At 43.5% G+C, this 576,716-nt stretch overlaps 6 protein-coding genes across 6 annotated transcripts in view; 4 read left to right on the top strand and 2 right to left on the bottom strand.

The window, feature by feature from the left end:
• The window catches only part of cemip (cell migration inducing hyaluronidase 1), a 375,103-nt gene extending 317,218 nt beyond the window's left edge, over positions 1-57,885 (top strand). Inside the window, exons 24-29 of the mRNA XM_034184142.1 lie at positions 1,003-1,188; positions 10,669-10,873; positions 11,756-11,830; positions 15,432-15,589; positions 24,530-24,630; positions 57,671-57,885. Coding sequence (XP_034040033.1) covers positions 1,003-1,188; positions 10,669-10,873; positions 11,756-11,830; positions 15,432-15,589; positions 24,530-24,630; positions 57,671-57,798 — 853 coding nt within the window. The 3' untranslated portion in view covers positions 57,799-57,885. The remainder of the gene's footprint in view (positions 1-1,002; positions 1,189-10,668; positions 10,874-11,755; positions 11,831-15,431; positions 15,590-24,529; positions 24,631-57,670) is intronic.
• A 29,078-nt stretch (positions 57,886-86,963) lies between these two features.
• On the bottom strand, positions 86,964-127,562 carry mesd (mesoderm development LRP chaperone). Its single transcript, XM_034184117.1, is given in 4 exon segments — positions 86,964-87,133; positions 87,136-87,317; positions 93,537-93,769; positions 127,289-127,562. Coding segments are annotated over 4 exon segments (747 nt in total). The 5' UTR covers positions 127,538-127,562; the 3' UTR covers positions 86,964-87,050.
• LOC117522676 (histone H2B-like) lies at positions 108,368-108,742 on the top strand. The gene has a single exon (XM_034184129.1). It carries the CDS (start codon positions 108,368-108,370, stop codon positions 108,740-108,742), a length of 375 nt encoding a protein of 124 aa, XP_034040020.1.
• Positions 127,563-199,694: 72,132 nt separating the features above from the next.
• On the bottom strand, positions 199,695-201,980 carry tlnrd1 (talin rod domain containing 1). Its single transcript, XM_034184111.1, has one exon. The coding sequence runs from the start codon at positions 200,767-200,769 to the stop codon at positions 199,705-199,707; it is 1,065 nt and encodes a 354-aa protein (XP_034040002.1). The 5' UTR covers positions 200,770-201,980; the 3' UTR covers positions 199,695-199,704.
• Positions 201,981-242,565: 40,585 nt separating this feature from the next.
• On the top strand, positions 242,566-479,105 carry il16 (interleukin 16). The gene is given in 26 exon segments (XM_034184100.1): positions 242,566-242,805; positions 253,362-253,518; positions 253,749-254,019; positions 269,220-269,344; positions 274,763-274,865; positions 287,306-287,443; positions 287,560-287,662; positions 293,436-293,584; positions 324,582-324,683; positions 351,737-351,851; positions 360,321-360,394; positions 368,343-368,574; positions 376,506-376,623; positions 392,744-392,876; positions 399,553-399,640; positions 407,367-407,587; positions 438,253-438,405; positions 450,180-450,258; positions 455,920-456,836; positions 458,332-458,453; positions 459,493-459,625; positions 463,113-463,217; positions 472,930-473,137; positions 476,730-476,858; positions 478,678-478,708; positions 478,710-479,105. Coding segments are annotated over 26 exon segments (4,275 nt in total). The 5' UTR covers positions 242,566-242,792; the 3' UTR covers positions 478,966-479,105.
• Positions 479,106-552,968: 73,863 nt separating this feature from the next.
• Positions 552,969-576,716, top strand: part of vps35 (VPS35 retromer complex component) — an 85,044-nt gene continuing 61,296 nt past the window's right edge. Inside the window, exons 1-4 of the mRNA XM_034184087.1 lie at positions 552,969-553,094; positions 567,791-567,889; positions 572,515-572,611; positions 572,792-572,915. Of these exons, the coding sequence (XP_034039978.1) occupies positions 553,092-553,094; positions 567,791-567,889; positions 572,515-572,611; positions 572,792-572,915 (323 nt within the window). The 5' untranslated portion in view covers positions 552,969-553,091. The remainder of the gene's footprint in view (positions 553,095-567,790; positions 567,890-572,514; positions 572,612-572,791; positions 572,916-576,716) is intronic.

Below are 576,716 nucleotides of genomic sequence, written 5' to 3'. Positions count from 1 at the left end.
GGGAAGGAAAAACTCCCTTTTAACAGGAAGAAACCTCCAGCAGAACCAGGCTCAGGGAGGGGCAGTCTTTTGCTGGGACTGGTTGGGGCTGAGGGAGAGAACCAGGAAAAAGACATGCTGTGGAAAAGAGCAGAGATCAATCACTAATGATTAAATGCAGAGTGGTGCATACAGAGCAAAAAGAAAGAAACACTCAGTGCATCATGGGAACCCCCCAGCAGTCTAAGTCTATAGCAGCATAACTAAGGGATGGTTCAGGGTCACCTGATCCAGCCCTAACTATAAGCTTTAGCAAAAAGGAAAGTTTAAGCTTAATCTTAAAAGTAGAGAGGATGTCTGTCTCCCTGATCCGAATTGGGAGCTGGTTCCACAGGAGAGGAGCCTGAAAGCTGAAGGCTCTGCCTCCCATTCTACTCTTACAAACCCTAGGAACTACAAGTAAGCCTGCAGTCTGAGAGCGAAGCGCTCTATTGGGGTGATATGGTACTTAGAGGTCCCAAAGATAAGATGGGACCTGATTATTAAAAAATAAATAAATAAATAAATAAATAATAAATAAAATAAAAATAATAATAATAGTGTTAATCTCAGCCTCCCTGCTGTCCAGACACATTTATGTTTGAAATAGAAATATGTGAACCTGAACCCGTTGTGTCTTTGGTCTCCTTGGAAACACGCTGTCATGTGATAACCCCGCCCTCTGGCTTGGAGAGCCACACTGCCCTCTGCAGGTGCAGCTCCAGTTGCGTGTGAGAGTGTCTTCTGACCTGGACCACAGTGAGCACCAACACTGCCACGTACACAGCAAAGCAGCAAACAGCAGCAGCTGCTGCCTTTGTTGACTGAAAACGCTGCTTCCTGTCAGGATTGTCCTGCACATGCTGGAAGTTATTTTGTTTTTGTCGTCAGACTTTGATTGAATTTGTTTTGTATTTTATGTGTAACTTTTCTGAAACCCTGAAAACCTGAAGTAATGTTCTGCTGACTGTGGGTTTGTTCCAGAAACGACTGGATCAGGGTGGGACTGTGCTACCCCCAAAACACAACCTTCACCATCATCTCCGACATCCACAACCGCCTGACAAAACAGACATGCAAAACTGGAGTCTTCATGAGGACCACACAGATGGACAAGGTGGACAGCTCCAACCCAGCCAGAGGCTACTACTACTGGGAGAAAGACACCGGGTCAGACACACACACACACACATACAGTCACACAAAAACACACATAGAGACACACACACAAAAACACATGTAGAGACAAGGTTGGGTAGGATTACTTTGAAAGAATACACGTGGATTACATGTATGTATGTACATACATTTGGATTACTTGTAATCTGATTACTTTTGGATTACATTTCAAAGTAATCCTACCCAACCCTGCGTAGAGACACACAGAAACACACACATACACAAAAACACAGACACACAAAAGAACAAATACAGACATACAGACACAAAGACACACACATACAAAACACACAAACATACAGACTGAAAAACACAGACACAGAAAAACACACACACTTACAAACACACAAAGACACACAGACAAACACAGGCACAGATATACACACATAGACAGACATACACAGACACAGATATACACACAGACACACAAAAACAGATTTGCAAACACATGCAGATATGGGTATACACACAAAAACACATTTTTCTCTCAAAAATTCTTGAAAGGGTAGTTGTAAAACAGCTAACTGATCATCTGCAGAGGAATGGTCTATTTGAAGAGTTTCAGTCAGGTTTTAGAATTCATCATAGTACAGAAACAGCATTAGTGAAGGTTACAAATGATCTTCTTATGGCCTCGGACAGTGGACTCATCTCTGTGCTTGTTCTGTTAGACCTCAGTGCTGCTTTTGATACTGTTGACCATAAAATTTTATTACAGAGATTAGAGCATGCCATAGGTATTAAAGGCACTGTGCTGCGGTGGTTTGAATCATATTTATCTAATAGATTACAATTTGTTCATGTAAATGGGGAATCTTCTTCACAGACTAAGGTTAATTATGGAGTTCCACAAGGTTCTGTGCTAGGACCAATTTTATTCACTTTATACATGCTTCCCTTAGGCAGTATTATTAGACGGCATTGCTTAAATTTTCATTGTTACGCAGATGATACCCAGCTTTATCTATCCATGAAGCCAGAGGACACACACCAATTAGCTAAACTGCAGGATTATCTTACAGACATAAAGACATGGATGACCTCTAATTTCCTGCTTTTAAACTCAGATAAAACTGAAGTTATTGTACTTGGCCCCACAAATCTTAGAATCATGGTGTCTAACCAGATCCTTACTCTGGATGGCATTACCCTGGCCTCTAGTAATACTGTGAGAAATCTTGGAGTCATTTTTGATCAGGATATGTCATTCAAAGTGCATATTAAACAAATATGTAGGACTGCTTTTTTGCATTTACGCAATATCTCTAAAATTAGAAAGCTCTTGTCTCAGAGTGATGCTGAAAAACTAATTTATGCATTTATTTCCTCTAGGCTGGACTATTGTAATTCATTATTATCAGGTTGTCCTAAAAGTTCCCTGAAAAGCCTTCAGTTAATTCAAAATGCTGCAGCTAGAGTACTAACGGGGACTAGAAGGAGAGAGCAAGGCAAGGCCATACAATAATTATGTAAAAACCCCAACGGTCAAAACGACCCCCTGTGAGCAAGCACTTGGCGACAGTGGGAAGGAAAAACTCCCTTTTAACAGCTTTTTTTTAAGCTTTAGCAAAAAGGAAAGTTTAAGCTTAATCTTAAAAGTAGAGAGGGTGTCTGTCTCCCTGATCTGAATTGGGAGCTGGTTCCAGAGGAGAGGAGCCTGAAAACTGAAGGCTCTGCCTCCCATTCTACTCTTACAAACCCTAGGAACTACAAGTAAGCCTGCAGTCTGACAGCGAAGCGCTCTATTGGGGTGATATGGTACTATGAGGTCCCTAAGATAAGATGGGACCTGATTATTCAAAACCTTATAAGTAAGAAGAAGAATTTTAAATTCTATTCTAGAATTAACAGGAAGCCAATGAAGAGAGGCCAATATGGGTGAGATATGCTCTCTCCTTCTAGTCCCTGTCAGTACTCTAGCTGCAGCATTTTGAATTAACTGAAGGCTTTTCAGGGAACTTTTAGGACAACCTGATAATAATGAATTACAATAGTCCAGCCTAGAGGAAATAAATGCATGAATTAGTTTTTCAGCATCACTCTGAGACAAGACGTTTCTAATTTTAGAGATACTGCATAAATGCAAAAAAGCAGGGGCCAAGTACAATAACTTCAGTTTTATCTGAGTTTAAAAGCAGGAAATTAGAGGTCATCCATGTCTTTATGTCTGTAAGACAATCCTGCAGTTTAGCTAATTGGTGTGTGTCCTCTGGCTTCATGGATAGATAAAGCTGGGTATCATCTGCGTAACAATGAATATTTAAGCAATGTCGTCTAATAATACTGCCTAAGGGAAGCATGTATAAAGTGAATAAAATTGGTCCTAGCACAGAACCTTGTGGAACTCCATAATTAACCTTAGTCTGTGAAGAAGATTCCCCATTTACATGAACAAATTGTAATCTATTAGATAAATATGATTCAAACCACCGCAGTGCCTTTAATACCTATGGCATGCTCTAATCTCTGTAATAAAATTTTATGGTCAACAGTATCAAAAGCAGCACTGAGGTCTAACAATATACACTCAACAAAAATATAAACGCAACACTTTTGGTTTTGATCCCATTTTGTATGAGATGAACTCAAAGATCTAAAACTTTTTCCACATACACAATATCACCATTTCCCTCAAATATTGTTCACAAACCAGTTTAAATCTGTGATAGTGAGCACTTCTCCTTTGCTGAGATAATCCATCCCACCTCACAGGTGTGCCATATCAAGATGCTGATTAGACACCATGATTAGTGCACAGGTATGCCTTAGACTGTCCACAATAAAAGGCCACTCTGAAAGGTGCAGTTTTATCACACAGCACAATGCCACAGATGTCTCAAGATTTGAGGGAGTGTGCAATTGGCATGCTGACAGCAGGAATGTCAACCAGAGCTGTTCCTTGTGTATTGAATGTTCATTTCTCTACCATAAGCCGTCTCCAAAGGCGTTTCAAAGAATTTGGCAGTACATCCAACCAGCCTCACAACCGCAGACCACGTGTAACCACACCAGCCCAGGACCTCCACATCCAGCATGTCCACCTCCAAGATCATCTGAGACCAGCCACTCGGACAGCTGCTGAAACAATCGGTTTGCATAACCAAAGAATTTCTGCACAAACTGTCAGAAACTGTTTCAGGGAAGCTCATCTGCATGCTCGTCGTCCTCATCGGGGTCTCGACCTGACTCCAGTTTGTCGTCGTAACTGACTTGAGTGGGCAAATGCTCACATTCGCTGGAGTTTGGCACATTGGAGAGGTGTTCTCTTCATGGATGAATCCCGGTTCACACTGTCCAGGGCAGATGGCAGACAGCGTGTGTGGCGTCGTGTGGATGAGCGGTTTTCTGATGTCAATGTTGTGGATCGAGTGGCCCATGGTGGCGGTGGGGTTATGGTATGGGCAGGCGTCTGTTATGGATGAAGAACACAGGTGCATTTTATTGATGGCATTTTGAATGCACAGAGATACCGTGACGAGATCCTGAGGCCCATTGTTGTGCCATACATCCAAGAACGTCACCTCATGTTGCAGCAGGATAATGCACGGCCCCATGATGCAAGGATCTGTACACAATTCTTGGAAGCTGAAAATGTCCCAGTTCTTGCATGGCCGGCATACTCACTTGAAGAGGAGTGGACCAACATTCCAGAGGCCACAATTGACAACCTGATCAACTCTATGTGAAGGAGATGTGTTGCACTGCATGAGGCAAATGGTGGTCACACCAGATACTGACTGGTATCCCCCCCAAATAAAACAAAACTGCCCCTTTCAGAGTGGCCTTTTATTGTGGGCAGTCTAAGGCACACCTGTGCACTAATCATGGTGTCTAATCAGCATCTTGATATGGCACACCTGTGAGGTGGGATGGATTATCTCAGCAAAGGAGAAGTGCTCACTATCACAGATTTAGACTGGTTTGTGAACAATATTTGAGGGAAATGGTGATATTGTGTACGTGGAAAAAGTTTTAGATCTTTGAGTTCATCTCATACAAAATGGGAGCAAAACCAAAAGTGTTGCGTTTATATTTTTGTTGAGTGTATATATATATATATATATATATATATATATATATATATATATATATATACAAGGTCTATTAGAAAAGTATCCGACCTTATTATTTTTTTCAAAAACCATATGGATTTGAATCACATGTGATTACATCAGACATGCTTGAACCCTCGTGGGCATGCAAGAGTTTTTTCACGCCTGTCGGTTACGTCATTCGCCTGTGGGCAGTCTTTGAGTGAGGAGTCGACCACCCTCTCGTCGATTTTTTCATTGTTTAGTAATGGTTCAGAGACTGCTGCTTTGTTTGATCAAAATTTTTTCAAAACTGTAAGGCACAACTGAGTGGACACCATTCAATAAATTCAGCTGGTTTTCGGTAAAAATTTTAACGGCTGATGAGAGATTTTGGTCTGGTAGTGTCGCCGTAAGGACGGCCCACGGCGCCTGATGGCGATCTGCGCTTCAAGGCGGCAGCGTCTCGCCGTTTCAAGTTGAAAACATCCACATTTCATGCTCTGTTGACCCAGGAAGTCAGAGAACAGAGAACTTTCAGAAGAAGTCGGCATGAGGAGTTTATTCGGACATTCCATTGTTAACGGACATTTTGTAATGAAAGAACGTGCAGGCAGAGTCACGTCACATGTCAGGTCGGACCCGACCGCGGGGGGTCGCGACAGGAAAAACACCTCCGTTGGAAACCTTAACGGGCAAGTTGGAACATGCCCAAGCTGTTAAACAATTTCTCAGTTACTCACTTGTTGAAAGCCATCAAAAGCCACCTGAATTTTACAAATGGTTTTCAACACGGAGGTGTTTTTCCTGTCGCGGCGCACACAGAATTTGCACGCACGTCTTTCATTAAAAAATGTCCTTAAACAGTGGAATGTCCGCATAAAGTCCTCATGCCGGCCTCTTCTGAATCTTCTCTGTTCTCTCACGACGTCCTGGGTGAATTAAGCCTTAAATTAGGATGTTTTCAGGTCGAAACAGGCCGACGACGGCGCCTGGAAGCGCTGCGCGACGTCCCGCTCCCTGGGAAGTCCTTACACCGACAGAAACACCCCATAATCTGTCATCAGCCATTAAACTTTTCACCGAAAACCATCTTAATTTCTCGAATAGTGTCCACTCAGATATTCCTCACAGGTCCAGAAAAATTTTTGATAAAGCAACGTGCGCCGTCTCGAGCAGCGTGTGAAGCAAAGGAATTCAGCCGAGAGGGCGGGACCACATCTCACTCAAGGCCTGCCCACAGGGAAATGACGTCATCGACACATGTGAAAAAACTCACGCATGCGCACGAGGGTTCAAGCATGATTGGTGTAATCGCACGTCATTCAAATCCATATAGTTAAAAAAAAAAAAAAATGTTGGTTTCTTATCTAATAGACCTCGTGTGTATATATATATATATATATATATATATATATATATATATATATATATATATATATATATATATATATGAGATCTGTTAGAAAAGAATCCGACCTTTTTATTTTTTGCAAAAACTCTTTCCATGACAAAAACTCCTGTAACAGTGGAATGTGCTGAAAAAGTGGTATGTCCACATCTTCTGCCATTTCTGAAGTAGTCAGACGACGTCCCGGATCAACACAAATGATCTGGTCATTTCAGCCTGTCGATGCCCGCTCGGAGCGCGGCACGCCCTCAGCCGCTGTGGGTCGTCTTTAATCCGGTTGTAATGCTCCTTAATCTGTGTGATCCCCATAAGATCTTCACCAAAAGCCATCTGAATTTTCCAAATGGTTTCCACCTGGCTATCTCTCACACTTTCTGAAAAAATTTTGATGCAGTAAAACGGCAGTCGCTCAGCCAATTTCCTGACAATGAAAATCCGCCGAGGAGGCTGGACCACTCCTCCCACAAGGCATGCTCACAGGCGAATGACGCAACCGACAGGCGTGAAAAAACTCACTCATGCGCACGAAGGTTCAAGCTTGGCTGATGCAATCACACATGATTCAAATCCATATAGTTTTTGCAAAAAATAAAAAGGTTGGATTCTTTTCTAACAGACCTCATATACACACACACACACACACACAGGCAGCCTGGTGGATTAGTGGTTAGCACTGTTACCTCACAGTGAGAAGGTCATGGGTTCAATTTCTGCCTGTGGTCTTTCTGTGTGGAGTTTGTGTGTTCTCCCAGTGTTTGTGTGGGTTTCCTCCGGGTGCTCCGGTTTCCTCCCACATCCAAAGGCATGCGGGTTAGATGGACTGGAATCTTTAAATTGTCCGTAGGTGTGCATGTGGGTGTCAATGTGTTTGTTTGTCTGTTTGTAGCCCTGTGGACAGACTAGTGTCCTGTCCTGGGTGTACCCCGCCTCGCGCTCTATGACTACTGGGATAGGCTCCATCCCCCCGCGAACAGAAACAGACTTACAAACACATGCAGATACAGGTATACACACAAAAACACAGACAAACACAGACACAGATATACACACATGCAGACACAAAAACACACAAATACACACATGCAGACACACAAATACACACAAAAACACAGACACAGACAGATATACAGAAACAGGCACACAAAAATAGACACATAGACACTGGCACAACAGATTACCATCACGTCCCGTGTTTCATGATATTTTGTTTGATTGTTTGTTTGTTTTTTGGTGGGTGGGGGGGGGTACAGCATCTGTCACAGCTTCTCATCTACAGTGTTCAACTGAGAAGTTGAACTTCTCTGGTGAGTGAGGTGAGGAGAATCTCTACATGAGTGACGTTTCTGTGTAGGCTCTCAGTTGTCCAGGTGGTTTCCATAGTAGAGAAGCTTGAATCTTCGACTGGACTGGGTTGCTTGACGTGAGGACGTTTCGCTTCAAATCACAGAAGCTTCCTCAGCTAAAATTCTTGCTCTGGTAGTCTGACTTCTGTCTTGACTCTTGTAGAGAAGAATAAACCAGAAGCCAACAAAAGCTGGAGTTTTTAACCTAACCAGACCCCTCCTACCGAGAGGCTGACTGCTATAGGCTAGTGACTAAACAATAGCTCTAATTAGCACCTGTTGTGCTCTAGTTAGCACTCTCCTAATGATGGGATGGAAGCCTCCCCTGATGGCTCCCTTGACGACTCTCCTGATGACGTGAATGACTCATTACCATGAACAAAAGACTGAAACTGCTTTGACCTGAGTACCCCATTGTAAACAGGGGACAAAGCGTGTCTGAGACCCGCCCCCCGGTTAAGGCTGGGTTTCAACTGTTTTACAAAGAATGCTTCCTTGACACCTCTCTCAAACCATTTCTTCTCTCTGGCTAAGATTTTAACTTCCTTGTCCTCAAACGTGTGGTTAGTGTCTTTCAGGTGGAGATGAACTGCAGACTGAGGTCCACTGGTGACCTCTCTGCGGTGCTGGTATAGCCTCTTGTTTAAAGGTTGCTTAGTCTCACCTATGTAGTGTTCATTACAGTTTTCCTGACATCTGATATAATACACTACATTGCTCTGTTTCTAACTAGGGATCCTGTCCTTAGGGTGAACTAATTTCTGTCTCAAGTTGTTAACCGGTTTAAAGTAAACTGGGATTTTGTGCTGTCTGAAGATCCTCTGTAGTTTTTCCCCTACTCCTGCTAAATAAGGGAGAGACACTCTTCTTCTTGTCTCCGTCTCCTGTCTATCTGGTCTCTTTGTTTTCTGAGACTTCTGCACTTTGTCCAGGGACCATCGTGGGTACCCACATACTGTGAGGGCTTTGCGTACAAGTTGTTGTTCTTTAGCCCTTCCCTCTGCAGTTGTGGGCACCTGTAGGGCTCTGTGTTGAAGAGTCCTGATCACCCCAAGCTTGTGTTCAAGGGGGTGGTTTGAGCCAAAGAGCAGATATTGGTTAGTGTGAGTGGGTTTTCTGTAAACCTCTGTCTGGAGCTGCCTGTTCTCTCCAATCGTAACATCACAGTCCAAGAAGGCTAAATGGTTGTTTCTGGCATCCTCACGTGTGAACTTGATATTGGAATCCACCGAATTGATGTCTTCTGTAAAGTCCTCGACCTCCTGTTGCTTGATTTTAACCCATGTGTCATCAACATATCTGAACCAGTGACTGGGAGAGATGCCCGTGAACGACGTCAAGGCTGTCTTCTCCACTTGCTCCATGTACAGATTGGCCACAATGGGGATACCGGAGACCCCATCGCACAACCATGGATCTGCCTGTAGTAATTCCCCCTAAACAGGAAATACGTGGTGTTAAGACAGATCTCCAAGAGTTGGCAGATGTGGTCTGGTGTGAGTTTGGTCCTTTCAGGTACAGACATATCTGTACTGTCTGTCTGTTGTCTAGTTGTATATATTACTATCTACTAGTATATATTTACATCTTCTGGTTATGACCCATACTTACCAGATTACTGTGTTGTCTTCATGATAATTGAGATACTGACATTATATATTTACAGATGTAAATTTTAGAAATGCATGATGAAAACAATAAAGATATAAAAATACAAGCTTATTGTTAATATTTCACATAATCTCACACACACTCATCTTCAACTGCTTACTCCAGTCAAGGGTCACGGGGTGCTGGAGCCTATCCCAGCAGTCATAGAGCACGAGGTACACCCAGGACAGGATGCCAGTCTGTCACAGTGCCACAAACAAACACATTCACACCCACTCTCACACCTATTGACAATTTAGAGATTCCAATCCACCTAACCCGCATGTCTTTGGATGTGGGAGGTAACCGGAGCACCCGGAGGAAACCCACACAAACACGGGGAGAGCACACAAACTCCACACAGAAAGACCACAGGCGGGAATTGAACCCATGACCTTCTCACTGTGAGGCAACATTGCTAACCACTAAGCCACGTGCTGCCCTATTTCACATAATCGTAAAAGGAAAATCATATAAAGTATATTGCAATACCCCCCCCCCCCCCCAAACACAGTGTAATCCAAAATATCACATTACATGAAAAGTACTTGTACTTGAGTATTTGAGAAAATACATGTACTTCCACTCAAGTACATTTGGCAGATTTCCAAAAGTACTTGTAACGGAATTATAATCTGAACTAATCTGTCATGGTTAGATGCCATATGTCCAGATTTTTCTGTAATTATTGTATGGCTTTTGCCTTACAGTATAAAGCGCCTTGGGGCAACTGTTTGTTGTGATTTGGCGCTATATAAATAAAATTGATTTGATTTGATTTTGCGGCTGTTGTAATTCCGTTACCATAGAATTGCCCGTACTTTTTAAAAGTACTTCACCCAACTCTGATCTATTGGACTTGTTTCACTGAATTATAAAATCTCTTCATCCTAAAATGCAATCACCAAGTCTTCAGTGCAACTACAGGAATCTGGAGTGTAAATGGCATAACTATACATTTAGAGTTTTTGCTGAGCCTGGTACGGGTATTTAGTGTGTATGCATTTTGTGTGACAAGTTGCTGTTTGTGTTGCAGCCTGTTGTTCCTGAAGCTAAAAGCCCACAACAACAGGGATGAGTTCGCCTTCTGTTCTGTTAAAGGCTGTGAAAGGGTGAAGATCACAGCCGTCATCCCTAAAGGGAGTCTGCCGAGCAACTGCATGGCCCAGGCCTATCCCAGACATGCCGAGATTCCCGTGGTGGACGTGCCCATGCCCAGAAAGCTTCCAAATGCCAGGCTGGTGAGAATTTGTCATTTTGAAATTTAGAGTTCCACTGGTAATGTGCATGGGCGCCTGGAGCCACCTACAACCTGCTGGTCCAAAAGTGCACCTACAACACAGGAAAAGACCTCTGAGTACACGTGCACATGAAAATTCATCAATTAAATCATATGACAGGGGCCTATATACAGTGTGTGTGTGTGTGTGTGTGTGTGTGTGTGTGTGTGTGTGTGTGTGTGTGTGTGTGTGTGTGTGTGTGTGTGTGTGTGTGTGTGTGTGTGTGTGTGTGTGTAAAATCCACACTAGGTCAGTTAGCATGCTGCTACCAAATGTGTAAAATATAGATGTTGTTACACTCCCCTGGAATCTTGTCCCAGCTTGATACATCACATTGCATGTGCTAAATTAACTGATTTGCATGTTCTCTGCCCAGTATTTTGTGCACTCTGGTGGACACATCTCAAATTGCATATTAATGAGGACAAAGGTCCTAAATTATATGCATCAAATTGATTCCAGAAAATACCAAGAGGGTGCAGGTTTCTTTGTAACCATCAACTCCAGCAGGTGATTTGACTGATTAACATCACTTTGGTATGAGTTCATCACTGAAATCACCTGCTGGAGTTGGTGGATACAAAGAAAACCTGCACTTTCCTGGCCCTTTTTGGAATCAGTTTGACAACTACTGTATGTCCTAAATGGACAGTGTGTTGTATTTGTCATCAGACTGCACATTTGTTTGAGGGTGATCTGGAATTTGCACATGTTTGCATTTTAAAAGAGAAGAACACAGAAAATCATCAGGGTTCATTAAAATAGATGGGTTTTTGGGGTTTTGTGTTGGAGACGAAAGAAGAACAAAACTCGCAGCATCATTGTGAAAATGTTTTTCTGCAGGACTTCCTGGAAGTTCGGCTGGAGTCCTACAGCACTCGATTCTTCCACATCAAGGAGGACTTTGCCTTCACAGAGGTGACCTTTGTCTTTTTCACACTTCGATGACATGAGATTTGTGTTTTATTAGTTGTTTGCCTGATCTTGTGTATCTTGTTTCAGAAAGCAGGTTTAGTTCAAACTCTTGTTTGCAAGTTTAAGGGAACTTTGGATTTCTGGTTTGAAAAAGCTAGTTCAACTGAACTCTGACTTGGCAACATACTCTTGAACTATTCCTCCCCCCACACAAAGTATCTGCAGAGATCTCCATGCGTAGTCACTTCCTAATCATCGGTTTGAGTGTTTCAAATCACTTGTTCTGAAGAGGAGAATTACATTACATTATTACTGCCAGGACTGAACAAATCCTCTGTCATAAATGCAGTGGAGATGTTGTTCTCCTGGCATTGCCAGCAATTTTTGTTTCAGTCTTGGAGACAGGTATCATCTCTTCAGAATAGAGAAAAGGTCTTGTTGTCCCAATCTGGAATGGAAAGGGTGATCTATGGACTGTAACATCTATAGAGGTATCACACTGCTCTCTGTATTGGAGAAGGTGGTTGCGAGGATCATTCTTAATAGGATTTGATTTGTAATAGCAATAGGATAATATAGGATTACCATCTACTTGCTGCTCAGTGACCAGAACAGTCTGGATTCACACCCAAGATGTCAACTGTTGACTGTATTTTAGCCCTACAGGTGCTCATGGAACACAAATGTGAAACTCAACAGTGTTTCTTTGAGGCTGATGTTGATACACACACAGCGTTCAGTTCAGTTGATCAGACTGCTCTCTGGGACATCCTGAGAATTTGTGGGGTCCCCAAGAAGCTAATGGACATCATAGTCAGCCTATACACAGATACTGTGAGTGCTGTGTGTAGCAGAGGCAGAGACTCTGAGTTTTTCCACAGTGAAAACTGGTGTTCCTCGGGGGTGTGTTTTGGCTCCTACACTGTTCAGTGCTTGAATGGACTGGGTGTTGGGTCGGGTTGTGGAAACCAATGACTTCGGTGCTTTTGTTGTTGTCAGGAAAAGTTTACTGACCTTGACTTTGTAGATGATACTGGTATCTTTTGCAGAACAATGGATACTCTGATTGCAGCGCTTGAGAAGCTGAGTGAGGAATCAGAGTGTCTGGGTTCCTGATTGGTCTTGGATCAAGACTGAGGTTCAGGGTTTTAATGACTTCCTGGACTCATCCATCAGAAGTGTATCTGTATGTGGTGAAGGAGCTGAACTTGTAGAGAGATTCATTTATCTTGGCAGTGACATATATATCTCTGGGTTCTTGTCCTTTTGAGAGCCTCCTGAGAAGATCTTATGGAGCCATGAGGTCACTGGACAGAGGTGTTTGGTGATGCCAATATCTTTGCAGGAGAATGAAGGTCCAAGTCTGTAGGGTCCTGGTGCTGCCTGTCTTGCTGTATGGTTGTGAGACTTGGACACTAACCAGTGACCTAAGATGATGACTGGATGTGTTTGCTACTAGGTCTCCTTGAAGGATCCATAGGTTCAGCTGGAATGACTTTATGTCAAAGAAGCGGTTACTAAGAGAGACAAGGATGAGGAGGATCACATGCATTTTGAGGGAACATCAGTTACTGTACGATGTTTGGGTGTGACGTGTGTCTCTGTGCATGATCTAGTACACAGGTGCCTGAGTGCTGAGGACCCCAGTATCTGGAGAAAGCCAAGAGGATGCTCACATTTCACCTGGCTACGGTAGAAAGATGCTTATTTTACTGATGCGGGAATGGACCAGTTGTCTGCCTGGGTGGTTGCCATTCAGGAGCCAAAACGGTTCCATGGTGTTGTGAATGCGGTAAAGCACAGCATCAGTGCATGCTGCAGACTTAGCATTATTACTAACTTCGACTTTGTCAACAATAGTTATAATAATGAAATAATTTGTCAATTTTTATGTAATAAAGCTAATAAGAAAATATCTTCGTCCCAGTAATGTAATAAGTTCTTCTGCTGTTGTTAAAATAAAACCCTTAAAATGTGATAACTGGCAGTTATGGTCATTTTCCAGTATAAAACTGTTGTCTTTTGCAGGACACAGGCAGCCTTGAAGTGTTGACATTAAGCACACTAAAACTGCTGAGCACTATTTCGTCACATGGTTTGAATTATTGTGAAAATGTAACAAACTGACATAACTGTTTTTCATAGCTCCTCAGCTTAACTTGAATATGCTAAAAATATGTTAATCTGGCGATATGATCTACAATTCTTTATAGTTTTAGAGTAGTTCCTACTGTGTGGCAGTTTACAGTGGTGCAGACAGTTTACGTGCTTGTCACCAAATAGAATATTGCAGGTTCAAAGCTGCCCGAGGCCCGCTGACTTTTAGAGCTGGAGCTGTTAGAAAAACCAGATCAGCATGTGGATCCCAGCCAAACCTTCTGTGGTGACTCTGAGAAAAATGAGAGCAGCACAACAAAATTTCACTGCCAGATTGTTTTTTTTTTAACTATTATTAAGATAAGATAAGATTTTATTGATCTCACAGAGGAGAAATTCACATGTTATGTCAGCTCTTAAAAAACACACAAGATGGGTGCAAGTAGAGGAAAATGTGCATCAAACAGCGAGTGCAAGGATAAGCAATAATAATAATACTTGTAACAGTACAATAAAATAAGAAAATGAGGTAGAAATAGAATATATATATATATATATATATATATATATGCATATATAAACATGATTGGAATTGAAAAAAAGATAGGAGCATCTTATTTACAATATGTGAAGTGGAATTTAGATGTGATGTTGAGTTGTTATTGCACAAGATTTGTGGACATAATACTGCAAAGTTTACAAGACAGTAGTGAGACCAGCTATGTCGTACGGCTTAGAGACGGTGGCACGAACAAAAAGACAGGAGGCAGAGCTGGAGGTGGCAGAGCTGAAGATGTTGAGATTCTCTTTGGGAGTGACAAGAATGGACAAGATTACGAATGAACATATCAGAGGGACAGCTCAGGTGGGACGGTTTGGAGACAAAGTCAGAGAGGCGAGATTGAGATGGTTTGGACATACAGAGGAGGGACCCAGGGTATATAGGGAAAAGGATGCTGAGGATGGAGCCACCAGGCAGGAGGAGAAGAGGGAGGCCAAAGAGGAAGTTTATGGATGTGCTGAGGGAGGACATGCAGGTGGTTGGTGTGACAGAGGAAGATACAGAGGACAGGGTGAGATGGAAACAATTGATCTGCTGTGGCGACCCCTAACGTGAACAGCCAAAAGACAAAGAAGATTAGTATTGCACGTGATTTGTGGACATATTTTGCATGTGGTTATTGTACAGTCTAACAGCAGCAAGGAGGAACGACCTGTGGTATCGTTCCTTCTTGCACTGAGGGTCCCTCAGTCTGTCACTGAAGGAGCTGCTCAGCTCCACTGCAGTCCGGTGCAGAGGGTGAGATGAGTTGTCCATGATGGATTTGAACTTGGCTAATGCCCTCCTCTCAGCCACCTCCTCCAGAGAGTCCAGAGGACAGCCCAGGACAGAGCTGGACTTCCTGACCAGCTTATTCAGTCTCTTTCTCTCCCGCTCTGTGCTATTATTTACATTGTGTGACAGATCAGCTGACAGGACAGTGATTGGCTGACTGTCTTTGGACAGGTGAATAACAGGAAGGTGTACCAGGCAGAAGACGGACTGCAGCTGACAGTAATTGATGGGCACAATGGGAAGGTGCTGGACAGCAAAGGCTTCAGGAAAACCATCCTCCAGGGCATTCCTGCTCAGATTGACAGTTACGTCAGTGGACTACCAGAGGGGTATGACAAGCAGCAACCTTTAACCTTAGGTTAATGGTTTGCATGAAGCTACCCCCCATTCAAAATATTTAAATAGCACTGTTGTTAGTTTGTGCTGGTTTGTGCTGTAACAATTTTTGTTTGTGCTGCTAAAGCTTTTGAGTAATTCCAAAAATACATTATCTGACCCGTGCTGTCACTCAGTTACCCAGCCCCATGTCCAAATCTCTCCAACCTGGTCTCTATCGTTTGTTCTGTTCAAAGAAACTTTTATGCTTTTACGGTTTATACGCTTTTACAGCTTATGTTTCATATTCGTGATGTCACTCAGCACCCCCTCCACATCCATATCGCACCAAATTGGTATCTATTGTTTGTACTGTTAAAAGAAACACTAGCATGTTGCCTGTGGGGATCCACGGCCTCTAGATTGGGTAGTGTTTCTTAAACAGATGGCTAACATTTTTCAAGGTTGGTAATAAATTGAGCAAAGTTTCTATAATGAGGTGGAATGGTGTGTGATTCCAGAATGTTTTTAGAACCTTAGAACGTAAACCTCAAGTTTTTAGAAGAACTCAACCCTTTTAATTCCTGTTAATTACATAGTTTTTAATGTTAATTCACTGTCTTAATATATTTAGAAATTGTTTAGGTTCTTATCATATACACACAATTATTATTATTATTTTATTTTTACTTGGACCACAATGGACCACCATGGAAATAAGTGTTTTCATTTTGTTGTGTCATCCATGTATTTTTAACTACCGTGTGCTGGGTAATCGGGAAAGTCTGGAGTTTTCACAGTGGGCTGGTCCAACCTGGGGCCATTGTGAGGGGGTGTTAATATATGCATACATATATGACCACCACTAACTGTTAGGCTACACAGCAAGACACTTGGGCTGCTGTATCTTAAAGAGAAGACATTAAGTGTTATAAATGTTTTACAATCATGAAAATTCACAAGAAAATAACTTAAGACTGCTTCTTTTGCAACGCTGTTATCTTTTCCAGAGCCTAAGGTAGGGACATACCATTACACATTTAACACCCCTATGCATTCATTACAGTTAGTTTAGTCCAATCAAGCCCTGTGCGCCCAGATAGGACTTGAGCTACCTGTGAGTGAAAAGATGGACAGAAAAAAGCCAGGTGGAGCTGAAAAAGCTAGATTAAGAAAAAGAAAAGCTTTGGAGGAAGATTCTGCCAAGTGTGCAAAGCTCACAGATATTTTTTTCAAGAAGACAGAGAAGAGAGAAATGGTAAATAGGGCTGGGCAGAACAGGCTACGTGCCTGTTATGCCCGGATGTCAGCCGGATCAACATTTGTAGTCCAGTACCACCTCATCCAGCTACTTACAGAATTCACTGACTTAAGCTGGGCAGACACTGTACGATATTTTCAATCGTTGTACTTGGCTCCGGCTCAAATTGTGCGACAAAACCGCAGGGTTTAAAAGTTCAGAGCGCATGATTCATGGTCTTACACTGTACGGCCTGATGTTCTGATGCGATCTGACTGCTCACATTGTACGTTCAAAAACGACACGTCGGACTGGTGTTTCCAAAAGCAAAACATAACAGAAGCTTTTTTTCTTTTTAAAAAAAAATTATTTCATGCCTATCAGTGCACACAGTGAGTAAAATCAGGTGAGGAGACTGAACGTATATGTGCGCGTGCGCACTCACAGCAGACAGCAACATGATTCACGAGAGGACAGTAAAAAAAGAACACAAACATATTTCATACAGAGTCTTACAGCTGTGCTCATCTGTCGTAAATCCTGTTGTTTGCTGTGTGTGTGTGTGTGTGTGTTTGTGTGTGTGTGCGCGCGCACGCATATACGTTCAGTCTCCCACCACCCGATTCCACTCACAGTGCGCGCTGATAGACATGAACTTTAATATGATATTAGGTTATTGCGAGGGAACGCAATAACAAAAAAATACAAGACTTTACATGAGATCACTGGTTGCCCTCTCCGGTGTTTGCTCATGCACAGTGCGCGAGGTAATCAGCGCGTAAACGCTTGTAGCGCTGCTTCAACAGCGCAGAACCCTCACGAGCCATGACGGTCGACCAAAATATCAAACAGGTTTGATTTTCATCCGACCATATGATTCCCCATCGGGAGGTGGTCGTGAGATGTTAAACGCAGCTCGTTACTCCATGTAGACTGCACGATGCAGGACGCACGATTAAGCTGAAACTCGGCGTGATCCAAAAAATTCTTGCACAAGTGAAAAATCAGCTGAAAAAGGGCCAAAAATCGCATAGTGTAAGGCCAGCCTTAGGTGGTGCACTGGTGAGTTAACAATACCGTTCTTCTTTTAACTAACTAACTTTTACTTTCTATTATAAGCCACCCAATTTTCACAGTCAGTCAGCACATAAATGCTGGATTTAAATGCCACAGCAGAACTCTTATTATCCCTGTGCGCTGGCGGTTTGTGGGCCGGTTGGATATGAAACTCCCGGGCTGAAAAATGTTCCCAGCACGCCCCTGATTTTTAACATATGTAAAATTATATTGTATGCTTGCATTGAACTCACTAAATAAAATCATACACTCACACTTTTAATATATAAATGATTTACCACCCCCTGCTGGATCGGTGTGAGTCCAGAATGTAAATATCAATGTCCATGGTTTTGGCGCAGTTCATCCTTGACCCAAACAGCAAATGTCAGCTCTCCACAGTTTGTGCATGATTACACTTGCACGCACAGCTGTTTTGTTACGGTTGGGGACTGGGTTTGGATGTTTGACCCAAATTCAGAGAGCTATAAGGCAGGCAGAGTGAAATAAACAAGAGTTTATTGAACAAAAAGGGGACTGCATAGTGGAAGGACAAAAACCAGGAGGAACCAGGAGGAACCACGAGGACCGGACCGGCGGGACAGACAAGTCAGACAGGACAGGGACCAGGTGAAGCGAGCCTGCGGAGCTACTGGGACTGGATGAACTGCAGGGGAGAATGAAAGGGCAGGTGAGGTTGTGCAGGAGCATTTGGGCACACAACTAGGAATAAAAGTCAAAACTAAACTCAAATAGCTCATTCAGCGTTTCAGTTCAAATCAACGTTCAGTTCATTCATTTAGTTCAGAATCAAAGTCTCAGGTCATTCCATATTTGCATTTAGATCAACATTCAGGATCAAAGTCTCAGTTCTACATGACACACCCCAAAGGTTTGCACCTGTGGCAGATAGACGCAGTCCGAAAGACAGCAAATTCCCTCTGCACGCTGATTCGATCCCTCTCTCGGCAGGTGTCGGCCAAATTCCAGGTGACACACACAAACATCCAATACTGTTTCGCCGGGCACTTGTGCAACATGAGTATGACGTCACCTAGCAACACACATGGGTATAAATGTGCCGACCCCCCCCCCCCCCCAACACACACACACACACACACACAAATGGCATGTGGAGTGTGTCGTCATCCCCCACCGCCACCACCAACACTCACACACATTATGAATCCAACATTGTCAGCTGTGGCTGAAGGTCCCAGAGTCCAGTGCTGGACCAGCTGACCACTGTGTGCTGCACCTCAGCTGGTGAACACACAGTGTACATGTTCTCCAGCAGGTGCTCACTCTCTCATGACAACCTTCCAGCATCTGAGCGAGCAGCATGGTGTGAAGCCGCCCGGCCGGCTGAATTCATTTCCACCATGTAAATTGCAGTTTACATGACAGACAAAAAGAGTGGAAATTAAATCAGACACATAAGGGTGAAGGCGTGAACTCATTCTTGTGTCATCGCTTTGCCGTGGGCATACAGCGCATGTCAGCTGATCGCTGACTGACTGACAGCTGGACGTGACCGTGCATGGAAGGTGTTACATTACAACACAGACATCAGACAGATGCAGGACAAACATATAATAATATATACATGACATTAAAATCAAAGAACAAAGCAACAGAGAGTGAGCCTTTTTTGCTGTGAGGTCTGCCGAGGTCCACTGACAAGTGGGTGTGTCTCCCTGCGACCTGCAGGTGCTCAGATATCGGTGCTCCCAAGTCACAGCTCGGGAACACCTGTACTGGCTTGTAGGATATGGAGTCGCATAACTACAGCGTAAAGCGCAGACGTCGGCATGTTGCCACGGTCAGCTTCACCTCAGCTTCACGTGGAAAAACAGACAGAGCAGAGACCAGACAGATCCGACAGCATTCTGCTGTATGCAAGTGCTTTTAATTTGACAAACAGAGACGGTGGCGGAAGACATCAAAAACACTATGCATTTCACTCATGGTGCTAACCTGACACTTAAGTCACTCATGGTAAGAGCAACATAGCACTTATCTAAACTGACTCAACCAACTGAACTTAAAAAAACACAAATCAGTAACACTAACAACACTGCTAAACTAGCATGAACCCTCCCAAGGTGCATTGTAGCACAACATCCATTGTTTATTGGTTAGCTAAAATTCCTAATTTCTATAAAAAATATTTGTCCTATCAGCTTTCTGTCAAAATACCTCAGCAAACGGCAAATGTCAGCTCTCCCCGGTTTTTGTGTGATCAAAACCACACACACACACACACATAGAGTCCACTTGGCTATTATAACATAGATTTTTGCTTTTATGATTTCACCTGTTCACAGCTTAGGCCTATGTTTTTACATACGTGACGTCAACCTGTGTGAAGATGGCATCACCTGTCATTCAAAATATAAATATTAAAAATAAAATAGTACTGTTTTTCACTTGTGCTCATTTGTGCTGTTAAAATAATTTGTTTAACTGTTAGCCTACAGCCCACTTTTTAGACCTTTGTGCACTGCCTGCTCACGTCGTGGGTTAAATGGTCAACGCGCAATGGTCACAGGCGGTGGGGTTGCCTGCAGCCTCCCACAGGCTCCACCCCAATGCCGCATTGCCCTCCTGAGAGTGCTGCAAGCTCCCCCTCCTCCAAACCAACACCTTTCGGCTACGACCTCAGATCAGATGAGACGATCTGCTGAATCTTAGCATATTAGTAATTAGATGGAGTTTACCACCCATCTGCATTCCCAAACAACCTGACTCCAGGAAGACCTGACCCCGGCAAGACAGGGGCCGTTACCGGCCTCACACTGTCCACGGACTGAGCTTCGATCAGAAGGACTCACAGGACTCCCTCAGTCGTGGGGCTCTTCTCTTTACTCACCACCACTGCAACCTGCAGATTCCCTCTGACTGGCTGACTGACTGAGGATTCGCTCAGTAATGGTGAGCAAAGAGGGAAGAGCCCGGTGCCAAATCCCCTTCCGACAGGCAGGCGTGGGAAATACGGTGTACGAAAAACCACCACTGTCCCGGTGTAGCTAAAATTCAGTGGGTAGTCTCGTCTGATCTGAGGTCGTAGCCAAAAGGTGTTGGGTTTTTTTTGGGGGGGGGGGGTCAAAAATTAGGCTAAAAATTAGGCAAATTATTTTAACAGCACAATGAACAATGGTGCTATTTTAATAATTGAATGACAGGGGAAGCCAGCTTCACACAAGTTGACATCATGCATGAAAAAATACAGGCCTAAGCTGTGAACAGGTGAAACCGTAAAAGCACAAATGTTTCTTTTAATGGCACAAACGTAGCACAGATGATAGAGACCGGTTTGGCTCAATTTGGAAGTGGGTGGGTGGGGGGGGCTGAATGACGTCACGCATATGACAAATAAGCTGTAAAAGCGTAAAAACCATAATCAATCAATCAATCAATTTTATTTATATAGCGCCAAATCACAACAAACAGTTGCCCCAAGGCACTTTATATTGTAAGGCAAGGCCATACAATAATTATGTAAAACCCCAACGGTCAAAACGACCCCCTGTGAGCAAGCACTTGGCTACAGTGGGAAGGAAAAACTCCCTTTTAACAGGAAGAAACCTCCAGCAGAACCAGGCTCAGGGAGGGGCAGTCTTCTGCTAGGACTGGTTGGGGCTGAGGGAGAGAACCAGGAAAAAGACATGCTGTGGAGGGGAGCAGAGATCAATCATTAATGATTAAATGCAGAGTGGTGCATACAGAGCAAAAAGAGAAAGAAACACTCAGTGCATCATGGGAACCTCCCAGCAGTCTAAGTCTATAGCAGCATAACTAAGGGATGGTTCAGGGTCACCTGATCCAGCCCTAACTATAAGCTTTAGTAAAAAGGAAAGTTTTAAGCCTAATCTTAAAAGCAGAGAGGGTGTCTGTCTCCCTGATCTGAATTGGGAGCTGGTTCCACAGGAGAGGAGCCTGAAAGCTGAAGGCTCTGCCTCCCATTCTACTCTTACAAACCCTAGGAACTACAAGTAAGCCTGCAGTCTGAAAGAGAAGCGCTCTATTGGGGTGATATGGTACTATGAGGTCCCTAAGATAAGATGGGACCTGATTATTCAAAACCTTATAAGTAAGAAGAAGAATTTTAAATTCTATTCTAGAATTAACAGGAAGCCAATGAAGAGAGGAGCTACAGCATCCAAAGTTGTCTTCAATGAGGATGTAAAACTATTGACGAGATACTCTATCTCACTTACAGAGTTTAGGTAGCTACTCTGCACTGTGTTGGTATATGGCATTAGAGAACATAAAGAAGGAATCATATCCTTAAACCTAGTTACAGTGCTTTCTGAAAGACTTCTAGTGTAATGAAACTTATTCCCCACTGCTGGGTAGTCCATCAGAGTAAATGTAAATGTTATTAAGAAATTATCAGACAGAAGGGAGTTTTCAGGGAATACTGTTAAGTCTTCAATTTCCATACCATAAGTCAGAACAAGATCTAAGATATGATTAAAGTGGTGGGTGGACTCATTTACATTTTGAGCAAAGCCAATTGAGTCTAATAATAGATTAAATGCAGTGTTGAGGCTGTCATTCTCAGCATCTGTGTGGATGTTAAAATCGCCCACTATAATTATCTTATCTGAGCTAAGCACTAAGTCAGACAAAAGGTCTGAAAATTCACAGAGAAACTCACAGTAATGACCAGGAGGATGATAGATAATAACAAATAAAACTGTTTTTTGGGACTTCCAATTTGGATGGACAAGACTAAGAGTCAAGCTTTCAAATGAACTAAAGCTCTGTCTGGGTTTTGATTAATTAATAAGCTGGAATGGAAGATTGCTAATCCTCCGCCTCGGCCCGTGCTACGAGCATTCTGGCAGTTAGTGTGACTCGGGGGTGTTGACTCATTTAAACTAACATAATCATCCTGCTGTAACCAGGTTTCTGTAAGGCAGAATAAATCAATATGTTGATCAATTATTATATCATTTACTAACAGGGACTTAGAAGAGAGAGACCTAATGTTTAATTGTTTTAGTCTGTGGTGCAGTTGAAGGTGCTATATTATTTTTTCTTTTTGAATTTTTATGCTTAAATAGATTTTTGCTGGTTATTGGTGGTCTGGGAGCAGGCACCGTCTCTATGGGGATGGGGTAATGAGGGGATGGCAGGGGGAGAGAAGCTGCAGAGAGGTGTGTAAGACTACAACTCTGCTTCCTGGTCCCAACCCTGGATAGTCACGGTTTGGAGGATTTAAGAAAATTAGCCAGATTTCTAGAAACGAGAGCTGCTCCATCCAAAGTGGGATGGATGCCGTCTCTCCTAACAAGATCAGGTTTTCCCCAGAAGCTTTGCCAGTTATCTATGAAGCCCACCTCATTTTTTGGACACCACTCAGACAGCCAGCAATTCAAGGAGAACATGCGGCTAAACATGTCACTCACGGTCCGATTGGGGAGGGGCCCAGAGTCCAACATTGTTTTTGCAAAGTTACACACCGATTCAATGTTAATTTTAGTGACCTCCGATTGGCGTAACCGGGTGTCATTACTGCCGACGTGAATTACAATCTTACCAAATTTATGCTTAGCCTTAGCCAGCAGTTTCAAATTTCCTTCAGTGTCGCCTGCTCTGCCCCCGGAAGACAATTGACTATGGTTGCTGGTGTCGTTAACTTCACATTTCTCAAAACAGAGTCGCCAATAACCAGAGTTTGATCCTCAGCGGGTGTGTCGTAGAGTGAGGAAAAACGGTTAGAAATGTGAACGGGTTGGCGGTGTACACGGCGCTTCTGTTTAGAACTACGCTTCCTCCTCACAGTCACCCAGTCGGCCTGCTTTCCCGGCTGCTCGGGATCTGCCAGAGGGAAACTAACGGCGGCTAAGCTACCTTGGTCCGCACCGACTACAGGGGCCTGGCTAGCTGTAGAATTTTCCACGGTGCGGAGCCGAGTCTCCAATTCGCCCAGCCTGGCCTCCAAAGCTACGAATAAGCTACACTTATTACAAGTACCATTACTGCTAAAGGAGGCCGAGGAATAACTAAACATTTCACACCCAGAGCAGAAAAGTGCAGGAGAGACAGGAGAAGCCGCCATGCTAAACCGGCTAAGAGCTAGTAGCTGCGCTAAGCTAGCGGATTCCTAAAAACACACAAAGTGAATAATGTGTAAATAATTTAGAGGTGATTCAGCAGAGGGAGTGCTTTAGTTAAGGCACGTGAAGATTACACTGTGAAACAAATCGTTATCTAGTTAACTAGATCAATCTAACTGCGCAGATTAAACAGCTAACAGATACAGCAAAATACCGCTGTGCTCCGGAACAGGAAGTGATACAATACCGCAGTGAGAGCGGTAACAGCACAAGCATTTATTTTAACCGCACAAACCAGCACAAACGTAGCACAAATGAGAGACCAGTTTGGAGTGATTTGGACGTGGGGTGGGGTGGGGAGGGGGGATAACTGAGCAACAGCACAGGTCAGAAAATGTATTTTTGCATTACTCAAAAGCTTTGGCAGCACAAACAAAAATTGTTACAGCACAAACCAGCAAAAATGAACAACAGTTCTATTTTAATATTTTGAATTGGGGAGGGGGCGGGGGGCTTCATGTAAGTTTGGTTGGGTTGTTGTATGATCTGGAATAAAAGACTGAATAAAGTTAAAAAGTGTCTGTCAGCAGGTCAGTCGTCCTCATGACGTCGAAAGGCCGTCTACTGACCAAAGGACTGTGGGTAAAAGTCCTGGAGAGACTTGGAGCAGACAAAAGCATCAAACTGAAAGGTAACTAACTGTTAACTAGTGTCATCATAGCTGACTGTGACAGACGAGTCCTGAGATATTTGAACAAGAGTAATGTCGGAAAAACAGTCAAGACATGATCCGCACTATGTCATAGTGTCAATACTTGTTAGGAACCAATAAATACGAGGTCTATTAGAAAAGTATCCGACCTTATTATTTTTTTCAAAAACCATATGGATTTGAATCACGTGTGATTACATCAGACATGCTTGAACCCTCGTGGGCATGCGAGAGTTTTTTCACGCCTGTCGGTTACGTCATTCGCCTGTAGGCAGTCTTTGAGTGAGGAGTGGCCCACCCTCTCATTGATTTTTTCATTGTTTAGGAATGGCTCAGAGACTGCTGCTTTGTTTGATCAAAATTTTTTCAAAACTGTAAGGCACAACTGAGTGGACACCATTCGATAAATTCAGCTGGTTTTCGGTAAAAATTTTAACGGCTGATGAGAGATTTTGGTCTGGTAGTGTCGCCGTAAGGACGGCCCACGGCACCTGACGGCGATCTGCGCTTCGAGGCGGCAGCGTCTCGCCGTTTCAAGTTGAAAACTTCCACATTTCAGTCATCAGAGAACAGAGAACTTTCAGAAGAAGTCGGCATGAGGAGTTTATTCGGACATTCCATTGTTAACGGACATTTTGTAATGAAAGAACATGCGGGCAGAGTCGCATGTCGGGCCGGACCAGACTGCGGGGGGTCGCGACAGGAAAAACACCTCCGTTGGAAACCTTAACGGGCAAGTTGGAACATGCCCAAGCTGTTAAACAATTTCTCAGTTACTCACTTGTTGAAAGCCATCAAAAGCCGCCTGAGTCCTCACGGAAATGACTCGGCGAATTTGCGCGCACGTCTTTCATTACAAAATGTCCTCATGCCGGCCTCTTCTGAATCTTCTCTGTTCTCTCACGACGTCCTGGGTCAACAGAGCCTTAAATTAGGATGATTTCAGCTTGAAACAGGCCGACGACGGTGCCTGGAAGCGCTGCAGGATGTCCCGCTCCGTGGGAAGTCCTTACAGCGACAGTAACACCCCATAATCTCTCATCAGCCGTTAAACTTTTCACCGAAAACCAGCTGAATTTCTTGAATAGTGTCCACTCGGATATTCCTCACAAGTCCAGAAAAAAGTTTGATAAAGCAACGCGCGCCGTCTTGAGCAGCGTGTGAAACAAAGGAATTCAGCCGAGAGGGCGGGACCACATCTCACTCAAGGCCTGCCCACAGGGAAATGACGTCACCGACGCGTGAAAAAACTCACGCATGCACACGAGGGTTCAAGCATGATTGGTGTAATTGCATGTCAATCAAATCCATATAGTTTTTTTTTTTTCTAAAAGTACCAGTTAGTTTTATAAGATACCTCGTACATCGTCGTCGGCATCCGTCCGTCTCGAGAGACGATGGTGTAGCTCCTTTGGTCAGCTGCATTTCATGGAGTGGCTGTGCAAGCCGATGCATGAGTGACAATCTCTGTCACATTTGGTGCAGACAAAAGATGTTGACCGTTGTGCCGGTTGCTGCCGCTCCTTTCGCCTGGCTCTCTTTTGGGCGGCGGTTGTGTTCCGCGCTTCCTCTGAAATTTTCACGCCCTGCCTCACAGTAATGCACCAAGCAGAGCGTTCATCTGCTAGGCTTTCCCACGTCTTGATATCAATACCACAGTTCTGCATATCACTCTTGCAGATGTCCTTAAAGCGCACTCTTGGGCGAACAACCCTCCGAGAGCCTTCTGCCAGTTGGCCGTAGAGGAGGTCCTTTAGAATGCGGCCTGCATCCATTCGCCTTACATGACCAAGCCATTGAAGGCACCTCTCGCATAGCACGGAGTGCATGCTGTCCATGTTGGCACGGTGGAGCAGTTCTGTGTTGGGGATCTTGTCTTGCCAGGTGATGTGCAGAATGTGACGCAGGCACCTCATATGGAAGCTGTTCAGCTTCCGCTCATGCCTCGCTTAGGTGGTCCACGTCTTGCTGCCGTACAGAAGAGTGCTGAGCACACAGGCCTGGGAGACGCACATCTTGGTTTTCACGTTGAGGTTGGAGTTACTCCAAACTCGCTGTTGCAGTTTTGCCATGACTGCTGCTGCCTTGGCGATTCTGCTGTTGACTTCTGTGTCGATGGACAGCGTGCTGGAGATTGTGGACCTGAGGTATGTGAAGTTGTCGGACCTGGTGTAGATGTAGACACTGTCACTGCAGTCTTGGAAAGCATACTGGAGGAGCAGGAAGAAGAAGATGCCAAACAGTGTCGGAGCAAGGACACAACCTTGCTTCACACCACTGCTGACTGGAAAGGCCTCAGACATTGTGGCGTTATAACGGACTATGCCGTGCATGTTCTCGTGGAATGACGTGACTACTGCAAGCACAAGTAAATAAATAACCCGCCAATAAATACATCACAAATAAATAAATAACCCGCCAATAAATACGCCATAAATAAATAACTGAATAACCTGCCAACAAATATATCATAAATAAAAATAAATGAATAACCTGCTGATAAATACACTGTAAAGAAATAACCCGCCAATAAATACAACATACATAAATAAATGAATAACCTGCCAATAAATACTTCGGAAATAAATAAATGAATAACCCACCAATAAATACATCACAAATAAATAAATAACCCACCAACAAATACACGATAAATAACTGAATAACCTGCCAATAAATACATCATAAATAAATAAATAACCTGGGAATAATTACATCACAAATAAACAAATAAATAACACAACAATAAATTCATCACAAATAAATAAATAGCCTGCCAATAAATTAATCAGAAATTTAAAAAAAATAACCCACCAATAAATTCATCACACAGAGTTCTAAAAATAGGCTGTAGGCTAACAGTTAAGGGGATTATTTTGACAGCAAATCAAGCACAAATGAACAGTGCTATTTTAATATTTGAATGACAGGGGAAACCAGCTTCACGCAGGTTGACGTCATGCATGAAAAAATATAGGCCTATGCTACTAACAGGTGTGAAACCGTAAAAGCACAAATGTTTCTTTTAACAGCACAAATGAGCATAAATAATCTGCCAATAAATTTATCACAAATAATTAAATAACCTGCCAATAAAAACATCACAAATAAATAAATAAATAAATAAATAACCAGGCAATAAATAAATGAATAACCTGCCAATAAATGCATCACAGATAAATGTATGACCTGCCAATAAATGCATCACAGATAAATAAATAAATAACCAGACAATAAATAAAGGAATAACCTGCCAATAAATACATCATAAATAAATGAATAACCTGCCAATAAATACATCACAAATAAATAAATAAATAAATAAATAGCCAGACAATAAATAAATGAATATCCTGCCAATAAATACATCACAAATAAATAAATAAATAACCAGAAAATAAATAAATGAATAACCTGTCAATAAATACATCACAAATAAATGAATAACATGCCAATAAATACATCTTAAATACATTAATATCCTGCCATTAAATATATCAGGAATTATTAATTAATTAATTTATTTGTTTATTACATAATTTATTTGCGATGTAATAAATACACCACAAATAAATAACCACCAATAGATAAAACATAAACAAATTAATAACCTGCCAATAAATACATCACAAACCAATAGATAAATCAATAACCTGACAATAAATATGTCACAAATAAATAACCACCAATAAATGCATCATCAATAAATCAATAACCTGCCAGTAAATACATCACAAATTAATAAATAACTTAATAAATATATCATAAATAAATAACCACCAATAAATACATCATAGCTATATTCTATAACCTGCAAATAAATACCTCATACAATATACAATACAATATATACAATACAATACAATATATTCAATTGAATACAACACAAAGACAAGATATTTAATGTTCAAACTGATAAACATGATTGTTTTTGTGCAAATATTTGCTCAATTTGAAATGGATGCCTGCAACACATTTCAAAAAAGCTGGGACAGTGGTATGTTTACCACTGGGTTACGTCACCTGTCCTTCTAACAACACTCAATAAGCGTTTGGGAACTGAGGACACTAACTGTCCTGATGGGGTTTAAAAGGAGCATCCCCAAAGGCTCAGCCATTCACAAGCAAAGATGGGGCGAGGATCACCACTTTGTGACCAACTGTGTGAAAACATAGTCCAACAGTTTAAGTACAATGTTTGTCAACGTTCAGTTGCAAGGAATTTAGAGATTCCATCATCTACAGTCCATAATATAATCAGAAGATTCAGAGAATCTGGAGAACTTTGGTCAGAGAACTGAAGTCGTACATCAAGCGAGAATTTCCTATTTCCTGTTAGAAAAGTTTGTTGCTGGACTACGGTGCTGGAAAATCACATAACACATTGGAATATGCTCTTTTTCTGCTCTTTTGCGGCTTTTTTCTGATGGGACTGTACAGTGGAGGCACTTTGATGAAGTAAGATCGAAAGCAGTGTGGCTTTGTGGAAAGGTCAGTGACAGGAGGACAGGGTTAGCTCACGCTAACATCTATAGCTGACTGCCAATAACATCTGGCTACATGGGACCAAACAAAGCCCCCCATGGCTGAGGAAGTCGATGACATTAAAAGGTCGCTCGACTTTCGTGCAGAGGAAATTTCTGCTGTCAGGCTGCAGTAGAAATGTATCCTGGAGCTGGTCGAGGAGGTGAAATCGCTCCGCATCCAGAATGCAGAGAAAGAAAAGTAGATTGTCTTTTTGGAGAGCAGGGTTGCATCACCTGGAGCAGTACACCCGGATAAATGACATGATTGTTACAGGACACCCGGTAAAACCCCGCACGTACGCTCGGGCAGTGAGCGGCACTGCTGAGGGAGAACCTGACGAACTGGATGTCTGATCCACGGAGGAGCAAGTTGCTGCTTTCCTGGAGTCCAAAGGGATCCAACTGGACTGTAATAACATCGAGACGTGTCACCTGCTGCCCAGGAAAAGTGCCACCAACAAGCCAGCTTTCATCCTAAGATTTGTTAACAGATAACACAAGTTGGCACTGCTGAAACAAGGGAGAAACTTAAAGAATGACCATCTAAATATACAACGCTGATATAGCCAGAAAAGCACGCTATCTGAGGAAGCAGGGCAAAATAACGAACACATGGACAAGCAACTGTATTCATAAAACTGAACGGGCCACAAGACAAAGTGCTGGTCATCAGGAGGACGGAGGAGCTGGAGAAATACCAATGATGAACTGGACGATTAGGCAACAACCATGACACACACCAGCGGATCTCATTCATCCCATCACTCATTCACTGTCATCTTAATCCCTTGCTTGCCTCTACTGGTGGTTGGCTCTCACTGCGGTATTGTATCACTTCCTGTTCCGGAGCACAGCGGTGTTTTTCTGTATCTGTTAGCTGTTTAATCTGCGCAGTTAGATTGATCTAGTTATCTAGATTACGATTTGTTTCCCAGTGTAATCTTTACGTGCCTTAACTAAAGCACTCCTTCTGCTGAATCACCTCTAAATTATTTACACATTATTCACTTTGCGTGTTTTTAGGAATCCGCTAGGTTAGCGTAGCTACTAGCTCTTAGCCAATTTAGCATGGCGGCTTCTCCTGTCTCTCCCGTACTTTTCTGCTCTGGGTGTGAAATGTTTAGTTATTCCTCGGCCTCCTTTAGCAGTAACGGTACTTGTAATAAGTGTAGCTTATTCGTAGCTTTGGAGGCCAGGCTGGGCGAATTGGAGACTCGGCTCCGCACCGTGGAAAATTCTACAGCTAGCCAGGCCCCTGTAGTCGGTGCGGAACAAGGTAGCTTAGCCGCCATTAGTTCCCCCCTGGCAGATCCCGAGCAGCCAGGAAAGCAGGCCGACTGGGTGACTGTGAGGAGGAAGCGTAGCCCTAAACAGAAGCCCCGTGTACACCGCCAACCCGTTCACATCTCTAACCGTTTTTCCCCGCTCGACGACACACCTGCCGAGGATCAAACTCTGGTTATTGGCGACTCTGTTTTGAGAAATGTGAAGTTAGCGACACCAGCAACCATAGTCAATTGTCTTCCGGGGGCCAGAGCAGGCGACATTGAAGGAAATTTGAAACTGCTGGCTAAGGCTAAGCGTAAATTTGGTAAGATTGTAATTCACGTCGGCAGTAATGACACCCGGTTACGCCAATCGGAGGTCACTAAAATTAACATTAAATCGGTGTGTAACTTTGCAAAAACAATGTCGGACTCTGTAGTTTTCTCTGGGCCCCTCCCCAATCAGACCGGGAGTGACATGTTTAGCCGCATGAATCGCTGGCTGTCTGAGTGGTGTCCAAAAAATGAGGTGGGCTTCATAGATAATTGGCAAAGCTTCTGGGGAAAACCTGGTCTTGTTAGGAGAGACGGCATCCATCCCACTTTGGATGGAGCAGCTCTCATTTCTAGAAATCTGGCCAATTTTCTTAAATCTTCCAAACCGTGACTATCCAGGGTTGGGACCAGGAAGCAGAGTTGTAGTCTTACACACCTCTCTGCAGCTTCTCTCCCCCTGCCATCCCCTCATTACCCCATCCCCGTAGAGACGGTGCCTGCTCCCAGACCACCAATAACCAGCAAAAATCTATTTAAGCATAAAAATTCAAAAAGAAAAAATAATATAGCACCTTCAACTGCACCACAGACTAAAACAGTTAAATGTGGTCTATTAAACATTAGGTCTCTCTCTTCTAAGTCCCTGTTGGTAAATGATATAATAATTGATCAACATATTGATTTATTCTGCCTTACAGAAACCTGGTTACAGCAGGATGAATATGTTAGTTTAAATGAGTCAACACCCCCGAGTCACACTAACTGTCAGAATGCTCGTAGCACGGGCCGGGGCAGAGGATTAGCAGCAATCTTCCATTCCAGCTTATTAATTAATCAAAAACCCAGACAGAGCTTTAATTCATTTGAAAGCTTGTCTCTTAGTCTTGTCCATCCAAATTGGAAGTCCCAAAAACCAGTTTTATTTGTTATTATCTATCGTCCACCTGGTCGTTACTGTGAGTTTCTCTGTGAATTTTCAGACCTTTTGTCTGACTTAGTGCTTAGCTCAGATAAGATAATTATAGTGGGCGATTTTAACATCCACACAGATGCTGAGAATGACAGCCTCAACACTGCATTTAATCTATTATTAGACTCTATTGGCTTTGCTCAAAAAGTAAATGAGTCCACCCACCACTTTAATCATATCTTAGATCTTGTTTTGACTTATGGTATGGAAATAGAAGACTTAACAGTATTCCCTGAAAACTCCCTTCTGTCTGATCATTTCTTAATAACATTTACATTTACTCTGATGGACTACCCAGCAGTGGTGAATAAGTTTCATTACACTACAAGTCTTTCAGAAAGCGCTGTAACTAGGTTTAAGGATATGATTCCTTCTTTATGTTCTCTAATGCCATATACCAACACAGTGCAGAGTAGGTACCTAAACTCTGTAAGGGAGATAGAGTATTTCGTCAATAGTTTTACATCCTCATTGAAGACAACTTTGGATGCTGTAGCTCCTCTGAAAAAGAGAGCTTTAAATCAGAAGTGTCTGACTCCGTGGTATAACTCACAAACCCGTAGCTTAAAGCAGATAACCTGTAAGTTGGAGAGGAAATGGCGTCTCACTAATTTAGAAGATCTTCACTTAGCCTGGAAAAAGAGTCTGTTGCTCTATAAAAAAGCCCTCTGTAAAGCTAGGACATCTTTCTACTCATCACTAATTGAAGAAAATAAGAACAACCCCAGGTTTCTTTTCAGCACTGTAGCCAGGCTGACAAAGAGTCAGAGCTGTATTGAGCTGAGTATTCCATTAACTTTAACTAGTAATGACTTCATGACTTTCTTTGCTAACAAAATTTTAACTATTAGAGAAAAAATTACTCATAACCATCCCAAAGACGTATCGTTATCTTTGGCTGCTTTCAGTGATGCCGGTATTTGGTTAGACTCTTTCTCTCCGATTGTTCTGTCTGAGTTATTTTCATTAGTTACTTCATCCAAACCATCAACATGTTTATTAGACCCCATTCCTACCAGGCTGCTCAAGGAAGCCCTACCATTATTTAATGCTTCGATCTTAAATATGATCAATCTATCTTTGTTAGTTGGCTATGTACCACAGGCTTTTAAGGTGGCAGTAATTAAACCATTACTTAAAAAGCCATCACTTGACCCAGCTATCTTAGCTAATTATAGGCCAATCTCCAACCTTCATTTTCTCTCAAAAATTCTTGAAAGGGTAGTTGTAAAACAGCTAACTGATCATCTGCAGAGGAATGGTCTATTTGAAGAGTTTCAGTCAGGTTTTAGAATTCATCATAGTACAGAAACAGCATTAGTGAAGGTTACAAATGATCTTCTTATGGCCTCGGACAGTGGACTCATCTCTGTGCTTGTTCTGTTAGACCTCAGTGCTGCTTTTGATACTGTTGACCATAAAATTTTATTACAGAGATTAGAGCATGCCATAGGTATTAAAGGCACTGCACTGCGGTGGTTTGAATCATATTTATCTAATAGATTACAATTTGTTCATGTAAATGGGGAATCTTCTTCACAGACTAAAGTTAATTATGGAGTTCCACAAGGTTCTGTGCTAGGACCAATTTTATTCACTTTATACATGCTTCCCTTAGGCAGTATTATTAGACGGTATTGCTTAAATTTTCATTGTTACGCAGATGATACCCAGCTTTATCTATCCATGAAGCCAGAGGACACACACCAATTAGCTAAACTGCAGGATTGTCTTACAGACATAAAGACATGGATGACCTCTAATTTCCTGCTTTTAAACTCAGATAAACCTGAAGTTTGTTATATGGCTGGGGGGGCCGGGCTGCCGGTTTGTTTCTGTTTTTTGGTTTTCCTCCCAGGTGGCGTGCGTTTGGGACTGAGTGGCTGTGTTGCTGAGGCTGTCAGGACCTCACCCTGATCACCTGCGACTCGTCAGGACTCACAGCTGTAGTGCATCTGGATGGATTGGAACATGTTGGCATTTAAGACTGGAGTGCACAGTGTGTATTTGCCAGAGACTCGACCTTGTGACCAGACGGGTGAGATCGTCGTCTCGGGAGCCATCTCATCAACAGCGGATGCTGAGAACGTCCAGGTTTGATGCACAGTCTGTGAAAGAGGAGGGGGTGAGGTCTCACGCTCGTCAGCACACTTCCTGAGGTACGTTAGATTTTGTGACTCACAGTTATACAGTCAGTAAATGTGGTGTCCCTCACACCTTATTGTATTGAGCTGTTTGTTAGTCATGTATCAGCTTCCACTGCAGTGGAGTTTTGTGAACGGGATGTTCCATGCCTGCAGGTTGGGAAGCTGATCAGTAATCAAGCCAGGAAGTGTTTGCTGTTTGTACACCTTTAAGTGTTCTGTGTGTAGAGTGTGGACTCACATAATGGTTCCTTCTTTCACAGACTCGGTTGTTGCAGCCACCTGGGGGGTGTCGGCGGGGTCCTTGGGTCCGACACAGCTTCTGGCTCCGGACCGTTAGCGCTGCTGGGAGCGCACCACGCCAGGCCGCACCTTTTGTTATTATATTATCACTGTTATGTATTAAATTCAGTTATCCTTTGAACCGTGCTCTGCTTATTTCATACTGGGTCCTTCAAACACTGGTCGGTTCTCCGAGCTGCGTCCGACACATAACAGTAGTCTCTGGCCAAACATCACGGACCCAGCGGTAGCAGAGACGGTAACGCGCCGGGAAGGCGGCAGCAGACGTTCAGTGGTTATCCGGATCAGTTGCGGGGCTCTCCGCCCGGAAGGTGCGTGTTTGAGACCCATTACTGGCTACTGATTTGTGCTCTCTTGCAGCCGTGTTCCTGTGTTGTGCCTTATCCGTGGGTCGTGGTGGAGTGTGACTGGCGACGGCGTCGCGTCACACTCCGACCGGATAAGAGGTGTAAACGGGAGCTGCAAGAGTGCGTTTGTAATGGGTTCACGCGCACGGCGGAGCTCTGTTAGCACGGGTCGCTGGGCTTCCTGTGCTACAGTCGTAGCCCCGTTTCCCCGGACAAAGGTAACTACTGCGTCTGTTGTATCAGCTCCGGCGTTATTTAGTTGAGCACATTTTGGTTGTGTGTTGCACTCAGCTGCGCACACAAAAGCAGCTCGTTTGTTTTTTTCTGTCGCCAAAGGGGTTTTTTCATTTTTAGCACTCTGGCTCCCCCTTGTGGTGACTGAATCACGTTACCGTCAAGCTCTTGAGTAGGAACAGGTGTGTTCCATTTGGTTGAGCTTGACGGTATAACTCACTGATTTGTTTTGTGTTAGTCCATTTTGTGTGGGTGTTTTTTGAGTTGGTTTTTGTGTGGGAGTTTATTTTTTGTTTTCCACTATTTGTCTGGGGTTGTGACCCTGCAGCCTGTTTGACAACGAACAAATACAAAAAAAAAAAAAAAAAAAAAAAAAAGGACCCAACCAACTGTGTGTTGGTCTGTTTGTTTTTTTCTTTTATTTCTTTTTGTTTCACATCCCCCGGGGTTAGATGGAACGGTCCCCTGGGGGGTGATGGGTTGTTTTTTCTCTTTGTTTTTTGTTATACCCTCTCTTCTCCTCTGACTCCAGCCGGGGTTGCCGTAGTGTCGGCATTGCTGGAGGGGTGCAGTTAGGTTGTGCTGGGCGTTTCCCAGGTGGCCTCTGCACCCGGGAGGGGGGGGGGGGGGGTTTGGGGTGTCTTTTTGTTTTCCCCCCCCAGTTTCCGCCCTCAGGGTTTGACTGTGGTGTCCTCTGGGGGGGAAAGGGCGTTGGGTCCATCTAGCCGTGGACGGCCGGGGCTGGGTCCATGGGTCATGAGGGGAGGCGTCTCCTGGGGTTGACGAGTGGTCCTCTGGGAGGCGCTGGTAGTCCCCGTGAGTGACGTTGGATCCCAGAGGGACCTCGGCCGTGGTTATTACTCCTGGAGCTGGCGGGTGGCCCTCTGGGGGGTGTTGGTCCCTACGTGTCGTTTGGGGGGAGGAGGGGGGGTATTTTGGCATTTTTGTTTGTGAGCTCAAGTTTGGGTTTTTCTGTTCTCCCCTTCCCTGGGGTTTGATGGAACGGTCCTCTGGGGGGGGGGGAGGGGGGTGTTTTGGCATTTTTGTTTGTGAGCTCACGTTTGGGTTGTTTTTCCTTTCTCCCCTTCCCTGGGGTTTGATGGGACGGTCCCCTGGGGAGGGGGGGGGTGTTTTGGTTGTTTTGTTTTATGACTAATCACACATGTTTGGATAAAGGCTGACCGCACAGGTGTAAGAACTCCTGGCCACACCTGTGCTAAGAGACTGTCAGAAACAAGGGCAAAGATGCAGCCAGTTCAACCAGTCTGTTGGAGGATGAACGCAGACGCGGTTTCCAGCCATGGTCCCTGGAGGGGGGTGTTTCTCCTGGGCCAGGTGTGTGTGGTCGCCGGGAGGCTTCCCGTGAGGGTGGGGTACTGTTATATGGCTGGGGGGGCCGGGCTGCCGGTTTGTTTCTGTTTTTTGGTTTTCCTCCCAGGTGGCGTGCGTTTGGGACTGAGTGGCTGTGTTGCTGAGGCTGTCAGGACCTCACCCTGATCACCTGCGACTCGTCAGGACTCACAGCTGTAGTGCATCTGGATGGATTGGAACATGTTGGCATTTAAGACTGGAGTGCACAGTGTGTATTTGCCAGAGACTCGACCTTGTGACCAGACGGGTGAGATCGTCGTCTCGGGAGCCATCTCATCAACAGCGGATGCTGAGAACGTCCAGGTTTGATGCACAGTCTGTGAAAGAGGAGGGGGTGAGGTCTCACGCTCGTCAGCACACTTCCTGAGGTACGTTAGATTTTGTGACTAACAGTTATACAGTCAGTAAATGTGGTGTCCCTCACACCTTATTGTATTGAGCTGTTTGTTAGTCATGTATCAGCTTCCACTGCAGTGGAGTTTTGTGAACGGGATGTTCCATGCCTACAGGTTGGGAAGCTGATCAGTAATCAAGCCAGGAAGTGTTTGCTGTTTGTACACCTTTAAGTGTTCTGTGTGTAGAGTGTGGACTCACATAATGGTTCCTTCTTTCACAGACTCGGTTGTTGCGGCCACCTGGGGGGTGTCGGCGGGGTCCTTGGGTCCGAAACAGCTTCTGGCTCCGGACCGTTAGCGCTGCTGGGAGCGCACCACGCCAGGCCGCACCTTTTGTTATTATATTATCACTGTTATGTATTAAATTCAGTTATCCTTTGAACCGTGCTCTGCTTATTTCATACTGGGTCCTTCAAATGCTGGTCGGTTCTCCGAGCTGCGTCCGACACATAACAAAGTTATTGTACTTGGCCCCACAAATCTTAGAAACATGGTGTCTAACCAGATCCTTACTCTGGATGGCATTACCCTGACCTCTAGTAATACTGTGAGAAATCTTGGAGTCATTTTTGATCAGGATATGTCATTCAAAGCGCATATTAAACAAATATGTAGGACTGCTTTTTTGCATTTACGCAATATCTCTAAAATCAGAAAGGTCTTGTCTCAGAGTGATGCTGAAAAACTAATTCATGCATTTATTTCCTCTAGGCTGGACTATTGTAATTCATTATTATCAGGTTGTCCTAAAAGTTCCCTAAAAAGCCTTCAGTTAATTCAAAATGCTGCAGCTAGAGTACTGACGGGGACTAGAAGGAGAGAGCATATCTCACCCATATTGGCCTCTCTTCATTGGCTTCCTGTTAATTCTAGAATAGAATTTAAAATTCTTCTTCTTACTTATAAGATTTTGAATAATCAGGTCCCATCTTATCTTAGGGACCTCGTAGTACCATATCACCCCAATAGAGCGCTTCGCTCTCAGACTGCAGGCTTACTTGTAGTTCCTAGGGTTTGTAAGAGTAGAGTGGGAGGCAGAGCCTTCAGCTTTCAGGCTCCTCTCCTGTGGAAGCAGCTCCCAATTCAGATCAGGGATCCGCGGAATTCCGCGGATTTCATCATGGGGGGGTGGTGTTAGTGATTTATATAGCGCCAAATCACAACAAACAGTTGCCCCAAGGGGCTTTATATTGTAAGGCAAGGCTATACAATAATTACAGAAAAACCCCAACGGTCAAAACGACCCCCTGTGAGCAAGCACTTGGCAACAGTGGGAAGGAAAAACTCCCTTTTAACAGGAAGAAACCTCCAGCAGAACCAGGCTCAGGGAGGGGCAATCCTCTGTTGGGACTGGTTGATGGAGAGAACCAGGAAAAAGACATGCTGTGGAGAGGAGCAGAGATCAATCAATCAATCAATTTTTTTTTTTTATATAGCGCCAAATCACAACAAACAGTTGCCCCAAGGCGCCTTATATTGTAAGGCAAGGCCATACAATAATTATGTAAAACCCCAACGGTCAAAACGACCCCCTGTGAGCAAGCACTTGGCTACAGTGGGAAGGAAAAACTCCCTTTTAACAGGAAGAAACCTCCAGCAGAACCAGGCTCAGGGAGGGGCAGTCTTCTGCTGGGACTGGTTGGGGCTGAGGGAGAGAACCAGGAAAAAGACATGCTGTGGCGGGGAGCAGAGATCAATCACTAATGATTAAATGCAGAGTGGTGCATACAGAGCAAAAAGAGAAAGAAACAGTGCATCATGGGAACCCCCCAGCAGTCTACGTCTATAGCAGCATAACTAAGGGATGGTTCAGGGTCACCTGATCCAGCCCTAACTATAAGCTTTAGCAAAAAGGAAAGTTTTAAGCCTAATCTTAAAAGTAGAGAGGGTGTCTGTCTCCCTGATCCGAATTGGGAGCTGGTTCCAGAGGAGAGGAGCCTGAAAGCTGAAGGCTCTGCCTCCCATTCTACTCTTACAAACCCTAGGAACTACAAGTAAGCCTGCAGTCTGAGAGCGAAGCGCTCTATTGGGGTGATATGGTACTATGAGGTCCATAAGATAAGATGGGACCTGATTATTCAAAACCTTATAAGTAAGAAGAAGAATTTTCAATTCTATTCTAGAATTAACAGGAAGCCAATGAAGAGAGGCCAATATGGGTGAGATATGCTCTCTTCTTCTAGTCCCTGTCAGTACTCTAGCTGCAGCATTTTGAATTCACTGAAGGCTTTTCAGGGAACTTTTAGGACAACCTGACAATAATGAATTACAATAGTCCAGCCTAGAGGAAATAAATGCATGAATTAGTTTTTCAGCATCACTCTGAGACAAGACCTTTCTAATTTTAGAGATATTGCGCAAATGCAAAAAAGCAGTCCTACATATTTGTTTAATATGCGCATTGAATGACATATCCTGATCAAAAATGACTCCAACATTTCTCACAGTATTACTAGAGGTCAGGGTAATGCCATCCAGAGTAAGGATCTGGTTAGACACCATGTTTCTAAGATTTGTGGGGCCAAGTACAATAACTTCAGTTTTATCTGAGTTTAAAAGCAGGAAATTAGAGGTCATCCATGTCTTTATGTCTGTAAGACAATCCTGCAGTTTAGCTAATTGGTGTGTGTCCTCTGGCTTCATGGATAGATAAAGCTGGGTATCATCTGTGTAACAATGAAAATTTAAGCAATGCCGTCTAATAATACTGCCTAAGGGAAGCATGTATAAAGTGAATAAAATTGGTCCTAGCACAGAACCTTGTGGAACTCCATAATTAACCTTAGTCTGTGAAGAAGATTCCCCATTTACATGAACAAATTGTAATCTATTAGATAAATATGATTCATACCACTGCAGTGTAGTGCCTTTAATACCTATGGCATGCTCTAATCTCTGTAACAAAATTTTATGGTCAACAGTATCAAAAGCAGCACTGAGGTCTAACAGAACAAGCACAGAGATGAGTCCACTGTCTGAGGCCATAAGAAGATCATTTGTAACCTTCACTAATGCTGTTTCTGTACTATGATGAATTCTAAAACCTGACTGACACTCTTCAAATAGACCATTCCTCTGCAGATGATCAGTTAGCTGTTTTACAACTACCCTTTCAAGAATTTTTGAGAGAAAAGGAAGGTTGGAGATTGGCCTATAATTAGCTAAGATAGCTGAGTCAAGTGATGGCTTTTTAAGTAATGGTTTAATTACTGCCACCTTAAAAGCCTGTGGTACATAGCCAACTAATAAAGATAGATTGATCATATTTAAGATCGAAGCATTAATTAATGGTAGGGCTTCCTTGAGCAGCCTGGTAGGAATGGGGTCTAATAGAGATGTTGATGGTTTGGAGGAAGTAACTAATGAAAATAACTCAGACAGAACAATCGGAGAGAAAGAGTCTAACCAAATACCGGCATCACTGAAAGCAGCCAAAGATAACGATATGTCTTTGGGATGGTTATGAGTAATTTTTTCTCTAATAGTTAAAATTGTATTAGCAAAGAACGTCATGAAGTCATTACTAGTTAAAGTTAAAGGAATACTCGGCTCAATAGAGCTCTGACTCTTTGTCAGCCTGGCTACAGTGCTGAAAAGAAACCTGGGGTTGTTCTTATTTTCTTCAATTAGTGATGAGTAGTAAGATGTCCTAGCTTTACGGAGGGCTTTACACTGTACAAACCGGGAACAAGCATCATTTCAACAACTACAGACCTGTGTCTTTACTTCCAAAATACTGGAAAAAACTTTAATAATAAATTGGATATATTCATTGAAAAGCACAAATTGCTCTCCAATAACCAATATTGTTTTAGATAAAACAGTATAACATTAGCAATAATACAAGCAACTGAAGAAATCACAAATGCCACTGAACAAAAGAAATATGCAGTTGGAATATTTATTGACATTAAGAAAGCCTTTGACACAATCAACCATGAAATATTAATTTAAAAAACTGGAAACATATGGCATCAGAGGTATTGTATCAGACTGGGTTAGAAGCTATTTACAACAGAGACAGTAGTTTGTTAAGATGGGTGATGTCAGTTCTGAATGTTTGGACATTGTTTGTGGGGTACCACAGGGGTCAGTGTCAGGGCCCAAACTATTTATATTGTATATTAATGATATTTGTAAGGTGTCACAGATATTCGAACTGTTGTGTTTGCTGATGACACGAATATTTTCTGTTCTGGGGAGAATTTAAAAGAAATGGTAGAGGAAATCACTGAAGAAGTGGACAAATTGAAAATATGGTTTGACCGAAACAAATTGTAATTGAACTTAAATAAAACAAAACTAATGTTATTTGGGAACTGCAGAACTAATGAGCAAGTATGAATACAGATAGATGGGGTGTAGATTGAAAGGGTTGATGAAAATAAATTCCTTGGGGTAATAATAGATGAGAAAATCAGCTGGATACCCCACATCAAATATACAAACCAAAGTATCAAGAAGCATTTCAGTGTTAAACAAAGCAAAACATGTTCTGGATTATAAATCACTCCGCATCTTATATTGTTCCATTGTCTTACCGTCTTTCAATTACTGTGTAGAAATTTGGGGTAATAACTATATGAGTTCAATGAAATCACTAATTATTCTTCAAAAAAGGGCAATACGGGTAATTCATAATGTCGGCTATCAAGATCATACTCACTCACTCTTCTTAAAATCAAAACTATTAAAATTAACAGACACAGTAAAATTCCACACAGCACATATCTTATACAAGGCAAAAAATAACTTTTTACCAAAAAACATACAGAAATTATTCAAGGATCGAGAGGGGGATATCACTTACGAGGGAAATACAACTTCAAAATGAACAAAATCCACACAAACAAGAAACGATTCTGCATTTTATTCTGTGGGGTGAGACTGTGGAACAGTATGAATGAGGAGTTAAAGCAGTGTCCAAACATTCAACAGTTTAAAACAAAATATAAGGAATATGTTTTCTTGGGATACAGGGATGAAGTGTAAGAGTTACCAGGTGTTCACGGGAAACTGTTATTATTTATTTCTATATTTGTTTATGGATTTATTTATGTTCATTGTTAGTTGGGTCTGTCTTTTCTGTTGTGTTTTGTTTTATCGGTTCCTTATGTCTTTGTCTTTTTTTTTTTTTTATTGTATTTTATCATTGTATCATTATTATTGTTACTATTAGTATTATTGTTGTTGTTATTATTATTATCATCATATACAGGGAGAAGGGGTGGGATTAGATAAGTTTGGACTTCTTCTCACTCCTTTTTGAAGTAACTTTAATTTTACGTTGTCTGTTGTTTTATTTTTTCTTTTATGTTCAAAATAAATCTTCAATTCAAAATTCAATTCAGCTTTCTACACGTAAGCGGCAAGGCCGAAAACCAACATTGAATGCCCGTGACTTTCAATCCCTCAGGCAGCACTGCATTAAATTGTGTAAAAGATCTTACGGCGTGGGCTCAGGAACACTTCAGAAAACCATTGTCAGTTAACACAGTTCGTCACTACATCTACAAGTGCAAGTTAAAACTCTACCATGCAAAGCGAAAGCCATACATCAGCAACATCCACAAACGCTGGGCTCGAGTGCATTTGAAATGGACAGACGCGAAGTGGAAAAGTGTGCTGTGGTCTGATGAGTCCACATTTCAAATTGTTTTTGGAAATCATGGACGTCGTGTCCTCCAGACATCCAGATTGTTACCAGCACAAAGTTCAAAAGCCACCATCTGTGATGGTATGGGGGTGTGGTAGTGACCATGGCATGGGCAACTTACACATCTGTGATGGCACCATCAATGCTAAAAGATACATCCAGGTTTTGGAGCAACACATGCTGCCATCCAAGCAACGTCTTTTTCAGGGACGTCCCTGCTTATTTCAGCAAGACAGTGCCAAGCCACACTCTGCACGTGTTGCAACAGCGTGGCTTCGTAGTTAAAGAGTACGGGTACTAGACTGGCCTGCCTGCAGTCCAGACCTGTCGCCCACTGAAAATGTGTGGCGCATTATGAAGCACAAAATACGACAACGGAGACCCTGAAGTATTGAACAACTGAAGTCGTACAGCAAGCAAGAATGGGAAAGAATTCCACCTACAAAGCTTCAACAATTAGTGTCCTCAGTTCCCAAATGCTTATTGAGTGTTGTTAGAAGGAAAGGTGATGTAACACAGTGGTAAACATACCATTGTCCCAGCTTTTTTATCTATTGGCCTCTACTGGTGGTTGGCTCTCACTGCGGTATTGTATCACTTCCTGTTCCAGAGCACAGCGGTGTTTTGCTGTATTTGTTAGCTGTTTAATCTGCGCAGTTAGATTGATCTAGTTATCTAGATAACGATTTGTTTCCCAGTGTAATCTTCACGTGCCTTAACTAAAGCACTCCTTCTGCTGAATCACCTCTAAATTATTTACACGTTATTAACTTTGCGTGTTTTTAGGCATGCGCTAGCTTAGCGCAGCTACTACCTCTTAGCCGATTTAGCATGGCGGCTTCTCCTGTCTCTCCCGCACTTTTCTGCTCTGGGTGTGAAATGTTTAGTTATTCCTCGGCCTCCTTTAGCAGTAACGGTACTTGTAATAAGTGTAGCTTATTCATAGCTTTGGAGGCCAGGCTGGGCGAATTGGAGACTCGGCTCCGCACCGTGGAAAATTCTACAGCTAGCCAGGCCCCTGTAGTCGGTGCGGACCAAGGTAGCTTAGCCGCCGTTAGTTCCCCTCTGGCAGATCCCGAGCAGCCGGGAAAGCAGGCCGACTGGGTGACTGTGAGGAGGAAGCGTAGTTCTAAACAGAAGCCCCGTGTACACCACCAACCCGTTCACATTTCTAACCGTTTTTCCTCACTCGACGACACACCCGCCGAGGATCAAACTCTGGTTATTGGCGACTCTGTTTTGAGAAATGTGAAGTTAGGATGAATATGTTAGTTTAAATGAGTCAACACCCCCGAGTCACACTAACTGTCAGAATGCTCGTAGCAGGGGCCGAGGCGGAGGATTAGCAGCAATCTTCCATTCCAGCTTATTAATTAATCAAAAACCCAGACAGAGCTTTAATTCATTTGAAAGCTTGACTCTTAGTCTTGTCCATCCAAATTGGAAGTCCCAAAAAACAGTTTTATTTGTTATTATCTATCGTCCACCTGGTCGTTACTGTGAGTTTCTCTGTGAATTTTCAGACCTTTTGTCTGACTTAGTGCTTAGCTCAGATAAGATAATTATAGTGGGTGATTTTAACATCCACACAGATGCTGAGAATGACAGCCTCAACACTGCATTTAATCTATTATTAGACTCTATTGGCTTTGCTCAAAATGTAAATGAGTCCACCCACCACTTTAATCATATCTTAGATCTTGTTCTGACTTATGGTATGGAAATAGAAGACTTAACAGTATTCCCTGAAAACTCCCTTCTGTCTGATCATTTCTTAATAACATTTACATTTACTCTGATGGACTACCCAGCAGTGGGGAATAAGTTTCATTACACTAGAAGTCTTTCAGAAAGCGCTGTAACTAGGTTTAAGGATATGATTCCTTCTTTATGTTCTCTAATGCTATATACCAACACAGTGCAGAGTAGCTACCTAAACTCTGTAAGTGAGATAGAGTATCTCGTCAATAGTTTTACATCCTCATTGAAGACAACTTTGGATGCTGTAGCTCCTCTGAAAAAGAGAGCTTTAAATCAGAAGTGCCTGACTCCGTCGTATAACTCACAAACGCGTAGCTTAAAGCAGATAACCCGTAAGTTGGAGAGGAAATGGCATCTCACTAATTTAGAAGATCTTCACTTAGCCTGGAAAAAGAGTCTGTTGCTCTATAAAAAAGCCCTCCGTAAAGCTAGGACATCTTTCTACTCATCACTAATTGAAGAAAATAAGAACAACCCCAGGTTTCTTTTCAGCACTGTAGCCAGGCTGACAAAGAGTCAGAGCTCTATTGAGCTGAGTATTCCATTAACTTTAACTAGTAATGACTTCATGACGTTCTTTGCTAATACAATTTTAACTATTAGAGAAAAAATTACTCATAACCATCCCAACGACGTATCGTTATCTTTGGCTGCTTTCAGTGATGCCGGTATTTGGTTAGACTCTTTCTCTCCGATTGTTCTGAGTTATTTTCATTAGTTACTTCATCCAAACCATCAACATGTCTATTAGACCCCATTCCTACCAGGCTGCTCAAGGAAGCCCTACCATTATTTAATGCTTCGATCTTAAATATGATCAATCTGTCTTTGTTAGTTGGCTATGTACCACAGGCTTTTAAGGTGGCAGTAATTAAACCATTACTTAAAAAGCCATCACTTGACCCAGCTATCTTAGCTAATTATAGGCCAATCTCCAACCTTCCTTTTCTCTCAAAAATTCTTGAAAGGGTAGTTGTAAAACAGCTAACTGATCATCTGCAGAGGAATGGTCTATTTGAAGAGTTTCAGTCAGGTTTTAGAATTCATCATAGCACAGAAACAGCATTAGTGAAGGTTACAAATGATCTTCTTATGGCCTCGGACAGTGGACCCATCTCTGTGCTTGTTCTGTTAGACCTCAGTGCTGCTTTTGATACTGTTGACCATAAAATTGTATTACAGAGATTAGAGCATGCCATAGGTATTAAAGGCACTGCGCTGCGGTGGTTTGAATCATATTTGTCTAATAGATTACAATTTGTTCATGTAAATGGGGAATCTTCTTCACAGACTAAAGTTAATTATGGAGTTCCACAAGGTTCTGTGCTAGGACCAATTTTATTCACTTTATACATGCTTCCCTTAGGCAGTATTATTAGACGGTATTGCTTAAATTTTCATTGTTACGCAGATGATACCCAGCTTTATCTATCCATGAAGCCAGAGGACACACACCAATTAGCTAAACTGCAGGATTGTCTTACAGACATAAAGACATGGATGACCTCTAATTTCCTGCTTTTAAACTCGGATAAAACTGAAGTTATTGTACTTGGCCCCACAAATCTTAGACACATGGTGTCTAACCAGATCCTTACTCTGGATGGCATTACCCTGACCTCTAGTAATACTGTGAGAAATCTTGGAGTCATTTTTGATCAGGATATGTCATTCAAAGCGCATATTAAACAAATATGTAGGACTGCTTTTTTGCATTTACGCAATATCTCTAAAATTAGAAAGGTCTTGTCTCAGAGTGATGCTGAAAAACTAATTCATGCATTTATTTCCTCTAGGCTGGACTATTGTAATTCATTATTATCAGGTTGTCCTAAAAGTTCCCTAAAAAGCCTTCAGTTAATTCAAAATGCTGCAGCTAGAGTACTGACGGGGACTAGAAGGAGAGAGCATATCTCACCCATATTGGCCTCTCTTCATTGGCTTCCTGTTAATTCTAGAATAGAATTTAAAATTCTTCTTCTTACTTATAAGGTTTTGAAAAATCAGGTCCCATCTTATCTTAGGGACCTCGTAGTACCATATCACCCCAATAGAGCGCTTCACTCTCAGACTGCAGGCTTACTTGTAGTTCCTAGGGTTTGTAAGAGTAGAATGGGAGGCAGAGCCTTCAGCTTTCAGGCTCCTCTCCTGTGGAACCAGCTCCCAATTCAGATCAGGGAGACAGACACCCTCTCTACTTTTAAGATTAGGCTTAAAACTTTCCTTTTTGCTAAAGCTTATAGTTAGGGCTGGATCAGGTGACCCTGAACCATCCCTTAGTTATGCTGCTATAGACGTAGACTGCTGGGGGGGTTCCCATGATGCACTGTTTCTCTTTTTGCTCTGTATGCACCACTCTGCGTTTAATCATTAGTGATCGATCTCTGCTCCCCTCCACAGCATGTCTTTTTCCTGGTTCTCTCCCTCAGCCCCAACCAGTCCCAGCAGAAGACTGCCCCTCCCTGAGCCTGGTTCTGCTGGAGGTTTCTTCCTGTTAAAAGGGAGTTTTTCCTTCCCACTGTAGCCAAGTGCTTGCTCACAGGGGGTCGTTTTGACCGTTGGGGTTTTACATAATTATTGTATGGCCTTGCCTTACAATATAAAGCGCCTTGGGGCAACTGTTTGTTGTGATTTGGCGCTATATAAATAAAAATTGATTGATTTTTTGAAATGTGTTGCAGGCATCCATTTCAAAATGAGCAAATATTTGCACAAAAACAATAAACCAACAAACTGATAAACAGGTTCATCAATTTGAACATTAAATATCTTGTCTTTGTGGTGTATTCAACTGAATATAGGTTGAAGAGGATTTGCAAATCATTGTATTCTGTATGTAGGAGTGGACCAAAATCCCTGCTGGTGAAAAACTACAGGAAACGTTTGACCTCTGTAATTGCAAACAAAGGCTACTGTACCAAATATTAACATTGATTTGAGGTGTTGAAATACTTATTTGCAGCAGTAACATACAAATAAATTATTTAAAAAATCATACATTGTGATTTCCAGATTTTTTTTTTTTAGATTATGTCTCTCACAGTGGACATGCACCTAAGATGAAAATTTCAGACCCCTCGATGACTTCTAAGTGGGAGAACTTGCAAAATCACAGGTTGTTCAAATACTTATTTTCCTCACTATATATTCTGAATCCTCATGACATAGGGAACAAACTGGTACCATTTTTTAAAAGTTTAACTGAAAATTACCCCCAAAATAGCCATTTATGTAAGACTATACAGTGTTGCACCATGTGCTTTTCATGCTGCCACTTCTGTCTTTCTGTCTGTCCGGGATAAACTCCCAAACTATAATATGTAGCCCTAAAAACTATATACACTCAACAAAAATATAAACGCAACACTTTTGGTTTTGCTCCCATTTTGTATGAGATAAACTCAAAGATCTAAAACTTTTTCCACATACACAATATCACCATTTCCCTCAAATATTGTTCACAAACCAGTCTAAATCTGTGATAGTGAGCACTTCTCCTTTGCTGAGATAATCCATCCCACCTCACAGGTGTGCCATACCAAGATGCTGATTAGACACCATGATTAGTGCACAGGTGTGCCTTAGACTGCCCACAATAAAAGGCCACTCTGAAAGGTGCAGTTTTATCACACAGTACAATGCCACAGATGTAGCAAGATTTGAGGGAGCGTGCACTTGGCATGCTGACAGCAGGAATGTCAACCAGTGCTGTTGCTCGTGTATTGAATGTTCATGTCTCTACCATAAGCCGTCTCCAAAGTCGTTTCAGAGAATTTGGCAGTACATCCAACCAGCCTCACAACCGCAGACCACATGTAACCACACCAGCCCAGGACCTCCACATCCAGCATGTTCACCTCCAAGATCGTCTGAGACCAGCCACTCGGACAGCTGCTGAAACAATCGGTTTGCATAACCAAAGATTTTCTGCACAAACTGTCAGAAACCGTCTCAGGGAAGCTCATCTGCATGCTCGTCGTCCTCATCGGTGTCTCGACCTGACTCCAGTTTGTCGTCGTAACCGACTTGAGTGGGCAAATGCTCACATTCGCTGGCGTTTGGCACGTTGGAGAGGTGTTCTCTTCACGGATGATGCGAAGGAGATGTGTTGCACTGCATGAGGCAAATGGTGGTCACATCAGATACTGACTGGTATCCCCCCCCAATAAAACAAAACTGCACCTTTCAGAGTGGCCTTTTATTGTGGGCAGTCTAAGGCACACCTGTGCACTAATCATGGTGTCTAATCAGCATCTTGGTATGGCACACCTGTGAGGTGGGATGGATTATCTCAGCAAAGGAGAAGTGCTCACTATCACAGATTTCGACTGGTTTGTGAACATTTGAGGGAAATGGTGATATTGTGTATGTGGAAAAAGTTTTAGATCTTTGGGTTCATCTCATACAAAATGGGAGCAAAACCAAAAGTGTTGCGTTTATATTTTTGTTGAGTATATATTCTGAATCCTCATGACATGGGTAACAAACTGGTACTATTTTTTAAACATTGAACTGAAAATTACCCCCAAAATAGCCGGCTATGGGTATGACCAGGCAGATTCAAATTTCCAGCCCTGTATATGTGTTGGCCATCTCTGTTTATTTAATCCCTTCCTTCAGCTACTTGATGTTCTCAACTGTTAAACACCTGACTATCCTGTACAACCCAGTTTGCCTTCCTGTCTGAATACATTCATTTTATGTTTGTAAAATTGCAATGTATAAAGAGTGAAATACACCACTACCTCAATTTTGATTAATTGATATTTCCATTTACTGTTACTTACCTTTTGTGTGTAATTTTGTTATAAAATTGACTGCAAAACAAAGCCTGCATGAAGGACTTCAAATGTGTTAGTCTTTTAACCAAGTATTTCCACTTAGTTTTTGGAGTCCACCTCTTATCATAGTTCTGCTGGACAAACTTTAGCCCATTAACTGTTATATTTATAAGACATCATAATTACAAAAACAAATGTTGGGCAATTGTTTTGATTAAAATGATTGGCATTTGGCTTATGTATGAAAAGGTTAACCCGGGCAGCACCGGGTACCCCAGCTAGTAAATAAATAAATAACCTGCCAATTCTTCACAAATAAATAACCACCAATAAATACATCAGCAATAGGTCAAGGTCAGGTTTATTTATAAAGCATTTACAAACAGTCAACACTGCCCCAAAGTGCTGTACAATAAAAGGATTTAAAATTATATCGTTAAATACAAGAACAAAATAAATCAACAAGACAGTAAAAGATGTGGCAGTGTTCAGCTCATCTTGTATTAAAAGCCAGTGCAAAAAGATATGTCTTTAAAAGAGTCTTAGAGTCAACTGAAGGAGCCAGTCAGACATTCAATGGCAGAGAGTTCCAGAGCTTGGGCCCCGCAACAGCAAAGGCTCTGTCTCCCCTGGTCCTTAGCTTAGATCTGGGACAGACCAGTAAACTCTGGTCCACGGAGCGCAGAGCTCTTCCTGGAGTATGCAATGACAGCATATCAGATAAACAGAATGGGGCTTGACCGTGAATTGATTTAAAAACAAGCAACAAAATCTTAAAATCAATTCTAAAAGCAACAGGCAACCAGTGCAGTGAAGCTAAAACAGGAGAGATGTGTTGGTGCCGTTTGGCTCCAGTGAGCAGACGTGCAGCTGCATTTTGCACCATCTGGAGACGATGCAGAGACGACTGATTAAGACCAACATACGAAGAATTGCAGTAGTCTAAACGAGACGTGATCAAGGCGTGCACAACCTGTTCCAGCTGATTTGGGGGCAGGTAACGCTTGATTTTACTTAAAAGTCTAAGCTGGAAGAAGCTTGTTTTGACCACTGTGTTGATCTGCTTCTCGAATTTAAAAGAGCTGTCTATAAAAACACCAAGGGTCTTAGCAGATGAACGACAGTAGGAGGCGAGTGGACCAAGGGCAGAAAGGTCAAGGTCACCAAAGACCACAATCTCTGTTTTGCTTTCATTTAGATTCAAAAAGTTTAAAGACATCCAGTCTTTGACTTCTTGAAAGCAAGTCTGTAGGATGGTAGATGAGTTTGTTTTAAGGTTCAGAGGTAGATAAATCTGCACATCATCAGCAAAGCAGTGAAACTGAATGTTAGATTTCTTAAAAATTGATCCTAAAGGAAGCAAATAAAGCAAAAATAAAATTCGCCCTAAAATTGAACCCTGAGGTACTCCACAAGTCAAAGGGGCTTTCTGTGACGCAAAGGGACCAAGGTTTACAGAAAAGCACCGACCAGTCAAATAGGACTTAAACCATTTGAGCACTGTGCCATTTAATCCAACACATGATTCAAGGCGAGATAATAAGACCTGGTGGTCAACAGTGTCAAAGACTGCAGTTAAATGCAAAAGCACAAGCACAGCTGAGCTGCCAGTGTCCATGATTAAAAGAAGATCATTAAAAACTTTTAAAAGAGCAGTTTCAGTGCTGTGCAAAGGTTTAAAACCAGACTGGAACTTTTCAGTTATGTCAAATGCAGTAAGGTGTGACTGTTAGCTGAGTATAGACCACTTTTTCAAGTATTTTAGATAAAAATGATGTCTTAGAAATGGGTCTATAATTAGAAAAAATAGCAGGGTCCAAATTATGTTTTTTTTTTTAAAGGGGCTGTATCATGGCCTGTTTAAAGGAACAAGGAATGACACCTGAAGACAGAGAAGCATTAATCAGCTGTAAAATACAAGGGCCAACTGAATCAAGGACTTCTTTCAAAAGCTTAGCAGGAAGGAAATCCAGTGCAGTCTGAAGGCCTTAAACTTTGAACAGTTTTAGATAGTTCACACAGAGAAATAGGCTCAAATTGACTAAAAACAGCTGTGCACGCAGGAATGATGCAGGGGTCAGCGATGACAGTTGGCAAAGAAGATCGAATGAGTGAAATTTTGTCACTGAAAAATTGACAAAATTTTTCACACAAAGAAACAGAGGGAACAGTACCAGTTGAATCAATAGGGTTAACAATCTTGTTCAAAACATTAAAAAGAACCTGGGGTTTGTGAAGATTTGTAGACACAATATTTGCCATATACTCTGATTTTGCGGTCTTCACAGAATCTTGATAATTCGCAAGTGAATGTCTTAAAATCCCCAGTGATACTTGAAGTTGATCTTTCTTCCATTTCCGTTCTGCACGGCGGCATTCCCGTCTGCGTGCGCGCGTAAAATCATTGTGCCATGGCTCTGAGCGTTTTGCACGCCGATTAGTGAAAGGGGCGACAACGTTGAGAATCTCTGAACACGCAGTATTGAACAAGCTAACAAACTCATCAATATTTGTATTAGAATCGTAAGACTTAAGTTCAGAAGCATGAAATGCAGCAGAAAAGAGTGGCGCAGTAGCGGGGCAGATAGCGCGCCGCTGGTGCGCCGGAACGCATTGTTTCCTAATAGTGGAGTACACCGCGACAGAAAAAAGCACAGGAAAATGGTCCGATATGCCTGCGTTACAGATCTCTATGACGTTCACATTTAGACCACTGAATAAGATAAGGTCCAGAGTATGACCCTTGTCGTGGGTCGGGACATTTACTGCCTGCTTAAGATTAAAAGAGTCCACAACATTAAGAAAGTCATTGACAAAGGGCTTGGATGGACAACAAACATGAATATTAATGTCCCCAGCAATTAAAAATGCGTTACGATTAAGAACAATACCTGCCACAAAGTCAGAAAACTCATTTATAAAATCTTTGTTAAATTGAGGAGGGCGATAGATGAGTGCGCACAAGACAGGTATGTCCAATCTGATTTCAAAGAGCTGTAGCTCGAAGCTCGCATAGGCTTTAGTGGGAAGCGGGCAGCAAACAAAGTCAGATTTAAACACTGTCGCCAAACCACCACCTTTGCCTGTAGTGCGAGGGGAGCTGAAGAAGGAGCAACCCGGGGGAAGTAGCTCCGAGAAGGCGAAGGATTCACCAGCCCGAAGCCATGTCTCTGTTAAAAGCATAAAATCCAATCCAAAGCAATAAATTAATAACATGACAATAAATACATCACAAATAAATAACCACCAATAAATACATCATAAATAAATAAATAATCTGTCAATAAATACATCACAAATAAATAACCATCAATAAATACATCACAAATAAATAACCACCAATAAATACATCATAAATAAATAAATAATCTGTCAATAAATACATCACAAATAAATAACCATCAATAAATACATCAATGCATCATAAATAATTCAGGAGGAACAACGTGGGTTCCAACCTGGTTATTGAACTGTGAACCAGCTCTTTACCTTGGCAGGGATATTAGAAAGGTTGTAGAAGTATGACGAACCAGTCTACATGTGTTTTGTGGACGTGGAAAAGGATTATGACTGGGGTACCTTAAGGTGTCCTGTGATGGGTGCTGTGGCAGTATTGGGGAGCTCGAACTGCTGGAACACCATCTGGTCTCTATATGACCAAAGTAGGACCTGATCCCAGAGGAGGTTGGATTCGGCTTTGGATTTGGTTGTCCCTTGTCACCAGTCTTGTTCATGATTTTCATGGTCAGGATTTCAAGAAACAGAGAAAAAAAAAAAAAACAGAGATTCAACTCTGAGGGTGAACTCAGAGTTGAATCTCTGCTTTTTGCAAATGATGTGGTTCTGTTGACTTCATCATGCAGTGACCTTCAATGTGTGCTGCTCAGGTTTGAGGCCAAGTGAGGACCAACTGGGATTACAATCAGCACCTCCAAATCTGAGTCTAGGGTCCTCTGAAAAAGGATAGACTGTCCCCTCTGGGTCGGGGGAGAGTTATTTCCCCAAATAGAGGAGTTTAAGTATCTCAGGATCTTGTTCACAAGTGGTGATCAATAGACGGATTGGGGTGGCGTCTGATGTTTTACAGAGGCTGTACGAGACCATCATGGCAAAGAAGGAGCTGAACCAGAAGGGAAGGCTCTCAATTTACCACTTGATTTATGCTCCTGTCCTCACCTACAGTAGTGTCAGAATAATAGTAGTGCTATGTGACTAAAAAGATTAATCCAGGTTTTGAGTATATTTTTTTGAGCATGTCATAGGTATTAAAGGCACTGCGCTGCGGTGGTTTGAATCGTATTTGTCTAATAGATTACAGTTTGTTCATGTAAATGGGGAATCTTCTTCACAGACTAAAGTTAATTATGGAGTTCCACAAGGTTCTGTGCTAGGACCAATTTTATTCACTTTATACATGCTTCCCTTGGGCAGTATTATTAGACGGTATTGCTTAAATTTTCATTGTTACGCAGATGATACCCAGCTTTATCTATCCATGAAGCCAGAGGATACACACCAATTAGCTAAACTGCAGGATTGTCTTACAGACATAAAGACATGGATGACCTCTAATTTCATGCTTTTAAACTCAGATAAAACTGAAGTTATTGTACTTGGCCCCACAAATCTTAGAAGCATGGTGTCTAACCAGATCGTTACTCTGGATGGCATTTCCCTGATCTCTAGTAATACTGTGAGAAATCTTGGAGTAATTTTTGATCAGGATATGTCATTCAAAGCGCATATTAAACAAATATGTAGGACTGCCTTTTTGCATTTACGCAATATCTCTAAAATCAGAAAGGTCTTGTCTCAGAGTGATGCTGAAAAACTAATTCATGCATTTATTTTCTCTAGGCTGGACTATTGTAATTCATTATTATCAGGTTGTCCTAAAAGTTCCCTAAAAAGCCTTCAGTTGGTTCAGAATGCTGCAGCTAGAGTACTGACGGGGACTAGCAGGAGAGAGCATATCTCACCCGTGTTGGCCTCTCTTCATTGGCTTCCTGTTAATTCTAGAATAGAATTTAAAATCCTTCTTCTTATAAGGTTTTGAATAATCAGGTCCCATCTTATCTTAGGGACCTCGTAGTACCATATTACCCCATTAGAGCGCTTTGCTCTCAGACTGCGGGCTTACTTGTAGTTCCTAGGGTTTGTAAGAGTAGAATGGGAGACAGAGCCTTCAGCTTTCAGGCTCCTCTCCTGTGGAACCAGCTCCCAATTCAGATCAGGGAGACAGATACCCTCTCTACTTTTAAGATTAGGCTTAAAACTTTCCTTTTCGCTAAGGCTTATAGTTAGGGCTGGATCGGGTGACCCTGGACCATCCCTTGGTTATGTTGCTTTAGACGTAGACTGTGGGGGGGTTCCCATGATGCACTGTTTCTTTCTTTTTTTGCTCCGTATGCAGCACTCTGCATTTAATCATTAGTGATCGATCTCTGCCCCCCTTCTCGGCATGTCTTTTTCCTGGTTCTTTCCCTCAGCCCCAACCAGTCTCAGCAGAAGACTGCCCCTCCCTGAGCCTGGTTCTGCTGGAGGTTTCTTCCTGTTAAAAGGGAGTTTTTCCTTCCCACTGTGGCCAAGTGCTTGCTCATAGGGGGTCGTTTTGACCGTTGGGGTTTTTCATGGTTATTGTATGGCCTTGCCTTGCAATATGGAGCGCCTTGGGGCAACTGTTTGTTGTGATTTGGCGCTATATAAGAAAAAAGTTGATTGATTGATTATTATTACATGGGAAACAAGGTACCAGTAGATTCAGTAGATTCTCACAAATCCAACAAGACCAAGCATTCATGATATGCACACTCTTAAGGCTATGAAATTGGGCTATTAGTAAAAAAAGTAGAAAAGGGGGTGTTCACAATAATAGTAGCATCTGCTGTTGACGCTACAAACTCAAAACTATTATGTTCAAACTGCATTTTTAGCAATCCTGTGAATCACTAAACTAGCATTGAGTTGTATAACCACAGTTTTTCATGATTTCTTCACATCTGCGAGGCATTAATTTTGTTGGTTTGGAACCAAGATTTTGCTCATTTACTAGTGTGCTTGGGGTCATTTTCTTGTTGAAACACCCATTTCAAGGGCATGTCCTCTTCAGCATAAGGCAACATGACCTCTTCAAGTATTCTGACTTATCCAAACTGATCCATGATACCGGTATACGTTATACAGGCCCAACACCATAGTAGGAGAAACATGCCCATATCATGATGCTTGCACCACCATGCTTCACTGTCTTCACTGTGAACTGTGGCTTGAATTCAGAGTTTGGCAGTCGTCTCACAAACTGTCTATGGCTCTTGGACCCAAAAAGAACACTTTTACTCTCATCAGTCCATAAAATATTCCTCCATTTCTCTTTAGGCCAGTTGATGTGTTCTTTGGCAAATTGTAACCTCTTCTGCACATATCTCTTATTTAACAGAGGGACTTTGCCAGGGATTCTTGCAAATAAATTAGCTTCACACAAGCGTCTTCTAACTGTCACAGCACTTACAGGTAACTCCAGACTGTCTTTGATTATTCTGGAGCTGATCAATGGGTGAGCCTTTGCCATTCTGTTTATTCTTCTATCCATTTTGATGTTTGTTTTCCGTTTTCTTCCACGCGTCTGTTTTTTTTTTTTTTTTTTGTCCATTTTAAAGCATTGGAGATCATTGTAGATGAACAGCCTATAATTTTTTGCACCTGCGTATACGTTTTCCCCTCTCCAATCAACTTTTTAATCAAACTACGCTGTTCTTCTGAACAATGTCTTGAACGTCCCATTTTCCTCAGGCTTTCAAAGAGAAAAGCATGTTCAACAGGTGCTGGCTTCATCCTTACACAGGGGACACCTGATTCACACCTGTTTGTTCCACAAAATAGACGAACTCACTGGCTGAATGCCACACTACTATTATTGTGAACACCTCTTTTCTACTTTTTTTTACTAATAGCCTAATTTCATAGCCTTAAGAGTGTGCATATCATGAATGCTTGGTCTTGTTAGATTTGTGAGAATCTACTGAATCTACTGGTACCTTGTTTCCCATGTAACAATAAGAAATACGAGGTCTGTCAATAAAGCAACGGTCCTTTTTATTTTTTCAAAAACTATATGGATTTCATTCATATGTTTTTACGTCAGACATGCTTGAACCCTCGTGCGCATGCGTGAGTTTTTCCACGCCTGTTGGTGACGTCATTCGCCTGTGAGCACTCCTTGTGGGAGGAGTCGTCCAGCCCCTCGTCGGAATTCCTTTGTCTGAGAAGTTGCTGAGAGACTGGCGCGTTGTTTGATCAAAATTTTTTCTAAACCTGTGAGACACATCGAAGTGGACACGGTTCGAAAAATTAAGCTGGTTTTCAGTGAAAATTTTAACAGCTGATGAGAGATTTTGAGGTGATTCTGTCGCTTTAAGGACTTCCCACGGTGCGAGACGTCGCTCAGCGCTCTCAGCCGCCGTCGTCAGCCTGTTCAAGCTGAAAACCTCCACATTTCAGGCTCTATTGATCCAGGACGTCGTGAGAGAACAGAGAAGTTTCAGAAGAAGTCGGTTTCAGCATTTTATCCGGATGTTCCACTGTTAAAGGGGATTTTTTTAATGAAAGACGTGCGGACGGGTCCGCGCATCGGGACGCAGCTGGCGCGGTGCGGCAGCACAGGAAAAACACCTCCGTGTTGATAACCATTTGTAAAATCCAGGCGGCTTTTGATGGCTTTCAGTGGAGTGAGTATATGAGAAATTGTTTAACAGCAGGACATGTTCCAACTTGTCCTTAAGGCTTTCAACAGAGGTGTTTTTCCTGTGGCGGAGCATCGCGGCGGCTGCGAGCCGACGCGCGGACCCGTCCGCACATCTTTCATTAAAAAAATCTCCTTTAACAGTGGAATATCCGGATAAAATGCTGAAACCGACTTCTTCTGAAACTTCTCTGTTCTCTCACGACGTCCTGGATCAATAGAGCCTGAAATGTGGAGGTTTTCAGCTTGAACAGGCTGACGACGGCGGCTGAGAGCGCTGCACGACGTCTCGCACCGTGGGAAGTCCTTAAAGCGACAGAATCACCTCAAAATCTCTCATCAGCCGTTAAAATTTTCACTGAAAACCAGCTTAATTTTTCGAACCGTGTCCACTTCGATGTGTCTCACAGGTTTAGAAAAAATTTTGATCAAACAACGCGCCAGTCTCTCAGCAACTTCTCAGACAAAGGAATTCCGACGAGGGGCTGGACGACTCCTCCCACAAGGAGTGCTCACAGGCGAATGACGTCACCGACAGGCGTGGAAAAACTCACGCATGCGCACGAGGGTTCAAGCATGTCTGACGTAAAAACATATGAATGAAATCCATATAGTTTTTGAAAAAAATAAAAAGGACCGTTACTTTATTGACAGCCCTCGTATACTCAAAACCTGGATTAATCTTTTTAGTCACATAGCACTACTATTATTCTGAACACTACTGTATGGTCATGACGTTTAAGTAATGACCAAAAGAATAAGGTTGTGGATACAAATGAAAGAATTGGGATTCTTCTGTCGAGGATCTGGGCTTACACTCCTGGACAAGGGTGAGAAGCTTGACTATCTGGAAGGAACTCAGAGTAGATTCACTGCTTATTCACACTGAAAGGACCCAGTTGAGGTGGTTCGAGCAACTGGTAAGGATGCCCCTTGGTGGTCTCCCTAAGGAGGTCCTCCAGGCACATCCAACTGGGAAGAGTCCCCCGGGGAAAACATGTTGGAGGAATTATATTTGCCAACTGATCTGGGAATGCCTTGGAATCCTCCGTGAAGAGTTACTGATTTGGTCTACTGCTGCTTGGTCTACTGACACTGCCAACACAAATATCTCAATTACAGGTTTTCTTAAAGTTGTTCAGCCATAATGCAAGTGGCAATGAAATTAAAAACAAAACTCGCTTAACATCGCTAACTTAAAACAAACCAAAGCACCACAACATTTCTGTTGACTCTTTTCTGCTTTCTGTAGATAAACTGGTGTTCGTGGGGTTCAAAGGTTCCTTCCAGCCTGACTGGGTCCATCTGCAGGTGGACGGCGACCGAGCAAAGATCCATCAGGTGCTGCCCATCCCCGTGGTCCACAAGGAGAAACTCTGAGAGTCTGATGGAGACCACAGCACCATAAACACACTGCACACACGTACACATGCACACACACACACAGAGGCTCGCTCTGCTCACATGGTCCAGGACCACATGGGATTATTGTCCAGGTAGAATTATTATGCAAGTTCAGGGTGTTAATGTTGTCATCACCTGGGATGATGATGGGTGTGTCTTGGTAACACAGCCTCTAGCCACACCCTCTGGCAGCCATTTTGGAGGTCCTCAGTTCATGTTTGTGTCAGATGGCACCAAAGAGATCGCTCACAGCAGGTCCTGGTTTTGTCACTTTGTTGGTTTCACAAACGGACGCAGGCATACTCAGTGACAGTTGGCGGCGAGGTCGGTCTTGAGTCAAGAGGTATCTGATTAAATTCTGACATGGATCAAAGGTTGGATCCTGTCTTTTATCTTTCATCACTGATGCTTAAGTTCTAAGATCCTAACCAAAAGTCAGAACCTTGATCAAAGGAAAACAATATCAAAAATCAGGATTACAGTCTTATCAGAAAGGTCAGGGATCAACATCATGTCAGCATATGCGATGGGACAACCTGATGACAGCTATTTACAGTAATCCAGCCTAGAAGTAACACATTCATGGACTATGTTTTTTCTGGCATGCTTTTGGGACAGAATGTGCCTCATTTTATTCAGCAGGTGGAAAAGGCAGTCCCAGGAATCGGTTTTATGTGGGTGATGAATGACAAGTCCTGAAGAAGTCTTTGCAGTGCTGCTTGAGGCCAAGGCAATACTGTGTTCAGAGGCTCTGTGACAAGAATGTGTTCCTGTGGTGTTTAGGCCCAAACACAATAACTTCAGTTTAGTCCAAGTGTAAAAGCTTGAAAAGTACACATCATCCTTCATCATGATCTTCATCTTTAAATCTGTGAGGTTTGAGGATTAATTAATTTATTAGTCTGTTCAGATTGCACTGATAAATACAACTGGTTATCATATATAAAGAACAGTTAATTAAATTTTTCCAGATAATAAAGACAAATATAATATGAGTAATACTGGACAGAGGATCAATTCAAATAGCGTCAAGTCACAACAAAGCGGCTTCAAGGTGCTTCACATGCGCAAGGTCTAACCTTACCAACCCCCCTGAGCAAGCACACGGGACAGTGGTAAAAAAAAAACCTCCCTCTGACGATATTGAGGAAGAAACCTTAAGCAGACCAGACTCAGAGGGGTGACCCACTGCTTAGGCCATTCTAACAGTTACAAGGTTTTTACAGATTGCACAAAAGAATAGATGCGTCTTAAGTCTGAACTTGAATGTCTCTACAGAATCTGATTGTTTTATTGACACACTGAGATCATTCCACAAACCAAGTGCATGACAAGAGAGAGCTCTGTTTATTCACCCTAGGGGACACAAAGTAGTCCTGCGCCATGCAAATGCAATGCCCAGGCAGGTACATAGGTCAACTAAGTAGGGAGGTGCTAGTCCATGAATAATTTTATAGGTTAGTAACAGAACCTTAAAATCTCACATCACAGAGACAGGAAGCCAGTGAAGAGACGCCAAAATAGGTGTAATGTGGTCGAACTTTGTGGTTCTTGTGAAAACTCTGGCAGCAGCATTTTAAACCAAATGGTGACCCCTAATGCTGGACTATGGTAAACCAGAGAAAAGGACATTGCAGTAATCCAGTCTCGAAGAGAGAAGTGCTTGGATCAGAGTCTCTGCCTCAGCCATAGACAGGATGGGACGAATCTTAGGGCCCCTTCACACATAGCACGAATGTGGTTGAAATGCGCATGAAGTGCACATGAAACAGGAATCGTATGCAATACGTGTAAAATCATAGCTGCCTCCAATGTCTCATACACCTGTTGCTGCAACTATCTGCACACACCACCGGCTGAAAGACAGAGTGTGTGCTGTGAGAGCCCATCGAACCCTCTTGCGGCAGGTGTTGGCCAAATTCCAGCTGACACACACAAACATCTAACACCACTTGTTTGGCACTTAGAAAATGTGTGGCCATTCGCACTATTAGCATGAAAACAGTCAGCAGACAATCACTGTCGAACTGGATGTGAAATTTGTCTAAGTGCCCCCATGAGGGTGGCTTTGCCAACAGACACAGTGACACGTTGGTGTGTGGGCTGAACTGACAGGGGGTATGTCCGCCCATAGGAGCGGCTATGGAGATCTGTGGTTCTGGATGTCCCAGCTGGGGGACACATACTGTGTATGGACAGACATGAAATAACAACTGCTCAGTGTGACTCACGTGTGTCTGCTTGCTGTCCTCACGTGGGCATTTCAATTCAATTTCAATTTATTTTCATTTATATAGCGCCAAATCACAACAGAGTTGCCTCAAGGCACTTCACACAAGTAAGGTCTAACCTTACTAACCCCCAGAGCAGCAGTGGTAAGGAAAAACTCCCGCTGAGGAAGAAACCTCAAGCAGACCAGACTCAAAGGGGTGACCCTCTGCTTGGGCCATCCTACAGACATAAATTACAGAACAATTCACAAAACAAATATCCAGGAAATGCTGTTGGTGCACAGGACACGAGGGTCTCCAGCACAAATACCACACCCATCTCTGGATGGAGCTGAACCTTAAACAGAGAGAAAAAAAAAAAAAAAAAAAAAAACAGAATCAGGTGTCAGAAAGACAAGAAATACAATATAATTTGCCAGCATTAAACACCAAGAAAAACAGGAAATACTAATGTGATCGCCAGCCACTAGCCCTAAGCTTCACTAAAAGACCCAGAATTTAGGTAAAGTTGAGGCCGTGGCACGCTCCGTTTCCTAATAAAATGAATTAAAACAGTAAAAAGCGTAGAACTATACTACGCCAGTATGCTAGCCATATGAAAGGAAAAATAAGTGTGTCTTAAGTCTAGACTTGAAAGTCTCCACAAAATCTGATTGTTTTATTGATGCGGTGAGATTATTCCACAGCACAGGGGCATGATAAGAGAAAGCTCTATGACCCGCACACTTCTTATTCACCCTAGGGACACAAAGTAGTCCTGCACCCTGAGAACGCAAAGCCAGGGCTGCTATGTAAGGTTTAATTAGGTCAGCTAGCTAGGGAGGTGCCAGTCCATGAACAATTTTATAGACTAGTAGCAGAACCTTAAAATCAGATCTCACTGGGACAGGAAGCGAGTGAAGGGATGCCAAAATGGGTGTAATGTGGTCAAACTTTCTGCTTCGTGTCAAAAGCCTGGCTGCAGCATTTTAATCCAATTGGAGAGCCCTAATGCTGGACTGCGGTAAACCAGAAAATAGAACGTTGCAGTAGTCCAATCTTGAAGAGATAAACGCATGGATCAGGGTCTCAGCATCAGCCATAAACAGGATGGGACAAATCTTCACTATATTTCGCAGGTAGAAGAAAGTAGTCCTCGTAATATTTCTAATGTGGAGGTCAAAGGACAATGCAGGATCAAAAATTACCCCAAGGTTCCTCACTTTGTCAGTGTGATGTATGACACGTGAGCCTAGGCTAAGCGTTAACTGGTCAAATTGATGCCGATATCTCACTGGACCAAGAACCATCATTTCAGTCTTATCAGAGTTTAAAAGTAGGAAGTTTCTAGACATCCAACTTCTCAATGATGCAAGGCAATCTTCTAAGGATTTTATGTGAATGAGATTACCAGGAGTTATTGGCATGTATAACTGAGTATCATCAGCATAGCAGTGAAAGGTAATCCCAAAATGCTGCAATATGTGCCCAAGGGGTGCTATACAAAGGGAGAAAAGCAGGGGGCCTGTTAAGATTCTGACCCGAAAACCAGGCTTGGACCCCAATGCAGAGAGACTGAATGAAAAGACAACCGGATTTATTGTACCAGAAAGGTGTCACAGGACTAATGCTGCACAAATGATTTGGAGGTTGGCAGAGTGAGAACCTGGCCCGCGTTGTGGTGGAATCAGGTGGTCGCAGCCTACGTAGAACCGGTGTACAGGTGGCGGTCCTAGATGAGGAACTGAGTGGTCCGTGGTCTAGGTGGCCCCCTGTGGAGCTAATGGAGGATGAGGTCACTGTGAAGGAGGAGAATACTATGAGATTGGATGCAACAATCACTCAGACCAAAACTAACAGATGGCTAGAAAAGTGTAGTTTGCAAAACAGTGAGTCAAAAAACACTGGAGCGGAACACAGACAGATAGGCTCTATGCGGAAATAGAGAGGCCAGGTACCAGGTTGTGAACACTGAGTCTCTGGCGCCAAGAGACTCTGAAGAACCAGGGCTTATATGGAGGCATGTTGATTGCAAGCAGGTGTGCTCATCAGCTCCACAAGGGATGCCACCAGGGAAAAGAGAGAGAGAGAGAAAGCGAGAGAGAGAGAGAGGGCAGAAACCAGGACGGCACACAACGGTACCCCCCCCCCCCCCCCAATGGGAGCCCCCAGGCGACCTACTGGGGTGATCAGGATGCTCCCTGTAGAAATCAAAGAGGAGGGAAGGGTCCAGGATAAGGCTCTGCTTGACCCAGGAGCGTTCTTCGGGCCCATAACCCTCCCAGTGCACCAGATATTGGAACCCCTGACCGTGCCGCCGAATGTCCAAGATGTTGTTGACTGTCCAGGCCGGGTGACCATTGATGATCCAGGCAGCAGGAGGTGGCAGAGCAGGAGGACACAGCGGGCTGGAACAAATGGGCTTGAGCCGGGACACATGGAAAACTGGGTGGATTTGCAGTGAACGAGGCAGACGGAGTCGCACAGAGGTGGGGTTGACCACCCGATCAACCACAAAAAGTCTAAAGAAACGAGGAGTGAGCTTGGGAGACTCCGTCTGCAGAGGGATGTCCCGCGAGGAAAGCCACACCTCCTGCCCGGGCAAGTAGATGGGGGGCCAGGGTGCGGTGACGGTTGGCATGATGTTCCATGGGTTCTTTAGACTGCAGAAAGGCAGAACGGGCTGTCCTCCACACCCGACGGCAACGTCTGAGGTGGGCCTGAACTGACGGCACAGCAGTGTCTGCTTCTTGTACGGGGAACAGAGGAGGTTGATAACCAAGTGAAACCTCAAATGGAGACAATCCTGTATTGGTGGAGATTTGAGAATTAAGTGCGTATTCCACCCAAGTAACTTGGGTGCTCCACTCCATTAGGTGGGATGACGAGATACACCTCAAGGTGGATTCCAGGTCCTGGTTGACCCGTTCCGCCTAGCCATTGCTCTGAGGATGATATCCAGAGGAGAGACTGACTGACGCCCCAAGTGCCACACAGAAGCTCTTCCAGACCTGGGAGGTGAATTGGGGACCTCGGTCTGATACCATGTCCAAGGGTATGCCATGCAACTGCACCATGTGGTGGACTAAGAGGTCAGCAGTCTCTTGGGCCATTGGAATTGCCAGCAGAGCCACAAAGTGTGCCGCCTTGGAAAACCGATCCACGATCCTGAGGACCACCGAGTTACCCCGGGATGGAGGCAGTCCCGTGACAAAGTCCAGGCAGACATGGGACCAAGGGTGGCTAGGCATGGGAAGTGGGTGAAGGAAACCTGCAGGTGGTTGATGAAGAGATTTGCCCCTGGTGCAGATGGTACAGGCTAACGCAGGTCCGCCCGAACTGAGGGCCACCAGAAGCGACAATGTACCAGTTCTAAAGTTCAAGTCACCCCAGGATGGCAGGCAAACTTGGAGGCATGACAAAAGGTGAGGACTTCCGATCGGGCTTCTGGTGGAACGAAAAGCCACCCGGGAGGTCCTCCTCCAGGATCCGGGTGTCTCTCCAAAGCCTCCCGAACGACTCTCTCAACATCCCAGGTAAGGGCCCCCACAACCATGGAACGGGGCAGAATAGGGTCCGATGTGGAGGGGGGATCCATGATTTCAAACTGGCAGAATAACGCATCAGGTTTTTTTGTTCTTGGTTCCGGGTCGGTAGGTCAGATTGAAATTGAATTGTCCAAAAAACAGAGACCACCTGGACTGGCGTGAATTGAGGCATTTAGCAGTCTTGATGTATTCAAGATTCTTGTGATCTGTCCAGACAGTGAAAGGAACTGCGGCCCCCTCCAGCCAGTGTCTCCACTCTGCCAGCGCCTCCTTAACCGCAAGAAGTTCCCGGTTACCAACATCATAGTTCTTTCTCCGCAGAGGTCAGCCGGCAGGAGAAGAAGGCACACGGATGAAGCTTGTTGTCAGAGGCTGACCGCTGAGACAGGACAGCACCAAAACCAGAATCGGAGGCATCAACCTCCACGACAAACTGGTGGTCCAGATCGGGTTGGAGTAGGATAGGGGCCGTGGAGAACCGGTGTTTGATGTTACGGAAGGCTTTGTCCACTGAGGCAGACCACTGAAAAGGGACCTTAGGGGAAGTGAGAGCCGTGAGAGGTGAGGCGACAAGACTGAAGTTTCGAATGAATCTATGATAGAAATTGGCAAACCCAAGAAACTGTTGTAACTGTTTTCTGGAGGTTGGGACTGGCTACTGAGTTACAGTGGAGACTTTGCTGGGATCTGGCTTGACAGAGTTAGTTGAGACAATGAAACCAAGGAAAGAAATGGTGGACTGATGGAACTCACATTTCTGATCCTTCACAAATAACCGGTTCTCTAACAACCACTGAAGTACTAGACGCACATGTCTGATATGTTCATGGAGAGATGAGGAGAAGATAAGGATATCGTCTCGGTAGACGAAAACAAACTGGTTGAGGAAATCCTGAAGGACATCATTTATCAGTGCTTGGAAAGTGGCGGGAGCATTTGTGAGACCGAAAGGCATGACCAGATATTCAAAATGACCAAGAGGCGTGTTGAAAGCCGTCTTCCACTCATCACCCTCCCTGATCCGAACCAGGTGATAGGCATTTCTGAGGTCTAATTTGGAAAAAAATCAAGGCCCCTTGCAGGGGGCTGAATGCAGAATCTAGTAGGGGGACTGGGTACCGGTTGCGGACCGTTATAGCATTCAGCCCCTGGAAATCAATGCAGGGGTGCAGGGTTCCAAGGAGTCCCGGATGTAGGTCTCCATAGCCTTGCGTTCCGGAAGCAAATCTATGGTGCAATCATAAGGACGGTGCGGGGGAAGTGACAGAGCACAATCGTTGCTGAACACCTAGGCCAGATCGTGATACTCTGTGGGGACCAGAGACAGGTCAGGGAGTGAAGTGACCTCCTCCCTGCCTACAGTACTGGGCGGAATAGAACATTGAAGACACTCACGGTGGCAGGCCTCGCTCCACTGTGTAACAGTTCCAGTCAGCCAATCAATCCGGGGATTGTGTTTGACCACCCAAGGATGACCCAGCACTAGAGGGGACGTGGAATAAAACACCAAAAACTGGATGGATTCCCGGTGGTTCCCAGATACCACAAGAGTGACTGGTTCCGTTTTGTGTGTTATGGCTGGAAGGGGAGTGCCGTCTAAAGCATAAACTGAGAGGGGCGTGTCAAGTGCCACCGCGTCCAGATTGAACCCCCGTGAATGTAATCTGGCTCATCCTTAACCCAAAGTCTAAGGATGAGCGTTGGTTTTTGGCCCCACGGGACAAGAACTGCGGATGTGACCTGTTGCAGCACAATATAAACATTCCCCAGCATCCAGTATCCGCGCCAGTCTCTGCTGGCGCTCCTGTGGTGATAATTTGGCCCTGCCTAATTGCATGGGCTTGTCAGCAGGGGGAGCTGGAGGTCTGGGGATGGGCACAGCGGTGGAGCTCGGGAAAGAGGGGCCTGGTCCAGACTGCGGAGGGATCCAAGCGGCAGTACTCCGGTCAGCCTTCCGACCTCTCTCTCGCCGACGCTCTCTCAACCGGTTGTCAATATGGATTACTAATGTCATTAAGTCGTCCAGCGATTCTGGCTCATCACGAACCGCCAGTTTGTCCTTCAAAGCCTCTGACAACCCAATAACAAAAACACTTTGCAGTGCCGCGGAGTCCCAGCCGGCCTCCGCAGCGAGAACCCGGAAGTCGACTGCATACTCTGCTGTTCCTGCCTCAGGGACAATAACTGCTGGGATAAGGAATGGCTGCATTGAGGGTGATCGAAAACTAACCAAAACATTTTGGAAAAGCGAGAAAAGGAGTGAAGCAGAGGTGAACTTGTGCTCCAGAGGGCGGTAGCCCACTTGAGGGCCTCCCCCCGGAGCAAGTTTATGACATAATAGATCTTACTGTGATCAGTGGAATATTGTGATGGACGCTGGGAGAAAACAAAGGAACAGTGCATGAGAAAAGAGGAGCATGTGTTTACATCACCGGCATATGGTTCTGGGTGACAGATAAATGGTTCTGGGACTGGATTGGGAGACGTGGAGGCCTGCAAAAGCTGAACCGGAGTGGAATCCTGGGCTGGGCTTGAAACTAAGGTGAGTTTATCTACTTTAGCTGTAAGAGAAGACAGTGCGGTGTGTGTGTGTGTGTGTGTGTGAAACCTGTCAGGTGAGGTCCTGAACCAGATCTGATAGTGCGGAGAGTTGTTGCTGTTGCTGACCCAGGAAGGCTCCCTGGGCAGACAGGGTTTGTTGAAGTTGGTCTGACCCTGCAGAGTCCATGATGTTGCCCAGAGACTTCTGTTAGGATTCTGACCCGAAAACCAGGCTTGGATCCCAAAGCAGGGAGACTGAATGAAAAGACAATTGGATTTATTATACCAGAAAGGTGTCACAGGACTAATGCTGAACAAATAGTGAGTACAGATTTGGAGGTTGGCAGAGTGGGAACCTGGCCCGCGTTGCGGTGGAATCAGGTGGTCGCAGCCCACGTAGAACCGATGTACAGGTGGTGGTCCTAGATGAGGAACTCAGTGGTCCGTGGTCTAGGTGGCCCCCTGTGGAGCTGATGGAGGATGAGGTCACTGAAGGAGGAGAATACTATGAGATTGGATGCAAGATTGGAGGCATGTTGATTGAAAGCGGGTGTGCTAATCAGCTCCACAAGGGATGCCACCTGGGAAGAGAGAGAGAGAGAGAGAGAGAGTGGGGGGGGGGGGGGGGGGGGCAGGAACCAGGACGACACACAACAGGGCCACGTGCATGAAACCGTCGCAGCAACATCATTCATACCTGCCTGTTAGCTCGATGTTTTCGTGGTGTGCTCATACAAGCTGTTCCGCCGTGATTCACCCTGAGTTGTACTTATTCGTACTATGTGTGAAGGGGCCCTGAGCTATGTTTCACAGGTGGAAGAAAGCAGTGCTCATAATCTTGCTAATGTATAGGTCAAAGGACAGGATGGGATCAAAAATCACCCCAAGATTCCTCACTTTGTCAGTGTGATGTATGACACACAGGTCTAGGTTAAGCGTTAATTGATCAAACTGATGTCAATGTCTCGCTGGACCAAGGACCATCATTTCGATCTTGTCTGAGTTTAAAAGTAATAAATTGCTGGACATCCAGCTTTTCACGGACGCAAGACAATCCTCTAAGGATTTTATGTGTATTTTATGTGTGATTTTATGAGATTACCAGCAGTTATCGACAACTGAGTATTATCAGTGTAGCAGTGGAAAGTAATCCCATAACCCCACAGCATGTGCCCGAGGGGTGCTATATGAAGGAAGAAAAGCAGGGGGGGCCTAAGACAGACCCCTGTGGAACCCTGCCCTGGGGATGCTATAGTGTGACCCCTATAGCATAGGAAATGGATAGGTTTGATATTATATTACATGCTTATAGTCTGGAATAGCATGGCACCACACAAGGTGGAATACTTCTAGCTTGAACTACGCTGTTTTTGTTCTAGACTTTTAGACGTATGCCTGAGGCCACGCAAGTAATCACTAAACCATAGCGAGTGTGTTTTAGGGGAGCATGGTTTTAATGTAGGTACAGCAATCATGTCCAGTGTGGTCATGAGTGCCAGATTTAAGCTGTCCACAGGACTATCTACTGAATGGTCATTTTTGAAAGTGATGCTACAAAATCAGGCAGCCTGGCTCCAAGTGCAGTTGTAGTTGAGAAGTTGATGTATGGCCGTGACAATAAATAAGTTTCTTGTTCCAGTGAACAAGGCAAAGAGACTGAAAACTTAATAAATGAGTGATCTGAAATCACTGATGCAAGAAGCACAATGCCAGTATTTGTGACAGCAATACCATGAATGAGGTCCAAATCCAGGGTGTTTCTGCAAATGTTAGGCAAACCTTGAATGCATTGCTGGAATCCTAATACATCTATAATGTCCATGAATGATTTGCAGAGGGGGTCAGAAGGCTTATTTATATGAATGTTGAAGTCACCAACAAACAGAATCTTATCTGCACAGGTTGCCAAATTAGAGAAAAACTCACCAAATTAATCTAAGAATTGGGCCAGGTGGGCCTATATACAGTGACAAAATAGCATGGTTCTCACCTTGGCTATACGTAGTATCTGGGCAGTGCAGAGCAGGGGTGGCCAAGTTCGGTCCTCGAGATCTACCTTCCTGACACTCTTAGTTGTCTCCTTGCTCCAACACACCTGAATCCAATGAAAGACTCGTTAGCAGACTTTTAATGAGCCTTTCATTGGATTCAGGTGTGTTGGAGCAGGGAGACAACCAAGAGTGTCAGGAAGGTGGCTCTCGAGGACCGAACTTGGCCACCTCTGGTGTAGAGAGTCAAATGTTCAAATAATTATATTTTAGACCCCCAAGAGCCAGTAAGCTAAATCCAGATTTATGAATTAGAGCAACACCTCCACTTTGCTTTTTGTCACGAGGGACATGATGATTAATGTGTACAACGTTGGTCAGGCTTCATTTTAGGGGAGGACAGCAGTAGGTTTATGCCAGGTCTCACATGAACTAGAGTTCCTTAATTGAGAGAGTAGCGACATGAGTTAAAAAAAAAGAAAAAAAGGTCACGTGACACATGATGTCATCTTGGGGCCAAAATAGCATTTGTTGTTAATCTATCGGCATGTAAATCCAGATATTTATTTATTCGCTGAAAATGACAGGTTGCTGTGCATTTGGATGCACAAATAGACACAATAAGGGTTTCAAGATGTACAGTCCCTTCAGACCCGAACAGACGAAAAATTTTGGGAAAAAAAGTCAGCCGTGTAGCATGGAAGATGACATCATCGTCAAAGCTTTGCCAGGTAAATTTATTGTTCAGTCCCAAGTACAGTAAAACTCACCTAAACCACGATCATATAAACCGGATATTCACAGTCACCGGACAAATAATGTCCTAAAGTTTTTGTAATGTTTTCCATTTAATAAATTCCATATATAATGGATTTTGTATGACAGATTTTTGGTCACATCTGATAAAATGTCCCGTCTGCTCGCAATGCATTTCCATTAAAACCCTGAGCAATCTGGATGTGCAAAGTAACAGGTAAAAATTAAATTTCAGTGCTGGCACTCGCCGATTTGAGGAAAGTCAGACCGGAGTAATTTCCATGCTTAAAAACTGGCCATTTATTTTTTCACACAGTGTTCAGACTCGGACATGCAGGCTGGAGATGCACCTGTTAAATCAGACACAAAATGATGTGATTTGACACTTTTCTGCTTTCACTCATATTTTAATAGTTTTTGCAGTGCACACGCTGATTACATTTCAGGATCACGTACATTTGGCAGAAAAGTCCACAACTTTATAACACAAAGTCGGAGAAAGGTGAAATTGTACAGCTTACCTTTTAACTGGAGGTGATGATTGCAGAAAGAAAAGCTTGTTGAGGGTGAAATTAATCCATAATAAAGCATAATCCAGCGAGGGAGAACTTTACAACTGTCACGCACATCATTACTCGACACGGAGTTACAGAGCTGCAGAAGTGTAAATCTGGCTTAAATGAATTAAATAAATCACAAAAATTGTAAATTTCTGTACATTTGATAGCTTAACTATTTTTCTATTTACTTTGATAGTACCTGTACCTGGATGTGTTGCTGTATGTGGTTAAATGATTTTTTTCAAAATGTTGAAAACATAAAATGTTCATTCAGTAGTTAAGCACAGTTGGACCCAAAATGGTGCCATGTTTAGTTTGACGCTACTGTCTCAATTAAGGAACTCTAACGTCAACCAATCATATATAGGCAATGTTCCATAATAAGATCACTTGACAACAGTGATTTTGAGGACAGTGACCTTGTCTTAATGAGACCCAACCTAAAGACCTCATTTGGGTTGACATTTTGACTACTGGGATTTGGGGTGCTTCCAGAGTAATATATATAAGATGCATGAAATTCAGTTTGGGTTTATGAAGTTCCACGCGAGTTGAAGGTAGCAGACATAGAATATTTGACTCTGCAGAAGCAGCTAATGGGGCACCCTCAATTTTACTGTTATCCAGTGTTGTAATACGAACTAGATATGCAAAACAAGTCCCTCTATGCTGTTTATGGGTACATCTGTGGAACCAGGCCACAGTCACAACTTGAAAAATTTCTCTTCCTAGCACATAAACTACACTGTCACCATAGTGGATTTCCTGCACTAAGTTCCCCACTAGCCTAATGGATTCCACAACTACATTAATAGTAGGCCCTGCACGTTCTCAAAACATCTGCTCCGTGGCCTGCTGTAGAGTCCTAATGCTACCGTCCCTGTAGAACTTCATGTTCGCAGATAAGATGGAGGTGCCTTCCCCAGTAGGGTGAAAGCCGTCTGGCATCAGCAAGTCATGGCAACCCCAGAAAGAGGGCCAGTTATCAATCAAACTAAAGCCTTGCTGTCAACAATACTGGGCAAGCCACCTGTTCAGTGATGTCAGCCTGTTAAACACCTCATCATTACCCTGAGAGTAGAGGGGACGAGAGTATTAATTGACGCTGACACGTCTTTCTGGTGAGGTCACAAGTCCTCTCTACCCACAGACCCCCCTAATTACAGCCCACCCCCCACCCCCGCCAATTTAAGCATTTTTTAAATGTAGATGTAAATTAATATTCAACATTTTCAGCTAGCTGACAGCAGGACTGTACAATATGGCCATATTATCATATCTCAGTATTGTCATAACAATATGATGTAGCTATGATATGACACAAAGTGCATCAACAGTGAAAATTAAACATTCTTAAACAAAACAGTAATAATACCACACTCATTTTGCACTCATCATAAGGTTAGGATACTGTGCCCTCCAAAAGTATTTGAGCACTTGGTATTTCACACATTTTCATTTGTTTATGCAATTTAAAATACAAGAAATACAACAAAATATAAAGACTAAAAATTTCTAAAATGATCTTCCTCAAACTCAAACTGAAAGCAAATCTCTAAAACTTGATAAAACCTGTAAATAATAATCAGTTTTATTGCCAGTTTTCTTTAGACAAGTCAGGGGATGGAAACATGGAAATTTTCAAGTCACTGAATATGTCTTGGACTTTATTTATATCAATTACGAAGAAATACAGAAGTTTCTTTCACCAAACATCAAATCTACTGCCATCTGCTTGCATCTCATATGTACTTTCTGGTAAATTGTAGCTGAACTCTCAGGTCTTCTTTTTAAGAAAATCGTCCTCTACACCACTTCATCTGGAAGCTGGATTTTATATGTTTAATTACTTTATATCCAGTTGTACAGATTTGCTTTCAGTTTGAATTTAAGGAAGATAACTTTAGATTTATTAATAAAAAGTTGTGTCACTGGTGTGTCACTCAGACAGCAAAATTAAGAGGGTATTTAATCAGCAGCTACCTGCTCATTTAAAAATCACTGGGAAAACAGGCATGTCCAAGGCTGAAAAATCATTCACAATCAGCAGCGGTAACTGTGGAACGGGTACCATAACTGGGCCCCAAGCCTTCATCTTTAGTCGGCGGAGCTAAGTTAGTGCTAACGAACATGCTAGCCGGCCCGACACTAAGTTCTTCTGGAATGCCTGTAAAGTCTTAATGCTACTAAATTAAGAAGCTGCTCTAACTTATGAATGTGGCTCTCTAAGGGCCACCCTTTCTGTCAACACTGCGTAAGTTTAATATACAGTGTTGTGCACAAAGAGAACCTAAACATGTAGCAAAAAGCTACCACAATCTAAGTGCTAACGAAATCCTAACCACTCCTATTCACACAGGAGTAAAATTATAAGCTAAAAGTCATAGCTGTTGCACAAACTAACAGAAATGAGAGGCAGGTAACAGAAATAAAAAGAAACTATTACAACCTTGTATTAATTAGAAGAGCACAGTTCAGTCTGGAGGCAGTCCATCCGGGAAAATGTTGCCAGAACCTTGTGGAACTCCCTGACTTTTGAAATTAAAGACCTTTTCGTTTCTGGTCCAGATAACTAACTGGTTCTCTGTTGATCAACTTTGTATCGGTAATAGGACCTTCGTATAACAGTGCAGTTGACATTTCTATACACACAATACAAAGTGTAAGTTGTAATTCTTAAGACATGGTTTCTGTCAGTGCCCTACATTTGGGAACAAGTATTCTGTTTCTTAATGTTGTTGGGCTTGTCTGTGGACCTCCATTAAGTGGGCTAGAGTTGTTGCAGGTCTGGGAACTTGCTTTGGGCAGAGCGAGCTCATCAAACACTGTGTAAAAATGTTCGTACAATCTTTGTTGACACATTCCTGATTTAATCATAGGCAGCCTGTGGTTGTTGACGTGGGTTTTCCATACATTGGCTGTAGTTACTGGCTTGTTTTTTTCAAAGAGACGCCGTGGTTGCTCAGCTGGTTTTCCATAGACAGGCCATGGTTGCTGACCTGGTTTTTACCATAGACACACTGTGTTTGATGTCCTGGTTTTTCCATAGGCATATCGTAGTTGCTGACTTGGTTTTTCCATAGGCATGCTGTGGTTCCTGCCCTGGTTTTTCCATAGGCACACCATGTTTGCTGACTTGTTTTTTTCATAGGCATGCCATGGTTGCCAACTTGGTTTTTCCACAGGCACACCATGGTTTCTGCCCTGGTTTTTCCATAGACACGCCGTGGTTGCTGCCTTGGTTTTTCCATAGACATTCTGTAGTTGTGACCTGGTTTTTCCATAGACACACTATGATTGCTGGCCTGGATTTTCCATTGACATGCCGTGCTTGCTGGCCTGGGCCCGTATCCACGAAGCAACTCATAGTCCTCTCAAAGAGCTCCTAACTCAGCCTAAAATTTCCTGGCAAGGAATCTTAGACTAAGAGTGAGCCAGCAGGTGTCTGAGAGCAACTCTGAGCAAGGAGGGGACAGAAACTCCTATCTTTGTGAGAAGGCGGGGTTGACCCCGTTGCTAGGCATGGCACAGTCCTCTGTGCTGAGCTGTGATTGGTTGTCACGGAAAGGGGAGGAGAAATATAAAAACAAATACACTCCACCCTCCTAGTGATGAATGGATAGTGATGAATCTCAGCAAAATTAAAGGAATTGTTACACAGCTTGAAAATGTTTGACCGTACCTCATTCACATGCTGAATATCTATATATTAAAGGCATGCGTGCGTGAGTTTTAGTGCGTTCATTGTGAGTACATAATATAGTTGTAAATACATTACAAAAATACATGCATAACACAAGAAAGTGAAAACACTTATTTCCATTTTGGTCCATTTAAAATCAAATTAAATGGACTGCATTTATATAGCACTTTTCTGTCTGCATCAGACGCTCAAAGCGCTTTAGTGATTTTCCGGTCAGGCTGGGATTTGAACCGAGGATCCTCTGGTCTCAAGCCCAACACTTAACCACTAGACCATTACCTCCCCCAAATTGAAATAGATGCAATAATAAAAGAAAATAATCTTAATAATACAATCATAATAATAAAAATAATGATATTAACAGTATGTATATGATAACAGTAACCTAAACAATTTATAAATACATTAAGACAACAAATTAACATAAAATAATGATGTAGATCAAGCCGGTAGCGTGTTACTGACTCACTGTCATATGGAAAATATCTCTGCTTCCTCTGTCTTTTCTGCCATTTTCTCTGCTTAAGACACTCAGGCTTCTTAAAAGTTCTCCTCCCTACTCTTACCAGTTAGGCACCTTAGGAGCTCTCTTAAGGCCTAAGGTGATTTCATCTTACCAAGGGAAAATTCTTAGAAATGTCAAAGAATTTGTGGAATTCTAAGATTTTTCTTCGAATAACGTCACTAGGAGCTATTTTTAGCCTTAGGCTGCTTCATTGATACGGGCCCTGGTTTTTCCATAGACACACCGTGATTGCTGTCCTGGGTTTTTGAGTTTATGGTGATGTATTCATTGTGTTTGTGACTGCCTCGCTGTCAGACAATAATTAATTTACCCACTGAATGTAATATCAGGAAGTTAAATGTGCAATCTGCCCAAATATCTAAATTAAAGAGAATTATATCCCGAATAAATAAATGTTTCCTGTTGCCGAAATAGCTGGTCTTTTTTCGGAGGCTGTAACAGTCGTTTGCGTGTGTGTGTTTTTGTAAAGACTCCACAGATTGATGAGATATATTTTATACTTATTTATTGTGTGGATTGTCAGGATTGGCGGGAACATGGACGTTGTCGTTATGTTGCTGTGTGGAACGAGGTGTTCTTCTCTCACATTGATGTCTTGTATATGTGCTTCAAGATGTAAACTGACTTTATCAGAAGATTTTGTACAGAAATAAAATAATATCAAATACATTGTTGCTGTCATCACTGAAGGTGTCCAAAGTAATCTGATTACATTTAATGTCTCCATTAAGGTTTTGTTACACTATTTTGGATGTTAATGACTTACTGGGGCAACAGGTTAAGGGGCGGTCCTGACCCATCCTCTGGCTAACAGCACGCCCCGAGAGCCAAACATCACCATGACACCACAGTTCATTTTCTGTGACTTTGATGTCTTTCATGCTTGGTGGATTCCACTTTAACCCATGTAGGGTTTCACAGGCTCCAAGCTGGTTCTTCTCATTTATTTACATCCATATCTTCTTTTTCTTCTGGCTGCTCTCCTTATGGGTCGCCACAGCGGATCAATCATTTCCATCTCACCCTGTCCTCTGTGTCTTCCTCTGTCACACCAACCAATTGCATGTCCTTCCTCACCACATCCATAAACCATAACCTTTGTCCTCTCACTTTTCCTTCTGCCTGGTTGCTCCATCCTCAGCATCCTTCCCCCTATATATCAAATCAACTCAATTTTATTTATATAGCGCCAAATCACAACAAACAGTTGCCCCAAGGCGCTATATACCCTGGGTTCCTCCTCTGAACATGTTCAAACCATCTGAATCTCGCCTCTCTGACTTTGTCTCCAAACTGTCCCACCTGAGCTGTCCCTCTGATATGTTTATTCCTAATCCTGTCCATTCTCGTCACTCCCAAAGAGAATCGCAACATCTCCAGCTCTGCCTCCTGTCTTTTTGTTAGTCCCACCACTTTCACCACTTCAACTCCTTGTAACAAACTGACTTTCATTCCCCTTCGCTCCAGATATCTCCACCTCTTCAGGCTAGACTCAACCTGTCCTCTACCCTCACTACAGATCACAATGTCATCTGCAAACATCATAGTCCATGGACACTCCTGTCTGATGTCATCTGTCAGCCTGCCCATCACCACTGCAAACAAGAAAGGACTCAGACCTGATCCTTAGTGTAATTTGGCGCTATATAAAAAAAAAAGTTGATTGATTGAAGTTCATACAATACCACAACTCTTCTCTTGGCACCCTATCATAAGCTTTCTCTAATTTCACAGTCACACAATGTAACTCCTTCTGTCCTTCTCTGTACTTCAACAGTATTCTCAGAGCAAACATTGCATCATAGTGGTCTTTCTCAGCATGAAACCATATTGCTGCTCAAAGATCTTCACCTATTTTCTAAGCCTAGCTTCTACTACTCTCTTCCATAACTTCATGCTGTAGCTGATCAACTTTATGCCTCTGTAGTTACTGCAGCTCTGCACATCACCCCTGTTCTTAAAAATAGGAACCAGCACACTTCGTCTCCACTCCTCAGGCATCCTCTCACTTTCCAAGATTTTATTAAACAATCTGGTTAGAAACTCCACTGCCATCTCTCCTAGACATTTCCATGCCTCCACTGGAATGTTATCTGGACCAACTGCCTTTCCATTCTTCATCCTCTTAATAGCTGGCCTCACTTCATCCTTACTAATCTATTGTACTTCCTGATTTACTCTCACCACATCATCTCTCATTTTTTTCAATTATCAGCTCCTCAAAATGTTCCCTCTACCTTCTCAACACACACTCCTTGCTTGTCAGCACATTACCATGTGCATCTTTTACTGCCCTAATCTGCTGCAGATCCTTTCCAACTCTGTCCTGTTGTGAAGTCCTTTTCTCCTTCCTTACTATTCAACTTTTTGTGCAGCTCACAATGTCTTTTCCTTCGCTTTTACCACGTCTCTTTTCACCTTACGCACCTACACATCTCCTTGTACTCCTGTCTACTTTCTACATCTCTCCAACTATCCCAAAACTTTTTTGTCGACTTCTTTTTCCTTATGCTTTACTGGACATCTTTGTTCCACCACCAAGTCTCCTTGTCTTTACCAGTCATACTGCCAACATTCAAAGTCCCGATTCTCACTTCCACCCTTCTAGTTTTCCTCTTCTCCCACTGTCTCTGGACATGTTCGCCTCTTCTTCTTCTTCTTCACCCAGCAGTAGCCCAATTTCCGCCAGCACCCTGTTGGGCAACAGCATCGGTGGCAGCCGTTGTTAACCTGGGCCTCAGCTGATCCGATATGGAAAATTGATTCTTCGTCTGCACAGTTGGGTTGGCTTGTTTTATGCCAGATGCAGTCCTCCTCATTTATCTGGGCTTGGCATAGCACTCAGAGTCTACTGGCTGCACACTCCATGTGGCTGAGTTATTTGTTTACATTCATGTAATGATGTAAATCAGTCGCACTGATAATATTCATAAATCCATGCAAAACATACATTCCCTACATAGTGATCATCTGACTATCATTAAAAAGTTTAAATGTCATAAACTGATGGAAAAAAGAAACATGTCTCTTTTTTTTAATGGAATCATTAGTATTCATATGTTTATTCATTTTGATGTGCAGATGAAACAACCTGGTTGCTGGTACCAGTAACCAATAATCACGCACCTGGAAGTGCTGGTATCTGGGGATATTCCCAGTTTAGGCTGAACAAACCATCTCCAGGAGTTGCTCTCCCAACAAAATAACAACACTACTGTCTTTAATAATTTTATGTCTCTTCATTAGTCCTTGAGGAGGAATTAAAGGCTCATAGAGGATACATACATGTAGAGGAGTATGCAGAGCACCTCACAGATTAGCATGTAGAGCGATATGTGGAGGAGCATGCAGAATGGCATGTTAGTGCAGCACATAGAGCAGCATGTAGAGTGTATGCAGAGGATCAAGCAGACTGCCAATGGAGGGCAGCATGTAGAGGAGCACGCAGTGCAGTACGCAAGACAGCACATAGAGAAGTGCAGTGGGGTATAAAAGTATTTAGTCAGTCCCTGATTGTGCAAGTTCTACTTAGAAAGATGAGAGAGGTCTGTAATTTTCATCATAGGTACAGTAGTGTTCAGAATAATAGTAGTGCTATGTGACTAAAAACATTAATCCAGGTTTTGAGTATATTTCTTACTGTTACATGGGAAACAAGGTACCAGTAGATTCAGTAGATTCTCACAAATCCAACAAGACCAAGCATTCATGATATGCACACTCTTAAGGCTATGAAATTGGACTATTAGTAAAAAAAAAAGTAGAAAAGGGGGTGTTCACAATAATAGTAGCATCTGCTGTTGACACTACAAACTTCAATTCAATTCAATTTTATTTATATAGCGCCAAATCACAACAAACAGTTGCCCCAAGGCGCTTTATATTGTAAGGCAAGGCCATACAATAATTACGTAAAAACCCCAAAGGTCAAAACGACCCCCTGTGAGCAAGCACTTGGCGACAGTGGGAAGGAAAAACTCCCTTTTAACAGGAAGAAACCTCCAGCAGAACCAGGCTCAGGGAGGGGCAGTCTTCTGCTGGGACTGGTTGGGGCTGAGGGAGAGAACCAGGAAAAAGACATGCTGTGGAGGGGAGCAGAGATCAATCACTAATGATTAAATGCAGAGTGGTGCATACAGAGCAAAAAGAGAAAGAAACACTCAGTGCATTATGGGAACCCCCCAGCAGTCCAAGTCTATAGCAGCATAACTAAGGAATGGTTCAGGGTCACCTGATCCAGCCCTAACTATAAGCTTTAGCAAAAAGGAAAGTTTTAAGCCTAATCTTAAAAGTAGAGAGGGTGTCTGTCTCTCTGATCCGAATTGGGAGCTGGTTCCACAGGAGAGGAGCCTGAAAGCTGAAGGCTCTGCATCCCATTCTACTCTTACAAACCCTAGGAACTACAAGTAAGCCTGCAGTCTGAGAGCGAAGCGCTCTATTGGGGTGATACGGTACTATGAGGTCCCTAAGATAAGAAGGGACCTGATTATTCAAAACCTTATAAGTAAGAAGAAGAATTTTAAATTCTATTCTAGAATTAACAGGAAGCCAATGAAGAGAGGCCAATATGGGTGAGATATGCTCTCTCCTTCTAGTCCCCGTCAGTACTCTAGCTGCAGCATTTTGAATTAACTGAAGGCTTTTCAGGGAACTTTTAGGACAACCTGATAATAATGAATTACAGTAGTCCAGCCTAGAGGAAATAAATGCATGAATTAGTTTTTCAGCATCACTCTGAGACAAGACCTTTCTAATTTTAGAGATATTGCGTAAATGCAAAAAAGCAGTCTTACATATTTGTTTAATATGCGCTTTGAATGACCAGCTAAGATAGCTGGGTCAAGTGATGGCTTTTTAAGTAATGGTTTAATTACTGCCACATGCCATAGGTATTAAAGGCACTGCGCTGCAGTGGTTTGAATCATATTTATCTAATAGATTACAATTTGTTCATGTAAATGGGGAGTCTTCTTCACGGACTAAGGTTAATTATGGAGTTCCACAAGGTTCTGTGCTAGGACCGATTTTTATTCACTTTATACATGCTTCCCTTAGGCAGTATAATGAGAAAGCATTGCTTAAATTTTCATTGTTACGCAGATGATACCCAGCTTTATCTATCCATGAAGCCAGAGGGGACACACCAATTAGTTAAACTGCAGGAATGTCTTTCAGACATAAAGACGTGGATGACCTCTAATTTCCTGCTTTTAAACTCAGAAAAAACTGAGGTTATTGTACTTGGCCCCACAAATCTTAGAAACATGGTGTCTAACCAGATCCTTACTCTGGATGGCATTACCCTGACCTCCAGTAATACTGTGAGAAATCTTGGAGTCATTTTTGATCAGGATATGTCCTTCAATGCTCATATTAACCAAATATGTAGGACTGCTTGTTTGCATTTGCGCAATATCTCTAAAATTAGAAAGGTCTTGTCTCAGAGTGATGCTGAAAAGCTAATTCATGCATTTATTTATTCTACGCTGGACTATTGTAATCCATTATTATCAGGTTGTCCTAAAAGTTCCTTGCAAAGCCTTCAGTTAGTTCAAAATGCTGCAGCTAGAGTACTGACGGGGACTAGAAGGAGAGAGCATATTTCACCCATATTGGCTTCTCTTCATTGGCTCCCTGTTAATTCTTCTTACTTATAAGGTTTTGAATAATCAGGTCCCATCTTATCTTAGGGACCTCATAGTACCCTATCACCTCAATAGAGCGCTTCGCTCTCAGACTGCAGGCTTACTTGTAGTTCCTAGGGTTTGTAAGAGTAGAATGGGAGGCAGAGCCTTCAGCTTTCAGGCTCCTCTCCTGTGGAACCAGCTCCCAATTCGGATTAGGGAGACAGACACCCTCTCTACTTTTAAGATTAAGCTTAAAACTTTCCTTTTTGCTAAAGCTTATAGTTAGGGTTGGATCAGGTGACCCTGAACCATCCCTTTGTAATGCTGCTATAGCTTGCTGGGGGGTTCCCATGATGCACTGAGTGTTTCTTTTTATTCACCTCTTTTTGCTCTGTATGCACCACTGTGATTGATCTCTGCTCTCTTCCACACTATGTCTTTTTCCTAATTCTCTCCCTCAGCCCCAACCAGTCCCAGCAGAAGACTGCCCCTCCCTGAGCCTGGTTCTGGTGGAGATTTCTTCCTGTTAAAAGGGAGTTTTTCCTTCCCACTGTCGCCAAGTGCTTGCTCATAGGGGGTCGTTTTAACCATTGGGGTTTTTCTGTAATTATTGTATGGCTTTTGCCTTACAATATAAAGTGCCTAGGGGCAACTGTTTGTTGTGATTTGGCGCTATATAAATGAAATTGATTTGATTTGATAATCTCCCTCGATCTGGGGCTCCACGCAAGATGTTAACCCGCGAGGTCAAAATGATCATGAGAACGGTGAACAAAAATCCCAGAACTACACAGAGGGACCTGACGAATGAACTGGGACCAAATTAACAAAGGCTACACACTACGCAGAGAGGGGCTCAAATCCTGCAGTGCCAGGCGTGTCCCTCTGCTTAAGCCAGTACATGTCCAGGCCCATCTGAGGTTTGCTTGAGAGCATATGGATGATCCAGAAGAGGATTGGGAGAATATCATGTGGTCAGATGACACCACAATAGAACATTTTAGTAAAAACTCAACTCGTCACGTTTGGAGGACGAAGAATGCTGAGTTGCACTCCAAGAACACCATATGTACTGTGAAACCTGGGGGTGGAAACATCATGCTTTGGGGCTGTTTTTCTGCAAAGGGGACATGACGACTGATCTGTGTTAAGGGACGAATGAACAGGGCCATGTATCATAAGATTTTAAGCCAAAACCTTCCATCAGTGAGAGCATTGAAGATGCAACATGGCTGAGTCTTCCAGCATGACAGTGCTCCCAAACAATGGACAAAGGAGTGGCTCCGTAAAAAGCATTTCAAGGTCCTGGAGTGGCCTAGCCAGTCTCCAGACCTCAACCCCATAGAAAATTTGTGAAGGAGTTGAAAGTCCGTAATTTATCTTATGAAAAGCCACTTCTCACAGGACTTTAACCTTGAAAATGTTTTCTAAGGTAAAATTTTGTGGAATTGGAAACTGGTGTTGGCTGAGGTTTGCGCTCTACCAGCATGGTGCTCTCGTTTATTTTATGTTATTATGGCTGACAAAATATACATTAATTTACATAAATTATTTACAACACCTATAACAAGTTCATTTTTTAAAATCGCGAATGACTGCACTTTGCTCCATTTTGTTTCGATGTCACTGACTTGGTCTGTAATTAATAGGGTGTGCACGTCTGCATGCAACGTGGACTCCCCTGGGTCGGTTATTCACTTATTCATTCATCTCTTATTCTCTTATCTCTCAATACCTCTGTTATTCCAAACTTCTCTTTATTCCTGGGGTGCCGTGGCAACGTTAGCATGCACCAAGCCCATGGCGCGCTGGCCATCTGATAACGTCACATGCACCGTTAACAGCCCAAATAGTTTGCAAAGCATTTCTTCTCTTAATCCCTAGGGTCTAATAACGTCAGTGTGCACCATTAATAGCCCAAACGGTTCGTTGACCATTTTATTCTCAAACATCTCACTATTTTCTCAAACTTTATTCTGAAACTTAACACAACCTGCTGAGATAAGCATGCATCACCACCAGAAAACCCCCCCCAAAAAAACAAAAAACAAAAAAAACAGTAGCAACTCTCATTCAGTGAAGGTTCTATCAGAAAAACCTCATCAACATCTGTCCGTTATTTTTCACACCAGAACCTTAAGTGTGCCTCCAGCAAACTCTGGACTCCAATTTTATGAGCCTAAGCCCAGCAGAAAATTAAGAAAAAGGTTTTCCGCTCACCTTTTTAGTTGTGGCCACCGAAGTCCAGAGTTCAAGAAACCACCTGTCAGGTTTGGTAAAACTGCCATGGATTTTCGCCGGATCTTGCTCAAAGCCCACATCTTCCCGGGTTTCGGCACCAGGTCTGTTGGGTTGTGATTCCCAATTTTTCACGGGTTAATGGGGCGTGAACTCAGAAGACTCAAAAACTGATTTATGGACTTCAATTTTAGATGTTGTAGATGCCTTCACTAAACAGGGAGTTACCACATGAGTTTGCAAACTGATCACACAGCCCTCTCCCTGCACTTCTGCATGCTCTCCAGCCCTGCACACAGATGGTCAGGCCATTCCCCTCAGTGTGGATCAGTAAAGTTATGTGATTGATTGAAAGATGTTGGATTTTGACCTTTACATGCAGTGAATGCTCACATTGTATTAAATGGTATGTGTAAAAGTAAAACTTTGTTTTGTCTGTGTAGTGTGGTAATCAGAAGAACAGTATGCATCATGGCATTCCAGAAGAGATATGAAGTTATTATTATTAAATAAAGTTAGTAAAGTAGCAAGTTGGCCATGAGACATACTGCCCCAACACCCCATAACATGATAACTAAGCATCGTACAAAGTATTCCCTTTTAGAACCCCATTCGCTGGTCTTCAGTGATGATGGCATTGACAATTTACCGCATTGAAAGAGTTTTTGGGATTCTGCACAGTGTCATATTAAAACAGGAATGGCAGGTTAAGAAGTGAACTTTTTACCTTTACCTGTTTAAAACCAGCTGACTCTCTTAACTTAAACACTCCATGTCTCACTGTCCATTTGTCCTCAAAAATAAAATGTCCAGTTTGTCCTTCTCACTGCACTCAGCAGCAAAAAGGTGAAAGTTTTTTGTTTGTTGTATCACCATTTTTCAGTATTTGTTTGATTCATTTAATAGTCCAAAGATTATTGAATTTTTGTAGTTTTAGGATGAACCAAAGATATTTTTTTTCTGCCCAGCTTCATGTCGAGCTGCAATATTGACATGAATTGACGTTAATGTTTATCAATTCATGCATGCATTTAAGGCCTGCAACCAGTTGCCCAAAAGCAGTTTGGACAGATGGAACTTGTTAGCCTAGCAAGGCAGTTCATCTAGAGAAGAAAAACTCTGATTTCAAATATCTGCTGCCTTGCAGCCATATCCAGTCCTGGACAAAACTTTCAGGAGTAAATCTCGAGGAACAATCCAGAGTCGGATTCCCTAAGGTGGTCTGTTGCTGAATAGCAATTTCTCAGCAACTCCTCCAACTCCATGTTGCAGCTGTCAAACTGCATTGGCTGCTGCCTTTCCTTTGGACCACAGTGACAGCATGGAGAGAGGAAACCTGCTGCATGGGCAACAGCGGATCTTCCACATTAGCCTGCCCAGGCTTTGTAGCTCCACTCGAGAGGACACTTCAGCATCATCATAAGATGCCGGCACAACACGGGAAGTGGCAGCTACCGGATACATGTTTATCCGATTGGTGAAGGAAACGAGTGCCAGGGTTCACATCTGATGGTGGGTGGGATCATCTCGTCTCATTGAACAGCTATCACCCGCCTCAAGCTGGGCAGCCCCCATGCAGGCAGTAAGGTGCTGTCTCACCATGGCCTGCTTGCTTCACTGGGTGCAAAAAACTTAAAAAGGTAAACCTCAAAAAGGCAGGCCACAAACTCTGCACCAGACAATAAGAACAAAAGAAAAAGAAGACTCCAGCTCTTCATTGTACAAGCTGGAACATCAGAGCCATGTGCCCTGGCCTCTCATATTGATCTGTAGCAAATTGGTGATGCCCGAAAAACTGCCTTCATTGACAGGGCACTCTCACAACTACATGTTGACATTTCCTGCCTCCAGGAAACTCGGCTGGCAGACAGTGGTACTATCAAGGAAGCAACTTACACTTTCTTTGGCAAGTCTTCGGACGAAGTCTGTCAGCACAGTCTCCGTTTTACTGTGAAGAACACCCTGGTCTCCTGCATTGAGCCACCATTAAATTGCTGTGAGAGAATTCTTTGCCTCCGGCATTCAAGATCTACAGGCCCAGCCACCATCAGTGCATATGCAGCAAACCTCTGACACAGGAAAAAGACCAGTTCCACAAGTCCCTAGGCGAAGTGATATCTGGTATCGCCAGCACAAAAGGCCTCTAACTACTTGGAGACTGGGTTGTGATCATGAGGTCTTGCCCACCTGCCTAGGCATCTACAGAAGGGGCAAAATCAATGACAATGGGCAATGACTGTTGGAGCTGTGCTGCTACCATGGCCTATGCATGACAAACACTTTCTTCAAATGCAAGGATATATACAAGCTGTCTTGGAGACACCTGCAGTCCCGCCAATGGCATCAGTTGGATCAAGTCATCACCATGTGGACCTTCTCAGCATTTCACCCACTGCTACCATATTGCAGACTGCAACATGGATCACTCCCTCGTGGCCAGCAAGGTGTGTGTAGCTCTAAGAAAATTGCACCACTCCAAGAAGAAGGGTCGCCCACGCATAAGCACCTGCTGTGTTGGCAACTCAGAGAAAACACAGCAGTTCATCAGCCAGTTGCAAGAAGCCTTCACTGAAGATAACCGGAAGGTGAAGGGGGTGCCATTGATGCCAAGTGGTCCCACCTCTGAGATGCCGTGTACAACTCGGCCATGATTGCCTATGGGGAAAAAGGAGAGCAAAAATGCAGACAGGTATGAGGCCCACTGGGAGGAAATGGAACCTGTGACTGAGGCGAAGAGGAGAACCCTCTTGCCCTACAAGGCAGAACCCAGTCCCAACACATTAAAAGCACTCAAAGCTGCCAAGAGTAAAGCCCAACAAACTGCCTGCCACTGTGCCAACTCATACTGGCTGAACCTCTGCAGCAGTATACAGATAACTGCCGACACTGGGGATACAAGAGGCATATACAAGGGCATCAAGAAGGCAAGAGGCCCATCCACCTCCAAGTCAAAGACAGGTGAAGTCATCACAGATCAGAGGAAGTAGCTGCAGCACTTGAGTACTACCTTGAGTTGTACACAACCCAGAACATTGTCACAGATACAGCCCTCAAGGACATCTGAGCCCTGCTGGTCATAGAAGAGCTAGACATGCCACCAACCATGGAAGAGCTTGGAAAACCAGTGACTGCCTTACTAGTGGGAAGTCCCCAGGGATCGATGGCATCAGATGTCTTAAAGAGTGGGATCTTCTCTGTCTCTGCTGGGAACAGGGACACATTCCGCAGGGCAAACAAGATGCGAACATCATTTCCTTATATAAGAACAAGGGAGACAGAAGTGACTACAGGAATTATCGAGGAATCCCTCTTCTCAGCATTGTTGGAAAGGCCTTCACCTGTGTTGCCTTAACACGTCCACAGACCTTGGCCTCACATGTGTACCCAGAGTCCCAGTGCGGCTTTTGACCTGGGGGGACTACAGTGGACATGATCTTTTCAATACACCAGCTGCAGGAGAAGTGTCAAGAGCAGCAAATGCCACTTTACACTGCTTTCATCGACCTGACCAGGGCTTTTGACTTAGTCAGTCAAAGCAGACTCTTCAGGCTCCTTCAGCAGATCGGCTGTCCCCCAAAACTCCTCGTAGTGGTCTCTTCATTCCACAAGAACATGCACAGCACAGTTTGCTTCAACGGCGCAACATGCAAGGCCTTCCTAGTTGGCAGTGGGGTGAAGCAGGGCTGTGTCCTTGCACTGACGCTCTTCGGGATCTTCATCTCCATGCTCTTGCAGTATGCCTTGAAGGACTGCAGAGAGGGAGTGTACATTCACACTAGGGCCAACAGCAAGCTCTCCAACATCATTTGTCTTCACACCAAGATGAAAGTTGTGGATGTACTCATCCGTGAGATGCTCTTTGCCGACAATGCAGCCTTGACATCACACACGGAAGATGGTCTGCAGCAGCTTATTAGTCACCTCTCTCATGCCTACAAGGAGTTCGCTGACCATCAGTCTGAAGAAGACAAATGCAAGGCACAGTTGTTCCTCCTAACATTGCCATTGATGGATACAGCGTGGAAGTCGTGAAGCAATTCACATACTTTGGATCCGCCTTCTCCAACTCGCTGTCTGTTGATGCAGAGATGAACAGCAGGATTGTGAAGGCAGCAGCAGGTATGGCAAGACTAAGCCACAGAGTCTGGAACAAATCCAGCCTCACGAAGACAAAACTGCACATCTACCAGGCTACAATACTGAACCATGGAAAGGGGTAAAATAAGAAACGACAGCACCCAGGGCTGAAACCTGACAAATGGATGTTGTGTGCTCCAGACCAAAGTCAGAAAGGACCATCAAGACTGTTGTCAGCAAATTGCATTACCCCTACACTAAAATAGCATCACCTTTCAACACCTTTGACAAATACCTTTACATCACTTGTAATAGAAGCAACAATTGGCAAAATAATCGAACATTAGACCTTCTGATTTGTTGCAGGGACACCATGGATCACTTCTTGGGGTGTTAACTTGACAAAATTCCCCATTTATCACCAGCACACTGACATAAAGAGGCATGGGCCAGATTTTGAGCATCAACTAAATTCTGTGACCTTTTGACCTCTGGTGACCTACTTGTTGACCTAATTTGCATTCATTATACATCATGTGAAAGAGCATTTAAATACAAACATTTTGAGTGGTAGTTTGCTGCTGTGGACCTTCAGGGCGAGGCGATATTACCACATTTGTTTCCCCTACACCCAAAACCTGTGTAAAAAAAACAGCGTGTTGTGCAACATTAAAAATGCTTGTAGTAAGTGCCTCTGGAGTTTTTTTTTTTTTAATGTTAACATGTTTTTTCCTGAAGAGGAGACCCATGGCTATTAGGAAATACTCAGGAAGTAGACCTCTGATGGAGCCGCATGGGGGACCCCATCAGCCAATGGACTATATCCTCTGTTGTTTCAGTGCCTGGAGCAGGGCGTCTTTTACCTCCACGTTCCAGTTTTCCCACACTGGCTACTACTACTGCCATTTTGGGCTGGGTCAAACCCAGAACAACCACCCACGAAACATTTCTTCTGGAAAAAGTTTATTTTTTCATGTTTAGTGAAAAACAAAACATTTGGATAATAATCTGGCATTAAACTAGTGTCCAACTGAAGTCCAATGAATGCAGAGTACCAGCTGTTGACACAAAGTCTGTCACAGACTACACAACGGCATGACAGAGAAAAGGCATACACTAAAGTCTGTCGTGACAAAAATCAGTCGCAGACTACCGAAAGCCTTAAGTCCGACATAGACTACAGAATTAAGACAATTTTATTAATGATTTTGTGAGTCATTTTGTGCAGAAAATCAAAAAAAAATGTTGACAAATTTTAAGACTAGTCTAACAAACACGTGATGATTTTCACAAAAAATCGATTTTCTAACAAGGACGGTGAAAGTTCCACCTCCTCATTGGCGATGTCACCTCACTACATCTGTGAATGTGGCTTCATGTGGATCTGTCCTTTAATCCAGATAGAAGTTCAGTGCTCACCATGGACACCAGAACCCAGGTGTTCTGTTCTGATGTCACAGCTCCTGTTTCAGATGGCTGCCATGGTTCCCCACCAGGTCTGGTCTCTTGGCCTCAGTCTTCTTCTTGGCCTTCTTTTGGCATTAACTTCATTCTGCTCTTTGGATTTGGCCTCGTCTTTCTTGGCACCTTTTCCAGGGAAGACCTGTCCCTCCACTGTGACCTCCATGCAACGCTCCTGGGACACCAGGAAGTCCTTTACTTCCCAGGCCAGGCTACCATCCCGCAGCATGAAGATGACCCTGTTGGAGCCAACCACGAACCTGCAGTAGATACATCATAACGACAGCCTCAAACTTGGAACCAGGACAGACGTGAGGGTGTTAGAGCCAACGATTTATGAGACATGTCTCTGTAAACATAACCTCAAAACAATGATTCAAGGGCAACAAGATTTCTTCTGTATGTTCATAACTGCTCAGTAAAGCTTTATGCAAAATTATATATGTATATATATATATATATATATATATATATATATATATATATATATATATATATATATATATATATATATATACATACATACATATATACACACACACACATACATACACACAATAGTGTTCAGAATAATAGTAGTGCTATGTGACTAAAAAGATTAATCCACGTTTTGAGTATATTTCTTATTGTTACATGGGAAACAAGGTACCAGTAGATTCAGTAGATTCTCACAAATCCAACAAGACCAAGCATTCATGATATGCACACTCTTAAGGCCATGAAATTGGGCTATTAGTAAAAAAAAAGTAGAAACAAGTCACATAGCACTACTAATATATATATATATATATATATATATATATATATATAAAATCATCAAGAAAGCTATTGAGCAGTTTTTGGTTTGTTTTTTTGCCTGCCGAGTGTGTAAACAGCCATTGTTTATGCTGCAGGAGGTCCTGGGGCCCCTTAGGGTGATATAAGGGCAATAAAATTTGCCCTGTATGTTGGTAGGCCCCCAGTATATCTTTATACAGAATTAGACAAAATATTACTCAGCAGTTTCTCCAGCAGTTCATTTACAAGAAGGAAAACTGCCATCTTTTGTCATTCTGGGGGCCCCAGGGAGAGTCAGCCCACAAGTCAAAATTTCCATGACCAGAAAAGCCACCAAGGAATGTCCCCACCAAACGTCTTTAGATTTCTGAGAAATAGAATGCACAGTGCGAGATAAACTGGAGATGAATCTTTGTGGCATTAGACCTTTAGGACCTTTGGTCCAAAGAACTGAATACAAAATAATGGATTGGACAAAATCCTGATTTGAATCATGCGAAGATTCATATCCAGTCTTTGATGTTTCAACTAGATCCACATTCTGCCAAAAACGTTGAAGTCTATCTCTAGACAGGAACAGCAACCAGCAGAGGGCACCATAAGATTTTAGGTAGACTAATCACAAAGTTGACGTTTTATATGAATTACATTACTTACATTACTTTTTATATGAAGCACAACATTTAACAGATGAGATGTTCGCAGAATAGTGGCACTGCCTACAATGATATAAATCTGTACAGAATGAAGTTTGATGAGAGAAAAAAAAACTTAAAATTTAATAAATCTTGAAGGCGGTCTGACACGACACGTAAAAAAAAAAGAAGAAAAAGAAAAAGCATGTTACACAGTAAATTCATCCAATGGAAAAGGCAAGAGATCTTACCCAATTCATATACGTTTTAAAATAATAATAATAATAATAATAATTTACTCTGCCTCAAGGTGTTAAGAGTGTCTGACAGCAGCTTTGTGTATTGAACATTAATGTGATATTAACCTTTTAAACATCATTTATGCCTTGTGTGTAACATCAAATAACATGAAATATAACATAATTGGCTCAAGTTGTGTTATAATAGATAAAAACATGACAAATCTTGATTTGTTTTGCTCCACTTTGCATAACTCATTGATGTCTGAGAAGGGTCTATCATATGGAGAAAATGGCCCATTACAGGGCTTGACAATAAGGCAATTTATGCACTGGCCCACAGGGCCAGTAGAATCTGAAAGTTACTGGCCCGGATGAAAATATCACTGGCCCATACTTTCACGCCTGTGCCGAACGGGGGGGTAACTGATAAGAATTTTTTAAATCAACATTCAGACATTAGAATTGGGTTTCCTTAATGTAAAAACACTTGAAAACAAACACAAAATTCTTATACTACATGATAAAAACCTTAAAGTGAATAAACTTTGAAAAAAGTGTCGGTAGGTAACTGATAGGAATTTTTTCAACACTCAGACATTAATACAAAAATAAATTTATTTCTTGATCATTTACAAAATTAATATGTTAAATTTCATAAACCAAGTTCCCTTGCTAATGTTGTCACCGTGGGGTTTCCACAAGGGCATACTGATTAGACTTTTAAACTGGCGTATGAAATCATACCACATTGTCTACCAGGACATGGTATATTTATACTTACTTGTTAGCATATTCTGGCATGGCCCTACAAGTTCCACAGAAGACAACCTCACTCTCCTCATCACGCTCCAGCCATGGCCGTCTTTTCTTCCAGGAAGTTTGCCAAGTTTTCCTCACCCTTTTCTTCTCATATTCAGCATCAGCAGCCTTCCTCTTCTGTGCTTGTTTTGAGGGTGATAGTTGTTCATTCCTTTGCTTTCCTGGTTTCTGCCCAGGGGCAGGAGGTTTCAAGAAATTCATAATATTCACTGCGCTCGATCTTGCTTAAGCGAAAATGACGCATCGATGTTGAAGCGAAATTTGCGCCACATCAGAAGATGCGCCTGCAGACGAAGTTTGTCTGCACTTCGGCAATGTTCCCAACATTGCGAAGTGGTGCAACATGTCCTGTCTCTGGTAGCAGCCTGTGAGCAGGACGTATGTCTCTTTTGTCCTTTATTTCACAACTATGACAAGAGTTTTTGGAGGAGCAGCAGCCCCACAGCAGCGGGGGCGGAGTTTCTTTTTCTTTTTTTTTTTTAATTGTTTACATGTGCGCGCGTGAACGGGACAGTTGGTCCTCAAGTTGGGTCCTGCAGAGGCAGAAGGACCACTGAAAGCAGCCATCATCCAGACGCAGCTCCTGCAGCAAATAATGATACTGCCTGAATTGGGAACGTCTCATGACGTTTGTCAGCTTTCCACAACAACTCGCTCCGTGTGATCAAGGTCCGTCATGTTAACTTGACTGACAACCGGAGCCGGCGAGCTGAATGGAAGCTCCTCCTATTTGATGACGCACCGGGGCGAATTTTCGCAGCAAAAGCAGAGCGACACACCGGGTGAAGGAGGCGCGTCCGTTGCCACGCGACCCCCGCGAATTTGTAGCATCTGATTGCGCCCGGTGTGAACGCGGCATTAGACTAATAAATCTGCCCAAAGCAATTTTAATTCTTACTGGCCCATATGGACCAGTGAAATATGAACTTCACTGGCCCGTGGTGGCCCGGAACATGTAAAAAAGGCCGCCGGGCCATCGGACCAGTGCTATTGTCGAGCCCAGCATTACGTCAGGCATTGATGAGCCATCAGACCAGACCACCATTTTGAAATATGAATGACTGATTTAGGATATTTTATGGGCAATTTGCACCGAAGTAGACAAATGTAAAATAAAAAAAAAAAGTACAGTCATCAGTATTTGAATGGAATCAGTTGGGATAAGTCTAAGGTCTATACCTCATTTATTCAATGTGGTTTTTTTTTCAGCAGGAGATCATCATGCTATTGAAAATTAAAAAATAAAATTGAAGTAAAGGGTTAATCTACTCAGACCCTAACACTTAAAGACAACAGTAATTTAAAGTGTTTTATGCTTACTGAAAGGTTCAAGGCCTTGTCTAATGATTTCACAAACATTCAATACCAGATATTTGTCTGTTTTTCTGAAGAAGTATTTCCTGACATTGAAGTAAAATATGTAATGATGAAAAAAGTTCTATGTTTATGCTGCAAAAATGCCTTTGGAGATATTAATGTGATGTATTAATTTGTCCTACTAGGCACTGGGAGAAGCCTGTTGAGTACTTGTTTCAAGCTCTATGAGTTTTATGTAGGAAGTTATGAAGGTGTAAAGTTCGTAACGTCAGTGACGCGTAATGTCGGTGACGCGCAACATCAGTGACGTTCATAACGTCAGTGACACTAAAACTTGGATGGTTAAGAGGAGTGACTGACTTAAACTGTTGAGACAATGGATAATTATCTTCATCAACACAAGATAGCAGCACACTGGAAACAGCAGCAAGTTAGCCTGTTTACAGCTGCACTGTACTACTCGGGCAAACGTCATGCTAAAGTTATCGCTTCCGATAATCTGACTCACTCCAAAGAGACTTTGATTGCTTACTTGAGCAGACTGCTCGAAGATATGCCAGCATCTGTGGACCATCATCCCAATTCAAGAACCGCTTCATAGCAGCCTCCATCCCAGTTTTCAAGAAAATGCACAATGTTGATATTGTGTGGAATTTCTTTGCAACATCACATGGAAAGGGGCCGGTGGACGGGATTAGAGGATCAGTAAAGCGCCAAGTCTGGATGGCTGTAAAGACTAGAAATTCAATTGTGAATGATGCTGCCTCATTTGTGGAGGCCTCAAATTCCCCAGATTCAAAGGTCCAGGTACTTGAAATGTCAGATGCCGACGTATCACTGAGGAATAAGAGTCTCAACCTAGATGACGTGTTCTGTAACGCTCCCCCTAGTCATGGCATTTCCATGGCACATTTGCTGCAAAGCAAGAATGGTGCAACAGTTCATTCTACAATAAGCAGAGATGCAGATGGGGCTGACAGTGATGAAACTTCAGATGACAGTTCTCAAAGCAGTCTAGATGAAAGTTTGAAGGTAAAAGATTGGTGTGCAGTATCATATGATGGCACCCTCTACCCCGGAGAAATAATTTCCATTGTTGGTGACCACTATGAGGTGTCTACAATGATGAAAGCAGGGGTCTACTGGAAAATACCAAAAGTGGAAGACAAAATATTCTATACAAAGGACAAAATCAAGAAAAAACTGAAAGTACCCATCCTTCTGAATGCCAGGGGATTGTACAAGTTTCCAGATTTTCCTGAGTAACCTTTGCAGTGAACAGAGACAATGTTCAGACCGACCATTTCTGACAGAAATGAATGGTTGAAATACTCTTTATCAATGCTTTTAACTCTTGTTTTGTCTGCTGTTTGAATTTTGACTGTTTACAGACATATCAGAATAGTAGCTGCATGACTTCAGATTACTTCAATTTATATGATTGATGATTTAGTAGCCTGATACATACAAATAGACGTATATATCACTATAGTCAAACATATTTGTTTAATTATCATAATATTGTCATCATAAATGTGGATAAAATCAACTTCATATAGTTCTTTATACTTCAATCAAGTCACAGTATAAGGTATGGCACATAATACCTGATAGTTTTCATGCACTCTTTAGACGTTTAGAGGTCAAGAATCCGTAATGTCAGTGACGCAATTTTCCCCATTCGTACTGAGTTCAGAAATCATTAATTTTGAATGAAAGTATTGTGGATGATTTTGTCTATGTTGGGTATAAATGAATATCATACTTGGTTTGAACTCATCAATAGTTTGAGGAGAAATTTTGAATAAAACTGCTTGATTTTTCAGGATGTCCCTTTTTCGTAATGTCAGTGACGCACTCTTTTTCTGCCCTGGCACTAAGCATAATGGGTACAATGACCAATGTGTAATACAGTGAGAATAAGTAAAGGTCAATTGTCTCTTACTGTAAAACTCTAGAATCTAAGTAGAGGAACTTGGGAACAATAGGGCTAAATGTCCGAAAATTCGTAACGCCAGTGATGCCGGAATTGCCCTTATTGTTTTTTCACATTTCATGTTTCATTCACATTTCAGTGTGATTAAGATGCTCCTGTGTGCATGCTCATGGGTGAAAAGATGGGTCCTGACACAGAAGGGGTCAAATTTTCTGTATGTACGGCTGGGGCCACAGACAGACTGGCCCTTCCATGTTTGTCCCCATGTTTGCCTTGTTATTAGCTGACAGAATGAAGAAAAACAGTTGCACCGCTGCCACACCCACACTGCTGGCTGCTGTTTGGTCAGATTTTTTCTCTGCTCCTGTAGACTAGTAAGTAAGTCCCTTCGGCTGCTCCCTTGTTTGCACTTGGGGTCGCCACAGCAAATCCAAGGTGGAGCTGCATGTTGAATTGGCACAAGTTTCACGCCGGATGCCCTTCCTGACGCAACTCCACATTACATGGAGAAATGTGGCAGGGGTGGGATTTGAACCCGGAACCTTCTGAACTGAAACCAAGCGCATTAACCACTTGGCCACCACCCCTGCTCCTGTAGACTGAGAAACCATAAATGGATCAGAATGGCGAGGATATGGACTGAATTTGTCTATAAGGTAACCGTAATGACATCATTCACTGAGGACGGTTCTCGACCCTCCCACACAGAAGAAGCCCCTGAGAAAAGGCGGTGGACCAGTTTTGAAGGCTTACCTCTGAATGTCAAAGTTGGCATTGAAGAGGCTGCCCTGCCACAGCCCTGTGATCTCCTCAGTCTCCTTCTCAGTGGGATCTCCAGACACTGTGGCAAAAACCATCAGAGTCCGGCCCTTTTTGGACATCTTCAGCAGCTCCTCAGGTTTGGAAGGATCCATTTTGGAGAAGTCAATCGGAGGCGGAGACCTTCTGTGCTCCGGGAGGTCACCCTCCTCTATGTCATCGTCTTTCTGTGGAGGAACCAGAGACAGGAGGTTACAGGCTCTGCTGCTTCCTGCTGTCAGTAACGTCAAGCCTGGAATTAGAGTACCACGCTCATAGAGCACAAACCTCCCCCAACACTAGTTTTCATTCCACAAAATTTTACTTTGGAAAAAAAAAAATAAAAAAAAATAATAATAAAAAAAAAATTTAAAGGTCAAAGTCCTGTTAGAAGTGGCTTTTCATAAGCTAAATTAGATGTGATCAAATGTCAGAAGTATGTATTTAGTTCATTCACTTAAAGTTTTCTTTTATTGGTGTTGTCTGTTTTTTTCTACCAACTTTTTCGGTTGTGGAATTCTTTATCAGATAATTTTCACAGAACATTGGTTATCTCTGCTATGCTTTTTGGCACTTGGTTTCTGACTGATAACTGGAAGACTGACAAACGGGCAAAAAATTGGAGCCTCCATCCAATTTTGGTGGTGTAGGTAAATCCATAACAGAAAAATGAGGGTGACTGAGGCACTTTTGATTGAGATATAATGCAAAATGTACACCAAATGGGGTTTTCTTGGTTATTATTAGTCTTGGTTATTTTGGGGCATTTATGACTACTTTTTGCAGGAAATGCTTCAGGCGCTTTTTTGTGGCTATTGGTGGCCAAGTGGTTAATGCGCTTGGTTTCAGTTCAGAAGGTTCCGGGTTCAAATCCCACCCCTGCCACATTTCTCCATGTAATGTGGAGTTGCGTCAGGAAGGGCATCCGGCGTAAAACTTGTGCCAATTCAACATGCCAATCCACCTTGGATTTGCTGTGGTGACCCCAAGTGCAAACAAGGGAGCAGCCGGAGGGACTTACTTACATGCAATAAGATGCCACACAAATTATATTTGTGCCACTCAGAAAAACAATTCCTGTCCAATGCACATCGGAAGCCCCCAAAATTTGTACAGATATTCCACCTCAATATCCATGTGTATTTTTCCGTAATTCCTTGTTTTTGTAGCATTTGTACTGGTATTGGTACAGACTGTCCTGACTGTGTTAGCGGCCAAAAAAAAAAAAAAATACAAAACCACAGAAAAGTGTTTTGGATTTTGGGGGGGTCTCTAGTGAACTGTGTTCTCTGCCCCCGGAGCCTGCTGACTGCTGGGGTAGTGTGTCTCCACCCTGCTGTGCTCCAGGACTTGGCGCTGGAGCAGAAGCGCATGAGTCCTGGAGAAGATGGAAAGCGAAGCGTGTGGTCCGATTCACTGTGCAAATCTGTGCGCACAGATTGGTGAAGCCACCTGCTCTCATTTGTCCAGAACAATAAAGTCCACTTCATCATCAGATTGATCACGCTCCAGTTCAGACTCAGACGCATTCCACGCGTCTTCATGCAGTTTAAAAAAAAAAAAAAAAAGAAAAAAAAAAGAGTGAGACAGAGACTTGACGCACTGTTCCAAGATGCCCGATTATTTTGACGCACTAAATAATAATTTTAAAAAAAATAAAAACACTCCACCACACACACTCCAAACACAGCAAATATTACAACTTTCAAAACTGTTTGCGTCTGCTTTTCACTCCACACAAAACCACAATTTTCTTCTCTCAGCAACCAAATTATGTGGATTGGGGGATCATTGTTTATTTGGTAATATTTATACCAGTGATTCTTTGTCTCTCTGTCTGCGACAGAGAGACAAAGAAGAAAAGTCCCGCTCGCAAAACGCACGCGCACACATACCCACCCATGTGGGGTCTGTGTGTTGTCATCAATCCAACGTGGAGTTGGTGAATGTGATTCGTTAGTTCCGATCACGCTTAGTTTTCCACCAATGGTAACACCCCTCTCTCCTGCTGGAGTTGAGGGAGTCGTATTTCACTCCAGCCCTCTCGCTCCTGCAGGTGAATGAGGAGGAAATCAGTCGTTTCTGCTGTGGCTGTCTGCAAAACTCGCAGTGAATTTGAGAATATTACCCCACCCCACCCCCCAAAAAAACTTGCATGAATTATTAAATCATAATTCAAGTTATGCTTGGCCTATTAACAAAATTTCAAAAGTGGTGTGGAGGCTGAAGTCTCCACTTTCAACACACATTCAAACAGACACTCAGAGTGGAGCAGATTGTGTGCTATGTCCGCTTAATTAGGTCATGTGTCTTTTGATGTGAGGGCGCGTCTTGACTGCAGAGGGTTAAATTCAAATGTCCATAAAATACACAATCTGGATTAGACTTTGCCAGGTGATATTGAGTGCCAGCCTGCACCTCACTTTCAAATATGAGCGTGATTGGGGCACCTTTGATTGAGATATAATGTAAAATATACATTAAATGGGGATTTCAATGTTAAATTTAAATGGTCACAAAATCTGTAATCCGGATCAGATCCAGATGAAACTTTGTCAGTCAATAAAGGATACTGTCCTATATAATGCTCTCAAATATGAAATAAATGTGATCTTTTTGACAGAGTTATGAATTTTTTAAAATTTGTTCAATGTTAAACATAGGGATTTTTCCAATTTTGCAAGATCCCGGAAGAAAAAAAAAAAGTCAAAAGAAGTGCTTATTTAAATGATCCTAGATTCAACCTATCATTTAAACTGTCAATGATAATGTTGAAATAACAGAATATGACATAGAAGTAGGACCTGGAATGATGGAAAGACTTGTTTTTGAGCGCAATAACTGGGTTAGATGTCAATACTTTTTATACAAAAGTATAAAAAGTTTTAATAACTGTCATTGCTAAATCTCAAATGTGGAAGTTTGTGCGTTTATTGATGCTCATGCACAAACCATTAGTTTGGCTTTAATGATCATAATTAACATTGTCACAAAACTCAAACAGACTTAAAAGAGATTAAAAATGTTTGATTCACGAGGTTTTCATCCAGATTTTAATGTTCAATGGACAGATTTAAAATAAAATCTAATAAGATAATTATTAAAGGAGTCATATTGTGCAAAATCGCCTTTAACCCTCTGGGGTCTGAGGGCATTTTTTGGACAATTCACTCAACTGGCATAAATGTTTTGTTATTGCTGTTAGTAGCTCTCCCTGCATCCCACAATCAAGTTTTATGTCTCTTTTTTTTCAGGACAACCTGTGCTTTCAGAATATATATGTTTTTGTTGTGTTTTGTAAGTGTAATAAAGGTTTACAATCAAAAATAGGCAAGGAAAAAATAAAGCGAAAAATAATTTTCCACACACATTTATTCAAAACACACAAACTATAATAAACAATTGTTTTGACACTTTATAAAGGTAATTTGAGGACTTGTGTGAAAGTCTGTACAACAAAAAGGTTCAAACAATAATCACAAATGCACATTTTGAACAATATATACAAAATGGTCTAGGCGTTTTGTTGTCCATTGATATGGTAAACAGTGCTTTATGCAGAGAAAGCAACAGAGTTATCCAGTAACATTCACATGCAAACTAGTGGAGCAATCCTGAGAGTTACACACTCTTTGTTTGAGCACATGAGATTGTCATCAGAGGCTTTCCGTGTGCTCCTGCTTTCACTGTTCGCTGTGCGTAATGGCACAGGGCACACTGAGTATGTATTAATAGTATGTACTCATTGGAGCTATTCAAACGGGCCAACTAGTAACATATCACTCCTGAAAACGATCTTTGGCTTTTCACGTGAGGTAAATCTGCCCTACAATTAGATTTTGGAAAACCATGTGACGGTGAACCAATTCTGATTGGACACTCACATTGCGCACGTCATCACACAGCTTCTATGAGGAGTACAAAGATGGCCGATGGCTGACTTGACATTCTGCAGAGTTAACTTTTCAGCAAAAAGTGGTGTGGAGGTTGAAGTCGCCATGCCAACGTTCAGATGTATCAAAAGTGAAATGACCGTGGAATATGCCATGCATCATGCAAAAATCCTGGCTGGCGTATGCACATTTCTACAGCTATTGTTCCACTGTGGACATGTGGAGGTGATGCTGGGAACTGTTAATAGTGTGAAAACAAGAAGTCATCAGAGTGATGTGCACATCAGGGACACAGTGATGAACAATTAATACACCCACAAGTTTGCAGTTATATGGGTGGATATAAAAGCATGCGCAAAGTGATGCGTAAAATGGCACCAATAGTGGCTGTGTTAACGTTGTTAGAGGACCTTGCAAATGGTGCAATCAAACGTGAGCATGTACTCAGGGGGGAACACGAGGATTTACTTGCAAATGATAATTGTCTCATAAACCGATTTCGATTACCAAGGCCACTGTTAGTGGAGTTGTGCATAGAACTGCAGCCGGTCCAGAGCGCAATATGGGGAGGAGCCAGAGGCTGTCTGTGCTCACACGGGTGTTGACCATGCAGCACTTCCTGGCATCATGGGCATTTCAATGTGAGCTGGCTGACTGGTCAGGAGTGTGCCAGTCAACTTTGTGACAAGCCATGCCAGCTTTGTAGAACGCAATCATCCGGATCTCATCCAGGTACATCACATTCCAACATTACAGCGCATTTTGTAGCGACAGCCGGTTTTCCGAATGTAATCGGAGCTATTAACTGCACACATTTTGCTACAAAGGCGCCATCACATGATTTTGTTTTTCTTAACAGGAAAGATTTTCATTCCATCAATGTTCAAATCATATGTGGTGCGCAAATGCTCATCAGACTGGAGGCTGCACAGTGCACGATGGGCAGGCTGCTTGGTGGTTAAATAATTTATCCATGTAATTGTTCCTAATGAAAACCAGCGCGGACACATTTGGGCAAGTGCGCATGCAAATATGTTTTTTTATGATTATTATTAATACATTTTCTTTTTCTTGATGGTGGAACTAGAGAGCTTCTTAACAAGCCCCCGACTGTGTCCAATATTTGTTACTAAAAGTGTGTGTAATGTTAATGCCACACACTGTCAGCTGCCATGCACCTAATGTTTTTACTTCAGTGTGTGCACGCAACACAGTTCAGCATTTACACACAAATGTACTCTTAATTTCCGTTTTACATTACAGCGAGCTGAGAGAATGGAGATCTAACCACAGCTTTCATTGTTTTTGTCTCTGAAAGTTCTTTAATTTTTTTACACACAACAGAGATGCACAACACTCTACACTTATGGTGCTGTCAGCAGCCAGCTTATTTGAATACATTTGCAGATAGAAGCATGGACAGGGAGGAGTTTGGTGCATGTGCGCTAAATTCCATGTTCAGTCGGCTGTACAAACTGAACGTGCATGGATTCATGCCTATGCACACTTTGATACATCTGAATATATTTGTGCTTACGCCTGATTCAGGGTTTTGGCATCCACCAACTCTTAGTAGAAAGTCAACGCAAGTTTTTGTACATGAGGCCCCTAGACATCAGATAAAGTGGATGTCAAAATGCATGAGGCTTGTCGGATGTTATAAGCCGGTGTAAAAATGACTGCATCATCTGCACACACAATTTATACGTAATAGTCATTGCTACATCTTATTATTATGTTATGTTTTATTTGTTTTGATTATTATTATTATCTTAGTTATTTATTATTATTATTTTAAATTTTCATGCCATGGTTGTGGCCAAAATCTGGCAACAGGTCCAGAGACTACACTCGCCGTTTTGATGCGCAGCACCTGCTGCATGGTCTCGGTAACCGCAGCCACAGAGCTCCGTGGCCACTGAAAGAGGTTTTTATCTTTTTAATGACTTGGATTCTTTGCAGGTCCCGCATCCGTCCTGCAACGGTAACACCGGAGGCAGTGAGCGGAGAAAGAGTACGTGCATTGTGTTCTGCGTGTGCCTGTTTATAATCTTCTCGCCCAGAAGAAAAAAAGCAACTACCCATAACTGTGTTCTTCACTTGGGAAAAGACACCTGCCCGAGGTGTCACTTAGTGGAAAAAGACGCTACAGCGGAGCGGCGCCAGGACGCAGAGGCACGGTCAGAGGAACTGTGAAATACTAGTCAGTCACTATTAATAATTTCTTATGTGTCCAACCTCGTAGGTTGATCATTAAAATTAAATTTGTTAGTTCTAAAAGACATCATAATTATTTATAGGAAAATGTTGTAAAAATTTTTATTTCTCAAACAAATGTTTGGGCCTGAAAACAGGTTTTGATCTTTGGTTTCATTCTATAATACTGGACTTATTTTTCTACTAAGGTTTGAACTTTGAGAGTGTTTACACAGGAGAGAAACGTGATAAAATGTTAATGCCTGTTTGAGAAAAGTGTATAAAGTGTGTAGTGAGGGGTTTTACAGCCTTAAAGCATCTATAATAATTGTACAAAAATAACGCTGACTACTTCGCGGATTTCGCCTATTGCGGGTTATTTTTAGAACGTAACTCCCACGATAAACGAGGGATCAATGCAATATGATGATTTGAGTGCATAGAGTACTTTGGTTCTTTTACATTCTTAGTAGATCGAATTTGGTAACTTTTTATGCATTTTTAACTTGTAAAGTGAGTTGAGAGTTGTTGTAACCTAGCTAAAAAAAACACAAAAAAAAGGATTTTCAGTGTGTGTGGTTTAGTTGTCACAATTAAAAACAAAATCTCCATGTGAGATCCACATTAAGCTGTTTTCTCTGAATAGGTGCGTCAATGTGGAGACTCGGCACTTCTGACAATTATATATATATATATATATATATATATATATACACACACACACACACACACACACACACACACACACACACACACACATACTCGTATATATACACACACAGTGGTCTCTCGCTATAACGCGGTTCACCTTTCGTGGCCTCGCAGTTTCGCAGATTTTTTTTTAGTTCAATTTTGCATGCTTTTTTTTTTTTTTTTTTTTTTTTTTTTAACAGCGCATCGTGTCCTGCGTCCTTATCAGGCGGACCTGTCGCGGCACCAGTCGGCATCACCGCGATTGCTCTCACTGCCTCCGATGCACTTACTGAGTCTGCGGGCTCGGTAAACACAGCAGCGGGCCACTCACACCGCCCTCCTGTCTGCGGTGCGGAGCTGTGCCAAATCTGGCAACAAGTCCAGAGACTACGCTCGCTGTTTTGATGCGGATGTTGCCCACAGCTGCAGATCTCCGTGGCCACCGAGAGAGGACTTGGATTCTTTGCGGGTCCCGCATCCGTACCTCCGGAGGCAGTGAGCGAAGGGAGAGTTCTGCGTGTGTCTGTTTATAATCTTCTCGCCCAGAAGAAAAAATGAGAGTGTTTACACAGGAAAATAGCACTGACTATTTCGCGGATACTCCCATGATAAACGAGGGACCACTGTGTGTATATATATATATATATATATATATATATATATATATATATATATGTGCATGGAGACTGGGCACTTCTGACCACAAATTGTTTTTTTGCTCTGTCAAATCGCTGCAGGAATAAACCTGGGTTCTACAAGCCGTGCCATTGTTGACCGAGTTTGCTACTGAACACAACGCAGTGTAGTGGTGATCAAGCCGGGTGTACATATATGACTTTCACAGAAAATGCTTAATATTCAAACCAAGGAGTGTGCATTCTACTGCGTAGTGCACATCTGGAACACTCCACCCCATCACGGAACAGAAAGTCAATTCAGCACATGGAAACCCACAGAGGTTCGGCAATTCTTACTTTACACTTTGTTCTGGGTATATTATTGTACAACAAAGTTGTTCTCAAAAATATACCCAGTAGAATGTACAGAAACGTTTTACTTCTCTCTGCATCTATGAGAATTTTTCAGTCCTGCCTTATGTTCTTCTGACCATTGTGACTATGCTGAGGAGATTCTGAAACTGTAACAGATGAAACCAATTGCCACTCATTTGTCGGTCTCCACCAGCAACGTATGAAACTGCTCACACAAAATTAGTAGCGTATGAACAGAACACAGATGTGCCAACAGACTCCGATTCTACAGAGAATATTGGAAAGGAGAAGCGTAAAAAGAAGTGAGGCTATCTGAATTATGAAATGGTAGATACTACATGGATAACGTCACTTTAATTTTCCCAATAACACAGGAAGGACAAGTTTTGTGGGAGATTTGTTAAGTGCATTTGGTTCAAAGTTGTCAAAATGAGGGAGGTAGACAACAGATATACGATTAACCCACAAATAATATTAAATGATACACCTAATAAAAGTAACAATAACATTTTAGGGGGGAAAAGATGTACACAAATGGATGTGTGTATGCCTGAAGAGGGCCTGGGGTGTTGGAACAGATCTTATGGATTCACGTGAGGAGTCTCTCTGATATCCAGAATGTAGTCATACTGTATATAGATTAGACCCTCCAAGATTTTGCGCTGTAGCGATCACAACTATTACACAAATTCAAGTCTTTTTGGAAAAGCTCCAGCAAAAACAGGCATTTTAGGTTACAACAATTTCAAAAAAGGCCTGTGAAATCCTGGGAGAACTGATAGATGCGTACTGATGTATAGTGGTGTCACCAGTTAATGTTTTTTTTTTTAAACTGTGCTTTAACTCATTGATTGTGCTTATATATTACACATTTCTAGGCAAGTGACTGTCTAGTGAGGATGAGGATGACGACAATTTGTTTGGCAGCCCCATCAGGCCTACATCTCCATCCACCCTCAGGTCTTCACCTCCGCCGCCTCCATCCACCCTCAGGTCTCTACCTTCATCGCCTCCATCCACTCTCAGATCTATGCAGACACCTCCTCTGCCTCAGGGTAACCATAGATGGCCCAATGTTTCAAACTGTCACCATGTCACCACATACCCCTTGAACACAAATCAGGGACAGCATGATTGTTCACATCTTAGCACTCCTTGAGGAGATGAAAGAGAACCAAAAAATCCATGGGAGGATGCTACAAACGTTGCTGTAACAGTGTGGCAACATCAGCACTACAATCCCTTTTACACCAGAAGGTTCCCCTCAAAGGCACTTCGTGATGTGGAAATCATGGAAAAAAACACTGTCAAACCCAAACGTCATGTCCAAACTGGTATGTATGTTAAGTCTAGGGTAGTGCAACTCAATTCAATTTTATTGGGGGGCTAGCAGGGAATTTGATCTGAAACTTCCCAAATGTGATCACATCCATGCTTCTGGCAGTTGTTTCATGTTGAGTGGTTTACTCCAGTGAGAAATACAGATAATTTTCTTTGTATTGCCTTTGTTCCCCCTCAGGTTGCAGCTGTGGCTGAAAGGGGAACAACTGTTGATGAGGCCCACAAGGATGATGACCTTCCTCCTACACCAGGGGTTAACTCCAGTTCTCAAGTGGCGGTGTCCTGCAACTTTTACATGTGTCACTGCTTCATTTCACCTGAATCAATTAATGAGGCCAACTTTTAGATGTGTCATTGCGTCCACACACCTGAATCAATTAATGAGGTCATTAGCAGCACTCTGGAGAACGTGACTGCATACAGAGGAGGTAATGATTCAGGTGTGTTGGACCAGGGACACTTCTAAAAGGTGCAGGACACCGGCCCTCAAAGACTTGAGCTGAAGATCCCTGCCCTACACTATGGCCTATCCAGGCAGTACAACTTTGTGGGCCAAAACAGGAAGAGAGAGTTCAGGGTCTTGAAACTGTTTGAAGTGATACATGCTAGGTATGCACGTGGATAATGTTTTAAGTTGTAGTGATACTAGTGTCAAAATACCCTAACATTATAAACATGTTGATTTTTATGGGAACCCCCCAGCAGTCAACTGGGGGGGTTCCCATAAACTAGTATTTAGTTGTATAACCACAGTTTTTCATGATTTCTTCACACCTGCGAGGCATTAATTTCATTGGTTTGGAACCAAGATTTTGCTTGTTTACTAGTGTGCTTGGGGTCATTGTCTTGTTGAAACACCCATTTCAAGGGAAGGCAACATGACCTCTTCAAGTATTTTGACATATCCAAACTGATCCATGATACCTGGTATGTGATATATAGGCCCAACACCATAGGCGGAGAAACATGCCCATATCATGATGCTTGCACCACCATGCTTCACTGTCTTCACTGTGAACTGTGGCTTGAATTCAGAGTTTGGCAGTCGTCTGACAAACTGTCTGTGGCCCTTGGACCCAAAAAGAACAATCTTACTCTCATCAGTCCGCAAAATGTTCCTCCATTTCTCTTTAGGCCAGTTGATATGTTCTTTGGCAAACTGTAACCTCTTCTGCACATATCTTTTATTTAACCTCTCACCCATATTGGCCTCTCTTCATTGGCTTCCTGTTAATTCTAGAATAGAATTTAAAATTCTTCTTCTTACTTATAAGGTTTTGAATAATCAGGTCCCATCTTATCTTAGGGACCTCATAGTACCATATCACCCCAATAGAGCGCTTCGCTCTCAGACTGCAGGCTTACTTGTAGTTCCTAGGGTTTGTAAGAGTAGAATGGGAGGCAGAGCCTTCAGCTTTCAGGCTCCTCTCCTGTGGAACCAGCTCCCAATTCAGATCAGGGAGACAGACACCCTCTCTACTTTTAAGATTAGGCTTAAAACTTTCCTTTTTGCTAAAGCTTATAGTTAGGGCTGGATCAGGTGACCCTGAACCATCCCTTAGTTATGCTGCTATAGACTTAGACTGCTGGGGGGTTCCCATGATGCACTGAGTGTTTCTTTCTCTTTTTGCTCTGTATGCACCACTCTGCATTTAATCATTAGTGACTGATCTCTGCTGTCTTCCACAGCATGTCTTTTTCCTGATTCTCTCCCCTCAGCCCCAACCAGTCCCAGCAGAAGACTGCCCCTCCCTGAGCCTGGTTCTGCTGGAGGTTTCTTCCTGTTAAAAGGGACTTTTTCCTTCCCACTGTCGCCAAGTGCTTGCTCACAGGGGGTCGTTTTGACCGTTGGGGTTTTTCTGTGATTATTGTATGGCTTTTGCCTTGCAATATAAAGTGCCTTGGGGCAACTGTTGTTGTGATTTGGCGCTATATAAATAAAATTGATTTGATTTGATTTTAAATACTGCGTATGGAGCGTTTGTTGTTCTGGCTGGGCAGTGTGTTTGCACGTCTCTCAGTTGCTTAAGAGTATGTGTGTAGTTCAACTAATAATCGTAATTCATATAGGAGCAATTTCATATCAGTTGAAAGGGGCCTGACACCATGGTCCTCAGTTTTTTCCTGATTTCTATGTTCAAATATCATCGTATCTGGTCATCGTAACACTCTCAGGGTTCACACATGCAAGGATGTTAGACCATTTAAGACCTTTCATAGCTAAAGCTAAATGCCTGGTCAAGAGTGCAAAGGGTACAAAAGAGGAACAAAACAAAACAGAAGCCAACGTTGATCTCCACGCTTTAAACAAAACGCGCTTGGAGCCACTGCTGCAGCAGTGTGTGTCTGCATCTCTACGTTCCAGGACTCGGCACTGGGACTGGGCTCTGTAGCATCTGAGTCCTGGAAAAGCAGCAAAAAAAAGCGCGTGATCCAACCCACTGTGGAGATCTGTGTACACGTCGGTGGATCCACCTGCTCTTGTTCCTTGTCCAGAAAATAGGGATCATCTCCATCATCAGAATCCTCACTGTCTGGTTCAGACTCTGATGACACACTGCACGCTCCGTCTTGCTCCAATTTAAAAAAATAAACAAAAAATGAAGCGCTTGCTCATCATTCATAAGACACCTCATTTTTACAAAAAAAACAAAACACCACCACACTATCCACACAAGCTAAACACCAAAATTACACACGTACAAACACGTCAAATATTTCTCAAATCTCTCAAATACCAAAACTCTAATCGCTGTCTGTACACCTGAAATGCGCACGTACGAGACAGAGAGAGAGGGAGGGAGAGAGAGAGCGCTGTCTGTCTCTCTGCCTTTTTTCAAAACCCTGGTGTTTCTGATCACCGGGCTGTGGCTGTGTGGATCAAACAGTCGCACTCGCGTGGGTTCGATTACCAATTCTGATCACGCACACACAGGTGCAGTGTATGTGGATCAGACAAGCATGCGCATTACCTTCTCTCCAGATGATTCACTCTGGATTAGGAATGGTATTGATAAGATTTCATTGATATCAATGCCATTATCGATCACCTTATCGATACCTCTTATGAATTTTCTGTGTACTAAAAGTCGGCTTTACAGGTTTTCTATGTAAACAACATTTAAAATTGGTCACTGGATCCTTGATCTCTGGACATAAATAAAAATAAATCAAATATGTAGTTTTTGTCAAAAGCATTTCCTTTCAGACATTTTGGCATGAATGTCTCTCCATACCTCTGAGCTGAACTCAGCCGGCTGCTGTACATCAGTGCAGGACGTCTCGTTTTGCGAGGAAAAAACATTTTGATCGACTGCAGTTTGTATTACAATGTTTGGAAAGAGGTGTCATTTGATTTAAACAGTGTTTCGCTTTAAAGTTATTAATTCCAAGTGGACTCTATCGTTCTAACTTGACTCGGCGGAGAGCCGCACAGCGTTTGGAGCTGTCTGAACAGAACAGAGGACGATTCTCATTTCTTTCTTGCAACAACATAGGAGTCCCAGTTAGTAACTTTAAAAGTTGAAACCCAAAATTACCCCCCAACACCACCCGCATGAAAATGTTTGAATTCTAGAAGCTCTGAAATGTAATCTGGGGCTATTCCAGACAATAAACTGCAGTGAGTGCAGCATCCATTTTGATGAGAAAAAAAAACAACCTTCCTTATTCAAATTCATTCCAGTAGTATTCTGCTCTCACTAGGATGCAGCAGTTTTCTAGCTTGGCAGATAGTTCTAAAGGAAATCACTGAAGAAATTAACACATTGAAAATATGGTTTGACTGAAACAAATTGTCATTTAACTTAAATAAAACGGATGCAGTGGAGGTGTAAGAGTCACTAGGTGTTCTATATGTATTTATTTTCATTGTTACTTGGTTTTATCTTTTCTGTTGTGTTTTGTTTCATCAGGTTCTTTTTTGTCTCTTTCTCTAAAATTTTATTGTAGCATTATCAGTTATGAGTTATTACTATTACTGTTGTTACTATTATTATTAATATATGAATAAAAATAAATAAAAAATATAATTTGACTCTTATGACAACAAATGCTAAGCCATTAATTATACAGAACACAAATGCACACAAACATGCTGAGATGTGAACTGCTTAATGCTAACTTAAACATTGAAAACGCCATAGACATGCTAATGCGTTAGCATCAGTCCTGTTTTTAAGTTATAAAATACAACTACCAATTGTTTCAGAAGACCATAACAGGTCGGTTTAACATAAAAAAGGTAAATATTACTCACAGACATATGCTCTGAAGGACCAATAAGGGAATCGTTAAGCAAAAAGGTTATTGATGTCGGTGGATCGAATCACTTCTTAACGTTACCTGAAAGGAACCGGTTCCCGATACCCATCCCTACACTAGAAGAATACATTCAGTGTTTGGATGTATTGTAGCACACGCGCACACAACACGACTGCCTCGTACATGATTTAACAACTCAAATGTTGTTCATAAAAGAATGCAGCCATTTGCGATCACACTGGGCTCTCTTTTTTATATGTCACACCTCTGTGGATCAAAGATGTTCACACGCAACTGCCCGCTGCTGCTGGGAGCTTTTCCACACTTGAAAATCATGGTTCTGTAAACTGCCGCCTGGTTTGCACAAATGGAGGCTTACACCGTGTCAGCCCTCAGCTCCACAGAAGCTGATCGTGCTCCTGCAAAGCCCCCCTGCTGCATACAAATACACAGCGATCAAGGATCGTGTTAGCACTCAGCAGCTACATGGAAATGTGGCTGTTTGCGCTCCTACAAAGCCCCCTGCTGCGAACAAATACACAGCAATCAAGGATCACTTTCTCAAAACTTTTGAACTGACAGACTGAAAGGGCCAGCCGGCACTTCTCTCTGCATGGGCTGTGCAGCAACTCTCCCCTCAGGTGCGCGCAGCGCTGGAGCAACATCACGATCACAGACTGGTGTGCGCTGGCGGAGGAGGCCGACAAATTCTTTCTGGCCGGTCAGCACCATGGCATGAACACGGCAGCACTTGCCACATCACACACAGCAGCAGAAGCCCCACACCACAGCAGTGCTCATAAACCAGCTTCTTTACTGTGTGAAAACCTTCAGCTGGTCAAACAAAGTCAAAATAAATACTAACGTTACAAAAACTAAGCAAACGATAAACAGTCTAAAATTACAGCAAAACAAATATGGTTGAATTGAGGTTTTCAACAGCATTTGTTCAAATTTTTCAACAGCTTAAAAATCCAGAAGCGCCAGCTGCAGGAACGCAGCTGTGCGAAGGTTAAACGATGCCAACAAAAGTCATCGAAAGTCCAGATATCTGTTTCGTTTGGGCTTCATTGCCCTTCGTTAAGTGCCGTGTGACCGGGCCCTAAGTTATGTTATGTTGCTGGCTTTTAGGTATGAACTCAAACATAGATGTAGAGTTAACTGGGATGCAAGGGACATTAGAAAATCATAATTTAGTTAATTTACACGAGAATATGATCAGAGAGAGCCTGGTTAGCTGATTATGAGTAGCCATTATCCTCTATGGTCAGGTCAATTCTAGTTTTAGAGGTATTAGTCATTCTGGTTTGTTGCTTAACCAGCTGAGAGAAGCAGTTCATAGTCTGTTTCAGGGTTTCCCTGTCTTACTTAACATCCCATTTGTTTGGTCTAAACGTTACTGAGGAACATGTCTGAACTGGCGAAGTCAGCACCCAAGAAGGGCTCCAAGAGAATGGAGACAAAGACCGCTGATAAGGGATGCAAGAAGAGAAAGAGGAGCACGAAGGAGAGTTACGCCATCTATGTGTACAAGATGCTCAAACAGGTCCATCCCTACACCGGTATTTCTTCCAGAGCTACGAGCATCGTGAACTCGTTAGACAAAGACATTTTTGAGCGCATTGCCACCGAGGCGTCTCGTCTGCCACACTACAACAAGTGCACCACCATCACATCCAGAGAGATTCAGACCGCCGTGCGCCTCCTGTTGCCCAGTGAGCTGGCTAAACACGCCGTGTCCGAAGGTACCAACGCTGTGACCAAGTACAACAGCTCCAAGTGAACTGATGTGCGCCTTCACCATGAAACCAGATTAACTAATCAGACCTTGTAATCAATTAGATTAATTTTTTAATCACCTGAGACCACTAATTAAAATACGAGTATATATATATGTGTGTGTGTTTCAGATGGTTTTCTCAGATTTACCGCTGCAAAATGTTATGAGATGGAATGGGATGCCTTGTCGTCAGCTCTTGTTCAAACAAGAAAATTAGGGGCTATATATATATATATATATATTTTAAGATAAAGTAAGTTAAAGTTAAGATAAAGTTGTTTGTGGTCAATTGAAGTAATATTTGGAATTAAACAACATTCTAAACTCTCTTCAGTTGGGCTTCAGGAAGCATCACAGTACTGCTACTCCAGCCTTAAAAGTTTTGAATGACATGCTTGAAGCATTAGATTCGGGAGGTTTTGGGAGGTTTTGTGTTACCTTGTTTCTTGATCTGTCAAAGGCTTTTGACACTGTGGATCACACTCTCTTGCCTGAAATTCTTTTGAGAAAAGGTATTTCCAATCAAGCTTTTGCTTGCTTTGCAGATTATTTGGTGGGTAGGACGCTATGTGTTCAGATGGCTGGAGTTAGTTCCTCCTTCCTACAGGTCAAAAAAGATGTACCTCAAGATTCAGTTTTAGGACCCTTTCTGTTCACAATTTACATAAATGACGTGTAAATTTATTAAATGCTTTTTCCCCATCTTTATGCTGATGACATAGTAATTTATTGTTGTTCGAACTCAATTACTCAAGCATTCGAATTTTTGGAGTTGTCGATGTCATCAGTCTCACCTGTGGAAACTGAAATTGGTCTTAAATGTTGAAAAATCTAAAATAAGATTTTTTCAAATTCACTGGTTTCTTCGGAGAGCATACTAGTTATTACAAATGTCCAAGGTCAAGCTCTTGAGCTGGTCACTAATTATAAGCATTTGGGTTTAATTGTGGATGCAGAGCTCTCCTTCAAAGCTCATATTAGACATTTGATTTCTAAATTGAGGGTGAAGCTTGGGTTCTTCTATAGAAACAAGTCCTGTGTCTCCCTCGAAGCCTGGAAGCATTTGATAAATGTTACTTTCATGCCTGTAATGGACTATGGTGATGTGTATTTATGTGCTTCCAGCATGTGTTTGCAGTCATTGTTGCCAGTGTATCGTTGTGCTCACAGATTTATCACTGGTAGTAGCCGCCTTACCCATCACTGCAAACTTTATGCCAAGGCTGGCATGTCCTCTGTTTTTTTTTTTTTAAATAAAACAGGGATGAAGCGGAGGTGTAAAGGGCCTTTCACACTGAATACGTCAGACGTGTCAAAAATCGGTTTAAAAAGCATTATTTTCAATGAGATGTGTTGCTTTTTAGATGCGTCGCATCAAAAGCTGAGCTAAACCGACGCTTCTGACGGGAGCGCGCATTGCCGCTTGTCAGCAGGCTGACGCAGTCAAAGTTCAATCCAATCCAACTTCCGACACTCTGAGCTGTGACGTACCTTCGCGTTGTCCAATAGGAACGACGTGTCGGGCTAACACACGGAAGACTAGTGGCAGAAACCACTGATCTCTACAAAATGGATCGGTGCAGAAACCACTGATCTGTACAAAACAAACGTGTCACAGGACTGCTCATTTACAGAGCAGTTTTCTCAAGAAAAATCCTTGGAAATGTTTTTTTTGTTGTTACCTCAGAATTTCTGATTATTGTTAAAAAAGTTTAGAACACTTGTACTTAAAATAGCTAAATAAATCAATAAATGGTTTAGAAACCTTTCATCTGTAAATTAAAACCACCTGTTATTTCAGATTAGATAATTTCTTGTTTAACACAAGGAACCTTGGACATTTATTTTTAGACAAATAAAATAACATGGAAATTTGTACATTTTTTAAAGTCTGGTAGATTATTTATCTCTCATTTCAACCAGAAAGACACTAAATAAATGCAAATGTTTATTATAAATGCAACAGGAAATAATTTAACAATGACTGCAGTGTGATTGTAAAGTAGGATTTCTGTGACATAAACCTCATGATTAATTTTTTTTAATGGTCATTTCAACTTGTAATTTCACCAAAATATGTAATTACCTTTAATGTTGTTATCAGGACAGAGTCATTTCTAAAATATGAATTTGAGCACAATAAGTGGAGAGCTTCTACCTGTGCAAATGTCTTTGGACTTTGATTTGTGGACATTTTTAATGATCCGTTCATTTATTGTTAAAATATAAAATTAATCAGCTTTTTAAAAAATAATAAAATAGTTGCTGTTCAAAGAGCCTTTTGTTTAGAAGCAGGTGATGTTATGCTGGATTCTTGGGACCAGATGAAGGTCTCTGCTGCAGCTTTGATTTCTGGTGGTGTTGTTGAAGAGCAGAGATGTTTTCTTTCGACTGGACTTCGTGGTGTTCAGCTCATCAATGGAAGTTTGGTTGTCTGCAGAGCAAGTGTTCCTGATTGGGACAAATAAAAATATCTGTTTAAATATAAAGAAACACTAAACAGTTTATATATAGGAAAAAAAAAAACGGGAAAAAAAAAAAACGCCCGAAAAAGTAAGTTATACGAGGTCTGTGATAAAAGTAACGGACCTTATTTTTTTTTTCAAAAACCATATGGATTTGAATCACGTGTGATTACATCAGACATGCTTGAACCCTCGTGGGCATGCGAGAGTTTTTTCACGCCTGTCGGTTACGTCATTCGTCTGTGGGCAGTCTTTGAGTGAGGAGTCACCCACCCTCTCGTCGTTTTTTCATTGTTTAGGAATGGCTCAGAGACTGCTGCTTTGTTTGATAAAAATTTGTTCAAAAACTGTAAGGCACAACTGAGTGGACACCATTCGATAAATTCAGCTGGTTTTCTGTAAAAATTTTAATGGCTGATGAGAGATTTTGATCTGTAGTGTCGCTTTAAGGACGGCCCACGGCGCCTGACGGCGATCTGCGCTTCGAGGCGGCAGCGTCTCACCGTTTCAAGTTGAAAACTTCCACATTTCAGGCACTGTTGACCCAGTAAGTCATCAGAGAACAGAGAACTTTCAGAAGAAGTCGGCATGAGGAGTTTATTCGGACATTCCATTGTTAACGGCCAATTTGTAATGAAAGAACGTGCGGGCAGAGTCGCATAAAGCAACGCGCGCCGTCCGCAGCGGCTATTCAGACAAAGAGATTCCGACGGGCGGGGTGGAGCACTCCTCACTCAAGGCCTGCCCACAGGCGAATGACGTCACCGACACGCGTGAAAAAACTCACGCATGCGCACGAGGGTTCAAGCATGTCTGACGTAAAATCATATGAATCAAATCCATTTATTTTTTGAAAAAAATAAAAAGGACCGCTTTTTTCATCACAGACCTCGTATAAAGTTGAGCTTTTGTGGTGTCTGAAAAAAGCTGTAGCTTTATTTGGTAAAAATAAAAAAGACTGAACCATTTACAAATTAAAGCGTTCACTCAGATCAACTGTGCTAAAAGGCTACGCTAACGTTAGCTGATCATTAAACCTTCACAGCAGTTCAGTAAACGTCACGTTTTATTTTTACATTATTCTCACCTCGATAAAGCTGCAGAACTAAACTCTGTTGGGCAAACTGGGACTTTGCATATATCCAAAAAGTGGGAGATTTCGGGCTGAGTGGGTTCGCGCCATCACCCCGGTTGACTGGCTCGGTCTGCCCAGGGATGATGCCTGAAGACCGGCTTCTCCGTGCAGGTCGGCCCGCTGTTGCGGTTCAATCGATAGCCCACCAAGTCTTCAGTCCTCCCTCGGTCGGCGTCACTCCGAAAAGTAGCTGGAAAAAAAAGCTTCTCCCAGCAGGGTGATGGGAGAATCGTTCTACTGCTGTTTTTTAAAGCTTTTTGTGGTTCAGGCGACCCAAATTCAAGATGGCGAGCGCTGAACTTTTTTCTTTTTTTTTATTAAACAAAGGAAAAAACATAACAGGAGGTACAGGCAGACAAACGGTATGACTAACAGGCAGACATCATCCCAAACACGTAACAGAAGACATATTATACAACACAGTTCCGAGGGGTATGGGAGGGTTTATTGTAAACTGACGTTCTTTACCAAGTTTATTGTCTTTATAGCTTTTTTTGTTATGTATATTATTTAAAGTTTTAAGGTAGGTGTTGATTTCAATTATCCATATTTTAAGAAGGGGCTTAGATTGACTGAATTTAGCTTTGTGTATGTGATATTTGCCAAGTACTATATATAGGTTTACTAGATATTGGATATTTTTATTTTTATATTCAAAGGAGGTTATTACATTATGATTGGCTATTTTAATTCTATGATGTTTTATTATGAATAAGTAACTCCAAGGTAAGCCAAATATTGTGAACTTACATTCATAAAATAGATGTATTATTGACTCTTCTTCTATACCACAGAAACAACATTTGGGATCTACATCTGTAAATTTGGATATAAACAAGTTTGATATAAACAAGAAGTAAAATTTTCCAGTGTAGTTCTCTAATTTTATTATAAATATAATATTGAAAGGGGTGTAGCCATATATGTTTCCAGTTTAAATCACTGTATTGAGAGCTCCAATAAGATTTACAGTTGGGTATATTCCTATTAGAATTTTGAACTGTATTCCTAATATATTTATTACTGCACTTTTGGCTATTAAATGGAATCCCATCAATCATTATTGAGGCTATGGTATACTGAGTTTCCTTTTTCACATGTGCCTTCATCAATTCTTTCGGTCCACTAGGAATACTTTTCACAACATAGTTAAATTCTTTAGAAGTGATTGGAAATTGGTGAATTCTTAAAAACATTTCATACGTAAATATTTTACCTTGATTGTCAAATATATCTTGAAGAAACATGATTTTTCCCTCTATCCATTTAGGCATAAAAAGTGTTCCGTGCAGTAATGTTCTCATTATTCCAATAATACATGTGTGTGGTGAAAAATTGTGCTTGTAGCACAGTTTCCATGCTAAAAGGGCTTATTGATAGAAAGCACACAATTTCAGCAGCAGTTTAGTGACATTGAAGTTACATTGCAGTAGAAATGGAAGACCTCCAACCTTTTCAAAAATATTGTTGGGAATAAAATATAAGGAGTCAGGATTTCCAATGCATTTTTTGATCCATTTGATCTTAAACGTACTATTTAGAACCTGAAAGTCTAAAAGCTCCAGCCCCCCGACTCCTTGTGGTTAGTCAGTATAGTTCGTTTCACTCCATGCTGTTTATTCTTCCAAACAAAATTTGTGACTAACTTAGTGATTTCATCACAAACAGTTTGCTTAACATTCAGAGATTGAGCAGGATAGACAAACCTAGAGTCCACATATTAAAAATGTTTTTAGCTTTCTTCAGTTTAGGAGAGAAGTTAAGGTGCTGGCGCATGTTACTGTCCTTACAGATGTGAATTCCAAGATACTTGACTGCTTCCTTTACAGTTATATTATCAATTGTTGTATTGTCACAGTCATACAAACATAGAATTTCACATTCGGACATATTTAGTTTCAAACCGGAAGCCTCTGAAAATTCTTTAATCTTAGATATCACTCTCCCAACCTGAAGTTTGTCTTTTAGAAATATAACAGTATCATCCACTGATTGAGTTATTTTAATTTCTTTATCAAGGATTTTAATTCCTTTTAATTCCTCATCATTTTTAATATATATTGAAAGTAATTCAACTGCTAATAGAAATAGATACGGGGAAAGTGGACACCCTTGTCGTACAGATCCTGTAATGGGAAACCTTGAGGTGGTGTTCGGATAGAGCATGACACGGCTATTGATATCTTAGATATTTTATAGTGTCTGAATGGTCATTATAAATTTTGAACTAAATCCGAATGCTTGTAAAGCTTTTAATAAGAAGTGATGTTCTTCAGTGTCAAATGCTTTATAAAAGTCTAAGAATAATATAAGCGCTTGTGAGTCAGTGAGTTCAGGGTAATTCAATAGATCTACAACCCCTGGCAAAAATTATGGAATCACCGACCTCGGAGGATGTTCATTCAGTTGTTTAACTTTGTAGAAAAAAAGCAGATCACAGACATGACACAAAACTAGTAATTTCAAATAGCAACTTTCTGGCTTTAAGAAACACTATAAGAAATCAGGAAAAAAAAAATGTGGCAGTCAGTAACGGTTACTTTTTTAGAGCAAGCAGAGAAAAAAATATGGAATCACTCAATTCTGAGGAAAAAATTATGGAATCATGAAAAACAAAAGAACGCGCCAACACATCACTAGTATTTTGTTGCACCACCTCTGGCTTTTATAACAGCTTGCAGTCTCTGAGGCATGGACTTAATGAGTGACAAACAGTACTCTTCATCAATCTGGCTCCAACTTTCTCTGATTGCTGTTGCCAGATCAGCTTTGCAGGTTGGAGCCTTGTCATGGACCATTTTCTTCAACTTCTAAAGATTTTCAATTGGATTAAGATCCGGACTATTTAGAGGCCATGGCATTGACCCTATGTGTCTTTTTGCAAGGAATGTTTTCACAGTTTGTGCTCTATGGCAAGATGCATTATCATCTTGAAAAATGATTTCATCATCCCCAAACATCCTTTCAATTGATGGGATAAGAAAAGTGTCCAAAATATCAACGCAAACTTGTGCATTTATTGATGATGTAATGACAGCCATCTCCCCAGTGCCTTTACCTGACATGCAGCCCCATATCATCAATGACTGTGGAAATTTACATGTTCTCTTCAGGGAGTCATCTTTATAAATCTCACTGGAACGGCACCAAACAAAAGTTCCAGCATTATCACCTTGCCCAATGCAGAGTCGAGATTCATCACTGAATATGACTTTCATCCAGTCATCCACAGTCCACGATTGCTTCTCCTTAGCCCATTGTAACCTTGTTTTTTTCTGTTTAGGTGTTAATGATGGCTTTTGTTTAGCTTTTCTGTATGTAAATCCAATTTCCTTTAGGCGGTTTCTTACAGTTCGGTCACAGACGTTGAATCCAGTTTCCTCCCATTCGTTCCTCATTTGTTTTGTTGTGCATTTTCGATTTTTGACACATATTGCTTTAAGTTTTCTGTCTTGACGCTTTGATGTCTTCCTTGGTCTACCAGTATGTTTTCCTTTAACAACCTTCCCATGTTGTTCGTATTTGGTCCAGAGTTTAGACACAGCTGACTGTGAACAACCAACATCTTCTGCAACATTGCGTGATGATTTACCCTCTTAAGAGTTTGATAATCCTCTCCTTTGTTTCAATTGACATCTCTCATGTTGGAGCCATGATTCATGTCAGTCCACTTGGTGCAACAGCTCTCCAAGGTGTGATCACTCCTTTTTAGATGCAGACTAACGAGCAGATCTGATTTGATGCAGGTGTTAGTTTGGGGGATGAAAATTTACAGGGTGATTCCATAATTTATTCCTCAGAATTGAGTGATTCCATATTTTTTTCCCTCTGCTTGGTCTAAAAAAGTAACCGTTACTGACTGCCACAATTTCTTTTTCTTGATTTCTTATAGTGTTTCTTAAAGCCAGAAAGTTGCCATTTGAAATGACTTTAGTTTTGTGTCATGTCTGTGATCTGCTTTTTTTTCTACAAAATTAAACAACTGAATGAACATCCTCCAAGGCCGCTGATTCCATAATTTTTGCCAGGGGTTGTAAAATGAATCTAATATTGAAGCTTATGTATCTATTGGTCATAAAACCTGTTTGCGTTTCACTTATTAAATCATTTAGTCCATTTTTTAAGCGATTGGCAAAGATTAGAGCAAGAACTTTATAATCCGCATTTAATAAGGTAATAGGTCTCCAGTTTTCTAATTGCGAAACATCTTTTTCTGATTTCGGGATCAAACACATGGGTGCAAGCAACTGAAATTTTTTTGACTGAACATTTTCTCTAAGTGGACAGCCGAGCACCAAAGGTGCAAGGTCCCCCTTGAAAAAATTATGCAATTTGGTGCACTCTTGAGAGCACTTTGGTCAGTTTTTGTTGGTTTAAATCAGTGGTATTTGACTCTTATACTGGAACAAAATATGTCTCAAGTCTTAATTTCATTAAAATTTATTTTCTATCTTGTATGTTTTATCAGTAACAAGTTTCCACAGATGGACTTACTGTCTGTATTAACTGACTTTAATTCTGCTCATTGTTTTCATTCTAGATTTATCAAAAGAGTGTCTTATAAAACAAATCAATAATTACACACTTTCTACAGTAAATAATACACTTAAAGCTACACTTTAAGTAATTTAAAACTGATGCAATAGTTAAAAAATTAAATTAAAAAAAGACCATCACCAGATCAAGACCACATATTAATGCCAAATTCAACCATATAAAGTTAGAACTATGAAATATGAAAAAAATATAAGGTATACAAAAATAAGTTGACCACAATACTAAGAATGAGTAGGAAGTTGTATTTTGAAAGGTTAATGAATCAAAACAAAAATAATATTAAAGGAATATGTAATGTAATTAATGGATTACTTAAAGATAAGGTAGATATCATGGACACCTATCCAGAGTATTTTATTGACGGAAATGCTGAGAATTATAATATGCAAAATGTGGTGAACAAATTTAATGAGTTTTTTGTAAATGTGGGCCCAGATCTAGCGGCTGGAGTCCCTGCAAGTAATGAAGGTCAATCACTAATTGAAAGAAATCCAAAAAGCATCTTTCTCTCAGGAGTAAATTAAACAGAAATTAAAGAAATTGTTCGTAAGTGTAAAAATAAATGCTCCACTGATTGTTTTGACATAGACATGAGATTAGTAAAAAAAAGTCATATATGGCATAACAAAGCCATTAATGTATATTTGTAATATTTCACTGCAAAATGGGATATTCCCAAACAAAATGAAAACTGCTAAGGTAATTCCAATTTTTAAGACTGGTAACAAGCACATCTTTACTAACTATAGACCTGTCTCTCTCCTCCCACAATTCTCAAAAATACTTGAGAAAGTATTTAATGACAGACTTGAAAATTTTACAGAAAAATATTGCCTGTTAAATGAAGGTCAGTATGGTTTCAGACCTGGAAGATCTACATCTATGGCCATTATTGATGCAGTAGAGGAAATTGCACATTCATTGGAAAAGAAAAAAAAAATGCTATTGGAGTTTTTTTTTTTTGACTTAAAAAAAGCGTTTGACACAATCATTCAATTTTACTAGAAAAATTAGAAAAGTATGAGATTCGAGGGGTAGCATGGGAATGGATCAAAAGTTATTTAACTGAGAAGCAGCAGTTCGTAAAGATGGGTAAGTATGAATCTCCATGTAAAATTATCACATGTGGACTGCCACAGGGTTCCATATTGGGTCCAAAATTATTTAATCTGTATATAAATGAAACTGGTCTTATTCGCTGACGATACAAATATTTTCTATGCAGATGATGATTATGACGACGTTATAAACACTGTAAATGAGGAATTGGCAAAAATTAAAATATGGATGAAACAATAATAAACTGTCACTTAATCTTGAAAAAACTAAAGTAATGATGTTTGGTAACGGCAAGGAAAATCCAAATATATCTATAACTATTGATGGTAAAGTAACAGAAAAGGTAACAAATCAAATTTTTTGGAATAATAATTTAAACTGGAAATCCCACATTAATTACATACAAAAGAAAGTATCAAAAAATATAGCTATTATAAATAAAGCAAAGTGGGTACTTAACTATAACGCCCTGTACATTTTATACTTCAGTTTAATTTATCCTTATTTATCATATGTTATAGAAGTTTGGGGTAACAATTACAAGAGTACTCTAAGGCCACTGGTATTACTTCAAAATCGTGTAGTACGCGTTATCCACAAGACAAGCTACCTGGAACACAAAAACGCACTCTTCTTACAGTCCAAATTACTGAAATTAATTGATTTGGTGGATTTCTGCACAGCTCAACTGCTATACAAAGCCAGTAAAAATTCTCTACCGGCCAACATTCAAGCCCAATTCATAGAAAGGGAAGGTGGCTACAATCTGAGGGGAAATGGTAAATTTATACCAAAAGCTGTAAGAACCACGAGAAGAAGTATGTGCGTTTCAGTGTGTGGAGTGCAACTGTGGAACAGTTTAGAATGGAATTTAAAACAATGTCCAAACACTTACCAATTCAAAGCCAAGTACAAAGAAAACTTTTTACTACGGTACAGTATACAGTGAAAATTCTTACTATAGTCATTATAGTATTTAGATCATAAAACATTAAATCATTTAGTAATAATAAGTATATCAGAGTTAAGGTATTGTATTGTATTGAATATTGAATCTACTAAATTATTTAGTATTTGTAGTATATTGATGAGTGATTGAAGAGTAAGCATATTCACGGGTACTGGAATTGTAAGTTCATTCATGAGCTATTGAAATTGTAGGTATATTGATAAGTTATTGAAATTGTTGTCTATTCATGAGTTATTGGAATTGTAAATATATTTAGGTATTGTAAATTAACTGCAGTTGTATTTACTGTCAATTAAGCAACCACTGAAGATATGTGCACTGGGGGTGGGATTTAAAAAGTATTTACTTCTTCCCAAAAAGTATTTACTTCTTCCCACTCCCTTTCGAATTTTCTTGTTGTCATTTTTTGTTTTGCTTCTTTTTTGATCTTGTTTATTTTTTCATGAGTGTAGAGGTACAGAGAGCACAAAGAAGCTTTGTTCATTTGATTTGCTTATATTGTGAACTGCCATGATACTGGAATTGACAACTAAGTTCGAAATAAAAAAAATTGACTGATTGAACCACCAGACCAACTGAATTTTAAATAAAGTCTTGTGAAATACTGTCACCAGAATCCAGCACTTTCAAATGCCACAAATTTTAATATAAATGATAAAAATCATAACCAATGAACACCTTTACAGTATTAGCATTTTATTTTACAAAATATATCTTGTCATTTTTGAATCGATTAAAGAGTAAAAACTTAATAAATCAATTCTAAGTACTAAAAGAAGTTTATGTAGAAAGCAATTTAGCCAGGTCGAGAGGGGGAAGTGTTGACTTTTTAAGTACTTGAAAGACACTGGACTCATCGAGAGGATTTATTACTGCTATAATGGACTGATGCAGCAGGTGGCAGCAGCGCGATGCCATTAAGTGCCATAGAAGAAGAGAGGGGTAAGTTAGATTTCATCACCGTGACACACGTTTAGAGAGGAGTGCATTTCATGTCAAAATAAAGCTATAAAGTGTAAAAACGGAAGGAAATCAATTGTAAGGCCTGAAAGGAGTTTCTGTAGGAAGTATTTTAGCAGTAAAGTCCAGTGAGAGGGGGAAGTGTTGCCTTTTTAAATACTTGAAAGACACGGGACTCAGAGGATTTGGTGTTGCTTTAACGGCCTGACACAGTAGGTGGCAGCAGTCCAACAATAAGGATGCCGGCTGCCATTAAACGCCATAGAAGAAGAGAGGGGTGAGTTTGATTTTCTCATAGGGACACCCAGTTTGACAGGAGCACGTTTCGTGTCGAAATAAAGCCATAAAATATATTTTTAAGTTAGCGGTTTTATATGACGATATAAACGGAACATGGAAAAAAAATTGGACGGAAATCCATAAATGGAGGTTTTGCTCACACGTTTACCTTCAGAAAGCAATGAGCGCATTGACAGTTGCTGCCCAGAACACCACTGCGCACACACGACCGCTTCCTATAATGGCGGCCTCCGTATGGAATATACATTTTAAAGCAGTTCCGTCCTTCTCTCCCGTTTTGTGTCGAAATGAAGCAATAAAATATTTTTTTCAGTTAGCGATTATAAATGACGGAATAAACGGAACCAGAAAATAAAAACTGACCGTCTACAGATGGAGATTTTGCAGCCACACAAATATATAAGTCCTTGTTTCATAGTATTAGGCATTTCGTTTCTGAAGAGAGACTGTTTTAAAGTATCAAATAGAGGAACTTCAAGAATGTCCCAAAAGTGGTGATAAAATTCTGCAGTTAATCCATCACTGTCAGGCGCTCTCCCTTTTTTTAAAGATCTAACTGCTGTTAACATTTCTGATGTCGCTGAACTTTTTTCAGGTTGTGGAAACAGTGAGTGTGACGTAACAATCTCCGCCCCCTTGCCGCTTCCAAAGCGACGCGTCTGACGTCACGCGCCGGATGCATCAGACGCGCTGGAAACGGATCCGATGGATTGGGAAGCGTTGACGGATTCGCCTGAAGTATTCAGTGTGAAAGGGCCTTAAGAGTAACTCGGTGTTCATAGGAAACACTTATTTCTATATGTATTTATTTATTTTCCATTGTTAGTTGGTTGTATCTTTTCTGTTGTGTTTTGTTTCATCAGGTTCTTTTTGTCTCTTTCTCTAAAATTGTATGGTAGCGTTGTTATTATTATGAGTTATTATTACTATTATTCTTGTTGTTGCTATTATTATTAATATATGAATAAAACTAAAAAAATACAATTTGACTCTTTTACAACAATGAACGCTGAGCCATTCATTATTATACAGAAAACATGCACACAAACATGCGGACGACTTAATGCTAACTTTAACACTGAAAATGCCATAGACACGCTAACGCGTTAGCATCGGTCCCGTTTTTAAGTTATAAAATACATCTATCAACTGTTTCAGAAGACCACAACAGGTCAGTTTAACATAAAAAAGGTAAGTATTACTCACAGACATATGCTCTTTGGGATTTTACCAGGGAAAAATTAAGATAAAGCGAAATAAAACAATGAATCAATGAAGCAACAAATCAAAGCACTGCTTCGATCTGAGAATCACTGCTTCAATTGGTTCAAGGTTCAAAGCAAAGCTGCGCTGCAGAAAAGTTGATTACAGATGCGCTGCAGGGCCTGCAATCAATGTAGAGAAATGATCATTTTCCTAACAAATGCCCCCAAAAACAACTCTGAAGGACCAATAAGGGAATCGTTAAGGAAAAAGGTTATTGATGTCGGTGGATCGATTCACTTCTTAACGATACCTGAAAGGAACCAGCTCTCGATACCCATTAGGGATGTGAATCGTACAACTCAACTCGATTCAATTCGATTCCGATTCTTGGGGTGACGATTCGATTCAGAATCGATTTTCGATTCAAAGAGCTCTGAGAAATACATTACTTAAAAAATGTTTAAGAACATGCAGCTTTACAAGGTTAATCAAGTGATTCTAGATGTAAATTTACTATCTGCTTTGCTCATTCAGAGTTGGCTGGCAGTTTAGCGAAGTGCTGGTCAGTAGTCGGCAGAAACCGCTGCTCCCCTCTTTTAGCTCCGGGTCATGGCGTAGCATGTGGGCTTGCGGATTGGAAGTGTTTCCGAAGTACTTAACTTTCATTTTGCAGATTTTGCACACTGCATAAGTCATGTCAAGCTCCTTCTTACGCAGCAAATAATAGAATAAAATCCAAAATGTGCCCAAACATTTGCCTTCAGCAAAGACGGTGCTGGCTTTGTCTGCCATGCTAAGCTGCAGCCACTGACCTCCGCAGCTCATGAGTGTTTGAAGCACGCCGGACATCCCCCCCCAACCCCCGCGGGGACGCTGTAGTACGGAAGCCGTTGCCTGACAAACAATACACGCAGCAAGTAAGCAAGAAAAGGTTTAAAAAAAATGCTTTTTAAAAATCAATTCTTGGACATTTTGGATCAATTCAGAATCGTAATAAATAATCACAATTCGGACGTGAATCAATTTTTTCCGACACCCCTAATACCCATCCCTACTGGTGACGTTTGTCAGCTCTCCACAACAAATAGAGCACAGCAACTCGCTCCATGTGTGAGAGTCATAAAAGAAGATGCAGGGAAGACGAAGACAACACACTGGAAATTGTTTTTTTTTTTTCTTATTTATTCCTTTATTGGTTCATTCTACTGGTGCTTATAGTTGATAAAACTTGGATAAAATTACTTGCACCAGTGCTAGTGCAGTATAAAATTACATGCACCGCTCAAATAATACGTGCACAAACTAGCACTTGCACGTACTAATTCGAGCCCTGACCGATAAGGGAATCGTTAAGCAAAAAGACTACTGATATCAATGGCTCGAATCATTTCTTAACGATATCCAACCCGAGATGTGGTCCGTGGTGCGAGACCAAAACAAACATGGTGGACTCGGTGAAGTTTGATGACACGGAGATGTGAAGAAGTTCGACTTTGCCGCTGCAAATATGGTAAAATAAATAGAATTTTGCATATATCTGTAGTGGCCCGAGCCGGCCATCATTTGATAAATTGTACTGGCCCGTAGTGGCCCGAAAGTGGGCCAAATCGGTGCCGAGCCAGCGGGCAAATGGCTATGTCGAGCCCTGTCTGAGGACGAAACCTCTAGCAGACCAGACTCAAAGGGGTGACCCGCTGCTTGGGCCATGCTACAGACATAAATTATAGAACAATTCACAAATTGTTCTTTGCCTTCTCCGCCTCCTTTATACATTTTATTATGCACAGGTAAAATATACATGTCTGTCTGTAAAAAAGTATTTTTCCCAATTTGGAGTGATTTGGGGATGTTTTACAAGGCTGAAACAGATTAAAAAGTATTTTAGCTATTTTCAACGGGGGAAATTCATTTGAAATATGAGTAGATTGGCTTAGTCACGGAACAAATTAAACTCAGAAATCAAGGTTCCACTGTACTACTAAAATGTAATTTTTTATGCTTTTAATTAGTGATGTTAAGCTCAAGTCAGTCTGCTCGACACAGCATCGAACTTTTTGAACCAGAAGTGTCAGTGAGCAGCGTATCGAGCACGCCCCCATCACGTGCCCACTGCGAGCAAGGCCTCGTTACATCACACCACGTGTCGAGCTTCGCATAATCTGGGCGTTTCAATACGACCCGCCAAGTATTAAATGAGATCTGAATCGCAGCTCAAACCGTGGGTTTTTGAGAGGAGGAGATTGCTAGCGACACTGTTATTGCCTATTACCACGTGAATCGAAGCCAGGGAAAGTATTAGTTTATATTCAGGTCTAGTTTAGAGTTCATTTAGTACATACACATAGGATCTAACATAGACAGACACACACCATACACAACAGGCATCCATTCATATACAACATTTATTCACACAGTACACCAACATAGGTTATAGGTTAGACTATATATTATAGCAGAAACTGAGCTGAGTGACTGAAGAGCTGTGATTTTGTTGAAGTGAAAGGTGCGTGTGTGTGTGTGTGTGTGTGTGTGTGTGGAGAGAGAGAGTGAGTCGTAGTGAGGAAGGGACATGGAGGAGCCAGTTCCAAAAAGAGCATGATCAATTGCTTGGGAGCGATTTGATCTAATAAGCACCAAAAAGGTCAAGTGCTTGATTTGTGCTCAAGAGCTGAGGTACAGTAACAATACGTCTTCAATGCTGCGACACCTGAGGTCCAAACATCCCGAGACATCAATGGCTGCCGCTTCTGTTGCTGCTCCTGGAGCAAGAATCAGGCCATGTAAGCTATATTTTATTCTTTATCTAAGATTAAAACATACTCATAAACAAAAATAGCTAAGCATGTCATACTGTATTTCCATTAAAGGCAGACAAGCTGATTTGGATGAGGCACTGGTGGACTACGTTGTGGAAGATGCACAACCGTTCAAAATAGTGGAGAGCAAAGCCTTCAGGGCTTTACTAAAAAGGTTTGACCCAACATATGTCCACCTCCAGAGGAGAAGACCGGCTCAAATACTGGGCGACACGAGTCGCAGTCTATCCCAATTAACAGAGAATGGCAAAAAATATTTGTCGATGCCAGCAACATCAGTGCCTTGCGAGCGGGTCTTCTCCAAAGCTGGAGAGGTGGTGAGGCAGAAGAGGACCCAATTAAAGTCCAGCACCATTGACATTATTCTTTTTTTGAATAAAAATTGTTGAAAGTTGCACAATCACCATCTCCTATCTATATTCTAATTTACAAATTACAGCAACATAAGCACCAGTTGCAGAAGCACATGCCTTCCTCACTTTTCCCGTCACATTTTATCCAAATATAGTTTGAGGAATGATAACACAAATCTACATATAGTCTACAATAAAGGCTTTCATAACCATTATGTGTGCATCTGTAGGGACTATTCATTACATTAAGAACACACAATATACATATGACATTTTCTTTTATTATTATTATTTTTCAAGAACAAACCACATCAGTCATGAATTAATGCAAACATTTGTCAGGGCACTCGCTCAAGGTAATTCTCAAAGCAATCCAGCAGATGTCACCCTTCAAACTGTATCAAACGCGTCGAAGCAGTGTGTCGATTTTCAGCCAGTTGTGTTGCAGTGGCTCATTGGTTCATGAAGCTTCGAAATTGCCATCACTACTTTTAATCACGTTAATAAGAGCCTGCATCCATGAGACCCTGAAAACTTGCTAAAACAAATATTCCAAATAATCCGTGTCTGCTACGTTTAACCTGCATGGAATTTAATAAACGCAAACCGAATTTCAGACATCTTATATATATTACTCTGGAACAAAGAGGACAAACAGTGTTATAAAGGATAATAAACAGGACGTTAAATAGCAAACTTCACTATTTAACGACATGAACAGGAAGCAATCACAGCTCACAGCAACTCCCACTGAAAATAACAGAAACAACCTGAGCTTCTCGCATTTTTACATAAAACAAACATCTAAAAATAATATATCCAGGAGAGTAGAGTAGCTTGAATCTTCGACTGGACTGGTTTGCTTGACGTGAGGACGTTTCGCTTCAAATCACAGAAGCTTCCTCAGCTAAAATTCTTGCTCTAGTAGTCTGACTTCTGTCTTGACTCTTGTAGAGAAGAATAAACCAGAAGCCAACAAAAGCTGGAGTTTTTTAAACCAGAGCCCTCCTACCGAGAGGCCGACTACTATAGGCTAGTGACTAAACAATAGCTCTAATTAGCACCTATTGTGCTCTAGTTAGCACTCTCCTAATGATGGGATGGAAGCCTCCCCTGATGGCACCCTTGACGACTCTCCTGATGACGTGAATGAGTCATTACCATGAACAAAATACTGAAACTGCTTTGACCTGAGTACCCCATTGTAAACAGGGGACAAAGCATGTCTCAGACCCCCTCCCCGGTTAAGGCTGGGTTTCAACTGTTTTACAAAGAATGCTTCCTTGACACCTCTCTCAAACCATTTCTTCTCTCTGGCTAAGATTTTAACTTCCTTGTCCTCAAACGTGTGGTTAGTGTCTTTCAGGTGGAGATAAACTGCAGACTGAGGTCCACTGGCGACCTCTCTGCGGTGCTGGTATAGCCTCTTGTTTAAAGGTTGCTTAGTCTCACCTATGTAGTGTTCATTACAGTTTTCCTGACATCTGATATAATACACTACATTGCTCTGTTTGTAACTAGGGATCCTGTCCTTAGGGTGAACTAATTTCTGTCTCAAGGTGTTAACCGGTTTAAAGTAAACTCGGATTTTGTGCTGTCTGAAGATCCTCTGTAGTTTTTCCCCTACTCCTGCTAAATAAGGGAGAGACACTCTTCTTATCTCCGTCTCCTGTCTATCTGGTCTCTTTGTTTTCTGGGACTTCTGCACTTTGTCCAGGGACCACCGTGGGTACCCACATACCGTGAAGGCTTTCCGTACAAGTTGTTGTTCTTTAGCCCTTCCCTCTGCAGTTGTGGGCACCTGTAGGGCCCTGTGTTGAAAGTCCTGATCACCCCGAGCTTGTGTTCAAGGGGGTGGTTTGAGCCAAAGAGCAGATATTGGTCAGTGTGAGTGGGTTTTCTGTAAACCTCTGTCTGGAGCTGCCTGTTCTCTCCAATCGTAACATCACAGTCCAAGAAGGCTAAATGGTTGTTTCTGGCATCCTCACGTGTGAACTTGATATTGGAATCCACCGAATTGATGTGTTCTGTAAAGTTCTGTAAAACGTTGAAGCGAAACGTCCTCACGTCAAGCAACCCAGTCCAGTCGAAGATTCAAGTTTCTCTACTATGGAAACCACCTGGACAACTGAGAGCCTACACAGAAATATATCCAGGAGAGTTTTAGGGACAATATATAAAGAATTTCAAGTTGCGATGTTAATGCTGTTGTCCACGTGCCACAATTTAAGTACAGCCTGATCAGAGCGCCTCAGTGCAGTTCTCAAAGTTAATGACAGCGCACCTTTTTTGTTTGGACCGGGAAGTTGAAAATCACATGATGCGTTACGTCACACTAGCGAACATCCCCCCCCCCACCAATAAACAATGTAACATCAATATGTTACCGGTAGATGGCGCCGAACTCCACCTCCCACCCCTCTTCAACATATAAAAAAAAACGGCCAAGAGCCCGTGAAACCTGCTGTGAAGCATGTTTGCTGTGGTTATCAAACTTGTTTCGAGGCCTATGTAACCTGGTGTGAAGCGTGTTTCGGACCTGTGGGAGCCGGTGTGAAACATAGTTACATTATAAAAAGGCCTAACGCTATGGTGTGAAGCTCGTTGTGAAGTTTGTTTGAGGCCTGTGGGAGCTGATGTGAAGCTTGTTTCAAGGCTTGTGGGAACTGTTGTGAAGCTAGTTTCGAGGTCTGTGGGAGATCGTGTGTGAGCGCGCTGCGGTTCGTACCTCCCATTGCTCCAGCAGACGCGCCATGTCGGCGTCATTATAGTCTCTGATGTCCTTCTTCTTATGAACCACGTCATCTTTCTTCTCCTGCAACCGAACTACTGTGACAAACAGCAGCAACAGCACAGCACTACACCGAAACCCACACGCCATGTCCACAGCTGCCTGTCGCTCATTGGACCAGCTGATCATCACGAGACACCGAGGGGGCGTGCCGTTACACCGGAACAACTCCTCACCGACGCACATGTTCCAAAATAATACCAAAAGGAGCAAAAATGTTTTTGCTCATTACTAATATACACTTGGTATTTCACACATTTTAAATTGCTTATGCCATTTCAAATACAAAAATTAAAAAAATACAAAAAAAGAGATTTTTTTTTCCCCTAAAATTATCTTCCTTAAACTCAAACTGAAAGTGAATCTCTACAACTTGATATGAATTAATTAAAAATATAAAAGCCAGGATGATGGGTTGCATAAGTAAAGTAACGGTTTGTTAAAATACCTGCAAATAATAAATGATTATTAACCGAGTGTGAAGTCTGTAACGGAAAATATCAGACCGAGGTGCTGACAGCGGTTTTGGGATCTTAGTCAGACCTGTTCGCTTCACCTTGAAGAACTTGTTAACAGATGGTCCAGTCTTTAGCTGGTAAGCTTTCAATCTGTGTGTTTTTTCCAATGCTGTTTAGATATTTATAGAGTATTTTTATGTCCGACTTAGTTTTTCCTAATCATGTTTTTAGCTTTCTGGTTTGTAACAAATGTGATATGCAATCTGGACCAATTGAATTGACATCAGCCAACCAGAACACGTGTCACAGCCATATAATAATCAGTTTTATTATATGGCTGCTACGCTACGCGTGCTCTGATTAGCTGATTACCAGTCGGATATTTTCCCATATCGAACCGGGCAGTTTCCATGACAATCAGTCCAAAACATGTATTTTCTTTACAAACCAGAAGCTAAAAACAAGATTACAAAAAGCAAGTTGAACATGAACGTACTCCATAAATATCTAAACAGCATCTGAAAAAACACACAGATTGAAAGCTTACCAGCTAACGACCGGACCACCTGTAAGCAAGTTCTTCATGGAGGTGAAGCGAAGAAGTCGGACTACGAGCCGTCAGCACCTTTCATATTTGTGTGATACTGTAAGATTGCGTGTTTACAGGGGGTCATTTTGACCGTTGGGGTTTTTACGTAATTATTGTATGGCCTTGCCTTACAATATAAAGCGCCTTGCCCTTACCAAAAAGTAGTATATGCAAGTATGTTTCAAGTATACTTCTAGTTTACTTTTTATATACTTATCAGTACTATTTTTTGGTAAGGGTGGGGCAACTGTTTGTTGTGATTTGGCGCTATATAAATAAAACTGATTGATTGATTGATTATATATAATATCCATATAATAAATAAATTATTAATCTCACTTGCTCGGTCTGTATACAGGGACATCAGACCTCTGTGTTTTTACATGGACCTCACTTTGCTCAGTCCGTACTGACACGTTGGTCTGATATTCTGCTGTACAGACCTCACAGTCAGTTAATAATCCTTTGTTATTGCCAGTTTTCTTTATATAAGTAAGGGGATGGATACATGAACATTTTGCAAGTCACTGAATATGTCTTGGACTTTATTTACATCAGTTATGAAGAAATACAAACAGTGCTGAACTCGATAGTAATTCTACATGGAGTAGACAGTTCTCAAAAACTGAGGGACTGTGTAAGAAGGAGAAGAGTGAGGAAAGCCACCAAGACACCCAGGCAATCCAGAAGAAGTTACAGGCTTATCAAAGTCAAAATCAGCTTTATTGTCAATTCTTCACATGTACTAGACATACAAGGAATCGAAATTGCGTTTCTCACCTTCCCTCAGTGATGACAGGACAAGACATTTCAACAATAAGGACAGTAAAGTGCACAAGTATTTACAGTGTAGTGTCTGAGGTGATAGTAAAAGTGGAAAGTGCAGTAGTGCAAACCATTCAGTATTTGCAGCAGCAGCAGATTTTTGTTAAGACAGTGTGCAAGCGGTGTGGTAGTGATAAAGTGAAACAGTGCAGGACATTGGTAATGGGCAACAGATTTTATATATATATATATATATATATATATATATATATATATATATATATATATATATATATATATATATATATATATAGTGAGGAAAATAAGTATTTGAACACCCTGCGATTTTGCAAGTTCTCCCACTTACAAATCATGGAGGGGTCTGAAATTTTCATCTTAGGTGCATCTGTGACAGACATAATCTAAAAAAAAAATTCCAGAAATCACAATGTATGATTTTTTAATAATTTATTTGTATGTTACTGCTGCAAATAAGTATTTGAACACCTGTGAAAATCATTGTTAATATATGGTACAGTAGCCTTTGTTTGCAATTACAGAGGTCAAACGTTTCCTGTAGTTCTTGATCAAGTTTTCACACACTGCAGCGGGGATTTTGGTTCACTCCTCCATACAGATCTTCTCCAAATCTTTCAGGGTTGGAGTTTCAGCTCCCTCCAAAGATTTTCTATTGAGTTCAGGTCTGGAGACTGGCCAGGCCACTCCAGGACCTTGAAATGCTTCTTACGGAGCCCCTCCTTAGTTGCCCTGGCTGTGTGTTTGGGGTCATTGTCATGCTGGAAGACCCGGCCATGACCCATCTTCAATGCTCTTACTGAGGGAAGGAGGTTGTTTGCCAAAATCTCGCAATACATGACCCCATCCATCCTCCCTTCAATACGGTGCAGTTGTCCTGTCCCCTTTGCAGAAGAGAACCCCCAAAGTATGATGTTTCCACCCCCATGCTTCACGGTTGGGATGGTTTTCTTGGGGTTGTTCTCATCCTCTAAACATGGTAAGTGGAGTTGATTCCAAAAAGCTCTATTCTGGTCTCATCTGACCACATGACCTTCTCCCATGCCTCCTCTGGATCATCCAGATGGTCACTGGTGAACTTCAAATGGGCCTGGACATGTGCTGGCTTGAGCAAGGGGACCTTGCTGCCCTGCAGGATTTTAAACCATGACCATGTGTTACTAATGTAATCTTTGTGACTGTGGTCCCAGCTCTCTTCAGGTCATTGACCAGGTCCTCCTGTGTAGTTCTGAGCTTTTTCAGAATCACCCTTACCCCCCAAAGTGAGATCTTGCATGGAATCCCAGACCGAGGGAGATTGACAGTCATCTTGTGTTTCTTCCACTTTCTAATAAATAATCATAACAGTTGTTGTCTTCTACCAAGCTGCTTGCCTGTTGTCCTGTAGTCCATCCCAGCCTTGTGCAGGTCTACAGTTTTGTCCCTGGTGTCCTTAGACAGCTCTTTGGTCTTGCTATAGTGGACAGATTGGAGTATGATTGATTGAGTGTGTGAACAGGTGTCTTTTTTACAGGTAACAAGTTCAAACAGGTGCAATTAATACAGGTAAAGAGTGCAGAATAAGAGGGCTTCTTAAAAAAAAATTAACAGGTCTGTGTGAGACAGAATTCTTGCTGGTTGGTAGGTGTTCAAATACTTATTTGCAGCAGTAACATACAAATAAATTCTTAAAAAAATCATACATTGTGATTTCCGGATTTTTTTTTAGATTATGTCTCTCACAGTGGACATGCACCTAAGATGAAAATTTCAGACCCCTCCATGATTTCTAAGTGGGAGAACTTGCAAAACTGCAGGGTGTTCAAATACTTATTTTCCTCACTGTACATATATATATATATATATATATATATATATATATATATATATATATATATATATATATATATATATATATATATATATATATATATATATATATCCGGCGGGAGAGAGTTCAATAATCTCTCAGCCTGGTAGATGAAGCTCTTTGTGAGTCTGGTGGTGTGGGACCAGAGGCTCCTGTACCTCTTCCCAGAGGGCAGAGTGCTGAACAGGTTGTGTGCAGGGTGGCTTGCATCGCCCACAATTGTGGTCGCTTTGCAGGTGAGGTGGGTGGTGTATATGTCTTGCAGGGAGGGGAGTGGAGCACCCCAATGATCCTCCATTCACTATGCGCTGCAAGGCTTTCCTGTTGTAGTCAGTGCAGCTTCCGCCCCCACAGTGATGCAGCTAGAAAGGATGCTCTCAATGGTGCCATGGTAGAAAGTGCTCATGATGGTTGGTGGAGCACTTGCCCGCTTGAGTTTGCACAGGAAGTAGAGACGCCACTAAGCCTTCTTTGCCAGTGATGCAGTGTTGGTGGTCCAGGACAGGTCCTCACTGATGTGCACCCCCAGGAATTTGGTGCTGCTCACTCTCTCCACAGCAGCACTCTCGATGGTCAGTGGCAGGTGTTGGGTGTTACCTTTCCGGAAGTCCACAACAATCTCCTTGGTCTTGCTGACATTCAGCAGGAGGTTGTTGTTTCTGCATCATGTGGTTAGAAGGTTGACCTCTTCCCTGTAGTGAGTCTCATCACCCTTGGTGATGAGCCCCACCAGAGTTGTGTTGTCCACAAACTTCACTATGTGGTTTGTGCTGTGGGTTGTTGTACAGTCATGTGTCAGTAATGTGAAGAGCAGTGGACTGAGCACGCAGCCTTGGGGAGCCCCTGTGTTCAATACAATGCTGCTCGAGGTGTTGTTGCCAACACAGACTGCTTGTGGCCTCTGGGTGAGGAAGTCCAACAGCCAGTTGCAAAGGGAGGTGCTGAGCCCCAGCTTGTCCAGTTTGCAGATGAGCTGTTGAGGTATTATGGTGTTGAACACTGAAATCTATGAACAGCCAGGGGCGTAGCACCAAATTCTGGGCCCTAGGTACTAGCCATATTGAAGACCCCCACCCCCCACACACTGTTATGTTCTTTTTTATTAACGCAAACACCAAATTTCTAATGTGTAGTCAAATCAGGTCTAAATCACCTGGGAGTCAGAGCCCTTTTTAAAGTTGGGGGAGCAATATTGAGTTGGGGGTCTGGGGGACCAAATGGTGATGAAAAATGGTGCAATTTGGTGCATTCCCCTCTGTTAAAATGCACAGCAAATTGCACCATTTTTCTAGAAAATGGTGCCATTTGGTCCCCCAGACCCCCCAACTCAATATAGCTAGTTTTCAAGCTCACCTCTCTTTTCAAAGAATTTGGGTGGGGCAATGTGCCGCCTGTGCGCCTGGACTAAACCATTGTACAACTGTGCAGGGGTGGGAAGGGTCCTCAGAGATCTTTCAATATTATTGTTAGAGCAGAATTATGTTTTGCAACATTTATACATTCATTCTAATTATATTCTTTTACAACATGAATTGTATGGACATTAATAACATGCAACACAAAAATGTATTTAATGCCAGTTTTTTTGTGGCCCCAAAATGCTCTGGGCCCTGGGTACATAGTACCCTTTACCCCCAGTCCGATGCCCCTGTGAACAGCATTCTCACATATGAGTCCTTCTTGTCCAGATGGGTGAGGGCTGAGCAGATTGCACCCTCTGTAGATTGCTTGGCTTTGTATGTGAACTGGGAGGGGTCTGGGGGGGGGGGGGGGGGTAGATTTGATGTGTGACATGACTAGCCGTTCGAAGCACTTCATGATGAGGGGTGTCAGTGCCACCGGACGGTAGTCATTGAAGCAGGATGGAGCTGATTTTTTTGGCACAGGTATGATGGTGGCAGCTTTGAAGCATGATGGAACAACGGCTTGCTTCAGGGAACATCTGCTCCTGCACAGTCCTTCAGCACACAGCCAGGGATGTTGTCTGGACCTGTTGCTTTGCGGATGTTGATGACCACCAGTGTCTTCTTCACGCTGGTGGCAAAGATGCACAGGGTCTGGTCGTGGGAAGGGGGTGGGGTCTTCTGTGGCTGTGTGGTGTTCAGTGCTTCAGAGCGTGCAAAGAAGCAGTTCAGGTTGTTGAGCAGAGAGGTGCTGCTCTCACATCTCTGTGGTGCTGGCTTGTAGTCAGTGATGGCCTGAATGCCTCGCCATAGGCTCTGTGCGTCCTTGCTGTCTGTGAAGTGGGATGTTATCTTTTGTGTGTAGTCCTTTTTTGCCTTCCTGATGCCACGGGACAGGTTGGCTCTTGCTGTTCTAAAGCCAGATTAATTCCCGGCTCTGAAGGCTTTGTCTCTGGCTCTCAGCAGCTTGTGGACATCACCTGTCAGCCATGGTTTCTGGTTTTGCCCGGGTGATGATGGTTTTTGTGTAGGTCACATCATCAATGCACTTTGTGATCTAGGAGGTTACAGTGTCTGTGTACTCCTCAGTGTTGCTGTTGTAGGTTGCTGTGTGTTTGAACATTTCCCAATCCGTTGTGTCAAAGCAGTCCTGGAGAGCAGAGGTGGCCCCCTCTGGCCACACTCTTACCTGCTGGCTGCTTCTTAGCAGACTTGATGACTTTCACAGTTTGTCTGTATGCTGGCATTAGCATAACAGTGATGTGGTCAGATAGTCCGATGTGGGAGAGGGGGGTGGCTTTGTATGCTCCTTTGTGTGTGGTGTTAGCCAAGTCCAAGATATTTTTCCCCTTGTTGGGAAACCAACATGCTGGTGAAATTTTGGAAGGACAGTTTTGAGGTCAGCATGATTAAAATCTCCAGCGAGGATGATAAAACCGTCTGGGTGTGCAGTTTGTTGTTCATTGATAGCCTGGTACAGTTCACTAAGTGCTGCATTCCTATCGGGCTGCTGTTGGTGGGGGGGATGTGGACTGCGACCAGCAAAATCACAGTAAACTCCCTGGACAGATAGAAGGGACGGCACTTAATAATCATAAACTCCGCTAGTGACGTACCGTGTTTGCACACCATCACAGCGTCCCGGCACCACTCATTCCGAATGTAGATGCACAGACCCCCACCGCGAGTCTTTCCTCCTTTTTACGAGGGCCCGGTCAGCTCGATAGCATGCTAGGCTAGCCACTTATGTGGCTGTGATTAGAAAAAGTGTGCATAGTGGATGTTTTGCATTTTGTATCACCAGTTATACAACTTCATGATGAAGTGGCAAAGAGGAGGATTTTCTTAAAAACAAGACCTGAAAGTTCAGCTGCAATTTGCCAGAAGGTAGATGTGAGATGCAAGTCTAGATCTGGCCCCATCTCCATGAAGCATCCTAAGTCTAAAGGGAGCTCTTAAGCCCCGTTTACACATAGACAGTAAGAGCTCCCGGAAGAGTTTTTGGCCGTCTTAAGGATCACACGCCATTGTTAACGCCGGCACTAGGGGGCGTGGCTTAGTTCCGGCTTTACCGGGAATCGTCGAAAAAATTATTCAACATGTCGAATAATTCCGGGAGCGCTCCCGGAGAATTCGCGTGACGACGGAGACAACGCGATCAACGGTGTTTGATACTTTTTAATCACCGTTTCATCCTGCCCCTTCCTGTAGTGCCACAGTTTACACCGCTGTAATTGGCGGCCGGCGTTGTATCCCTAACCAACGGCGTGTAAAACGGCGATAGAGCCCACATCGGCGTCCTCAAAGGCGTTTTAACCGGTGACAGAGGAAGACAAAACGGCGGCGCTAGCGGACAGAACGCCATTCTAAACGCCACCTCCCGGTTAACGGCGTTCCAAACGGCCGATAGGTGGCGGTCAGTATAAAAACGCTAGCGTGCTGCATGCAGGCCTCTCACTCGCAGCCAGCTCCAGATATTTTTGCAGATAAGCTCCAGTATGCCTCCTAAACCTGCGATTGTAAAGGAAAGAATTGGGTATTAATCCCCGTTGCCTGATGTGTGCCGGATGCTACGGCGTCAAAACGCCGCTTTATTCGGCGGATTTAGCGGCGTTTTATCCGCGTATTTGCGGCTAGTACGGTGCTCAAAACGCCGGCGAAATGCTCCGCCCCTTTCCCTCGCAAAAACAGTCGGAACTACCGCGAACATCGGTCTACGTACTACCCGCCGACAACACTGTCTATGTGTAACCTGGGCTTTAGTGACATCATTCTAAGAAAAATCTTAGAATTCCTCAAATTCTTAGACAATTTTCCCTTGGTAAGAAAAAGTTAAGCCTCGGTCCCTCTGAATAATAAGCCATGAATACTGAGCCACACATGGGTGTGTCAATGATTATTTGAAGAATGATCCATGTTTTAAGCCATCACCAGGCTTGGGGAGTAACGGAATACATGTAACGGTGTTACGTAATTAGGATACAAAAAAAAGGTAACTGTATTCCGCCACAGTTACAGAAAAAAAGACGTATTCAGATTACAGGTATATTTAGTAAAAATGGGGATTAGTTTGCAGGATTACAATTTTAATGCATTTTATGATATTATCTGTATATAATATATTTTTTTCCTTTGAAATGAAAACGTTCCTTCATGAACAGCGACATGACGTCTCCTAACCGGGCAAAATATTGATGAAGTGCCCAGATGTTAATGCATTTTCAATGGAGATTCGCAACTGAACACACTCAGAAAAATGCTCGCAAAATACATGTTAAAATGCCATTTTGACCTGGATATCGAGCCAGTAAAATTAAATTACAGTAAATTATGTCAGGAAAGTATTAAACTTACGCTGACACACACACATTCTCAAATATTAGTTTTGAAAGTTACACGGATCTGCGCTGTTCAAGCTGCTGAGCTGAGGCGTCGATGCAGCTGCTGTTCAACACAGCGCGGCTCCTAAAACCATTACAGTGCATTTATATATATATTATATTTTTACACAATTATCCTTTATTGACCGAGTTTCATTCATGAAGTCAGTGGTGTGGGTACACATCTCTATGTGTGGGTGTGACTGTGAGCGGCACAGCGCGGGTCATTATAATCTCATTATTTTAAGGTGTAAATAAAAAAAAAATCACCAGTCTTGTCGAACAATTTTAATCACTAACGACAAGTATTTTAACTAGACATTGGTCTAGCAGTGGAAAATATCAACTAGATATAAGTGAAGAGTTAATGGTCCGTGTCATCGGCGACACAGGTACGGCAGGAGACATACAGCTGTTTATCATCCAAATATCACGGACAAAGTAACAAGAAGAACCAAAACCACTTACTTATGGAAGGAAATATTGTCTCCCTTGTTCCTCCGTTTGTGGTTTTGCCAACATGCGCAGCTTTTCGGCATATTCCACCTGTTTCTTGAACTTCTATGCACACAAATCACTAACTTGCCCGGAATTAAAATGGCGATCACGCCTCCTTACTGACAGTATTTACTTAATGGTTTTCATTATGCTTTTGTTCTTATTTTGAAAGTTCAATAAGTGGACTGATATGTTAAACATGGTGCGAATGCTACACGAAAGACTAAAGTAAGATAATTTCATGTTTACTGAACAAGTAGTAGACTTTTTCTTTTGTTTTGTATATTGTTCTGCAAGCCACTTTTAATTACAAATTCATCCGCACACCGCCTGAGTTTTCATTATCCTTCATTTGTTTGGCATTTTTTGATGAAAATTTAGCAGGTGAACACTGGGTGTGTTTAAAACAATATTGTGGGTGCTCTTAATTCATAATGTGAAGTAAAACAGAGCATGCCATGTAAAAGAAACAGTTTTATTTTTGCTTAATAAACTGTACTATGTGGTCAAGACTATTTCTATTTAGTTTCTTTTGTCTGTATTAGCATATTTGATATTGGAGTAATCCAGAAGTAATTGAAAGTAATCAAATTGCATTACTTTAATATTATGGTACTTGCATTACATTACTGACTACATTTTTCAACAGGTAACTAGTAACTGTATCAGAATACATTTTTAAAGTAACCCTCCCAACCCTGGCTTTCACGTATCCACTACTAATGTACCTCACATGTGCCAGGTATCAGCCTCTAGTGAGCCACGACTGACCTGTCATTTGAGCTCCACCCAGCCTCTAGTGGCAAGTGTCGCAACATACACTCAACAAAAATATAAACGCAACACTTTTGGTTTTGCTCCCATTTTGTATGAGATGAACTCAAAGATCTAAAACCTTTTCCACATACACAATATCACCATTTCCCTCAAATATTGTTCACAAACCAGTCTAAATCTGTGCCATATCAAGATGCTGATTAGACACCATGATTAGTGCACAGGTGTGCCTTAGACTGCCCACAATAAAAGGCCACTCTGAAAGGTGCAGTTTTATCACACAGCACACTGCCACAGATGTCGCAAGATTTGAGGGAGCGTGCAGTTGGCATGCTGACAGCAGGAATGTCAACCAGAGCTGTTGCTTGTGTATTGAATGTTCATTTCTCTACCATAAGCCGTCTCCAAAGGCGTTTCAGGGAATTTGGCAGTACATCCAACCAGCCTCACAACCGCACACCACGTGTAACCACACCAGCCCAGGACCTCCACATCCAGCATGTTCACCTCCAAGATCGTCTGAGACCAGCCATTCGGACAGCTGCTGAAACAATCGGTTTGCATAACCAAAGAATTTCTGCACAAACTGTCAGAAACTGTCTCAGGGAAGTTCATCTGCATGCTCGTCGTCCTCATCGGGGTCTCGACCTGACTCCAGTTCGTCGTCGTAACCGACTTGAGTGGGCAAATGCTCACATTCGCTGGCGTTTGGCACGTTGGAGAGGTGTTCTCTTCACGGATGAATCCCGGTTCACACTGTTCAGGGCAGATGGCAGACAGCGTGTGTGGCGTCGTGTGGGTGAGCGGTTTTCTGATGTCAATGTTATCATAGTACAGAAACAGCATTAGTGAAGGTTACAAATGATCTTCTTATGGCCTCGGACAGTGGACTCATCTCTGTGCTTGTTCTGTTAGACCTCAGTACTGCTTTTGATACTGTTGACCATAAAATTTTATTACAGAGATTAGAGCATGCCATAGGTATTAAAGGCACTGCGCTGCGGTGGTTTGAATCATATTTGTCTAATAGATTACAATTTGTTCATGTAAATGGGGAATCTTCTTCACAGACTAAAGTTAATTATGGAGTTCCACAAGGTTCTGTGCTAGGACCAATTTTATTCACTTTATACATGCTTCCCTTAGGCAGTATTATTAGACGGTATTGCTTAAATTTTCATTGTTACGCAGATGATACCCAGCTTTATCTATCCATGAAGCCAGAGGACACACACCAATTAGCTAAACTGCAGGATTGTCTTACAGACATAAAGACATGGATGACCTCTAATTTCCTGCTTTTAAACTCAGATAAAACTGAAGTTATTGTACTTGGCCCCACAAATCTTAGAAACATGGTGTCTAACCAGATCCTTACTCTGGATGGCATTACCCTGACCTCTAGTAATACTGTGAGAAATCTTGGAGTCATTTTTGATCAGGATATGTCATTCAAAGCGCATATTAAACAAATATGTAGGACTGCTTTTTTGCATTTACGCAATATCTCTAAAATTAGAAAGGTCTTGTCTCAGAGTGATGCTGAAAAACTAATTCATGCATTTATTTCCTCTAGGCTGGACTATTGTAATTCATTATTATCAGGTTGTCCTAAAAGTTCCCTAAAAAGCCTCCAGTTAATTCAAAATGCTGCAGCTAGAGTACTAGCGGGGACTAGAAGGAGAGAGCATATCTCACCCATATTGGCCTCTCTTCATTGGCTTTCTGTTAATTCTAGAATATAATTTAAAATTCTTCTTCTTACTTATAAGGTTTTGAATAATCAGGACCCATCTTATCTTAGGGACCTCGTAGTACCATATCACCCCAATAGAGCGCTTCACTCTCAGACTGCAGGCTTACTTGTAGTTCCTAGGGTTTGTAAGAGTAGAATGGGAGGCAGAGCCTTCGGCTTTCAGGCTCCTCTCCTGTGGAACCAGCTCCCAATTCAGATCAGGGAGACAGACACACTCTCTACTTTTAAGATTAGGCTTAAAACTTTCCTTTTTGCTAAAGCTATATAGTTAGGGCTGGATCAGGTGACCCTGAACCATCCCTTAGTTATGCTGCTATAGACGTAGACTGCTGGGGGGTTCCCATGATGCACTGAGTGTTTCTTTCTCTTTTTGCTCTGTATGCACCACTCTGCATTTAATCATTAGTGATCGATCTCTGCTCCCCTCCACAGCATGTCTTTTTCCTGGTTCTCTCCCTCAGCCCCAACCAGTCCCAGCAGAAGACTGCCCCTCCCTGAGCCTGGTTCTGCTGGAGGTTTCTTCCTGTTAAAAGGGAGTTTTTCCTTCCCACTGTAGCCAAGTGCTTGCTCACAGGGGGTTGTTTTGACCGTTGGGGTTTTACATAATTATTGTATGGCCTTGCCTTACAATATAAAGTGCCTTGGGGCAACTGTTTGTTGTGATTTGGCGCTATATAAAATAAAAATTAAAATATTGATTGAATGTTGTGGATCGAGTGGCCCATGGTGGCGGTGGAGTTATGGTATGGGCAGACGTCTGTTATGGACGAAGAACACAGGTGCATTTTATTGATGGCATTTTGAATGCACAGAGATACCATGACGAGATCCTGAGCCCCATTGTTGTGCCATACATCCAAGAACATCACCTCATGTTGCAGCAGGATATTGCACGGCTCCATGTTGCAAGGATCTGTACACAATTCTTGGAAGCTGAAAATGTCCCAGTTCTTGCATGGCCGGCATACTCACCGGACATGTCACCCATTGAGCATGTTTGGGATGCTCTGGACCGGCGTATACGACAGCGTGTACCAGTTCCTGCCAATATCCAGCAACTTTGCACAGCCATTGAAGAGGAGTGGACCAACATTCCACAGGCCACAATTGACAACCTGAGCAACTCTATGCGAAGGAAATGTGTTGCACTGCATGAGGCAAATGGTGGTCACACCAGATACTGACTGGTATCCCCCCCCCCCCCCCATAAAACAAAACTGCACCTTTCAGAGTGGCCTTTTATTGTGGACAGTCTAAGGTACACCTGTGCACTAATCATGGTGTCTAATCAGCATCTTGGTATGGCACACCTGTGAGGTGGGATGGATTATGTCAGCAAAGGAGAAGTGCTCACTATCACAGATTTAGACTGATTTGAGGGAAATGGTGATATTGTGTATGTGGAAAAAGTTTTAGATCTTTGAGTTAATCTCATACAAAATGGGAGCAAAACCAAAAGTGTTGCGTTTATATTTTTGTTGAGTGTATGATCCACGTCAAGCCACATATGATCCATGTAGCACCATGTTAGCATTACGTTGGTTTGGTCCAACCAGGGGCGGTCCTGGAGGCGGGCCGACCGGGCAGCCAAAAAAATAAATAAATAAAACCGGGGTGGGGTTGTCCTGACGGGGGAGTTCGTGGTTATGTTACAGCAGAGCGCTCCCCCCATCTCACCTCTTGCGTTAGGTGAGCAACGCTGCACAGTGCAGAGTTTGTGCAGGGGGAGGGGGGAATCATTCAATGTTTGGATGAGGAGGTGGTCGAAACGGAGTAAGACATAATCATGGATAGGAAACGATCAAAGCCATCAGCTGCCCAATTTCGAAAGAAAAAGAAAGAAGAAAAGGAGAAACGAGCAAAGGAAAAAGGTATGTATTGATTTACGTATTCCCGCAGCTTCACAGTGCTTTAGTGAAGCAAAGACTGCAGCGAAACGAGACGAGTCATTGGATAAATGCTGGGCTTTGTCCCGCCCATCGGACGCTCAGCGTGTCTGGAGGTCTATGGGTCAGTGGGCGGGCCTCGGCTGGCCCGGATGCTCAGCTTCTGCATGATGATTGGATGATCTGTCTGAGGCTGAATCCCTTTTTGATTGACAGCGAAATGAGCGAATTTTGGTGTAAACATCCGTGGGAGCATTTTCATTCTGTTCTGAGTTGAACCGGAGACTTTCCTAATCCTCTTAGCGGCATTTTCTTTGTTAAAAACGACTAGCAACAAATTGAGCTTCTATTTCTGGTGTGTTTTTTGTAGCTGCTTGTGTTTGGAGACTGACTTCTATCACTCTTTCTGACTTCTATCGCAGTTTCTGTCCTTACTGAGCAGCGGGTGCTGCTGAGCTCCTCCACCGTCACAAAGCACTCACAGGCGGACACACTTCACACGAGCCTCGCGCCAGTCCCAGCTAGCGAGCTAGCTAGGTAGCAAGCTGCACATAATGGCAGACAATTTGAATGTTGTGGACCGGATTTTGGCGAAGCCATTTGATAGTCTTCCTTACGAAGAAGCCATGGCTGCTGTCATGGCTTCAGCTCTCAATGGTTTGGAGGCCAAAGTTAAAGCAACAGCCCCCAGTGCAATATTTGCGCATTGCTATGCACACAGACTGAATCTGGTTCTGTCTCAGAGGGCTAAATGCTTATCTGAGTGCAGAATATTTTTTTGCATCACTCTCTGGGTTTGCCACATTTTTCTCAAAATCCAATAAGAGGATGTCTTTTCTTGAGTCTGCAGGCTGCTCAAGGTTGCCCAGAAATGCTCCTACTCGATAGAATTTCACATCACGGATAGTGAGCACTGTGGCAAACAATTATGATGCCCTCCTGCAAACTTTTGTATATAAACTGTTTTCCTCTTACTTCTTTTGCACTTCTTGTTATTTATGACAAATTATTGTGGTTTGCCATTTTTGCCTTTAAAGAGTGTTAACTTCTTCACTTGTTGCTTCCTGTTACTTATGATACACAATATTGTTTGTTATTTCTTCTTATGTGTACAGTAATGGGTATAGAATTTACCTCTGTCGTTAGTTCATTTATTTATGATACATGATTGAGCTTTACCATTTTTGCCACTTTAATGTATAGGGGGTTTTTTGTACATTTTTTGTCACTTCATGGTATTCTGTAATATACAGATTGTTTAACTTCTTTTGTTATTTATATGGTGCCACTTTAATGGAGGTTTAAGTCTTGTTCATTATGGTGAATGGTACTCTATGATAATGCAAAGTGCACTCTGTTGGTAAAACTGAATGACATGCAATATTTTGACCATCGGGTGGTGCTGTAGTGCAGTTGTGCTTTCTTAAATACCTGTACTGTACATAGTTGTAATGTGAAGTCACTGAGTCTTTTGTTTTTTTTATGTTCAAAAACTTTATTGAAGTAATTATTGTTTATCTTTGTGTTTGTTATTGCAGTAGTCATTAAAACCGGAAATTTGTTCTTGAAAATAGCTGTTGTGAGTTAATTTGTGGGATTGTGGGTGTTCTGGATGAAGTTAGTGTTTTCATGGGTGGTGGGGCGGAGGTGGTGGCCACGTTAGTGTGCGCGGGGGGGGGGGGGGGGCACGCAGGGGGTTTCGCCCGGGGAGTAAATCACTCTAGGACGGCCACTGGGTCCAACCTTAAAAGTGTGGGATTTCAGTTCACAGCATCCATTCAAGATGTTGTCACATTTTTTACATGCAGTCCAAAAATAGACACTCCAGTACAGTCTGGCCAGTGTGCGCCGTGTGCCAGGCTGCAGTTCACCTGTGTTCCAGAGTCATTAAATGCACCAGACCAGCCAGAACAACGGGTTTCTGGACAGACACCTCTGTGCTTCCTCTCACTGACTTTATTTCTTTTGATCCAACTTTGCGTTCGCAAAATCACTTTTTTGCGTGCGCTGCCGTTCTGCGTTCCTGGACAGCTGCCTCTGCGCTCCTTCTCGCTGGCGTCCTTTCCGTCCGCGGCTCGCTGGCTTTATTTCTTCCTCTGCTTTAAACACAGTCATTTTCACACTGTGATCCAACTTTTAACTTTGTGTTCATCCATTATTGATTGCAAAATCACTCCTTTGCGAGCTGGCATTTTGCCTAAATGCTCATTTTGAGTGCAAGTCACTGCATCAGTGTGCACAAACAGTGGAGCTCCTGCTCCATTAACAAGATATTAAAGCTATCATAGACATACTTTTACAGCTGATTACATAGAATGAATAAACATGCAACAGTTTTACCAAGCTATTAAAATAAAAACATTATGAATAATTACCTTTTAGCTGCTTCAGATCTGTTCTCCACTTCATGGAACAGGAGAGAGAGATGAAAAAAGCAGGTAGAACTGTGTGTGGAAGAGGGCTGAGCCTCTACAAAAATAGCCTCTCCCGGTCCTCGTACATGCCAGATGCTCCGATAATGGGCTTTTACAGCCTTGTCCTCACCACAAACATGCCTCTATAATCCTTGTTAGTCCTCATAGTAACTTGCACACAAACTGCCCCACACTGTTGTTACTAAATTTTGAACATTTTGAAATTAGCGCCACGCTCAGAGATGAGCCTCGTTAACCGAATATTCTGCCTCTATGAGCCTCTCAGAGCCACTATTCTCCCATGATAGTTGAATACCTCCTCCCGTAGCAAAAACAAACAAACAAACAAAAAAAAATGCTGCGTGGGTCATTATTCATCCTTCATTATTTGGTGGGACCAGGGTTTAAGATGCACGACTGATGCACTCACTTGTACGCACATTGTTGTGATGATCCCACCCACTGTGTTACCAGCCGGATGCCATGCTTTGTTCAATCTGGTCTCACCCGAAGTCGTGATTCAGCAGCACGAAATATACATTAATCTACTGGTTCGTGATTTGTGACGAAAAGTGCCTCATTTTCATCACAGCAGCACAAATTCATTCTAATTCATTCTGTGATGGCTGCACAAAATTAAAAGTGAAGCGGGGGGGTCAAGGGTGGTTATGATTAGGGTGGGGGGAGAGTAAGATTAGGTTATGTTAAGGTTAGGGTTGGGGGTAGAGTAGGTTTTGGAATAGTGAGTTAAAAAAAACCCCATCACGAAAATTTGACTCATTTCATCACTGGAGCACAAAAAACAAACAAACAAAAAAAACAAAAAACGTGAGACTGGGCTGGCTTTGTTCCACTGGCTGCCACATGCTAGGTAGTGGATGAATCATTTTCTCTGCAAGTTGGCTGCTGAAAACAGTTTTAATCACTTCCTGACAGAGGACCGCTCCAGCAGCAGCTGTTTATGCAATGAATGAGTTGGAGAAAACATTTGGAGCTATCTAATAAGGTAATTATTTGTCATGTTTACATTGTCATGGCTTGGTAAAACAGTTGCATGTTCTTTCCTTCTTGTGTGCAGCTGTAAAAGTATGTTTATGACAGATTTAACATCTTGTTACAATCGTTCAGACGAGCCACGCTGTGATGCGGTGCACTGACGCAATTACTTGCTGTGTTCACTTCTTCTTTACTCGACTTGATGAGCTGTACGTAGTGTTGGTGAGCAGATCCCGCTACGTATATATATATATATATATATATATATATATATATATATATATATATGTACACACACACAGATCAAATAAATATATTCTTATATTTGTACATATTTTCATTGCATTGTCCTGTAGGATTTTATACTTATAACTATTTGTACTCTTTTTACTTTATCTGTTTGCACTGAAAAAGGAGAAGCTTTCTCCAGTGTCATTGTACATTTTGTATAATCACAATAAAGGGCATTCTAAACTCACCTGTTTGAGGAGAACTTGGCTTGTGTGCTACAAATCGCTCTTGCTTTGGACCACTTACCAGCACTTCTCACACTCGCTGCTTGTGTGCAATTTCCAGCATGGAGAGTAAACAGTAAGCTAATCAATATAATAATCAGCATGTGAATGAGGTACATTCAAACATTATGAAGCTGTGTAATAATTCATTTAATTTTGCAGAGTTTAATCATCATGACATTAAATTATTTTCATTATTATTTTATATTAGTATATTAGTTTTATAAAGTCTTTTAAAGCCAACTAAAGTACTAAATAATTTAATATTATCAGGACAGTTATTCCAAATAGTTACACCTTTTACAGAAACACAATGATTTTTTTTACAGTAGTTCAAGTCTTTCATTTCTCAAATAATAATGCTGATCTCAAACAATAACTAGCGTCCCTCAATTTAAATGGATCCTGGACATGTTGAGGTAAAATTTTATTTTTATCGTTATACATGATTTGTATTGTGATGTAATCAACCAAGTCCCAGAATTTCCAAATATGTAAACAGACAAATAGTGGTTTTGTTGGCTCACAATATGGTTTATTACTATTTATAAGTCATAGATTTGTTTTGTAATAAAAAATATTGTGTTTGTATTTGTTTTCTATGTGTTTTCCAAAACCTCAATGCAAGAATAGGTCATTTATGGAACAAAATGAATAATATAAAGTGTTTAATGAATATTGGGAGGGGAAGTCGTGTGCTTTATACAGAATTGCAATGCTTTTGACATTTCAGATTGAACACAATGTGTGTTTTCCAGCTTAATTTATCATCAATAAAGCCTCCAAGAAATTTTGTTTCAGTTACAATTTCACTTTCAGCATCATGTCATAATAAATTTCTGCTTAAATTCCTGGGCTTCATTCCAAATATAATACACTTTGTTTTACCAAGATAAAGCGATAATTTATTTGAATCAAAGAGACTCTGCAACACTTTGCAGAGTGAACGTCCTGCAGATCCTCTACAATCGACTTCTATGAGCTCATATATCCAGCCTTTGCTCCTACACTCCACCAGTTCCTGGTACTTATGACATCTTTCTTCTATATTAGAACAGCCAAGTGGGCTTTGTGTGCATGCATGCATTCATGCGTGTGTATAGCTTTGATCATGGAGAAACTGGTGAGAGCTGACATTTGCCAATTATTTATGCTTTTGAGTCATGGATGAACGCTGCCAAAATGGAACGTTGATAGGTCTAATGTTTTTGGAGAACCTATGGATATTCGCTAACAACACTGAACAATGGATGTTGATAATTATATTCTGGACTCACACACCATTCCAGCAGGGAGCCATAAATCATCTAAAACCCCAATTCCAATGAAGTTGGGACGTTGTGTGAAATGTAAATAAAAACAAAATATAATGATTTGCAAATCCTCTTCAACCTATTTTCATTTGTATGCACCACAAAGACAAGATATTTAATGTTCAAACTGATAGACGTGTTGAGAAGGTGTCGTGACACGGACCCACAACAGGGGGCGTTAATGAACGGACAATGGATAAGCCAAAAAGTAACAATTTAATGTTGTGAATCGCACAACGAAGTACAGACAATAACAATATTGTGGAATGTCAATTATACACAAGGTGACGTGTGGGCAGGCTCGAAGATAGAAGACGTCTGGCGAGAGAAGAGCCGGATCCCACACAGCTTCCACCACCAACGGATCTGAAGAACACCGGAGCCGCCAAGCCCTGCGCCCCAGGTGGCCACTGTCTTCAGCAGTCAGACCCGGTACTGCTGGCAGAGAACAGAAACAGTATTGATGAGTGTGAGTTCGCACACTCAGTAATCCCACAGTCTGTGTTCCTTTGGGAGGGAGCACCTCCACCTCCAATCACACACTCGTGCAGCTCCTGTCTAATCACTTATCTGGTTGGGGTGTGAAGCGAAGCCGTCGCTGATCACACCAAACGCCAATCCCACAGATGAGGAAAACACCACAGGAAAACGGCTGCAAAGAAGTTCAGAGTATTACTCAATGTTTTAGTTCAGCAGAGAAGATTACCTGAATGGTAGCTGATTTCTCGGCGGGGAGGTGGAGTTGCAGTCCGGCTTTTATGGAGGTTGACGTAGATGAGTGACAGCTGGTGGTGATGATGTGACAGCTGTCACTCCACTGGTTTCGGCGCCCTCTCGTGCTTGAAGCCCGCACTCCAAGCAGGGCGCCATCTGGTGGTGGTGGGCCAGCAGTACCTCCTCTTCAGCGGCCCACACAACAAGACGTTTTAGTTTTTGAGGAAATATTTGCTCATGTTGAAATGGATGCCTGCAACACATTTCAAAAAAGCTGGGACAGGGGCAACAAAAGACTGGGAAAGTTGATGAATGCTCAAATACCTGTTTGGAACATTCCACAGGTGAACAGGTTAAGTAGAAACAGGTGAGTGTCATGATTGGGTATAAAAGGAGCATCCCCAAAAGGCTCAGCCATTCACAAGCAAAGATGGGGTGAGGATCACCACTTTGTGAACAACTGCGTAAAAAATAGACCAACAGTTTAACCCTCTGGGACCGACGCCGTCGTATACGACGGCTAAGACCAAGCTTTACTAAATTATAAATAACTTTTTAATGATATGAGCTAGAAACTTTTTTTGCTGAAAAGTTAACTCTGCGGACTGTTGAGCCAGCCATGGGCCATCTTTGTACTCCTCATAGAAGCTGTGTGATGATGTGCGCAATGTGAGTGTCCAATCGGAATTGGTTCACCATCACATGGTTTTCCAAAATCCAATCGTAGGGCAGATGTACCTCACGTGAAAAGCCAAAGATCGTTTTCAGGAGTGATATGTTACTAGTTGGCCCATTGTTGGCCATTGTTCTGTTAGACCTCAGTGCTGCTTTTGATACTGTTGACCATAAAATTTTATTACAGAGATTAGAGCATGCCATAGGTATTAAAGGCACTGCGCTGCGGTGATTTGAATCATATTTGTCTAATAGATTACAATTTGTTCATGTAAATGGGGAATCTTCTTCACAGACTAAAGTTAATTATGGAGTTCCACAAGGTTCTGTGCTAGGACCAATTTTATTCACTTTATACATGCTTCCCTTAGGCAGTATTATTAGACGGTATTGCTTAAATTTTCATTGTTACGCAGATGATACCCAGCTTTATCTATCCATGAAGCCAGAGGACACACACCAATTAGCTAAACTGCAGGATTGTCTTACAGACATAAAGACATGGATGACCTCTAATTTCCTGCTTTTAAACTCAGATAAAACTGAAGTTATTGTACTTGGCCCCACAAATCTTAGAAACATGGTGTCTAACCAGATCCTTACTCTGGATGGCATTACCCTGACCTCTAGTAATACTGTGAGAAATCTTGGAGTCATTTTTGATCAGGATATGTCATTCAAAGCGCATATTAAACAAATATGTAGGACTGCTTTTTTGCATTTACGCAATATCTCTAAAATCAGAAAGGTCTTGTCTCAGAGTGATGCTGAAAAACTAATTCATGCATTTATTTCCTCTAGGCTGGACTATTGTAATTCATTATTATCAGGTTGTCCTAAAAGTTCCCTAAAAAGCCTTCAGTTAATTCAAAATGCTGCAGCTAGAGTACTGACGGGGACTAGAAGGAGAGAGCATATCTCACCCATATTGGCCTCTCTTCATTGCCTTCCTGTTAATTCTAGAATAGAATTTAAAATTCTTCTTCTTACTTATAAGGTTTTGAATAATCAGGTCCCATCTTATCTTAGGGACCTCATAGTACCATATCACCCCAATAGAGCGCTTCGCTCTCAGACTGCAGGCTTACTTGTAGTTCCTAGGGTTTGTAAGAGTAGAATGGGAGGCAGAGCCTTCAGGGCTGGATCAGGTGACCCTGAACCATCCCTTAGTTATGCTGCTATAGACGTAGACTGCTGGGGGGTTCCCATGATGCACTGTTTCTTTTTTTTGCTCTGTATGCACCACTCTGCATTTAATCATTAGTGATCGATTGTATGGCCTTGCCTTACAATATAAAGCGCCTTGGGGCAACTGTTTGTTGTGATTTGGCGCTATATAAAAAAAATTGATTGATTGATTGATCGATCTCTGCTCCCCTCCACAGCATGTCTTTTTCCTGGTTCTCTCCCTCAGCCCCAACCAGTCCCAGCAGAAGACTGCCCCTCCCTGAGCCTGGTTCTGCTGGAGGTTTCTTCCTGTTAAAAGGGAGTTTTTCCTTCCCACTGTAGCCAAGTGCTTGCTCACAGGGGGTCGTTTTGACCGTTGGGGTTTTACATAATTATTGTATGGCCTTGCCTTACAATATAAAGCGCCTTGGGGCAACTGTTTGTTGTGATTTGGCGCTATATAAAAAAATTGATTGATTGATTGATTGATTAAACTCTGTTATCCTTTGTACCGTGCTCTGCTTATTTTATACTGGGTCCTTCAAACGCTGGTCGGTTCTCCGGGCTGCGTCCGACACATAACACTTGACCTCAGATTAGGGTGATAGTTCAAGACAATGACCCTAAGCACACAGCCAAGATATCAAAGGAGTGGCTTCAGGACAACTCTGAATGTCCTTGAGTGGCCCAGCCTGAGCCCAGACCTGAATCCAATTGAACATCTCTGGACAGATTTGAAAATGGCTGTGCAACCTTGAGAGGTGCTGCAAAGAGGAATGGGCAAAACTACCCAACGATAGGTGTGCCAAGCTTGCAGCATCATATTCAAGAATACTTGAGGCTCTAATTACTGCCAACGGTGTATCAACAAAGTACTTAAGGTAAGACACTTAAGTAAGTAAAGGGTGTGAATACTTATTTACATGTGATTTCTTAATTTTTTATTTTCTACAGTACTTTTTGATGCCCTTTTTTTTCCTCTCTGGGAATCATCACCTTATCGTGGTGGAGACGTTCATGTGCCGCTATGAACCTGAGAGCTGTGTCGTCTGGAGCCGCTGTGTTCCTGGTAGGGTCTCTCATGGCAAATTGGTGCAACTGTTTGTTGTGATTTGGCGCTATATAAAAAAATTGATTGATTGATTTGAATAGCTCCCTGTGTGCTCCAGCGAGTACATACTATTCCAATGCACCCTGTGCCATTACGCACAGCAAAAGTGAAAGCAGACGGAGAGCCTCTGATGACAATCTCACGTGCTCAAGCAAAGAGTGTGTAACTATCAGGACTGCTCCATGAGTTTGCATGTGAATGTTACTGGATAACTCTGTTGCTTTCTCTGCGTAAAGCACTTGTTTACCATATCAAAATAACAAAACGCATAGACCATTTTGTATATATTGTTCAAAATGTGCATTTGTGTTTATCGTTTGAACCTTTTTGTTGTACAGTCTTTCACACAAGACCTCAAAAGTGTTGGTTATTATAGTTTGCTGTGTGTTTTGAATAAATGTGTGTGGAAAATTATTTTTCGCTTTTTTTTTCCTTGCCTATTTTTGATTGTAAACCTTTATTACACTTATAAAACACAACAGAAACATATATATTCTGAAAGCACAGGTTGTCCTGAAAAAAGAGACATAAAACTGGATTTTGGGATGCAGGGAGAGCTGTTAACAGCAATAATAAAACATTTATGCCAGGCGAGTGAACTGTCCAAAAAATGCCCTCAGATGCCAGAGGGTTAAGAATGTTTCTCAATGTTCAATTGCAAGGAATTTAGGGATTCCATCATCTACAGTCCATAATATAATCAGAAGATTCAGAGAATCTAGAGAATTTTCTACACGTAAGTGGCAAGGCTGAAAACCAACACTGAATACCCGTGACCTTCGAACCCTCAGGCGGGACTGCATTAAACACAGACATCATTGTGTAAAGGATCTTACTGCGTGGGCTCAGGAACACTTCAGAAAACCATTGTCAGTTAACACAGTTTGTTGCTACATCTACAAGTGCAAGTTAAAACTCTACCATGCAAAGTGAAAACCATACATCACCAACATCCAGAAACACTGCCACCTTCCCTGGGCCCGAGTTTATTTGAAATGGACAGATGCCAAGTGGAAAAGTGTGCTGTGGTCTGATGAGTCCACAATTCGAATTGTTTTTGGAAATCATGGACATCGTGTCCTCCGGACAAAAGAGCAAAAAGACCATCCAGATTGTCACCAGCGCAAAGTTCAAAAGCCAGCATCTGTGATGGTACAGGGGTGTGTTAGCACCCATGGCATGGGCAATTTACACATCTGTGATCTGAAAGGTTGGAGGTTTCTTCCTGTTAAAAGGGAGTTTTTCCTTCCCACTGTCGCCAAGTGCTTGCTCACAGGGGGTCGTTTTGACCGTTGGGGTTTTTACGTAATTACTGTATGGCCTTGCCTTACAATATAAAGTGCCTTGGGGCAACTGTTTGTTGTGATTTGGCGCTATATAAATAAAATTGATTGATTGAAAGGTACATCCAGGTTTTGGAGCAACACATGCTGCCATCCAAGCAATGTCTTTTTCAGGGACGTCCCTGCTTATTTCAACAAGACAATGCCAAGCCACATTCTGCACGTGTTACAACAGCGTGGCTTCGTAGTAAAGGAATGCAGGTACTAGGCTGACCTGCGTGCAGTCCATACCTGTCACCCATTGAAAATGTGCAGTGCATTATGAAGCACAAAATACGGCAACGGAAATCCCGGACTGTTGAACAACTGAAGTCATACATCAAGCAAGAATGGGAAAGAATTCCACCTACAAAGCTTCAACAATTATTATACTCAATTCCCAAACACTTATTGAGTGTTGTTAGGAGGAAAGGTGATGTAACACAGTGGTAAACATACCACTGTCCCAGCTTTTTTGAAATGTGTTGCAGGCATTCATTTCAAAATGAGCAAATATTTGCACAAAAACAAGAAAGTTTATCAGTTTAAACATTAAATATCTTGTCTTTGTGGTGTAATCAGTTGAACTGAAGAGGATTTGCAAATCATTGTATTCTGTTTTTATTTACATTTTACACAATGTCCCAAATTCATTGGAATTGGGGTTGTATGACAGCATCCTGTATCATAACTGAATCTCTGCTGTTTCTGACAAACCAAACCGTGGGAAAATCAGGTAAAAATTTGGGAAGTTATGGATTATTGTAGTTGGGGATACATGTTCCACACTACAAATAAATGCACTGGGGGCGCAATAGGGACCCAGCCAAGATGGCGTCCGACTGATATGTCAGCTCCAATAGGCAGCAGCAGTCCATGAGGCATCTACATATATAATGTCTATGGTTCTGTGTGTTTGTGTGTATGTATGTGGTTCTGTATGTTTGTGTGTCGATGTATTACTGTGTTAGTGTAATACACATTGTATTATTGTGCTACTGTAATACACACAGTTCTGTATGTTTGTATGTAGATGTATTATTGTATTACTGTAATCCACACTGTATTACTGTGTGTGTGTGTGTGTATGTGGTTCTGTGTAGATGTATTACTGTGTTACTGTAATACACACTGTATTACTATGTGTGTATGGATGTGGTTCTGTGTGTTTGTGTGTAGATGTATTACTGTGTTACTGTAATACACACTGTATTACTATGTGTGTATGGATGTGGTTCTGTGTTTGTGTGTAGATGTATTACTGTGTTACTGTAATACACACTGTATTACCCTGTGTGTTTGTGTATGGATGTGGTTCTGTTTGTTTGTGTGTAGATGTGGTTCTGTGTGTTTGTGTATAGATGCATTACTGTGTTACTGTAATACACACTCATGGGCACCTGGGTTCATAAGCCCTATTGGTCCCACCACAACTGGTAAAATATCTATTTCTTTCAATGACCATGTTGTTCGTAGGTCATTTTTAAGGTCTTGGTATTTCATGATTTTCTCCTTTTCAGCTCCATTCAGGCCATAGTCATTGGGGACTGTTACATCAATAATTTTTGGTGTCTTCTATTGCTTGTTCCAGATGACATCATCAGGTTTTATTGCCCCTCCTTCGATTTGTCTTCCTGCTGGGATCTCTTGGTCATAGAATATAGTCACTTTTCCGTTGGATGAGTCTGTAGGTAGCAAGTGTTTTTCTTGGAATGCTATGTTCTTTTTCAGCCATGCATACCTTGTTATGTGCAAATAAGTCAATTTTAGTTTCATCAGTCCACAGCACCTTATTCCAAAATGAAGCTGGCTTGTCCAAATGTGCCTTAGCATACCTCAAGCGACTCTGTTTGTGATGAGTAACACCACTCCGCTTCGCGTCGTGGTATTTTAGACTCCGCGTTGTGCAAACCGTATAATGCACGGCTTCTCGTTGTTTAATCCTTACTTATAAATTTTTTACACTGTCATTTCTTTTGGTTTCATTCTTACAGGTATGTCAGGTTTTTTTTTTTTTTGCATACATTGTTTCTTTATAGCAAACATTCAGTGGAAAGGAGTTAATGGAAAAAGACAGTCACAAGTATAATGGAATTTTTGCAAAGGCTTTATTTGTGTAGGAAATGCTGCAAGCCTGCAAGAAAAAAAAATCATTGCCATTCACCATTGTGTGGATACATAGAATAAAAAAAAGAAAAATACTTGTATAAAGATAAAAGGCCCTAATTTGCCCAGTCTTCTGCATTGGGCCACATCAGCATCTAGGGTTGCCAACCGTCCCTTGAAAAACGGAATCGTCCCTTATTTGGAAATAAAAGTGTGCGTTCCGTATTGACCTGAAACGGGACGCAGTTTGTCCCGTATTTCTGTGAGAATCAAAAAGTCTGTAAAATGTCAATGGAATTGACTGGCGCTTTATATGGAAACTTACGGTAAATTTGATCCCAGCCTCTCTCCTGCTCTTCACCAATGAGCTGACAGACACGAGTTGACAATACAGAATCACTCTTATCTCATTGGTCGAGGAACATCTGCTCGCAAGAAGATACCGACGTCATGAGCCGACGACGGTCGCTGGACGACAATAACAAAGCGCAGCATGGCTGATATCGAATCGATACAGACACCGACACTGCAGATATGCCTACGGACAGCAATGTCTGTAACGTCGTTACTCCTCCTAAAAAAAAAACAAAAAAAAAAAACAAAAAAGAATGCAAAAATACAGGGGCGAATGAGAAAAGGAAAATGGCTGGGTGGAAAAGGTGCGCGACAACAGCTAAGTATTGTAAGTATTGTTTACTTTTCAAACTTTATTTTTTGCAGTTTTTATTAACCTAAATATGTAAATGTGCACTGTTACATTGTTTTGGATGATGCAAATTTTCTGTTTTGTTGTTAAGCACTACAGAGAGATTTTTATTTTATGCTTTGAAGCAGGACAGAATGCTCATACTGAAATTGTGAGTGAAAATTTATTTTGCACTAAAAATAAATTGCTAAATAATAATTTCCACGTGTTCGTATCAGAACAAATGCATGTATGCATCTACTTAAATTCAGGGTCAAGTCAACAGTCAAATGGTTAAAAATCATTTCACACAGACGCTGGGAAGGGTGAAGGCAATGGTCGGTCGGCCCTGGCGGTGAGGTGTCCCTTATTTATTTTTCAGAGAGTTGGCAACCCTATCAGCATCACACCGAATGTCTTCCTTGCCAAGACACCTGGGGAAGAATCTCTTTGCATGTCTGATCCATCCCTGACAGTGCTCAGGTGGAAGGCCATCCATTCCCGTGTCTGCTTCCGGCACCAGTCTTTCATGTAGTTCTTCCAAGAACAGTAGGAGCCCATTAGTATTGTAGGGAACAGTCTCACATTTGTGTAACACTACTCCATTATTGGATATAGCAGCTAGGGGTGCAACGGTTCTCAATTTAAAACTGAACCATACGGTTCGCTATGCACGGTTCAATACGCCGTTATGAACCGCAATTTTTCGGTCTTGCCATTGACATGAATTTCTTACTGCCAGAGAATGGATTTGTGTACTATTTGCTCGCGCCTGCAGAAAACCCCTCCCCGCAAGCGAATTATCCAATCACTGCTCTGCTCCACCCCCCTGTAACTGAAGCTGACACAGTTAAGTTATGTGAAGAAAAAACCATGGTGAGCGGAGGAGAGAGAGAAGTTTGAAGAAGCACCGTCTTCATTTAAATCTGCAGTGTGGGGACATTTCGGTTTCGCTGTTGAATACAATGACAAAGAAGAGAAAAAAGTGGACAGAAGTAAGACTGTATGTAAGCATTGCTTGACTCGTATCCCGTACGCTAATGGAAACACTACAAACGTCAATGCATCCCCGTCGTCACCACCCAGACATATCGCTTTCTGAAAGCAGAGCAGCTATGCAGGTAACTAAACCAGGGAAAGGGCAAAGGTCTATCGGAGATGTTTTCGACGGTCATATAGTAGCAATTCAGGGAAGCACAAGAAAATAACCCGTGCAGTGGGGATATTCATTGCGAAAGATTTGCAGCCTTTTTCAGTGGTTGGAGACGAGGGGTTTCGTCACTTAATGAAAACGCTCGACCCCCGTTATGTGTTCCCTTCCGCACTCATTTCTCCGACACTTTAATTCCTGCCATATATGAAACAACGCGAAAAAGTGTAGAAGATGAATTGGCGAAAATGCAAAACTTCGCACTAACCACAGACAGTTGGACTTCGAGGGCGACAGAGAGTTACCTCACTGTCACGGTTCACTACATGTCAGAGTCGGACTGGAAAATGAAGAGCGCAGTCCTGCAAACTCGACCAATCTATGAACACCAATTTATCTCATGAGTTGAAAAAGGTAGTGACTGAGTGGAAGTTGGAGCAGACAAATATGACAATTCCAGTCACCACCAACAATGCCTCTAACATAGTGAATGCAGTCCGTGAAACAGAGGGGCTGGGACCACAGATAGGCTGTTTTGCGCATACAGTTAACCTGGCTGCCAAGAAGGCAGTGTCACTCAACGCCATGTCCCGCCTGCTAGGGAAAGTGAGGAAAGTTGTTACTTTCTTTCACAAAAGCACAACAGCGAATCATGCACTGACAGTGAAACAGGAGATGCTAGAGTTGAAACCACACAAGTTAATCCACGATGTAACAACTAGGTGGAATACAATTCATGATATGCTGGAACGGTATGTAGAACAGCAGCCTGCTATCTACGCTGCATTACTTGGACAAAAGTCTGAAGAGTGTCAACAAGGACATAGCAATGCTGAGTGATGATGAACAGAAAATGGCAGAACAACTAATCAAACTACTGAACCCACTGAAGATGGTGACAGCTCTCATGAGCAGTGAAACAACCCCCACCACATCCATGATCCTCTCTCTGAAGGAAATGATTCTCAAATCCATGGCACCAGAAGACAAGGACCTCCGAACAATCCAAGAAGCCAAAGCAGCCATCAAACAGGACCTGGAAAACAGGTACACAGACCCCGATCTCCAAAACCAACTCCTAAAAGCCACAGCACTGGATCCCAGGTTTAAGTCTCTACCTTCCCTTGATGAACCCTCCTGTAACAGAGTCTACAGGGATCTCACCACAGACATCCTGGAGCATGAACCACAGGTAGTCATGTTGTTTTTATTGACAGAAATGCATGTGAATGACTGTTATTGAAACAGTGTTATCAATATTTTTGCAGAGTCAAGCAGAGGTACACCCGTCCACACAGGAACAAAATCCATCCTCTCCACCCAAGAAGAAGACAGCCATGGCAGAACTGTTTGGAGAGGTGTTTAAAACAACAGAACAGGTCAGGCCCCTTTCTCTGATAGTGGAGGATGAAGTTAGCTCATACAGATATACAGACTGCATTGATGTTGATGCTGATCCTCTCATGTGGTGGAAGACGAACAAGGCAAAGTACCCCCACATCGCAAAAGTTGCACAACGTCACCTCTATGTCCCCGCAACCTCAGTCGCAAGTGAGAGAATTTTTTTCCACTGCAGGGGACATTGTTGGTGCAAGCCACTCACGCCTTTCCACACAGAACGTGGACAAGCTAATTTTCTTACAGAAAGAATCTCACCATAGAAGAGAATGCTGATAGCTAATTGATGCAGTTTACAGCAGCCTCTGCCTGCCCTGTTGCACTTCACTTTTGTAATATAGCCTATATATGGAAGTAAGTAAGTCCCTTCAGCTGCTCCCTTGTTTGCACTCGGGGTCGCCACAGCAAACCCAAGGTGGATCTGCATGTTTAATTGGCACAGGTTTTACGCCGGATGCCCTTCCTGACGCAACTCCACATTACATGGAGAAATGTGGGATTTGAACACGGAACCTTCTGCACTGAAACCAAGCACATTAACCACTTGGCCACCACCCCTGCATAGCCTATATGGAAGTATTATGTTTATTTAAAATAGGCCAAGTGTGAGTCAAGGCTGAGGAAATTTCTCATTTTAAAGTGTTAGGTTTACATTTTATACTCTACATGTTTTTGTTATGTACAACAGTCATAGCCTATTTGAGTGTTATACCAGTGTAAGAGGAGTCAAGGCTGAGAGGAAATTTCACACTTGAAATTTTATGTTTAACTTACACTTTATACAGTACATGTTTTACCACAGTCATAGCCTACTGGAATTTGTGTGATACAAAAAGTTGTATGTATTTTTGCCTATGAGCAAAATAAAGGGAGTTAAAATAGTAGGTTTTTTTTTTTTTGTTAGAAAAAATGCATACCAAAACTGAACCGAAACCGTGACCCAAAAACCGAGGTATGAACCGAACTGTGGGCTAACTGAACTGTTGCACCCCTAATAGCAGAACAGATCGTGATGTTGGCCCCTGCTTGACCACCTCCTCTCTCTTCACCAACTCTTCGTTCTGCCATTCTCACGTATTGTCTTATTTCTTCAGACCCAAAACCGATACACCACACCAAACTTTTTATGTACAGTGGTCCCTCGTATATCACGGGAGTTGCGTTCTAAAAATAGCCCGCAATAGGCGAAATCCGCAAAGTAGTCAGCGTTATTTTTTTACAATTATTATAGATGTTTTAAGGCTGTAAAACCCCTCACTACACACTTTATACACTTTTCTCAAACAGGCATTAACATTTCTCACTTTTCTCTCGTGTGTAAACACTCTCAAAGTTCAAACCTTAGTAGAAAAATAAGACCAACCTGTTTTCAGGCCCAAACATTTGTTTAAGAAATAAAAATAGAACGTTGTCCTATAAATAATTATGATGGCTTTTAGAACTAACAAATTTAACTTTAACAATCAACCTATGAGGTTGGACACATAAGAATGTTGTGTGGGCCGCTGAAGAGGAGGTACTGCTGGCCCACCACCACCAGATGGCGCCCTGCTTGGAGTGCGGGCTCCAAGCACGAGAGGGCGTCGGATCCGCTGGAGGTGACAGCTGTCACCTATCAACACCAGCTGTCACCCATCACCACCACTACAAAGGCCGGACTGCAACACCACCTCCTCGCCGAGAAATCAGCTACCATTCAGGTAACTTCTCTGCTGACTTAACACTGAATAATAGTCTGAACTCTTTTGCAGCCGTTTTCCTGTGGTGTTTGCCTTATCTGTGGGATTGGCGTTTGGTGTGATCAGCGACGGCTTCACTTCACACTCCAACCAGATAAGTGGTTAGACAGGAGCTGCACAAGTGTGTGATTGGAGGTGGAGGTGCTCCCTCCTAACTAAACACAGACTGTGGGATTACTGAGTGTGCGAACTCGCACTCATCAGTACTGTTTCTGTTCTCTGCCAGCAGTACCGGGTCTGACTGCTGAAGACAGTGGCCACCTGGGGCGCAGGGCTTGGCGGCTCCGGTGTTCTTCAGATCCGTTGGTGGTGGAAGCTGTGGGGGATCCGGCTCTTCTCTCGCCAGATGTCTTCTATCTTCGAGCCTGCCCACACGTCACCTTGTGTATAATTGACATTCCACAATATTGTTATTGTCTGTACTTCGTTGTGCAATTCACATTAAATTGTTACTTTTTGGCTTATCCATTGTCCGTTTATTACCGCCCCCTGTTGTGGGTCCGTGTCACGACACTTTCACAACAAAGAAATTAATAGTAACTGACCAGTATTTCACAGTTCCTCTGATTGCGCCTCTTCGTCCTGGCGCCGCTGTCGCGCCTTTTTCCACTGAGTCACACACTGGTGCAGGTGTCTTTTTCTGAGTGAAGAACACAGTTATGGGTAGTTGTTGGTGCTCTTTTTTCTTCTGGGCGAGAAGATTCTTATAAACAGACATGCAGAACACAATGCATGTACTCTCCCTTCGCGGTGCTGCGACCGGCCTGCTTGATGAGGATGCAGAACACAATGCGCTGTAAAAAAAAAAAAAAAAAAAGCATGCAAAATTGGACTAAAAAATCCGCAAAACTGCGAGGCTGTGAAAGGTGAACCGTGTTATAGCGAGGGTCCACTGTATTACAGCTTTTTACAACCACTATGACCCGTTTGTCAAAACTGTTAATGCACATCACACCTGAAACACACAATTCCCTAAACAGGTAATTTCCTGCTCAAATTCACGCAGTGCAAATAAACACAGACACACACTTCCAAAATACAATACACTAACACAGTTCACCAAATCTACCAAAGCACTGACACACGTCTTCCAACAGAAACATTTAGTCAGTCACAGCAGTGTCATTAAAACACAGACAACTGATGGAATAACACAAACTGAATCACTTTGCACGTGTCAAATTTACTTTTTTTCCTTTTACAATCAACAGATTATTGTATTGATCATACAAATACATGTAAATTAATGTTTGTGATGAAGTTCTTCATTTGTCATTTGTTGAACATGAATTTTGTTCCTTTTTTTTGTAGAACACTCAGCACAAAAAATGACCCATGTCAGAGCAGCTTTGCAGAATGTTTATGAAGGAAGAAGACAGTAAATGACAGGATTTGCATTTAAACACTTTACTGTATTGCAAATGAAAATGACTTACAGTAAAGAAGAAAAAAATCAGCATTTAGCTGTCATTCATTCCTGAATTATCAAATACACAAAAAGAAAAAGAGTAGAAGAAATCACCGTAAAAGAGGAAGAAAAAAAAGCTAATCTGCTTGGTCATCAGCACTGGGCCACATATTTTCATCGACATCACACCTGATGTCTTCTCTGGCCAGGCATCTTGGGAAGTATCTTTTTGCATGCCTTATCCAGCCCTGAGCCCCACCACGCATTCTAACTCTCCCTCTACCTCTAGGCATTCTTCTCACTTGTTTTTTGCAAGACTTCCACCTTGTCCCTTATATTGTCTTTTGTTCTTTTCCCTCACAAGATCCACCTAGCACCTGAGCTGGGTGAGACGGGAATTGTGATCAATGTAATCTTCAGTTCATTAGTTTTGAACATGAGGTTTTCTGTTTTGACAAACCGTGTGAAAGCAATTGAAAGTTCACCTACTCTTTTGGTCATGATCGAGCTTGTGTATGAGTTGAAACTAATTTTAAACATGTAAAATGTTTGTATTTTGTGTCAAAAGAAGAAGAATTGTGTTAATTGTGTAGCCCACACAGGCTGATGTGGTAGCTGTGTGAAGAGTTTTGAAAAAGGTATTGAACGGGTCATAGCAGTTGTAAAAAACTGTACTGTGGCTGTGATTTCATTCAACCGTGACTTCAATTAGTTGACTAATTTACATACATGCAATCAGCTGCTTTTCAATGACAATTAGAAAAACAAGAGGTAATTTATTTGAATCTATAACGTGAACTGCTGCTCACTTCAACTTTAGCCTATTGTTTAAAATTACAATGATTGTAAAAAAACTGTAAAACACTACGTTCCTTCAGCCACGACAAGGAACTATATTTTCAGATGTCGTTTTGCAAAATCAGGACACTTTATGTGGATATGATTTAGTCAGGCTGTGATGATGAATCCGACTGAAATGACGTAACAGGTAAGATGAATTGACTCCATGTGTGAATGGTTTTAATATTTGAAATAATCTGTTTGGATGAGGACTGCAGCTTTCAGTCAATCAATAGACAGCTTTAATGGACATGAGTAACTGACAAGAAACGTGTCAATAATAAATCAAATCAAATCAATTTTATTTATGTAGCGCCAAATCACAACAAACAGTTACCCCAAGGTGCTTTATATTGTAAGGCAAAGCCATACAATAATTACAGAAAAACCCCAACAGTCAAAACGACCCCCTGTGAGCAAGCACTTGGCGACAGTGGGAAGGAAAAACTCCCTTTTAACAGGAAGAAACCTCCAGCAGAACCAGGCTCAGGGAGGGGCAGTCTTCTGCTGGGACTGGTTGGGGCTGAGGGGATTATAACATAACTTACCTACAATTATGCCCCGCATGTGTGGGATGCATGAGTCATATGCTGGCATACATTGAAAATATTGCGCATGCCAAAAGTTTTTGAGGTACTCGCTGTATTACAATGTATATCTCTGTGCTGCAACATGCTCTTAACTTATACAAAACTTACCTAAAACTTTCTAGATGTATGTTAGCATATTACAGTTTTTTACACTCGTCCTAACACAAATTCTAATACCTCTGACACATTTCCAAAACCCTTCATACATGTTGGGAAAGTGTAGTGACACGGACCCACAACAGGGGGCGTAAATGAACGGACAATAGAGGGAGTTAAATTAGAACACTTTACTGTTGTGAATGTCACAACCAAACACAGCAGATTACAGAATGAATACAAGTCAATTAATGAAGGTGTCGTGTGGGCAGGCTCGACGATAGGAGACGCCCGTCTGGAGATGAACCGGAACCACACGATTTCCACCGCCACCGAACCCGAAGGATACTGGAGCCGCCAAGTCCCGAAGTCCCCAGGTGGACACCGTCTCAGCGTGTTGGATCTGGTACTGCTGGCGGAGAACAAAGACAGTCAAGTGTGGGTGTGTGTACACCCCGTAACAATAATGGTGGGAATTCCACCTCCACCTTTAACACACACTCGTGCAGCGTCTGTTTAACCACTTATCTGACGAGACGAAGGACGAAACAGTCGCGACCCACGCCGGTCCTCTGGTTGACAGCTGCAACACAATAGCTCTTGAAATCACTGAATGCTGGCAGAGAATATTACCTCACAGAAGTCGATATCTCGGCGATGTGGTGGAGGTGTCATCCTGCTTTTATCCCGGGTGAGATGCAGATGATCGGTGACAGCTGTCATAGTTGATGAGTGACAGCTGTCACCTCGGCTGTTCCTGTAGGCGGCAGCGCCCTCTCGTGCCTGAAGCCCGCACTTCAGGCAGGGCGCCCTCTGGTGGTGGGCCAGCAGTACCTCCTCTTCTGGCGGCCCACACAACAATACAGTTTGCACATCAGCCTGTGTGGCCTATACAATTGAAACATTTCTTGTTTGTTTGAAACAAACTGCACACAGTGGACACATTTACAAAATGTTTTAACTTCTTTTACAAACATGCTCTAACACGGCCAAAACAATTGACTTTAACTCACAAATTTACAAATGCTTTCACACAGTATGTCAGAACAGATAACCTCATGTTCTAAATGCAACCAATACGCTCAAGTTGAAATGAGCAGCAGTTCACTTTTTAGATTCAAATAAATTTCCTAATTTTTTTCTAATTGACATTGAAAAGCAACTGACTGAAGTTATGTACAACCCCAGTTCCAATGAAGTTGGGGCGTTGTGTAAAATGTAATTAATTACAAATCCTCTTCAACCTATATTCAATTGAATACACCACACAGACAAGATATTTAATTTTCAAAGTGATAAACTTTATTGTTTTTGTGCAAATATTTGCTCATTTTGAAATGGATGCCTGCAACGCATTTCAAAAAAGCTGGGACTGTGGTATGTTTACCACTGTGTTACATCACCTTTCCTTCTAACAACACTCAATAAGCGTTTGGGAACTGAGGGAACTAATTGTTGAAGCTTTGTAGGTGGAATTCTTTCCTATTCTTGCTTGATGTACGACTTCAGTTGTTCAACAGTCCGGGTCTCCCTTGTCGTATTTTGTGCTTCATAATGCGCCACACATTTTCAATGGGCGACAGCTCTGGACTGCAGACAGGCCAGTCTAGTACCTGCACTCTTTAACTACGAAGCCACACTGTTGTAATGCGTGCAGAATGTGGCTTGGCATTGTCTTGTTGAAATAAGAAGGGACGTCCCTGAAAAAGACGCTGCTTGGATGGCAGCATGTGATTCTCCAAATCTTGGATGTACCTTTCAGCAATGATGGTACAGGCCCGGATCCAGACCGGTTTGGTCCGATGCAGTTGCACCGGTCAGATTTTTTATGCATCGTTTGTCATCGGTAAAAAAAAAAAATCTCGAAGAATCCCGAATAGTGCCGAACGTGTCCCCGCGGTGAACACAGCTTTTGATTTGATCCCACAATGCATCGCGCAGGTGGATCAAAACAAACATAGCGTTAGTCCAGTCGAGTCGATGATCGTGGCATCCAGGAAAAAAGTTGTGCAAGGAAAATTGGGTGCTTATTTCAGCAAGAAACAGTGAGTGGTGTATAAATAGTTTTCAGACAATAGTGTAGTTTGAAAGGCATTCTATGATGACTGAAATTACATTTTCAGTGGTTTTCCAACTAAAATCGTTGGTTGATCAATGGCCGAAACTTGGAAAAAAAAAAACACTCGCTCAGTCACTGTCAATTCTTGATGCAGACGATAGCAGACATGCCACATGCATTGATTGTAAAAGTATTTAATGTATCCATAAATCATCATGGAAGTATGCCTGGTTTAAGTGTATTTATGCCACAAACAAACTTTCAGATCGGAAAACATTTTATTTATTGACTAAATAGATGTATCCCAACAAAGGCACCCATTCGGTCACGTGGTATAGGACACTTTCCGATAATCAAAGAAATTAAATCATTGTTGGCAGACAGAACTTTCTTCATATTTTAAATACACTGTAAATTGGTAGTTATATTTTTCTTCTGGAGTGAATAGATACCATTAGAAATAAATTCTATAAAATTCCACAAACTATACTGTAAATTTGTAGATCTATTTTTTTTCCTTCTGGAGCAAATAAATATTAAAAATAAATTCTATAAAATTCTAAAAACTACACTGTAAATTTGCAGATCTACTTTTCTTCTGGAGCAAATAAATAAATTCTGCAAAATTCTAAAAACTTGATTATTTTTAAATTATAGGGAAGTTCCACAGCCATGTGATACACGAATAAAATAAAATACGAATAAAAGAATGAAGATTATTGAATAACAAGACGCGTACGAATTTTATTTTATCATTGGGCAAAAATGCATCTGTCAGATTTTCACTCTGGATCCAGCCCTGTGGTGCCATCACAGATGTGTAAGTTGCCCATGCTATGGGCACTAACACACCTCCATACAATCACAGATGCTGGCTTTTGAACTTTGCACTAGTGACAATCTGGATTGTCTTTTTCCTCTTTTGTCCGGAGGACACGACGTCCATGATTTCCGAAAACAATTTGAAATGTGGACTCATCAAACAACAGCACACTCCACTTTGCATCTGTCCATTTAAAATGAGCTCAGGCCCAGAGAAGGGGTTGGCATTTCTGGATGTTGTTGATGTTGATGGCTTTCGCTTTGCATGGTAGAGTTTTAACTTGCACTTGTAGATGTAGCGATGAACTGTGTTAACTGACAATGGTTTTCTGACGTGTTCCTGAGCTCACGCGGTAAGATCCTTTACACAATGATCTTGGTTTTTAATGCAGTGCCACCTGAGGGATTGAAGGTCATGGGCATTCAATGTTGGTTTTCGACCTTGCCGCTTATGTGTAGAAAGTTCTCCAGACTCTCTGAATCTTCTGATTATATTATGGACTGTAGATGATGGAATCGCTAACTTCTTTGCAATTGAACGTTGAGAAACATTGTTCTTAAACTGTTGGATTATTTTTTCATGCAGTTGTTCACAAAGTGGTGATCCTCACTCCATCTTTGCTTGTGAATGGCTGAGCCCTTTGGGGATGCTCCTTTTATACCCAATCATGACACTCACCTGTTTCCATTTAACCTGTTCACCTGTGGAATGTACCAAACAGGTGTTCTTTGAGCATTCATCAACTTTCCCAGTCTTTTGTTGCCCCTGTCCCAGCGTTTTTGAAATGGGCTGCAGGCATCCATTTCAAAATGAACAAATATTTGCACAAAAACAAAAATGTCTATCAATTTGAACATTAAATATCTTGTCTTTGTGGTGTATTCAATTGAATATGGGTTGAAGGGGATTTGCAAATCATTGTATTCTGTTTTTATTTACATTTCACACAACGTCCCAACTTCATTGTAACTGGGGTTGTAAATTAATCAATTGAAGTCACAGCTGAATGAAATCATAGCCACAGTAATACATAAAAAAAAAGTTTGGTGTGGAGTGTCGGTTTTGGGTCTGTAGACAATATGTGAGAATGGCAGAATGAAGAAGAGTTGGTGAAGGAACAGGAGTTGGTCAAGGGAGAGGAGGTGGTCGAGGACAAAGGGGAGGACGATCTGTGCTGCTATATCCAACAATGGAGTAGTGTTACACAAATGTGAGATTGGCTCCTACAATACCAACTGGCTCCTACTGTTCTTAAATGAACTACATGAAAGACTTGTGCCGGAAACAGACAGGGGACTAGATGGCCTTCCAACTTATGTAGTGGTCTGGGACAACGTGGCATTCCACCGGTTGCGTGAAGTGACAGCATGGTTTGATGCCCATCTCAGGATGGTGTGTCTGTTTTTTTCCCCTTCCTCCCCCTTCCTCAACTCCATTGAGGAGTTGTTTTCAGTGTGGAGATGGAGGGTCTATGACCATCAGCCACATTCTCAGGTGGCCCTCCTGGAGGCCATGAATGCCGCTTGCCAGGAGATCACACCTGAGCACTGTCAGGGTTGGATCAGACATGTGAAAAGATTCTCCCCCAGGTGTCTTGGCAAGGAAGACATTCGGTGTGATGCTGATGAGACCATGTCGCCCAATGCAGAAGACTGAGCAAATTAAGGCCTTTAATCTTTATACAAGTATTTTTTTTAAAATTCTATGTATCCAGACAATGGTGAATGATTTGTTTTTCTTGCAGGCTTGCAGCTGTTGGGGAAGTGTCGTGACACGGACCCACAACAGGGGGTGTTAATGAAGGAACAATGGAATAGCCAAAAGATAACAATTTAATGTTGTGAAGGTGCACAACGTAGTACAGACAAAACCAATATGCGTTATATCAGTCTGACACATGGTGACGTGTGGCAGGCTCGAAGATAAGAGACGTCCGGTGCAAGAAGAGCCGGATCCCACACAGCCTCCACCACCAACGGATCTGAAGAACACCGGAGCCGCCAAGCCCTGCGCCCCAGGTGGCCACTGTCTTCAGCAGTCAGACCCGGTACTGCTGGCAGAAAACAGAAACAGTTCTGGATGAGTGTGAGTTCGCACACTCAGTAATCCCACAGTCTGTGTTCTTTAAGGAGGGAGCACCTCCACCTCCAATCACACACTCGTGCAGCTCCTGTTTAACCACTTATCTGGTTTGGGGTGTGAGGCGAAGCCGTCGCAGTCCACACCAAACGCCAATCCCACAGATAAGGACACACCACAGGAAAACGGCTGCAAAGAAGTTCAGATTATTACTTAATGTAAGTCAGCAGAGAAGTTACCTGTATGGTAGATGATTTCTCGGCGAGGAGGTGGAGTTGCAGTCCGGCCTTTGTAGTGGTGGTGATGGGTGACAGCTGGTGTTGATAGGTGACAGCTGTCACCTCCAGCGGATCCGACGCCCTCTCGTGCTTGGAGCCCGCACTCCAAGCAGGGCGCCATCTGGTGGTGGTGGGCCAGCAGTACCTCCTCTTCAGCGGCCCACACAACAGGACCCCCCCTCAACGGGCGCCTCCTGGCGCCCGACCAGGTTTATCCGGGTGCCGGGCGTAGAAGTCGGCCAGGAGGGCCGGGTCCAGGATGAAGCTCCGTTTCACCCAGGAGCGTTCCTCGGGGCCATACCCCTCCCAGTCCACCAGATACTGGAAGCCCCGACCCTTGTGACGGACGTCCAGAAGCCGACGCACGGTCCATGCCGGCTCCCCGTCGATGATCCGGGCAGGAGGCGGCGCAGGTCCAGGGGTGCAGAGCGGTGAGGTGTGGTATGGCTTGATCCGTGAAACATGAAAAACAGGATGGATCTCGCGGTGGAACTCGCACTTCTCGCCCTTCACAAACAGCCGGTTCTCCAACAACCGCTGTAGGACCTGACGTACATGCTGACCATGGGTCTCAGGGTCCGGAGAAAAGATGAGTATGTCGTCTAGATACACGAAGACAAACCGATGCAGGAAGTCCTGCAAGACGTCATTAACCAATGCTTGGAACGTCGCGGGGGCATTTGTGAGGCTGAACGGCATGACCAGGTACTCAAAATGACCTAATGGGGTGTTAAATGCCGTCTTCCACTCGTCTCCCTTCCGGATCCGAACCAGGTGGTACGCATTCCTAAGATCAAGTTTAGTAAATATTTGGGCTCCATGCAGGGGCGTGAACACCGAATCCAACAGAGGTAACGGGTATCGGTTGCGAACCGTGATCTCGTTCAGCCCTCTGTAATCGATGCATGGACGGAGTCCGCCGTCCTTCTTGCCCACAAAAAAGAAACCCGCGCCCATCGGGGAGGTGGAGTTCCGGATCAACCCGGCAGCTAAGGAGTCCCGGATGTAGGTCTCCATTGATTCGCGTTCCGGACGTGAGAGGTTGTACAGCCTGCTGGACGGATACTCAGCGCCCGGGATCAAATCGATGGCGCAACCGTACGGTTGGTGCGGGGGAAGGGCGACTGCCAGATCGTTGCTGAAGACGTCAGCAAGATCGTGGTACTCACTTGGCACCGCCGTCAGATTGGGGGGGACTTTGACCTCCTCCTCAGCTGTCTCACCGGGTGGAACCGAGGATCCTAAACACTCCTGGTGGCAGGTTTCGCTCCACTGCGTCACAACCCCAGACGGCCAATCAATCCAGGGATTGTGTTTCAACACCCAAGGAAAACCCAAAATCACTCGGGAGGTAGAAGGTGTTACATAAAACACAATCTCCTCCCTGTGATTCCCAGACACCACCAAAGTCACTGGCTGTGTCTGGTGTGTGATTAATGGAAGAAGAGTGCCATCTAGTGCTCGTACCTTCACAGGGGAAGGCAGAGCCACCAGAGGGAGCCCTACTTCCTTTGCCCATCTGCTGTCCAGCAGATTCCCTTCCGACCCCGTGTCTACAAGTGCTGGGGCATGAAGGGTTAAATCCTCACTAAGAATTGTGACTGGGATTCGTGCTGATTTTCGGGGTTCCCCCGCGTGCGTGTTATGGCCCACCCTTAGCCCAGTTTCTAAGGACGGGCGTTGTAGTTTGACCGTTTGGGACAGTTCCTCTGTATGTGACCACTAGATCCACAGAAAAAACACTCCCCGCGGGCCAGCCTCCTTTGTCTGTCATTTGATTTTATTTTGGCCCTGCTCGTGTCCATAGCTTCGTCAGCAGGGGGAGCTGTAGCCACACAGGGCCCTCTGGCTGTGGAGCATGGGGACGACGGCACCCTTTCGGACCCGGAAGGAAGAGGGACGGCCCGTGCCCGGTCACGTCCCCCGCCCTGCTCCCGACGGCGTTCCTCTAACCGGTTGTCTAAGCGTATAACCAGGTCGACAAGCCCGTCAAAATCCCGCGGTTCCTCCTTAGCCAGCAGGTGCTCCTTCAGGACCGGAGACAGTCCGTTTATGAAGGCGGTGCGGAGTGCAACGGTATTCCAGCCGGACCTCGCAGCCGCGATGCGGAAGTCGACTGCATACTCGGCTGCACTCCGGCGCCCCTGTCGCATTGACAGTAGCACGCTCGAAGCGGTCTCGCCTCTGTTGGGATGATCAAAAACTTGTTTGAACTCCCTTACAAACCCAGCGTATGACGTTAGGAGCCGTGAGTTCTGCTCCCAGAGCGCCGTAGCCCAGGCGCGTGCCTCTCCTCGAAGCAAATTAACAACATAAGCCACCCGGCTAGCGTCTGACGCGTACATGACGGGACGCTGTGCAAAGACGAGCGAGCACTGCATTAAGAAGTCCGCGCACGTCTCAACATAACCTCCGTACGGCTCCGGAGGGCTTATGTATGCTTCAGGGAACGGTGGGGGGGGTCGTTGAACGACCAGTGGAACGTCTGTGTCTGACAAGGGACCAGCAGGAGGAGGTGCTGCAGTAGCGCCTTGATCGCACGCCTCCACCCTGGCGGTGAGAGCCTCCATCCTCCGATTGAGGATAACGTTCTGCTCGGTTACCAGATCCAACCGAGCAGTGAAAGCGGTTAGTATTTGCTGCAGCTCCCCTAACACGCCTCCTGCTGGCGCCTGTGCACCTTGCTCTTCCATTGGCTGTTCAGGCTCGAGTTGACGCCCCTCGGGATCCATGACGCTGGCCGAGAAATCCTGTTGGGGAAGTGTTGTGACACGGACCCACAACAGGGGGCATTAATGAAGGGACAATGGAATAGCCAAAAGATGAATGAATGAATGAATGAAAACTGTTTATTTCGAACATTTGATACAACAACAATTACAAGATAGATCAGTAAAGACAACAACAAAAAGTTCCTACTGTGTACCCAACATGTCCGAAAAGGGGTAGGGTGAAGCATCAGCTTATTTATCCCTACCCCTTCTTCCCCACAACCAGTAATACCCTTTGCCACATATACACATAGATTCCTACACACCTAAACCGATATCAATATATATATATATATATATACACATATATACACATACATATACACATCAACATACATACACATATACATACACATATATACACATATACATATATACACATATATATACACAAACATAAATATACACCTACACATACCTACTTACATACAAAATACTATATATTTACAAGCCGAAGCAAAAAACAAAAACACCCTAACCCTCATTACCCTTCCTCCTCCCTATACCCAGAAAAAAACATATTTTTGTACCGCTGTTTGAACTGGTTCATGCTTGGACATTGCTTGAGCCCCACTCCCAATCTGTTCCACATCCTCACCCCACAGACAGAAATACAGAAACCTTTTAATGTTGTTCGTGCCCACTGATGCTTTAAATTAAATTTCCCCCTCAGACTGTAATCCCCTGATCTGTTAAAAAACATATTTTTAATATTTGCTGGAAGTAAATTATTTATTGCTTTATACACAATTTGTACTGTTTGAAAATGAACCAAGTCTGTGAATTTTAAGAATTTGGATTGTAAAAATAGTGGATTTGTATGATCTCTATAGCCAGTATTATGAATAATTCTTATAGCTCTTTTCTGCATTACTGATAGTGATTGTGTTGTACCTTTATAAGTATTACCCCATACCTCTGCACAGTACTGTAAATATGGTAAAACCAGTGAGCAGTAAAGAATGCGGAGTGAGTTGTGGTCCAGAATATGTTTCGCTTTGTTTAGAACTGAAATGCTTCTTGACAGTTTACTTTGTATATGTTTTATATGAGTCTTCCAGTTTATCTTATCATCTATTATCACCCCCAGAAACTTATTTTCATGTACCCTTTCAATATCTACCCCCTCGACTTGTAACTGAACCTGTATGTCTGTATTACAATAGCCAAATAACATGTATTTTGTTTTACTTAAGTTCTGTCAAACCATATTTTCAATTTTCCCATTTCTATACTGATCCTCCTCAGTAACTCCTGCAAATCCCCCCCTGAACAAAAAATGCTTGTGTCATCTGCAAATAATACTAATTTTAATATTTTGGAAACATTGACAATATCATTTATATAAATTAGAAACAGTTTTGGACCCAATACTGACCCCTGTGGGACGCCACAAGCATTGTCCAAGCATGATGATGTATATTCCCCCAACTTCACAAACTGTTTTCTGTTACTTAAGTAGCTTCTCACCCAGTGCAACACCAACCCCCTAATCCCATACTGTTCAAGTTTATTGATTAATATGTCATGATTAATTGTATCAAAAGCCTTTTTAAGGTCTATAAATATTCCAACTGAATGTAATTTGTGGTCTATGGCGTTTGTAATCTCCTCAACTGATTCTATTAATGCAAGTGATGTTGAACTATGTGCTCTGAATCCATATTGACTATCAGTAAGTAATTTATGTTTATTTATGAATTTGTCTAATCTATTATTGAATAACTTTTCTAATAATTTGGAAAATTGTGGAAGCAAAGAAACAGGTCTATAATTTGTGAAGTGGTGTCTATCCCCAGTCTTATACAGCGGCACAACCTTAGCTATTTTCATTTGATTGGGAAATTTACCGGTTTGAAATGATAAGTTACAGATGTATGTTAATGGTTCTACAATCCATTCAATGACCTGTTTTACCACCACCATATCAATTTCATTTAAATCGGCAGATGTTTTATATTTACAATTATTCACAATGTCTATAATTTCATTTCCATCCACTGCTGTGAGGAACATTGAACAGGGATTTCTTTCTATGAGATTATTATCCCAATCCTCAGGTTGGGAATCGGGAATTTTTTCTGCCAAGCTTGGTCCAATATTTACAAAAAAATTATTAAAACTGTTGACTACCTCATCCTTATTTTCCTTCTTGACATTATTATCAATGAAATACTGAGGGTAACTCTGTTTTTTATTACCATTTTTGATAATGCTATTTAATATATCCCATATTCCTTTAATATTGTTTTTGTTATTATATAATATGTTACTATAATATTCCTTCCTACATACCCGTATAATATTAGTTAATCTATTTTTGTATTTCTTATATCAATTTTCTGCCTCTTTAGTCTTTAGTTTTATGAATTCTCTATACAGTGTATTTTTCTTATTACATGCATTTCGTAACCCTTTCGTCATCCATGGTCGAGCTTGGATTTTTTGTTTTCTGTAGTCTTGTTTAATTGGACAATTTTTATCATATAATGATGTAAATATTTGTAAAAAAGTTTCATATGCACTATCAACATCACTTTCACTGTATACCTTTTCCCAGTTTTGCTCCTGTAAATCCTTCTTTAGTGTGTTCATGTTTTCCTCTGTCCGCACTCGCCTGTATTTTATTTTCTCCTCTGGCTGATTCCGCCGATGGTTTCTATTATAAACGATGAAAACTGGTAGATGATCACTAATGTCATTGATTAATAATCCACTCACAGTGTTATTCTCAATATCATTGCTGAATATATTATCAATTAAGGTAGCACTATGGGATGTAATTCTGCTTGGCCTGGTGATTTTTGGATATAAACTCATACTGTACATTGTACTGATAAATTCATCTGTTATTTTATGCTTATTTGGATTGAGCAGATCAATATTTAAGTCACCACAAATGAACACAGTTTTTTGATTAGTTTTTGAGAACATTTTTCCAATACAGTCAGTGAATGTTTCAATACTAGATCCTGGTGCTCTATATATACAGCTGACTAATACATTTTTGCTTTTTTCTTCACATATTTCAATAGTTATACATTCTAATAAGTTATCAATCACAGTTGTCATATTGTCTACTATTTTATAATCCATGTTCTTATCCACATACACAGCCACTCCTCCTCCACTCTTATTTTTTCTGTTTACACAATTAAATTCATATCCATCCAGTTCAAAATCCATTCCTTTATCTTCAGTGATCCATGTTTCTGATATAGCAATTATGTTAAATATTTTTTTAAACTGACTTAAATATTCTTTAATGTTGTTAAAGTTTGCATATAGACTTCTGCTGTTGAAATGGATTATTGATAATTTGTTATCCGTTTTAATGATCCGATTAAACTGTTCATCTGTATAATAGCAACAACTGTCATTGATATTTGAGAAGAAATTATTGTCCGGGTCTATATCGTGCTCCAAGTCCAGTACATTGTGGTCTGTGTATTTAAATGTTCTCAGTTCTACTTTTCCATGATCAGCAATCCTTTGAGTTATATCCTTCTTGTCTCCAGATGTAGATGAATAGGTAGTAGATGAATAGGTTCCTCTGGTCTGTGTCATGGTGTTGTGATGTGTTTGTGTCCTCATACCTTATTGGTCATATTTGTCCAGATCCTCGCTTTAAGAAACACTATTGTTCATATTTGTCCAGCTCCTCGATGTTCCTTATTGCCATGACTTTTGCTTGTTCTGGTGATCCGTTCAGTTTGATGAATATTTTACAGTTTGAAGTCCATGTGTGCTGGATTTTTCCCTGTTTCTTCAAGAAGCTTGCTTTCCTGGCGATGTCGGCATTCCGTTTGGTGAGATGTTCATTGATGAATACGTTTGTCCCTTTCAGTTTTCTTCCTTGTTTTAACAGTGCTGTTTTGTGTTTTCTGTTGATGAATCTCATGATGACGGTTCGTTTATCACCGTCATTTCTCCGGGGCAGAGGGTGGCATGCTTCAATGTTATTTAAATCCATTTCTATACCTTTAGATAGGAGGAAATCAGCAACCTGTTTTTCCACAGAGCTGACCTCCTGTTCACTGGGCTCCCCTCCGCTCTCATCTGTTACCGCCCGTGCATAGGACCGTGGTTTGATATGAAGACCTGTGATGATGACGTCGTTAATTCTGGTGTACTGCTCCAATTCAGCCACTCTATTTTCCAGCTGCACCAGATGCCGGTCTTTCTCGGCATTCTGGAGCCGTAATGCCTTCACCTCCTCCACCAGATCCATGATTGATTTCTGTTGCTGCTTCACAACAGAAATCTCCTCTGATAAAAAGTCCAGAGATTTTTTAATATCGTCACCTTCCTCCGCTGTCAGAACCTTCTTAGGCCCCATGGTCGGCTTATGAGCAGCTTGTCGATCGCCGATGTCACCGGGATGGATCTGCACTGCGCTGGTGCCGCGCGGCCTCAGTGAATTCACCACGTTGGGCCTCGGACGTTGTTGCTGTCCAGTCGCGGGGCTAAGTTGCCGGTTGAGGTGGTATTCCCACTGTCCGGGTTGGCAAACACCGGCGTGGCAGATGGCAACTACAAACACCACCTCTGAAAACTCAGGTACAAACTTTTTGCAGCTCGCTCTGACGACACGCAGCTCTGACTGACTGTCCGACTGACTGACTGACTGAGGCAAAGAGGTGTGGATAACAATTTAATGTTGTGAAGGTGCACAACGTAGTACAGACAAAACCGATATGCGTTATATCAGTCTGACACAAGGTGACGTGTGGCAGGCTCGAAGATAAGAGACGTCCGGTGCGAGAAGAGCCGGATCCCACACAGCCTCCACCACCAACGGATCTGAAGAACACCAGAGCCGCCAAGCCCTGCGCCCCAGGTGGCCACTGTCTTCAGCAGTCAGATCCGGTACTGCTGGCAGAAAACAGAAACAGTTCTGGATGAGTGTGAGTTCGCACACTCAGTAATCCCACAGTCTGTGTTCTTTAAGGAGGGAGCACCTCCACCTCCAATCACACACTCGTGCAGCTCCTGTTTAACCACTTATCTGGTTTGGGGTGTGAGGCGAAGCCGTCGCAGTCCACACCAAACGCCAATCCCACAGATAAGGACACACCACAGGAAAACGGCTGCAAAGAAGTTCAGATTATTACTTAATGTAAGTCAGCAGAGAAGTTACCTGTATGGTAGACGATTTCTCGGCGAGGAGGTGGAGTTGCAGTCCGGCCTTTGTAGTGGTGGTGATGGGTGACAGCTGGTGTTGATAGGTGACAGCTGTCACCTCCAGCGGATCCGACGCCCTCTCGTGCTTGGAGCCCGCACTCCAAGCAGGGCGCCATCTGGTGGTGGTGGGCCAGCAGTACCTCCTCTTCAGCGGCCCACACAACAGCAGCATTTCCTACACAAACAAAGCCTTTGCAAAAATTCCATTATACTTGTGACTGTCTTTTTCCATTAACTCCTTTCCACTGAATGTTAGCTATAAAGAAACAATGTATGCATCTAGGCCCACTACATGCAAAAAAAACCCCTGACATACCTGTAAGAGATCCAAAATTTATAAAATAATGTTAGATAATATCTGTGCTAATTCCTTATTTTATGTTAGTTATCAAGTGTTTGCCTTTGTTATCCGTTTGGAGTTTTTGAAACCTGGTTTAAAGTTTAAAAATAACAGTTAATTTCGCTTCCATCACATGTGCAAGTTTCAGATACAGGGAGTTCTCCCCCTGTTGGTGACAGCCAGTAACATTAGAAATGTGAGACTAAACCACACCGACTGTAATGCCCACATTGTATAAAAAGTGCTATATGACCCATTTTCTGGGCCTTTCACAAGATGGACACTGTCTGTGAGGGTCCCAGGCCTGCTTTTTATCATACAGAGATGCACATAGAGGCACCTTCATAGCAGATACGTGACAGATGAAAACGTGGGTCATTCTTCAAATAATCGCTGACACACCCATGCGTGGCTCATTATATCAATCAGTTCAATCAATTTTATTTATATAGCGCCAAATCACAACAAACAGTTGCCCCAAGGCGCCTTATACTGCAAGGCAAGGCCATACAATAATTATGTAAAACCCCAACAGTCAAAACGACCCCCTGTGAGCAAGCACTTGGCTACAGTGGGAAGGAAAAACTCCCTTTTAACAGGAAGAAACCTCCAGCAGAACCAGGCTCAGGGAGGGGCAGTCTTCTGATGGGACTGGTTGGGGCTGAGGGAGAGAACCAGGAAAAAGACATGCTGTGGAGGGGAGCAGAGATCGATCACTAATGATTAAATGCAGAGTGGTGCATACAGAGCAAAAAGAGAAAGAAACAGTGCATCATGGGAACCCCCCAGCAGTCTACGTCTATAGCAGCATAACTAAGGGATGGTTCAGGGTCACCTGATCCAGCCCTAACTATAAGCTTTAGCAAAAAGGAAAGTTTTAAGCCTAATCTTAAAAGCAGAGAGGGTGTCTGTCTCCCTGATCTGAATTGGGAGCTGGTTCCACAGGAGAGGAGCCTGAAAGCTGAAGGCTCTGCCTCCCATTCTACTCTTACAAACCCTAGGAACTACAAGTAAGCCTGCAGTCTGAGAGCGAAGCGCTCTATTGGGGTGATATGGTACTACGAGGTCCCTAAGATAAGATGGGACCTGATTATTCAAAACCTTATAAGTAAGAAGAAGAATTTTAAATTCTATTCTAGAATTAACAGGAAGCCAATGAAGAGAGGCCAATATGGGTGAGATATGCTCTCTCCTTCTAGTCCCCGTCAGTACTCTAGCTGCAGCATTTTGAATTAACTGAAGGCTTTTTAGGGAACTTTTAGGACAACCTGATAATAATGAATTACAATAGTCCAGCCTAGAGGAAATAAATGCATGAATTAGTTTTTCAGCATCACTCTGAGACAAGACCTTTCTGATTTTAGAGATATTGCGTAAATGCAAAAAAGCAGTCCTACATTTTTGTTTAATATGCTCTTTGAATGACATATCCTGATCAAAAATGACTCCAAGATTTCTCACAGTATTACTAGAGGTCAGGGTAATGCCATCCAGAGTAAGGATCTGGTTAGACACCATGTTTCTAAGATTTGTGGGGCCAAGTACAATAACTTCAGTTTTATCTGAGTTTAAAAGCAGGAAATTAGAGGTCATCCATGTCTTTATGTCTGTAAGACAATCCTGCAGTTTAGCTAATTGGTGTGTGTCCTCTGGCTTCATGGATAGATAAAGCTGGGTATCATCTGCGTAACAATGAAAATTTAAGCAATACCGTCTAATAATACTGCCTAAGGGAAGCATGTATAAAGTGAATAAAATTGGTCCTAGCACAGAACCTTGTGGAACTCCATAATTAACTTTAGTCTGTGAAGAAGATTCCCCATTTACATGAACAAATTGTAATCTATTAGACAAATATGATTCAAACCACCGCAGCGCAGTGCCTTTAATACCTATGGCATGCTCTAATCTCTGTAATAAAATTTTATGGTCAACAGTATCAAAAGCAGCACTGAGGTCTAACAGAACAAGCACAGAGATGAGTCCACTGTCCGAGGCCATAAGAAGATCATTTGTAACCTTCACTAATGCTGTTTCTGTACTATGATGAATTCTAAAACCTGACTGAAACTCTTCAAATAGACCATTCCACTGCAGATGATCAGTTAGCTGTTTTACAACTACCCTTTCAAGAATTTTTGAGAGAAAAGGAAGGTTGGAGATTGGCCTATAATTAGCTAAGATAGCTGGGTCAAGTGATGGCTTTTTAAGTAATGGTTTAATTACTGCCACCTTAAAAGCCTGTGGTACATAGCCAACTAACAAAGATAGATTGATCATATTTAAGATCGAAGCATTAAATAATGGTAGGGCTTCCTTGAGCAGCCTGGTAGGAATGGGGTCTAATAAACATGTTGATGGTTTGGATGAAGTAACTAATGAAAATAACTCAGACAGAACAATCGGAGAGAAAGAGTCTAACCAAATACCGGCATCACTGAAAGCAGCCAAAGATAACGATACGTCTTTGGGATGGTTATGAGTAATTTTTTCTCTAATAGTTAAAATTTTGTTAGCAAAGAAAGTCATGAAGTCATTACTAGTTAAAGTTAATGGAATACTCAGCTCAATAGAGCTCTGACTCTTTGTCAGCCTGGCTACAGTGCTGAAAAGAAACCTGGGGTTGTTCTTATTTTCTTCAATTAGTGATGAGTAGAAAGATGTCCTAGCTTTACGGAGGGCTTTTTTATAGAGCAACAGACTCTTTTTCCAGGCTAAGTGAAGATCTTCTAAATTAGTGAGATGCCATTTCCTCTCCAACTTACGGGTTATCTGCTTTAAGCTACGAGTTTGTGAGTTATACCACAGAGTCAGACACTTCTGATTTAAAGCTCTCTTTTTCAGAGGAGCTACAGCATCCAAAGTTGTCTTCAATGAGGATGTAAAACTATTGACGAGATACTCTATCTCCCTTACAGAGTTTAGGTAGCTACTCTGCACTGTGTTGGTATATGGCATTAGAGAACATAAAGAAGGAATCATATCCTTAAACCTAGTTACAGCGCTTTCTGAAAGACTTCTAGTGTAATGAAACTTATTCCCCACTGCTGGGTAGTCCATCAGAGTAAATGTAAATGTTATTAAGAAATGATCAGACAGAAGGGAGTTTTCAGGGAATACTGTTAAGTCTTCTATTTCCATACCATAAGTCAGAACAAGATCTAAGATATGATTAAAGTGGTGGGTGGACTCATTTACTTTTTGAGCAAAGCCAATAGAGTCTAATAATAGATTAAATGCAGTGTTGAGGCTGTCATTCTCAGCATCTGTGTGGATGTTAAAATCGCCCACTATAATTATCTTATCTGAGCTAAGCACTAAGTCAGACAAAAGGTCTGAAAATTCACAGAGAAACTCACAAACGACCAGGTGGACGATAGATAATAACAAATAAAACTGGTTTTTGGGACTTCCAATTTGGATGGACAAGACTAAGAGACAAGCTTTCAAATGAATTAAAGCTCTGTCTGGGTTTTTGATTAATTAATAAGCTGGAATGGAAGATTGCTGCTAATCCTCCGCCCCGGCCCATGCTACGAGCATTCTGACAGTTAGTGTGACTCGGGGGTGTTGACTCATTTAAACTAACATATTCATCCTGCTGTAACCAGGTTTCTGTTAGGCAGAATAAATCAATATGTTGATCAATTATTATATAATTTACCAACAGGGACTTAGAAGAGAGAGACCTAATGTTTAATAGACCACATTTAACTGTTTTAGTCTGTGGTGCAGTTGAAGGTGCTATATTATTTTTTCTTTTTGAATTTTTATGCTTAAATAGATTTTTGCTGGTTATTGGTAGTCTGGGAGCAGGCACCGTCTCTACGGGGATGGGGTAATGAGGGGATGGCAGGGGGAGAGAAGCTGCAGAGAGGTGTGTAAGACTACAACTCTGCTTCCTGGTCCCAACCCTGGATAGTCACGGTTTGGAGGATTTAAGAAAATTGGCCAGATTTCTAGAAATGAGAGCTGCTCCATCCAAAGTGGGATGGATGCCGTCTCTCCTAACAAGACCAGGTTTTCCCCAGAAGCTTTGCCAATTATCTATGAAGCCCACCTCATTTTTTGGACACCACTCAGACAGCCAGCAATTCAAGGAGAACATGCGGCTAAACATGTCACTCCCGGTCCGATTGGGGAGGGGCCCAGAGAAAACTACAGAGTCCGACATTGTTTTTGCAAAGTTACACACCGATTTAATGTTAATTTTAGTGACCTCCGATTGGCGTAACCGGGTGTCATTACTGCCGACGTGAATTACAATCTTACCAAATTTACGCTTAGCCTTAGCCAGCAGTTTCAAATTTCCTTCAATGTCGCCTGCTCTGGCCCCCGGAAGACAATTGACTATGGTTGCTGGTGTCGCTAACTTCACATTTCTCAAAACAGAGTCGCCAATAACCAGAGTTTGATCCTCGGCGGGTGTGTCGTCGAGTGGGGAAAAAAACACCAATTAGTTAAACTGCAGGATTGTCTTACAGACATAAAGACATGGATGACCTCTAATTTCCTGCTTTTAAACTCAGATAAAACTGAAGTTATTGTACTTGGCCCCACAAATCTTAGAAACATGGTGTCTAACCAGATCCTTACTCTGGACGGCATTACCCTGACCTCTAGTAATACTGTGAGAAATCTTGGAGTCATTTTTGATCAGGATATGTCATTCAATGCGCATATTAAACAAATATGTAGGACTGCTTTTTTGCATTTGCGCAATATCTCTAAAATTAGAAAGGTCTTGTCTCAGAGTGATGCTGAAAAACTAATTCATGCATTTATTTCCTCTAGGCTGGACTATTGTAATTCATTATTATCATGTTGTCCTAAAAGTTCCCTGAAAAGCCTTCAGTTAATTCAAAATGCTCAGGTCCCATCTTATCTTAGGGACCTCATAGTACCATATCACCCCAATAGAGCGCTTCACTCTCAGACTGCAGGCTTACTTGTAGTTCCTAGGGTTTTTAAGAGTAGAATGGGAGGCAGAGCCTTCAGCTTTCAGGCTCCTCTCTTGTGGAACCAGCTCCCAATTCAGATCAGGGAGACAGACACCCTCTCTACTTTTAAGATTAGGCTTAAAACTTTCCTTTTTGCTAAAGCTTATAGTTAGGGCTGGATCAGGTGACCCTGAACCATCCCTTAGTTATGCTGCTATAGACTTAGACTGCTGGGGGTTGCCATGATGCACTGAGTGTTTCTTTCTCTTTTTGCTCTGTATGCACCACTCTGCATTTAATCATTAGTGATTGATCTCTGCTCTCTTCCACAGCATGGCTTTTTCCTGATTCTCTCCCCTCAGCCCCAACCAGTCCCAGCAGAAGACTGCCCCTCCCTGAGCCTGGTTCTGCTGGAGGTTTCTTCCTGTTAAAAGGGAGTTTTTCCTTCCCACTGTCGCCAAGTGCTTGCTCATAGGGGGTCGTTTTGACCGTTGGGGTTTTTCTGTAATTATTGTATGGCTTTTGCCTTACAATATAAAGCGCCTTGGGGCAACTGTTTGTTGTGATTTGGCGCTATATAAATAAAATTGATTTGACTTGATTTGATCTGTTAGTGTGTGTGGATGTGTTTGTGTGTGACTCTGTTAGTGTGTGTGGATGTGTGTGTGTTGATATGTTAGTGTGTGTGTGTGTTGATGTGTGTGTGAATCTGTTGGTGTCAGCAGATGTGTGTGTGTTCGAGTGTGTTAGTTAGGCTTTAGAGTGTGTGTGGATGTGTTAAAGTGTGTGTTTATGTGTTAGAGTGTGTGTGGATGTGTTAGTTTGTGTGGATGTGTTTGTGTGTGAATCTCTTAGTGTGTGTGGATGTGTTTGTGTGTGAATCTGTTCGTGTGTGTGGATGTGTTTGTATGTGAATCTGTTAGTGTGTGTGGATGTGTTTGTGTGTGAATCTGTTAGTGTGTGTGGATGTGTTTGTGTGTGAATCTGTTCGTGTGTGTGGATGTGTTAGTGTGTGTGGATGTGTTTGTATGTGAATCTGTTAGTGTGTGTGGATGTGTTAGTGTGTGTGTGTATGTGTTAGTTTGTGTGGGTGTGTTAGTGTGTGTGGATGTGTTTGTGTGTGAATCTGTTAGTGTGTGTGGATGTGTTTGTGTGTGAATCTGTTAGTGTGTGTGGATGTGTTAGTGTGTGTGGATGTGTTTGTGTGTGTGGATGTGTTAGTTTGTGTGGATGTGTTAGTGTGTGTGGATGTGTTTGTGTGTGAATCTGTTAGTGTGTGTGGATGTGTTTGTGTGTGAATCTGTTAGTGTGTGTGGATGTGTTAGTTTGTGTGGATGTGTTAGTGTGTGTGGATGTGTTTGTGTGTGAGGGTGGTTGGCTCTCACTGCGGTATTGTATCACTTCCTGTTCCGGAGCACAGCGGTGTTTTTCTGTATCTGTTAGCTGTTTAATCTGCGCAGTTAGATTGATCTAGTTATCTAGATTACGATTTGTTTCCCAGTGTAATCTTTACGTGCCTTAACTAAAGCACTCCTTCTGCTGAATCACCTCTAAATTATTTACACATTATTCACTTTGCGTGTTTTTAGGAATCCGCTAGCTTAGCGTAGCTACTAGCTCTTAGCCGATTTAGCATGGCGGCTTCTCCTGTCTCTCCCGCACTTTTCTGCTCTGGGTGTGAAATGTTTAGTTATTCCTCGGCCTCCTTTAGCAGTAATGGTACTTGTAATAAGTGTAGCTTATTCGTAGCTTTGGAGGCCAGGCTGGGCGAATTGGAGACTCGGCGCCGCACCGTGGAAAATTCTACAGCTAGCCAGGCCCCTGTAGTCGGTGCGGACCAAGGTAGCTTAGCCGCCGTTAGTTCCCCCCTGGCAGATCCCGAGCAGCCGGGAAAGCAGGCTGACTGGGTGACTGTGAGGAGGAAGCGTAGCCCTAAACAGAAGCCCCGTGTACACCGCCAACCCGTTCACATTTCTAACCGTTTTTCCCCACTCGACGACACACCCGCCGAGGATCAAACTCTGGTTATTGGCGACTCTGTTTTGAGAAATGTGAAGTTAGCGACACCAGCAACCATAGTCAATTGTCTTCCGGGGGCCAGAGCAGGCGACATTGAAGGAAATTTGAAACTGCTGGTTAAGGCTAAGCGTAAATTTGGTAAGATTGTAATTCACGTCGGCAGTAATGACACCCGGTTACGCCAATCGGAGGTCACTAAAATTAACATTAAATCGGTGTGTAACTTTGCAAAAACAATGTCGGACTCTGTAGTTTTCTCTGGGCCCCTCCCCAATCAGACCGGGAGTGACATGTTTAGCCGCATGTTCTCCTTGAATTGCTGGCTGTCTGAGTGGTGTCCAAAAAATGAGGTGGGCTTCATAGATAATTGGCAAAGCTTCTGGGGAAAACCTGGTCTTGTTAGGAGAGACGGCATCCATCCCACTTTGGATGGAGCAGCTCTCATTTCTAGAAATCTGGCTAATTTTCTTAAATCCTCCAAACCGTGACTATCCAGGGTTGGGACCAGGAAGCAGAGTTGTAGTCTTACACACCTCTCTGCAGCTTCTCTCCCCCTGCCATCCCCTCATTACCCCATCCCCGTAGAGACGGTGCCTGCTCCCAGACTACCAATAACCAGCAAAAATCTATTTAAGCATAAAAATTCAAAAAGAAAAAATAATATAGCACCTTCAACTGCACCACAGACTAAAACAGTTAAATGTGGTCTATTAAACATTAGGTCTCTCTCTTCTAAGTCCCTGTTGGTAAATGATATAATAATTGATCAACATATTGATTTATTCTGCCTAACAGAAACCTGGTTACAGCAGGATGAATATGTTAGTTTAAATGAGTCAACACCCCCGAGTCACACTAACTGTCAGAATGCTCGTAGCACGGGCCGGGGCGGTGGATTAGCAGCAATCTTCCATTCCAGCTTATTAATTAATCAAAAACCCAGACAGAGCTTTAATTCATTTGAAAGCTTGTCTCTTAGTCTTGTCCATCCAAATTGGAAGTCCCAAAAACCAGTTTTATTTGTTATTATCTATCGTCCACCTGGTCGTTACTGTGAGTTTCTCTGTGAATTTTCAGACCTTTTGTCTGACTTAGTGCTTAGCTCAGATAAGATAATTATAGTGGGCGATTTTAACATCCACACAGATGCTGAGAATGACAGCCTCAACACTGCATTTAATCTATTATTAGACTCTATTGGCTTTGCTCAAAAAGTAAATGAGTCCACCCACCACTTTAATCATATCTTAGATCTTGTTCTGACTTATGGTATGGAAATAGAAGACTTAACAGTATTCCCTGAAAACTCCCTTCTGTCTGATCATTTTTTAATAACATTTACATTTACTCTGATGGACTACCCAGCAGTAGGGAATAAGTTTCATTACACTAGAAGTCTTTCAGAAAGCGCTGTAACTAGGTTTAAGGATATGATTCCTTCTTTATGTTCTCTAATGCCATATAACAACACAGTGCAGAGTAGCTACCTAAACTCTGTAAGGGAGATAGAGTATCTCGTCAATAGTTTTACATCCTCATTGAAGACAGCTTTGGATGCTGTAGCTCCTCTGAAAAAGAGAGCTTTAAATCAGAAGTGTCTGACTCCATGGTATAACTCTCAAACTCGTAGCTTAAAGCAGATAACCCGTAAGTTGGAGAGGAAATGGCGTCTCACTAATTTAGAAGATCTTCACTTAGCCTGGAAAAAGAGTCTGTTGCTCTATAAAAAAGCCCTCCGTAAAGCTAGGACATCTTTCTACTCATCACTAATTGAAGAAAATAAGAACAACCCCAGGTTTCTTTTCAGCACTGTAGCCAGGCTGACAAAGAGTCAGAGCTCTATTGAGCTGAGTATTCCATTAACTTTAACTAGTAATGAGTTCATGACTTTCTTTGCTAACAAAATTTTAACTATTAGAGAAAAAATTACTCATAACCATCCCAAAGACGTATCGTTATCTTTGGCTGCTTTCAGTGATGCCGGTATTTGGTTAGACTCTTTCTCTCCGATTGTTCTGTCTGAGTTATTTTCATTAGTTACTTCATCCAAACCATCAACATGTTTATTAGACCCCATTCCTACCAGGCTGCTCAAGGAAGCCCTACCATTATTTAATGCTTCGATCTTAAATATGATCAATCTATCTTTGTTAGTTGGCTATGTACCACAGGCTTTTAAGGTGGCAGTAATTAAACCATTACTTAAAAAGCCATCACTTGACCCAGCTATCTTAGCTAATTATAGGCCAATCTCCAACCTTCCTTTTCTCTCAAAAATTCTTGAAAGGGTAGTTGTAAAACAGCTAACTGATCATCTGCAGAGGAATGGTCTATTTGAAGAGTTTCAGTCAGGTTTTAGAATTCATCATAGTACAGAAACAGCATTAGTGAAGGTTACAAATGATCTTCTTATGGCCTCGGACAGTGGACTCATCTCTGTGCTTGTTCTGTTAGACCTCAGTGCTGCTTTTGATACTGTTGACCATAAAATTTTATTACAGAGATTAGAGCATGCCATAGGTATTAAAGGCACTGCGCTGCGGTGGTTTGAATCATATTTGTCTAATAGATTACAATTTGTTCATGTAAATGGGGAATCTTCTTCACAGACTAAAGTTAATTATGGAGTTCCACAAGGTTCTGTGCTAGGACCAATTTTATTCACTTTATATATGCTTCCCTTAGGCAGTATTATTAGACGGTATTGCTTAAATTTTCATTGTTACGCAGATGATACCCAGCTTTATCTATCCATGAAGCCAGACGACACACACCAATTAGCTAAACTGCAGGATTGTCTTACAGACATAAAGACATGGATGACCTCTAATTTCCTGCTTTTAAACTCAGATAAAACTGAAGTTATTGTACTTGGCCCCACAAATCTTAGAAACATGGTGTCTAACCAGATCCTTACTCTGGATGGCATTACCCTGACCTCTAGTAATACTGTGAGAAATCTTGGAGTCATTTTTGATCAGGATATGTCATTCAAAGCGCATATTAAACAAATATGTAGGACTGCTTTTTTGCATTTACGCAATATCTCTAAAATCAGAAAGGTCTTGTCTCAGAGTGATGCTGAAAAACTAATTCATGCATTTATTTCCTCTAGGCTGGACTATTGTAATTCATTATTATCAGGTTGTCCTAAAAGTTCCCTAAAAAGCCTTCAGTTAATTCAAAATGCTGCAGCTAGAGTGCTGACGGGGACTAGAAGGAGAGAGCATATCTCACCCATATTGGCCTCTTTTCATTGGCTTCCTGTTAATTCTAGAATAGAATTTAAAATTCTTCTTCTTACTTATAAGGTTTTGAATAATCAGGTCCCATCTTATCTTAGGGACCTCGTAGTACCATATCACCCCAATAGAGCGCTTCGCTCTCAGACTGCAGGCTTACTTGTAGTTCCTAGGGTTTGTAAGAGTAGAATGGGAGGCAGAGCCTTCAGCTTTCAGGCTCCTCTCCTGTGGAACCAGCTCCCAATTCAGATCAGGGAGACAGACACCCTCTCTACTTTTAAGATTAGGCTTAAAACTTTCCTTTTTGCTAAAGCTTATAGTTAGGGCTGGATCAGGTGACCCTGAACCATCCCTTAGTTATGCTGCTATAGACGTAGACTGCTGGGGGGTTCCCATGATGCACTGTTTCTTTCTCTTTTTGCTCTGTATGCACCACTCTGCATTTAATCATTAGTGATCGATCTCTGCTCCCCTCCACAGCATGTCTTTTTCCTGGTTCTCTCCCTCAGCCCCAACCAGTCCCAGCAGAAGACTGCCCCTCCCTGAGCCTGGTTCTGCTGGAGGTTTCTTCCTGTTAAAAGGGAGTTTTTCCTTCCCACTGTAGCCAAGTGCTTGCTCACAGGGGGTCGTTTTGACCGTTGGGGTTTTACATCATTATTGTATGGCCTTGCCTTACAATATAAAGCGCCTTGGGGCAACTGTTTGTTGTGATTTGGCGCTATATAAAAAAAAAATTGATTGATTGATTGATTGAATCTGTTAGTGTGTGTGGACGTGTTTGTGTGTGAATCTGTTAGTGTGTGTGGATGTGTTTGTGAATCTGTTAGTGTGTGTGGATGTGTTAAGTGTGTGTGGATGTGTTAGTGTGTGTGGATGTGTTAGTTTGTGTGGATGTGTTAGTGTGTGTGGATGTGTTTGTGTGTGAATCTGTTAGTGTGTGTGAATCTGTTAGTGTGTGTGGATGTGTTAGTGTGTGTGGATGTGTTTGTGTGTGAATCTGTTAGTGTGTGTGGATGTGTTTGTGTGTGAATCTGTTAGTGTGTGGATGTGTTAGTGTGTGTGGATGTGTTAGTTTGTGTGGATGTGTTTGTGTGTGAATCTGTTAGTGTGTGTGGATGTGTTAGTTTATGTGGATGTGTTTGTGTGTAAATCTGTTAGTGTGTGTGGATGTGTTAGTTTGTGTGGATGTGTTTGTGTGTGAATCTGTTAGTGTGTGTGGATGTGTTAGTTTGTGTGGATGTGTTTGTGTGTGAATCTGTTAGTGTGTGTGGATGTGTTAGTTTATGTGGATGTGTTTGTGTGTAAATTTGTTAGTGTGTGTGGATGTGTTAGTGTGTGTGTGGATGTGTTTGTGTGTGAATCTGTTAGTGTGTGTGGATGTGTTAGTGTGTGTGGATGTGTTAGTGTGTGTGTGGATGTGTGTGTGAATCTGTTAGTGTGCACAGATGTGTGTGTGTTGATATTAGTGTGTGTTGATGTGTTAGTGTGTGTGTTGATGTGTGTGTGAATCTGTTAGTGTGCAGATGTGTGTGTGTGTGTGTTCGAGTGTGTTAGTTTGTGTGTGAGTCTGTTAGTGTGTGTTAGAGTCTCTGTTCGAGAGTCTGTGTGCGGATGTGTTAGTGTGTTAGTTTGTGTGAGTCTGTTAGTGTGCATTAGAGAATCTCTGTTAGAGAGTCTGTGTGTGGATGTGTTAGTGTCTTTGTGTGTGTGAATGTGTATTTGTGTGTGTCTGTGTTAGTCTATATCCTGTGTGTGTGGATGTGTTAGTGTCTGTGTATTTGTGTGTGTCTGTGTTAGTGTATATCTTGTATGTGTGGATGTTAATGTCATTATGTGTCTGTGTATTTGTGTGTGTCTGTTGTGTATATCCTGTATGTGTGGATATGTTAGTGTCATTGTGTGTCTGTGTATTTGTGTGTCTGTGTATATCCTGTATGTGTGGATATGTTAGTGTCATTGTGTGTCTGTGTATATCCTGTATGTGCGGATATGTTAGTGTCATTGTGTGTCTGTGTATATCCTGTATGTGCGGATATGTTAGTGTCATTGTGTGTCTGTGTATATCCTGTATGTGTGGATATGTTAGTGTCATTGTGTGTCTGTGTATATCCTGTATGTGTGGATATGTTAGTGTCATTGTGTGTCTGTGTATATCCTGTATGTGTGGATATGTTAGTGTCATTGTGTGTCTGTGTATATCCTGTATGTGTGGATATGTTAGTGTCATTGTGTGTCTGTGTATATCCTGTATGTGTGGATATGTTAGTGTCATTGTGTGTCTGTGTATATCCTGTATGTGTGGATATGTTAGTGTCATTGTGTGTCTGTGTATATCCTGTATGTGTGGATATGTTAGTGTCATTATGTGTCTGTGTATTTGTGTGTCTGTGTATATCCTGTATGTGTGGATATGTTAGTGTCATTGTGTGTCTGTGTATATCCTGTATGTGTGGATGTTAGTGTCATTGTGTGTCTGTGTATATCCTGTATGTGTGGATGTTAGTGTCATTGTGTGTCTGTGTATATCCTGTATGTGTGGATATGTTAGTGTCATTGTGTGTCTGTGTATATCCTGTATGTGTGGATATGTTAGTGTCATTGTGTGTCTGTGTATTTGTGTCTGTGTATATCCTGTATGTGTGGATGTGTTAGTGTCATTGTGTGTCTGTGTATTTGTGTGTGTCTGTGTTAGTGTATATCTTGTATGTGTGGATATGTTTGTGTCATTGTGTGTCTATCTGTGTGTGTCTGTGTATATCCTGTGTGTGTGGTTGTGTTAGTTTCATTGTGTGTCTGTGTATTTGTGTGTGTCTGTTAGTGTGCAGTATATCCTGTGTGTGTGGATGTGTTAGTGTCTGTGTATTTGTGTGTGTCTGTGTTAGTGTATATCTTGTATGTGTGGATATGTTTGTGTCATTGTGTGTCTATGTGTGTGTGTCTGTGTATATCCTGTGTGTGTGGTTGTGTTAGTTTCATTGTGTGTCTGTGTATTTGTGTGTGTCTGTTAGTGTGCAGTATATCCTGTGTGTGTGGATGTGTTAGTGTCTGTGTATTTGTGTGTGTCTGTGTTAGTGTATATCTTGTACGTGTGGATGTTAGTGTCATTATGTGTCTGTGTATTTGTGTGTGTCTGTGTATATCCTGTATGTGTGGATATGTTAGTGTCATTGTGTGTCTGTGTATATCCTGTATGTGTGGATATGTTAGTGTCATTATGTGTCTGCGTATTTGTGTGTGTCTGTGTATATCCTGTATGTGTGGATATGTTAGTGTCATTGTGTGTCTGTGTATATCCTGTATGTGTGGATATGTTAGTGTCATTGTGTGTCTGTGTATATCCTATATGTGTGGATATGTTAGTGTCATTGTGTGTCTGTGTATATCCTGTATGTGTGGATATGTTAGTGTCATTGTGTGTCTGTGTATATCCTGTATGTGTGGATATGTTAGTGTCATTGTGTGTCTGTGTATATCCTGTATGTGTGGATATGTTAGTGTCATTGTGTGTCTGTGTATATCCTGTATGTGTGGATATGTTAGTGTCATTGTGTGTCTGTGTATATCCTGTATGTGTGGATATGTTAGTGTCATTATGTGTCTGTGTATTTGTGTGTCTGTGTATATCCTGTATGTGTATATGTTAGTGTCATTGTGTGTCTGTGTATATCCTGTATGTGTGGATGTTAGTGTCATTGTGTGTCTGTGTATATCCTGTATGTGTGGATGTTAGTGTCATTGTGTGTCTGTGTATATCCTGTATGTGTGGATATGTTAGTGTCATTGTGTGTCTGTGTATATCCTGTATGTGTGGATATGTTAGTGTCATTGTGTGTCTGTGTATATCCTGTATGTGTGGATATGTTAGTGTCATTGTGTGTCTGTGTATATCCTGTATGTGTGGATATGTTAGTGCCATTATGTGTCTGTGTATTTGTGTGTGTCTGTTGTGTATATCCTGTATGTGTGGATATGTTAGTGTCATTGTGTGTCTGTGTATATCCTGTATGTGTGGATATGTTAGTGTCAGTGTGTGTCTGTTGTGTATATCCTGTATGTGTGGATATGTTAGTGTCATTGTGTGTCTGTGTATATCCTGTATGTGTGGATATGTTAGTGTCATTGTGTGTCTGTGTATATCCTGTATGTGTGGATATGTTAGTGTCATTGTGTGTCTGTGTATTTGTGTGTCTGTGTATATCCTGTATGTGTGGATATGTTAGTGTCATTGTGTGTCTGTGTATATCCTGTATGTGTGGATATGTTAGTGTCATTGTGTGTCTGTGTATATCCTGTATGTGTGGATATGTTAGTGTCATTGTGTGTCTGTGTATATCCTGTATGTGTGGATATGTTAGTGTCATTGTGTGTCTGTGTATATCCTGTATGTGTGGATATGTTAGTGTCATTATGTGTCTGTGTATTTGTGTGTCTGTGTATATCCTGTATGTGTGGATATGTTAGTGTCATTGTGTGTCTGTGTATATCCTGTATGTGTGGATGTTAGTGTCATTGTGTGTCTGTGTATATCCTGTATGTGTGGATGTTAGTGTCATTGTGTGTCTGTGTATATCCTGTATGTGTGGATATGTTAGTGTCATTGTGTGTCTGTGTATATCCTGTATGTGTGGATATGTTAGTGTCATTGTGTGTCTGTGTATATCCTGTATGTGTGGATATGTTAGTGTCATTGTGTGTCTGTGTATATCCTGTATGTGTGGATATGTTAGTGCCATTATGTGTCTGTGTATTTGTGTGTGTCTGTTGTGTATATCCTGTATGTGTGGATATGTTAGTGTCATTGTGTGTCTGTGTATATCCTGTATGTGTGGATATGTTAGTGTCAGTGTGTGTCTGTTGTGTATATCCTGTATGTGTGGATATGTTAGTGTCATTGTGTGTCTGTGTATATCCTGTATGTGTGGATATGTTAGTGTCATTGTGTGTCTGTGTATATCCTGTATGTGTGGATATGTTAGTGTCATTGTGTGTCTGTGTATTTGTGTGTCTGTGTATATCCTGTATGTGTGGATATGTTAGTGTCATTGTGTGTCTGTGTATATCCTGTATGTGTGGATATGTTAGTGTCATTGTGTGTCTGTGTATATCCTGTATGTGTGGATATGTTAGTGTCATTGTGTGTCTGTGTATATCCTGTATGTGTGGATATGTTAGTGTCATTGTGTGTCTGTGTATATCCTGTATGTGTGGATATGTTAGTGTCATTGTGTGTCTGTGTATATCCTGTATGTGTGGATATGTTAGTGTCATTGTGTGTCTGTGTATATCCTGTATGTGTGGATATGTTAGTGTCATTGTGTGTCTGTGTATATCCTGTATGTGTGGATATGTTAGTGTCATTGTGTGTCTGTGTATATCCTGTATGTGTGGATATGTTAGTGTCATTGTGTGTCTGTGTATATCCTGTATGTGTGGATATGTTAGTGTCATTGTGTGTCTGTGTATATCCTGTATGTGTGGATATGTTAGTGTCATTGTGTGTCTGTGTATATCCTGTATGTGTGGATATGTTAGTGTCATTGTGTGTCTGTGTATATCCTGTATGTGTGGATATGTTTGTGTCATTGTGTGTCTATCTGTGTGTGTCTGTGTATATCCTGTGTGTGTGGTTGTGTTAGTTTCATTGTGTGTCTGTGTATTTGTGTGTGTCTGCTAGTGTGCAGTATATTCTGTATGTGTGGATGTATTAGTGTCATTGTGTGTCTGTTAGTGTATATCCTGTGTGTGTTCGTGTGTCTGCGTGAATGTGAGTGAGGATGTGTCCAGCATGTACCAATAACAAGATAAATAATAACACAAATACTGCTACTACTACAATACAAATAACACTACCATGAATACTAACAACCACACAAATACCACTACTAACAGCAATATAAACAGTAATACAAATACTCTCCTCTTCTACTGGCTCTCCTCAGGGTTGCTGCTTGTCACCCCTGCTCTTTATTTTGTACACTAATGAGTGCCGCAGCAGTGTCAGTAACAGACACATCTTAAAGTTTGCTGATGATATAGTTACTGTTAGTCTTCTTCAGGGAGATGAGCAGGACCATGGGCCTGCTGTTGATGACTTTGTCTCTTGGTGTGAGGAGTCTTTTCTGGAATTGAATGTGTCAAAAACTAAAGATATGATTATTGATTTAGGAAGTCTACCTGTTTTCCATCACCAACTGTTATTAAAAATGTTGATGTTGAGATGGTGGAGAGCTATAAATATGTGGGTGTGGTCCTTGATAATAAACTTTGCTTTGAACCTCATGTAGATGTTATCTCCAAAAGGGTTCAGCAAAGATTGTTCGTTTTGAGGAAGATGAGAACCTTCCAGGTTTCTTCTGAGATGATGACTCTTTTTTATAGAAGTTTCATTGAATCAGTCTTGACTTTTTGTATTGTTGCTTGGTTTGGAAATTTGAATTGTTCAAATAAGAGTCATCTTGGCAGTCTTGTCAAAACTGCTGGAAAAATCTCAGGTAGTCAGCAGGCCGGGGTAATGTCCATCTATAACAGACAGGTCCTGAGAAAGGCTAATGCTGTTCTGGATTGTTCTAATCATCCACTGAAAAAAGAGTTTGAGCTTCTGTCCTCAGGCCGTCGTTTTAGGGCTCCTATGAGGAGGACTAAAAGATTTCAGGTCTCATTTATCCCTAGTGCAATCTTATTACTCAATGGCAATTAGCCTTTGATGTTGTTTATTTTGCACTACTATTGCTTATTTGCACATCCACATATTGCATTTTTGCAATACTTTTGTTTTTGGCATGGACTCTGGATTGAATATTTGACATTGTATGGGTATTGTTTTTACTGTTTTTATTTTATTATTATTATTATTTTTTTTTTTATATTGTTATCTTTGTGTACCTTGTCCTTTGTGTGCTCCTGCTGCAACATTAATTTCCCTTTACGGGACAATAAAGAAATTCTGATTCTGACTGCTATTACTACTAACAATACAAATAACAATACCATGAATACTAACAACCACACAAATACCACTACTAACAATAATATAAACAGTAATACAAATACTGCTATTACTATCAATCAATCAATCAATTTTTTTATATAGCGCCAAATCACAACAAACAGTTGCCCCAAGGCGCTTTATATTGTAAGGCAAGGCCATACAATAATTATGTAAAACCCCAACGGTCAAAACGACCCCCTGTGAGCAAGCACTTGGCTACAGTGGGAAGGAAAAACTCCCTTTTAACAGGAAGAAACCTCCAGCAGAACCAGGCTCAGGGAGGGGCAGTCTTCTGCTGGGACTGGTTGGGGCTGAGGGAGAGAACCAGGAAAAAGACATGCTGTGGAGGGGAGCAGAGATCGATCACTAATGATTAAATGCAGAGTGGTGCATACAGAGCAAAAAGAGAAAGAAACAGTGCATCATGGGAACCCCCCAGCAGTCTACGTCTATAGCAGCATAACTAAGGGATGGTTCAGGGTCACCTGATCCAGCCCTAACTATAAGCTTTAGCAAAAAGGAAAGTTTTAAGCCTAATCTTAAAAGTAGAGAGGGTGTCTGTCTCCCTGATCTGAATTGGGAGCTGGTTCCACAGGAGAGGAGCCTGAAAGCTGAAGGCTCTGCCTCCCATTCTACTCTTACAAACCCTAGGAACTACAAGTAAGCCTGCAGTCTGAGAGCGAAGCGCTCTATTGGGGTGATATGGTACTACGAGGTCCCTAAGATAAGATGGGACCTGATTATTCAAAACCTTATAAGTAAGAAGAAGAATTTTAAATTCTATTCTAGAATTAACAGGAAGCCAATGAAGAGAGGCCAATATGGGTGAGATATGCTCTCTCCTTCTAGTCCCCGTCAGTACTCTAGCTGCAGCATTTTGAATTAACTGAAGGCTTTTTAGGGAACTTTTAGGACAACCTGATAATAATGAATTACAATAGTCCAGCCTAGAGGAAATAAATGCATGAATTAGTTTTTCAGCATCACTCTGAGACAAGACCTTTCTGATTTTAGAGATATTGCATAAATGCAAAAAAGCAGTCCTACATATTTGTTTAATATGCGCTTTGAATGACATATCCTGATCAAAAATGACTCCAAGATTTCTCACAGTATTACTAGAGGTCAGGGTAATGCCATCCAGAGTAAGGATCTGGTTAGACACCATGTTTCTAAGATTTGTGGGGCCAAGTACAATAACTTCAGTTTTATCTGAGTTTAAAAGCAGGAAATTAGAGGTCATCCATGTCTTTATGTCTGTAAGACAATCCTGCAGTTTAGCTAATTGGTGTGTGTCCTCTGGCTTCATGGATAGATAAAGCTGGGTATCATCTGCGTAACAATGAAAATTTAAGCAATACCGTCTAATAATACTGCCTAAGGGAAGCATGTATAAAGTGAATAAAATTGGTCCTAGCACAGAACCTTGTGGAACTCCATAATTAACTTTAGTCTGTGAAGAAGATTCCCCATTTACATGAACAAATTGTAATCTATTAGACAAATATGATTCAAACCACCGCAGCGCAGTGCCTTTAATACCTATGGCATGCTCTAATCTCTGTAATAAAATTTTATGGTCAACAGTATCAAAAGCAGCACTGAGGTCTAACAGAACAAGCACAGAGATGAGTCCACTGTCCGAGGCCATAAGAAGATCATTTGTAACCTTCACTAATGCTGTTTCTGTACTATGATGAATTCTAAAACCTGACTGAAACTCTTCAAATAGACCATTCCTCTGCAGATGATCAGTTAGCTGTTTTACAACTACCCTTTCAAGAATTTTTGAGAGAAAAGGAAGGTTGGAGATTGGCCTATAATTAGCTAAGATAGCTGGGTCAAGTGATGGCTTTTTAAGTAATGGTTTAATTACTGCCACCTTAAAAGCCTGTGGTACATAGCCAACTAACAAAGATAGATTGATCATATTTAAGATCGAAGCATTAAATAATGGTAGGGCTTCCTTGAGCAGCCTGGTAGGAATGGGGTCTAATAAACATGTTGATGGTTTGGATGAAGTAACTAATGAAAATAACTCAGACTACTAACAATACAAATAATAACACTACTATGAATACTAACAACCACACAAATACCACTACTAACAACAATATAAACAGTAATACAAATACTGCTACTACTACCACCACAACTATATAATAACACAAATACTACTACTACTAATAATAATAAAAAACAAGGGTTAGGGTTAACCCTAACCCTAATAATAACAATAACAACAACAAATAAATAACCCTATACAACTATTACTAACAATAATAATTTAAATAATAACAATAATCCACACTGAAAAAACTCTGCCTCTCAAAATAAGACAAATAATCAGAAATCTTGCCAAACTGTCTTGTATTAAGCAAAAAAAAAAAATCTGCCAATGTGTTAAGAAAAATTTACTTGGTTAGAATTCTCAAAACTAGCAAAATGTCTCGGCACTGAATAATCAAAATGTGCCTTAAAACTAGACAGAATTCTTATTTTAAGATTAGCCTGTGTCTTAAATTAAGGAAAACAATCTTGTTCCTTTGCTTGTATGACTTGAAATCGATTGCCTTTCCTTGTTAATGGTTAAACACAGCTTGATATTAGCTGGAAAAACTTAATTTAAAAAAGTGAGATACATTTTCCTTAAATTATACAATTTTTCTTATGTAAAAAATGCTTGACAAGATTAATTTTCTATTTAGACAAATATTAAGTCAAATTTTCTTTAAACAAGTCTTTTTTTTTACTTTCTTAGATATCAGTTTTTGCAGTGCAAATATTACTACTAAAAACAACATAACAACACAATACTACTTCTACTCCTACTACCACTACTACAACTACTAACAACAGCCATATAAATAATAACAAGCTGTTGGCGTGGAAACTAGCCACGTTAATGACTAAAGATTGACACTATTGACATGTTTAGTTGTTTATTGAGATAAATAAATGTTGGTTAACCATTGGTAACCGTGGTGAGGTCACCATGACCTGATGATGTTAGCACACAGGGTCAAAGGTTGCGTGGCACTAATGCCCAACAGCAGCTGATCTGCAGGACGCTCAAAGTGAAGTCTGGGACTCTGGAGTTCTGCTTTGAGCCTGTGTCAGTCTGACATTGTGAATAATTCAGGATCAGGATCAGTTTGCTGTGCTCGGGTTCCCAGCCTGGACCACAGGGGTCTGGGAGGGCGGGACTCTTCCCTCCAGCAGCAGGAAGCAGTGTGTGCTGTGAAGGAAGCCACTCCTGATAGTGCAGGCTTCAGGTTTCCTGTTGAGGGCCCACCCAGGGTTTGGCAGGTCAGGATGTCAGTCTTTAAAAAGGACTCACTGATTCCAGCATCGAAGAGACGCCCAAAAACCCACCGATTACATCAGAACTCCACAAACAACATGAAGCAGTGACTGGAGAGGCAGAGAGATGTCTCTCCAGTCACAGATACTCACGCTGTCCCTTATTTAACCAGAATCTTCTCACCTCCAGCTGCTGACTGCTCCAAAGCTTCTGGAACAAACAAGTTAACTTCAGCAAGTCCACATGCTGTGGTTGAGGTTTTGGTCTGGACAGGGTTTAGGTTTTGATCTCAACAGAGTTTATGTTTTGGTCTAGATCAGGGGTGGGCAACTTGTTCCAGAAAGGGCCAAGAGGGTGCAGGTTTTCTTTGCAGCCACTGACTCCACCAGGTGATGTCACTGATTAACTGATTCCATCTGCTCAAAGTGATATTAATCTGTGACATCACCTGGTGGAGTCAGTGGCGGCAAAGAAAACCTGCACCCTCTTGGTTCTTTCTGGAACAAGTTGCTCACCCTTGGTCTAGATGGTGTTTAGGTCTTGGTCTGGGTGGGCTTTAGGTGTTGATTTCAAGGGAGATTACGTTTTGGTCTGGATGGGGTTTAGGTTTTGGAGTAGTGGGGTCTGGTTTTAATTATGACATGGTTCAGGTTTTGGTCTGGATGGGGTGAAGAGTGGGAACATTTTCTCAGGACTGCTGGTTGTTGGGTCCATGCTCAGATGACCTGGAGACCACGAGCTAGACCATCACTGGAAGGTGACGATCTAGTGGTTAAGCATTGGGCATCAGACCAGAGGATCCTCGGTTCAAAATCCAGCAAAACAGGAAAATCACTATGGGCCGTTTGGCAACGTCCATAATCCCCTTTGCTCCTGGTGTGTGGTGAGCACCTTGCATGGCAGCACCCTGACATCGGTGTGTCTGTGTGAATTGTGAGGCATGATTGTAAAGCGCTTTGAGCTTCTGATGCAGATGGAAAAGCCTTGTATAAATGCAGGACATTTACCATTTAGACACCTCGGTAGGACCCTGGACTTCGAGTCCTGGCAGCAGGACTCACTGGAGGATCATTCCATGACAAATCAAGATTAAAAAAAAGTTTATGCCTCACCATCTTAGATTTGCTTCGTACTTCCTGAAAGTGTTACTAGTGGGTCCAATAACGTGTGTTAAATTTTAGACTTCTATAATAGTTTTTGAGATATGGAGGTCCTAAAAAAGTAGACGTTTTTCATCAAAATTGTGGACTTCTAAAAAAAATGTCAATGTTCAATCAGTGATAACTTTTGAGCTCCTCATTGTAGATGAATGAAATTTTCAGGATTTATTCTTTGGGATTAGCACTCTTCACACCGAAAATCAACTGGCCCTGTGTAGAATACTGTATTTCCCAATCCACAGCTTCCTAAACACTTTTTTGTGTGTGTGTGTTTCAGAGCATGTTTGACCCTCTATATCTCCATAATGAAGCATGCCAGATCTTTCAGATTTTCAGAGCTATTACTTGTATCATAGCTCTTATTCATGGACTAGAAACATAAGAAAGAAATAACATTTTGTGGTTTACAAGGCAATAAATATTTAAATTATTTCATGCTTAGTTTTTAAATGCATATTGATCAGCTATGAGAATGTACCATAAAATGATTATATTGCTGGACGTAGGCTGTCTTAGTTACAAAAAAAAAATCCAGTTGGTACTTTGAACCAAACTATTGTTATGAAGATATCAAACATACCATGTTTTACTGAAAACGATAATGCTGTTTTAAGGCATATTATGGTATTTGCCATCCATACCCTCTTACTGAAATTATGGGCCACGCGGAGCTGGAGCCTATCACAGCACTCGGAGGGCGTGAGACAGGGTACCCCTGGACAGCATGACAGTCTGTCGCAGGGCCACCGATAGACGGACAAACACATTCACACAATAATTTCACACATTCACACAATAATTTATCTGTATTCTTTTTTAAGTAAATGGTATTCGCACTATCACCAAAAACACGTGTCAGCAAACAGTGGTGACATCAGCCGTCACACCGTTGCTGTACCTGGAAAATATGCGCTGTCCCTGACAAACAGTGGTGGATAAACATTTGTTCAACATCAGAGGAAGAACTAGACGTACAGGTGACAGTCAGGCATCTGCACAGTCCAACCTCCAGAAGGAGATATCTGCTGGGCTCCTCTGGTACACGTCCTGGGCATCATCCACTGGCAGGAGATACAAACTCCCATCTGATATGGAAAAGGAAATATGTTCCCTGTTCAAACTTATGAAGTGGCTTTGATGTGTAACTTGAATACAGTTATTACAGTTTATACCTTCGAACAACATTTCTGGTTGCAGTAAAATGTGTGTTTGATACCTTCATAAAACTCATTTGGTTCAAGGTACCAACTTATAATTTGTGTTTTTTTTACGAGTAAAGACATGCTCTTTGCAGTGATACGATTCTTTTTATGGTACATTTTGTCATAACTGGGAAATATGTCTGAAAAATATGTATAAAATCTTATGTAATGCCTCATAAATCATACAATTTTATTTCTTTCTCACATTTTTAGCTTATGAACTATGATATGACATATCTGAAAATATGACATTTCTGACATGCTTCATTATGGAGAAAAGAGAAAATCACAAAATACATTTATCCAAAATTTAAGAAACTGTCATTTAAAAAATATATTCTTCACAGGAGCAGTTAATTTTAAGGTTGAAGAGGACTAATACCAATGAAGAATCCATGAACATTTCATTCAGGTTGAGATGAGAGGATCCTCGGTTCAAATCCCAGCCTGACTGGAAAATCACTAAGGGCCCTTGGGCAAGGTTCTTAATCCCCTAGTTGCTCCCCGTGTGTAGTCAGCGCCTTGCATGGCAGCACCCTGACATTGGGGTGAATGTGAGGCATTATTGTAAAGTGCTTTGAGCGTCTGATGCGGATGGAAAAGCGCTACATAAAGGCAGTCCATTTACCATTTATCTACAATGAGGAGCAAATCTGAGATGGTCAGGTGTGGCCAAGGAATGAAAACCGGTGTTGCCGACCGGAACAGCCCCCCTTAAAAATCGGGCCGGCCTGCCTTCACTGCGCATGCATCATTTCTGATCGTCAGCAGCGATTCACCGATTATCATCTCGTTTCTGCTTCAAACTGCCCTCCAGTCATCATCTATCTCAGCGACAGATATCTGAAGCTTTTCTACAACAATCATTTCCACATAAATTCAGCATTATTTCATAAGAAAAGACAGAGAAAGCGATCAGATGTGCTGCTGCTGCACCGCCGTCATTTCAAAGCGTCAGTAACGACTCATCAATTATCGCCTTGTTTCTGCTTCAAACTGACGTTAGAATGATTAAGAGGTTTTACTTTGTCATCTGATGGTTAATAATCACATTATTCCCTTTGACTGCTTTGGGTGAAGAGAGTCAGACTCAGATGTGCTGCTGTGGTCCCAAATGACACATGCGCAGTGAAGGCAGGGCGGACCAATTTTTAGAGGGGACCGTTTGGTTGGTGACACTGGGACAAGTGGCTCTAGCTGTGACGGGGAGAGGTCAGAGGTCATATACATTTACAAAACCCCAAGAGTCCAATGTGACCTCAGCAGACAGATTTTTTTTTTTTTTGTGGGGGGGGGGGGAGGGGTCCAAAAACAAATCTTCAGGTGAGTGACTGAGGCACCAATCAATCAACCAATCAGTGCACCTCACTGCGATTTGATCCTTTTATGTGAAATAAACCGATCTGAAAATGTTTAACCCAGATTTGAGCTCTGAACTGGATTTAACAACTCTCATTTCTGACCTGTGGCCTAAAAGCAGAGTGAACCCGATGTGTCACATGATGTGCACGTCATGTGACACATCGGGTTTCATTAAACCAATACAATCAATTAAAAAACCTACCTAAAATCACGCTGTGATTCTGTGTCAAAGGTCACAGATCAAACAATCCCAACAGAAAGAAGATCAGAACCTTTTAATAGTTAAAATAAATATTTCCTTTACATGCAAGATCAGAACACGTTAACATGGTCTGGATGGTCTGGTAACTAGTGTAAAACCTGTGTGTGTCTCTCTCTCACACACACACACACACACACACACACACACACACACACACACACACACACACACACACACACACACACACACACACACACACACACACACACACACACACACACACACAAAAACCATCAGCGTCAACAATTCACACACTGAGACACTGCACTGCTCAGCCCCCAGAGGTCCTCATATCCTGGGTTGAACACCGAGGGAAACAAAGGTGTGCACGGTGACGTCACATCCAGCGCGACACAAACACTGGACCAGCTGCTGTTGGACCTCCTTTCACCGTCAGACCCGGACTGAACTCAGACTAAACCCAGCCTGAACCCACCCTAACCCCAGACTGAAGCCAGCCTGAAGTCAGACCAAACCTTGGCTGAACTCAGCCTAAACTTGGATGGAACCCAGCCTGAGCCCAGCTTGAATCCACCCTGAACTCAGACTAAACCCAGCCTGAACCTGGACGGAACCCAGCCCAAACTCGGACTGAACCTAGCCTATACCCAGCCTGAACCTGGCCTAAACCAAGCCTAGACCCAGTCTGAACCCAAAGAGCACCGGGCAGAACCCAGTCTGTCTCTTTGACATGCCCCTGGGCACTAATTCACAGAATGAGATTGGACTGGTGGCAGCGTCCTCGGAGATGAACGTTCCCTGAGTGCCTGAGTGAGCAGAGTGCAACCATCTGATACCGCACAGGCCGAGTTACGTAGACGTTCCCGGTAATCAGACATTTTGGAACTGTTCTCTGGGTGCTGGGCTACATCCCGCAGGCCCTGAGTGAGAAGGACACAGGCTGAGACCACGCTCATGGCCCCTCCCAGAACAGCAGTCTGGACACCTTTCCCCTCAGCTGTGACTGCCGCAGCTCTGCCCAGGAATTGAGGCTCAGTGGCAAACCCGACCAGGGTGTTGACAGCCTGGACCAGAGCAGCACTGAAGAGAACACAACGGTTCCTGGTCAGCTCACTAGGCTGGGTTTTCACCTCCTTCACACATGCCAGGAAAGCAGTGCCGCTGGTGCTCATACTCTTGACGCTCAGTTTGAACTGTTCTTTTGAAAAGCGATCCTTGGACTTCTCGCTGGCCAGCGACGAGATGTCTGTCAGAGTCTTCAGGTTGGTGGAGATGTTTTGAGAGAGCTCCAGGAGCAGCTGGGGCGTAAGATCTGGCAGGGGTGTAATTCTGAGGATGCTGCAGCTTTGCTCCACCTCATGTCGACAGCGGGTAACCTTGTAACGGTCCACCAGACCTGGCAAGCAGGGCTGACAGCCGGGGGTCTCCGCAGCAGCCAGGTACGCGGCGTGGGCCGAGCACTCGGTCAGCGACACCACCAGGTCCGCCATCTCCAACAAGCGGTCTCCCACCTCGTGGAAGCGGCCCATGTTGAGCTGGCTCTGGATGTCGTGGGTGAGGATGGACAGCTCTTTAGTCCTGGCGATGACCGTGTCGCGACACTGGTCAAAGGTGTCAGCCATGGCCACGCCTTCGGCGGTCATGATGGGCCTGATCTCGCTGGACAGCAGGAGGAGGTCAGCGACCAGCTGCATCTTGGCCTTACACGTGTCACAGATGGAGGAGAGTCGCTTCCTCTGTTGCAAACCTCCACCGGGTGCGCCACTCGATCCCTCGCTCGCTGACTTTCCAGATCCCCCACTCGCCATAATCAGCAGGGGTGCAGCAGGGTCAAGGGTCAAATCCCTTGTCCACACAGCTTCAGTTATTTATGTTTTGGTGTTGCTGTACTTATCTTTCAAAATAAACCTCCTGTCAATCCAAACTCATAAAAACATAATAATAATTTAAAACAAAACTGGCCAGTCTTCCTTAAATTCCTTCAAAAAAAAAACATTAGCTGGTGTCACACAGGAAGTGGATTCGATGTAAACATGTGTATCATCTGCAATCAATCAATGTCCTGATCATCAGTACTTTCACAATCCAAACTGATCACTGTATTGATCTCTGCCTGCGTAAAAACAAACAAAAAAACTCAAAATGCCATGAACAGGGTATGACGTCAGGAAGCAGGGGTGACGTCACGGTGGTGCCAGGTATTGTTCAGCAGAATTCACAGGCTGATCAATAATCAATAAGCTCGACTTACACTGCAGTGCTTCAAAAGGCAAAGTGCATGCGAGACCAGAACCGGGTCAGAACACACCAACCGGCTCACAGTTTAAGATCCAAACCTTCAACTCCGTCCGCTTTTAGACAGTCAGGAGTGCATCAGTTCGGGTCCAGGGGGCCGGAACAGCACCGAGAGGAGGTCCGAATCACACCCGGCGTGGGAGCGCGGCCTGGCCTGCGCGCGATGGTTCCCCACGCGTGTCCCTCCGGAACCATGACCCCAGGAGTCCAAGTCCACCGCTACACGAACCATCCGTCCGCTTCGAACCTCTGTCAGACACGGTTCAGGTCCAGAAACCAGCTTCGCCCGCACGCGCATCGTCCGTGTGTCCGTCCGGGACTCTTAACGGGGAACCGGACACCGGGAGGTCCCGCTCGTCCTCCGCGGGGGTTCGGCTGTCACTGCCATGACGCTGCTGCTCGTCCGGACCCTCGGTCCACTTCTTTGAGCACTCTGTCCGCTGCGCAGAGCTGGAAGCGGCGCCGCGCGCTCCCGCCGGAGTCCGATGAGGAAGCGCGGAGGGTGTGGTCCCGCCGAACGGAGCCGGGCCTCACGGCTGAACGGCGGCTCGGAGCGTCCTCTCAGCCTCGCTTCAGCTTCACAGTAAGACTGCAGCCTCACATTATCGAACCGCCTGCCGAGGAGCTGCGGAGAGTTTGACTTTGACACCGAGAAAAGAGACGGAGGCGGCAGTTTGCATCTGTTTCACCGCTCCTTCAAAATAAAAGCACAGCGTGAGAACCAACCAGAGCCGCAGCCAGAGGACAGCGGCCTCGGGCCGACTAGGCCCCCCTCTCCCCTCCCATGACGAACAGGGCCCCTGAGCCGCTGCCAGACCACAACAAGTCAGCAACCATGATCAGGTAATGCAAGATGTCTGCCATATCATGTTATTATCATGTGGCTGAAACAAACATGTTATGATTATGTCACTGAAACACGCAGGTTATTAAACTCTTGTGAATGAAACAAACATAATATGATCATGTGACTGAAACAAGCAGGTTATTAAAATCCTGTGAATGAAACAAACATAATATGATCATGTGACTGAAACAAGCAGGTTATTAAAATCCTGTGAATGAAACAAACATACTGTGATAATGTGACTGAAACAAGCAGGTTATTAAAATCCTGTGAATGAAACAAACATGTTATTAAGATCATATGACTGAAAGAAGCAGGTTATTACAATCATGTGAATTAAACAAACATGTTATTATGATCATGTGACTGAAACAAGCAGGTCATTGTGATCATGTGAATGAAACAATCATGTTATAATCATGTGACTTAAACAAGCAAGTCAGTATGATCATGTGACTGAAACAAACATGTTATTATGATCATGTGGCTGAAACAAGCAGGTTATTATGTTCATGTGACTGAACCAAGCAGGTCATTGTGATCATGTGAATGAAACAATCATGTTATAATCATGACTTAAACAAGCAAGTCAGTATGATCATGTGACTGAAACAAACGTTATTATGATCATGTGGCTGAAACAAGCAGGTCATTATGATCATGTGAATGAAACAAACATGTTATTGTGGTCATGTGACTGAAACAAGCAGGTCATTGTGATCTTGTGAATGAAACAATCATGTTATAATCATGTGACTTAAACAAGCAAGTCAGTATGATCATGTGACTGAAACAAACATGTTATTATGATCATGTGGCTGAAACAAGCAGGTTATTATGATCATGTGACTGAACCAAGCAGGTCATTATGATCATGTGAATGAAACAAACATGTTATTGTGGTCATGTGACTGAAACAAGCAGGTTATTATGATCATGTGACTGAAACAAGTAGGTCATTATGATCATGTGACTTAAACAAGCAAGTCATTATGATCATGTGACTGAAATAAGCAGGTTATTACAATTATGTGGATGAAACAAACATATTATTATGATCATGTGACTGAAACAAGCAGGTTATTATGATCATGTGACTGAAACAAGCAGGTCATTATAATCACGTGAATGAAAAAACATGTTATTGTGATCATGTGGCTGAAACAAGCAGGTTATGGTGATCATGTGACTGAAACAAATATGTTATGATGATCATGTGACTGAAACAAATATGTTATTGTGATCATGTGATTGAAACAAGCAGGTTATTACATCCGCCAAGGATGTAATAAAATTACCTTCATTTATTTGTCTGTCTGTCTGTCTGTACGTCTGCCTGTCTGTCTGTCAGCAGGATTACGTCAAAACTACTACACAGATTTTTATGAAATCTTTAACAGAGATACATGTTATAGTCAGGCGGATAAGCATAAGAATCGTTCAAATGGTACATAAAGCATAAAAACTGGCCTGGAAGTAGTATTTGACCTGAGGATCAAGAAAAAAAAATGGAACACAGAAAAAAATTGACCCCTGGTGGCCACAGTAGAAAATCCAATATGGCTACCAAAATAGTTTTTTTTTTTTTTACATTATTTTCAACTTGAATCACACATAAATGTATTTTAAATGTGTTTTTACCATACTTTGTGTATCACCGTACATTGTGAAAGTTACTAAAATGTTGTAGTCAGATGGCAGCCATCTTGGATTTCAAAATGGCCACCAAAATTGTAAATTTTTTGGGGGACAAAATTCAACATTAATCGTTATAGTACAGCACACAAATGTATTTTGACCATATGTTCTCCATTGCCATACATTATGTGACTCTTGTTGATATATTGTAGTCAGATTGCAGCCATGTTGGATTTGAAAATAGCCACCACAGGTTCTCTGGTAGTCAAGTTGAAATCGGAAGTAGTCAGTTGTAATTGTTTTTTTTTTTCAGTAATCACATAATTTTAAAGGATGGAGTATGATAGTGCAAATGGATCTGAGAAAAGGGCATAGAATTCACCAGTAGGATGCCATGGCTGACCGACTGTAATTGAAAATGGCCGTCAAAATGATACGGTCTGTACTACCTGATAGAATAAGGAGTTATAACCAGGCATGCACATAACTGGTACTCATGGTACTTGTGTGTGCTACAAATAAATGATGTGCAGCAGAAAACACAAGGGAAGCACTTCATAGAAGGAAAGCAATGACAGATTGTAGGAAAAATGTTTCCCTCTGTGTGCTGTCTGCTGTGCATCAATGAATTTTAGCACACACAAGTATGATGAGTACCAGTTATGTACACCCCTGGTTATAACTGTTTAAAATGTTACTGGGACACATGGGATCCTGGTGTGGTATCTGGGTGCGAGTATGATCACAAGTTATGTGACATATTATTTAAGTTCAATTTACCGATAAGCGACGGATTGGATAGGATCATTGGTTCCCTAGACCTTGTAACAGCTGGCACCACATTTGCAAAGTTGTGTACATGGAAGGCCTGCTTTGAAGCATTTGCAATTGCCTTTGCAAGACTTTGTGAGTTTGCAGGAAATAAGTTCTTGGCAGGCCTTCTCTGCTATAGACAAGTCTGTCCAGTGAGGCTTGTATCCTCTTTCAGAAGATTGCCACCCCCAGTCAATAGGCTCTGGAAGTGATGGCTTGGGTACCAAACACTGGCCCCAGACATATCCTGCCTGATAAACAGCCCATTTTGTATGTTGCAGCAGTGCGGCCTTTGTTGGTGGAATATTTGTAATGTCCCTTGACATCTTGCAGAACAGTGTCATCCAGCAGAAGACTGCCCCTCCCTGAGCCTGGTTCTGCTGGAGGTTTCTTCCTGTTAAAAGGGAGTTTTTTCTTCCCACTGTAGCCAAGTGCTTGCTCACAGGGGGTCGTTTTGACCGTTGGGGTTTTACATAATTATTGTATGGCCTTGCCTTGCAATATAAAGCGCCTTGGGGCAACTGTTTGTTGTGATTTGGCGCTATATAAAAAAATTGATTGATTGATTGATTGATCCAGGCCGAGTTGATATTCATCTCATCGCTTGTTTGACTGTACATTAGAACAATGAACCACTCCAGTTACTGGAAGACACCATCTGACAGGGTGGGTGGCGATGTTGATGAGAGAAGCATGAAAAGGTCCATGACCTGTGGAAGCACAAGCCAGATTTGCCAAGCTGATTTTTCCCCGCAGTTGGCAAAATATGATGTGGTATCATATCCGGTCAAAGCGTGGAAACATGGAAGACCTTCAGCCATCTGGGGACCAACTGCAGTAGCAATCTCATGGATGGGTATGTAGTGAAAGTCTTTCCCAGTACCATAGGCAACTCACAGCTGTTCGAGATCACGGAACTTGTGGAAGTGTGAAATAGCCACATTTCATGCCATCCATAACATGAAGGAGAATACTGGCATCTGCCTCCTTGTGCATGCAGGGCTGTATTCCATCCATGTCCACATCCTTTCGAGAACAAACAACCATATCACCAACTGTAGATACAATGGTTTTGTCTCTTGTGTCCTGAGCAACACTCTCAATGGCCAGAAAATGGAAGTATTCCTCTTTCTTCTTGTCATTGCGTAAGAAATTCTTCCAATTTCCCGGCAGCTTGCCATTCGCAGTGACTTGTTTACGTGTGCCAGCCGGTTTTCTCTAGTTGAATTCTTCAGACTGTCCTTCAGGTATACATCCCATACCACAGCTGAGTTGCTAAGTATGGTGTGAACACTTGGTGTGCATATTCTTCAAACGTGCTTGTGTCTTTTGTGGACAAGTGGATAACAGCAGCACCATCAAGGATTTTCATTTCAACATGTGGAGCATTTGAGATTCTGTCCGAGGAAGCCAATGACTCTAGGCATCCAACGAGATCGGACTTCTTGCCTTGTCTCAATTTACCAGCTGAGGAGAGGGTAGGTGGATATTCAAGGTTCTCATGTTTGAAGAATTCAGCAAGTTCGCCGTCTCTGTTTTGACGGGTTATGTAAAGCCTTGAGAACAATGTATAGTCACTCTTGAGTTCACCCAACTTCACTTTCTCATTGGAAGGGTCAGAACTGTTTGGACATCTAAACATCAGCAGAGAATGTCAATCAAGAGTGGCGTGAACTGGTGTGTCATTCATGATCAGCCTCTCCGGCGTGTAAGACGCATACTGTCTTTCCCCAATAGACTGAATCTCCTCCATACTTTTCACAACGCTTGCTGGCATGATTTCTTGAGAATCAATGGTGAATAGGTCCTTGCTGTCATCCAAAAATGGATTTCCCATCTCCTCTAAAGTAGAGACAAGTGAGTGCACATCTTCCGAAAAAGAATGGTGGACACTCTCGCACTCTTCATAGTGCTTCCCATCACCCTTCTCAGCAGGCAAGTCCTGAGTCTCCTCGTATTCGGCATTGAGGGGGACAAGTGTGGTCCAGCCACCATCCGTTGTCAAAAGGCAACAGGGTTCTCAGTTAAGCCAATGGCACCACCGTCTCCCTTCACACATGCATTGATCTGTTCGTGAGCATGGTCAAGGCCGATCGCAGAGAAGGCATTCCCTGTATTATTGGAAGTGAAGGCGCCTTGCAGGAAGTTTTCGTAAACATCGGGGCACATCTCATGTAGGTTGGTCATGTCAGGGATGTGTACTGGCAGCCAGCATGAGTAATGAATATGATATAGTCCAAAGAACCAGGGAGCTAGCAAAGCCAGGCTCGAACTGAGCTCGAACCAGCTAACCATTCTGTGTATGACTCATGATTACTCCGACTCTCCTTGATAAAACATGGGTAACTATTATGTATTTTACAATGATATCATTAATTAGAATGTAACCAGTACTATGGAAATGCCTTTTGGTGGTCATTTATTTCAATATGGTGGCCACCAGGGGGTGCTAACTTTTATGTTCCATTTTTTTTCTGGTTCTGTAGGTCTTGTAGTACCTCTGTGCAAATGTTGATGCTTTATATACGTACTGAGCGATTCTGGTGATATTTTGAACTTAGCTGCATGACTATTAGGCCATGGATGACTCCATTACATTTTGGAGGTGATCTGGATCTGACTCCAGATTCTGGATCAAGTTTCATTTTATATAGTCTTTGAAGGATTGCATCAAAACTACTTCATGGATTCTCACCAAATTTTCACCACGGATACATATTAGCCAACCACCAGTAGAGGAATGCCTCTACTGGTGATTGGCTCTCATTGCGGTATTGTATCACTTCCTGTTCTGGAGCACAGCGGTGTTTTGCTGTATCCGTTAGCTGTTTAATCTGCGCAGTTAGATTGATCTAGTTAACTAGATAAAGATTTGTTTCACAGTGTAATCTTCACGTGCCTTAACTAAAGCACTCCCTCTGCTGAATCACCTCTAAATTATTTACACATTATTCACTTTGTGTGTTTTTAGGAATCCGCTAGCTTAGCGCAGCTACTAGCTCTTAGCCGGTTTAGCATGGCGGCTTCTCCTGTCTCTCCCGCACTTTTCTGCTCTGGGTGTGAAATGTTTAGTTATTCCTCGGCCTCCTTTAGCAGTAATGGTACTTATAATAAGTGTAGCTTATTCGTAGCTTTGGAGGCCAGGCTGGGCGAATTGGAGACTCGGCTCCGCACCTTGGAAAATTCTACAGCTAGCCAGGCCCCTGTAGTCGGTGCGGACCAAGGTAGCTTAGCCGCCGTTAGTTACCCTCCAGCGGATCCCGAGCAGCCGGGAAAGCAGGCCGACTGGGTGACTGTGAGGAGGAAGCGTAGTCCTAAACAGAAGCCCCGTGTACACCGCCAACCCGTTCACATTTCTAACCATTTTTCCCCACTTGGCGACACAACCACCGAGGAACAAACTCTGGTTATTGGCGACTCTGTTTTGAGAAATGTGAAGTTAGCGACACCAGCAACCATAGTCAATTGTCTTCCGGGGGCCAGAGCAGGCGACATTGAAGGAAATTTGAAACTGCTGGCTAAGGCTAAGCGTAAATTTGGTAAGATTGTATTTCACATCGGCAGTAATGACACCCGGTTACGCCAATCGGAGGTCACTAAAATTAACATTGAATCGGTGTGTAACTTTGCAAAAACAATGTCGGACTCTGTAGTTTTCTCTGGGCCCCTCCCCAATCAGACCGGGAGTGAGTCTTGTCCATCCAAATTGGAAGTCCCAAAAAACAGTTTTATTTGTTGTTAACTATCGTCCTCCTGGTCGTTACTGTGAGTTTCTCTATGAATTTTTGGACCTTTTGTCTGACTTAGTGCTTAGCTCAGATAAGTGCTGAGAATGACAGCCTCAACACTGCATTTAATCTATTGTTAGACTCGATTGGCTTTGCTCAAAATGTAAATGAGTCCACCCACCACTTTAATCATACCTTAGATCTTGTTCTGACTTATGGTATGGAAATTGAAGACTTAACAGTATTCCCTGAAAACCCCCTTCTGTCTGATCATTTAACATTTACATTTACTCTGATGGACTACCCAGCAGTGGGGAATAAGTTTCATTACAGTAGAAGTCTTTCAGAAAGTGCTGTAACTAGGTTTAAGGATATGATTCCTTCTTTATGTTCTCCAATGCCATATACCAACACAGGGCAGAGTAGCTACCTAAACTCTGTGAGTGAGATAGATTATCTCGTCAATAGTTTTATATCCTCATTGTTGACAACATTGGATGCTGTAGCTTCTCTGAAAAAGAGAGCCTTAAATCAGAAGTGCCTGACTCTGTGGTATAACTCACAAACTCGCAGCTTAAAGCAGATTACCCGTAAATTGGAGAGGAAATGGCATCTCACTAATTTAGAAGATCTTCACTTAGCCTGGAAAAAGAGTCTGTTGCTCTATAAAAAAGCCCTCCGTAAAGCTAGGACATCTTACTACTCATCACTAATTGAAGAAAATAAGAACAACCCCAGGTTTCTTTTCAGCACTGTAGCCAGGCTGACAAAGAGTCAGAGCTCTATTGAGCTGAGTATTCCTTTAACTTTAACTAGTAATGACTTCATGACCTTCTTTGCTACTAAATTTTAACTATTAGAGAAAAAATTACTCATAACCATCCAAAAGACATATCGTTCTCTTTGGCTGCTTTCAGTGATGCCGGTATTTGGTTAGACTCTTTCTCTCCGATTGTTCTGTCTGAGTTATTTTCATTAGTTACTTCCTCCAAACCATCAACACGTCTATTAGACCCGATTCCTACCAGGCTGCTCAAGGAAGCCCTACCATTAATTAATGCTTAAATATGATTAATCTATCTTTATTAGTTGGCTATGTACCACAGGCTTTTAAGGTGGCAGTAATTAAACCATTACTTAAAAAGCCATCCCTTGACCCAGCTATTTTAGCTAATTATAGGCCAATCTCCAACCTTCCTTTTCTCTCAAAAATTCTTGAAAGGGTAGTTGTAAAACAGCTAACTGATCATCTGCAGAGGAATGGTCTATTTGAAGAGTTTCAGTCAGGGTTTAGAATTCATCATAGTACAGAAACAGCATTAGTGAAGGTTACAAATGATCTTCTTATGGCCTGATATAGTGGACTCATCTCTGTGCTTGTTCTGTTAGACCTCAGTGCTGCTTTTGATACTGTTGACCATAAAATTTTATTACAGAGCATGCCGTAGGTATTAAAGGCACTGCGCTGCGGTGGTTTGAATCATATTTATCTAATAGATTACAATTTGTTCATGTAAATGGGGAATCTTCTTCACAGACTAAGGTTAATTATGGTGTTCCACAAGGTTCTGTGCTAGGACCAATTTTATTCACTTTATACATGCCTCCCTTAGGCAGTATTATTAGACAGCATTGCTTAAATTTTCATTGTTATGCAGATGATACCCAGCTTTATCTATCCATGAAGCCAGAGGACACACACCAATTAGCTAAACTGCAGGATTGTCTTACAGACATAAAGACATGGATGACCTCTAATTTCCTGCTTTTAAACTCAGATAAAACTGAAGTTTTTCCTGCTTTTAGGACAACCTGATAATAATGAATTACAATAGTCCAGCCTAGAGGAAATAAATGCATGAATTAGTTTTTCAGCATCACTCTGAAACAAGACCTTTCTAATTTTAGAGATATTGCGTAAAGGCAAAAAAGCAGTCCTACATATTTGTTTATATGCGCTTTGAATGACATATCCTGATCAAAAATGACTCCAAGATTTCTCACAGTATTACTAGAGTTCAGGGTAATGCCATCCAGAGTAAGGATCTGGTTAGACACCATGTTTCTAAGATTTGTGGGGCCAAGTACTACTATAACTTCAGTTTTATCTGCGTTTAAAAGCAGGAAATTAGAGGTCATCCATGTCTTTATGTCTGTAAGACAATCCTGCAGTTTAGCTAATTGGTGTGTGTCCTCTGGCTTCATGGATAGATAAAGCTGGGTATCATCTGTGTAACAATGAAAATTTAAGCAATGCCATCTAATAATACTGCCTAAGGGAAGCATGTATAAAGTGAATAAAATTGGTCCTAGCACAGAACCTTGTGGAACTCCATAATTAACCTTAGTCTGTGAAGAAGATTCCCCATTTACATGAACAAATTGTAATCTATTAGATAAATATGATTCAAACCACCGCAGCGCAGTGCCTTTAATACCTATGGCATGCTCTAATCTCTGTAATAAAATTTTATGGTCAACAGTATCAAAAGCGGCACTGAGGTCTAACAGAACAAGCACAGAGATGAGTCCACTGTCTGAGGCCATAAGAAGATCATTTGTAACCTTCACTAATGCTGTTTCTGTACTATGATGAATTCTAAAACCTGACTGAAACTCTTCAAATAGACCATTCCTCTGCAGATGATCAGTTAGCTGTTTTACAACTACCCTTTCAAGAATTTTTGAGAGAAAAGGAAGGTTGGAGATTGGCCTATAATTAGCTAAGATAGCTGGGTCAAGTGATGGCTTTTTAAGTAATGGTTTAATTACTCCCACCTTAAAAGCCTGTGGTACATAGCCAACTAATAAAGATAGATTGATCATATTTAAGATCGAAGCATTAAATAATGGTAGGGCTTCCTTGAGCAGCCTGGTAGGAATGGGGTCTAATAGACATGTTGATGGTTTGGATGAAGTAACTAATGAAAATAACTCAGACAGAACAATCTGAGAGAAAGAGTCTAACCAAATACCGGCATCACTGAAAGCAGCCAAAGTTAACGATACGTCTTTGGGATGGTTATGAGTAATTTTTTCTCTAATAGTTAAAATTTTATTAGCAAAGAAAGTCATGAAGTCATTACTAGTTAAAGTTAAAGGAATACTCGGCTCAATAGAGCTCTGACTCTTTGTCAGCCTGGCTACAGTGCTGAAAAGAAACCTGGGGTTGTTCTTATTTTCTTCAATTAGTGATGAGTAGTAAGATGTCCTAGCTTTACGGAGGGCTTTTTTATAGAGCTTTTTTATAGATCTGCTTTAAGCTGCGAGTTTGTGAGTTATACCACGGAGTCAGGCACTTCTGATTTAAAGCTCTCTTTTTCAGAGGAGCTACAGCATCCAAAGTTGTCTTCAATGAGGATGTAAAACTATTGACGAGATACTCTATCTCACTTACAGAGTTTAGGTAGCTACTCTGCACTGTGTTGGTATATTTAGAGAACATAAAGAAGGAATCATATCCTTAAACCTAGTTACAGCGCTTTCTGAATGACGTCTACTGTAATGAAACTTATTCCCCACTGCTGGGTAGTCCATCAGAGTAAATGTAAATGTTATTAAGAAATGATCAGACAGAAGGGAGTTTTCAGGGAATACTGTTAAGTCTTCAATTTCTATACCATAAGTCAGAACAAGATCTAAGATATGATTAAAGTGGTGGGTGGACTCATTTACATGCAGTGTTGAGGCTGTCATTCTCAGCATCTGTGTGGATGTTAAAATCGCCCACTATAATTATCTTATCTGAGCTAAGCACTAAGTCAAACAAAAGGTCTGAAAATTCACAGAGAAACTCACAGTAACGACCAGGTGGACGATAGATAATAACAAATAAAACTGGTTTTTGGGACTTCCAATTTGGATGGACAAGACTAAGAGTCAAGCTTTCAAATGAATTAAAGCTCTGTCTGGGTTTTTGATTAATTAATAAGCTGGAATGGAAGATTGCTGCTAATCCTCCGCCTCGGCCCGTGCTACGAGCATTCTGGCAGTTAGTGTGACTCGGGGGTGTTGACTCATTTAAACTAACATATTCATCCTGCTGTAACCAGGTTTCTGTAAGGCAGAATAAATCAATATGTTGATCAATTATTATATCATTTACTAACAGGGACTTAGAAGAGAGAGACCTAATGTTTAATAGACCACATTTAACTGTTTTAGTCTGTGGTGCAGTTGAAGGTGCTATATTATTTTTTCTTTTTGAATTTTTATGCTTAAATAGATTTTTGCTGGTTATTGGTGGTCTGGGAGCAGGCACCGTCTCTACGGGGATGGGGTAATGAGGGGATGGCAGGGGGAGAGAAGCTGCAGAGAGGTGTGTAAGACTACAACTCTGCTTCTTGGTCCCAACCCTGGATAGTCACGGTTTGGAGGATTTAAGAAAATTGGCCAGATGTCTAGAAATGAGAGCTGCTCCATCCAAAGTGGGATGGATGCCGTCTCTCCTAACAAGACCACGTTTTCCCCAGAAGCTTTGCCAATTATCTATGAAGCCCACCTCATTTTCTGGACACCACTCAGACAGCCAGCAATTCAAGGAGAACATGCGGCTAAACATGTCACTTCCGGTCTGATTGGGGAGGGGCCCAGAGAAAACTACAGAGTCCGACATTGTTTTTGCAAAGTTACACACCGATTCAATGTTAATTTTAGTGACCTCCGATTGGCGTAACCGGGTGTCATTATTGCCGACGTGAATTACAGTCTTACCAAATTTACGCTTAGCCTTAGCCAGCAGTTTCAAATTTCCTTCAATGTCGCCTGCTCTGGCCCCCGGAAGACAATTGACTATGGTTGCTGGTGTCGCTAACTTCACATTTCTCAAAACAGAGTCGCCAATAACCAGAGTTTGATCCTCGGCGGGTGTGTCGTCGAGTGGGGAAAAACTGTTAGAAATGTGAACGGGTTGGCGGTGTACACGGGGCTTCTGTTTAGAACTACGCTTCCTCCTCACAGTCACCCAGTCGGCCTGCTTTCCCGGCTGCTCGGGATCTGCCAGAGGGAAACTAACGGCGGCTAAGCTACCTTGGTCCGCACCGACTACAGGGGCCTGGCTAGCTGTAGAATTTTTCCACGGTGCGGAGCCGAGTCTCCAGTTCGCCCAGCCTGGCCTCCAAAGCTACGAATAAGCTACACTTATTACAAGTACCATTACTGCTAAAGGAGGCTGAGGAATAACTAAACATTTCACACCCAGAGCAGAAAAGTGCGGGAGAGACAGGAGAAGCCGCCATGCTAAACTGGCTAAGAGCTAGTAGCTGCGCTAAGCTAGCAGATTCCTAAAGACACACAAAGTGAATAATGTGTAAATAATTTAGAGGTGATTCAGCAGAGGGAGTGCTTTAGTTAAGGCACGTGAAGATTACACTGTGAAACAAATCGTAGTCCAATCTAGGAGATAAATGCATGGATCAGGGTCTCAGCATCAGCCATAGACAGGATGGGACGAATCTTCGCTATATTTCGCAGGTGGAAGAAAGCAGTCCTAGTAATATTTCTAATGTGGAGGCCAAAGGACAACGAAAGATCAAAAATTACCCCAAGGTTCCTCACTTTGTCAGTGTGATGTATGACACATGAGCCAAGGCTGAGTGTTAACTGTTCAAATTGATGCCGATGTCTCACTGGACCAAGAACCATCATTTCAGTCTTATCAGAGTTTAAAAGTAGGAAGTTTCTAGACATCCAGGATTACACGTACCCAGCTGGTTTTACCAAAAACAATAGAGGGTGGTGAGGAAGTCTTTGGAAAAAGGGCAGTATGAGATTTAAGATACGTTTTTGCTTGTTTTTTTATTTTTTCAAGCAATTTATCGTTCCACCTTCATGCGGGTTGGAGTGGTGCAGGAGTTTTGAAAAAACAGTCTTGCATTACTAAAGCCTGGGTCCTACCGAATAATAAGCCATGAATAATGAGCCACGTATGGGTGTGTCAGGGATTATTTGAAAAATGACCCACGTTTTCATCTATTGCGTATCCGCTACTAAGGTACATCTATGTGCCTCTCTGTACCCCGCATGTGCCACGTAGCAGCCTCGAGTGAGCCACAAACGACCTATCATTGGATCCTCGAATAGCTCGCATCAGCCATGTTGCGCATCAGCCATGTAAGCCATGTAGTGCCATGGTAGCGCCATGATAACACCATGTTGGTGCACGTTTAGCCATGGATTTTGTCTAAACCTCCAGCCCTCCCACACCTGGTCCTTTTAAAATGTGGGTTTTCAATTCGGGTTTTCAATTCACAGCAGCATTTAAAAATGTCAAATTTTTAAAACATAGTCCAAAAACAGATGCTCCAGCACAGACCCGCAGTTGTGCACTGAGTGCCAGGTTGCTGTCCACCTGTAATGCACCAGACCAGCTAGAACCGAAACCAAGTATTCCTGGACAGCCACCTCTGTGTTCCTCACTGGCTCCGCGGCTCACTGGCTCCGCGGCTCGCTGGCTTTATTTCTGCTGCAGCTTTAAACACACACACCGTGATCCCACTTTTAACTTTGTGTTCGTCCATTTATTTCTGCAAAATCGCTTTTGTGTGCGCACTGCTGTTCTGCATTCCTGGACAAAGTTAAAAGTAGGATCACAGTGTGAAAATGACTGTGTTTAAAGCCAGGGAAAAAATAAAGCCAGCAAGCCACGGATGGAAAGGAAACCAGTGAGACGGCACACAGGCGGCATCACTCTTTTGCATGCGCGCTCCCGTTCTCCATACACAATGACGTGGTCGCTTTAATTATATACACCTGCTGCCACAACTCATGTGGATCACTTTCAAAAACATATATTTCTTTATTTCTTCCACAGCTTACAAGTCACCGTGATGCAACTTTTAACTTTGTGTTATGTCTTCAAAATTGGTCTTTTGCGCACTCTCCTTCTGTGTTGCTGCACAGCTCTGCGCTGTTTTTTTATTCTTCCGTGGCTTTAAACACACAGCCACTTTCACACAGTCCACCAAATTTTAATTTTGTGTTCGTCCATTATTGACTGAAAAATCAGTCTTTTGTGACCTGGCTTCTGCCTAAATGCTCATTTGGAGCATGATGAGTCACTGCCTCAGTGCGCAGTGCGCGCACACAGTGGAGCTCATGTGATCCATTAACAGGATATTAAATCAACCATAGACATACTTTTACAGCTAGGAACTGTTTTATCAAGCTATAAAAACATTAAAAATAGTTACCTTAAGCTGTTCAAAATACATTCCACATGGAGCAGCAAAGAGAAGAAAAAAGCGTCCAAATGAAACAGTCCTCTGTGATTCCAGAAGTGATTAGAGGTGTTCTCAACATCCAAGGTTTCGAAAAAAAAAAAAGATTAATCCTCTACAAAATAATTATTTTATATACAGTGTCCAGCGCACAGAGCAGGTAGAATTGTGTCCAAGAGGGGAGCCGCTCCAAAAGCTGCTCCTGTTTTATTCGTCCCCTTTTCTTTTCCTTCTGTTTACCCCCATCTTGACTTTTTTTTTTTTTTTTTTTTTTTTTGCCACTTGATTGTTTTCATTTTTGTTTGGTTCTGATTATTCGTGTTCATGTATTATTCTGTGGTCCATGGTTTGGTCCTTTATTGTATTCTTTGTTGTATTGTATTTTCGGTTATTCATTATTCTCTCGTCTCTGGCTTTATTTTCTGTTTAGCGTGCATTTTCGGTTCTGTCGTTTAATGCTTTTCTTTCGGTATGCTTGAGTCATTAGGTTCGTTCTCGGTTATCTTTTATTTTATTATCCTGTATGTCTTATTATTCTGATTGTTCTGGTAGTCATGAGTTTTACTTTCTGTTACAATTCAGTTTGTGTTCAGTCTTAGTTTAGTCTATGTTTCACATTGTTTGCATTATGCTTTAGTCACAGGTTTTGCTTATGGTTTATCTTCAGGGTTTCATATCTGATTACGTTAATTATTGCATTATCTGTTTATCACTTATTTTGTATTGTCATCGGCCATTGCATTTACTTTTATACTTTCTTCAGTGTCAGTTCTAGTCCAGTTTCCATTACTATTATTATTGCTCTCCTAGTTTCCCACTTTGTAGATTAGTCACATTTTTCCCCTTTGTTTTGCTCACTTTAATTATTGTCTGCTTTCAGCACGTCACATTTTCCACCGTTAGTTTTCCAGTCACTTAGCTCTCTGCATTACGTTTTCCTGCCCTCACTCTCTTGCACCTGTTCGTCATCTGTCAGCCACACCCCCCTTTCCAGATCCTTTGTTCTCACGTGCGTCTTGTCTTCCTGTCACTGCCTTCCTTATTTCACTGCCTTCCTTATTTATACTGCGTCTGTTCACTCCCTCATTGCTCGTATGTTGATTTCTATCACTTACCAGCACGTCATCTCTGTCCTGTTTATGCCAAGCCGTGTTTTTGACTCTGCTCTGTGTACTGGATCCTGCTTTTTGCTTCAGCTCTGAAAACCCAGTTTGTTTGTGTACTGACCCTGCTTGTTTATGACCATGTCCTCTATCTCATCCCTGGTACTTTTGCTCCGCGGACTGTCTTCCAGTGTACCGAATCCTAACCTGCATTAAAGAACATTTTACTCATGCGTCCTGCTCGAGAGCCTGCATTTTGTGTCCAGCCTTTGTCTGTGCCTTGCCTCCGCTCAGCCTGATAAAAACTATTAAATTTAAGTATAAAGATGATTGAGTATAATCAGAGCAGTAAAAGGATCAGTCCGTGTGAACGTCACTCAGATTTCTGAAAAAAAATGCATTTCAATTATTATATGGCTGGGGGGGCCTGGCTGCCGGTTTGTTTCTGTCTTTTGGTTTTCCTCCCAGGTGGCGTGCGTTTGGGACTGAGTGGCTGTGTTGCTGAGGCTGTCAGGACCTCACCCTGATCACCTGCGACTCGTCAGGACTCACAGCTGTGGTGCATCTGGATGGATTGGAACATGTTGGCATTTAAGACTGGAGTGCACAGTGTGTGTTTGCCAGAGACTCGACCTTGTGACCAGACGGGTGAGATCGTCGTCTCGGGAGCCATCTCATCAACAGCGGATGCTGAGAACGTCCAGGTTTGATGCACAGTCTGTGAAAGAGGAGGGGGTGAGGTCTCACGCTCGTCAGCACACTTCCTGAGGTACGTTAGATTTTGTGACTAACATTTATACAGTCAGTAAATGTGGTGTCCCTCACACCTTATTGTATTGAGCTGTTTGTTAGTCATGTATCAGCTTTCACTGCAGTGGAGTTTTGGGAACTGATTGTTCCATGCCTGCAGGTTGGGAAGCTGATCAGTAATCAAGCCAGGAAGTGTTTGCTGTTTGTACACCTTTAAGTGTTCTATGTGTAAAGTGTGGACTCACATAATGGTTCCTTCTTTCACAGACTCGTTTGTTGCGGCCACCTGGGGGGTGTCGGCGGGATCCTTGGGTCCGAAACAGCTTCTGGCTCCGGACCGTTAGCGCTGCTGGGAGCGCACCACGCCAGGCCGCACCTTTTGTTATTATATTATCACTGTTATGTATTAAATTCAGTTAGCCTTTGAACCGTGCTCTGCTTATTTCATACTGGGTCCTTCAAACGCTGGTCGGTTCTCCGAGCTGCGTCTGACACATAACAGTAGTCTCTGGCCAAACATCACGGACCCAGCGGTAGCGGAGACGGTAACGCGCCGGGAAGGCGGCAGCAGACGTTCAGTGGTTATCCGGATCAGTTGCGGGGCTCTCCGCCCGGAAGGTGCGTGTTTGAGAACCCATTACTGGATACTGATTTGTGCTCTCTTGCAGCCGTGTTCCTGTGTTGTGCCTTATCCGTGGGTCGTGGTGGAGTGTGACTGGCGACGGCTTCGCGTCACACTCCGACCGGATAAGAGGTTTAAACGGGAGCTGCAAGAGTGCGTTTGTAATGGGTTCACGCGCACGGCGGAGCTCTGTTAGCACGGGTCGCTGGGCTTCCTGTGTTACAGTCGTAGCCCCGTTTCCCCGGACAAAGGTAACTACTGCGTCTGTTGTATCAGCTCCGGCGTTATTTAGTTGAGCACATTTTGGTTGTGTGTTGCACTCAGCTGCGCACATAAAAGCAGCTCGTTTGTTTTTTCTGTCGCCAAAGGGGTTTTTTCATTTTTAGCACTCTGGCTCCCCCTTGTGGTGACTGAATCACGTTACCGTCAAGCTCTTGAGTAGGAACAGGTGTGTTCCATTTGGTTGAGCTTGACGGTATAACTCACTGATTTGTTTTGTGTTAGTTCATTTTGTGTGGGTGTTTTTTGAGTTGGTTTTTGTGTGGGATTTTATTTTTTGTTGTCCACTATTTGTCTGGGGTTGTGACCCTGCAGCCTGTCTGAAAAAGAACAAAAAAAAAAAAAAAAAAAAAAAAAGGGACCCAAACAACTGTGTGTTGGTCTGTTTGTTTTTCCTTTTATTTCTTTTTGTTTCACATCCCCAGGGTTAGATGGAACGGTCCCCTGGGGGGTGATGGGGTGGTACTTGGGTTGTTTTTTCTCTTTTTGTTTTTTGTTATGCCCTCTCTTCTCCTCTGACTCCAGCCGGGTGTGCCGTAGTGTCGGCATTGCTGGAGGGGTGCAGTTAGGTTGTGCTGGGCGTTTCCCAGGTAGCCTCTGCACCCGGGAGGGGAGGGGGGGGGGTTTGGGGTATCTTTTTGTTTTCCCCCCCCCCAGTTTCCGCCCTCAGGGTTTGACTATGGTGTCCTCTGGGGGGGAAAGGGCTGTGGGTCCATCTAGCCGTGGACGGCCGGGGCTGGGTCCATTGGTCATGAGGGGAGGCGTCTCCTGGGGTTGACGAGTGGTCCTCTGGGAGGTGCTGGTAGTCCCCGTGGGTGACGTTGGATCCCAGAGGGACCTCGGCCGTGGTTATTACTCCTGGAGCTGGCGGGAGGCCCTCTGGGGGGTGTTGGTCCCTACGTGTCGTTTGGGGGGAGGAGGGGGGGTATTTTGGCATTTTTGTTTGTGAGCTCAAGTTTGGGTTTTTCTTTTCTCCCCTTCCCTGGGGTTTGATGGAACGGTCCTCTGGGGGGGTATTTTGGCATTTTTGTTTGTGAGCTCAAGTTTGGGTTGTTTTTCTTTTCTCCCCTTCCCTGGGGTTTGATGGGACGGTCCCCTGGGGAGGGGGGGGGGTGTTTTGGTTGTTTGTGTTTTGTTTTATGACTAATTACACATGTTTGGATAAAGGCTGACCGCACAGGTGTAAGAACTCCTGGCCACACCTGTGCTAAGAGACTGTCAGAAACAAGGGCAAAGATGCAGCCAGTTCAACCAGTCTGTTGGAGGATGAACGCAGACGCGGTTTCCAGCCATGGTCCCTGGAGGGGGGTGTTTCTCCTGGGCCAGGTGTGTGTGGTCGCCGGGAGGCTTCCCGTGAGGGTGGGGTACTGTTATATGGCTGGGCGGGCCTGGCTGCCGGTTTGTTTCTGTCTTTTGGTTTTCCTCCCAGGTGGCGTGCGTTTGGGACTGAGTGGCTGTGTTGCTGAGGCTGTCAGGACCTCACCCTGATCACCTGCGACTCGTCAGGACTCACAGCTGTGGTGCATCTGGATGGATTGGAACATGTTGGCATTTAAGACTGGAGTGCACAGTGTGTGTTTGCCAGAGACTCGACCTTGTGACCAGACGGGTGAGATCGTCGTCTCGGGAGCCATCTCATCAACAGCGGATGCTGAGAACGTCCAGGTTTGATGCACAGTCTGTGAAAGAGGAGGGGGTGAGGTCTCACGCTCGTCAGCACACTTCCTGAGGTACGTTAGATTTTGTGACTAACATTTATACAGTCAGTAAATGTGGTGTCCCTCACACCTTATTGTATTGAGCTGTTTGTTAGTCATGTATCAGCTTTCACTGCAGTGGAGTTTTGGGAACTGATTGTTCCATGCCTGCAGGTTGGGAAGCTGATCAGTAATCAAGCCAGGAAGTGTTTGCTGTTTGTACACCTTTAAGTGTTCTGTGTGTAGAGTGTGGACTCACATAATGGTTCCTTCTTTCACAGACTCGTTTGTTGCGGCCACCTGGGTGGTGTCGGCGGGGTCCTTGGGTCCGAAACAGCTTCTGGCTCCGGACCGTTAGCGCTGCTGGGAGCGCACCACGCCAGGCCGCACCTTTTGTTATTATATTATCACTGTTATGTATTAAATTCAGTTAGCCTTTGAACCATGCTCTGCTTATTTCATACTGGGTCCTTCAAACGCTGGTCGGTTCTCCGAGCTGCGTCCGACACATAACATCAATGTCCTAATTACAAATAAAAGTATTTTTTATTATTTATTTTTTATTATTATTTTTATTTCTGACAAGGTGCAAGTTAATATTTAAATTGTAGCATCACTTATCGGTGAAAAGGACTATGGTGTGCAGTTTTTAATATTATTGAGATGTGAAATTTGTCAAATTGTGCATCTCATCGCATAAATCGACAGTTCCACGTCCTGACAATACTGCGCACGCATGTGCAGTTGTCTGGAGGACAGGAATGATATTCGACAGGAATGACATCTCGTCAGAACACCGGTCAGAGTGTGAAGTAATACATCCAAATGTGAAACAGTCGAATATTTTGCCACCGTTACCCTGATATTATACGATCTGAAATCTCACACGATTAACCAATCAGATTTGTGGATAAAATGTAACTGGATTAGAATCTAAAATAGAGTTGCAATTGGTCTAACCAGTTTTTTTTTTTTTGGTTTTGTTTTTTGTTTTTTGACTGTTTTGAGTGGATTTACATGGTACCAGTCAAAATGACCCGCAACGCAATCAATGTAGATTTTTTCATACATAATACGAGGGTTACTCTAGCCTGTTTATGTTGTTGTATTTTCCCCCCAGATGGAAGGCTGTATTACATCACCCATCTGGGACAGGCCATCAGCCATCTTAACAAAAGACTGCAAGTTGTGGCGGACAAGAAGGAGAAGATGCATCTTCTGTGCCACTGTCATACAGCTGGCCTGTCCACACATGCTGGTGTTAACGCCACTCAGGAGAACCGGGTGATGACCCACTACTTGCGTGGAATGAAGGACGATGTGAGACGTTCTGTGAGTGTGTAGATTACATAAAACACATCTATGTAATAAATAGTTCTATGTTTTATATCAAATATGATTGGTAGAAAATTGGTAATAACAATACTGTTCAAATTTTAGTATGTATAAATAGATGTCACAGTCACATATGGTATTCATGGTTAATGTCGCAGATATGTTTTGATATTGAATGACTAAGGATTCTGTATATACCTTTTTCACTTTTCTATGTTTGTATATATTTTCAGTTTGATCCCTGTGATCCTTGTCAGCGTCAGGTGAAGCTAATCACCATGGCCCCTGCCTTGAAACCAATCAAGGTGGTGGGACCCTGGCATATGGTGGGGATGGGCCTGGTTGGCCCTCTGAAACTGACGCCTCATGGGAATCGATACACCCTGACATTGACAGACTATTTCACAAAGTTTGTTGACTTTCATGCCATACCTGCCAAGAGTGGAGTGGCTGTGGCAAAGGCCCTGGAGAGTTTCTTCCTGGGGTATTTATTATTATTATTTCATTAATGTTGTCATACACCATCGTGAGAAATTATACACTTGGATCTATTACTTATGTTTAGGTGTCTAAGAATTTACATAAGTGACGTGCTTGATAGATATATGTTTAATAGCTAAATGTAAAATATATGCTTGTAATATACTGTAATTTGCTGCCCTTTCACTGCAGTAATTATGCCCTGTGTGCTTACAGATGGGGAGCACCTGAAAAGCTCTTGTCAGATCAGGGACCAGAATTTGTTAACCGGATAAACCAAGCCTTGGCAGAGAAGTTTAAAGTGAAGAGGGTGATATCATCTGCCTATAGACCTCAGACCAATGGTATGTTCTCTAGGCAAAATATTTTGTACATGAAATATTTAGTTTCCCTATATTTCCATTTTATAACCAAACGTATGTCCATCAACATAATTGTTTGGTAAATAATCATACATCACCAATGGTAATCCAATAACCCTGTTTTATACAGTCATGTATGGAGTATTACATACATATGTCATTAATACTCATAAGAATCATTATTGTGTTAATGATCTATATTCATTTGTATATTTTGTCATGTTCATTTTTGCATTGTTTCAGGGCTGGATGAGTGGACAAACCAGACCCTCAAGGACAGACTCAGGACACTTGTGACTGACCATCAGACTGACTTGGATACTCTGCTGGATCAGGTCACCTTCTCCATGAGGAGCCAGAACCAGAAGTCCACCAAATTCACCCCCTTCTTTCTCATGTTCTCAATGATGAAGAAACAGAGGTGAATTTGGATGATTTGGAGAAGGCCATGGCTGAGGAGGATATCTCTACCCTTGTTGAGTGCACAGATGACGACATCAAGGCTGTGGATGAGCAGGTGTCTATGTCTGACTAGCAATAGATTATATATATATATCATTTTATAAGAGTAATTATTTAACAGCACAGTATAGTAGTTGTAATAATAATAATTAATAGTTATATTATTAAGTATGCCAAAAATTATGAATGTGTTTAATACAGTAGTTTTCTAAAGTCCTTTACATCAGTGTTTCATACACATTTGATATATTTGCAGGTGCTGAAGAAAGTGCAGATGACACAGCAGAAGCAGAAGGAGGAGTATGCAAGGAGGAAGACAAAGGGTGTTCGAGTGTTCCACCTTAGGCCTGGCCAGCTGGTTCTGAGGAAGAACATGAAGAATCTGGCTCGGAAGAGTGTACAGTTTAGGGCCAGGTGGCTTGGAACATACATGTACGTGTCACTGTGTGCTAAGTTATTATGTGATATATTAAGTTTTCAATACATAAGCAGTATTTTACTTTTTATGTTGCACATCAAGTTAACAGCAGTTGTTATGTCTATGTAATATTGAGTTATGATCTTTTTGTGTAACTCCCAAATACTTCATGGATTTTCTTTTCTTTTCTTTTCATCATCATTAACATCAACGACAACCAAAAGGTGCACCTGCAGTCTGTTGGGGATTCCAAAACATTGCCGTTGAGGTACCCATATGACCAGCTGAAACCTTACACCGAGCCAGTCGACATGCAAGAGGAGGACCAATGTGGACTTGGTGTGGGAACCTGCTCTACAGGAGTGGAAGAGATCACTGCCTTCCCAGCCGGTGACAGTCAGAGCCCAGCAGCTGATACACCTCCTGTGTGTGTGTGTGTATGTGTGTGTGTGTCTGCAGATGTACCTGTGGCAGGCGACACTGCAGTCTCTCCCTCTCATGTTTCTATCTCTATTTCAGATGCAGCACCTGTGACAGCTGACACTAACACCTCCAGCACACAGGACGTATTGGCCAGTAGGGTGACAGCAGATTCTGTTTTGTCCTCTGTTACAGATACATCACCTTTTGCAGCAGATCTTTCTGTCAATCTCTATAAAAAACGGAATCTGAAGACACCAGCTCCATTTTCTTGTTCAGCCCATGTTACTCATGGTGTTTCTTCTAGATTTCAGGTCAGTCTGCACCTTCCAAACGGTCGAAGACAGAGAAATGTTCTACTGTGAACACATATGCCCAATGTGAGGATGTTGAATATTCAGGTTTTTCAACAGCACCACAGCGTGGGCCCGATCCCCTCCCAGTTACCAGCCAGTCCCCTCCCTTTGAGTTTTCTTACACCATTTCCAAACTTGTAGGAACCATCCGTAGTGGAGACTGGTTGACAGATGAGATTATTGATCATGCTCAGGTTCTTTTGTTGCAGAAATTCCCAAAGACGCTGGGTGTGCAGAACAGGATGCTGTTTGGGACACTGCATGCCCCCCGTGTGGCCGCACCTGATGGCGAATTTATACAAGTGCTCAACTTGAACAACAACCATTAATTGTGTGCAAGTACCGTGATCCTGGCATCATTAATGCAACATGGATGACCTCTAATTTCCTGCTTTTAAACTCAGATAAAACTGAAGTTATTGTACTTGGCCCCACAAATCTTAGAAACATGGTGTCTAACCAGATCCTTACTCTGGATGGCATTACCCTGACCTCTAGTAATACTGTCATTCAAAGCGCATATTAGACAAATATGTAGGACTGCTTTTTTGCATTTACGCAATATCTCTAAAATTAGAAAGGTCTTGTCTCAGAGTGATGCTGAAAAACTAATTCATGCATTTATTTCCTCTAGGCTGGACTATTGTAATTCATTATTATCAGGTTGTCCTAAAAGTTCCCTGAAAAGCCTTCAGTTAATTCAAAATGCTGCAGCTAGAGTACTAACGGGGACTAGAAGGAGAGAGCATATCTCACCCACATTGGCCTCTCTTCATTGGCTTCCTGTTAATTCTAGAATAGAATTTAAAATTCTTCTTCTTACTTATAAGGTTTTGAATAATCAGGTCCCATCTTATCTTAGGGACCTCATAGTACCATATCACCCCAATAGAGCGCTTCGCTCTCAGACTGCAGGCTTACTTGTAGTTCCTAGGGTTTGTAAGAGTAGAATGGGAGGCAGTGTTGTATGGCTGGCGTGCCTGGCTGGCTTTTGTTTGTCTTCTGTTTTCTGTCTTTTGTTTTTCCTTCCAGGTGGCATGCGTTCAGGACTGAGTGGCTGTGTGGCTGAGTTATCAGGACCTCACCCTGATCACCTGAAGCTTGTCATGTGCAGCTCGTCAGGACTCACAGCTGTGGTGCATCTTTATGGATTGGAGCATCGTTGCATTTAAGTCTGGAGTACACAGTGTGTATTTGCCAGAGACTCGACCTTGTGACCAGACGGGTGAGATCGTCGTCTAGAGAGCCATCTCATCATCATGGATGCGGAGACTGTACCAGGTTTGATGCCATGGTCTGTGAAAGAGGAGGGGTGAGGTCTCACGCTCGTCAGCACACTTCCTGAGGTACTTTAGGTTTTGTGACTAACATGAGTACAGTCAGTAAATGTGGTGTCCCTCACACCTTATTATATTGAGCTGTTATGTTAGTCATTTAATCAGCTTCCACTGCAGTGGAGAATTGAACTGGGTGTTCCATGCCTGCAGGGTGGGAAGCTGATTGGTAATTAAGCCAGGAAGTGTTTGCTGTTTATGTACACCTTTGAGTGGTCTCTCTGTGTGTGGAGTGGTGGACTCACATGATGGCTTCTTCTTTCACAGAATCGGTTGGTCGCGGCCACCTGGGGGGTGTCGGCGGGGTCCTTGGGACCGAACTGTTCTGGCTACGGACCATTTGTGCTGCTGGGAGCGCACCGTTATTCCACCTCGCAGACCGCGCACTTATTCATTGTTATTCTGCACATCACTGTTATGTTTATTAAATTCTGTTATCCTTTGTACCGTGCTCTGCTTATTTTATACTGGGTCTTACTTCAAACGCTGGTCGGTCCTCCGCCCGCGTCCGACACATAACAGGCAGAGCCTTCAGCTTTCAGGCTCCTCTCCTGTGGACCCAGCTCCCAATTCGGATCAGGGAGACAGACACCCTCTCTACTTTTAAGATTAGGCTTAAAACTTTCCTTTTTGCTAAAGCTTATAGTTAGGGCTGGATCAGGTGACCCTGAACCATCCCTTAGTTATGCTGCTATAGACTTAGACTGCTGGGGGGTTCCCATGATGCACTGAGTGTTTCTTTCTCTTTTTGCTCTGTATGCACCACTCTGCATTTAATCATTAGTGATTGATCTCTGCTCCACTCCACAGCATGTCTTTTTCCTGGTTCTCTCCCTCAGCCCCAACCAGTCCCAGCAGAAGACTGCCCCTCCATGAGCCTGGTTCTGTTGGAGGTTTCTTCCTGTTAAAAGGGAGTTTTTCCTTCCCTGTTGTGTGGGCCGCCAGAAGAGGAGGTACTGCTGGCCCACCACCAGTGGGCGCCCTGCCTGAAGTGCGGGCTTCAGGCACGAGAGGGCGCTGCCGCCATGGACACAGCCGGGGGTGACAGCTGTCACTCATTAACTCTTGACAGCTGTCACCCATCTACTCTACATCATCTCACTCCATAAAGACCAGACGTCATCTCCACCTCGTTGCCGAGATATCGTACTTCAATGGAGGTAACTTTCTCTGCCTTTAGTAATTGATTCTAAGAGCTATTGTTTTGCAGCTTTCAACCAGAGGACCGGCGTGGGTCGCGACTGTTTCATCCTACGTCCGTCAGATAAGTGGTTAAACAGACGCTGCACGAGTGTGTGTTAGAGGTGTAGGTGGCATTCCCACCACCCACACTTGACTGTCTTTGTTCTTCGCCAGCAGTACCAGATCCGACAGTCGGGGACGGTGATCACCTGGGAATTCGGGACTTGGCGGCTCCAGTATTCACCAGGTTCGGTGGCGGCGGAAATCGTGTGGTTCCAGCTCTTCTCAGGACAGACGTCTTCTATCCTTGCCTTGGGGCAACTGTTTGTTGTGATTTGGCGCTATATAAGAAAAAAGTTGATTGATTGATTGATTGATCCTCGAGCCTGCCCACACGTCACCTTTGTGGATTGACTGTTATCATATTCTGTGATTGTCTGCGTATTCGTTGTGCACCTTCACAACATTAAATTGTTACTTTTTGGCTCATCTATTGACCGTTCATTTGCGCCCCCTGTTGTGGGTCCGTGTCACTACACTTTCACAACAGGATATCTCGGCCAGCGTCATGGATCCCGAGGGGCGTCATCCATCTGTTGGACAGCCAATGGAAGAGCAGGGTGCACAGGCGTCTGCAGGAGGCGTGCTCGGTGAGTTGCAGCAAATCCTCACCGCCTTTACCACTCGGTTGGATTTGATGTCCGAGCAAAACGACATCCTTAATCGCAGGATGGAGGCTCTCACCGCACAGGTGGAAGCACGCGATCAGAGCGCTGCTGCGGCTCCTCCTCCTGCCGACCCGGTGCTGGGTATTAACATTCCACTGGTCTTTCAACAAACCCCCCCCACCATACCCTGAAGCATACATAAGTCCCCCTGAGCCGTACAGGGGTTGTGTGGAGACGTGCGCGGACTTTCTGATGCAGTGTTCGCTCGTCTTTGCACAACGACCCGTGATGTACGCGTCTGACACCAGCAAGGTGGCTTATGTTGTTAATTTGCTTCGGGGTAAGGCACGCGCCTGGGCTACGGCGCTCTGGGAACAAAACTCATGGTTGTTATCAGTATACACTGGGTTTGTGGGGGAGTTCAGAACAGTGTTTGATCACCCTAACAGAGGAGAGACCGCTTCAACAATGCTGCTGTCAATGTGACAGGGGCGCCGGTGCGCAGCCGAATATGCAGTCGACTTCCGCATCGCGGCTGCGAGGTCTGGCTGGAATAACGTTGCGCTCCGCGCCGCCTTCATAAACGGACTGTCATCGGCCCTGAAGGAGCATCTGGTAGCTAAGGAGGAACCGCGGGATTTAGATGGGCTTATCGATCTCGTTATACGGTTAGACAATCGGTTGGAGGAACGCCGTCGGGAGCGAGGCGAAGGACGTGGCCGGATACGCGCCGTCCCTCTCCCTTCCGGGTTCGAAAAGGGGCCGCCCTCCCCACGCTCCACAGCCGCAGCGCTCTGTGGGGCAACAGCTCCCCCTGCTGACGTTGTTAGGGAAACGCGCAGGGCCAAAATGAGGAGGCTGGTCTGCGGGGAGTGTTTTCTCTGCAGCTCAAAGGAGCACATACAGGAAAACTGCCCCAAACGGCCACAACGACAACAACCGCCCTTAGAGACTGGGCTAAGAAGGGGTCATAACATTCACGTGGGACACACACAGATTGCCACACGACTCCCAGTTACAATCCTGAGCGGGGATTTAACCCTTCAAGCCCCAGCACTGGTGGACACGGGGTCAGAAGGGAATTTGCTAGACAGCAGATGGGCAAGAGAGGTAGGTCTCGCTCTGGTGGCGCTTCCTTCGCCATTGCAGGTGCGGGCACTAGATGGCACCCTCCTCCCTTTAATCACACACAAGACACAACCAGTAACTCTGGTGGTGTCTGGAAACCATCGGGAGGAGATTGAGTTTTTTGTAACTCCTTCTACCTCCCGCGTGATTTTGGGCTTCCCATGGATGTTGAAGCACAATCCCCGGATTGATTGGCCATCTGGGGTGGTGGTTCAGTGGAGCGAAACCTGCCATCGGGTGTGTTTAGGATCCTCGGTTCCTCCCGGTTTACAGGCTAAGGAGGAGGTCAAAGTCCCTCCCAATCTGACGGCAGTGCCGGTTGAGTACCACGATCTTGCTGACGTCTTCAGCAAGGATCTGGCACTCACCCTTCCCCCGCACCGTCCGTACGATTGTGCCATTGATTTGGTTCCAGGCGCTGAGTTCCCGTCCAGCAGGCTGTACAACCTCTCCCGACCTGAGCGCGAATCAATGGAGACCTACATCCGGGACTCATTAGCTGCCGGGTTGATCCGGAACTCCACCTCCCCGATGGGGGCAGGTTTCTTTTTTGTGGGCAAGAAAGATGGCGGACTCCGTCCATGCATTGATTACAGGGGGCTGAATGAGATTACGGTTCGCAACCGATACCCGTTGCCATTGTTGGATTCCGTGTTCACCCCCCTGCATGGAGCTAAAATCTTTACTAAGCTGGATCTTAGAAATGCGTATCACCTGGTTCGGATCCGGAAGGGAGACGAATGGAAGACGGCATTTAACACCCCGTTAGGTCACTTTGAGTACCTGGTCATGCCGTTCGGCCTCACAAACGCCCCCGCGATGTTCCAAGCTTTGGTTAACGACGTCTTGCGGGACTTCCTGCACCGATTCGTCTTCGTATATCTGGACGATATTCTCATCTTTTCTCCGGATCCTGAGACCCATGTCCAGCATGTACGTCAGGTCCTGCAGCAGTTGTTAGAGAACCGACTAATTGTGAAGGGCGAGAAGTGCGAGTTTCACCGCACGTCTTTGTCCTTCCTGGGGTTTATCATCTCCTCTAACTCCGTCGCCCCTGATCTGGCCAAGGTTGCGGCGGTGAGAGATTGGCCCCAACCAACAAGCCGTAGGAAGCTGCAACAGTTCCTCGGCTTCGCTAATTTCTATAGGAGGTTCATTAAGGGCTACAGTCAGGTAGTTAGCCCCCTGACAGCCCTGACCTCTCCAAAAGTCTCCTTCACCTGGTCGGATCGGTGCAAAGCCGCGTTCAAGGAGTTGAAACGACGGTTCTCTACTGCGCCAGTTTTGGTGCAGCCCGACCCTAGCCGCCAGTTCGTGGTTGAAGTGGACGCCTCTGACTCAGGGATAGGAGCCGTGCTATCCCAGAGCGGAGAGACTGATAAGGTTCTTCACCCGTGTGCCTACTTTTCACGCAGGTTGACCCCGGCTGAACGGAACTATGACGTCGGCAATCGAGAACTCCTTGCGGTGAAAGAGGCTCTTGAGGAGTGGAGACACCTGTTGGAGGGAGCGTCTGTGCCGTTCACGGTTTTCACTGACCATCGGAACCTGGAGTATATCAGGACCGCCAAGCGGCTGAACCCCAGGCAAGCCCGCTGGTCACTGTTCTTCGGGCGTTTTGACTTCCGGATCACCTATCGCCCCGGGACCAAGAACCAGAGGTCAGATGCCTTGTACCGGGTACACGAAGAGGAGGTCAAAACTGCACTGTCGGATCCACCGGAGCCCATCCTGCCGGAGTCCACTATCGTGGCCTCCCTCACCTGGGACGTGGAGAAGATCGTCCGGGAGGCCCTGGCATGGAGCCCGGACCACGGAACATCCAGGCCTGCACCACCTGTGCCAGGGGCAAGGCGGACCATAAAAGGTCCCAAGGACTTCTCCAACCGCTACCTGTGCCTCATCGCCCCTGGTCCCACATCAGCCTGGATTTCGTCACGGGCCTCCCGCCGCCCCAGGGCAACACCACCATCTTCACGATAGTGGACCGATTCTCCAAGGCGGCCCACTTCGTGGCCCTCCCGAAGCTCCCAACAGCCCAGGAGACAGCTGACCTCCTGGTCCACCACGTCGTCTGTCTGCATGGGATACCCACTGACATCGTCTCTGATCATGGTCCCCAGTTCTCCTCACACGTCTGGAGGAGCTTCTGCCGGGAACTGGGGGCTACTGTGAGCCTCTCGTCCGGGTATCACCCGCAGACCAATGGACAGGCAGAACGGGCCAATCAGGAATTGGAGCAAGCTCTGCGCTGTGTGACGTCCGCACACCCGACGGCCTGGAGTAAACATCTGGCCTGGATTGAGTATGCGCATAACAGCCAGGTGTCCTCTGCCACCGGCCTCTCCCCATTTGAGGTGTGTTTGGGGTATCAGTCCCCGTTGTTTCCCGTGGTGGAGGGAGAGGTCGGTGTGCCCTCGGTCCAGGCCCACCTGCGGAAGTGCCGTCGGGTGTGGCGCTCCGCCCGTTCTGCCTTGTTGAAGGCCCGGACGAGGGCGAAGACCCATGCAGACCGCCGGCGATCCCCGGCCCCTGCTTACCTGCCCGGGCAGGAGGTGTGGCTATCCACGAAGGACATCCCCCTCCAGGTGGACTCCCCAAAACTTAAGGACAGATATATTGGACCATTCAAGATCCTCAAAGTCCTCAGTCCTGCCGCAGTGAAGCTCCAACTCCCGGCTTCACTGCGGATCCACCCGGTTTTTCACGTTTCCAGGATCAAACCTCACCACACCTCACCCCTCTGTGCTCCCGGACCGGCGCCGCCTCCTGCTCGGATCATCGACGGGGAGCCGGCTTGGACGGTGCGCCGGTTCCTGGACGTCCGTCGGATGGGCCGGGGGTTCCAGTACTTGGTGGACTGGGAAGGGTATGGACCCGAAGAACGCTCCTGGGTGAAGAGGAGCTTCATCCTGGATCCGGCCCTCCTGGCCGACTTCTACCACCGTCACCCGAACAAGCCTGGTCGGGCGCCAGGAGGCGCCCGTTGAGGGGGGGGTCCTGTTGTGTGGGCTGCCAGAAGAGGAGGTACTGCTGGCCCACCACCAGTGGGCGCCCTGCCTGAAGTGCGGGCTTCAGGCACGAGAGGGCGCTGCCGCCACGGACACAGCCGGGGGTGACAGCTGTCACTCATTATCTCTTGACAGCTGTCACCCATCTACTCTACATCATCTCACTCCATAAAGACCAGACGTCATCTCCACTTCGTTGCCGAGATATCGTACTTCAATGGAGGTAACTTTCTCTGCCTTTAGTAATTGATTCTAAGAGCTATTGTTTTGCAGCTTTCAACCAGAGGACCGGCATGGGTCACGACTGTTTCGTCCTACGTCCGTCAGATAAGTGGTTAAACAGACGCTGCACGAGTGTGTGTTAGAGGTGTAGGTGGCATTCCCACCAACCACACTTGACTGTCTTTGTTCTTCGCCAGCAGTACCAGATCCGACAGTCGGGGACGGTGATCACCTGGGAATTCGGGACTTGGCGGCTCCAGTATTCACCAGGTTCGGTGGCGGCGGAAATCGTGTGGTTCCAGCTCTTCTCAGGACAGACATCTTCTATCCTCGAGCCTGCCCACACGTCACCTTTGTGGATTGACTGTTATCATATTCTGTGATTGTCTGTGTATTCGTTGTGCACCTTCACAACATTAAATTGTTACTTTTTGGCTCATCTATTGACCGTTCATATGCGCCCCCTGTTGTGGGTCCGTGTCACTACACTTTCACAACATTCCCACTGTCGCCAAGTGCTTGCTCACAGGGGGTCGTTTTGACCGTTGGGGTTTTTACGTAATTATTGTATGGCCTTGCCTTACAATATAAAGCGCCTTGGGGCAACTGTTTGTTGTGATTTGGCGCTATATAAATAAAATTGATTGATTGATTAATATATTTGATTCACTGTACACAGTCTGCTGAACGAGCTAGCCAGGATGCTTCACACAGACTGTCCAGAAATGACTTATCTGGCAGAACTGCATCAAGCAGAGGGGAGGCAGTGACTGTGGTGTTTTTGTTATTGCATCCTTCACAGATGAATCTCCAGCAGGCACTTCTTTGTAGTCACCTGGCTGATTGTTTTGATAAGGGAGTGATGATGCCTTTCCAGATTGAGGGCTCTGTACAGTAAAGCATCCCGAAGGCACTTTATTGGCATTGCAGGATGCCGAGTGACACCAGCTTGCCCATCTGTAAGGAGTGGTTCCATGGGCACTGCGACAGGATTCCAAAAGCAGATGTTGAGTTCAAGTGCTGCAACTGCTGTACCTGAACATTATGATTTAATTTTTTTCTTGGTCAACTGATACTGCTTTTTTCTCTCTGTCCGTGGTATCAACAATGTCACACAAGCAGCACATTACATGATGGTGGACTGACCACATGATGCTATGGCTGAAGCTGACTGTAGCACACATTTGGACTCTACTTGGCCTGGAGGATGGGCCAACTGATGGCATGAGGGCTGGAGGCTGGCTCTGTATCCCAGGGTGGTGGATGACTCCCTGCCTGTGGCACAATTGCTTGTGCGGTCATCTCAGTAATGGACTGTGTTTTTGATGTTACTCTGTTTCCTGTTTCTTCAGCTTTGTAAAACTTTGTAAAAAAGTGGTAACTGTTAGAATGGCCTTTGACTCTGGACTGCTTGAGGTTTCTTCCTAAATATCATCAGAGAGAGTTTTTCCTTACCATTGTCGTCTGTGTGCTCACTTTAGGGGTTGGTATGGTTAGACCTTACTTGTATGAAGTGCCTTCAGGCAGCTGTTCTGATTTGGTGCTATATACACTCAACAAAAATATAAACGCAACACTTTTGGTTTTGCTCCCATTTTATATGAGATGAACTCAAAGATCTAAAACCTTTTCCACATACACAATATCACCATTTCCCTCAAATATTGTTCACAAACCAGTCTAAATCTGTGATAGTGAGCACTTCTCCTTTGCTGAGATAATCCATCCCACCTCACAGGTGTGCCATATCAAGATGCTGATTAGACACCATTAGTGCACAGGTGTGCCTTAGACTGCCCACAATAAAAGGCCACTCTGAAAGGTGCAGTTTTATCACATAGCACAATGCCATAGATGTTGCAAGATTTGAGGGAGCGTGCAATTGGCATGCTGACAGCAGGAATGTCAACCAGAGCTGTTGCTCGTGTATTGAATGTTCATTTCTCTACCATAAGCCGTCTCCAAAGGCGTTTCAGAGAATTTGGCAGTACATCCAACCAGCCTCACAACCGCAGACCACGTGTAACCACACCAGCCCAGGACCTCCACATCCAGCATGTTCACCTCCAAGATCATCTGAGACCAGCCACTCGGACAGCTGCTGAAACAATCGGTTTGCATAACCAAAGAATTTCTGCACAAACTGTCAGAAACCATCTCAGGGAAGCTCATCTGCATGCTCGTCGTCCTCATCGGGGTCTCGACCTGACTCCAGTTCGTCATCGTAACTGACTTGAGTGGGCAGATGCTCGCATTCGCTGTCGTTTGGCACGTTGGAGAGGTGTTCTCTTCACGGATGAATCCTGGTTCACACTGTTCAGGGCAGATGGCAGACAGAGTGTGTGGCGTCGTGTGGGTGAGCAGTTTTCTGATGTCAATGTTGTGGATCGAGTGGCCCATGGTGGTGGTGGGCTTATGGTATGGGCAGGCGTCTGTTATGGACGAAGAACACAGGTGCATTTTATTGATGGCATTTTGAATGCACAGAGATACCGTGACGAGATCCTGAGGCCCATTATTGTGCCATACATCCAAGAACATCACCTCATGTTGCAGCAGGATAATGCACGGCCCCATGTTGCAAGGATCTGTACACAATTCTTGGAAGCTGAAAATGTCCCAGTTCTTGCATGGCCGGCATACTCACCGGACATGTCACCCATTGAGCATGTTTGGGATGCTCTGGACCGGCGTATATGACAGCGTGTACCAGTTCCTGCCAATATCCAGCAACTTCGCACAGCCATTGAAGAGGAGTGGACCAACATTCCACAGGCCACAATTGACAACCTGATCAACTTTATGCGAAGGAGATATGTTGCACTGCATGAGGCAAATGGTGGTCACACCAGATAGTGACTGGTATCCCCCCCCCCCCCCCCCCCCCAATAAAACAAAACTGCACCTTTCAGAGTGGCCTTTTATTGTGGGCAGTCTAAGGCACACCTGTGCACTAATGGTGTCTAATCAGCATCTTGGTATGGCACACCTGTGAGGTGGGATGGATTATCTCAGCAAAGGAGAAGTGCTCACTATCACAGATTTAGACTGGTTTGTGAACAATATTTGAGGGAAATGGTGATATTGTGTATGTGGAAAAAGTTTTAGATCTTTGAGTTCATCTCATACAAAATGGGAGCAAAACCAAAAGTGTTGTGTTTATATTTTTGTTGAGTGTAACTGAAAGGAATTGAATTTTAAATTGAAAAATTTGTACATTCATTGTTTTGGCCAAGAAATTAATACATTAATTGTTCTGCAAAAATTGTTCCAGATTTTTCTGCTAAATGTTTTTCATGATTTATTGTCAAATTTAAAACTGACGAGCATAATAGATTCTTTTAAATTTATTAATGTTATGGCACGGTCAGATTATCATTTAATTTCATTTTATTGTCATTGTTATTTGTCATTTTATTTGTTTAAAAATGATGAGCATAATAGATCCTTTAAATGTATTAATATGACACAGACAGATTGTCACGTTTAAAAGTGACGAGTGTAATAGATCCTTGTAAATGTATTAATACTATGACACGATCAGATTGTTGCGTTTAAAAATGAGGCGTGTAATAGATCCTTTTAAATTTATGACACGGTCAGATTGTTGCGTTTAAAAATGAGGAGTGTAATAGATCCTTTTAAATTTATTATTATGACACGGACAGATTGTCGCGTTTAAATATGACAAGCCCAATAGATCCTTTTAAATTTATTAATATTATGACATGAACAGATTGTCGCGTTTGAAAATGACGAGTGCAATAGATCCTTTTAAATGTATCAATATTATGACACGAACAGAATGTCCGATTTATAAATGAGTGTAATAGATCCTTTCAATTTATTAATATTATGACAAAGTCAGATTGTCTGATTTAATAATGAGTGTAATAGATCCTTTTAATTTATTAATATTATGACATGATCAGATTGCCGCATTGAAAAAAATGTATAGCAAGAGGGAGATCACAAGCTCCAGGTGCTCTGGCTTCCTCCCACTTCCAAAGACATGAAGGTTTGTTCAACTGGTGGTGTGCTTGTGTTTTTCTGTTTGTATGTATTAGCCCTGTGATAGGCTCGCGTCCTGTCCACTGTGAACCCCGCCTCTCACTCAGGACATGCTGGAGGGATTATATTTCCCAGATGGCTCTTGAATTGCCTTGGGATCCTCCAGGAAGAGTTAGAAGAATCTGCCCAGGATAGAGAAGTGGGGGATGAGTTGCTTGGTTGACTGCCACTGCGACTTACACCCAGATCAGTGTCAGGAAATTGAAAAAACAAAAACATTACTTCTATGTTATTAGTTATTATTAGCATGTTATTAGTTGCTAGTATTTATTATTTTGTGTTCCATTATGTGTTCTTTGTGTTCATGTTACCTTTTGCGTTCTCCAAAACATTTTGGATGATAACAGTGTGAGGGCCCCTGTGTCGCTGTGTCGCCGTGTCTTTATCCCCATGTGTGTTTGTGCCTCTGTGACTTTATGCCCATGTGTCTTTGTGTCTCTCTGTCTTTGTCCCCATGTGTCTTTGTGTTCCTTGTAACTTTCTGCCCCTGTGTCTTTGGGTCCCTGTATCTTTATGCCCCCTTGTCATTGGGCTCCTTGTGTCTTTGTGCCCCAGTCCTTTTGTGCCCCCCTTTATCTTTGTGTTTCTGTGTCTTTGTGCCCCAGTCCTTTTGTGCCCCCCTTTATCTTTGTGTTTCTGTGTCTTTGTGCCCCAGTCCTTTTGTGCCCCCCTTTATCTTTGTGTTTCTGTGTCTTTGTGCCCCAGTCCTTTTGTGCCCCCCTTTATCTTTGTGTTTCTGTGTCTTTGTGCCCCAGTCCTTTTGTGCCTCCCTTTATCTTTGTGTTTCTGTGTCTTTGTGCCCCAGTCCTTTTGTGCCCCCCTTTATCTTTGTGTTTCTGTGTCTTTGTGCCCCAGTCTTTTTGGGTTGAATTCGGCCAGTGTCATTGTTTTTAAAAATAGGTATGACGGATTGGTTTTTAACTTCATGCTTTTATGTATTTTATGTACTATTTGTACAAATTAGTATTATGTATTATTATGGTTTTAACTTTTGATGTGTGCTTTTTTTGTACTATCTGTACAAATTTTTTTATCACACAAATGTTATGCCATTAGCAAATCTGAGGAGTTTCACTCAGCGTGTCTACTGCAACAGTGGCTTGTGGTAGTGTGAATTAGGATGTCACTGCACAAGTCAGATTACTCCAGTTGTTTGTCATAAAATACTCCATTCTAGACCACCGCAGTCATAGAGTGCAGATGTATTTATATATATTTAATTGATATTTAGCATTCATTGTCACATGGCCAGAGTGTCATGGGTTTTGCCATGAACTCAGAAACAAAGCATCACAATCACAATTAGAGAACCATCCAACCAGTTTCTCTCATGGTTTTATTTATAAACAAAACTTATTACAGACAGTTTACCGACATTAACTGCAACTCTGTCATTTTTACAAAGTGAAAATTTCGCACATATTTTTTTTAAGTAACGCACTAATTCTGAAGGTTTAACTGACACACACGCCAACAGGCATCATGGGAAATGATGTTTTCTGAGTCTCTGATCACTTCCCCCTCGACCCGCGTCACTCTGAACAGTCGCTGAAAAAAGCTCCCAGCAGGGTGATATACAGATCAGTGGGTGCTAGTCATCGCTCGTTCTTCTGCTTGTGGTTATGACTGAGTGTTTAGCTTTTTCCTGGGCAGCTCCTCGAAAAGCCAGATAGTGACATAGAAATCGGCCCCCTCTGTTGTCACGTTCAACGCAAGCGAAGGTGCCAAAATGCATAGAACAACACTGCCATATATTGGATGGTAGTGTGAATAGTGAGACACATTTTTGTAAAACTCAAATGAAGGTTTGTGCTCGCAATGTCTCAAAATTCGAGCAAAGCGATGAATGCGTGTGATCGGTGACCCACAAATGCTGAATCACACTTTACAAACAGAATTTTCAGTTTCGCAAATAACTTTTATTTTACCAAATTTCAATTTATTTTCATTTATATAGCGCCAAATCACAACAGAGTTGCCTCAAGTCGCTTCACACAAGTAAGATCTAACCTTACTAACCCCCAGAGCAGCAGTGGTAAGGAAAAACTCCCTCTGAGGAAGAAACCTCAAGCAGACCAGACTCAAAGGGGTGACCCTCTGTTTGGGCCATGCTACAAACATAAATTACATAATTCGCAAAACGAATATACAAATGAAAAAATTATATATTTACACATTTATTTTAAAAACCAACACACAAGTTACAAATCGGAAATTTGTTTATGTGGATCGCAAAACGTGTGCAAATCAAGGAATATTTGTAGATCACCCTCTATTGTAGTTTAAATTAAATCAAATGAAGCATTATTGCTTAAATCCCTAAAATTAACAATTGCAAATATATTGAAAGTAATAGTATTAATTCCATTTAAAACCCCTTTGTTTCATTTCTTACAGTGCACTGATTACATAAAGATTATACACAGACTACACAAAGATACACAGACCACAGACAGACTATACACGGACTACACAAAAATAATACACAGACTACCATCAGATTAAAGTTACTTCTCCAAGTCACTGTGAGTTACTATTATTTTTGCATTGTGGGTCGATAGCAGCATTAAACTTGGTCCGTGGGCAGGGGGTCGGGGTTCGACTGAACTGCCCACTTTAAGCGAGCTGTGAGCTTTTCATCCGCGTTTTTTTGCAGCAGCTACGACTCGTGCTTTTTTTTCTCCTTTATTTAGAATTCTGAGCTGAGCCGCTCCGTATCTGCTGCTAAAAACAGCTGATCCTCCGCGACGCGTCAACAACTAACACTATTTCCCACTCAAATGCACCTAAACTCTCTTTCTGAGGACCACATGATGTGAAAACACAATAAAACTTTCTTACCTGTAAATCTGGTCATGTTTTCTGCATAAATAAATGTTATCCATTCTTTGTGCTGAAACGCCAAAGCAGGGGCGAATCCAGATGGAATGGGGGCATGGGGCAAGGATGTGCCCCCATAACACCCCTAGATTAAAGGTCCAGTTTTGAAGCCGTTTTTTTACTACAACTACTAATACTACTTAAAATAATAATAATTTCGACAAGTAAAATGTTTAGAGATAATTTAAATGTTAGAATGAATTTTATAGTTACATTTATTACCAATGTAGGTTAGAAACTGCAAGTTTTACTGTTGCAGTGCTGTCAATAGTTAAATATGAGGTCAAGAAAGAGGTCTTTATTTTACTTTTTATAAAACAAATATTTATTTTCATTGAAGTCAAGAAAGGGTGACTATAAAGTGAGTTTTGGCAAAACGGGTATCATTGTCATTTTGAGGTGGCAGAGGGTTGTTGTTGGCAGCTGGGGAAAGTAACTAAAAAAGTAACTAGTAATCTAACTTAGTTACTTTTCCAATTGAGTAATCAGTAAAGTAACTAAGTTACTTTTTCAAGGAGTAATCAGTAATCAAAGTAACTGTGGCAACACTGCAGACTACACAGATTATACACAGTCCACATGCAGATAATACACAGACTACACAAAGATTATACACAGTCAACACACAGATTATACACAGACTACACAAAGATTATACATAGAACATACACAGATTATACACAGTCTACACACAAACCAGATTACACACAGACTATACACAGTCCACACACAGATTATACACAGTCCACACACAGACTACACAAGAATTATACACAGACTACACACAGATAATACACAGTCCACACACAGATTAGTCCACACACAGACTACACACAGATTATACAGACTACACACAGAGCACACACATTCGACACAGTCATTTGTTATCTTGAGGGAGCTATGTCAAGACGTGTGCTACATCTGTTAGTAACAGTTTAAAACCATTTCTTTTAGCACTTTTGAACACTTTTAACTCATTAATGCTCAATAATTCTGTATACCTCAGTGTGTGTTGCAAGTTTTACTTAACACTGGTAACTGCTCCATGGAGTTTGCGTGCGTGCGTGCGTGTGTGTGTGTTAGCTAGACTCACACTGAAGCCTTTCTCATATAAAGTTCCTAAAAGAAAAATGAAGTTAATTGAATTGGGACTGGATGAGCCAATGGCTCCCTCTGCTGGAGACAAAGCAGACTGCAAACAAGAAGACAATGAACTCCAATACACAACTCTCTCAGCAATACAATCAGTATGGGATTATGACCCTTTATCCAGGAGTGTCCAATATGGGATTATGACTCTTTGTCCAGGAGTGTCCAATATGGGATTATGGCCCTTTATCCAGGAGTGTCCAATATGAGATTATGACTCTTTGTCCAGGAGTGTCCAATATGGGATTATGGCCCTTTATCCAGGAGTGTCCAATATGAGATTATGACTCTTTGTCCAGGAGTGTCTAATATGGGATTATGACCCTGAAATCAGGAGTGTCTAATATGGGATTAGGACCTTTTATCCAGGGGTGTCCAGCAACAGAGATGTTTTAGGAGTTTTTAGCTTTGAGAGAGTTGATTTGAAAATAAAATAGTCTTATTTAGAGCACTTTGATTGATTATCAAATATGAATTATTAACAAGGTCATAGAGTTAATCTAAATTTTTCATTTTCATGTTTGAGTTTTTATGGTTAACATCTCCAAATCCCACAGTTTTATGAGAATTTAGACATTCTCCTGCTGTAAGCATCATTTATTTAGTCCTTGCACAGCTGTTTAAAACCTCAGTGACAAATTGACCAATTACACCCAAATTCTTAATCTATCATCCTGATCGCTCACTTGTTAAATCCTGATTGATGGTCTTTGATCATAATCTGATAATCCTTGCCACTCTTTTATCCTGATTGCTCATCATTTGTCTTAATCTTGGATCCTATTCACTCTTTTTTATGCTTGTTGCTGATCTCCTGTCTTTCTCTGTGATCTTGACCACTCTTTTATCCTGATTGTCAATCTTTTGTATTAATCTTTGATGTAACAATGTACCGTACTGGGTTAATGTTAAAAATGCCTGCTGTCATTACACAACAAGTCAGGGTCATTTTCTCACAGGACAGTTTCCTTTCATGATGCTCCTTCATCATCCTTTGGTGGTGGTGATGATGATGCTCATCCTGGAACTATTATGGAGAGGTGATGGTCAAGTAATTAAACTGGTGGGCTTTTCACCACAGGATCCTTGATTCACATCCCCATCAGAATGATAAGGTCCTTAATCAGGCCTGTAGTCTGGTCTGGAGGGTCTGAAGAAGCAGTCAGGATAACCTCTGGGTGACTTTGGGACATTGTAGCTATGAGGCAGAGGAGCTCCTGACTTGAACCTGTGGCTGATTTATAAGAAGACCGACTGGCCTGTTGGTTGAATCATATCAGTGCGTCATATGCAGGTGCCACGGCCTTGGCCTCCAAATGATTTCTGTAAGTGCCCTTTTTAATAATATAATTATTATGTTTTTAATTATTGCCGGAGTAAAACAGCAGCCAGCTCTATTAGGATTATGTTTTTTGATTTTAATACTGTACCATAAAACTACACAATACAACGACATCTTGGATTTTGGATTGTCTTTTGTCTCATCCTCAGCTTGTCAGACAGGACAACAAACATCAAACAGGCATCATTTTAACTAACACTGGCGTGCCACAGGGCATAGTATTAGCTCCTTTTTTATTCTTGCTGACCACAGGCACACTAAGACATCCTGTCTGCTTCAAAGGTTTTCAGACCACTCTGGTGGGTCTGTTGACTCAAGCTCATGACCTCGCCTACAAAAGATAGGCTGAATCTTTCGTCCACTGGTGTAATTTAAACTTTTTAAACTGAATGTAGCAAAGACAAAAGAATGAATGATTGATTTTAGAAGGAAGATGGAGGATCTCTCTCCACTTCTTATCGAGGGTCAACAGGTCAAGGTTGATGAATCCTTTAGGTTTCTTAGTGTCCTTCTGGACAACAAATTAGACAGGAAAAGAACACAGGCTGTATACATGTTTTGATGACATTTTGAGAAAACAGATCCTTTGACATCAGCAAGAACCTCCTGCATGTCTTATATCAGGGAATCTTGGCTCATGCCCTTGTTATGTTGTCCTCTGCTGGAGGCAGCATCTTCATGACGGTAAAAATAGATTGGATCAGTTGATTAGGAATGCGTGCTCTGTGATCGATATCAATCTGGACTCACTGGAAGCCATTGCTGAAAAGAGTATGAGGACCAAATTAAAGTCTAATCTGCACTAAGCCGTCCTCACAGTGTCTTTAGAAGCTCTGTTAGTCAGCAGTTTGTGATGCCTCAGTGTTTTACTGAACGTTTGAGGAGGTCCTTCGTCCCCGCAGCAGTCACATTGTAGTTTGTTCTATTCCTTTGCTGTAGATCAGCTTTTATTGTATTTTAATGTTTTTACTTTATTGTGTTGTCCGCCTGAATTCCTATGAACTGTACAGAGACTGTTACGTTTCCTCATCGGGATTAATAAAGTCACCCCGTACGCACACACACATACACACATACACAGGGTTGAGTAAAAGTTCCGAGCCCCTGAGATAAATCATGAACAATCTCTAAATACTCAACAAGATGCTAAAACCTGCATCAGTTTATTTGTTCTTAATAATTAGATTTTACATCTGTATTTGTGAACTTAAAAATGACATCTCCTTGAAGAGGCTGCTGCGCCGCAGGCTGACTGCCTCCCTGCTGCATGTCAGGCCAATCACCTCCGCGTCGCAGGCCGACCACTCCGTGCCCCAGGCTGTTCACCTCTGCGCCGCAGGCTGTTCGCCTGCAGGCCACACTGATGTAGGAATTCATTCAAAAAGAGCCCAAACCACATAATGATCACACAAATGAATGGACTTTTCATAAATTCAACATTTCTGTGTTATAAATCCTTTTTTGGGGATTGATCTTATGAAATTTCGAACATTGTGAAATGCACATTTTGTATTTTGCAGCTGTAGGCTAAAACAAAAAATACTTGAAACTTTTTGTTTATTATGTAATGAGTCTCAAATACATAAATTTCTGAAAAACCTGAAAAATATTCATTCCTTTTCTAGACCTGCTTCCTCCAATCAAGGGTCATGGGGGGTGGAGCTTACGCCATCAGTCATAGGACGAGAGGTGAGGTCAAGAACGTTTTCACCATATTCTGAATTTTCTGAAATGCAGCTGTTGGTCCTGAAGCTCAGAGCAGTTCTGGTTCTGTTATAGAAACAGGAAACGTGATTCATAGGGTGGAGCCGGGGCGCTCTGGGTCACAGGGAGTCCATTCATGGCGTTCCAACTGGTGGAGGTGTGAGGTCACACTGTGAGCTGCTGTTATGCTCTGACCAGAGGCAGGAGGGAGGAGAAGCAGTGAGGAGGAGGACGAGGAGGTCCGGCACTTCACCACGGACCAGAGGACACCACACTGGGTTCAGTCTGCACTGGATCCTTCTCCCAGACGGCAACACAATGATGGGGTTCGGTGAGTAACCTTTAACCTCTGACGACCGGCATGTGAGTGGAATTCTGGTCCAACAGTTTGCAGGAGACCTAAGCCTGTCATTCACTGTGTCAGACTCACTTCCTGCCACTGAGCCGCGTTGTTCCAGGAGGTAATTTCAGGTTAAAGTGCACAAATACTCTGTGACATGGTGAAGGCCGCAATCATGTACTCATCTGCAGTCTTCTGGCTTTCCAGCAGGGGGAGATGCTGCTTCTTGTAGTCTGGATAAATCTGAACAAGAAGCACATTGTTGTGATGCACGGAGGCACCCCCCTCTGCTTCCTGGTGGCTGCTTCATGCTTTTACACACAAACAGATCGCTTGTTCAGGCTGTTTGCTCCATGACCTGAAAACCAAATTCCTGCAGCTTTTAGGACTGAAGAACCCTGATAATATCCTCAACCGTTGTTGTCATGTTGACAAGATATCATGTGTTACTGAGGTGTTGTGGACAGTGATGTCATACAGAATTCAGATCCGACAGTCGCCATAACTTTGTCATCTCTTCTTTCAGAATGGTTTTTCCTAAAAAAATGCATTTTTAACTTCAGCTTATTGGGGAATTGAAGGCTTCATACAACAAGCTTAAAGATTTTCTTTTTATTCATTCATTTATTCATTCATTCATGTTTTATTTATTATTATGTTATTTCAGCATGTCCAGCCCCAAACCAGTGGTTCCTGTCCCCTGTCTTGTGTGGGGGTAGATCTGTCCTCTGGGTCTGTGGTCATGAGTGTTGTGTGTGTGTGTGTGTGTGTGTGTGTGTGTGTGTGTGTGTGTGTGTGTGTGTGTGTGTGTGTGTGTGTGTGTGTGTGTGTGTGTGTGTGTGTGTGTGTGTGTGTGTGTGTGTGTGTGTGTGTGTGTATGTGGGTCTGCCTGTCCTCCGGGTGCTCCTGTCTCCATGTGTTCTGTGGGTGTGTGTGAGAGCATGTGTGTGGTTGAATCTTTGAATGAACATGTGTGTTCTTGTGTGAATCCTTGTCTTCTGTCCGGCACTCCGGTGGTAGATGGATGAATGTACAGTAGCTTCATCCTTACATAGGGGACACCTTTTGTTCCACAAAATTGACGAACTCACTGACTGAATGCCACACTACTATTATTGTGAACACCCCCTTTTATACTTATTTTTACTAATAGCCCAATTTCATAGCCTTAAGAGTGTGTATATCATGAATGGTTGGTCTTGTTGGATTTGTGAGAATCTACTGAATATACTGGTACCTTGTTTCCCATGTAACAATAAGAAATATACTCAAAACCTGGATTAATCTTTTTAGTCACATAGCACTACTATTATTCTGAACACTACTGTAGGAGTATGTGTCATCCACAGGGTATCTGTGTGTGTGGATGTGGAGTGTATCCACACTTGCAGTTGGTCCACACTTGGTCAATTTGACCCCAGGGACATTTGCCTCCAAAAATGATTTACAGAAAATTGTTGACCATTTTTGTGCCAAGCACTTTGTTTATTTGTTGAATATGTATATACTCCTTGATAATGAAAGCATGATGTGTTTGTAATTTGTAAGTGTTGTGGCCTCTCTTGATCATCAGAAAAATATTCTGAATGAATACATAACGCGCATGTGCACACACACACACACACACACACACACACACACACACACACACACACACACACACACACACACACACACACACACACACACACACACACACACACACACACACACAAAATTACATTATTGGCTCAACTCAGTTAGGTTTATTTGACTTAAGATGATATTTAATGCTTGAATATAAGTTCAGGAAAATGAAATAATTCCCTCAAAATAAATGAGTTGATTAAACTGATCAGGTTTTGTCCAAAATAAGAATGAAATAAGTGACCTGTTGGTTCCTTGAAAAATACACAAAACAGTGAATGCAGTCCAACATTTTATGTTATAAAGACAATTTATTAAAAAAATATATTTACAGATAGTAAAAAAATAAAATAGATTTGGTCATTTCTCTGCAGGCTGCTGAGGGTCAGTGCCAAGACATTTTGACATTTTTAACCTGTACAATAAATAGATAAACACATTCAGACTTTCTCTATGATGGCAGCTGTTAAAGAAAAGAGTCACACGTTCGATCTGACTGTTTCCTCACCTTCCTGTTGGGCTTCCATGTCGGGTGGAGCTCGTAATGTCGTCGGCTCTCGATTCTGGCCAGTTCGAAATATTCTTCTTTCTCCGCTGCAGAGAGAGAATGCCACTGCAAACACAAGACAACAGACTGTCAGTTCACACACTCACTGACACAATGTCAAGATTGTGCATGTGAGGAGTGTGCACACTCACCATCTGTCCCAGAATCTTATTCACGATGGCACAGTTTTTCACCTTCTGCTGTGCCACCACAAGTTGGCGCTGCTTCTGCCTAAACACCATGAAGGCATTTGGGGGCTTTTTTCCACGTACGGTTTGGGATCAGCAGAAGTGCTGGGAGAGGCGCTGGGTTTTGGAGGAACAGGAACACAGGTGGGACGAGCAGGAGTGGTGGGAGGAGCACTGGGTTTTGGAGGATCAGGAACACAGGCGAGATGAGCAGGAGTGGAGGAAGCCAGATAAAATGTGGGAGGAACAAAAGTAAATAAAATGGTTTCAGCAACAGGAGTGTTGAGCGTCTGGTATTGAGGGCTTCCAAGGTCCATGATCAGGAGATCATCCTGATCCTGAAAACACAAACAAACACAACCAGTGGTTACAAAATATGATCTGTCCATATTTGTCATAAATCCATCTCTCCATTCATTAAAACTCCTCAAGTGCATCTGGCAAATAAATGCCAAATGAGCTGACTATTCTAAATAAATAAAGTTTTCTGAAACTATTGGTGTCTTGTGTTTTATTTTTGGTGCCATATGTCCTGAGATATTAAGTCATAAACATTGGGAATTTAGGCTGATTTCACCTTTTTTCAGCCTGCAGGAAATGTTGGTTTCTGTGACATCACCTTGTGGTCCACCCCCAAGAGCCACTTTGGCTGATGTCAAATCTACATTCATCTTATTGAACACACACTGTATTTAATGTTTTTATTTGTTGCTTCAGGCGGAACTGAAGACAAACGTCCTGCTTTTATGACAATTGAAAGTATTTTGTGTTTCTTTATTTTGAACTTTAAACTTTTATTTATGATGTAATGACCATGGGCGCAATTTGGTGGGGGATGGGGGGACATGTCCCCCCTCCTTTTCAACCAGGGGGGACAGAATATGGTATGTCCCTCCCACCTTCTGACATATATGTGTGTACTGAAACATGCTATGCCAGTCTTATGTGCAAACCAGTCTTATGTGCAAAACCATGTCAGAATAGTATCTTTGTTTCTGCAAGTTTGTATTTTTAGCAGCATTGACTTGTTTACAACACCTGTTTCTTGTTTGTCACATTCAGAATTTTCTGGGACTGCATTTGCCCAGATTTGAAACCAAAAATAGTTGCCTCTAGGGACTAGCGTCTACACATAAGTATCAATGGACCATATGGTATTCTGAAAGTAGGAATATGAAAGGAAAGGAAATATGAAAAGCTATCTGGGACCTCAGAAAGCCTATCTGCAATTATTGCTTGATCTCCAAAATCAGTCTATGCAAGTGAAATTATGTTCAGTATGAGTGTTGTCATTAGTGCCACTTCGAAAATTAAATTCATGATAAGTAATTTATACTAAACTTATGATCTGTTGTTTTTTCAAACTTATGCAAAAACAAATCTTGAGAAAAAAAATACAGTATGCAATAGTTAATAATTATTAAGAGCCTGTTCTTTCATATTTATGAATACATTTTACCACATTGCAGTTGTTTTTTTTAATGAAAACTGAACCTATCATTCTTTTTGAGTTCTACACATGTGGTGATACCTTATTTACACCAGGATGTTAATAAAAATCATTGCTGGCTATTCTCAGAATAAAGTACTTATATCCCCAGTTTCAAATTGTATAAGTCAAATGGTATCCACTTTATGGTCTTCTCAAAACATTAAAATTACTGTTCTGGATGCTCAGAATGCATCTGAGCTTATCTAAAAACCACTGGCTTCTGGGGGCCTAAAGCGGCCCCCAGATGCCCGGCCTATGGGCTTCGGCCCTGCGGGCCTCGCACTTTGTCCCCCCCAATTTCTTGTTCCAAATTGTGCCCTTGGTAATGACATAATACTCCTGCTGACTGTGTGTTCTGTCCAACGCTACCTGTTCCTCCACAGGAGGTGTAGGAGGAGGAACTTTGTGCTCCGAGACTCGGGGATCATGGAAACACTCCATCATGAGGTCGGCCATCTTCACCAGTCGATTGATTTCATTGTCATGATCAAGCAGGTCCAAGTAGAGTGGCGTCTGAGTGGAATCCATGACATCCACTGGAGTTTGAACATGACATTAATCATAATTACTTTATTTGTAGAAAATCACAAACATAATAAAAAACATCAAACAAAACTATAAAATAAAAAAAGCCATAAAAATGATTAGAAATCAAAAGATGAATTGTACAAAAATCACATAAATCAGCAAAATATGATTCAAATTATTTTTAAAATATGCCAATTACAGCAGATAATTAATTTGTTTAAAGTTTGGCCTGAAATTATTCAGCAGAACTGGACTTTAAAAAACCATCACCAGATAATTCCACAAAGTAGGAGCAAGAAACTACAGCCTCGTAGAATTTTAGTTTGACTAGACTCAGTATTGGTAAATGGACTGCATTTATCTGCATCAGACGCTCAAAGCACTTTACAATAATACCTCACATTCACCTCGATGTCATTGTGCTGCCGTACGAGGTGCTCACTACATACTGGGAGCAACTAGGGGATTAAGGCCCTTGCCCAAGGGTCCTTAGTGATTTTCCGGTCAGGCTGGGATTTGAACCAAGGATCCTCTGGTCTTAAGCCCAACACTTAACCACTAGACCATCACCGCCTCTATTAATGTATTAATGAAGCTTATTTTTTTGTAATTATCAATCAATCAATCAATCAATTTTATTTATATAGCGCCAAATCACAACAAACAGTTGCCCCAAGGCGCTTTATATTGTAAGGCAAGGCCATACAATAATTACGTAAAAACTGTAAAATTAGAAATTACTAGATTTGCCTTCAATTCAGGGACAGTCTTGATCAAATCCTGGTGTTGTGCTCACTGTAGCCAAGTGCTTGCTCACAGGGGGTCGTTTTGACCGTTGGGGTTTTACATAATTATTGTATGGCCTTGCCTTACAATATAAAGCGCCTTGGGGCAACTGTTTGTTGTGATTTGGCGCTATATAAAAAAATAGATTGATTGATTGATTGATAAATGCCAAGCAGGAACTGAATGTCATCCTGCAGTCTATAGCAAAGTAGGCTAATTTTGTTTTTTGCCCTTGATGATGTCTGAATGCACTTCCTGCTTCAATTACACCATAATCATGTTAATACACTCAAAAAAAGCTGAGCTAAGATATTGTAAATAATGACAGAATATGAAGAGAAAGCTTATTTGATATTTATAACATTGTCTGTCCATGTAGCAAGATCACTTAAAATAAGTTTTTCCCAAACTTAATTACGCCACAGGAGAAATTCTTGGGACACAGACATGGACAAGTTAAAAAATGGTTAACCTTCATGTATTTTAAGAGGGACTTTAAGAGGCTAAAAAGTCACATTCTGTTTCAATCTGATCCGTTTTGTGTTTGAGTGACGCGGGTGACACCCAATCAGAGTAGAGCTACACCCTGACATCAGTCGCTGGTCTCTTCAAAAATGCTTGTTTTGTGTGTTTATGTACATGTTACTCATATATTATGTAAATGTTAGCAAGAAATAAACACTTTTAAAACTGAAAATGCTGTTTTTGTAACCTGATAACACCTCTGGAAAGATTTACAAACTATTTAGCAGACATTAGCGTGATGACATCGCAGTCTGCTAACTAGGTGTAAACTCTGTTTCGTTTGTGTGTAAAAATAACCTCTTTGTCATATATTATGTAAACACTAGCCAGAATTAAACACTTCTAAAACTGAAAATGCTGTTTTTGGAACCTAATAACGCCTCTGGAGTGATTTATGAGACATTTAGCAGACATTAGCATGTGCGCTAATGTTCTCTAACTCAAAGCTAACTTGCTATGGGTTAAATCTGTCTTTTTAATATCTGCAAATGCACAGAGGGTGTTCCAAATATTTTTTGATTTGCACAGTGGTATTTTAGCATTGAGTTATTTTTATAATTTACACACAATACTTTGATGTGTATTTGTTTCAGTAAAATCATTTTTAGTTTACCTGTTTGATTTGTAATCTGTTGACAAACAGCTGCTGAAGAATTTAAAAGTTGCTTTCTGCTCCAAAACGTGTCCACAAGCTGCTGGTTTGTGTGTTTATGAAGTAAAATTCAGTCTGCACTCTCAGTTAGTGAGGTGCTCAAACGTCAGGAGAGACATTATGCTGCATTCAAAACTGTCAGAATTGTGGAGATTCTGACCTCTGGCTTAGGGAAAAATGCCTTGAATGCTCCATCGGACCAGAATTTTCACTTGTGACACACAACAGTGGTAGATATGTTTGTGATTTGTGTTGAAAATGCATCTTTAAATGAATTTTTAACAAAATATTACTGCTGTATGTAATATTTTCACATTCTATGTAGATTTAGTCTTGTCCATCCAAATTGGAAGTCTCAAAAACCAGTTTTATTTGTTATTATCTATTGTCCACCTGGTCATTACTGTGAGTTTCTTTGTGATTTTTCAGACCTTTTGTCTGACTTAGTGCTTAGCTCAGATAAGATAATTATAGTGGGTGATTTTAACATCCACATAGATGCTGAGAATGACAGCCTCAACACTGCATTTAATCTATTATTAGACTCAGTTGGCTTCGCTCAAAATGTAAATGAACCCACCCACCACCTTAGCCACACTTTAGATCTTGTTCTGACATATGGCATAGAAATTGAAGACTTAACAGTATTCCCTGAAAACCCCTTTTTGTCTGATCATTTCTTAATAACATTTACATTTACTTTAATGGACTACCCAGCAGTGGGGAATAATGTTCATTACAGTAAGAGTCTTTGTGAAAGTGCTGTAACTAGGTTTATGGATATGATTCCTTCTTTGTTATGTTCTTCAATGCCATATACCAACACAGTGCAGAGTAGCTACCTAAACTCTGTGAGTGAGATAGAGTATCTCGTCAATATCTTTACATCCTCATTGAGCACAACTTTGGATGCTGTAGCTCCTCTGAAAAAGAGAGCCTTAAATCAGAAGTGCCAGACTCCGTGGTTTAACCCACAAACTCGCAGCTTAACGCAGATAACCCGTAAGCTGGAGAGGAAATGGCGTCTCACTAATTTAGAAGATCTTCATTTAGCCTGGAAAAAGAGTCTGTTGCTCTATAAAAAGCCCTCCGTAAAGCTAGGACATCTTACTATTCATCACTAATTGAAGAAAATAAGAACAACCTTACAAATCTTACAAACGTGGTGTCTAACCAGATCCTTACTCTGGATGGCATTACCCTGACCTCTAGTAATACTGTGAGAAATCTTGGAGTCGTTTTTGATCAGGATATGTCCTTCAATGTGCATATTAAGCAAATATGTAGGACTGCTTTTTTGCATTTACGCAATATCTCTAAAATTAGAAAGGTCTTGTCTCAGAGTGATGCTGAAAAGCTAATTCATACATTTATTTCTTCTAGGCTGGACTATTATGATTCATTATTATCAGGTTGTCCTAAAAGTTCCCTGAAAAGCCTTCAGTTAATTCAAAATGCTGCAGCTAGATTAGTGACAGGGACTAGAAGGAGAGAGCATATTTCACCCATATTGGCTTCTTTTCATTGGCTCCCTGTTAATTCCAGAATAGAATTTAAAATTCTTCTTCTTACTTATAAGGTTTTGAATAATCAGGTCCCATCTTATCTTAGGGACCTCATAGTACCATATCACTCCAATAGAGCGCTTCGCTCTCAGACTGCAGGCTTACTTGTAGTTCCTAGGGTTTGTAAGAGTAGAATGGGAGGCAGAGCCTTCTGCTTTCAGGCTCATCTCCTGTGGAACCAGCTCCCAAAGGAGTTTTCCTTCCCACTGTCGCCAAGTGCTTGCTCATAGGGGGTCGTTTTGACTGTTGGGGTTTTTCTGTAATTATTGTATGGCTTTTGCCTTACAATATAAAGCGCCTTGGGGTGACTGTTTGTTGTGATTTGGCGCTATATAAATAAAATTGATTTGATTTGATTTAATTAAGTTACCAGCACCACACATCAGCAAAAAGTCATTGACGATTACATTTAGCCATAAAACATAACATTAGCCTCGCTCTATGATAGGCTAAGTACTTGGTCCATATTTGTCTATGAGGTGATCCTATGAATGCACTTTTTCTTCGAAGTAGTGATTTTTCATGTCAGCAATTTCAGAGCTTCCAAGGATTTTTAATGCAGCATTAAAGCTACATATGCTACATAATAAATATTTCATCAGCTATATTTCTGAACAATTTTAGTAAAACTGTAAAATTTGAGGGTTTAAAAAAAACAAAAAAAAACATTGATGATTAACCAGAGTCTGCCGACAGCACCGTCAGAAACAGAGTAATTTAACGTTATTTTATTTTTTTATTTTTACTTTTTATCTTGGTGGACCATTTTCATTGTGTACAGAATGCTGATGAGTGGACTGGCTGTGGGAAACGCTGCCGTGAATGAATGGAGTGCTGTCTCTTTAAATGTTGAAAACACTGGGTGCTTCCTGATCAGCGGATCTGATCAGGTCATCACAGACCTGAATAATGAAACACTGTGATGATTTAACCTTTTAAAGCACCTTGGGGCAACTGTTTGTTGTGATTTGGCGCTATATAAAAAAACTGATTGATTGATTGATTGATTGATTGATTGATTGATTAAAGCGCCAGTCAACCATGATCAGGTGTGATCTGAATGACGTGGTCTGTGATCTGTTGGCGTGGTGATCAGCGATGGTGCTTTAAATGTTTAAACAGTGCATTAATCATGCGTGATCACCCTGATCGGTCAGATCGTCTGATGATCACACCACAGTGACGACGCTTTTAAAGTTTCAATCATCACAGTGCTTCTGTGTGATCAGAGCACTCGACATCGGCATCCTCTGAGAAACGCACCTGGAGCAGAAAAACCACCGCTTTAAAACGCTGCGTTTTCAGCCACGAATTAAAGTATAGTCAGAGGTCATTTTCAAAAATCAGGAGCTTTATGTGGATTCATGTCCGTCTGTGATGATGAATTAGACTGAAATGAACAGGTCAGATTTACTCCATGTGTGGATGAAACAGTCATTCTGCATGAGGACTGCAGATTTCAGCCAATCAGTGGCCAGCATTAATGGACAAATTTAGACTTATGAGTAAATTACAAGAAACGTGTGCCAGCATTCACATGTGCGGGACATATGAGTCACACACTGGCACTCGTAAAATTTTCAGCATACCCAAAATTTTTTGAGGAGCTCAGCTTATTAGGACGTACATCAGTGAGCTTCAGCGTGTTTCAACATGCTTGAACTTGCTCTTAACATATTAAAAATGTACCCTTAACTTATTGGATTTATGCCAGCGTTTTTAATACAGCTGGCATACACTGGCTAACTCGTGAAGGTGTGACAGGGCCTTAAGACGTTGACTTCATTCATTTATTTGATTTTATCTTATTGCTTTTTATCATATGGTTGTTATTTTACTCAACTTTTCTAGCTTTTAGTTATTGTTGTTTAAAATTTTATGTCTTATGTGAATTTTTATGTCTTTTATGATGATTTTTATTTATTCTTCTGTACAGCACTTTGGTCCTCTGTGGTTGTTTTAAAATGCTTAACAAATAAAGTTGGTTGATTGGCTTGGAATGCAAGAATGGATGAATATTAACAAATTAAATGAAGTTGACCAGAAAAAGGAAAAAAACCTGAAGTGTCTTTGGTTCATACAGTCCGCAATGAAACAGCTGTCGGAGTAAGTATATCAGAATCACTGTACTTTTTCTTTTTAATTTCCATGTTGTTGATTTGGCTTTGTAAAATTTGTGATGTGGACCTGCAGGGTTTCTACGTGTCAGTCTACTATGGTCTACATTTGGCACTGCAGTAACTCGGCTCTGTGAATTGTGGTGCTAATCCTTCTAGATGTAGGACTGTACTTTTTGGAGGAGTGTCTGTTTCATTCCATATTATTTGTGGTTGGCTGACACGTGTGGAAGTGTTGCACCTCTGGCTGCGGGGCAGATGGTCATGTCATTGATAAATGCATTTGGGTCATCCTCCAGGACTCTCTGGTGTGCACAAAACTTTAATGGATCCTTTTTTTGAAAGAATACACTCAAACCTCGTCAGCGTGCAGGTTTCTTTGGATCCATTTGTGTGTTTGCGCAGTGTTCAGTCCTGACCATTGAGGATGTTTCAGGGTTTTCATCTGGTCTCAGTGGCCTCAGCAGAACACTCTCAGGCAGATGGAGTCAGGCTAACTGGATTTTCTAATTGCCCTGCAGAGTCTCTGTCTCCATTAGGCTGGAGCAGAGCTGGGAGGGGTGTGCTGGATCCTGAGCTGACCGTCATGCCTCAGAGGAAGAGTGGCTCAGCGGCTGCCAAGACGATGGAGAGAAGAGCCCAGAGGAGAAGATCCAAAAAGCTGCCTGTGATCTCCAGGTACGAGCACATCACACATCATACCCACCCCAAGCTGCAGACACAAAAACCAGATCTTTCCTGGTTTCATGTCGAAACTCATCTGTCTGTCAGAAGTAAATTTTTCCGGTTTAATTTCTCATCAGGCCTTCAACCTTTAATTGGCAGCATGTCATAAGTTTATATTGTGTATAGAAATGCAGCTCACGTTCCTTTAAGACCTGATGGTGAGTGTTTTCGGCCTGACACAGGTCCCTGATCCCGTGCCGTTCAGACACCAATGATGACGGCCCCAGTCCAGATGACAGACGTCGCAAGGCTGCCTTAGCGGGCTGCAGGACGTTTGGGCCATGCTGGAGGACAGACCTTACTGCTGAGGACTCAACCGAGTACCACGAGGCAGAGAAGCAGCGCTGGAGAACGTCCCGGCAGACAGCCCAGAACACTATAGGAGGTCCAGAGGATGCACAACAGCTGTGTTTCCGCAATAAAAGGAGGATGAAGGGCTCCTTCAGCATAAAGGTACCGTGACAAAAACCATGTCCATCCTCACCTGGCTTCCAGTTGCTCTTTGGATCAGTATTTTTAAGCAGCTTTACCGCCACAAGGAAAAAATAAGGTGGATCCTGGAACGTTTAACTGTAAAAACCAAATTTCATTCAAATTTTGTAGTCTGGAGGCAATAAGAATTCAGGCTGAAGTCTGTGTTTCTCTGCAGCTGAGTTTTAAAGAATTATTGCAGCACACATTAAAAACGTTCAAGGAATGGCAACAAAAACACAACGGACATCTCAGTTCAGCACAAATGGATTTCATCAACGTGGCTTCAGGACCAAGGTTCACATCCCAAACACCCATTGCTAGGTTATGCACACCTGGTCCATCGTCCTGACCTTCTCTGGGTCTCAGGTCTCTCCGACAGGCTGCGCTTCAAAAAACAAACCAGGGACGTATACCAAAGTTCAACATCTGTTCACTTTAATGTCCTGAGCTGCTTCTTGACCTGGTGAACCCTCCTCCAACCTCTGAACTGCGAGCTGTTAGTCCTTCAGTGAATCCTTAAAACACCTTAGAGGAAAGCCGTCAGAGGGCTGATCACACACTGCACACTCTGCAAACCACAACATACAGGAACAAGTCAACGTACGTCTGCCTGTGATGGTGGTTTGGACTCTGTGGCTTCATCACATCACTTCTGGGTTCATTATGAAGTCATTCAGACCAATCAAGTCAAGTCTGGGAGCATGTGCTGGTCATGCACTTAGCTGCATCCATAGCACCGTGGAACTGCCTTGGGTCCTGGATGGCAGTCACCTAGGCAGACAATCAGTCCATTCCCACATCTTTAAAATAGAGATGAACAATCATAACAATCAATCACAAATATATTACTGATCAATATATGCTTTAGATCATCCATCCAGGCTTCTTTGTTTCTGCGATATACAAGACAGATCAGGCTTAAAGACAAAACGATAACATGCTGTACTTCAGCAGAAGAAGGGCTGGCTGATCTGAGATGGTACCACTCTCAGTCCCACGACACAGTTTGAAGATTGTTCAAAGAAATTCTCTACCAGTAGTTGTAAATTTATTTTAGCATTGACACGATTGTGTAAGTGTGACTGAAACCTGAAGAACCAGCTGAACTGTTTTGACCAGGGTCTTGGAGCATCGTAATTTACACACAGATGGAGATATGTCTTGCTGGTTGTTGAGGTTTTCTTCAGAAATCTTTGACATTTTGAAAATTTTCTTGAATGGCCTCTTAATTTGGCAAAATTTTCTCAGTACCCATGAAATCTGATATCCCAAATCACAGCACAGACAGACATGTAGATATCCCGAATAACAGCACAGACAGACATGTAGATATCTCAAAACACAGACATGTAGATATCCCGAATCACAGCACAGACAGACATGTAGATATCCCGAATCACAGCACAGACAGACATGCAAATATCTTGAATCACAGCACAGACAGACAGACATGTAGATATCCCAAATCACAGCACAGACAGACATGCAGATATCTTGAATCACAACACAGACAGACATGCAGATATCCCGAATCACAGCACAGACAGAAATGCAGATATCCCGAATCACAGCACAGACAGACATAGATATCCCAAATCACAGCACAGACAGAAATGTAGATATCCCGAATCACAGCACAGACAGACATGTAGATATCCCAAATCACAGCACAGACAGAAATGCAGATATCCCGAATCACAGCACAGACAGAAAGGTAGATATCCCGAATCACAGCACAGACAGAACTGCAGATATCCCGAATCACAGCACAGACAGACATGTAGATATCCCGAATCACAGCACAGACAGAAATGCAGATATCTTGAATCACAACACAGACAGACATGCAGATATCTTGAATCACAGCACAGACAGACATGTAGATATCCCGAATCACAGCACAGACAGACATGCAGATATCTTGAATCACAGCACAGACAGACAGACATGTAGATATCCCAAATCACAGCACAGACAGACATGCAGATATCTTGAATCACAACACAGACAGACATGCAGATATCCCGAATCACAACACAGACAGAAATGTAGATATCCCGAATCACAGCACAGACAGAAATGTAGATATCACGAATCACAGCACAGACAGACATGTAGATATCCCGAATCACAGCACAGACAGACAGACATGTAGATATCCCAAATCACAGCACAGACAGACATGCAGATATCTTGAATCACAACACAGACAGACATGCAGATATCCCGAATCACAACACAGACAGAAATGTAGATATCCCGAATCACAGCACAGACAGAAATGCAGATATCCCAAATCACAGCACAGACAGAAATGTAGATATCACGAATCACAGCACAGACAGACATGTAGATATCCCGAATCACAGCACAGACAGAAATGCAGATATCCCGAATCACAGCACAGACAGAAATGTAGATATCCCGAATCACAACACAGACAGAAATGTAGATATCCCGAATCACAGCACACACAGACATGCAGATATCTTGAATCACAACATAGACAGACATGCAGATATCTTGAATCACAGCACAGACAGACAGACATGTAGATATCCCAAATCACAGTACAGACAGAAATGCAGATATCTTGAATCACAACACAGACAGACATGCAGATATCTTGAATCACAGCACAGACAGACATGTAGATATCCCGAATCACAGCACAGACAGACATGCAGATATCTTGAATCACAGCACAGACAGACAGACATGTAGATATCCCAAATCACAGCACAGACAGACATGCAGATATCTTGAATCACAACACAGACAGACATGCAGATATCCCGAATCACAGCACAGACAGAAATGCAGATATCCCGAATCACAGCACAGACAGACATGTAGATATCCCGAATCACAGCACAGACAGACATGCAGATATCTTGAATCACAGCACAGACAGACAGACATGTAGGTATCCCAAATCACAGCACAGACAGAAATGCAGATATCTTGAATCACAACACAGACAGACATGCAGATATCTTGAATCACAGCACAGACAGACATGTAGATATCCCAAATCACAGCACAGACAGACATGCAGATATCTTGAATCACAACACAGACAGAAATGTAGATATCCCGAATCACAGCACAGACAGAAATGCAGATATCCCGAATCACAGCACAGACAGACATGTAGATATCCCGAATCACAGCACAGACAGAAATGCAGATATCCCGAATCACAGCACAGACAGAAATGCAGATATCCAGAATCACAGCACAGACAGACATGTAGATATCCCGAATCACAGCACAGACAGAAATGTAGATATCCCGAATCACAGCACAGACAGAAATGCAGATGTCCCGAATCACAGCACAGACAGAAATGTAGATATCCCGAATCACAGCACAGACAGAACTGCAGATATCCCGAATCACAGCACAGACAGACATGTAGATATCCCGAATCACAGCACAGACAGAAATGCAGATATCCCGAATCACAGCACAGACAGACATGTAGATATCCCGAATCACAGCACAGACGGAAATGTAGATATCCCGAATCACAGCACAGACAGACATGTAGATATCCCGAATCACAGCACAGACAGAAATGTAGATATCCCGAATCACAGCACAGACAGAAATGCAGATATCCCAAATCACAGCACAGAAAGACATGTAGATATCTCAAAACACAGACATGTAGATATCCCGAATCACAGCACAGACAGACATGTAGATATCCCAAATCACAGTACAGACAGAAATGTAGATTCCCAAAACACAGCACAGACAGACATGTAGATGTCCCAAAACACAGCACAGACAGACATGGATATATCTGAAATCACAGCACAGACAGACATGAATATATCCCCAATCACAGCACAGACAGACATGTCGATATCTCAAAACACAGACATGTAGATATCCCGAATCACAACACAGACAGAAATGTAGATATCCCGAATCACAGCACACACAGACATGCAGATATCTTGAATCACAACATAGACAGACATGCAGATATCTTGAATCACAGCACAGACAGACAGACATGTAGATATCCCAAATCACAGCACAGACAGACATGCAGATATCTTGAATCACAACACAGACAGACATGCAGATATCCCGAATCACAACACAGACAGAAATGTAGATATCCCGAATCACAGCACAGACAGAAATGTAGATATCCAGAATCACAGCACAGACAGAAATGCAGATATCCCGAATCACAGCACAGACAGAAATGCAGATATCCCGAATCACAACACAGACAGAAATGTAGATATCCCGAATCACAGCACAGACAGAAATGTAGATATCCCGAATAACAGCACAGACAGACAAGCAGATATCTTGAATCACAACACAGACAGAAATGCAGATATCTTGAATCACAGCACAGACAGACATGTAGATATCCCAAATCACAGCACAGACAGACATGCAGATATCCCGAATCACAGCACAGACAGACATGCAGATATCTTGAATCACAGCACAGACAGACAGACATGTAGATATCCCAAATCACAACACAGACAGACATGTAGATATCCCGAATCACAACACAGACATGTAGATATCCCGAATCACAGTATAGACAGACATGTAGATATCCCGAATCACAGTACAGACAGACATGTAGATATCCCGAATCACAACACAGACAGAAATGTAGATATCCCGAATCACAGCACAGACAGAAATGCAGATATCCCGAATCACAGCACAGACAGACAGACATGTAGATATCCCAAATCACAGCACAGACAGACATGCAGATATCCCGAATCACAACACAGACAGAAATGTAGATATCCCGAATCACCGCACAGACAGAAATGCAGATATCCTGAATCACAGCACAGACATAAATGTAGATATCCCGAATCACAGCACAGATAGACATGTAGATATCCCGAATCACAGCACAGACAGAAATGTAGATATCCCGAATCACAGCACAGACAGAAATGCAGATATCCCGAATCACAGCACAGACAGACATGTAGATATCCCGAATCACAGCACAGACAGAAATGTAGATATCCCGAATCACAGCACAGACAGAAATGCAGATATCCAGAATCACAGCACAGACAGAAATGTAGATATCCTGAATCACAGCACAGACAGACAAGCAGATATCTTGAATCACAACACAGACAGACATGCAGATATCTTGAATCACAGCACAGACAGACATGTCGATATCCCGAATCACAGCACAGACAGACATGCAGATATCTTGAATCACAGCACAGACAGACAGACATGTAGATATCCCAAATCACAGCACAGACAGACATGCAGATATCCTGAATCACAACACAGACAGAAATGTAGATATCCCGAATCACCGCACAGACAGAAATGCAGATATCCTGAATCACAGCACAGACATAAATGTAGATATCCCGAATCACAGCACAGATAGACATGTAGATATCCCGAATCACAGCACAGACAGAAATGTAGATATCCCGAATCACATCACAGACAGAAATGCAGATATCCCGAATCACAGCACAGACAGACATGTAGATATCCCGAATCACAGCACAGACAGACATGTAGATATCCCGAATCACAGCACAGACAGAAATGCAGATATCCCGAATCACAGCACAGACAGACATGTAGATATCCCAAATCACAGCACAGACAGAAATGCAGATATCCCGAATCACAGCACAGACAGACATGTAGATATCCCGAATCACAGCACAGACAGTAATGTAGATATCCCGAATCACAGCACAGACAGAAATGCAGATATCCCAAATCACAGCACAGAAAGACATGTAGATATCTCAAAACACAGACATGTAGATATCCCGAATCACAGCACAGACAGACATGTAGATATCCCAAATCACAGTACAGACAGAAATGTAGATTCCCAAAACACAGCACAGACAGACATGTAGATGTCCCAAAACACAGCACAGACAGACATGGATATATCTGAAATCACAGCACAGACAGACATGAATATATCCCCAATCACAGCACAGACAGACATGTCGATATCTCAAAACACAGACATGTAGATATCCCGAATCACAACACAGACAGAAATGTAGATATCCCGAATCACATCACAGACAGAAATGCAGATATCCCGAATCACAGCACAGACAGACATGTAGATATCCCGAATCACAGCACAGACAGACATGTAGATATCCCGAATCACAGCACAGACAGAAATGCAGATATCCCGAATCACAGCACAGACAGACATGTAGATATCCCAAATCACAGCACAGACAGAAATGCAGATATCCCGAATCACAGCACAGACAGACATGTAGATATCCCGAATCACAGCACAGACAGTAATGTAGATATCCCGAATCACAGCACAGACAGAAATGCAGATATCCCAAATCACAGCACAGAAAGACATGTAGATATCTCAAAACACAGACATGTAGATATCCCGAATCACAGCACAGACAGACATGTAGATATCCCAAATCACAGTACAGACAGAAATGTAGATTCCCAAAACACAGCACAGACAGACATGTAGATGTCCCAAAACACAGCACAGACAGACATGGATATATCTGAAATCACAGCACAGACAGACATGAATATATCCCCAATCACAGCACAGACAGACATGTCGATATCTCAAAACACAGACATGTAGATATCCCGAATCACAACACAGACAGAAATGTAGATATCCCGAATCACAGCACACACAGACATGCAGATATCTTGAATCACAACATAGACAGACATGCAGATATCTTGAATCACAGCACAGACAGACAGACATGTAGATATCCCAAATCACAGCACAGACAGACATGCAGATATCTTGAATCACAACACAGACAGACATGCAGATATCCCGAATCACAACACAGACAGAAATGTAGATATCCCGAATCACAGCACAGACAGAAATGCAGATGTCCCGAATCACAGCACAGACAGACATGCAGATATCTTGAATCACAGCACAGACAGACAGACATGTAGATATCCCAAATCACTGCACAGACAGAAATGCAGATATCTTGAATCACAACACAGACAGACATGCAGATATCTTGAATCACAGCACAGACAGACATGTAGATATCCCGAATCACAGCACAGACAGACATGCAGATATCTTGAATCACCACACATACAGACATGCAGATATCTTGAATCACAGCACAGACAGACATGTAGATATGCCGAATCACAGCACAGACAGACATGCAGATATCTTGAATCACAGCACAGACAGACAGACATGTAGATATCCCAAATCACAGCACAGACAGACATGCAGATATCCCGAATCACAACACAGACAGAAATGTAGATATCCCTAATCACAGCACAGACAGAAATGTAGATATCCCAAATCACAGCACAGACAGACATGTAGATATCCCGAATCAAAGCACAGACAGAAATGTAGATATCCTGAATCACACCACAGACAGAAATGTAGATATCCCGAATCACAGCACAGACAGAAATGTAGATATCCCGAATCACAGCACAGACAGAAATGCAGATATCTCAAATCACAGCACAGAAAGACATGTAGATATCTCAAAACACAGACATGTAGATATCCCGAATCACAGCACAGACAGACATGTAGATATCCCGAATCACAGCACAGACAGACATGCAGATATCTTGAATCACAGCACAGACAGAAATGCAGATATCCCAAATCACAGCACAGAAAGACATGTAGATATCTCAAAACACAGACATGTAGATATCCCGAATCACAGCACAGACAGACATGTAGATATCCCGAATCACAGCACAGACAGACATGCAGATATCTTGAATCACAGCACAGACAGACAGACATTTAGATATCCCAAATCACAGCACAGACAGACATGCAGATATCCCGAATCGCAGCACAGACAGACATGTAGATATCCCGAATCACAGCACAGACAGAACTGCAGATATCCCGAATCACAGCACAGACAGACATGTAGATATCCCGAATCACAGCACAGACAGAAATGTAGATATCCAGAATCACAGCACAGACAGAAATGCAGATATCCCGAATCACAGCACAGACAGAAATGCAGATATCCCGAATCACAACACAGACAGAAATGTAGATATCCCGAATCACAGCACAGACAGAAATGTAGATATCCCGAATAACAGCACAGACAGACAAGCAGATATCTTGAATCACAACACAGACAGAAATGCAGATATCTTGAATCACATCACAGCACAGACATGTAGATATCCCGAATCACAGCACAGACAGACATGCAGATATCCCGAATCACAGCACAGACAGACATGCAGATATCTTGAATCACAGCACAGACAGACAGACATGTAGATATCCCAAATCACAACACAGACAGACATGTAGATATCCAGAATCACAACACAGACATGTAGATATCCCGAATCACAGTATAGACAGACATGTAGATATCCCGAATCACAGTACAGACAGACATGTAGATATCCCGAATCACAACACAGACAGAAATGTAGATATCCCGAATCACAGCACAGACAGAAATGCAGATATCCCGAATCACAGCACAGACAGACAGACATGTAGATATCCCAAATCACAGCACAGACAGACATGCAGATATCCCGAATCACAACACAGACAGAAATGTAGATATCCCGAATCACCGCACAGACAGAAATGCAGATATCCTGAATCACAGCACAGACATAAATGTAGATATCCCGAATCACAGCACAGATAGACATGTAGATATCCCGAATCACAGCACAGACAGAAATGTAGATATCCCGAATCACAGCACAGACAGAAATGCAGATATCCCAAATCACAGCACAGACAGACATGTAGATATCCCGAATCACAGCACAGACAGAAATGTAGATATCCCGAATCACAGCACAGACAGAACTGCAGATATCCCGAATCACAGCACAGACAGACATGTAGATATCCCAAATCACAGCACAGACAGAAATGCAGATATCCCGAATCACAGCACAGACAGACATGTAGATATCCCGAATCACAGCACAGACAGAAATGTAGATATCCCGAATCACAGCACAGACAGACATGTAGATATCCCGAATCACAGCACAGACAGAAATGTAGATATCCCGAATCACAGCACAGACAGAAATGCAGATATCCCAAATCACAGCACAGAAAGACATGTAGATATCTCAAAACACAGACATGTAGATATCCCGAATCACAGCACAGACAGACATGTAGATATCCCGAATCACAGCACAGACAGACATGCAGATATCTTGAATCACAGCACAGACAGACAGACATGTAGGTATCCCAAATCACAGCACAGACAGAAATGCAGATATCTTGAATCACAACACAGACAGACATGCAGATATCTTGAATCACAGCACAGACAGACATGTAGATATCCTGAATCACAACACAGACAGACATGCAGATATCTTGAATCACAGCACAGACAGACAGACATTTAGATATCCCAAATCACAGCACAGACAGACATGCAGATATCCCGAATCGCAGCACAGACAGACATGCAGATATCCCGAATCGCAGCACAGACAGACATGTAGATATCCCGAATCACAGCACAGACAGAACTGCAGATATCCCGAATCACAGCACAGACAGACATGTAGATATCCCGAATCACAGCACAGACAGAAATGTAGATATCCAGAATCACAGCACAGACAGAAATGCAGATATCCCGAATCACAGCACAGACAGAAATGCAGATATCCCGAATCACAACACAGACAGAAATGTAGATATCCCGAATCACAGCACAGACAGAAATGTAGATATCCCGAATAACAGCACAGACAGACAAGCAGATATCTTGAATCACAACACAGACAGAAATGCAGATATCTTGAATCACAGCACAGACAGACATGTAGATATCCCGAATCACAGCACAGACAGACATGCAGATATCCCGAATCACAGCACAGACAGACATGCAGATATCTTGAATCACAGCACAGACAGACAGACATGTAGATATCCCAAATCACAACACAGACAGACATGTAGATATCCCGAATCACAACACAGACATGTAGATATCCCGAATCACAGTATAGACAGACATGTCGATATCCCGAATCACAGTACAGACAGACATGTAGATATCCCGAATCACAACACAGACAGAAATGTAGATATCCCGAATCACAGCACAGACAGACATGTAGATATCCCAAATCACAACACAGACAGACATGTAGATATCCCGAATCACAACACAGACATGTAGATATCCCGAATCACAGTACAGACAGAAATGTAGATATCCCGAATCACAGCACAGACAGACATGTAGATATCCCGAATCACAGTACAGACAGACATGTAGATATCCCAAATCACAGTACAGACAGAAATGTAGATTCCCAAAACACAGCACAGACAGACATGTAGATGTCCCAAAACACAGCACAGACAGACATGGATATATCTGAAATCACAGCACAGACAGACATGAATATATCCCCAATCACAGCACAGACAGACATGTCGATATCTCAAAACACAGACATGTAGATATCCTGAATCACAGCACAGACAGACATAAATATATCTCAAATCACAGCACAGACAGACATGGATATATCTCAAACCACAGCACAGACAAACATCTATATATCTCAAATCACAACATGGACAGACATAGATATAACTCACAGCACAGATGGTCATAGATATATACCAAATCACAGGAGGAACAGACATAATTATATCCCAAATCACAGCTCACATAGATGAGGATATATCCCAAATCACAGGAGAAATGGACATGAATATGTGGTGGGTCTGTCTGGTTGTATGTATTTATTTGTTTCTGTTGTCATACTGTGAGGTTCAGATAATGTCAGGACACAAATGCAAACTCACACACAGAGGGGTATGATCAATCAGAAGGCTTTATCTGACAAACAGGCAGGAGTTCCGTATACGGAGAAGCAGTCACCGTGGCAGAGGTATCAGGCAGGCATTAGGCAGAGGTATGGCCAAAAACATGGTGATTCAGAGGTTGAAGGGCAGAGACAAAAGCATGATCCAGAAAGTAAACCAAGGTAAAAAAAAAATGGCAAGTTAATCAGGACAAAGACAAGAGGCTGGGACGAGCTTGACAGAAACAATGAACTGGCATTGAAGAACAAAACAAATGAGGCTGAAATAACTGAGGTGGCAGTCACAGAAAATGATGCACAGGTGTGGGCAGTGGTGGGCACAGATAACCAAAAGATTAACTTTGATAACAGATAATCAGATAACTGAAAAGTTATCTTCGATAAAGATAAAACAATAAACCACCCAAAAATGTATCGGAAGTTACAGATAACCAATAACGTAAATTCCAATATTATCTCTGGCACATTTACAACTACTAGTAAAACAAATTTAATAGCTTCTAATAATATTAAAAGTAACAACAGACCCAAACAATAAGACCACACTTTTTTCTTTCAACAGTCTGCCCCAGCTGGAAGCTCTTGTTTACTACAGCGTTCCGAGCACAGAGGCACCTCGAGACCTAAACAATGACACCACACTTTTTTCTTTCAACATTCGGCCCCTGCTGGAAGCTCTTGTTTATTATAGCCTTCCCAACACAGAGGCACCCTGAGAGCAGCCGTAAAGCCAGCTCTCTATCAATGACAAAGCTCCGGTCATGCGGAGGTCTTGAAAAATAAAGTCATATTGAGTTATGGTGTTGATTTATAAATAACATTAATACCGATAGAATAACTCCATTAATGTCAATTCTGTCATTTGTACAAAGTTTAAATATAACATATATCTTTTAATGTTGAATAATGCACTAATTCTGACGTTTTGCAACAAAGAGACAGAGCGCAAAGGATTCTGGGTAAACGTGCCTCTGCTAAACACTGATTGGTTCAGTCATTCATTATGTAAACCAACACGTTAATGTGACATCTGTCGTATGTTGGTGTTTAAATGTGCTTTTGTAAAATATTCAATTTTTTTATTTGTAAAAACAGGCATTTTTACGGAGCCCTGGAAGTGTCATCGCAAAATGTTTTGCATGTGGAGAGAATGTGCGCATGTTTGCATTATTATTATTATTATTATTATTATTATTATTATTATTATTATTATTATTATTATTATTATTATTTTGCAGTTGTTTTGTTTTTAAACTTAATTTGTAAAAAAAAAAAAAAAGCCATTTGCAAAGCAAAAAACTTGATTTGACAATCATCTGACACAACCGGGGTCAAAATAAATAGAACACTGCCATCTACTGGTTCCCAGACACTGCCGTGAACACTACTGGCCAGTAGATGCTAGATGGCAGTAGAGGCTTTCAAAACAAATTCTAGATAATCCCTGTCTGCTCACATTTAAAATGCGTGGAATTTAACAAACGCAATTTAAAAAATCAACGTCTATAAAGGCAGAGAATATATTCAAGAGAGTTTTAGGCACTAGAGTTTAATGCTGTTGTCCGTGGAGCCTGAACAGAGTGTCTGAAATGCATTTGTCCTGTCGTGACGTACTGAGATTACATCATCCTACCCAAAATGCACTGTGGGGCACAGCATGTGCTCACAAAACCTTAAAAATTAGCACATTACTTTAAAACTAAAACATATATCTGATATTTTTACTTTATGAAACTTCAGACATGACAGTAATTTTAAATAACTTGTCCAAAATTAGTTTGGTTAAAATTTGAACCATAAGTTAAAAATGTATGCCTCTGGATGACTTAGGTCATATTGCCAGCATATCGGTATGGTGTTAAAGGAAATGTTTTGTATTTTCTTTTTCCTTTTGGGGCTGTTTGTCCTTTGTTTGCAGAGAATTGAGATGCTTTTTATACAAATAGTTCTCTTCTGTTTGCAAAGGTTGAAACTATACGTCTATTACAAAACTTTTAACAGGTGGGTGCTGAATTTTAAAAATGCTGGTTGCTGTTCAGCTTTGTTTATCGGTTTAAAAGTTATTGGACAAAAATTAATCGGAAAATAATTGGTCCGATAATGTTTTTTTTAAGTTATCTAAAAAGATAATCCGATACTGAAAACATTATCTTCGATAATTATCTGTTATCGGAATGTGCCCATCACTGGGTGCGGGGAACAAAGAGACGAAGATGAGTGCAGTGAGACAAAAATAAAGCAGAGAGAAGCAAGAGAAATCAGCTACAAAAACCCCTACGGTGAATAACAAATGAGTGAGTGAGACAAAAATAAAGCAGAGAGAAGCAAGAGAAATCAGCTACAAAAACCCCTACGGTGAATAACAAAAAAAAGACCAATGACCTAACAAATACAACCCCAATTCCAATTAATTTGGGACATTGTGTGAAATGTAAATAAAACAGAATACAATGATTTGCAAATCCTCTTCAACCTATATTCAATTGAATACACCACAAAGACAAGATATTTAACGTTCAAACTGAAAGACTTTTTTGTTTTTCTGCAAATATTTGTTGATTTTTAAATGGATGCCTGCAACACGTTTCAAAAAAGCTGGGAGGGGGGCAACAAAAGACTGGGAAATAAATTGGGTATAAAAGGAGCATCCCCAAAAGGCTCAGCTGTTCACAAGCAAAGATGGGGCGAGGATCACCACTTTGTGAACAACTGCATGAAAAAATAGTCCAACAGTTTAAGATCAATGTTTCTCAACGTTCAATTGCAAGGAATTTAGGGATTCCATCACCTACAGTCCATAATATAATCAGAAGATTCAGAGAATCTGGACAACTTTCTGCACGTAAGCGGCAAGGCTGAAAACCAGCACTGAATGCCCGTGACCTTTGATCCCTCAGGCAGCACTAAATTAAAAACCGACATCATTGTGTAAAGGATCTTACTGCATGGGCTCAGGAACTATTCAGAAAACCATTGTCAGTTAACACAGTTCGTCGCTACATCTACAAGTACCATGCCAAGCAATAGCCATACATCAACAACATCCAGAAACACGGCCGTCTTCTCTGGGCCCGAGTTCATTTGAAATGGACAGACACAAAGTGGAAAAGTGTGATGTGGTCTGATGAGTCCACATTTTAAATTGTTTTTGGAAATCATGGATGTTGTGTCCTCTGGACAAAAGAGGAAAAGGACCGTCCAGATTGTTACCAGCGTTAAGTTCAAAAGCCAGCATCTGTGATGGTATGGGGGTGTGTTAGTACCCATGGCATGGGCAACTTACCCATCTGTGATGGCACCATCAATGCTGAAAGGTACATCCAGGTTTTGGAGCAACACATGCTGCCATCCAAGCAACCTCTTTTTCAGGGAACATCCCTGCTTATGTCAGCAAGACAATGCCAAGCCACATTCAGCACATGTTACAACAGTGTGGCTTCGTAGTAAAAGAGTGCGGGTACTAGACTGGCCTGCCTGCAGTCCAGACCTGTCGCCCATTGAAAATGCGTGGTGCATTATGAAGCGCAAAGTACACCAATGGAGACTCCGGACTGTTGAACAATTGAAGCTGTACATCAAGCAAGAATGGGAAAGAATTCCACCTACAAAGCTTCAACAATTAGTGTCCTCAGTTGCCAAATGCTTATTGAGTGTTGTTAGAAGGAAAGGTGATGTAACACAGCGGTAAACATACCGCTGTCCCAGCTTTTTTGAAACGTGTTGCAGGAATCCATTTCAAAATGAGCAAATATTTGCACAAAAACAATAAAGTTTATCATTTTGAACATTAAATATCTTGTCTTTGTGGTGTATTCAATTAAATATAGGTTGAAGAGGATTTGCAAATCATTGTACTCTGTTTTTATTTACATTTTACACAATGTCCCAACTTCATTGGAATTGGGGTTGTATTAACATGAATGGAACTCAAGTGACAAGAGTAAAGACAAAGACAGAGGATTAAAGTGTGAAGTGGATGCAGACGGGGAGAGAACATAAAGATCCAAACACACTAGAGGCTCATTTGGCCTCTAGTGTGACAGGGATATAATCACAGACACGCTAACTTCTCGCTCAACTTCTCAAGTGGTGCCTTTGAAAAATTCTGAGGATGTCTCACAAAGCAGTCCAATCAGCCAAATCATCAACATCGACTAAGAAGCCTTGCTAATATTTACACTTGGATTCAGTGAGCACTTGCTTCACAGAAAGCTTCATGAGCAGGTTTTCTTTAGGTTTTTGTTGTGGTGCACAGAGATTTGACTGTGTCTCTGGTCTCACAGGACAGTTGCATCTGGAGGATGTGTGTTGCCACAGGAATGGCTGAGGAGATGTGTGCAGCAGCAACAGCTGATAACAATGTCCAGACCCGCATTCAGGCCAACAGGAATTCAGGCAGCCCACACAGGTAATAAATCAGCTCCTGTGTTTGAGTCCTCTGGAACATAAAGCTGCAGCTTTATGTGTCAAAATGCTTCATGAGCAAACAGAGGAGCAGAGGAGAAAACTCTGGAGTCTGACACAGATGACACGGTGCGGCGGCTTCCTGTGGCGTTTGCTGTGTCAGACTTTTAAAATTACTAAATGTCAAATTTAATCATAAACATGTCAGACCTTTGCTCCTATTCATAAATGTCTATAAATTCATCTATTCATGACACTCATGTTAACCCTCAAGCGACAAAGATATTTTAGCAATTAAAAATAAACTATAGTGGGGTCATTTATATGTATTTTATTTTTATCCCCCGCTGGCTGAAAGCCCGAAGGGGGATTATGTTGTGGCGATTTTAATCTGTCTGTCTGTCCGTCTGTCTGTCCGTCACCAAAAGGGTATAAGTGTTCTGAAATCAACTCCTCTCACACTTTTAGGAGGAATTTCGTGAAACTCGATACAAGTCATTATTGGTTGTTAAGCATATTATCATACCATTCCAGTTGGGCCCATTTTACCAGAGTTATGGCTGTTGATTAACAAACCTAAATACTGCTAGTGTTGTGAAAGTGTAGTGACACGGACCCACAACAGGGGGCGTAAATGAACGGACAATGAAAAAGTCAAATATGAACACTTTACTGTTGTGAATGAGCACAACACAGAGGAATGTGAAATTTACAGACAGTCAATCGCAAGGGTGACGTGTGTGCAGGCTCGAGGATAGAAGACGTCTGTCCTGAGATGAACCGGAACCACGCGATTTCCTCCGCCACCGAACCCGGAGAATACTGGAGCCGCCAAGTCCCGAGTCCCCAGGTGGCCACCGTCTTCGACGGTCGGATCTGGTACTGCTGGCAGGGAGCAGAGACAATAAGATATGGGTGTGTGCACACCCAGTAGCAACAATGGTGGAGAGTCCACCTCCACCTCACACACACACTCGTGCAGCTCCTGTCTCAAACACTTATCTGGTAGAGGTGTGAAGCGACTCCGTCGCTGGTCACACCGAACGCCGGTCTCACAGACAAGGAACACCACAGGAAAACGGCTGCAAATAAGAGTTCAGACTGACATACAGTTTACTTTTGAGGCTGAGAATACTACCTGAATGGTTCGATGATATCTCGGCAATGAGGTGGAGATGATGTCCGGGTTTTATGGAGTGAGATGATGAAGCATGAATGAGTGACAGCTGTCAGGAGATAATGAGTGACAGCTGTCAGCCCCGGCTGTGTCCGTGGCAGCAGCGCCCTCTCGTGCCTGAAGCCCGCACTTCAGGCAGGGCGCCCTTTGGTGGTGGGCCAGCAGTACCTCCTCTTCTGGTGGCCCACACAACAGCTAGTTTTATGACTTGATGTCTGCATTCTGAAAACAACTATCAAATACCTTAATATGTTATCAGAATGTATCAAGCACTTGTACTAAAACAGCAATTGCCAGTGGGCGATATTGTGCTCTCAGAGCACTCTGGTTCTATATTTTATACAAGAATTTCTTTTTTTTTTAATCTTCAAGGCTCTGTATGTGCTTATCAAACCTAAAATGCTCCCTTTATGTGTGGCAGATATAGTAAAGTATTCTAATGTTGTGAATTATGTTTTTCAAGCACTTTTTTAATGCAAAAAGACTGGATGTTGTCATGAAGTGCTTCGTTAGTTATGCACGATGAATTCCTAATCATGCCCTACACGAGACGCTGATCTTGATGGGGAGGATGTGTTTCCTATATTGGTACAGTTTTTCCTGTGGTTGGCTCCTGTCAATCCTGTCCTGATCAGGAGGGCCATTGTTTCCTACAGACTGATTATCTGCTGGGCCTATTGAGGGCAATTCACGACCTTGGGGTCTTACACAGGCTTATCTACGAGTTACGGCTTGACCACCAGTTCTTGCCTGACCTCTGCCTTCTCTCTTTGCAGGCAGTTCCTGATCACCTCAAAGTGGGCATTAAATATCTGTCTTTCCCAGAGGTCATAGGCAGAGAGGCAGGGTTCATGTTGGACAGAACACCAATATATTGTAAGGCCACAGAAAAATACATTCAAACCAAACACGGTCAGTGTCTTTGGAAGTGGGATGAAGCCCAGTCACAGCAAGGTACCATGACTACAAGTCTTCCAGCCAGAAAATTCTTGAGAAACAGTCCAATCTTAAAGATTGAACAGATGAACGTGTGCAGAACTTCATTAAGGAAGACACAATTTTGTGGTCAGGATTCACAACCTGGGCAAGTCTACAGAGTAGATACCTTATCATTCTCCTTGGCAACACCATCTATATGATAAAACCATGTCCAGTGAGTGGCACTGGATGATGAAACACGTAGCCCCCCCAAAATTGTTTGGATGAAGATTGTTTTAATGGTCTCCTATTAATTCTTTGAACTCAAATAGCTGTTGGACACAGTTTTTGTCATGTTTCAAGCTTGTGTTTCTTGGAATTGAAAAAAAAAACTGCCATTTTTGTTGAGTGTATCCGAGTGGTATCTGCACAGGTGGTAAAAACTTCTACAAAATTCATCTAATTATCAGTTTGTTCTCTCATCAGCAGCACCAGTCCAGTCACTAAAGACATGGCACATCTGTCCAGTGCAGAAGATGAAGGAGTACTTGTACACTGTAAGCCCTTTGTAGGTTCTGAGGCCGATTGTAGCTGTACTTATCTCCAGATTCTGTGGCATGAAGCAGATGAGAGTCTTCAACTCTCCCTGGATGGAATGACAGTCCATCACAGGTTACTTTCCCAGTTAAGGCCGGCCTCCATTTATACCTGGATGGACTGGGACAATGCAGATGAAGTCCAAGAACACAAACATGTAGTGTGACCGGGAATCAAACCCAGGTCTACATATGGGTAATTCCATGTGCCACTGAGGTATGTTTTACAACTCTTCTTTAGATTAAATACACCTGCAACCTGCAAGGTGGTGGACATGCTCAGTCCAACTTCACTCGGATCTCAGTGGAGCAAGTTTCTGTGCATTACATCTTCCAGATCACCAAAGTCCCACAGATTACTGATGTCAGACTGGTGAAGAGTTCTAGCTGAATGTTGGAGGGATGAAACACACACAGTGGATTTCTAATCCACAGAAGCAATAGTTAATGTCCAGCCATAGATGGATGGATGGATTTTTATTTTCAATTTTTCAATTCAATTTCAGTTTATTTTCATTTATATAGCGCCAAATCACAACAGAGTTGCCTCAAGGCGCTTCACACAGGTAAGGTCTAACCTTACCAACCCCCAGAGCAATAGTGATAAGGAAAAACTCCCTCTGAGGAAGAAACCTCAAGTAGACCAGACTCAAAGGGGTGACCCTCTGCTTGGGCCATGCTACAGACATAAATTACAGAAACAATTCACAGAACAATTCACGGACGAATATACGGGAATTGCTGTTGGTGCACAGGACAGGAGGGTCGCCAACACAAACACAACTCCCATCTCTGGATGGAGCTGCACCTTAAACAGAGAAAAAACAGAATCAGGCATCAGAAGGACAAAAAATACTGTATAATTTGTCAGCATTAATCAACAAGAAAAACAAAAGAAATACTAAGGTGATCACCGGCCACACTTCACTAAAAGACCCAGAATTTAGGTAAAGTTGAGACCGCGGCCCGCTCCAATTACTAATGACATGAATTAAAAGAGTAAAAAGCGTAAAACAAAACTGTACCAGTATGCTAGCCATATGAAAGGGAAAAGAAGTGCGTCTTAAGTTTGGACTTGAAAGTCTCCACAGAATCTGATTGTTTTATTGACGCAGGGAGATCATTCCACAGAACAGGCGCATGATAAGAGAAAGCTCTGTGACCCGCAGACCTCTTATTCACCCTAGGGACACAAAGTAGTCCTGCACCCTGAGAACATAAGCCCGGGCCGGTACGTAAGGTTTAATTAGGTCAGCTAGGTAGGGAGGTGCCAGTCCATGAATAATTTTATAGGTTAGTAGCAGAACCTTAAAATCTGATCTCACTGGGACAGGAAGCCAGTGAAGGGATGCCAAAATGTGTGTAATGTGGTCGAACTTTCTGCTTCGTGTCAAAAGTCTGGCTGCAGCATTTTGAACCAATTGGAGACCCCTAATGCTAGACTGCGGTAAACCAGAAACTAGAACATTGCAGTAGTCCAATCTAGAAGAGATGAACACATGGATCAGGGTCTCAGCATCAGCCATAGACAGCATGGGATGAATCTTCGCTATATTTCGTAGGTGGAACAAAGCAGTCCTAGTAATATTTCTAATATGGAGGCCAAAGGACAACGAAGGATCAAAAATTACCCCAAGGTTCTGTTATGTGCTGACGCGGGTCAGAGAACCGAACCAGCGTCTGACAAGGGCCCAGCGCTAAATAACCAGAAAGCGGTTCCAAGAAACAAATTTATTTCCCTCCTGTGCAATAATTCGTGTACAACATAAATGTCAGCTGCCTGGCAAGGTGAAGGACGGCGCGCTCTCCAGCGCCCAAATGGATCAAAGCCCGGCACTTCTGGACTCAGGTTCACCGCCGAACACCCCCGCAGGTGGATATAACAAACTGACTCTGTGAAGGACGGAAAAGGTGAGGTAAGTCAACAGAGCTACAACAAATATCCTTCAGAGGCACACACTATCAGCAACACATTCAGGTCTGAATTTAAGCTTTATGTAAATGAGCAGCTTCTCACAACAGGTGAGATCATCAATCCGTATGCCACGGCAGTGAGGAGCAAACTGCACAATTCTCATCACTGTTCAAATATACTGCGTAACAAAACGCCAAATTACTATTAACAATTATTCAGACAATAATCACCTCTGATGTGTGCTGACAACATGTGTCCCTCACCCGTCCTCCTTCACAGGCACGATGTGTCAAACCCTGGCGCGGTCCTCAGCGCCTCACAAACGAACGTCACAAGGTCGAGTTCCCGGCAATTCTGCTCAAATCACTCATGGCTTAAATGCAGAACGCCATCTCATAATCTCCTTCAGCTGAAAGTCTTTAAGTCTGCACGTGAGCATCATCCACAGGTGCTGCAAGTCGTTAGGTCTGATGAGGGTGAAGGAGTCTTCCGCCAGCACCTTCTCCACAGAAAAACAGTTTGCACACCACCTGGAGAGCAAAGAAAAGAAAAGCAGCACCAAAATGTCTAGCCAAACCCCCCAACCCACAACAGGTTCCTCACTTTGTCAGTGTGATGTATGACACACGAGCCAAGGCTGAGTGTTAACTGGTCAAATTGATGCCGATGGATTTAACTGTTTGTCCCTGGGATGAGGTACAAAGCGTCTGACCGGTGACAGAATGCAGTGTAAGCGTTAATCAAGTCATGCAGTGACGATCTGGTGTTCTGACAGCACCTTGGACTTGTTTCTGTCTGTGTTGTGTATTTCATCAGGGATTCCAGCTTTGTGAATCCAGACCAGCTGGCATCCTTTAACAGAAGCTATCTAAATGACTGGGACCAAATGAAGAGCGTTCATGTTCAAGCCTTCAGTGAGGTAATAAAAACATTGTGATGTCACAGTGATGTCACACAGTCATCTCATTGTTTCAGGTCTTTTGACTTAGGTGGGATTTTTATACCTGTCTCACCAACGCTCGTGTTGTAGCATTACAAGAACCACATTAACACAGTGAGGGAGGGAATGTATCCAAAATCCTTACCAGACTAGTCCAAAGACCAGAAACCAGAGCAGATCCCAGGAGACAGACCCAAAGACCAGAGAGGACAAGGTGGAGCCATTGGGACTAAAAGTGGGGTGTGAAACATAAGGTTGCAGGTAATAGAGGAGGAGTTAAATGCTGGCTTCAGTGTGCGTGGAGACAAACATGACATAACAGCAGGTAAAAGCTGAACGCTGTGTGAAATGAGTCCAACATGTCCAAGCCAACAAGAAGCAGAGTGCCCGGTAGCCATGTCTACTCGATCGGGTTCAGCCCAAAAAAAACCAACACTGTGTCACCTCTGTGTGGTCTCACCACCCATAGGGTGTATGTAAAGGGTCTGGTGCATTGTTTTATGTGCAGCAGGCACTGCCCTCTGCACAATGTCCACATTTACACACCTATCCTCACTTATGATCATGAACTTTGGGTAATCAATCAATCAATCAATTTTTTTTTATATAGCGCCAAATCACAACAAACAGTTGCCCCAAGGCGCTTTATATTGTAAGGCAAGGACATACAATAATTATGTAAAACCCCAACGGTCAAAACGACCCCTTGTGAGCAAGCACTTGGCTACAGTGGGAAGGAAAAACTCCCTTTTAACAGGAAGAAACCTCCAGCAGAACCAGGCTCAGGGAGGGGCAGTCTTCTGCTGGGACTGGTTGGGGCTGAGGGAGAGAACCAGGAAAAAGACATGCTGTGGAGGGGAGCAGAGATCGATCACTAATGATTAAATGCAGAGTGGTGCATACAGAGCAAAAAGAGAAAGAAACACTCAGTGCATCATGGGAACCCCCCAGCAGTCTACGTCTATAGCAGCATATCTAAGGGATGGTTCAGGGTCACCTGATCCAGCCCTAACTATAAGCTTTAGCAAAAAGGAAAGTTTTAAGCCTAATCTTAAAAGTAGAGAGGGTGTCTGTCTCCCTGATCTGAATTGGGAGCTGGTTCCACAGGAGAGGAGCCTGAAAGCTGAAGGCTCTGCCTCCCATTCTACTCTTACAAACCCTAGGAACTACAAGTAAGCCTGCAGTCTGAGAGCGAAGCGCTCTATTGGGGTGATATGGTACTACGAGGTCCCTAAGATAAGATGGGACCTGATTATTCAAAACCTTATAAGTAAGAAGAAGAATTTTAAATTCTATTCTAGAATTAACAGGAAGCCAATGAAGAGAGGCCAATATGGGTGAGATATGCTCTCTCCTTCTAGTCCCCGTCAGTACTCTAGCTGCAGCATTTTGAATTAACTGAAGGCTTTTTAGGGAACTTTTAGGACAACCTGATAATAATGAATTACAATAGTCCAGCCTAGAGGAAATAAATGCATGAATTAGTTTTTCCGCATCACTCTGAGACAAGACCTTTCTGATTTTAGAGATATTGCGTAAATGCAAAAAAGCAGTCCTACATATTTGTTTAATATGCGCTTTGAATGACATATCCTGATCAAAAATGACTCCAAGATTTCTCACAGTATTACTAGAGGTCAGGGTAATGCCATCCAGAGTAAGGATCTGGTTAGACACCATGTTTCTAAGATTTGTGGGGCCAAGTACAATAACTTCAGTTTTATCTGAGTTTAAAAGCAGGAAATTAGAGGTCATCCATGTCTTTATGTCTGTAAGCCAATCCTGCAGTTTAGCTAATTGGTGTGTGTCCTCTGGCTTCATGGATAGATAAAGCTGGGTATCATCTGCATAACAATGAAAATTTAAGCAATACCGTCTAATAATACTGCCTAAGGGAAGCATGTATAAAGTGAATAAAATTGGTCCTAGCACAGAACCTTGTGGAACTCCATAATTAACTTTAGTCTGTGAAGAAGATTAGTATGAATAAGTAATGAATGAAAGAATAAGGTCACAGATACAAGCAGCAGAAATATGATTCATTTGTTGTGTATCTGGACTTACACTCCTGGACAGGTTGAGAAGCTCGATTATCAAGGAGGGACTTGGCGTAGAGCTGCTGTTTCTTCGAATTGAAAGAAGCCAACTGAGATATTTTGGACATCTGGTGAAGTTGCCCCCTGGGTGACTCCCTGGGGAGGTCTTCTAGGCATTTCCAAACTGGGAGGAAGCCTTGGGGAAGATCAAGGATACACTGGAGAGATTATATTTCCAAGCTGTCTTAGGAACACCTTGGAGCCCCTGGGAAGACTGAGGATAGGGAAGTGTGGGATGAGCTGCTTGACCTGTTGCCACTGTGACTTGGACCTGGATAAGTTGCAGAATATGAATGAATGAATGGCAACACTTAATAGATGAAACATTAAAAACCACAAAAAGCATCAAATATAAAAACATAAACAATAAACAATCTTGAAAGCAGCATGTATCTTTCACTCCCAAGGAGTTCATCCACACTGTGGCAGGACTTGTTTTTTTGTCCTGCCACCCTCCTAACCATAAGTGCTGGTGGTGGAGCTGGTTTAGATGCGTCTCGCAATTTATTTAATTTCAATTTATTTCATTTATATAGCGCCAAATCACAACAAAGTTGTCTCAAGGTGCTTCACACAAGTAAGGTCAAACCTTACCAACCCCTAGAGCAAGAACACAGGTGACAGTGGTAAGAAAAAAACTCCCTCTGATGATTTGGGGAAGAAACCTCAAGCAGACGAGACTCTCATCTGCTTGGGGTGACCCTCTCCTTGGGCCATGCTACCAACACAATTTACAATACGAATATACAGGAAATTCTCGGAGTCTATGCTGGTGTACAGGATGGGAGGCTTGCAGAAAAAGAATGGAGCTGCACCTCAAACAGAGAGAAAAAACATAATCAGGCATCAGAAAAACAACAAATACAGTATAATTTGTCAGCATTAAGCAACAAGAAAAACAGAAAAAAATACTAAGGTGACCGCTAGCCCTAAATTTCACTAAAAGACCTATACAATTTAGATAAAGTTGAGGCTGCGGCTCGCTCTATTTACTAACAGAATGAATTTAAATGTGCAAAAAAGCATAGTAACATACTATACCAGTATGCTACCCATACAAAAGGGAATACAAGTGCGTCTTATGTCTGGACTTGAAAATCTCTACAGAATCGGACTGTTTTATTGGTGCAGGGAGATCATTCCACAAAGCAGGTGAACAATAAGAGAAAGCTCTGTGACCTGCAGACTTTATTCACCCAAGTGACACAAAGTAGTCCTCCACCCTGAGAACACAGCGCCTGGGCCGGTACATAGGGTTTAATTAGGTCACCTAAGTAGGGAGGTGCCAGTCCGTGAATAATTTCATAGGTTCGTAACAGAACCTTAAAATCTGAGCTCACAGGGACAGGAAGCCAGTGAAGAGATGTCTTATCAGAGTTTAAAAGCAGGAAATTGCTAGACATCCAGCTTTTCACTGATGCAAGGCAATCTTCGTTATTGTACAAAACACAGTGAGAACAACTGGTCAGGTATGATGTAAACCATGCAAGGGCATTCCCAGTAATCCTAAAATGATTCTCAAGCCTACCGAGTAGAATATAATGATCCACGGTATCAAACTGCAGATTTGAAACATTTAGGAACAGATCCAGAAGTGAATGAGAGATTAATAATTTCCGGCACAGTCAGGTCCTTAAACAGTTTTGTTGATATAGGATCAAATAAGAAGGTTGTGCTTTTTGTAGATGTTATGAGTTTTGTCAGCACGCCTAGTGAGATACTATCAAATTCTGTAAATCTCGGTAATATCTCAGTGATGGCACCTGCCTCAATAGTAGGGTGTAGTGGCTGGGTTAAGGCATGCTGGGAGATGTTTAACCTAATGTCATCTATTTTCTTCTCAAAGTAATCCAAGAAAGCTTGTGCTGTAAAAGGAGAGTGACTTGCAGGTAGTTGTCCATGAATAAGTGTTGCCACTGTGTCGAACAAGAAGTCTGAGTTATGCTTTGTTTTGTTGATTAAATCAGAGTAATAGGTCCACTTTGTAGCCAGTAATGCATGCTTATAGTCTAAGATAGCATCACACCACGTGAGGTGGAATACGAGGTCTATTAGAAAAGTATCCGACCTTATTATTTTTTCAAAAACCATATGGATTTGAATCACGTGTGATTACATCAGACATGCTTGAACCCTCGTGGGCATGCAAGAGTTTTTTCACACCTGTCGGTTACGTCATTCGCCTGTGGGCAGTCTTTGAGTGAGGAGTCGTCCACCCTCTCGTCGATTTTTTCATTGTTTAGGAATGGCTCAGAGACTGCTGCTTTGTTTGATCAAAATTTTTTCAAAACTGTAAGGCACAACTGAGTGGACACCATTCGATAAATTCAGCTGGTTTTCGGTAAACATTTTAACGGCTGATGAGAGATTTTGGTCTGGTAGTGTCGCCGTAAGGACGGCCCACGGCGCCTGACGGCGATCTGTGCTTCGAGGCGGCAGCGTCTCACCGTTTCAAGTTGAAAACTTCCACATTTCAGGCTCTGTTGACCCAGTAAGTCGTCAGAGAACAGAGAACTTTCAGAAGAAGTCGGCATGATGAGTTTATTTGGACATTCCATTGTTAACGGACATTTTGTAATGAAAGAACGTGCGGGCAGAGTCGCATGTCGGGGGGGTCGCCACAGGAAAAACACCTCCTTTGGAAACCTTAACGGGCAAGTTGGAACATGCCCAAGCTGTTAAACAATTTCTCAGTTACTCACTTGTTGAAAGCCATCAAAAGCCGCCTGAATTTTACAAATGGTTTTCAACACAGAGGTGTTTTTCCTGTCGCGGCGCACACAGATTCACCGAGCCATCACGGAAACGACTCGGCGAATTTGTGCGCACGTCTTTCATTAAAAAATGTCCTTAAACAGAGGAATGTCCGCATAAAGTCCTCATGCCGGCCTCTTCTGAATCTTCTCTGTTCTCTCACGACGTCCTGGGTGAATTAAGCCTTAAATTAGGATGTTTTCAGCTCGAAACAGGCCGACGATGGCGCCTGGAAGCGCTACACTGACAGAAACACCCCATAATCTCTCATCAGCCGTTAAACTTTTCACCGAAAACCAGCTTAATTTCTCGAATAGCGTCCACTCAGATATTCCTCACAGGTCCAGAAAAAATTTTGATAAAGCAACGCGCGCCGTCTCGAGCAGCGTGTGAAACAAAGGAATTCAGCCAAGAGGGCGGGACCACATCTCACTCAAGGCCTGCCCACAGGGAAATGACGTCATCGACACGCGTGAACAAACTCACGCATGCGCACGAGGGTTCAAGCATGATTGGTGTAATCGCACGTCATTCAAATCCATATAGTTAAAAAATAAAAGGGTTGGTTTATTATCTAATAGACCTCGTACTTCTAATTTTGATCTATGCCATTTTCGTTCTAGACCTCTAGCCTTATGCATGAGGTCACGCAAGCAATCACTGTACCAAGGTGACTGTGCTTTTTTTTGGGGGGGGGGGGGGGGCGTCGTGGTATAAATATAGGTGGTGCAATCATGTCGAGTGTAGTTTTGAGCGCTGAGTTGAAACTGTTCACAAGACTGTCTACTGATTGGGCATTTTCCAAAGATGAAGCTAAGACATCAGGCAGTCTAGCTTCGAGTTCAGTTGTACTGTAGTTGAGGAGTTGATGTGTTGCCGCAATGATAAATACGGTTGTTGTTTCACTAAACACGGCAGCGAAACCGTAAACCTAATACGTTAGTGATCAGAGACCACCGATGCAAGAGGCATGATTTGTGACAGCAATACCACGTGTGAGAACGAAATCCAGGGTATTTCCACAAATGTGTGTCGAATCCTGAATGCATTGCTGGAATCCTATTACATCCATAATTTCCTTAAATGATTTGCAGAAGGGATCAATAGGCTTATGTATATGAATGTTGAAATCACCAATCATCAGTGTTATCTGCACTAGCTGAGAAGTTTGAGATGAACTCACCAAAGGGGAGGTGATGGTCTAGTGGAGGGGAGGTGATGGTCTAGTGGTTAAGGCGTTGGGCTTGAGACCAGAAGATCCACGGTTCAAATCCCAGTTTGACTGGAAAATCACGAAGGGCCCATGGGCAAGGTCTTTAATCCCCTACTGCTCCCGGTGTGTAGTGAGCGCCTTGTATGGCAGCACCCTCACATCGGGGTGAATGTCAGACATTATTTGTAAAGCGCTTTGAGTGTCTGATGCAGATGGAAAAGCGCTATATAAATGCAGTCCATTTACCAAATTCTTCTAAGAATTCAGAGTATGGGCCAGGGGGCCTATATACAATAACAAAGTAATATGGCTGATTTTTATTCTGCTGGCCTTGGCAATACGTAGCATTGTGGGCAGAGTGGAGAATCAGATGTTTAAACAAATGATATTTGTGACCTCCAACAGCAAATAGACTAAACCTAGACTAAACCTTTATAAATATTAGCAACACGCCCGCCTTGCTTTGCATCACGAGGGACGTGACTAAATGTGTATGCTGGTGGGCAGGTCTCATTTAAGGGGAGGACAGCTGTAGGATTAAGCCAAGTTTCACATAACCCAATCATATGTAAGTGGTGATCCATAATTAGATTGTTAATCAGCAGTGATTTTGAAGACAGCAATCTTATGCTAATTAGACCCAGACTAAGGACCTCAGTGTGGTCAATGTGCCCATGTGGCTCATTGTAGTGGTGCACAGTGTTACTAGTAGCATGATCCATGCAGGCCCTTACCTGAGTAGGCGTATAGTCAACTATAAACAGAGAGACTATACAGTATAATGGTTTAGATCAGGGGTAATGAACCCTGTTCCTGCAGGGCACCAGCCCTGCATGTTTTCTAACTCTCCCTGATCCACTCCCAGACAGTTAATTCTATCAGGTGTGCTCAACCAATCAAGAGATGACTATCCAGGGTTGGGACCAGGAAGCAGAGTTGTAGTCTTACACACCTCTCTGCAGCTTCTCTCCCCCTGCCATCCCCTCATTACCACATCCCCGTAGAGATGGTGCCTGCTCCCAGACCACCAATAACCAGCAAAAATCTATTTAAGCATAAAAATTCAAAAAGAAAAAATAATATAGCACCTTCAACTGCACCACAGACTAAAACAGTTAAATGTGGTCTATTAAACATTAGGTCTCTCTCTTCTAAGTCCCTGTTAGTAAATGATATAATAATTGATCAACATATTGATTTATTCTGCCTTACAGAAACCTGGTTACAGCAGGATGAATATGTTAGTTTAAATGAGTCAACACCCCCGAGTCACACTAACTGCCAGAATGCTCGTAGCACGGGCCGAGGCAGAGGATTAGCAGCAATCTTCCATTCCAGCTTATTAATTAATCAAAAACCCAGACAGAGCTTTAATTCATTTGAAAGCTTGACTCTTAGTCTTGTCCATCCAAATTGGAAGTCCCAAAAAACAGTTTTACTTGTTGTTATCTATCGTCCTCCTGGTCGTTACTGTGAGTTTCTCTGTGAATTTTCAGACCTTTTGTCTGACTTAGTGCTTAGCTCAGATAAGATAATTATAGTGGGCGATTTTAACATCCACACAGATGCTGAGAATGACAGCCTCAACACTGCATTTAATCTATTATTAGACTTAATTGGCTTTGCTCAAAATGTAAATGAGTCCACCCACCACTTTAATCATATCTTAGATCTTGTTCTGACTTATGGTATGGAAATTGAAGACTTAACAGTATTCCCTGAAAACTCCCTTCTGTCTGATCATTTCTTAATAACATTTACATTTACTCTGATGGACTACCCAGCAGTGGGGAATAAGTTTCATTACACTAGAAGTCTTTCAGAAAGCGCTGTAACTAGGTTTAAGGATATGATTCCTTCTTTATGTTCTCTAATGCCATATACCAACACAGTGCAGAGTAGCTACCTAAACTCTGTAAGTGAGATAGATTATCTCGTCAATAGTTTTACATCCTCATTGAAGACAACTTTGGATGCTGTAGCTCCTCTGAAAAAGAGAGCTTTAAATCAGAAGTGCCTGACTCCGTGGTATAACTCACAAACTCGCAGCTTAAAGCAGATAACCCGTAAGTTGGAGAGGAAATGGCATCTCACTAATTTAGAAGATCTTCACTTAGCCTGGAAAAAGAGTCCGTTGCTCTATAAAAAAGCCCTCCGTAAAGCTAGGACATCTTACTACTCATCAATTGAAGAAAATAAGAACAACCCCAGGTTTCTTTTCAGCACTGTAGCCAGGCTGACAAAGAGTCAGAGCTCTATTGAGCCGAGTATTCCTTTAACTTTAACTAGTAATGACTTCATGACTTTCTTTGCTAATAAAATTTTAACTATTAGAGAAAAAATTACTCATAACCATCCCAAAGACGTATCGTTATCTTTGGCTGCTTTCAGTGATGCCGGTATTTGGTTAGACTCTTTCTCTCAGATTGTTCTGTCTGAGTTATTTTCATTAGTTACTTCATCCAAACCATCAACATGTCTATTAGACCCCATTCCTACCAGGCTGCTCAAGGAAGCCCTACCATTATTTAATGCTTCGATCTTAAATATAATCAATCTATCTTTATTAGTTGGCTATGTACCACAGGCTTTTAAGGTGGCAGTAATTAAACCATTACTTAAAAAGCCATCACTTGACCCAGCTATCTTAGCTAATTATAGGCCAATCTTCAACCTTCCTTTTCTCTCAAAAATTCTTGAAAGGGTAGTTGTAAAACAGCTAACTGATCATCTGCAGAGGAATGGTCTATTTGAAGAGTTTCAGTCAGGTTTTAGAATTCATCATAGTACAGAAACAGCATTAGTGAAGGTTACAAATGATCTTCTTATGGCCTCAGACAGTGGACTCATCTCTGTGCTTGTTCTGTTAGACCTCAGTGCTGCTTTTGATACTGTTGACCATAAAATTTTATTACAGAGATTAGAGCATGCCATAGGTATTAAAGGCACTGCGCTGCGGTGGTTTGAATCATATTTATCTAATAGATTACAATTTGTTCATGTAAATGGGGAATCTTCTTCACAGACTAAGGTTAATTATGGCGTTCCACAAGGTTCTGTGCTAGGACCAATTTTATTCACTTTATACATGCTTCCCTTAGGCAGTATTATTAGACGGCATTGCTTAAATTTTCATTGTTACGCAGATGATACCCAGCTTTATCTATCCATGAAGCCAGAGGACACACACCAATTAGCTAAACTGCAGGATTGTCTTACAGACATAAAGACATGGATGACCTCTAATTTCCTGCTTTTAAACTCAGATAAAACTGAAGTTATTGTACTTGGCCCCACAAATCTTAGAAACATGGTGTCTAAGTCATTTTTGATCAGGATATGTCATTCAAAGCGCATATTAAACAAATATACGTATAGGACTGTTTTTTTGCATTTACGCAATATCTCTAAAATTAGAAAGGTCTTGTCTCAGAGTGATGCTGAAAAACTAATTCATGCATTTATTTCCTCTAGGCTGGACTACAACCCCTGGCAAAAATTATGGAATCACCGGCCTCAGAGGACGTTCATTCAGTTGTTTAATTTTGTAGAAAAAAAAGCAGATCACAGACATGACACAAAACTAAAGTCATTTCAAATGTCAACTTTCTGGCTTTAAGAAACACTATAAGAAATCAAGAAAAAAAGATTGTGGCAGTCAGTAACGGTTACTTTTTTAGACCAAGCAGAGGAAAAAAAATATGGAATCACTCTATTCTGAGGAAAAAATTATGGAATCACCCTCTAAATTTTCATCCCCCAAATTAACACCTGCATCAAATCAGATCTGCTCATTGACATTGACCCTATGCCATGACATTGACCCTATGTGTCTTTTTGTAAGGAATGTTTTTGCAGTTTTTGCTCTATGGCAAGATGCATTATCATCTTGAAAAATGATTTCATCATCCCCAAACATCCTTTCAATTGTCCAAAATATCAACATAAACTTGTGCATTTATTGATGATGTAATGACAGCCATCTCCCCAATGCCTTTACCTGACATGCAGCCCCATATCATCAATGACTGTGGAAATTTACATGTTGTCTTCAGGCAGTCATCTTTATAAATCTCATTGGAAAGGCACCAAACAAAAGTTCCAGCATCATCACCTTGCCCAATGCAGATTCGAGATTCATCACTGAATATGACTTTCATCCAGTCATCCACAGTCCACAATTGCTTTTCCTTAGCCCATTGTAACCTTGTTTTTTTCTGTTTAGGTGTTAATGATGCCTTTTGTTTAGCTTTTCTGTATGTAAATCCCATTTCCTTTAGGCGGTTTCTTACAGTTCGGTCACAGACGTTGACTCCAGTTTCCTCCCATTCGTTCCTCATTTGTTTTGTTGTACATTCGATTTTTGAGACATATTGCTTTAAGTTTTCTGTCTTGACGCTTTGATGTCTTCCTTGGTCTACCAGTATGTTTGCCTTTAACAACCTTCCCATGTTGTTTGTATTTGGTCCAGAGTTTAGACACAGCTGACTGTGAACAACCAACATCTTTTGCAACATTGTGTGATGATTTACTCTCTTTTAAGAGTTTGATAATCCTCTCCTTTGTTTCAATTGACATCTCTCGTGTTGGAGCCATGATTAATGTCAGTCCACTTGGTGCAACAGCTCTCCAAGGTGTGTTCACTCCTTTTTAGATGCAGACTAACGAGCAGATCTGATATGATGCAGGTGTTAGTTTTGGGGATGAAAATTTACAGGGTGATTCCATAATTTTTTCCTCAGAATTGAGTGATTCCATATTTTTTCCTCTGCTTGGTCTAAAAAAGTAACTGTTACTGACTGCCACAATCTTTTTTTCTTGATTTCTTATAGTGTTTCTTAAAGCCAGAAAGTTGCCATTTGAAATGACTTTAGTTTTGTGTCATGTCTGTGATCTGCTTTTTTCTACAAAGTTAAACAACTGAATGAACATCCTCCGAGGCCGGTGATTCCATAATTTTTGCCAGGGGTTGTATTGTAATTCAATATTATCAGGTTGTCCTAAAGGTTCCCTGAAAAGCCTTCAGTTAATTCAAAATGCTGCAGCTAGAGTACTAACAGGGACTAGAAGGAGAGAGCATATCTCACCCATATTGGCCTCTCTTCATTGGCTTTCTGTTAATTCTAGAATATAATTTAAAATTCTTCTTCTTACTTATAAGGTTTTGAATAATCAGGTCCCATCTTATCTTAGGGACCTCATAGTACCATATCACCCCAATAGAGCGCTTCGCTCTCAGACTGCAGGCTTACTTGTAGTTCCTAGGGTTTGTAAGAGTAGAATGGGAGGCAGAGCCTTCAGCTTTCAGGCTCCTCTCCTGTGGAACCAGCTCCCAATTCGGATCAGGGAGACAGACACCCTCTCTACTTTAGGGCTGGATCAGGTGACCCTGAACCATCCCTTAGTTATGCTGCTATAGACTTAGACTGCTGGGGGGTTCCCATGATGCACTGAGTGTTTCTTTCTCTTTTTGCTCTGTATGTACCACTCTGCATTTAATCATTAGTGATTGATCTCTGCTCCCCTCCACAGCATGTCTTTTTCTTGGTTCTCTCCCTCAGCCCCAACCAGTCCCAGCAGAAGACTGCCCCTCCCTGAGCCTGGTTCTGCTGGAGGTTTCTTCCTGTTAAAAGGGAGTTTTTCCTTCCCACTGTCGCCAAGTGCTTGCTCACGGGGGGTCGTTTTGACCATTGGGGTTTTTACGTAATTATTGTATGGCCTTGCTTACAATATAAAGCGCCTTGGGGCAACTGTTTGTTGTGATTTGGCGCTATATAAATAAAACTGATGATGATGTTGATGAGATGGAAAACAGCACTTTTAAAAAATCAGTTGTTACTTGAATAGGTAAATGTGGAAAACATGCAGGACAGGTGAAAGACCTATGGTAGTGTTCCATCCTGCAGCAGGGCAGGAATGCCGCCAACTGCATTCTTCTGCCCCTGCAATATCTTATTCAGTGGGTGGGAGAGTTCATTGGCAGCACCCACTCCCTGCTACCATTTCCACTGAGTCCAGGTTTCTCCAAGGACTGAGCTGACTTTTGTGATGATCTTGTTGAGTGTGTCAGAGTCATTGGGTGTAGTGCTACTGCCCCAGCACCACACAGCATGACAGATGGTGCTCAACACCACAGGCTCATTTAAGGTCCTCAGCAGCTGACCTTCACATTGAAGGACATCGAACTCCCCAGAAAGTGGAGGTGCCTCTGGCCCTTTTTGTACAGTCGGCCCACATTCTCCTCCCATCCAGTCTCATCACTTTAACTGTTTTAACTCTGCTAGCATACAGCCCACTGTCCAGACTTTTTCTCCTGACTGTCCACAGCTGAAGTGTTCCTCTGGTGTGTTATGTAGGACATTTCCACAGAGGATGACACTGTCTCTTCACACAGTTTGATGAGTGCTCAGCATCCTGCTCTGGTCTCATCTGACCATTTTCGACAGTCCACCTATACACAAGAAGACGGTGTGGCCAACACCAACCAGCTGAAGGTGCACTGACATTTTAAGAAGACAACTGTATAAGCTGTCCTCTTGTGTTGACCTGCAGTCTCACATCTGGCTTTGTTATGTGTCCTGTTGGTGTCCTGTGGGGTCACCGGTGACAGTTTTCCATTCCAGAGGAAAATGAGAGGTTTTGGGACTCCGACAAGTCAGAGGACAGCGCACCAGGACAGGCGGCCCACCACCGGACACCTTCCAGTTCAGCTGGTAGGTATGGATGAGCTCAAAATAAACAGCATTTAAAAAGCATAAAGTGAAATAAACAACAATTAAAGGACATGTCGCACTGAAATCATAACAATTTAGATTTAGGCTGTTAGTGACCATCCGATGATCCTCCGGGATTACTTTATACACTGCCGTAACCGGTTTCAAAGTATACAGCATTCATAGCAAACAGCTATGGAGACTTCTGAAAACAAAGTACTCCTGAGTACTCATGAGTACTTCCAACAGGTGACATAGTTATTAGAAGCATCCCAGCATGCGCTTCAATGAGCTGAGGCACAGATTAATTCCAAAGTTTACAAGTGTGATGTTGTGTTATGATGACTCGTTTTAAGTGATAACTGTTCATTTTGATGCAGACAGGGTAGAAGCAGCAGCTTTTAGAAAGTTTTTGTGCACCTGCGGCAATTAATCATAAACGCAGCCTGTTAAAAATGCTAATAAGTGTTGTATATAACTGTGGAATATATATATATATATATATATATATATATATATATATATATATATATATATATATATATATATATATATATATATATATATACACTCAACAAAAATATAAATGCAACACTTTTGGTTTTGCTCTCATTTTGTATGAGATGAACTCAAAGATCTAAAACTTTTTCCACATACACAATATCACCATTTCCCTCAAATATTGTTCACAAACCAGTCTAAATCTGTGATAGTGAGCACTTCTCCTTTGCTGAGATAATCCATCCCACCTCACAGGTGTGCCATATCAAGATGCTGATTAGACACCATGATTAGTGCACAGGTGTGCCTTAGACTGCCCACAATAAAAGGCCACTCTGAAAGGTGCAGTTTTATCTCACAGCACAATGCCACAGATGTCGCAAGATTTGAGGGAGCATGCAATTGGCATGCTGACAGCAGGAATGTCAACCAGAGCTGTTGCTCGTGTATTGAATGTTAACTTCTCTACCATAAGCCGTCTCCAAAGGCATTTCAGAGAATTTGGCAGTACATCCAACCAGCCTCACAACCGCAGACCATGTGTAACCACACCAGCCCAGGACCTCCACATCCAGCATGTTCACCTCCAAGATCGTCTGAGACCAGCCACTCGGACAGCTGCTGAAACAATCGGTTTGCATAACCAAAGAATTTCTGCACAAACTGTCAGAAACCGTCTCAGGGAAGCTCATCTGCATGCTCGTCGTCCTCATCAGGGTCTCGACCTGACTCCAGTTCGTCGTCGTAACCGACTTGAGTGGGCAAATGCTCACATTCGCTGGCGTTTGGCACGTTGGAGAGGTGTTCTCTTCACAGATGAATCCCGGTTCACACTGTCCAGGGCAGATGGCAGACAGCGTGTGTGGCGTCGTGTGGGTGAGCGGTTTTCTGATGTCTATGTTGTGGATCGAGTGGCCCATGGTGGCGGTGGGGTTATGGTATGGGCAGGCGTCTGTTATGGACGAAGAACACAGGTGCATTTTATTGATGGCATTTTGAATGCACAGAGATACCGTGACGAGATCCTGAGGCCCATTGTTGTGCCATACATCCAAGAACATCACCTCATGTTGCAGCAGGATAATGCACGGCCCCATGTTGCAAGGATCTGTACACAATTCTTGGAAGCTGAAAATGTCCCAGTTCTTGCATGGCCGGCATACTCACCGGACATGTCACCCATTGAGCATGTTTGGGATGCTCTGGACCGGCGTATACGACAGCGTGTAGCAGTTCCTGCCAATATCCAGCAACTTCGCACAGCCATTGAAGAGGAGTGGACCAACATTCCACAGGTCACAATTGACAACCTGATCGACTCTATGCGAAGGAGATGTGTTGCACTGCATGAGGCAAATGGTGGTCACACCAGATACTGACTGGTATCCCCCCAACAAAACAAAACTGCACCTTTCAGAGTGGCCTTTTATTGTGGGCAGTCTAAGGCACACCTGTGCACTAATCATGGTGTCTAATCAGCATCTTGATATGGCACATCTGTGAGGTGGGATGGATTATCTCAGCAAAGGAGAAGTGCTCACTATCACAGATTTAGACTGGTTTGTGAACAATATTTGAGGGAAATGGTGATATTGTGTATGTGGAAAACGTTTTAGATCTTTGAGTTCATCTCATACAAAATGGGAGCAAAACCAAAAGTGTTGCGTTTATATATATATATATATATATATATATATATATATATATATATATATATATATATATATCTGTGTCATCACGGAGACATTCCACGTCCATTAAGCGGCAATAAAGAGAGTTGACATGTGGGTTAATGAATGTATAAATAATGAATAATAAAATGTAACTAACGAATGTTGGGAGAGGAAGTCTTGTGCTTTATATAGAATTGCAGTGGCTTTTGAGATTTAACATAATTAACATGAGTTTTCCATCTTAATTTATCATCAATAAAAACTCCAAGAAATTTGGTTTCAGTTATAATTTCAATTTCAGAAACATTTAATAAGAAATTTCTTCTTAAATTCCTGGGCTTATTTCCAAATATAATAAACTTTATTTTACCAAGACGAAGCGATAATTTGTTTGAATCAAACCATTGTTTGAAATTCAGTAGTTCCCTCTCCTTCATGTCCAAGAGCTGTCCCAAATGATCCCCACTACAAAACACAGTCATATCATTGGCAAACAAAATACAACTCACAGACTTAGAAACCAAACATATATCATTTATATATAACAGAAACAACAGTGGCGCAAGAACTGAACCCCACATGCAATCTTCAAAAACTCAGAATGTATCCCACCAATATGGACACACTGATACCTGTTGTGTAAATAGCTAACTATCCAATCATGTGCCATACACAATACCATACTTCTGTAATTTATCCAATTGTAAAGTGTGATCTGTAGTATCAAATGCTTTCTGTAAATCAAATAAAACCCCTACAGTGTATTGCTTATTCTCAATTGCATTTTTAATTTGTTCAACAAAATCAATTCAAGCCAGTGAAGTACTACGATTTTTTTCTAAATCCATATTGCTGTTCACTGAGTATATGATGTTTAGTTATGAAATTGTTTAACCTCTTTACAAATATCTTTTCCAGAATTTTTGAAAACTGTGGTAACAATGAGATTGGCATGTAGTTTGAAAAGACATGTTTGTCCCCAGATTTGGACAGTGGTATCGCTTTAGCTATTTTCATTTTGGAAGGAAAATTCCCAGTCATTAATGACAAATTACAAATATAAGTTAAAGGTTTAACAATACAATCAATAATATTCTTTATCAAAAACATGTCAAAGTTGTAACTGTCAGATGATTTTTACAGAACACGTTTTTGAGGATACAATTGAATTTGATAAGTTTTTAAGCCACATTAACAAAATAGTCATTGAAATGATCTGCAATAACTTTATTTTCTTTTATGATTGTGTCAGAATTTGTGTAAAAATGAGCTGGATAATCTTTTTTCTTTTTAGTGCCTTTAATAATGGTTTTATTTTTCCCCAATAAATCGCTATAGGACTGCTTCTTACAAGATCTCATCATGTTAGTTAATTTGTTTTTATATATCTTATATTTTCTTTCAGCTTCATTTGTTCTGAGTTTTATAAACTGCTTATACAAAACGTTTTTCTTTTTACATGCATTCTGGAGTCCCTTTGTGACCCAAGGTTTATCAATTTTTCACTTATTACCAATTTTTGACACAAATGGGCAATGCTTATTATACAAGTTGGAATTAATAGAAGTAAGTTATTCATATGATTAGTCAATATTCTCAGTATAAATAATTCACCAATTGTGATGCATTAAGTCCATTCTGAGATTTTCAATAGAAACATCAGTTATTTTCCTTATGATATTTGCAGTTTAATTTTGATCATTTTTATCAACTAATGATTGGAAAGCAATAAAAACCGACAAATGATCACTGACATCACTAATAAGTAGTCCACATGTAAAATTCCCCACAGTAACATTTGTTAATATATTGTCGATAAGTGTCGATGTATTCGAAATTATCCTAGTTGGATCTGTAATCACTGGATACAGTCCCATACAGAACACAGAGTTTATAAATTCTGTTATTTGTAATTGACTATGAGGATTTAAGAAATCTATATTAAAGTCTCCACACACAAATAAGAGCTTATTTTTATTTGTGTTATACATTTCAATCAATTTAGTCACAAAAATATTTATATGTGACCAAGGAGCTCTATAAACACAGCTTTTAATTATGTTTTTTGATTTTTCACATTTAATTTCCACTGTGACACATTCCAGAACATTTTCCAAATTAATAATTTCACTTTGATGTTTCTGACTTTGAACTAACTAAAGTGCCACGTCACCACTCCATTTTTTATCCTATTTGTTTAAAAAAAATCATATCCTTCAAGCTGGACAGTGTCAATTTGCTCCTCTTGTAGCCAAGTCTCAGTAATTGCAATAACTGAAAAATGTTTATTGGATATTTTAAACAGTCCTGAATTTGTGGGCCCCTTCACACATAGTATGAATAAGTACAAATCAGGGCAAAAAACTGTGAAACAGCTCCTATGAGCAAACCACGAAAACACTGAGCCAACATAGGGTGGACGGGTGGTCAGGCAGGCGTGAACGATCCCGCTGTGACAGCTTCATGCACAAAACCAAACACAGTGCGAGCAGCTGTAACATGTGTAACCATATCGCACTGCTGTTGTGGAAAAAAAAAATACATGCCATCCACGGGATTTGAACCTGCAATTTAAAAAAAGCTCTGATTGCCAGCCAAAAAAATTTACCACTACACTACCATCACTGTCCTATAAAAGGTGCATAAAATGCCTGAAATCAACAAGGAGACAAATGCATTAAAAAAAATAAAGCCACACATTAAAAACACCACATTTTATTGAATCCCTCTTATTGAGTGAACAATACAAGTATATATGATCTGACAGTCCGTTTCTCCTGGAGCAGCCTGTCAATGTGCGCGCCGTGCGCTCGCTTGCTGCAGCCCGTCGCAACAGTGATATGTGTTAATTTATGTATATATGTGATGTATGTCCACGTGAGGACAGCAAGCAGGCACACGCGTGTCACAGTGGACAGTAAACAAAAAATAATAAGAATAAAGTCAAATAAACAACATTTAAAAATAAGAAAGTCATTTAAAAATAAGAAAGTCAAATAAGCAAGAATTAAAAATACAACCCCAATTCCAATGAAGTTGGGACGTTGTGTAAAATGTAAATAAAAACAATTGAATTGAATACACCACAAAGACAAAAATCTTGAGACAAAAAACAGCTGCTTTCTGTTCAGTTAGACTAATAAATAATGCCAGAGACCCCCATTTACTCTACCCCCACCCCCACTTCAATGCCATGTCTGTATCTGCTCAGCCAGTGAGATCAAGTGATGTCTGGGAAGAGATGGTGGATTCATGAAGTTGCTCATCAGTGGTGTTTGGTGATGCCTAAATAAAAGAGAACCCAAACAGCTGAAAGTGTTTCAGGTCCGAGAGGTTTCCAGTGCACTGAAATGTTGTTTTTCAGGACATGACACAGCATGCAAGGCTGTTTGGATTGAGGTCTCCCCAACTGGATCAAGGCCAAGTGCACGGTCACATATCAACTACATGCAATAGATAGAAAAGCATTTTTGAGAGTTGGGGATAGATCAACCTGGGTGGTTGCCATCCAGGACCGAGCACAATTCTGTAGTGTGGTGGATGCAGTGACGTGTGGCATTAGCACATGGTCCCAGATCTCAATATGTGCACTTTTCCAGGTGTTCATCCATACTGGATTGGGGATCTGGACAGTATCATCATGAATTTTCAAGAGCCATGCAGGAACCATCCCCATGGGTCCAGTAGACTTCATGGAAACAGGAAGTCTCTTTCTCAACTGTTACATGTTCCGCGGAACACAACACAGGTATTTGTACACTTTATCTGACATTTGACTTTGAATAGAAACTATTAAAGTGAAACACAATCAGTTCAATAAGCTAAAAGTGTTGGGAAAGTGTAGTGACACGGACCCACAACAGGGGGCGTAAATGAACGGACAATGGAAGGAGTCAAATTATAACACTTTACTGTTGTGAATGACACAACCAAACACAGCAGATTCAGAATGTGCAACAGTCAATTAATAAAGGTGTCGTGTGGGCAGGCTCGACGATAGGAGACGCCCGTCTGGAAACGAACCGGAACCACACGATTTCCACCACCACCAAACCCGAGGAATACTGGAGCCGCCAAGTCCCGGAGTCCCCAGGTGGCCACCTTCCCGGCGTGTCGGATCTGGTACTGCTGGCAGAAAGCAAAAGACAGTCAAAGGGTGGGTGTGTGAACACCCAGTAACAATCCTGGTGGGAATTCCACCTCCACCTCTCACTCAACACTTTGCAGCAGTCCCTCAGAAGAAAAAGAACGCCGTCTTGCACAGCCTCCACTAAACGGACCGGTACTCCTGCAAACACTCACAATAACAGATTTACAAATATCACAAAAGGCTGAGGATATTACTTCCAGATGAAGATGATATCTCGGCAGTTTGGTGGAGGTGTCTTCCTTCTTTTATACCAGATGTGATGATTAGTGACAGCTGTCACGGATGATGGGTGACAGCTGTCACCACGGCTTGTTCCTGAGGCGGCAGCGCCCTCTCGTGCCTGAAGCCCGCACTTCAGGCAGGGCGCCCTCTGGTGGTGGGCCAGCAGTACCTCCTCTTCAGCGGCCCACACAACAGGACCCCCCCCTCAACGGGCGCCTCCTGGCGCCCGACCAGGCTTGTCCGGGTGGCGACGATAGAACTCGGCCAGGAGGGCCGGGTCCAGGATGAAGCTCCTCTTCACCCAGGAGCGTTCTTCGGGTCCATACCCCTCCCAGTCCACCAAATACTGAAAGCCCTGGCCCATTCGACGGACGTCCAAGAGCCGGCGAACTGTCCAAGCCGGCTCCCCGTCGATAATACGGGCAGGAGGCGGCGCTGGACCGGGTGCACAGAGGGGCGAGGTGTGATGCGGTTTTATCCTGGAGACATGAAATACCGGATGGATCCGCAGTGAGGCCGGGAGTTGGAGCCTCACTGCGGTAGGACTGAGGACCTTGAGGATGGGGAAGGGTCCAATGAATCGGTCTTTTAGTTTGGGGGACTCGACCTGGAGTAGAATGTCCTTGGTGGAAAGCCACACCTCCTGCCCGGGCTGGTATGTGGGGGCCGGGGACTGTCGACGGTCTGCATGGGCTTTAGCCCTCGTCCGGGCCCTCAACAAGGCCGAACGGGCGGTGCGCCACACCCGACGGCATCTCCGCAGGTGGGCCTGGACCGAGGGCACACCGACCTCTCCCTCCACCAAAGGAAACAAAGGGGGTTGGTACCCCAGACACACCTCGAATGGGGAGAGGCCGGTGGCAGAGGACACCTGGCTGTTATGAGCGTACTCGATCCAGGTCAGATGTTCACTCCAAGCCGTCGGGTGTGCGGAGGTCGTGCACCTGAGGGCCTGCTCCAACTCCTGGTTGGCCCATTCGACCTGTCCGTTAGTCTGCAGGTGATACCCAGACGAGAGGCTTACAGTGGGTCCCAGTTCCCGGCAGAAACTTCTCCACACCTGCGAGGAGAACTGGGGACCGCGATCCGAAACGATGTCTGTTGGTATCCCATGCAGCCGGACGACATGGTGGACAAGGAGATCCGCTGTCTCCTGGGCCGACGGGAGCTTCGGGAGGGCCACGAAGTGGGCCACCTTGGAGAAATGGTCCACTATCGTGAGTATGGTGGTGTGTCCCCGGGACGGCGGGAGGCCCGTAACAAAATCCAGACCGATGTGGTACCAGGGCGGTGAGGCACAGGAAGTGGCTGTAGAAGTCCCTGTGCCTTCTGGTGGCCCGCCTTGCCCCTGTCGCAGGTGGTGCAGGCCTGGATGTAAGCCCGGACATCAGTCTCCAGGGACGCCCACCAGAAGCGCTGCCGGACCACTGCCACGGTCCTACGCACCCCTGGGTGGCAGGAGAGCTTGGACCCATGACAGAAGTCCAGAACGGCAGCTCTGGCTTCTGGTGGGCCGTATGGTCTGTTCTTTGGCCCTGTTCCGGGATCTGGGCTCCGTGCCAGGGCCTCCCGGACGGTCTTCTCCACGTCCCAGGTCAGAGCAGCCACGATAGTGGACTCCGGGAGAATGGGTTCCAGTGGATCCGACAGCTCGGTCTTGACTTCCTGTTCATGCACCCGGGACAGGGCATCCGATCTTTGTTTTTTGGTCCCGGGGCGGTAGGTGATCCGGAAGTCAAAACGACCGAAAAACAGTGACCAGCGGGCTTGCCTGGGGTTCAGTCGCTTGGCGGTCCTGATATACTCCAGGTTCCGGTGGTCAGTGAAAACCGTGAAAGGCACTGACGCTCCCTCCAGCAGGTGTCTCCACTCCTCAAGAGCCTCTTTCACCGCAAGGAGCTCTCGATTGCCCACATCATAGTTCCGCTCTGTTGGGGTCAACCTGCGGGAAAAATAGGCACACAGGTGAAGAACCTTATCGGTTTCTCCGCTCTGGGATAGCACGGCTCCTATCCCTGAGTCAGAGGTGTCCACTTCAACCACAAACTGGCGACCAGGATCGGGCTGCACCAAGACCGGTGCAGTCGAGAACCGGCGTTTCAACTCCCTAAACGCGGCTTCGCACCGATCCGACCAGGTGAAGGGAACTTTTGGTGAGGTCAGGGCCGTCAGGGGGCTAACTACCTGACTATACCCCTTAATGAACCTCCTGTAGAAATTTGCGAAGCCGAGGAACTGTTGCAGCTTCCTACGGCTTGTAGGTTGGGGCCAGTCTCTCACCGCTGCGACCTTGGCCGGATCCGGGGCGACGGAGTTGGAGGAGATGATAAACCCCAGGAAGGACAAAGAAGTGTGGTGAAACTCACACTTCTCGCCCTTCACAAACAACCGGTTCTCCAATAACTGCTGCAGGACCTGACATACATGCCGTACATGGGTCTCAGGGTCCGGAGAAAAGATGAGAATATCATCCAGATATACGAAGATGAATCGGTGCAGGAAGTCCCGCAAGACGTCATTAACCAAAGCTTGGAACGTCGCGGGGGCGTTAGTGAGGCCGAATGGCATGACCAGGTACTCAAAATGACCTAACGGGGTGTTAAATGCCGTCTTCCATTCGTCTCCCTTCCGAATCCGAACTAGGTGGTATGCGTTCCTAAGATCCAACTTTGTGAAGATTTTGGCTCCATGCAGGGGGGTGAACACTGAATCCAACAAAGGCAACGGGTATCGGTTGCGAACTGTGATCCCGTTCAGCCCCCGATAATCAATGCATGGACGAAGACCGCCATCTTTTTTGCCCACAAAAAAGAAACCTGCTCCCATCGGAGAGGTGGAGTTACAGATCAGCCCGGCAGCTAAGGAGTCCCGGATGTAGGTCTCCATTGATTCGCGCTCAGGTCGGGAGAGGTTGTACAGCCTGCTGGACGGGAACTCCACGCCTGGTAACAAATCGATGGCACAATCATATGGACGGTGCGGGGGAAGAGTGAGTGCCCGATCCTTGCTAAAAACATCAGCAAGATCGTGGTACTCAACCGGCACCGCCGACAGATTGGGGGGAACTTGGACCTGCTCCTTAGCCTGGGAACCGGGAGGAACCGAGGATCCCAAACACATCCGATGGCAGGTTTCGCTCCACTGTACCACCACCCCGGATGGCCAATCAATCCGGGGATTGTGTTTCATCATCCAGGGGAACCCCAGAATCACACGGGAGGTAGAAGGAGTCACAAAAAACTCAATCTCCTCCCTATGATTCCCTGACACTACCAGAGTTACTGGTGGTGTCTTGTGTGTGATTAAAGGGAGTAGGGTGCCATCTAGTGCTCGCACCTGCAATGGTGTAGGTAGCGCCACCAGAGGGAGCCCTACCTCCCTGGCCCATCTGCTGTCTAACAGATTCCCTTCTGACCCTGTGTCTACCAGTGCTGGGGCCTGAAGGGTTAAATCCCCACTAAGGATTGTAACTGGGAGTCGTGCGGCAATATGTGTGTGTCCCACGTGAATTTCTTGGCCCACCCTAAGCCCAGTCTCTAGGGGCGGGCGTTGGTGTTTAACCGTTCGGGGCAATTGCTCAATTGATGCTCCATTGAGCCACAAACAAAACACGCCCCGCGTGGAAACCTCCTCTGTCTATTAGGTGGTCTAAATGTGGCCCTGCTCGTGTCCATAGCTTCGTCAGCAGGGGGAGCTGTCGCCCCACGGGACGTAGAGGCCAGGGAGCGTGGGAAGGGCGGACCTTTCTCGGACTCGGAAGGAAGAGGGACAGCGCGCGCCCGGCCACGTCCTTCGTCTCGTTCCCGACGGCGTTCCTCAAACCGATTGTCTAACCGTATAACGAGATCAATAAGCCCATCTAATTCCCGCGGTTCATCCTTGGCCACTAGGTGCTCCTTTAGGACCGACGACTGTCCGTTTACAAAGGCGGCGCGGAGCGCAGCGTTATTCCAGCCGGACCTCGTAGCCGCGATGCGAAAGTCGACTGCATAATCAGCTGCGCTTCGGCGCCCCTGTCTCATCGACAGCAGCACGGTTGAAGCGGTCTCTCCCCTGTTAGGGTGATCAAACACAGTTCTGAACTCCCTCACAAACCCAGTGTATGTGTGAAGGAGCCGTGAATTTTGCTCCCAAAGCGCCGTAGCCCAAGCGCGTGCCTCTCCCTGAAGCAGAGTAATCACATAAGCTATTTTGCTTGCGTCTGACGTGTACATGACGGGACGTTGTGCGAAGACGAGCGAACACTGCATAAGAAAGTCCGCGCACTTCTCCACACAACCTCCGTACGGCTCAGGAGGGCTTATGTATGCTTCAGGGGATGGTGGGAGGGGTTGTTGAACGACCACTGGAACATTAATATCTAGCACAGGATCGACAGGAGGAGGAGCTGCAGCAGCGCCCTGAGCGCTTGCCGCCACTTGCGCGGAGAGAGCCTCCACCCTGCGGTTCAGGAGGATGTTTTGCTCGGCTATTTGATCCATTCGAGCCGTAAAGGCGGTGAGAATATGCTGTAGCTCACCAATCACGCCTCCTGCAGATGCCTGCGCTCCCTGCTCTCCCATTGGTTGTTCAACAGCCTGGTGACGCCCCTCGGGGTCCATGACGCTGGCCGAGATATCCTGTTGGGAAAGTGTAGTGACACGGACCCACAACAGGGGGCGTAAATGAACGGACAATGGAAGGAGTCAAATTATAACACTTTACTGTTGTGAATGACACAACCAAACACAGCAGATTCAGAATGTGCAACAGTCAATTAATAAAGGTGTCGTGTGGGCAGGCTCGACGATAGGAGACGCCCGTCTGGAAACGAACCGGACCCACACGATTTCCACCACCACCGAACCCGAGGAATACTGGAGCCGCCAAGTCCCGGAGTCCCCAGGTGGCCACCTTCCCGGCGTGTCGGATCTGGTACTGCTGGCAGAAAGCAAAAGACAGTCAAAGGGTGGGTGTGTGAACACCCAGTAACAATCCTGGTGGGAATTCCACCTCCACCTCTCACTCAACACTTTGCAGCGGTCCCTCAGAAGAAAAAGAGCGCCGTCTTGCACAGCCTCCACTAAACGGACCGGTACTCCTGCAAACACTCACAATAACAGATTTACAAATATCACAAAAGCCTGAGGATATTACTTCCAGATGAAGATGATATCTCGGCAGTTTGGTGGAGGTGTCTTCCTTCTTTTATACCAGATGTGATGATTAGTGACAGCTGTCACGGATGATGGGTGACAGCTGTCACCACGGCTTGTTCCTGAGGCGGCAGCGCCCTCTCGTGCCTGAAGCCCGCACTTCAGGCAGGGCGCCCTCTGGTGGTGGGCCAGCAGTACCTCCTCTTCAGCGGCCCACACAACAAAAAGCCAAGTGGCCTCTGTCTGTGTATGCATGCGTGCGTGTGTATGACTTTGATCATGGACAAAATGGGGAGAGCTGACATTTGCCATTTGGTATGATTATATATTTTGAGTCAAGGATGAACGCCGCCAAAACAGAACATAGATAGGACTAATACATTTGGAGAAACTACAAATATTAGGTAACACCAGTGAACAACAGACGATAATTACATTCTGGACTCACACACCATTCCAGCAGGGGGCAGTAAATCATCTATATATGAAAAGCCAGGAGCCTCTGTGTACGTGTATGCGTGCGTGCGTGCGTGCATGTTTGTGTTCCCTTGAACACTGAGAAACTAGGGAGACCTGACATTTTCCGTTTGGTATGCTTCTGTATTTTGGGTCAAGGGTGATTGCTGCCAAAACAGAATGTTGATAGGACTAATATTTTTGGAGAAAAATAGATATTACATAACAACAGTGAACAATGGATGCTGATAATTGCATTCTGTAGTCACACGCTATTCCAAATCATTATAAAAACTTGGCATAATTTATTACCACCCTTGAAAAAATGTCAGCTACCTATTTTATAACCACTACCCAATCTAGAACCCATGCATCCTCACGGGCAATGGGCTAATATTCTTACTCACTGACATCAGAGACTAAAATGCCGAACATTTGCCAACTGCAGCACATTTTACATGCGGGAGCAACCAGTAATTAAAATGATAGGTTTTTTCTTTTCCACAAGATTAGACATTTTTAGCAGAAGGAAAGTAAGGCCAGAAGCAGAGGTGAGTTCAACTGTTTTCTCGTGGTGTGGGTGGGAGGAGAAATGGTGGAGTAATTCTGAAGGAAGACTATATTAAGAGTGTGTTGAGGTTAAGTGAGTGTGTGACAGGGTGATGGTTCACTTCAATTCAGTTTAATTCAATTTAGGTCTAATGGGTTAATGTAATGTGTGTGAATCTGGAAATTGGAGGGTGATGATGAATGTCATTAGTGCATATGCCCCACAGGTAGGCTGTGTGATAGAAAATGATTTCTGGAGTGAGTTAGGTGAGATGGTGGAGAGTCTGCCCAAGCATGAAAGAGTGGTGAGTTCCGAGGTCCAGATACTGCCACTGGGGAGACCGGGCCTTCTCTGTGGACGCACCCAGACTGTAGAACAAGTTCCCCCGCCCCCCGAGATTCGCACCATCACTGATCTGGGTCTTTTTAAATCTAAATTAAAAACCTTCCTTTTTAGAATGGCTTTTGCACAACCAGCAGCGCGCTCTGACATTTTATTTGTTTGTTTGTTTTTTATTTGACTGTGAAGCACTTTGGCCACCCTCTGGGCTGTGGAAAGGGCTATATAAATAAACTTGATTTTTCCGTACGACTCTTTATATCCTTATTGCCAGTTCAGAGCAGGATGGGGTTTACACATGCGCTGACACGTGTATGGTGGTTGCATGTGTGGCAGGCGCATGCATGGTGGAAACTGAAAGTGCTTTTGTCTGTCTTCAGGTGCTAGGATAAAGTTTTATGTGCTTTCTCTCTCAATTCATAATACCTCTTCTTAGTTCTGAGCTGAGCTCGTTCAATTTTATAGGTGTTTAATGTATTGTATTGAAGTTTCCTCTGAACTAAAGATTGATATGTGTCTTTAGAGCCATTTCTCAGATAATCTTTTTCCAAAAGTAATTTTTCTTTATCCAACTTATCAGTATCCTCTGTGTATTGCTTTTTCAGACATTTAGTATAGGAGATGATCTGTCCTCTTAGATAGACCTTTATTGTATCCCATAAAATGAAGCTGTTAGGAGAGGAGACAGTTGTGTCACAAAACACCTTAAACTGATCTCTTAAGAATGTACAAAAATCAGCTCTCTGCAAAAGAGTGGGATTAAGGTGCCATCTATAGGGTGTTTTGGGCTTACTTGGGAACAAGAGTTCCCATAACTAGAGTTATGGATAAATATTCAGCATCTAATGCTCTATGAAAATAACTGGGTAGACAATAAAAATAAATCAATAGTGTGGTATTTATGAGTAATCTGCCTCAAAATGTCCATTAAAATTAGGTTTGTTATATATGTTTGAATAGTCTTAGCTGATTTAGACTTGGAGATTGTCTTAATCGATTTGTCCAAAGTAGAATCGAAACAGAAATTGAAATCACCTCCTATAAGTATATTTTGCTGCCCCCCTGCAACCTTTAGAAATATATCTTGCTTGAACAACTCATCATCATAATGAGGTGCATATAACTAGGGGTGACTATGGTTCTGAAAATATTCTGCCATTGACAAAGACATAACATCCTTATCAGTACAACTGTATCAAGAACAGTTATACTGATAATTTTCATGATTTTCCTTTATAAATCATTGGTTGTCTGGATCAGGAATTTCAGTTAAATATATGATATAGCAGACGAACACACTGATATTTGAGAAGTGAAATGAAGTTTCTAGTATTTACAGAAAGTGTGCAATAATTATTTAAACAAAATTAAGCAGGTGCATAAATTTGAACACCCTTGTCATTTTATTGATTTGAATACATTTAGCACTAATTTTGGAACACAAAATTGGTTTGGTAAGCTCATTGACCCTTGACCTCCTTACACAGATGAATCCAATCATGAGAAAGGGTATTTAAGGTGGCCATTTACAAATGTTTATCCTCTTTGTATCTCTTCTAATGAGTGGCAACATGGGAGCCTCTAAACAACTCTCAAATGACCTGAAAACAAAGATTGTTCAAAATCATGGTTTAGGGGAAGGATACAAAAAGCTATCTCAGAGATTTCAGCTGACAGTTTCCACTGTGAGGAACATAGTGAGGAAATGGAAGACCGCAGGCACAGTACTAGTTAAGGCCCAAAGTGGCAGGCCAAGAAAAATCTCAGATAAGCTGAAGTGAAGGATGGTGAGAACAGTCATAGTCAACCCACAGACCTGCTCCAAATACCTACAACATGATCTTGCTGCAGATACTGCCTCTGTGCATCGTTCAACTATACAGCACAATTTGCACAAGAAGATGCTGTATGATCCTGTAATGCAGAGGAAGCCTTTTCTACATACATGGCACAAACAGAGTCACTTGAAGTATGCTAAAGCACATTTGGACAAGCCAGCTTCATTTTGGAATAAGGTGCTGTGGACTGATGAAAGTAAAATTGAGTTATTTGGACATAACAAGGGGCGGTAAAGAACACAGCATTCCAAGATAAACACTTGCTACCTACAGTGAAATTTGGAGGTGGTTCCATCATGTTGTGGGGCTGTGTGGCCAGTGCAGGTACTGGGAATCTTGTTAAAGTTGAGGGTCATATGGATTCCAATCAATATCAGCATATTCTTGAGAACAATGTTCAAGAATCAGTGACAAAGTTGAAGTTGCGCCGCGGCTGGATCTTTCAAAGACAACGACCCTAAACACTGCTCAAAATCTATTAAGGCATTCATGCAGAGGAACGAGTACAACGTTCTGGAATGGCCATCTCAGTCCCCAGACCTGAATATTATTGAAAATCTGTGGTGTGATTTTAAGCGGTCTGTCCATGCTCGGAAACCAACAAACCTGAGATGTTTTGTAAAGAAGAATGGTCCAAAATACCTTCAATCAGAATCCAGACTCTCATTGGAAGCTATAGGACGTGTTTAGAGGCTGTTATTTCTGCAAAAGCAGGATCTGCTACAACCCCAATTTCAATGAATTTGGGACGTTGTGTAAAATGTAAATAAAAATAGAATGCAATGATTTGCAAATCCTCTTCAACCTATATTCAATTGAATACACCACAAAGACAAGATATTTAATGTCCAAACTGATAGACTTTTTTGTTTTTGTGCAAATATTTGCTCGTTTTGAAATGGATGCCTGCAACACCTTTTAAACATACCACTGGGACAGTGGTATGTTTACCACTGTGTTACATCACCTTTCCTTCTAACAACACTCCAAGAGTTTGGGAACTGAGGACACTAATTGTGAGTGTCATGATTGGGTATAAAAGGAGCATCTCCAAAAGTCTCAACCATTCCAAAGCAAAGGTCACATTCTGTTTCTAATTTTATGCTTATATGGCTGACACCATGAATCATGCAAATCTGCTTTTTTTTCTGGGGACTTGGGGGGATTCTGGGAAGGACATGGTGACAGTCAATCAGAGTAGAGAGGCACCGTGACGTCACTGGCTGGTCTCTCTCTGGCTGATAATCCAACATGGTGGAATCCGCTCAGAAACTGTTGCATTTCTGCGTAAATATAACATCTTTCTCATATATTATGTAAAAGCTATGTTGTATGGCTGGGGGGCCTGGCTGCCTTTTTGTTTCTGTCTTTTGTTTTTCCTTCCAGGTGGCTTGCATTTGGGACTGAGTGGCTGTGTTGCTGAGGTTATCAGGACCTCACCCTGATCACCTGCGGCTCGTCAGGACTCACAGCTATGGTGCATCTATATGGATTGGAACATGGTGGCATTTAAGACTGGAGTATACAGTGTGTATTTGCCAGAGACTCGACCTTGTGACCAGACGGGTGAGATCGTCGTCTCGGGAGCCATCTCATCATCAGTGGATGCAGAGAACGTCCAGGGTTTGATGCACGGTCTGTGAAAGAGGAGGGGGTGAGGTCTCACGCTCGTCAGCACACTTCCTGAGGTACGTTAGATTTTGTGACTAACGTTTATACAGTCAGTAAATGTGGTGTCCCTCACACCTTATTATATTGAGCTGTACGTTAGTCATGTATCGGCTTCCACTGCAGTGGAGTTTTGTGAACTGGATGTTCCATGCCTGCAGGTTGGGAAGCTGATTAGTAATTAAGCCAGGAAGTGTTTGCTGTTTATGTACACCTTTGAGTGGTCTCTCTGTGTGTAGAGTGTGGACTCACATAATGGTTCCTTCTTTCACAGACTCGGTTTGTTGCGGCCACCTGGGGGGTGTCGGCGGGGTCCTTGGGTCCGAACGGCTTCTGGCTCCGGACCGTTAGCGCTGCTGGGAGCGCACCGTATCACCACCACGCCAGACCGCACACTCTTTTGTTGTTTTGTATCACATCACTGTTATGTATTAAATTCAGTTAGCCTTTGTACCGTGCTCTGCTTATTTCATACTGGGTCCTTCAAACGCTGGCCGGTTCTCCGAGCTGCGTCTGACACATAACAGTAGTCTCTGGCCAAACATCACGGACCCAGCGGTAGCAGAGACGGTAACGCGCCGGGAAGGCGGCAGCAGACGTTCAGTAGTTATCCGGATCAGCTGCGGGTGCTGTCCGCCCGGATGGTGCGTGTTTGAGACCCATTGCTGAATACTGATTTGTGCTCTCTTGCAGCCGTGTTCCTGTGTTGTGCCTTATCCGTGGGTCGTGGTGGAGTGTGACTGGCGATGGCTTCGCGTCACGCTCCGACCGGATAAGAGGTTTAAACGGGAGCTGCAAGAGTGTGTCTGTAATGGGTGCACGCGCACGGCGGAGCTCTGTGGCACGGGTCGCTGAGCTTCCTGTGTTACAGTTGTAGCCCCGTTTCCCCGGATAAAGATAACTACTGCGTCTGTTGTATCAGCTCCGGCGTTATTTCGTTGAGCACATTTGGGTTGTGTGTTGCACACAGCTGCGCACGGAGATACAGCTCGTTTGTTTTTTGTCACCGAAGGGGGTTTTTTCTTTGTCAGCACTTTGGCTTCCTCTTTTGGTGACTTAGTCACATTACCGTTAAGCTCTTAAGTTAGAACAGGTGTGTTCGACTTGTTTGAGCTTAACGGTATACGTCACTGATTTGTTTTGTGTTAGTTCATTTCGTGTGGGTGTTTTTTGAGTTGGTTTTTGTGTGGGATTTTATTTTTTGTTTTACACTATTTAGTGTCTGGGTCGTGACCCTGCAGTTCTGTCAAAAAAAAAAAAAAAAAAAAAAAAAAAGGACCCAAACAACTGTATGTTGGTCTGTTAGTCTTTCTTTTTATTTCTTTTTGTTTCACCTCCCCAGGGTTTGATGGGACGGTCCCCTGGGGGGTGATGGGGTGGTACTTGGGTTTTTTTTTTTCGTTTTTTTTTGTTTGTTTTTGTTATGCCCTCTCTTCTCCTCTGACTCCAGCCGGGTGAGCCGTAGTGTCGGCGTTGCTGGAGGGGTGCAGTTTGGTTGTGCTGGGCATTTCCCAGGTAGCCTCTGCACCCGGGAGGGGGGGGGGGGGGGTTGGGTTATTTTCTTTTTCTTCCCTCTCTTCTCCTCTGGCTCCAGCCGGGTGAGCCGTAGTGTCGGCGTTGCTGGAGTGGTGCAGTGTGGTTATACTGGGCGTTTCCCGGGTAACCTCTGCACCTGGGGGGGGGGGGGGGGTTTGATTCCCTGTTCCACCTCCGGCTTCAGCACGCCTTTGGCCGTCTGCCATCGGCGTGGCTGAGGTTTGGGGCAGTGGGATATACCCGCAGCTAGTGGCTGGTGTAGAAGTCGGAGGAGTGGCGCCGTTTTGTGCTGTTTGCCATAACCGCTGTTCCACTCCTCCCGGTTGGCTTCTGGGGTATAGTCACAGTTGGTGACACTGGATGTGCTTCCAGTTTCCACTGCGCCAAGGGGGTGGGGTTGGGGTTGTTTTGTTTGTATGTTTTTTTTTTCCTCTCTTCTTGTTTTTCCCCCAGTTTCCGCCCTCAGGGTTTGACTGTGGTGTCCTCTGGGGGGGAAAGGGCTGTGGGTCCATCTAGCCATAGATGGCCGGGGCTGGGTCCGTTGGTCATGAGGGGAGGCATCTCCTGGGGTTGACGAGTGGTCCTCTGGGAGGCGCTGGGAGTCCCCGTGGGTGACGTTGGATCCCAGAGGGACCTCGGCTGTGGTTATTACTCCTGGAGCTGGCGGGAAGTCCTCTGGGGGGTGTTGGTCCCTACATGTCGTTTGGGGGGGGGGGGGGGGGTTTTAGCACTTTTATTTGTAAGCTTAAGTTTGGGGTTTTTCTTTTCTCCTCTTCCCGGGGTTTGATGGGACGGTCCCCTGGGGAGGGGGGGTGTTTTGGTTGTTTGTGTTTGTCTTTTTTGTTTTATGACTAAAGACCGAACATGGTTGGATAAAGGCTGACCGCACAGGTTTAAGAACTCCTGGCCACACCTGTGCTAAGTGACTGACTGAAACAAAGGCAAGGATGCAGCCAGAGGAGAGGACATCAACCATTCTGTTGGAAGATGAATGCAGATGCGGTTTCCAGCCATGGTCCCTGGAGGGGGGTGTTTCTCCTGGGCCAGGTTTGTGTGGTCGCCGGGAGGCTTCCCGTGAGGGTGGGGTACTGTTGTATGGCTGGGGGGCCTGGCTGCCTTTTTGTTTCTGTCTTTTGTTTTTCCTTCCAGGTGGCTTGCATTTGGGACTGAGTGGCTGTGTTGCTGAGGTTATCAGGACCTCACCCTGATCACCTGCGGCTCGTCAGGACTCACAGCTGTGGTGCATCTATATGGATTGGAACATGGTGGCATTTAAGACTGGAGTATACAGTGTGTATTTGCCAGAGACTCGACCTTGTGACCAGACGGGTGAGATCGTCGTCTCGGGAGCCATCTCATCATCAGTGGATGCAGAGAACGTCCAGGGTTTGATGCACGGTCTGTGAAAGAGGAGGGGGTGAGGTCTCACGCTCGTCAGCACACTTCCTGAGGTACGTTAGATTTTGTGACTAACGTTTATACAGTCAGTAAATGTGGTGTCCCTCACACCTTATTATATTGAGCTGTACGTTAGTCATGTATCGGCTTCCACTGCAGTGGAGTTTTGTGAACTGGATGTTCCATGCCTGCAGGTTGGGAAGCTGATTAGTAATTAAGCCAGGAAGTGTTTGCTGTTTATGTACACCTTTGAGTGGTCTCTCTGTGTGTAGAGTGTGGACTCACATAATGGTTCCTTCTTTCACAGACTCGGTTTGTTGCGGCCACCTGGGGGTTGTCGGCGGGGTCCTTGGGTCCGAACGGCTTCTGGCTCCGGACCGTTAGCGCTGCTGGGAGTGCACCGTATCACCACCACGCCAGACCACACACTCTTTTGTTGTTTTGTATCACATCACTGTTATGTATTAAATTCAGTTAGCCTTTGTACCGTGCTCTGCTTATTTCATACTGGGTCCTTCAAACGCTGGTCGGTTCTCCGAGCTGCGTCCGACACATAACAAGCTAGCAACAAATAAACACATCTAAAACTAAAACTACCTTTTTTTAACCTGATAACACCTCTGGAATGATTTACAAGACATTTTGTGGATGTCAGCATGCACGCGCATCACACGGTCACTTACGGTCTTTTCAAAAGCTCATGTATGTTCACACACACACTTTCCTGCAGACTCCGTTAAAAGGTAAATAAAATATTGTTTATGAGTGACTGATTATGTTGTGTGGGCCGCTGAAGAGGAGGTACTGCTGGCCCACCACCACCAGAGGGCGCCCTGCCTGGAGTGCGGGCTCCAGGCACCAGAGGGCGCTGCCGCCGACGAAGGCTGTCAGGGTGACAGCTGTCACCCATTACTGGACACAGCTGACTGCACTCAGGACGGAGTATATCAGCAGGACAGCGTCTCCACCTCAGTGCCGAGATATCGCCTTGAGCCTAAGGTAATCTTCTCTGCAGCTTATTTAAGTATAATACTATAATACTTGTTAAACCTTTCAGGACAGCTGACTACCGAAAGCCGAGTGATCGGATAAGTACTCACCTTCCTGCTTATTGTGACAAGAGGTGGAGGCGGCTTGCCCCTCTCATCTACTGGGTGCGGTCGCATCCCAACCTGTGTGTTTGTGTTCTTTCCCGCCAGCAGTACCGGATCCGACGAGCGAAGGCAGTGGCCACCTGGGAATTCGGGACTTGGCGGTTCCAGTACTTCTGGGTTTCGGTGGCAGAGGAAATCTGGGTGGTTCCGGTTCGACTAGGACGGACGTCTCCTACCTTCGGGCCTGCCCACAGGACACCAGCAGATTTCGGCTTACACCTCCAAATTGTGAATTATTGTATCAGTTGTGCTAATTTCACAACAGTAAAACTTGTTATTCACCTTTCTCCATTGTCCGTTCATTGCGCCCCCTGTTGTGGGTCCGTGTACCTACACTTTCACAACAGGATATCTCGGCCAGCGTCATGGATCCCGAGGGGCGTCAACCGGCTGTTGAACGGCCAATGGAAGAACAGGGCGCAGCGGCGGCTTCGGGAGGGGTAGTCGGTGAGTTGCAGCGGATCCTCACCGCTTTCACCACTCGGATCGATTTCATGACCGAGCAGCACGTTCTCCTAAACCGCAGGGTGGAGGCTCTCGCCGCACAAGTGGAAGCGCGCCCTCCGGGCGCCGCTGCGGCTCTCCCTCCCGAGGACCCTGCGTGTGAGAATGACGTTCCACTGGTCGTTCAACGGTCCCTTCCTCCGTCCCCTGAAGCATACATAAGCCCTCCAGAACCGTACGACGGCTGTGTGGAGACGTGCGCGGACTTCCTTATGCAATGTTCGCTCGTCTTCGCTCAGCGTCCCGTGATGTACGCAGCTGATGCTAGCAGGGTAGCTTATGTGATAAATCTGCTTCGCGGGGAGGCACGCGCTTGGGCTACAGCGCTCTGGGAACAGAGCTCACGGCTCCTTCAGTCATACGACGGGTTTGTACGGGAGCTCAGAACGGTGTTCGATCATCCCAACAGAGGAGAGTCCGCTTCAACCGCATTACTGTCCATACGACAGGGACGTCGGAGCGCAGCTGCCTATGCAGTCGCCTTCCGCATCGCGGCAGCGAGATCCGGCTGGAATAGCACTGCCCTCCGCGCTGCCTTTGTAAATGGATTGTCTCTGGTCCTAAAAGAGCACCTGGTGGCTAAAGACGAACCGCGGGATTTAGATGGGCTCATTGATCTGGTCATACGGCTTGACAACCGGTTAGAAGAACGTCGCCGGGAGCGAGGCGAAGGGCGTGGCCAGGCACGGGTCGTCCCTCTCCCTTCCGGGTCCGGTCGAGTTCCGCCGTCCCCACGCTCCTCTGTTCCGGCGCTCCGTGCGCTTACGGCTCCCCCTGCTGACGAAGCTATGGACACGAGCAGGGCAACATTTAGGGCACCTGAAGCACAAAGGAGGCGGGCCCACGGAGCTTGTTATGTTTGTGGCTCGAGTGAGCATATGGCAAACGACTGCCCCGAGCGGTTAAACTCCAACGCCCGCCCCTAGAGACTGGGCCAGGGGTGGGCCAAAACATGCACGTGGGACACACCCACATTGCTACACGACTCCCAGTCACGATCCTGTATGAGGATTCAACCCTGAAGGCCCCAGCACTGGTGGACACGGGCTCTGAGGGGAATCTGCTTGACAGCAGATGGGCCAGGGAGATAGGGCTCCCTCTGGTGGCTCTTACCTCGCCTGTGCAGGTTCGGGCACTAGACGGCTCCCTACTCCCACCAATCACGCACAAGACACCTCCAGTAACTCTGGTGGTGTCAGGTAACCACCGGGAGGTGATCGAGTTCTTCGTGACTCAGGCCACCTCCCGTGTGGTTTTAGGGTTTCCATGGATGCTGAAGCACAATCCCCGGATTGATTGGCCGTCCGGGGTAGTGGTACAGTGGAGCGAAACCTGCCATCGGGAGTGTCTCGGTTCCTCGGTTCCTCCTGGCTCCCAAGCTAAGGAGGAGGTCCGAGTCCCGCCCAATCTGAAGGCGGTGCCAGCGGAGTACCATGACCTCGCTGACGTGTTCAGCAAGGATCTGGCCCTCACGCTACCACCCCACCGCCCGTATGATTGTGCCATTGATTTGGTTCCAGGCAGTGAGTTTCCGTCCAGTAGGCTGTACAACCTCTCACGGCCGGAACGCGAATCCATGGAGACCTACATCCGGGACTCATTAGCTGCCGGGTTGATCCGGAATTCCACCTCACCGATGGGCGCAGGTTTCTTTTTTGTGGGTAAAAAGGATGGCGGGCTTCGTCCATGCATTGATTATAGGGGGTTGAACGAGATCACGGTTCGCAATCGATACCCGTTGCCCTTGTTAGATTCGGTGTTCACCCCCCTGCATGGAGCCGAGATGTTCACCAAGCTGGATCTTAGGAATGCGTATCATTTGGTTCGGATTCGGAAGGGAGACGAATGGAAGACGGCATTCAACACCCCCTTAGGTCATTTTGAGTACCTGGTCATGCCGTTCGGTCTCACTAATGCTCCCGCGACCTTCCAAGCGTTGGTAAACGATGTCTTGCGGGACTTCCTGCACCGGTTTGTCTTCGTATATCTAGACGATATACTCATCTTTTCCCCGGATCCTGAGACTCATGTCCGGCATGTCCGTCAGGTCCTGCAGCGGTTGTTGGAGAACCGTCTGTTTGTGAAGGGCGAGAAGTGTGAGTTCCACCGCACTTCTTTGTCCTTCCTGGGGTTTATCATCTCCTCTAACTCCGTCGCCCCGGATCCGGCCAAGGTTGCGGCGGTGAGAGATTGGCCCCAACCCACTAGCCGTAGGAAGCTGCAACAGTTCCTCGGCTTCGCTAATTTCTACAGGAGGTTCATTAAGGGCTACAGTCAGGTAGTTAGCCCCCTGACAGCCCTGACCTCTCCAAAAGTTCCCTTCACCTGGTCGGACCGGTGCGAGGCCGCGTTCAAGGAGTTGAAACGGCGCTTCTCGTCTGCACCAGTTCTGGTGCAGCCCGATCCTAGCCGCCAGTTAGTGGTTGAAGTGGATGCCTCGGACTCAGGGATAGGAGCGGTGCTCTCCCAGAGCGGGAAGACCGATAAGGTCCTTCACCCGTGTGCCTATTTTTCTCGCAGGTTGACCCCCGCTGAACGGAATTATGACGTCGGCAATCGGGAACTCCTTGCTGTGAAAGAGGCCCTCGAAGAGTGGAGACATCTGTTGGAGGGAACAGCCGTGCCATTCACGGTTTTCACTGACCATCGGAACCTGGAGTACATCAGGACCGCTAAGCGTCTGAACCCCAGGCAAGCCCGCTGGTCATTGTTCTTTGGCCGTTTTGACTTCCGGATTACCTACCGCCCCGGGACCAAGAACCAGCGATCGGATGCATTGTCCCGGGTGCACGAAGAGGAGGTCAGAACGGAACCGTCGGATCCCCCGGATCCCATCATCCCGGAGTCCGCTATCGTGGCCGCCCTCACCTGGGACGTGGAGAAGACCGTCCGGGAGGCCCTGACCCGTGTCCCGGACCCCGGAAACGGACCAAAGAACAAACTATACGTCCCACCAGAGGCCAGGGCCGCAGTCCTAGACTTCTGTCACGGTTCTAAGCTCTCCTGTCACCCAGGGGTGCGAAGGACCGTGGCAGTCGTCCGGCAACGCTTCTGGTGGGCATCCCTGGAGACCGACGTCCGGGACTATGTCCAGGCTTGTACCACCTGCGCCAGGGGCAAGGCCAATCACCAGAAGACCTCAGGGCAGCTACAGCCACTGCCCGTGCCTCATCGCCCCTGGTCCCACATCGGCCTGGACTTCGTCACGGGTCTCCCGCCGTCCCAGGGAAACACCGTCGTCTTCACGATAGTGGACCGTTTCTCCAAGGCGGCCCACTTCGTGGCCCTCCCGAAGCTCCCTACGGCCCAGGAGACAGCGGACCTCCTGGTCCACCACGTCGTCCGTCTGCATGGCATACCATCAGACATCGTCTCCGATCGCGGTCCCCAGTTCACCTCACATGTCTGGAGGAGCTTCTGCCGGGAACTGGGGGCCTCGGTCAGCCTTTCGTCCGGGTACCACCCCCAGACCAACGGGCAAGCAGAGCGGGCCAACCAAGAATTGGAGCAGACACTACGCTGTGTGACAGCCGCGCACCCGACGGCCTGGAGTACCCACCTGGCCTGGATCGAGTACGCCCACAACAGCCAAGTGTCGTCAGCCACCGGCCTCTCCCCGTTTGAGGTGTGCTTGGGGTATCAGCCCCCCTTGTTTCCGGTGGTCGAGGGAGAGGTCGGTGTGCCCTCGGTCCAGGCCCACCTACGGAAGTGCCGTCGGGTGTGGCGTGCTGCCCGCTCTGCTTTGTTGAAGGCCCGGACGAGGGCGAAGACACATGCAGACCGGCGGCGGGCCCCGGCCCCCACGTACCGTCCTGGGCAGGCAGTGTGGTTGTCCACCAAGGACATTCCCCTTCAAGTGGACTCCCCCAAGCTCCAAGAACGATACATCGGTCCCTTCAAGGTCGTCAAAGTCATCAATCCCGGAAGCTGAAGCCTCACTGCGGATTCACCCAGTGTTTCACGTCTCCCGGATAAAACCCCATCACACCTCACCCCTCTGCACCCCGGGTCCGGCACCACCTCCTGCCCGGATCATCGACGGGGAACCGGCTTGGACCGTGCGCCGGCTCCTCGATGTCCGTCGAATGGGCCGGGGTTTTCAGTACCTGGTGGACTGGGAGGGGTACGGCCCCGAGGAGCGCTCCTGGGTGAAGAAGGGCTTCATCCTGGACCCGGCCCTCCTGGCCGACTTCTACCGACGCCATCCGGACAAGCCCGGTCGTGCGCCAGGAGGCGCCCGTTGAGGGGGGGGTCCTGTTGTGTGGGCCGCTGAAGAGGAGGTACTGCTGGCCCACCACCACCAGAGGGCGCCCTGCCTGGAGTGCGGGCTCCAGGCACCAGAGGGCGCTGCCGCCGACGAAGGCTGTCAGGGTGACAGCTGTCACCCATTACTGGACACAGCTGACTGCACTCAGGACGGAGTATATCAGCAGGACAGCGTCTCCACCTCAGTGCCGAGATATCGCCTTGAGCCTAAGGTAATCTTCTCTGCAGCTTATTTAAGTATAATACTATAATACTTGTTAAACCTTTCAGGACAGCTGACTACCGAAAGCCGAGTGATCGGATAAGTACTCACCTTCCTGCTTATTGTGACAAGAGGTGGAGGCGGCTTGCCCCTCTCATCTACTGGGTGCGGTCGCATCCCAACCTGTGTGTTTGTGTTCTTTCCCGCCAGCAGTACCGGATCCGACGAGCGAAGGCAGTGGCCACCTGGGAATTCGGGACTTGGCGGTTCCAGTACTTCTGGGTTTCGGTGGCAGAGGAAATCTGGGTGGTTCCGGTTCGACTAGGACGGACGTCTCCTACCTTCGGGCCTGCCCACAGGACACCAGCAGATTTCGGCTTACACCTCCAAATTGTGAATTATTGTATCAGTTGTGCTAATTTCACAACAGTAAAACTTGTTATTCACCTTTCTCCATTGTCCGTTCATTGCGCCCCCTGTTGTGGGTCCGTGTACCTACACTTTCACAACAGATTAATTGAGTTTATTCTGCAACATCAAAATAAACATAGAAATGTGAATACATCAATGACACACGGATAACACAATTAAGCATAAACACTTACGATATAAAAGTGGATTTTCATGAACTAAATTAGATGTGATCAAATGTATTTACAGTGAGGCAAATAAGTATTTGATCCACTGCCGATTTCCCACCTACAGAGAATGTAGAGGTCTGTAATTTTTATCGTAGGTACACTTCAACTGTGAGAGACAGAATCCAAAAAGAATTTTCAGAAAATCATATTGTATGATTTTTAATTAATTAATTTGCACTTAATTGCATGAAATAAATATTTGATCACCTACCAACCAGCGAAATTCTGGCTCTCACAGACCTGTTAGTTTTTCTTTAAGAAGTCCTATTCTGCACTCTTTATCTGTATTAATTGCACCTGTTTGAACTTGCTAACTGTATAAACGACACCTGTCCACACACTCGATCATTCACACTCCAAACTATCCACAATGGCCAGGACCAAAGAGCTGTCTAAGGACACAAGGGACAAAATTGTAGACCTGCACAAGGCTGGGATGGGCTACAGGACAACAGGCAAGCGGCTTGATGAGAAGACAACAACCGTTGGCATAATTATTCAAAAATGGAAGGCACACAAGACGATGGTCAATCTTTCTTGATCTGGGGCTCCATGCAAGATCTCACCTCGTGGAGTAACGATGTTTTTGAGAAAGCCCAGAAGTACTTGGGAGGACCTGGTCAATGACCTGAAGAGAGCTGGGACCATAGTCACAAAGATTACATTAGTAACACACTACGCCTTCATGGTTTAAAATCCTGCAGGGCAGCAAGGTCCCCCTACTCATGCCAGCACATGTCCAGGCCCGTTTGAAGTTCACCAGTGACCATCTGGATGATCCAGTGGAGGCATGGGTGAAGATAGAGAAAAAGAGTGTTTTGGTAACTTCACTCACTGTGTTTGGAAGTTGAGAACAACCCTAAGAACACCGTGCCAACAATGAAGCATGAGGGTGGAAACATAATTTTTGGGGGTGCTTTTCTGCAAAGGGGACAGGACGACTGCACTGTGAGGGCTTGCCTCTACTGGTGGTTGGCTCTCACTGCGGTATTATATCACTTCCTGTTCCGGAGCACAGCGGTGTTTTGCTGTATCTGTTAGCTGTTTAATCTGCACAGTTAGATTGATCTAGTTACCTAGATAACGATTTGTTTCACAGTGTTATCTTCACGTGCCTTAACTAAAGCACTCCCTCTGCTGAATCACCTCTAAATTATTTACACGTTATTCACTTTGCGTGTTTTTAGGAATCCGCTAGCTTAGCGCAGCTACTAGCTCTTAGCCGGTTTAGCATGGCGGCTTCTCCTGTCTCTCCCGCACTTTTCTGCTCTGGGTGTGAAATGTTTAGTTATTCCTCGGCCTCCTTTAGCAGTAATGGTACTTGTAATAAGTGTAGCTTATTCGTAGCTTTGGAGGCCAGGCTGGGCGAATTGGAGACTCGGCTCCGCACCGTGGAAAATTCTACAGCTAGCCAGGCCCCTGTAGTCGGTGCGGACCAAGGTAGCTTAGCCGCCATTAGTTTCCCTCTGGCAGATCCCGAGCAGCCGGGAAAGCAGGCCGACTGGGTGACTGTGAGGAGGAAGCGTAGCCCTAAATAGAAGTCCCGTGTACACCGCCAACCTGTTCACATTTCTAACCATTTTTCCCCACTCGGCGACACACCCGCCGAGGAACAAACTCTGGTTATTGGCGACTCTGTTTTGAGAAATGTGAAGTTAGCGACACCAGCAACCATAGTCAGTTGTCTTCCGGGGGCCAGAGCAGGCGACATTGAAGGAAATTTGAAACTGCTGGCTAAGGCTAAGCGTAAATTTGGTAAGATTGTAATTCACGTCGGCAGTAATGACACCCGGTTACGCCAATTGGAGGTCACTAAAATTAACATTGAATCGGTGTGTAACTTTGCAAAAACAATGTCGGACTCTGTAGTTTTCTCTGGGCCCCTACCCAATCGGACCGGGAGTGACATGTTTAGCCGCATGTTCTCCTTGAATTGCTGGCTGTCTGAGTGGTGTCCAAAAAATGAGGTGGGCTTCATAGATAATTGGCAAAGCTTCTGGGGAAAACCTGGTCTTGTTAGGAGAGACGGCATCCATCCCACTTTGGATGGAGCAGCTCTCATTTCTAGAAATCTGGCCAATTTTCTTAAATTCTCCAAACCGTGACTATCCAGGGTTGGGACCAGGAAGCAGAGTTGTAGTCTTACACACCTCTCTGCAGCTTCTCTCCCCCTGCCATCCCCTCATTACCCCATCCCCGTAGAGACGGTGCCTGCTCCCAGACTACCAATAACCAGCAAAAATCTATTTAAGCATTAAAATTCAAAAAGAAAAAATAATATAGCACCTTCAACTGCACCACAGACTAAAACAGTTAAATGTGGTCTATTAAACATTAGGTCTCTCTCTTCTAAGTCCCTGTTAGTAAATTATATAATAATTGATCAACATATTGATTTATTCTGCCTTACAGAAACCTGGTTACAGCAGGATGAATATGTTAGTTTAAATGAGTCAACACCCTCGAGTCACACTAACTGCCAGAACGCTCGTAGCACGGGCCGAGGCAGAGGATTAGCAGCAATCTTCCATTCCAGCTTATTAATTAATCAAAAACCCAGACAGAGCTTTAATTAATTTGAAAGCTTGACTCTTAGTCTTGTCCATCCAAATTGGAAGTCCCAAAAACCAGTTTTATTTGTTGTTATCTATCGTCCTCCTGGTCGTTACTGTGAGTTTCTCTGTGAATTTTCAGAACTTTTGTCTGACTTAGTGCTTAGCTCAGATAAGATAATTATAGTGGGCGATTTTAACATCCACACAGATGCTGAGAATGACAGCCTCAACACTGCATTTAATCTATTATTAGACTCAATTGGCTTTGCTCAAAATGTAAATGAGTCCACCCACCACTTTAATCATATCTTAGATCTTGTTCTGACTTATGGTATGGAAATTGAAGACTTAACAGTATTCCCTGAAAACTCCCTTCTGTCTGATCATTTCTTAATAACATTTACATTTACTCTGATGGACTACCAGTGGGGAATAAGTTTCATTACACTAGAAGTCTTTCAGAAAGCGCTGTAACTAGGTTTAAGGATATGTTTCCTTCTTTATGTTCCCTAATGCCATATACCAACACAGTGCAGAGTAGCTACCTAAACTCTGTAAGTGAGATAGAGTATCTCGTCAGTAGTTTTACATCCTCATTGAAGACAACTTTGGATGCTGTAGCTCCTCTGAAAAAGAGAGCTTTAAATCAGAAGTGCCTGACTCCATGGTATAACTCACAAACTCGCAGCTTAAAGCAGATAACCCGTAAGTTGGAGAGGAAGTGGCGTCTCACTAATTTAGAAGATCTTCACTTAGCCTGGAAAAAGAGTCTGTTGCTCTATAAAAAAGCCCTCCGTAAAGCTAGGACATCTTACTACTCATCACTAATTGAAGAAAATAAGAACAACCCCAGGTTTCTTTTCAGCACTGTAGCCAGGCTGACAAAGAGTCAGAGCTCTATTGAGCCGAGTATTCCTTTAACTTTAACTAGTAATGACTTCATGACTTTCTTTGCTAATAAAATTTTAACTATTAGAGAAAAAATTACTCATAACCATCCCAAAGACGTATCGTTATCTTTGGCTGCTTTCAGTGATGCCGGTATTTGGTTAGACTCTTTCTCTCCGATTGTTCTGTCTGAGTTATTTTCATTAGTTACTTCATCCAAACCATCAACAGGTTTTAGAATTCATCATAGTACAGAAACAGCATTAGTGAAGGTTACAAATGATCTTCTTATGGCCTCAGACAGTGGACTCATCTCTGTGCTTGTTCTGTTAGACCTCAGTGCTGCTTTTGATACTGTTGACCATAAAATTTTATTACAGAGATTAGAGCATGCCATAGGTATTAAAGGCACTGCGCTGCGGTGGTTTGAATCATATTTATCTAATAGATTACAATTTGTTCATGTAAATGGGGAATCTTCTTCACAGACTAAGGTTAATTATGGAGTTCCACAAGGTTCTGTGCTTGGACCAATTTTATTCACTTTATACATGCTTCCCTTAGGCAGTATTATTAGACGGCATTGCTTAAATTTTCATTGTTATGCAGATGATACCCAGCTTTATCCATCCATGAAGCCAGAGGACACACACCAATTAGCTAAACTGCAGGATTGTCTTACAGACATAAGGACATGGATGACCTCTAATTTCCTGCTTTTAAACTCAGATAAAACTGAAGTTATTGTACTTGGCCCCACAAATCTGAGAAACATGGTGTCTAACCAGATCCTTACTCTGGATGGCATTACCCTGACCTCTAGTAATACTGTGAGAAATCTTGGAGTCATTTTTGATTAGTATATGTCATTCAAAGTGCATATTAAACAAATATGTAAGACTGCTTTTTTGCATTTACGCAATATCTCTAAAATTAGAAAGGTCTTGTCTCAGAGTGATGCTGAAAAACTAATTCATGCATTTATTTCCTCTAGGCTGGACTATTGTAATTCATTATTATCAGGTTGTCCTAAAAGTTCCCTGAAAAGCCTTCAGTTAATTCAAAATGCTGCAGCTAGAGTACTGACGGGGACTAGAAGGAGAGAGCATATCTCACCCATATTGGCCTCTCTTCATTGGCTTCCTGTTAATTCTAGAATAGAATTTAAAATTCTTCTTCTTACTTATAAGGTTTTGAACAATCAGGTCCCTTCTTATCTTAGGGACCTCATAGTACCATATCACCCCAATAGAGCGCTTCGCTCTCAGACTGCAGGCTTACTTGTAGTTCCTAGGGTTTGTAAGAGTAGAATGGGAGGCAGAGCCTTCAGCTTTCAGGCTCCTCTCCTGTGGAACCAGCTCCCAATTCGGATCAGGGAGACAGACACCCTCTCTACTTTTAAGATTAGGCTTAAAACTTTCCTTTTTGCTAGCTTATAGTTAGGGCTGGATCAGGTGACCCTGAACCATCCCTTAGTTATGCTGCTATAGACTTAGACTGCTGGGGGGTTCCCATAATGCACTGAGTGTTTCTTTCTCTTTTTGCTCTGTATGCACCACTCTGCATTTAGTCATTAGTGATTGATCTCTGCTCCCCTCCACAGCATGTCTTTTTCCTGGTTCTCTCCCTCAGCCCCAACCAGTCCCAGCAGAAGACTGCCCCTCCCTGAGCCTGGTTCTGCTGGAGGTTTCTTCCTGTTAAAAGGGAGTTTTTCCTTCCCACTGTCGCCAAGTGCTTGCTCACAGGGGGTCGTTTTGACCATTGGGGTTTTTACGTAATTATTGTATGGCCTTGCCTTACAATATAAAGCGCCTTGGGGCAACTGTTTGTTGTGATTTGGCGCTATATAAATAAAATTGATTGAATTGATTGATTATAAAACAAACTCATCTACCATCCTACAGACTTGCTTTCAAGAAGTCAAAGACTGGATGTCTTTAAACTTTTTGAATCTAAATGAAAGCAAAACAGAGATTGTGGTCTTTGGTGACCTTGACCTTTCTGCCCTTGGTCTACTCGCCTCCTACTGTCGTTCATCTGCTAAGACCCTTGGTGTTTTTATGGACAGCTCTTTTAAATTCGAGAAGCAGATCAACACAGTGGTCAAAACAAGCTTCTTCCAGCTTAGACTTTTAAGTAAAATCAAGCGTTACCTGCCCCCAAATCAGCTGGAACAGGTTGTGCACGCCTTGATCACGTCTCGTTTAGACTACTGCAATTCTTTGTATGTTGGTCTTAATCAGTCGTCTTTGCATCGTCTCCAGATGGTGCAAAATGCAGCTGCGCGTCTGCTCACTGGAGCCAAACGGCAGCAACACATTTCTCCTGTTTTAGCTTCACTGCACTGATTACCTGTTGCTTTTAGAATTGATTTTAAGATTTTGTTGCTTGTTTTTAAATCAATTCACGGTCAAGCCCCATTCTATTTATCTGATATGCTGTCATTGCATACTCCAGGAAGAGCTCTTCGCTCCGCGGACCAGAGTTTACTGGTCTGTCCCAGATCTAAGCTAAGGACCAGGGGAGAGAGAGCCTTTGCTGTTGCGGGGCCCAAGCTCTGGAACTCTCTGCCATTGAATGTCCGACTGGCTCCTTCAGTTGATTCTTTTAAGACTCTTTTGAAGACATATCTTTTTGCACTGGCTTTTAATACAAGATGAGCTGAACACTGCCACATCTTTTACTGTCAATATAATTTTAAATCTTTTTATTGTACAGCACTTTGGGGCAGTGTTGACTGTTTGTAAATGTGCTTTATAAATAAACCTGACCTTGACCTTGACCTATTGAAGGGAGGATGGATGGGGTCATGTATTTTGGCATTTTGGCAAACAACTTCCTTTCCATCATGGCTGGGTCTTCCAGCATGACAGTAACCTGAAGCACACAGCCAGGGCAACTAAAACCCTGGCCACACGGCATTAACAAAGGACAATGAAGCCCAAAAGAAACAAGAAATCTGGACTTTCGTTGACTTTCGGGGGTATCATTTAACCTTCGTTCAGCTTCTCTCCTGCAGCTGGTGCTTCGTCAGAATTTTTAAACTGTTGAAAAATTTGAACGAATACCGCGACAACCTCAATTCATCCATATTTTGTTTTGCTTTTATTTTTGACGGTTTCTTTGCTTAGTTTTCTTAACGTTAGCATTTTGTTTGACTTTTGTCCAACTTTGTTTCCCCTCCCAAGTCTGATATATTGAAGGAAGGTTGAAGAATGCAAGGATATCTGAACGAATCAATAACTAAAGCTTTGTCAAACTCAAAGATACATCCTTATATTGCTAATGATTCATTCATTTTTGGGATGAAAAAGCAATGTAGCATACAAAAACAATAGCGTTAAGAACGTTTTATCAACTACTTTACCTATTTATGCACGTTTCAACTGTTTGTGGCTGGCCTGTGTGTGTGTGTCTTCAGGAGTAGCCTTTGTCTGACATGGACAGTTCCCCGTGGCTGATGCCATGGACTAGTCAAAATTACTCATCAGGACAATTATTATCACAGACAAGGTGTACAACAAGGTACAGACATACCACGAGAACTCAGAATGTTATGACAAACAAAACTTGATGTTGTCAAGACAAAGACAATCTCACACCTGCAAATACTGTGGAAATGAGGACTAAGACTGGCTCAGTTTTATACCTGCTTTCAGTGCATCATCGTGAATGTTTCGTTTAAAGCATCAAGCTTGAAGTTCACTTCATTTTTCTTTTGTTAGTTTCGATTTTGTTTCATTCCTTTCATTCAGTCCTTCATTGACATCTTTGCAGACGTCACCAAATTTCAGGTTAAGTTCTGTTTGAGGTCGCTTGATTTGTAGGCTTTTCAGTGATGGGAAAAGTACAGAACTTGACTTTTTGACTTTTTACCCATCATCCAGCTATTGCCATTGCCGTGTGACCGGGGCTTAAGGAGTGTCCCCGTAAGAAGCATTTCAAGGTCCTGAAGTGGCTGAGCCAGTCTCCAGACCTGAACTCAATAGAAAATCTTTGGAGCTGAAACTCGACACCTGAAAGATCCGGAGAAGATCTGTATGGAGGAGTGGACCAAAATCCCTGCTGCAGTGTGCAAAGTGTGGTCAAGAACTACAGGAAACATCTGACTGTAATTGCAAACAAAGGTTTCTGTACCAAATATTTATATACTTATTTCATACAATAAAATGCTAATTATTTTTTTAAAATCATACAATGTGTTTTTCTGATTTTTTTTTTTTTTTTTTTAGAGTCTGTCTCTCACAGTTGAAGTGTACGTACCTATGATAAAAATTACAGACCTCTTCATTCTTTGTGGGTGGGAAAACCTGCAAAATCAACATTAGATCAAATACTTATTTGCCTCTCTCTGTGTGTGTGTGTGTGTGTGTGTGTGTGTGTGTGTGTGTGTGTGTGTGTGTGTGTGTGTGTGTGTGTGTGTGTGTGTGTGTGTGTGTGTATATATATATATATATATATATATATATATATATATATATATATATATATATATATATATATATATATTGCACTGGGATACCAATTAAACAAGTGAAAATTATAAAGAAGACAATAAGACCTTAATAATTAGTGAGTGTAAATAGCAACTGTATACCTATAGATATGTACACACAGCAACAAATCTAGCACCAAAGTTAGGGCTAGCAAAACAGTGGACTAAGACAGGCTAAACATTTGTCACATTAATAGCAAATATAAGGGTTGAGTTCCTCTTCCCTTAGCTGAGTGAATAAAAATGGCTTTAACTGCATTTAAAACTTACCTGGTTGCTTATGGCTAACCTTAGCCTATTTTAAGAGGTCAGAAGGTCACATTGTTTCCTATTTTTATGCTCATACAGCCGAGGGTATTTTATCATTGCATTATATTCATCATCTTTTAAACTATTGCTTAGATTTTGTACACAGACATTCTTTTACCTGTCTTCACTGAACACCATCACATCCATACGAGGTCTGTCCGAAAAGTAACGGACCTTTTTTTTTTCAAAAACTATATGCTTGAGCATTCGTTCGCATGCGTGAGTTTTTTCACGCCTGTCGGTTGCGTCATTCGCCTGTGGGCAGGCTTTGAGTGAGCACTGGTCCAGCCCCCTCGTCGGATTTTCATTGTCAGGGAAATGGCTGAGCGACTGCCGCTTTGCTCCATGAAAATTTTTTCAGAAACTGTGACAGACAGCCAGGTGGAAATCATTCGGAAAATTCAGATGGCTTTTGGTGAAGATTCTATCAGCGTCACACAGATTAAGGACCATTACAACCAGATTAAAGACGGCCCACACCGGCGGAGGGCGACGTGCTCCGAGCGGCCATCGACAGGCTGAAACGACCAGATCATTTCCAAAGTGAAGGCTGTGTTGATCCGGCACGTCGTGTGACTACCAGAGAAATTGCTGAAGAGTTGGACATCAGCACTTTTGCGGCACATTCCACTGTTAGAGGAGATTTTGTAATGAAAGACGTGCGGAAGAATTCGCGCGTCGGGACGGAGCCGCAATGGCGCGCAACAAAAAGCACGTCCGTGTTGGAAGTCTCACAGGACAAGTTGTGACATGCCCAGCTGTTACACAATTTCTCGTATACTCACTCGACTGAAAAGCCACCGAAAGCCGTCTGAATCTTCCGAATGGTTTCCAACACGGAGGTGTCTAATTATTAAGATCTTATTGTCTTCTTTATAATTTTCACTTGTTTAATTGGCATCCCAGTGCAATATATATATACACACCCAGTGAGGCAAATAAGTATTTGATCTAATGTTGATTTTGCAGGTTTTCCCACCCACAAAGAATGAAGAGGTCTGTAATTTTTATCATAGGTACGTACATTTCAACTGTGAGAGACAGACTCTAAAAAAAAAAAAATCAGAAAAACATTGTATGATTTTAAAAAATTAATTAGCATTTTATTGTATGAAATAAGTATATAAATTTTTGGTACAGAAACCGTTGTTTGCAATTACGGTCAGATGTTTCCTGTAGTTCTTGACCAAGTTTGCACACTGCAGCAGGGATTTTGGTCCACTCCTCCATACAGATCTTCTCCAGATCTTTCAGGTGTCGAGTTTCAGCTCCAAAGATTTTCTATTGAGTTCAGGTCTGGAGACTGGCTCAGCCACTCCAGGACCTTGAAATGCTTCTTACGGGGACACTCCTTAAGCCCCGGTCACACGGCAATGGCAATAGCTGGATAAAGGGTAAAAAATCAAAAAGTCAAGTTCTGGACTTTTCCCATCACTGAAAAGCCTACGAATCAAGCGACCTCAAACAGAACTTAACCTGAAATTTGTTGACGTCTGCAAAGATGTCAATGAAGGACTGAATGAAAGGAATGAAACAAAACTGAAACTAACAAAGAAAAATGAAGTGAACTTCAAGCGTGACGCTTTAAACGAAACACTCACGATGACGCACTGAAAGCAGGTATAAAACTGAGCACAGCCAGTCTTAGTCCTCATTTCCACAGTATTTGCAGGTGTGAGATTGTCTTTGTCTTGACAGCATCAAGACCTCGTATATGTTCTCACAGACAAGGCTGCTGGAAGGATCTGCTTGATTTCATGCAAGTGCCAGAAGCCTCAGAATCCATCGTGAGCCGGACGCAGTTACATATTCAGCATCCAAGGCAAAAAGAGAATAGATCAGTGACTGGTCTAAGGTTCATGTCAGTCATATTCAAGTCCAGAATGTGCATAGCTTCATGCAGGCGAAGCCCTGCTTCAGGGGTGGGGTTTCAGGGAGGGCCGGACCTACAGTAGCTAAGATAAAATTACACTGAATTAGTGTAGTAGCACTGCCTCACCTGTGGTGAGGGTGGTGCTGTTTCACACGATGTTTTCCTGATTTTAGGAAAGCACCCTGATATCTGTGGCAGGATCACCGCCACATTTCTGCAGCGAGAAAAAGCACAATTGTTGTGAGGTTTGCAAAACTAAAGTAATTTAATGTTCTGCACCAGTTTTTGTTGTTGATCTAACATCATAGGTACATCTCACTGGTCTTTACAGTTTCCAAATCATTGTACACTTTTAAATGATTTATGCTTTGCACCATTACATTCAGACACAGAGACAGAAAAGTATTTTTCATATCTCCCATCTCAAGAAGAGGAAGAAATTATAAACCTAAAGATAGAAAAGAAAGAAATGCCAAATTCCTCTGTAAGAAGTTGTGTACTGACTATTTTTGCTGACTGAAAGAGAATCATGATGTCGGATTTTTATGTTCGTGTTTTGTGTGCAGCATCCTCCTCGATCGCTTAGCTCCGGCCACCTGATGCATTCCTGCAGCAACATGCAGGCCTTCGTCATCTGCAGCATTGTGCTGATGAAGGGTCACGGCAAGGTAGGACACGTCTGCCACTGAATTTATCCACCTCTGATAGCTCTGACAGATATCCTGAATAGAAAAAAGTGGAGTCATGCAATGAAAGCTTGGAATAAAAAAATCAAACTAGAGCACCGCGCTTGTAGAGCGCAAACCTCCACCAACAGTAGTTTCCACAAAATTTTGCCTTGGAAAAAAAAATTCAAGGCCAAAGTCCTGTTAGAAGTGCCTTTTCATAAACTAAATCAGATGTGATCAAATGTCAGGAGTATGTATTTACAGTGAGGCCAATAAGTATTTAATCTACTGCTGATTTCCCACCTACAAAGAATGGAGAGGTCTGTAACGTTTATCATACGTACACTTCAACTGTGAGAGACAGAATCTAAAAAGAATTTTCAGAAAATCACATTGTATGATTTTTAATGAATTAATTTTCATTTAATTGCATGAAATAAATATTTGATGACCCACCAACCAACAAGAATTCTGGTTCTCACGGACCTGTTTTTTTTTTTTCTTTAAGAAGCCCTCCTACCTGTTTGAACTTGTTATCTGTATAAAAGACACCTGTCCACACATTTAGTCAGTCACACTCCAACCTATCCACCATGGCCAAGACCAAAGAGCTCATGTAAGGACACCAGGAACAAAATTGTAGACCTGCACAAGTCTGGGATGGGCTACAGGACAACAGGCAAGCAGCTTGGTGAGAAGATAACCCCTGTTGGCGTAATTATTCGAAAATGAAAGAAACACAAGATGACTATCAATCTTCCTCGGTCTGGGGCTTCATGCAAGATCTCGCCTCGTGGGTAAGGATGAGTCTGAGAAAGGTCAGGACCAGACGGGAGGGCCTGGTCAATGACCTGAAGATTGCTGGGACCACAGTCACAAAGATTACATTAGTAACACACTACGCCGTCATGGTTTAAAATCCTGCAGGGCAGCAAGGTCCCTCTGCTCAAGCCAGCACATGTCCAGGCCCGTTTGAAGTTCACCAGTGACCCCCGGGTATTGACGGTCTTAACAGTAGGCTTCTCAGACTAGCAGCCGATTGTATCGTTCCCATTACTGTTCATATAATAAACCTCTGTTTTGCTTACAATACATGTCCGTATGTGTGGAAACAGGCTAAAATTATTCCACTACTGAAAAATAAGGAAATTCCATTCTCGACTTTAAACAGTCGACCAATAATTATTCTACCTGTGTTAGGAAAAATCATGGAGTCTATTGTATATGAGCAAATCAGTAACTATTTTTTGTCGAATAATTTAATCATGGACTTCCAGAGTCACTCCACTGCCACGGCGTTGACTCAGATGTATGATGATTGGCTCAGAGAGGTTGATAAGAAGAATATAGTTGGCACTGTGTTTCTCGATTTCTCTGCTGCTTTTGATATCACTGACCATGAGTTTTTGTTAGCAAAACGTGTTGGATATGGTTTTGAGCTATCGCCTCTTACTTGGTTTTATAGTTATCTATCTAACAGGACTCAGACAGTGTTTTTTTAATGGCAGCTTTTCTGGCACCAGGAGTGTAGTATATGGAGTGCCACAAGGCAGTTGCCTCAGTCCCCTATTATTTACAATTTTCACGAATGATTTACCATATATCTTTGATAAAGTTAGTATAGTAATGTATGCTGATGATTCAACCAATTATACATCAGCACGCTCACACAATGACTTGGAAGCTGTTTTAAATATGGAATTGCACAAGGTAGTTGACTGGGTAATGTCCAATAAGTTAGTGTTAAATACAGTAAAGACTAACTGTATGATTATTGGTTCAAGTCATGTTATTATGAAAAATCCTGTATTAAACATTAAAATTAATAATGAGAATAAATCAAGTAGATGAAACTAAGCTGCTGGGTGTAATGGTAGACTCAAAATTATCATGGAAAAAACATATAAATTATATTTCTGTAAAAATGGGCAGGGGTTTATTGATTATAAGAAGACAAGGAAGTTTTTTAAGTTGTACAACTTTGAATTATGCTATTAAAGCATTATTATTAGTATATCTGGACTATTGCCCAAATGCCTCTGAGGAAATGATAAATAATTTACAGATTATTCAGAATAAGGTTGCTCGTATAGCACTCAACTGCAGTTATAGGACAAATACTATTACAATGCATAAAAATTTAAACTGGATGGTAGTTAAAGATAGACTTTTATATTCACTGATCATTTTTACCAGAAAGATTATTGTCACTAAGTTACCGTGTATTTTGTTTAGGAATTTCTCTTTCAGTTCAGAAAATCATGCATACATAACCAGACATGCTGTGGTGGGAAACTTTATGCTGCTTGTAGCCAGGACTAATGCCATAAAGAACGCTGTCATATTTAGGGGTATGAAGGAATGGAATTCATTACCAGAACGCATCAAACTCATTTCAAATGAATGTTCTTTTAAGGTATTTCTAAAACGATATTTGTGGACATAACAAGCAATCTGGTTATTGCTTTTGATAATTTATAGATGGGTTTTTTGTGTATGTGAATAGATGACATGTGATGATTGAGTTGACTGGAACTTGATTGTTTTTGTTTTATGGTTTTTTCCCTTTTTTATTATTTCTCATTTTATATATTTTTGAATGCATTTTTTGATTTCTGTATATTGTTTGTTGACTTGTGTGGACCCCAGGAAGAATAGCTGCAGCTCAGCTGCAGCTAATGGGGATCCAAATAAATAAACAAATAAACCATCTGGATGATCCAGAGGAAGCATGGGAGAAGGTCATGTGATAAGATGAAAACAAAATAGAGCTTTTTGTTATGAATTTGTTAGACTGAGTTCTTTGGGTCTGTCCTGAATCAATGAGACTCTGTTACAAAAAGGACAGTTTATTTATTTCATGTGGAGTTAATCATACCAGATCTGGGGTTCTCACCGTCCTGAGGTCACGCAGGAAGCCGTTTGGGAAAGAGACGCCAAACACAGTTTACAGTAAGGTTTTTATAGACATCCATTGACATCATTGATAAAGAAGTGATCCATGTGTGTGCTTACGTGATCAAAAAATACCATGTCATGTTTAGGCCATGTGGCTAACTAGGTCAAACTTTAAAGACATGGAGGCAGGATGGCTGCTGTTCCGTCTTTTCACATGATAAGATAATGAAAGACACTAGGTTTTACAAGATATACTTTTGGTGCAGACAGATAGCTTAACAAGAGTACAGTAACTTACTGTGCAGATACCCGGAACATGTTGACCCAAACTTGCTAACCGTCATCACTCTTAATTTCACATAACCCCCAGCAGAAATGCAACAATGTATTAACATGGGTTTAGAGAGTCTGAAATCGATAATATTACATGAGCGCAGCGGCGGGAAGCTCACTCATAGTACAGGGCGTCCTAAACAGGAAGTGCCAATTTTCAAATCCACAGTAAAACAGGAAATGTTCAAATGTCAAACACTTCCTGGATTGACAGACGAGATCCCATGGAACCTCACGGGAACTCAGTGGCAAGCTCACACTCAAACAGGAAGTGCCAATTTATCAGTCACAGTGCAACAGGAAATGTTCAAATGTCAAACACTTCCTGGCATGGGTGGAGCTAGAGTAGAAGCCGGGGTTTCACTGGACTCTCCTGAAATCTAATTGGACACAGATGATTGACATGTCATGGCACTACACGTCTGGTTGAAAGACCTGCATTTTCAAGTCAGTGAGTCACATTGACTGCTGGGTTCCTCCTGTCCAGTAGTTAGTGCTGTGTACCACAAAATGTTCTAATCCACCTTAGTAGAAGAAGAAAAATGTCTGCTCCAGATTTGAACTGAACACGTCGTTTGAACTCTGGACTTCTAATCACCCCAAACTTATATTGGTGAGTAAACAATCATATTTTATGTCAGAAATGAGGTCCAGGTTGTTAAAAGCAGCATTTCTCCTTTAATTCGGGTGTCTTATTGTTGTTGGCTTATTAGTGCAGCAGATAACTGAAACAATCCTTCAAATGGTGATACAAGCATCAAATTCAGCACAAATACATCCATCCATCCATCCATCCATCCATCCATCCATCCATCCATCCATCCATCCATCCATCCATTTTCTTCCGCTTTATCTGCAGTTGGGTCGCGGGGGCAGCAGCTCAAGCAAAGCCGCCCAGACCTTCCGATCCACACACACCTCCCCCAGCTCCTCCGGGGGAACCCCAAGGCGTTCCCAAGCCAGCCGAGAGACGTAGTCCCTCCAGCATGTCCTGGGTCTTCCCCGGGGCCTCCTCCCGATGGGACATGCCCGGAACACCTCTCCAGCTAGGCGTCCAGGGGGCATCCGAAAAAGATGTCCAAGCCACCTCAACTGGCTCCTTTCGACATGGAGGAGCAGCGGCTCGACTCCGAGCTCCTCCCGAGTGACCGAGCTCCTCACCCTATCTCTAAGTGAGCGCCCAGCCACCCTGCGGAGGAAACTCATCTCGGCCGTTTGTACTCGCGATCTCGTTCTTTCGGTCATGAGCCAAATCTCATGACCATAGATGAGGATCGGAACATAGATCGATCGGTAAATCAAGAGCTTTGCCCCCTACTCAGCTCTCTCTTCACCACGACGGTCCTATACTGCGACCGCATCACTCCAGATGCTGCACCGATCCATCTGTCGATCTCACACTCCATCGGTCCCTCACTCGTGAACAACACCCCGAGATACTTAAAATCCTCCACTTGAGGCAAGGACACTCCACCGACCTGAAGAGGGCAAAGCACCTTTTTCCAGTCGAGAACCATGGCCTCGGATTTAGAGGTGCTGATTTTCATCCCAGACACTTCACACTCAGCTGCAAACCCCCCCAGTGCACGCTGAAGGTCCTGATTTGATGAAGCCAACAGAACCACATCGTCCGCAAACAGCAAAGACGAGATTCTGTGGTTCCCAAACCAGACCCCCTCTACACCCTGGCTGCGCCTAGAAATTCTGTCTATAAAGATAATGAACAGAACCGGTGACAAAGGGCAGCCCTGGTGGAGGCCAACGTGCACTGGAAACAGGTTTGACTTACTACTGGCAATGCGAACCAAGCTCTTGCTGTGGTCATACAGGCCCTTAGCCTTTAGCAAAGGACCTCGGATCCCGTACTCCCGGAGCATCCCCCACAGGGTGCCCCGAGGGACATGGTCAAACGCCTTCTCCAGATCCACAAAGCACATGTGGACTGGTTGGGCAAACTCCAGTGAACCCTCGAGCACCCGATGGAGCGTGTAGAGCTGGTCCAGTGTGCCACGACCAGGACGAAACCACACTGCTCCTCCTGAATCCGAGGTTCGACTATCGGTCGAATTCTCCTCTCCAGTACTCTGGAATAGACCTTACCGGGGAGGCTGAGGAGTGTGATCCCCTGTAGTTGGAACACACCCTCCGGTCTCCCTTCTTAAACAGAGGGACCACCACCTCGGTCTGCCAATCCAGAGGCACTGTCCCCAACCGCCACGCGATGTTGCAGAGGTGTGTCAGCCAAGACAGTCCCACAACATCCAGAGATTTAAGGTACTCAGGACGGATACTCAGGTACTCAGGTACCTGAGGTCTCCTCTCCTCAATCCCATCGTCACGTCTTCTGAAGAGGAAGCAGAGCACAAATACAGCTGGAGCAAAATTAATGGAGCAGTTTTAACTTTTGGCCCCTGTACAAACTGAAACTGACTTTTGTCACTCTTCTTGTTGCTTTTACCTCATAACTCCATAACATTCAGTACAGATTGTCCAAGATATACCTTTTTTGGAATCTTTATGATCAGGCAAATAATGTGGTGTAGTTTTCTATACGATTGGAGCAGCCGATCTGAAGCCTGATCCCGTCAGATCTCAGAAGCTAAGCAGTGTGGGACCTAGTTAGTACTTGGATGGGAGACCTCTTCGGAACACCAACGGCTGTGTGTGTTTCTCCAGGTAACACTGGATTTGCGTCAGGAAGGGCATCCGGCGTAAAACTTGTGCCAAATATCAATGTGGATATGGTTGTATCCGCTGTGGCGACCCTGAACACAAAATGGGAGCAGCTGAATGGACAACAACAGTTTTCTATATGATTGGAGCATCTTTTAATTTAGACCAGGGGTGGGCAACTGATTAACTGATTCCATCTGCTCAAAGCGATATTAATCAGTGAAATCACCTGGTGGAGTCAGTGGCTGCAAAGAAAACCTGCACCCTCTTGGCCCTTTCTGGAACAAGTTGCCCACCCCTGATTTTGACGCCTGTGTAATTCTTCAGTTGACCCCTACCTGGCTGCCTCTTGAAAATTCAGTTTTTTTAAAGAGTTCATGTCTATGGATTATTTGTGCCAAATTTGATGCTTGTATCACCATTTGCAGGATTCCACTCTAAATATTCTCTTATCTGCTGCACTATATATGAGATGTAAGATGTTGCTCCTCACAGTTTCTCAATTGCCTTCAAAAGTAATGGAACACTTGGTATTTCACACATTTTAATTTATTTATTCCATTTCAAATACATTTTTTTCCTAAAATTATCTTCCTTAACTCAAACTGAAAGCAAATCTCTACAACTTGATATAAATTAATTAAAAATATAAAATACAGCTTCCTGATGAAGTGGTGTAGAGGAGGATTTTCTTAAAAGAAGACCTGAAAGTTCAGCTACAATTTGACAGAATACATTTGAGATGAAAAATTGATTGAATTGAATGAAAGCCTAGATTTGATGTTTTGGTGAAAGAAACATTTGTATTTCTTCATAATTGATGTAAATAAAGTCCAAGACATATTCAGTGACTTGGAAATGTTCATGTTTCTATCCCCTGACTTGTCTAAAGAAAACTGGCAATAAAATTGATTATTATTTACAGGTTTTATCAAGTTTTAGAGATTTGCTTTCAGTTTGAGTTTGAGGAAGATAATTTTAGAAATTTTAATTCTTTATTTTTTTGTATTTCTTGTATTTAAAATTACATAAACAAATTAAAATGTGTGAAATTCAAAGTGTTCCAATACTTCTGGAGGACATAGTATCCTAACCTTATGATGAGTGCAAAATGAGTGCGGTATTATTACTGTTTTGTTTAATAACGTTTAATTTTCACTGTTGGCACACTTTGTGTCAAATAATAGTCATATCGTATATCATATTGATATGAAAATCCATTAAGGTATATGTTCTGTTATCCATTCCAAATCTAAGGTGGAACTCTACTAGTGTTTACTAAGGTACACCGAAATATCTTTAAAAAAAAAAAAAGAGAGAGAGAGAGAGTAGAGCCACTTAGGTGCCTGGTCTTGAGAACCAGGGATGGTCAGTTGAAAAGCTTTTTTATCCCATGGGAACTCTCCCTACCCACCTAAGCGGGTCAAGAATATGGACAGCATGTATATAAGTGACATTTACATGACAATTTATATGACAACATTTAGATACGAAAATTTGGCCATATTGTACATCCCTACTGTCAACTCACTGAAAACTTCAAATATTAATTTACATCCATCCATTTTCTTCCGCTTCATCCAAGGTCGGGTCGCGGGGGCAGCAGCTGAAGCAAAGCCGCCCAGACCTTCCGATCCACACACACCTCCCCCAGCTCCTCCGGGGGAACCCCGAGGTGTTCCCAAGCCAGCTGCGAGCCCGGCCCCCCCACTCCAGACACATAAGGGGCCGCATGTGCGTTCTGATTTACTCGGGAAAGGGGGTACATTTTAACCGTTCGTCTCGGGAAGATTTTTCCCGAAAGTCGAGGAAAGGGGGTTGCTTTTCAAACCATCTCCCGAGATTTTTGAAAAAGGGGGTAGTTTTTCATCAGACCCCAGTAAAAAATAAAATTAGGAATTTATAACACACAATTACAAAATCCCGCAATGCATGTGGCCCCAGATGTGGCCCCACCCTGGCCGGCCAGGTTCCCCGTGCGTTACGCGCCAGTTCTGCAAACACCGGACGCCATCTTGCGGCCAACAGCAGGACCAGATCAGCAAATCATGGCGCCTGATATTCGCGGGAAGGAGCGTGGTGCTTGCACCAAATGCGATGATTGTAAGGAGTTCCTGCCTGAAAAGGGCAGTGCCAAGTGCTCGTATTGTGGATGTGTCCCTAGAGACCACAAAGAATTAGGTAAGCTGACGTTTTTTGCTTTCATTCAAACTTAAGAAGCCGAAGTTTTCAACTGATCTGCGGGCCCGTCTGCGGGCTGATCTGCCCCCCGGCACGACCGGTGCATGCCGGGCCGGGATGCCGGGGGTGCATGTTACACATGGAAAATACCCCGGGAAAAATACATGCAGTCATCCTCATCCCCTTGAGTTAATAAACGTGTTTAACCTTCATCTTGTGTTAGGGTCGGCACCGACCCGTTTTTAGGTTTTAAATGCATAAAATAACCATATAAATTTGTTTATTGCATCAAGGCTTTATGACTTTGTCAGGAACCTCTATTCCAAAAAAAAAAAAAAAAAGTTTTCACTAAATTATAAAATGCTCAAGTTGAAATTATGACCTTTGTGTTGTTAGGGTCGTTTTCAACCCAGTTATAAAAATAAGATTATAAAGAAAAATTAGACCCAAAACTGAAATCACAAGTTCACTGTCAGCCAACACACTGACAGCCAGCTCCTCTCCCAATTATGTGAGCTTTAGGGGATTCTCATTTTGCCTTGTTTTCCAGTATACCTGCAAAAACGGGCAGGTGACTTGCAGAATGCACATCTCCAATTTGTAGCATGCAAAAACGAGAAAAAGATTTCAGTAAGCAGGTTCTGGATAATATTTTTGGTGAAAATGAGGGAGAGGACACAGAGCAGCATAGTGATTCGGAAGAGCAGGTTTCTGAGGAGGAAGACAATGTGGAGTATCATACAGAAGACACAGACACATCTGATGTGTCTGATGAGGAGGTCACCGGTGCTGAAGCTGCTCCCACTGAAAGATTCAAGTCCAAAAATGGTAAGATCTGTTGGAGCTCAGTACCTCCTGATGTACATGGCAGGGCAGCTGCTGCAAATGTCATCAAAATGACCCCTGGAATCACAAGGTTTGCTGTGATGAGAGTCAGTGACATCAAGACAAGTTTTGAGCTATTTATGCCATTGTTACTAAAAAGATTCGTCATTCCTATGACAAACCTTGAAGGAAAAAAGTCCATGGCAGCATGTGGAAAGACATTGATGAGGAATACCTGGATAGTTATATTGGTGTTCTTCTTGCTGGAGTGTACAGATCCTGCAATGAGGCCACTGATACAACCTCTGGCAAAAATTATGGAATCACCGGCCTCGGAGGATGTTCATTCAGTTGTTTAATTTTGTAGAAAAAAAGCAGATCACAGACATGACACAAAACTAAAGTCATTTCAAATAGCAACTTTCTGGCTTTAAGAAACACTATAAGAAATCAGGAAAACAATTGTGGCAGTCAGTAACGGTTACTTTTTTAGACCGAGGCCGGTGATTCCATAATTATTGCCAGGGGTTGTAGTCTGTGGGATGTATCGACAGGCAGAAATATTTTTCGGGCAACATGTCACTTCAGACCTTTCAAATGATATCAAGAGTCCTCAGATTTGACAACAGCGATACCAGAGCTAGATCTGACAAGCTTGCCCCCATCAGGGATGTCTGGGAGAGATGGTTGCAGCTCCTTCCACTGATGTTCATGACTTTCTTTGCTAACAAAATTTGACTATTAGAGAAAAAATTACTCATAACCATCCCAAAGATGTATCGTTATCTTTGGCTTGCTTTCAGTGATGCCGGTATTTGGTTAGACTCTTTCTCTCCGATTGTTCTGTCTGAGTTATTTTCATTAGTTACTTCATCCAAACATCAACATGTTTATTAGACCCCCATTCCTGCCAGGCTGCTCAAGGAAGTCCTACCATTATTCAATGCTTCAATCTTAAATATGATCAATCTATCTTTGTTAGTTGGTTATGTACCACAGGCCTTTAAGGTGGCAGTAATTAAACCATTACTCAAAAAGCCATCACTTGACCCAGGTATCTTAGCTAATTATAGGCCAATCTCCAACCTTCCTTTTCTCTCAAAGATTCTTGAGAGGGTAGTTGTAAAACAGCTAACTGATCACCTGCAGAGGAATGGTCTATTTGAAGAGTTTCAGTCAGGTTTTAGAATTCATCATAGTACAGAAACAGCATTAGTGAAGGTTACAAATGATCTTCTTATGGCTTCGGACAGTGGACTTATCTCTGTGCTTGTTTTGTTGGACCTCAGTGCTGCTTTTGATACTGTTGACCATAAAATTTTATTACAGAGATTAGAGCATGTCATAGGTATTAAAGGCACTGCGCTGCGGTGGTTTGAATCATATTTGTCTAATAGATTACAGTTTGTTCATGTAAATGGGGAATCTTCTTCACAGACTAAAGTTAATTATGGAGTTCCACAAGGTTCTGTGCTAGGACCAATTTATTCACTTTATACATGCTTCCCTTAGGCAGTATTATTAGATGGTATTGCTTAAAATTTTCAATTGTTACGCAGATGATACCCAGCTTTATCTATCCATGAAGCCAGAGGATACACACCAATTAGCTAAACTGCAGGATTGTCTTACAGACATAAAGACATGGATGACCTCTAATTCCTGCTTTTAAACTCAGATAAAACTGAAGTTATTGTACTTGGCCCCACAAATCTTAGAAACATGGTGTCTAACCAGATCCTTACTCTGGATGGCATTTCCCTGAACTCTAGTAATACTGTGAGAAATCTTGGAGTCATTTTTGATCAGGATATGTCATTCAAAGCGCATATTAAACAAATATGTAGGACTGCCTTTTTGCATTTACGCAATATCTCTAAAATCAGAAAGGTCTTGTCTCAGAGTGATGCTGAAAAATTAATTCATGCATTTATTTCCTCTAGGCTGGACTATTGTAATTCATTATTATCAGGTTGTCCTAAAAGTTCCCTAAAAAGCCTTCAGTTGGTTCAGAATGCTGCAGCTAGAGTACTGACGGGGACTAGCAGTGAGAGAGCATATCTCACCCGTGTTGGCCTCTCTTCATTGGCTTCCTGTTAATTCTAGAATAGAATTTAAAATTCTTCTTCTTACTTATAAGGTTTTGAATAATCAGGTCCCATCTTATCTTAGGGACCTCGTAGTACCATATTACCCCATTAGAGCGCTTCGCTCTCAGACTGCAGGCTTACTTGTAGTTCCTAGGGTTGTAAGAGTAGAATGGGAGGCAGAGCCTTCAGCTTTCAGGCTCCTCTCCTGTGGAACCAGCTCCCAATTCAGATCAGGGAGACAGATACCCTCTCTACTTTTAAGATTAGGCTTAAAACTTCCTTTTCGCTAAGGCTTATAGTTAGGGCTGGATTAGGTGACCCTGGACCATCCCTTGGTTATGCTGCTTTAGACGTAGACTGTGGGGGGGTTCCCATGATGCACTGTTTCTTTCTCTTTTTGCTCCGTATGCATCACTCTGCATTTAATCATTAGTGATCGATCTCTGCCCCCCTTCACAGCATGTCTTTTTCCTGGTTCTTTCCCTCAGCCCCAACCAGTCTCAGCAGAAGACTGGCCCCTCCCTGAGCCTGGTTCTGCTGGAGGTTTCTTCTCCTGTTAAAGGGAGTTTTTCCTTCCCACTGTAGCCAAGTGCTTGCTCATAGGGGGTCGTTTTGACCGTTGGGGTTTTTCATAATTATTGTATGGCCTTGCCTTACAATATAGAGCGCCTTGGGGCAACTGTTTGTTGTGATTTGGCGCTATATAAGAAAAAAAGTTGATTGATTGATTGATTGATTGATGTTCAACCCAGGGCCAGAGGTGACAGTGGATGAATGTCTTGTCCCTTTCCGGAGGAAAATGCCCCTTCCGGCAATACAGGTACATACCCAGTAGAGCCAGGGAAAGTACGGCGTAAAAAATCTGGGCAGCCTGTGATGCAAAAACTAACTATGCCTGGAATCTACTTGGATTGTACTAAAGTTCTATTGCTGAAAAAAGAGACTTTTTTGCCTTTTTCTTGAAGTAAATATATATGAGTTGAAACTGACCCGTAACTATAGATGTTACTATAGTTAATAATATTTAATTAAAAAAAATAAATAAAACTAATTTATTTAAGAGATGTGTTCTAAATTCCCTCAGTAATAGTCAGGTGACATAACAACCTTTTATTTATTTATATGATTCTCTTGAGTTTCATTTTATTTTTTTTTAAATTGAAATCGAGGGGTATACTGACAAAAAAGGCCCAGTGGCCCAATACCAAAAATATTAAAACCAATATTTTCATGGATAAGGAAGCCTAACAAGGTAATCAAGTAATGAGAAACAAACTGGATGATAGATAATTGTTTTTATTGTATTTTACAACTAAATTAAAACACGGGTCAAAACCGACCCATTAACATAAGAGATGGTAACGGGAAACTAACACAAGAGGAAGGTTAAACATACTGTCGCCACACTGAAATTTTCATTCAACCTCGTCCTCAGGCAATACCTGGGATTTCCCCGTTCTTGTCATGTTAATGGGGTTAATACTAGTAATTAGAATCGGGTTTTCAGAGGTCGTCATCTTTTTTATTTATTTTTGGCATTGCAGCTGGAAGGTTTATGACTATCATTTGTATTTCTGGTAAGTTTTCACATGCTTTGTTTTATATGGTGATGATGTTCATGTGTTGTATATTGCTTTTGTTCTTTTGGTCTGCTTGCTTTTCATGTCCTTGCTTCACTCCAGGCTTCCCGGCCGGCTTCACTTTCCTGTCACTAGGCTGTAGCGCTCCTGCACCTGCCTGTTATTTTTGAAGTAGCTGTACAATGTTTTTTGTCGGGTGCTGGTTGTGTGAGCTTTTGGGCTATTCTTGCTTCACTCAGGTGATGGTGATTTAGTGTGTCTGGGGGGGCAAGGGGGCTCCAGTAGGGTACGGTATGTCCCATTCTTGACATGTCCCTGAGATTCTTTTCCCAGCATCATCTGTTTTTCTTTCCAGTGGATTATTGGTCGGTGATGCTTCAAGGAGTTCTCCAGGAGGAGTTCCTTTCTATTTTACTACAAGAGTATAAGCTACATGCCCAGGGTTACATGTATGAAATTTTCCTCCTGTTCCTTTAATTGATATTTTACACTCCCTTTATACCACTCTGTTTTTTTGAATTTCAGTTAAAGTGGTTGCCACAGATGGAGCCCCATTTGAAATTGCCTCCATTTTGAGCTTGACAGCTGATGCAAGCGTGAATGTTTTATGTACTGAATTCTGATTGAGTGACACTTCAGCACAAGGTTTCAGATGTGGGAGAGGAGAAGTTGAATTTTTGCATCCATATTGATTATTGTTTACTTACGTACCTATTACTTACCCCGGGTTACTTACATCTCAAAATAAATTGATGTAAAATGTCGTCTGAAAGACTAAACAAAAATGGAATTCTGGAATCAATTTTAGGCCTGTCTGAGCAGCAGAGAGAAGACCCAAAGGTGTGAAAAATGAGTGTGAAAACCTCCTTCCTCTTTCCTTCCTTCAGATGAAACTGAAAACAATCTCTCTTTTTGGCATCATTTTATTTTGAGATGGTCCGTTTATTCAGAAATTGTTTTTGACAACTGTTTTCTTTGACAGGGTTTTGAATACTCAACTGCATGGTACTTCCCCCCTAAAGGGGGGGGAGCAATGTTCCCTAGATAGGGGGGTCAAAAGCAAACGTTCCCTAGGCAGGGGGTATTATATCACGGAAAAAAGCCCATGATAGGGGGGTGATTGTCTGAATGTTTCCCTAGATAGGGGGTATATTCTCAAAATGGGGAACAAGCATAGGTACCCCCTTGAATTGGGGAGTGGGGGGGCCGGGGCTGCGAGACATAGTCCCTCCAGCGTGTCCTGGGTCTTCCCTGAGGCCGCCTCCCAATGGGCTGCGCCCGGAACACCTCTCCAGCGAGACATCCAGGGGGCATCCAAAAAAGATACCTGAGCCACCTTAGCTGGCTCCTTTCGACATGGAGGAGCAGCGGCTTGACTCCGAGCTCCTCCTGAGTGACCGAGCTCCTCACCCTATCTCTAAGGGAGCACCCAGCCACCCTGCGGAGGAAACTCATCTCGGCCGCTTGTTCTTGCGATCTTGTTCTTTCGGTCATGAGCCAAATCTTATGACCATAGGTGAGGTTCAGAACGTAGATCGATCGGTAAATCGAGAGCTTTGCCCCCCTGCTCAGCTCTCTCTTCACCACGACGGTCCAATACAGCTAACTGCTGGCATGCTGTGCAGTGAGACTGTCTCTCTGTATGTTACCATTAAAATGGTCTAACACTTTGGTTATATGAACTTTTATATAACAGCTGAGTGGATCCTTGTCATTGGATTGGTGCTTTGTACGTCACATGACATGTATTAATTCATCCCATTTGTGTTGCATTACATTTAGAGTGCAGCTTGGTTCCATTTAGAGTGCAAATTTGGTTCCATATGTTTGGTACCATTGCACTCTGCACACACGCATGCATACAAAAATGAAAATAGCACGTACGCACTCATGCACACGTGCATGCACACACAAAACAAATCCACTGCGCTGTCTAGAGGCTGTTAGCAGGAAGAAAGAATGAAAAGTTGGACTCATTTCTGATGTGATTTTTTTTTCGCTGCACTGAGGATGTACGCAGTCTTTTTTGGTAGTACACGTGCGCACAGGCGCCGACCCAGTTGTGTGTGTGTGCACGCGCGCGGGGAACAACAGCACAATGATTTGATTGAGCTAACTGACACTGCTAATTCTTGTAACATAACATAACATACACACACACACAAAATCCACTCCGATTTGTTTCTTTTTTTATGGAAGTCCGAAGTCAGTGCACAGCATCATGGACTACACATCACAATTTGGAGTTTAGCAGCAGTGAAACACCCAAATGTAAGTCCCTTTTCTGTTGTTTATAAATCAATTCAATCAATCAATTTTATTTATATAGCGCCAAATCACAACAAACAGTTGCCCCAAGGCGCTTTATATTGTAAGGCAAGGCCATACAATAATTACGTAAAAACCCCAACGGTCAAAACGACCCCCTGTGAGCAAGCACTTGGCGACAGTGGGAAGGAAAAACTCCCTTTTAACAGAAGAAAGAACGAAGGAAGAAACCTCCAGCAGAACCAGGCTCAGGGAGGGGCAGAGCAAAAAGAGAAAGAAACACTCAGTGCATCATGGGAACTCCCCAGCAATCTAAGTCTATAGCAGCATAACTAAGGGATGGTTCAGGGTCACCTGATCCAGCCCTAACTATAAGCTTTAGCAAAAAGGAAAGTTTTAAGTCTAATCTTAAAAGTAGAGAGGGTGTCTGTCTCCCTGATCCAAATTGGGAGCTGGTTCCACAGGAGAGGAGCCTGAAAGCTGAAGGCTCTGCAGCCCATTCTACTCTTACAAACCCTAGGAACTACAAGTAAGCCTGCAGTCTGAGAGCAAAGCGCTCTATTGGGGTGATATGGTACTATGAGGTCCCTAAGATAAGATGGGACCTGATTATTCAAAACCTTATAAGTAAGAAGAAGAATTTTAAATTCTATTCGAGAATTAACAAGAAGCCAATGAAGAGAGGCCAATATGGGTGAGATATGCTCTCTCCTTCTAGTCTCCGTTAGTACTCTAGCTGCAGCATTTTGAATTAACTGAAGGCTTTTCAGGGAACTTTTAGGACAACCTGAAAATAATGAATTACAATAGTCCAGCCTAGAGGAAATAAATGCATGAATTAGTTTTTCAGCATCACTCTGAGACAAGACTTTTCTAATTTTAGAGATATTGCGTAAATGCAAAAAAGCAGTCCTACATATTTGTTAATATGCGCATTGAATGACATATCCTGATCAAAAATGACTCCAAGATTTCTCACAGTATTACTAGAGGTCAGGGTAATGCCATCCAGAGTAAGGATCTGGTTAGACACCATGTTTCTAAGATTTGTGGGGCCAAGTACAATAACTTCAGTTTTATCTGAGTTTAAAAGCAGGAAATTAGAGGTCATCCATGTCTTTATGTCTGTAAGACAATCCTGCAGTTTAGCTAATTGGTGTGTGTCCTCTGGCTTCATGGATAGATAAAGCTGGGTATCATCTGCGTAACAATGAAAATTTAAGCAATGTCGTCTAATAATACTGCCTAAGGGAAGCATGTATAAAGTGAATAAAATTGGTCCTAGCACAGAACCTTGTGGAACTCCATAATTAACCTTAGTCTGTGAAGACGATTCCCCATTTACATGAACAAACTGTAATCTATTAGATAAATATGATTCAAACCACTGCAGCGCAGTGCCTTTAATACCTATGGCATGCTCTAATCTCTGTAATAAAATTTTATGGTCAACAGTATCAAAAGCAGCACTGAGGTCTAACAGAACAAGCACAGAGATGAGTCCACTGTCTGAGGCCATAAGAAGATCATTTGTAACCTTCACTAATGCTGTTTCTGTACTATGATGAATTCTAAAACCTGACTGAAACTCTTCAAATAGACCATTCCTCTGCAGATGATCAGTTAGCTGTTTTACAACTACCCTTTCAAGAATTTTTCAGAGAAAAGAAAGGTTGGAGATTGGCCTATAATTAGCTAAGATAGCTGGGTCAAGTGATGGCTTTTTAAGTAATGGTTTAATTACTGCCACCTTAAAAGCCTGTGGTACATAGCCAACTAATAAAGATAGATTGATCATATTTAGTTGAAGGTGAAGGTGCTATATTATTTTTTCTTTTTGAATTTTTATGCTTAAATAGATTTTTGCTGGTTATTGGTGGTCTGGGAGCAGGCACCATCTCTACGGGGATGGGGTAATGAGGGGATGGCAGGGGGAGAGAAGCTGCAGAGAGGTGTGTAAGACTACAACTCTGCTTCCTGGTCCCAACCCTGGATAGTCACGGTTTGGAGGATTTAAGAAAATTGGCCAGATTTCTAGAAATGAGAGCTGCTCCATCCAAAGTGGGATGGATGCCGTCTCTTCTAACAAGACCAGGTTTTCCCCAGAAGCTTTGCCAATTATCTATGAAGCCCACCTCATTTTTTGGACACCACTCAGACAGCCAGCAATTCAAGGAGAACATGCGGCTAAACATGTTACTCCCGGTCCGATTGGGGAGGGTCCCAGAGAAAACTACATAGTCCGACATTGTTTTTGCAAAGTTACACACCGATTCAATGTTAATTTTAGTGACCTCCGATTGGCGTAACCGGGTGTCATTACTGCCGACGTGAATTACAATCTTACCAAATTCACACTTAGCCTTAGCCAGCAGTTTCAAATTTCCTTCAATGTCGCCTGCTCTGGCCCCGGAAGACAATTGACTATGGTTGCTGGTGTCGCTAACTTCACATTTCTCAAAACAGAGTCGCCAATAACCAGAGTTTAATCCTCGGCGGGTGTGTCGTTGAGTGGGGAAAAATGGTTAGAAATGTGAACGGGGTGGCGGTGTACATGGGGCTTCTGTTTAGAACTACGCTTCCTCCTCACAGTCACCCAGTCGGCCTGCTTTCCCGGCTGCTCGGGATCTGCCAGAGGGAAACTAACGGCGGCTAAGCTACCTTGGTCCGCACCGACTACAGGGGCCTGGCTAGCTGTAGAATTTTCCACGGTGTGGAGCCGAGTTTCCAATTCGCCCAGCCTGGCCTCCAAAGCTACGAATAAGCTACACTTATTACAAGTACCATTACTGCTAAAGGAGGCCGAGGAATAACTAAACATTTCACACCCAGAGCAGAAAAGTGCAGGAGAGACAGAAGAAGCCACCATGCTAAACCGGCTAAGAGCTAGTAGCTGCGCTAAGCTAGCGGCTTCCTAAAAACACACAAAGTGAATAATGTGTAAATAATTTAGAGGTGATTCAGCAGAGGGAGTGCTTTAGTTAAGGCACGTGAAGATTAGACTGTGAAACAAATCGTTATCTAGGTAACTTGATCAATCTAACTGTGCAGATTAAACAGCTAACAGATACAGCAAAACACAGCTGTGCTCCGGAACAGGAAGTGATACAATACCGCAGTGAGAGCCAACCACCAGTAGAAGCAAGCAAGAGCTCTTCTCTAATGTGAACTTTAATTCACATTAGAGGGAATTATCATGGGAACCCCCCAGCAGTCTAAGTCTATAGCAGCATAACTAAGGGATGGTTCAGGATCACCTGATCCAGCCCTAACTATAAGCTTTAGCAAAAAGGAAAGTTTTAAGCCTAATCTTAAAAGTAGAGAGGGTGTCTGTCTCCCTGATCTGAATTGGGAGGTGGTTCCAGAGGAGAGGAGCCTGAAAGCTGAAGGCTCTGCCTCCCATTCTACTCTTACAAACCCTAGGAACTACAAGTAAGCCTGCAGTCTGAGAGCGAAGCGCTCTATTGGGGTGATATGGTACTACGAGGTCCCTAAGATAAGATGGGACCTGATTATTCAAAACCTTATAAGTAAGAAGAAGAATTTTAAATTCTATTCTAGAATTAACAGGAATCCAATGAAGAGGCCAATATGGGTGAGATATGCTCTCTCCTTCTAGTCCCTGTCAGTACTCTAGCTGCAGCATTTTGAATTAACTGAAGGCTTTTCAGGGAACTTTTAGGACAACCTGATAATAATGAATTACAATAGTCCAGCCTACAGGAAATGCATGAATTAGTTTTTCAGCATCACTCTGAGACAAGACCTTTCTAATTTGTGAACAATTAAAAAAAGAAAAAAAAAACTGGCTGCCGCTGCAGTTCCTCCCTCTCCCCTCCAACTCTGTCATAATTATGTTATAAACCAGTCACCATTTGTTTTATTATACATCTGTGTGGCTAATAAATAAAATAATCATGATGGACCATTCGTTCACGCACGCATGTGCTGCTGCTCGCTCTCCCCGCAAACTCTGTCATGATTGTGAAATAAAGGACAAAAGGGACATTAGTCCTGCTCACAGGCTGGCTGCCAGAGACAGGACATGCCCACATCAAGTATAAACTCCAGACATCTCCACGTCACTACATATCCAGTCCCTGGTTGTTCATCGCGACGCAACAAGATGAAAAAGTTCATATTTTTCAACTTGGGGAGGAGGGCGACGTGATGTGATATCACACAAATGCGGCAGTCACTCAAAATCGCTTCATTCGCATTACATTGCGTGGCTTGAACTTTTGTGGCACCACAACGCGTCCTTCCATGGGGATTACATGGCAACCTGTGAAAGCAGCATAACTGGGCTTTTTTGACTACTTTTGGTTTTACCCTCATAATTTACATTGAAAACGGTTTACTTGGCCTTTGTGGTGTCATTTTTTTCAGCACAACCTTACCTGTGTGACCTTACAGTTTTTCTTTCATTCTGACATACTGCAATGGTTCAGGTGTTTTTTTTTTTTAACAGGCATCAGATGATGATAATCAGATGCCACACAAATTATATTTGTACCACTCAGAAAAACAATCCGTCCATCAAAAGGTCCTGTGCTGAACAAACAGGCCTGACACTTCCTTATGTTGTCCACGAGAGGCAGCAGTGGGCCTTGGAGGCTTTTTTCCCTCCTCTTTTCTGACTGACATCTGCTCCCACGTGGGGTCGGTGGTTTTTATTGTTGATGTCATGCCGTTTCCACCACTTAAAAAGGGTAAGACTTTATTTTTGCACCAGCCAGAGATGTTAAAAGAGACAGACAGAGGTGTCAGGCAGACAGACGTTCACGAGTGCATGAAGGCAGCACGTATCCACATCCAAATACGTGGGTCTGTGAAGACTGTAGTTATCACTTGGTGGAAAAGCACAGCCATTTGTTGGGAAAGGCATAACTAAAGGGAAAGTCATGGTTTTGTTTGAGACTGTAATTGTTAGGAGCAGAAAGAAGAAAGAGTGAGTGCTGGACACGGCGACGGAGCGGCGCTTTGCACATTGGCTGTGCGTTTTGCACCAAACAGCTGGGATTTTCTTTTCCACCAAAGCCAAAGTCATGGTTTTGTTTTGAGATTGTAATTGTTACGAGTAGAGAGAAGAAAGAGTAAGAAAACCTCTCGTTCACACACACGTGCTGGCCGAAGCAATGACACCGAGCCGGTGCTTCACACATTAACGTAATAATTCATGAAAAAACCTGGCAAAAATTACTAATCATTATTGACCCAGGTTTTCCTGGGTCAATGAACAAAATTTAAAATCTGGTATGTAGATTGAAGTCTCCACTTTCAACAAACATTCAAACTGAAACTGAATGTGTGGGGAATTTGATGGGAGGACTGCTGAATTTGGTCATGTACTTTTTGACAAGTATCCATGTCAAACGTCTCCAGAGGGTTAAAATAAACTCTAAACCATATTTTTACATTTTATTTTTACATCCCTCCAGGCCCATTTGACAGTGATGCAGCTGGTTATCTGGACACCAACTGAGCACTTGGAGTTGGACATTTCATTTTACAGACACATGAAAAACCTCCAGAATTTCTACTTTTCTCACATGCTTCCAACATTAGTGGATGAATTTATTGCAAAGAATTTTCTGCTCTGCCCCAAATATCTGAATCTCTTAAAAATAGTCATCATTTATCAGGTGTAATGTGTGTTACAGACAACAAAAGTGCACTGTGTGAAGGAAAATAAAGAAGGATGGAAATAAGACACTTTCAGTTATTTTCTTATTTTTACAAGGAAAACAGTGTTTTGAATACATTGTCAATATATGTTCCAAATAAAAAAACATGATCTGTGTTACGTACATGTTACATTTTCCACCATAAGCATCAGAAATAAACGATTATTCCAGAGGAGAAACAGTGTTATTTGCATAATAGTGACTCTATGACTCACTTCTTGAATCCACATTTTTGCTTTTTGAAAAGTGTCTGTGCAGTCGATTACACAGGTTGTGTTAGCAACATGCTCTTTAAAAGCTTTTGGCAGTGTTGCTTTGATTGTTTCATGAGACAGCCACACAGTGAGATCCTTCATGTGTTCACACATAATGTCTACTCACATTTCCACTGCCTTGCTGACCTGAGCTTGCAATATTTTAAATCAGTGTTCCAAATCAGGCATGACAAAGTTTTGTCTTAGCTTCATCAAAGTCATTAGAATTTGGGCCACAACTGGCATTGATGGTGAAATGTTGAAAATCCTGAGAATGGAATCCCTGCATACAGACGAGTGTCTGCATCACTCTCTAAGATGCATTCAGCGACAGGGTGTGGCAGTCCTGGTGGAGGTGGTGGATGCATTTCACACATGATGGTGGGCCCTTTTGAACAGGTGTGATCCTTCATCTCTGGGTCCAACTTGATGACTTTGTTACTGCAAACAAGTTCCTCACCTTGATCCATCTCATCTTGTTCATCTGAGGGCAGAAATACAGAATATACACAATACACAATTATCAAGAAGTGATGCATTAGGGTTTTCATGACAACACTCTAATTACACCATTAACCTTCCATCAACCCCACGTCTTTCCCCTGGTAACAGCATCACCTCTGTGCTCCAGAAATCAAGAGAAAACCTGGTACATAACAGCTACAATATTAAAATCAGATTAGGATTAAAATACTGCATTGTTGAACATTTTATGTCTGTACTGAAATTATGGGAATTTTAGGTTCATACTGACCAGCAGTCCAAACGCATGTTCCATTTTAACTGTTCAAAAAAAGGGTAATACATGTTGTTGCTAATGATTAATATTACAGTGATTTGTCCTCCAGACACATGAAATCATACCTGTTATTCTCATGACACTGCTGTCAATCATCTTTATCTTCTCCGGTGGTCTGTTATATCCCAACCACAAACTAAGACATTCCTCCGGGGCTTTTTGTCAACAAAGTAAAAGGAGCACATGTATAATGTTTTCAACTTGAGTTTTTTTTCAGCCACATCCTTCTGGTTAATCATCCTTCGGTCGGCGGTGGAAACTCTCTCAGTCCGGGTGCATGTTTAAAACATTGCTTTTATAGCCACAGATTTCACTTTGTTTGGTTGTTAGTACAACTGTAAACAGCACAACATGTTCTCGACTTGCGCAAGGACATTTTAAATTCTTCGGGAGCTGATCATGGTGTAGAAAAGAAAACAATAAACTTTTAAAATAAACCAGCCTGGGAGCAAAAACTGCTAGAAATGAATGGCTCACTCCTACTTCTGGGGTCTCACAGGAAGTTGCACCCATAACTACTTCTACAGCAGCGCCCTCAGGAATAAAGTGGACAAATCACAAAGCCAAAACTCAGAATGGACACTAGAGGGTAGCAGAGGTCTTTAACAATCATTATTTAAACAGCTACATGGAGCGCTTAAATGTTTAAAAATGTTTGATTCATGATGTTTTTCATTCAGGATTTAATGTTCAATGGACAGATTTGAAAATGAAATGCTTTTGGATCTAATCAAATAATTTTTAAAGTGGTCATATTATGTCAAATCACTTTTTAGCTTCCTTTTGCATTTTCATGTGTTTGATATTTAAGCCCCCATCACACATAGCAAGAATGTGGAGGAACCATTTCGACATGGCAGATGTTGCCATAATCCGACGCAGTCGAGAGGAAAAGAGGCGTAGTCAGCTGTGGTCCGAATGCATCCGGACTGCCTCGTGCACACCTGCAGGATGCAGCTCAAACATATGAGGTCTATTAGATAAGAAACCGACACTTTTATTTTCTTTTAACTATATGGATTTGAATGACGTGCGATTACACCAATCATGCTTGAACCCTCGTGCGCATGCGTGAGTTTTTTCACGCGTGTCGGTGACGTCATTTTCCTGTGGGCAGGCCTTGAGTGAGATGTGGTTCAGCCCTCTCGGCTGAATTCCTTTGTTTCACACGCTGCTCGAGACGGCACGCATTGCTTTATCAAAATTTTTTCTGGACCTGTGAGGAACATCCGAGTGGACACTATTCGAGAAATTAAGCTGGTTTTCGGTGAAAAGTTTAATGGCTGATGACAGATTATGGGGTGTTTCTGTCGGTGTAAGGACTTCCCACGGAGCGGGACGTCGCGCAGCGCTTCCAGGCGCCGTTGTCGGCCTGTTTTGACCTGAAAACATCCTAATTTAAGGCTTAATTCACCCAGGACGTCGTGAGAGAACAGAGAAGATTCAGAAGAGGACTTTATGCGGACATTCCACTGTTTAAGGACGTTTTTTAATGAAAGACGTGCGCGCAAATTTGCCGAGTCATTTCCGTGACGACTCAGCGAATATGTGTGCGCTGCGACAGGAAAAACACCTCCGTGTTGAAAACCATTTGTAAAATTCAGGTGGCTTTTGATGGCTTTCAACAAGTGAGTAACTGAGAAATTGTCTAACAGCTTGGGCATGTTCCAACTTGCCCGTTAAGGTTTCCAACGGAGGTGTTTTTCCTGTCGCGACCCCCCGCGGTCGGTTCTGGCCTGACATGCGACTCTGCCTGCACGTTCTTTTATTACAAAATGTCCGTTAACAATGGAATGTCCGAATAAACTCCTCATGCCGACTTCTTCTGAAAGTTCTCTGTTCTCTGACAACTTACTGGGTCAACAGAGCCTGAAATGTGGAAGTTTCCAACTTGAAACGGAGAGACGCTGCCGCCTCGAAGCAGCAGATCGCCGTCAGGCACCGTGGGCCTTACGGCGACACTACCAGACCAAAATCTCTCATCAGCCGTTAAAATTTTTACCGAAAACCAGCTGAATTTATCGAATGGTGTCCACTCAGTTGTGCCTTACAGTTTTGAAAAAATTTTGATCAAACAAAGCAGCAGTCTCTGAGCCATTCCTAAACAATGAAAAAAATCGACGAGAGGGTGGGCCACTCCTCACTCAAAGACTGCCCACAGGCGAATGACGTAACCGACAGGTGTGAAAAAACTCTCGCATGCCCACGAGGGTTCAAGCATGTCTGATGTAAACACACGTGATTCAAATCCATATGGTTTTTGAAAAAAATAATAAGGTCGGATACTTTTCTAATAGACCTCGTATTTCAGACAACAGTCAGATGACACAGACTGCTGTCAGACGGCACTGACGTTGGAGCTGTCACTCACCCACGCAATCAAATCTCCGTTCGTCCCCTCAGACGGTGTCTGGAGAGTTTTGCACAAGTGCGTCACACTCGGGGCCGCCGGCCGATTTTGACGAACTGTGTCGACTTCTGCAGCTGGGCTGTCAGAACTTTCTGAAACCGAAATCTGACACTTTTTGGATGTGTGCTGATTCATAATTCTGACGCCACTCTGCCTGACCCACAGTCAGACCTGGCATCAGACACAGTTTTCGGAGGGGCCTTGCATTCAGTGACCTGCGGTGAGGTTGATGGCTGGTGAGGCACTGGCTTCATCACAATCAAATTTAAATACAAATGAACCCCACAGAGTAGCTTATTCACTGTTTGATTGGCAGCAGTTAATGGCTTATTTTTAAAATCTCATATCAGCATTCTTTACACATACAAACTGTAAAGGCACTTTCTTACCGGACGTCCACACACCCAGACTTTAGTGTGTCCCACTCCGTTTGAAAAGAGCGGCTCTTCTGTTGTCTGAGGCAAACCTTTGAGCTATGGTGTTGGTCTTTCTTTAATTATTACCTCCTTCTTCAATTGAAAGTCCAGCTTTAAAAATTGTTTCAGTTTGGATATGTAATTCTCCATTCTGAAAGTAAAGTCCAGGCGAGAGGAAAAAAAATAAATGAACGGCTGCTCTTGTAGTTTGCTGTCACTTATTCTGCAGCTGAAGAGTTGCTGCAAGAAGAATCCCTGTGATCACTAGTGCCCCCTAACATGAGGCAGGAGAACTGCGTGCCTCACCTAGTGCCTTTTTGCAGCCGTTTTCTGATCGCTCAGCACACGAAACATGTTACACACACATACAGCTGTTGAGAAAAAACACTGTAAATTATGTACATCAGCTAAACTATAACCAAAGTGTTTGACCATTTTAATGGTGACATACAGAGAGACAGTGAGTCTCTCTGCACAGCATTCCAGCAGTTAGCCCAGTGATTGCGCAATCCAAGGTGAGGCACGGCTGGCTGCTGCCTCAACGCACGTCTCTTCTCAGTATTTGAATGCAAATGTGAAAATTCAGCGATTTTGAATAATAAGTAATCCAAAACTGGTGAAGTTAAAAGGAAAATAACTTTATAGTACAAATCACTGGCACAGCATCACCTGACTCACCTGACTGCACGTCACTGCTTGCATTGCTCTGAGGGCGCTTTTTTTTTAGGCCAGAAGTTTAATGTCCCAAGATATCTAAAAAATTGAAAGGTTGAATATTCAATTATAACATAGTTTGAGAAGGAAAGAGCAATCTTCTCATGTCTGACACACATGAACACAGTGCAGGGCTGTAGAGCAAGTGCAGGCTAAATACATGTCACCGCCACTTAAATGTACCTCTAGTATTGGACTACTGAATAGGATTTAAAAACTTCATGCACTTCTTTTATGCACCAAATCCAATTATAGGCTAAACATTCTCTAGAGACTGTTTAGTATTGTTCAGACGGGTATCATAATGGTGAAATTCACAGTTTCTTTCGCTCTCCTACAGGACCCTCCGTGGTCCTTGATTAAAGGAACGCCGTATATCCATCTTTTTGTTCTGTTTTATGTTTCCATTTTACCCAGATTGTTTCATGAGCCAATCAAATCATTCACAATTGTTTTAGTAAAAATCATGTAAAGCACAGTGTTTATCAGTATTGTTACAAATCATCTACGTTGCAAATTTGTACAAATTATAATCATGGTAGCCTGCACTTTTTATTTTTATTTATTTTTTTGTGGTTAGCGGGTGACTGACAGGCTCGTTCATCCAGAACAATCCCAACTGACTACAAGGGCAGGCAAGACACCTTAAGGCCCACCCATGATACTGGGTATTGCCCACATAGCCCTGTGAGTTTTCACAGATGTTCTCCTGATTTAAGCAGAATTTTTGACTGACACAACTTGCTTGACATGTCTGTGACATTTATTCATCTTTTTTTCTATACCGGTGTCACAGACAGAATGGTACGCCCCTAAAAATTGGTCCCCCCTGCCTCCACTGTGCATGCACCATTTCGGAGTTCATCCGCTCGTCTGAGACAGTCTCTTCACCCAAAGCGATCAAATTGGCCATCAAAAGGTCCTGTGCTGAACAAATAATGGGATTATTAACCATCAGATGACAAGGTAAAACCTCTTAAATCATTCTAAAGTTGGTTTTAAGCAGAAATGAGGCGATCCTTGGTGATGCTTTGAAATGACTGATGCGCAGTGAATGCATCAGCTAGCCGCTCATGTAGCTGCGGTGGTCTGATCACTTCCTCCGTATTTTATTATGAAATAATGCTGAATTTATGTGGAAATGATTGTTGTCCAAAAACTTCAGATATCTGTTGCTGAGACAGATGATTGCTGGAGTGCAGTTTTAAGCAGAAACAAGGTGATAAACCGTGAACCTCAGCTGGTGATGTATGTACAGTGAAGGCAGGACGGACCAATTTTTAGGGGGGACCATTTGGTCGGTGACACCAGCTCACTCCAATTAAGGGTCACAGGGAGGCTGGAGTAGTCTATCCCAGCAGTCATAGGGTGAGAGGTGGAGTTCACCCTGGACAGGAGGACGCCAGTCTGTCACAGGGCCATGTGTAGACAGACAAACACATTCACACCTTCAGTCAATTTAAAGTTCCCAATTCACCAAACCTGCATGTCTTTGGATGTGAGAGGAACTCAGAGCACCTGGAAGGAACCCACGTGAACACGTAAACTCCACACAGAAAAGCCCAGGCGTGAAGTGACAAAACCATAAACTTTATTTTTTTAATGTTCTGGAAAAAGAAGCATTTATTTTATTTAGATTTTGTAATTTTTATTTCAAATGTATTTCTGGTATCTTTAGAATTGTCCGTAGGTGTGTGTGTGTGTGTGTGTCTGTGTTTGTTTGTCTATTTGTGGCCCTGCAACAGACTAGCGTCCTGTCCTGGGTGTACCCCGCCTCGCTCTCTATGACTGCTGGGATAGGCTCCAGCCCCCCGCGACCGTTAATTGGACTAAGCGGTAGAAGATGGATGGATGGATGTATTTCTGGTTTTGTTGCTTGGACTGGTTCAAAGTGTTGACTGTGTTCTGGACTGTGGTTTTTCCAGGGTTTGGGCTTCAGTATTGTGGGTGGAATGGACAGTTTGTGTGGACCAATGGGAATCTATGTCAAGACCATTTTCTCTGGAGGGGCAGCAGCAGAGGACGGGCGTCTGCAAGAGGGTGAGGAACAAGTTCACCTGAGAACACATGAAACTGACAGAACTGTTCACTTATTGGCAGGTGAGTGTTTTATCCACTGAAGCCGTGACTATCCAGGGTTGGGACCAGGAAGCAGAGTTGTAGTCTTACACACCTCTCTGCAGCTTCTCTCCCCCTGCCATCCCCTCATTACCCCATCCCCGTAGAGACGGTGCCTGCTCCCAGACTACCAATAACCAGCAAAAATCTATTTAAGCATAAAAATTCAAAAAGAAAAAATAATATAGCACCTTCAACTGCACCACAGACTAAAACAGTTAAATGTGGTCTATTAAACATTAGGTCTCTCTCTTCTAAGTCCCTGTTGGTAAATGATATAATAATTGATCAACATATTGATTTATTCTGCCTAACAGAAACCTGGTTACAGCAGGATGAATATGTTAGTTTAAATGAGTCAACACCCCCGAGTCACACTAACTGTCAGAATGCTCGTAGCACGGGCCGGGGCGGAGGATTAGCAGCAATCTTCCATTCCAGCTTATTAATTAATCAAAAACCCAGACAGAGCTTTAATTCATTTGAAAGCTTGTCTCTTAGTCTTGTCCATCCAAATTGGAAGTCCCAAAAACCAGTTTTATTTGTTATTATCTATCGTCCACCTGGTCGTTACTGTGAGTTTCTCTGTGAATTTTCAGACCTTTTGTCTGACTTAGTGCTTAGCTCAGATAAGATAATTATAGTGGGCGATTTTAACATCCACACAGATGCTGAGAATGACAGCCTCAACACTGCATTTAATCTATTATTAGACTCTATTGGCTTTGCTCAAAAAGTAAATGAGTCCACCCACCACTTTAATCATATCTTAGATCTTGTTCTGACTTATGGTATGGAAATAGAAGACTTAACAGTATTCCCTGAAAACTCCCTTCTGTCTGATCATTTCTTAATAACATTTACATTTACTCTGATGGACTACCCAGCAGTGGGGAATAAGTTTCATTACACTAGAAATCTTTCAGAAAGCGCTGTAACTAGGTTTAAGGATATGATTCCTTCTTTATGTTCTCTAATGCCATATACCAACACAGTGCAGAGTAGCTACCTAAACTCTGTAAGGGAGATAGAGTATCTCGTCAATAGTTTTACATCCTCATTGAAGACAACTTTGGATGCTGTAGCTCCTCTGAAAAAGAGAGCTTTAAATCAGAAGTGTCTGACTCCGTGGTATAACTCACAAACTTGTAGCTTAAAGCAGATAACCCGTAAGTTGGAGAGGAAATGGCGTCTCACTAATTTAGAAGATCTTCACTTAGCCTGGAAAAAGAGTCTGTTGCTCTATAAAAAAGCCCTCCGTAAAGCTAGGACATCTTTCTACTCATCACTAATTGAAGAAAATAAGAACAACCCCAGGTTTCTTTTCAGCACTGTAGCCAGGCTGACAAAGAGTCAGAGCTCTATTGAGCTGAGTATTCCATTAACTTTAACTAGTAATGACTTCATGACTTTCTTTGCTAACAAAATTTTAACTATTAGAGAAAAAATTACTCATAACCATCCCAAAGACGTATCGTTATCTTTGGCTGCTTTCAGTGATGCCGGTATTTGGTTAGACTCTTTCTCTCCGATTGTTCTGTCTGAGTTATTTTCATTAGTTACTTCATCCAAACCATCAACATGTTTATTAGACCCCATTCCTACCAGGCTGCTCAAGGAAGCCCTACCATTATTTAATGCTTCGGTCTTAAATATGATCAATCTATCTTTGTTAGTTGGCTATGTACCACAGGCTTTTAAGGTGGCAGTAATTAAACCATTACTTAAAAAGCCATCACTTGACCCAGCTATCTTAGCTAATTATAGGCCAATCTCCAACCTTCCTTTTCTCTCAAAAATTCTTGAAAGGGTAGTTGTAAAACAGCTAACTGATCATCTGCAGAGGAATGGTCTATTTGAAGAGTTTCAGTCAGGTTTTAGAATTCATCATAGTACAGAAACAGCATTAGTGAAGGTTACAAATGATCTTCTTATGGCCTCGGACAGTGGACTCATCTCTGTGCTTGTTCTGTTAGACCTCAGTGCTGCTTTTGATACTGTTGACCATAAAATTTTATTACAGAGATTAGAGCATGCCATAGGTATTAAAGGCACTGCGCTGCGGTCGTTTGAATCATATTTGTCTAATAGATTACAATTTGTTCATGTAAATGGGGAATCTTCTTCACAGACTAAAGTTAATTATGGAGTTCCACAAGGTTCTGTGCTAGGACCAATTTTATTCACTTTATACATGCTTCCCTTAGGCAGTATTATTAGACGGTATTGCTTAAATTTTCATTGTTACGCAGATGATACCCAGCTTTATCTATCCATGAAGCCAGAGGACACACACCAATTAGCTAAACTGCAGGATTGTCTTACAGACATAAAGACATGGATGACCTCTAATTTCCTGCTTTTAAACTCAGATAAAACTGAAGTTATTGTACTTGGCCCCACAAATCTTAGAAACATGGTGTCTAACCAGATCCTTACTCTGGATGGCATTACCCTGACCTCTAGTAATACTGTGAGAAATCTTGGAGTCATTTTTGATCAGGATATGTCATTCAAAGTGCATATTAAACAAATATGTAGGACTGCTTTTTTGCATTTACGCAATATCTCTAAAATCAGAAAGGTCTTGTCTTAGAGTGATGCTGAAAAACTAATTCATGCATTTATTTCCTCTAGGCTGGACTATTGTAATTCATTATTATCAGGTTGTCCTAAAAGTTCCCTAAAAAGCCTTCAGTTAATTCAAAATGCTGCAGCTAGAGTACTGACGGGGACTAGAAGGAGAGAGCATATCTCACCCATATTGGCCTCTCTTCATTGGCTTCCTGTTAATTCTAGAATAGAATTTAAAATTCTTCTTCTTACTTATAAGGTTTTGAATAATCAGGTCCCATCTTATCTTAGGGACCTCGTAGTACCATATCACCCCAATAGAGCGCTTCGCTCTCAGACTGCAGGCTTACTTGTAGTTCCTAGGGTTTGTAAGAGTAGAATGGGAGGCAGAGCCTTCAGCTTTCAGGCTCCTCTCCTGTGGAACCAGCTCCCAATTCAGATCAGGGAGACAGACACCCTCTCTACTTTTAAGATTAGGCTTAAAACTTTCCTTTTTGCTAAAGCTTATAGTTAGGGCTGGATCCGGTGACCCTGAACCATCCCTTAGTTATGCTGCTATAGACGTAGACTGCTGGGGGGTTCCCATGATGCACTGTTTCTTTCTCTTTTTGCTCTGTATGCACCACTCTGCATTTAATCATTAGTGATCGATCTCTGCTCCCCTCCACAGCATGTCTTTTTCCTGGTTCTCTCCCTCAGCCCCAACCAGTCCCAGCAGAAGACTGCCCCTCCCTGAGCCTGGTTCTGCTGGAGGTTTCTTCCTGTTAAAAGGGAGTTTTTCCTTCCCACTGTAGCCAAGTGCTTGCTCACAAGGGGTCGTTTTGACCGTTGGGGTTTTACATAATTATTGTATGGCCTTGCCTTTCAATATAAAGCGCCTTGGGGCAACTGTTTGTTGTGATTTGGCGCTATATAAAAAAATTGATTGATTGATTGATTGATTGATTGATTGATTGATTGATTGATTGATTGATTGAAGCCGGGGTTTCCCACAGTGGCAGGAGAAACTTCCTCAGGTGTTTGGGCTTTTTTTAATTGCAGATCAGACTCAGTGGGGTGACCAGCTACTCTGGCCATACTAACGATAATAAATTAAGAAATAAAACAAAGTACAAAAAAACGTTGACGAACATGTTGCAGCCAAGCAGCCACATGCATGTAGAGTCCAGTGAATGCACAAAGGATGTCCAAATGGTGACATGTTGCGTGCTCAGTTACAGGGTGAGCCCAAAAATGCAGGCAGTAACCACAGAATAGAAATGAAGAATGAAGGTGATTTATTTGCCAAAACATAGGAGTCAAGCCCTTCAACAGAAGGAGTCCAAAGTGCACCACAGGAGTAAATGTAAAACTGAAACCAAAATATAGGCAGAAGGAAGCAACAAACGAACTGGGTTAAACAGGACAATGAACACAGAGATGTCACACAATAGCAACATTCAACGGAGGTGTCAAAGAATAATAGAAAAGGAAACAGTGCAGTCCTCAATAGTGAACATGTTACGGTTGGGGGTGGTTACTGAACGAGAGTACCCCAATTATGCAGGACAGCCAGACTCATGGATGGAGCAAAGGATAGTTTATTTACACGGTTAAATAACTCAGTCACGTGAAGGTAAGAGTTAGCTGAAGAGCCTTCTTCAAGGTTGGAACAAAGTTAGGGACCATCAGAAAGGAGTTGAGAGGAAGCAGAGGGATCTTGTTCCAAAAGGTGGATGCTGAACAGAGGAATCTTCTTCATAATTAGTGTAACAAACTCAGGTTCTTACCAGGGAGTGCAAAGCAGAATCTTCAAGGTGGGAATAAACAAAAAATCCATCTTCAGAACACCAGTAAGGAAGAACGTGAAAAAACCAACAAAGTAAAACCAACAAAGTCATTCAAGAGAGGAAAAGCTGGAAAAATAACCTTCAACAACCGTGAGTCAAACATAGGTATCTTCTCTCCAAAACCTGAAGAGATCAATTGCAGAAGCAGGAAAACAGAGGAAGCCTCTCGCTACCTCAGCAGAGCTGCTAGCATCAGCAAAGACACATCCCACCCCAGCAACCACCTGTTTGACCTACTACCCTCTGGCCGACGGTATAGGTCAATCAAAACTAGGACAAACAGACTCAGGGACAGCTTTCTCCCCAAAGCGATCACTGCTCTGAACAAAAACAAATCACTCTAATCCGCACCTTCAAGTTTCTTGTGCAATATTTGTAAACCATGTGCAATATTCCTGTGCAATATGATTCCACAGTTGTATATATTTCACGTTTTACATTACTTAGTCCACATTTCATTTTATTTTATTTTATTTTACCTTATGTTTATATTAGTTGTGCATATACTCTGAATAATTTACTGTTAAATTTCACTGTCTTTTATTTGGCTAAAAATGACTCGCACCACGGAAAGCACCTTTTTGGAGTTGCACTCAAATCTTGTTGGAATGCAAATTACAATGACAATAAAGGCGATTCTGATTCTGAAAAAAACTCTTCGGGAGAGAAGTGCAAACGTCAAGGACTGTTCTCCACTATAGAGTTTCTCCATCAAAGTGAGTGTCAAAGTAACAGTTCATTTCCAGAGTGTCCAGAGTGTCGATACAAAACCACATACTCACACAGCAGGGACAGAATACCACATGTTGGACGTAGAATGTGCTCCCGACAAATGATAATGACAAACACAGCTGATATTATCAGTTATCAAGTTGTTCACCAATGAATATGGCTTTATACACTCTGAAGAAAACCATACACCTTGAGGCCGAAGCGATCAAATGGTCTGATAAATGTTGTATGGTTTTCTGAAGGGTGTAAAAAGCCATATTCATTGGTGATCAACTTGCTAACGATTATATCATATACAGTGGTGCCTCGTTTATCGCGGGAGTTACGTTCTAAAAATAACCCGCGATAGCCGAAATCCGCGAAGTAGTCAGCGTTATTTTTTACAATTATTACAGATATTTTAAGGCTGTAAAACCCCTCACTACACACTTTATACACTTTTCTCAAACAGACATTAAAGGGACACTCCACTCGTATTAAAATAGCAGTTTCTAAAAGATAAAGATCATATCAACTTTGAAATACAGTTTCTTGGAATTTATTTTTTTGAGAATTTTTCAAATCAAGTTTCCTCCAGTTGCCTGTGCTATGACATCACAAGTGCTCTTAACACACTGTTGAATGTAAACATGTATAGAGATATCAGTAAAACTCCTTACAAAATCTCAAAAATAGGCCAATGACTTGACTAATATTCATAAATAAGAGCAAGAAATATAATTTGCTACTTTCTGATGTCACATTATAATTTAAGTGTAAGATTTTCAGGTGTTTTACTGCAGTATCTATACATGTATGTACACCAGGCTGCACAAAATCAGCCCTTGTGACTTCATACATGTAGCACATGGAAGGCTGGTCAGTTTTTTAATAATCATAAAAATTAAGCTAATCTATTGCAAATCTTGTTTTTACTGAAGATTTCACTATTTCAATAAATAATCTCTTATTTTAGGGGTTAACATTGATGAGTAAAGTGTCCCTTTAACATTTTCTCACTTTTCTCTCCTGTGTAAACACTCAAAGTTCAAACCTTAGTAAAAAAAAAAATAGAACGTTTTCCTATAAATAATTATTTATTTATTAATTTTAACGCTCAACCTACGAGGTTGGACACGTAAGAAATTATTAATAGTGACTCACCAGTATTTCACAGTTCCTCTGACCGCGCCTCTTTGTTGTGGCGCTGCCATATTCTCACGAGCGCCACTAGCTTAGCTTATGGCAAGCTAGAAGTGGACGCTCCCATTTTAGCTGAAGAACTATACAGTTTTTGTATATTCCGTGTTAGTACACAACCGCGGCCGATGTGCTTGATGAATTCCTGCACAAAAAGTAGTTCCCAAACAATGCTGTGGTTGCGATGACAGTGCGTTTTCATGGGTAACAAAAACATAAGGAGTATATATGGCACATGAACTTGTGTATGTCGTGTTTTTACGCTTAAATGATCGTAAGTCAATATACTCACTCTCATCCAGCAGCATCTTCTCATGTCGGCAAATTCAGCGCTGGGTCTCGTGAAAGTAGTCCGGCGAGCTATCCCACAATTCCAAAATCGCAGAGATGTCGCTCCAACCAGAGCAACGTGCTGAGCAGGGTGCCTAAGAGCTCACAGCCAAAGGCTCATAAATTTAACCCCGTGATGACACAGAATCATACAGGAAGGGGAAAAGGGCAAGAAAAGAGCCCACCGAGTAAAAAGTGGAATAACCACATAAAACAGAAGGACGCTGGGATAAACTGTGAGAAGGGAAATAGAAAAGAGCAGAAGACAGAGGAGGGAAAATCCACTGAGCATTTGGATTTCCACTGAGCACGCCAGAAGGAGGCAGGAATTACACAGACACACACACTGAGCCACACACAGCAAGATGTGAAAGAAAAGATGATCACACACACACACTCAGTCACATGCAATCTACACCACAAGATGTGAGAGAGAGAAGCACCATGAGACAAAGCGAGGGGAATGCCCACTCGCCGACCAGACAAGTGAGTAAAAAGAACAGAGGACAGTAAATATCTGGACAAAACTCATAAAAGAACCTGACCAGGACCAGACCCCAACAGAACACAAACGAAAAGACAAACAACAGGTGGTGTGATTAGGAAATGTGATGCAGCTGTGTGGGGGAGACCGGGTGACAAACAACACGCCTACAAACACACACGCAGAAACTGACCGAGAGACTAACCAAAAGAGCACTGAGGGTGAGGAGAACCAAAAACATGCCATGATAATAATAATAATCACACTAAAAAGAGAACCACAAAATAAGTACAAATCCAAGGAAGTAAAGGCAGAAAACTAACAAGGAACTCAAAAATGTAAAAGAGTGTAAACAGGGAAACAACACGACAAACGGACATGGACACAGGACTGAAACACCATGACAATTAACCCAAAGACACAGATCATAAAGACCACTACTATACATAAGACATAGACACAATGACAATTAACAGAAAGACACAGACAGGGGACATATCACAACATGAAGAGCAGAGTCTGAGTAAATGGAACTTGCAATCTGGTGATCAAAGCTATATCAGTCACAGAAGCGACATTCTCCAGAATTTGTCCATTAGATGCTTCCAGAAGTCCTCAGCATGCTCTGGATTTTCACAGTTCCACCCAAAGTGATGTTTCAGAGGGGATTTATTATGATAAAGCTGGACATGGATCCTCCGTTCAGTTCTCTTTCCAACTGGAAAATCACCAGAAAATGAGTGAATGTGAGACTTCATTGTAAAGTGCTTTGTAAGGGAGACCAGCAGGAGTCATGCATGTGGTAGTCAGTAGGCTTCACTCCCCCAACAGCCAAAGGATACTCTGGTCACTCAGATCAGATTTTTCCCGATTGGTCAGAGTGCCCACCTCTCATGCCAGAGATCGTGAGAGTGCATCCCAAGGAGAGCAAATGGGAGGAGTCAATAAAAATACCACAATATAAATGCAGCCTATTTACTATTTTTACTAGGAACAAAGACAGGGGAAGCAGGTCAGCATGTTGGGCTGGGGGTCCTGATGACCTCCTGAGCTCAGTCTTGCAGTCCAGGTGTCCAGCAGTGTCTCCTGGCTCCTGTAGCCATAAGCTTCAATTTTTAAAAAACATTATTTGAGTAGTAATTCTGGTAACAGAATCACAGGCCCATGTTTAAGATTTATATTGTTAATGTTATCTGAGATGGTGAGTTGAAAATGTGCAGTCCTTTAAAGCTGTTTGGACATTCTGTGTTTGTGTCTGGACAGGAGATGAGATCCTTGAACTAAATGGAGAGTCACTGCATGGTCTAAACCACGATGAAGCCTTGCAGAAGTTCAAAGTAAGAGTTTCATTGCTACATTACCGTGTTTACCACAGTATTCTCTTCATTTCATGGTATTGCTGCTGCAAAATGAAGCAAAGGTGCTTCCTGATAATGTAGGAGGCAAGATTCATTATTTTGGTCTTCAAGCAACTTCTCATTTGTAATGCATTGACCAGTTTATAAGGTAAACAAAATATTAACCAGAGCAGTTTGAGATTACAAAGCAATAATGTGATCCTTGTGAAATGACTGGACGCCCATAGAGTGAGGAGTCAGATGGTCTGGATTTAGGATTGTTCTGTATTAAGATGTAGATCCAGGCTTTCAGTTCTGTCCTGGACTCAGCTATTCTGAGTGTGTCTGTATGTATTGAAAGTGTTGAGACATTGATGTCTCTGGAAGCTCATCCTAAGATAGTAGAGAGACACCTGGTCAGGGTCATGTTGTCACTGCACAGAGGTGTTTAGTCTATTGATACCCTTAAAGCAGGAAGAAGGTCCAGGTCTTTTGAGTTGGATGTGGCTGACAGTCCAATCAACTGTGAACCCCCAAATATCAGTGAGGTCACCAAGGCACTGAACCAGCTAAGTGCAAAATGTGGTTAAGAATGTCTGGTGCTTCAGCTGAGCTCCTCCAGGTGGGTGGAGATGGAATCTTGATTTCTATCTGGAAGAGAGAGTATCAACCATTTATTATACTGTCCGATGACCCAGGAAGGACACTGGGAAGGATTAGTCTTACCAGGATTCAGTTCCAGTTCCTTGCTGCTCAGCCACTGGAGCAGTCTGGCTTCGCCACCACAAAGTCAACTAGTGTCCACATGGACATCTTGGACAACTTGAGAATTCATGGGATTCCCATCAAGTTGCTGGACATCGTAGCCACCCTATGCACAGGTATTTTGGGAAGCAGGCTATCGTAAGGAGACACTGTTGAGGTCAACTTCGAGCATTGTGATGCATCAGCTGAGGATGATCCAGGATGCAAGTGCCTCATAGTTGAGTAACGCAGTGACTGGACCAGGCCAAAGGGGTGCCCATTTAGGAGGTAAGGAGAGACTACTGGTCTACCTTAAGGCCCTCCAGCTGGGACCAAAAGCAGGTCTGTAATGCAGTAGGTATGTCAGCATGCACTACCAGTCCATGCCCCATGACCTGACCTGAGAACAGATGTGGGGAATGAAGCACATTATTAGAAGATAATTGACGGTGTTAATTCTTCAAACACACACACACACACACACACACACACTGTTAAACCAAACACTTCATTTTAATACAATAATTAAGTTAGTGTAACTCAAACTAATGTAACTCATTTCCATTAATTAAACTAACTCAAAAATTAATTGTTGTCATAACAAATCAGTTCCTTTAAGTGGATTTAAAGTTTTGGAGCATTTAAGTGTTGGTGATGTATTTGCAGTGCATTCCATTCATTCATTTTAATTAAGATTTTATAGCGAGGCCAGCAGGTGTCAGTGTGCATATGTAGTTAGTAAACCTCTGCTCACAAGGCCAGAGCCCTGGGTTTTAGCCTTCTGGTTAGAGTCTGACTTCCATGCTGGAGATCGTGAGTTCACGTCCCGAGGGGAGCAAATGGGCAGAGTCATAACAACACAACGCAGAGTCAACAAGTAAACCAAAGAATGCATCAAAAAATCTAATCCAAAATGTAATGCAAATTTTTTAGGCAGAAATATTTGTCACTTTATTGAAAACATAAACTAGATTTACATAAGTTTAATTAACTATAAATAGTTAGGTTACTAAATCTTTAACAATTAAATTTTTGAAAATTATTTAAGTTGGCAAACTCAAATGGTTTAAGGCAATCGGTTTCCTCAAATGGTTTGAGTTCAACTAACTGAGTTTTACAGTGCACACACAAACAAAAAATCCACTGCGCTGTAAGCCGTTTGGAGGCATGAATTGCTGTTAGGAGGAAGTTAGAATGAAAAGCTAGAGTAAATTCTGATGTGAATTTTGTTCGCTGCACTGAGGAGGTACACAGTTTTTTGGGGGGGTTTTTTGTACGCGAAGTCAGTGCACGACATCATGGACTCGTCAGAATTATTTTTGGACTAGTATTTAAAGTTCTTGTTGGATTGTTGATGTCAAAGCAGCAGTGATGCACAAAACCTGGACAAATTTCTGATGTGATTTTTTGCTGGAATGAGGAAGTACACAGTCTTTTTTTTTTTTTTTGGAAGCATACAAAGTCAGTGCAGTGATGCACCAAAATGTAAGTCCCTTTCTCTTCTTTATAAATTAATATAATATCAAATGACAAGGATCCATCCATCCATTTTCTTCCACTTTATCCGGAGTCGGGTCGCGGGGACAGCAGCTCAAGCAAAGCCACCCAGACCTCCCGATCGACACACACATCCCCCAGCTCCTCCGGGGGAACCCCAAGGCGTTCCAAAGCCAGCCGAGAGATGTAATCCATCTAGTTTAACCGTTATATAAAACAAATGATGACTGTTTTTACATTCTTTCAATGGAAGGAATATTTAATTCAGTTAGTTCCCCCCTGGCAGATCCCGAGCAGCCGGGAAAGCAAGCCGACTGGGTGACTGTGAGGAGGAAGCGTAGCCCTAAACAGAAGCCCCGTGTACACCGCCAACCCGTTCACATCTCTAACCGTTTTTCCCCACTCGACGACACACCCGCCGAGGATCAAACTCTGGTTATTGGCGACTCTGTTTTGAGAAATGTGAAGTTAGCGACACCAGCAACCATAGTCAATTGTCTTCCGGGGGCCAGAGCAGGCGACATTGAAGGAAATTTGAAACTGCTGGCTAAGGCTAAGCGTAAATTTGGTAAGATTGTAATTCACGTCGGCAGTAATGACACCCGGTTACGCCAATCGGAGGTCACTAAAATTAACATTAAATCGGTGTGTAACTTTGCAAAAACAATGTCGGACTCTGTAGTTTTCCCTCCCCAATCGGACCGGGAGTGACATGTTTAGCCGCATGTTCTCCTTGAATTGCTGGCTGTCTGAGTGGTGTCCAAAAAATGAGGTGGGCTTCATAGATAATTGGCAAAGCTTCTGGGGAAAACCTGGTCTTGTTAGGAGAGACGGCATCCATCCCACTTTGGATGGAGCAGCTCTCATTTCTAGAAATCTGGACAATTTTCTTAAATCCTCCAAACCGTGACTATCCAGGGTTGGGACCAGGAAGCAGAGTTGTAGTCTTACACACCTCTCTGCAGCTTCTCTCCCCCTGCCATCCCCTCATTACCCCATCCCCGTAGAGACGGTGCCTGCTCCCAGACTACCAATAACCAGCAAAAATCAATTTAAGCATAAAAATTCAAAAAGAAAAAATAATATAGCACCTTCAACTGCACCACAGACTAAAACAGTTAAATGTGGTCTATTAAACATTAGGTCTCTCTCTTCTAAGTCCCTGTTGGTAAATGATATAATAATTGATCAACATATTGATTTATTCTGCCTAACAGAAACCTGGTTACAGCAGGATGAATATGTTAGTTTAAATGAGTCAACACCCCCGAGTCACACTAACTGTCAGAATGCTCGTAGCACGGGCCGGGGCGGAGGATTAGCAGCAATCTTCCATTCCAGCTTATTAATTAATCAAAAACCTAGACAGAGCTTTAATTCATTTGAAAGCTTGTCTCTTAGTCTTGTCCATCCAAATTGGAAGTCCCAAAAAACAGTTTTATTTGTTATTATCTATCGTCCACCTGGTCGTTACTGTGAGTTTCTCTGTGAATTTTCAGACCTTTTGTCTGACTTAGTGCTTAGCTCAGATAAGATAATTATAGTGGGCGATTTTAACATCCACACAGATGCTGAGAATGACAGCCTCAACACTGCATTTAATCTATTATTAGACTCTATTGGCTTTGCTCAAAAAGTAAATGAGTCCACCCACCACTTTAATCATATCTTAGATCTTGTTCTGACTTATGGTATGGAAATAGAAGACTTAACAGTATTCCCTGAAAACTCCCTTCTGTCTGATCATTTCTTAATAACATTTACATTTACTCTGATGGACTACCCAGCAGTGGGGAATAAGTTTCATTACACTAGAAGTCTTTCAGAAAGCGCTGTAACTAGGTTTAAGGATATGATTCCTTCTTTATGTTCTCTAATGCCATATACCAACACAGTGCAGAGTAGCTACCTAAACTCTGTAAGGGAGATAGAGTATCTCGTCAATAGTTTTACATCCCCATTGAAGACAACTTTGGATGCTGTAGCTCCTCTGAAAAGAGAGCTTTAAATCAGAAGTGTCTGACTCCGTGGTATAACTCACAAACTCGTAGCTTAAAGCAGATAACCCGTAAGTTGGAGAGGAAATGGCGTCTCACTAATTTAGAAGATCTTCACTTAGCCTGGAAAAAGAGTCTGTTGCTCTATAAAAAAAGCCCTCCGTAAAGCTAGGACATCTTTCTACTCATCACTAATTGAAGAAAATAAGAACAACCCCAGGTTTCTTTTCAGCACTGTAGCCAGGCTGACAAAGAGTCAGAGCTCTATTGAGCTGAGTATTCCATTAACTTTAACTAGTAATGACTTCATGACTTTCTTTGCTAACAAAATTTTAACTATTAGAGAAAAAATTACTCATAACCATCCCAAAGACGTATCGTTATCTTTGGCTGCTTTCAGTGATGCCGGTATTTGGTTAGACTCTTTCTCTCCGATTGTTCTGTCTGAGTTATTTTCATTAGTTACTTCATCCAAACCATCAACATGTTTATTAGACCCCATTCCTACCAGGCTGCTCAAGGAAGCCCTACCATTATTTAATGCTTCGATCTTAAATATGATCAATTTATCTTTGTTAGTTGGCTATGTACCACAGGCTTTTAAGGTGGCAGTAATTAAACCATTACTTAAAAAGCCATCACTTGACCCAGCTATCTTAGCTAATTATAGGCCAATCTCCAACCTTCCTTTTCTCTCAAAAATTCTTGAAAGGGTAGTTGTAAAACAGCTAACTGATCATCTGCAGAGGAATGGTCTATTTGAAGAGTTTCAGTCAGGTTTTAGAATTCATCATAGTACAGAAACAGCATTAGTGAAGGTTACAATTGATCTTCTTATGGCCTCGGACAGTGGACTCATCTCTGTGCTTGTTCTGTTAGACCTCAGTGCTGCTTTTGATACTGTTGACCATAAAATTTTATTACAGAGATTAGAGCATGCCATAGGTATTAAAGGCACTGCGCTGCGGTGGTTTGAATCATATTTGTCTAATAGATTACAATTTGTTCATGTAAATGGGGAATCTTCTTCACAGACTAAAGTTAATTATGGAGTTCCACAAGGTTCTGTGCTAGGACCAATTTTATTCACTTTATACATGCTTCCCTTAGGCAGTATTATTAGACGGTATTGCTTAAATTTTCATTGTTACGCAGATGATATGTTGGGAAAGTGTAGGAACACGGACCCACAACAGGAGGCGCAAATGAACGGACAATGGAATAGGTCAAATAACAACACTTTACTGTTGCGAACGTGCACAACAAACACAACAAATTACAACAATGGACAAAGTTCAATTCACGAAGGTGTCGTGTGGGCAGGCTCGAAGATAGGAGACGCCTCTCCAAAGTAGAACCGGAACCACACGGTTTCCTCCGCCACAGGACCCCGGGAATACTGGAGCCGCCAAGTTCCGAACTCCCAGGTGGCCACTGCCTCCGCGTGTCGGACCTGGTACTGCTGGCGAGGAACAAGAACACAATTAACGTGGGCGCGTTTGCACCCAGAAACCTGTACGGCAGGGAAGCTACCTCCACCTCTCGTTGGGGAAAAAAGTCTGCAATCACTCACAAAAATCACAAAGGTTACTGTCAAGCAGTCAGCTGAGATTATTACCTTCCAGGTAGAACGATATCTCGGCGATGAGGTCGAGATGCCGTCCTGCTGATATACCCCAGTGATAATTGCCGTCAGCTGTCTCAGGTGATGGGTGACAGCTGTTACCAAGGCTGCTCCTGTGGGGCGGCGGCGCCCTCTGGTGGTGGTGAGCCAGCAGTACCTCCTCTTCAGCGGCCCACACAACATGATACCCAGCTTTATCTATCCATGAAGCCAGAGGACACACACCAATTAGCTAAACTGCAGGATTGTCTTACAGACATAAAGACATGGATGACCTCTAATTTCCTGCTTTTAAACTCAGATAAAACTGAAGTTATTGTACTTGGCCCCACAAATCTTAGAAACATGGTGTCTAACCAGATCCTTACTCTGGATGGCATTACCCTGACCTCTAGTAATACTGTGAGAAATCTTGGAGTCATTTTTGATCAGGATATGTCATTCAAAGCGCATATTAAACAAATATGTAGGACTGCTTTTTTGCATTTACGCAATATCTCTAAAATCAGAAAGGTCTTGTCTCAGAGTGATGCTGAAAAACTAATTCATGCATTTATTTCCTCTAGGCTGGACTATTGTAATTCATTACTATCAGGTTGTCCTAAACGTTCCCTGAAAAGCCTTCAGTTAATTCAAAATGCTGCAGCTAGAGTACTGACAGGGACTGGAAGGAGAGAGCATATCTCACCCATATTGGCCTCTCTTCATTGGCTTCCTGTTAATTCTAGAAAAGAATTTAAAATTCTTCTTCTTACGTATAAGGTTTTGAATAATCAGGTCCCATCTTATCTTAGGGACCTCATAGTACCATATCACCCCAATAGAGCGCTTCGCTCTCAGACTGTGTGTTAGTGATTGATCTCTGCTGTCTTCCACAGCATGTCTTTTTCCTGATTCTCTCCCCTCAGCCCCAACCAGTCCCAGCAGAAGACTGCCCCTCCCTGAGCCGGGTTCTGCTGGAGGTTTCTTCCTGTTAAAAGGGAGTTTTTCCTTCCCACTGTCGCCAAGTGCTTGCTCACAGGGGGTCGTTTTGACCGTTGGGGTTTTTCCGTAATTATTGTATGGCCTTGCCTTACAATATAAAGCGCCTTGGGGCAACTGTTTGTTGTGATTTGGCGCTATATAAATAAAATTGATTTGGTTTGATTTAACATACCATTCAACAAGGCAAAACCGAGTTAAATGGTATGTTCCAGCTTTTACCTCATGAAATATTTGTACCATTGAACTCATAAACATTCATTATTTGTATATTGGGTACTGAACCTTGGTGTATTTTTCTGGATTACTCATTGGCTGCTTTAATCACACTCCCGTGTCCTTGACCATCCCCCTCATCTCTTCTCACCAGGACGACATTTTTGTCGTCGTTTCCCTGCTGTTTGTACAGACTGTTCTAGTTATGACTCTGAAGAATAAAACCAGCTTTGATCAAACGCCAGTGTTGTTCTCTGCTCTGGGGTCCTCCATCTGTTCTTTAAACCTGGCTCCTTAACACTGAGGCTCCTACCTGCTGGACCATCTCCAGAGAAATATGACACATGGCCAAATGTCATAGTTGATATTCCCTCACAATTCAAGAGGGACTCCTCATCTTAGTCTCCTGAAGTAACTGCTCATTTTGACACAAAGCCATTTGACACGTATCAGTAAACTGCAACAATGACTTGGACAGTTGTGTAGAAAGTTAATTTTACTGTGGTCAGTAGGATGTGGACTGAAGAGGCTGTCTTAGTGTCTGCTTTCCATTGTGGTGATGTTATCTATTGGCGTGCTTCAGTTCTTAAACACCTGGAAACTAGCTATTCCAAAAGCTTGACTGGGTGCCTCTAACACAAAGGCTTGGCAGGCATTGTTCCTATTCATTCATAAACAATTTACTAACAAGCTGCCAACATACACCAATTCTTATTGAATGGATCCTGCGGTCAGTAGGACATAGTAGTAGTAGTGTAGGTCCTATGTGCAAATACTGAATTTGGGAAGATTGCCTTTAGTTTCTGTGCTGTACACAGTCAAAGACTGCAGAGACGTTATTTATAAAATGTGATGAATAATGTGCAATAAAGTATCCATGTCTTTGCAGCAAATCAAAAAGGGTTTATTGACTCTGGTGGTGAGGACCAGTCTCCACGTGGAATCCCTGTGTGCAGAGGTTCAGGTAGCCCAGCTGTGCCACACACGTTCGCTGACTTCCACGGCAGCCACGTCCAGGCTCAGTGCGGACTTTGGAGACTACAGCGGCCTGAGCAGCACTGTGACGGCTCAGCTCGCAAAACCTAGAGACTGTGTCATGGTGGAGATTATCCTGTACAAAGGTCAGCTGCGGCTCACATTTCATACATTACAAACTCTTCACTGTGAAACTTCACGTTTCAGTCATACTGAAATAAAGATGTTATCTTGTATTCATACTTGAAATTATTAATCAGCGTATCTCAAATAAAGGTTTCAAAAGTATGTTTTTCATGAAGATATAATGTTAAAAAATCTTTCCCCAATAAAATGTCTTTATTTAAAAAATAAATCCTGAGTGGACAAGGTGCTGGCCTGCCCATATGTAGACATGGGCTTGAATCCCACTCCTGCCACCTGTCTGTGTCCTTGGATAAGACACTTAACCGTCGTGTGACTATCCAAGAAATTGCAGAAGAGGTAGACATCAACACTTTTTCGGCACATTCCACTGTGACAGAAGATTTTGCCATGAAAAGAGTTGCAGCGAAATTCATGCCGATGGCTTCGGCATGAAGCTGCTGATGGAGCAAAAGCGCCACCATGTTGAATTCTCACAGGACATGTTGGACTTCAAAAAATGATGCCCACCATTTGGAAGATTCAGATGGCTTTCAGTGGCTTTTCAGTCGTGTGACTATCCGAGAAATTGTAGAAGAGGTGAGCACGTCACAACATGTCCTGTGAGGCTTCAACACGGTGGCTCTTTTGCTCCATGAGCAGCTTTGTGCCGAAGCCATTGGCATGAATTTCACTGCAACTCTTTTCATGGCCAAATCTTCTGTCACAGTGGAATGTGCCGAAAAAGTGCTGATGTCCACCTCTTCCGCAATTTTTCGGATAGTCACACAACGGTCCCGCATCACCACAGCATTCACTTTGAAATGATCTGGTCATTTCAGCATGTTGATGGCCGACCGGAGCGTGGCTCGCTCTCCACCGTGGTGCGGATGTCTTTAAACCAGTTGTACTGCTCCTTAATCTGTGTGATGCCCACAGGATCGTCACCGAAAGCCGTCTGAATAATCCGAATGGTTTCCACATGGCTGTCGCCCAGTTTCTGGCAAAATTTGATGCAGTCGCGCTGCTCCAGTCGTTCCGTCTTTTTCATTGGAATGAAAAAACGCAGAGCGCACAACACACACCTCACACAAAAGCTGCTTACCAGGAAATGACGCAATCGACAGGTGTGAAAAAATTCACGCATGCGCACGAAGGTTCAAGGTTTGCTCATGCAAGCACACATAATTCAAATCCATCAGGTTTTTGAAAGAAATAAAAAGGTCGGATACTTTTCTAACAGACCTCGTACTTCTTTGACTTTGATTTCACTCACTGTCTGTTCCAGGTGTAGGTCAGTCCATTTGGTTTCAGCAATGACTTGTTGCCAGCAGTTACCCTTTTCATTTTTGCCCACAATGTTGCTCTGTCACAAGACAGGTGGACTTCATTCATGGGCACTCTGTCTTCAGTGCTGGGCACCATGTAATGCAGATTCACTGTCTCTCATTCTGTCACATCTCTCATTTCACACTGCCATCTGGTTTATGTCAAACACATAGACGACCTTCATTTCTTTTGCCTCCCTGATGCAAACTTTACTCCTCAACATTTCAGCCCTGAAGATCTGATCCACCTCATCCATCAGCCTTCATGATCCACATTAGCGACCATACAAAGAACCTGATTGCCACTAGCTGGGTAACATATGTAAGCAGGGACCGGGCCGGATTGAGATTACAATCACCTAATACTTTACCACACTGATGCAACCAAAAGAACATTGCATGCCTGACAATGGAACTAATAACATGGGGGCAGCTTGCTCAAAGTAGAGAAATAAACCGGTGACTTGTGGGGGGAACTAACCAGACCCAAAAAACACATTCGTAATCCAGGAAGAAAACTTCACTGAACCATAAAAAGGGGTGCTGACCAGTTTCCAACCAAAATAAACATTATGAGGAGACTCAAAAAATGAACCTTCTTTGAAACTAATGATCAATATCAAAACTGGTAACCACTTCACAAAACAGGAGGGTGAGGCCCATATGGAATCCAGAAATATGTCACAGAACAGACTTTCAACCGAGCATGAAAATTGGAAACATAGGATCAAAAAATAGAATGTCAATACACCCACTGTCCTGTTCAATCAATCAATCAACTTTTTTCTTATATAGCGCCAAATCACAACAAACAGTTGTCCCAAGGCGCTCCATATTGTAAGGCAAGGCCATACAATAATTATGAAAAACCCCAACGGTCAAAACGACCCCCTGTGAGCAAGCACTTGGCCACAGTGGGAAGGAAAAACTCCCTTTTAACAGGAAGAAACCTCCAGCAGAACCAGGCTCAGGGAGGGGCAGTCTTCTGCTGAGACTGGTTGGGGCTGAGGGAAAGAACCAGGAAAAAGACATGCCGAGAAGGGGGGCAGAGATCGATCACTAATGATTAAATGCAGAGTGATGCATACGGAGCAAAAAGAGAAAGAAACAGTGCATCATGGGAACCCCCCCACAGTCTACGTCTAAAGCAACATAACCAAGGGATGGTCCAGGGTCACCCGATCCAGCCCTAACTATAAGCCTTAGCGAAAAGGAAAGTTTTAAGCTTAATCTTAAAAGTAGAGAGGGTATCTGTCTCCCTGATTTGAATTGGGAGCTGGTTCCACAGGAGAGGAGCCTGAAAGCTGAAGGCTCTGCCTCCCATTCTACTCTTACAAACCCTAGGAACCACAAGTAAGCCCGCAGTCTGAGAGCGAAGCGCTCTAATGGGGTAATATGGTACTACGAGGTCCCTAAGATAAGATGGGACCTGATTATTCAAAACCTTATAAGTAAGAAGAAGAATTTTAAATTCTATTCTAGAATTAACAGGAAGCCAATGAAGAGAGGCCAACACGGGTGAGATATGCTCTCTCCTGCTAGTCCCCGTCAGTACTCCAGCTGCAGCATTCTGAACCAACTGAAGGCTTTTTAGGGAACTTTTAGGACAACCTGATAATAATGAATTACAATAGTCCAGCCTAGAGGAAATAAATGCATGAATTAGTTTTTCAGCATCACTCTGAGACAAGACCTTTCTGATTTTAGAGATATTGCGTAAATGCAAAAAGGCAGTCCTACATATTTGTTTAATATGCGCTTTGAATGACATATCCTGATCAAAAATGACTCCAAGATTTCTCACAGTATTACTAGAGATCAGGGAAATGCCATCCAGAGTAACGGTCTGGTTAGACACCATGCTTCTAAGATTTGTGGGGCCAAGTACAATAACTTCAGTTTTATCTGAGTTTAAAAGCAGGAAATTAGAGGTCATCCATGTCTTTATGTCTGTAAGACAATCCTGCAGTTTAGCTAATTGGTGTGTATCCTCTGGCTTCATGGATAGATAAAGCTGGGTATCATCTGCGTAACAATGAAAATTTAAGCAATACCGTCTAATAATACTGCCTAAGGGAAGCATGTATAAAGTGAATAAAATTGGTCCTAGCACAGAACCTTGTGGAACTCCATAATTAACTTTAGTCTGTGAAGAAGATTCCCCATTTACATGAACAAACTGTAATCTATTAGACAAATATGATTCAAACCACCGCAGCGCAGTGCCCTTAATACCTATGACATGCTCTAATCTCTGTAATAAAATTTTATGGTCAACAGTATCAAAAGCAGCACTGAGGTCCAACAGAACAAGCACAGAGATAAGTCCACTGTCCGAAGCCATAAGAAGCTCATTTGTAACCTTCACTAATGCTGTTTCTGTACTATGATGAATTCTAAAACCTGACTGAAACTCTTCAAATAGACCATTCCTCTGCAGGTGATCAGTTAGCTGTTTTACAACTACCCTCTCAAGAATCTTTGAGAGAAAAGGAAGGTTGGAGATTGGCCTATAATTAGCTAAGATAGCTGGGTCAAGTGATGGCTTTTTAAGTAATGGTTTAATTACTGCCACCTTAAAGGCCTGTGGTACATAACCAACTAACAAAGATAGATTGATCATATTTAAGATTGAAGCATTAAATAATGGTAGGACTTCCTTGAGCAGCCTGGCAGGAATGGGGTCTAATAAACATGTTGATGGTTTGGATGAAGTAACTAATGAAAATAACTCAGACAGAACAATCGGAGAGAAAGAGTCTAACCAAATACCGGCATCACTGAAAGCAGCCAAAGATAACGATACATCTTTGGGATGGTTATGAGTAATTTTTTCTCTAATAGTCAAAATTTTGTTAGCAAAGAAAGTCATGAAGTCATTACTAGTTAAAGTTAATGGAATACTCAGCTCAATAGAGCTCTGACTCTTTGTCAGCCTGGCTACAGTGCTGAAAAGAAACCTGGGGTTGTTCTTATTTTCTTCAATTAGTGATGAGTAGAAAGATGTCCTAGCTTTACGGAGGGCTTTTTTTATAGAGCAACAAACTCTTTTTCCAGGCTAAGTGAAGATCTTCTAAATTAGTGAGACGCCATTTCCTCTCCAACTTACGGGTTATCTGCTTTAAGCTACGAGTTTGTGAGTTATACCACGGAGTCAGACACTTCTGATTTAAAGCTCTCTTTTTCAGAGGAGCTACAGCATCCAAAGTTGTCTTCAATGAGGATGTAAAACTATTGACGAGATACTCTAACTCCCTTACAGAGTTTAGGTAGCTACTCTGCTCTGTGTTGGTATATGACATTAGAGAACATAAAGAAGGAATCATATCCTTAAACCTAGTTACAGCGCTTTCTGAAAGACTTCTAGTGTAATGAAACTTATTCCCCACTGCTGGGTAGTCCATCAGAGTAAATGTAAATGTTATTAAGAAATGATCAGACAGAAGGGAGTTTTCAGGGAATACTGTTAAGTCTTCTATTTCCATACCATAAGTCAGAACAAGATCTAAAATATGATTAAAGTGGTGGGTGGACTCATTTACTTTTTGAGCAAAGCCGATAGAGTCTAATAATAGATTAAATGCAGTGTTGAGGCTGTCATTCTCAGCATCTGTGTGGATGTTAAAATCGCCCACTATAATTATCTTATCTGAGCTAAGCACTAAGTCAGACAAAAGGTCTGAAAATTCACAGAGAAACTCACAGTAACGACCAGGTGGACGATAGATAATAACAAATAAAACTGGTTTTTGGGACTTCCAATTTGGATGGACAAGACTAAGAGACAAGCTTTCAAATGAATTAAAGCTCTGTCTAGGTTTTTGATTAATTAATAAGCTGGAATGGAAGATTGCTGCTAATCCTCCACCCCGGCCCGTGCTACGAGCATTCTGACAGTTAGTGTGACTCGGGGGTGTTGACTCATTTAAACTAACATATTCATCCTGCTGTAACCAGGTTTCTGTTAGGCAGAATAAATCAATACGTTGATCAATTATTATATCATTTACCAACAGGGACTTAGAAGAGAGAGACCTAATGTTTAATAGACCACATTTAACTGTTTTAGTCTGTGGTGCAATTGAAGGTGCTATATTATTTTTTCTTTTGAATTTTTATGCTTAAATAGATTTTGCTGGTTATTGGTGGTCTGGGAGCAGGCACCGTCTCTACGGGGATGGGGTAATGAGGGGATGGCAGGGGGAGAGAAGCTGCAGAGAGGTGTATAAGACCACAGCTCTGCCTCCTGGTCCCAACGCTAGACAGTCACAGTTTGGAGGATCCAAAAAAATTGGCCAGATTTCTAGAAATGAGAGCTGCTCCCTCTAAAGTGGGATGGATGCCGTCTCTCCTAACAAGACCAGGTTTTCCCCAGAAGCTTTGCCAATTATCAATGAAGCCCACCTCATTTTTTGGACACCACTCAGACAGCCAGCAATTCAAGGAGAACATGCGGCTAAACATGTCACTCCCGGTCCGATTGGGGAGGGGCCCAGAGAAAACAACAGAGTCCGACATTGTTTTTGCAAAGTTACACACCGATTTAATGTTAATTTTAGTGACCTCCGATTGGCGTAACCGAGTGTCATTACTGCCGACGTGAATTACAATCTTACCAAATTTACGCTTAGCCTTAGCCAGCAATTTCAAATGTCCTTCGATGTCGCCTGCTCTGGCCCCCGGAAGACAATTGACAATGGTTGCTGGTGTCGCTAACTTCACATTTCTCAAAACAGAGTCGCCAATAACCAGAGTTTGATCCTCGGCGAGTGTATCGTCGAGTGGGGAAAAACGGTTAGAGATGTGAACGGGTTGACGGTGTACACAGGGCTTCTGTTTAGGGCTACGCTTCCTCCTCACAGTCACCCAGTCAGCCTGCTTTCCCGACTGCACGGGATCTGCCAGGGGGGAAGTAACGGCGGCTAAGCTACCTTGATTACCTGTTGATTATGGCTGTTGCTGTTCCAGTTGGGAAGAACACAGAAGAATGGGTGAGTGGAGGATGTGATGAGATGATCATCTGCGTTGAGCGTTCCATTGAAGTTTCTGCTGGTGGGACTGAGAACTGAGGTGCGATGTTTGCCGGGGCTGTCTCAGCTGGTTTAGCAGATGAACATGGAGCATTATCTGAATCCGCTGGCTTGGCTGTAGGCGGCGGCGTGGGACATGTAGTTGTAATGCACGACATCAGAATCTGCCAACATCGCGGCCAGTGGAGGAGCGGTGTGTGCTTCTGCCGAAAGAGGTGAAGCAGCACCGGGAGCAGCTGGCTTCACGTCTGGCCGAGGAGCGGTGCGTGCTTTAGTTGTTTGAGCTGCTGGTTGTGGCAGTGAGAGCGTCGTAGCCACTTCGGCTAGTGCTGTCACTTGATGTGCAGAAGATGTAGCAGGAGGTGGGACGAGCTCTGACACCATGAGCAGTTTTCCTTGCTTCTGAGGTGTGAGTGCTGTGGAAGTCTTGGTGGGTGCGACTATGTGCTGAGGTGTTTTAATCTTTCCTGATGACTCTATAGAGCCTGGAAGAGGCGTGATACACACAAAGGGGTCAGGCAACATAGGAACAGCAGTTCCCGTGGGCGTGGAGATCGAGCTGACTGCTGGTTGGCTCTGAGGTGCACGGAGCTTCCGGGGCGCCAGCACGGGTGTCGGATGAGGCAGTACCAGCTCAGAAGCAGGATTTGGACGTGGATCTGTTTCCCAGGACTGACTGTGCTCCATCAGCTTCCTTGTGGATATCCTCCAAGAAGCAGGAATGGGAGGAGCGCACAGCCGTGGAGGTGCTACCACTTCAGCGGACAGTGTAATGAAGCAGGGTGTGCCTTGACAGGCGTTATTGATGTCTGCTTCAAATAGGAAGTCCATCGGGTCCTCAGCACAGGCAGGCAGCTGACCTTGCTTAAACTGAGTCTTTATGTGGGTTAACTCAGGGAAAGCGGTGACCATTTCAGGTGCAGCGAGGAGAAGTTGATCTAGTGTTCAAAAGATGCGCGGCTTGCTCTGCTTGCCTGGACTGTCCATAAACTCAAAAAATAAGTCCTGAATTTTAAACAAAAACTCTACCATGTTCTGGAATGATGATTCCTCCGTCTGATGAAGACTCATCCCTCAGGTCTTCCCACTCAGCATCATCATCTAGTGGTGAGTGAGAGGATTGCAGATATTACTCAGGGTGCTTTAATCAGTCAGGCAGCCTCTCTGCAGTAAATAAATTGTCCAGCTCCTCATGGTCAGGGAAGAGGCTATAACACTTCCCAAGCCTTATCAAGGTAATCAAATTTCTTTCTCGGGAAGTTGGCGTGGCAGAAACACGTAAAAAAAAAGTGATATCGGCAAATACCTCTTGGATTGCTGACATGTTCAGTTCTGGATCTGAGTTTGCGGCTTCCTGTTCAGTGTTGGATGGTTGGTTCGGTGACGGGTGATTGGTTCGGTGTCATGTGATTGGTTTGGTGCTGTGTAACTGGTTCAGTGTTTGATGATTGGTTCGGTGTCAGGTGATTGGTTTGGTGCCATGAGATTGGTTCAGTGTCGGTTGACTGGTTCAGTGTCGGTTGATTGGTTCGGTGTTGGATGATTGGTTCCGTGGATGTTCTGAGTGATGATTGATGTGCTTGTGTGTTTTCCCAGAAGCTGGTGTTGGTCTGGGTGTTGGACTCTGCTGTGTTCCCTCTGCTGCTGGCTGTTCTGGGATCTACATCCACACTCTCTCTCCTGGATCTGTAGCACAGATGGACGGTCGACTGCGGTAAGAAGAAAACGTGCATCGCAGTAGATTACAGCTGAAAACCTATCATGAATGTTGGTGTGTAACAGAATCCACATCAGGTGACCAGAGCAGAATTTACAGCTCTCCTCTAACTGCTGCCCTGCTGCTGTTTCGTGTCTCTTAGAGTTCAGTTAATTAATTAGTTTAAGGAGTATGACACACGCATGGAAGAGAGTGAGGGAAGCCACCAAGACAACACTCTGTTATGGTGGGGGAGAACATTATGGTGCTTATTACATACAGAGTCTGATGGAGTCTGTTCCATCTGGATCAGCGTGTTATAGTCAGGGACGTCAGGGCTCTTACAGTGTTTCATATAGCAGCACTAGAGGGCACTGGGAGATTATATTATCACACATTTGACCAAACTGCTACAAAGTCTAATGAGGCATCTGAGCTTCTTGGTTGTTGAGCCATACAAAAAGAAAAAGTTTTTTTTTGCTGACCGTATTTTCCTTGAGCTTGACCTTCGCCAAACTATTCCAAAGTCTAATCACCTCTAGATTTATGAATTATGTGAATTCCACAGATCCACAGTCTCTTTTTTAGGTTTTGTGATCTCGGCCGGAGAGATTAAGATGGCTCCAGTAAAAATAGCGGCGGTTCGCGAGTGGTCAGTCCCCGCTTCTCATAAGGAGATGCAGCGATTTATAGGTTTTGCCAATTTCTATCACAAATTCATTCGGGGTTTCAGTACCATTGCAGCTCCTTTACATGCAGCCACCTCGGACCCGGCTGATGGTACTACAGAGCCGGAATCAATTCTACCCTCATCTTGTTTTGTGGCTGCTCTAACCTGGGACATCGAGTCCAAGATAAAGTCGGCAGTAGGACATGCGCCTGTTCCCACAAGATGCCCGCGGGGTAAACTGTTTGTTCCTCCTGCTCTCAGGGGAGAAACCATCCGATGGTGTCATGAAAGCCGGATGTTCTGTCACCCAGGGGTCAAGAAGACCACATTCATAGTTAAACAAAGGTTTTGGTGGCCAGGGTTAATCAAGGATGTCACAGAATATGTGTCTGCTTGTCAGCAATGTGCCGTACACAAATCTTCCAATCGCCCACCTGCTGGCACATTGCAGCCTTTACCAATCCCGACTCGTCCCTGAACGCATATAGCGATGGATTTTGTAACCGGGTTTCTTCCCTCTAAGGGATGTACTGCTGTCCTGACGGTGGATCGCCTCTCTAAGATGGTTCACTTTATTCCATTGAGCAAGCTACCATTGGCTAAAGAAACTGCCGAAATCATGCTAAATCAGATTCTTAGATTGCACGGGTTACCACAGGACATAGTGCCAGACATAGTGTCCTCAATTCCTGTCCCATTTTTGGAGGGAGTTTTGCCGGTTCCTTGGGGTCTCATCCAGCTTAACCTCGGGCTACCATCTGCAGGCCAGTTGGCAGGTGGAACGGTTAAACCAAGAATTGGAAAAGGGGCTTTGGTTACTCGCGTCATGGCACCCCGCATCCTGGTCTGACCAACTCCCCTGGATTGAGCTTGCCCATAACAGTTTGCCCTCAGTGTCCACTGGTTACTCCCCTTTTCATGTGGTATTTGGTCACCAGCCTGCCCTGTTTCCCTCATTTGATCACAACTCCCCAGTTCTGTCAGCACTTAGTCTGATCCTTCGGTGCCGCAGGACCTGGCAGTGGGCACAGCAGTTCTGTTGCATTCCACAGAGTCCTATAAGGCCTCTGCGGATCATAGAAGGTCCTCTGCCCCGTCTTACATCCCAGGCCAGAAAGTATGGCTCTTGACACACCACCTTACCCTTAGGGGTGTGCCCAATAACTGGCTCCTAGATTCGTCAGCCCATTTTCTATTTCCAAGGTCATGAATCCCGTTTCTGTTCATCTTCGTCTCCCCCGGTCCATGCGGGTCCATCCCACATTTCATGTCATCAGTGTCAAACCTGTCCAGTCCAGTGTTTTGTGCCCTCCTACCATTCCCCCACCGTCCGCCTGGTGTGTGGATGGTGGCCTGGTTTTCTCTGTGCATCGGCTCCTGGCTTCTCGGCATTGTGGCCGCGGTTTTCAGTACCTGGTCGATTGGGAGTGTTATGGCCCCAAGGAGCGGTCGTGGGTTCCCTCCCGCTTTATTCTGGACCCCGGACTTGTCCGCGACTTTCATGCCACTCACCCTGATTCTCCTGGGCCGTCTGGGGTCAGCCGTGGCGGGGGGGACCGCGCTTCGGGGTTTGATTAGTGTTTATCTGATTGTTTTTTTTTTCTCCGTTTAACTGTGTTCTTGTTTTACTTTTTTCCTGTGTTGGGTTGTCTGTCTCTCTGGGATGTGGGCGTGTCTCTCTCTCTCTCTCTCTCCCTGACCATGCCCTCTTTCTGGTGCCTTCTGCGCACACCTGTCTCTTTGCTGCTCATTATCTGGAGATATATATATATATATATATATATAGCTCATGTTGCTTTGCTTCTTTGGCAGATTGATGCGCCCTGTGTCTTCATTTCTGTCTTTGATTCTCGTGTCCATTGTCCTGCCTGCTTCAGTGTGTTTTCAACCTCCAGCCTGTTCACTCTGTCCTTGTTTAAACATGATGCGTATTATACTTTGCTGTGTTTTTGGGACTGCCTGTCCGTGTACCGACCTGTGCTTCCCACCTCACTAAAGTCTTGCTTCAACCAGAACTGCCTAATTGAGTCTTGAATTTGTCTCCAGACAGAATCACCTGTCGTATATATAAAATGACAAACGCAGCATAATTGTACTGAAACTACAAATAGAACTCAATACCACTAAGTTTTGAATTGAAGGAACACTGCACAAATCCCAATACACTAAAAGTCCAAGACAAGTACCAAGGATGGTTCGCAACATATGCAGGTGTCCAGGGGAACATCAGTGTGAGGTAGTGGTTCAGTCAGTGTGACGCAGTTAATTCAGTGTGATGCAGTTTGGAGTTCGGAGAGTGTGACGCAGTCCAGCAGCAGCGGCACTGTTGAGCTTCGGCGGCGTAACTGACGAAGTAGCAGCAGTGGACCTGACGGACTTCAACGGCAAAGCTTTCCAGCAGCAGTAGCTGAACTGACAGGCCTCGACAGCAGAGCTGATGTGTGCCGACGGCGGAGCTTTCTAGCAGCAGCAGCTGAACTGACAGGCCTCGACAGCAGAGCTGATGTGTGCCGACGGCGGAGCTTTCTAGCAGCAGCAGCTGAACTGACAGGCCTCGACGGTGGTCGGACGGACACCACGGTCGGACGGTGTAGATGCTGCCTGTAAGATAAAATGTCTTTTCTTCCAAATTGTTCAGTATGCCAAAAAAAAAAAAAAAAAAAAAAAAAAAAAAAAGCCATTAGCAGTGAAGACTTGAATGAGCTCAAACTCTCCTTAAATTTCATGTTGGAGGAACTCAGCGGAGTGGTGAAAAAACAAACTGAACTGCTTGGTTTATTGAAGGAGGTTCCTGATCTTAAGAGAATTTTACAGGAGAAAGACGTTAAAATTAGAACACTGGAAAACCGTGTAGATGAACTGGAGCAACACATGAGGATGGAGGAGGTAATTGTGTCTGGACTAAACATTAATCATCGGACATATGCCAGGGCTGCAGCGGTGCCGGTGACGTAGAGGTCACGCAGGAAGAAACTCACTCCCTGGAGCAACAGGTCATTCACTTTTTTCCTCCAAGGACATCCTCATTAATAGTACTGATATTCAGACTGCCATTCAGTCTCATGAAAAGACAAAAAAGTCGAAACCGGTTATTATTATCCAGTTCGCGAACAGGAGGTTTAAGAATTATTTGTTAAAGCAATCAAAAAAGTTGAAAGGAACCGATGTGTACGTAAATGAACATCTGACAAAGAAAAATGCGGAGATTGCAGGACAAGCCAGAGTTTTTTGAAAACAGAAAAAATTCAAGCGACCTGGACCAGAAATTGTAAAGTATGGATTAAATTAAATGGCACTCCGGAGGTTGCGAAAGTCCTAATGATACGAGAGCTTTCGAACTTGGATCATTTTAAGTGACTGCTCCTCAAGGAGGAAAATGTCTTTTCTGGTTATTTATCACTTATTTGGAGGGTTTTTCGTTTTGATTTTTGTTTTCTTTTCCCTTTGAGTGAGACAACATTTGAGAAAACTTATATCATGTACTGGTTTATTTCAAACAGTCAGACTTTATTTAGCCGCAATTTTGGTTTGTGGATTACAACTTTTTTATGATGTCAATTGATTCTTTCCAGTTTACCTCTGCACAGGAGCTTGACCTAAAAACATTTGATTACTCTGAACATAAATCTCATAATATTGAATATAAAATAGATCCGGATTCTTTTTTTTCTCAAAAATATTACTCACCACTGTAATTACTTCACTGAGGAACAATTTAAGAACTGTTCCATGATAAACGGGTCATTCTCCATTATACATTTCAACAGTAGAAGTTTTTCTACAAACTTGTTTAAAAATCAGGATTGTTTAAAAATGTCAATAAACATTTTTCTGTTATTGCGGTTACTGAGACATGGTTGAGCGATGAATACATGGACACTGTACAGCTTGAGGGTTATGATTTTTTTTTTGCTATAAATAGGATGAATAAATGGTGCAGTGGTGTGGCACTTTACGTTGGTTTGAGTTATTGTGAAATTGTTAACGGTATGTCCTTTTCTCTTGAAAATATCATGGAATGTGTTACAGTGGAAATTAAATGTGAAAAATCAAAAAACATAATTATAAGCTGCTTTTATAGAGCACCTGGATCAAACATAAATTTTGTTGTGGATAAATTTACAACACTTTAAAAAATAATAAGCTTTTGTTTATCTGTGGAGACTGTTATATGGCTGGGGGGGCCTGGCTGCCGGTTTGTTTGTCTTTTTTTTGTTTTGTTTGTTTTTTTTTTTCCTTTGTTTCTTTTGTTTCACATCCCAAGGGTTGGATGGTACGGTCCCCTGGGGGGTGATGGGGTGGTCTTTGGGTTGTTTTTTCTCTTTGTTTTTTGTTGTGCCCTCTCTTCTCCTCTGACTCCAGCCGGGTGTGCCGTAGTGTCGGCATTGCTGGAGGGGTGCAGTTAGGTTGTGCTGGGCGTTTCCCAGGTAGCCTCTGCACCCGGGAGGGGAGGGGGGGGGGGGTTTGGGGTTTTTTTTGTTTTCCCTCCCCCAGTTTCCGCCCTCAGGGTTTGACTGTGGTGTCCTCTGGGGGGGAACGGGCGTTGGGTCCATCTAGCCGTGGACGGCCGGGGCTGGGTCCATTAGTCATGCGGGGAGGCGTCTCCTGGGGTTGACGAGTGGTCCTCTGGGGGGCGCTGGTGGTCCCCGTGGGTGACGTTGGATTCCAGAGGGACCTCGGCCGTGGTTATTACTCCTGGAGCTGGCGGGTGGCCCTCTGGGGGGTGTTGGTCCCTACGTGTCGTTTGGGGGGGAGGAGGGGGGGGGTATTTTGGCATTTGTTTGTGAGCTTAAATTTGGATTGTTTTTCTTTTCTCCCCTTCCCTGGGGTTTGATGGGACGGTCCCCTGGGGCGGGGGGGATGTTTTGGTTGTTTTGTTTTCTGACTACTCACACATGTTTGGTTAAAGGCTGACCGCACAGGTGTAGGAACTCCTGGCCACACCTGTGCTGAGACTGTCAAACAAGGGCAAAGATGCAGCCAGTTCAACCAGTCTGTTGGAGGACGAACGCAGACGCGGTTTCCAGCCATGGTCCCTGGAGGGGGGGTGTTTCTCCTGGGCCAGGTGTGTGTGGTCGCCGGGAGGCTTCCCGTGAGGGTGGGGTACTGTTATATGGCTGGGGGGGCCTGGCTGCCGGTTTGTTTGTCTTTTTGTTTTCCTCCCAGGTGGCGTGCATTTGGGACTGAGTGGCTGTGTTGCTGAGGCTGTCAGGACCTCACCCTGATCACCTGCGACTCGTCAGGACTCACAGCTGAGGTGCATCTGGATGGATTGGAGCATGTTGGCATTTAAGACTGGAGTGCACAGTGTGTATTGGCCAGAGACTCGACCTTGTGACCAGACGGGTGAGATCGTCGTCTTGGGAGCCATCTCATCAGCAGCGGACGCTGAGAATGTCCAGGTTTGATGCACGGTCTGTGAAAGAGGAGGGGGTGAGGTCTCACGCTCGTCAGCACACTTCCTGAGGTACGTTGGATTTTGTGACTAACAGTTATACAGTCAGTAAATGTGGTGTCCCTCACACCTTATTGTATTGAGCTGTATGTTAGTCATGTATCAGCTTCCACTGCGGTGGAGTTTTGTGAACGGGATGTTCCATGCCTGCAGGTTGGGAAGCTGATCAGTAATCAAGCCAGGAAGTGTTTGCTGTTTGTACACCTTTAAGTGTTCTGTGTGTAGAGTGTGGACTCACATAATGGTTCCTTCTTTCACAGACTCGGTTGTTGCGGCCACCTGGGGGGTGTCGGCGGGGTCCTTGGGTCCGAAACAGCTTCTGGCTCCGGACCGTTAGCGCTGCTGGGAGCGCACCACGCCAGGCCGCACCTTTCTGTTATTACATTTTCACTGTTATGTATTAAATTCAGTTAGCCTTTGTACCGTGCTCTGCTTATTTCATACTGGGTCCTTCAAACGCTGGTCGGTTCTCCGAGCTGCGTTCCGACACATAACAGTAGTCTCTGGCCAAACATCACGGACCCAGCGTTAGCAGAGACGGTAACGCGCCGGGAAGGCGGCAGCAGACGTTCGGTGGTTATCCGGATCAGTTGCGGGGCTCTCCGCCCGGAAGGTGCGTGTTTGAAACCCATTACTGGATACTAATTTGTGCTCTCTTGCAGCCATGTTCCTGTGTTGTGCCTTATCCGTGGGTCGTGGTGGAGTGTGACTGGCGACGGCTTTGCGTCACACTCCGACCGGATAAGAGGTGTAAACGGGAGCTGCAAGAGTGCGTTTGTAATGGGTTCACGCGCACGGCGGAGCTCTGTTAGCACGGGTCGCTGGGCTTCCTGTGTTACAGTCATAGCCCCGTTTCCCCGGAGAAAGGTAACTACTGCGTCTGTTGTATCAGCTCCGGCGTTATTTAGTTGAGCACATTTTGGTTGTGTGTTGCACTCAGCTGTGCACACAAAAGCAGCTCGTTTGTTTTTTTCTGTCGCCCAAGGGGTTTTTTCATTTTTAGCACTCTGGTTCCCCCTTGTGGTGACTGAATCACGTTACCGTCAAGCTCTTGAGTAGGAACAGGTGTGTTCCATTTGGTTGAGCTTGACGGTATAACTCACTGATTTGTTTTGTGTTAGTTCATTTTGTGTGGGTGTTTTTTGAGTTGGTTTTTGTGTGGGCTTTTCTTTTTTGTTGTCCACTATTTGTCTGGGGGTGTGACCCTGTAGCCTTTGCAAAAAACAAAAAAAACACAAAGAGAACAGGGACCCAAACAACTGTGTGTTGGTCTGTTTTTTTTTTCCTTTGTTTCTTTTTGTTTCACATCCCCAGGGTTGGATGGTACGGTCCCCTGGGGGGTGATGGGGTGGTCTTTGGGTTGTTTTTTCTCTTTGTTTTTTGTTATGCCCTCTCTTCTCCTCTGACTCCAGCCGGGTGTGCCGTAGTGTCGGCATTGCTGGAGGGGTGCAGTTAGGTTGTGCTGGGCATTTCCCAGGTAGCCTCTGCACCCGGGAGGGGAGGGGGGGGGGGTTTGGGGTTTTTTTTGTTTTCCCTCCCCCAGTTTCCGCCCTCAGGGTTTGACTGTGGTGTCCTCTGGGGGGGAACGGGCGTTGGGTCCATCTAGCCGTGGACGGCCGGGGCTGGGTCCATTAGTCATGCGGGGAGGCGTCTCCTGGGGTTGACGAGTGGTCCTCTGGGGGGCGCTGGTGGTCCCCGTGGGTGACGTTGGATTCCAGAGGGACCTCGGCCGTGGTTATTACTCCTGGAGCTGGCGGGTGGCCCTCTGGGGGGTGTTGGTCCCTACGTGTCGTTTGGGGGGGGGGAGGGGGGGGGTATTTTGGCATTTGTTTGTGAGCTTAAATTTGGATTGTTTTTCTTTTCTCCCCTTCCCTGGGGTTTGATGGGACGGTCCCCTGGGGCGGGGGGGATGTTTTGGTTGTTTTGTTTTCTGACTACTCACACATGTTTGGTTAAAGGCTGACCGCACAGGTGTAGGAACTCCTGGCCACACCTGTGCTGAGACTGTCAAACAAGGGCAAAGATGCAGCCAGTTCAACCAGTCTGTTGGAGGACGAACGCAGACGCGGTTTCCAGCCATGGTCCCTGGAGGGGGGGTGTTTCTCCTGGGCCAGGTGTGTGTGGTCGCCGGGAGGCTTCCCGTGAGGGTGGGGTACTGTTATATGGCTGGGGGGGCCTGGCTGCCGGTTTGTTTGTCTTTTTGTTTTCCTCCCAGGTGGCGTGCATTTGGGACTGAGTGGCTGTGTTGCTGAGGCTGTCAGGACCTCACCCTGATCACCTGCGACTCGTCAGGACTCACAGCTGAGGTGCATCTGGATGGATTGGAGCATGTTGGCATTTAAGACTGGAGTGCACAGTGTGTATTGGCCAGAGACTCGACCTTGTGACCAGACGGGTGAGATCGTCGTCTTGGGAGCCATCTCATCAGCAGCGGACGCTGAGAATGTCCAGGTTTGATGCACGGTCTGTGAAAGAGGAGGGGGTGAGGTCTCACGCTCGTCAGCACACTTCCTGAGGTACGTTGGATTTTGTGACTAACAGTTATACAGTCAGTAAATGTGGTGTCCCTCACACCTTATTGTATTGAGCTGTATGTTAGTCATGTATCAGCTTCCACTGCGGTGGAGTTTTGTGAACGGGATGTTCCATGCCTGCAGGTTGGGAAGCTGATCAGTAATCAAGCCAGGAAGTGTTTGCTGTTTGTACACCTTTAAGTGTTCTGTGTGTAGAGTGTGGACTCACATAATGGTTCCTTCTTTCACAGACTCGGTTGTTGCGGCCACCTGGGGGGTGTCGGCGGGGTCCTTGGGTCCGAAACAGCTTCTGGCTCCGGACCGTTAGCGCTGCTGGGAGCGCACCACGCCAGGCCGCACCTTTCTGTTATTACATTTTCACTGTTATGTATTAAATTCAGTTAGCCTTTGTACCGTGCTCTGCTTATTTCATACTGGGTCCTTCAAACGCTGGTCGGTTCTCCGAGCTGCGTTCCGACACATAACAGAGACTTTAAAATAGATTTCCTAAATCCTCATAGTCAATTACATATAGATGAATTTATAAATTATATCAATCAATTCAATCAATTTTATTTATATAGCGCCAAATCACAACAAACAGTTGCCTCAAGGCGCGTTATATTGTAAGGCAAGGCCATACAATAATTAAGTAAAAACCCCAATGGTCAAAACGACCCCCTGTGAGCAAGCACTTGGCGACAGTGGGAAAAAAAAACTCCCTTTTAACAGGAAGAAACCTCCAGCAGAACCAGGCTCAGGGAGGGGCAGTCTTCTGCTGGGACTGGTTGGGGCTGAGGGAGAATACCAGGAAAAAGACATGCTGTGGAGGGGAGCAGAGATCAATCACTAATGATTAAATGCAGAGTGGTGCATACAGAGCAAAAAGAGAAAGAAACACTCAGTGCATCATGGGAACCCCCCAGCAGTCTAAGTCCATAGCAGCATAACTAAGGGATGGTTCAGGGTCACCTGATCCAGCCCTAACTATAAGCTTTAGCAAAAAGGAAAGTTTTAAGCCTAATCTTAAAAGTAGAGAGGGTGTCTGTCTCCCTGATCCGAATTGGGAGCTGGTTCCGCAGGAGAGGAGCCTGAAAGCTGAAGGCTCTGCCTCCCATTCTACTCTTACAAACCCGAGGAACTACAAGTAAGCCTGCAGTCTGAGAGCAAAGCACTCTATTGGGGTGATATGGTACTATGAGGTCCCTAAGATAAGAAGGGACCTGATTATTCAAAACCTTATAAGTAAGAAGAAGAATTTTAAATTCTATTCTAGAATTAACAGGAAGCCAATGAAGAGAGGCCAATATGGGTGAGATATGCTCTCTCCTTCTAGTCCCCGTCAGTACTCTAGCTGCAGCATTTTGAATTAACTGAAGGCTTTTCAGGGAACTTTTAGGACAACCTGATAATAATGAATTACAATAGTCCAGCCTAGAGGAAATAAATGCATGAATTAGTTTTTCAGCATCACTCTGAGACAAGGCCTTTCTAATTTTAGAGATATTGCATAAATGCAAAAAAGCAGTCTTACATATTTGTTTAATATGCGCTTTGAATGACATATCCTGATCAAAAATGACTCCAAGATTTCTCACAGTATTACTAGATGTCAGGGTAATGCCATCCAGAGTAAGGATCTGGTTAGACACCATGTTTCTAAGATTTGTGGGGCCAAGTACAATAACTTCAGTTTTATCTGAGTTTAAAAGCAGGAAATTAGAGGTCATCCATGTCCTTATGTCTGTAAGACAATCCTGCAGTTTAGCTAATTGGTGTGTGTCCTCTGGCTTCATGGATAGATAAAGCTGGGTATCATCTGCGTAACAATGAAAATGTAAGCAATGCCGTCTAATAATACTGCCTAAGGGAAGCATGTATAAAGTGAATAAAATTGGTCCTAGCACAGAACCTTGTGGAACTCCATAATTAACCTTAGTCTGTGAATAAGATTCCCCATTTACATGAACAAATTGTAATCTATTAGATAAATATGATTCAAACCACCGCAGCGCAGTGCCTTTAATACCTATGGCATGCTCTAATCTCTGTAATAAAATTTTATGGTCAACAGTATCAAAAGCAGCACTGAGGTCTAACAGAACAAGCACAGAGATGAGTCCACTGTCTGAGGCCATAAGAAGATCATTTGTAACCTTCACTAATGCTGTTTCTGTACTATGATGAATTCTAAAACCTGACTGAAACTCTTCAAATAGACCATTCCTCTGCAGATGATCAGTTAGCTGTTTTACAACTACCCTTTCAAGAATTTTTGAGAGAAAAGGAAGGTTGGAGATTGGCCTATAATTAGCTAAGATAGCTGGGTCAAGTGATGGCTTTTTAAGTAATGGTTTAATTGCTGTCACCTTAAAAGCCTGTGGTACATAGCCAACTAATAAAGATAGATTGATCATATTTAAGATCGAAGCAATAAATAATGGTAGGGCTTCCTTGAGCAGCCTGGTAGGAATGGGGTCTAATAGACATGTTGATGGTTTGGATGAAGTAACTAATGAAAATAACTCAGACAGAACAATCTGAGAGAAAGAGTCTAACCAAATACCGGCATCACTGAAAGCAGCCAAAGATAACGATACGTCTTTGGGATGGTTATGAGTAATTTTTTCTCTAATAGTTAAAATTTTATTAGCAAAGAAAGTCATGAAGTCATTACTAGTTAAAGTTAAAGGAATACTCGGCTCAATAGAGCTCTGACTCTTTGTCAGCCTGGCTACAGTGCTGAAAAGAAACCTGGGGTTGTTCTTATTTTCTTCAATTAGTGATGAGTAGTAAGATGTCCTAGCTTTACGGAGGGCTTTTTTATAGAGCAACAGACTCTTTTTCCAGGCTAAGTGAAGATCTTCTAAATTAGTGAGATGCCACTTCCTCTCCAACTTACGGGTTATCTGCTTTAAGCTGCGAGTTTGTGAGTTATACCACGGAGTCAGGCACTTCTGATTTAAAGCTCTCTTTTTCAGAGGAGCTACAGCATCCAAAGTTGTCTTCAATGAGGATGTAAAACTGTTGACGAGATACTCTATCTCACTTACAGAGTTTAGGTAGCTACTCTGCACTGTGTTGGTATATGGCATTAGGGAACATAAAGAAGGAAACATATCCTTAAACCTAGTTACAGCGCTTTCTGAAAGACTTCTAGTGTAATGAAACTTATTCCCCACTGCTGGGTAGTCCATCAGAGTAAATGTAAATGTTATTAAGAAATGATCAGACAGAAGGGAGTTTTCAGGGAATACTGTTAAGTCTTCTATTTCCATACCATAAGTCAGAACAAGATCTAAGATATGATTAAAGTGGTGGGTGGACTCATTTACATTTTGAGCAAAGCCAATTGAGTCTAATAATAGATTAAATGCAGTGTTGAGGCTGTCATTCTCAGCATCTGTGTGGATGTTAAAATCGCCCACTATAATTATCTTATCTGAGCTAAGCACTAAGTCAGACAAAAGTTCTGAAAATTCACAGGGAAACTCACAGTAACGACCAGGAGGACGATATATAACAACAAATAAAACTGTTTTTTGGGACTTCCAATTTGGATGGACAAGACTAAGAGTGAAGCTTTCAAATGAATTAAAGCTCTGTCTGGGTTTTTGATTAATTAATAAGCTGGAATGGAAGATTGCTGCTAATCCTCTGCCTCGGCCCGTGCTATGAGCATTCTGGCAGTTAGTGTGACTCGGGGGTGTTGACTCATTTAAACTAACATATTCATCCTGCTGTAACCAGGTTTCTGTAAGGCAGAATAAATCAATATGTTGATCAATTATTATATCATTTACTAACAGGGACTTAGAAGAGAGAGACCTAATGTTTAATAGACCACATTTAACTGTTTTAGTCTGTGGTGCAGTTGAAGGTGCTATATTATTTTTTCTTTTTGAATTTTTATGCTTAAATAGATTTTTGCTGGTTATTGGTAGTCTGGGAGCAGGCACCATCTCTACGGGGATGGGGTAATGAGGGGATGGCAGGGGGAGAGAAGCTGCAGAGAGGTGTGTAAGACTACAACTCTGCTTCCTGGTCCCAACCCTGGATAGTCACGGTTTGGAGGATTCAAGAAAATTGTCCAGATTTCTAGAAATGAGAGCTGCTCCATCCAAAGTGGGATGGATGCCGTCTCTCCTAACAAGACCAAGTTTTCCCTAGAAGCTTTGCCAATTATCTATGAAGCCCACCTCATTTTTTGGACACCACTCAGACAGCCAGCAATTCAAGGAGAACATGCGGCTAAACATGTCACTCCCGGTCTGATTGGGAAGGGGCCCAGAGAAAACTACAGAGTCCGACATTGTTTTTGCAAAGTTACACACCGATTCAATGTTAATTATATATAAATTCTGTGTTTTGTATGGGATTGTATGCAGCGATTACTCATTCAGCTAGTATAACTAGGAATATATCAACACTTATTGATAATATATTGGCAAATATTACAGTGGGAAATATAATGAGTGGACTACTCATTGGTGATATCAGTGACCATTTGCCTGTTTTTGTTGCTTTGATTTCATTAGTTGATACAACTGACCATAGTAATGTTACGAACTTCACAAGGAAATTAACAATGGAAGCTATGGAAAATCTTAGAATGGATTTATTACGTCAAAACTGGATTGACATTTATATTGAGGATGTAGATCAATCCTACGAATCATTCATTTCTATTATTTCCAAATTATTTGATAAACATTGTCCTTTGTGTCAATAGTTGGAAATAAGAAAAATATTGATAAACCTTGAATCACCAAGGGACTTCAGAATGCATGTAAAAAGATTTTTTTTTGTACAAGCAGTGTCTGAAATTTAGAACAAATGAAGCTGAGAGAAGATATAAGACATATAAAAACAAACTAATTAACATTATGCGATTGTGTAAAAGGTAGTACTACAGTGATTTACTGGAAAAAATAAAACGAATATAAAGAGTACTTGGAAGTTTTTAAATGAAATCATAATTAAGCGAAAAGTTGTTAAAGAATATCCTGCTTATTTTATACAAATACTGTCAAAATTATTAAAGAAAAGAAAGCTATAGCAGATCATTTTAATGGTTATTTTGTTAACGTGGGTAAAAATTTAGCAAATACAATTGTCTCTTCTAAAACGTGCTCTTTGGATTACAGCAAACCAATTAAAACAGTTCAGTATTCAATGTTTTTTAAAGGAACAGATGAAAAAGAGATTATTGACTTAGTTGGTTAAGGCGCTTGGGCTGGAGACCAGAAGATCCTCGGTACAAATCCCAACCTGAGTGGAAAATCACTAACGGCACTGCTTATGTCATTACAATTCACCCTATTGAGGTTTTAAATCCCACAAACTCTCGCAAAACTTCGGCAAGTTTGCCGCTCTGTGAGATGTCATTAACACTGAGAAATGCATTGAGAGAGTCTTATAAGGCTGCAATTTAACCACTGCACATGGACTACAGCATTAACATTGCAACATAAAACTCTTATATTGTCCCTAAAACTCTTGTGAATCTATTATCTGGGTTTCTAGATGTTGTTATTGTGTTTGTTTTATGAACATGCGAGAAGCTCAGGTTGTTTCTCTGTTATTTTCAATGGGAATTGCCGTGAGATGCGATCGCTTCCTGTTCATGTCATTCTGCGGGAAAGTGAAGTTTGCCCTGATTATTGTCCTTTACAGCACTGTTTATCCTGTTTGTTCCAGAGTAATATATATAAGATGTCTAAAATTTGGTTTGTGTTTATGAAGATCCACGCAGATTAAAAGTAGCAGACACGGATTATTTGGAATATTTGTTTTGCAAGTTTTCGGGGTCTCATGCATGCAGCCACTTAATAACGTGATGAAAGCATAAAAAATTACATTTTGGTAGTATAATGTTCATTTGCAATTGTCGTTATGTGGATTCTCTACTTTGTTTAGACTGCAGCAACTCTCTGGCACGCAAGGGATTAAGAGATATCTCAATAGGGTGAATAGCAACCGATGTGATGAGACTAAAAATGAGGATTGTCACACGGACAAACAGATCAGATCTGATCACTGCTACATATAATGTGGACAGTCAATCAGTGAGACCAGATTTGAATCAAATAAAGTTGTGCTCAAAAGTTTACATACCCTGGAATTTTTTTTAATTTTCTGGCCATTTTTTCAGAGAATATGAGTAATAACACAAAAACTTTATTTCCACTCATGGTTAGTGGTTGTGTGAAGCCATTTATTGTTAAACAACCGTGTTTACTCTTTTTGTAATCACAATGACAACAGAGACTACCCAAATGATGACTACCTTGGGAGAATGAACCCTGGCGGTCGTGCCCACGTGCCTGAAATGATGCCATGGGATCACATGCGCAGTCCGGGGATCCCTTATACTCCAAAACACCCTTTAAATTCGACACCTCCCAAAAAAAGGCCACCACCCATGGGTGGACACTGACAACAATCCGAGCAGTGACCAATTGCTGTTTCTTGACTCCCTTATTGGATGTACCACGTAAAGAATTAAAACAGAGGTTAAACTGTTCACAAAAACTTTTAAACAATGGAAGGGATGGCAGGCTTCCTGTGGGGTCCATTCTGGCCAGTTGATCTGTTACAGTTTAGAACCCTGGAACTCAAGGAACTGGACCCCAGAATGCAGATGCCAAATGAGGAGAAATACGGGGCAAAACAAGGTGTTTATTTTACAGATCTCAGGGGGAAAAAAAAAATAAGGTGATATTAAACAATCTCAACAATTCCAAAAATGCTTCTCAGACTAACAGGGAGGTGATGTGTAAAACAGAGGAGATCAAAAACTCAAAGAGCTCTGCAAAAGACAGAGAAACTAAAAATGCGATTACAAAAAACCAACTGTCAAAACTTGACAGCGAGGGAAATACGTAATTCTGAAGATCAGACATTCAGTGAAGCTGGAACCAGCAGAGTGACAAAGGGATCAGAAAGGTGAACAAATAGAGCTGCTTCTCTCAGACAGACAAGTGGCAAAATGATCGACTGGCAACCAGTCATGATCATGGTCCTACATTTGCATGACAGCACACAGGATCAACCACACACACACATTCACACCTACTCAGGCACACGCACACACATTCTCACAGAACATGGGAAGAAGAGGCAAGACAGAGAAACCATGGGGATGGAACAACACACTGAAAATAACCCAAAACAATCCAGCAGAACCGAACCACAACATCTAGTCTCAATGATTGACTTTCCACATTATATGTAGCAGCGATCAGATCTTCTGTGTCTGTGTGACAATCCTTATTTTCAGTATCATCACATCGATTGCTATGTAATGACGTAGCACCCAGTGGGGCATGCAGGCGGGTAGCCAGTACTGTACATATCTTTGTGGGCAGTGCTTTTTCCCCAAAACAACAAATTATTGTTTTTTTTTTGTTTGTTTGGGTTTTTTACTGATTTGCTTGTAATCATTGTCTTTGTCTTCCAATATATTTCTTAATTCTAAATTCTTCACTTTCCCATCAGGTGTGGGGATGAGATCATTGAGATCAACGACACGGTGGTTTACAGCATGACCCTGAATGATGTCTACACAGTCCTAAGCCAGTGTTCCCCAGGTCCAGTCCACATCATCGTTAGTCGACACTCTAATCCCAAAGTAGGCAGCTCCTTACTTTTCTCTGCTTTACTTAACCTGTGCTGTGCTACACTGATATAACTCCATGTGGACTCAGGACTACAGGGTCCTCGGAAAGTGTGTTGACCTGAAAACAGCGATTGCAGCACGGGTAACTGCAGCACTCTCTCTGAGACATGAACATGGTACACTTTTTGTTGTACTCTTGGCAAGCACAGGCCTGAGTGTATCTTGCTATTTGGTATTAAGACGTTATATTTGGCCTGGATGAATATTTCACAGCATTTAGCCACCACAGCTGCTGAGGACTCTGAGCCTCCTTTGTGGAGTAAATGTGAGGACCTGCCTATGCTGAATGAGGTCAGCTGCATCACCAGTCCTGAGTAGAAATGTGGAAGAATGATCAGTAAGCCATAAGGGTGTAACGGTACATGTATTTCTATTCAACCGTTTTGGTACGGGATGTTCGGTTCAGTACAGGGCTGCATCAAGGGTGAGTTCACGTTGCATGTGTTTACATTCAGTGTTGCCAACTTAGCGACTTTCTCGCTAAATCTGGCGACTTTCCAAATCCTCTTGACGACTTATTTTCTCAAAAGTGACAAATCTAACTACTTTTCCTGGCATTACCAGAGACTTTTCTGTTGTTTGGCGACTGAAAGTGAAAGTTTCTGTTGTCACCGAGTGGCAGCGGATCTCCTCCTCCTCCTCCACTGCCTGCAGCAGCCTTGAAAGCACTGAGCGAAGGGATATCTACAGTCCTCCTCACTCGGACTCGCTCAGCCTACTGATCTCGTTTGCTGCACTGTGATTAGTCCCCAGACTTTGAGAAGCCCTGGCCTTGAGAAGTTATTTTATTTTAATAAGTGATGGCCAATTTTAATGGTACAATAAATAAACAAACCAAGAATCAAGTTATTTGTGGTTCACAATATTTTTAAGGTGGTTTTACTCACTTTTTTGCCTCTTCCACAATGTTTTTGTTTTCAAAACTTTATTTAAGAAGATATATTAACAAACATTAAACAGTTAATAGAAAGAGATAATAAATAAAGGTAATAAAGGTAAAAAATAAATAAAGGGATTCTTTAACATTAATTCTCTTTAATCAATCAATCAATCAATCAATCAATTTTTTTATATAGCGCCAAATCACAACAAACAGTTGCCCCAAGGCGCTTTATATTGTAAGGCAAGGCCATACAATAATTATGTAAAACCCCAACGGTCAAAACGACCCCCTGTGAGCAAGCACTTGGCTACAGTGGGAAGGAAAAACTCCCTTTTAACAGGAAGAAACCTCCAGCAGAACCAGGCTCAGGGAGGGGCAGTCTTCTGCTGGGACTGGTTGGGGCTGAGGGAGAGAACCAGGAAAAAGACATGCTGTGGAGGGGAGCAGAGATCGATCACTAATGATTAAATGCAGAGTGGTGCATACAGAGCAAAAAGAGAAAGAAACAGTGCATCATGGGAACCCCCCAGCAGTCTACGTCTATAGCAGCATAACTAAGGGATGGTTTAGGGTCACCTGATCCAGCCCTAACTATAAGCTTTAGCAAAAAGGAAAGTTTTAAGCCTAATCTTAAAAGTAGAGAGGGTGTCTGTCTCCCTGATCTGAATTGGGAGCTGGTTCCACAGGAGAGGAGCCTGAAAGCTGAAGGCTCTGCCTCCCATTCTACTCTTACAAACCCTAGGAACTATAAGTAAGCCTGCAGTCTGAGAGCGAAGCGCTCTATTGGGGTGATATGGTACTACGAGGTCCCTAAGATAAGATGGGACCTGATTATTCGAAACCTTATAAGTAAGAAGAAGAATTTTAAATTCTATTCTAGAATTAACAGGAAGCCAATGAAGAGAGGCCAATATGGGTGAGATATGCTCTCTCCTTCTAGTCCCCGTCAGTACTCTAGCTGCAGCATTTTGAATTAACTGAAGGCTTTTTAGGGAACTTTTAGGACAACCTGATAATAATGAATTACAATAGTCCAGCCTAGAGGAAATAAATGCATGAATTAGTTTTTCAGCATCACTCTGAGACAAGACCTTTCTAATTTTAGAGATATTGCGTAAATGCAAAAAAGCAGTCCTACATATTTGTTTAATATGCGTATTGAATGTCATATCCTGATCAAAAATGACTCCAAGATTTCTCACAGTATTACTAGAGGTCAGGGTAATGCCATCCAGAGTAAGGATCTGGTTAGACACCATGTTTCTAAGATTTGTGGGGCCAAGTACAATAACTTCAGTTTTATCTGAGTTTAAAAGCAGGAAATTAGAGGTCATCCATGTCTTTATGTCTGTAAGACAATCCTGCAGTTTAGCTAATTGGTGTGTGTCCTCTGGCTTCATGGATAGATAAAGCTGGGTATCATCTGCGTAACAATGAAAATTTAAGCAATACGACCTAATAATACTGCCTAAGGGAAGCATGTATAAAGTGAATAAAATTGGTCCTAGCACAGAACCTTGTGGATGCTGGCAGAGTATCTGTCCACTGATTCTGGACACCTCTGTGCTAACCAGACATGAAAGGCCTCCTTCTTCAGCCAAACGGCTTCCCTGGCCACAGTTGTCTACCAGCGGGTCCTTGTTTTTGGCTCCACGACAAGCACCAACAACTGTCTGGCCACAGCTTAAAGGAACTGTCTCAACAATGGAGGCCTTGAACATGGACCACTCCAGTTCATGTCCCCAGCCTGTAGGAGAAGTATCTTCGGAGGTGTGAGTTGAAGTCTGTCTGTACAGGCTCTTCCACCAAAACTTTCCAGAAAACATCACAGCATGTTTCGGTCTTCCAGGTTGGTTCTGTGGCTTAACCCACCATCTGACCCTGCTCATCACCAGATGGTGATCAGTTCACAGCTCCATCCCTTATTCACCTGAGTGTCAAAGATACATGAATGCAGCTGTGATTACATAAATACAAAATCTATCATCAGCCTTTAACCCAGGGTGCTCTGCTCCCAGGTCAGATTATGACACCCCAGTCTCTCAAGTTTTTTTTCGTGCTCCTGTCACGAAATGATTAAAATTTTCATGACAGGATTTTTTATCTTACTATCACTAATCCTACCTCTCCTCCTAACCCTAACCATAACCTTAGCCTAACCCTATCCTTCGCCTAACCATAATCATAACCCCCCAGACCCCCCCACAGCGCTTAAAAGTATTAAATTAAATTTGTGCTCCCCTTATGAAAATTTTGCACTTTTTGTAACAGTATCATAAACCAACAGATTAACATATATTTCGTGATGCTGAATCATGACGTGCCGTGAGATATGGTAGGATTATGAACACCCTTGTGCTCGAACAAAGTGTTTGTTATGGACAATCCATGACCAACACAGAAGTCCAACAACAAGACACCACTCAGATTCACATTCTGTTGCTCCCAATCACTCCACTCCAAGTTTCTCCATCACTGCCCACGTGTGCATTGAAGTCTCCCATTAGGACTAACAAGTCCCCAGCAGGAACCTTTTCCAGGATCCTACTAAGATTCTCCAAGAAGGCTGGACACTCTGAACTCCTGTTTGGTGCAACAATCGGATTCCTCTCTTCAACACAAAGTCACACAGAGGCAGCCCTCTGGTTCACTGGGGAAACCTCAAAATAACGGTAGACCCTTTCAGCACTTCTCACCCTGGATAACTCTGGAAAAAGAGAGTCCAGCCCCTCTCCAGGAGTTTGGTTTCAGAGCCTATGCTGTGCATGGAGTTGAGCCAAATATTTCTAGTTGGTATCACTCAACCTCCCACAAAAGCTCAGGCTCTCTCTCCACCAGAGAGGTGATGGTCCATGTTTGAAGAATCAAGTATCATAACCGAATGTCAGTCCATATGGCCATTTCCCCCTGCCCACTGCCAGTTGGACAGCACACCAGAACCTTTACATCCCCCTTGTAGGTGGTGAGCCCATATGGATGTGACACCATGTTTTTTTGGGTTGAGCCCAGCCAAGCCCCCCAGTTGTAAACCTGGCAAATAGGTGCACACCTGTTGCCCAACAGGCCTCACTGAGGAGGCCCTGGTTTCCCTAATCCAGGTGAGGTGAATCTGTCCTTAACTGTGTCCATCATAAAGAGCCTATTGAATCACCCTTTTGTCTCTCTCACCTGAAACCAATTTGCCAGTGGTGGCCCTACCAAGAGTGACTGTTCCAGACAACACAGCTGCCAGGATCACTGGAGCAAACAAACCCCTCCACCATGATAAGGTGGCGATCCAGGGTTGAATACATATATATAAAATCTCAAAAACAATGCTGATCAACTGTATACAAAGAAATGTTTGGAAAAATAGAATTACCGGCATAGCATTGCGACAAAATCTAAAATCAACAGTACATGCATTTATTTACATTTACAGGAGAGGACCTGAGAGAAGAGCACATACATCCATTGTCCACTTCTCCATCTGTGTCCATTTGACATTTTCTGTTTCCAAATGGCATCAAGTATCATAAAATATGTTGTCAATCACACATTTATTTGTCCATCTGGCTGGTTTTTGTAGTTTAAACACAGGGCAACATTGTATTAAAATGTGTGCTCCACATGCAGAATAAAGTATACTCTGGTATGATGTTCATTTGTTTTGTTTTTTCTTCAAGATGCATTTTTTTGACAGGTGTGACTTACACTCCAGAAAATACACTAATTGTGAGACCTGAACTAACTCTAAGGTGATGAATGAATGTCATTGGTATCAGGTGTCCAGAGAATCTTTGAGTAACTCTGGAATCCATTTTTACAAAGGAATGATTTAACCTTTGCAGACTCGGATGATGTGCCTGAGTTCCGTTGTGAGGTGACATCCGGTCTAACACAACAGGGTTACGTGCTGCCCCAAGCACAATTCAGCACAATCCAGCTGCTTTGGGGATGGGCAGAGTAGACCAATCTTCTGTCCAGTCAATTCAGGATGATTCTGTGTTTTAGTGAATGAACTCACACAAGGCACCGGTGCGTGTTTACAGACTGTATGAGCAGAGCTAATGGACAATTTGCCACACCTGTGGACGTGTAAACACTGATTACAAATATCTTAAAACAAAATGGCAAGTATTTAATTCTTATCAGGAGTGCAGACTGGGCTCATACTTTGTCCTACAGGATCCTGAGAGACCCATGGGTGTAAGAGTCAAAGAACAAATATAACCTGTTCAGTTTGTTCAGGAATGTGAGTATTGGGATGAAGAAACTTTTCTGAATGAGGTGTGAAACGTCTTCAAGGAAATAAGTTCTTTTGGTGTGACTCAGTCTACTTATTGGATTAGTATTTCTATTTCTTTCATTGAAGCTTCTGTTTGCATTATTTTGATTTTGTAATTTTTAGATGTGGCTGTTCAAGCAAAATAAACTCCACTCGCTCAATACGTCTTCCAGAGTAAGTTTTGAGACTTATTGTCTCTTTCTGTGTGGAGCTTCTCACAGTTTCTGACATGAACACCTTTTTATCCCGAATAAACATTACATTCTCAGCTTGGGACTCCGACGAGGGTGGTCGCATCTCCTCCACTCTCCCTTATCTCTGCTCTCTGCCTTAACCTTCAAGTCCCTACTTCTTCAGACTGTGAATTCCTCAAATTATATTGGATACTGGATCTATTGGACTACTATTGGAATAACCATGGAATTGATCAGCTGGTCTCTGAACGCTATTGACACCATCTTTTCTACAAGAAGGTCATGACTGGGGGATCCTACCTGCCCAGATGGAATGTATCCTGCGGGCTATGTTCTCAACTTCTGGGGGTTGTGGCGTGTTGCATGCTTTGTGCCATTCTCTGTGGAGGATGTCGAGGATTTATTCATATTTGGTTTTATGGTAGCAGGGCTGGTACCTTCTGGCTTATGTGCTGCCCTGATCTAAAATTGGCAAGACGGCGGCATCAAGAACCACGGCCCCTCGCTTGTCCATCATGATTAACGAGTTGGGCAAGGCAATGCATTCTCAGACTGTGATGACTCTTGAACTCAGACGCAAACCGGATGACATCTTGGAGCAGATGCATGCCTTGCAGATGAAGATGAAGATTTCGGAGGCCGGGGAATGTTCTTAATTCATAATTAGGAATATTCTTAATTCATAATTGGGATTTGGTTGTTCAAGTAAAGCTGTAAAAAGTGTTTTTCACTGCTCAAACCACAACACGGCAGGCTTATCAGCCTGAAGGAAAAATTGCCTTGCTGTTTTCCTCCAGAGGAATGTCTTCAGCCTTGGTGAACATTTGGCTGTTTCTTATCTCAACTCACAAAGACAAACTGTTTCACAGGACTGAAGCATGTGCCACTCCCTCCCCCCCACCCCCCTTCTACCCCCATCTCACACCCCCCAATCCGGCTTCTGCTCACGTCATCCCTTCCCTTCTGCGGGGGCGGCGCAGTTTTAGCAGCAGCAATTCCCCCCCAAGCTGACGGTGGTGTGACTCAGGGCTACTGTGAGACCTTCACCCACTTGCCTCAATTCGGATAATGGACTTCTTCAAATTTAGTGCACATAAACAATGTCAATGTGTATGTGCTGTCTTTAATTCTGATGTGTGCCATTATTATGGTAAACAAGTAATAATTGTGGACTAATTGCTGTCTGAGGTAACTGGAGTGTAAACATAATTTCTCCACTGTGAGATCAATTAAGTATATCTCATCTAACAGTAAAGGAGATCTTTTTCATTCTTCATTTCTCAGATATCAGAGCAGCAGCTGAAAGATGCCATCACCCGAGCAGTGGAAAACAGCAAACGGAGGAACGAGCACAGTCAGTGGAGTACGGACGGTAAGATAGAAATCACAAACACAGGACACTGACTAAACACTGGTTTCACTAATGATTACCTGACTCCAATAATATGATGGGTTCCATTTGCTTAGTAATAAGGGGATGTTTAGTGCCGTCAAGGGCATTCGCCATGATAAGGGTACAGAGTTCCACCACCAAGGAAGTATCGAGGAAGTATACTTCTGTACCGGAGTCAGTGCCTGTACTGGAATGGAGTGGTGTTTGAAATGAATAGTGGCCAGGATTTGTGTGCAAGGTTGATCACCCGTGATTTTAGTTTGAATCACCAACAGCCCAGGATCTGTTGGTGAGCATGGTCTTTTGGGCCAAACTGGTGAATCACAGAGGATGTGGCCCTGGGTACTACAATAAATGCACTGCCTGGCTGCTACTCTACTCTGCCTTTCCTCAGGTGTTAATCAAGCCCTGCCGAGCTGCAGTGGATTGTCGGCAGGGGGCATGGTAGTCGCGGGGAGTGCATTGCTGGTGGAGCACAAAGAAGAAGGAATGAGATTGAGGTGCGGAGGGATCTGAGGGAAAGACACATGTTCAGCCTTCCAGCCATTTTTTTTGCTACCCCCCTCCCCCAACCATTTATTTTTATGACTAGACTGATTAACTCATCTGGTGAATCGAGCTCATCCCAGGTCGCCAGCTCATCTTTAAGATCGTCGGTGAGACCATTAATAAACACACCCCGCAGTGCCACAGTGTTCCAGTCATATTCCGCTATCAGATCTGGATAGCAGGAACAGCTGGACGCAAATGCAGGACCCAGACAACGAGCTCTGTAAGTAAAAGCAGTTTACTGAAACAGTAAACGGGGTCCGGTACACAGTAAAGCAGTCCAACAAGAATAACAAAACCAAGAACATCAGGCTAAGGCGTGGTCGAGGATACAGGCAGGTAGTCGAAAAAACACGAGAGACAAGCAGGTCGAGAATACAAACAGCTGGAGAGAAGGCACTAGGCGCATCAATCTGGCAAATGACAAGAGGATCAGACAGGCTTAAATACACCCTGGTGATGAGGAACAGGTGTGCATGGAATGAACCAGAAGGAGGGCGTGGCCAGAGAGAGGGAGAAACGCCCACCACCAAGAGTCAGCAGAGACAGACAAGAGAGAAAGAGACAGACAGACCCAACAGAACGACCCCAGCAAGAGACTAAACATCGCAGAACCAACAAACCAAGACAAGAAGCGCAGTAAACAAAACCCAATCCTGACATCCGCTGCCAGAACCTGGAATTTAATTGCACAGTCCATGACACTGCAGTTCTCCTGGTGGAGGGACAACAGCTGTTTGGAGGGTGCCTGCCCGTGCTTTGGATGAACAAAGACCATCTGAAACTGCTGAATGAAGGTGGGATATGAGCTAAGGACTAGCAAGTACTGGCCCCAGAGGGCCATTACCCAATCTAAGGCCCTGGACCAGTCTGATCAGATCAGTGACTTTGGTTTGGTCAGTGGAATAAGCTGAGGGACAACAAAAATGCAGCACAGATGTCTTCTAACCCAGAGTAAGGTTCTGAACTTAATTGGTTCTTGGGCTACTGAAGGTTGTGAAAATACTGGCTGTGTGACAGAGGTGAGTTGTGACAACAGATTAGTGAGTGCTAAGAGTTGTGTGCATAACTGCAATACCTGCACAGACGGGGCTTGTTACTCATCAGTAAGGGTCTGAATCTGTTGCTGCTGGTGTCCTAATAGCGTCTCCTGCGAGCTAAGGGTTTTCTGAACCAAGTCCACTCCTGCTGAGTCCGTAACAGGACCAGACAATCCTGTTACAGTTAGCCGATGAATCAGATTGGACCCAAAATGCAGGGAGCTGTGGTGAAAGCAGGGTAGCAATTTATTGAATAATGATGAATTGAATAATGCTGGAGATCTTCCTGAAGACACTGGAGCATGAAGACACAGGCTGGACCGGAATGCGGGGTATGGCATAGGACCAGAACCAGGTGGCTACAATGTAGTTGACAGGTGGCAGAAAAGCTGGAAAAAGGAGCAGAAGGCAAGTCAAAAATGAATAATGCAGAGACAAAAGAAAACATGGAATAACTACACAGGACAAAGAAGTCAGGTACCACAGGGATAAGGATACTGATTCTCTGGCGAGTGTGGAGTGGAAGACCCAGTGTTTAAATGCAGGTGTGGATGATTGCTGACAAGTGTTCATCAGTTCAGTGATGCGGTGCCTGGAGGAAAACAGAAGGGGAGTGGCAGGAGAGCAGAGTAAACACCAAGGCAGCAGAACACCGGTGATTATTAACAAAATGCTGCTTGCTGCCTGCACTGTAATATGCTGTTAAGTTTCACAGATAACCTGGGTGTGGCAAACCAAAGAGAACCACTTTAGATCAGAGCCCTCTGCATGGCTGTGAACCCTCCCCATAGCCTGACGCACACCTGCTACACGATGGAGACCACAAGGGCTGTGATTTGTCACTTTTAGGTTTTCACTCTTTCCTCTCCCATCATATTTTAATAGTTTTTGCAGTGTGCTCATCAATTACATTTTGATCATGGATCAAATACATTTGGCAGAAAAGTCCGGACAAATAACCAACTTTACAACACGGAAGTAAAAACTAGAAAGACACTAAAATTACCTGCAATCCATGAAGACAAACTGCATGTACCATAACATTGGTTTGGAGGTTGATACTTGTATAATGACGTGGCGCTCCTTGAGGGAAAAACTAATCCAGAAAAAGCCATTGTTCCTGTGGTTAAAATGTAATAAAATGCACACCAACGCGACGGAGAGCTTTAAGTTATGGAGCTGTAGAAGCATAAACCAGGCTTTAACATAACACTCCACAGCGGCCTTAGAAAAAAGAGTGACTCAACCAAATGTAATCCATTTAATGCACATAATGGGCCTCATGTATCAATGTTGCGTACGGCGATATTTGAGTGTACATGGGGTGTATGCCAAAACGGCTGCACTACTTGGCATTTATCAATGTGGTCGTTGGCGTACGCTGCACTGAAAATATACACCAGGTCGAGAGGTGGCGTAAATTATACACCAAAACGAACCAGCGCTGGAATCCACATAAAAATGAAGATGATCAACATGATAAACAGTGCCATTATACAAATCAATGCATATGTTACATAAATAACACTTTCCTGATTATACTACATAATAATCAATACAAATCCCGCTTTTGCGGGATTGTTATGGAGCACGATCCGTGGCTACAGCGCTGACTGCAAAGAAAGTGCTGCACGCCCTTTTCTCCAGACTTCGAGCCTGGAGCCAGAGCAGCGCTGAGCTTAACTTTATGTGGTGTGATCGTTTTAGACAATGAAACTGATAATAACAACTGTAGTTTCGTCATTCCCTTAATTCGCCCGTGCTGCAATCAGGTTTTGTCGTCTCCATTCCGTTGTCACAATAAAATAAATACAGAAATACATTTAAAAATAAAGAAATCTGACAGATTAGGCGTGTCTTATTAATTGAGCGAGCAAATATCCACATGTCAAGAATTATTGACATGTGAAAGAGAATACAGTGGTCCCTCGCTATAACGCCGTTCATCTGTCGTGGCCTCGGAGTCTCGCGGAGTATTTAGTCCAATTTTGCATGCCTTTTTTTTTTACAGTGTTCTGTGTTCTGCGTATCTGTTTATAAGAATCTTGTCACCCAGAAGAAAAAAGAGCGCCAACAACTACTCATAACTGTGTTTGTTACACGGAAACAAACACCTGCTGCAGTGAGATGTGAGTGGGAAAAGGCGCAGCGTCAGGACGCAGAGGAGCGATCTGTGACATACTGGTCAGTCACTATTAATAATTTCTTATGTGTCCGACCTCGTTCGTTGATCGTTAAAATTAATTTGTTAGTTCTAAATGCCATCATAATTATTTATTGGAAAACTTTCTATTTTTATTTCTCAAACAAATGTTTGGGCCTGAAACAGTTTGGTATTATTTTCCTACTAAGGTTTGAACTTTGAGAGTGTTTACACACAAGAGAAAAGTGAGAAAATGTTCATGCCTGATTGAGAAAGTGTATAAACTGTGTAGTGAGGGGTTTTACAGCTTTGAAACATCTATAATAATTGTAAAAAATAACGCTGACTTCATCACGGTTTCGCGTATTTCGGGCTATTTTTTAGAACGTAACTCCCGCGATAAACGAGGGACCACTGTAACACTTTATTGATTATATACTACAAAACAATTGATACAACGGCCGGTTTTGACGCTCTATTGGCACGCGTCGTGATTGGTGAAGTTCTTTTTCATTGCCGTCTTCCTGGCTTCCATGTCTTAAAATGAGGGTGTGTCTGAAGTGGAGTCTGAATATTTATGGGCGTGTTTATTATAATTACGATCGTTTCCACCCGCCGCATTTATCAAGATCACATCAGGCGTATGCCAGAAATGGGCAGGTGCGCACTGCTTGATACATGTCACGGCGACTTTGGTGTATTTCACGTTTACGCCGTAAATATACGCCACAAGTACGCAACATTGATACATGAGGCCCAATGGCCTGTGCTTATTTAAGGTCAGCATTAATTTTTTTTGGATGAAGTTTTGACCCAGTCATTAAATGCGGCAGGCCCCTATTCAAGGGCAGGTGTTTGCATTAATACTACACATTCTGTGTAATAATACATGTACACATGTACAACATCACTTGAACACTCGTGCAATATTATGAATCATTCTTTCTGCTTGTATATAGTGTAGTCTATTCTACTGTATATATTGTTATTCTGCACAGAACTTGACTTCCATATTTACCCTATTTTTGGATACTTCCACTGTTGTTCTGTGACTGTCTCTGTGCTGCTGTAACAGCGTAAATTTCCCCGTTGTGGGACTATTATGGATTATCTTAAATAAAATAATAATATTAATAATACTAATACTAATAATAATCATAATAGTGTGTATATGATAACAAGAACCTAAACAATTTATAAATGCATTAAGACAGTAAATTAATGTTAAAAATTATATAATTAACAGGAAAAAAGGGTTCTAAAAACTGTTGAGGTCTAAAGTTCTAAAAACATTCTGGACTCACACACATTCTGGACTCACACACTATTCCAAGTCATTATAGGAACTTTACATAATTTATTACCACCCTTGAAAAATGTCAGCTACTTATTTTATAAACACGACCCAGTCTAGAGCTTGCGGATTCCCACGGGCAATGCCCAGTTGTTACTGAACCTGACTTATTTTCACCGCACATAGTGGCAGATATAATCGCTTTGGCAGATATCTTGACATGATTTACTTTTGGAGAAGATTGAGGAAAGGACAAGGTCAGCAAAAACACATTTTCTGTTAAATCCCTCCAACCTGATGGGTTAGAGTGATCATCAAAAAAACTTGTGATTGACTGAAAACATTGTGCACGCTCAAAAGCTTCCATGTACTACTGACATGAAGAATCAGACATGGATATATCCAATCAAATCAAATCAATTTTATTTATATAGCGCCAAATCACAACAAACAGTTGCCCCAAGGCGCTTTATATTGTAAGGCAAAAGCCATACAATAATTACAGAAAAACCCCAACGGTCAAAACGACCCCCTGTGAGCAAGCACTTGGCGACAGTGGGAAGGAAAAACTCCCTTTTAACAGGAAGAAACCTCCAGCAGAACCAGGCTCAGGGAGGGGCAGTCTTCTGCTGGGACTGGTTGGGGCTGAGGGAGAGAATCAGGAAAAAGACATGCTGTGGAAGAGAGCAGAGATCAATCACTAATGATTAAATGCAGAGTGGTGCATACAGAGAAAAAAGAGAAACACTCAGTGCATCATGGGAACCCCCCAGCAGTCTACGTCTATAGCAGCATAACTAAGGGATGGTTCAGGGTCACCTGATCCAGCCCTAACTATAAGCTTTAGCAAAAAGGAAAGTTTTAAGCCTAATCTTAAAAGTAGAGAGGGTGTCTGTCTCCCTGATCTGAATTGGGAGCTGGTTCCACAGGAGAGGAGCCTGAAAGCTGAAGGCTCTGCCTCCCATTCTACTCTTACAAACCCTAGGAACTACAAGTAAGCCTGCAGCCTGAGAGCGAAGCGCTCTATTGGGGTGATATGGTACGATGAGGTCCCTAAGATAAGACGGACCTGATTATTCAAAACCTTATAAGTAAGAAGAAGAATTTTAAATTCTATTCTAGAATTAACAGGAAGCCAATGAAGAGAGGCCAATATGGGTGAAATATGCTCTCCCCTTGTAGTCCCTGTCAGTACTCTAGCTGCAGCATTTTGAATTAACTGAAGGCTTTTCAGGGAACTTTTAGGACAACCTGATAATAATGAATTACAGTAGTCCAGCCTAGAGGAAATAAATGCATGAATTAGTTTTTCAGCATCACTCTGAGACAAGACCTTTCTAATCATCTTTTTCCTGGTTCTCTCCCTCAGCCCCAACCAGTCCCAGCAGAAGACTGCCCCTCCCTGAGCCTGGTTCTGCTGGAGGTTTCTTCCTGTTAAAAGGGAGTTTTTCCTTCGCACTGTCGCCAAGTGCTTGCTCACAGGGGGTCGTTTTGACCATTGGGGTTTTTACATAATTATTGTATGGCCTTGCCTTACAATATAAAGCGCCTTGGGGCAACTGTTTGTTGTGATTTGGCGCTTTATAAATAAAATTGATTGATTGATTGATTGATAATTTTAGAGATATTGTGCAAATGCAAAAAAGCAGTCCTACATATTTGCTTAATATGCGCATTGAAGGACATATCCTGATCAAAAATAACTCCAAGATTTCTCACAGTATTACTAGAGGTCAGGGTAATGCCATCCAGAGTAAGGATCTGGTTAGACACCATGTTTCTAAGATTTGTGGGGCCAAGTACAATAACTTCAGTTTTATCTGAATTTAAAAGCAGGAAATTAGAGGTCATCCATGTCTTTATGTCTGTAAGACATTCCTGCAGTTTAACTAATTGGTGTGTGTCCTCTGGCTTCATGGATAGATAAAGCTGGTTATCATCTGCGTAACAATGAAAATTTAAGCAATGTCGTCTAATAATACTGCCTAAGGGAAGCATGTATAAAGTGAATAAAATTGGTCCTAGCACAGAACCTTGTGGAACTCCATAATTAACCTTAGTCTGTGAAGACGATTCCCCATTTACATGAACAAACTGTAATCTATTAGATAAATATGATTCAAACCACTGCAGCGCAGTGCCTTTAATACCTATGGCATGCTCTAATCTCTGTAATAAAATTTTATGGTCAACAGTATCAAAAGCAGCACTGAGGTCTAACAGAACAAGCACAGAGATGAGTCCACTGTCTGAGGCCATAAGAAGATCATTTGTAACCTTCACTAATGCTGTTTCTGTACTATGATGAATTCTAAAACCTGACTGAAACTCTTCAAATAGACCATTCCTCTGCAGATGATCAGTTAGCTGTTTTACAACTACCCTTTCAAGAATTTTTGAGAGAAAAGGAAGGTTGGAGATTGGCCTATAATTAGCTAAGATAGCTGGGTCAAGTGATGGCTTTTTAAGTAATGGTTTAATTACTGCCACCTTAAACGCCTGTGGTATATAGCCAACTAATAAAGATAGATTGGTCATATTTAAGATCGAAGCATTAATTAATGGTAGGGCTTCCTTGAGCAGCCTGATAGGAATGGGGTCTAATAGACATGAGACACATTCAGTGAGCAGGAGTTGTATCTCACAGTGATGATACATGCATTTGTGTCTGGGTTCCAGGTTTCCACTGGCTGCGGTCCTCTCACTCCCGACTGCACTGTGATTGTTTCCCGGACAGACGTTGCATGGTACTGACTGTCCGAAGACCACAGAAGGTCATGACCCGCTCCAGCAGTGACAACACAAACAGCCTTCATCGCAGTCGCTGCCTCACCAGTCACAACTATCACAGCTCTCTGCACCACCCAACATCCCGTGTCCACAGTCTGGGCACACCTGAGGTATCCAAACCCACTCCAGGTCTGTGTTTCCCAAAATCATTTTAAGATCAAGGCTGCAAGTCTGAAAGCTAAATTATAGCAACTTTTAAACTCTAAAAGAAAGTAAGCTGGAGAGATATTTGAAGACCTGTTTCATGCTGATATCATGATCCTTCCCACTGTAGCCAAGTGCTTGCTCACAGGGGGTCGTTTTGACCGTTGGGATTTTACATAATTATTGTATGGCCTTGCCTTACAATATAAAGCGCCTTGGGGCGACTGTTTGTTGTGATTTGGCGCTATATATAAAAAAAAAAATTGATTGAATTGATTGATTGATGTGCAGTCTTGAGGACAACTGTAACTCATTCTCGCGACATGTAATATTCCAGTCTGCTCTCACAGCTGTGTGGTGGCTGCACAAACCCTTCCAGATGACTGGAGGGTTTAAGCTGGTCTAAGTCAAAACTGGTTTAAGTCAAAACTGTTATTTCCCTGTTTTGATTTTTTTGTTTATGTTTTTGTTTTTACAAAGAAATAGAATTGTATACTGTGGTAAAGTATATAGTACAGTCATACAGTAATTCCTGTCAACATTTACCTACTATAATGTCAGAAAAGGTAATTATCTGTTCTCTTCTCTAAATCTTGGGATTCTGGTGGACACAGTGAATCTACTGATGTTTGGTTGGACCCTTTGTCCTCTGTCATGCTCTTACCGTGAACAAGAACACGATCAATCAAAGTTGCTCTGATTTCATCAGATATTACTGTTCTTTGTGTTGGGAAAGTGTCGTAGCACGGACCCACAACAGGGGGCGCAAAGGAACGGACAATGAATAAGCCAATAAGTAACAATTTAATGTTGTGACAACACACAACTAAATTCACACAAGATATAAATAGAAAATTAACACCAGGTGACGTGTGGGCAGGCTCGAAGATAGAAGACCCCCGACGAGAGATGAGCCACGTCCCACGCGGCTTCCACCACCAACGGCCTGAAGAACACCGGAGCCACCAAGTCCTGAGTCCCCAGGTGGCCTCTGTCTTCGGCTGTCGACCCTGGTACTGCTGGCAGAAAACAAAGACAGGATGGATGAGTGTGAATTGGCACACTCAGTAATCCCACAGTCTGTACACAGTTAGGAGGGAGAACCTCCACCTCCAAGTAGGAACACACTAGCAGCTCCTGTTACCACTTATCTGGATGGAGTGAGATGCGAAGACGTCGCTTCTCTCACTACACGCCAACCCAGCAGAGTGCACCACAGGAAAAACGGCTGCAAAACAGATCAGACGTAAGTCACAGTAGGGATACAGCAGAGAATATTACCTCTTCGGTAGTTGATTTCTCGGCGGGGAGGTGGAGTTGCAGTCCGGCTTATGTAGTGGTGTGAATGAGTGACAGCTGGTGTGATGAGTGACAGCTGTCACTTCTTCTGGGTCTGGCGCCTTCTCGTGCTTGGAGCCCGCACTCCAAGCAGGGCGCCCTCTGGTGGTGGGCCAGCAGTACCTCCTCTTCAGCGGCCCACATAACAGGACCCCCCCCAGGACCACCAGGCTTGTCCGAGTGTCTCTTGTAGAAATCGGCCAGGAGGGCCGGGTCCAGGATGAAGCTCCTTTTCACCCAGGAGCGTTCTTCAGGTCCATACCCCTCCCAGTCCACCAGATATTGGAACCCCCGGCCCTTACGACAGACGTCCAGGAGCCTGCGGACTGTCCAAGCAGGCTCCCCGTCAATGAGCAGCGTAGGTCCAGGAGCACAGAGGGGCGAGGTGTGGTGTGGCTTGAGGCGGGACACATGGAACACAGGGTGGATCCGCAGTGAAGCTGTGAGTTGAAGCTTCACTGCGGCCGGGTTGATGATTTTGAGGATTTTGAAGGGTCCTATGAATCTGTCCTTCAACTTCGGGGAGTCCACACAGAGAGGGATGTCCTTTGTTGAAAGCCACACCTCCTGCCCGGGCTGGTATGTGGGGGCCGGGGAACGCCGGCAGTCCGCATGGGTCTTTGCCCTCGTCCGGGCCTTTAACAGGGCAAAGCGGGTGGTCCGCCACACCCGACGGCACCTCCTGAGGTGGGCCTGGACCGAGGGCACACCGACCTCTCTCTCCACCAGCGGGAACAATGGGGGCTGGTACCCCAAACATGCCTCAAAAGGGGAGAGGCCGGTAGCAGACGAGACTTGGCTGTTATGGGCATACTCGATCCAGGCCAGATGGTGACTCCAGGCCGCCGGGTGCACGGAGGTGACGCAGCGAAGGGCCTGCTCCAACTCCTGGTTAGCCCGCTCTGCCTGGCCGTTTGTCTGGGGGTGGTACCCGGACAAGAGACTCACGGTGGCCCCCAGCTCCTTACAGAAACTCCTCCAAACCTGCGAAGAGAACTGGGGACCACGATCTGATACGATGTCCGATGGTATCCCATGCAGCCGCATGACGTGGTGGACCAGGAGGTCTGCCGTCTCCTGGGCCGTCGGGAGCTTCGGGAGGGCCACGAAGTGGGCCGCCTTGGAGAACCGGTCCACCCATCGTGAGAATGATGGTGTTGCCCTGGAACGGCGGGAGGCCCGTGATGAAGTCCAGGCCGATGTGAGACCAGGGGCGGTGAGGCACCGGCAGGGGTTGAAGGAGTCCCGAGGTCCTTCGATGGTCTGCCTTGCCCCTGGCGCAGATGGTACAGGCCTGGACGTAGTCCCAAACGTCGGTTTCCAGGGACGCCCACCAGAAGTGCTGCTGGACCACTGCCACGGTCCTACGCACTCCGGAATGACAGGAGAGCTTGGATCCGTGACAGAAGTCCAATACGGCAGCTCTGGCCTCTGGTGGGACGTACATTCTGTTCTTGGGGCCGGTCCCCGGGTCCGGGCTCCTTGCCAGGGCCTCCCGGACAGTCTTCTCCACGTCCCAGGTGAGGGAGGCCACGACAGTGGACTCGGGGATGATGGTCTCGGTGGGGTTCGACAGCCCCGCCTTGGCTTCTTCTTCGTGCACCCGGGACAACGCATCCGATTTTTGGTTTTTGGTCCCGGGGCGGTACGTGATCCGGAAGTCAAAGCGCCCGAAGAACAGAGACCAGCGGGCTTGCCTGGGGTTCAGCCGCTTGGCGGTCCGGATGTACTCCAGGTTCCGATGGTCCGTGAAAACCGTGAAAGGCAACAACACCCCCTCCAGCAGGTGTCTCCACTCTTCAAGAGCCTCCTTCACCGTGAGGAGCTCCCGATTGCCGACGTCATAGTTCCGTTCAGCTGGGGTCAACCTGCGGGAAAAATAGGCACAAGGATGGAGAACCTTATCAGCCTCCATGCTCTGGGACAGCACGGCTCCTATCCCTGAGTCAGAGGTGTCCACTTCCACTATGTACTGGTGATCAGGATCAGGCTGCACCAGAACTGGTGCAGTCGAGAACCGGCATTTCAACTCCTTGAACGCGGCTTTGCACCGATCCGACCAGGTGAAGGGGACCTTGGTGGAGGTCAGGGCAGTCAGGGGGCTAACTACCTGACTGTAGCCTTTAATGAACCTCCTGTAGAAATTTGCAAAGCCGAGGAACTGCTGCAGTTTCCTGCGGCTTGTTGGTTGGGGCCAATCTCTCACCGCCGCAACCTTGGCCGGATCAGGGGCGACGGAGTTGGAGGAGATGATGAACCCCAAGAAGGACAAAGAAGTGCGGTGGAACTCGCACTTCTCGCCCTTCACAAACAGCCGGTTCTCCAACAACCGCTGTAGGACCTGACGTACATGCTGGACATGGGTCTCAGGGTCCGGGGAAAAGATGAGTATATCGTCCAGATATACGAAGACGAACCGATGCAGGAAGTCCCGCAAGACGTCATTTACCAAAGCTTGGAACGTCGCGGGGGCGTTAGTGAGGCCGAACGGCATGACCAGGTACTCAAAGTGACCTAACGGGGTGTTAAATGCCGTCTTCCATTCGTCTCCCTTCCGGATCCGAACCAGGTGGTATGCATTTCTAAGATCTAATTTCGTGAAAATTTGGGCTCCATGCAGGGGCGTGAACACTGAATCCAACAGAGGTAATGGGTATCGGTTGCGAACCGTGATCTTGTTCAGCCCTCTGTAATCAATGCATGGACGGAGTCCACCGTCCTTTTTGCCCACAAAAAAGAAACCAGCACCCATCGGGGAGGTGGAGTTCCGGATCAGCCCGGCAGCTAAAGAGTCCCGGATGTAGGTCTCCATTGATTCGCGTTCCGGACGTGAGAGGTTGTACAACCTACTGGACGGGTACTCAGCGCCCGGGACCAAATCGATGGCACAATCGTACGGTCGGTGCGGGGGAATAGTGAGCGCCCCCTGTCTCATTGACAGCAGCACGCTCGAAGCGGTCTCGCCTCTGTTGGGATGGTCAAAAACTTGTTTGAACTCTCGTACAAACCCAGCATAAGACGTTAGGAGCCATGAATTCTGCTCCCAAAGCGCCGTAGCCCAGGCGCGTGCCTCTCCTCGAAGCAGATTAATAACATAAGCCACCCGGCTGGCGTCTGACTCGTACATGACAGGACGCTGTGAAAAGACGAGCGAACACTGCATGAGGAAGTCTGCGCACGTCTCGACACAGCCTCCGTGTTGTGAAAGTGTAGTGACACGGACCCACAACAGGGGGCGCAAATGAACGGTCAATAGATGAGCCAAAAGGTAACAATTTAATCTTGTGAAACGTGCACAACGAACATACAGACAATCTTCCACCCTGGCGGTGAGAGCCTCCACCCTCCTGTTAAGGAGAACATTCTGCTCGGTCACCAAATCCAGCCAAGCCGTGAAGGCGGTTAAAATCTGCTGCAGCTCACTCAACACGCCTCCCGCTGACACCTGCGCTCCTGGCTCTTCCATTGGCCGTTCAAGCTCGGGTTGACGCCCCTCGGAATCTATGACGAATGGCCGAGAAATCCTGTTGGGAAGGTGTCGTAGCACGGACCCACAACAGGGGGCGCAAAGGAACGGACAATGAATAAGCCAATAAGTAACAATTTAATGTTGTGACAACACACAACTAAATTCACACAAGATATAAATAGACAATTAACACCAGGTGACGTGTGGGCAGGCTCGAAGATAGAAGACCCACGACGAGAGATGAGCCGCGTCCCACACGGCTTCCACCACCAACGGCCTGAAGAACACCGGAGCCGCCAAGTCCCGAGTCCCCAGGTGGCCTTTGTCTTCGGCTGTCGACCCTGGTACTGCTGGCAGAAAACAAAGACAGGATGGATGAGTGTGAATTCGCACACTCAGTAATACCACAGTCTGTACACAGTTTGGAGGGAGAACCTCCACCTCCAATTAGGAACACACTAGCAGCTCCTGTTACCACTTATCTGGATGGAGTGAGATGCGAAGACGTCGCTTCTCTCACTACACGCCAACCCAGCAGTGCACCACAGGAAAAACGGCTGCAAAACAGATTAGACGTAAGTCACAGTAGGGATACAGCAGAGAATATTACCTCTTCGGTAGTTGATTTCTCGGCGGGGAGGTGGAGTTGCAGTCCGGCTTATGTAGTGGTGTGAATGAGTGACAGCTGGTGTGATGAGTGACAGCTGTCACTTCTTCTGGGTCTGACGCCCTCTCGTGCTTGGAGCCCGCACTCCAAGCAGGGCGCCCTCTGGTGGTGGTGGGCCAGCAGTACATCCTCTTCAACGGCCCACATAACACTTTGTCTTTGCTGACCACTTCAACCACCTCTCACACCAACTCCTCTCAGATTTCTATCTATTGTCGTACCTCACAAACCAGTGCACTCTGAACTGGCTTAGGGCTCCTTCACACACAGTGCAAAGCTTGGGCGAAGTGCGCACTTAGCGCGCAAGACACAGGAATCGTGTGCAAACCGTGTGAAATCGTCCCTGCCTCCAACGCCTCATACACCTGTTGCTACAACTATTTGCGCACACCAGCGGCTGAAAGACAAAGTATACGCTGTGCGAACCCATCGCACCCTCTCGCGGCAGGTGTAGGCCAAATTCCAAGTGCCACGCACAAACATCTAACACCGCTCGCATGGCACTTAGAAAATGTGTGGCCAGTTGCACTCTTCACACGACAGCAGACTGCTGTCCACATGACTGTGGCTTTGGTGTGTGTGCTGAGAACTGACAGGAGGCGTGGCTGTGACAGAAGTGGCTGTGGTGATCTGCCATTCTGGACATTCCAGCTGGACAACACCTACTGTGTTTGGACGGACATGGACTTACACCTGTCCACTGTGAGGGACATGTGTCTGATTGCTGTACTTACATGGATATAAATAAAAACATATATTGCCATGGCAACAAGCTGCAGTGAGAGAACGTGTGCATGGAGCACGTTTCGCACTGACTCAGTTCTGGATTTTTACATTCCCCTTTGTTATTGACTATCTTAATTTTTCCTTAATTCTGCACGTCCCGGATGTCCCTCACCCTTAGTGGGTTGAGTTTGTGTAAGAGATTTTGTTTTTTTCTTAAAGGAAACCCTCGAAAAATGAAGAAACCTCATTTCATTTTGCACATTTTTATTTCTAATATTTTGAGTATTGTCTATATTTATTTTTTTATTCTTACCAAAACAGAGGTACCAATTTTTATTTTTCCAATTTTGTACATAAATACCTGTTAACATTTAAAGTACATTTAAAGTAGTGCATTTAAAGTACAGTTGTGTGGTGTCCTTATTAACTTTTTTAGGGGAGCTCAGAAATGTATCACGACTGGTAAACAGTTGTGGCAGGACGCAAATGCAGGACTCGGACTCAAGGCTCTGTAAGTAAAAGCAGTTTACTTGGGCGGAAAACAGGGTCTGGTACACAGGTCCAACAAGGCAAACAAAAGCAAGAGCATCAGGCTGGCACGTGGTTGTGGGTACAAGCAGGGGGTCGAAGAATACAGGTGGCAAGCAGGTCGAGAACAAAAGATATACATAGCTGGAGAGAAGGCATAGAGCACATCAATATGGCGAGGAAACAGGGCAAAAAGAGGATCTTAAATACACCCAGGTGATGAAGTGCAGATTGGGAGAAGGTGTGTGTGGAACGCACCAGAATGAGGGTGTGGCCAGGGAGAGGGAAACGCCCACCACCAAGAAACAGGTGAGACAAGCAAGAGAGACAGGGACAGTAAAACCCAAGCAGGAAAAACCCCAACAAGAGAATAAGCCTAAAAAGAAACAAACGTGGCAAAAGCATGAAAACAAAACCAGGCAGAAACTCACATCCTGACAAAATGAAGATTTAGTAAAACCCTAAAAAAGGTAAATTGAAGGGTAATAAAAACATAAAATAGTTCATCAACGAACTCAGTCCCATTACTACCAACTCTAGATAGCTACATGGGACTTGGGTTACATTTGTATTTTTGTTGAATTCCTGTCCTCACTTTTTTTTTTTTTTTTTTTTTTTTTGTATTTGTGGCATCTGGTTAGTACTTGGATAGGAGACCTCTCTGGAACACCAGCGGCTGTGTGTGTGTTTCTCCAGGTAACATTGGAGTTGCGTCAGAAAGGTCATCCGGCGTAAAACTTGTGTCAAATACCAATGCGGATTTGGCTCTATTCGCTGTGGCGACCCCAAACAAAAATGGGAGCAGCCAAATGGACAACAACAACTTACCATTTGTGTTCAAGCTATCCTGCATATTGAGGTTTGATTTTTGAGTAAGTTCCTAGTTCTCACATCATAACACACATTACTGCACAAAGTCACAGAGATTCATTCTCCAACATCATGTCTTTGTTCATGGTTCAGCCAGTGGACATCAACCATATCACAGGCGATATTTTCCCTTGCCAGGCAACCCAGCCTTGACAAGACTCCACAGTCATATCATCACAGGCCTGTTGCATTTCCTTTGATAAAGTTGCACTGATCAGAGGCGATTGCTCTAAGACTGCAAGGGAAGCTCAGCTTTCCCTAAAATGTCAAAAAATAAGTGATCAAATATATACTGTTGTGTGTAGATGTCATTGACTAAATATGCGCTACAACGTGCTCAACTTTTGTTCAGAATCAGCTTCTTATCACTGGTAATGATGCGGCTTTCCTCTCACTCATTCCCACAGCTTCACAGTGCTTTAAACAGTGTGGACGCTGAGCGTCCACAGAGTTCAATAGCGAAGCAAAGAGTGCAGCGAAACGAGACGAGTCATTGGATAAATGCTGGGCTTTGTCCCGCCCATCGGACGCTCAGCGTCTCTGGTGGTCTATGGGGCAGTGGGCTGGCCTCGGCTGGCCCGGACGCTCAGCTTCTGCATGATGATTAGATGATCTGTCTGAGGCAGAATCCCTTTTTGATTGACAGTGAAATGAGCGAATCAGCGATCTTTTGGTGTAAACATCCGTGGGAGCATTTTTTAATTTTCATTCTGTTCTGAGTTGAACCGGAGACTTTCCTAATCCTCTTAGTGGCATTTTCTTTGTTAAAAATGACTAGCGACAAATCGAGCTTCTATTTCTGGTGGGGTTTTTTGTAGCTGCTTGTGTTTGGAGACTGACTTCTATCACTCTTTCTGACTTCTATCACAGTTTCTGTCCCTACCGAGCAGTGGGTGCTGCTGAGCTCCTCCACCACAGGCTGACACACTTCACACTAGCCTCGCGCCAGTCCCAGCTAGCGAGCTAGCTAGGTAGCAAGCTGCACATAATGGCAGACATGTTGTGTGGGCCGCCAGAAGAGGAGGTACTGCTGGCCCACCACCAGAGGGCACCCTGCCTGAAGTGCGGGCTTCAGGCACGAGAGGGCGCTGCCGCCACGGACACAGCCGGGGGTGACAGCTGTCACTCATTATCTCTTGACAGCTGTCACCCATCTACTCTACAGCATCTCACTCCATAAAGACCAGACGTCATCTCCACCTCGTTGCCGAGATATTGTACTTCTATGGAGGTAACTGTCTCTGCCTGTATTATTTGATTCTAAGAGCTATTGTTTTGCAGCTGTCAACCAGAGGACCGGCGTGGATCACGACTGTTTCGTCCTACATCCGTCAGATAAGTGGTTAAACAGACGCTGCATGAGTGTGTGTTAGAGGTGGAGGTGGCATTCCCACCGTTGTTGTTACCGGGTGTACAGACACCCACACTTGACTGTCTTTGTTCTTCGCCAGCAGTACCAGATCCGACAGTCGGGGACGGTGATCACCTGGGAATTCGGGACTTGGCGGCTCCAGTATTCACCAGGTTCGGTGGCGGCGGAAATCGTGTGGTTCCAGCTCTTCTCAGGACAGACGTCTTCTATCCTCGAGCCTGCCCACACGTCACCTTTGTGGATTGACTGTTATCAGATTCTGAGATTGTCTGTGTATTCGTTGTGCACCTTCACAACATTAAATTGTTACTTTTTAGCTCATCTATTGACCGTTCATTTGCGCCCCCTCTTGTGGGTCCATGTCACTACACTTTCACAACAGGATATCTCGGCCAGCGTCATGGATCCCGAGAGGCGTCATCCATCTGTTGGACAGCCAATGAAAGAGCAGGGTGCACAGGCGTCTGCAGGAGGCGTGCTCGGTGAGTTGCAGCAAATCCTCACCGCCTTTACCGCTCGGCTGGATTTGATGTCCGAGCAAAACGTCATCCTTAATCGCAGGATGGAGGCTCTCACCGCACAGGTGGAAGCGCGCGATCAGAGCGCTGCTGCGGCTCCTCCTCCTGCCGACCCGGTGCCGGGTATTAACATTCCACTGGTCGTTCAACAAACCCCCCCACCATCCCCTGAAGCATACATAAGTCCCCCTGAGCCGTACGGGGGTTGTGTGGAGACATGCGCGGACTTTCTGATGCAGTGTTCGCTCGTCTTTGCACAATGACCCGTGATGTACGCGTCTGACGCCAGCAAGGTGGCTTATGTTATTAATTTGCTTCGGGGTAAGGCACGCGCCTGGGCTACGGCGCTCTGGGAACAGAACTCACGGTTATTATCAGCATACACTGGGTTTGTGGGGGAGTTCAGAACAGTGTTTGATCACCCTAACAGAGGAGAGACCGCTTCAACAATGCTGCTGTCAATGCGACAGGGGCGCCGGTGCGCAGCCGAATATGCAGTCGACTTCCGCATCGCGGCTGCGAGGTCCGGCTGGAATAACGTTGCGCTCCGCGCTGCCTTCATAAACGGACTGTCATCGGTCCTGAAGGAGCATCTGGTAGCTAAGGAGGAACCGCGGGATTTAGATGGGCTTATCGATCTCGTTATACGGTTAGACAGTCGGTTGGAGGAACGCCGTCGGGAGCGAGGCGAAGGACGTGGCCGGATACGCGCCGTCCCTCTCCCTTCCGGGTTCGAAAAGGGGCCGCCCTCCCCACGCTCCACAGCCGCAGCGCTCCGTGGGGCAACAGCTCCCCCTGCTGACGTTGTTAGGGAGACGCACAGGGCCAAAATGAGGAGACTGGTCTGCGGGGAGTGTTTTCTCTGCAGCTCAAAGGAGCACATACAGAAAAACTGCCCCAAACGGCCACAACAACAACCGCCCTTAGAGACTGGGCTAAGGGGGGGTCAAAACATTCACGTGGGACACACACAGATTGCCACACGACTCCCAGTTACAATCCTGAGCGGGGATTTAACCCTTCAAGCCCCAGCACTGGTGGACACGGGGTCAGAAGGGAATTTGCTAGACAGCAGATGGGCAAGGGAGGTAGGGCTCCCTCTGGTGGCGCTTCCTTTGCCATTGCAGGTGCGGGCACTAGATGGCACCCTCCTCCCTTTAATCACACACAAGACACAACCAGTAACTCTGGTGGTGTCTGGAAACCATCGGGAGGAGATTGAGTTTTTTGTAACTCCTTCTACCTCCCGCGTGATTTTGGGCTTCCCATGGATGTTGAAGCACAATCCCCGGATTGATTGGCCGTCTGGGGTGGTGGTTCAGTGGAGCGAAACCTGCCATCGGGTGTGTTTGGGATCCTCGGTTCCTCCCGGTTTACATGCTAAGGAGGAGGTCAAAGTCCCTCCCAATCTGACGGCAGTGCCGGTTGAGTACCACGATCTTGCTGACGTCTTCAGCAAGGATCTGGCACTCACCCTTCCCCCGCACCGTTCGTACGATTGTGCCATTGATTTGGTTCCAGGCGCTGAGTTCCCGTCCAGCAGGCTGTACAACCTCTCACGACCTGAGCGCGAATCAATGGAGACCTACATCTGGGACTCATTAGCTGCCGGGCTGATCCGGAACTCCACCTCCCCGATGGGGGCAGGTTTCTTTTTTGTGGGCAAGAAAGATGGCGGACTCCGTCCATGCATTGATTACAGGGGGCTGAATGAGATTACGGTTCGCAACCGATACCCGTTGCCATTGTTGGATTCCGTGTTCACCCCCCTGCATGGAGCCAAAATCTTTACTAAGCTGGATCTTAGAAATGCGTATCACCTGGTTCGGATCCGGAAGGGAGACGAATGGAAGACGGCATTTAACACCCCGTTAGGTCACTTTGAGTACCTGGTCATGCCGTTTGGCCTCACCAACGCCCCCGCGGCGTTCCAAGCCTTGGTTAACGACGTCTTGCGGGACTTCCTGCACCGATTCGTCTTCGTATATCTGGACGATATTCTCATCTTTTCTCCGGATCTTGAGACCCATGTCCAGCATGTACGTCAGGTCCTGCAGCGGTTGTTAGAGAACCGACTGTTTGTGAAGGGCGAGAAGTGCGAGTTTCACCGCACGTCTTTGTCCTTCCTGGGGTTTATCATCTCCTCTAACTCCGTCGCCCCTGATCTGGACAAGGTTGCAGCGGTGAGAGATTGGCCCCAACCAACAAGCTGTAGGAAGCTGCAACAGTTCCTCGGCTTCGCTAATTTCTATAGGAGGTTCATTAAAGGCTACAGTCAGGTAGTTAGCCCCCTGACAGCCCTTTTCTCTCCAAAAGTCCCCTTCACCTGGTCGGATCGGTGCGAAGCCGCGTTCAAGGAGTTGAAGTGACGGTTCTCTACTGCGCCAGTTTTGGTGCAGCCCGACCCTAGCCGCCAGTTCGTGGTTGAAGTGGACGCCTCTGACTCAGGGATAGGAGCCGTGCTATCCCAGAGCGGAGAGAATGATAAGGTTCTTCACCCGTGTGCCTACTTTTCACACAGGTTGACCCCGGCTGAACGGAACTATGACGTCGGCAATCGAGAACTCCTTGCGGTGAAAGAGGCTCTTGAGGAGTGGAGACACCTGTTGGAGGGAGCGTCTGTGCCGTTCACGGTTTTCACTGACCATCGGAACCTGGAGTATATCAGGACCGCCAAGCGGCTGAACCCCAGGCAAGCCCGCTGGTCACTGTTCTTTGGGCGTTTTGACTTCCGGATCACCTATCGCCCCGGGACCAAGAACCAGAGGTCAGATGCCTTGTCCCGGGTACACGAAGAGGAGGTCAAAACTGCACTGTCGGATCCACCGGAGCCCATCCTGCCTGAGTCCACTATCCTGGCCACCCTCACCTGGGACGTGGAGAAGATCGTCCGGGAGGCCCTGGCACAGAGCCCGGACCCTGGAACTGGTCCAAAGAACCGTTTGTACGTCCCACCAGAGGCCAGAGCTGCAGTCTTGGACTTCTGTCACGGTTCCAAGCTCTCCTGTCATCCAGGGGTGCGAAGGACCGTGGCAGTTGTCCGGCAGCGCTTCTGGTGGGCGTCTATGGAGGCCGACGTCCGGGAGTACATCCAGGCCTGCTCCACCTGTGCCAGGGGCAAGGCAGACCATAAAAGGTCCCAAGGACTTCTCCAGCCACTACCTGTGCCTCATCGCCCCTGGTCCCACATTGGCCTGGATTTCGTCATGGGCCTCCCGCCGTCCCAGGGCAACACCACCATCTTCACGATAGTGGACTGATTCTCCAAGGCGGCCCACTTCGTGGCCCTCCCGAAGCTCCCAACAGCCCAGGAGACAGCAGACCTCCTGGTCCACCACGTCGTCTGTCTGCATGGGATACCCACCGACATTGTCTCTGATCGTGGTCCCCAGTTCTCCTCACACATCTGGAGGAGCTTCTGCCGGGAACTGGGGGCTACTGTGAGCCTCTCGTCCGGGTATCACCGGCAGACCAATGGACAGGCAGAACGGGCCAATCAGGAATTGGAGCAAGCCCTGCGCTGTGTGACGTCCGCACACCCGACGGCCTGGAGTAAACATCTGGCCTGGATCGAGTATGCGCATAACAGCCAGGTGTCCTCTGCCACCGGCCTCTCCCCATTTGAGGTGTGTTTGGGGTATCAGCCCCCGTTGTTTCCCGTGGTGGAGGGAGAGGTCGGTGTGCCCTCGGTCCAGGCCCACCTGCGGAAGTGCTGTCGTGTGTGGCGCTCCACCCATTCTGCCTTGTTGAAGGCCCGGACGAGGGCGAAGACCCATGCAGACCGCCGGCGATCCCCGGCCCCTGCTTACCAGCCCGGGCAGGAGGTGTGGCTATCCACGAAGGACATCCCCCTCCAGGTGGACTCCCCGAAACTCAAGGACAGATATATCGGACCATACAAGATCCTCAAAGTCCTCAGTCCTGCCACAGTGAAGCTCCAACTCCCGGCTTCACTGCGGATCCACCCGGTCTTTCATGTTTCAAGGATCAAACCTCACCACACCTCACCCCTCTGTGCTCCCGGACCGGCGCCGCCTCCTGCTCGGATCATCGACGGGGAGCCGGCTTGGACGGTGCGCCGGCTTGGACGGTGCGCCGGCTCCTGGACATCCGTCGGATGGGCCGGGGGGTTCCAGTATTTGGTGGACTGGGAGGGGTATGGACCCGAAGAACGCTCCTGGGTGAAGAGGAGCTTCATCCTGGATCCGGCCCTCCTGGCCGACTTCTACCACCGTCACCCGAACAAGCCTGGTCGGGCGCCAGGAGGTGCCCGTTGAGGGGGGGGTCCTGTTGTGTGGGCCGCCAGAAGAGGAGGTACTGCTGGCCCACCACCAGAGGGCGCCCTGCCTGAAGTGCGGGTTTCAGGCACGAGAGGGCACTGCCGCCACGGACACAGCCGGGGGTGACAGCTGTCACTCATTATCTCTTGACAGCTGTCACCCATCTACTCTACAGCATCTCACTCCATAAAGACCAGACGTCATCTCCACCTCGTTGCCGAGATATCGTACTTCTATGGAGGTAACTGTCTCTGCCTGTATTATTTGATTCTAAGAGCTATTGTTTTGCAGCTGTCAACCAGAGGACCGGCGTGGGTCGCGACTGTTTCGTCCTACGTCCATCAGATAAGTGGTTAAACAGACACTGCACGAGTGTGTGTTAGAGGTGGAGGTGGCATTCCCACCATTGTTGTTACGGGGTGTACACACACCCACACTTGACTGTCTTTGTTCTTCGCCAGCAGTACCAGATCCGACAGTCGGGGACGGTGATCACCTGGGAATTCGGGACTTGGCGGCTCCAGTATTCACCAGGTTCGGTGGTGGCGGAAATCGTGTGGTTCCGGCTCTTCTCAGGACAGACGTCTTCTATCCTCGAGCCTGCCCACACGTCACCTTTGTGGATTGACTGTTATCAGATTCTGAGACTGTCTGTGTATTCGTTGTGCACCTTCACAACATTAAATTGTTACTTTTTGGCTCATCTATTGACCGTTCATTTGCGCCCCCTGTTGTGGGTCCGTGTCACTACACTTTCACAACAAGACAATTTGAATGTTGTGGACCGGATTTGGCGAAGCCATTTGATAGTCTTCCTTACGAAGAAAAACTTAGCGTTAAACAGCAGGGGGCAGATCAACTCCTCAGATTAATTTGGTGCAAAAGGTGGGGAAAAGTAACAGGTCTTTTCAGCTGTCCTGGTATGACAAAGTGAGCTGGCTGACTGGAAGTGCTGTAACAAATAAAATGTACTGTTGGCCATGCCTCTTGATGAAACCATCTCAGGGATGTGTTGTCTGGTGAAAAGTGGGTTTTGGGGATCTGTCCAACTTTGACAGGGCATACAAAAGGCATGAAAAAAGCAATGAACATGTGAGTGCATGTGCAAGGTTAAGTTGCCTGGGCAGAGTCAGGGTTGAGCATGCAATCAATGAAGGCGCTCGCATTCAAGTGGCAAAACATAATGAAGCAGTTAAACAAAACAGAGCTTTCCTAAACCGCCTTATTGATGTGACTTCCTTACTTGGCCGTCAGGAGCTGTCATTTAGGGGGCATGATGAGAGTGTTGAATCATCCAACAAGGGGAATTACAGGGAGTTTAATATGACTGTCCTGGCCACACAATTCCAGTCATCAGCTGTGTTTTCTGGTATGTCCCATGCAATCCAAAATGACTTGATCTCTGCTCTTTCAGCCACTGTTTCTGATGAGATCAAGGATGAAATCCAGGCTGCTCCCTTTTTTGGATGGCAGGTGGATGAAACAACTGATATAGCTTGCCATGCTCAACTCTCTGTCATTGTTCGCTATGTGGATAGGGCAGGTAAAATTCAGGAGCGCTTTATTGGATTTTTTGATGTTTCTGGGGGAAGAGATGCTCAGTCTGTTTTTGAAGTCTTGAATGAGAACATGCAGGGCTACAATTTCAGGGAGAAACCTGTGGCGCAAACCTATGATGGGGCTGCTGTCATGGCTTCAGCTCTCAATGGTTTGCAGGCCAAAGTTAAAGCAATAGCCCCCAGTGCAATGTTTGTGCATTGCTATGCACACAGACTGAATATGGTTCTGTCTCAGCGGGCTAAATGCTTATCTGAGTGCAAAATATTTTTTGCATCACTCTCTGGGTTTGCCACATTTTTCTCAAAATCCACAAAGAGGATGTCTTTTCTTGAGTCTGCAGGCTTCTCAAGGTTGCCCAGAAATGCTCCTACTCGATGGAATTTCACATCACGGATAGTGAGCACTGTGGCAAACAATTATGATGCCCTCCTGCAAACTTTTGAGAGGATCATTGCAGATAAGTCCATGGATGATGACACATTAGACTGTGCCAAAGGCCTTCTGATGAAACTGGAGGATTCTGAGTTTGTGTTCATGTTGTACACATATGAACAAATCTTCTCTGAGACTGATGTGGTGTTTGACATTGTCCAGCAGAGAGCTATGGATGTTCTGTACTGCAAGAAAAGAATTGAGTCTCTTCTTGCTTTTGTCAAAGAGGTCAGAGGGGGCTTTCCAAGTGTTTATGCCAAAGCAGCAGATCTCACATCAGACGCACAAAACTGAGCCCATGAGAAAACACCGTCTGTCACAACTACAGGATCCCAAAGAGCGCAACAGAAATCTGTACATGGCCATCCTAGACAATCTCACAGAGCAGCTACCTCGGCGTTTTGCAAATTTGGAAAGTCTGCGCTTCTTGGAATTGGTCAATCCAGGGAAATTTGATGAGATGAGACAAGTGTTTCCAGAGGAGGCATTTCAGAGTGTCCTGAAAAGTTTTGGCCAGTTCTTTGATTCAGGGAGACTGAGGTCTGAACTTCAAGTCCTATATTCAAACCAGGACTTGCAAGGCAACAGGGGAAAGCTATGTGATTTCTTGCTGTTTCTGAAAGACATGGAGTTGGACAGTGCAATGCCTCAGGTGTACAAACTATTGTCATTAGTGGCAACGATTGGAGCTACATCTGCAGGTGTAGAGAGGAGCTTCTCCTGTTTAAAGCGGCTCAAGTCTTACACCCACAACACAGTGGGCCAAGGCCGTTTAAGCAGCCTAGCTCTGCTGGCCATTGAGAGGACACTAGTCAAGTCCCTGGAAAAGACGCCTTGTTGGTACGACAGGGTCACAGATCATTTTCTTGAAAAGGAACAGAGGGTAGAATTTACATATAAATAAACCAACACATTTTATGATGTAGGCCGAAATTGAGCTTCCCCTCCTTGAAAGACCAGCATCCACCACTGGCCCTGATGTAGGGCTGTCGGTCATAAACCTTCCAATGCCACACAGAGAAAAACTCCTCTGTTGGATTGAGAAATGCAGCTGTAATGTGGAAGGAAAACACTTATGAAGCACTGGTGGTTGGTGAACTGCTCACGTATCAGGACAACATGGTGAAAACTCACATTTTCTCAAACTATGACATGTACAAGATGCAGTGCTGCTGATCCAGTTGCCCGAATATCATCAGTAATGATTGTTCTTGGTCTTCCTTGTCTTCCTCCTCATCCGCCACCTCTCACATGAACACTTCCTCCTCTGCCTTTTTGTTTCGGTCCATTGTAGGTGGATGAACATGTGGCATCTGTGCACTCTCGACCGACTTGTCTGCTGCCCAATTTGTCTGATCACATCTTGTGTTCAGTTGTGAGTTGTCATGTGTGTAAAAGCTGACAGCTGTGTTGGAGTTGTGTTCTCATTTTGTTTCCCGAGTTTAGTTTTGCAACACAAGTGTATCACGATGTGAAACGTGTTTAGTGACTGGGAATGTGTTTAAGGTTTAGCAAAAAAATGCAGATGAGTTTTGCAAATTGTGTTTGCGTGCCTGAACAGTGATTACATTTTCGGCCCACTGCTTACACACATTCTGACTGTTGCGTCAAAACGCCACGCACAAGCAAGACAAGTCACACTTGTAAAACTCCTCACAGCTCTGTCAAAATGAAACCCTATAATCAAAACCTAACAATCCCTTCTGAAAATGTCATTCTACTAACAAAATGATACACACATGCACCATTTTGAAACACTTTCAAATCAATAGCAACACACTGAAATCAATATATTTTTATTTACTTTTTCTCAGTCAAGAGCTGAAAGTTACAGTATATCGCAACAAAAAGTGTTATTTCCCTTACAAAGAAATAGAAATTTCTTACAAATGCTTAAAGAAAGATAGAGTGTACAGTTCAAATTTAAAACACAAAACAATGAAAACAAGTGTTTACAGTACTGTAGATTACATACATGATACGGTAACATCAGAATGATATTGCACTTGACAGTGCTACCCACTGTGTGGTGGCTGAGGTTTGAGTTGACCCTTTGTGCACACTCTAAAAAAAAAACCGCTGTCTCAATGAGAAAAAGTGGTGTAATAAATTGCATAGGTTTTCTTTAGTTATTTTAACTGAGCTAAAGTTATTTCAACTTAACTAGAGATGTCTTGGGGCATTATGAAATAACAACAAAAAAAATTATTGAGACAGGAGTTCCTTTATTAGAGTGCAGCTTCCCTGAGTGTGAGGCTGTGGTTGATAACGTGGTCCACCAAAGTTGCTTGAACTTCATCTGAAACATTTCTCATTCTTGCTCTTCTTTGTCCTTGTCCATGTATCTGTCTTTGTCTTCCTTGTCCCCTTCCTCTGCCTCTTTCTCTGGGTCTTATCGCCTCCATGATTGCAGATTTGACAAAATGTCTTAGGGTCCCTTTACACATAGTACAAATGTGGTTGAATTGCGCATAAAGTGGGAATCATATGCTATACGTGTAAAATCATAGCTGCCTCCAACGTCTTGTATATTTGTTGCTACAACTATTTGTGCACACAAATGGCTGAAAGACAGAGTGTGCCCTGTGAGAGCCCATTCGATCCCTCTCGCGACAGGTGTTGGCCAAATTCCAGGTGACATGGATGCACATCTAACACCACTTGCTTGGCACTTAGAAAACGTGTGGCCATTCGCGCTATTAGCATGAAAACAGTCAGCAGACGATTACTTTTGAGCTGATTATGAAATTTGTCTAAGTGCCCCCATGAGTATATGGCTTTGCACACACATATGTGGTCTGCATGTGTATCGCACATGTGCGCGTGTGTTGCACCCCCGAAACACATGTGGCATATGTGTGGTTTGCGCCTCCCCCCGCTCCTCCACCACATGTAGCGTGCCGGGGAAGGGGGGCACACTTGCATAAAATGCTGATATATATATGCTGCACAGACATGATCACATGAGGGCCAGACAGGCAGGTGAGAGCGCACACAGCACAGCGAGGTGCCTGTCAGCTGCTGACCAGAGACTCACTGACAGCTTACATAACAAACAGTGACACGGTGTGTGCACTGAACTGACAGGGGATGTGTTCACTGACAGGAGCAGCTGTGGAGATCTCTGGTTCTGGATGTCCCAGTTGGAGAACACGTAATGTGTTTGGACGGAGATGAACTAACAACTGTCCACTGTGACACGTGTGTGTCTGCTTGCTGTCCTCATGTGGACATACATAAAAACATATATCGCTGTTGCAATGGACTGCAGCGAGCGAGCGCATGCCACACACATTGACAGGCTACCCCAGGTGAAATGGACCATCAGATCATAACACACAGAGGGGGATCTGATTGTCATGTCACCCACGTGAGCTTTGCAGTATCTGTCCTGCAGCATGCCATCCACAAGAAACGCGTGTTGGGCCGGATATGCGTACGGGGCTAGCTGGACATGCTGCCAGCAGATGTGGACATAAGAGCGCCCTGCTTCTCATTCATCTCATTTCATGACTGTACGTCTGTGACCATGGGTCATCGGGAGAGGAACAGACGCATCATACTGATAAGAGGGATTCACTAAAATGGTGTTTTTATATGGTGTGTGGTCTTATTCTTTTACAGTTTTTATTGATTGCTTTGACGCAGACTCAAAATCCACATTTCTCAAAACAGTTAATGCAGAGGCCTAAACAGTGGGACCAAAGGTCAAAATGACACATTTTGCTCGCAAAACGCTCCAACTCTGCTAAAACATTTAAAATATGGACCAAAAGCAAATTTTGACCTCAAACAACACTTGCACACAAGTGCATAAGCGCTTCCAATCAGTCATTAGACAAGGGGCATAAAAATACAAAATGCAGCACTCAGTGTGAATCAGTGCTGCATTACTGGTCATTGTACCTAAGAGCTACAGTAATGACTGAGCAGCTTACATGTCAGTGCCATTTGTAGTCAAATTTGCCTTCTTGCAAAAAAATAGATCCAGAATCAGATATGCTGTGATGAATATTTTATTAATTGCAGTATTCATTCTTGATTTTTTTTTTTTTTTTTTTTTTTTAGATTGTGGCTAACAAATGAAATATTCCAACAGAAACCACATATGAAAGAAAAATAAAATCCATCACTGTGTAAGACATTAGAAAAATAAAAATAATAATTCTGTACAATAAAGAAAAAAAATCTCTTCTAGTCTATTCTCTCTTGACGAATATGCCACATGGCCTATCTACATCACACTCAATATTCTCCCTTGCGATGCACCTAGGGAAAAATCTTCTAGCATGCCTTATCCATCCTCGGCATGCCTCTGCATTTATATCTTGGGCAGCAGTGGTCATTGCATCGAGCAAGGGCATCTGCTCATAGGGGCGGTGATCATATACTTTCCATCTCCATGCACTGAAGAATTCCTCTATAGGATTTAAAAATGGAGCGTATGGAGGAAGGAATTGCATCATCATCATCCTCGGGTGCCCCACAAACCACTCATTCACCAAACGAGAGTGGTGGAATGACACATTGTCCCGGATGATTACAAACAGTGGCATGCCAGGCCTCAACAGCCCTCTTTCCTGAGGCGGGATGAGCCTGTCATGCAGGGTGTTCAAGAATGCAATGAGGCGCTCATTATTGTAGGGGCCAACAGCTGGAATATGGCTGAGGACGCCATCATTAGAAATAGCAGCACACATAGTAATGTTGGCGCCCCTCTGCCCTGGAACTGTAATAGTGGCCCTATGCCCAATGAGGTTCCTCCCACGTCGCCTCACTTTACAGAGGTTGAAGCCGGCTTCATCGACATAGATGAAAATATGATGTGCCCCCTCAGCTTCAAGCTCCATGATACGCTAAAGAAAAAAAAGCAAAATTACAATTACATACAGTAGAAGTAACTCCAGTTGACAGTAACTGCATGATATGCCAAGGCATAAGAGTATAGTACTGTAATGTGTCCTTACCTCCACATATTGGCATCTGGCCTCCTTCACAGCATCAGAGTTCCTCTGGAAGGGAATTCTGTAGAGCTGTGTCATTGTCATATTGTTCCTTCTGAGGACACAGGTAATTGTTGTCTCACTCACAGTATTTACATTTCTAAATACCCCCTGATCTGCAATCACTGCTGGCCTGATTTCACGCAGCCTAATGGCATTATTTGCCAGAACCATGTTCACAATGGCTGCCTCCTGCTCAGCATTCAAAATTCTGCGTCTACCACCACCGACCAGTAGCCTTTCGATTCTATAAAGAATACATGAAATGTGAAAGAAATTACATGAAATACTGTATATCACTACAGATATATCTGTATATACTGTATAAGCGACATTACCTGTTCTTCAGTCGAAAAACTCTGACAATGGATGCAACCATGTTTCTATTGAGAACAGGTTGGACTCTTTGTCCAGCCTCTGTAAGTGAAAGACCATGATTTACCACATGATCAATCACAGTTGTCCAAATTTCATCTGTGACTTGAGCCCTTCCAGCTACACCTCCACCTCGCACACGGACTCCTCTTCCTTGGACTCCTCTTCCCCCGAGCCCTCTACCTCTTACTCTCACTCTCACTCTCATGTGCCTTAGACCATCCATGCTTGCAAGTTACCACACACAACATGGCACCTTGTAAGCCTGCAGACTGATTGCAAATTGAAAAGTTGTGTGAAGCAGTGTCAAACAGGTGCTCCAGTGATTTGATACCGGTCAAGATGTTTCTAAGAGATGGCAACATATGGTTTCTGTTTGGTTACCACAGCTAAAGCAATGGAGTTTGGACTGCTTGAATGACATCTGTGTTAACTGATTTGCAAAAGGGTGGGGGAAATGTGTCAAACCAATGACAATGGGTTAACTCATTTGCAAGAGGTGTTTTTTGCTCTGCTGAGAGAGTGATGATGAAGACTGAGAGGTTACCAGTTTCTTCAAACAGGTCAAAGCAATCAATAAAAACTGTAAAGTATATCCATGTCTTTCTTGATATCAGGCATTTTCCCACACCTTTTACAGGACAGCGATGGTAGCTCAGTGGCAACGTTTCTGGCTGGCAATCAGAGCTTTTGGAAATTGCAGGTTCGAATACAGTTGCTGGCATGTATTTTTTATTTATTGTTTTTCACAGCAGCTGTGCGATGTGTAACCACTTCATGCAGCTGCTCGCACTGTGTTCCCACATGTGCAAAACCGTCGTAGCAGCATCGTTCACGCCTGGCCGTCAGCTCAATGTTTTCGTGGTTCACTCATATGAGCTGTTCCACCGTAATTTGCCCTGATTTACACTTATTCGTACTATGAAGGGGCCCTTACCTGAGCTCTATTTGTAGTGCCAAAGGTCAGACTGATTGGTGGTGAGTTTTCTGTGTGTTATGTGTCGGACGCAGCCCGGAGAACCGACCAGCGTTTGAAGGACCCAGTATAAAATAAGCAGAGCACGGTACAAAGGATAACAGAGTTTAATGAACATAACAGTGCTGTGAAAAATATAAACGTGCGCGGTCTGGCGTGGTGGATTGCGGTGCGCTCCCAGCAGCGCTAACGGTCCAGAGCCAGAACTGGTTCGGACCCAAGGACCCCGCCGACACCCCCCAGGTGGCCGCGACAAACCGAGTCTGTGAAAGAAGGAATCATTATGTGAGTCCACACTCAACACACAGAGAGAACGCTCAAAGGTGCACAAACAGCAAACACTTCCTGGCTTAATTACTAATCAGCTTCCCACCCTGCAGGCATGGAACATCCAGTTCACAAACTCACTGCAGCGGAAGCTGATTTAAACGACCAACATACAGCTCAATATAATAAGGTGTGAGGGACACCACATTTACTGACTGTATAAATGTTAGTCACAAAATCTAACGTACTAAGTAGGCGGTTATAAGTGGGTGTCTGCTCATGTTGCATTCAAGGCTGTGTGTAAAAATCTTATAGTGTATGTCTGCATGTCACACAATAAATCAGAGTGTTCCATCATGCCCAATTAGACAGCTATAAAAAGATCAGATAGTTTTATCAATTAGACAGCTATAAAAAGATCAGATAGTTAGAAGGACATTTTGGATGTGCATCGGCCATTTTGTGGTAAGCATCATAGAACACTCTGACAGTTAGGTACAAGATGTTTTGGATTTGATTGAAGTTTTTGTCTAAGCATTCACTTGGGTGTAAGCAGTTAGCAAAAACTACAGAAAGAGTGGTTGATTCAAGCGTAGCTCACAGCAGCTCCCATTGAAAATAACGGAGAGACAGCCTGTGATTCTTGTATGTTTACATAAAACAAATGCAATAACAACGCCTACAACCCCTGGCAATAATTATGGAATCACCGGCCTCGGAGGATGTTCATTCAGTTGTTTAATTTTGTAGAAAAAAAAGCAGATCACAGACATGACACAAAACTAAAGTCATTTCAAATGGCAACTTTCTGGCTTTAAGAAACACTATAAGAAATCAGGAAAAATAATTGTGGCAGTCAGTAACGGTTACTTTTTTAGACCAAGCAGAGGGAAAAAAATATGGACTCACTCAATTCTGAGGAATAAATTATGGAATCACCCTGTAAATTTTCATCCCCAAAACTAACACCTGCATCATATCAGATCTGCTCGGTAGTCTGCATCTAAAAAGGAGTGAACACACCTTGGATAGCTGTTGCACCAAGTGGACTGACATGAATCATGGCTCCAACACGAGAGATGTCACTTGAAACAAACTCTTAAAAGAGGGTAAATCATCACGCAATGTTGCAAAAGATGTTGGTTGTTCACAGTCAGCTGTGTCTAAACTCTGGACCAAATACAAACAACATGGGAAGGTTGTTAAAGGCAAACATACTGGTAGACCAAGGAATACATCAAAGCGTCAAGACAGAAAACTTAAAGCAATATGTCTCAAAAATCGAAAATGCACAACAAAATAAATGAGGAACGAATGGGAGGAAACTGGAGTCAACGTTCTTCCGTTGGAAGCCTTAAGGACAAGTTGGAACATGTCCTGCTGTTAAACAATTTCTCAGATACTCACTCAACTGAAAGCCATCAAAAGCCGCCTGGTTTTTACAAATGGTTATCAACAAGGAGGTGTTTTTCCTGTGCCGCCGCACCGTGCCGACTCCGTCCCGATGCGCGGACCCGTCCGCACGTCTTTCATTAATAAAATCTCCTTTAACAGTGGAATGTCCAGATAAACTGCTGATCCCGACCTCTTCTGAAAGTTCTCTGTTCTCTCACGATGTCCTGGGTCAACAGAGGCTTAAATTTGGAAGCTTTCAGCTCGAAACAGGCAGACAGCGGCGGCTCAGGGCGCGTCGCAACGTCCCGCTCCGTGGGCAGTCCTTAAAGCGACAGCAACAGTCCATAATCTCTCATCAGCCGTTAAAATTTTCACAGAAAACCAGTTGAATTTCTCGAATGATGTCCACTTCGATGTGCCTCAGTTTCTGAAAAACATTTTGATCAAGCAAAGCGTCAGTCTCTCAGGAAGTTCTCAGACAAAGAGATTCCGACGGGAGGGGTAGACCACTCCTCACTCAAAGCCTGCCCACAGGCGAATGACGTAACTGACAGGCGTGAAAAAACTCACGCATGCGCACGAGGGTTCAAGGTTGTCTGATGTAATCGCACGTGATTCAAATCCATATAGTTTTTGAAAAAAATAAAAAGGTACGTTAGTTTTATCACAGACCTCGTACACTATAGTTTTGGAAAACCTTGCTTCATTTGTACATTTGTTAATTATTTTCCAGTTATGCCTGTTTTATGATGCATTTCCTTATTTTCTTACATTTAATTAAAAAATAAACAAAAATGAGTTGCATTTCTATTCATAAATGTGATTTAACAAAGGTAAAAGGAACAAACTTAACATATGTGTTGTTTACATTACTTGCAATTGGAATGAAGTAAACATCTTCTGAGTATTTTAACAACAACAACAAAAAAGTGTGATTATGTTGAATTAAAAGCCCCAAAATGCAGTGAGTCCACCAGACCCAGCAGGACCCCCTGTGTAAGAATAAAAAAAATTAAAAAAGTCAGAGAGAGCATACTAAAATGTCTTTGTAGCTGCTGACTGTACGATGACACTATGTCACTTCAATTAAATTAAACTCCATTTCAGTTTACGGCCATTCTTTTTGACATCTGTCTGTCTCATGGGACAGTGAAGTGAGCGCCTAGCCAAATCTGTTTTTGTCTTTGCTCTGCAGTGCCTGCTGTGGCTGATTAGTCCGATTCTTGGATGGCAGAGCTTGCTGCAGGTATCAATTGGAAATGATCCTCCAGGTTGTGGTGACTGGGCTGCTCACTCTCATCTGCATGTTCTTGCATTCTTCCACTGAACATATCTCCTCAATATTTTTGATGCCGATCTTGGTGGTTTGCTTCCACCTCGTGCGGTAAGCTGCTATCTGTTCCCAGATACTCAGGTCAATAGTGCAGATCTTCATATTGCACTTGCAGACATCTTTGTGATGAAAGGCTGGCCTGCCTTTTGGTCTAGTGCCAGTGGCCAGCTCACAATACAAAAGATCTTTGGGGATCCTGCTATCGTCCATATGACTGATAAGCCAGTGCAGTATCAAGGATTGCAAACATAATGGCAGCATGTGCTCAGGAGAGGATGTTCTTGTTTGACATTCAGCCCTTCATTGAGATCCCTGGGATTCTTATAAGGCAACACATGTGGAAGACGTCAAGATGCCTTACATGGTGAGTGTACAGGGTCCACGATTCACTGACATATAGATGTGTGCTGAGCACATAAACCTGGTGTACCTTGGCCTTGGTGTTTATAGTCAGCATACAATTCTCCCCGGCCTTCTTGGATAGGCACACCATTGTTGCTGCTTTGCCCAACTGTATGGTCAACTCAGTATCGAGGGAAAGGTTACTGGTAACAGTGGTACCCAGACTGTTGAATTGTTAGACAACTTTGAGGTTGTTTGTAGCATTACTGCCATCCTGCCACAATATGTTTGTCTTTTTTCAGGCTGACGGTGAAAACAAATGGTAATATGTTACTTGAAGGTATCATCATAATAGTGACATGAAAGTGTCATAAACATTATGTCAATGCCACTATCTTTATCTTTCCATTAGACTTGTAGTCTTTAATCAGCTATTCTACCTCTGGAACCTCTGTAATTACAAATACACACTGTGCTGAAAACAGAGCATTTAACCTCACTGTTGTAGTTTTTAAGACTTCCCTATATTTGCTAGGTGCAGTGATCGACAGCTCTGCAATGGGACCTGTTATTGTGATGGTGTTCCGTCCACTCCATAGTGCTTAAACACTCCAGCCATTGTCACACCTCTCCTGAAGATCTTGAGCAGGCATTGGTACCAGGACTTTGGGCTGAAATAGAAAGTATTAAATACCAACATAATAAATAACACATGCAAAAAAAAATAGGAAAAATATTAGTAACAGTTTTAGCCCTCTGAATCTCTCTCGTCATTTTTTTGTGACTTTTTCCCCCTCTTCCTCCTGTTTTTGGTCTTCCTCTTCTTCTTGTCATTATCTGATGACAGTGGTGATGAGCAACACTCAGATGACTCAGTCGAACATTTTTAATGGTGTGCCGGAATCCTTTTTAGAGCGGGTGTCCTCCTTAAGAACTGTAAAAACAAATCTTAAAGATAAAAATAATTGATTAAAACAGTAGAATAGACTCACTTTTTTTGTTCCTTTTCCTGAATACAGAATGTATTGACTACTGTTAGGATAGACAGACCATTTTACCCATTATAACAAAAAGTGTTTCTGAACAGAGTTACCTACCCTAACTTTAAAGCATAATAAATAACAGAAATGAGAACAGCAAAAATAAACAGATGATAACTAAATGATATACAATGAAAACACAGACTGACTGAACAAAACTAAAATGGAACTGAACCATGGCAGAAGTAAGAAAAGTAACAAAGAAACAAAGTGACAAAGCAAACTAGAACAGAGAATAAACACCTGATGAAAATAAAACAACTAACAAATCAAAGCTGGGGCAGATGGTGATGAAAAGAAAGAGACAAAAATAGAATCACTGGTGGTGGCGTGCATGTTCCTGAAGGCTCAACTGGCGACATGGAGGACACTGACTACCCTGGAGGACAGGACAAAAAACCAGTGCGACGGTGGTCATAGGTGTAGCAATCTCTGAAGCAAGTGTCGGTGGACTGGGTGGGGACGCTCTGGGTTTCTGAGGTGCAGGGACTGGAGCTTCCAGGAGGGAACACGCTGACGTGCTTGCATCTGGGACGAGCGACTCTGCTGGATCTGGATGAGTGACAGGGTATGCCACTCGGTTCCTCCGTGAAGCAGGTTTGAATAAGTCTTGAATAATGGGCCTTTCACACTGAAAGCGTCAAAAATCGGTCTAAAAAGCATTATTTTCAATGAGATGCGTTGGTTTTTAGAGGCTAAAGCGACGCTTCTGACGGGAGCGCGCATTGCCGCTTGTCTTTCGACACTATGTGCTGTGACGTAGCTTCGCGCTGTCCAATAGGAATGACGTGTTGGGCCAAAACATGGAAGACTAGTGGCAGAAACCACTGATCTGTACAAAACAGAAATGTGTCACAGGACTGCTCATTTATAGAGCAGTTTTCTCAAGAAAAATCCTTGGAAATTTTTTTTGTTGTTGTTTGTTACCTCAGAATTTCTGATTACTGTTTAGAACACTTGTAATTAAAATAGCTAAATAAATCAATAAATGGTTCTTTAGAAACCTTTCATCTGTAAATTAAAACCACCTGTTATTTCAGATTAGATCATTTCTTGTTTAACATAAGGAACCTCTGACATTTATTTTTAGACAAAATAACATGGAAATTTGTACATTTTTAAAAGTCTGGTAGATTATTTATATCTCATTTCAACCAGAAAAACAGACATTGTAAATAAATGCAAATGTTTATTATAAATGCAACAGGAAATAATTTAACAATGACTGCAGTGTGATTGTAAAGTAGGATTTCTGTGACATAAACCTCATGATGAATTTTTTTTATATAGTCATTTCAACTTGTAATTTGCCAAAATATGTAATTGCCTTTAATGTTGTTATCAGGACAGAGTCATTTCTAAAATATGAATTTGAGCACAGTAAGTGGACTTTGGACTTTGATTTCGTGGACATTTTTAATTATCCATTCATTTATTGTTAAAATATAAAATAAAACAGCTTTTTAAAAAATAATAAAATAGTTGCTGTTGAAAGAGCCTTTTATTTAGAAGCAGGTGATGTTATGCTGGATTCTCGGGACCAGATGGTCTCTTCTGCAGCTTTGAACGATGGTGGTGTTGCTGAAGACACTTTTGTCCTATTTTGAAGAGCAGAGATGTTTTCTTTCGACTGGACTTCATGGTGTTCAGCTCATCAATGGAAGTTTGGTTGTCTGCACAGCAAATGTTCCTGATTGTGACAAACACTAAACAGTTTATATATATATATATATATATATATATATAAATGGGAAAAAAAAACTATGGAAAAAAATGCCAGAACAAAAAGTTATTTAAAGTTGAGCTTTTGTGGTCTCTGAAAAAAGCTGTAGCTTTATTTGGTAAAAATAAAAAAAGACTGAACCATTTACAAATTAAAGCATTCACTCAGATCAACTGTGTTAAAAGGCTAAGCTAATGTTAGCTGATCATTAAACCTTCACAGCAGTGCGGTAAACGTCACGTTTTACTTTTATACTCACCTCGATAAAGCTACAGAACTAAACTCCATAGGGCAAACTGGGACTTCACATACGAGGTCTGTCCATAAAGTATCGTACATTTTTATATATTTTTTAAAAACTATATGGATTTGATTCATGTGTTTTCACGTCAGACAAGCTTGAACCCTCATGCGCATGCGTGAGTTTTTCCACGCCTGTTGGTGACGTCATTCACCTGTGAGCACACCTTGTGGAAGGAGTGGTCCTGCCCCCTCGTCGGATTTTCATTGTCTGGAAATGGCGGAATGATTTGGGGTTTTTTTCCATCAGAATTTTTTCAGAAACTGTTAGAGACTGGCACCTGGAAACCATTCGAAAATTTCCGGATTATTTCTAAATGGATGGCTGTGTGGAGCTGGGACCGTCGTATGCACTTTCTCTGGTTATCACAAGAGCTGGACATCAACCATTTTTCGGCAGATTTCACTTTTAACAAGAGATTTTGTCGTGGAAAGCCGCGCGGAGGCTTCGCGCGTCATGACTGATTCGCTGATAGAGCGAGACAAAGGAACACCTCCGTTTCGGAGTGTTCGAGGACAAGTTGTGACATGCCTATCTCGGCTTTCAATGCTTAACAGTCAAGTGAGTTATAAGAGAAATTGTGGAGAGCTGGGCATGTCCGAACTTGTCCTCTGACACGCTGAAACAAAGGCGTTCTTTGTCTCACTCGAACAGCGAATCGGTCGTGACGCACAAAGCCTCCGCGCGGCTTTCCACAACAAAATCTCTTGTTAAAAGTGAAATCTGCCGGAAAATGGTTGATGTCCAGCTCTTGTGATAACCAGAGAAAGTGCACACGACGGTCCCAGCTCCACACAGCCATCTATTTAGAAATAATCCGGTGGTTCGTGCCTGTCGTCGTGGCTCAGAGCATGGCGCGCCGAGCGCCATTGTGGGCCGTCTTTAAAGCTGTAGTAACAGTCCTTATTCTCTGTGAAGCCCGTAAAATTTTCACCGAAAGCCAGATAAATTTTTCGAATGGTTTCCAGGTGCTAGTCTCTAACAGCTTCTGAAAAAATTCTGATGGAACAAACCCCCAAATCATTCCGCCATTTCCAGACAATGAAAATCCGATGACGGGGCGGGACCACTCCTTCCACAAGGCGTGCTCACAGGCGAATGACATCACCGACAGGCGTGGAAAAACTCACGCATGCGCACAGGGTTCAAGCTTGTCTGATGTGAAAACATATGAATCAAATCCATATAGTTTAAAAAAAAATAAAAAGGTACGATACTTTATGGACAGACCTCGTATATCCAAAAAGTGGGAGATTTCGGACTGAGTGGGTCGGCTCCATCACCCCGGCTGCCTGCCTCGGTCTGCCCAGTGATGATGCCTGAAGACCGGCTTCTCCGTGCAGGTCGGCCCACTGTTGCGGTTCGATCGATATCCCACCAAGTCGTCGGTCCTCCCTCGGCCGGTGTCACTCCGAAAAGTAGCTGAAAAAAAATCTTCTCCCAGCAGGGTGATGGGAGAATCGTTCTACTGCTGTTTTTTAAAGCTTTTTTGTGGTTCAGGCGACGCAAATTCAAGATGGCAATCACTTGAACTTTTTTTAGGTTGTGGAAACAGCCAGAGTGTGACGTAGCAATCTCCGCCTCCTTGCCATTTCCGAAGTGAAGCGTCTGACATCACGACACGTTGGAAACGCATCCGACGGATTGGAAAGCGTTGACGCATTGGCCTTACGTGTTCAATGTGAAAGGCCCATAAGTCTTGAATCTTGAATAAAAGCGTAGCCATGTCCTGAAGAGCTTCCTGCTTGGTTTTTGAAGAGTCATCCTCTTCAAAAACCAGTCCAATCCAGTCTGACTCGTCGTCAGCAGTCGGATGGCAGGTGTGCCTCAGGGTGCCTCATCCAATCAGAAATCAGGGGTTTGTGTTGTCCTTATCATCTTTTGTGGCTCTTTGGACACAGTCCGTGTGACCTTGATACTATTCTATTGTGAGGTGTGTTGATCATCACACAAACTCAACCTGTGCTTCGTATCAGACAGGTACCACTCTCTGAGGTAGTTCAAGTCAATATTTCCCACTTCTTGCTGATGTTCAGAATGACTGTTTCCATTCTGTCATTTGGGCATTCAGGTAGTGAGTTTGCTGTTCCAGGTTTTGATGTGGCTCTATGTGTAGTCCAGCTCCAGGGTCCAGGAAGCTCCACGCTGGTACTGCCAGTCCCAGGATGTGGCCGGTGAGGAAGGCTATGCTGGAAACTCCAGTGGCTCCAGCAGAGGATTGCCAGTCGGAAGGAATGAAGTGGACCCACCATCACACAGCAGCTGTCAGGTACACTTACACAAAATCAGCATCAGTTTGAGGACAAACACACTCAAAGATTTAGGGCCTGATTTAGTAAGAGCCCAGATCACAAGTGCTCATTGACAAGCAAAACTTTTGTGCGTTTGGGTGGAGACCATTTTACCAGTGATTTATTACAAGTAAATGTGCAGTTGATAGCGGGCGGTAATGTGATGTAAACATCACCATGTAAATGAGGATTTTGCATGTGTTAATGACTGTAAGCACAAAATTAATTGAAATCGGTCACTTAAGTTAAATTTTTAGGTGCAGGTGTGCAGCACCTCTTTATCTAGATCTCATAGATGAAAGACAACTCTGAATGGAATAGCAGTATATTTTGTAGATTTATCGAACACTTTCATTACTGAAATGGATCCACCATCCATCCATCCTCATATCCAGATGTGACTTATTTCTTGCTGTAACCCCTTCTGTTGTCTCCTATTTCAGACATTTAATTCTTGTTTTATCCATGGTGTTTACCAAACTGGTGAATAAATATGATGTATTCTTCATGTGGAATACTCACAGACAGCTGTGCGCACAGTTCTCTGTTGGTTCCACTGGCAGAATGCACCATAATTATTTACCAGTTTGGTAAACACCATGGATGAAATAAGAATTAATTGTCTGAAATAGATCATTTTTATATTCTTGTTTGTTTGTTGCGATAGCCGGTGCACTCCCAGAGACCCGCTCCCCACCAAGAGAATACGGGGCAGGCGGCCGACAGATCGAAAAAAAACAGAAAGAATGAATGTGGCCGGCCGGCAGGCAAAGGTAAAACGATATTCAGGAGGCCGGACAAAGGCATAGGCCATGGGCTGGCCGTAAGGATAACTGGCCCATGCGGTAGTCATGCGACCCACCGCGTGACCCACAGGGATCCACGGCTGCGGCCAGAGGACAATAGCATGGCAAACAGAGTCTAGGGTAGAGTTAGGAGGTTGGCCATGAGGACAGTTAGGGACCAAGATGGGATCCGAGGGAGGACAGGAGTTAAACTTAAGAAATTAAGTGTTAACAAAACTGAACCTCCCCAAGGCAACGGATTTACGGAGCCACTGGAGGCAGAAGAGATAAATAAACTGAAATGGTGAACTGAGAGAGGAGTGAACGTGTGTAAGAATGAGATGCATCAAAGGGGGAGCCCAATTAAACAAAACAGTAATCAACAAAAACCAATCAACTCAATAAAGCCACTTAAGATGAACGGGTGAAGGACACTGAGAACGGAAGCTGTTACACGGTTTAAACCACTGAGGAGACAAAGACTGGATCCAGATGCAGGCAGCAGACACAGATGGATTAGTGTAACAACAAGTGTCTTATTTTCCAGATGATAATGAATGTGATCACAGTCTCTGGTGGCCAAATCCAACAATGCCGCATGAGTCCTTAATTATGTGACCAAAATCCAAGGTGACCAAAATCAAAAATGCAACGAGAGTCTTTGTAATGTGACCAAAATCCAAAAAGACAATCAGAACCAAAAATGCATCAGGAGTCTGTGTAATGTGACCAAAATAACATGTACCAAAAAACATGCCAAAAGAGTCTTTTGTAAAGAGACAAAGTGACAAAAAAATAAATAAATAAATCAAAAACTAATAGTGACAGTGGAACAAACAAACAATATGAAAATATGTCAAAACTGACAGAGAGAAAACACTTACACTTAGGATACAGCGTGATTCCAGAACGACAAAACAGACACATTGAGCGGCAGTGAGGAGGCAAACAAAACAGGCTTAAATGCAAAAGAACCATTTAATCACCGGTGGTGACAAATGAAAAGGGAAATGCTGGAACACAGGAGGAAGTGAGAGAAAACACCCTGCATGTGATACACAAACTGAACGCCAGAGGGCGGCAACCCAATACACAGAACGGAACAGAAAGCATAACCTGGACCGTATTTACCGAAGAAATAAACGCCATTAAGGACAACCCTAAACAACTCGTGACCACTGTAAAGAACAGAGATACAAAAATAAACTGACAATCCAAGATAAGAGAACAATAAGACCCAAAACTGTAGACAGAAAACAAATACTGAACGGAAGGAAAGGAGTGAGAACAAAAAGACAAATCTGAGCATTTACCAATTACACAGCGAAACTGATGAACACTGAGAAAACAAGCCATAAGGACTGTGGACAGAGAAGACCAGGAGACATCAATCAATCAATTTTATTTATATAGCGCCAAATCACAACAAACAGTTGCCCCAAGGCGCTTTATATTGTAAGGCAAGGCCATACAATAATTATGTAAAACCCCAACGGTCAAAACAACCCCCTGTGAGCAAGCACTTGGCGACAGTGGGAAGGAAAAACTCCCTTTTAACAGGAAGAAACCTCCAGCAGAACCAGGCTCAGGGAGGGGCAGTCTTCTGCTGGGACTGGTTGGGGCTGAGGGAGAGAACCAGGAAAAAGACATGCTGTGGAGGGGAGCAGAGATCAATCACTAATGATTAAATGCAGAGTGGTGCATACAGAGCAAAAAGAGAAAGAAACACTCAGTGCATCATGGGATGGTTCAGGGTCACCTGATCCAGCCCTAACTATAAGCTTTAGCAAAAAGGAAAGTTTTAAGCCTAATCTTAAAAGTAGAGAGGGTGTCTGTCTCCCTGATCTGAATTGGGAGCTGGTTCCACAGGAGAGGAGCCTGAAAGCTGAAGACTCTGCCTCCCATTCTACTCTTACAAACCCTAGGAACTACAAGTAAGCCTGCAGACATAAAAAACACCACACCAAGACAACTAAGACAGGGGCAGGTCACACCCACATATGACAGAAATACGACAGCGTCAAAGAACATGCACCTACACACACAGCCACGCGTAGACAAGACAACAAAAAGGACAGAAAATACACAAACAAGCCTAACAGGGCACACCCCAAAGAGGGGTAATACCAGAACGTAAGATACGAGAAAACCAACATAATGATTGACTCCAGAGGTTAGATATAACGACTAAATCAACAAAAGAACCATGGGAAGAAGGGTCAACAAAGTGCTGCTGGGTGGAGAAATACCGCTTAACAAAAAACTGAAAAAATAAAGAAACCACTGAAATGAAACGCAAAAACCAAATAGACAAGAAAAAAGCTACATGGAAAAGAAAACTGCTTGATACAAGAACGCAAAAAAAAAAACTACAAACACAACAAAGTAGATTCACGGCCAAATCAAAAACTGATCTCATAAAGGAACTGGGAGAGAAATGAACTAAACAGTGATATAGGTGTAGCGGGATGAAAGTCCCAGGTCGTGATTGAAAAGACTTTCCGCTAGCTTGGCTAACGGGGAATTCCCCTTTGGCTGACCTGGTAGAGGAATGGTCTTTAGTGTGAGCCGGCCGGGTTCGATCCCACCGCCATCCCAGCCACAAAGGTTCTACGGTCACAAACAGGATGTGGGTAGTCACAGAACATGCTTAAATGCACCTGTGACTTCGGGACAAAGTCAAAAATGGTGGGGAGATATGTAGCAGGATGAAGGTCCCGGGTTCTGATTGAAAAGATGTTCCCGCTAGCTTGGCTAACGGGGAATTCCCCTTTGGCTGACGTGGTAGAGGAATGGTCTTTGGTGCGAGCCATCCGGGTTCAATCCCACCGCCGTCCCGGCCACAAAGGTCCTACGGTCACATAGGCTGTCAACCCATTTCTGATAAAACGGAAATGGTAAGAGGACCGGAAAAATACAGTGTGTGTGAGGTGCAGTATACAGTAGATAATTGTAAAAGCCTTAGCACACAAATTGTTAAAGGACCTAAATGGATATAGACATTGAGTATGAATTTTTGGAATGCAAAAGGCAAATAACTCCACAAAATAAACCTAGGGGTGACAAAAACAGATAATTCAATCAAGAACTTGGGAGGCATGTCAGTCAACCAGTAATGTGGGGTGCAATTTACCAAAAAGTACAATCCTTGAGAGAATAAGGGGACAAAACCAAATATTGGCACGAGGCTCGAAACTGCTTACTCAGCAAGCACAGAGTTGGGTGAAAACACCAAACAAGAAAAACTCACAGTCCTACTGGTCTTGGATTCTACTGTTCTCTCTGAGAATGATTCAGATAATTGGATGCGACGAGGAGGCACTGAAGATGTTTCCTGTGGCGGACACACGACAGGAAATGAGAACAAAGCCAGCAAAGCCAGTATGATGAATCTGATGGCTTTGCTACAGACAGTGGTAATGTGGACCTCCCCAGAGCTTCGGCTGGCAGTTCTGAGGACGTCTGCATGACCAGTGGTGGGCACAGCTAACTGAAAAGTTAGCATCCATAACAGTTAATCCGCTAACTGAAAAGTCAACTTTTATAAAACTTTTTAAAACTTTCCTTTTTGATAAAGCTTATAGTTAGGGCTGGTTCAGGTGACCCTGAACCATCCCTTAGTTATGCTGCTATAGACTTAGACTGCTAGGGGTTCCCATGATGCACTGAGTGTTTCTTTCTCTTTTTGCTCTGTATGCACCACTCTGCATTTAATCATTAGTGATTGATCTCTGCTGTCTTCCACAGCATGTCTTTTTCCTGATTCTCTCCCCTCAGCCCCAACCAGTCCCAGCAGAAGACTGCCCCTCCCTGAGCCAGGTTCTGCTGGAGGTTTCTTCCTGTTAAAAGGGAGTTTTTCCTTCCCACTGTCGCCAAGTGCTTGCTCATAGGGGGTCGTTTTGACCGTTGGGGGTTTTCTGTGATTATTGTATGGCTTTTGCCTTACAATATAAAGCACCTTGGGGCAACTGTTGTTGTGATTTGGCGCTATATAAATAAAATTGATTTGATTTGATATAAAGCTAAACCAATAAACCCCTAAAAAAAATTAGCGGAAGGTAGTCAGCTCTCCTCTGCCTGCAAAGGATTGAGCTGTACCTCTCATAGCTGTCTGTCTGCTACAAAACATGTAACAGGCAGGCACTAAAATCTATGATCATACTTCACAAATGTTTTTAACTGTCAAGCTTTATTCACTATGCCCGCAAACATATGTTAGTAGTCTAAAAATTATCGGACCTAAATTTATCAGAAGCTAATTGGTCCGCTGATGGTTTTCAACGTTATCTGAAAAGCTAATCCGCTAATGAAAACATTAGCTTTGATAATTAGCAGTTAGCAGATTAGTGGAACAGTGCCCACCACTGAGCATGACCAATGACAGATGTGCGCTCCGTGGGGGTGAGCTGAGGTGTGTAAGTCGCAGGGAGCTGTGGGGATGTGGATTCTTCTGATGGCTTGACTGGCAATTCAGGGGGTGTTTTGTGCCAAAAGATCTGGTGGCAAAAGCATGGACGAATACCGGCGTCCGGCACCATGGGTGACCTTGCAGGTGGACGTGCCACTGACGTTTTCTGTGGCATATGTGCACGTGATGATTCTGCTGGCACCGCTGATGAGCTTACAGGTGGGCATGCTCCTGATGTTTCCTGTGATGTGCATGCCAGCGATGACTCCAGTGGCACCACTGATGAGCTTACAGCTGGGTATGCTGCTTACGTTTCCTGTGGCATGCATACACTACCTCCTCAGTCTCTGACGATACGTCTCATCTAAGTCGATCCAGCCGAACTCGCTCTCAGTAAACGGATGTTTGGACAGAAGGTGCGCCTCAGGTGCCTCACCCAATCGGGAAGTCTCTCCTCAGTGAACATGTTGTCCAGGTCTTCAAGTTTGGGGAATACTTCATGAAGCAAGATGGTGGCTTCCACAAGTTCCCAAGCCTGGTCCAGATAATCGAACCTTTCCTTTGGAGCGTAGCAGTTGCGAAAACAAATTAAGATGAGACTTAACCCTGTAAAACCCACATATAGAAAAACACACACACAAAAAATTCAACCATTAAGATGTTGTTGTAGGAGGTCTTTGAGGGTGAAAATGAGATTTTTTTTTTTATGTTTTTGTAAGTTTTTATGGAAACGTAATATTGCAGCGTTGGGCTCTAAGGGGAGCAGAATCTCTGTATTTGTGGTCATTGTCTGACCAACAATACAGAACTAAGGATTTATTTGCAGGGTTTTGCTTTTGTGCCAGAACAGTAAAATATGAAAAATAATCTCATTCATGTTGTTGTGAACAGTCATTTATTGCAAGACAAGAACTTTGCAATTTATTCACAATGATATTCCCAGAAACAGTTCTTGTCCTCTGAAAAACAGAGGCAGACATCACACTTGGCGCATTGGGTGTTCGTATACCCTTTACTCCAATGTCCCCTCTTCATCTTCATGGGGAAATGTCCAGTTTGGTCCATGTGCACATCCTGTGGGGGGTGTGCACATGCTTTCTTTGAAGAAGGACCATTTGGACTAGGGTTAGGGTATTTCGCTGTGAATGAGTCCAACAAATCCAGGGCTCCCATGTATTTGTTGTAGGTACCCACAATGTAAGGCTGTTCAACGTCAATGTAAGTTTTGGTGGCTTTGTCCCAGCGTTGAATCTTCTGCACAGGTTCTGGTCCAGTGAAGGATGACACAAGTGTGACGGCTCTGTTGTCATGCCATTTGGCAGCACAGATATAGTGTTCCCCCTCCACTCTGTAGTCAAAGCTTCCTCTACCCTTCTTCTTCAAGATCTTTTCATCTTCAAGGTTGCAGTTGGGAAGGTGAACCTGCCTGGCTGTTCCCACATAGTGGATTCCTTGCTCAAGGAGCTTCACTACCAGTGGAACAGAGGTGAAGTAGTTGTCTATGTAGACCTTGTAGTTCTGACCCTTTGGAAATGTGGAGGCAAGCTTCATCACAACATCACCTGACAATCCAAGTTCAGATTTGACTCGTACTCCAGTGTTTGCACTCCTTTGGTAAACATCAAAGTCAAGCATCATGCTGGAGATTCCAGTTCTCGCCCACATTTTGAACCCCCATGGGTGTGGCGTGCCTTGCATATGCGGCTTGATACTGCTGAACTTCCCCTTGAAAGGGGGAGCACAGAATCGTGCTCTTCGGGTACCACCTGCAGATTCTAGATAAACTGTATAAAAAGAGGGGATGGTGGGGAAATTGATTTCAGTATGAAGTGCTTACACATTGCACTAACATAACCCATTCACATATTTAACTGGTCACACAACAGGTGAATGATCGTAAACTCTGATTATCATACTAATAGATGTGCAGGTCGCCTCCAAGTCACAACACCACCTTACATTCCTGAACATCATCACCTGTTACAGAACAATGGAAACATGCCCCCAAGCACCCCCCACTATGGCTTTGACTGTGAATTGATCTGAACATTCTTATCATGAACCACGACAAGGGGCAGACGTGGACTAACAGAATTACTTTGTTAGAAAGTCCTGCTTTATGTGAAAATGGGAAAATACTGAGTGTTGAAGGTGGTTAAAAATCATAAGTAAATGAAAAAATATATGTATGGCAATATATCATCGCACACTAGTTTCTATTACAATAATATGTAATCTAATATAAGGCTAGAGTGTGTAAATCATGTGTACCGTATTTTCCGGACTATAAGTCGCACCGGAGTATAAGACGCACCAGCCACTTTATCCATTATAAAGAAAAATAAACCATAAATAAGTCGCACTGGACTATAAGTCGCATGGACATACAGGTATGTTAACATGAAAAGTTCAGATGATAATATTGTGACAGCTACCGTTTTCGGATGCATATTTCACCAGTCGTATCTTGTAATCTGCAGAGTATGATTTTCTTTTTGGTGGCATTTTTTCGGGCCTTCTCCGTTGTCTTGTTATCAGTAATGTTGAAATTTTATTTTTCTATGGTAGTCAGAAGTCGCAGGAACAGTCACACAAGCCTCGAGTGCCCTCTCGTGAGCTACATTTTACCTATGGGTATGTTTGTATTTTGCGGACCACATTGCAAGCCGAACCATAACCCGCACATCGCTGAACGGTTCTTTTCTGACATATTACCCGCTGTGGACCATAGTACACACCAGGTGTCAGCTGCCGATGTTCGTGCTGCACCTACCTGTGCAGCTCATGACCTCCCCGTGGTGTCGACGCCAGCTCCTTCCAAGTGCAGACGCTAATCCTCTGCTGTCGCTCACCCAGTGCTCCCACGCAGCTCTCAGCGTCAACTTAAACACTCTGCTCACACTGATATCCAAGGGTTGAAGCTGTTTTGTTAGTCCTCCCGGAATAACAACAAGCACCGTGTTCGTCTGCTTCACACGCTGTTTCACAATCATTGTCTGGGTGAGGTGAGGAATACGCATCCAATGTTCTGTTCTCTGATTGGTTATCGTGACCAGCGTGTCCTGTAGGGTGGCCGCCATACTACAGTGCCCATGATGCATTGCATTTCCATTTCCGGTGGCCATTTTAAAACATAGAGCGACTCTGTCACATAAAATTGTTTTATTACGGTAAATTAATTGAGAATCTACCGGTTTATTTTTCATTTATAAGTCGCTCTGGAGTATAGGTCGCACCCCCGGCCAAAACGTAAAAAAGTGTGACTTATAGTCCGAAAAATACGGTAGATTAAATTTATATTGAAGTTCCTCTCAAAGCTGGGTTCTTTTGACTACCACAATCACCCAACATTGTAATATTGCAACAATTATAAAACAAGCTCTAAATAAATGTAAGACACATTTTCAACAATGACTACATATGGACATGTTCTAGACACTGTAACAAACACACAAAAAAATATTTAAAGCATTTTACTTTAAACAGATGAATCCAATCCAATGAATTGAGGGGATGATGGAATCTCAAAAATCTGGAGGTTGTGTGACTTCTGAACCCCAGGGCAGGCCTTATATACAACCCAATAGCATTCTGAAGCTGAACAATAGAACCAAATGAGTATGTTAATGTGTTTAACCCCCCCACCCCCCAAAAAGTTTTTTGGGGATAACAAAAATTGTTGTAATTCTGCAACAGTGGGTCTTAGAGGGACAAGTGACTAAAATAAATAACTGCTAAACCAAGATCAAAGCAGACAGTGGATAAAGGAAAGGGGACAAATGATGGCAGGAACCATAACAGGGCTGAAAGTCTCCCTGAATCAAAATATTTGCCATAACCTTTCAGGACACCCTGGAATGCCTCCTCTGGAAAACTTCTCTCATTTCATCAAACTTCCCTGGATTGACTAATTCTAAGAAGCGCAAACTTTACAAATTTGAAAAAAGCAGAGGAATCGGCTCCATGAGATTATCAAGGATGGATGGCCATGTACAGATTTCTGTAGTGCTCCTGGGGATCCTGGAATTGGAAGTGACTACGCTTTCTCATGGGCTTATCTCGTGGGTCAAATGTGAGACCTGCTGCTTTGGCATAAACAGCTTGGAAAGCCCCCTCTGAGCTCATCTCTTTGACAAAAGCAAAAAGAGATGCGATTTTTTTCTCACAGTAGAGAACATCCATGGCACTCTGCTGTACGATATCAAAGACCACGTAAGTCTCTGAGAAGATTTGCTCATATGTGTACAAAATGAACACAAACTCAAAATCGTCCAGTTTCATGACAAAACCTTTGGCACAATCCAGTGTGTCATCATCCATTGTCTTATCTGCAATGATGTTATAAAACATTTGCAGGAGGCCATCATAGTTGTTTGCCACAGTGCTCACTATCAGTGATGTGAAACTCCATCGAGTAGGAGCGTTTCTGGGCAACCTTAAACAGCATGCAGGCTCAAGAAAAGATGCCCTCTTTGTGAATTTGGAGAAAAATATGGCAAACCCAAAGAGTGATGAAACAAATATTCTGCACTCAGACAAGCATTTAGCTCCCTGTGACGGCACCAGATTAAGTCTGCACAAACGTTCCACTGGAGGCAGCTGCCTTCATTTTGGCCTGCAGATGCTTGAGAGCTGAACCATGACAGCAGTCCCATTGTGCGTCTGTGCCACAAGTTTATCCCTAAAATTGTAGCCCTGCATGTCTTCATTTAATACTTCAAAAACAGAATGAGCAGCTCACCCCTCAGAAAAAACATAAAAAACCAATAATGCACTCTTGAGTTTTACCTGAACTATCAACATAGTACACAGTGACAGAAAGTTGGGCACGACAAGCAGTATCAGTTGTTTCATCCACCTGCCATCCAAAAATGGATGGCAGCCTGAATTTCATCTCTGATCTCATCAGAAACACTGGCTGCAAGAGCAGAGATCAACTCATTTTGGGTAGAACGAGACAGACCAGAAAACATAGCTGATGACTGGAACTGTGTGTCCAGGACAGAGTCAGATGTAGATAATGTTTCTGTGAACTCCCTGTAATCCCCTTGTTGGATGATTCATTACTCTCATCATGTTTGGAGTTATGATAGCAAGCAAGTCCCATCACTAAGGCACTTAAAGGCCCTGTTTTGTTTGACTGTTTCATTATGTTTTTCCACTTGAATGTGAGAACCTTCATTAATGTTCAACCCTGACCCTGCCCAGGCAACTTAACCTTGCACATGCACCCATATGTTGATTGCTCTTTCCATGCCTTTTATATGCCCAAGTTAGACAGATCCCCAGAACCTAATTTTGACCAGACAAGATATACCTCAGATGGTTTCATCAAGAGGTATGGCCAACAGTACATTTTCTTTGTCACGACACTTCCAGTCAGCCAGCGAACTGTCATACCAGGAGAAAGACCTGTTACTGTTCCCTACTTTTTGCACCAAATCAGTCTTAGGTGTTGATCTGCCCTGCTGTGTAATTCTAAGTTTCTCCTCGTAAGGAAGGCTATCAAATGGCTTTGCCAAAATCAGGTCGATAATATTAGTATTGTCTGCCATCGTGTGTGCACCTGCTAGCTGGCTTTAGTTCACTCCGACCTAGCCAACGGTACGAATGAATGATTGAAGGACCTAATGAAATGATATTAAACTCACACACTGAAATGTTGAAATTATGTTAAACTGAAACAAGGAAATACTGAGTGTGTTCTATTTACAGTGTAAAAAATTAACAAACCAAGTCATTTCACCAAGCAAATACAAGAAATGCAGTTTGTCCTTCAACTTCATTTTCAAAATCCGCAACAGGACTGAGCTCCCAAAGATATATGTGTATATCTCAAAATAGCTGTCAATCAAAACAGGATTCAGCCTTTCGACTGATCCTCCAATCATCATGCAGAAGCTCACCGTCCAGTCCAGCCCATGGCTCCCCCAGAGATGATGAGCATCCGGGGAGGGGGGACAAAATTGTGGCATTTATCTAATGACTGTCGCATTTCGAGGCAATGAAAAAAACTGTTCCATACAGTCCCATTGAAGTGAACGGATGCTCAGCTTCTACGGGCAAATATGGGAATGTATGAGAGGTTAACAAAATCAAGTCAGTCATATTTGTGATAAGTAGCTTATTCTGAATGAAGTCATCTTCTACATGAATGTGTTCCAACACATTTGTAGTCAATGAAATGTTACACATCTGTATATATTTGACCATTTACATTTTAATATTTTAGGGGAAGCTGAGTTTCCCTTGCAGTCTTAGAGAAATTGCTTCTGACTTCCCCTCTGCAGTTCAAACCTTGGTGACATCAGCCTATTCATGTAGATTTTAGCCAGCGGTGAAGAGCACATGAGTTTGATCAATCCATAAGTCAGGAGCCAGGCAGCAGTTGCTGCGCCGTGAAGTGGGATCTTTCTTTCATGGAGTCCATCTTGTCTGGGATGTATGCAAGCATGTCTCTGTGTCTGTTTAGGTGCATGTTTGTGTCAGCGGAAGCCGTGCATGTTATTGCACTTCTCTGTGGTTACTGTTTGAGACACAGAACTTCCTGTTTTTGCAGCAGGAAGCAGCCAACGAGACCGGAGGACACTCCGAGAGAACCCGTCCGGACGCTGCAGCTGGAGACAGTCTGCATACAGGTAGGACACCTTCCAAACCCCGAGGGTCAGCTGGTCTGACCACGTGACCGCCCGTGCTTCACTTAGTTTACTCCGTCAGATACGGTTAACCTGTTCACCATGAAAGACAGCAGCTCCAACCTTCAGCATCTTGACACAGTCCTGGCTCCACCCCCTCCGCTCTCACAAGCCAGCTCAGTCACAAACGTCCGACAGCAGGGTTTTCTATTTCTACCTTATAAAACTTTATCAATTTTATCATTTTAACTTTGAGTCATGCCGTTCATAACTGAAAAATGTGCTCACTAATGATCAGCAGGTTGCTTCCTGCTTCCACTTCCTGCTTGTCTCCTCTGTGAGTAATGACATGTTTTATCCAGAGACACTTTTATTGTTAAGTGTTATTTTTCAGAGCTTCACAGTGCTGGAGTATCAGTGTTGTTTCAATTCTCTGAAGTTTTAACTCTGTCCATTCATTGAGTGACAATTTTTAAAACCTAGAGTTCACTCAGAGAGTGCATATGTCCACCCTGGAAAACATGTTCCAGATCACCTTGAAAATAAGATCCATCCACTCAGCAGGTTTCATCACCATGCTCACATAAAAAAAAACTGGATCTCAGTTCCTGCATATGTTCCAGATCACCTCCAAAACAGACCACCTGCTTCCTGAAACAGGATTTATCTGATCAGTAGATGTCCCTGAAACAGGTTCATTACATTTGAGGTGTTCTGCAAGCAGGTGTTACCTCTGTGGCAGAGGTCATGAGTTTTTGAAAGAGAAGCTGAGACGTTTCACAGAGCAATTTCTTCTTCATCAGAAGGTTGTGGGTTCAAATCCTATTTGCACACTTTGTCTGTGGTGTTACTGTGAACAATTACACTCAGAACCAAGTCAATGACAGATTAACTACAACTATTAAAAGCAGACCAAGTCAAGTTTGACGGAAGTAGATTTTTTTTTTAAATGTTGAACTTCTGATTTAGTTAAATCCTTGTTCAAGTCTTCTTGGAATAGTAAAGGTTAGAGTCTGTACCTTTGCTGAGTTTTTAATGTGTCACTGGCTTTGAATTCCATCACAACGATGTGATGAAGAGAAATCTGCCTCAGCAGCTGGCCCGAGTACGAAACCTTCAAAACACAAACAGTGATCAGACTTAGATTTAGTTCAGCTTCACCACAGTTACCATACGAAGCACTTTACTTTCCCTGTGCAAAATAAAACTAACTACACACAAACATGACGGTGTCACGGTCTGAGATTACCACCAATCTGAATTTACCAGGTAAAATTAGACTGTAGCAGCCACAGTCTGAACTTACCACCAGTCTGATTTTACCATCTTCGTATATTGAGACTTGTGTGTTATTGACCCTGGTCCAAATTTGCCAAGCAAATATATTATATAATTTTTTTAATTGGAACCACAAGTAAATCCTGTCACTTTCTATTGATGCTTATTGATTTAACCATTATAATTATGGTTACTAGTTACCTAGCTAGTCTGAAATTTCCAGCCTGAATTTATGTCCCACTTCAAGTTTTCTGAATCAAAAGTGTGTGGAAAATGCAGTTATTTCAAAATACGTCTGCTCGGTTGAAGATCGCCGCAAGAAATGGTAAATCTAGACCTCCCAGAAGTTGACCGCGAAAAAAAAAAATAAATTTGCGCATGTGCTTGGTAAAATGAGACCGGCGCAAACTCAGACCACGACACCAGCACCAGCTGTGTTGCTCAGAAGGATAAATTGCAAACACTGCACACCCCCTGTGGTAAAACACCAAAAACTACTGCACAGTCCCTCCAGCCTCAGGCAGCATCGAGGAACACGTTTGACAGACATAGCTGTGGTCAGAAGTTAACGCACACACATCATGAGCATGAATGTAAAGGTATCTGGCTTTTAATGATGGTTTCAGCATGGAAACAACTGCAAATTCATCCTTGTTACAGTGCAGCTTCACCATGGTTACAATCAGTGGTGGGTACAGCTAACCAAAAAGTTAGCTTCGATAACAGCTAATCAGCTAATTGAAAAGTTATCTTTTATAAAGTTAAACCGATAAACCACCCAAATATTTATTGGAAGCTACAGCTAACCAATAACTTTCAGTATTGCTTCCAATACACTTGCAACTACTAACAAGCTGATTTTGAGTTTTAACACCATGATCACTTCTGATAGCATCAAAGGCGACCACAGAACCTAACGAGTCAGCACTTCTGTCTTTGAGTGCCCTGCCCTCTGCTGGAAGCTCCTGTTTACTACATATTTTGCAGCTGTAGCAGTTGAGAGGAACTCTACTCTACTCTACACAAACCATTATTCCTTAACCGAATACAGCTGTGCCGCAGTGAGGCAGAGGTCTTGGAAAATGAAGCAGTTTTGAGTTATGGTTTTGATTTAAAATCATCAAATTATTCCGGATAGAATAACTCCATTAATGTCAATACTGTCATTTGTACAAAGTTAAAATATAACACATATCTTTTAATTTTAAATAATGCACTAATTCTCAAGTTTTGTAACAAACACAGACAGATGCCAAAGGTATTACAGGTAAATGAGCCTCCACTAACACTGATTGGTTGACTGATTCATTCTGTGTAAAAACCAACATGTTAATATGAGGTGTGTGTGTGTTGGTGTTTACATATAAATGTGCTTTTGTAAAATATGCCTTTTTTATTTGGAAAAAAAAGCCATTTGCAAAAAGCCAAAAAGTGATCATCTGATATAACCAAGGTCAAAATAAATGGAACACTGCCATCTACTGGCATCCAGATGCTCATACTGCCATGAACACAACTGGCCAGTAGATGGCAGTAGAGACTGTGAAAACTTGCCAAAACAAAATTCCAGATAATCCGTGTCTGCTATGTTGAAGATGGAATTTAATAAACGCAAACTGAATTTCAGACATCTTATATATATTACTCTGGAACAAAGATGACAGATAGTGTGTGACTCTAAAGAGCAAACATGAATCGATTGCAATGATTCCAATTGAAAATAATAGAGAAGCAACCTGGGCTGCTTCTGGCATTTTTACATTAAACAAACAATAACAACATCTATAAACCCAGAGAATATATTCACAAGAGTTTTAGGCACAATATACAAAGACTTTAATGCTGTTGTCCGTGTGGAGCCTGATCAGAGCATCTCAAATGCATTTCTTCTGTCGTGAATGTACTGAGATTACCCATAATGCACCTGGACACAGCATGTCCACACTAAAACCTTCAAAATTAGTGCATTACTTTAAAACTAAAACATATATCTGATAGTTTCACTTTATAAAACTTCAGACATGACGTTAATTTAAATGAAGTGTCCGAAATTAGTTTGGTTAAAATTTTAACCATAAGTTAAAACAGTATGCCTCTGGATGACTTTGGTGATACTGCCAATGTATCAGTATGGGTTCAAAAGAAATGAACTTTTTTCTTTTCTGTGACCAGTTCTCCCTTGCCTGCAGAGGGTAGAGCGGTTTCTTCTGGAACCAGCTCTTCTCTGTTTGCAGAGGATAGAACTACACATCTACTACAAAACATTTAATAGGTATGTACTCAACCGATTTTAGACTTCATAAATGTAACTGTTAAGCTTTGTTCACCACACCTGTAAAAATTTGTTAGCGGTCTAAAATTTATTGGACCAAAATTTATCAGAAGATAATTAGTCCGCTAATGGTTTTCAAAGTTATCTGAAAAGAATCTGATAATGAAAACATTAGTTTTGTTAATTAACGGATTAGCGGAACTGTGCCCACCACGGAAATATAGACTGGAATGGACGTTCACGCCTCAATCTATTAGCATCGCTCAGGACAGGAAGGCGCCATTACTAAGGGTGGAGATGTGCCGATCATCAATAATAAACTGACCGCTTTGTTTTTGCACTAGCGTCCTTATTTCTTAACGGATTTTAATAAATGTAGGCTTGTTTTAAAGCCATTTGAAAGCTCTTTCCAATGAACCTATGCATGTCTGGGTGAAAAAAAACTTTTATGTAAAATGCAGAAATTTGGGGAAATTATGACAAACTGTGCTGCTTTTCTCTCTCTATTGTCGTTATTTGTTAACAGATTTTAATAAAAGTAGGCTTGTTTTAAAGTCCTTTAATTGCTCTTTCCAATGAACCCATACATGTCTGGGTAAAAAAAAAATGTTTCATGTAAAGTGTGGAAATTTGGGGAAAATATGCCATTCTGTTCATTTACTGTGATGTTTTTTTCCTGTCATCATAATTCTCGATGGATTTTTATAAATGAAGCCTTGTAAGTTGTATTCAAGCTGATTAAAAGCTCTAACAAACCCATACATGCCTGGATAAAAAAATCCTTATGTATTAAAATATAAATCTGAAGTATGCCTTGCCATTGTGCTCATTTACCTTGCTGCTTTTTCCACTGTAATATTATTGCTAGTCTTTTAATGACAACAACATATATGATTTTTACTAACATTTTATTACAAGTAGATATAAAGCCATTCCGACTTTATGACTTTTGACCCTCAGTCAGGGTAAAAAGTACCTCCTCCATCCCCTCCAACAGTGTGGTTAATTTTAGTAATGGCGAATTTGTTTTTGTAGTTGGTGCAGTTGGTGAAGCACTGGCTGCCTTTTTTCTCCTCATTTCGCTTCTGTTTAACTGGCTCAAAGTGCTCTCTCCACCCTTAGTAATGGCCGTCGTGCAGCACGACGCTAGTCACGTGACTTCCATTCCAGTCTTTATTTCCATGGTGCCCACCACTGGTTCCGATGCAGCTTCACCATGGCTCCAGTGCAGCTTCACCATGGTTACAGTGCAGCTTCACTGCAGTTACAATACAGCTTCACCATGGTCACAGTGCCATTTCACCATGGTTCCAATGCAGCTTCACCATGGTTACAGTGCAGCTTCACTGCAGTTACAATACAGCTTCACCATGGTCACAGTGCCATTTCACCATGGTTCCAATGCAGCTTCACCATGGTTACAGTGCAGCTGCACCGTGGCTCCAGTGTAGCTTCACTGCAGTTACAATACAGCTTCACCGTGGTCACAGTGCAGCTTCACCGTGGTCACAGTGCAGCTTCACAATGGTACCAGTTACAATGCAGCTTCACTGCAATTAGAATGCAGCTTCACTGCAATTACACTGCAGCTTCACCATGGTTACAGTGCAGCTTCACTGCAGTTACAATACAGCTTCACCATGGTCACAGTGCCATTTCACCATGGTTCCAATGCAGCTTCACCATGGTTACAGTGCAGCTGCACCGTGGCTCCAGTGTAGCTTCACTGCAGTTACAATACAGCTTCACCGTGGTCACAGTGCAGCTTCACCGTGGTCACAGTGCAGCTTCACAATGGTACCAGTTACAATGCAGCTTCACTGCAATTAGAATGCAGCTTCACTGCAATTACACTGCAGCTTCACCATGGTTACAGTGCAGCTTCACCATGGTTACAATGCGGCTTCACTGCATTTACAGTGTGACTTCATCATGGTTACAGTGCAGCTTCACCATGGTTACAATGTGACTTCACCATGATTACAGTGTGGCTTCACCGTGGACACACTGCAAATTTAATGTGGTTACAGTGCAGCTTTTTATTTATTTACTTTTTCCCACTGAAGCTGAGCATGGTTGTTTGCTCACATGTTGACCATGTGTCATTTGAACAGGTGCTTCATCAGTGCTGGTTTGCTTCCAGCCCAGGAGAGGAGCTCTGAGGAGGCAGACACGGATCCAACAACAGCAGCTTCCTGATCCCTGGGTCCCACTGTCACAGTCACCAGAGGTCCAGATGGAAACCACACCACTGAGTGAACCCCTGTGCCAGCCTGTCAGCATGAATGATGACAACAGGATGGCCCCGGGTGACACTTCAAATCCACTGTCCACTCCAAGTCCACAAAACCACACCACACCAGAGTCAAAGAAGGGCCCCCCGGTGGCACCAAAGCCGGCCTGGTTTCGACAGAGTCTGAGAAAAATTCACAATGTGCAGGACCAGAAAGATCAGAGCCCAACTCTCCAATGTGGCACCACCTTCAGTGTTAGTCCCAGATCTGCTTCATCTGCAGCTGGCCTGTCAATCAAACAAAAGATCCACTCATTTGAGATCTTTGCCAATCAAAGCAGTCCACAGAAGGGAGGCAACAGGAAGATTGTGACCCCATCCACCTCACTTCCTGTGATGAATAAAGATCCCAGGAGTCAGTCTGCTGCACCGGCTGATGAGAAAAGCAGAAACACCATCTCCAATCAGAATCAGAACGGTGACTCCATGCCTTCAACTATGATAGCTACTTCCTGTGATGCTGAACCCCCCTCTGATTCTGAATCAGAGGAGGAAGAATCACTGCTCGTTCCACTCAGTGATGTCGCAAATGTTCTCTGTGCCAGTGCGGAGCATGACAGACCTGACTTCAGTGCAACCACAGAGTCCGGCTTAACACATCCAGATCTGTCCTCTTACAGTTCCAGTCCAACTGCGAAACCTGCAGATGGAAATGAAAGAGATGTGAGTCTAAATCATCCAGAAAGTCCCACTGTGGAGGACGAGTGTTTGGACAAAGTCCTCGCCTTCAGTAACCAGGTACACTGACAACTGAACGCACAAACACATCTCACCTCCACTGATAACAGACATAGCAACAGGCTGCACCGTACACGCACATTTAGTGAGTACACCTTTAGTGTGAGTGCACCCTCAGCAGTGTTGCCACAGTTACTTTGAAAAGTTACTTTATTATTTACATTTTCAGTTATTTTGTGCAGTTACTTCATTAGCAGCTGCAGACAACTTGTCGGCAGCTGAAGTTTTTTAGCCATGCTAATGCTCTCCAGAAGCATTTACTGAAAAAAAGTCAGAAGGACCTAAATGACATGGTGAAATGCTGAAGAGCTTCGCTCGTTCATGTCTGCAATATATACATAACAAAGAAATCCTGACCAGTAAATGGAGAGTGAATTACAGGTGGTTGTACTTGAATAACTGTTGCCAATTAAATCAAAGTAATAGGCCTGTTTCGTAGCCAATAGCACATTTATAGTCCTGAATAACATCATGCCACACAAGGTGGAAGACTTCTAGTTTCAAACTACGTCATTTCCGCTCAAGAGTTCTAGACTTATGCTTGAGGCCATGTAGATGATTGTTGAACCATGGCGAGTGTGTTTTGGAGGGTGTGATTTTACAGTAGGTGGAGTAATTATGCCCAGTAGACTTGTGAGCGCTGAATTCAAGCTTTCCACAAGGCTGTCTACTGAATGATCATATCCACTGAATGATCATTCCAGGGATGGCCCTGTCATGGTGTGTACGACAGTTTTATGCCAGATTTTTTTCATACATTATTTTGGCATTTTGTTCACGCGGACGCTTTTAGTTTGAATCCAATGTAAAGTTTTATAAATGAGGCCCCAGGTCTCTGTGGAGGACACTTGGGTCCTGCTGGGATGGTTTTATATGCAATGAATGGTAACTTCAGGAGACTCTGTAGCTGTCCAGTTTGCATTATGAGGGACAATGACATTTTGTTTGTGTGGACACGATCCAGCACACAGCTGCAGTGTTGACCAGTGGCTGGAAATGGCCACTGTGGCGGATTGACTTTTTTTTTTTTTTTTTTTGGAAAATGTAGCTGGACCAGATGTGTGCCTGTGTCGTTAGTATCACAACCAAAGATGGCACACGCCATCAGTCAGGGCTTCCACACCTAATGTGACTTCACCAAACCATGACCATTGTTTTTAATCCTTCCATATATTTATTATGTTTGTATTTTATTCAAATGTTAGATTTATTTCTGTTAATCCTCTTAACATTTCATTTTCCAGTGATTTATATTTTGAAGTTGTCTTTCATTGTGTCACTTTAGTTGTGTGGAGAGTTTTGGACTGGTTGTCCAAAGTTCTTACAGTATGAAGGTTGTCATCCTGATGACATCAGCAGGTGATGTCACAGATGATCCCTCCCATCTGTGGATAGTCCTGTTCATAATTAAAACCAGTTGGTGTTGGGACACTGAGGTGTTTTCGAGGTTTGCCTTTATTCTGGATGTGATTGGTTCTGTGTTTTTGGGTTCCAGGTTTCACAGGCATTGATGCGGAGTCTACCCATGAACCCGTGCAGTCCAAGCCACAGTGACACTCTGTCACTGGACCGTCAAGGTCTGTGGACTTCTGACACTGACAGAGGATTCTCGGTCAGGTAAAACCTCCACAGATTCAGCAGTGAACATGTTACTGTCAGGACGTGTCTTTGGGACAACACATTCCCTGACTACCTGGTTATCCACACTCTCAGAAGGTTTTTAACAGAGGTGAAACAGTCCAGTTCCAGCTGTTTGTGGTTCATCTTGTAAATGTCTGGAGTTCATTTGAGAGTTGGTACAAATTTTATTAAAATTTAAGAACATTTGGAATGGTTAAAGTTCAGATCTAACATATCAAAGACCCGCACCTAAGATATTAACAATCAGCTGGTATACGTATAATCATCCTGAAAGACAGCATCCTCAGAGCTGTCCAACAACAGATATTGACCTGTGTATACATCACAAGATCTCTCCAAAGCCATTGTTCAAGGCAGAAATGGGTCAACAAGCATCACCAAGTGGACCCAGAAGACCTTAGCAGAGGCTCTGGCGCAACACTGGGACTTGTTGGAGTACTTGGACTGGTGATAAGACTGTGGGACCTCTGATTGACAAAGTGAATATTTTCTTCTGCAAATGAATCCTATTTTCACTTGACATGAGGTTTTTAAACAGCACTGCAAAATGACAATGGAACCAAATAATTAAACCCACAAAGTTACCAGCAGTATCCGACCCGGGAGTCATGACTCCTTGTCTTACCAAATTCTGTCTGTTTTAAGATGTGTACAAAATCAGTACATCTGGACCAGCATTCTAAATAAAAGATGATGGGTGGCGAAGTGATGCTGACTCCACAACAGACCAAAAAACACAAACAAAAAACAGTGTGACCCAGCTCACGGGGACGGTCACTGAACTCTGGTCTCATATTAATGTTTTAGATGGTTTTTGACTCAAATCACCATCTTAACCCAACATGGAAGTGAGACCAGGGTCACTAGGATGAGTTCTATCAACGCCCTCAGACCACATCCTGAGCCTGATTGTTGACAGTTGATCATTTTATCATTTTTAGTCTTCTCGTCATAACTCCTCAAATGGAATTGTTATTTAACTTTGTCATTAAGTCTGTTTTTGTCTTAAATACAGTTTGGCCAAACTAACAAAGTGCAGCCATAACCTAGAACATGAGGACTCTCACGTTCACTCTGTCAACTCAGTAATCCCTTCACAAGAAATCCAGCAACTGGTTGAAGAAGCTCTGGATGAAGACACGCTGAAGGTACGGCTTCACCTGATGAACGTGCGATTTTATTTGTTTCACTTTCACTCCAGTTTTAGTCCAATAGATACTGAGACTTTTCAAAGGCTTTAGAACTTCAGACGAAATCAGGTCCATTCCACACTGAATGACGTGTATGCCAGGCCATGCCGGTGTGTTCACCTTGCGGGCCACCTAAGTTGCGAATGGGCACAGAGCCAAGCTGAGTTGTAATTCTCCTTATCGGGTTCCGTACAGATGTTGTGATGTTCCCCTGCTCCTCAACGTTGTGTGACATTCCTCCATCACAGTCTGAACAGCCTTGTGGTCACTTCTACCTCCTCATTTGTGATGCACCCTGGGAAACTCCCAGCCATGCTGAATTATTAGTTTGCTTGGAGTGGAGGAGGATTGTAAAACAGGAAAACATCAAACCTAGGCTCATATTCCTTGTGTTACTTATGGCTGCAAACTGCAAACTTCTCTGTACCATTTCATATGAAGCAGTATAACTGGTTATGCAACAGGCAAAAGTTGCGCTGTGCACAGTTTCTGCAGCCACAACCACAGGAGCCTAGAACTCCTTCAGAGCCAGCTGGGTGTCTTGGTGGCTTCCCTAGAAGGCTTCTTCAGGCATGGTCACTCAGTTTTTAAAACTCAGTTTTTATTTGGCAATAACATTGTAAGTCCCTTCGGCTGTTCCCTTTTTTTTTCGTTCGGGGTGTCCACAGCAGATCCGAGGTGGATCTGCACATTGATTTGGCACAGATACGTCCTCCTCCGTCTTCTTGAGTTTTGGCTCTGATGGACATATGACATCACACTTCCACAGCATTAAGAAGAAAGATTTTCCCGGTGAGCTGTTGGAACTGAAATTGAGCAAAGTGTTCTTTAATGAAAACATGTCGTCATCTTTCCTCCCTGACAACGAGCACATCAAAAAACTCCCACCGCACATCTTCAGAAAGAGAGAATGAGAGAGGAGAGGGAGGGAAGGGGAGAGAGAGAGAGAGACAGAGGGAAAGAGAGAGAGAGAGAGGCAGGGAGAGAGAGGGAGAAAGAGAGAGAGGGGGGAGGGAGAGAGATAAAGAGAGAGGGAGAGGGAGAAGGGGAGAAAGAGAGGGAGGGAGAGAGATAGGGAGAGGGAAGAGTGAAAGAGAGGGAGGGAGTTACACAGAGAGAGATAGAGGGAGGGACGGCGCTAGAGAGAGGGAGGGAGAGAGAGATAGATAGAGAGCGAGGGGGAGGGAGAAGGGGAAAAAGAGGGAAGGAGAGAGAGAGGCAGGAAGAGAGAGACACAGAGGGTGAGGGAGAGAGAGGGAGGAAGAGAGATAGAGAGAGGGGGAGAGGGAGTAGGAGAGAAAGAGAGAGAGGGAGAGAGAGAGACAGATCACATGCTCTAGTTAAAATAGATTCATAACATGACACAGTGCTGTGCGCTCTGCTCCTGTAGACTAAAAAATTTTTTTTAAAAGACGTGAAATGCATGAGTCCAGAACTCCTGATATCCTGCAACTGCTGCCAGGCTAACAGCAGCTCATCCACTTCCAGAAGCAGCTGTTCCTCTCCGATCAGCTCCGCTATTATAGCGTGTTCAAAGCAGCTTGTGCGTGTGGTGTGCATGCAGCTCAGTCCTTCATGTATTTTTCTCAGGTCTTCCAGTCAGTGGCACAGCTCTTGAGGTTGTGCTTCAGGAGGTCCTTATAAAGTTTCTTCTGCCCTCCTCTTGACCATTTTCCTTTGCTCATTTGGGAGTAGCCGATCTGCTTGGTAAGTCAGCTGTTATCCATCCTAACAACGTGACCCATCCTGGCTTCAGCCAGGATGCTGATGTTAATACGGTAATCTTCCCACCTGAAGTGGAGAATGCTCCTCAGACAGAGCTGGTGGAATCACTCAAGGGTCTTCAAGTGGCAGTGGTAGGTGGTCCAGGTCTCAGATCTGTAAACCAGGGGTGGCATGACAACTGTTTTGTAGATGAGGATTTTCATCTTATGTTGAAGGTGTCTGTTGGTAAAAACAGGGGTGCAAGTTGGCTGAAGGCAGTTTATGCACACTTGAGTTTGTATTGCATTTCGTTGCCAATGTTAGCATTTGATGGCTCATGGCTGCACAGGAATGGAAAGTGGGTCATGTCTTCCAGGACCTGTCTGTGCAGTCTCACAGCAGGAAGATTTGGATTGACCATGTTGGGTGGAGGCTGAAAGAGGATCTTTTTAGGTTGATGTGAAGATCAAGCTTGTTATAAGCTTCATTAAAGGTTTCAAGGATTTTCTGAAGGATGACACTCTGTTTGTTGGCATACTGGAAGTCCAGGAGTGAAGTGGTACTTATTTTCATCTTGGGTCTCAGTTGGCCCAGGTTGAAGATCTTTCCATCCATTATATACATGATATCAGTTAATGGTGGCATCTTGTCTTATCTCCATTGTGATCATGAAGAGTGTAGATGCGATGATTCAGCCCTGCTTTACTCCTGATTGAACATAGAATGCTTCAGTTTTTGTGCCATTCACCAGAACTATGGCAGACATCTCACAACGGAGAAGCCACTGAAACTTGATGAATTTCTCTGGACAGTCTGTTCTGCTCAGGATCTTTCACAGAAGTGGCTGTAGCACACTGTTGAACACATTTGTCGGGTCAGTGAAGACGAGGCACAGTGGTTAGTGCTGCTCACAACACTTTCCTTGCAATTGGTGGATAGTGAAGATCATGTCTGTTGTCCCTCTCGATGGCCGGAAGCCACTCTGGGTTTCAGGCAGGAGGTTTACCCTCGTGGTCTAAGACGGCTGTTGGCAATCCATGCAAGAACCTTTCTAGAGGTAGACATCAAGGAGATTCTGTGATGGTTTACACAGTCAGACGTGTCTCCTTTTGGCTTGCAGATGGTGACAGTCATTGAGTCTTTTAGGTCTGCAGGCTTTTCTTCTTTAGTCCAGATTTTGATGATGACTTGGTGCAGTTGGTGTTGGAGAAACAGACCTCTGTCTTTAAAGACCTCAACAGGAATGTAGTCTTCGCCACGTGTTTTGTTGTTTTTGCCACCTTTAAGGGTGACGAAAGTGTCTTTGAGAGTTGGTTTGGATAATTCTTCAACCATGCCTTGGTAAGTGGCTGAGCACTCCTTCCTCCTCGGTGACTGGGTTGGTGTTCAAGAGGTCTTCGAAGTGTTCTTTCCAATGAGCACTGATTTCAACTTTGGTCTTCAGCAGGCTCGGGCCATCCTTTCTTTGAAGAGGTGCTTGTTCTTGAGGGGCCATAGACTGCTTTGGTGGCATTGAAAAAGCCTCTACTGTCATTTCTGATGGGTCTGATTTTAGTGATTTTAGTCTGATTTTAGTAACCTTGTTGATCCACAACTGATTTTTCAGTTTGTGAGTTTCACTTTCCAGAGCCTCTTTGCTGGAGTTAAGACATTTTCCTCTGTCTAGGTCAGAGCTTCTGGATGGTGAAGAAAGCTTCTAAGTGTAGTTATCCGATGCTAACAGTTCTGCTTATGTCTCCAGCAGCAACTGATGGACATTCATGTTGTGATTTTGCATAAAGAGGAAGAAACTGGACTCGGCTTCAGTATTGCCGGAGGTTCTGACCTGGAACACAAGGCGCCCACAGTAAGTAGACATCAGCATATCAGTTATTTAAAGTCCAAATCTACTGGAACTCATCAGACTAAAGCAATGTTTAAATAAAGGGATTTCAAAGCTCCAGCAAGACCCAAACCAGCAGAAATCAAACCATACACAGCAGATGACAGAAATACAAACAGAAATAAACAGAGTTGTCTTTGTGAAAAAGATCCTGTGAATTAATGTGAGCAGAGCATCACGTTGGTGAAATGCAAGAAATAAAAAAATGACACACATAATCCACATCCCAGCTCAGTGACTATTAAACTAAGTCCAACAGGGACTCTGAAAAGGTGCATTTATTTTCTGTAAAATGTCTTAGTTGCACAAGCTTAAAACAAATTCTTTTGCTCAAAATTTAAAAGTTCTTGTGAAACAGTCACAAATCTGGGACACAGGGACTCAGGAAAACATGAGGTCTTTGTGGGCAATCAGTCTGGTTTTTCCGTTTTTGTTTTTTTAGTTTCCAATAATAACTTATTTTAGGATAACTTTTCATCAAACATCCACAAAGCTGATATTTTTCATGTCCAACACACTCAGACAATGCTTTCAAATCAATTCCTTAAGTAAAACAAGTGGTATCATCGAAGCTTTGTAGGTGTACAACACAAATTTCAAAATCTTTGACACCTCACAGACATCATTTAGATACAAAATAAATGGTTTGAGTCCAAGACCTCCACACTCAGTTTTTAAACAATCAGATTTAATACCCACCATTTGAAGTTACGCTTGTCTATTGCTTAAATAATATCAAAAACTCTGACACCACTCTTCTCAATACCTATGAATGCAGTTTGGAAGTTACTGGTCCAAACAGTCAACAGTGCTACCTGTGAAGTTATATCGGTAGCAGTCAGCTCAACAACGAATTGATCTTTCAAAGCAGAAGTGTTGCTGCAAGATGTTTCAGTGCCTCGCTTCGCCCTTCAAAAAAAAAAAAAAAAAAAAAATCACATGGCTCCCCAAATCATGCTTCATTACATCACACTTGTCCAACCGCTCGTCACACTCGGTGACGTATCACACCGATTTGAATTCAAGGTGGGAGTTTTCAAACTCTCGTAGTGCTTATAAATGTACACGATCCCTCTATACTTTGTGGGTTTTTGAGTGGAGGAGTTTTGGAGTGTGTTATCAGTATAGTTTCATCGATTGACAACCAGAGAGAGAGATTTAAATAAGATTAGCATTAGATTAGATAAACCATCATACATTTACACACTCACATTGGCACATAGACATTCACACTCTATGCATACTGATTTACACACTTACATACACATTCATACTTACACATATTAAGTACACATCCAGAGAGAAATTAATAGGTTAGTTAACGGATAAGTGTAAAGTGAGTGTGAGTACATTAGAAAGTGTTTGTGTGATAGATGTCTGTGTAGTGAGTGTTTGAGAGTGTGAGGAAAAGAGTGTGAGGATGGAAGCACCTGTTTATCAAACTCTTTACAAGCTGGACAAAATCTATCTTCATATGCCACCAACTTCTGTGCCCTGTGAGAGGGTCTTCTCCAAAACTGGAGAGGAAGTAACAAAGAAGAGGAACACACTCAAATCTAACACCAATGAAATTATCTTGTTTTAAAATAAAAACCTTTGAAGTGCTCAAATCCCATCATTTTGTACAACTATTTTCATAACAGTCCCTAATTGCACAAGAATTTCCCAATTTGTATCTGTTACATACAATAATTTATGGTGGCACAATCACATATAGTGAAAAATTTCAAGCTGCACATAGAATATTTATTATTAAACATACATAACCGTGCCTTACTGTTTCATGTCATCTTGCCCTTTTATTGTTCCATGCAAGTACTATGCTGAAGATTGGCCAGCACATGTCTGTGGAGCTAAATCCAGGCCAAAAGTTTTGTAATCTGAAAAAATAAAAGATTGAAAAAATAAATTTTGAAACTGAAAATTTAATGTTTGTTCTTGAATTTTCTAATCATTTAAAAAGTATTATTAAAATAAAAACAAGTGTAAGATATATATTTTTCAGTTTAAATATACTTTTGATTGAGCTCTAATTATTTTGATCAAATTTATTTTCATTTTTTACTCTGAAATATATTTTAACATGTGATGTGTCATTTTTATCAGTTGCAGGATTCAGTTTTTCAGAATCAAATCTTATCTTTTTGGTTTCATATTTCTTTTTTCACCTTCAGATCTTTTTTTCACTTTCAGATCTTATTTTTTCAGTTTCAAACTTTTGGCCCTGTTCTGGCGTGAGAGGGCGTGGCATTTTTTAGGTATAGGTGTACTACGTGCACAATCGCATATTTTCCAGTTTTTATACACCAAAAATGACCAAGAGTGGTCTAGAATTACTTGTAATAGACATCTTTGTCCTTAGCATCACTTTATTTACAGGTATCAAGACAATACAGTGGAGAGAAAGTGTTGAGTCATTATCTATCAAAGTACCCACGTTTCCTGAAAGCAACATCAAGTGAGGACTGTTTGCTTTGCTGTCACTCACAATTCCACACCCCTCTCAATCGAAGCCACGCCCTCCCACGCCAGAATGGGGCCAAAAGTTTGAAACTGAAAAAACAGCTCAAAAGGGGGTTTACTTCAAAAGTAAAGGGGCTTCACATGGTGAGCAGGAAGGACAATCACAAGGCTGAGCAGGGCAGGCAGGGCTGGTGAGCGTGGCTGGGCTTGAGGAAAAAGCAGAAAAGCGACAGGTATAAAAAGGAGCAACAAACACAGAATACAACCAAGCTATAAAAGTTCAGACTGGCCAAGTAGTTAGTTACCAGGGTGGTTACAATAACAAAACTGGTGATGAGTGGAGAGTGACACTAGGTTTAAAAACTGCAGTTTGAGGTGGAGGCAATGACTGTACGACAAGGAGTAGGTGAGCTTGAGTAGGTGGAGGCAGAGCAGAAACTAGGTCAGCCATGCCCAGCACACAGACCTGCACACAGACACTGAACAAGAGAGACAGGGAACACAGAGGGGGAGACAGGGCAGAACCTAACACAAAAAGGGATGAGGCCAAATCAGTCCAAAAGGTCAACAGCACCAAGAATAGGCAAGGCAAAATTACTCCAGTCAAAAGTACCGAAAGTCAGTGAGGCAAAATTTCTCTAAACAATCAACAGCAGCAAAAATGTATGAGGCATAATTATGTTAAACAATCAACAGTACCAAAAAGGTGTGAAGCAAAATTACTGCAGACAGTCAATAGTGCCAAGAAGGGATGAGGCCAAATCAGTCCAAAGAGTCAACAGTACCAAAAAGTGGAGAGGTAGAATCATTGCAAACAGTGAACAATTTCAAGAAAGGCTAATGCCGCGTAAACACCGGGCACGACCAGACGCCACAAATTCGTGGGGGTCACGTGGTGATGGACGCGCCACCATCGCCCTGTGTGTCACTCTGCTTTCACTGCGAAAATTAGATTATTAATATATAAACAAAAATAAATTTAAGAAATACAATGTTCGGGTGCATTTCTTTTCAAATTATAATAATAATAACCGACCTGTTATGTTCTTCTGAAACAGTTGATAGATGTATTTTATAACTTAAAAACGGGAGCGATGTTAACGCGTTAGCATGTCTATGGCATTTTCAATGTTAAAAGTTAGCATTGCAAATGCCATAGACATGCTAACGCGTTAACATCGCTCCCGTTTTTAAGTTATAAAATACATCTATCAACTGTTTCAGAAGAACATAACAGGTCGGTTTAACATAGAAAAGGCAAATAATACTCACAGACGTATGTTCTTTAGGGTTTTAGCAAGAGAAAGAAAGAATAATTGAAGCATTGCTTCAATCTGCGAAGCACTGCTTCGATTGGTTCAAGGTTCAAAGCAAAGCCGCTGCAGAAAAATTGTTTACGGACCCGCTGCATGGTCTGTAATCAATACAGAAATGATCATTTTCCTGACAAACACCCCCCAAAACAACGGCCACTCTGAAGGACCGATAACATAATCGTTAAGCACAAAGCTTATTGATGTCGGTGGATCGAGTCAAGGGCGTAGGTTTGGTCTCAGCTTTGGTAGGGAGAATACCACCCCCCCGGCCCCCCTGCCCACCACCACCACCCCCTAACCCACTCATACCATTAGACGCACAAGTACAGCATAATACATAACATATGACGACATAATGCTGAATAATTTAACAGTTTATTTACAATATTAAGCATGTAGGCAAACAAACAAATAGCTTAAATAACAAAATTGCACCCAAAATCACGAATCTATTCGATAGGCCTACACCTGAGAGAACAAGACAACAAAAAAATACTTGTGGAGCTAACAAAAAAAAAAAAGTTTTTGCAACCAAGATGTATAATTTATTCTCTTCATCAATAATGCAGTTGTAGGTATCTGGCAACCTAATTTAAAAAAAAAAAGGGATTTCCAATGATATATATATATGGTGTATTACGGTAAACGAAGCCTGTGATGTCATAATGCAGAGGAAAAACACGGAAGTTTCACACTAATGCGCCGCTGATTCTCATTACCGTAAATTCTCATGTAAGCCCTCACTCTGAAAAATGTAACACTGACAGCAAGCCAAGAACCCGTGCTTTCCAACAGCATGCTATATGTTGCATATATTACGGTAAAGTGCGTTCGGTGACTTTTGAAACGAGGCAAAAGCATGAAAAAGAGCGCAAAAGTGACAAAAAAGTACAGAGACAGACAGTAAACATAAATGTAGTAATTTCTGAGGAAAAGGCAGGATGTTAGTGTCATTTGTGAAGGTGTGTGTGGGTGTGCAGTTTATTTTAAGTGTGGCGCACAGCATTGTTCGTAAGCCCTCCACCCCGCCCTTCTTGTTTTTCTGCACCGGAGCAGTGTTGCCAGATATGAAATATGAAACTATCGTACCAAAACCTCAAAATTATCGTATTTTGGGAGAAATTATCGTACACAAACAAAACGCATACAACGTAGCTATTTTAGCGTTTTTTTTTTTTTTTTTTAATTTCCAAAGAATTTTATGTCACATTTTTAAACAGTAATTATAGTAATGGGGAAACTAGAACGCACTACTAGAAAGATTTTTTTTTTCTGTGAAGGGACACAAACGTGTTAATTACCAGACTAGAAAGAGTCAAATTCAACCTCGAGGTCGCTGTCGTCATCCGATGCCATGGCCACTTGTGCAGATTTTGTTGAACACAGAAAAAATGTTGACACCTCCATAAGGAACTTGAACTTTTTTATTTTTCTTGTATATCTCTTTGCTCTTGTGTTTTGTTCGTTGTTGTTGCATTGTTGAAATAAAGTTTAAAAAAAAAAAGATGTTGGTTGGGGAATCTTCCTGTCACGGCACAGATTGGATGGGAACTCATTACTTTGTATGGAGAGGGGGCGGGCTTTCAAATGACGTTGTCCCGGGCGGCCAAAGCTGTGTGTGTTGTGTCTTTGATGCCGCCTGAGTGCAACGCCTGCAAAATGATTCTTGGGTGTCAGAGAGAGATGCGTGTTTGGGCAACCAACTGAAATTATCGTACATATTGGATTTTTTCCCATTATTTATCGTACATCGTACAGAGGGCAAAACTATCGTACAAATACGATAATTATCGTACATCTGGCAACACTGCACCGGAGCCACCCATCCTCTGCGCTCTGGGACCTCCCACTTTACAAATTAAGCACTGCCTGCCACGAGATGCGCTTTGTTTACGGCCATGTGAGAAGAACGTGAGCCAATGAAATTGTAACATGGGTAACCCTGTCACTCTGGCACGTCGAAAACACAAAACGTGATGACTAAAATTATAGTATCGAGTTCGCAAAAAAAAAATAGTGAATGATTTTGTTATATAAACAAAAATGCTAAATATTGGTAGGGACTATTTTGCCATCCCAAAATAATGGTTGTGACTTGTCCCTATAGTCCATATGCAAACCTACGCCCCTGGATCGAGTCATTTCTTAACGATACCCAAAAGGAAACGGTTCTCGATACACATCCCTAGCTGCTAAGGGGTTAGCTCATTCCCTTTAGAGGAAAAAACCAGAGCTAACGTGCCATTCTAACGTGCAATTCTTACAACAGGAATATGGCACAACACAAATTTAAAACAAAAGAAATTGTGATACTCACAGGCTGTACTGATTGCTGGGGTTGATTTTGTCGCAGTCGGAACTGACCCTCTACTGAGTATTAAATGCAGACTGAAGCCAGCTCGAAATCGTGCATGGTTTGTGAAACAGTCCTCCGTGAAATGCGCAGAGCAAAGAAATAGTCGTATGTACTGGGGATGCGGTTAAAATGAATAAAAGCCAGTGATCGCGTACATTGCTTTCCGTGGGAAGATCGTAGTCCGCTAAAACAGCCTGGGAACGCACACCTGTAGCTCGCCATTGCTTCTCTTCAAGTGTTACGAATGGGTGGGCACAACCTTATGAATAATTAATTTCGAAGGGGCGTGTGTGAAAGGGGTGGGTGTGGGTGTGTGTGTGGGGGGCTATTGGTGAAAAAGTGACGTAGGTTTTCTCTCAAAAACGGATTGGCCTGTTTTCTAGGGGCAATTCAAAAAAGGAGAAATACTTGAAACAGAGGTTCTGAAACTTGCTGGCACTTCGTGTGTATTCACCACAGCGGGGAGACGCTGAACTAACACCAAAAACATGAAAAAGATGATTTTGATTCTCTATCCCGTTAAACATGATGGACCTTGATCACAGGGAGCGAGCTGTTGTGAAAGCTGACAAATGTCATGAGACGTTCCCAATTCGGGGAGTATCATTATTTGGATGGCGGCTGCTTTCAGCGGTCCTTCCGCCTCTGCGGGACCCAGTTTGAGGACCTCCCGTCCCATTCACGTGCGCACATGTAAACAATAAAAAAAAAAAACTCCGCTCCCCCTGCTGTGGGGCTGCTGCTCACTCCACAAACTCTGTCATAATTGTGTTTAGAAACCAGTCACCATTTGTTTTATTCTACATCTGTGTAGTTAATTAATAAAATAATCTTCACGGATGATTTGCTCGCATGCGCAAGTTAAAAAGAAAAAAAAAACCTCCGCTCCCCCTGCTGTGGGGCTGCTGCTCACTCCAAAAACTCTATCATAATTGTGAAATAAAGGACAAAAGGGACATAAGTCACAGGCTGGCTACCAGATACAGGACATGTTCACATCCAACTCAGTCAAACTCCAGACATCTCCACGTCACTACATATCCAGCCCCTGATTGGTCATCGCGGTGCAACAAGATGAAAAAGTTCAGATTTTTCAACTTGGGGAAGAGGGCAACGCGACGTGACGCGACGCAATATCGCGCCACAAACGCGCCAGTTGCTCAAAATCGCTTCACTCGTGTCGCTTCATTCGCGTCGCGCTGTGCGGCTTGGCGCCAAAACGCGTCCTTCCATAGGGATTACATGGCAACCTGTCGGTGCTGTCGCTCGCGTCGCGACCGGTGTGAACGCGGCATAAGGATTCATCAGTTTTAACAATCAACAAACAATCAATCAAGAATATCAGAAATGGATGAAGCTCAATCAGTACAGACAGTCAACATTATCAAAAAGGGACAAAGCAAAATCAGTCCAAACAGTCAACAGTATGAAAAAGTGGCAAGGCTATTTCAGTCCAGTCAACAGGTCCAAAAAAGGGCAAGGCAAATCAGTTGGAATAGTCAACAGTATAAAAAAGGGGTGAGGCAAAATCAGTCCAAACAATCAAGTCAACTCTGGGAGCATGTTCTGGGCCTGTGCTTCCTCCAAACAATCAGCAGTAGTAAAAAGGGATGAGGCAAAATCAGTAAAATCATCAACAGTATCATAAAGAGGCGAGGCAAAATCGCTTCACACAATTAGCAGTACTAAAAAGGGGTGAGGCAAAATCAATCCAAACAATCAACAGTACCAAAATGGGACGAGATAAAATTCAAAGACAAACGCGCAACATGTCAGGACACAGTCAGATCTGGCGTCTTAGGGATATCTGATAAGAGCGAGGCAAAAAAAAAAAAAAAAAGGTTCACCAAAAGGAGCCAAAATATTCAAAGCCTGAGGAGATGAGGAGCAAATTGTGAGTGATGAGCAAGAGACTGACACTGGGAGGACAAACACATTGTCTTAAATACTCAAAGACACAACAGTAAGAGCAAAAAACACACAGAGACATGGGGGCAGGAAGTGAAATGGAAGTGTGTTGACACCCAAAATGTGAATCTGCTGCAAATCGTGAATTATCTGCAAATCATTAATGAAAATTTATGCAAACTGTGAATATCCGCGAACTGTTAAAAATTTTGCTGCAACCCATGAATAAAATATCCCACAAAACATGACGTTACATCGCATTGCATCGTGTCGCCCTCTTCCCCAAGTTGAAAAACCGTATCTTTTTGTCTTGTCGCGCCACGTTGACCAATCAGGGACTGGATATGTAATGACGTGGAGATGTCTGAAGTTTATACTTGATGTGGACATGTCCTGTCTCTGGCAATCAGCCTGTGAGCAGGACTTATGTCCCTTTTGCCCTTTATTTAACACAGTTATGACAGAGTTTGAGGGGAGAGCGATGAACTGCAGCAGCAGCCCGTTTTTTTTTTTTTTTCTTTGTTCACATGTGCGTGCGCGAACAGGACAGGAGGTCCTCAAACTGGGTCCTGGAGAGGCGGAAGTACCGCTGAAAGCAGCCATCATCCAGACGCAGCTCCTGCAGTAAATGATGAATTTGTGGCGTCCGGTGTGAACGCGGCTCAAGCAGAGCGACACACCGGATGATGGTGGCACGTCCATTGCCAGGTGAGGGACGCAAATTTATGGCGTCGCGTGACGTTCAGTGTGAACGCGGCATTAGGTAAACTCAGGCACGACAGAAAACTCCTGTGGAGCAAAAGGGCTCGCTTAATATTGATTTTCAGAATGAATACAGACTGAAAGCGAGGCCTCACAATCCTTCTGACTTTTTAGGTTTTAAGTAGGAGGTATCAGAAAAGTTACCACAGGGATAACTGGTTTGTGGCGGCCAAGTGTTCATAGCAACGTGACTTTTTGATCCTTCCATGTCGGCATTTCCTATCATCATGACGCAGATTCACCAAGAATTGGATTGTTCGCCCAGTAATAAGGAAAGAGTCTAATGTGTGAGTCGAGGGGTGGAGCGAAGCACTGTGGTACAATGAAAGTGAGAGGCACACAGTCATAATCTGACAGATGGTGGCTTCGCACCATTGGCTCCTCAGCCATCCACATACACCAAATCGTGAAGAAATTCACATTTTGCGAGAGGTGCGTTCACATTTCGGGAGATATTCTTTTCAGTATTCACATTTTGCAATTCATGGTTTGCAGATAATTCAGGATTTGCAGCTGATTTACATTTTGGGGGTTAACAACGGTGAGAGTACTTCTCAAAAATAAAACAGGAAACAGAACAAAGACATATCAAAATAAAAATATGAAGAGAAGAATCACAGTTCTCCTTTTTAACAGAACATTTGTAAATTACAGTGAAACATTGGCTTCTTTCTGACATCCAGCTTGTTATCTTGGTTTGTTTTTGGTAACCTGTAACATGCCCTGCAGCTCAGAGATTTTTTGTTTCCTGTTTAAACCAAAGATCATTATTTCTGGTGGGTCCTGGTGTAACTTAGTGGACTCAGGGATCACATGAATCGAAGCTCTGCACACAATCTGATATGTGTGTGTGTGTGTGTGTCTCATTCAGGTCCACAGAGTATTTCCTGGTGGCCTAGCGGATCAGGAAGGAACCATTCAAAAAGGAGATGAAGTGCTGTCCATAAATGGACAAACACTTCATGGGGTTCCCCACGCAGATGCCACAGCCGCTCTGCGTCACGCCCGTGCCCTCACACTGGCAGTGGTGGTCATCCGCAAGAGAACTGCTCACGATGGCAGTCAGGTCGAGCCACAGAGTGAGTCACACAGTCCAGCGGAACAGGCAGAGTTTCAGGTTGACCTCATTTTTGACTGAAATCCATTTTCGCGTGCACACGTGACTCACACAGGGGGAGACGTGTGTTTTAATCAGAGTTTACTGCAACATGGTCAGTTCTTTCCAAACCTACAACAACACCAAAGCATGTTCAATGGCTCTTCTAGATCTCGGGTCAGGTCCAGCCAGTGCTGGTGCTGCACCGTCCTACCAAACCCTGGATCAGGATAGGGACATCTAAGTCACCCTCATGTTACCTCATCCAACCTGGTCCTTTCTGTGTGCAGTTTGCATGTTCTCCCCATGTTCACCCGTGTTCCCTTCATGTGCTCTGGCTTCCATCCACTTCTAAAGACATGCACTGGAGAATCTCAATTGACTGTAGATGTGAGTGAGATATGTGTCCGCTGGGATCATCTCCAGTCCCTGATCTAATCTGGAATAAATGGGTTAGAAAATGAATGAATGAATGATAAATGCACCCAAGTTGCTGGATTCCTCAACCCTGCAGAACACTGTTCATGCAAGCACTGAACAGCGAAGGACCCCAAGACACATCCCTGATGAATGCCAGAATTCACGAGGAAGAAGTCAGAGACTGTGGTTCACATTTAAAATACTTGCTACATTCACATTGTGTTTGATAAAATAATGTGTGTAGTACTTTCACAGTGCTTCACAGTGTCACTTTCACAGAAACCAAAAATAATTCAACAATAGAACTAGTAGATAAACAATGATAAAGAGTATTCCCTATGGTATTCCTTATTCCATATGGTCCCACTCTGGCCAGAGTGGGACCATATGACACTGGCAGTGTTTATTTAACACCGTCAGTGTTAGTTTCACACTGGTGATTTTACTGAGTATAACAAAGCCCAATTTTGTCATGTGATGACGCCTTTATAAGCAATATGTGTGTAATCAATAGCTCCAATTAGCATTCAGGAAACCAGCTTGACTGCAAAATGCACTGTAATGTTGGAATGTGATGTACCTGGATGACATTCGGATGACTATGTTCCACACAGCTGGCGTGGCTCGGCACAAGGTTGACTGACACATGCCTGACCGATCATCCAGCTCCCGTTGGAATACCTGTGATGCCAGGATGCCCAGCATAGGCAGCACCTGTGTGTGCATAGACAACCGCCTTGCCGTATACTGCGGTAATCCTTGCGTTCCATACTTTGATATCCACCCATACAATTGCAAACATGTGGGTGTGTTAACTGTTCATCAATGTGTCACTGGTGTGCACATCACTGTGATGACTTCTTGTTTTCACAATACTAACGTTTCCCAGCATCCATGTGTTGGAGATAGCACAACAGGTGTAGAAACGTACGTACAGCAGCCAGGATTTTTGCATGACACACTGCATTCAATTTTCGATTTCAATTTATTTTCATTTATATAGCACCAAATCACAACAGAGTTGCCTCAAGGCGCTTCACACAAGTAAGGTCTAACCTTACTAACCCCCAGAGTAGCAGTGATAAGGAAAAACTCCCTCTGAGGAAGAAACCTCAAGCAGACCATACTCAAGGGTGACCTCTCTTGGGGCCATGCTACTGACATAAATTACAGAACAATTCACAAAATGAATATACAGGAAATGTTGTTGGTGCACAGGACAGAATTTCCACATCTGAACGTAGATCGTGGAGATGGACGTACGCCAGGTTTTGTGCATACGCATGCTGTGTCTGTATCTCACCCATATTGGCCTCTCTTCATTGGCTTCCTGTTAATTCTAGAATATAATTTAAAAGTCTTCTTCTTACTTATAAGGTTTTTGAATAATCAGGTCCCATCTTATCTTAGGGACCATCGTAGTACCATATCACCCCAACTAGAGCGCTTCGCTCTCTAAGACTGCAGCTTACTTGTAGTTCCTAGGGTTGTAAGAGTAGAATGGGAGGCAGAGCCTTCAGCCTTTCAGGCTCCTCTCCTCTGGAACCATCTCCCAAGTCAGATCAGGGGAGACAGACACCCTCTCTACTTTTAAGATTAGGCTTAAAACTTCCTTTTGCTAAAGCTTATAGTTAGGGCTGGATCAGGTGACCCTGAACCATCCCTTAGTTATGCTGCTATAGACGTAGACTGCTGGGGGGTTCCCATGATGCACTGTTTCTTTCTCTTTTTGCTCTGTATGCACCACTCTGCATTTAATCATTAGTGATCGATCTCTGCTCCCCTCCACAGCATGTCTTTTTCCTGGTTCTCTCCCTCAGCCCCAACCAGTCCCAGCAGAAGACTGCCCCTCCCTGAGCCTGGTTCTGCTGGAGGTTTCTTCCTGTTAAAAGGGAGTTTTTCCTTCCCACTGTAGCCAAGTGCTTGCTCACAGGGGGTCGTTTTGACCGTTGGGGTTTTACATAATTATTGTATGGCCTTCCCTTACAATATAAAGCGCCTTGGGGCAACTGTTTGTTGTGATTTGGCGCTATATAAAAAAATTGATTGATTGATTGTGTACATGAGGCCCGGGCTTCCTTTGCTGGAAGTATGTGGTGGCCGGCGTTGAGTATCTTATACTATAGGTTAGTAATAGAACTTCAGTCCACATAGGCAGCTAGTGAAGAGAAGCCAGCAATTGGGTGAACTTTTGAGTTTCAGTCAGAACTCATCTGGAGGCATACTGAACCATCTGCAAACCCAAGAATGGAAAATTGAAGTAGTCAATTCTGAATGTCACAAAAGCATGAACAAGAACTGCAGCATCAGACGTAGACAAAACTGTTCTTGTCTTTGTGGTATTATAGTGATATTGTGATCAGACTGCTGTCTGGGACCTCCTGAGAATTTATGGGATCCCCAAGAAGTTGCTGGACATCATACTGGACATCACTGTGCACACACAGCCTGCAGAGACTGTGAGTGCTGTTTGGAGTGGAGGTAGAGTGAAAAGTGGTGTTCCTCAGGGGTGTGTTCTGAGTCATACAAGGTTTCCCGACTTTAGTTTTGCAGACAATGCTGTGATTTTTGTGAAATCAATGGAAATTCTGATTGCAGCACTTGGGAAACTGAATGAGGAATCAGTGTCTGGGTTTGAGATTGTCCTGGAACCAGACTAAGATCCAGGCTTTTACTGACTTCCTGGACTCGTCCATCAGAAGTGTATCTGTGGTGAAAATGTTGAACTTCTGGAGACATTCGCTGATCTCAGCAATGACGTTCATGTCTCTGGGTCCTTTGAGATGCCTAGGAAGAGTTAATGGGGTCATGAGGTCACTGGACAGAGGTGTTTGGTGATGCAGATATGATTGCAGGAGAGGAATGCTGCCTGCATTGCTGTGTGGTTCTGAGACATGGATGTGAACTAATGACCTAAGGTAATGACTGGATATCTTTGGTACCAGGTGTCTTCCAAGGATCCTTGAGTACTGCTGGAATGAATAAGCACTGAAATCCTGCCAGTTGATATACACACCTAATGATCCTTTGTATCCGGTTTTGTAACTTCCACACTTCCACAGACAGATGGAGACCATCACACAGATCCTCTTTTTGAGGGGTCAAAGTGCACAGGCTAATCTGTATTTATTTATTTCATTTTGTGGTGTTTGCAGTGGAACAGCAGGGGCCAGCAGTGTGTGTGGAGCTGGAGAAAGGCCCTGGAGGGGTTGGATTTATTCTGGAGGGAGGAAAAGGCTCGATTCATGGAGACAGACCATTAGTGATCAGCAGGATTTTTGAAGGTACAAACAGATGACAAAAAAACTTTGACCATTTTTAAAAAGTCACAGATCAAACTCTGACATCAGGAAACACTGAAGAACTCTACGAGATGTTAGTTTATGTTCATGAGCTTTCAAATGACCTCCAGCTATGGCTAGCAGATAAGAAATGTCACCTCAGTCTAACCTGGCAGGATGAAGACATCAGGCTGCACACTTCTGGAAGTAACAGAATAGGTGGATTTCACTTGATGGAAGTTAATTACAGCTGAGCTAAAAGTGGAAAAAGATCATTTCAAATGTTGATATCTTAAACTTTAAAAGTAATACAAACTAAACAATGACACACACACAAATCACCTGCAATCCTGTTTCTCCACTAGGGGGCAACTGGAACTAAATACACGCCACTTTCACTGATCAATGATGCAACTAGTGCAAGTAACTTTATCCAAGTTTTATCAACTATAAGCACCAGTAGAATGAACCAATAAAGGAATAAATAAGGAAAAAAAAACAATTTCCAGTGTGTTGTCTGTCTTCCAAGTATTTTATGACTCTCACACACGGAGCAAGTTGCTGTGCTCTATTTGTTGTGGAAAGCTGACAAACGTCGCCAGCGGCACGCGCACGTGGAAAAGAACAAAAACTGGGTACCGCTGCGGTTCCTTACGGAACCCGGGAGAAGTCAATTTGTGCACAAGTTTTCCTTTAATTGAGCCCTCGAATTAATAAAAAGTGCGCACGTTTTCCTGGCCGTGATAATTCGTGCGCATTTTTTGATGGCCGTGATCATTCGTGCACACGTTTTCCTTTAATTGAGCCCTTGAATTAATAAAACGTGCGCACGTTTTCCTTTCGTTCAAAATGAACTCCATAATATGACCTAAATTGTCATCCTCACGATGGGGAAACGCTTCGCCCTCAGCATCCTTTTTAATGTGCTTACAATCCAGATGATGTCATGCTGGGCAGCTGGAGTTCTCTGTATGTCCTTGTGCGCCCAAACCATGATGATACAGCCTGACCAGATCCATTTCTAATGGGGAAATGTATTACACTGCTTCCTGGTTTGTTGGCTAATAGTCAACATTTATGTGTCAAGACAATATTGAGTGCACGTTTTACAAATTGTGGCAACGTTTAAGTAGATCGTGCCCTTGTTTACTCAAATGATGCTTAAAACAAGCGCACAATATAATAAAACGAGTGCACAGTATAGTAAAATGTGCGCACAATATAACAAAACGTGCACACAGTATACCAAAATGAGCGCACAATATAATAAAACGTGTGCACATTCTCTCCACATGCAAAACATTTTGCGATGACACTTCCAGGGTTCCGAAGTTCCTCGCTGTCTTTCCCCTCAAACTCTGTCATAATTGTGTTATAAACCAGTCACCATTAATCTTCACGGACGATTCATTTACGCGCACACGTGGAAAAAAAAACTGTCTGCCGCTGCTGCTGCTCTCCCCTCAAACTCTCCCCAGAGAGGAAGAGTCTGGCCTCAGAGGAGGAGTTTTAAGGTTGATATAAGACTTTTAGTTGTTGCAAGTAACTTTTTTGGTACAAGTAATTCTTTTGTTACTAGCACCAGTGCAAGTAGGTTAAAAAATGTATTTCGACCCCTGTTAATTGTATCTTTGATATGGACAATGGTTTATTATTGTGTTTTTGTTCATGCTAATTTATTGCTTGCCACCGTTGAAGAAGGTTAAAACGTGACTCCTCCTGATTATTATTCACACCGTAAATCCAGGAAATTTCAACACAAATCATCAGTCACTGAAATGATAGTTTGTTGTGAATGTGTGATGATGTGTTTGTGACTCAGGTGGTGCAGCAGAGCAGTGCGGTCGCAGTGTGAGACAAACTGCTCCAGGTTCAAGGCATCAGTCTGCTGGACATGAGCCGCTTTGAGGCCTGGAACCTCATCAGAGGCCTGCCTGAAGGATCCATCACCATGAAGATCAGCAGGAACCAGGCGGATGGTGGCAGCCTGGAAAAAGTCGTGATGCGGAAGAGCCAGCATCAACACCAGCTGTTCATCTGTCAGAATAAAGGAGTTCAGTCAGTGGGAAATGCCATGTGTTCAGCCCTGTTTCAGGACAGCTGGCTGTAAAAGTGATGAATTAGAAGTTTCATCTGACACGTGATGATCGAACAATCCATGATTTCAGCCCATCAATGTGACATTTCTCAGTCTGACAGAATTTCACAGTTAGTGCTTTATTGATCTGAAGTAATAAAAACATTAAAATGCCAAATGTGTGAGTGTGTGGGTGTTTGTTTTCACTCACTGTATGTAAAAACAGTGACTGTAAGAAATAAAACAAAAACAGTGACTGTAGGAAACAAAACAACACAAAAACAGTGACTGTAAGAAACAAAACAACAGTGACTGTAGGAAATAATAACACACACACACAAAAAAAACTGAGTGTAGGTAATAACAACACAAAAACTGACTGTCGGAAATACACTCAACAAAAATATAAACGCAACACTTTTGGTTTTGCTCCCATTTGTATGAGATTGAACTCAAAGATCTAAAACTTTTTCCACATATACAATATCACCATTTCTCTCAAATATTGTTCACAAACCAGTCGAAATCTGTGATAGTGAGCACATCTCCTTTGCTGAGATAATCCATCCCACCTCACAGGTGTGCCATATCAAGATGCTGATTAGACACCATGATTAGTGCACAGGTGTGCCTTAGACTGCCCACAATAAAAGGCCACTCTGAAAGGTGCAGTTTTTATCACGCAGCACAATCGCCACAGATGTCGCAAGATTTGAGGGAGCGTGCAATTGGCATGCTGACCAGCAGGAATGTCAACCAGAGCTGTGCTCATGTATTGAATGTTCATTTCATCTACCATAAGCCGTCTCCAAAGGCGTTTCAGAGAATTTTGGCACTACATCCAACCAGCCTCACTAACCGCAGACCACATGTAACCACACCAGCCCAGGACCTCCACATCCAGCATGTTCACCTCCAAGATCGTCTGAGACCAGCCACTCGGACAGCTGCTGGAACAATCGGTTTGCATAACCAAAGAATTTCTGCACAAACTGTCAGAAACTGTCTCAGGGAAGCTCATCTGCATGCTCGTCGTCCTCATCTGGGTCTCGACCTGACTCCAGTTCGTCGTCGTAACCGATTTGAGTGGGCAAATGCTCACATTCGCTGCCGTTTGGCACGTTGGAGAGGTGTTCTCTTCACGGATGATGTGAAGGAGGATGTGTTGCACTGCATGAGGCAAATGGTGGTCCACACCAGATACTGACTGGTTTCCCCCCCCCCCCCCAGTAAAACAAAACTGCACCTTTCAGAGTGGCCTTTATTGTGGGCAGTCTAAGGCACACCTGTGCACTAATCATGGTGTCTAATACAGCATCTTGATATGGCACACCTGTGAGGTGGGATGGATTATCTCAGCAAAGGAGAAGTGCTCACTATCACAGATTTAGACTGGTTTGTGAACAATATTTGAGGGAAATGGTGATATTGTGTATGTGGAAAACGTTTTAGATCTTAGAGTTAATCTCATGCAAAATGGGGCAAAACCAAAAGTGTTGCGTTATATTTTGTTGAGTATAATAACAAAAAACAGTGAGTGTAGGAAATAATAAAATAAAAACAGAGACTGTAGGAAATAATGACACAAAAACTGAGTGTAGAAAATAACAAAAAAAACCTGTAAGAAATAAAATAAAAACAGTGACTAGGAAATAATAACAAAACAAAAAAACAGCTACTGTAAGAAATAAGAGAGTAAACTGAGACACCATCTGTCAGTGCCGTCATTCTGCATACTCTCATCGCGCACTGCGCATAGAGCACCAAAAGAAGAAATCAAGCTCCTGGATCGACATCACGGTCTAGCCATGGTGGGTGGCACCGGGCGGCCGCGCCCAGTACTGCAAATTTCCGCTCGGCTCTGGGGTTCAAATCGGCTGAACCGAGATGTTGCTGAAAATGTACCAATTCGATCGTCTTTCAAGCTTATAGTGTCATAGTATTGCAATTTTAAACCAATAATTAAAGTAATAAGAAATATATTTCTCATTTTCTTCGTATCAAATGGCAAACAGCAGAGATCAAAGAGGCAGCGCGTTCTGTGGCCACAGAGCTGTGAACGGCTGCAGCTGGAAACAGCGTCTCTGCTCCGCTTTGAGCTGAAAAAAAAAAAAAAAAGCCCACCATGAAAGTCCTCCAGAGATCCTTCTGTATCTTAAGATACATTCAGAAATGTAGTTTATTTTATAGTTGAAAGGCTTTGTATTTCCAAAAAGCAACAGCAGACGCGTGTGAGAGAAAGAGAGAGAGAGCGGAGTAGGAGGGCTCATCCCAAGATTGTCGACAATAACAGCACCACTTAGAATTCTTCCTGGAGCAAAATAATGAGTGGATGTGACACATGAGCAAGAGAATTGCTTTCAGACACTGAAAAACATACGTAGTCACGACAGAGTCAATACTGAGCTTCTAGACCCAAAGAGGAAGACTGACACCACAGATGCTTCACAATATGGCTTAGGAGCTGTTCTTCAGCAAATGTTATGAGGAGACATGGCAAACCAGTGGCCTATGCATGCAAGCGCAGCGGTCACTATGCACAGATTGAAAAAAGAACTGATAGCCACAACATATGCATGTGAACGTTCCTCAATATTGTAGATGGACACGCAGGTTGAAGTCGAAACTGACCACAAATCCTTGGTCACCATCATACCCAAGTCATTAGTCAATTGTGCGATGAGGATACAGTGCCATCTGATAGTGTACAGAACATGATGTGCCGATGACATACACACCCCGGAAAGTACACATTCGTGCTACAGATGCTCTGTCCAGAGCAGTGGACAAGCAACAGAGACTTGATGAAAAATGTGCTGATATCAAACATATGTTGACATAATAAATGATGATAAGATAATGAACCAAGGTATCAGCACATTTCCCCCCTAGGTCTCCTACCCCAGCCCCCCCTCCCCGCAGGTCATTTCCCCCACCCCTTTTCACCTCCAGTCACCCACCCCCACCCCGGGGGCTCCCTCGGTTTAACTATTTAAAGTTATCACAATTAGCACTGAACTGCTACAAAGTAACAATGGGGCTTAAGGGAATGCAGATATGCTGTATCACAAGTGAATGTTAATGTTCCATCATAAATGAAGAACACTAGCACTTTAGTTTTTTAAAGGTCATATCCTTGCTGGTTGATTGTTAGACTAATTGTAATTATCAAATAGTAATGTAAATTTTCATGCTTGTTTTGTAAATATTTTGTATTACAAATGCAACCCCAATTCCAGTGAAGTTGGGACGTTGTGTAAATGTAAATAAAACAGAATACAACCTATATTCAATTGAATACACCACAAAGACCAAGATATTTACTGTTCAAACTGATAAACTTTATTGTTTTTGTGCAAATATTTGCTCATTTTGAAATGGATGCCTGCAACATGTTTCAAAAAAGCTGGGACAGTGGTATTTTACCACTGTGTTAGATCATCTTTCCTTCTAACAACACTCAATAAGCGTTTGGGAACTGAGGACTAACTGTTGAAGCTTTGTAGGTGGAATTCTTTCCCATCTTGCTTGATGTACACTTCAGTTGTTCAACAGTCCGGGATCTCCGTTGTTGTATTTGCGCTTCATAATCCGCCACACATTTTCAATGGGCGACAGGTCTGGACTGCAGGCAGGCCAGTCTAGTATTGTATTCCATTTTTATTTGCATTTCACACAACGTCCCAACTTCATTGGAATTGGGGTTGTAAAGTCCTAGTAAAACAGGAATACGAGGTCTGTGATAAAAAAAAGCAGTCCTTTTTATTTTTTTTAAAAAATAAATGGATTTGATTCATATGTTTTTACGTCAGACAAGCTTGAACCCTCGTGCGCATGCGTGAGTTTTGTCATGCCTGTCGGTGACGTCATTCGCCTGTGGGCAGGCTTTGAGTGAGGTGTGGACTCCCCCTCCCGTCGGAATCTCTTTGTCTGAGAAGCTGCAGGGAGACAGCGCGCGTTGCTTTATCAAATTTTTTCAGGACCGGTGAGGGATATCCGTGTGGACACTATTCGAGAAATTCAGCTGGTTTTCGGTGTAAAGTTTAATGGCTGATGAGAGATTGTGGAGTTTCTTTCGCTTTAAGCACAGCCCACAAGCGGATCGGCGCGGCGCTGGTCGGAGGGTGGCGTCCGTCTGGCTGTTTCGAGTTGAAACATCCTAATTTAAAGCTCTGTTCACCCAGGACGTCGTCAGAGAACAGAGAAGTTTCAGAAGAAGCCGGCATCAGGAGTTTACCCGGACATTCCACTGTTAAAGGAGATTTTGTAATGAAAGAACGTGCGGACGAATTTGCCGAGTCGGATCCGCGACGACGTGGCAAATCCATCTGCGCCGCGACCTGAAAAACACCTCCGTGTTGAAAACCATTTGTAAAATTCAGGTGGCTTTTGATGGCTTTCAACAAGTGAGTATCTGAGAAATTGTTTAACAGCTTGGGCATGTTCCAACTTGTCCGTTAAGGTTTCCAACGGAGGTGTTTTTCCTGTGGCGACCCCCCGCAGTCAGGTCCGGCCCGACGTGAATCTGCCCGCACGTTCTTTCATTACAAAATCTCCTTAACAGTGGAATGTCTTGATAAACTCCTGATTCCTGAATTCTTCTGAAAGTTCTCTGTTATCTCACGACGTCTTGGGTCCACAGAGCCTGAAATTAGGAAGTTTTCAGCTTGAAACAGCGAGACGCCGCCGCCCCGGAGCGCAGATCGCCGTCAGGCGCTGTGGGCCGTCCTTACGGCGACAGTAAAACTCCAAAATCTCTCATCAGCCGTTAAAATTTTCACCGAAAACCAGCTGAATTTCGAATGGTGTCCACTCAGTTTGTCCTTACAGGGTTGAAAAATTTTGATCAAACAAGCAGCAGTCTCTGAGCCATTCCTAAACAATGAAAAAAATCAACGAGAGGGTTGGCCACTCCTCACCCAAGACTGCCCACAGGCGAATGATGTAACCGACAGCGTGAAAAACTCTCAGCATGCCCAGTGAGGGTTCAAGCAGGTCAGATGTAATCACACATGATTCAAATCCATATAGTTTTTGAAAAAAATAATAAGGGGCCGTACTTTTCTCACAGACCTCGTATGTTTTGTTTATAGTCATTGTTGTATGTACACTTTGAAAGGTAAATACAATGTAGTACAAAAGAAAAACATGGACAGGGTTTCTTGGAAAGTGACCGAGGGGAAGACTGGGGGGAATGACTGGGACAGCCATGACCGTTGAGAATTTTATTCAAAGCTGAATTTATTCAGTATTATGCAAAAATGGATTTAATTCATGCGGACCATGTGGAATAATTAATCACTCTGTTTGCCCGTCTAGATTGTGTGATATTGTGCCTTCATGTCTGCAGAATTTGGAAGGTGGGAACATATCGGATCTCTTTAAACTTTCACACTAAAAATAAAATAATAATTTCATAGCCAATTATGCATTTGCTTTCATAAGCATTGGCTGATGAAACCATTCAATCATAGAATCAGAAATCGTTTACAGCTGCAGGTGTCTCATACATGTCGAATGGTGGAGAACTTTTTGGAATCCTATCAAAGTTAATAATATATTATTAACTTTGATCGGTCTGCTGACTGCTTTTGTGCTAACAGCGCAATGGCCACACATTTTCTAAGGTGCCAAGCGAGCGGTGGTTAGATGTTTGTGTGTGTCAGCTGGAATTTGGCCAACACCCACCACGAGAGGGACCGAATGGGCTCTCACAGCGGAAAATCTGTCCTTTGAGCCGCTGGTGTGCGCAAATAGTTGGAGGTGTAGGAGGCGTTGGAGGCAGCTACGCATTCGACCACATTTGTACTATGTTGAATGGGCCTCCTAACATATTGTTGTTTAGATTACTTGCAACTGGGATGAAGTAAACATTTGCTGAGTATTTTAACAAAAGAAAAGTTGCGATTACATTGAATTAAAATCCCCAAAATGCATGGTCCAGCATCCCAGCAGACTCCCTGTGTAACAAACAAAAAAATGATGACCCTACAAGGGTTAATCATAATGACAACAGAAAACTAACCAAATGACCCTGATCAAAAGTTGATATACCCCAGTTCTTAATACCGTGCACTACCCCCTTAACATGAGTACAAGCTTGGAGTCTTTTGTGGTAGTTATGGATGAGGCTCTTTATTTTCACTAATGGTAAGCCTGCCTATTCATTCTTACGAAAAGCCTCCACTTCCTGTAAATTCGTGGGCTATCTGCATGAACTGCACATTTGAGACTCCCCAGGGTGGCTCAATGATACTGAGGTCAGGAGACTGAGATAGCCACTCAGAACCTTCACTTTATTCCACTGTCGCCAATGACAGGTCAACTTGGCCTTGGTTTTGGATTGTTGTCATGTTGGAATGTCCAAGTATATCCCATGTGCAGCTTCCAGGCTGATGAGTGCAAATTTACCTCCAGTATTTTCTGATAACATGCTTGCATTCATCCTGCCATCACTTTTGAACGTGTCCTGTGCTTTTGGAGCACACATAACCAAAACATCAGAAATCCACCTCCATGCTTCATAGTAAGAAGGGTGTCCCTTTCATCATAGACCTTGTTGACACCTCTCCAAATGTAACGTTTATGGTTGTAGCCAAAACGTTCAATTTTAGTCTCATAACTGACTTTGGTGCTCTGGTGCCGTTTGGCGTATTATAAGCGGGATACTTTGCGGCATTTGTGTAGTAATGGCTTTCTTCTGGTGACTCGACCATGCAACCCAATTTCTTTAAGTGCCTCCTTAATGTGCATCTTTTTTTCAGAGAGGCCTGTGTTTCAGCATAAAGTCATTTGTGGTTTTTCTTTCCCAAACATTTTCCCTGAAGTTGTTGCTGAAATTTTTGTTTGGCTACCTGACCGTGGTTTGGTTCCAAAATAATCCCTCTTTTCCCACTTCTTAACTTAGATTTTGACACAGCTGATTGCATTCTCAGGTCTCTTGGATATCTTTTTCTATCCCTTTCCTGTTTTTTACAGTTCAGTTACCTTTCTTTAACAATGTTTGCTTTCCCCTGGTGACTCAGACACAGAAAAATCAGTGCAGCATTAGATGAAAGATGCAAGGGTCTGTCAGGAGTCCAGAAACTAACATACCTTTCATACACCACACACACACTGATTAATTCAATTTCAATTCAATTCAATTCGATTTTATTTATATAGCGCCAAATCACAACAAACAGTTGCCCCAAGGCGCTTTATATTGTAAGGCAAGGCCATACAATAATTACGTAAAAACCCCAAAGGTCAAAACGACCCCCTGTGAGCAAGCACTTGGCGACAGTGGGAAGGAAAAACTCCCTTTTAACAGGAAGAAACCTCCAGCAGAACCAGGCTCAGGGAGGGGGCAGTCTTCTGCTGGGACTGGTTGGGGCTGAGGGAGAGAACCAGGAAAAAGACATGCTGTGGAGGGGAGCAGAGATCAATCACTAATGATTAAATGCAGAGTGGTGCATACAGAGCAAAAAGAGAAAGAAACACTCAGTGCATCATGGGAACCCCCCAGCAGTCTACGTCTATAGCAGCATAACTAAGGGATGGTTCAGGGTCACCTGATCCAGCCCTAACTATAAGCTTTAGCAAAAAGGAAAGTTTTAAGCCTAATCTTAAAAGTAGAGAGGGTGTCTGTCTCCCTGATCCGAATTGGGAGCTGGTTCCACAGGAGAGGAGCCTGAAAGCTGAAGGCTCTGCCTCCCATTCTACTCTTACAAGCCCTAGGAACTACAAGTAAGCCTGCAGTCTGAGAGCGAAGCACTCTATTGGGGTGATATGGTACTATGAGGTCCCTAAGATAAGAAGGGACCTGATTATTCAAAACCTTATAAGTAAGAAGAAGAATTTTAAATTCTATTCTAGAATTAACAGGAAGCCAATGAAGAGAGGCCAATATGGTGAGATATGCTCTCTCCTTCTAGTCCCTGTCAGTACTCTAGCTGCAGCATTTTGAATTAACTGAAGGCTTTTCAGGGAACTTTTAGGACAACCTGATAATAATGAATTACAATAGTCCAGCCTAGAGGAAATAAATGCATGAATTAGTTTTTCCAGCATCACTCTGAGACAAGACCTTTCTAATTTTAGAGATATTGCATAAATGCAAAAAAGCAGTCTTACATATTTGTTTAATATGCGCTTTGAATGACATATCCTGATAAAAAATGACTCCAAGATTTCTCACAGTATTACTAGAGGTCAGGGTAATGCCATCCAGAGTAAGGATCTGGTTAGACACCATGTTTCTAAGATTTGTGGGGCCAAGTACAATAACTTCAGTTTTATCTGAGTTTAAAAGCAGGAAATTAGAGGTCATCTATGTCCTTATGTCTGTAAGACAATCCTGCAGTTTAGCTAATTGGTGTGTGTCCTCTGGCTTCATGGATAGATAAAGCTGGGTATCATCTGCGTAACAATGAAAATTTAAGCAATGCCGTCTAATAATACTGCCTAAGGGAAGCATGTATAAAGTGAATAAAATTGGTCCTAGCACATAACCTTGTGGAATTCCATAATTAACCTTAGTCTGTGAAGAAGATTCCCCATTTACATGAACAAATTGTAATCTATTAGATAAATATGATTCAGACCACCGCAGCGCAGTGCCTTTGATTACAAGCAAACAGATCACAGGTGAGGATGGTTACCTTTTGTAGCCATTCAAACCTGTTTGTGTCAACTTGTGTGCATGTTATCAGGCCAAAATCACCAGGGTATGTAAACTTTTAATCAGGGTAATTTGGTTGGTTTCTGTTGTCATTATGACTTAAAAAGAGTAAACACAGTTGTTTGACAACAAATGGCTTCACAAAATTGCCAAAAAAAAAAAATCAACATTTTTGCCAGGGTATGTAAACATTTGAGCACAACTGTATATTCAAGTGATTCTTCCCAGATATCATCAGGAATCTGAATACCCTATCCTTCTCCCAACTGTCTTTATATTTAGGCAATCATTAGTACTTTATATATTAGAGATAAATCTGTACATGAGGGTATGCTTAAACATTCATCACTCCTAGTCTGCAGTTCTGTTTGAAAGCCTGACATATATTTTCGTACATAATTCCCGGCTTGTAAGTATCTAAAAACAAAAATTGTTATGTAGTTTAAACTTTGTCTGTAGTTGTGCAAAAGTAGCAAATTTACTCTCATTATACAGGTCACGAATGCTATGTATTCCTAATGTACTTCGATCACAAAAAGTCTTGAAACGTGTTGGTTTACATAATCAACCAACCAACCAATCAGTGTTCCGCAGAGGCACATTTTACCCAGAATCCTTTGCGATCTGTCTGTGTTTGTTATAAAACTTCAGAATTAGTGCATTATTTAATATTAAAAGATATGTTACATTTTAACTTTGTACAAATGACAGAATTGACATTAATGGAGTTATTCTATCAGTATTCATTTTATTTATACACCAAACCATAACTCAGCATTGCTTTATTTTCCAAGACCTCGACCTGACAGAAGTGTTGTGATTGAGTAGAGTTGAGCTTTATGGCTCCTCTCAGTTGCTTCTGTGCTGAAAACCATGTAGTAAACAGGAAAATCCCACAGGGGGCAAGATGTTCAAAGATAGAAGTGCTGACTCATTGTTTGGGTCTGTTGTCGCTCTTGATGCTTTCAGAAGTGATGGTGGTGTTAAAACTCAAAACCAGTTTGTTAGTAGCTGCAAGTTTTCCAGAGACAATACTGGAATTTATTGGTTATCTGTAACTTCTGATACATTTTTGGGTGTTTTATCTTATCAAAGATAACTTTTCAGTTATCTGAATATCTGTTATCAAAGTTAATTTTTTGGTTATCTGTGCCCACCACTGCCTATAATCAATAAGGAGGGAAATGTATTTGATAAAAATTGAAAGGATGTATAAAATGAAGTTAATTTGTGAGATATTTTCCTACCCAACCCCCAAAATATTAGCCAATGTTAAATGACACAACAAGTAAGTTAGAGCAAACTTTGCCACAAAGAGATCTGTGCGGGACTGATTCGGTCTGCTTGTCTTGATCAGCGATTGGGTGCAAACACTTTGAATTCAGTGGCTGAGAGAAAAGGAGGCTGGATATATTTACAATACTGCACAAATGCCGTTTTTTACACACGTGAAGCGTACAGACCTCTGTATTTTATGGGCATTGTGTGCATCTGAGTGGCGTTTTCTACATCGCTTTTTAAGGGCTCCATTGAGGTGTGAAAAACAGCGTATGCCATTACATTAGAGCGCATTTAACAGCATTGTCTTTAATTAATGTGAAATTAATTAAATAATGTGAAATATTGTGGGCATCAGATCTGCGAAACCACGGTGGCTGGCGGGCAGTTACACACACTGTCACACCTCACGTCAGAGGCTCAGAGCTGAACAGATCTCACCACTATAATAAACAAATTCTTGCTTGATCACATTTAATTCTGTCAGACATATGATGTGGAACTGTTTCACCATGACAACATATAAAACATGAATCTTACCTCCAGGAGCATTTCGCATCTCACGGCATCAAGACCACACAGCCTGTGGTGGAATGCTGGAAACGTCTTAAATAAATCCTATGTGATAATCCAACCAGAAATCATGATGTAGAGTTGCTTTGTGAGGAAAAGATGAAATTAAAGTTCGCTCAAAAGGCTACGTCTGACGAATATATTGGGAAAACTATGAGTACACGCATATGCACACACAGCGAAGTTTGGCTGGCAGTAAAACTGTCTAGTGACAGCTGAGCAGATGAGTGTGTGTGTGTGCGCACATGGAGCACGTGCGCACACACACACACACACACACTGAGCACTCATTTCCTCATGTCAGCACTTTTACGCACACACGCATGTGAGGTCAGTGAGCCTGTGGGAAAAAGAGGACAAGCGAAGGAGTGATTGAATTGGAGTGAGTGACGTCACGGATGGACACATGACGTGGGTCCGGTACATATCAATCAATCAATCAATTTTTTTTTTATATAGCGCCAAATCACAACAAACAGTTGCCCCAAGGCCCTTTATATTGTAAGGCAAGGCCATACAATAATTACGTAAAATCCCCAACGGTCAAAACGACCCCCTGTGAGCAAGCACTTGGCGACAGTGGGAAGGAAAAACTCCCTTTTAACAGGAAGAAACCTCCAGCAGAACCAGGCTCAGGGAGGGGCAGTCTTCTGCTGGGACTGGTTGGGGCTGAGGGAGAGAACCAGGAAAAAGACATGCTGTGGAGGGGAGCAGAGATCAATCACTAATGATTAAATGCAGAGTGGTGCATACAGAGCAAAAAGAGAAAGAAACACTCAGTGCATCATGGGAACCCCCCAGCAGTCTAAGTCTATAGCAGCATAACTAAGGGATGGTTCAGGGTCACCTGATCCAGCCCTAACTATAAGCTTTAGCAAAAAGGAAAGTTTTAAGCCTAATCTTAAAAGTAGAGAGGGTGTCTGTCTCCCTGATCCGAATTGGGAGCTGGTTCCACAGGAGAGGAGCCTGAAAGCTGAAGGCTCTGCCTCCCATTCTACTCTTACAAACCCTAGGAAATACAAGTAAGCCTGCAGTCTGAGAGCGAAGCGCTCTATTGGGGTGATATGGTACTACGAGGTCCCTAAGATAAGATGGGACCTGATTATTCAAAACCGTATAAGTAAGAAGAAGAATTTTAAATTCTATTCTAGAATTAACAGGAAGCCAATGAAGAGAGGCCAATATGGGTGAGATATGCTCTCTACTTCTAGTCCCTGTTAGTACTCTAGCTGCAGCATTTTGAATTAACTGAAGGCTTTTCAGGGAACTTTTAGGACAACCTGATAATAATGAATTACAATAGTCCAGCCTAGAGGAAATAAATGCATGAATTAGTTTTTCCAGCATCACTCTGAGACAAGATCTTTCTAATTTTAGAGATATTGCGCAAATGCAAAAAAGCAGTCCTACATATTTGTTTAATATGCGCACTGAATGACATATCCTGATCAAAAATGACTCCAAGATTTCTCACAGTATTACTAGAGGTCAGGGTAATGCCATCCAGAGTAAGGATCTGGTTAGACACCATGTTTCTAAGATTTGTGGGGCCAAGTACATAACTTCAGTTTTATCTGAGTTTAAAAGCAGGAAATTAGAGGTCATCCATGTCTTTATGTCTGTAAGACAATCCTGCAGTTTAGCTAATTGGTGTGTGTCCTCTGGCTTCATGGATAGATAAAGCTGGGTATCATCTGCGTAACAATGAAAATTTAAGCAATGCCGTCTAATAATACTGCCTAAGGGAAGCATGTATAAAGTGAATAAAATTGGTCCTCAGCACAGAACCTTGTGGAACTCCATAATTAACCTTAGTCTGTGAAGAAGATTCCCCATTTACATGAACAAATTGTAATCTATTAGATAAATATGATTCAAACCACCACAGCGCAGTGCCTTTAATACCTATGGCATGCTCTAATCTCTGTAATAAAATTTTATGGTCAACAGTATCAAAAGCAGCACTGAGGTCTAACAGAACAAGCACAGAGATGAGTCCACTGTCTGAGGCCATAAGAAGATCATTTGTAACCTTCACTAATGCTGTTTCTGTTGGGGAAAGTGTAGTGACACGGACCCACAACAGGGGGCGCAAATGAACGGTCAATAGATGAGCCAAGAGGTAACAATTTAATGTTGTGAATGTGCACAACGAATATACAGACAATCTCAGAATCTGATAGCAGTCAATACACAAAGGTGACATGTGGGCAGGCTCGAGGATAGAAGACGTCTGTCCTGAGAAGAGCCGGAACCACACGATTTCCGCCGCCACCGAACCTGGTGAATACTGGAGCCGCCAAGTTCCAGAATTCCCAGGTGATCACCGTCCCCGACTATCGGATCTGGTACTGCTGGCGAGGAGCACAAACAGTGAGATGTGGGTGTGTGCACACCCAGTAACAAAAACAGTCAGAAGGTGGAAAGTCACCTCCACCTCTAATCACACACTCGTGCAGCTCCTGTTAACCACTTATCTGGTTGGGGTGTGAAGCGAAGCCGTCGCTGATCACACCAAAACGCCAATCCCACAGATAAGGCAACACCCACAGGAAAACGGCTGTAAAGAAGTTCAGACTATAAAGTCAGTGTTAAGTTCAGATACAGCAGAGAATATTACCTTCACAGGTAGATGATATCTCAGCAGCAAGGTGGAGATGACTCTGGCTTTTATAGAGTGATGAAATGATGGGTGACAGCTGTCATGAGTTGATGTGTGACAGCTGTCACTCCCGCCCTCTCGTGCCTGAAGCCCGCACTTCAGGCAGGGCGCCCTCTGGTGGTGGGCCAGCAGTACTTCCTCTTCTGGCGGCCCACACAGCAGGACCCCCCCTCAAGCCAGGAGGCGCCCGACCAGGCTTGTCCGGGTGACGCCCGACCAGGCTTGTCCGGGTGACGTCAGTAGAAGTTGGCCAGGAGGTCCGGGTCCAGGATGAAGCTCCTCTTCATGCAGGAGCGTTCTTCAGGTCCATACCCCTCCCAGTCCACCAGATACTGAAACCCCCGGCCCTTCCGACGGACGTCCAGGAGCCTGCGAACCGTCCATGCAGGCTCCCCATCGATGATCCGGGCAGGAGGCGGCGCCGGTCCGGGAGCACAGAGGGGTGAGGTGTTGGTGTGGCTTGATCCGGGAAACATGAAAAACCAGGTGGACCCGCAGTGAAGCTGGGAGCTGGAGCTTCACTGCGGCCGGACTGAGGACTTTGAGGATCTTGAATGGACCAATATACCTGTCCTTGAGTTTGGGTGAGTCCACTTGGAGGGGGATGTCCTTCGTTGAAAGCCACACCTCCTGCCCGGGCTGGTAAGCAGGGGCCGGGGAACGCCGGCGGTCTGCATGGGCCTTAGCCCTCGTCCGGGCCTTCAACAAGGCAGAACGGGCGGTGCACCACACCCGACGGCATCTTCGCAGGTGGGCCTGGACCGAGGGCACACCAACCTCTCCCTCCACCACGGGGAACAATGGGGGCTGGTACCCCAGACACACCTCAAATGGGGAGAGGCCGGTGGCAGAGGACACCTGGCTGTTATGGGCATACTCGATCCAGGCCAGATGGTGACTCCAGGCCGATGGGTGCGCGGATGTAACACAGCGGAGGGCCTGTTCAAGTTCTTGGTTGGCCCGCTCTTCCTGTCCATTCGTCTGAGGGTGATACCCGACGACAGGCTCACGTTGGCCCCTAGTTCTCTGCAGAACTCCTCCAAACCTGTAAGGAGAACTGAGGACCACGGTCCGAGACAATGTCAGTTGGTATCCCATGCAGACGTACAACGTGGTGGACCAGGAGGTCTGCTGTCTCCTGGGCCGTAGGAGCTTCGGGAGGGCCACGAAGTGAGCCGCCTTGGAGAAACGGTCCACTATCGTGAAGAATGTCGTCATGCCCTGGGACGGTGGGAGGCCCGTGACAAAGTCCAGGCCAATGTGAGACCAGGGGCGACGAGGCACCGGAAGCGGTTGCAGAAGTCCTTGTGTCTTGGAGTGGTCTGCCTTGCCCCTGGCACAGGTGCTGCAGGCCTGGACATACTCCCGGACGTCGGCCTTCATGGACGCCCACCAGGAGCACTGCCGGACAACTGCCATGGTCCTACGCACCCCTGGATGACAGGAGAGCTTGGACAGAAGTCCAAGACTGCAGCTCTGGCCTCTGGTGGGACGTATAAACGGTTCTTTGGTCCAGTTCCGGGGTCCGGGCTCTGTGCCAGGGCCTCCCGGACGGTCTTCTCCACGTCCCAGGTGAGGGTGGCCACGATAGTGGACTCCGGAATGATGGGCACCGGTGGATCCGACAGCTCAGTCTTGACCTCATCTTCATGCACCCGGGACAAGGCATCCGATCTCTGGTTCTTGGTCCCAGGGCGGTAGGTGATTCGGAAATCAAAACACCTCAAGGACAGTGACCAGCGGGCTTGCCTGGGGTTCAGCCGCTTGGTGGTCCTGATATACTCCAGGTTCGGATGGTCAGTGAAAACCATGAACGGCACAGACGCTCCCTCCAACAGGTGTCTCCACTCCTCAAGAGCCTCTTTCACCGCAAGGAGTTCTCGATTGCCGACGTCATAGTTCCGTTCAGCTGGGGTCAACCTGCGAGAAAAGTAGGTACACGGGTGAAGAACCTTATCGGTCTCTCCGCTCTGGGATAGCACGGCTCCTATCCCTGAGTCAGAGGCGTCCACTTCAACCACGAACTGGCGGCTAGGGTCGGGCTGCACCAGAACTGGTGCAGACGAGAACCGGCTTTTCAACTCCTTGAACGCGGCTTCGCACTGATCCGACCAGGTGAAGGGGACTTTTGGAGAGGTCAGGGCTGTCAGGGGGCTAACTACCTGACTGTAGCCCTTAATGAACCTCCTATAGAAATTTGCGAAGCCGAGGAACTGTTGCAGCTTCCTACGGCTTGTTGGTTGGGGCCAATCTCTCACCGCCACAACCACACAACAGTTTCTGTACTATGATGAATTCTAAAACCTGACTGAAACTCTTCAAATAGACCATTCCTCTGCACATGATCAGTTAGCTGTTTTACAACTACCCTTTCAAGAATTTTTGAGAGAAAAGGAAGGTTGGAGATTGGCCTATAATTAGCTAAGATAGCTGGGTCAAGTGATGGCTTTTTAAGTAATGGTTTAATTACTGCCACCTTAAAAGCCTGTGGTACATAGCCAACTAATAAAGATAAATTGATCATATTTAAGATCGAAGCATTAAATAATGGTAGGGCTTCCTTGAGTAGCCTGGTAGGAATGGGGTCTAATAGACATGTTGATGGTTTGGATGAAGTAACTAATGAAAGTAACTCAGACAGAACAATTGGAGAGAAAGAGTCTAACCAAATACCGGCATCACTGAAAGCAGCCAAAGATAACAATACGTCTTTGGATGGTTATGAATAATTTTTTCTCATAATAGCTAAAATTTTATTAGCAAAGAAAGTCATGAAGTCATTACTAGTTAAAGTTAAAGGAATACTCGGCTCAATAGAGCTCTGACTCTTTGTCAGCCTGGCTACAGTGCTGAAAGAAACCTGGGGTTGTTCTTATTTTCTTCAATTAGTGATGAGTAGTAAGATGTCCTAGCTTTACGGAGGGCTTTTTTTATAGAGCAACAGACCTCTTTTTCCAGGCTAAGTGAAGATCTTCTAATTAGTGAGACGCCATTTCCTCTCCAACTTACGGGTTATCTGCTTTAAGCTGCGAGTTTGTGAGTTATACCACGGAGTAAGGCACTTCTGATTTAAAGCTCTCTTTTTCAGAGGAGCTACAGCATCCAAAGTTGTCTTCAATGAGGATGTAAAACTATTGACGAGATACTCTACCTCACTTACAGAGTTTAGGTAGCTACTCTGTACTGTGTTGGTATATGGCATTAGAGAACATAATGAAGGAATCATATCCTTAAACCTAGCTACAGCGCTTTCTGAAAGACTTCTAGTGTAATGAAACTTATTCCCCACTGCCGGGTAGTCCATCAGAGTAAATGTAAATGTTATTAAGAAATGATCAGACAGAAGGGAGTTTTCAGGGAATACTGTTAAGTCTTCAATTTCCATACCATAAGTCAGAACAAGATCTAAGATATGATTAAAAGTGGTGGGTGGACTCATTTACATTTTGAGCAAAGCAATTGAGCAACCACATATGTTGGTTGTTCTTTGATGTCCTGTACAGGTCCTGTGCAAAGGGAGGAACACAGCGCTCTGGTCCCATGTCTAGACATCTGGAGATCGGGCAGTCTGCAGCACCTTTTATGGCCATCTGATAGCAGTCGTCTACATACGCTCTGGATGCCATCTGACAGGTGGGAGGAGGCAGTCTGGCTGTGTTCTGACACTGCTGGCTATGCCTCTTTTCCTCCTGACTGTTGGACTACTATTATTCTGAACACTACTGTACATGTGCTGATGGATGAATGCACTTGATTATGTGTGTATGTTTAGATGATTCTGTGTTAGTACGTGCCCGTAGCCAACGTGCTTGATGAACTTCCTATGCAAAAAGTAGTTCCTGTGAGAAAGGATCATCAGCACATGTACAGTAGTGTTCAAAATATAGTAGTGCTATGTGACTAAAAAGATTATCCAGGTTTTGAGTACATTTGTTATTGTTACATGGGAAACAAGGTACCAGTAGATTCAGTAGATTCTCACAAATCCAACAAGACCAAAGCTTCATGATATGCACCCTCTTAAGGCTATGAAATGTGGCAACAAACTCTACAAACTCAAAACTATTATGTTCAAACTGCTTTTTTTTAGCAATCCTGTGAATCACTAAACTAGTATTAGGTTGTATAACCACAGTATTTCATGATTTCTTCACATCTGCGAGGCATTCATTTGTTGGCTTGGAACCAAGATTTTGCTCATTACTAGTGTGCTTGGGGTCACTGTCTTGTTGAAACATCCATTTCAAGGGCCATGTCCTCTTCAGCAAAAGGCAACATGACCTCTTCAAGTATTTGACATATCCAAACTGATCCATGATACCTGGTATGCGATATATAGGCCCAACACCATAGTAGGAAAACATGCCCATATCATGATACTTGCACCACCATGCTTCACTGTCTTCACTGTGAACTGTGGCTTGGAATTCAGAGTTTGGGGGTTTGTCTCACAAACTGTCCTGCAGCCCTTGGACCCAAAAAGAACATTTTACTCTCATCAGTCCACAAAATATTCCTCCATTTCTCTTTAGGGCCAGTTGATGTGTTCTTTGGCAAATTGTAACCTCTTCTGCACATCTTTATTTAACAGAGTGACTTTGCGGGGGATTCTTGCAAATAAATTAGCTTCACACAGACGTCTTCTAACTGTCATAGCACTTACAGGTAACTCCAGACTGTCTTTGATCATCCTGGAGCTGATCAATGGGTGAGCCTTTGCCATTCTGGTTATTCTTCTATCCATTTTGATGATTGTTTTCCGTTTTCTTCCACCGTCCTCTGGTTTTTGTCCATTTTAAAGCATTGGCGATCATTGTAGATGAACAGCCTATAGGTTTCGCACCCGCGTATAAGTTTTCCCCTGTCCAATCAACTTTTTAATCAAACTACGCTGTTCTTACGAACAATGTCTTGAACGTCCCATTTTCCTCCAGGCTTTCAAAGAGAAAAGCATGTTCACAGGTGCTGGCTTCATCCTTACATAGGGGACACCTGATTCACACCTGTTCGTTCCACAAAATTGACAAACTCACTGACTGAATGCCACACTACTATTATTGTGAACACTCCCTTTTCTAATTTTTTTACTAATAGCCCAGTTTCATAGCCTTAAGAGTGTGCATATCATGAATGCTTGGTCTTGTTGGATTTGTGAGAATCTATTGAATCTACTGGTACCTTGTTTCCCATGTAACAATAAGAAATGTACACAAAACCTGGATTAATCTTTTTAGTCACATAGCACTACTATTATTCTGAACACTACTGTACATACATGTAATCCACATGTATTCTTTCAAAGTAATCCTACCCAACCTTGCTGGTATGGTTGCAGTTTTATTTTCATCAGGAGGTCCTTCTGGGGTGGTTGCGATTTCATTTCCGTCAGGAGGTATTTCTGGTGTGGTTGCGATTTCATTTCTTGCAGATAAGGAATCTCTAAGTTCATTTCCATTTTTCTCCATATCCAGTTCTGCATTGGCAGTGGTTTCAAGCAAGTGACACTCCGGTGGGTTTGTCATGTCAGGTTTTCGACAAAGTTTTGCATAGTCATGTACAGTGGTAAGTCTGGTTATGTCATTACATGGGGAATACTCAACCCATGGAATCTGAAGTTCATTGTCAAAATCAATCAACTCTTCATGATCATTGCCTCCTGTGGCAACACTGTGACGTGTCTTAGGACAATGAATTGGCTCTGGCCTGGGTGTGTCTGTTGTGGTAATAGGGAGGAAACTGCAGGGAAGCAAAAAGTCTCTGTGTAGAGTTCGCAAGGGACCTTGCTTTGACTCGGGTTTGAGAGTATAGACCGGTAAGTCATGTGCACGTTTGATGACCACATGGATGTCTGCCTCCCTTTCATCAGCAAGCTTATTCTTTCGGCGCAACCGCACATTCCTGACCAAAACCTTGTCCCCGGGTTCAAGTTCAGAGACGGTGATTTTGCAGTCAAACCTGGCTTTATTCTTGTCTGCCACTTTTTGTGTGTTTTCTGAAGCTAGCTTATAGCTTTCCTCTAGCTGCTTTTTGAGGCTTTCAACATACTGCAAATGTGTCACTTTCTGGTCTTTGTTAAGAGGTAGTCCGAATGCAAGATTAACTGCCAATCTGGGTTTTCTGCCAAACATTAATTTGTAGGGAGTGAATCCTGTTACGTCACTACGTGTGCAGTTGTACGCATGTACTAACGGCATGACATAGTCCTTCCAGTGGGACTTTTGTTTGGACTCGAGTGTTCCTAACATACTAAGTAACATTTGGTTGAATCTTTCAGTGGGATTACTCCATGGGTGGTATCGAGTGGTTCTTAGTTTCTTAATGCCTGAAATCTCATAGGTCTTTTATTAGTTTTGCCTCAAAATCAGGACCCTGAGCGCTCCGGTATGCCATAGTGGACTATGAATTGGTCCCACAGGCACCTGGCAACTACTTTTGACTAGGAGTGGGCAACGCAACACCAAATTTAGTAAAATGATCGGTCATCACGAGGATGTTACTAGTATTGCTACTGTCGGGTTCCAAACTGAGGAAGTCCATGCTCTAAAGTCTAGCTCTAAAGGTCATGTGGTGGTTATGTTAACCAGGCTAGCTGCTTTTTCTGGAGAGCTCTTTCTGCGTATACAGCGATCACCTTTTATTTTTTGTTCGATATCTGCTACCATACGTGGCCAGTAGAATTGGGTTCTGACCAAATCAAGGGTTCTGTCAATAACTAAGTGACCCATATCATTGTGCAAACTTTGGCGCACAGGAGCTCCGAGTTCCTCAGAAAGAATGAGCTGGTGGGTCACTTGGTCTCCCTCCTGTCCTTTTCTGTACAGCACCTCATTGTGCATCTCTAACCAGTTGAGTTCCCTAAGCAAAAAAGGAAGATCTGGGAGTTCCTTTCTTGCAGTGGGTGGAGGTGTTTGGCCATGTTCGATTTGTTCAATGACTTGTCTGATTGATGAGTCCAATGTTTGTCTTTGATTTCTGATTGGGACAAGGCAGGAATGGTTGGTAAGCCGTGGTGTTCCTCTGAGACATAGGTGTCTGGGATCACATCAGCTGAAATAGTTAGTGACTCCACAAGTGCAACACCAGTAACCTGACTGTCATCACTGACTTTAACAAGGTGGTTTTGACAAATTGCTTGCACAACATCACTATCTACCAGCTCCGTGGTGTTACTGTCAGCTAGGTGGCACTCAACAAACTGGCTTACATACTCCTGCTCGTTCCTGGACATCATTTACAAGTTCCCCATGAGGGTGTCTAGACAAGCCATCGGTATCTAGGTTTTGTTTACCCGCTCTGTACTGTAACTTAAAGTTGTAGTTAGACAAAGCTGCAAGCCACCTGTAGCTTGTGGCGTCTAACTTAGCAGAGGTCAATCTGTATGTGAGTGGGTTACTATCTGTGACTACCCTGAACTGACCACCATACAAATAATCGTGAAACTTTTCAGTTACTGACCATTTGAGTGCTAGAAACTCAAACTTGTGAGCTGGAAAACGTGCTTCACTTCTGGATAACCCACGGCTGGCAAAAGCTATAGCTCTAAGCTGACCCTCCTGCTCCTGATAGAGTGCTGCACCTAAACCAGTGGTACTGGCATCAGGATGGAGTATGTAAGGCAGCTTTGGATTTGCAAAGCCCAAGACAGGGGCTGATGTTAGCTTTTCAATGATGTAATCAAAAGCTGTTTGACAGTCTATGGTCCATCGGCTCTCAAACAGCAGTTTGGGATCAAAGTATGCCTGGTCGGTTTCTTTGGACTTTGACTTTTTGCAGAGTGGCGGGTAACAGCGTGTGAGGTCATTAAGTGGGTGTACTATGGTCGAGTACCCTTTCATGAAGCATCTGTAGTACCCTGAGAACCCTAAAAGGATCTCAGTTCCTTGAGATTCTTGGGTCGCGGCAAAGTCTTAAGAGCCAGAATCATTACAGGATTGGTCTCAACACCACATTTGGAGATTATATGACCAAGGTACCAGACTGTTGTTAGGAAAAACTTACATTTTTCTGGCGACAACTTTAGCCCGTACTCTTTAAGACGGTTAAGTACTCGCATGAGTCGTCTTTCGTGTTCTTCCAAAGTATCTGAAGAAATGATGAGGTCATCTAAAAAGACTAGCACCTCATGCAGGTTCATGTCGCCAATGCAGCCGCTGAAAAGTACTCGGTGCGTTTGTTATGCTCTGTGGCATGCGGTTGAACTCCCAGAATCCAAGTGGTGTTACAAACGCAGTTTTTTCTTTGTCTGCTTCCTCAACCTCAATCTGGTAATACCCAGACTTAAGATCGAGGACAGTGAACCACTTGGATCCTGACAGGGCTGAGAATGTCTCTTCTAGATTTGGAAGAGCATATGATTCTTTTCTTGTTTGAAAATTAGGTTTGTGAAAGTCTCTACACAGACAAACATTGTGTCACTTCCTCACTACAACAATGGGAGATGAGTATGGTGATTGGGACTCTCTTATCATGCTTGCAGTGAGCAGCTCTTGTAGGTGCTTATGTACTGCCTCAAGGTCTTGCGGGTGTATGGGTCACTCACGTGCTTAAAGGGAGTCGGATCGTGAAGTTGGATGGAATGTTTCACTTTGCTCGTACATCCAAGTCAAGATCATGGAAAGCAAATACTTCCGAGATCTCGTTTAGTTGTTTGGTTATGCTCTCTTTCCACTCCTGCGGAACCGGTGAGTCACCAAAGTTGAAACTTAAGTGTGTCTTATCTGTGGTTGACTCATCGGCACAGATGACATTGTGCTGGGACAGGGTAACAACAGAAAGCTCCAAGCTCTGCATGACACAGGTGGATGGGATTGTGACACCTTGCTCTGTTTCATTTGTGATCATGACAGGCACTTTGTATGGCGCTCGTGGAGGGAAGATTATCAAGCAAGTTTTAACACAAAGGCCACCAGGCAGGGAAGACAGAAGGGTGTTCCATTATAGCACAGGTTTCAATGGAAATACAGTGTACATTAGCAGATCCCTCCAAAAGTACTGTTTGGCTTTGGAACTACAGCTGTGGCCTTGCCTATCAGGGTAACTAATCCAATGTTCCCATCTTTGTTTTGGGTGTGTTTCTGTTCGAGAGTTTTCAACAGCTGGGCCGCCTCTTCTTCGCTCCACTGAGGCTCCTCTGACGGGACCTCTGGCTCCTCCTGTTGACGAGCCCATGCAGCTCGGACAAGCAGAGATTACTGTATTGCCCCGACATATAAACGTCAAGAAAAATAATGGTGACGTATCTCCAGGTGTTCTGGGACAGGCAAAATAACACACATAAAAAAAAAAAAAAAAAAATCTAGTACGGGTTATGTTTTGTTTTCTTTAAATAGAGACATACCTCAGTCGGAGGGGTGGGCCGATCTGTTGCCGTTCGCCATTTCGGTAGTTCCACCCCTCCCGAGAGGCTGGGGTATGGTCGAGTTGGGGCACCGGACGTATTTCCGGTTCTCCGCTGCTCCTTGGGGTTGGGGCTGGGTTAGTTTTTCCTGTTCCCTTCCCCGGCTTAATGTTTTGAGCCGTTCGCCAAAATTGAGCCGCCGAGGGGCTCTGGGAGGGACCTGGGGTCTTTCGGGGTGCCGGGGAGGGTAACAGGGTTTACGGTCGTTTTATATCCCCCCGGGGTTGTTTTTGTGGTCCTCCGGGGGTTGAGTTTTGATTTTGTTCTGTTTCCTTCCGGGTTCCACCTCCAGGGTTGATGGGACGGTCCTCTGGGGGGGAATTGGCTTGGGGCCAACTAGCCAAGTGTGGCCGAGTCTGGGGTTCCGGGGTTGTGGGGAGGGTACCTCCTGGGGTTGATGGTATGGTCCTCTGGGGGGCGCCGTTTGCTCCATGTATACCTGGGGACCTGTGTGGGATTCTGGTTCTGGCTGTTCCTCCTGGAACTGGCGGTAAAGGCCTTCTGGGGGGGTTGGGCTCTGCAGGTCGTTCAGGGGGGGTTGTTTGTTATTTTTCTTTTATGCATTTATGTTTGTATTGTGTTTGTGGGGCTGTGTTGGGTTTTTGCGTTTGGGTGTTTTTCTTTTCTTCCCGGGGTTTGATGGGACGGTCCCCTGGAGAGGTTTTGGGTGGGTTTTGTGTTTTTTCCTGTGTGTTGGATTGTACTGGGGAATGTTTTGGGGCTTTTGTTGATGCCAGCCGGCCTTCCAGCTGCGGTGCCCTGTCCTGCTGTCTGTGGTGGACCTTGGGAGCGTGGTGCTGTCTGCTTCCTGACGAGGACCCCGGAGAGAGGTGCTGTTCTCGGGCCTGGTCTGTTCGGTCACCGGGAGGCTTCCCGTTAAAGGGGGGGTACTGTTGTGTGTTGGGGGGTGTGGCTGGATATTTTGGTGTTCTTATCTTTTCTTTGCTCTCCAGGTGGCATGAGAACTGATTTGTCTGTGGAGAAGGTGCTGGCTGAAGAATCCTTCACCCTCATCAACATCATGTGCAGCACCTGTGAATGGTGCTCACATGCAACCTTAAAGACTTTCAGCTGAAGCAGATAATTGGATGGCGTTCTGCATTTAAGTCATGTGTGATTCAAGCAGAACTGCCGGGAACTCGACCTTGTGATGTTCGTTTGTGAGACGCTGAGGACCGCGCCTGGGTTTGACACATCAAGCCCGTGAAGCAAGGAAGGGTGAGGGACACATGCTGTCAGCACACATCGAAGGTGATTAAGTGTTTGACTAATTGTTGATAGTAACTTGGTATTTTGTTACACAGTATACTTGAATTGTGATGAGGATTGTGCAGCTCGCTTCTCACTGCTGTGGCATGTGGACAAGTGGTCCTCCACCTGTTGTGAGAAGCTGCTCATTTGCATAAACCTTAAAATACAGACCTGCATGTGTTGCTGATGGTGTGTGTCTTTTGAAGGATATTAGTTGTAACTGCTAACTTACCTCACCTCTTCTATGCTTCGCAGAGAGTCGGTTTGTTGTGTCCACCTGGGGGGTGTTTGGCGGTGGTAGTGGGTCCAGGAGCGCCGGGCTTCGATCCTTTTGGGCGCTGGAGAGCGTGCCAGCCTTCACTCCACCAGAAGGACGCTATTTCTGTTTTTACACTTTTTATGCACCAGCGGGTGAAATAAATATATTGTTTTTGGAACCGCTTTTCTGGTTATTTGTAGCGCTGGGTTCCGTCTGACGCAGGTCCGCTCCTCAACCCGCGTCGACACATAACACCTAAACCCATCAGGATTCGGCAAGTAATCAGGAATCTGAATGTCTGAAAACTTTTCATAAAGAACATCAAGCATGTTTGTCCCCACTAATACTGATGTCCGACTTTCTGGATGAGTGTCTGGAACAACGAGAGCTAAGGTAGGTATGTCAATCTCAGCACCCAGGAAGTCTCTTGGACAGTTAATGCACATCTCTATATAACCCACATAGGTGACGGGCTGACCTGCAGCGCCCTCTACTTCTAGAAGGTCATAGAGTGGTTCAAGGTCTATATCTACAAAATTCTGTTTGTAGAAAGACTGTGACAGTAGTCACTTGTGACCCTGAGTCAAGAAGACAATTCACATTAACACCAGAGATGCTAATTACAGCTGTGCATTTGGAGCCGACTAAACTCTTTGGTATACACTTTCGTGACTTGGTGACAGGCTGTTTAAGATTAGCTTGTTGCTTGTACTTGATGGGACATGATTGATTGGCTACAGTCTCCAATTGCCCTGCAATAGAGACTGTTTTTAGTGTAACTGCTCTTTAGCACCTGATGGGTTCTCAGCTTCCCATTTCTTTTGTTTTTCTTTAAACAGTTTGTGCTTTTCAGTAACTAGAGCTGGGTTTGGTTCGTTTTTTGCAGTTCAGCTTGATATGGCTATCTTCCCCACAATGAAACCAGTACCACGCTTTGGGTGGGGTTTGACTGTTCGTTCAATGGGTTCCTTTGTCATTTTGTATGGCTTTGTATTTGGTGCACTTTTGAGTTCTAAGCTTTTGGTTTTGCAGTTAGGTTCTCTAGTTGAGTTTGGATCTCTGCGACATTTTTGAGAGTTGTTTAATTTGAACTTAATTTAAACTGAAGCGCAATTAGAAGGGAACATTCCAACAACCTCGACAGAACTATTTGACAAGAAGTCGGTCAAAATTATTGCTTGAGGCACCACCACATTTCACAGTGCGAGTTAACGCTATGTGAAGGCCTTGCAAGTATGACGACGGTTTCTCACCTGCATTTTGGAATGTGTCAAGAAACTTGGCATAAAGCTCCCCGCCATCTTGGACAGTTCCATAGGCAGAATCTAATAGCTGAAGGTATTCTGTAGGTGAGCTGTTGGCATTTAAGCGTTCAACTACATCAGCTGCCGGAGGTAAGCAAGACTCAATGATTTTTTGCGACTGTTGCAGTTTAGACAAGGAAAGATCACCAATGATTAGTTCTGCACTGGAGTGTCAGGTATCGTAATCTGGCTCATACACTGGCTGTGGATCTTTGCCAGAAAATGCTCTGAGTTTATGTGAAAACTGTTGCACTGGATAATCTTCTCTTTTTACAATGTGCTCAACTACCACACGCTGCACTTCTGGGGGAGTTAAATCATGTGCAGATATGGCAGGCATGCTCTGAACTGGGCTACTCGCAGTGTATCGATTGTCGTGCACCTTGAGTATTAGGCTCGACTTGTGAAGGCTGAGACTCAACCAAGGAGGATTCAACTACGTGGCTTTGCTTGATCAGTTTCAGGGTCATTGATTGATTCAGCAAGCCGCGACATCATATCCTTCAGGACATCTGCAAATTCTCTGCCACTCTTCCTAGCTAGGTTTTTAAGTTCTGCGAGATACAACTTAGTTGTGTCACTTCCCATACATTGCGTGTAAATGCTGGCAAGAGATAGTATCCTGTAAGTAGCTCCACTATCGGATACATGAGTACTCGGCAATGGATCAAGGGCATCAACAGCAGTACCCGAATTGGATGGATCATCTACTTTTAGAACTATTGCGACTGACCCATACCGTGTTAACAATTCAATTACTTCTTTAAGTTGTTCATCTCCAGCTATTTCACTCACTATCACCACATTTGGGACTTTCACAGATTCATGCTCAATAAGTTCCATTTTGGGTACATTAAAACTCAAGATAATGTGAGTAAAAAGAAGAAAAAAATGGGGCTCCTGGCTGGCTCGCAAAAACTTACTGTCACCCCGAACCCACATTAAGTAGTTAAGGATAAGCCAGAAACATGGACCAGTTGCTAGGTTCGGCAGGATTACAACAGGGAACTAAGGTGAGTGTGGAATGAAATGGCTGGAGGCAGGAAATGAGCAAGAACAATGTTTATTATTTTACAGAAAAGTATAAACAAAAACAGCATACAATAAATTCAATTAATAACACTAACAGCAGTAACAATAAAAACAGTAATCAAAATATTCCTGGTCCAATTGAGCTCAAGAATCAATTAGTCAGTCTACTCAGTACTCAAGTCAAAAAATCTTTGTTCAATTCCTTTTCCTTTCGTGGAAAGTTTGAGTGGTTTCCGCGGTGGTGTTTGTCACTGAACAGGATGAGGTTTTTCAGGGGCAGGTTAAGTTCAGTTCTGGGCACAGGTTCGCCATCTCCATCCAGAGAGAATCCAGTAAACCGATCCGGGTTTAAATCTTCCAAAGGAAAAACCTAGCCTGCACAACAATGATATTATTGCACATGGCTAAATAAAATCTGTTCCTAATTCTTCTCACAACTATAGCTTAATTTGTGTCTTTGTTACTCCTATTAGTGTTGGGAAAGTGTAGTGACACGGACCCACAACAGGGGGCGTAAATGAACGGACAATAGAAGGAGTTAAATTTGAACACTTTACTGTTGTGAATGCCACAACCAAACACAGCAGATTACAGAATGAATACAAGTCAATCAATAAAGGTGTCGTGTGGGCAGGCTCGACGATAGGAGACGCCCGTCTGGAGATGAACCGGAACCACACGATTTCCACCGCCACCGAACCCGAGGGATACTGGAGCCGCCAAGTCCCGAAGTCCCCAGGTGGCCACCGTCTCAGCGTGTCAGATCTGGTACTGCTGGCGGAAAACAAAGACAGTCAAGTGTGGGTGTGTGTACACCCTGTAACAATAATGGTGGGAATTCCACCTCCACCTCCGATTCACACGTGCAGCTCCTGTCACAAAGCACTTATCTGGCGGGGTGTGAAGCGAAGCTGTCGCCGGTCACGCCAATCTCCAGACAATGCACTCCACAGGAAAAACAGCTGCAAAAATGAGTTCAGACTAAACACAGTTAGTTAAATGGCTGAGAATATTACCTCTCGCTGAAGTCGATATCTCGGCGATGTGGTGGAGGTGTCTTCCTGCTTTTATTCCAGGTGAGATGCAGATGATCGGTGACAGCTGTCATGGTTGATGAGTGACAGCTGTCACCTCGGCTGTTCCTGTAGGCGGTAGCGCCCTCTCGTGCCTGAAGCCCGCACTTCAGGCAGGGCGCCCTCCGGTGGTGGGCCAGCAGTACCTCCTCTTCTGGCGGCCCACACAACAATTAGTTTATCAATAGGCAGTAATGTTTTACATGCATGTTTTTAACTCAAAATATCCTTTGTTATACATGAAAGCATCTTTAACCTATGTAAAACAATAAATGAATCTTTGTATCTCTTTAAAGTATTTAACCATTGAATTATGCTTAATGAAATACAATCAATCACATGAGAAAGGATTATGTTGGTTTACTACCTTCAATATTCTCCTTTAAAATCATCCATTAGTGAAACTCAGGGCTAGTGGCCAGCGATCACCTTAATATTTCCTGTTTTTCTTGTTTAATGCTGATAAATTATACTGTATTTCTTGTCTTTCTGATGCTTGATTCTGCTTTTTCTCTTTGTTTAAGGTGCAGCTCCATCCAGAAATGGGTGTGGAAAATGTGCTGCAGACCCTCCTGTCCTGTGCACCAACAGCTTTTCTTGTAGATTCGTTTGGAGAATTGTTCTGTAAAGTATGCCTGTAGCATGGCCCAAGCAGAGGGTCACCCCTTTGAGTCTGGTCTGCTTGAGGTTTCTTCCTCAGAGGGAGTTTTTCCTTACCAAATCCTCAATACGAGGTATTGGGTAATGTTCAACACATGCTGGATTCACTGCCACTTTAAAATCTCCACAAATCCTCACAGCCCCTGATCTCTTCATCACCAGAACAATAGGTGTTGCCCAATCACTGAATTGTACTGGTGAGATCACCCCCTGCTGCAGTAAATTCTCAATTTCTGCTTCCACTTTTGGTCTTAATGCATACGGGACCGCCCATGCGTGGCAAAACTTTGGCTGATGACCTGGCTTCAGTGTTAAGGATGTCTCAAGCCCTTTTATAGTCACTAAGTCCTAAGTTTTTAATCAAAAACTTCTGCATAACCTTTCAATACATCCTTAATCATTCCTCAACCTTTTTGCTGTACTCTCATTGTGTTAATGTCATGCCAATCAAGCTTTATCTTCTGCAGCCATTCTCGACCAAACACTGGGGGTAAATTACGCTTCACCACGTACAAGGGCAGTTTGTTCATTTTCACCCTTACCATTACAACACCTTTCGGTAACAACAATTCCCCAGTATATATTCTCAACACAACATCCGTGATCCGTAAACACAAATGAGCCAAATTTGCTTCATATATGTCCTTTGAAATTAAAGATACTGCAGCACCAGTGTCTAATTCCTCCTTAATCATCCGTCCTTCAATCACCAGTTTTACCATAAACATGGATCCAGCAACCTTATTTTCCACGGCAGACATTGCATGCAGTCTCAATCCTGAGTCAGAATCAGATTAAAAAAACAGTTTTCATCATCAGAAGCATCAACCTCCATCATATGAACCTTTTTTTGGTTTTCTCCCAGGGAGCTTCCTTGCCCTTTCCCTGGTTTCATATGAGTCTCTGGTACGCTTCCTCTCATTCTTTCTCTTTTTACAAAAATGCGGGATGTGACATGTTCCCTCACAATTATGGCACAGTTGATTCCGGTAAAAACAGTCTCTTTCCTGGTGATTTGATCTTCCACATCTGAAGCATTTGCCTCTCTCTACTGGTGGAGAGGTGGCCACTGCAGGCAAAACCCCAGACAATTTTAAGTGCTGGGATTCCTTGGCGATGGCCTCCATTGCCAGTGCTGTGTCTACAGCCCACTGGAAAGTTAATGCTTCATCAGTTAATAACTCTCTCTGAATGTTCTCATTGACCAAAACACATACCAGTCTATCACGCAGGGTGTAAATGGTAAATGGACTGCATTTATATAGGGCTTTTCCATCTGCATCAGGCCCTCAAAGTGCTTTACAATTATGCCTCACATTCACCCCGGTGTCAAGGTGCTGCCATACAAGGCACTCACTACACACCGGAAGCAATAGGGGATTAAAGGCCTTGCCCAAGGACCCTTAGTGATTTTCCAGTTAGGTGGGGATTTGAACCCATGATCTTCTGGACTCAAGCCCAACACCTTAACCAATAGACCATCACCTCCCCTATGAGGCATCACGCAGATGCATAACAAACTCACAATGTTCAGTTTTTTCAATATAGCCACATACTGAGTGACACTCTTGCCCTCTTCCTGGAAGGAATCAGACGACAAGGAACCAAGCACAGGTGAGGATTGAAATAACGAGCCACTTAGTGCAGGTGTGGTAACTAAGGAAACTGAGGAAGGACAAAAAGCATGTGAACACAAGGTGACTGAAAATAAAATCTGAGCCTAAAGATAAATACAACATAAATCTCTAACTCAAGTACCATAATAAAAGAACAGAAAATTACATAAATCCAGACAGACTACAGAACCAAATGTGTAAAACCAGAACTGATCCAAGAAAAAAAACCCCTCAGAAAACAACAACAGAAACCCCCATAATAACAGGAATAAACATAATGAAAATAATGTACAGAAAACTAATTCATAATGTTAAGTCACATTTAAAGACTCATTTGTTTTATCTGTTTTATCATTAGTATTATGAAGCGTTTTTATTCTTGTATTCTTTCATGGTTGTCTCTTTTATGGTCTTTTTTTTATTTTTAATTGTTTTTTGTGTGTGAAGCGCCTTGAGACGATTTTATCATGAATTGGCGCTACATAAATTAATAAATTTAAAATTTGAATTTGAAGTGACTGTCGAGTGAAAATAAAACAGGATAACAGGGTGACACTAAGTGGCGACTCAGGGCAAGAACACCTGGAAAGGAAACTAAATGGCCAATGGGATACAGAACTAAATGGAACGGTGATCACACAATAATCAAAGGTGCAAGGAAAACAAATAGCAAGGCCCCAAAAACATGATCATCAAAAGAAAACCCAACCACATAATAACACATAAGAAATACTATGATCAAACCCACATACAATTAATACAAAAATAAAGGCAACTCAAAAACCCAGCCAACCGGGCTGATGGGGCAGAATCACAACAGTATCCCCCCCCCCCCCAAATACCAGCCGTGACGGTGGAAAACCACCCCCACTCCCCAACACAGAACGGGGAAAATCCGAAACACAATGGAACCGAAACTAACAGAACCAACCCAAAACCCGCAACCAAAAAAAAACAACAACAAAAACAAAACAAAAACACAGGAACCCACAAAACACTGACTGCAAACTGGCGATGGGATATTGGAGTGACTTGATTACATTTTGGATGACAGATGGGTTGGTCATGGGAGGCAGTGCGGTGAGAGGGTTTGCCATGGATGTGGTGGTGGAGTGTAAATGTGTTGTGGTGATGTATGGTGTAGTGAGGTGTGGAGTAATGGGATGTGTTGTGATTGTTGTGCCAGCCTGAGAGACAGTGGGAGGAGCTACGGAACATGGACATGGTGTAACTGAAATCAGAGAACAAGGCACAGGGCTGGAAGTCAGGTTTATCTTAGAGGTCTTGTGTGTCGTCATGTGTGAGGGTGGCATCGTGGTGGTATGTGTCATGTCAATTTGTGTGTCAGTCAAGGGGGAAGGCAAAAGATAGGCAAGGAAGACTATAGAAGGTGGAGTGGGAGTGGCAGTCGTACCAGTCATGCGATTCCTGGGAATGGTGCCCAGGGAGGGTTCTACTAGCGAGTCCTGGGGAACAGGTGAGTATAAAAAGTCCATCGGGTCATCAATGTATGCGGGGACCTGTCTTCGAATGAACAAAGTTCGAATGTGGTGAAGGTCTGGGTAAGCAGTCATGAGGTCTGGTTCAGCCTGGGTAATATTCTCAACTGTTTGCAGGATAGCATCTTGCTCTACAGAATCAGTACAAGCTAAGTAGTCCAGATACAAATCCCTGATCTGGAAAAATACCTTGGCAGTGTTCCGGAGGTCCAGAGCCTCCGAGTCCTCTACTGTATCCAGTATACAGTCTCCTTCTGCATCTGACAAAAATTCATCCTCTGAATCTGAGCAGGTGTAATCAAACTGAGGCTTTGAAGTTTCAGCTAGCAGATGCTTCTTTGGATCCCAGACCAAAATCAAGAGTTTCTGTCGCAAACAGGGAATCCGATTCATAAAGAGCACGAAAATAGTTACATACCCAGGGATTACCCTCCACCAACTTCCATGCTTGATTCAAAAAGTCATATCTTTTCTTGTGCGTGTATGCATGGTGGAAGCAATAAACAAATGAGTCAATGTGGAGAAAATTGTTTTAAGAGCCTTTCGATCCAACATTGCAAATAGGGCCCTTTTAGAAAATGGTTAACAATCTAGGAGGGAGGAACTGGAGGGCTGTCTACAGCCGTCCACACTGGCACGTTCATACATATGTGACCAAAAATAATTGTCTGGGTCCCCAGCCCATTCAGGAAGCTGCTTTTGGTCTAACAGACCCTCTAAAGCAAAAAGTTCTGGAAAAAAGATCAAAAGCCCATACATTAATGTCTAATAAATCCCAGGTTTGATTCAAGAAGTCCTGCTTCTTACTGGGAGCGTAACAGCAGTAAAAGGAGTTGAAGCAAAGTCTGAACTTCTCCCCAAAGGCTTTAAAAGTCACCAAGTCAGTGAACCTACCAGCGGAGCTCATAATTATTTTGGTCATCTGATTCTGTTATGATTGTAAATAGTCAGAAAACAAGCTCCAGAATGCAGGGAGCAAAACTCAAAGGATAAGTTCCAATCCAAAGTGATTTATTTACAGGTGAAATCCAGAAGTCATAAATCCACACAGAGAAAAAAAAACTGCATTCAACACCCACAGAGGAAAGGCACTTAGTGGAACAAAGACAAAAACTTGATAAGGGACTGGGAAAGCAATAACTGCCCAAAATACTCACAAAACCTGAAGATACGGGAACAACAGAGATCTCAGAGCATGAGAGAGAGAATCAGATGGCAAGGAACTGAGCACAGGTGAGGATTTAAATAACGAGCCACTTAGTGCAGGTGTGGTAACTAAGGAAACTGAGGAAGGACAAAAAGCATGTGAACACTGAACATAAGGGCCCTGTCCCACTGGCGTTTAGAAGGATTTGCGTATGGATTGCGCACAAAATTGGCCCATATTCGCCAAACATCCGCAATATCCCTGTAACATGCCTGTATGAGTCGGCCGTCATCCGAACACGCCTGTGATCATCCGCAGAGGCACACATGTCCGCAGTCAGGGACATCCGCCTTACATACTCCATATATACTCAGTTCATACACAATACATACTCACTCTATGTGCTGTACATCTGCCATTAACCGCTGATATCCGCAACTGACGGGGATTTGCTGCTTGGCAGCGGACTGGGACAGTGTGTAAAACAGATATATTGCACTCCCATCATGTCCACATCACAAACTAAAATATGTTGTAGCGGATGCATACAAACTGGCCACGAATAAAGCGTTTTTATTACATCTGCTTTGCAGCTGATTTGCGGACAATCTGTGAATGCATAACAAACACATCACGTAAACCAAAAGTACTATATGTGGCAGAAAGCGACATACCTGCCAGTCAGTGCCTGTCCGGCTGTATAGATCCACAAAGACGTAGCTGCTGTAATCCAAGGACTTTTATTTAACACCAACAAGAGGAAGAGTTGCTGTTTACCCACAACTCACTCAAAAAAAAAAAAAAACGTCTCACACCCCGAGCGGCTTCCCCCCCCCTCCCACTCCCCAAACTCATGAACAACATGAACAAACTCTGTGATCAACTTGTCCAAGTCCAGCAAATGCTCCAGAGGCTGTATTGTTGGTGTGAATAGTGATGCCAAAAGGAGCGAGTGCGCTTCTTTTATGACCGCAATGCAGATGCCGTGCACGCGCAACACGTGCACGATGCATTCATAATACACCCGTAATACTGCCGTGATAATCTCAATGTGTCGGATCAGTTTCCTCACTACATGCGTTATATAACCGTGATTGTTCATCATATATTCACTATTACTATTAATATATCCGTAATTCATACTGGGACATTTGTCATTTTTGGCAATTTTTGTTGTGGACGACAACAAACGCCCGCAATTTGTATACTCAATTCATGCGCAATTAATCCTCTCCCCAGTGGGACAAGGCCCTAAGGTGACAAAATAAAACCTGAGCCTAAAGATAAATACACATAAAAGTAACTCAAGTACCATAATAAAAGAACAGAAAATGACATAAATCCAGACAGACTACAGAACCAAATGCGTAAAACCAGAACTGATCCAAGAAAAAAAATCCCTCAGAAAATAACACAACAGAAATCCCTATAATAACAGGAATAAACATACTGAAAATAATGTACAGAAAATTAATTAACGTTAAGTGACTGTCAAATGGTGTGCAAAATAAAACAGGATCACAGGGCAACACTAAGCGGCAACTCAGGGCAAGAACACCTGGAAAGGAAACTAAATGACCAATTGGATACAGAACTAAACGGAACAGTTATCACACAATAATCAAAGGTGCAAGGGAAACAAATAGCAAGGCCCCAAAAACATAACCATCAAAAGAAAACCCAAACACATGAAATCAGAATAACACATAAGAAATACTAAAAAAGCAATAACCCAGATGATGAAACCCACATACAATTAATACAATAATAAAGGCAACTCTGTTGTGTGGGCCGCTGAAGAGGAGGTACTGCTGGCCCACCACCACCAGAGGGCGCCCTGCTTGGAGTGCGGGCTCCAAGCACGAGAGGGCGCCAGACCCAGAAGAAGTGACAGCTGTCACTCATCCTCTGCACCAGCTGTCACTCGTTATCATCACTACCATAAAAGCCGGACTTCAACTCCACCTCCCCGCCGAGAAATCGACTACCAGAACCAAGGTAATTTCTCTGCTGACTAATACGCTGTCTAACTTTGTTCTGTGTGCAGTCGCATTCCTGTGAAGACCCAGAAGAGGGACAAACAGGAGCTGCACGAGTGTGTGTGATTTGGAGGTGGAGGTGCTCCCTCCTAACGGTATCTGGACTATAGATTACTGAGTGTGCGGACTCACACTCACACATCATATTTCTGCTTTCTGCCAGCAGTACCAGGGTCGACAGTCGAAGACAGAGGCCACCTGGGGACTCGGGACTTGGCGGCTCCGGTGTTCTTCAGGCCGTTGGTGGTGGAAGCCGTGTGGGACGCGGCTTCTCTCTCGTCGGGCGTCTTCTATCTTCGAGCCTGCCCACACTTCACCTGGTGTTTATTGACTGTGAAATTAAGACATGTTTCGTTGTGTAATATCACAACATTAAATTGTTACCTTTTGGCTTACTCATTGTCCGTTCATTTGCGCCCCCTGTTGTGGGTCCGTGCTACGACACCTTCCCAACAAACTCAAAAACCCAGCCAACCGGGCTGATGGGGCAGAATCACAATGGTGTTCTTGACATCCCGAGGTCTATGGAGCTAAATCAAGGCCCAAAGTTTTGTTATCTTAAATAAAATAATAAAAATAATAAAAAAAGATTGAAAAAATAAATTTTGAAACTGAAAATTAAAGTTTTGTTCTTGAATTTTATAATGATTTAAAAAGTATTATCAAAATAAAAATGAGTGTAAGATATATATTTTTCAGTTTAAATAAATTTTTGTTTCAGCTCTGTAATTTTGTTGATCAAATAATTTATCCATCCATCCATTTTCTTCCGCTTTATCCGGAGGCGGGTCGCGGGGCAGCAGCTCAAGCAAAGCCGCCCAGACCTCCCGATCCACACACACCTCCTCCAGCTCCTCCGGGGGAACCTCAAGGCGTTCCCAAGCCAGACGAGAGATGTAGTCCCTCCAGCATGTCCTGGGTCTTCCCCGGGGCCTCCTCCCAGTGGGACGTGCCCGGAACACCTCTCCAGCGAGGCGTCCAGGGGGCATCCGGAAAAGATGCCCGAGCCACCTCAACTGACTCCTTTCGACGTGGAGGAGCAGCGGCTCGAGCTCCTCCCGAGTGCCCGAGCTCCTCACCCTATCTCTAAGGGAGTGCCCAGCCACCCTGCGGAGGAAACTCATCTCGGCCGCTTGTACTCGCAATCTCGTTCTTTCGGTCATGAGCCAAATCTCATGACCATAGGTGAGGATCGGAACGAAGATCAATCGGTAAATCGAGAGCTTTGCCCCCCTACTCAGCTCTCTTTTCACCACGACGGTCCGATACAGCGCCCACATCACTGCAGATGCTGCACCGATCCGTCTATTGATCTCACGCTCCATCCGTCCCTCACTCGTGACCAAGACCCCGAGATACTTAAACTCCTCCACTTGAGGCAAGGACACGCCACCGACCTGAAGAGGGCAAAGCACCTTTTTACGGTCGAGAACCATGGCCTCGGATTTGGAGGTGCAGATTTTCATCCCGGACGCTTCACTCACAAACTGCCCCAGTGCATGCTGAAGGTCCTGATTTGACGAAGCCAACAGAACCACATCGTCCGCAAACAGCAGAGACGAGATTCTGTGGTTCCCAAACCAGACCCCCTCTACACCCTGGCTGCGCCTAGAAATTCTGTCCATAAAAATAATGAACAGAACCGGTGACAAAGGGCAGCCCTGGCAGAGGCCAACGTGCACTGGAAACAGGTTTGACTTACTACCAGCAATGCGAACCAAGCTCCTGCTGCGGTCGTACAGGGACCGGATAGCCCTTAGCAAAGGACCCCGGACCCCGTACTCCCGGAGCACTCCCCACAGGGTGCGCCGAGGGACACGGTCGAATGCCTTCTCCAGATCCACAAAACACATGTGGACTGGTTGGGCAAACTCCCATGAACCCTCGAGCACCCGATGGAGCATGTAGAGGTGGTCCAGTGTGCCGCGACCAGGACGAAAACCACACTGCTCCTCCTGAATCCGAAGTTCGACCATCGGTCGAATTCTCCTCTCCAGTACTCTGGAATAGACCTTACCGGGGAGGCTGAGGAGTGTGATCCCCCTATAGTTGGAACACACCCTCCGGTCCCCCTTGTTAAACAGAGGGACCACCACCCCGGTCTGCCAATCCAGAGCCACTGTGCCCGATCGCCACGCGATGTTGCAGAGGTGTGTCAGCCAAGACAGCCCCACAGCATCCAGAGACTTAAGGTACTCAGGACGGATTTCATCCACCCCAGGAGCCTTGCCACCGAGGAGCTTTCTAACAAGACAAAAGTACAGAAACTTACTGTGCTAATATCAAGAACATATTGATCCAGTGCAAACTTGACAGTCATCTCGCTCACCTAAGCCCAGCAGAAATGCAACAATGTATTAACATGGGTTTAGAGCAGGGGTGGGCAATTAATTTTTACAATGGGCCACATAGGGAACCTGAATTATGCCCGAGGGCCACACCATCGATAACTCGGCTGTCTCCCATTACAAAGTTTACAAAAAATTACCTATTTAATAGCTTTTATAGGTAATTTTTATTATTGTAATAATATGTAAATATTTAAATATACCTAAATAAACCTCTCTAATGATTTGGAACACATAAGCTTGACATTTTTAATATATGTAATAATAATCACAGACCTCATGAGGGCCGGACAGAGACATGCAAAGGGCCGCATGTGGCCCCCGGGCCACAGTTTGCCCAGGTCTGGTTTAGAGAGTCTGAAATCAATAATATTATATGACATATGTATTTCTAAGTAATTTATTAACAACTCCCACCTTTGACATGATTTAATCATGTCAACAATTAAGGTCGATTAGCCAAGATAATTCAATTCCCGGCAATGATCCAATACTCCAATCAAACCAATATACTGCCAAACATGTAGTCATATGGCCAAGCATCAATTGACCCCACCACAGTACCCCTGTGCCGTACCCTCATAGGGAGTCTTAGTGAGTCAGAGTCCCACAGAGACAAGGTCGAGTAATCATGACTACTGCCTGCCTTAGGTTGTCCCAGTGTAAAAGATGGGATCTTACACATCATGGGCTATCCGGCCTTCCATACTCCCTTGAAAAAGGATACCAACTAGGCAGGGGAACCAAAGGGTGAGGGAACAACCATTTGAGGTGTCATATCCAAACAGTTTAAATTTTCACAGATCATTCATTTTTTAGGATCACTGCAAGTTAATTGAAGTACCTCTTTTGCAATTGATCAGTTGGATCGATCAATGCTGCAAAATAAAAAAAAAAAGATAAAATAAAATATATTAAAAGAAAAAAAAATTGAACAAGAACAGGATCAGATACATATCATTACCATTATTTGGACAGGATCTACATTCACTTTAGCCCCCAACCCTGCACCCCGATGGTGTGTAAGCACCTATATCAGTAGCAAAAATGGTGTAAGCAGTTCTTTGTTGCCAGATTAAGAGCAGCAAGCATTCTCCATTGCTCAGTGCACCATGGAAAACATCTACAGTGCGTATCAATGAATCACTCAAAAGTTAAAAAAATAACATAATTAACTAAAACAATAAAAACTGATAGAAGAAAAAGGAAAATTAATACACAGAATACATCCTCAACCCATAGGTTCATGGCCTCTTTAAAAAAAAAAAAAAACAATTGTGGCCTATATGTGTTAACACTTAGCAGTGCAACTTTTTATTTAGGCAGTAAAAATATATCGGTCTTCATCCTCATCTTCTTCCAGGTCATGTTCTTCCACTTCTGCTGTCTCAGGAAGGGAGACTGAAGGTCTGATTTTGTTGGGAGAGTGCTGTGGCATTTACGTATTAGGGGTGAGGGGCCCCCAATTTGTTATCTGTGGCAGTAGTGATACATTTGAGAGACAAATGTCTTATACAATGGACCAGTACAGTTACTGCTACAGTCAGAGAAAGTAAAACAGAAGCTACCAGTCCTTTCCATTTGCCGAAATGTTTGTAAAACCAGTCAACTATTGGGTTATTGATTACAGAATTTTCAGCCAATTCCTCAGAGAGTGTCTTTAGTTCAGTCAGGGCTCTGGTTACAGAGCAGTCAGGTGCAGTATTGTTTTGCAATAAATGCACAGTACTCTTTGGCCAAACATGTGACATACACCCCCCTTGGCTATGATGAAGTCCAAAGCCAATCTGATTTGGTAATCCATCAGTGTAGCTTCTAGTTGTTCATGTAGTTCAGTCATAGCGTCTCTGCTCAGATTATTCAATCTTTGCACATTAAAATGGATGCAATAAAATCTATCTACATTTTTTGGTTATCGTGTACCCCAATAGATAGTTGACTCAATCCTGCTGCAATTTCATCCACCAATTTATATTAATCAGTCACCCCTCTTTTACCTTAAGAAATTATACTCATCACAAGGAATACAACAAGAGCAAAGCACAGGCATTTGAAGGTAATTAATGAACCTAAATTTTTTCAGCCCAAACAAGTAATAGACACAATCCAAAAATAACAATACAGGTTCAGTAGAGTTAATTTTCCATCATGTAAAAAGATATTATTTTGTTTTAATAAAGACTTTTGAAGTTGGCTAGAGCACAGCATAATTCAATATTTTTGGGACAGTTGTTCCAAATGTTTACTCCTTTTCCAGAGACAATGATTTGTATTCCAAATATAATGCACTTTATTTTACCAATATGAAGTGATCATTTGTTTGAGTCAAACCACTATATGAATGTCTGTAGTTTCTTCTCCACCATATCCAAAAGCTGTCCCAAATGATCCCCACATGTAATTTTCAAATATTCTGAGTTTATTAATATGAACACACTCACACCTGTTATTTAAATAGCAGCTATCCAGCCCTGCGCCAACCCCCAGCACTGACTCCGCCGCGCCGCCCGAACCATTCGTCACCCAGAACCGTTTGAGGGTTGTATTGATACGTGTGCTGCATTTCTGATCAGCGTACTCTGTTTTAAAAGCAGTAAAACAGAGTATTAGAAGTCAGAGTTTATCTCGGTATTAGATATGCTGTCATTTATGAGCTAAAAGCTGTCGCTTTTTCACATGCTTTAAACCCTGCGGCTTAAACAACCGAAATACGTCCATTAATGCATTGATTGGCAGAGTAAAATAAACGTAGTAAATATAAATTCTTACCTGTTAGTTTCAGTGGGATTTTGTTGGGGAAAGTGAGGAACACGGACCCACAACAGGGGGCGCAAATGAACGGACAATGAAGAAAGTCAAATAACAAGGTTTTACTGTTGTGAACACGCACAACAAACACAACAGATCACAATTGTGAAATAAACCAATTCCAACGGTGTCGTGTGGGCAGGCTCGACGATAGGAGACGTCTGTCTGAGTCGAACCGGAACCACCCGATTTCCTCTGCCACCGAACCCCGGGAATACTGGAGCCGCCAAGTCCCGAACTCCCAGGTGGCCACTGCCTCCGCTCATCGGATCCGGTACTGCTGGCGAGGAACAGAAACAGTCAGATGTGGGTGCGGCTGCACCCAGTAACACGTAGGGTGGAAACACCACCTCCACCTCTCGTCAGGAAAATACTGATAAGTGCAGGAATGTGAGTACTTATCCAAAACAAGTCCAACACAGTCTCCAGCTGTAATATTCACTATCTGTACACAAGCAACAAGGGATTACTGTCAAGAAGACAACACAATTGGCTGAGTACGTTACCTTCCTAGTAGAACAATATCTCGGCAATGAGATGGAGATGCCGTCCAGCTGATATACCCCTCAGCTGATGGATGTCAGCTGTTTCAGTTGATAAGTGACGGCTGTCACCTGGGCTGCTCTTGTAAGGCGGCAGCGCCCTCTGGTGCCTGGAGCCCGCACTCCAGGCGGGGCGCCCTCTGGTGGTGGTGGGCCAGCAGTACCTCCTCTTCAGCGGCCCACACAACAGGACCCCCCCCTCAACGGGCGCCTCCTGGCGCCCGACCGGGCTTGTCCGGGTGGAGGCGGTAGAAGTCGGCCAGGAGGGCCGGGTCCAGGATGAAGCTCCTCTTCACCCAGGAGCGTTCTTCGGGGCCGTATCCCTCCCAGTCCACCAGGTATTGAAAGCCCCGGCCCATCCGTCGGACATCCAGAAGCCGGCGCACAGTCCAAGCCGGCTCGCCATCGATGATCCGGGCAGGAGGTGGCGCCAGACCGGGAGCACAGAGGGGCGAAATGTGATATGGTTTGAGTCTTGACACATGGAACACAGGATGGATCCGCAGTGAGGCTGGAAGCCGAAGCCTCACTGAGGCGGGATTGACGATTTGGAGGATCTTGAACGGTCCTATGTATCGGTCCTTCAGTTTCGGGGAGGCCACTTGTAGTGGAATGTCCTTGGTGGACAGCCACACTTCCTGCCCGGGGTGATACGTAGGGGCCGGGGTCCGCTGCCGGTCTGCATGGGTCTTAGCCCTCGTCCGGGCCTTCAACAAAGCAGAACGGGCGGCACGCCACACCCGACAGCACTTCCGCAGGTGGGCCTGGACCGAGGGCACACCGACCTCTCCCTCAACCACCGGAAACAATGGGGGCTGATACCCCAAACATACCTCAAAAGGGGAGAGGCCGGTGGCTGACGACACTTGACTGTTGTGGGCGTACTCGATCCAGGCCAGATGAGTACTCCAGGCCGCCGGGTGCGCGGCTGTCACACAATGTAGTGTCTGCTCCATCTCTTGATTGGCCCGTTCTGCTTGCCCGTTGGTTTGGGGGTGATACCCGGACGAGAGACTGACCGTGGCCCCCAGTTCCCGGCAAAAACTCCTCCAGACATGCGAGGAGAACTGGGGGCCGCGATCGGAGACGATGTCTGATGGTATTCCATGCAGCTGGACGACGTGGTGGACCAGGAGGTCCGCTGTCTCCTGGGCCGTTGGGAGCTTCGGGAGGGCCACGAAGTGGGCCGCCTTGGAGAATCGGTCCACTATCGTGAGGATGACGGTGTTTCCCTGGGACGGCGGGAGGCCCGTGACAAAATCCAGGCCGATGTGAGACCAGGGGCGATGAGGTACGGACAGCGGCTGTAGCAATCCCGAGGACTTGCGGTGGTCGGCTTTGCCCCTGGCGCAGGTGGTACAGGTCTGGATATAGTCCCGGACGTCAGTCTCCAGGGATGCCCACCAGAAGCGCTGCCGGACGACTGCCACGGTTCTTCGCACTCCAGGATGACAGGAGAGCTTAGAACCGTGACAGAAGTCCAGGACCGCAGCCCTGGCTTCTGGTGGGACGTAGAGCCTGTTCTTCGGCCCGGTTCCGGGGTCCAGGCTTCGTGCCAGGGCCTCCCGGACGGTCTTCTCCACGTCCCAGGTGAGGGTGGCCACGATAGTGGACTCCGGGATGATGGGATCCGGGGAATCCGACGGCTCCGTTTTGACTTCGTCTTCATGTACCCGGGACAAGGCATCCGATCTCTGGTTTTTGGTCCCGGGACGGTAGGTGATCCGGAAGTCAAAACGTCCGAAGAACAGTGACCAGCGGGCTTGCCTGGGATTCAGCCGCTTGGCGGTCCTGATATACTCCAGGTTCTGGTGGTCAGTGAAAACCGTGAATGGCACGGACGTTCCCTCCAACAGATGTCTCCACTCTTCAAGAGCCTCTTTCACCGCAAGGAGTTCTCGATTGCCGACGTCATAGTTCCGTTCGGCCGGGGTCAACCTGCGGGAAAAATAGGCACACGGGTGAAGGACCTTATCGGTCTTCCCGCTCTGGGACAGCACGGCTCCTATCCCTGAGTCCGAGGCGTCCACTTCAACCACTAACTGGCGACTAGGATCGGGCTGCACCAGAACGGGTGCAGACGAGAACCGGCGTTTCAACTCCTTGAACGCGGCATCGCAACGATCCGACCAGGTGAAGGGAATTTTTGGCGAGGTCAGGGCTGTCAGGGGGCTAACTACCTGACTGTAGCCCTTAATGAACCTCCTATAGAAATTAGCGAAGCCGAGGAACTGTTGCAGCTTCCTACGGCTTGTGGGTTGGGGTCAGTCTCTCACCGCCGCAACCTTGGCCGGATCGGGAGCGACGGAGTTGGAGGAGATGATGAACCCCAGGAAGGACAGAGACGTGCGGTGGAACTCACACTTCTCGCCCTTCACAAACAGCCGGTTCTCCAACAACCGCTGTAGGACCTGACGTACATGTCGGACATGGGTCTCAGGATCCGGAGAAAAGATGAGTATGTCGTCAAGATATACGAAGACGAATCGGTGCAGGAAGTCCCGCAAGACATCATTAACCAATGCTTGGAACGTCGCGGGAGCATTTGTAAGACCGAACGGCATGACCAGGTACTCAAAATGACCTAACGGGGTGTTAAATGCCGTCTTCCACTCGTCTCCCTTCCGGATCCGAACCAGGTGATACGCATTCCTAAGATCGAGCTTGGTGAATATCTTAGCTCCATGCAGGGGCGTGAACACCGAATCCAACAAGGGTAAGGGGTATCGGTTACGAACCGTGATTTCGTTCAGACCCCTGTAATCGATGCATGGACGTAATCCGCCATCCTTTTTCCTCACAAAAAAGAAACCCGCACCCATCGGGGAGGTGGAATTCCGGATCAACCCGGCGGCCAAAGAGTCCCGGATGTAGGTCTCCATTGATTCGCGTTCAGGTCGTGAGAGGTTGTACAGCCTGCTGGACGGGAACTCAACACCTGGAACCAAATCAATGGCACAATCATACGGGCGGTGCGGGGGAAGGGTGAGCGCCAGATCCTTGCTAAACACCTCCGCAAGGTCATGGTACTGCACCGGAACCGACCCTAGATTGGGCGGGGCTCTGACCTCCTCCCTGGCCTGGGAACCGGGAGGAACCGAGGAACCTAAACATACCCGATGGCAGGTCTCGCTCCACTGAACCACTACCCCGGACGGCCAATCGATCCGGGGATTGTGTTTCAACATCCAAGGGAATCCTAAAATCACACGGGAGGTGGCCGGAGTCACAAAAAACTCGATCTCCTCCCGGTGATTCCCCGACACCACCAGAGTTACTGGTGGTGTCTTGTGAGTAATTGGAGGGAGTAGGGAGCCATCTAGCGCTCGTACCTGCACAGGCAAGGTAAGCGCCACCAGAGGGAACCCTATCTCCCTGGCCCATTTGCTGTCTAGCAAATTCCCTTCAGAGCCCGTGTCCACCAGTGCTGGGGCCTTCAGGGTTAAATCCTCATACAGGATGGTAACCGGGAGTCGTGTGGCGATGTGGGTGTGTCCCACATGAATGTCTCGGCCCACCCCTAGCCCAGTTTCTAGGGGCGGGCGTTGGTGTTTTAACCGCTCGGGGCAGTCTCTTAATTGATGCTCAATCGAGCCACAAACAAAACACGCCCCGTGGGCCAGCCTCCTTTGTGTAACCGGTGCCCTAAATGTTGCCCTACTCGTGTCCATAGCTTCGTCAGCAGGGGGGGCTGTAACCGCACGGAGCGCAGGGGCCGTGGAGCGTGGGGAGGGCGGAACGCGGTCAGAACCGGAAGGGAGAGGGACGACGCATGCCCGGCCACGCCCTTCGTCTCGTTCCCGACGGCGCTCTTCTAACCGATTGTCTAATCGTATGACAAGATCGATGAGCCCATCTAAATCCCGCGGTTCGTCCTTAGCCACCAGGTGCTCCTTGAGGACCAACAACAGTCCGTTTACAAAGGCGGCGCGGAGGGCAGTGCTATTCCAGCCGGACCTCGCAGCCGCGATGCGGAAATCGACTGCATAGGCAGCTGCGCTCCGGCGCCCCTGTCTCATTGACAGCAGCACGGCTGAAGCGGTCTCTCCTCTATTTGGGTGATCGAACACTGTTCTGAACTCCCTCACAAACCCATCATATGTCTGAAGGAGCCGTGAATTTTGCTCCCAGAGCGCTGTAGCCCAAGCGCGTGCCTCACCACGAAGCAGATTTATCACATAAGCTATTTTGCTAGCGTCAGTCGCGTACATGACGGGACGCTGTGCGAAGACGAGCGAACACTGCATAAGAAAATCCGCGCACGTCTCCACACAGCCTCCGTACGGCTCTGGGGGGCTTATGTATGCTTCAGGGGAAGGTGGGAGGGGTCGTTGAACGACCAGTGGAACGTCGCTGTTACGCACAGGGTCGACGGGAGGGAGAGCCGCAGCGGCGCCCGGAGGGCGCGCTTCCACCTGTGCGACGAGAGCCTCCACCCTGCGGTTCAGGAGGACGTTCTGCTCGGTCATCAAATCCAACCAAGTCGTGAAAGCGGTGAGGATCCGCTGCAACTCACCGATCACCCCTCCTGCGGACGCCTGTGCGCCCTGTTCTTCCATTGGCCGTTCAACAGCCGGTTGACGCCCCTCGGGATCCATGACGCTGGCCGAGATATCCTGTTGGGGAAAGTGAGGAACACGGACCCACAACAGGGGGCGCAAATGAACGGACAATGAAGAAAGTCAAATAACAAGGTTTTACTGTTGTGAACACGCACAACAAACACAACAGATCACAATTGTGAAATAAACCAATTCCAACGGTGTCGTGTGGGCAGGCTCGACGATAGGAGACGTCCGTCTGAGTCGAACCGGAACCACCCGATTTCCTCTGCCACCGAACCCCGGGAATACTGGAGCCCCCAAGTCCTGAACTCCCAGGTGGCCACTGCCTCCGCTCATCGGATCCGGTACTGCTGGCGAGGAACAGAAACAGTCAGATGTGGGTGCGGCTGCACCCAGTAACACGTAGGGTGGAAACACCACCTCCACCTCTCGTCAGGAAAATACTGATAAGTGCAGGAATGTGAGTACTTATCCAAAACAAGTCCAACACAGTCTCCAGCTGTAATATTCACTATCTGTACACAAGCAACAAGGGATTACTGTCAAGAGTACGGCTGAGTACGTTACCTTCCTAGTAGAACGATATCTCGGCAATGAGATGGAGATGCCGTCCAGCTGATATACCCCTCAGCTGATGGATGTCAGCTGTTTCAGTTGATAAGTGACGGCTGTCACCTGGGCTGCTCCTGTAAGGCGGCAGCGCCCTCTGGTGCCTGGAGCCCGCACTCCAGGCGGGGCGCCCTCTGGTGGTGGTGGGCCAGCAGTACCTCCTCTTCAGCGGCCCACACAACAGGATTTATCTAAAAAAATAATCATCCTGAGATTATCCAAACTGATCTAAACTGTGAAGAAGCATCCCTCTGTACACAGCTGCGCCGTGAGCGCTCCTCTCCCCCCACCGAGTCTTGGTGATACTGTCAGCCACTAAGAAATAAAATAATGTCAAAATTAGTCCATTTTTTTTCTTCTTCTTCTTTCGGATCCAGTGGCAGATGGCACTGGCTTAAGGTGCATTTACTGCCACCTACTGGGCTGGTGACTGATCGCTGAGATTTTACAAAACCTTAACTCCTGGCAGCCATAGTCATTTGTTTAGATGTGATGAAGTAATCCAGTGTCCGTTAGTATTTAAATAATTCTTTTTGGACGATGTGTGATGGGTTTTGCAGCAGATTTCCAAGGGACAAGGGACGGAAACACTGTAACGATGAAAGTGAACCTGAACTTTGGATAGAGAGCATACTGACGTATTGTACAACCCTGAGATGTCAATTGAAACAAAGGAGAGGATTATCAAACTCTTAAAAGAGGGTAAATCATCACGCAATGTTGCAAAAGATGTTGGTTGTTAGCTCTCAGCTATTTTTTTACCTGCAGTCTGTCAGATTTTTTCACTAGCGGTGTTTTGCCACAGCCTTTTTTCAGCTTCAGCTCCTTCCAGCGCACAGGATTCAGCTAAGACAACTGTTGCATATTGACTGTGGTTATTTTCTGGAAAAAACAATTAAGCTCAGCACTCAACTCATCTGTGTGTCTCCTCCAGATGGCGTTGACAGCTTGCAGGCGGCCACCTGGCTCCGGATCTATTCTCCAGAACTGAAGTTATCTGGGCTGCGGTACTCCTGGTTCCACCACTGAACATTATTTTCTGGAAAAACCAATTAAGCTCAGCACTCACTCATCTGTGTGTCTCCTCCAGACTCCGGATCCATTCTCCATGACTGAAGTTATCTGGGCTGCGGTACTCCTGGTTCCACCGCTGAGCGGACCGGTCTCCACACAGCAAGGCTGCATTGCACATTTTGAACACTCTGTACAATCCTCTGTGGTAATAAATCCATGTCTGACATCTCCCTCTCTGCTCCCCGCTTCTGGGTTTGTCGTCCACTCATGCCCGAACCGTGACAAATATTTAATGTTCAAACTGTTAAACTTTATTGTTTTTGTGCAAATATTTGCTCAGTTTGAAATGGACGCCATGCGAGAGACGTGGCAACAGGTGGCCATGTAATCCCTATGGAAGGATGCGTTGTGGCACCACAAAAGTCCAAGCCACGCAATGCGACACGATGGATGCGAATGAAGCAATTTTGAGCAATTAGCTTGTCATGTTGCCCTCCTCCCCAAGTTGAAAAATCTGAACTTTTTCGTCTTGTCGCGTTGCGATGACCAATCAGGGACTGGATATGTAGTGACATGGAGATGTCTGGAGTTTATACTTGATGTGGACATGTCCTGTCCTGTCATGTGAGCAGGACTTATGTCCCTTTTGTCCTTTATTTCACAATTATGACAGAGTCTGAGGGGAGAGCGAGCAGCAGCAGCGGCAGCAGTCAGTTTTTTTTTCACGTGCGCGTGAGAAATGAATCGTCCGTGAAGATTATTTTATTTATTAACGACACAGATGTATAATAAAACAAATGGTGACTGGTTTATAACACAATTATGACAGAGTTTGAGGGGAGAGTGAGCAGCAGCACCACAGCAGCATCCAGTTATTTTTTTGTTCACGTGCACGCGCGAACGAATCGTCCTTGAAGATAATTTTATTAACTACACAGATGTATAATAAAACAAATGGTGACTGGTTTATAACACAATTATGACAGAGTTTAAGGGGAGAGTTTAATTGATCACATGTGCGCGCGTGATCGGGACAGGAGGTCCTCAAACTGGGTCCTGGAAAGGCGGAAGTACCGCTGAAAGCGGCCGTCATCCAGACGCAGCTCCTGCAGCAAATGATGAAACTCCCCGAATTGGGAACATCTCATGAGGATGTTGTGAACCCAGGGACGGCGCCGTTGACGGTGTCTGTCAGCTTTCCACAACAAATAGGGCACAGCAACTCGCTCCGTGTGATCATGGTCCGCTGTGTTGACTTGACTGACAACCGGAGCCAGCGAGCGGAATTGAAGCTCCTCTTATTTGATGATGCAATAGGGTGAATTTTCGCAGCGAAAGCAGAGCGACACACCGAGTGATGGTGGCATGTCCATTGCCAGGCGAGGGATGCGAATTTGTCGTGTTGCGTGCCGTCCAGTGTGAACGCGGCATTAAAGAGTTTTTTTTCTTTCAACCTTACTTTTCACCCTGGATACACACATAACAGCAGACATCTGTGGTACATTCACCAAAGTCATCAGTGATAACACCAGTCCTTAAGAACCAGTTGTTATGGTTCGGGTGTGAACGGACAACGAACCCAGAAGCAGGGAACAGAGAGGAATGTGTTAAACACGGATTTATTACAGCAAGAAATGTCCAGAGTGTTCAGAGTATTTTAAGCTGCCTATCAGAGTGGAGACCGGCCCGCACGGAGGTGAAAACAGGAGAGCCGCAGCCCAGAGTACTTCTGTCCTGGTAGGTGGATCCGGAGCCAGGTGGCCGCCTGCAAGCTGTCAACGAGGCTGGAGAGGAGAGACAGATGGGTGAGTGCTGAGTCGGTAACTTCCAGAAGTGATTCTCACAGTCAAACAGTGACAAACTATCACAGCTGGTCCCAATATGCAGATAATTAGATGGATTCAGTTCAGTTTCTTCTTAATGTTTGTTATTAGAAAGAGTTCACAGTCAGTTTGTACAATATTCCTCACAGAGCTCAGTGTGAAGTGGCTCGTGTGGGCAAAATGACAAACACTTAGCTGGTAGATTGCTGAGAGTGAGAGCTCCGCGCAGAGGCTGCAGGAAAAAGCTGATCTTGGAGCGGCAGCAACAAGAAGGGTGTCAGCTTTGAGCTGGGGCTCAGACAAGAGGTGTGTGGAAACACCAAACAGTTAGAAAATATTCTACTTCTGGAAAAGTAGTGAGGCCAAGCTTACCGTGAGGATTAGCTGAGTTTCTGGCAAGGATGGAATGAAGAGACGGAGTTGATATACAGGAGCTGATGGAATGTGGAACAGGTGTGTCGATCAGCTTGAGGCGCGCCACCTGTGCAGAGAGGAGAGAAAGCAGCAGCAGCAAAACAGAGCAGGCAGCCCACAACACCAGTGTTACAGTCTTTCCTTATAAATAGCTGTTTGCCCATCATGGTGAGTTAGTTGCCACAAAATTATTACACACAGTTAGGTCAGCATGAGAATGGAGCAAGTCCCATATGCTGGATTTTCACTGTGGGGCTTCAACGCAGAGGGGCTGACTGTCTGCGCGCACAATTACAGAGACACTATATGTTTTAATTCTCACACTTTATAACTGTCCTAAAGGCTCTCTAAAAAACCCGCTGACTACCTATGCCAATGCTAGCTTCCCAACAGGACTGTAACGGGTCACTCTGTCAATCCAGGAATTCTCCTCCAGCCTTTGCTGTTGGATACACAGTTTTTGACAGAGTTTTAATAAGACTCCAATTACAGGAAACCACCCACATTGTATGAAAAATAAACTATCCCAGTGTTCTCGTACCCTCATCTAGGCATCTTACACTGGAATCCCATTAGTCCTCCTACTGAGGACGAATCACTTCCAGGTTCAGATGGACTCCAAGGCCGCTGTTGTCTCTCTGCTGAGGGCGATTCCCTCCCAGGTTTGGCATAGACTCAGCCTTAAGACGTCACGGCTCCCGCAGCCGTGCTTCCATGGACATCTACCTCATGGGCCAGCTACCGCAGCTGTCTTTTGGTCCTAGTGACCCTACCAACACAAACAACGATTTTTTTTCTTAACTTACACCCGTCATCAAGGTTATACAAATCAGAACAAATTTCCCGGGAATAATCTTCAGGGTTCACAAATCAACAAATTTCCCTTCATGCGAAAAACTAAAACTACTTGATTTTCCCTGGCGCACCTTTGGGGTACACAAAAAAAAAAAAAATCACAAAACAAACAGCTTGGGCAATGATTAACTTCACATGAAAACTGATTATTTAAAAATTTTAATTAAAAAGCAAGTCAATTTTGTGACTAGGTTACTGGACAGTATTCGATTTATTTCTTTCCCAAACAACACAATCTGGAAATACTCAATATGCAGAAATTCTGTATTTTAATACAAAAGGTTTTCTGCTCACACTTGATTTATGAGGCCCCAGTTGTTTAGAAAAAATATCATCCTCCGTCCTTGATGTTCCCTAAGTCTGGTGTCAGGATCAGAACATCGGGTTTGGCACCAAACTGTTAGACCCTGAGTTTTTTGGGTCTGTCCTGAACCAACGAGACCGTTGTGTGGGCAGCTGAAGAGGAGGTACTGCTGGCCCACCACCACCAGAGGGCGCCCTGCTTGGAGTGCGGGCTCCAAGCACGAGAGGGCGCCAGACCCAGAAGAAGTGACAGCTGTCACTCATCCCCTGCACCAGCTGTCACTCGTTCATCATCACCACCATAAAAGCCGGACTGCAACTCCACCTCCCCACCGAGAAATCGACTACCATTATCAAGGTAATTTCTCTGTGAACTTAAGACTGTATATCTGTCTAAACTCTTCTTTGCAGCCGTTTTCCTGTCGGTGAGACTCGTCTGTGGAGGTGGCGTTTGAGGTGTTCAGCGACGGCTTCGCAACACCTCCCACCCAGATAAGTGCTCAAACAGGAGCTGCACGAGTGTGTGCTTGGAGGTGGAGGCACTTCCTCCCTCGCTAACTGTGGATTTACTGAGTGTGCGGACTCACACTCACTCATCATATTTCTGCTTTCTGCCAGCAGTACCAGGGTCGACAGCCGAAGACAGAGGCCACCTGGGGACTCGGGACTTGGCGGCTCCGGTGTTCTTCAGACCGTTAGTGGTGGAAGCCGTGTGGGACGCATCTTCTCTCTCGTCGGGGGTCTTCTATCTTCGAGCCTGCCCACACGTCACCTGGTGTTAAATTGACTGTGCAGATTATAGTACGTTTCGTTGTGTATTATGGCAACATTAAATTGTTACCTTTTTGGCTTATTCATTGTCCGTTCTTTGCGCCCCCTGTTGTGGGTCCGTGCTACGACACCTTCCCAACAGGATTTCTCGGCCATCGTCATGGATTCCGAGGGGCGTCAACCCAAGCTTGATCGGCCAATGGAAGAGCCAGGAGCGCAGGCGTCAGCGGGAGGCGTGTTGAGTGAGCTGCAGCAGATCTTAACCGCCTTCACGGCTCAGTTAGATTTAGTGACTGAGCAGAATGTCCTCCTTAATCGGAGGGTGGAGGTTCTCACCGCCAGGGTGGAAGCGCGCGACCAGGGTGCTGCTGCAGCCACTCCTCTGGCTGGTCCTGGGCCTGTATCAGACGTTCCACTGGTCGTTCAACGAACCCCCCACCGTCCCCTGAAGCATACATAAGCCCTCCGGAACCGTACGGGGGCTGTGTCGAGACGTGCGCGGACTTCCTCATGCAGTGTTTGCTCGTCTTTTCACAGCGCTCTGTCATGTACGCATCAGATGCTAGCCGGGTGGCTTATGTTATTAATTTGCTTCGAGGAGAGGCACGCGCATGGGCTACGGCGCTTTGGGAGCAGAATTCACGGCTCCTAACGTCTTATGCTGGGTTTGTACGGGAGTTCAAACAAGTGTTTGATCATCCCAACAGAGGCGAGACCACTTCGAACGTGCTGCTGTCTATGAAACAGGGGCGCCGTAGCACAGCCGAGTATGCAGTCGACTTCCGCATCGCGGCAGCGAGGTCCGGCTGGAATAACGTTGCACTCCGCGCCGCCTTTGTAAACGGACTGTCCCCGGTCCTTAAGGAGCACCTACTGGCTAAGGACGAACCGCGGGATTTTGACGGGCTTGTCGATTTAGTTATACGCTTAGACAACAGTTTAAACGAGCATTGTCGGGGGCAGGCCGGGGGGCGTGACCGGGCACAAGCCGTCCCTCCCCCTTCCGGTTCCGACAAGGTGACGTCGTCCCCATGCTTCACTGCCAGAGAGCTCCGTGTGGGTACAGCTCCCCCTGCTGAGGAGGCTATGGACACGAGCAGGGCCAAATTAAGATCAAATATCAGACAAAGGAGGCTGGCCCGCGGGGAGTGTTTTGTCTGCGGCTCTTACGAGCACATGCAGAAGGACTGCCCCAAACGGTCAAACTACAACGCCCGTCCTTAGAAACTGGACTAAGGGTGGGCCATAACACGCACGCGGGAAAACCCCGCAAATCTGCACGAATCCCAGTAACAATCCTTTGTGGGGATTTAACCCTTCACGCCCCAGCACTGATAGACACGGGGTCTGAAGGGAATCTGCTGGACAGCAGATGGGTAAAGGAAGTAGGGCTCCCTCTGGTGGCTCTGCCGACACCATTGCGGGTGCGAGCACTAGATGGCACCCTGCTTCCATTAATCACACATCAGACACATCCAGTGACTTTGGTTGTGTCTGGGAATCACAGGGAGGAGATAGTGTTCCATGTAACACCTTCTACCTCCCGAGTGATTTTGGGCTTTCCATGGATGGTGAAGCACAATCCCTGGATAGATTGGCCATCCGAGGTTGTCACGCAGTGGAGCGAAACCTGCCACCGGGAGTGCTTAGGATCCTCGGTCCCTCCCGGCACTACGGCTAATGAGGAGGTCAAAGTCCCCCCCAATCTATTGGCGGTGCCAAAGGAGTACCATGATCTTGCTGACGTTTTCAGCAAGGATCTGGCACTCACTCTTCCCCCGCACCGACTGTATGATTGTGCCATCGATTTGGTCCCGGGCGCTGAGTACCCGTCCAGTAGGTTGTACAACCTCTCACGTCCGGAACGCGAATCAATGGAGACCTACATCCGGGACTCCTTAGCTGCCGGGCTGATCCGGAACTCCACCTCCCTGATGGGTGCTGGTTTCTTTTTTGTGGGTAAAAAAGACGGCGGACTCCGTCCATGCATTGATTACAGAGGGCTGAACGAGATCACGGTTCGCAACCGATACCCGTTACCTCTGTTGGATTCCGTGTTCACGCCCCTGCATGGAGCCCAAATTTTTACTAAATTGGATCTTAGAAACGCGTACCACCTGGTTCGGATCCGGAAGGGAGACGAATGGAAGACGGCATTCAACACCCCGTTAGGTCATTTTGAGTACCTGGTCATGCCGTTCGGCCTCACTAACGCCCCTGCGACGTTCCAAGCTTTGGTAAATGACGTCTTGCGGGACTTCCTGCATCGGTTCGTCTTCGTATATCTGGACGATATACTCATCTTTTCCCCGGACCCTGAGACCCATGTCCAGCATGTACGTCAGGTCCTACAGCGGTTGTTGGAGAACCGGCTGTTTGTGAAGGGCGAGAAGTGCGAGTTCCACCGCACTTCTTTGTCCTTCCTGGGGTTCATCATCTCCTCCAACTCCGTCGCCCCTGATCCGGCTAAGGTTGCGGCGGTGAGAGATTGGCCCCAACCAACAAGCCGCAGGAAACTACAGCAGTTCCTAGGCTTTGCAAATTTCTACAGGAGGTTCATTAAAGGTTACAGTCAGGTAGTTAGCCCCCTGACTGCCCTGACCTCCACCAAGGTCCCCTTCGCCTGGTCGGATCGGTGCGAAGCCGCGTTCCAGGAGATGAAACGCCGGTTCTCGACTGCACCAGTTCTGGTGCAGCCTGATCCTGATCGCCAGTACATAGCAGAAGTGGACGCCTCTGACTCAGGGATAGGAGCCGTGCTGTCCCAGAGCGTGGAGGCTGATAAGGTTCTCCATCCTTGTGCCTTTTATTCCCGGAGGTTGACCCCCGCTGAACGGAACTATGACGTCGGCAATCGGGAACTTCTTGCGGTGAAGGAGGCTCTTGAAGAGTGGAGACACCTGCTGGAGGGGGCATCGTTGCCCTTCACGGTTTTCACGGACCATCGGAACCTGGAGTACATCCGGACCGCCAAGCGGCTGAACCCCAGGCAAGCCCGCTGGTCTCTGTTCTTCGGGCGCTTTGACTTCCAGATCACACATCGCCCCGGGACCAAGAACCAAAAACCAGATGCATTGTCCCGGGTGCACGAAGAAGAAGCCAAAGCGGGGCTGTCGAACCCCACCGAGACCATCATCCCCGAGTCCACTGTCGTGGCCACCCTCACCTGGGACGTGGAGAAGACCGTCCGGGAGGCCCTGACAAGGAGCCCGGACCCGGGGACTGGCCCCAAGAACCGACTGTACGTCCCACCAGAGGCAAGAGCTGCCGTATTGGACTTCTGTCACGGGTCCAAGCTGTCCTGTCATCCCAGAGTGCGTAGGACCGTGGCAGTAGTCCAGCAGCACTTCTGGTGGGCGTCCCTGGAAACCGACGTCCGGGACTACGTCCAGGCCTGTACCATCTGCGCCAGGGGCAAGGCAGACCATCGGAGGACGACGGGCCTCCTCCAACCCCTGCCAGTGCCTCATCGCCCCTGGTCTCACATCGGCCTGGATTTCATCACGGGCCTCCCGCCGTCCCAGGGCAACACCGTGATTCTCACAATAGTGGACCGGTTCTCCAAGGTGGCCCACTTCGTGGCCCTCCCGAAGCTCCCGATGGCCCAGGAGACGGCAGACCTCCTGGTCCACCACGTCATGCGGCTGCATGGGATACCATCGGACGTTGTATCAGATCGTGGTCCCCAGTTCTCTTCACAGGTGTGGAAGAGTTTCTGCAAGGAGCTGGGGGCCACCGTGAGTCTCTCGTCCGGGTACCACCCCCAGACCAACGGCCAGGCAGAGCGGGCCAAGCAGGAGTTGGAGCAGGCCCTTCGGTGTGTCACCTCCGCGCATCCGGCGGCCTGGAGTCACCATCTGGCCTGGATCGAGTATGCCCACAACAGCCAAGTTTCGTCTGCTACCGGCCTCTCCCCTTTTGAGGCATGTTTGGGGTACCAGCCCCCATTGTTCCCGCTGGTGGAGGGAGAGGTCGGTGTGCCCTCGGTCCAGGCCCACCTCAGGAGGTGCCGCCGGGTGTGGCGGGCCGTCTACTCTGCCCTGTTAAAGGCCCGGACGAGGGCCAAGGCCCATGCGGACCGCTGGCGTTCCCCGGCCCCCACATACCAGCCCGGGCAAGAGGTGTGGCTCTCGACCAAGGACATCCCTTTGTGTGTCGATTCCCCAAAGCTGAAAGACAGATTCGTTGGACCTTTCAAAATCCTCAAAATCATCAACCCGGCCGCAGTGAAGCTTCAACTCCCGGCTTCACTGCGGATTCACCCTGTCTTTCATGTTTCCCGTCTCAAACCACACCACACCTCGCCCCTCTGTACTCCGGGACCTACGCCGCCTCCTGCCCGGCTCATTGACGGGGAGCCTGCCTGGACAGTCCGCAGGCTCCTGGACGTCCGTCGTAAGGGCCAGGGGTTCCAATATCTGGTGGACTGGGAGGGGTATGGACCTGAAGAACGCTCCTGGGTGAAGAGGAGCTTCATCCTGGACCCGGCCCTCCTGGCCGAGTTCTACGCGAGACATCCGGACAAGCCTGGTCGGTCGCCAGGAGGCGCCCGTTGAGGGGGGGGTCCTGTTGTGTGGGCCGCTGAAGAGGAGGTACTGCTGGCCCACCACCACCAGAGGGCGCCCTGCTTGGAGTGCGGGCTCCAAGCACGAGAGGGCGCCAGACCCAGAAGAAGTGACAGCTGTCACTCATCCCCTGCACCAGCTGTCACTCGTTCATCATCACCACCATAAAAGCCGGACTGCAACTCCACCTCCCCGCCGAGAAATCGACTACCATTATCAAGGTAATTTCTCTGTGAACTTAAGACTGTATATCTGTCTAAACTCTTCTTTGCAGCCGTTTTCCTGTCGGTGAGACTCGTCTGTGGAGGTGGCGTTTGAGGTGTTCAGCGACGACTTCGCAACACCTCCCACCCAGATAAGTGCTCAAACAGGAGCTGCACGAGTGTGTGCTTGGAGGTGGAGGCGCTTCCTCCCTCGCTAACTGTGGATTTACTGAGTGTGTGGACTCACACTCACTCATCATATTTCTGCTTTCTGCCAGCAGTACCAGGGTCGACAGCCGAAGACAGAGGCCACCTGGGGACTCGGGACTTGGCGGCTCCGGTGTTCTTCAGACCGTTGGTGGTGGAAGCCGTGTGGGACGCATCTTCTCTCTCGTCGGGGGTCTTCTATCTTCGAGCCTGCCCACACGTCACCTGGTGTTAAATTGACTGTGCAGATTATAGTACGTTTCGTTGTGTATTATCGCAACATTAAATTGTTACCTTTTTGGCTTATTCATTGTCCGTTCTTTGCGCCCCCTGTTGTGGGTCCGTGCTACGACACCTTCCCAACAGAGACTCTGTTACAAAAAGGACTATTTATTTTTTTTCATCTAAAGTTTATCATACCAGATCTGGGGTTCTCACCATCCCGAGGCCATGCAGGAGCTCGTTCAGGAAAGGGACCTGGAACACAGTTTACAGTAAGACATCTCTTGACATCATTGATAAAGAAGTGATCCTCCCATGTGTGCTTACGTAATCAAAAAATGCCATGTCATGTTTAGGCCATGTGACTAAGTCAAACTTTTAAGACGTAAAAGCAGAGCCTTATGTTAGTGGAACCGCTGCCTGCTGTTTACATCTTTTCACATGATAACCAGATAATGAATGCCACTTAGCTTTTACAAGATATACTTTTGGTGCAGACAAAAGTACAGATACTTACTGTGCAAAGATCAATAACATTGATGCAGCGCAAACTTGCTGACAGTCATTGCTCTTAATCTCACATAACCCCAGAATGTATTAACATGGTTTTAGACAGTCTGAAATTAATAATATTATATGACATACATATTTCTAAGTAATTTATTGACAAAACCTTTTCGACATACGACCATTGTTCTGTGGCTTCATCAAAGGCTTGAATCTGTACGATGAGCCCCGCTATTTCCTGCTTCTCCGTCAGCTCTGCATCCTTTTCTTACAACACAGCAATGGGTCAGTAATCATTGAAAATCCTCATCGCCAGCTTGTTGTGACTCATTAGTCGTACAACAGAAGATTTACTCACATACGTGGCATCAATATGCACACAGTTGAAGGAACCAGACGGACAAGCAGAGGTACGTTGCATCTGGTTTAATTGTAGCACCTTGGACTTGGCTTACAGCACCACACACTGGTGTGAAGGAGTAGTGGTCCTTTTATACCCTAATAATCACACTGTACTGTATTAATCTCGTTGTTTTAAAGTCTGGAGTGCCAGACTGTTACATTGTGTTTATCTTTTTAATGATCATACAACTAACTTCTTTTGCAGCCATGACCCATCCAAAACAGCATATACTGAAATCTCACTTAATCTTCTTCAGGAAGATCCACATCTGCTAACTTTTGCATGATAGTTAAGGCCTTATGTATAAGAAATACACATCTACATTCACCCGAAGGTTTCCTTGTCGAGAAAACAGCCATGCATGATCCAGAATGGCTAGCACACCAACAGGGTTGCAGTGGCAGATATAATAATAATAATAATACATTTTATTTGTAATGCACTTTACATTCCATGGAATCTCAAAGTGCTAAAGATATCATAACATCCCTATCTGTGCAGCCTACAATTCTCTCCTGTCATCTGAAAAATGTTAAGAAATACCTTAGAAATATATATGCCATAGAATATTATTGATTCAAATGCTCTAAACCCATGTTAATACATTATTGCATTTCTGCTGAGGGTTATGTGAGGTTAAGAGTGATGTCTGTACAGTGAGACACTGAGTTCCTGTTAAAATCATTTTTATCTGCACAGAAAAGTACATCTTGTAAAAAACTGTTGTCTTTTCTTATCCTGCTATCCTGAGAGACGTAACAAACAAGCATGCTCACCAATCAGCAGCCAACCCCAGTTAGCCACATGATCTAAACATGCACATCTTTTGATCACATACGCACACACAAGAGGACCATGTCTATATCATGAATGAAGTCAACGGATGTCTATAAAAACCTTACTGTGAACTGTGTTCAGGGTCTCTTTCCTGAACGAGTTCCTGTGTGACCTCAAGACAGTGAGAACCCCAGATCTGGTATGATTGACTTCACATGAAATATATAAACTGTCATTTTTGTAACAACAGAGTCTCGTTGAACCAGAACAGACCCAAAGAACCCACGGTCTAACAAAAACCTTTGACAGAGGTTATTGCCCTACCTTTGATAGCTGCACCTGCCCATGAATGGCAAACAGTAATCACAGTTGTGAAAAAGACGCAACAAATCAATTGCATGGTCATGGGACCTGACAGGAAGACTGTTATCACGTTGGACATGGCCTTATATGAATGAGCCAAACAGCTTGAAGATGACAAGGGACGATTGCAAGGGCAAGTGGGTGCTGAGACTGGGTGAGATGCATACTATGATGGCTACATTGTGGGCAGCTGGGAATGCCATCAAAGACAGCAAGCTTGACAAGGCTTGGCATGAAGCTGACATCTATGCGGGGGCGGTCCTGGAGGCGGGCCGACCCGGCAGCCGCCCGGGCGGCATCACGGGGGGGAGCGGCACGAGCGTGCGGGGGGGGGGGGGGGGGGGGGGGGGTCAAAAATAAATAAATAAATAAAACCGGGGTGGGGTGGGGTGGGGTTTGGGGTTGTCCTGACGGGGGAGTTCGTGGTTACGTTACGGCAGAGCCCCCCCATCTCACCTCTCGCGTTAGGTGAGCAACGCTGCACAGTGCAGAGTTTGTGCAGGGGGAGGGGGGAATCATTCAATGTTTGGACGAGGAGGTGGTCGAAACGGAGTAAGACATAATCATGGATAGGAAACGATCAAAGCCATCAGGTGCCCAATTTCGAAAGAAAAAGAAAGAAGAAAAGGAGAAACGAGCAAAGGAAAAAGGTATGTATTGATTTACGTATTCCCGCAGCTTCACAGTGCTTTAAACAGTGTGGACGCTGAGCGTCCACAGAGTTTAATAGCGAAGCAAAGACTGCAGCGAAATGAGATGAGTCATACATGACATACATGGGCTTTGTCCCGCCCATCGGATGCTCAGCGTGTCTGGGGGTCTATGGGGCAGTGGGCCGGCCTCGGCTGGCCCGGACGCTCAGCTTCTGCATGATGATTGGATGATCTGTCTGAGGCTGAATCCCTTTTTGATTGACAGTGAAATGAACGAATCAGTGATCTTTTGGTGTAAACATCCGTGGGAGCATTGTTTAATTTTCATTCTGAGTTGAACCGGAGACTTGTCTAATCCTCTTGGCGGCATTTTCTTTGTTAAAAACGACTAGTGACAAATTGAGCTTCTATTTCTGGTGTGTTTTTTTGTAGCTGTTTATGTTTGGAGACTGACTTCTATCACTCTTTCTGACTTCTATCGCAGTTTCTGTCCCTACCGAGCAGCGGGTGCTGCTGAGCTCCTCCACCGTCACAAAGCACTCACAGATGGACACACTTCACACTAGCCTCGCGCCAGTCCCAGCTAGCAAGCTAGCTAGGTAGCAAGCTGCACATAATGGCAGACAATTTGAATGTTGTGGACCGGATTTTGGCAAAGCCATTTTATACTCTTCCTTACGAAGAAGCCATGGCTGCTGTCATGGCTTCAGCTCTCAATGGTTTGCAGGCCAAAGTTAAAGCAATAGCCCCCAGTGCAATATTTGCGCATTGCTATGCACACAGACTGAATCTGGTTCTGTCTCAGAGGGCTAAATGCTTATCTGAGTGCAGAATATTTTTTGCATCACTCTCTGGGATGTCTTTTCTTGAGTCTGCAGGCTGCTCAAGGTTGCCCAGAAATGCTCCTACTCGGTAGAATTTCACATCACGGATAGTGAGCACTGTGGCAAACAATTATGATGCCCTCCTCCAAACTTTTGTATATAGACGGTTTTCCTCTTACTTCTTTTGCACTTCTTGTTATTTATGACAAATTATTGTGGTTTGCCATGTTTGCCTTTAAAGAGTGTTAACTTCTTCACTTGTTGCTTCCTGTTACTTATGATACACAATAGTGTTTGTTATTTCTTCTTATGTGTACAGTAATGGGTATAGAATTTACCTCTGTTGCTAGTTCATTTATTTATGATACATGATTGAGCTTTACCATTTTTGCCACTTTAATGTATAGGGGGTTTTTTGTACATTTTTTGTCACTTCATGGTATTCTGTAATATACAGATTGTTTAACTTCTTTTGTTATTTATATGGCACAACTTTAATGGAGGTTTAAGTCTTGTTCATTATGGTGAATGGTACTCTATGATAATGCAAAGTGCACTCTGTTGGTAAAACTGAATGACGTGCAATATTTTGACCATCGGGTGGTGCTGTAGTGCAGTTGCGCTTTCTTAAATACCTGTACTGTACATAGTTGTAATGTGAAGTCACTGAGTCTTTTGTTTTTTTATGTTTAAAAACTTTATTGAAGTAATTATTGTTTATCTTTGTGTTTGTTATTGCAGTAGACATTAAAACCGGAAATTTGTTCTTGAAAATAGCTGTTGTGAGTTAATTTGTGGGATTGTGGGTGTTCTGGACGAAGTTAGGGTTTTCATGGGTGGTGGGGCGGAGGTGGTGGCCACGTTAGTGTGCGCAGGGGGGGCACGCAGGGGGTTTCGCCCGGGGAGTAAATCACTCTAGGACCGCCACTGCATCTATGGTCCAACTACAACAAGACAGATCCAAGAAGCCAAGCACACGAAAAGAGCACTGGAAGCACATATGACTACAGTCCAGGCCCTCCATGATTTCTACATAGAATTCTTTCTAGGTCATCCTTATCTGAAGAGGCCATGTTTAGAGGCAGCACAGCACCTTCACCAAAGTTGTGTTCAACACCTGCAACAAGAGATGTTGAAGGAGCAGCAAAATATGCTAACTATCCTTGATTCCCAAAGGGTACTGAAAATGATGGCCAAATTTGATAAGAAGAAGGGATCACAAAGTTCACTCTTCATGTTTGCGCGGACCTACATGAGGATGGTGTTACTCATATATACATTCATCCGTTGGAAGCTGCACCTTTCATCCCTTGGTGCTCTGGGCAAGTACTTCTTTGCTTATGACAGGCAGAAGTATGCCAGGCTTGTTCCACTTTACCTTGTGGAGATGACAGCCCTTCAGATCACAGATCCAGACATACATCAAGAGTTCATGTATACCATGCACAGACAAAAGCAAGCTGATGGCTGTACTTGAGGACGAATGGAAGACGGCATTTAACACCCCATTAGGTCATTTTGAGTACCTGGTCATGCCGTTCGGCCTCACTAACGCCCCCGCGACGTTCCAAGATTTGGTTAACGACATCTTGTGGGACTTCCTGCACCGATTCGTCTTCGTATATCTAGACGATATACTCATCTTTTCCCCAGATCCTGAGACTCATGTCCAGCATGTACGTCAGGTCCTGCAGCGGTTGTTGGAGAACCGGCTGTTTGTGAAGGGCGAGAAGTGCGAGTTTCACCGCACTTCTTTGTCCTTCCTGGGGTTCATAATCTCCTCCAACTCCGTCGCCCCTGATCCGGCCAAGGTTGCGGCGGTGAGAGATTGGCCCCAACCAACAAGCCGTAGGAAGCTACAACAGTTCCTCGGCTTTGCGAACTTCTATTGGAGGTTCATCAAGGGGTACAGTCAGGTGGTTAGCCCCTTGACACCCCTGACCTCCTCCAAAGTCCCTTTCACCTGGTCGGATCGGTGCGAGGCCGCATTCAGGGAGTTGAAACGCCGGTTCTCGACTGCACCAGTTCTGGTGCAGCCCGATCCTAACCGCCAGTTCGTGGTTGAAGTGGATGCCTCTGACTCAGGGATAGGAGCCATGTTGTCCCAGAGCGGAGAGTCCGACAAGGTCCTCCACCCATGTGTCTATTTTTCACGCAGGTTGACCCCGGCGGACCGGAACTATGACGTGGGCAATCGGGAACTCCTCGCGGTGAAAGAGGCTCTCGAGGAGTGGAGACATTTGTTGGAGGGAGCTGTGGTGCCATTTACAGTTTTCACGGACCACCGGAACCTGGAGTACATCAGGACCGCCAAGTGGCTGAACCCCAGGCAAGCCCGCTGGTCACTGTTCGTCGGGCGTTTTGACTTCCGGATCACCTATCGCTCCGGGACCAAGAACCAAAGATCGGATGCCCTGTCCCGGGTCCACGAAGACGAAGTCAAAACAGAGGTGTCGGATCGGCCGGAATCCATCATTCCTGAGTCCACTATCGTGGCCACCCTCACCTGGGACGTGGAGAAGACCGTCCGGGAGGCCCTGGCATGGAACCCGGACCCAGGAAAAGGACAGAAGAACCTCCTCTACATCCCACCAGAAGCCAGAGCTGCAGTCCTGGACTTCTGCCACGGTTCCAAGCTCTCCTGCCATCCAGGGGTGCGAAGGACCGTGGCGGTAGTCCGGCAGCGCTTCTGGTGGGTGTCCATGGAAGCCGACATCCGGGACTATGTCCAGGCTTGTACCACCTGCGCCAGGGGCAAAGCTGACCATCAATGGGCACAGGGACTCCTCCAGCCGTTACCTGTGCCCCATCGCCCCTGGTCCCACATCGGACTGGACTTCGTCATGGGCCTCCCGCCGTCCCAGGGCATGACAACCATCCTCACGATAGTGGACCGGTTCTCCAAGGCGGCCCACATCGTGGCCCTCCCGAAGCTCCCTACGGCCCAGGAGACAGCAGACCTCCTGGTCCACCACGTCGTGCGTCTGCATGGGATACCTACAGACATCATCTCCGATCGTGGTCCCCAGTTCTCCTCCCAAGTCTGGAGGAGTTTCTGCAGAGAACTGGGGGCCACCGTGAGCCTCTCGTCGGGGTATCACCTGCAGACTAACGGACAGGCAGAACGGGCCAACCAAGAACTGGAACAGACTTTACGCTGTGTGACATCTGTGCACCCGATGGCCTGGAGTGAACATCTGGCCTGGATCGAGTACGCACATAACAGCCAGGTGTCCTCTGCCACCGCCCTCTCCCCGTTTTAGGTGTATCTGGGGTACCAGCCCCCATTGTTTCCTGTGGTGGAGGGAGAGGTCGGAGTGCCCTCGGTCCAGGCCCACCTGCGACGATGCCGTCGAGTGTGGCGCACCACCCGTTCTGCCCTGTTGAAGGCCCGGATGAGGGCTAAGGCTCATGCAGACCGCCGGCGTTCCCCGGCCCCTGCACACCAGCCTGGGTAGGAAGTGTGGCTATCAACGAAGGACATACCCCTGCAAGTGGACTCCCCGAAACTGATGGAACGCTTCATTGGTCCCTTCAAGGTCCTCAAGATCATCAACCCGGCCGGATCCACCCTGTTTTCCATGTGTCCAGACTGAAGCCACACCACACAGTACAGTACAGTTACAGTACTTTTTGGACTGGGAGGGGTATGGACCTGAAGAACGCTCCTGGGTGAAGAGGAGTTTCATCCTGGACCCGGCCCTCCTGGCCGATTTCTACACCCGACACCCCGACAAGCCTGGTCGGGCGCCAGGAGGCGCCCGTTGAGGGGGGGGTCCTGTTGTGTGTGCCGCTGAAGAGGAGATACTGCTGGCCCACCACCACCAGAGGGCGCCCTGCCCGAAGTGCGGGCTTCGAGCACGAGAGGGCGCTGCTGCATTGCAGATCCAACCGGGAGTGACAGCTGTCACTCATCACCCCTGCCAGCTGTCACTCATCAGCCATCACCACAAAAGCCGGGCAGCATCTCTACCTCACTGCCGAGATATCGCCTGTAAATCGAGGTAATAATCCTCAGCCATATCTGTGCCGTATCGCACTCCAACTGTTTGTCTGTCTGTTACAGGAGTACCTGGTTACTTGCATCAGCTGGAGGCTGAGCTGGTCGGTGACGGCAGGGTGACGGATCGCACCCTTCACGATCAGTGAGACAAGTGACTGTTCAGGTTCTGTAAAAGACTGTGTTCATATTTGCGGAGGTGGAGGTGTTGTTTCCCACCTGCATGAACTGGACTATTCCGAGGAGTTACTGAGTGTCTCCACTCACCTCTTTTTCTGTTTTGTTTCCTGCCAGCAGTACCAGATCCAACAGCTGGAGACGGTGGCCACCTGGGGAGATCAGGACTTGGCGTCTCCTGTGTGTTTCCAGATCCGGTGGCGGTGGAAATCATGTGGGGCCCTCTTCTCCGGACGGTGCTCTCCTATCCTCGAGCCTGCCCACACGCCACCTTCGTGTAATTGACTGTAATCTGAATTCTGTTTCTGTCTGTATTCCGTTGTGCACATTTACAACAGTAAATTGTTATTTTTTGGCTCATCCATCGTCCTGTTCATTTACGCCCCCTGTTGTGGGTCCGTGTCCCTACACTTTCCCAACACTTGAGGTGACTACTTGTGATTTGCCGCTATATAAATTAATAAATTTGATTTGAGCACGTGCGATTGTCATCAGAGGCTCTCTGTCTGCTCCGTCTACTTTCTTTGATTGCTGTGCGTAATGGCACAGGGCGCATTTGGAGTCCAATAGTATGTACTCATTGGAGCATCCAGGGGGCTTTGATTACTCCCTTGACACCAAGGAAGGCAACTGTAATTGATGGAATGGCAATTATCCAGGCAATGGGCAAGCCACCTTGGGTCAAGACTTGTGCTCAATGGGCTGACCTGGACAGCAAATGCAGAGAATATGATGAACTCCATCTAGTCTTTGACTGTTATGATCTCATCAGAAACAATGCACAAATTGGCAAGGTCTCAACAAAGCAGTTCCTATCCAGTACCACAACCAAAGATGAATGAAAGCGAGCTCTCCACCACTTTGAGGGTAAGCCCAGGGTCTTCATAGTGACTTCACAGCAAGAGCTCCTCTCAAACACCATGGATGTTCAATATCTCTGCAGCCTCCAAGAAGAAGATGACATGAGACTTATCCTGCACAGTCTGGGTGCTGTTCGAAGAGGGGCAGCAGAACTCTACATTCAGTCACCTGACACTGACGTTTTTGTCCACCGTATCCATAAGCTCTGCAGGAAGACATGCTTTGTCACTGCTGTGTGGACTAAGATGCAAGTCATCTCACTAGGACCAATAGTAAATGCACTCGGTGATGCAAAGGCTGAAGCTTTACCAGGATTTCATGCCTTCTGTGGAGCTGATGTAACAGGTTAATTTGCAGGCAAGGGGAATCTGACCTGTTGGCAGGCCCTTAGCAGATGCTCCATGGAGGTGGGATCTGCATTTTCTGCCTTAGGAATATCCAAGCAGCTGGAAGTTGACACTGAACAAGGCATTGAGACATTTGTTTGCCAGTTCTATGAGCCTGGTAGCACTGTGGTGAATGTTAGTGATCTCAGATGGAAGCTTTTCACCAAGAAACAACTAGAGGCTCAAAAGCTACCTCTGACACTAGGAGCCTTAAATGAAGCCATTGCCAAGGCACATTACCAGACCATGGTGTGGTGTCAGGATAAAATTCCTCACCTGCAGCTACCACCAGCAACAACCTACAGGTGGAAGGAAGAGGGGGATAGGCTAGAACCTGTACCAACAAGGGATCCTCCAGCTTCAGCCACAGTTACTCACCTCATCAAATGTGGGTGCAAAAAGACCAGTTGCATCTCATACTGTTCCTGTCGGTCGCAGGACCTCAACTGCTCTGAGATGTGTTTGTTTGGAACCTACAAGGAGGTGTGCAGTCATGTCAACCAGGCACGTTTAGGAATTGAAGAGGATGAAGAAGGAGAGCCTTCCATCTAACTATGAACACAAACACTAAATGAAGTTCTATCCTACATTAGCTGACCATAACCAGCCAGATGGTGGACCGAAAGGACTAAATAAAACATGTTTGAGCTATGAGATTAATCACTGTATGTGTCATGGTCTACCTCCCAATCCTGTTTTATTTTATCCTAGTTGTAGTTTGTGAGTTTTTCGGAGGCTGGCTTGAACTTGGCAGCCTTTTGAAATATTTTCATCAGGGGTCTCTGCAATCTACTTAGAGATGAGTAAGCAGTCCATGATGAACCAGAGGACCTGGATATGTTTATTTCTTTGGTAATTCGTTTAGACTGCCACATGAGAGAAAGACACCGGGAAAACGGTTGTGAGTCAGATCACACCGCCTCCACTTGGACTCCTCTTCGCACTCGACCGGGTCTGACTACCCCATGCTCCTCTGAGCTTCCCCACTCCAGCTCACCAGCTTGCCCTGCCGATGAGCCTATGGAGCTTTGCAGGGTCAAATTGACCTCCGAAGAACGTGAATGGAGACTGACAGCTGGAGCATGTCTATATTGCGGTACTAAGTGACATGTCCGCATTTACTGCCCCGTATGGCCAAAAGGGAAGGCTCATCCATAGAGAATCGGTTACGGGTGAGTCAGGCTAAATTCACAGGTGGGTCATCCCGTCTAAAGCGAGAGTTAAGAAAGCAGCTAAAAATGCTACTATGTTATCTTAGGCCACTTCTTCATGTCGTCCTCCCACCTCTCTATATTTGTCAACAGTGGGATTGTAGTGTTGTCTCATGTGAGCTGTGACAGCTGCTGTTTATGTCTCTAAGCCACGAAGAAAGTGGATTTGCGTGAACAGTTAACATGTAAACAAACTCCGGGTATGGTTCATACTTAGTCTCACCCATAATTCACGCAAAGCCTCATGGGGTCTAGGAATAACGTGGATATTATATGCAAGTTTCATACTCATCTTCAAAGAAATGTGACAGAAATCACAAAGCAAACAAGCAATGACGAACGCGGAGAGACCTTGAAGCTGCATTTGGGTTGGGAAATCGGTGAATTGCTATTACTTCAACCTCCCAAATGTTAGGCTGAGTCTCAATTCTACCCCTTGGTCCTTCCCCTTACCCCTTCCCCTCCGTTTTGCGTGGGCATGAGAGACAGAGGGGTGTCTCAATTCTCTTTTTGGAGCGAGGCAGAGGGGTAGGTGGAGGGCTACAAACCCCTCCGTTTGGAGTGAATCTGGATGCACACTCCGTTTGGAGGGGTAGGAGGAGCTTGCTGCTGTCTCCGAAAAAACAAACTTCTTCTTCTTCGTCTTTCGGCTGTTCCCGTTAGGGGTCGCCACAGCAGATCAATCGTTTCCATCTCACCCTGTCCTCTGTATCTTCCTCTGTCACACCAACCACCTGCATGTCCTCTCTCAGCACATCCATGAACCTCCTCTTTGGTCTCCCTCTTCTCCTCCTGCCTGGTGGCTCCATCCTCAGCATCCTTCTCCCTATATACCCTGGGTCCCTCCTCTGCACATGTCCAAACCATCTCAATCTCGCCTCTCTGACTTTGTCTCCAAACCGTCCCACCTGAGTTGTCCCTCTGATATGTTCATTCCTAATCTTGTCCATTCTTGTCACTCCCAAAGAGAATCTCAACATCTTCAGCTCTGCCACCTCCAGCTCTGCCTCCTGTCTTTTTGTTAGTGCCACTGTCTCAAAACCATACAACATAGCTGGTCTCACTACTGTTTTGTAAACTTTCCCCTTCACTCTTGCTGATATTCTTCGGTCACAAATCACTCCTGCCACCTTTCTCCACCCACTCCACCCTGCCTGCACTCTCTTCTTCACCTCTCTACCACACTCTCCATTACTTTGAACAGTTGACCCCAAATATTTAAACTCATCTACTTTCACTTCTACTCCTTGTAACTGCACTATTCCACTGGGCTCCCTCTCATTCACACACATGTACTCAGTCTTGCTTCTACTGACTTTCATTCCCCTTCTCTCCAAAGCATATCTCCATTTCTCCAGACTAGACTCAACTTGCTCTCTACTCTCACTACAGATCACAATGTCATCTGCAAACATCATAGTCCATGGGGACTCCTGTCTGATCTCATCTGTCAACCTGTCCATCACCACTGCAAACAAGAAAGGACTCAGAGCTGATCCTTGGTGTAATCCCACCTCCACCTTGAATGAGTCTGTCATTCCGACTGCGCATCTCACCGCTGTCACACTATTCTTGTACATGTCCTGCACTACCCTAACATACTTCTCTGCCACTCCAGACTTCCTCATACAATGCCACAACTCTTCTCTTGGCACCCTATCATAAGCTTTTTCTAAGTCCACAAACACACAATGTAACTCTTTCTGTCCTTCTCTGTACTTTTCCAACAGTATTCTCAGAGCAAACATTGCATCTGTAGTGCTCTTTCTCGGCATGAAACCATATTGCTGCTCACAGATCTTCACCTGTTTTCTAAGCCTAGCTTCTACTACTCTTTCCCATAACTTCATGATGTGGCTGATCAGCTTTATGCCTCTGTAGTTACTGCAGCTCTGCACATCACCCTTGTTCTTGAAAATAGGAACCAGCACACTTCGTCTCCACTCCTCAGGCATCCTCTCACTTTCCAAGATTTTATTAAACAATCTGGTTAGAAACTCTACTGCCATCTCTCCTAGACATTTCCATGCCTCCTGTTATGTGTCGGACGCAGCCCGGAGAACCGACCAGCATTTGAAGGACCCAGTATGAAATAAGCAGAGCACGGTACAAAGGATAACAGAGTTTAATAAACATAACAGTGAAGTGATACGAAAACAACAAAAGAGTGCGCGGTCTGGCGTGGTGGATTGCGGTGCGCTCCCAGCAGCGCTAATGGTCCGGAGCCAGAAAACTGTTCGGACCCAAGGACCCCGTCGACACCCCCCAGGTGGCCGCGACAAACCGAGTCTGTGAAAGAAGAAATCATTATGTGAGTCCACACTCAACACACAGAGAGAGACCACTCAAAGGTGTACAAACAGCAAACACTTCCTGGCTTAATTGCAAATCAGCTTCCCACCCTGCAGGCATAGAACACCCCGTTCACAAAACTCCACTGCAGTGGAAGCTGATTTAAACGACTAACATACAGCTCAATATAATAAGGTGTGAGGGACACCACATTTACTGACTGTATAAATGTTAGTCACAAAACCAAACGTACCTCAGGAAGTGTGCTGATGAGCGTGAGACCTCACCCCTTCCTCTTTCACAGACCATGCATCAAACCTGGACGTTCTCTGCATCCACTGATGGGAGATGGCTCTAGAGACGATGATCTCACCCGTCTGGTCACAAGGTCGAGTCTCTGGCAAATACACACTGTGTACTCCAGTCTTAAATGCCACCATGTTCCAATCCATGTAGATGCACCACAGCTGTGAGTCCTGACGAGCCGCAGGTGATCAGGGTGAGGTCCTGATATCTCAGCCACACAGCCACTCAGTCCCAAATGCGCACCACCTGGAAGGAAAACCAAAAGACAGAAACAAAAGACAAACAAAAGCCAGCCAGGCACGCCAGCCACAACACCTCCATTGGAATGTCATCTGGACCAACTGCCTTTCCACTCTTCATCCTCTTCATAGCAGCCCTCACTTCTTCCTTGCTAATCTCTTTTACTTCCTGATTTACTCTCACTACATCATCCGGCCTTTTCTCTTGCTCATTTTCTTTATTCATCAACTCTTCAAAATATTCCCTCCACCTTCTCAGCACACACTCCTCACTTGTCAGCACATTACCATGTGCATCTTTTACCACCCTAACCTGCTGCACATCCTTTCCAGCTTTGTCCCTTTGTCTGGCCAATCGGTACAAGTCCTTTTCTCCTTCTGTTGTGTGGGCCGCCAAAAGAGGAGGTACTGCTGGCCCACCACCAGAGGGTGCCCTGTCTGAAGTGCGGGCTTCAGGCATGAGAGGGCGCTGCCACCTCCCAAGAGCGGCCGGGTTGACAGCTGTCACTCATCGGCTATGACAGCTGTCACCAATCATCTGCGCCTCACCCCAAATAAAAGCAGGACGACACCTCCACCACGTCGCCGAGATATCGTTCTTCCAAGGAGGTAACTCTCTCAGCCTGAGAATTCCTAAACGTTGTTTTCAGTTGATACATTGTTGCAGCTGTCTTCCCGAAGGACCGGCGTATGCTGCGACTGCTTCGCTCTGCATTCCGCCAGATAAGTAATTAGACAGGAGCTGCACAAGTGTGTGATTAGAGGTGGAGGTGGAATAACCACCATCCTTGTTACGGGGTGTACACACACCCACACCTGACTGTTTTTGCTCTTCGCCAGCAGTACCAGATCCGACACGCAGAGACGGTGGCCACCTGGGGGACTCGGGACCTGGTGGCTCCAGTATCCTCCTGGATCGGTGGCGGAGGAAATCGTGTGGTTCCGGTTCTTCTCCTGACTGACGTCTCCTTTCGTCGAGCCTGCCCACACGACACCTTTATTAATTGACTTTGTATTCATTCTATAATCTGCTGTGTGTAGTTGTGGCATTCACAACAGTAAAGTGTTCAAATTTAACTTCTCCTATTGTCCGTTCATTTGCGCCCCTTGTTGTGGGTCCGTGTCACTACACTTTCACAACACCTTCCTTACTATTCAACTTCTTGTACAGCTCGCAATATGCCTTTTCCTTTGCTTTTGCCACTTCTCGCCTTACGCCGCATCTCCTTGTACTCCTGTCTACTTTCTTCACTTCGTCGTCTTCACCCAGCAGTAGCCCACCGGCACCCTGTTGGGCAATAGCACCGGTGGCGGACGTTGTTAACCCAGGCCGCGACCGATCTGGTATGGGAATTCGATTCTGAGTCTGCATAGTTGGGTTGGCTTGTTTTACGCCGGATGCCCTTCCTGACGCAACCCTCCTCATTTATCCGGGCTTGGGACCGGCACTCAGAATGTACTGGCTGTACACCCCATGTGGCTGAGTTCTCCGAAAAAACAAACATGGCACCGAAAGAGCCGCACAAATGAAGCGGCTTTCATTACAAATTACGTTGTTTAGAAAGTTATAACTTGCCAAAAAACTTTACAAGCAGTTGTCTATGACAGCAACGTGTATGCTGCTGGATGCATGTTGCGTATACTGTCGTTCTGAGGAATATCGTAACGTCGCTTGTGCGCTGAGGCGTTATAATGCACATACACATGAACGCTACGATAAAACACTTTTATATCTCACAACGGAGAAAATCATGATAAAGGATAAGCACGTTAATTTGTATGTTCATAAGTCTTTGTATAATATCAACCCCTGCTGTTGGATTTCAAGGTCTGTAACGTGTGTGTATTTTGTAAACAAACAGGGAGCCCTGAACACACTCGTCTCCTAATAAGCTTTCGGGCAGAAAATGAGAAGTTTCATCAATGGAAATAAGTTGGAAAATATATACAGACGCACATGTATATGTGTAACACATAACCCGACGTCCTAATAGACTGCTATTATTTATCAAGGAAATTTCTAAAGGAAATAGAGCTGGATGCAAAAAATGGGAGAATTTGAAAACGACATATTAACCGAACTAGATGCAGCCCAAAACACATACAGGTGCTGGTCATATAATTAGAATATCATGAAAAAGTTGATTTATTTCAGTAATTCCATTCAAAAAGTGAAACTTATATAATGTATACATTCATTGCACACAGACTGATATATTTCAAGTGTTTATTTTAATTACTAATTAATATTTATTAATTATTTTAAATAAATAAATTGTTTTCCTGTTTTATCATTAGTATTTTATATGATTGTGTGTCTTTTTTATTATTTTACTTCTTTTACTTATTTATGTTTTAAAATTTTTTTATTGTGTTTTAATCTTATTTCATTTTATTCTGCTTTTAAATGATGTTTGTGAAGTGCCTTGAGGCGATTAGTTGTGATTTGGCGCTATATAAATTAATAAATTATCATAAATTATTTTAATTACTAATTCATTAATTACTAATCAATCAATTGATGATTAATCAAAGAATATTAATTATTATTGATTAATTACTAGTATCATTATATTTATATAATTATTAATACGCCCTGAGACAGACTGGCGTCTTGTCCTGGGTGTACCCCGCCTCACGCCCTATGACTGCTGGGATGGGCTCCAGTGCCCCCATGACCCTTAATTGGACTACGCGGTAGAAGATGAATGAATGAATGAATAATTATTAATACTATTAATTATTATTATTATTATTATAAATTACAAATTAATTAAATGAATTAACATGACATGATTGCAGTGCGTCAAAGAAATATGTGACTTCTTCTATTTCTTTGCATTAACGCAGAAAGGCGAGAAAATTAAAAGAGCAAACAGGCTACTGTTCTGTGTGCCGACGCGGCCCGGAGGACCCGAACCAGCGTCTGACCAGACCCAGCGTTAAAAGAACAGAGAGCGGTTCAAAGAAAACAGATTTATTAACCAACTGTGTGATAATGTGCAAAAGGGAGCAGTGGTCTGGCGTGGGAGGACGGCGCGCGCAAATGGACCGGAGCCACAAATGTTCTGGACTCAGGAACCCTGCTGACACCCCCCCAGGCGGCTGCACGGACCACCGAGTCTGTGAAGAGGAGAACGAGGTTAGTCAGCCCAAACCTTCAACTCAGAGGGAAGTTCACACAAGCATATACTCAGCAAACACTTCCAGGCTTACGTTAAAGGTAGCTCCTCACCGCAAGTGCCAACCAACACTTTTCATGAACGGCGGTGAGGAGCGAACCAAACAATTAATGTAACACGCTCAATTACAGCTGTTAATTATTAGAAACCATAAACATTAAGCTACCTCAGGAGGTGCGCAGTACAGCTTGAGAACCTCACTTCTCCTCTCTCACAGACACGTGCGTCAAACCCGGAGCGGTCCTCAGCATCTATTGTAATGAAGCTGATCTCTCCAAGTCAGCCTCACACGGATGGCACAAAGGTAATCCTCTGGCAAAGAAGCCCTGTATCTTCAGGGCTTAAATCCAGCAGGCCTCATCAGGGAATGCACTCCAGCTGTTCTCCTGTTGATCTGCACGTGTAGACAGGCAGCAGGTGCAGGCAGTGAGTAAGGTTCTCTGATCCTCTGCACACTTCACCTCTTCTCAACTCAGGACCAAATGCAAACCACCTGGGGAGACACAGAGAAAGCAGGCCCAGCCAAACACCCCCCACTCCATGACAATAACCCCCCCCAGAACCACCTGGGGAGACAGAGAAAACAGGGCCAGCCAAACACCCCCCAATCCATAACAGCTACTGCAACAAGTTGCTTTTCGGTTGCCATGTTAACAAACAGTGAAGACGGCAGTTTGACACCGGCAGTTTTTTTTTCTCCTAAGGCGGAGGGGTGTCTCAATTCATAGGCCTAGAGGCATACCCCTTCACCTTACACCTTGTTTTAAAGGGGTAGGCGTAGGGGTAGGGCTAAGGGGAAGGGGTACAAAAGAGAATTGAGATTGGGGGTTTAAATATGTTGTTTTTCATGCGTTTTGTTTGCTAACTTTTGTTTCCATTGTTAAGGATACTGCCCTTCCCCACGTCCGAAAGGACCTGGAAGAAGTGTTCCTTGCGTGTTCATGAATCGTGAGAGACACAAAAAACTCAGAATTCAATTTGCAATTATACAGACCTTAAAAGGTTTATTGAAATATACAGCAGAACAGATCAGAGGATGGTCATCATTTACCAAGCGCAGGGTGGGTTCAATGCAACACACTTTATTACGCAACAATGATACTAACAGGTTGTGTGTTCAGCAAAGAACCTCGAATGCTGGAAACACACAATCTTTATAGGGTTGGTTCAGTTCAGTTCAGTCGGGGTGTTATTGTCTTCTGATTGGTTAACCGGGGGAGACCAGGAGGTCATGAGAGGTCTTCGAGAAGTGACATGGGGGAATGTCTGGGGCAAACGGATTGCTGAGTCAGATGTCTGGCTGGACATCTGATCCTAAAACCAGTTTAAACCTGTTCAACAGTCCATATATGGAGGTCTTTTCAATTTTAGTGAGCCATTGTACAGACAACGAGAAACCACAGTTCTAATATCAGCACAGATGAAGGTTTCAGTTCCTATATGTCAGGAGAGTCAAACATTTCCACAGGGAGTCAGCAGAAAAAGGTCACATCAGAGTTCATTCAACAGCAATAACACATTTAAACAATTAATAATAATGAAACATTATTCCAATTACATGATAAATCATACAAAGCATTTCCAAAGGATTATGTGTAGTTTAACAAAACACAAGATTTTTAAACATATTATAGCATAAGCATCATGCCGGCATCAATAATGACTTTATTCAAAGTGGTCAATGCCGGGCTTACCTATAGGAAATCAACAACACGTCAGCAGTTACACATGGTCAGTACAATTCATCATAAGCACATATTACAATCCTTAATTAAACCATATAATATTGTATCATTTCAAAATCATCATAAATCAATTAAACACCCATCAAAACATAAGCATACACTTTCTCATTTGCTTGGTATCATGATAAATCCCTTCAGCACATTATAGCAACAATATCACACCATAGCCTTTATTCAATCCATACAGTACCTTGTTTATTAGAACAGCACCTACTTATAAACATTTGTTACTTTCCAAAATAATGAACACAAAGCATTCTATTAAATGTGCTAACTTTTAGCATTGTTAGTATGCAAAGCTAATTACGAGCACAATAACATATATATCTTCACCATACTTGACTTTATAAATTCCATTCTTCAGTAAAAATAGAAATAAATAAATAAAGTACAGTGTAGTGAGCAGATCTAGTTTTGTTTTGTCATCACGATCGTTGTTAATAAAGCTTAGCGAAAAAAAGTGGGCCGAGGCGGAAGTCGATGTCAGTCACATGACTCAGTACGGAGCTGGAGGGATCCTAGTCACATCGTCATGGTGAGTTGACGTTTGTCTTTTTTTATACTTTACCCTAAATTCCACGCAGCTGACGGCGTTTGACATCTTCTCGAGGACGAGCGAACGCCGTGTGTGTGTGAGTGAAAACCAAACGTCTGTGCGCGCGCGCTGCTCGGGCCTGACGGTAGGCCGCGCGGACAGACACCGATCGACTCGAGTTTATGGGAAAAAAAAATCTACAACACATTAAAAACACAACACTAACAAGGGTGAATAAAACATACTCCCGCCGTGGCTCGGCCTCATCACATGACCAGATAGGCTGCATTAGGGCTCTGTACTGTTTCTCAAAACTTGATATGATGCAGTGGACGTCCGATATTCGATATTGATCACGATATAGATACATTTATCAGTATTTGTTTGATCCATATTTGTGTTGAATGACCGTCTCCGTGTTAGATCAGGCTGCGCTGCATGAGTGTTTAAAGTAGACCTGCATTGAAATAAATGCAGTCAGATCTTTGGACCAAAAAATGACTTATATTTACACACAAAATCCTTCTGAATGTAGTAAAGTAAATCTGCAAGCCCAGATCTGTCATTCAAGGGCAAAATCTTCGTTTAAAAATGACAGATTTACAGCTAAAATTTGGCCCTCTGCAAAACTGTCAGCACATCCAGGACGCTGCCGAGACGCAAGAGAGACCCTATCCCAGCATGCATTAGGCGCGCCAACTGTAATTTGTGGATTTACATCAGTTTGCATCTCTTACAAAAGCACCTTTTTATTGTCTTATACAGAAGGATCGACTTTTTTTAAAACTTCATATTGTCTTGTGGTACATTTGGTGAGTATACATTTCTTTTATTTTTGCTTGAAAATTATTTTTGGGGACTTTTTCAGACGCCCATTTGATTGAGTGGTGTCGCATTGAAAATCTACTGTCTTTAGCCTCTGGTGTTACCGTTGCGGGGTATGGATGCGGGACCCACAAAGAATCCAAGTCATTAAAAAGATACAAACCTCTCTCAGTGGCCACGGAGCTCTGCGGCTGCGATTACCGAGACCGTACGGCGCCGCAGATTTTTCCGCAAGAAGTCTGTTGTTGGGTATTTTCGCCTCCAAACATTCTTAAAACCTTGATAAGACAAACAGAGTCAAGAAACACCAGTGAGACAGAATGTCAATTTTAGCTGGCGAGGAGTGCAGTCAGGCTGTACACCAAAGCTACACTAAAGTCTGGCCTGCGCTCCCGCTCTTTTTATTTAGGACTTCCCTACATACATGGGCGGTACAGCTCCTAAGGGGAAGAGTGATAGCGCGTGAGCTGTTGCCGCAGAACCGCTGATTGCACAATACATTCAGGACGTTCAGAACCTTTTTAATCTTGGGCTCGATTAAGATGTGTTTAAGACATCTAACGATTAATCACACTTCTTCTGACACAAGGACTAATGTATCATAATCACACTGTGGTTGGAACATTCAATTCTCTATTCTTTATCTCACTGCTCCGCTTACGGCTGCATCCTGCCTGGGTCATCTTCACATGTCCTGAAAAAGAGCTTAGCGTGCACACAGAGATACCACAACTTGCAGAAACACGTCATGTCACATATCTTAAGTAACCTTCACCCATCACATCAGTACAATACACTTTATCAGAGCAGAGAGAACTACATTCTACCAGAGCAGAGAACACAAAACATGCATGATAAAATAAAACAGTGTATCTACAGAATAACTCCAACATCTGTCCTTGCGGGTGGCCGGAGCACTCTGCATCAAAACAGCGAGCGTAGTCTCTGAACTTGTTGCCGAGTTGGTCACACCTCCATTTAGTAGACAGGGAGATGGTGCCGGAGTTGGCTGCAGCTCTGCAAAGCAGACACGGGGGCGGTGTGAGTGGCCCGCTGCGGCGTTTACCGAGCCCGCAGACTCAGTAAACGCATCGGAGGCGGTGAGAGCAAGGCGTTGGGGAAGAATGTCGCCCGCTGTCGATGTCACCGCTGATCTGAGCATGCAGAGCTGTATCTTGCATTCATTGCAGCTTACTTTTGGATGTTGAAACCAGGATGTGTATAACAGTAACATTACTAACAGGTAAAATCAATTTCAATGCGGGATCGGACTGAAGGCCCTAGCGCTCCATCTTCTCCCTCCCATCATGGCAGTGTCCCGGATGTACAAACAGTTTTCCTGGAGGGCCAAATTTTAGCTGCAAATTTGTTATTTTTAAACAAAGATTTCTCCACTGAATTACAAATTTGGGCTTGCAGATTTACTTTACTGCATTCATAAGGGTCTTATAAATACATATCAGCTATTTCTTTCTGAGATCTGACCACATTTATTTCAATGCAGGTCTACTTTAAGACAGATAACGTGACATTATTAATATATTTAATTATTTTAATTTGTACGCAGTGATCATTTATAGCCTGCTTTTCACAAAAATTTAAACAATCTTAAAAGTGACAAAATATTGAAGGTATGATTGGTCGAGCGTAATGACATCATCCCTTAACCCACTTTAGCTGGTCACTGGGTTTTAATATTTCCATTACGTGCTTTTTTTTTTTAAATTTTATTTCTAACCCTACCCCTTCCCCTAACCATTACTTCCCCAGACACCCCCCCCCCCCCCACACACGCACACACATCACTCTCCGTTCCCTTAACCCTAACCATAACCCCGCGTCACCTCAGACACCCGTGTCACTCTCTCTCATGCTCCCGTCACAGCGTATTCTGGACAAATAGCCAAAGTAAGTCCTCTTCCGGTCACGGAAGAATATCCACTTCATTCATTCAAGTAATGTTTAAGCTTGGGCATAACTGGGTCTGTTTGGGGTTCCAGCTTTAAAATCAGGTCAGCTCAGTGAGGGAAGACAACAATATGAAAATAATGAAGGCTGTTGTGGTTCATAATCTTGTCAAACAAAGGTGGAGGTTGTGATGTAATTTTGTGCAAAGTAAAATACTAATACAATACACATTGAATGGTATAACTAAAGTATTAAAAAGCTGAGTTACACACCAAAGCACACACTATAATTTATGAATGCATTTAAATAAGATGTATATAACCAGTGTTAAGCACATAAATGGATCGATATCCTGATTCATATCGAGCATTGGACATCCAATGATGCATACTGTATGGAATTTTGAGAAAAAACAGAACCCTAATATGTATATGTGTGTAACTGCTGGACTCATGTACGTGACTGACTGCATGTTAGGATTGTTGCCACACCAACAAAGGTAAAATATTTTTGTGCACCTCAGTTTTGTACCCCCAGTATGCACACCAGCTGTGCTCCACTTATGCACTTTGTTCTCATGTCAGACTAATTAAAACAGGAATGTGTGTTGCGTTAATGGTGAAATGTTGTTGCACTGCTGATTTGCTGACATTTTAAGAGCCAGTTTTTATCAGAATCAGGCAGGTTTCTATTACAGGGTGAGTCATGACCCCTTCAGATTTGTCCCAATTTTTTTTCTTTTTTTATGGTTAGGTATATGTTAGAAAGGAACAAAATCACACTTTTGTTTTTTTTTTTTATCCTTGATAGGGTCTGGTTTTTTAGGGGGTCCTGGAAATTTGGGGTCAAAATGCGCCAAAATGGCAAAATCTCAAAGTTTAGGTTTTCAAATGCTCATATTTCCATGTTCCCTGAGTGAGCCAAATTGATTTTCATTAGTGTTAGTCTGTCGGGTATGGACTCTCCAAAAACATGAAAATTTTGACGGCTGATTCAGAGTGCAGCCCATAGGTGGCGCTGCAGATCGCTATTTTTTGTAACTGTGCACATTTTCACAGGGGCAGTGTGAAAATGTCAGCCAAGATATTTTATGCGTGTAATCATAGATTAGGACCTCTTACTTTGATTTCAGTGAAAATTTTGGCAGCCGACAAGCTTTTTGCTGCCAAAATGTGAAATTACCACTTTTTTGAAAAGTGATTCTCCAAGCACCCTAAGGTCTGGTTCACACGGCGGGATAATTAGGCTGATATCGGACCCGATCTTCCCCTTCCAACAATCTTAAGGACGCCCCAACAATCGTGATGATGCTAAAGATAATCTTATCAGATATTCCTGCTGTGTGTGGTGTGTTAACAGCGCTCTCATCTGCTCAGAAGGACTTCTGGGGCGCTCCGATCGCAAATCGGGGATATTCAGCATCTTGGATTGTCTTGGCCCGATATTGCAGCGTGTTGTGTCTCCCCGACCACAAACGAGCACGCAGCCTGCTGAATGTGACGTGCAGCCAATCAGAAAGCAATGTGACGGATGTACGGAGTGGAAAATAAAATCAAAACAGCTGTTCTGACGTACCAGAAAGTCCGATGGTCACACTGTCTCCACTCCTTTAAAGAATACCTTTTTCTTTTTGTATTGTTTTTTCCCTCTGTTTTAAATAATTCTCCGTTTGTTTACTCTGAAGTCACGTTTAATCTCAAGTGATTTTGTGAGCTTTCCTGTCTGAGCTGGGAATGTTTGTGTGTGAAATCTGTTTGTGTGTGGTGTTGTTGTCCTTACCGTGTGGCTGAACACCACACACTGTACGACCAAACCTGTTAGATCTATGATTTTTATATTCACGTGTGTGGTCTCTCAGGTTTTGGAAACCTAAAGATAATTTTTAAATCCTGTCGTGTGAACCAGGCTTTAGTCAAAAGTAATGGTTACGTCGACTGAGTGGCTCATATTGTCACAACATCTCTAGTTTCAGTGGTAAAGAAAGTTTTGTGGCTGGTTTTGGTATTGACCATTTTTGCACCGTTTTTGTTCGACCACTTCATGAAGAGGCCAAATATGGTAAATTGGCAGTTTCCTCCGATTTTCATGAAATGTGCGGAATTTGCTCCCATAGCAGGGTAAAGGGGCCTCTGTTGTAAGTTTCAGTGCAGTGTGGCAAGCCAATTTGGCTGTAGGTTGCCACCTGGTGGCCAAATAGGAACTCCTGTAATGTAAGTCCTAACATTAAATGTAGGTTGCTGGATGGAAAACATAATTGCAGTAAAAAATAGAAATACAGGTTTAAATCAGCAACATGAAAGGAGCTTGTTAATAGTGGCCAACAACCATGATACAACACCTGCAAATAATATTTATAAACTCATTATTGACATTTGTGGTATAGAGGAGGATTTTCTTATAAAGAACACCTGAAAATTCAGCTACAATTTGCCAGAAGGTGCAAGCTGAGATTTGATGTTTTGGTAAAAGAAAATCCTCTTCTATACCACATCATCATCAAGCTGTATAACTGGGGATACAAAATGCAAAACATGCACAATGCACAATTTCTCCAGTCAGCCAGAGAAGCCTTCCTCACCCTTCTCTTTCTTACGCAATCACTCAGTTTTTGAGAACTCCGTACAGATTTAACATAGAGTGCCATACTGTTTGTATTTCTTCAGTTAATGTAAATAAAGTTGTATATTTTGTATTTGAAATGATATGAACAGATTAAAGTGTTCCAGTTCTTTTGAAGGGCACTGTAGTAGTCCGTAAGTGGGTGAATTTTGTTTAACAATATCAACTGACAGTCTTTGCTAAATGCAATAGAGGGAAGCCTGCATGACCCAGTGTGTTTGCTGAATATAGTATAGCTGGGTTGTGAGCATGGAAATATAGACCTGGAATGGACGTCACGTGATTAGCGGCGTGCCGCACGGCAGCCATTACTGAGGGTGGAGAGTGCGCATTGAGCCAGTTATGGCGCCTGTTAAACAGAAGCGAAATAAGAGGAAAAAAGGCAGCCAGTGCTTCGCCATCAACTCCACTAAAATAAACTGTACAATAGCCTTAATGTAGTAATTATGTAAAACAGTTGTCTTTTTTAAAGTTATGTTGCAACTTAATATCGATATACTGAGACTATAACTCAAAGCCATAAGTTCTTTTCATTAAGCTGCGTTCACATGCATACAAATACGGAAACAAAAATGTTATATATATATATATATATATATATATATGTATACTTGCAGTTGTTGTTTAATATTGTCATTAAAAGACTAGCAATAATATTACAGTGGAAACGCAGCAAGGTAAATGGCCACAATGGCAAGGCATACTTCAGATTTATATTTTAATACATAAGGATTTTTTATCCAGGCATGTATGGGTTCATTAGAGCTTTTAATCAGCTTGAATACAATGTACAAGGCTTTATTTATAAAAATCCATCGAGAATTATGATGACAGGAAAAAACATCACAGTAAATGAACAGAATGGCATATTTTCCCCCAAATTTCCACAGTTTGCATAAAACATTTCTTTTTACCCGGGCATGTATGGGTTCATTAGAAAGAGTAATTAAAGGGCTATAAAACAAGCCCACTCTTATTAAAATCTGTTAACAAATAGCGACAATAGAGAGAGAAAAGCAGAACAGTTTGTCAAAACTTCCCCAAATTTCTGCATTTTACATAAGTTTTTTTTTGCCACCTACACATGCATAGGTTCATTGGAAAGAGCTTTCAAAGGGCTTTAAAACAAGTCTACATTTATTAAAATCCGTTAAGAAATAACGACGCTACTGCGAAAAAAGTGGTCAGTTTATTATTTATAATATGCACATCTCCACCCTTAGCAATGGCGCCGCCCTGTCTTGAGCGACGCTAGTAGATTGAGGCACGCACGTCCATTCCAGGTCTATATTTCCATGGTTGTGAGAAGCTTCCCCCATTTTTTTTTTTTCCAGTAGGTTCAGTGAGGACATAATACTACAGTTAAACTCGCCTAAACAGTCAACGTATAAACCGGATGTTCGCACTCACAGGACAAAAGCAAAAGTCTCAATACTTTTGTATGGTTTTGTATAATGGATTTTCGCTCACATCGGTCAAAACGTCCTATCTGACCGCAATGCATTTTCATGAAAACCCCCCTTGCATGTACCAAGCAGAGCAGTGTGGACATGCCCAGTAGCAGAGGTATGAAATTAAGAACCCAGCTGTTTATTTTTTTATTTTTTCAAACTGTAAAACTGTAAAAAAAAAATTGTGGATCGTGCATCCCTATTTGATTGTGGTGTTTCGTACCAGGGAACCTCTCTTAATGACCAACTACTTCAAGGGCCAGACCTCACCAGTACCCTGATTGGAGTCATCACCAGATTCCGCCAAGAACCAGTTGCTCTCATGGCCGACGTGGAGGCCATGTTTCATCAAGTAAAGGTCCCACTAGATGATACTGGCTTGCTGCGGTTTCTATGGTGGCCAAATGGAGACACAAGCAAGGATGTGGAGGAGTAGCGGATGGTTCTGCACTTGTTTGGTGCCACATCCTCGCCATGTTGTGCTAGCTACGCATTGAGACGTTGCGCTGAAGACAGTAGGGATGTGTTTGACACCACAGTAGTCGACACTGTATTGCACAACTTGTATATTGACGACTACTTCAAGTCGGTCAGCTCTAAGGAAGAGGCTATCTTGCTGTGCCACAACCTGAAAGCAATCTGTCATGAGGGAGGTTTTAACTTAAAGTGGATTAGCAACTACAAGGCAGTTCTTGCAGCCATACCATGAGGAGATGGCTAAGAAAGTGAAAGAGCTCGACCTGGATCAAGAGTCACTCCCCATAGAGAGAGCATTGGGAGTACAGTGGTGCATCACATCTGACCAATTCAAATTCAGAATAGTTATCCAAGACAGTGCCCACCTGACGAAACATTCTGTCCATGATAAGTTCCATCTACAATCCACTGGGAATACTGGCACCGGTGATTTTGCAAGAGCTGCAGGCTAAAGTTGAACTGGTATGATGTATTTCTATCTCATTTCACTCAGCAGTGGTCTAACTGGATAAAGCAAAAGCAGCTGCTAGCTGACTGGACAGATGTTTCAAACCCACGCATTTTGGAGATGCGTCACTTTCTCAGCTTCATCATTTCTGTGATGCTAGTGAGGAGGGCTATGGCACAATGACCTGCCTAGTACAACAGAACAGTACCAACCAGGTCCATTGGGCTTTCGTAATGGGAAAGGCCAGGGTTGCTCCACTCAAGCCTACTACCATTCCTCGCTTGGAGCTAACAGCAGCAAGCATGGCTGGATGCATGGACATGATGTTGAGAAGAGAGCTTCAGCTGCAGCTTGTAGACTCTGTGTTCTGGGCCGACAGTATGTCTGTGCTGAATTATGTTAACAATGAGAGGACAAGGTTCTGCACATTAGTGGTCAACCACGTGTCAGAAATACTGAAGGTATCTTCAGCGTCTCAGTGGAGGCACGTCACCTCATGCTTAAATCCAGACGATTACACTATGTAACACAATTTTTCTTCCTGGCTTCTAAGTGTTATATTTCAACTGCTTATGTCTAAAGTCTGTGGAAAAATGACTACATTCAGCACAAACTTTGATTTTATTTTTTTTAACGTTCTAGAAAGTTCTAAGTTTCTTGAAATTTCTAGATAATTCTGGAAACTTCTAGAAAATTCTGGACAGTTCTAGCAGTTAAAGAATATTCTAGAAGACTACTCAGTAGTAGTGAAGGCAAATCGAGAATATTCTTGAAAACAGACAAATTTCAAAATATCATTGTCCTGATCACAGAAGCAAAGTTTCTGTGGAATAACAGCTATTTTCTATTTATTTAAGGCACAACAGGTTAGGAAAACACACAGTGTACCCAGGAACAAAACAAAAATAAAAATTTGTTACATAGTGTTATGCTTCTAGTGGACAGAAAGTAGAGAATCCTTTGTGCAAAACTGAACATGGATTTCAGGACCAGACTTTCTCACAGCGTAAATTGACAGCTGGACAGAGAACCCAGATCATGTGAAAGACCTCACAGCAGCATATCCTGAGATTAATAGAAATGCAGCAGCCAATGTTGTTGCACTGACGCAAAGCATGGATGCTATGACATAATTAACAGAGCATTATTCCTCATGAACCCGCCTTAAGAAAGCTGTGGCATGGTTCCTCAAGGTGAAAGACACATTGCTGTGTTTAGCAAAGAAGAGAAAGGAGCAAAGAACAGAGATTTGACTATCCACCAGTGACGAGCAACAGAAACAACAGCTTCACAAGGTTATGGTGAGCTTCAAGGCAAGCCTGAGCAAAAGGAGTCTAGCAGCGGATGATGTAAATGAAGCTGAACAGGAGATCATAAGACACTGCCAGAGAAAAACATTCCAAGAAGAAACTGACTCACAAAAGAGAGAGCCAATCAAAAGAACCAGCCACTTGCACAGGCTTGATCCTATACTCCAGGATGGGATTCTAAGAGTGGCGTTAGGCTAAATAGAGCAGTCATGCCACAAGAATCCAAACACCCAGCCATCCTGGTGAAGAACCAGTGGGTGTTTGACCTCATTTTGCAACAAATTCATCATGCTCTTGGACACAGCGGATGCAACCATGTTTTTATCTAAGTTGCGCCTGAAATACTGCATCCTGCTGCAGGTGCAGAAATCCAGAGTTTTGTCCAAATGTCTCAAATGCAGACAACTGCATGGTGTTGCCGGACAACAAAAGATGGTAGACCTTCCACAAAACAGACTCGCACCAGATGAACCACGCTTCACTAGAACTGGAGTGGACTGTTTTGGTCCTTTTGAAGTCCAGCGTGGAAGAGTTACTGTGAAGACGTATGGCGTCATCTTTACCTGTTTAGCTATTTGAGCTATCCAATTGGAGGTTGCAGCATCCCTTGACACTGACTCTATCATACATGTACTTCGTAGATTCATTGCAAGAAGAGGCCAAGTGTCAGAGTTGCATTCAGACAATGGGACCAATTTTGTGGGGGCAGAGCGGGAACTCAAAAAGGCCATCCGAGAGTGGAATACCTCCAAACTAGAGAGCACTTTTCTCCAACATGGTATTAAGTGGATGTTCAACCCACCTACTGCTTCACACCAAGGAGGAGTATGGGAATGTTTAATCAGGCCCATCAGAAAAATCGTCAGTGCCACGTTAAGGACTCAGAGTCTGGATGAAGAGAGTCTTCACACGCTTCTTTGTGAAGTTGAAGCCATCTTGAACAGTCGATCCATTACCGCACCTTCCAGTGACCCGTATGACCTGAAGCACTTACCCTCAACCCCCTCCTGTTATTGAGGACTAGTTAAACCATCTTTACCGCCAGTACTTTTCCACATAGGGGATCTTTATGCACGCCGAAGGTGGCGACAGGTCGAGTACATGGCGGACCGATTTTGGAAACGCTGTGTAAGGGAGTACTTCCCTAAGCCCCAAACACATCAGAAGGGGTCACGTGTGTCTCAAAATTTTTTTATAAATTCAAGAACAATGTTTCTTCCTCTATTTTTATATTCAAAATACATTTAGAATTATTATGCTTTTGTTTATACTAATTGATTATTGCTACAGCTAAAACTTTTGACATGATGTGTAATTACTGTTATTAGTTAGTGTAGCTTTAAGAAGGGACTTCGTTAGGTTGGGAACTTTTTTTTTTGCAGTTATGCAGGTCAGTTGGAAGCTTACCACCTGTGGAGTCACATGGTTTTCGTACCATGCCTGTGTCTATTCCCTGCGCATATGTTGCATGAACCTGAGGTAATATCATTCATGGTTTTCGTACCATGCCTGTGTCTATTCCCTGTGCATACGTTGCATGAACCTGAGGTAATATCATTCATGTAAAGATTGCTGTGACAGCTGTTTTGGAATAAACATTTTTGTATGTACAACTTACGTTGTGGAGTGGATGAATGCTACATAGACACAGGGACACACGTGTACACCAGGGCTACCAGCTGGCCAAAAACGATTTTGACTCTTACTCTTACACTCTCAGAGCTTTTTGTAAATTAAGACTGATATGTTACCAGTGTCAGAGAGGAGGAAAAACCCTGAAACCATGCCCCTGTCCCAAAATATCACAGGGAGTAGTGTTGCCAGATTCAACTGTTGGTTTCCAGCCCAAAAGCTCTCCAAAAACTGCCAAAACACTCATAAAGCGTTTCAAAATATTGGATGGATATTTTTTCTTTTTTCTGTAAAGCTATTACTATTGCTTATGCTAGTGTGAAAAACAAGACTGCAGTAGCCAATTACATTTACTGTTCAGAACTCACTACCATCAAGCCATTTGATGCCACGTAGCCTGATCATGTGCTCCTGCATTTGTTTCAAAGATGTATTTGTAAAAACCCACCAAAGTGATCCCAAACCAGCACAGACCTACAGTTGTGCTCAAATGTTTATATACCCTGGCAGAATTTTTTTTTTTTTTTTTTTTTTTGGCTATTTTTCAGAGGTGTTTACTCTTTTTAAATCATAATCACAATAGAAACCACCCAAATGACCCTGATCAAAAATTTACATTCTTAATACCATACTATATTGTACACAGATACAAATGTGATGTCCCGGCATATGACCTTGGCCCAGATTTTCAAGGCCATCCAAGATAATGGCCAACCCGCACCCGCTGCCTGACCCTAGATGGTCACTTTACAGTTGTATGCAAAAGTTTGGGCACCCCTAATAATTTTCATAATTTTCCTTTATAAATCATTGGTTGTCTGGATCAGAAATTTCAGTTAAATATATCATATAGCAGACAAACACAATGACATTTGAGAAGTGAAATGAACTTTCTAGTATTTACAGAAAGTATGCAGTAATTATTTGAACAAAATTAGGCAGGTGCATAAATTTGGGCACCTTGTCATTTTATTGATTTGAATACATTCAGCACTAATTATTGGAACACAAAATTGGTTTGGTAAGCTCCTTGACCTCCTTACACAGGTGAATCCAATCATGAGAAAGGGTATTTAAGGTAGCCATTTGGAAATGTTTCCCCTCTTTGCGTCTCTTCTGCTGAGTGGCATTATTTCCACTTTTATGCACACATTTTGGTCTAAAGTAACTTACACTACACTACACATGCACTTTAGTATCAGCAGTGATTTGTACTCTTCACTGAAATTGCCTGTCTGGCATATTATTCTATAGAAACTCATGTTTTCAATGCCTACAATTATCTGTTAACATCTGCATGTACACATGACGTGTACATATAAGCATCTTGGGTGGGGACCTTAGCTGAGTATTGGCTTTTTAGTAGACATTGTGGCGCATCGTGTTGAAGTGCATGGTTCATCTCACTGAACCCAAAGTGCAGTCAGAAGGAAATAAATCAAATCAATTTTATTTATATAGCGCCAAATCACAACAAACAGTCGCCCCTTCTGCTGGGACTGGTTGGGGGTTGAGGGGAGAGAATCAGGAAAAAGACATGCTGTGGAAGAGAGCAGAGATCAATCACTAATGATTAAATGCAGAGTGGTGCATACAGAGCAAAAAGAGAAAGAAACACTCAGTGCATCATGGGAACCCCCATACACATGCACATGATATCAACTATGGTGTGTCAAGTTTTTTGCAGTATTAAGAGTGTCAGCAAATCAGTGGTGTAACAAAGGTTCAGCCTTACTGTTCCTGTTTTCAGATATTCTTACACAAGCACAAAGTCCACGAGTGCGGCGGAAAAACTGAAATTGTTTTTCTGAATGACACAAATATGATTTGTATGACATCTCATTGTTTTGTAAATAGCTGTACAAAAAGCATGTATGAAGCATTTCCTGCATTTTAATGTAATAGTTGCATATAAGTTTGTTTATATGCAGATTTGTACGTATGTTTTTGAAATTTACAGTTTATATTTGCATTCCAAATTATAAAAATGGTTTGTTAAACATATTACACAGTAAAAAAAAAAAAAAGAAGTTTTTCTATTCGGATTTTATTTTTTGTGTGAATTTAGGTTTATTGTGTTAATGCAGTATGTCAGAATGAAAGAAAAACTGCAAAGTCACACAGGTGCGGTTGTGCTGAAAAGAATGACACCAAACAAGGCCAGGTAAACAGTTTTTTTTTAAGTCAATTATGAAGGTAAAACACAAAGTAGTCGAAGATGCACAAATATACCCAGCAGGCATGTGAATCTCATCACTGACAATGATTCTGTACACTACCAGCGATACAATACATATAGTGATACACGATTCTCCCCTGTTCATGATTCAGTAGGATTTGATATATATTTGATGGTGATTAAATTCCTCACATTGTGATTTGGTGCAATACCATGCAATTCAACATGATGCATAGAAATTATACCAAAAATTTTAATAGAAAATAAGAAGCTGCAATTCAGTATGGTACTATGGTATTCTTATTCTGATTCTAGTAGAGGCAGAGAATTTGTTTTACTCCTCATAAGCAGCAAATTTACCAGATCGGTTACCTCATATTTGGAACCTGTTTCATCACACTGTCAGATCTTAAACCATACTAAGACAACATCACCCTCAATGAGCGACTTAAAGTGAGTCACTTATTGACAAAGTATCGCCTTGGCAAAAACAATTTGACATACTTTTCTCACCAGTTTTGCTGGAGCTCTGTTTACAATTTGCCCCAGAGGAATCCAAGTTGGGCAGAGCAGCAGTGGCCACGGCGTTCTTTACAAATGACCTGCGTCTTGTCAAGTTTTCCATCTTTTTTTAAAAAGTCAAAGAATCGCCAAATGCCTGATTTAAATGTTCTAGGTGCATCAAAAATCTCCTCCAACTCCTTGCGCTGTTCCTCCATGTTGAAATAGATTTGTTGCGGTAGAAGTGTGCTTTCAGGCTTCCATCCGTGTTCAAAACAAACTGAAGCAGTGATTGTGCATTCAATGTGCCTTCGAAAAAATTTGATGCAAGCACGCAGCGTGTGATGCATCACAATTTCACCCGTCAATTGAATGATGCACACTGAATGAATCGATACACTTGCATCACACACGTTTGTATCTAGTTCCTGATTCATATCGATTAATCTCCACATGCCTAATACCCAGGAGTACAGAGGGTTAAAAGAAGTCTGGTGTCCGTGGTCCTGAAACTTGTAACATGGCGGCAAATGTGAGTGGAAGAGCTGAGCATTTCTTGAGGCTTTCTGTTGTCTGCTGTGCAGGATGACCTCAAGCCCCACAGCACTGATGCTAAAGATACGAGGGGATGTCAAAAAGTTTTCAGCCTCATACATTTTTCCCAGTTGGATATTACAGTGCATCACACCTGATCTACATCAGTGCCTTAGCTACTTATTTCATGTAGGATCATATTGCTCACTTCAATTGTTGCGTCATAACACTGTGTGTGTGTGTAAGAGATGTGCCCTCCAATGTCAGTCATGGCATTCTGCTTCACCAGGACAACGCACCAGTCCACACCAGCAGGGTTGCCATGGACGCTGTGCACAAGTGTGGCTATGAACGTCTTCCTCACCCACCCTATTCTCCAGTCCTCTCCCCTGGTGACTTCCACCTCTTTCCCAGGCTGAAAAATACCTTTGGGGCCAGAGATTTGAGGATGACGACAAGCTGACTGCTGCAGTGGGGGGCTGGTTAGGGGATCAAGATGTTGAGTTCTACCAATTGGGTATCAATGACTGGCAAACTAGATGGAACAAGTGTATGGAGTTGGAAGGGGACTATGTTGAAAAATAAAATATTATAAATCCAAATATCTTGCTCCTTCTGTTTGAGGCTTAAAACTTTTTGATATCCCCTCATACATTTTGCTAAATAATGTCCGCTCCGTCAGTGGCGTGCCGCTGGCGGGAAGTTTTGTGATGTGGCCGTCGTGACGCCACTTCACAACATTGTCTTGTCGGTAAAAGTCCTGGTTTACAAAGGCTGCGGTGTTCTTCCTGATTGAAATCTGTGTTTTTCAGCCAATGACTCAGCAGTCTCCCCAGGATGAGCAGGAGAAGCTTCTGGATGAAGCTGTGCAGGCCGTGAAGGTCCAGTCGTTCCAGATGAAGCGATGTCTGGTAGGATTATTACTGGTGATGTTGTTACCTGATGACTGTCTTTGCCAGTTCAGACCTGTTGGAAGGGGTCTGGGTGTGCTTGGATCAGGCTGGAAAAATAGTGTGCCAAACCATGAGCTGTGCATCATTGAAAAAACAAGACAAAAAAACCAAGCCTGAGGTCTGCAGCCCTGACTGAGTGATATTCTAAATAAGAAAACACAAATTTTACAAATGTCAGTCAGAATGTTTGAATACTGACTGCAGATCTTCAAACCAGTTGTTGAATGTTTCAGCTCAGGCCACGCTCGCTGCATCCACCACACTACAGAACCGCCTTTGCTCTTGGATGACAACCACCCAGACATAATACCAGCCAGTTTTGATGACACCACGTGAATCATTAAAATTGGACGAGAAGATAAAAAAGATCTTATTGGGGTGGGTTTTGAGTGACTGCCCATCAGTGTTTCCTCTTGATTTTTTATTTTTTTTTTCCCCAGACCTGGCAGTACTCACTGAAAATAATTCAAATCACGAGATGCACTGAGCGGAAAAATGCAAAAAAAAACAAAACAAAAAGAAATGCAAAAATATCATGCTGTACAAAAATACACTGATTAACCTAAGAACTTTACAATAATGGCACATTTTGAACACAGTGAGCAGGATTCATGGCTGCATTTAACCTGATATAGCAAAGATTAATTAATTAAATCTGTCTATGATTTCATCATTATTGCCAACCAAAAGTGAATAAGAATGAACTAGAACAAAACCACCTCAAGGCCCCGGGGGTTGATGAGATCCGTCCAGAAATGCTGAAGGCTCTGGGTGTGGAGGGATTGTCTTGGATGAGATGTCTCTTCAACATTGTGTTGAGGTCTGGGACAGTGCCTAAGTAGTGGCAAACTTGGGTGGTGGTCCCCATATTTAAAAAGGGGGACCAGAGAGTGCCTCCCTGGTAAAGTCTACTCCAGGGTACTGGAAAGGAGTGTTCGGCCAGTAGTCAAACTTCTGATTGAAGAGGAACAATGCGGGTTTCGTCCTGGTCATGGAACAATCGACCAGCTCTTTACTGTCACAAGGATCCTGGAGGGTGCCTGGGAGTATGCCCACCCAGATTACATGTGTTTTGTGGACTTGGAGACGGTGTATGATCGGGTACCCCGGGAGATACTGTGGGAGGTGCTATGGGAGTATGGAGTGAGGGGGGTCTCTTCTCAGGGCCATCCAGTCTCTGTACTCGCAAAGCGAGAGCTGTGTTCAGGTGCTCGGCAGTAAGTCGGACTCTGGCCTTTGCCAGGACTGCGCCTTGTCACCAGTCCTGTTTGTGATATTCATGGACCGAATATCGAGGCGTACTCGGAGGGAGGAGGTTTTCCGGTTTAGTGGGCTCAGGGTCTCATCACTGCTTTTTGCAGATGATGTGATCCTGCTGGCTTCATCGGTTGGTGACCTCCAGCACTCACTGGATCGCTTCGCAGCCGAGTGTGAAGTGGCTGGGATGAGGATCAGCATCTCTAAATCTGAGGTCATGGTTCTCAGCAGGAAACCAATGCATTGCCTACTCCGGGTAGGGAATACAGCCTTGCCCCAAGTGAAGGAGTTCAAGTACCTCGGGGTCTTGCTCATGAGTGAGGGGATGATGGAGCGTGAGATTGGCTGGAGAGATGGCGCAGCAGGGGCGGTATTGCATTTGCTATACCACACTGTTGTGACGAAAAGGAAGCTGACCCAAAAGGCGAAGCTCTCGATCTACTGGTCATTCTTTGTTCCTACTCTCACCTATGGTCATGAGTGTTGGGTTATGACCGAAAGAACTAGATTACGGGTACAAGCGGCCAAAATGGGCTTCCTCAGGAGGGTGGCTGGTGTCTCCCTTAGAGATAGGGTGAGAAGTTCAGTCATCTGTGGGGAGCTCGGAGTAGAGTCCCTGCTCCTTCGCATTGAAAGGAGCCAGCTAAGGTTGTTTGGGCATCTGGTAAGGATGCCTCCTGGGCGCCTCCCAAGGGAGATGTTCCAGACCCGGGGAAGACCCAGGACTAGGTGGAGAGATTATATCTCCACACTGGCCTGGGAACGTCTCGGGATCCCCCAGTCAGAGGTGGTTAATGTGGCCCGGTAAAAAGGGAAGTCTGGGGTCCCCTGCTGGAGCTGTTGCCCCCCCGACCCGAACCCGGAAAAGCGGTTGAAGATGATGATGAGTCGAATGACGCGCCCTCGCATCAAAAGTCACATGACTTAATTAAGTGGACGTAGCACATAATCTTCTCCACTCTGTCTGTTTGAATGCATGTTGAAAGTGGAGACTTCAGCCTCCACACCACTTTTTAAATTTTTTTAATAGGCCAAGTATAACTTGAAATATGATTAATAATTTACACAAGTTTTTTGGGGGCATAATATTGTCATATTCGCTGTGTGTTTTGCAGACAGCTACAGCAAAAATGACTGATGTTCTGATTCAGCTGCAGGAGCGAGAGGGTTGGAATGAAATACGACTCCCTCAACTGTAGCAGGAGAGAGGGGTTTTACCATTGGTGGAAAACTCAGGAGCTAACCAATCACATTCACTAGCTCCACGTGGGATTAATGACCCCACGTGGGTGTGTGTGCGTGCGCGTTTTACGAACAAGACTTTTCTTCCGTGTAAAATAAAAAAAATACACAAATTTTTCTTTATCACTGGTGTAAAATATATTACCAAATAAACAATGATCCCCAATCCACGTAATTTGGTTGCTGAACGAAGGGAAATTGCGGTTTTGTGTGAAGCAAAAAGCAGACGCAAACAGTTTTGAAGATTGTGATGTTTGCTGTGCTTGGAATGTGTTTTAGTGTGCGTGGCATAGTTTTTATTATTGTTATTTATTTAGTGCATCAAAATAATCAGGTGTCTGGAACAGCGTGTCATGTCTCTTTTTTTGAACTGCATGAAGACGATCGGAGCTCGTCATCAGACTCTGAACCAGAGCGTGATCAATCTGATGATGAAGTGGACTTTATTGTTCTGGTCTGGACAAAGGAGAGCAGGTGGATTCACTGATCTGTGTGTACAGATTTGCACAGTGAATCGGGCCACATGCTTGTCTTTCCATCTTCTCCAGGTCTCATGCACTTCTGCTCCAGCACTGAGTCCTGGAGCACAGCAGGGTGGAGACTCACACTCACATCAGGCTCCAGGGGCAGAGAACACAGGAGTTCGGGTAGAGATACCCCCCCCCCAAAGTCCACACCTTTTCCTTTTTTTTTTTTTTGCCACTAACACAGCCAGAACAGTCTGAATGTGTTTGCCTTTATTTTGAAGGTTTGTACTTGAGCTTTATTTTCTCTCTCCTCTGCTGCTCTGCTCATCTCCACTTCTGTCCTCTTCTCCTCACTTGTGTTTCTTGGCTCTGGTCGTTTTGGAGAAAAATGTCTATATTTAATTGTCCGTCCCACGCATGGCAGCTTTTTCCCTTTTTACTTTGTGCCATGCTTACCTTCGCTGACATGCGTCCAGTTCAGTTAAACCACAACACAGAGGTGGACTCGAGTTTATGAGCACTGTCTCGCTCTGCTGTACCGAGTGCTGCAGATGCACCAAAATTATCTTAGTTTTATACCTTAATGGATATTTAGTCTCCTTATTCTTTATTGGTTTTAATTTAAAAAAAAAACATAATTCTGGTCTGGCGGTAGGCCATACTTGCAGTACTACAGGACAAACACTGGATCAGATTAATTAAGTTGTGTTATTTGCTGTGTTTTTACACAAGAACTATTAGAGACTTGAGTGTTTGTGTTATACAAACACTTCCCGTTCACAGGGTTCCTGTGGATCCTTAAGTCTTGAATCTATCTTGCCTTAAGCTGGAGGAAACTTGCTTTCACCTGAAGAAGGAATGCTTGGCAACCGCTCGGCTGGATCCACACAAACTGTTGCTCTGGGGGGGGAAAGCTTTGTATTTTTCCTATGAGCCAAATCCGTGAGATCAAGGGGAAAATTCTTGCTAATGTGGGAAGTTTTTGTTAGCTGTGTGACCATCAAGCCAAAGCTCAAGCAAATTATCAATCTGAGCCACCTTCAGATTGCTTTGAGTGCTGCAGTCACAAATCGAGTGGGCATGTGGGGGGTGGATAAAAATAACGGAATGATGAATGGTCCCATTTATCACCTGACTTAAACCCCGGTAAGAAGTTGTGCTTCTTCAACGTGGCACTGACAGTGAGGGGAGACATTGCACCTCTGGACAGCGTTTGGGAGGCTGTGATCGCTGCGGCAACAAAAATTGACCATCAGCAGACCAAAAAACTGACAGAGTCCGCGGGTGGACAGATCACCAAAAGGTGGCGATACTGGTCACTGAATATTTCTGAAAAGTCAAAAGTGTTTGTGTTCATTTTGAGTTTTTTTTTATTTTTTTTTTATACAAATTAATAAACAAGATGAGAAAGTTCAGTTTTTCTTTCAGCTGCCTAATAACTGTGCAGACTTGTCCTCTGTTAACTATTTAGTTTTGAGTTTAATGTGTAGGATTGACTATCAGCTCTGGATTTGTTCCACAATAAAATAAATCCTCAGGAGTAAAATGTGCCTGATAACTGTGCATGCAGTGTCTGCGTGACATGATGTCCCGTGTGCTGACTGCTGTTCTCTACAGGACAAGAACAAGCTGATGGATGCCCTGAAACATGCCTCCAACATGCTGGGTGAGCTCAGGACCTCCATGCTTTCTCCAAAGAGCTACTACGAGCTCTGTATCCTCTGTAGCTTTAAGTTCTTCAACCTCCAGACCAAAGTCCCATATCGCTGGGAACACTCAGTTTTATATTCTAGTCTCAGTCAGTGAAGTTTTATGTGTCGACTGAACTGTCCAGAAGTACTTTTACCACATGTGGAGGCATCATGGGGTTCTTAGTCCCTAACTGATTATCCAGACATGGCTATTTCCGATGAGCTGCACTACCTCGAGGTGTACCTGACTGATGAGTTTGCCAAGGGACGTAAAGTGGCAGATCTGTACGAGCTGGTGCAGTATGCGGGCAACATCATCCCCAGACTGTGAGTATCAGCTTCATCGTAGGCCGGCAAACGTGAGATTTTAGTTTAACTAGGATTCTGTTAATATCCACCGTCTGTCCTCAATCGGGTGAATTCAGTTTATTTGTACAGTACCAAGTCAAAGCGGGAGTCCCAAATACTACACGGGTAAGATCTAACCATACCCCTGAACAGACACATTGGTGATAGAGGTCAGGAAGAATTCCCACAGACGATGAGACCTCAAGCAGAACAGGCTCAGTGGGGTAACCATCTGTTTTAACTGGACTAACAAATTACAACAGGGGAGGTGATGGTCTAGTGGTTAAGGTGTTGAGCTTGAGTCCAGAAGATCATGGGTTCAAATCTCCACCTGACTGGAAAATCATTAAGGGCCCTTGGGCAAGGCCTTTAATCCCCTATTGCTCCCGGTGTGTAGTGAGCGCCTAGTATGGCAGCACCCTGACATTGGGGTGACGCTTTGAGCATCTGATGCAGATGGAAAAGTGCTATATAAATGCAGTCCATTTACCATTTCATTTATGTACTACAAAGAACTGTCAAACATGCAGAGGCAGAAAAGTTGCTGCTAAGCAACCATACACGCACATATAGTCCAAGTCCAAGTCGTGTCAAAACTTGACAGTTTCTGTGTCACTTCATAATAACGCGTGACAGTTTGGGCTCCAAGAACCATCACAGGAACCACTACGAACGTTGTCACGTTCTATTAAGGATCAATACTTATCAAGACGGATCAATACACTCAGTTGCGACCTCCACGACGTGAGACGAAATGAGGGTGGTGTGTGACATTCGTGGAAGATTTTTTGACAGGCAAAAACATGCTCCACGAATATCAAGAATATCACGCACCAGCACGCACTATTAAGAAAACTATTCAGATGCGTTACGTCAATCAATCAATCAATCAATCAATCAATCAATTTTATTTATATAGCGCCAAATCACAACAAACAGTTGCCCCAAGGCGCTTTATATTGTAAGGCAAGGCCATACAATAATTATGTAAAACCCCAACGGTCAAAACGACCCCCTGTGAGCAAGCACTTGGCGACAGTGGGAAGGAAAAACTCCCTTTTAACAGGAAGAAACCTCCAGCAGAACCAGGCTCGGGGAGGGGCAGTCTTCTGCTGGGACTGGTTGGGGCTGAGGGAGAGAACCAGGAAAAAGACATGCTGTGGAGGGGAGCAGAGATCAATCACTAATGATTAAATGCAGAGTGGTGCATACAGAGCAAAAAGAGAAAGAAACACTCAGTGCATCATGGGAACCCCCCAGCAGTCTAAGTCTATAGCAGCATAACTAAGGGATGGTTCAGGGTCACCTGATCCAGCCCTAACTATAAGCTTTAGCAAAAGGAAAGTTTTAAGCCTAATCTTAAAAGTAGAGAGGGTGTCTGTCTCCCTGATCCGAATTGGGAGCTGGTCCCACAGGAGAGGAGCCTGAAAGCTGAAGGCTCTGCCTCCCATTCTACTCTTAGAAACCCTAGGAACTACAAGTAAGCCTGCAGTCTGAGAGCGAAGCGCTCTATTGGGGTGATATGGTACTATGAGGTCCCTAAGATAAGATGGGACCTGATTATTCAAAACCTTATAATTAAGAAGAAGAATTTTAAATTCTATTCTAGAATTAACAGGAAGCCAATGAAGAGAGGCCAATATGGGTGAGGTATGCTCTCTCCTTCTAGTCCCCGTTAGTACTCTAGCTGCAGCATTTTGAATTAACTGAAGGCTTTTCAGGGAACTTTTAGGACAACCTGATAATAATGAATTACAATAGTCCAGCCTAGAGGAAATAAATGCATGAATTAGTTTTTCAGCATCACTCTGAGACAAGACCTTTCTAATTTTAGAGATATTGCGTAAATGCAAAAAAGCAGTCCTACATATTTGTTTAATATGCGCATTGAATGACATATCCTGATCAAAAATGACTCCAAGATTTCTCACAGTATTACTAGAGGTCAGGGTAATGCCATCCAGAGTAAGGATCTGGTTAGACACCATGTTTCTAAGATTTGTGGGGCCAAGTACAATAACTTCAGTTTTATCTGAGTTTAAAAGCAGGAAATTAGAGGTCATCCATGTCTTCATGTCTGTAAGACAATCCTGCAGTTTAGTTAATTGGTGTGTGTCCTCTGGCTTCATGGATAGATAAAGCTGGGTATCATCTGCGTAACAATGAAAATTTAAGCAATGCCGTCTAATAATACTGCCTAAGGGAAGCATGTATAAAGTGAATAAAATTGGTCCTAGCACAGAACCTTGTGGAACTCCATAATTAACCTTAGTCTGTGAAGAAGATTCCCCATTTACATGAACAAATTGTAATCTATTAGATAAATATGATTCAAACCACTGCAGCGCAGTGCCTTTAATACCTATGGCATGCTCTAATCTCTGTAATAAAATTTTATGGTCAACAGTATCAAAAGCAGCACTGAGGTCTAACAGAACAAGCACAGAGATGAGTCCACTGTCTGAGGCCATAAGATCATTTGTAACCTTCACTAATGCTGTTTCTGTACTATGATGAATTCTAAAACCTGACTGAAACTCTTCAAATAGACCGTTCCTCTGCAGATGATCAGTTAGCTGTTTTACAACTACCCTTTCAAGAATTTTTGAGAGAAAAGGAAGGTTGGAGATTGGCCTATAATTAGCTAAGATAGCTGGGTCAAGTGATGGCTTTTTAAGTAATGGTTTAATTACTGCCACCTTAAAAGCCTGTGGTACATAGCCAACTAATAAAGCTAGATTGATCATATTTAAGATCGAAGCATTAAATAATGGTAGGGCTTCCTTGAGCAGCCTGGTAGGAATGGGGTCTAATAGACATGTTGATGGTTTGGATGAAGTAACTAATGAAAATAACTCAGAACAATCTGAGAGAAAGAGTCTAACCAAATACCGGCATCACTGAAAGCAGCCAAAGATAACGGTACGTCTTTGGGATGGTTATGAGTAATTTTTTCTCTAATAGTTAAAATTTTATTAGCAAAGAAAGTCATGAAGTCATTACTAGTTAAAGTTAAAGGAATACTCGGCTCAGTAGAGCTCTGACTCTTTGTCAGCCTGACTACAGTGCTGAAAAGAAACCTGGAGTTCTTATTTTCTTCAATTAGTGATGAGTAGTAAGATGTCTTAGCTTTATGGAGGGCTTTTTTATAGAGCAACAGACTCTTTTTCCAGGCTAAGTGACGATCTTCTAAATTAGTGAGACGCCATTTCCTCTCCAACTTACGGGTTATCTGCTTTAAGCTGCGAGTTTGTGCGTTATACCACGGAGTCAGGCACTTCTGATTTAAAGCTCTCTTTTTCAGAGGAGCTACAGCATCCAAAGTTGTCTTCAATGAGGATTTAAAACTATTGACGAGATACTCTATCTCACTTACAGAGTTTAGGTAGCTACTCTGCACTGTGTTGGTATGTGGCATTAGAGAACATAACGAAGGAATCATATCCTTAAACCTAGTTACAGCGCTTTCTGAAAGACTTCTACTGTAATGAAACTTATTCCCCACTGCTGGGTAGTCCATCAGAGTAAATGTTATTAAGAAATGATGAGACAGAAGGGAGTTTTCAGGGAATACTGTTAAGTCTTCAATTTCCATACCATAAGTCAGAACAAGATCTAAGATATGATTAAAGTTGTGGGTGGACTCATTTACATTTTGAGCAAAGCCAATAGAGTCTAATAATAGATTAAATGCAGTGTTGAGGCTGTCATTCTCAGCATCTGTGTGGATGTTAAAATCGCCCACTATAATTATCTTATCTGAGCTAAGCACTAAGTCAG

This window comes from Thalassophryne amazonica, chromosome 2 (genome assembly GCF_902500255.1).
Source record: "Thalassophryne amazonica chromosome 2, fThaAma1.1, whole genome shotgun sequence".
Lineage (NCBI taxonomy): Eukaryota > Metazoa > Chordata > Actinopteri > Batrachoidiformes > Batrachoididae > Thalassophryne > Thalassophryne amazonica.
This window is presented reverse-complemented; position numbering and strand designations above follow the sequence as displayed.

Excerpts from the sequence above, each read along its gene's own strand:
- LOC117522676 (XM_034184129.1), top strand. The coding sequence starts at position 108,368 with ATGTCTGAACTGGCGAAGTCAGCACCCAAGAAGGGCTCCAAGAGAATG.
- tlnrd1 (XM_034184111.1), bottom strand. The coding sequence starts at position 200,769 with ATGGCGAGTGGGGGATCTGGAAAGTCAGCGAGCGAGGGATCGAGTGGC.